Source organism: Excalfactoria chinensis, chromosome 26, assembly GCF_039878825.1.
Source record: "Excalfactoria chinensis isolate bCotChi1 chromosome 26, bCotChi1.hap2, whole genome shotgun sequence".
In the NCBI taxonomy this organism is placed as follows: domain Eukaryota; kingdom Metazoa; phylum Chordata; class Aves; order Galliformes; family Phasianidae; genus Excalfactoria; species Excalfactoria chinensis.
In genome coordinates, this window is record NC_092850.1 from 1 (window position 1) to 536,119 (window position 536,119).

Sequence of the window (536,119 nt, forward strand, 5' to 3'; positions counted from 1 at the left end):
TAGTCTGCTGATTGCAATTAAGGGGCTGGAGTTGTTGTGAAGATGCTGCTTTCTGTATATCCCAGTGTGGGCAAGCAGCGTTTTGGTTCATTCCGTGGCCCCTTCTGCACCCACCCCCCTCTCTATACACACACACTGGGGTTCACCCTCAGCCCCCAAGCAGTGCCCACCCCCAACCCAAGGCCTTATTCTTTCCCACCTCCATGTGCCTCAAACCATCTCCTAAAGCCCAAATCGTGCCTCCCAGCCCCCCCTCAATAACACAGCTCCTTTCTGCTTGCAATCACCTACTGGAAGAACTGGGAGCCTCTCCTGATCAGCATTGATTTATTTCTTCACGACATTTCTTTTTAATACAGTGATTTTTAGGAAATTGTCCTTTTTTTTTCTTTTCTTTTGACACTTTGGACATTTGTACAGTACAGTGGAACTCTTCCATAAGTAAACGTCACAAAAAATAGGAGTAAAAGGGGAGGAAAAGGGAAGAAGATGGGACTGCAGGGAGGAGGGAGGGGGGGATAACCTGTAAAATAAAGACACAGCGCTCCAGGAGAAATAAATAGGGGGATGCAAGACCTCCAGGGCAGTCATTGCTATAGCAATATCCACGTATTCACAGTCTCACAGAAGCACGTTGCTATATGGGCACACAGGAGACGTGCCGGGCGGCCACAACCCCGTTGAGTTTGGTTCTTCACCTTTAAATAAGAGCTTCAAAAAGTGATTATTTCACAAGCAAGAGAGAAACCACACCGAGGGGGGGGGGATGGAAGGGGTGTGAGAAGGGAGGGAATGAAGGAACCAAAGGAATGCATCACCACGGGCACGGCACAGCAGGTTCACGCACACAGCTACAGCTATTTACAAGGAGTCTGTCGTATGTACAAGGAGGAAGACAGCAGGAGCAGCCATCAGCATCTATTTGTACAAATAAACAAGAGGTGGGGAACGGCCCCCAGAGCCCCGCTGGGACCCTCTGTAAGGGATGGGTGGGGGTTGGGGTCCCCTCTGTAAGGGATGGGGGGGGTTGGGGTCCCTCTGTAAGGGATGGGGGGGGGGTTGGGGTCCCTCTGTAAGGGATGGGTTTGGGGTCCCCTCTGTAAGGGATGGGGGCGGGTTGGGGACCCCTCTGTAAGGATGGGGTTGGGGTTGGGTGTAGGGGGTCCCATTGCCCCAGGGATTGCGAGCAAAACGGCCACAATGATTATTTTTGGGAGCAATTGGAGCTCACAGAGTGATGAATGAAATGCAGAAGGGGGCGATTCTCCTCCTACCATCCCAGGCTTAAAAAATAAATAAGGTGGGGGGGGGGGGGAAGGAGGGGAGGGCTCAGCCTAATCGATGGGGGGGAGCAGGGCAGGCTCTGAGAGGACCGTGGCCCTTTAGGAACCTGCGAGGTATCAGCAGCAAAGTGCCCCCCCCCGGGGGAAAAGAAGGGGGAGGTGGGGAGGGGGGTCACAATGTGGGGGGGGTCCTAGCAGGCGCAGTCCTGGTGAGGGGGGGCCTGCTGGTCCGACAGCTGCGGGCCCTGCTTGGCGCCGGTGACGGCGGGGTCGGCTGCATCCAGAGACTCCGACATCTTCTCACAGATGATGTCCACCAACCTCTCGAAGGTCTGCTTGACGTTGATGTTGTCCTTGGCGCTGGCCTCAAAGAACTCGAAGCCTGGAGATGGGGAGGGGTTAGAATATAGAGGGGGGGGGGTCGGCACAGGGACCTCCTGGTGGTGGGACCCACCCCTGTCAGCATCCATAGGGTTAAACCACCCGACTGGGGGCTGCAGCTCAGCTGAGCTCTGGGGTCGCTGTGGGTCACAGCTCTGCACAATTAACCAGCAGGGGGTTCAACCTGTGCTGTCAATGGGACACTGTGCCCTACATCTGACTGTATGGGGGGGTGGAGCTGACACAGGGACCCCCCCCATGCTCACCCAGGTGCTCGGCGAGCTGCCGGCCCTTCTCAGCCGACACCACGCGCTCGTCCTCCATGTCACATTTATTCCCCACCAGCAGCACCTGCGCGTTGTCCCATGAGTACGTCTTGATTTGGGTGGACCTTTAGGGAACAATAAGGGACAGAAGTGATCGTTGGGTGGGTTGGAGATAGTGGGGTGGGAGGAGGGTGGGCTCCATGCCCCATAGATGCACTGGGGGGGGCAGCTCTCACCAATCCTGCACGGCGTTGAAGGACTCCTCGTTGGTGATGTCGTACATCAGGATGAAGCCCATGGCCCCACGGTAATAGGCCGTGGTGATGGTGCGGTACCGCTCCTGCCCGGCCGTGTCCTGGGGGGGCACAACAGTCAGGGGGGCACAATGCAAAGCCCTTCTTGGCTGGGTGTGCAGTGCTGCCACTCAGCCAGCACCCAGCTCCTGCAGCACATCACCCCAGGGCATACAGAACAGAGGTAAGCAGCACTGCTTGGCTGCTAGCAGAGCTGCAATGCACAGAGCAAGCTCTCTGCCAGCAAACTGCCTGGGGGTCACTCTGTGTGTTGTGCAGGTGACACCAAACTGCTGCCCAGCCGACGGGCTCCATGCACAGCATTGCTTCCAAGGGCACAGAATGCAGCACTGAGCCGACAGCAGCCCCACAGCCCCCAGCAAAGGGACAGCATAACCCCTAACCCTAACCTAACCCCAATGCTGACCCCAACCCCATCCCCGACCCCCAGTGCTCACCCAGATCTGCAGCTTGATGCGTTTATCGTTCCGGTAGATGGTTTTGACCTTGAAGTCGATGCCAACAGTGCTGACAAAGGCAGGTGTGAAGAATCGTCGGCGTACCGGAATAGGAACGAGGTTTTCCCTACGCTGCTGTTACCGATGATGAGGATTTTGAACATGTAATCGAAGTTCTGATCCGAGGATTCCTTCTGCCCATAGCGGGAGTCTGTAGCGGACGCCATCTGCAAAGGGAGGAGGTGATGGGTGGTCACTGGTGGGGACGGCAGCCCCCCGTGGCACCGGGCTGTGCTGCTGCACGGATGGGGACAGCACGGTGCTGCACTGCCCTGCTGCCACCCAGCCCCGCACAGCCCCCACGGCTGCTGCTGGTTGCAATGCTGGATGCACCGTCCCCATTGCTGCCAGCTGCATCACCCCAATGGCTGCTGCTAGCAATGCAAGACGAGCTGCGATGCTCCAAAGCCGTCAGCATCGCCCCTAACGCTGCTGTCAGCACTGCCGGCTGCATCGCCCTATTGCTGCCGCACGGAGCCGGGCCCGGAGCCTGGCAGGATGCATTGCACGCATTGCAGCCGCTCCCGCAGTTCCTCTGCAAAATGGCACCTGCAGCCGTGCCCCCGCAACTGCGTGCCCGGGGAGGGGGGGGGGGCAGGCAAAGCACTGCACGGCGGTGGGCGCAGTGTGCACAGAGCTGGGTGCGCGTTGCGGGGCTGCGTGCAATGCCCGGCTCCGTAGGATGGGGGGGGGGGGGGACAGAGGTGATGTCGCTGATAGAAGGTTGGGGGGGGGGTTGCGTGGGGACTCTCCAGCCCCGCGCCGCCCCGCTGCCCCCCGCACTGCCTCCCGCAGCCCCAACCCGACCCCCCCCCCCCGATGCCCACCCGCGGACCCCCCCGGATCTCCCAGCTCGCCCCCGCCTCCTTGCAACCCGTTCCCCCCCCCCCCCACCTCCACCTCCCCCGGCTTGCAGCTGCAATGGCCGCCGGCTGCAGCGCGGCCACAACGGTGCGGAGCCCACCGGCCTCCCCCTGTGCTGCCGGTGCTCGGGGGTCCCGGCGGTGGGAGGTGGGGGGGGGTTGTTGTGGGGGTCGCGGGGGCGCGCGCTCACCTCCTCCCCGCGCTCCCCGCAGCGACTGCAGCAGCGGCGCGCGCCGCCCCGGCGGTTGCAGAGCCCGATGACGTAGGAAGGGGGCGGGGCGAGATATGCAGATGAGGGACTGACGTCAGCCGAGGGCAGCAAGGGGAGAGCCGATTGGTTGAAAGCGGGCGATGATTGGCAGGAGGCAGGGTGAGGGGGCGGGGTCAAGGTGGGACACGCCCCCCTCGCCGGGCGCGGCGCTGAGGGTGCGGGAGCGGCCATCCCGGTGCGGGGCGGGGGGGCGACGTAACGGGGGGGGGGGGGGCAGGGCAGCCCCGCACCGCTCCCCGCCACGCGTCACCCTTCGGCCCCTGAGCGCATCGCTCTCGGTCGCCCCGCGCCCTCAGGTGACTCCCGGTGCAGGTGGGCGGCCGGATCCCGCTCCGGATCCCGCGTCCTCCTGCGGCCTCGCTGCGGGCTGAGCTCGGTGCGGATTAGGCCGCGGCAGATGGCGGGGCTCAGCTGGCAGCTCGAAGGCCTCAAGACCACCCGTAGGGACCGAGCGCAGCCCCACACCCCGCCCCGCACCGCCAGGCACGGCCTCCCGCAGCCTCAACCCGCAGCATCACCCCGGTCCCCCTCTGGGGCTGCGGGCAGCACGAGGTCTGAGGGCAGCACCCAACGCTGCGGGCAGCACCCAACGCTGCGGGCAGCACCGAGCGCTGCCCCCCCCACAGGGCCACGGAGCTCCCACCCGCCCCGCAGATCCACCGCACCCGTGGGGCTCCCACCGCCCCCAGCCCGGCCCTCAGATTCGGCTGTTTTCCCCCCTCCCACGAGGTTTAGGGAAGCAGCCCCCCCCCCCCCCGCATCCTCTATGGGGCAAATGAAGGGGTGGCAGCGCCGGGCTGGGGGACCGTGGAGCCCCTGTGTTGCTCTGGGGTGAATGGAGGGGTTCGCCGGGGCGGTGCTGCGGGTGGGGCCGTGTTTGCCGATCGGTCACCCCCGGGAGCAATGCGGAAGAGCAGGGAACGAGCTCCGCGCCGCGCCAAGCCGGCGATTCAATATTGACCTTCGTGGGCTGTGTTTGCCCGTGTGACGGGAGCGACATTTCCAGGCACGAGTTCGGCTTTGTTCGAACGCATAACGCGACCCTCCGAGCTCCCCGCGTGGGTCCCGGGGCCACCGAACGCATCGCGACCCGGACACGGTGCCCTCAGCACCCGCGAGAGGAGCATCGTCCGTTCGGGGAAGGGCGGAGAAACAAACGAGGTTTTAATATCTGGAGGGTGAAGGAAGAAACCGAAGCGTGGCGGGGCCGCCCCACGGCTGCGGTGCCAGCACTGAGAGCAATCGGAGCGGCTCCTGCTGGGCTTTGTCCGGGTGAGGCTGGTGGGACGAAGTGAGCTACAAAAAGGCTTTGAAAAAGTGAAGCCGTCCCCTAAATAAATACACCTCCGACTCGTGGGCACGCAGCCGGCGTCGTGCTGCAGGACAGCGAATGGTGCCACCGTGACACCAAAACGCTTTTGGCTGCACTGTGCTGAATGGGGACCGCTCTGCTGCGGGGTACAGCGTGCCCGGGGCTGGGATGGGGCGGGAGCAGCATCTTCGAGCCCTGTTTGTGTTAACAGGGACCTTTCCCAGCAGCTGGATGCCGGGTGGAAGCAGGGGAGGGAGTGAGCAACATCCTCATTGCCATCAGGACCTGCCCACGGCCATCACTGGGGCAGCGCCCAGTCCCACATCCCCAGAGCATCGATGGGACCCTCCGGCCAGGCTGCTACGTGCCCAGGGGCAGGAATGTGACGTTGCCCTCCGTGTCCAGGCACAGCTCCCTGCCGCTCTCGGGGTCCAGTGCTGTGCACCCACCGCCAGCCCTGTCCTTTGGCAGTGTCCCCTCCAACACTCTCCTGTTGTCCACCTCCCGGTCCCCAGAGCCAGGTGACAAACGTTCAGCGTCGGCTGACTCCGAATCATCCGTAGCCGACGCCTTGGAGCCGCTGTTGTCCTCCTCCAAAGGGCTCTCGGGTCCCTCCGGCTCCGTGTCCGACCCTCCCACCTCTTCCTCCAGCGTCATCTCAAACTGGGACTTGCTGGGGGCTGTTGGGGGCACCTCAGACCCCACTTCGGGTGGTGGGGAGGGGCTGCGTGGGATCATGCTCTGGTACCACTCCCTGTTGTCCTCCAGCGTGTCCAGGATCTCCTGGGCATCAGGATGCACCAGGTCGGCCCAGGTTTCCCACAGAGGGTGGGCGATGAAGTCGATGAATCCCACCTGTGGGAAGGGGAGAGCTCAGCCCCCGCGGTGCCCCTCAGCCCCGGCCCCACGCCGTGCCCCCACCTGGGATTTCTCCACGGAGGCTGTGTGCTTGTCACACATGGGGCTGATCTCCATCCCCTTCTCACGCTCACGGTCACCCTGATGGAAGAACTCAGCCATGATGCGGTCGGTCCATTGCCGGTACAGCTCCAGTGGTTTGGTGGGGTTGCTGAGGTCGGCGCAGTGCACCATGTTCTGCAGGACCTGCATGGGCGCCGCGCTGCTCACCTGACAGCTCTCATCCCCAAGGCCACCACCGGGCATCCCCTTGGTGGTGGTGGCACCAAAGGGACATCCATCCCACAGCCAGGCTCAGTGCTATCTATGGGCTGCAGCGGCACTCCTGCCCACTACCCCATGCCCACCTGGATCCTATCAGAGTAGTTATCCAGCAGCAGCACCCCCAGGCTGGTCACCTTCTTGGTCTCCACCATGGTCTTCAGGTCTGCCAGCAGGTTCATGTGCTTGGACATGTCGGTGGCCAACACCTGGGTAGGGCATGTAGGGCAGGGGGCTCAGCCTGACCCCATCACCCCCCACAGCCCCACACCCCACACGTTCAGCTCACCATATCGATGGCCATCTTACGGAGCGACTGCCTCTGCTTCTTGCTCAGGTTCTGGAAGATGTCACAGTTCTCCTCCTGCAGCAGCTTGAAGCCCACAGCCAGGTGGTGGTTCTCCAGCACCGAAGCATCATTGTACATCAGCGCCAGCTCTGAGTCTGTGGGATGGCGTTGGTCACACCGTGGTGACCCCATACATGCAGCCCAACCACCCCACAAACCCCTCCCAGCTCACTGGTGTTAATGAGGAACTGATTGGAGACACCGGGGTGGTCAACATCATGGATGGCGCTGGCGAAGATGGCGGCCATGATCTCCAGGTCGGTGAAGACGGCCTGGGAAGGGCAGCACAGGAGGTCACAGGCACAGCGGATGTGTTTGGTGACCCCGAGGGAGCAGGGCTCACCTCCAGAGCCGGCGTGGAGAGCAGCACGTGGGTGGACTGAGCCACGTCGGCGGCGTGGATGTTGTTGTGGTACGCCACGTCGGCGCGGTAATGGTCCTCCAATGTCAGCATGTAGGTGAGGAAGGTGTCAGCGGGGATGCGGAACGTCTTCATCAGGTCACGCTCCTATAGGAGGATCATTGAGGGGGGGTTTATCCTCAGCAGGGTGCAGGGCTGCAGAGGGGGCAGCCCCCAACGTGGAGCTCACCTGGAAGATGCTGTACATGAGGACCGTCAGCGGGCGGTTTCCTGAGTATTCGGCCACTTTGAAGATGTTGAGACCCCACTTATTGGTGTCCTGCAGCTCCTGGGGATCAAGGCATGGCGTGTCGTGAGGCCGGGACCCCAACACGGGATGGACCCACGCAGGGTGGGGGCTCACCTTGGCCAGCAGCCCCTCCTGCTCCGTGCGCACTCCAAAGCGTGGGATGGTGGCCAGGAGGGGGCCGTGAGCCGGCTTCCTCACCCCGCTGATCTGCGACATCGGCCGCTTCCTGCGCTCCCTCTCCTTCTCCTTGTGCGGCGCTGGGGGGATCTCCACCTCGTGCTGTTTGTCTGCGCGGCCGCGGCGGTGAGGGGGGAGCACAGAAAGCCCCCCCCAAATGTCTGACGTCAGCCGGCACGGAGAGCACCGCGATGCCATGGCAACTGCAGGCTGCCGGGGGGGTGCCGGGAGCTCCCCCCACCCACCCACCGTGGGGCTGTCCCCTGGGATCCCCCGTGCAGGAACAGCCCCGTGCCAGCTGCCAACCCACACACCAGCACAGAGCGGCATCCACCCCAGTTTACACCGGTGTTCACAGCCGGGACTGATGCTGTGACACCCCCAGAGCCACCAATCCCGGGGCAGCTCCCAAGGAAAGCCTTGCAAGATGGCAATGCTGCTGCCCCACCGACCCCGTGGGGCTCAGCACTGCGGGCCCCTGAGCTGCAGAGGGGCTCAGAGGTCCTGCCCCCCCAGGCACTCACCCAGGAAGGTGCTGGAGATGTATTCAGACACCTGGTTCCCCGAGCGGCCGCTCTCCGAGAGGTGGGAGAGCTCCCGGCTCAGCATCCGTTTAAACTGCGGGTGGTGCAGGTGGGGGTGAGCGGTGTGTGGGGCAGCCCCTGCGCCCCTATGGTGGGGTCAGCACCCCTATATTGGGGTCAGCACCCCTATATTGGGGTCAGCACCCCTATGGTGGGGTGAGCGCCCCTATGGTGGGGTTTGCACCCCCAGGACGGTGGTCCCCACCTTGTTGGAAGCCATCTCTCCAACTGAGTGCCGCGTCTGCAGCGTCTCCAGCTGCTCCAGGCACCAGTCCAGCTCCTCCAGGGTCTCCAGCGACAGCTTCTGCTGAGCATCCTCTGCTATAGGGCAGCGTGGCGTCACGGCTGGCCACGGGGACACGAGTGGGAGCCCGACCCCGCCGTCCCCACCGAGGGATGCTCACATCCCCATGGGGCTGTGATGGGATGGGGCTGGGGAACGCTGTGCTGTCCCCGCTGCACAGCATGGTGTCACGCTGTCCCCACGCCTCTCCCCGAAGTGACACGCGGCCCGGGGATCTCGCGGGGCCCCACGCACCGCCCGAGCATTTATTAATGGAAGGTCTGACGTCAAACGGGAGCCGTTCCACCACCGCTGTGCGAAGGGCGGATGGAGCCGCCGAAAACCCGACATGGATCCCAAAGGGCAAAGCCAGCACTGCGCCCCACGGCTGAGGGAGCACAGCAACATCACTGCGGGACAGCGACCTGCCCTCCCCCCCGCCCCCCCACCCCCCTGTCTGTCCCCCATTGGGACACTCACCAGACAGGCCGGCCCTGCTGGCAGATGGGAGGCTGCTGCTCGATGCCCGCCTGCAGAATACACAGAGCTGAGCACCACACCGTGTCCCCCCCCCGCCCCTTGCGACCCCCCCCCCCACACTCACTTGGTGCCCACACGCTCCTGGAGGTGCAGCAGCACCGTCACGTTGGTGCGCACGGTGCGCAGGCTGGCCAGGACCTGGGGGGTGCAAGAGGAGCTGGGGATGGGCTGTGCAACCCCGGCCCTCCCCGTAGTGCTGGGGATGGGGGGGACGGAGGGACGTGTCCCCTCTTTGCCACACAGCCTCACCTGGGCGAAGGGGGTGACGATCAGGTCTTCCCCGTGTCTGTGGGGAGCAAAGAGAGGGTGAGATGGGAGGGGGGAGGGATGGGGGTGTGGGGCAGAGGGTCGGGGCTGACTCACAGGTCGCTGGCGATGGAGGAGTTGCGGGACATGCCCTTGGGGGACAGGTCGTAATCGCTGTCGGAGCGGTAGAGGAAGGACTCGCGGCGCTGGCTGTGGGTGAAGGCGCCCTGCAGCACCAGCCCTGCGCCCGGGCTGCACTGCGGCTCCAGCGGGCCCCTTCCTGGGGGGCCATTCTCCAGGTCAAAGCTGTAGGGATAGGAGACGGGGCATCAGCGGGGGCACCGGGAGCCTTGGGGACGTCGCTGCTGTCCCCATTCACAGTCAGGGCGAGGCTGGGACCCGGCCCGCTGCTGGAGGTGAGCCGTCCCATGTCACCATCACCCCTCATCCCACCCCGTCCCATGTCACCATCACCCCTCATCCCACCGTCCCCAGCACCGCGGTCCCCGGCCTCTGCGAGTCCTCGAAAGCCTCCATCAGCCGGAGCCCAAATCGCTGCGTCCCACAGGGGATCCGTCCGGGGCACGGAGCCAGGGGACATCGAAGGACAGAAAGCACGGGGGAAGCCAAGCGCCGGGCCCTGGGGACGCGGTGGGGCGGTGCCATCCAGAGCCGTGCAGCCCACGGGGGACGAGAGGCACGGGGACAGGGATGGTGGCCCTGCGCTGTCCCCATGGCAGCTGCCGTCCCGTTGGCCCCGGGTCATGGGAACGGCTGCGCGTGGGGACACAGCGAGGGTCACCGGCATCCGCCCCCCCCCAGTGCCTCCATGGGGACGAGGATGAGCCGCTGCAGGGAAAGAATAGGGCCGGGTGTAGCCGTCCCCCCACCCCTGGACCTACCCGATGCACGAGTGCCTCCGGGACGGGCAGCGGCCGCCTGGCTGCATCCCCCGGCCCCGCTGTCGTCCTCTGCCCCGCGTCCCCAGTGGTACGGGGACACAAAGCCGCATTGTGGCTCCTCCAGCCCTGTGGCTCAATTGGGGGTTTGTTCCCCCTCCGGTGCAGCTCAGCCACTTCTGACCCCGCTGCCGCCCTGGGGACGGCCCCGACCCGGGCACGGTGTCACCGAGGTGCGGAGCAGACACACACGTACCCCCCACAACGGCTGTATCACACACCGGGGTGGGGGCAGCGTGGCTGGGGGGGGGGGGCACAGCCGGGACAGCAGCTCTGGTGCCGAACTCAGAAATACTTTCCATGCTGCGCGGTGTCAAGCAGTGGGGGAAGGCGGGGGGGGCCGCTATAAATAGGTGCTGTTACCATTGGAGAGGACACTGCTGCTCCCTGCAGTGCCCGCCCCCCACCCCAGGGTGGGAGTCAGTGCCCGCTGCCCCTCTGCTGTGCCTGCCGTGCCCCCACTGTGGGCAGACAGAGCCCAGCAGCCCCACTGCGCCCATCGCTGCTATGAGCACGCCCATCCTCAGCCACCGCTGCCCCCCCTCCAGCTCAGCCCCACCAGCACAAAGACCCCAATAAGCCCCACGTCCCCACCGACTGGGACGCACCGCAGCACCGAAGGCATCCACGCTGACCCCGTCCCCATTCCCCACCGCCCCACTGCCCCCCCCATGCACTCAGGACCCCTCTCAGACCCCCCCCCTTACCCGAGGGGATGCGCCACAGTGAAGCGGCGCTGCAGGCGGATGCTCTGATTCACTCTCAGCCTCCTGAACAGCACAGGGGAGTTTCGGGGGGACCCCCGCGGGGACCCAACAGGCGACGACACCCCCGGGGAGGGCAGCATGGCCCCACTCAGGGCACAGCAGTGCAGCGCTGGGGGGTCCGGACCCACGGGGATGGGAGCGGTGCGGAGCAGGAAATGCGCGGCCGTTCCCCCCAGCGGCCCCGGGAAACTTTCCATCCCCCTCCCACCAGCGCCTGAGAAATTAAACAACTGTCTGGTTCGACCCCTTCCCCCCCCCCCCCCCCGGCGCCCCGACGGCTCCCGCAGCCCCACGTGAGCGCGGCCTGCAGGCACGTGGCCCTGTGCCACCCGCTGCCCTCCTGTCCCCTCGGTGGCAGCTGTGCCTGTCGGGGGAGGATGCTGCGCTGGGATGTGAGCAGCAGCGCCGCGCTGAGCTCCGTGTGTCCCATAGAGCAAAGCCTGGAGCGATTTGGGTGCGTGGTGGGGACACGCCGCAGTGCCACCGAGGGGCAGAGCTGTGCCTCGATGTCACCGAGGGACACAACGCGGCCGTGCTGCAGCGTGACCAAAGCAAAGGACGCAGCTGAGCACGGAGTATCTGGACGCACGGTGTGGAAACGCCAAAGGACGTGTCCAAACCCGGAGCATCCCAGATACACGCTGTGACCATGGTGTGGTGTCACCGAGGGGCACGGCCGAGCCAGAGCACCCCGGGTACACACTGCAGACATGCCACAGTGTCACCAAGAGACCCGTGAGAGCCAACCTTGTCCCCCCCACACTCCTCCTCGCTGCCCAGTGTGGGGACACGGAGCCGGTTGGGACCCCCAGGGACACGCATGGCCTTGTCCTGGCCGTGGGAGCCGGGTGCTCCCTGACCCGGTGACGCAGCGGTACCTGCTGTCTGCGGCGAGGGCCAAAATATCCCGGGGGTGGCCAGGAGCCAGGAAGGGCCCCCCCGGCACGGCGGCACCCTCGGGACCCCCGGAGGTAGCGGGCAAGGGGTGCGGCGGAGGGGACCCGCTGGGTGCGAGCATGGGGACATCGGGGGGGTGTTGCGACAGCCTGGCACGGGGTACAGGGGGTGGGGGTGGGGGTGGGGGGGATTGGGACTGCGGGGTGGGGACAGAGCTGTCCCCGCCTGGCAGCAGGGAGCCCATGGGACGGCAGGGCTGGGACGGACAGCAGGACAGCCAGTCCTCGAACCCAGGACGGCACTGCCCGCCCCTCACCCCCACCCCACCCCCCCAGAGACACGTGTGCGTGCGCGGGGGAGGGGGGGGGCAGCGGGGGACACAGGAGCCGGGGCCGGGTCGGCCCCCCCCGGATGGGACGGGGGAGGGGGACGGGAACGGCCCCAAAATAACGGCGCGGCGGTGCCAGGGCAGGGAATGAGGTCAGCCCGGCGCCGGGACGAGATGGGGGGGAACCTCCGGGACGTGGGACGGGACGGGCGCTGCCCACCTCCCCGCCCCCACCCCTCGGGGCCGCTGTCCGTTTCCCGGTGCTGAAATCGGTTCCGTTACCCCCCCCCAATAACGGCGGTACCCCCCCCCCCTCATCTCCCGTCCCGGTGCTGAACAGAACCCTCCGGTTCCTCCCCTGCTCCGCGAGGCACTGAGTTCCGGGCAGCCCCGCACCGGCACCGCTTACCGGGGGGGGTCGGCCTCGTCACCGCTGCTGGGGCCGCTCTCCTCGATGGTGAACACCACGCGGGAGCTCTCGGGTTCGGGGCCCCCCCGGCAGCCGAGCGGAGGCAGCAGCGGAGTCCCGGAGAAGCGACGGCGAACGGCGCCCGGCAGTGACCCCGACGGGACGGCCTCGGCGGCATCGCGGCAGCGCTGAGGGGGACACGGGGAGAGCGGGCGGGGGGCGGTGAGGGTCCCTGGGCTCGGTGCCCCCCCGGGGACCCCGAAATGAGGAGGGGACGCGTTCCCAAGAGGCGGGGGGGGGGATGTCCCAGCATCTCCGTGAGCCCCCCCCGCCCCCTCCCGGGATCCCGCTGGAAAATCCCCTGGAGCCAACGCGCAATTACGCAGAGGCGAATAATAATTAACAGCCCATTAGGGGGATAATTAACTCCGAGCGCCATCGGCACGCTGATTGCTGCCCGGAGGCGTCGTGCTGGGACGCTCCCAGCGGGGATCCCCCCTCAGCCTCCTCGGTGCTCCCCCGGTATCCCCCAGGTGCTTCCCCCGGTGCTCCCCCACTGCCCCCTCCCGGTGCCCGGTCTCACCTCCGCGCTCAGGAAGGGCAGCGCCGTGCGGCTCCGTCGCATCGTGGCTGCAAGGGATGGGGGGGCGTGGGGGGGATGAGCGGGGGCTCCGGATTCACCCCTCGGTGGGGCGGGGGGAGCGGAGGGGCCGTTTACATTCCCACTCTGCCGCGATTGACTGTGCTCAGCGCGACGTCTCAGGGCTCAGAGAAGCACCGGACTTCCCCCCCCTCCCCTCCCCCAGCCCCAGAGCCCCCCGACATCGGCTCTCGGCTACCCACAAGGGACGGGGACCCGAGGCCACGCGCCTCATCCCGGAGCACCGTCAGGCCCCAAATCCCCATCCCCAAACCTCCGGAAGACCGGAGCAGCCCCGAGATCTCCCCAGGTGCCACCGACACGCCCCTCCCCATTGCCCAGTGCTGAGCCTCCCCCCCCATCCCCGTCTCCACGTCGGGGATGGCTGCCCCACATCACCCCCAGCCCCACACCCGCCCCCATTACCGGATCGCGCCGCAGCCTCGGCCGAGTGCAGCCGAGCAGAAGGAAGGCGATGTGCGTGCCTGCCCGCTCGCGCCCTCCCTCCAGCCCACCCCGCTGGGGGATGGGGGGGGGGGGAAAGCACCGTGCAGCCCCCTCCGCCCCGCGCTCCTCCTCCATCCGTGCCGCGGGATCTCCATCCCAACCCCGACCCCAAAACGCTCAGGTTTCCCCCTCCCCGAGGATCTGACACCCATGGGGCTGCAGCGCAGATGGGAAACCAAAGCCAGGGCTGCAGCGTCTTTATTCGGCACAGCGGGGTCACCTGGGGGGGTGACGGGCGAAGGGGGATTCCTCTGACACTTTGCCCTAAGGAAGGAGAGAGAATGGGGTGAGAGATGGAACCCCCCACTGCCCCCCCACCACCCCCCAGCCCCACACACACACACCATGGGCACCTCGTCCAGCCGTTGGAATTGGGGCTTCCCGCAGCGGCACAGCCGCACCAGCAGCATGGCCACGGCCCCCACCAGCACCACCACGAAGAGGCTGACGACCACCACCAGTCCGGGGTTGGGTTTGGAGGAGGGCTGTGCTGTGAGGTGAGATGGGCACCCCGTTACCCAGAGGTGCCCACGTCACCTTTACCTCCTACTGCAGAAGAAAGGGGGCTCACCCAGGCTGCCGGCACCGAGCAGCCGCGCAGTGCTGGAGCTGAGGGCTGAGGCAGTGCCAGGAGAGGGGCTGGCAGGGGGCACAGCAGGGCTGGGAGTGGGGGTGGGCTGCCCAGGAGAGGACGGGGCCGGTGCTCTGCTTGGGGACCACGGATAGCTGGGAGCCGTGGTCAGGTTGGATGGAGCCGATGTGGTGGGGGGGTTGGATGGGGCTGTGGTCAGCGGTGCTGAGTCTGATGTCATGGGCAGAGATGGTGATCCTGCAGGGCTGGAGGGAGATGGTGCTTCTGCAGGGCTGGAGGGAGGTTCAGCTGCTGCAGTGCTTGGGGTCGCAGTTGCAGCCGCTGTTGTGGTGTGAGGTGGGGATGGAGAAGCTGCTGAGCTCTCTTTGCTGGGAGTTGTGTCCCGTGGCAATGTCTGTGCTTCAGTTGCTCCTGAGCTGAGTGAAGGCACTTCACTTGTCCATATGGGGACACCTATGGACGAGCTGGGCTGGTGCGGTGGTGTTGGTGCTTGAAGGCCATGGACTGTCCCTAAGGAGAGAGCAGGGATGGGGCAGAGCCCAGGGGGGCAGCAGCACCTCCCCAGTTCATTCCGCAGGTGCTTTAGCCATGCACAGAGGGCACAATGCTCCCCCCGGCCCCAAATGCAGCTCTCAGAAGGGCAGGAGGCCCTGAAGGCAGCGTTGTGCTCAGCAGTGCTGGGGGTGACGAGAGCACCGTGGGGCCGTGCCACACCGTGCCGGGGCACACACACCCTCGTGTGCAGCGCAGGGCTGTGCCAGAAGCGCCTCTTATCGCCCTGCTCCTATTTGCACAACAGGAGGAGCAGCTCCGGCCCTGCCCAGGGGGCACCACACAGATGCAGCCAGACCCGGGGGTGGCCCCCACCGAGGGATCCCCATTGGCCCCCCCACGACCACGAGTACCACGCGGCGGGGGGCTCCGCTGTCCCTTACGGATGGGCAGCAAGGTTGGGGGGGGGGGACAACGTGGCCTACAGCCCCATAGCAGCTGCGTGCCACCCCTGTGCCCCGAGCCCTGCCCTGCATCCCCCGGAGCACCACGCAGCATCACAACGCGGCAGTTCCCTCCCCGGGGCCGGGCAGACCCCACGGACCCCTCCCACACCGCCCAGTGCCCCCCAACCACCCCAGCGCCCACCCGGAGCTGCCCGCTGTCCGTGCCCGCCCCGGTACCTGCCGCCAGCAGGGCAGCACAGCACAGCAGCAGCCGCCGCGCCATGCCCCCCCCCGGCCCCGCCGTCCCTCCCGGTGCTGCCCCGGTGCTGCCGGTACCGCTCTGCGGTTCCACGCCGCCGCCGCCGCCGCCTTTATCTGCCCCGGGTTGGGGGGGGACAGCGGCGCCCCCTACCGGCCTCGGGCGGCGATGCAGCACCGGGAGAGAGAATCAAACCCCCCCCACCTCACACCTCCCCACTTTGTGCCTCAGTTTCCCCCCGTGAGGGCACCGGGACACGGGGAGGGGACGTGGGGATACGGGGGGTGGGAATATGGGATATGGGATGTGTTGGGACAGTGGGGCGGGGGGGGTCACGGGGATGTGGGGGAAGGTGGGGACCTGCGGACACGGGATGTGGGGACGTGGGGACGTGGGGACTCGGGGAGATGAGGATGTGGGGGTGTGTGATGGGGACGGGAGGATGTGGGGCCGTGGGGCTCCCCGCGTCCCGTGCAGCCCCTCCTCCACCCCAAGCGGGCCGGGCTCCCCGCCAACCCCCGCGGTTCGGGACGTTCCGTATCGGCACAGCCCGGCCCAGACCGCACCGGAGCTGGATCGGTTCCCCCCCCCCCATATCCCGGTGCCACCAACGCCGGCTCGGCAGCTCCATAAGCGCAACCGGGGAAGCCTCGTTCCGGGGAAGCCGAGGCACGTGGGGGGGGGGGGGGGATGGGGAGCAACAGGAAGCGGGGGGGGGGGGGGGGGGGAAAGGAAGCTCACCCCAAGAGTGCCGAGAAGGATCCCGCCCCGTCACCCCCCCGCAGCCCCGGGGACCCCTCATTGGGGGGGGGGGGGTGAATTAGGTGACCCCCCCACCCCGGTTAGACGCTGGGAAGGACCGAGCTCCCACCAGCATCGCTCCCCCCCCCCCCAGGTGACCCCAAATCCCCTCCCCCGCCTCGGGGACCGCCCCCCATCACCCCCCCCCAAGGGCTCCCCAAAGCCCCACACCACCCCCCAACCCCCCCCAGCCTCTCCCTCGTGCCCCTCCCCCACCCAAGATGGCAGCCGCTCGTCCCGCTTCCTGCCCGCCGCCCCCTCCCCCCATTCCCGGTTCCTCTCCCCCCATCCCCCCCCAATCGATGCACACAGCGCAGAAGCTCCTGAGCGGCGTTTTTTACTGCGGGGCCTCAGTGGAATGTGGCGGGGCCGAGGCCTCGCAGGGCCCAGCAGCCGCTCGGGGTCCCCCTTAAAGTCCATTATGGGGCAGAAAACGGGGTCCCCCCCCCTCATGTACCCTTCAGTCTCTCAGCCCCTCCCCCCCCAATAAGTCCGTCGGGTTCGCCCCCCAAAGAGGGAGGGGGGTCAAAAGTCCCCCAGCCCACACGGGGGCGCTCTCAGCTGCCCCTCAGTCCATCCGGCCCTCGGCGGTCCCCCAGCCCACGGGGGGGCGCTGCACACACAGTCCGCGCTTCTCCCCCCCCCGGAGGGGGGTGGTCGAGGTGGGGGGGGTGGGGGGGTTGGGTCCTTCTGCCGCCTCGTGGGCCCCGTTTTGGGGTGGGGGGGGGGTTGTGGGTTCGGCCGGCGCTCAGCAGCTCAGTAGGCCGGCACCTGGTGCTGGTGCTGCGGGAGGAGCTGGCAGCCGCTGTTGACGTGGCTGAGCACCTTCTGCTTGAGCTGGGCCACCTGCTCGCGGAGCAGGCTGGCGGTGGAGGCCAGCTCCGTGTTCTGGCTCTTCAGGCTCTTCACCTTCTCCTCCAGCCGAGAGATGCGCTCCAGTTTCCTCTTGCGGCACTTGGAGGCGGCGATTCGGTTCCTCAGCCGTTTCCTCTCGGCTTTGATGCGCTCCTGCGTGTCCATATCGATGGGGGACAGCGGGGGGCTCTCTCCGAAGCTCGGCACCTCGGGCACGATCTGCGGTTCGTCTTTCAACGGCGGCGGGGGGGGAGGAGGAGGAGGCGGCAGCCGGGGCGGCGGGGCCGCGAACGGGCCGGGCTCGGCGGCGTAGCTGACGGCGGGGTACGTACTGAGGTTGGCGTACACGGGCGGCTCCGGGGCCAGGCCGGCCGCGGGCAGCTCCGCTCCGCCGCCTCCTCCTCCTCCTCCGCCTCCTCCCGCCGCCGCCGCCGCCGCTCCCCCGTTGGGGCCGCCGCCGCCGCCCAACTGGTTCTGCTTGTGCAAGTCCTCCAACGCCTTGACGAAGCCCTCGGCGAACTCCTGCTCCTCCGAGGCGGCCGCTTTGGGGTACAGGAACTGCCCGCTGGTCGGCGTGGTGGTCACCAGCCCGTTGGACTGGATGATGAGCCGCTCCAGCTCGGGGGAGGCCAGCTTCAGCAAACCCAGCTCTGCGGATCCCAGCAGCCCCGCCGCCGTCTCGCCGCCCGCCGCGCCCGCAGCCGCCGCCGCCGCCGCCGCCGCTCCCGGAGCCTTCAAGGCCGCCGCCACCTGCTCGGGCAGCGCCAGGCCGAGCGCGTCCTTCTTCATCATGCTGCCGCCGGGGAAGGGCAGGAGGAGCCCGCTGCTGCCGCCGGAGGTCGGGACGAAGCCGCTGCCGAGGCCGCTCAACACATCATCATGGTAGAAGGGTGTTTCCATCCTCCTCCCCCGCCCGGCTGCGGGGGAACGGGGCGGGGGGGAGCGCAGCGGAGGAGGGGGGCGCGGGGCCGAGCGCGACGCTGCTCCGGTCCGGGAGGGGGGGAGGGGAGGGCGGGGGAGGCGGCGGTGCCCACCGGCCGCGGCCCCGCTCCTCCGCGCGCACACACGCGTCTGCCGCCGCCGCGGCCCCCGCGCCGGTTTAAATACGGCGGCGCGGCGGCGGTGACCTCACCGCGCGGCGCTCCCATTGGCTGCACATGACGTCCCGGCGCGCCTCGATTTGCATAAGGGGCGTGGCTCCGCCTCCCGGGTCGGGGGGGAAACGCGGTGGCGGGGTTGGGGGAGGCCACGCCCCCTATTGGCTCCGCCGTCGCCATGGAGACCGCCGGGAACGGCGCACAACAGCGCGAGGGCCGCCGGGATGACGTCATGGCGGGGGAGGGGCCGCACGTGGGCCCCGCCGGGACTCAACGGGCACAAAGGGAGCGGGGGGCGGCGGGCCGTGCTCGGGCCTGTCCCTTCGTGCTCCGGTTCCCCCCCGGTTCCCCCTCCGGTTCCCTCCGTTCCGCAGCGGCGCGGTGGGGGGGCGGCGGCGGCCGCGCGCGTCACGGCTGAGCCCGCGGGCGGCTGAGGGGGCGGCGCGGCGTCAGCGCTTGACGTCACCGACCGCGCACGGCGGACGGAGCCCCCCCCAAACCCCCAACGGGCCGGAGGGCGGCGGGCGGCCGCGGGGTGCGCACCTCCCCCCATATATATATATATACACATATATACACACATATATACACACACACCTCCCCCATCGACCGTCCCGGGCCAGGCGGGCAGCGAGGCCCCGGGGCCGGGCTGGGCCTTCCCGCCCAACCCCATCATTATGGGCGCGGCCTGCACGGCCGGTTCGGGCCTTCCGGCCTGACGGCGGCGGGGAGGAGGGGGAGGGGGGGGAGCGGATGGGGACGGGGCCGCGGGGCGAGGAGCTGCGCTGTGGGGCTGAACCACGCGTCCCACATTGCCCCGCGTTGCCCCCCATCCCCAGCTGAAGGCTCTCCTCACTCCCAGCTTCCTTATCCCAACGAGCCCTTAACAAAGGAGCACTACTTGGGTGTCCCCAAGCACAGCCTTGCCCCCCACTGCCCTCCTCTGACCCCTTTTCCCCCTCTGTTAAGGCCTGTACACCACACAAAGGTCCTAAATGCCACCACAAACCTCAGCACCCCGACCCTATTTCCCCACAATATCCCCTAAATCTCCTCCATAACGGGCTTGTTTGAAACACAGCCCAACTCAACACCAGCACCTGACAGCCCCAGTGCTGCCCCAAAGGCTGCAATGCTCCCTCCTACCCCATAGCCACCACTATGAGCCTGAGCCCCCACACTGGGAGGGCACACAGGGAGGCCATGTTGCTTTTAGGGCCTGGAATGGTCCAAAACAAGAGGAGAAGAAAAAAAAAATAGTAATAATAATAATAAAAAGGAAAAAGGAGGAGGAGGTTTGACGTGTATTTTTAGTTGCTTAGCGCAGCCCTCAAGTATTTCAGCAGCCACTCCCTCCGCGTCGCTGCGGTGTGTAACTATTCCTGTGCTGCTGCCTCCCCAACCAGCGCCGGGCTGTGAGTCACTGCGGGAACAGGCCACACCAAATGTCACAGCTGGGAGTTGGGGAGCAGCGTGGGGCTGTGGGGTCACTGCGGTGGGCACGGTGCCCTCCCCATGCTGAGCACGGAGCTGGTTTTCCTCCTCCTGTTTGACCGGCAGAGGGTTGTTGCTTTGCAGCCACGTTTCTAGGGCAGGAAGGGGTTTGGGGAGCACAAAGTGTGGCTGTAGAGGCAATGAAATGCAGGGGGAGGGCTGCTAAGGAAAGCAGAACAGCAGGGCTTTACAGTGATGGGAGATTGAGGACAGCTCTGCCATGAGCCAAAGGTCCTGTTGTCCTGGGTTGCTTTATCACCTCAGCACTGAGTATATAACTCCAGCCCATTGCGTTTCCTTCTTCACACAAGCAGCTGTAAAGTGGAGTTTGTGTGGCTGGAGGCAGGGAGGGAAGGGAAAGTCTGACACAGGGCTCAGGCTGCGCTGAAATGCCACATGGCTGTTTACACGGAGCGAGTTTCCAACAGGAAGGACACACGTGCCCCATTCCCACTGCTGGGCAGGAGGCAGCAAACACAAACAGGGACCCAACTGGGGGAGGGGGAAAAGCACCATTGCAGCCCATTCAGTGCCAATAGGAGGGGTGAGCACTGAGCAGGTGTGGGGCTCTGTAGGGCTCAGTGAGCAGGGGGCACAGGAAGGAAAGCATTGGCAACAGGTTGGCTGTTTATTCCTAACCCAGCGCTCTGCACAAGTCTTAGAAACATTAAAAAATAGAAGTGTGTATAAAAGCACGTCCTGGATTCGTTTTCTCTTCCCAGCAGTGCTGATGGCAGGGAGGTTTCGAGGTGGAAATCGGGGGGGGAAGAAAGCAAACAACAACACAAAACTAACAACCCCAGTAAGAACCAGTTACAATATCTGCTTTTACCCCCAAATTAAACTTATTTCATTTGCTTTCAGAGTTCAGGCAAGGCCCAGAGGCCCTTTCTCCCCTCTTCCCCCCCCCATGTCCCCATACAGGTTTCCATTTAGGATCAGCCATGGTTTTTTTTGGGGGGTGTTTTGCTCATGGAGCTCTGCACCCCTTGGGATGGAAGACTCAGAGCAGCCTGAGCTCAAGATGCAAAGGACCTTCCTTCACCTGCAGGAGCAGAATGTGAAACCTGAGGGAAAAGGTTTGAGCAGCAACCAGAAAACGAAATGACAAACGATGGCAGCCAAATCAATCCCTGTGTATCATGAGAAACACGCTTGGGAAGCGCTGCTGTAACTCAGGAACCAGACTTTGTGTCAGAGGCACAAGGGGGAAGAGCACTCGATGCAGGGGAAAAAGAAACAAAGCGTTTCACCTTAAGGGCTCGATTGCTTTCAGGAAGAAGAAAACAAGGCCAAAAAGAAGCAGAGAGGAGCGAGGGGCGCTGCAGCCTTGCAGAAGAAAGCACAGAAAAGCATTTCCTTTCAAGGGAACTTCTGATCTGGAGTCAAATTGGATCTATACTAACTGGGAAACACTCAACTTATCACAAAGCAAAATCCACACCGGTTTTCCTTTAAGCTACAGAGTCAGAATGAGCCCAAAAACACACTGAGCCCAAAACGGAGGGTGAGGAGAGAGCCTGAAAGCTTGTTCTGTTCAAAGCCAACCAAACCAACCCCTCGCATCAAGACACCACATCATGGAGTTCGGTGTTTATAAACCAAAACGCTGCGCCCGAATGCGACCAATTGCCCACGTTTCAAGTATGAAAACTAAATGAAAAAGACAAACCCAGGACACACAACCGAGCCTGAAAAGCCTTCGCCTCGGATCTCACCGCATACAGGAGATCCTTGTAAGTTAAACACAGTGATCCCAACAGATTCAATAGGGCTGAAGTCAGGTAGTCAGGTCCTTAACCTTTTTTTGTTTGGGCTTTTTAAACCATCTCCAATTACAAACCGTCTGGCTAAAAGGAGCCAAAGAACTTCATTCTATCGGATTAAATAGCTGAGGGGCTTCCAAACAACATGATTCGGGCACGGATCGACTGGCGGAAGAGCAGAGATTGAACTGATGGCAATCCTGAGGTGATAAAACGGAGGAGCATCGTGGCACTGTCCCTGGCTGGGGCTCACGCAGCCCCTCACTGCTTTGCCGATTGCCTGCCTGGCTTCTTTTCCTGTTGGCCTCTTCCACTGCCTGGTATTCCTCGGCCACGGCCACCAAACACACCTACAGGGTGAGGAGAAAGAGCAGAGATAGAACAGCATCAGCGTGAGCCTGTTACCACATCCCAGAGCTTCTCTGTTTGTGATGCTTTCCCAGATGCGTGCTTGTTCTACAGCCGTTGTTGGGGCAGAGAGGAGACACTCGCACTTCTCCCTCACCAATTCCAAAGCCTGTCTGCATTCACCAGGGGCACAAACTTACCTCCTGTCACTGGCAGCTCAGCACTACCTCCCTGGTGCTTTAATGTGCCCGCTGGCTAACTGTGTGTCATCAGAAATTCAAGTGTATCTCTTTTGGAATATAAAACCCAAGGAAGAGAGACCCGGTTTGAAAGCGAGCCATCTGTCAGCAGTGGGATCAGAGTTATGCTGCACCCCCTGAAAGCTGTCAGAGCAAAGCAAACCAAAAGCAACAAAGAGGGTGACTCAGTTTCAAGGCTGCTCAGCTACAGAACAGAACAAAATATACATCCATGTCTGTCACCACCTTGATTCTGGACGGGGCGATCCATCAGTGTGCAGAGGGAGCACAAAAGCAGCAGCTCCTGGGGGCTGTGCTGAGTCCCAGACACCCTCATACCACATCGCTGTGTCCCCCCCTTCTGCCTTGGGAGCTGCTGACCGCCTCCAGCCCTGCCCTCCCAGCTCCAATCTGCTGCAGACAATCAGGGGAGCAGCCTCTGGAGCTCTGTGCTCTGGTTGCTCAGCTGAGACTTGTCTAAACCAGAGAGGAAAAAGATTGCTCCTAACCCTGCAGCCCTTTGGAAGCAGCTGCAGCCCCGCAAGCACCTTGAGAAGCTGAGCAGAGACTGCACCACTTCTGCACTGGGCAAGGCAAGAAGACGAAGGATTACCAGTGTCAGAAACAATAATCCTTTCAACTGTGTGCACAATTACAGCTTTACTTCTGCCTGCTGGCCTCCCAACAAAATTGTCCTGCCCTCTTTTTTTCTCTCCCCTCTTCCCCCTTCATGTCTCAGTAATGAGAGCCAAACCTCTGAGCTAATTAGCAAATGCTGAAGCTTCCCTTTAAAATATTCCATCAGCAAATTTAAGCTGCACATCAAAACAGCGGGGAACTCCACCTCAAAACAGAACTCGGCCCCAGCTCTCCACAAGGTGGATATTTCCACAGCAGAGAAAATACTTCAGTCGAAACGTTTGTCCAAAGAAACACGTCCAAAAAAGCTGCTGTGCCAAAACGCTTTGGAAGCTGAAAAGGGAAGGAGGAAAAAATAAAAGGAGCCTTCAGATTGTAAAGGTCACTTCTGCATGCTCAGAGCTGATGGGAGGCAGCAAAGGGAGCAGCCGTCGCAGAGGGATTTTCCTCCTGCAGTCCCTGTGGATGCGGCTCTTGGTGTGTCCCAGCGTGGCACGATGGCCCCAGGTCCCTCCCAGGCATCCTACTGGGCTTCCTCACGTAGTCACAGCACACACTGCTCATTAAGGGCACTCCACGGAGACCTGGAGTTCCTTTTAAAACCCGGATCTCCTGAGTTGAACTCAGTTTTGTTGTAGCAAAGCAGTTTGCCTGGCATTTAAGCTCCTACTGCAGGCTGAGCCTGCGCTGAGGATCCCTGGGGCTGAGCACAGTGACCACAAAGTGAATTGTCAAGACGTGGCAGGAGGTGTGAGCACAAGAGAGAAAGGCTTCTCCGGCATCCAGCAGGACTGTGCTCAGAAAGGGCAACTATTTCCCCAGGCTGAAGTACTCCATGATAACCCAACCACAAGAAATGGGACGGGGGAGGCGGAGCAGGGTTGACCTCTTTCTATGTAAGTGGCAACCTTTTATCAGAAACAGGAAAGATTCATTTGGAGCAGGAAGAAAACAAACCTTCAGATATGTTAAAAAGAAGCAGCCAGCAGAACACAAGATCAGAAATCTCATCCCAATGGGAGAAAAAGATGGATCTTTTCCTACCACTGGGACGCTCAGATTCAAGTCCAATTTCAAACAGAACAGCCACTTGTTTCCCTCCCACATCTGCAAAGTCAACAGACACCAGAAGTTTGGTGGGGCCGTGTTCAGTAACTGGCCAGGAGGGGCAGAAACAGACGGCGTCAGAGACTCCCTTAAGCTCCTGCCCAGCCCAGGAACGAGGCAGGCTCATCCCTGGCACGTCTCCTTTTGGCAGAGGCTGACTTACAAGCCAGACAACACTCACTCAACTAGATCTTGCACAGGAGCAGCTCCAGCTTCTCACAGACCAACAGCTCTGGGTTCAAAACCGAGAAGCATCAGCCCTTCATTGCACAAGAGGTGGAATTTAAAGGCAGGAATTCCAGTCGCCCCTCTCTGAATTGAAAAGCAAAAAGGATCGTTACCTCGTCCAGCACCTCCAACACCGCGGCCTTTCTGCTGCTTCTGCTGTTGCATCCCACCACGGCCTCTGCCTTTGGAGACCACCTCTTCTTTCACCATGTCAATTATCTCATCGGGGATCCGAAGGTATTTAATTGTGCTGCCACGGATGTAACACTCTGGCATTCTCCAGAACTTGTCCCCATCCTATTGGGAAGCAATGCGTTATGCTAAGAACAAAACCACGTGCTCTTAAGTAGCTTTTTGACGCTTGAATATTTCCATCGCTTCTGAAGCGTGTGACAGATTTCATAGTCTGTTCCGAAAGCAAAACCCATCATTAGCTGGGAAATTCCTCTTTTCCCTCTAAAACATGCAGCCCTACAACCTGCTGGGCAGTCAGGGGCGTTCAGCCATGAGCCACTGAAGTTTCAGCCCGTCCACAAGTGCCTTTGACTCTCACAGAAAGCGAAGGGAGAAGAAGTTGAGGAAACAGCACCTTCTCATACAAGAAGAGAATCGAAAGTGGGACTGGAGAGGGAAATGTGGTAAGTTAAACGCAGCTGCTGCAACACAGGGCAGTTCCAGCACATATTTCCCCTGCAGAAACCCCAACCGGAGTCACCTAAAAACTGCACTCCTTTGCGGTGTGGATTGAGCAGTGAAGCAGCATCCAGCTGGGTGTGGGGTGAGCCCAGCAGTGCACAGGAACCGGCTGTGGAAAATAAGAGCTTACAGATCACGTTCAAATAAACCTCCGGGTGCCAAGTTATGGAGCAGCTGCCTCTGTGTTTTGTTTAAGGCAGTATCAGGGCTTGTGCTGGGACACAGCCCATCAGGGCTTCAGCTCCTGCGGCTGTGGGAATAGGAACTGCATGTGAAAGTTGAACAACAAGTGATGTAAGGGGGAGGAGGGATGGAACCTCGTGCGCTCGGCTGTGCTCTGCTGCAGGGCTTGGCTGCACACAGGCTCCTCACAACTATCACACATGGACAAAGTGTCCACAACGTCTCAGAGGAGTGGGTGAAACCAGAATGCCTCGTTTCACCTCTCCAGAATCAAGTTGTTACCCCCCACCCCCCCCCCAAGCACCAGAGTTATTTGGGGCAATGCAGCATGCACAGGCAAGTTCAGTGTGTGCGAGACAAGCAGCCTTCTTCAAACAGGCACCCAGCAAACCCCACCCTGCCTGGATCCGCCCGGCTGCACTTTGGCTCTCTATGCAGGAAGGGATGGAGCCAGGTCCCCGGCTTCCTCGTTCCAGCTCCCCGGGTAAACAGCTGCCGCAGCTCCGTGCCATCTAGTGGCTGATCCCCACCGTGCCACCAGGAAGGCACCAGCAGCACTGAGGGGGCATTTAGGGGGGTGGGGAGTGAACTGCAGACCACTCAGTGGGTCTAAATGCTGAGGAAGTGCTCTGCCCCCAGCAGCACAAAGCCGCTTTCTGAGGAAGCAGGATTAAAGGCCGGCATCCCCTGTCCTGCAAGCACTAGTAAGGCTTCCCCACCTGCCACCCCTTCCCAGTGAACTTATCTGCCCCATCAATCTGTGGATCCACGTGTTTTTAGGGCTCACTGCTCTGCCCTTACAGCCCTTCTTAAGCCTTTGCTCAGTCATGTTTAAGTGCAAACATCCCCAGCACTATTGGCCAATACCTTCCTGCCGTGGGTTCAACAGGCACGTTCAGCCTGCAGAGGGGTTTCCTGAAGAAGAAGGGTTTCCCTGACAGCCTCCCCTGCAGACCTCTGATGTTCTCAGGCACAGGGAGCAGCAGCAGGAACGTGGCCAGGCACAGGCTGGCAGGGACAAGACCAGACACTTCTGGCTGAGTTCAGAGCTCAAAGCACAGATCTCGATCTTCTTGGAGCACTTTGGCCACGGGCAAAAGTACCAGACGAGGCACAACCCGGGTAAACAAGAGGCCTTAATAACTCGTGATGTGGAGTTACAGGGCGAGAGGCGGGCACTGATGAAAGCCGGTGCTGTGCTTGATGGGGCTGCATGGAGCAGGCACTGAGGATGCAGCTCAGCACGGGGACAGGACCCGTCACCAGCCCTACACACCGGGCTCGATTCTTACAGCTCATAAATAACTGCATTACATTCACACTCAGGGCCACAAAGCAGCACCCACAGAGCAGTGGGGACCTCTATGGGTTGCAGGGCTGAGGATCAGGGGCTGCCAGCACCGGGATGGGGGGTGTCTGTGGGCACAACGGGGGTCCTGGCACGGAGCAGCCCCGCGGCTCCTTACCCGCGAGGTGCAGATCACCTCCCGCAGGTTGATGTTCATCCAGTTGTCGCAGCTCACCAGGTGCCCGTTGTACGTCTCTCCGTTCTTCAGCTCCACCAGCTGAAAGAAGCAGGGAGGGGGGGGGCGGTCACCGTGCCGGCACCGGGACAGCGCCGAGCCCGTAGGCCGCAACGGGAGGGGAACGGGAGGAGCCGGGACTCACCATGGGGTGGTTCTGCGCCGTCTTCAGCAACGACAGGGGCAGCTGCGGGGGAGAGAGAGAAAGGCCTCAAGAACCGGGAACCGCCTCGGAGGCCAACCGGGCCGCCATGGAGTACCGGAGTACCGGAGCAGCGGAACCACGGCTCGGCTCGGCTCGGCTCTGCTCGGCCCGGCTCGGCTCGGCTCCGCTCCCCTCCCCGTCCCGTCCCGTCCCGTCCCGTCCCGTCCCGTCCCTCACTCACCATCGTGCCGGAACCGCGGAGCCGCCACCGCCGCGCCGGGCGCTGCCGCTCAAACCGCCCCCGGCCCCTCGCGGAACCAATCAGAGCTCGGCGCGGTCCCCGCGGAGCCAATCAGCGCGCAGTATCCCGCCTCGGCCGTAAAGCATCGCCGTGGCTGCCGGTCCGCAGCGTCACGACGGTGCCGTAAATTGAGAAGCGGGGCGGGAAGCGGCGGTGCTTCCAACGGGCCCGTTTTGTTCCGTTTCTCCCGGAAGGAGAACCAGGACCGGGCCGGCCGGGCCCGAAATCTCCGTACCGTTCTGTACGGGTTTAACCAGCTCGACCCCGCGCTTCGCGATCAGCCCGTGAGGCGGCTCCGGGCTCAAACCCTTCCGGGCTGCCCCGCTGCCGCCCCCGGAGCTCACGGGGCTCCTTGAACCGAACCGGCCCCGTTAACCGGCCCCGCGGCCTCGTAATTCCCGCCCGGCGGAAGAAGCGGCGCTCAGGAGGCGCTCTAGGCAGCGAGGCGGCGCGCACTCTATGGCCGCGCGGGGCCGCTCTGGTCCTCGGGGCGGCGCGCACTCTATGGCCGCGCGGGGCCGCTCTGGGCGTTGGGGCGGAGCGCGCTCTATGACCGTGCGGGGCCGCTCGCTCAGTGCGGTGCGGCCGCGGGTCCGGTGGGAGCGGAGATGGAGAAACCGCGGAGGGCGGTGGTGGTGACGGGTACGGGCGGCGGCACCGAGACGGGGGGTGGGCGGGGGGCGGCCGGGTGGGCTCCGCTTCCCTTATCGCAACGGGGGGGGGCGGTGGGAGCTGCGGGATTGGGGAGGGGGCGGTGAGGGTCCTGGTGGGATCACGGGGATGGGGGGGGGTGACGGGGCTGCGTGGGGCACGAGGCGGTGCTGAGGTCGTACCGGGAGCTGCCATGGGGGGGGGCGGTGCTGGGGGCTGCAGCGGGGACTGACGCCGCTTCGCTTTGGGGAAGGTTGGGGGGCTGCGGCGGCACCGAGCGGGGGTCGGTGCGTTGGGACGCCGTGCCGCCTCCGTCCTGTGCCGCTGACACCGCTTGGTGTCCCCAGGGCAGCAGCCCCACGGCGTGTCCCACAGCCCTTCGGTTACGAGGTTCCCAGGACCCCGCAGCACTTTTGTTCCCCATCTCCTGCTCCGGGGGGGCTGGGGGGGGGGTCTCTGCTTCAAACATTCAAAGCTTGTCTTGCTGGATCTGCACTGATGGCGCATGGTCACGCCGATTCCCATTGCAGTCCCATCGAGGTCTGCACGGTGGGCTCACTGCTGTGTGCCTGGCTGGGCCCTGTGCTGGGTTCGGTGCTACCCATCAAGTTGCTCATCTGCTGCGAAAGGGATCGATCTGGGGGTCGGATGAGTGAGAGGGGCGGCTCGGCTGGGTTCAGAACGGGAGGATTTGGTTACGTTGGGGTTGATGCTGGTTCGGCTTGGAGGCTCAGGTTGATACAGATCCCATTGAGCCCATGCTGTACAAAGCCCCGGTGCTGTAACCTCAGCCCTCACCTTCTGCTGGCAGCACATGGGAGGTTTCCATTAGTGTGTCATGTAATATTTGTGGTCCTTCCCTGGATGAAATGCCTGCCTGCTGATTGCATTAGGCTCAGGGGGTAGCTCTGACATCTTCAATGAAAGCATATTGATCCCACGCTCAGATAAATGCCCAACCTTTGTGTGCTTGCTCAGGGAAAGACGTTGCGGGTTACTAGTTAACTCTGAGTTACTCATTAGGAAATGCAGATCTGGGGAGTTAAAGTGTTTTTATAGCGCTGTGGTAACCTTTGGTGCTCGGTGCAGGTGGGTCAGCAGTGGTTTGTTTGGTTCCTCTTAAGGCAGAAGGGATCTTGGTGAGGGTGTGAGCAGAGAAATACTGGAGGCAGGACTTGTCTGTGTTTGGGGCTGTTACAATGAGGGTTGGAAGATGCAATCACGATCCCTGTTTGTGCCATCACTCCATAGCTAACAAGTAGGGGCTGGGTGTTACAAGCAGCAGGTTTGCTTTCAAAGCACATAAACCCAAGTGCAGCTGTTGAAGTCCAAGCTGCAGGGCTCAGCTGCTCACCAGGAGCATTTCTTCTATTGCAGGGTTTGGTCCCTTTGGAGAGCACGCCGTCAACGCCAGTTGGATTGCAGTGCAGGTAATGCTGTAATGCCATCCTTGGAGCACCCATCGGAGCAGCACCATGCCCTGCATCCCCTGCATCCCCTGCATCCCCTGCATCCCCTGCATCCCCTGCACCCCCTGCATCCCCTGCACCCCCTGCACCCCCTGCACCCCCTGCACCCCCTGCACCCCCTGCATCCCCTGCATCCCCTGCATCCCCTGCATGCATTCCAGCTGTGGCTCTAAGTCTGCTGTATCCACTGAGGTCGGCTCGCCCCATGCGCAGGCACTCAGCTGGGTGATGTTCTGTTCAGCTCTCTGAAGGCAATCCCTTTGCTGGTAGAACTTAGTGAGGTTGGGTTCATATAGCAAAGGTGAAGAAGGAATCCCCAGGCTGACTCCTTGCGTTTCAGAGGAGTTAAATGGTGCACGGAGCCCGCGGTCTTTCTCCACCACTTAGCAGAGGGAATTCCAAATAAATAAAGCAAAAGGAATTTGTATGTTTTTCTCTCAGCTGCAGCCTGGCTCTGGGTGAGCAGGTTGACCTTTAATCCCTCTCATCTGTAATGGGGCTCAGCATGTAGGGCTGTGGTCGGAGTGCTGACGGAGTGGCATTGCTTGAGCAGATCAGACTGCGCTGTGATGGGGCACAAAGGAGCCAAGCTCTGTTAAAACCAGAGCTGAGGGTGCTCTGTGATGTGCTGTAATGCTTTGGCTTGGACAGTGCCATCATATTCTCCCAGTTCTTCTTTATTTGTTGCTCCTGGACGTGGTTAATGACGAAGCCGTTGGGGATTCGGGGTGTCTTTTAGTACAGCAACCTGGGAAGCTGAATCTGCTTTTCTCCCCAGCACTTCTCTCTTCCCTTCAGAGCTCGGGGATTAATACCTGCTTTAGAATGCTTTTCAATTAAACCACGAGCTCTCATCAATTACAGCCAGCTGATGTCCAGATGTCCGGTGTGCTGACTGGTGAGGGGAGAGGAAACCTTTGGCTCCGAGAACTGAATGCACCCGAGTTGGGTTTGCTCAGCCAAGCCTGGGGAGGAATGCAGGCTGCATTACTGCGTGGTACCAAAGGGCAGCCATGAGGCCACTTGGTTTGGTTTGTTCTTCCTCATGTAATGTCAGCTCTTGTTTCCAAGCTGGTTTTCTGCTAGAGGAGCAGATGCCTGGAAGAGCATCGTGTCTATGGGGCAGGATGAGAGGAGCATCGTGTCTATGGGGCAGGATGAGAGGAGCATCGTGTCTATGGGGCAGGATGAGAGGAGCATTGTGTCTATGGGGCAGGATGAGAGGAGCATTGTGTCTATGGGGCAGGATGAGAGGAGCATTGTGTCTATGGGGCAGGATGAGAGGAGCATCGTGTCTATGGGGCAGGATGAGAGGAGCATCGTGTCTATGGGGCAGGATGAGAGGAGCATCGTGTCTATGGGGCAGGATGAGAGGCAGGTGTTGTGCTGCCCTAACAGGGCTAAACCTAACGTGTGATGTGTGTAACGAGGGGCAGCCTCTTGCTGAAGCAATCGAGTGCATCTCCAGCTCACGTTGAGTGCTCAGGGATGCTTTGGGAAGATCAAACCGCACCAAGGCCCACCTCCCTGCGGTCCCATCCTGCAGCCAGGAGCACAATGTGCCCAGATCCCCCCCCCCCTCGCCCCGTCTCAGCCCGAGAGGCCCAGACAAAAAGGAACAGCATGGCTTTGAGCACACCGAGGTGGGCTTTGTGCGGCTCAGACGGGGCCCTCATGGAGCAGCGTGGACACAAAGGCGTCTGAGTTGCTGAGCCCCAGACGGTGTGATCTGCATTTTAATAGAAGAAAAATCAATTAAACAATCTTCTTAAATCCTTTCTAGCTCCCGGGGCTGAGCTGGTTCTGCTTTATTGCATCCTTTATGATCCCCGTATCGCAAGGATAAGATTCCTTGCTTTTCTTCCCTGGGTTCTGTTGCAGAGCACAGATGTGCTGCCTTTTCCTGCACTGAATCCATGCAGTTCTGTCAGTTCATGGCAGCAAACACTGGGGTCAGATCAATGCTTGGAGACCCGTGTGCTCGAGAGGCAGATCCCTTCTCAGAGCTCACAGTACCAGCTCCATGCTTCACACCTGCACCGCGCCGTGCTTTCATCTCCTTAACGTTTGCTTGGAGGCTTCTCTGCAGCTGCAGCTCAGCAGGAAGTGGTGTGGGATTCAGTGCCAGCACAGCCCAGGTGTGTCCTGTCCCACCATCCCCATCCCAGCATCCCCGTCCCATCCCAGAGCAGCACGTCTGGCTGCGCTGGGGCCCAGCGGAGAGGTCAGGGAGCAGCACAATGGCTGTCAGGGTGTCTAGACAGACCTGATAGGGATATTAAGGGCTCACAAAGGAGCCCATTGTCTGGGGGTCAGGGAATGGGTCAGACGCCTTGGTTTTTCTGTGTTTGTCAGGTATACAAGGCAGTGGATAATGAGTTGTCTGGGGGCCAGAGTACATCTTTATTAGTGGGCTGTGTGTCAGGGCTGTGTGCAGTGCAGGGCTCTGTGCTTTAAGAGCTCGGTGGAGGAGTTTGATGATGAGTCCCTACAATTAACTCTTCCTAAAGAACCTGCCTTGTGCCCAGTGCTCTTAACTTGTAAACAAGAGACTTGGTTGAGGTGCTGGCTAAAGCAGCCAGCCTTTGGAAGGTGGATTTGTGTGCAGATGTGATGACACTTAGCATCGCTGGGTGCCACAAGGCAGTTGGTGCAGGGAACCTTCACAGCTCACCTGCCCTCAGAGCAGGAGGAGCTGCTGCTGCTCTCATGCAGGTAACAGGTAACATGCATGTGCTGCTCTCACTGCTGCTTCCTCTGCTTCTCCCAAGAACTGAACAGGATTCCACTGCTGAAAGCAGTGAAGCCAACCTCCTGCACGCAGCAGTGCATGCTCTGCCCTACCTGTATCTGACCCCCTTGCTTTGATCCTTTCTTTCCACGTGTTCTTAGGAGCTGGAGAAGCTCGGGCTGCGAGATGGAGTGGACCTGCACGTCTATGAAGTCCCAGTGGAATATCAGACAGTGCAGAGACTCATCCCTGCACTGTGGAAAAAGCACAGCCCACAGGTGGGTTAGTGCAGGGAGGAGAAGAGATGGAGCCAACACGCATCCAGGGAGCAACCGTGCTGTGCTTTGAGTTGCATTCAGTGTTGAGTCCTCCACTGCATCCCACCTGGATTTGCAGCATTTTGTGGCTCAGAGTGCAGTGCTGCAGTTAATGGGAGCTCGGCTACATGGGCAGCTCCGCTATATGGGCAGCTCCACTCTGTGCCACAGTTGGGCCATAATTAATTAGAGCTGAGGTTGGGGGAGGGGAGAAGATTAAACAAGAATCATGTTGTGCTGTTGGTTGTTATGGTGGCTGGTTGTGTGACAGCCATGCAGGAATTGAGGCGGAGGTTCTGCTGGTGCTTACTGGGAGCTGTGGGCTGTTGGCTGTCCATCATTGATGTAACGTGTTTCTTTTCTCTCGTAGTTGGTGGTGCATGTAGGTGTGTCGGGTATGGCCACCACTGTCACTCTGGAGAAGTGTGGCCATAATGTGGGTTATAAAGGCTTAGACAACTGCCGTTTCTGCCCAGGCTCTCAGTGCTGCGTCGAAGGCGGCCCAGAATGCATCGATTCCATCATTGACATGGACGTGGTTTGCAGGAGGGTCTCAGCACTGGGGCTGGATGTCACCGTCACCATCTCTAAGGATGCTGGCAGGTATGGGGTGAAGTGGTCCACAGGAAGCAAGGCACGTGCTGCATTGCACACTTGTCCCTGCATTGCACGCTTGTCCCTGCATTGCACGCTTGTCCCTGCATTGCACGCTGTCCCTGCATTGCACGCTTGTCCCTGCATTGCACGCTTGTCCCTGCACTGCACGCTTGTCCCTGCATTGCACGCTGTCCCTGCACTGCACGCTTGTCCCTGCACTGCACGCTTGTCCCTGCATTGCACGCTGTCCCTGCATTGCACGCTGTCCCTGCACTACACGCTTGTCCCTGCACTGCACGCTTGTCCCTGCATTGCACGCTGTCCCTGCAGTGCATACTGTCTCTGCATTGCATGCTCACTCTGTGCTCAGCTGACCTTCCCCCCTGGCAATGCTCTGCTCTGTGGTCACACACCGGTGATGGGAAGGCACACATTCTTTGTGTTTTTGTCCTACATTTGGGTGCTGTGAGCGTGCCGCTGCTTCAGCTTGACTACTCTCCTTGCACTTTTTATTGCAGGATGTTGATGCAATGCCAAGCGATAACACGGTTTGCTGTGTGCTGCAGTTTGCACGCTTTATTTGTCCCATGTTGTTACATCAGCCCTGTTTTCTATGTTCCAGGTACCTGTGTGACTTCACTTACTACACTTCCTTATACCAGAGCTGCGGGAGGTCGGCTTTTGTTCATGTGCCTCCATTGGGAAAGCCGTACAGCGCAGAGCAGCTGGGCCGGGCACTGCAGGCCATCATTGAGGAAATGCTCGACGTTTTGGAGCATTCCGAAGCCAAAATCAATTGTCAACACGAACATTGAAAGCAGGCAGGAGCTGTCCTGGTATTGCACTTCCTAAACCTTCCCCCCCCCACTCACACCTTGTATGGGGAGGGAGATTCTGAGACGTACAGCACGAGAATTGGAGCCTTGAAAAAACAAAAACCTCACTTCCAAGAATTGACTTTTTCTTTTTCCCCCTCTCTTTCCCTGTTATATATTTTTTTTGCATATTTCAATGAAGATTTTTCCCTTCTCCGACACAACAACTGCAGCTGCTCGTTCCTGGAGCCTGCATTGCCCTGCTTTACCCACAGCTCATCCGTTGGCCGAATGATGGCTGCTGAGCGGTCCCACACTGCTCAGGTGTGGGATTGGGTGCAGGGAATCGCTAACCCCATCTTTAAGGACTGCCTTGTTGAGGTGGAAGGTTTCGCTTTCCTTCTGTCTGCCTTTTGTTTCTCCTCGCTGGCCCAAATGAAGAGGTCGTCACGTGAAAGAGTCACTGAAATGAGTTGGAATGGGGTGAGTTTGGTGGAAGAAAGCCACAAAAGCGAGCGCTTGTTGGGGGCGAGGAGCCTCAGAAACTGCTTTGGAACTGAAAAAGGTTACGGTTGCTGCCTTCTACCCCCCCCACACCCTTCACTGGGGCCTGGCTGATGTGGCTGCAGGTGGGAGGGCTGTGCGTTGGGTTGCAGATCAGATCACTGGGGTTGCAGATCTGAGCTCACACCGAATCCTTCCATCCTCAGCATTGGCTCAGAGCTGCCTTCCCAGCCCTGACCTGTGTGCAGCACGTCGTCCCATGTGTGTGCACAGCACATTTTGCTCACTGCTGAGGAGCTTTGCTAAAGGCCACTTTCTCCACCGGAGATCTTTATCACAATCTCTTGGCTGTTATTTTTAAGTCGAAGGTTGAGTAATTTATAACTTCCTTCGCCGTGAACTTTTGTTCTCGTTAAAGGTTGGCTGGAGAGTAATGTTTAACTTCAGTACCCATTGCCGGTGCGATGCGCTGCCGCGTGGCTGCCAAGGAGTGCTGCCAAAGGGCATCTCAGAGCCAGCTGTTGGCTGTTTGTATATAGAAACACATACAGGATGATCCTTGTGGGAGGTTTTAGAGCTCCGTTCCTCCTGTTCTCCCAACCACACACGGTTCTGCTGCACTCGGAGCTGCTGGCCATGAGGATGGGCATCCCGCCGTCGGATCCCACAGCGGAAGCATTGGGTGCAGAGAACCATAGAATGGGTTGGAAGGGAGCTCAAGGATTATGAAGCTCCAACCTGCTGCATGCAGGGCTGCCAGCCTCCACATTGAATACCAGCCCAGGCTGCCCCATCCAACCTGGCCTTGGGTGCATGGAGGGAATGCTTTCCTGCCCGAGTTTGCCTTGCAAGCAAAGTCTCTCCTTGGCACTGGGGGCACCATGCAGTGCCTGGCAGGTCACGGGCAGGCTTTCAGATTTGTAACTTATTCTATTTAATATTTAGATGAAGTATTGGTGGCTCCAGACGGCTCCCAAATAGTCGAGCTCTTATCTCCGTGTAGCTCCGCTGTGCCTGGGAGGAGCTGTTGGTGTGTGGTAGCTGCTGAGCAATGAGAGGTGCTGCCTTGGGCCTTTGTGGCAGAGCTCCCTTGCAGGCGGTCCCTTAGCAAAAGTAATTTATTCTCTAACCTTTTGGCTTTACTTCCTTTGTGTTAATTAGCCCTCAGGGCGGTAGCGGTGTTTCGGATAGCAGAACCCTTTTAAAGATGAGTTTGTTTAATGGGACCTCATTTAAACACTTTTGTTGTTGTTAAAGGGATGAGATGAGCTGATTCTGAGCGCTCCTTTGCTGTAGGTATCAGTGGGTGATCCCTGGGGGTCTCTGCAGCTCGGGGTGTGCTTCAGAAGCAATGCAGGGCAGCACACGATGCTGAGCAGCTGCTTTATCTCCCAGGTGCCAGCCAATAGGATTTGCTGCTTTGCCCCTATGGAGACACACTGCTGGGCTGCAAATGCATTCTGAGCGAGCGTGGACCGTTCAGGTTTCGTGTCCACGATGGTGCCTGCAGCTGGTGATGTTTCAAAGCGGAGTTTCGGGGTCGTGTGGCTGCGGAGTCGGTTGTGGAGGTGCACTGAGAAGTGGGGGGAGGGCGTCTTGTGTGGGAGAGAGATTGAGGGGGGGTTCCCCTGTGGGCTCTGGTGCCACGTGTTGAGGTGCTGGAGGTGTGGAGCGGGGCTGGCTGTGGTGCTGGGGGGGTTTGTTGGTGTCAGGGTGATGGTTTTGGTTATTGAATGATGCGGAGGGTGTTGAGGAGCTCCAGGTACCCGAGAACTCCTTCATCCTTAGGGGGGGGGGCTGTGATGTGGGGAGGTGTTGTTCCCTTTGGGTTTAACGCCTTCATCTGTTGTCCAAAACAGCAATAAAAGGAAATCATCCCATGAGCTTCACAGCTCCTTTAACCTGCGGGATGCTTGGTGGTGCGGCTGAAGGCACAACCCAAAGCTGCTGGCATCTGTGGGTCACCACCGTGTCAAAGCCCAGGGATGGCAGAAGCAGTTCTTGCTGATTTGGAGCGCAGCAGCAGCGGGGAGGGACAGAAGCATTGGAGGGATGGTGGGAGGTGTTGTGTGGTTGTGGTGTGGGGCTGAGGGTGAAGGCTGAGAGCTGTGAGAAGAGCTCAGAGCGGATTCAAACCGGGTGCCGTCTCTATGCTGGAGCAGAAAGGGGGGTCTGCAGGGAGGGGATGTGCTTTCCTTCGTGTTTACTGACCTCAGCAGCCTGCTCAGGTGTAGCATTCAGAGTGCAGGCAATGCTGAACCTTCCAGTGCCTCAGTCCTCCAGCACAGGGTGCTGTGCTGTCATAGTGTCCATTGGTTCCGAGTTGGGATGCTTGAAGTCGGTGGCAGCAGCAGCCCCAGTGCTTTGTGGTTTAAGTGCACTTAGAGGTTGTGTTTCGTGCCTGGTTTTGGTGTCTGATGTGACCCCAGTGTTCTGATGAACCTCCACCCAAGCTGGGGATGCTGTCAGTTCACTGAGTGAGCAGAAACCCGAGAGCTGCTCCGTCCCATCTGCTATAAGGCAAAGTAGAGAAGCAAATACTTAGATAGGAACTAACGATAGGAGATGAATCTGTGCGCTGCCCTTAAATACAACCCCGTGCTACTTAACGACACGTTCAGGTTCTAGATTGCACCAGCTTCTTACATTGCAAATGTTTACTTTGATGAACAGGGAGTGCCTTGTCCTGCGCTGGGCTCTGGGAAGCAGAGCGGAGTGTTGGGGGCTGAGGGGCCCTTTGGGGTGAGCTCATTCACCCCATGCTTTCCAGGAGCCACACCGCATTGAGCTCTGGGGGTTCCCTGGAACACATTGGGATGTGACAGAGGGAAAGGGGGGTATGGGGGTGTTTCTCATTGCTTGGGGAGGGCAAACCCTTTGGTGAGGTGCTGGGCATCCCAGTGCTGCTCTGCCCCCCATCCTCATGTTGTTGTGCCAACATCACTGTGGTCTGAATGGAGCCCTCCAGTGTTGCCCATCTGTGCTCGTAGAACCCCTGGAGCTACAGCTCTGGATCTGTGGGGGCTTCTATTCTTTGCAGTGTGTTCTTGCAGTGCCTTGTAACCCCTGACAGTCTGTGTGCCACAAAGGGCTGTGTCACAAAGGGCCGCTCGCTTTCCCTCCGCTCGCTGTCGTTCCCCTGGACTTTGTAACTGAGAACTTAAACCCGTGTTTCAAAGTAAATAAAGAGTTTAACTCTGCCTCGTGCTGTTCTTGGATGGCTTTTGGATTTCTGCAGGTGATTCTGGGGCTTCCTCCCTGAGCAGCAGCACCGCTCGTTCTTATGAGCCTGTGATTTGGGGGAGCAAAAGCAGCCCAATGCTTCGTCTTTCTGAGCCCAGATTGGATCCATTGCACTCCTGGCTCCAGCTGGCAGTGGTGAAACATTGCGATGGGTGATGCTATGGGGCTGCATAAACCCATGAGGAGGGGCACTGATGGCCAATGCTGCCTCTGAATGGGGTTTGTGGCAGGAGGGGATCAGGGAGGGAATCCTGCTGGCCTTGGGGAGTCTGCCTGCTCCATATCACACGGCTCAGCCTGGGAATGCAGTGCCAGGAGCTCACGTGCCTGCTGTGCTGATGCAATGCTGGGGCTGCAGCTGGCTCACGAGGTGTCGGTGATGTCATGCAGTGTGTGTTGCAATCCGAGCTCTCTGCACGGAGAGGTGGGAGCTGCTGCTGTTGGGCCCCACGTGCCCTGCATGCATCCCTCAGCTGCGGCTTTGGGCGATGCTGGAGGGTCTCATTGCAGAGCAGCTCCAGGCAAACCCTTCCTGCAGCATCACCTCTCTGGAAGCCGCTCTGTTCCTCCATCCTCCTGGCTTGGGACGTTGGCCAGCTGGTGCCTTTCCCCCACCTCAGCCATGAAACCAGCAGCATTGGGGACCCCCCCAGGACCCCAACACCCCCAGGGCTGTTAGTGGGTCCATCCCTGCACCCCACAGTGGTTTTGGGGATGCAGAGTGGCAAATCTCAAAGCACTTCTCATTGCCCAGAGCCCGCCCTGGGGTGAGCTTGTGGTGGGGGGCTGATGGCCACCTCCCTCTGTTCTCCTTTTGGCTGCTCCCACCTCTCTGCAATGAGCTCTTATTGGCCCCTGTTCGCTCTGTCCCCACAGTTCCCAGACACCACCAGAACTCCACAGCATTCCCATGGCAGCACTGTGCATGAGATCAAACTCTCACCCAGGAATGGCTTTGAGGAGCTCCATGCTGCCCTTCTCATGGGGCTGGGGACGTTCTGCTGCTGAGAGCACCACTGTCGGGCAGCGAATGACACCATCCAGGGTGAGATTTCCATTTTTGGCCATAGGCTTTGAGCAATTTCCTGTCTTGCACACACCAAGGGGTCTGGGGGTGGGCTGAGCCTGCAGCCGTGCGTGCCGTCAGGTCGGGAGCATTGCTTCCAAGTGGAGCAGAAGTCTCATTTTTGGTGAATGCTGTAAGCACGGAACAAAGGGAGAGCAGCCAGTCCCACTCCTGCTGCAGCAGCACGAGGCTGCCCACGCTCACCTGATCCGGCCCATCTATTTACAGACGGCCAAAGGTCGGGAGAGTTCTGTTGTGCACATTCACCATGACGGCACAGGACGCTGTGCCCATATCCATATGTCTGAGAAAGCAAAGCTTTGCACAGCAGTGCGGTGCTGTGGGCTCAGCTGTGTCAATTGGACCCCAAACAGCCGCTGTTACTGCAGCATGTTCCGTGCTCGGGGCACCGGGTTGGTGCCAGCAGGGGGTGGAGAAGTGGGTGCCCTCCTCGTGGTGCTGCAGCACTGCGGGCGCTGGTAGGGGAAGTGGTGCTGCCCGGCTTCTCCTTCCCCTTCCTCCTTGCTTTCTGCAGGCGGATGCGATGGGTTCCCATGGGCAGCCCCCCCTGTGTGCAGTGCCGGACCTCATCCTGCCCACAGGGAGGGCGCAAAGCTGACCGACACCTTCCCGTGCTCTGCAGTGCGTGCCCTGCAATGCTCCGCCTGCTGCTCCCACCCACAGCAAAGGCAGGAAATTCCTCTGTGCGACCTCGGACGGAGCGCGGTGCTGATGGAGGTGGTGGTGGTGGGGGGGGGATGCTCCGATCGTGCAGCCCAGTGAGGACACGCCGGGGAATTTCCCAACAGATCGTTCAGCATCCGCAAACGCTGCCCTGAAAGCACAGATTTTATTGCCGGGTTGTCAAATTTCCGGCTTCACCGCTGGCGCCTTTAGGAGGAAAACATCCGGCCGTGCAAAGGCTTTGATGCTCCACGCGACCCTCCGTGCATCACACGGGGAGGGGATCGCAGCCCACGCGGCACCCGCAGCTCCGAAGACGCAGCTCCAAAGTGCAACTGAAGGGGGACAGAACTCACTGTGGATGGGTGCTGCTGGGGTGGCCGATGGGATGGGACCTTTCCTGACCACCTGCACAACTCAGATCCTGCAGACATCCTGCTGGGAGCTGAGCTGCTCAGGGACAGCATGGCAGCCCCGTGCCTTCAGCATCTCCATGCTGCTCACCCCACAAAGCTGCTCCATGCCTGGCCCAGCTGCAGGGATGGGGATGTTAGAATGCAGAGCCCACTGGTGGCACATGGGGATGCTGAGCTGTGCATGGGATGCAGTGCTCGAGGAAAGTTGGCTCCAGCAGCAGTGCTGCCTCAGGAAGCAGCACAGAGGAACCAAAACTGTGGCAGGCAGAAGCTGTGGGTGGGGAAAGGGAGAGCAAAGGCAGCTGAGGGGTTCATTTTGTCCATCCTCCTATCCGTCCATCCTCCTATCCGTCCATCCACCCATCCCTCCATCCATCCATCCATCCATCCACCCATCCCTCCATCCATCCATCCATCCATCCACCCATCCCTCCATCCATCCATCCATCCATCCATCCATCCATCCATCCATCCATCCATCCATCCATCCATCCATCCATCCATCCATCCACCCATCCACCTATCCATCTATCCACCTATCCATTCCCCCCCCCCATCCCTCTGTCTGTCCCTCCATCCCTCCATCCACCCCCCCCCCCGAGCAGCACAGTGCAGTCACACCATGTCGCCCCCCCACATGACGCCACTCGTGCTGATGAGCCGATGCTTTCCCGTGGCCGTGGATGAAAATCTTGTTCTCCTTTCTTTGCCTCGGGCAAACGTCAAGAATCTGGGTGAAAAAGGCAGAAATAAAGCTTGTGCTCAGCTGCCGAGGTAAGCAGAAATCACAGGCTGGTTGGAATGCCACATTGCAGCTGAGCACCGTGCACTTGGCAGCATGGAATGCAGCTGGGTCACCTCGTGTGCCCCAACCGGAGATCACTGAACACCATCCCCACACGGGGCTCACATCCCTCCTGCCCACGGTGCGGGGCAGTGGGGCGGATGGTCCCACCGGCCCCATTGCCTGGTGCCCACCTCCAACCTCCACCTCCGGGCTGGGGGTGGCTGCTGGGCTCTGCCCTTCGTCGACCCTCCGGGTTTGTTTGGTCCATCTGGGAAACGCTGGGCTGGAGCGCAGCCGTGGGACGCTCCGTCTGTTTTCCTCCCCAATCTCTTCCCGTTGCCTTTCAGCTCCGAGTCGGCACCGTTGGACCGGAGCCACCCGCGCCCTGCACCGTCCCAGGAATGATGCAAACCCCGGGAGCGGTTACTTCAGTAAGAACCGGACCGGGGCAGCGACATGCGGCAAAACCGGGCTGCGGTGTCGTCAGCCGGATCCGCATTTGTGGAGGTGTCCCCTCTTCAATCTCGGCTCCGATCTGCTCCGCCCGCACATGTTGGCACGCGTCGCGCTTCCCGACGCCCGGGGTGGAGATGGAGAAGGGGGGGTGGTGGTGGAGAGGGACGCGATAAGGGGACGAGAAGGGGAAGGAGGATGGCGAGGCGTGTCGGTGGCACAAACAAAACGCATCCCGTCCCCTCGTGCCCACCGCCCGGCGCCACGTGCCGCCCACGAGACCTCCTCCCCCCCCCGCCGCCGTCCCTCGGTCCGTCTGCTCAGCATCTCCCCCCCCCCCCCAAACCCCGGAGGCACCGCGACGCGTCCTCCCGAAGCTCCGCTTTGTCCGTCGTTCCATCACGGCGCAGAGCCCGGCCGTGCCCCGCTGCAGCCGCAGTGTCATCCATCGGACCGGGGCTGGAGCGGTGGGAAGGAAGGGGGGGGGGGAGCGGAGGGCGGGCAAAGTCCCGCTTATATAAACCCGGGGCTGCTCCGCTCCATTCATTCTCCTCGCGGCATCGATAAGAGCCGCACGAGAGGCCTTTGCGCAAGAGGTTTTGCAACTCCCCCCCCCCCCCCAACCCCTCCTCCTCCGTCTGCGCGATGCTGCGGGACCTGGGGGCCGCCACCGTCACCTGCCTGCAGCTCCTGCTGCTGGCGGGGGGAGCGCAGCCACGGCCCCGCGCGTGGGACGAGGACGGGCAGCATCTGGAGGCCATCAAACACGGCATCCTGCGGCGGTTGGGTATGGCCGGACCCCCCCCGGTGCCGCACGCTCCGGACCCGGAGAGCATCAGCCGAGCGCGGCGGCTGTACGAGCAACGCGTGGCCGAACTGCGAGGGAACCGCAGCCGGGAATGGGAGGAGCGAGAAGGAGCGACGCGTTGGTACCGCCTGACCGCTATCCGTAAGTGGACGCTGCGCTCCCGTCGGGTCCCCAACTGTGTCCCCCAACCTTGACCCCCCCCCCAGCTTCTCAAACCACATCCCCCATCCGTGTCCCCAAACTGCATCCTGCGTGTCTTCAGCCCCAACCTGCATCCCACCGTCTTCTTGTGGCTCCCAGCTGTGTCCTACTGTGGTCCCCCAACCCACGTTCCCAAACCGGCTCCATCCTCCCTCATACCCAGCCTCCATCCTGCTGTGTCCCCACATTGTGTCCCCAAACTGCCCCCCAGCGCATCCCCCAGCCGTGTCTCAGCACACCCCGATCCTCACCCCATCGTGTCCCCACAACATGTCCCACCATGTCCCCGACCCACATCCTGCTGTGTCTCCCAACCGTGTCCCAACCCACACCCTGTCCCGACATGTGCTGGGACATGACCGGACATGAATCCATCCCCTTCCTCCCCTCCTCCTGCTCTGCTCTCCTCCCCCCATCATCACCTTCAGAGGAGGAGCTGCACTTTTCCACTTCAAAGCCCCGATCCCTGATAACAGCACAGCGGGGGGATGTGGGGAACTGGCCAGACTGGGGGCTGGGGGGCAGCTCTGCGTGGGATGGGGTTGGACCCCCCCTGGGTGCCGTTATCCCGTTAGAGGTGTGCAGTGCCCCGGTGGGGTGTGGGCAGGGAGGACACCCCGTTGTGCACTGTGGGGTCTGTGACATCTGCCATCCTCTCATCCCACAGTGCAGCGCCTGCCGGACCCCCTTCATGGCAAGCAGGACCCCCACAGGGGGCAGGAACCACCCAGAGGACACCGGGACCCCCATGGAGAGCAAGACCCCGATGGTGACCAGCACTCCCATGGGCAGCAAGACCCCAAAGGTCACCGGGACCCCCCCGGACACCGGGACCCCCCCGGTCCGTTCCGCTGCCTGCTGGTGGTGCCGCGCACGGCTGCTCTCCGCCAGCAGCTGCAGGTCCTGCGGGCACAGCTGCAGCTCCCCCTGCACCCCCAGCGCTCAGCTCAGCTCCAGGTCAGCATTTACACCACGGGGGGGTCCAGGGCGGCCCCACGGCTGCTGCACAGCCAGGACTTGGACCCCCACTCCCACCACGTGGACCTGACATCACCCATCCGGCAATGGGCCGCCGGGCACGGCACCGCGCTGCGCTTGGAACTGACCTTCAGCTCCAACATATCGGCTCCGTGGGACGGATCCGGAACCAGGAACGTGGTTCTGGAAGTGGAAATGAAGGACATGATGGGACGGGGGGCGAGGAGACGGCGGGGGCTGGAGGAGGAGTGTGGGAAGAGCGAAGGGAAGTGCTGCAGGAGGGCAATTAAAGTGTCCTTCCAGGAGATCGGGTGGGACGACTGGGTGCTGGCACCGCGCAGCTACGACATGCGCTTCTGCCAGGGCTCCTGCCCGCACAACTACCGTGCTGCCAGCATGCACGCACAGATCCAAGCTCGTGTGCATGCCCTGAGCCGTGCAGCCCCGGCGCCGTGCTGCGTGCCTGCTGCCTATGACCCCATGGTGCTGATGCACTACGATGCAGAGGGCAGGTTGGTCAGCTCTGTCTTTGAGGATATGTTGGTCACCCGCTGTCACTGCGCCTGAGGGCACTGATGGGGATCTGTTACCTCCACCTGTAGGGACCCGTCACCTTTGGGTATAGGGACCCCGTCACCTTTGGGTACAGGGACCCGTCACCTTTGGGTACAGGGACCCCATCGCCTTTGGGTACAGGGACCCGTCACCTTTGGGTACAGGGACCCCATCACCTTTGGGTACAGGGACCCGTCACCTTTGGGTACAGGGACCCGTCACCTTTGGGTATAGGGACCCCATCACCTTTGGGTACAGGGACCCATCACCTTTGGGTACAGGGAGCAGCGCTGCTGGGTGTAGGGATCTGTCAGCTCTGGGTATTGGGTTCCATCACCCCCACTGTAGGGTTCCATAAGTCTGGATGTAGGAACCCACCACCTCCAGATACAGGAACCCATCACCTTTGCAAATAGGGACTGGCACCTCTGTGAGCTAAGGGGTCCGTCACCTCCAGCTACAGGAACTCATCATCTCCAATCTATAGGGACCCTGATACTGCTGTGGGGACGCAGACCCCGCTGCCATCACTCCATGCTATAACTTATTCCCCTCTCCCCTTATTTAAAGCATTGATTCAACAGGAGGAACCCACCCCAACACCGGCTCCTCTCCTCACAAGCCTTTTTTATACACAGTCCTTTATTTATTGCTGGTTATTTATTGCACCGGATGGCTTTGTTGGGGTTCTTCTTTTTTTTTGGAGGGTATATTTATATATTTCTATAATTGTGATGTAAATAATAATAAATAATAATAATAAGGTGATGATGGGAGCTCAGTGCCAACAGCTCTGCCCCATGTGGCCACATCCCGTCCCCATCCATCACCCAGGGGTGAGTCATGCGTGGGCTGTGCTCCAGAAGCACTTTGCCCTCGCTGTGTCCTTGGGGCAGCCCTGACCTCACTGGGGATGTGGGGCTGTCATTTACTGGTACCCACAGCTGGGGGAGGTGAGATGGGGATGTGGGGCAGAGGGATGTGGATATGGGACATGGGGGGGGGGCATGGAGACATGGGACAGGGGGATGTGAGATATGGGGATGGGGGACATGGGAGCAGGGGGACAGGGACATGAGACAGGAGGACACGAGTTATGGGGATGGGGGGCAGGGGGACAGGGACATGAGACAGGAGGACATGAGTTATGGAGATGGGGGGCAGAAGGATGTGAGATATAGGATAGGGGGACATGAGATGTGGGGATATGTGATGGGGGGACATGAGGATGTGGGACGGGGGACATGGGGCAGGTGGACAGGGGGACATGAGATATGTGATGGGGGACAGGGGGACATGATACATGGGGATATGGGACATGGGGATGGGGGATGTGAGGATGTGTGACGGGGGCATGGGACATGAGAATGTGACATGAGAATATGGGAGATAGGGGATATGGGACAGGGATAGAGACATGAGATATTGATATATGGACACGGGGATGTGGGACATTGGGACATGGGGACTTGGAGGGGGTGGACATGGGGCAGTGGGACAGGTAGGAATGTGGGGACATTGAGATATGGACTGTGGGGATGTGGGGCAGGGGGAGATCCAGCCTGGGATTATGGGCTCTGGGGACCACAGCTCAATGGATGTGGGACATGGGGTCACCATGAGGGGACTGGGAAATAGGAACCTGCCTACACGGGGCCCATATTATCGGCACTTCTGCTCTGGGGACAGGACCCCACACAGCCCCTCTGGGGGTTCCGACAGACTGCAAGCCTTACGGGTCACCAACATTTAATGTCACCGCAGAGCATCACAAGGTGCAAGGCTGGGGTATGGGGTGTCTGGGATATGGGGTGTCCCTATGCCACCACCCACACGCATCCCAGAGGCGTCACCTCGCAGCCGTACAATGCCAGGAGCATCCAAAAACGCCACTTTTTAACCCCAAACTCTCGTGTTACGCAGCGAGCAGCGCTGGCAGCAGTTGGGGCCGTCAGTCCCGGTGTGCTCCGGAGACACGTATGGGGGCAGCCGTGTCCTATTGCCCCGTCCCTATATTTCGCAGTGCAAACCCCACAGCGAAGCGGCCGCTTCCGCTCTCAGCCCCGTGCAGGAAACGGCCGCGCAGCCCTTTTTTTTTTGCTCTCGTTGCAATAATAAAAGAGGAAAATCCCCTTTTGCGGTCCCGGAGCTGCTGAACCCCGCAGGGCGCTGCCCTTATGGGTCGGGGGTGACGTAGATGTCCTCTCCGGGGGTCCCGGTGTTGGCGTAGATGGGCTGCTCCCCTGCGTCGCTCTCCAGGAAATAGGGATGGTCCGGCAGTGCCTGGGGGCTGGGGGGGATGGGGGGGAAGGGGGGGTGTCAGTGGGGCAGTGCCCCATAGAGATGTGCAGGAATGGACTCCAGGGTGGATCAGTGGGGAGGAAAGGGCCACACAGGTGTGTGATCGCTGGGGTTAGTGGGATGGGGATGGGATGGGGATGGGATGGGGATGGGATGGGGATGGGATGGGGATGGGATGGGGATGGGATGGGGATGGGGATGGGGATGGGATGGGGATGGGGATGGGGATGGGATGGGGATGGGATGGGGATGGGGATGGGGATGGGATGGGGATGGGATGGGGATGGGGATGGGATGGGGATGGGGATGGGGATGGGATGGGGATAGGATGGGGATGGGGATGGGATGGGGATGCAATAGACTGGGATGAGATAGAGTAGGATGGGATGGGTGAGCTGAGATGGGCTGTGGAAGGACTGGGGATGGGATGGAGATGAGGATGAGCTGCAGTAGAGTGGGATGGATGGCTGATGTGGGATGGGATGAGGTGAGACGGGACACCGCCATGGCTTGATGCAGCCCATCAGGAGGGTCCCACGTACCCCTGCAGCCCCCCCCTCACCACAGACTCACCTGCACCCCTCCTGCTGCCACCCATGCACCCCGTCCTGCACTGTGGCTGCAATGGGGGCCGCGCAGGAGCCGATGAAGACGTTCTCATAGTCGGGTGCCAGGCATCCCCCCAGGGCGGCAGGGCGGCTCTCCGCTTCCCGGCTGACATAGCGGGGCTGCCCGTGGGCTGCAGGGGGCTCCTGCTTCCCCCACCCCGCAGCTCCTGCCGTCCTCCGGCACCGCCACACCAGCACCAGCAGCACCAGCAGCACCAGCACCGCTGCCACGCTGCTACCCACGGCCACGGCCACGGTCCCCACGCCGCCCCGACATTCCCGTGCGTGGAAATCGGAGGCGTTGACGATGCCGTGGGGAGCGGAGCAAAAGCACCCGGTGATGGAGCACGAGTCCAGCTCCTTGCCCACCACATCGCAGCGGCACGGCGACGGAGCGGGCTGCGAGGTGGTGGCCCCGACGCCGTGGGACAGCGGCAGCAGAAGCAGCAGCATCGCTATGGGGCGCCCCATGGCTCCGCCTGCGAAGGAACGGGGGGTCAGAGGAGCAAAGCCCGCAGCCCGTCCCTTCGCGGTGGGGGTCCCCACGGCTGCGTTTGCCCCCCGCCCAACCCCAGCGCCCCGACTCGCCTGCAGCCGTCTGTGAGCAGAAAGAGGAACGGGCGGTCCCTGCGGGTCCGTGTCACTGCGTGGGGCGTAACCGGGCCGGGGGGGGGTGTGGGGGGGTCACTGCTGTTGCTCATCCACTCGGAGACACTCCTTCCATCTGGGGTGTGCGGGCACCGCCGTGTCCTGTGCCGGGATCCTGGCGCTGTATGAGGGGTGGGGGCACGAGAGCGCGTGGGGTGGGCATGGTGGGCACAGCGAATGGGGGGGGCGCGGTGCAGGGGGGTGTCAGCCCCGGGGGTTGGGGCGGGGTGGGGGTTCCAGGTGGGTGCCAACCATCACCCCACGGTCTCGTGTGCCCCCATAGCGGAGTGAAGGGGGGAACCAGGAGCTGCGCCTGGGGGAGGTGTCACAGCGCGGGCCGGGCTGCGGGATGCAGCGACAGCGAGTCCAGCAACGGGGGCTGCGATGGGGGCTGCGATGGGGTCCCCACGTCGCGTCCCACCCGGCCGCCCCCAGCCTGTGATGGGATCAGCGATGGGGATCGAACACGGTGACAGAGAGGACAGAGCGGGACACATCGCAGCGCCGCCCCCTGAACCATCCGATGCCGCGGATGGGGGCGGCCCCGCAAAGCTCCACCGCCACGCGCGTCCGCGGGGGTCGCGGCTCAGCGCTCGGGCACGGCTGACACCTGCAGGCCGAAGGGGGAAGCGCCGCTCACGCCGAGCGCGCCCCCGTCGGAACGCACGGCCGCGTGCACACGCGCGTCCCCCCGTCTTGTGCCCGCCACGAACACGCGTGTGGCGCTGGCGGCCGTTCCCGACTCCCCGCCGTGTCCGCGGCCTTCCCTGCTCTCCCCGTGGCCGATTCCCCCCCCCGGCCCTCCGTGTCCGCCCCCTCGTGTCCGTGTCCAGCCGCACTCCCTTCGCTCCCACACCCTTTCACATCCATCTCCTTCACCCACGCGCGTACGCGACCGAACTCCTCCCATCCTCGTCACGCTCACCACCCCGCGGTGGGCCCCTTGCAGCCGTCGCCCTTTTAAGAGCGGCCGCGCGGGCGGAGGAGGAGCAGCGCCGGGACGGAGGGGTGGAGGAGGAGGGAGGGGGGGGGAGGGGGGCGTTGCTGGAACAGCCGCGCGCGGAGTGGAGCGGAGGGGGGGGCCGGGAGCGGCGGCGGCGGCGTTGCGGGGACCCCCGGCCCCGCGCGGCGGTTTCAAGGTCCCCCGGGCCGGGCCGAGGCGCAGCGCGGGGCCGGGATGGCGGCGGGGCGGCGGCGGTGACAGCGGGAACGTGCAGGATGTACGGCAAGGGGAAGGGCTGCGGAGTGCCGTCCGACGGGCAGGCCCGCGAGAAGTGAGTGCCCGGGGATGGAGGGGGGGGACGGACGGACGGACGGAGCGACGCGCGGAAGTTTTGGCGCGGGTTTCCGCCGCGGGAATCGGGGCCGGCGGCAGCGCGGGCGCGGGAAAGATCCGACACCCCCCCACGCCCTTATTTCCCGCCACCACCGACGCCGTGTCCCGCGTGTCGCCGTGTCCCGCGTGTCCGCTCCGTGTCACCCTGGTGCGCTCCGCTCCCGGTTCGGTGTCAGCCGGTTCGGTGCCGCGTTGCCGTTCCGCGCACACACGTGGTAGCTCCGATCTCCGGTATCATCCCGGTATCGCTCCGGTATCGCTCCGGTATCGCTCCGGTATCGCCCCGGTATCGCTCCGGTATCGCTCCGGTATCCACGTTCGGTTCTCCCCGCACCGCCCCGTTCCCATCCCGGTGATCACCGCCCCGTCCCGCCCTGCAGGTTGGCGCTGTACGTCTATGAGTACCTCCTGCACGTGGGAGCGCAGAAATCCGCGCAGACGTTCCTGTCCGAGGTGAGACCCCTTTAATTGGGGGGGGGGGTCGCTGTCATATGTATGTATGTGTGTATGTATGTATGTATGTATGTATGTATGTATGTATGTATGTGTGTCCCCCCCCCCCCTTCGGGTGCCCCCATGGATCGTTCTGTGCCCCGTAGATCCGATGGGAGAAGAACATCACGTTGGGAGAACCGCCGGGTTTCCTGCACTCCTGGTGGTGGTGAGTGGGGATGGAATAGGGGGGGCTATAGGGGGCTATAGGGGGGGGTTTGGGAGGGGGCTGAAGTGACCCCTCAGGCTCAATGCAAACGATGCTCTGCTGTTCTTAATGCCCCCCCCCAACCCGGCCCCACTGCTCAGCCCCACAGCTGGATCCAATTTGGCCGTCCCCAAAGTGCACAAAGCCTCAATCTGGGGTTGGGGGGGTTCCCACACAATGTGTGTCATCCCCCCCCCCCCCCCATCCCCCTCCCCCCACTTCGGGTGGGTGCCCACAAACCACCCCACGGCTGCTTCCCATAACCCACTGCTGTTGGGGGGTCATGGGGGGGCTCAGCACCCCAACACTGCAGCACCCCAACACTGCAGCACCCCATCCTGCCCCCCATCCCCTCGCTGGGGGTGAAGGGGGGGGATGGCAGCAATGGGTCCCCCCTCCCACCCCATCCCATCCCACCCTGGGATGCTCCTCCTGATGTCAGGGCCCAGGAATTTGGGCTGCAGTGCATAGCGACCATCTCCAGGCAAACACTGCAGTGAGGGGGGGGGGCGGAACCCCCACCCCATCCACCCCACAGCGGTGCTATGAGCACAGCCCTGTGCCCCCCCCCAGCCCCACATTCACCCCCCCCCCCATAGCCTTGGGATGGGGCTGACTGTGCTGCGGGGGGACATGGGGACACCCGGTGGGGGGGGGCCCTGACGCTTTGTGTCCCCCCCCCAACAGTGTCTTCTGGGACCTCTACTGTGCAGCCCCCGACCGCCGTGAGACGTGTGAGCACTCGAGTGAGGCCAAAGCCTTCCATGACTACGTGAGTATGGGGGGGCTAACACTGTGCCCCCCCCACACACACACACAACCTCTCCCTGCACCCTGGGGTTGTGGGGACGTGGCACACCGGGGGTTAAGTCCAGTGCCAGCCCCCACCTCCCTGCACAGCGCTGACCTATTTTGCACAGCACCGGGAGGGGTAATCCCAGGGGCCGGGCTGTGACCCCCCCCCAACCCCAAAGACCCCCCCCCCAGTGCCACCCTGTGCCCTGCGGGGTGCTCAGAGCCGGCTGGCATTGATGGGGATGAGGACAGGGGGGTGTGTGTGGCTATGGGGGGGGATTTAGGGACACTGAGATCCATAGGGACAGCTGGAGTGTGTGTGTGTGTGTGTGTGTGTGTCCCTGCACCAAGCCATGAGCTGCCAGCAGACGTGCTCTGTGCCCAATGCTGGGCGGGCACAGTGACCTCAATGGGTCCCCAGTGTTTATCATCATCCCCCCCCCCCCCTTCTTTGCTTGGGGGATGGGGGGGGGGAGCAGGACACCCTCAGGACAGCATGGGATGGGGGATGGGGGCTGCGTGATGCTGGGGGCGCCCAGCACTATGGGATGCAGGATGCTGTGCTACCCACAGGGACGGCGATGGATGTGGGATGCTGCAGGACACAGAGCTGCCGTGTGGGGCTGTGGGACCCCATATCCTACACATGGTGTGGGGTGCTGGGGGGGGGTTGTGTGGTCTGTGCAGCTGGGGGTGCTGTGCATCCTGTGGGGTGCAGGGCTTGTGCTGCTGCAGGATGCTTTCCCCCCCCCCCCCATTTCCCTGTGCCCTCCCAGCACCCTGTGCTGCTCAGCACCCCCATCACTGCCACACAACCCCCCCCCAGGCAGTTGGGGCTGCAGCACAGTGTGCCCCCCCCCTTGCCCCCCCCCTCCCAACTCCATCCCTGCTGCCCCCCGGCCCCGCTGCACGGCGCTGATTGCCATGCCGGAATTAATGAGGCTGGCGGTGCAGGTCAGGCCCGTTGCCATGGCATTGCTCACAGATGCAACCCAGGCACTGGGGACCAGGATGGGGGGGGGGCCCTGGGGGGCTCAGCCCCCCCCCCTCCCCAAAACGGTGAGCAGCACTCACAGTGCCCACATCCCTCAGTGCCTTGGGCTTGGATGTGGCTTTCAGCGCTGTGGCATCATGCAGGGTCTCTGTGCCCTTCCTGGGGGGGCTGCTTGGATGTGTCCCCCTCAACTGGGCTGTGCACAGCCCCCCCCCCCTCCCCATGAGCACACACAGTTGGTGGCACCGTGGGTACGGTGACCCCATATCACCATGGGGATAACAGGGCCTGGGGGTCCAGCCTTTATTCTGGGTGAGAGGCAGCAGCAATTGGGGGTCCCAGCCCAGCTCAGGGCCTGCTGCCCCCCCCCACACACCATTTGTGGGCCCCTCCCCCCCCCCCCATTCCCTCCCTCCTGACCTTGCTGCTGCAGGAGGAGCTGGAACTCCCCAACCTGTTGCCATGGTAACTCCTGCTTTGCATCACTGGGCTGAGGAGTGCAGTGGGGCTGGGGGGGGGGACCTGGTGGGGGGGGGCCCACCATGGAGTGTGGCTGGGGGTGCATCAGCAGCATCCCTAGTGCAGGGCAGAGGTTGAGCACTCACCCTTGTGGCCGTGGGCACAGCACCCTGAGATGTGGGGGCACCCACTTGGGGGGGGGGGCACTGCAGACCCCCATCCCCGGAGGCTGAGAGGTGCCGAATGGGCCCAGCTGCCGTGGGGTGCTGCTCCATGGCGGTGGTTACAGTGCTGGGTTCCATTGGGGGGCGCAGTGCTGGGTGCAGGATGGATGTGCCGTGGTGGGTTCTGGGGTGGGCACCGTGTTGAGCTCCAGGATGGGGACCATGTTTGGACCGTGTGGGGCGCAGTGCTGCGGGGGGGGGGGCTGTGATGGACACCAAGTTGGGCTCTGCCATGGAGCCACGCCGGGACCCCCTTTGGGTGTCATGAAGGTGCCGTGATGCACTGCGCCCCAACGGGCCACGTTCTCCATCCTCCAGCTCTGAGCATCCCCCGGACCCCCCCACCCCATATTTGCTCCCCGTCCCCCCACCCTGCACTCCGTCACCTCCTGGGGGTGGGGGGGGGCGCGGTGGGGGCCGAGGGGTTAACGGGAGGAATGCGCGGGGCTGCGGCGCTGTGGGGGGGGGCTGTGGTTGGTGGGGGGGGGGCTGTGGGGTGCCGGGCTGCCTGGCCTCCGGCGCTGTTGGTTTTGGCTGCCTGCACAGACTCTCCATTGTCTTGCAAATGATTTGTGCATGGCTGTAAAGTGAGTTCAGCTGGGCCCGGCCCCGATCCTGCGGCTGATAAATGAGGTGGGGGCCCCCGCAACCCCCCCCCCCCCCCCTTCTATCCCCAGCACCCTCAGCTTTAGTGCGCGCCCGCGCCGTGGGGCAAAGAGCCCCAACCGCCCCCTGACCCACAGCGGGACCCCCCGACGGCACGGCCTGAGCACGGCACGGCTGTGCCTGGAGTGAGCCGTGTCCTCAATGGAACCCACCCGCCAGGTGTCAGCCGTGGCCGCAGCGCCGCCGTCCCGGTGCCGGATGAGACCCCCGTTCCCTGCGCCCACGTCTGCGCTGCGCCCCTCGGGGATGTCCCCACGTTGGGGACGTGGCACCCCCTCCCCTGGCTGTGGGCTGAGCCCCGTCCCCTCACTGGGGTCCCCCCAGGTGGTGCTGGCCCCACGGAGCCCCCCCCCCCTCTTCTCCCCCTGCAGGAGGGGCAGCGCCTCCCCCCCCCCCCTCCTCCTCCTCTCCCCCTCCTCCTCCTCTCCAAATTGAATCCAGTTGTGGCAGAGACAGCGCAGGGCCGAGCGGAAAGGCAGCGCATTCCTCCCTGCTTAACAGCTCCCCCCGGAGCGGGGCTGGCAGGAGAGAGGGGCCGGGGCCCCCTGCAGTCCCCCATGCAGCCCCCCCCCCACAGCCCCACCGACCCCACAGCCCCCTCCCCAAGCCCCATTGCAGCCTATGGGTGGGCATCACCCCTGTTCTCCCTGCACTGCCCTCTCTCACGCCGACCCCGCAGCCCCAGCAGTGCTTGGGGACCCGGGGTGTCTGTGGGGGGGGGCACAATGGCAGTGTCCTCACAGCCCCACATGGCAGCTCCCTGCTGTGGGGTGCTGAGCCTTGGTTGGGGGGGGGATGCAGTGCTGCAGGGCTGAGCTGTCCCTTCCCCACAGAGCGCAGCGGCGGCTCCCAGCCCGGTGATGGGGAACCTGCCCCCCAGCGATGGCATGGCGGGGGGGCCCATGCCTCCTGGCTTCTTCCAGGTACACTGTGGGGGGGGGGGAAGATGGTGACGGCTGCTATGGTTGAGCTGCTGCAGCCCCCAAACCTGGGGGGGGGGGGGGGGGTGTTCACTGGGTGATGCCCCCATCCCCTGCCTCCCCCCTCTGTCCCCCCCCCCCCCCCCCAACTCTGTTTCTCCTGAAGGCCCCCCCGGGCTCGCAGCCATCTCCGCACGCTCAGCCTCCTCCCCACGCCCCCACCACCCCCATGATGGGGCCGCACCCCCAGGTAAAGCCGGCTGCCCCCCCCCTCCCCCATCCCCCCCCCTCCCCCTCCCCTCACCATTGCTGTCTCTCTCTTACAGCCCTTCATGTCCCCCCGTTACCCCGGCGGCCCCCGCCCTGCGCTGCGGATGAACCAGGTGAGACCCCCCCCTCATCCCCCCCCCATTCAGACCCCACAGGAGCACAGAGCTCCACTGTGGGTCCCGCAGTGCCCTGACCCCCCCCCTCCCCCCCCATTCCCCTGCAGCCACCCGTGGGTGTCCCCGGCTCTCAGCCGCTGCTGCCCAACGCCATGGACCCGGCCGCGCGGGCACAGGGTGAGTGGGGGTCCCGTCCCCGGTGCTGTGGGGGGGTCACCGCGCTCACACCCACCCCCCCTCCCTCTGCGCAGGGCATCCGAACATGGGGGGCCCAATGCAGCGCATGAACCCCCCCCGAGGCATGGGTGGCATGGCACCACAGGTGAGGGGGTGGGAGGGGATGGGGGGCTGATGGGATGGGGATGGGGAAGGGAATGGGATGGGAATGGGGAGATGGAGAGGTGGGGGGTGATGGGGACTGGGATGGGAGGCAGGGAGGGGAGAGGGAGGGGGATGGGGACAGGGTAAGTGGGGGGGCAGGGATGGAGCTGAGGGCAGACAGGGTTGGGGGTGGGGGGTGAGGGTTGGGATGGGGAAAGGGGGAGAGGGATTGGGGTTGGGGATAGAGCTGGGGATGGGGAGAGGATGATGGGTTGGAGCGCAGATGGGAACGGGATGAAGGGCCGATGTCTTTGGGGACAGGAATGGGGGAGTGGACAGGAATGGGGCTGGGATGTGGAGGGGGGTGGAGTTGAGGGTGGGCTGGGGGGGGTCTCAGCCTCCACTCACCCCCATTTCCCCCCAGACCTACGGCAGTGGGATGCGCCCCCCCCCCAGCTCGCTGGCCGGCCCCGGCATGCCTGCCATGAACATGTAAGGGACCATGGGGGGTGTGTGTGGGGGGGGGACACAGGGACAGGAGCACCAGCCCCCCCCCACACCCCTCCCTCACCTCCAGCCATTCCCTTCCAGGGGTCCTGGTGGCCGCGGGCCATGGCCAAACCCCAATGCTAACTCTGTAAGTATGGGGGGGGGCTGGGGAGGGGGGGAGGGGAGATGAGGGGGGGGCTGCACACCCAATGCTGACTCATCCTCTTGCCCCCCCCCACCCCCCCATAGATCGCCTATTCCTCCTCATCCCCCGGGAACTACGTGGTGAGTATGGGGGAGCCACGGGGGGGGCTGTGCTGGCAGTGATCCCATAAGCCCCCCCCCCCGACCTCTATTCCTCTATGTCCCTGTAGGGCCCTCCCGGTGGCGGCGGCCCCCCCGGCACCCCCCATCATGCCCAGCCCTGGTGGTGAGTGTCCCCCTGCTGTGTGCCCCAGGCTGTGGGGAGGTGTTGTTTGGGGGGGGGGGGGCTTACTCACCCCCCCCCCACACATCCCATGCTCCCCACAGATTCCACCAACTCCAGTGAGAACATGTACACCATGATGAACCCCATCGGGCCGGCGGGGACCCGGCCTAATGTGAGTGACTGATAATATGGGGGGGGTATACTGAGGGGGGGGGGTTCCCCTCACCTCATCTTGTGCTCACTCCCTTTGTTGCAGTTCCCCAATGGGGCCGGGGGCCGGAGGGGCCCATGAGTGGGGATGAGCGCAATGGAGCCCCATACATGAACGGATCCTTAGGTGGGTGCCACCCCCCCCCTAAAAATCCATGCTCCCCCCCCATCAAGCAAGGTGCTCCCCCCCCCCCCCTTCCACCCTCCCATTGGGGACCAGCACAGCAGTCTGATCCCTGCAGTCCATGAGCTCCATCTGCGGGCTGCTGGGCAACCTGCAGGATGAGGGATGGTGGGGGGGGGGGAACATGGCTTGGGGAAGGTGGGGGGGGGGGCAGAGGGGCTGGGGGGGGGCCGCTGACAGCGCTGCCGTCCTTTTGCAGGCTCTGGGGACATGGATGGGCTGCCCAAGGTGAGTGTGCAGCCCCTGTGTGCTGGGACCCCCCCCCCACCAACCCAGATCCCCCCCCCTCCCATCAGCACTCCTATGCCCTGTAGCCCCCCCTTCCCACACACATTGGCACCACCACAGCTGTGCACCAGCACTGCCACACACAGGGATGTCCTCATAAGGACCCCCCCCCCCCCAGTTATGAATAAGGACCCCCCCCCCAGCTATGAATAAGGACCCCCCCCCCAGCCCTGTGCACTGGAGCCCCCCATGAACCAGCACCCCTGTACACAAGGGGAGGTCTTCTACTTGGACCCTCACATGCTGGGACCCCCAAGCACTGAGAACCCCCCCCAATGCATAGAGCCCCCCCATCCACTGAGCCCCCCCATCCACTGAGCCCCCCCCATCCACCATAGCACTGCACATCACCCCCCCTATACCCCAGGACCCCTTTCTCCCCCCCACACCTTCCCTTACACCACGACCTCCCCCCTCCCCACTAACTCTCTCCCTTTCCCCCCCCCCTTATTGCAGAGCTCTCCCAGTAACATGGCAGGGCTGAACAACCCCCCCGGCACCCCGCGGGACGACGCCGAGATGGGCACCAATTTCTTAAACCCCTTCCAAAGCGACAGCGTAAGGGAGCCGACTGCCAGCACCGGGGGCACCAGGGGGGGCAAACGGAGAGGGCGGGGGGCACGGGGGGGTGGTCGGGGCTGGAGGGGGGGCCGGGCAGCCTGCAGAGCTCCGGCTGATCCGTGGCGATCCCACACGGTACCGGATGGGGTCGGACCGTGGCAAAGCATCCCGGAGCTGTAATGATGGTGATGGTGATGATGATGGTGATGATGGGACCCCCCCCAACCCACACCGTGCCCCCTCCCCCCCCGGCCCTCTAACCCTCTGGTGTCTCCGGTCTCTCTTAGTACTCGCCCAGCATGACAATGAGCGTGTGAGCCCAGCGCCGAAGCCGGCCGAGAACCCGACGCCCCCCCGCGGTGCCAAACCCCCCCCCCCTCCATTAATTAATTTGTCTGTATTTAATAACCACCCCGACCCCCCCCGACCCCCCCCCCCCCCTTCCCAACCCGCCCCTCCCCCCCAACCACACACCCAAAAAAAGAACAAAAAAAGGAAAAAAACGACCGCCCCCCCCCCCCCTTCTTAAAGAAACAGTAACACTACAGCTCAGCCTCTTCACCGTGGGGCAATCACGGCTGGGACCCCCCCCCCCCCGCTGCCGGACCCCCCCCCCACCCACACAGCGATGGCAAAGGGCAGGAGGGAGCCCAAAAGTGGGGGGGGGGGGTTCTGCTCCTGTGATCTCCCCCCCCCGTCCTGCCCCCAACTCTGGGCCACACAGCACTGTGGGGGGGGGGGGGGAGGGGAAGTATTTATCTGGGGGGGGGGTCGCAGTTTGCTCCCCTCCCCCCCCCCCCTTTAAAAGCACACAGCAACGTGCCGCCTGCTGCACACTCAATTGCAGTGAGCTGCCATGCTGTGGAGCTGTGCCCCCCCCCCCTCGGTGGGTAGAAACCCCCCCATCATCACATGAAAGGGGGGGGGCAGCCACATTGTGGCTCTGCCAAAGCCTCAGCATGGAGGTGGGGGGGGTCACGCTGCCAGCAATACCCCCCCTCACACCCAGCAGCCTCCTGCCAGGCTCTGCAGATTAAAGGGGAGGAAGGGGGGGGGGGGGTGTCAAGCCATACCTCCTTGGAGCCCCCCCAGCTCTATAGGGCAGACCCCAGTGCAGAGAGCAGCCACCCCCCGCCCCCCCCAGCCCTGTCTGCGTGCTCACACAGCACTGTGATCTTCCTGCCCCCCCAAACCTGAGCGCCAGACCACGCCCCCCCCCCCATCTCCCCCCAGCCCCCCCCCCCCCACCCAAGGGACCACTTTAATATGAAGGATTTGGGGGTTGGGTTTTGGGGGGGGGGGTTTCTCCTCCTTTTCCTTCTCTTTTGTATCAGAAAAGACCTCAGCCTCCCCCCCCCCCCGACTTTTACCCCCCCCCCATCCTCTATCGCGTGCCCCCCCCCTGTACAGCCAACCCCCCCCTTTAGTTGTTCCATATAGGGGGAGCCCCCCCCTCTTTCTTAGCCCCTTTACAGCAAGCATTGCTTATGGGAACAAAAGGGGAGGGGGGGAAGGAAAAAAGGCAAAGAAAAAAGAGGATTTTTTCTCTCCCCCCCCCCCCCAAAAAAAAAAAAAAGACCAAAAAAAAAAAGCAGGAAAATAATAATAATAATAATAGGACAAAAAAAAAAATAAGAGCAAAATGAAGCGACCCCACATCAATAAATGGAAGCTGGATTTTTTCAGAAGGCAACGTTTGGTTCCATGGGGGGGTCAGTGGGGGAGGGGGGGGCAGGAAGGGGGTTGATGGGGGGGGGGGATTGATGTGGGGGGGGGGGGTTGATGTGGGGGGGGGTTTATTGTGGTCTAATGCTTCACAGTGTCACTTTGGTGGGGGCCCACATCGCACCCCCCCCTCCCAGCCCCACAAATAGCTCATAATAGAAAAAGAGAGGGGGGGGGGGGGGAAAGAGTGGGGAGCCCCCACCCCTGCCCTCCCCATACAGCAGAGACCCCCACCCCGCTGGTTGTTGTGGTGGGGGGGTGGGGGGGGTGCACATCCATAGGGGTGGGTGTTATTCGGCCCCATCGATGTGGAGGGGGGGGCGGAGGGTCCCGGGGTGCCCATTGAGTTGGGTTGGGGGTGTCGCCTTCTTGGGGGTGACGGGGCAGGCGGCCCCCGCGGGGCAGCAACGTTTGGGGCCGAGCGGCGGCCGCTGCATCTTGTGCTCCAGCAGCATGTGGTTCTGGGGGGGCAGCCCCAGGCAGGCCCTAGAGAGAGGAGAGGGAGGTGGGGTGGGGGGGGGGGCTGCAGGTACCCCCTGATATGGGGTGAGAAGCAGAACCCTGTAGGATTGAGACCCCCCCCCACCACACACACACACACCACAGACCCCAAATGTTGGCTAATGGGACCCACTGGGCACCTCTGCATTGGGAATGGGGACCCCCATACCCCCCCCATGGGCATCACTGTGAGTCACTGTGGGGTCCCCCCACCCCATAGGCTGCACTCCCCAACCCCAAGTGGGTACCTCAGGATGTTCTCAATGCAGCTGCGCTGACGGAAGAGCGCGTTGACCACGGGGGTCCCTTCGGGCACCAGGGGGGCTTTGCAAAGGAAGGCGACGATGGAGAGGATGCTGTGGAAGCTCTGGAACTCGGGGTCGCTGTCGGTGCAGAAGGTGATGCGCTGGCACAGCTCGGTCAGGATGGCCAAGTCCAGGATGATGGGGCTGGCCAGCAACGAGTCCTATGGGCAGAGAAATAGGGGAGGGGGGTCATGGTGAGCCCAGCATAAGGTGAACCCCTTAACCCCCCCCTTAACCCCACAGCCCCGCACCTCGCACGTGTTGTGGATGACGATGGTGTTGGTGCCTCCCATCATGATCTCCGAGGTGTATTCATCCATGGCACGCTTGCTGTCCCCCACGTAGGGCACGTATTTGATCACCACCTGCACAGGGACCCCCATCAGCACCCGCTCCCCCTGCAGACCCCTCATCTCCCCCCCCACCCGGAGCCCACTCACGCAGTGGTCGGGTTTGTCCTGTGGGCCATACAGCACCGGGTTGGCCTGCACCGTGTCATCCACCACGTTGCTCTTGGAGATCTCCTTGGAGCGGAACTGCTGCGGCGCCGAGAGGTTCTTCCCATCGTTGTTCCCCAGGTGGTTGTAGCTGACGATGGACCTGATCTAAGGGGGGGGGACAGGGGGGCACAGAGGGAGCCATGGGAGGGGGACAAAGGATGATTGGATTCAGACCATCAATGGTGGACAGGTCAACCTGGCTCCATGTCCATCCCAAAGGGGACAGGTCAACCCAGCTCCATGTCCATCCCAAAGAGGACAGGTCAGTCTGGCTCCATGTCCATCCCAAAGAGGACAGGTCAACCCGTCTCACACCCCAGCTCACCTTCAGCCCAGCTCCCACCAGGAAATCCACCAGCACCGATTTCAGCTTGGTCTGCCCCGATTTGAAGTCGTCCCCACAGATGAAGACACGGTGCTGAGCTGCCAGCTCGATGGCGCCCGGCACGAAGGTGTTCTGGGGTGACCCATTGATGTAGGCACAGCCCTCCAGGATGCTGGCCACGGCGAACAGCGTGGATGGGGACACCTCCATGTCTCTCTATGGGGACACCGTGGGGGCTCAGCACTGCAGCACATCCACGTCGTCCCCCCATCTCCCACCCCCTCACCTCGATGGCCCGCAGCAGGTTGTCGGCGCTGTCGTTGAGCCCTGGCACCACGTCACAGAAGCGCTCGGTGTTGGCTGTCCAAAGCACCATCACTTTGTCCACCCCACTGCTCGCCTTGAAGTCCCGGATGTCCCTTCGGATCTGCTCCACCTGCAGGGATGGGGATGCAGATGGGTCACCGTGGTGTCCCCCCCCTCCCACCATCCCTATATGTCCCCCATCCCCAGCACCTGCTCAGCCTTGGAGCCGTGCAGCACGTTGTCTGCCCGCTCCTCCTGGTTGGCAGCGATGAACTCGGGGATGTAAATGGAAGGTCGGGGTTTCATCTGCTCCATGTGAGGCCACAGCTGCTCCTGCAGCCCCCAGTCCAGCACCTCAGCACGTCGCATGGCCTCGGCCAGGTTCAGAGAGGAGATGTCCCACCCTGCACCATGGGGTCACACTCAAGGCACGGCCCCCACCGCCCCCAACCCAGCCCAGCCCCCCTCCTACCATCAAAGACGATGTCGTTGGGGTGCACCATGGGCAGCAGGTCCCTGAATGGCACATAGACATCCCCAGCAGGGCCGGCACCCAGGCACACAGTGGAGGCCTGCAGCAGCGAGCCGTAGTAGTTGGCTTTCTAGAGGTGGGGGGGCAGAACGTGAGGGCCCGACATCCCCCAATCCCGCCCCCCCATAAAACAAGGGCACCCAGCAGGGCCGGCCCCTCAGCGCACACCCACCTTGCGGCCGGTCTTGGTCATCCAGGACAGCCCCAGGCGATTGGCCAACACGGCCGCAGTCACCGTGGTGCCGTTGTTGCCCCCCCAACCCACCAGCATCAGCCCCAGGCGGGGGACGTGCCGCGCCGTGCGGAAGGTGAAGCGCGTGGAGCAGGGCCGGACCTGGGCACGGGAAAAGGGGGAGGATCGGGATGGGGGCAGCCGGCGGGGATGGGAGCCGACGCCGCCCGTGGGTGTCCCCGCGTCCCCTACCTTGGTGACGCCGCCCTCCCTGCAGACGTGCGCGGTGCTGTAGGTATATTGCGCCTCGATGAAGTCTTTGCTGTACGCGACGTCGGGGCTCTCCACCACGAAGGGCTCAGCCATTGTTCCCGCTGCTGGGATGGAAGGAAAACGGGACCCCCCCCAACACACACACACCCCGCTGGGACACGGCGAGGAACGACGGCTCTGAGCCCGACCCCGGGACAGCCGTTACGACGGGGGGGGCGCGAGATGCGCGGTCGGCAGCGGGGGGACAGCGCGGCCCTCGGGGGCGGCGGGCGCTGCGGGGACGGCGGCGAAGGGACGCGGATGGCGGGGCCGACCCCGCGGAGGGCGACGGTCGGACACGCGGAGCCCCCCCCGCCTCTCCCCTCCCCCGTCACTCACCTGGAGCCGGGCGGCTGCCGGCGCTGCCCCGCGGGGATGTGAAGGCGGCCGGGGCTCCCCCTCCGCGCCCGCCCTTAAGCGGCTCCCAGCGCCCGCCCCCCCTGGCCCCGCCCAGCCCAAAACTTTCCATCGGCTCCGGATCGCCCCCCCCGCAGCCCCCGCCCCGCCGCCCGCACGTGCCCCGGTACCGGCGGTTCGGGAGGGGACACGGAACGCGACCCCAGACGGGGTGAGCGCCGTCCCGGTGCGTTCCTCTCCCTCCCGTCCCGGGCTCTCACCGGCGCTCGGAGCGGACGGGCCGGGCCGGGCCGCCTCCAGGAGGGGAAAGTGGCCGCTGACCCGGGAAGGGGAAGTGGCACCGGGGCCGGGGGGTCCCGCCGCTGCCTTCCGCCCATTCACTGCCCCGCGCCGGCGGCTTCCGGAGCCGAGGGGGGGCCCGGCGCCTTCCCACGGTGCCGCTCCCACGGTGCCACCGCGGCCGGGCACCGCGAACCGGAGCTGCCGCCCCCTGAGCCGCCCCCCCCACACACACACACCGCAGCCCCCCGGCTCGGCCATCCCGGAACCCCGCGGGGACGCCCCGCAGCACCGTCCGTCTCTTTCCCCGTCACCGACGGACGGGCGGTGGGACGGCGGGGAGGTCCCGGTTCCCGTTTCAATGGGAAGAATCCGCTTCAAAGCATCCCCCGGAGCTGAGCGACGCCCCGAACCCCCCCCATCCCCAACCATCCCTTCCCCCCCCTCCGACTCTCCGTCCTCCCCCACCCGCGAGGCGTGAGGACAGCTCGGCCGCCGCCCACCCCGCGAGCGGGGATGGGGAGATGGGGACCACCGGGAGCAGCGGGCACCGCGCACGTCGGGGCTGCGGGTGGTGATGGTGGTGATGGTGGTGATGGTGGACGGGGGGGACACGGCCAAGATGGGGGGGGACACCTCCGGGATGGGGGGATGCGGGCGGCCCCGAAGGCCCCGTGCAGACCTCGGGCGCTGGAGGAACAATGATCCCTCAGAGGACAAAACGAAGCCCGCGCTGGAATTCCAGCGGCTCAGCAAATTATTGAAACAAAAATAACATTTCTTTGTACAATAATCCATCGGGCGGGGAGGGTCCGGGCAGCGCTGCCAGGGGCCGAGAACTGGTATTTTTCCACTGCTTTCCTCCTCTTTTTTTGTTTGCCCCCCTCCCACAACTCCCACCATTGTTCCTTCCCACCCCTCCCACGCGGCGCTGTTCCCTCGCACCGTGGGCTCCGTGCCCAACGCCTCCGCTCGAGGCTCGGGGCTGGCGGGGACCCAACGCCGCGCAGCCATGGCGACCGGCACGGCCCCGCAGTAATGGCACCGCGACCCCCGTCCCACGACCCCCCCCCCATCCCCAGGGAGGACTCCGGTCCCGTTCTGTGCCCGCGCGGATGCTCGTGGTCCTTTCCCGTCGGGTTTTGTTCCCTCTATATGCGATGCTCCCCCGTCCTCGCGTCCCTCCGTCGTGACCTTCCAGGACCTGCGCACCTGAGGGCGGATGGACGCGTTAAAAGGGACGGACGGACAGACCGGGGTCGGGGGGGGGCAGTTATCCTAACGAACATCCTTCTGCCGCCCTGGAAAGGCGTCCAGCCCCACGGACGGAGCGGCCCGCAGCGCTGTGCCCGCACCGGGCGCTACCCGGGGCCGCTGCGGTGCTGCTGACCGCATCGCCTCGGGGCGGCACCGCGGGGGCTCCGCGCGTCCCGGCAACCGCAGCCGCCACCGACGGGCGCACAGAAGCGGGAAGCTGCCGCAGTCCGCCCGGCGTTGGCACGGAGGGAGCGCAGTAAATTTCCACTCGGAGTTCATTAGCGCTCGGCCTGACCCCGGCTGCGGCTCCCGGGGGTGCGGAGGAGGCGCCCGGGGACACCGGGAGGGGACGGAACCCCGCGTTCGGAGCGGGGATCCCCGCACGTGGCCGGGACCGGCGGTGAACGCGGGTGATGGATGGGAACGCAGCGACGGGAGGGGGCTGCGAGGGCGGCTCTGCCTCCACCTGGAGCCGCTCTGCGTGGGATGGGGGCAGCGCTCGGCTTCATCTGCGCCCCCTCTCTTCCTCCCCCACCCCCTCCAGCGCTGCGGTCTCGCTGTTATGGAGAAGATGCTTCACATTTCCCACCCCCATCACGGCCCGTTTCCCCGTTTCCAGGTTCTCCCCTCGTTCCGAAATGAAAGATGGGCCCTCATTGTTCGCTCGTTTCCCAATACAGTGAATTTATTATAATGTTGCAAAATCAGCATTCAGCTTTTTTTTGTGTGTGTGTGTGTGTGTTCGTTTTTTTAGTGTACAAAAAAAAAAAGGACACCAGAGCTCTTAAGAAAAAAGATCAGGAAAGCTGAAGATTCCGCCGCCTTTCAATGGGAACGTTTTGGCAAAGTGAAAAGCTCTTCATTGTAAACTCCAACTCCAATGGCTCAATAGAGGTTTATCCACAGTACGATATGACAAAGTAAAACACGGTATCAATAAGTTAAAAGATCAGACTTTCAATCACCCTTCAACTGGTTTTCTAGTCACCCAAAATAGCGCAGGGTTCGGCCTCGCTTGAACTTCCTCATCTCTAAAAGGGAGAACAAGAGAAACGAAAAAGGCAGATCCGACTACGGCCCTTCAACGCGGTCCGAAAGTGAAGCGGAGAAGTCGTTGGCTGCTAATTGGGGCTCACAGTTTCTGGATGTTCATTAAATATTCCATCTGTTATTTTGAAAGGAGTTCCGGAATATACACGGCAATGTACACAATAGGGCTTCGTATACAACTCTGTTTGCAAAAATAGCTCATAGCAGACGTATAAAGATCGGGGATCCAGCTCTAAACCATCCCCCCCCACCCCATCCGACCCCCAGGAGCCAAAAAAACACCCCAAACAAAACCCAACCACCCCCATTGCAACTGGGAGGGATCAGAAGTGTTGCCATGGAGGATCGGGCCCCGGCGCTGTGATGGTGCTGAGTGGGTCAGTGTTGGTTCTGTTGATGTTGGGTTGGTTCTGTTGGTGCTGCGTTGGTTGGTTGGTGCTGGGTTGGTTCCATTGCTGCTGTGTGGTTGGTGCTGTGTGGGTTGGTTGGTGCTGCATTGGTTCTGTTGGTTCTGTTGATGTTGGGTTGGTTCTGTTGCTGCTGTGTTGGTTGGCTGGTTGATGCTGGGTTGGTTCTGTTGATGCTGGGTTGGTTGGTTGGTGCTGGGTTGGTTCTGTTGATGCTGTGTGGGTCGGTTCTGTAGATGCTGGGTTGGGTGGTTGGTGCAGTGTTGGTTCTGTTGGTGCTGAGTGGGTTGGTTGGTGCTGTGTTGGTTCTGTTGATGCTGCGTTGGTTCTGTTGATGCTGGGCTGGTTCTGTTGGTGCTGGGTTGGCTGGTAGGGGCAGTGTTGGTTGTGTTGGTGCTGGGTTGGTTGGTGTTGTGTTGGTTGGTGCTGTGTGGGCTGGTTGGTGCTGGGTTGGTTCTGTTGGAGCTGCATTGGTTGGTGCTGTGTTGGTTGGTGCTGTGTTGGTTCTATTGATGCTGGGTTGGCTGGTTGGGGCAGTGTTGGTTCTGTTGGTGCTGCATTGGTTTGTGTTGTGTGGGCTGGTTGGTGCTGAGTTGGTTCTGTTATGCTGGACTGGTTCTGTTGGTGCTGTGTGAGTTGGTTGGTGGTGTGTTGGTTGGTTCTGTTGATGCTGGGTTGGTTCTGTTGGTGCTGTGTGGGTTGGTTGGTGCTGGATTGGTGCTGTTGGTTCTGTGTGGGTTGGTTGGTACTTGTTTGGTTCTGGGTTCTGTTGATGCTGTGTGGGTTCTGTTGGTGCTGAGTGGGTTGGTTGGTGCTGGGTTGGTGCTGTTGATGCTGTGTGGGTTGGTTGGTGCTGTGTGGGTTCTGTTGGTTCTGTGTGGGTTGGTTGGTACTTGTTTGGTTCTGGGTTCTGTTGGTGCTGTGCAGGTTCTGTTGCACCCAACCAGACTGAGATTGTTTCCATTGGGTTTCATACAGCCGATGGACCCTTGTGGTAGTTGAGGAAGGGAAGGGGGGGGGAGGTGTGAAAATAGGAAGAGCTGCTCAGGAAAAGCAGAGCTTCCCTTTGCTCCCCGCGGGGCTGAAGGCGCTGTGGGACAGGGCAGAAAGGAACGGCGACATTCAAAGGGCACCTTTGTGCTTTTTGGCATCTTCCTGGCGCCGTGCTCCGCAATGTTCCCTTCCAGTCCAAAAAAGGGGGGGGGGGAATAAAGAAAGGAAGAAAAAAAAACCAGAGAAGAAAAGGCCGGGGGAGGAGCCGGGATGGAGCCGCCCCACTGGGAAAGAGCTGCCCCACGGCTCCCACGCTGTGGGTCAGCCCCATCAGCTCCTGTAATACTGCGCCGAGGAGAGGGGGAAGGCCCCGAAATGCTTGGCCTTAAAGGAGATGGGAGGTCGGGTTGTACAAATGGTTGGGGTGGATTGGGGTGGGTTTGCCTTTTTTTTTTGCCTTTTCCTTCTTTTTTTTGTGTTTTTTTTTCTTTTCTTTTTTTTTTTTTTCATTGTTTGTTTTTGTTTTAAATACAAAAATAGAGCTCGGTCTCCTCAGCGAGGCAGAAAATGGGCCGCCCTCGGTATAAAACTACAAAAGTCAAAGGCAGGCATCGGGATGCTGCACTGGGATGCAGTGCCGTGGCCGTGGGGGGACACAAAGCCCCGTCCATCCCCACTCAGCCACTGCAATGGGAGCACAGAGCAGGGGCAGCTCCGGGCCTTGGGAGCACACAGCTCACATAGGAACAGTCGCAGGTGCCAAGAAGGACCCAAGCAGCCATTCCAGCTCCTCAGTGTCAGAAGGGCTGTCTGTAACCCAACAGTGCGGGGCCAGGGGGGGGTGATTCTACTTCATGCCAAACGTTAATCCATGAAAACTACTCATTTTTAACCTTTGGGAGTTTCGGTGGCTTTAGGTAAATTTATTTCCCTTAAGTGTCTTGAAATAAGCAGGGTTTCATTGGTTGCCATTCGGGCGTTCAGAGAGGCCAATAAGCAGAGCGGGCCTGTTGGCCCCCATCAGCAATCCCCAACTTCTTCAGCCATGAAGAACTGATGCTCATCTCTGAACGGGACCGAGTCGTATTAAAGGGGATGTTGGTGCCCATCACAGCCCCGGGTCCCCCCCGCGCTGCGCGTCCCACCGCTCAGAACTGCTGCTGGTCATACTCTGCTATCAGTTTTTTGATGTGGGCCAGTTTGTTGTGGAGGTATTCGCAGCGGTTCTTCTCTTGGCTGTAGTTGGGGTTGGTCTGCAAAGGAAAAGGGGCGGTGAGGGATAGAAAGCAGAGCTGAGTCTGGGCACAGCAGCGTGGCCCCAGACCTGCAGGACCCCTCTGCCCTGTGCCATACAGAGGAGCTCTTATTGTGCATCCCTTCCTTTGCTCCGTGCTGCTCAATGCTCCCCAGCACCCACAGAGCAGACACAGCTGCCTGCAAACCCCCCTCTGAGCAATGAAGGGACCATTGATGTGCTGATACGCTTTGGAGGTCAGGTTCTGTGCTTGGCAATGACCTGAGCCTTTCAATCCCTTGAGGCTCCACCCAGAAGCCTCATTTACGGCCAGAAATTGACACTCACCTTTTTAATCTTCCGATATTCCTGTAAAATTTGATCGTGGATGGTCTGAAAAGGAAAAGGGAACAGATTGGTTTCTAACCAGCCAGCATCTCTGCCACCCAAAGCAGCAGCTGAGCAACACACAATGCACTGAGCAAGACCTGCTCCCCCCCCACACGCTGCCCCACTCCCACCAGAGCCAGCACTCCAGCACTGCCCCACTGCAGCCCCCAGCCATGAAATCCCAGAGCTCAGACCCACGTTTTTCCCCTGAGATAAGAATAAAACACTTTGGTGAGGAACTGGAAGGTTTCTAAAAGGGCTGAAGGACGTTGGATGGAGCGCTGAGCACAACAGGCTCCTTAAAACCTGCTCCTTGCACTGGGTGAGACTTATTTCCTCGAGATACCAGTTACAGGAGCTGAATAACACCACGTTGTTAAGACTGAAGATGGGAGAGAAGCAGCTGACTGCGCCCTGCTCCCCTCCCAGCCACTCTGTGCTCCCATCTGCGCACGCTGGGCTTTTCTGGCTGGGATAAACTCATTGCTTCCAGCAGCTTTTGGCTGCAGCCACTGATTGTCTCACGGAGGCCTTCCCTTGTCAGCAAGTGCTGTGATGTGCGCCCAGCTCCACAACCAGAGCACGGAGCTGCCTGAAGAGCAGCCCGCAGAGCTGCACTGCCCTGAGCTCCTTCTGCAGCCACATCTCACAGCCTCACATGAACCGCAGCATCCCCATCTCAGCTTTGTTCTACCTTGTATTCCTCAGAGCCCTGCAAGAGCTGCTTCAGCTTGGAATCCAGCTGTGTGAATCGCCGTGTTATCCTCTCTATCCGGGCGTGCAGGTCTCTGTACTCGTTGTATTCCGCGTTGAAGTCGTTCTTGTAACTCTGACGCTGTTCCGAAGAGGAAATGGCTGCGTATTTTCTAGGGGGAGAATCATTTTGTTCATCAGTTTACACGTCTTCCCATCCAGACGGAGCGAGCAATGCGCTGCCAAAGCACGATGACAAGTTGGAAACCAATGCGGCCTCTTAGTGCTACGGTAGCACAGAGACAAGGGCCAGGACTGCTGCCCTGACCTCGGTGTGAAATGAGACATTGCTTATCAGTGCGAGGCAGGATGCAATGTGGAGGTACAGCCTGGGAGCAGTGAGGGTGTGGGAGGACACTCAGATAGCACCGCCACAGAGCTTCCAACTCCTGCTGTCCCACAGAACATGGAGTTCTGTGCCTGTGCCAGACCTTGGAACAGCAGGAGCACGAAGCTTCCAGCGCTCAGAGGCTCGAAAGGAGCACAAGAGCCATCCAGCTATCGCTGCAAAACACTCTCAGCATGATTACGTGGCAAGTGGAGGGCAAGAAACCACGTTGAACAGACTGAATGCACCTCCACCACCTTCTGAAGGTACCCCAGTGTGACCTGGACAGAGTGCGGCAGCTCATGTCTAACAGCTGCACCATTGAGGTACACTGAAAAGAGCCGATTAATGGCAGCCCTTTCATGCCTTAATGATGATTCTAAACCTCCTGCAGCAAATCCTGTGATGGAAACACCCAACAGCACCAAAGGGTTTGTGGCTTCTTCTTAATCCCACTCACAAAGTCCTACTAAGCAACACCCGAGCCCACCATCAATCACACTGTGACTTTCAGCTCCCAGCGTGATCCCAAATTCAGCCAGCAATAAAGCAACTCACAATAAATAATCCGGCATGTCCGAAGTTGATGTTGGTACACTGGAGTTATTGCATGTCCCATTTAAACCTGAAAAAGAAACAGAAGACACAAGAGCTTTCTTAGAGGCTTCCTGCAACTTTAAGCCTCTGTGCAATTCAACTGTGAGCTCCTGAACCTGTCTGCAACGTGCAGATGTTGATTTCTAAAGGATTTCTGCTTTTGCCTTCAGTTGAGGGGAAGGTGCTGCCACCAACAGCAGCAGCAGCACCAGCACGGCCTCAGCTCCAGGGCTTGGAGGAAAGGACTGAGGGGCTGGGAAGGAATGAAGGAAGATGCAGAATGTGAGTGAGGAAGATGGTGGTGGTGAAGGAAGGTTTGCTTTGCCCGTGAGTGCCACCTACTGTCTGCAGACAGGACCCTGAAGGTCCCTGCACTGCCCCAAACAATGGGAACCTGTCGGAACTGAGCATGGAAAGTCATCAGAAAGGACCTGGAGCTTGGATGGAAAACACTTCCATCACATCCCAAAAGCAACAGCTGCACTGTTTCCTTACTCCTCAGGGCAGTGGGGGACAGCAAGAAGGCTTCCAGCCCAGCTGCACAGCTCTCTAATAGCACTCACCACCTTCTGCATTCCATCTGGTGCCTCGTGGCAGAGTTACAAACCAACACAGCAATCATCACAACACCAAACACAAGTATGTAATCAAGCAGCACCACGTTTCCAGCAGGTCTCAATGCCTGCCTTTCATCCCCGTGCACTAATAAAGCTTCCCACTTAGGGAGGAGAAACACAACCCGGTCTGAGGTGGGTCCAGGCAGCACCAGAGGCTGAACGTGAAAGACCTGAAGCCTCTTTGGAGAGGAACAGCGATGCTGATTTGCAGGTAGGGCCACTGACGACACACAGCAACCTCTTCCCAAGGATGGATTTGGGGCAGAAATGACAGCCAGCACAAAGGGCAGCTGGGCACGTACCTGGCGCATCCTGCGGAACACTAACTAAGTCAGCATTTTTTATTACTTCACAGTCCTGCTTCTCCTCTTTGCATTTCTCTTCGCTTTTCTTCTCCTTTCTCTCTTTCTCTTTGTCTTTGTGCTTTTTGGATTTTTTCTTGCTTTTTACGTACGAGCTGCAATTGTGTTTGCTCGTCTGTGCACAGTCTGTGGGCGCGGGGAGGCTCAGCCTGTCGGCCGGTTCCGTGCCCTCGCAGTCTCTGCCGTTGTGGCTCAGGTCGTTGCTGACATCAGCCAGAGGGTCGTGGGGCCGGGGCAGCTCCGGGAGGCTGGAGCTGGAGCTCACCGACTCCGGCAGCGCCGGCGGCAGCGCAGCAGAGGGGACAGGGATGGGGACGTCCTTCCCGTTGGCGTTCAGTTTCCCGTTGAAGGTGGGCTGAGCTCGATGAGCCAGATGTGAGATCCGGGGCTTCTTGTTGGCCAAAGGATCGATGAACTCCAGCGGTTGGGAGCGTTTCTAAGGAGGAAAAAAAGGAGAAGGAAATCTGAGTGCTGGCAGAGCTCGGGCTGCAGCGCTGTGACCACTAGGTGGGGGTGCAGGGCTGCAGAACCGGGGCTGCTGCAGGAGAACAGGCAGCAGGCACTGCACACTGCACTGCATGCAGCCCCAGCACTGCAAACAGCCCCCCCCCCAGCACTGCAAACAGCCCCCCCAGCACTGCAAACAGCCCCCCATGCTCCCCTGGAGGGCTCTGGCAGTGTTCTGTTGCTCTGCTGGCAGCCCAGCCTGCAGTGTGCCCCCAGAACCCTGCTTGGTGTGCAACATGGGAGGACACCCTCAGCTCCCAGCTACTCCTTCCTCTTCTCAAAGGGCATTTCCCAGAAGACGTGAGGAAGCAGCAGTCCTCAACCTAAAGAGGATGCTGGCAGTGTCTGTATGAGGCATATCACACAGGCTGACGTGCTCTCCTGCAGATAGGGTCTGAGTGGCACTGTGCAGAGCCAAGGGCCAGGCCTGGCGATGCCTGCAGGTCCTCCCAGCTCGGGACACCCCGTCATTCCAGACCTGAATATCCCTCTACCCGCAGAGCAGAGGGAGCACACAGGTTTCCCCTCGCTGCCCAGCACTGCTCAGAGACCATGGAAAGTCCACCTCTGCCCTGTGGAAAGCAAGGGATGGTCTGGACTATTTCTTTTGGCTATTTTATTGCTTTCTTTACTGTCTCAGACAGGGCTGTTTGCACATGGAAACTTTGCTCCATCCCAGCAGCACGGCCAGACATGCAGCTGCATTGCACCCGAGCTGCCAATTCGCTTCTTTTCCCCCCCAGTTATGATTTCTCTTTGCCAGCTGCAGGGTCACAATGACAATGCTCAGTGACAGATCCTGCTGCTGCCCATCAGGATGATTGTGCTGCAGGAGCCCCAGGGGTGGCAGCAGCAGTCGGACCTGCTCAGCAGCATCACTACCTGCCCTGCAGCCCTGCCTCCAGCAGCCATCTACCTCCCAGAGGAGGAGCCATCCTGTGCAGCACAGACCCAACAGCAGCCACCCTCCCCTTACCTTACACTACAGCCAACAGAGCTACCCAGTCCTCTGCTGATTGGGACCATCAGGAGCGCGTCCCTTCTCTAAATGGAAGCTACAGCTGCCCAACAGCTAGCATCAGAAAGTGACAGCTGTGGTCTGCTGCCCAATGGGCCACATGAGAAGCACTGCTGGGAACACCACTAATCCGTGTTCAGTTGCCCCTGTTTCATTAAGGATCCTGGACACAAAGCAGCCAACCACCCAGAGTTCAAATCAGGTAACCAAGAGCTGAAGACATCCCACACAAACCTCTGTGTCTTTCAAAACACTCGAAGCCAGAAGGAAGGTGATCTTTTAACACACATTTCTCGAAGAATCAGCTTAAAACAAAGCACGAAGCACCTGGTAAGAGAGCACCATCCCATCCCAAGCCAACTCGAAGGGGACCATTCTTTGCTCACCAGGAACGTGCCCGCAGCAGAACAAAGTGCATCTGGAATTAGGCACTTGGCAAACAAGTTGCGTGGTTCTTGTTCTCAGTGGAGAACTGCTCACCTCTCACTGCCAGAAAGCACATAATTTCCTTACCTGCTAATATTCCTTGCCACTAATCCCCAGTGCGTCTGTCCAGACAAGTAAGCATTACACATTCCATTGGCAGGAGGAGAATAAATACTCAACTTGTCTGGGCTGACCCGCAGCAGAGAAGGGAAGGCAGCATTTTGCAGCGTGAACGAGAACAGCCGTGCTCAAAGACAGGCAGACAGTGGGACACACTGCTCCACACACATCCAAGTGCAGCTCCCTCCCAGCTCACGGGTGTGGAAACCCAGCTAAAATGGCCTTTCCATGGCTCCGTGCGCTGGCATCTCAGCAGGTCACAGAGCAGACCAACCTGCTCCTGCTCTGTCATGGCAATTAGCTTGCAAAGGTCAAGGTTTTTAATAACTCAGCCCTGTTTGGGAGCTGCTCATTACTGCTTCGTTCCAGTCAATTATTAGCAATGAGTAAAACAGAAGCTTGCATTCTCCTTGGAATTCCAAGAGGGATGGAGGCACTTCTAAAAAATTCAGCCCTTAAACTAAAGCTGAGAGCTCACGTCAGAGATCTGCAGCCAGGGGAGAAACTGGGGCTGAAGAACCCAGAATTAGACTCCAACTTAAGGGAAAAAACCCCCCAGGCTGTGACTGAGCAGCCCATGGGTGGAGGTGTGCAGGAGTTACGAGCTCAGGGCCTGCAGCAGTGCCCACTCCTGGCTGTGCTGTGTGCTGGGGTGGCTGTGCCTACCTGTGGAGGAGAGCCAGAGCTGGTGGTGTCCTTCGGAGGACTCAGGGAAGGTGCTTCTCCTTGGAACCCGCTGCTGTTCTGGGGCTGACAGAGTTTCCTGAAAAACACAATTTGGGTCGTTCAGACGCTGTGTGACACGGCACAGGGCAGCACTCGGATCTGCCTGCAGAGCACAGTGCCCTCACGTTGCTCTGATGGGGATGCACTGACAGCAGCTCCTTTGGGCTTCTGGGTCTTTAAAATGCATTCAAATCTGACCTGCTCAAACCTGAAGCTCCAGGTGCCTGCAGCCATAGAATGGCCTGGGTTGGAAGGGACCCCAAGGATCACGAAGCTCCATCCCCCCTGCCTCAGTCAGGTCTGCCAACTTCCCCTTCTAATACCAGCCCAGGCTGCCCAGGGCCCCATCCAACCTGGCCCTGAACACCTCCAGGTATGGGGCACCCACAGCCTCTCTGGGCAGCTGTTCCAGCACCTCACCACTCTATAATAAAGAACTTTCCCCCTGACATCCAACCTCAATCTTCAACTTCAAACCATTTCCCTTTGTCCTGCCATTACCCACCCTTTCAGAGCAGCCCTGCACCGCTCTGCCCAATCTTATTCAGAACCATCTCAAAAGGCACAGATCAACCAAGAAAAGCACTTGCAGGCTGAAGACAGGATGGGGAGCAGTGCGGTTCCACACGCCGCACGGCAGCTCTTTGCACGTCTCCTGACCAGATGGAGAAATCCCATCACCTCCCAACACGTTAATCAGGGATTTCCCAGCAGCAAATGAAAGACAGCTCTGCTGTGATGGCAGAACAACTCGCTGCATTGGTGAAAAGGTGGAAAAAAAAGATGTGAGGAGGAGCTGGGTGCAGCTCTCACTGTTTTCAGATGCATTCATTACCAGCAGGGCTGGATGCACAGCTCCCTCCTGCCCATGTTTTCCTCCTGTCCGCAGCCCGATGTGTTTTTTCCATCTTACAGCCTCACTACCTGTGCAGGGCTTTGTTTGCACAGCGCAGTGCATCCTTTCCAAGGTCTATTTTTAGGCTCTCACAGAACAGAACGCCACAATTCCAGACAAAAAGCAGCAAACGCTGCCTTCTGCAGGGAGAAATTACCCTTCCTGAGAGCCACCCAGACCGCTTGGCAGCTGAGTTTGTCCACTTCATTATCATTCAACACGGACACTATTTACATCAGTTGGATTTCTCTTTAGCACGCCGAAGCACCTCGAGTGCAGGATGGTGTGACAGAGTCTCACCTGTAAGCCGGCTGTGCTTCCAAAGCATGGAAACCACTCAAACAGTGCATGCTCTACTTAATTTATTGCACTTTGGGTTGAAGTTCTGTCACAAAAGCAAGTCAGGCAGAGCACTGATCTAGGTAGGATAAACACATTAAAAATCCAGGGAGGCACATCTATAAACACAGTGTTGTGCTACGACATGGGAGCTGCAGACCCTTTACCTGCTACCTGTCAGCTTCTGAGCTTGGAGGCTTCACCTGAGGACAAAACCTTTGCCAAGTGATGGGACAAAGCCATCACCTGCACCCACCATCAGGGGATGGGTTCAGGCAGCTCTTGGTCAGCACAGAGCACACCTGATGGGCAGAAGGACAACCACCACTCGTGTTGTAGGTGGTGCTACAGAAGTGCTTTGGTGCTTCTGCAGCCACATTTGTGCACGTCTCACTGCAACCACACCTCAGTCCTAAAGGGGATGCAGGTGATGCTAATAGAATTTCCAACACAGGAAAACGAAGGGAGAAAAACACAGCAAAGCACCCGAAGAACAATACAGAAATCAAGGAGCACTTCTCCAAACAAAGAGCTCAGGGCTGTCCCCAGGAGCAGAGCGCAGGGACGCAGAGCTCTGCTGGTTCTCTGCAGCCCTGAACAAACACAGCACAGGAAGTCATGTACCAGGAGATATGGAAAAAGAAAGGAGAGTTTCAATGGAGCTGCCCTGGCCTTACTCCAGCATTTTAAGTCACCATTAACCTCTAACTGCAGCAGCTCTTTACCCCATCCAGTTTTTTTCTGTAGCTTTGAGCATCGTGGTTTCAATCACAGCAGCAGACAGCCTAGGAGCTGAAGACTGTGCCCGCTTTTGCTGTTCTCAGACTTAACCAACTTCACCTGGATAACAAACACATTGACTTCACATGTTAAACAAGTCAAATGCTCACAGCTCTACCGAGTCTCCCCAGTTTATAGCTACCAACCCGGCCCAGCATTATCAAGCTGCAGCTATCAAAGAAGAGGGATTAATTACCGGACAAGTATCCTCTTCAGCAGCTGCTGGTCTCCTTCAGAATAGCCAGGCCAGTCCTTCTGCACCTCTTTGTAGACACAGTCTTTCAGTGTGAAAGTGCTGTCCTTGGCACTCAGATTTGCCACCTGCAATAAAAGGAATTGGAATGGAACTCTTAGAATTTCATTTTCTCACTTGCTGGCGCAAAAGAGATGTATTAGATGCAAACATAACTCAGCACTTAGGGTAGGAAGGGGCATCAGAACAAGGGGATACTATACTCCCAAAATGTTGTAGATTTACTCCAACTCTGCTTTTCTTTTGCCTTATCAGTGCGATGGAATCGACTAAGGAACAAGTTGGACCTAAGCAGATTATTCAGCTTGGATGGGCTGGAACAGTCCTGCATCAGTTGGCAGCAATCCTTGGAAGCCAACCCAGCAGGAAGAGGCAGCTCCCAGCAGCTGAACCAGCACAGGGTGAGGAGAAGAAGGCTGCAGGAGGGAACCTCTCACTGCCATGCCAGCCCAGCAGCGGGCAGAGAGCTCCTTCTGGAGGGGCAGCACAGAGAATCCCCTGCAGGTTGGGTCCCCTTAAGGAGGAGAACTTTCCTGGGGGCTGCTTTAGGGAGAGAACAGCAAAGCCTGTGACATCCAGTTTATAACGTGGGGTTTGACGTAAATCATCGTGCCCAAGTTCTGTGCTGCAACCTCAGTGCACTTGCACGAGCAGCTCTGTGACACTTGATCCAACCCCATTGTGTTTCCCTTCCCTGCAGAACTGCATGGTGCCTACGTGGATAGGAAACAGCGCTGGAACTGGCAGCATTGTGTTAGAATGGAAACAGCTTGCTGCGAGTTATCCCACTTTCATCAGTCTTTCCACAGCGTGATTGAAAATTTAACCTCTTCTTGCTGGTTGCCTGCCTGAAAAACACGACGACAGCACAAACCAAAGGCTGAATGTGTGCTGATACTGCACCCTGTGAGCCAGCCCTTTGGGAGAGACTGCAGAGCACTGAGGCCAGAAAGAGAGCAAACCCCCCCCATGTGTACAGAAAGGGATGCTGAGCCCAATAGTGGTTGGACCGGGTTATCTCAGAGGCCCTTCCCACCCCCAAGGGCTCTGTGGCTCCGTGATAGAGCAGAGGGCAGCAGCCCACTTCCCAGCCTTCAGCTCAGCCCAGGGTTGGGAGCTGCTCTCATTCAGCTGCTGCAGGACTGCAGCCCTCCAGCCTCACTCAATGGAGGTGCTGGGGAGTTTGTTACCTGCACAGCAATGCGAGAACCTCAAAGAAGCAGGTGGGAGAGTGGGAAGCTTTAATTAAAACGATGCTGCTAATCTCTTTCGAGCCTTCAGGAAGATTCTGACCTGATATTAAAAGCAAAAAGCTGGAAAACCAAACAGAGCCAAGAGCTCCTGATAAGCAGGGAAAGCACAGCTATCGCTTCACATGGCCAACACTGCTTTCCCCTTCTTCAGCTGTCTGCTTTCCAACACCCTGAGCCAATGGGCAAGAAGGCTGGAGCCGTGTTTTACATTGAGATAGCCCAGCAAACAAGTCCTGTACAGAAAGCAAAGGCTGTGCTTGCAGGGCTGTCCTGCAGTGGATGCAGCTCTGCACACAGCTGGAGCTGCTGCCTCCCTGTTCTGCTGTGCTGGGCTCTGCAGGCTCCACCCCGTGCCTCTCAAAAATAGAATCCTTGCAAAATGAGGCAAAAAGGCCATCAGGAGGAACACGGAGTCCTGCAAGAGATGCGAGAACACAAGGAAGCCCACACCTAGATGCAGTCAGGCTCATAGCTGGGGTGCAGCTCCTCCTCTCTTGTTTTTCAGTTGCTTGGTGGCCCTGGCAGTGCTGGGAGGAGGTGAGCCTACAGGCAATGTGTTACAGCAAAGCCAGAAGTGAGCCCCATTGGGGCGACACGCAGCCACAGCCAGGTTCATCACCACCTGCTGGGGGCTGCTGAGCATCACCAACCAAGAGATGAGAATCACAGACAGTGCTGTTAAATGTGCCCACAGCATTTGGCAGGGCGTGCAAAAGCATCGTAGAGCTGCTGGAAAACAAAGGGCTGTGGGATTCAAACATAGAAGCCACTTCCAGCTACCTGCTCTGTGCCCTGGGCAAACCAACCCCTCGTCGGCTGGTGCATCTCAGCTATGGAAAGGAGCAAAAAGAATCAAATCCAACACAGAAGAAGGCAGCTGAAGCATTTACGTAACAGCTGCGGTGTGTCTGGTACTGCCAGAGCAATGAAGGTGTTTACTGCAACCCCTAAAATGGCACCTTCACCATGAGTCAAAGTGTTAAGGACTGATTCAGCCAGGAGACAGCTTTCCCACTTGGCATACAAATAATATGGTTAGCAAGAAGCTGCACGATCCGCACTCCTAACCAGGGGCACTGCTGAGCTGGAAAGGCACAGAGCAATACAAAGCTCAGCATGGAGGGACATATCCTTCCTTCACATAGGAAACATAACAGGTATTAACACACACTGCTTTGTGGCTGCGTTAATAAAGATACATGGAGTAGATTTGCTATAACAATTCCCATCACTCTGAGAGCCCCTGTTAGGAACTCTCCCCATAAGCAACCGAGCACACATTCACACCCATGCAGAACTCACTGCCCTCCTGAGAAGACATTTCTCTTTACCTAAAGAGACTCCTCCTCCACCAGAGTACAAACCTGCTGCAGGAGGTTGTCCAGCAAATCCTTGTCCTGCTGAGAAAGTCCATCCTTCTGCAATCTGAGAATAAGTTCGGGTTTCTTATAAGGCTTTAGTGCCAGTAAGTGCACAACCCTATCTTTGAAGGGTCTCTGAGAAATGGCGCTATTGCCTCTCTTTATTGCACTGGCAAGGTTGACTGGCGTTGGGCGCTTCCTGGAGGGAACAGCATCGGAAGCTCCTGGTGCAGGTTTACGTACCTGAACCTTTTTGCCTAAAATGAGATGAGAACAGTGAACTGCAGCAGTCACCTTGCAAAGGCCAGAGGTCTGTCAACACAAATACGGAGCTCATCACACGCTCTGAAGCGCCCCGAGATGACAATGAAGGACACAGAGCACAGCACACCCCATCAGCTCACCACCACCGAGCGGTGCCCTGTGAGCTGTATGATTTGTAAACAGCAGCACCAGGATCCAGAGAGCGGAGCGTTCCTGGCCACAAGCTTGCATAAAGCCCTCTTTGTTTGCCAGCTTTGCATTTATCCCAATTGTCAGTACCCCCGTGGTTAATCCGACCACTTTTTCCTCTCCAGGAGGAGGAAAGTTTGGCATTATTATGTAGAGGAGTCGAAATGCGGAGTGGAAGGAGCAGAGCCGGTCAGCGCGCGGCTCCCCGCTGCTGAGCTCAGCAGAAGCGAGGCTCCAGCAGATGTTTCTGCTTTAGAACAATAGGAACTTTATGGGGCCAGGTCCACCTCCTCTCTGCCACACGGCCACGTGAATGGGGTCTAACGCTGACACATTTCCCTATTCATTAACACTGACTGTTCCCATAGAAGAACTCTGCTACACGGTAGCTCAGCTCAGCTCCATCCCAGATGCAGCTCTTGCTTTCTTACAGCGTGATACACAAATTCCTTTTTCCCATTCCTATCGAAAACCCAGCTGGGATCCTCACAAGTCCCACAGCACTGAGCAGCTGCGAACCCACAGCAGGCCACAGAGCCAGGCTCCTACCACCAGCAGCAGAAAGAGCAAATCAAAACAAATGCACGGGTTCCAAGGTCACAAAAGTGGGGATGCTGGAACAGCAATTCGGTTCAGGAAAGTGACCTTCATTGGGACAAACAACGTCCAGCATTTATCGCAGCCAGTCGGGAGCTTTATCTCGGCGTGGCAATGCTGCACTGCTAGGAAGCAATGTTTTCAACTGAGTCATCTGGAGGTACTGGTGACTGTCTGCACTGTTTGTTTTACTGACATGCAGATTGCATAACAGAGTCCCCATTTCCTGGCTTGCTGTTAACGCTGATGCAGAGAAGTCCAACCCAGCAGCAGTGGGGCTGTGCTGGTCAGAGGGGGAAGCTCTGCTCCCACGTCAAACACCCCAGCACAGCAGTCAGCGGGGCCTCACCGCCAGCTGTGGGCTATGGGAACGTTTACAAGCTTTCTACAGCTCCCCTCGTTCCTGCCAGGTCGTGAACAGCAAAAAACATATTGTGACATCTCCACCTGGGGCTGCAGCCAGCACGGGCAGCGATGGGGGGAGAACAAACTAAGGCAGGCCAGAGCACTGCGTCACGTACAACACTCGTGTGCGTATGGATACACTGCAGTGCACACTCAGTGCGTATAAGCACAGCCCCCTACAGACATCTGCCTACACACACATCCATCCAAGCTCCAGTTCACACCCGCACTGCCCTCCTGCTCTTGCCCTGTTCTGTTTCAGGTAAGCTGCCCAGCTTCCAAGCTGTCATTTTTTAAGGCAAGCTGGGCTGCATCCCTCTGGGAAGCAATGTGCTCTGAGAATCTTCTGAGCCCAACTTCAGCCACTTACTGTAATGTCCTCGGATGTAAGCTAAACAAAGCAGTCCTCTCGTCTACAGGAAATCAATGCATTTCCTTCCCGATTACTATCTTATTTCTCAGTTTTGAGCACTTGGCGGATAAAACAATGAGTCAGGGTCAGCTCTGCTTGCTGCAAGGCACCATTCTCAGCACAGACATCCCCTACAACAGGGCAGCATGCAGCTCCCATAGGCCTGGAGGAGCCAGGCTTTGAGCTGATCACATACACCTTGATTTTAAGGCCAGGCTGAGGTTAAGCAGGGAGCAGAGCTCAGCTCTGGGTCTCCATGGGCTCCTTCTGGAGCTCACTGATAACTCCCTACACTTTTGTTCTCTCTGTAGAGATTCCTCCCTTTGCTGGCACCATAAGGTGGCTCCTCTGAGGCTGCAGCCAGCAGCTCTAATTGGGCCTCCTGGCTGACGACCACAACAGCACTGCAGTGTCACCTCCTTGGTGACAGAACCACACTGAGGTGACCTCAGAGCCAAGCAGGTCTGAGCAGAGATGGAAACCATCAAAAGAAGTCACAGTGCAAGGAGGCCAACACTGCCATTCACCAGACACCCCTACGGCACCACCAGATGTTGGTGGAAGATGCTCACAGCTCGGTCATTGGCTGCAAAGCGAACATGAGCACAACCTCAGGGGCAGAGAGGACAGCCCCCACATCGAGGTGCTGCTTACCTACGTATCTGCCTCCAGGCTTGATGACAATGGCACTCCGGCTGCGTGTCTCCTCTTCCGCCTGTGCCATGCTCTGCCGTGCCTTCTGGTACGAGTCGTCCGTGGCACACACAGTGATCTTATCCTGTATGCTCCCCAGGCAATCCAGGTGGATGTTGCCATTGCTGCAAAAGAAAGGCAGTGCAGAAGATGCTCCCGTGGCTGCAGACAGCTGAGATTGAGCTAAGTAACAACAGGAGGGTGCGGAGAGATAAGCCTGATTCTTCTGCTCACCCAAATACACACAACCTGATTACAAAGACTCCAAAAACAAAAACTGCTCTAAGTTCTGTTCAGGTTTGTTAAGGAAACAATGCTACAAAAGATAAAGGTAAGCAATGGCTGGGTTGGTCGGAGCTTTAGCTGTGTCACTCACCTGGATACGTACTGCTGGATACAGTCAAAGCTGCCTTGGGGGCTGTCCTTGCCAATGTTGGAAAGGTAGAATGTGAAAGTCCGCACTTCGGTCGGGCGGTCCGGCCTGGGAATGGCGATGTGCTGTGATGGAGAAAAACTGGGCTCACCCCCACTGCCACAAAAGCCCATTTTATGGCAGTGAGTGTGCTCTGATCCAACCTGAGGAATGCAGATGGAGTACAGCACAGCAGACAGCAGAGTGCGGGCTGGGGAGAAGCTGCAAGCAGGATTCGAGTCACGGTGCAAGAGTGAGAAGGTAAGAAAGGAGGCAGGGATGGAGAGATGAGGTAGGAGGACAGAGGTAGGAGCTGGCAGCTCACTGCCCTTCGAAGCAGAGCCCACAATCACCTTTTTCTAGGAATTTGACCCAATTCTATTGATTCAGGCTTCAAACAGACTCGCAATCCCTGTTTATGTTCAATTTAAAACACTGGAGACCTGTTTCTTTAGACTTAGTGATCCAGCACTAAGCACAGCACAAGCACTGAGCAGCACGCTGCTCCTTTTTTAAGGGATTATAATTCCACCACGAGATTTCATGGCTCACAGCGGTGTGTGACATGGCTGCTAAATTCAATATTTAATCAAGCATCAAGTGTGCTCCGCAGCACCTGCACTGCGCTCCTCCCCCGGCTCTGCTCTGCAAACTGAGGCCTCAAATACAGATCCACAAAGGAGAGATCTGCTTCCCCCCGGCGCTGCAGTACGAGATGCACACTGATCTGTATGAGATGCACACTGATCTGTACTTATGTGTGCTCTCAGAGTGGGGATGGACCTGGTGCAAGGCTGGGCTCGCTGAGCTGCTGAGTGCCCAGCCCCTACCCACCCCACAGCACCAACCTCTGACCCCAGTGGGGGCAACAAACCCTTCTACCCCCAGCAGGCAGCTTGGTGCACGCACACAGCTCTGTTGTTCTGCATGCTATGCCCACAGCCAAGAGGAGCAAACAGGGCTGTACGTGGCAGTTTGCAAAGCTAAACCTGGAGGATGCGTGCAAACCGAGGCAGCGCTGCAGCAATGCCTTCACTGCCCTGGTGGCGCTTCTGCAGATCTATGAGAGCTGCCTGGGCACGGAGATGTGCAGCGTATGCAAAGCGGCCGTTATCGAGGAATTATTTTTAGCTGAACCAGAAGGTTTCTCGAGCCACCACAGCAGCACAAGAGACTGCTTGGAGGGAGCCCTAATTTTGGTGCAGTCGTACACCAGTAACCATGGGCGCTTAAAAATAGCCCGGCACAGATGTGACTCGCGTTTCTTCTTTCAAGTAATATTCATCTGTGTACAGCTCATTCTGAATGGCAATTTCACCTTCCTCTATTTAAACCAACACGAGTTCATCCCAAGAAAGAGGGGAAACGTCACATTTTCCGCTCACGTCAGGCTGAGAGAGCTGTGCCCAATAGTTTGCAGGAGCACCCACGTCACCGGAGGGTTTCTGAGCCCCCTCCTCTGCTTCCCCCCATGTGAACACCTGCACCGCTGACCAACCTCATCCCTCATTCTCTATGGACTTTGACCAAAACAGAAACACCTTCAGCCCTCCTCAATGAGCTGTGTGCCCTCCCTGGATCCCTTCTGCAGCCTGTATCCCATGCTGAGGACTCCCCACCTGGAGAGCAGACCCCTCCCCAACCTGCACTGCTGTGGGTGCAGCTCAAGGTACAGCTGGGTCTTCCACAAATGGAAATGTTTCAATGCCATCAGCTGAATTAGAGAACTCATTCAATCAATGCTGTTATCCTCCCAGCCTATAGGTGGGAAGCACCTTGAGCCCCACTGCCAGCTCCACCAGCAGGGCACAGTCCTGATGCAGGCAGGCACTCTGCTTAGAGCCAGATGGTGACACAGCTGCCAGTCCTCCATCAGCACTGTAAAAATCATAACACGGGGACAAAGGGTTCTTTCTGACAGCCCCAACTGAAGCGCAATGCACAGCTCTACCTTTGGCCTCTATGCGACAGCGCAATTAATTCACCTGCTGATGAGGAGCTGGGGGAGCACCAAGGTGCTGCTCTGTGGTCTCAGGGACTCCACCCCCTTGTTTTGGTGCTGTTTTCACTCACCTCCCCCTGGGGACCCCCCCATTCCCAGCACTGCCCAGGCTGGTGGCAAACTTCCCATCCCAGCAGTGGGGCCGTGTGAGTCCTCTCACTGATTGCACCACAATGTTCCCTTCGAGGAGGACGAAGGAAAGAGGAGGTACAGGCAGAGCCCAGGCAGTTGTGAAGGAAGAGGCAGACACAGATCCGAGCTGTCTGCTCAGCTCCCATACCCACTCACCCCATGGCACACAGCTTGGTCACTCGCCTGCAGTTCTCCCACACCATGTTCTGCTGGAGCACCACCTGGCTGACACATGGGCAAGGAGGGACTACCTGACTTCAATGCCTGCAGAGCTCAGGCACACCTGAAACATACACTGGGCCACCACAAAAGCACCTTTTACTCACAGCTGCCTTCGCATCCTGAAAACAAATCTTATATTCCCTCTCCTTACACTGAGCACCTGAAGTTAATGCACGGCTTTCTGTAGATCAATCACTATTTCAAACCATAGGATGGCTCAAAGTTGGAAGGCACCTTGGAGTCCATCCAGCTCCAAGCCCTGCTGCAAGCTTATAGACCACTGCATGGTGAGCAGCATTGGCTCTGAGTGAGCAGCTCTGAGCTGCACAGCCACCACCTGCAGATATCAGAGCGCATGCAGGAGCAGGACAGACAGAGCGGGACAGACAGACAAAGACTGCTCAGATCCACTGCAAAAGCAAAACCGGTGTGCGCTTCCCCAGGCGGCCCCTGGGCTGACTTACCCCTTGGCTTCCTTGAAACTGGATTACGGGTTTTGAAGTCACAGTATCCTACAAAAACAAATGAAAGAAGAATTAGAGAAGCACAAGGCTCAGACGGCTGTTGTCGAACAAGTCAGCTGGATTTTCCACCTATGCTTTTGTTTTTATAACGGTGTGAAAATGCAGAGACAGAAGAAGTGGAGGATTGTACCCATAAGAAGGATGAGAGCACGATGCCATCAGCTCCAAGCACTGCTCTCAGCCACGGACCTCCAGAGAAAGGGATGCTCTGAGCTGGTTCCCTCCCGGTCCCCAAACCACTCCTCCGGCATAGAACAGAGCGCTGCGTGTCCTCAGTGCTTATGCAAGTTATGAGTTAAACAGTGGATGTTTGAGGGGAAAATTTAGGACAGCTGGGAGAACGCAGGAGGCCAGTTTTTTCCAACAGAACACTGGCAATTGGATGGGGAAGCAAACGGAGGCTCTGCTGCTCTGCCCAGCAGCCCTGCCTGCTCCTCCCAGCAGCAGCCCCTCTGCTGCTCCAAACTCAGCCAGGCGCAGCTCCTGGGTCCTCAATACACCATAGGAAACCTGGGTTCCAAAAAGCCTGAAAAAGGATCTTGTGGAGCTAATTACAGATCGGGGAAGGCCTGCAATTAATTCTGGAGGATTACTTAAGTGTAACAGAAGGGGAACACAGAGCACGGATGTAGAAGAATGTGGCACTGAGAGCAACTGCACGTTGTTACATGGATCAGGGTCGGCTATAGTTACAGAACTTACACATCCCCTAATCTTTGTATGGGCCACATTAAAGAAGAAGAAAATAAACCAGCATTCCTGCAAGCTAGGGAGCAAACTGCAGCTCTGTTTTACTGCTGTAATTCCTGGAGCACTGCTTGCCACTTCTTAGAATGGGTCTAAGAAAACACGTCAACCTTCCTCCCACCTTCCCATAAGGAAACACGCACCCCTGTGCTCTCCTTCCTGCAGCTGCCTCTGCACTGCTCCATCCAGGAGCAGCACTCAGAACACCCAACTGCTGCATGTGGCTGCACTGACACTGCCCCAGCCCAGCATATCTGGGTGGTACCAATGCAGACAGCAGCAGGAAGCACAGAACCTGCTGCACTGCAGGGTCAGTCCTGCAATGTGCTGCATGGCCTCCTGCCTGCTCACAGCCTGCAATGGGAGCTCACAGCGCACCGTGGCAGCGCTCTGCACTGTACAATGCACTTCTGTGCCCCTGCTGCATCTCTGGGGCAACAGCACTGCAGTGAGGCTGCAAACAGCCCAGCATGCAGTGCTCCTCCTGAAGGCATGAGTTTAAACCCAACAAGGAGCAGCCCAGCAGGCTGACATGTGCAAAGAGGCACAGCTCAGGTGCTGCTCCAGGCACGGGATGCACGTGGCACTGCAGTCCTGAGGCCAAGCAAGCAGCTGGACACCTCCCATTTCTTCAGGGAAACACAGATAATTAAAGAATACTCTGTTTCGAGAAGTTCTGTTCTGCACTTACTGGAATTTGTACTGGAGGCAGCACTGCACGGGAAGTATTGGCCTATACTTAGTACCAGAGTATTTGTCCATTTCCTCCAATGTCAGGGAGCAAACAGAGCAAACGAGAGCTCACCCCTGTTTATTTTGGAACAAGGGGACGGTTTTCAGAACACGGAGCTTCATGCAAACATTTCAAGTTAGTACCAGGAATACCAATAAACAGACAGGGTGGCCACAGAGCCCAGCTGGGTGCAGAGGGAAGAGGGGACACAGCACCCACCCAGGGGGTAGCATGGAGATGTGCAAAGCAAACTGTGCTGAGGTCTGCACAGCACTCACTCCTTTTTTGTTTCACACCTTCATGTTTTTCGTTTGTTTTCAATGCTCTGAGAAGTGCCACCAAAAACAAAGCAAGCAGAGGCAGAGCCTGGTGCAAAACGAGTCCGAGGGATCATTAGGAGCAGTCAAAAATACCCACCCTGATAGAAATAAACACCTCTGAACACACCACAGAGGCAAAGGGCTTCTCCCAACAGGTTCCACTTCCTCAAGGCTTGCACTTACCTCCTACCGGAGAAAAGCCCCATGAATATTCCTTCTTCCCATCACATCTACCACTTAAAGAACCACAGCAATCTGCACCTCCATCAGGGCTGCCCAGCAGTGCCAATGGAAGGGGAGGGCACCAACAGCTGCAGATGGACAGACTCTGCTGAGATGTGAGTTACAAATCCCCATCACCATGCTGTCCTCTGTAACCCTCAACTACAAAGCCTCCCAGACCTTCTTACAGACTGGATTTGCTGTTTCAATGCAAGGAACGCAAACAGGTGCAGACCACAAAGCACCTCCAGATAGGAGCACAATGCAGCACAAGTGGTAATAAGGTGATAAAGATCTTTGATGTCAGCCAAAGCTCCAGGCCGGATGTCTCCAAGTTCCAATTGCTGGGCTGCAGAACACCACTGCCTTCCTTGCCCATGGTTGAGTAATGCTACGCACCACGGCAGCGCCGGCGTCACTTCCTCAGTGGTTTAAACTTTTCGGGTTCAAAAGGTTCAGAAGCCACGAGTGCCCCTATAAGACAGACAGGGAGTTGTGTGCAGAGCCACTGGGCAAAGCTTGGGAGGAACAGAGTTACTGGGAGAGCATGGTGGGATCTCAGTGCTTCCAGGCCATGCGGCACCAAAACTGCTTCTGCACCAGGGTCTGGTGAGAGGGGGCTGTGATTACATCACATCTGTAGCCAAATGGGATCGCTTTGTGCCCGTGATGTGAAGCAGGAACTCAGCCCTACATGGATAACAGCTTGTATCAGCACAAACTCTGCTGCCATTGAGATGTCAGCCCACAGGCACAGAGCAAAGCTGGCCATGGGCAGCTCTCATTCACACCAGGATGGCTCTGCTCCCTCAAGCTCACCGGGTACACAACGCAACATGGGACCCACCTGGAGCAGTTTGGGACCCAAAGTCCAACAGCTGAGCACTACTTCCTGAAGCAATGCCTCACAGCACCACCCTACAGCTGTGTGGGTGCCAGACCCCACTGCAAACACCTGAATGGAATCCTGGCTCCATGCATGCACAGCTCCATGGGACGCAGCACATGGCTGCAATGCAGCACTACGCCACCAAAAAGAAGAGCTACAGGTCCGTGCCATTTAGGCAGTGCCTTACAGAAGGAAATTAAAGACTCCAGTGCTCCAGCTCAGCAAGCAGCTTCATGGAACAAAGGAGGAAGGCCCAGAAAAGCACACTCCAATAAACCCTAAACAGACAATTGGGATGCAATGGGCCATCCCCAGAGAAAACTGCAAGCTTTGTTTTTCCAGACAAATGAGCTGGGCCATGCAGAGAACCTCAGAACGGATCTCCATCAGGTTCAAGCAGGAAAGCAGCACTGAAAGGAAACACACACTGAGAAACAGGCACCAATGGGAGACAGCAGTGGGATGCTGAACTCCTGACTCACCTCTGAGCTCCGGATAGAGCTGCCCTGGTGGGACACGCATCCCAGCAGCACTGCTCCTCCCCTGGTGTGCTGTGCTGCTGCCTCCCCATTGCTCTCCTGGGCGCTCGGGGAGACCTGCTCGTTAGGGCTGAGGAGAGGCAATCATCAAAGCACCGACTCTTCAGAGCGCCCAGGATCATTATCTGCACTGTAATCATTACAGCCTCCCACCAATTTCACAGCTAACGAGATGGGGCACCCAGCAATGCTGTGCTGTCAGGAGGCGGACGGCCAACTCCCACCTCTCCAAAGGTGCACAGATCAGAGGCGAAAAAGAACGTTTGTGTCCCCGTGCAATTTTCCCATACAGAGCACAGCTGATGGCAGCAGGGTGGTAATCAACCAGATATCCTCAAGTAAACATAAGGCTATTGCAAAAGAGCCACCCCAGCACAGCAAGCTGCTCCCGTGCCAGAACCCAGCAGCTCTCTGATAGCACCGTGTCCCTCCTGAAAAGAGAAGTTCCCTTTATTGCAGCGCAGTGCTGCAGCCACGGGGCACTGCTGCTCTTCCAGGAAGGTTCTTGCTGCTGTGACCCAGAGCAAAAGCAGCAGATAAAAGTTGGGAAAGCAACTCAACAAGTCGAAACAGCACTTCCCAAAGCGCCCGCACAAAGATAGCGCTGCGTTGGCAAACCTGTGGCGAAAGACTGAGCACAGAACTGGAAACGGGTCTCATTGTCGCTCACAAGCTGCTGAAATGGAGCTTTGGGAAAAGGCATTTTTAATGTCAAATGAACACAGCCCTAAAAACAGCCCTTTCTAAGAAGCCTGAAGTCACCGCTCAGCTGGAAGAGAAGGATTCCAACTGAAATACCAACGCAGAAGTTCAGTGGGTTCCAACAGCCCAGACAGGAAAACAGAAAGGTAAATATCAGTATTTCTGAGTGCGGGCACAGGAAAGCAAACCCTGCACATCTGTGTTCTGAAGCACTGCTTTCAACAAGAAACAGCACTGTGCAGTGCAGCACTGCATGCAGCAGCCACCCAGCACTGCTCAGAGCTCCAGCACTGCACACAGCCCTGCCTGCTTCTGCTGCAGAGCCTTACTGGAGCCATCAGATGATCTCGTTCAATTGGGAAAGGGCTGAAATAAAACCCAACCAAAACAACTGGCAGCAGGAAACTGAATCATCCTCGATTCTCAACTCTGCAAAAAGGTGAACAGGCAGCTTTCCCTGAAGGCTTTACTTAACAGCTGCGTGAGCCAAGACTCATTACAGGGCTTTTGATTCCCTGTTCCTTACATTTCAGGAGCCGTCCCCTTGCAGGAGATGCCATGAAAGAAGATTTCTGTGCAGGAAGGATGGAGGCTGGCTGGCTGCTCACTACATCTGCAGACATGGGCAGCTCCGAGAAGGAAGCAAAAAGCTTCCTGACATCCTATAGAAAGCACTTTGGGCACTGTCACCTCCCCAAGTGTGTGGCTCAGAGCACAGCTCTGCCCTGCCCTGCACACAGCTTTTAGAGCAGCAGGACAGGCACAAAGATCAAATGAGCAGCACATTAAGGACGGACCAACAACTTAACTCACCCTTCTGGAAAGCTTTGAGACATCAGCGAAGGCAGAGTTTAAAAAGCCCAACCTTTAAGCTATGCTGAAAAGTAAGAATTTGTTTAAATGCCATTTATTGCAGAACACCAAAGTATTCCAAGATGGCCAGCCAGCTCCAAGCCTGCCTGAGAGAAAGGAAGAGGTGCAGCCCTGAGCTACACAGCAGGTTCTGCTGAGCACCACCCCAATGGCAGCCTCAGAAATACACTGCATGGGTACAGCCAGAGAAGGCACAGTTAAAAACATACTTTAAGATACTTCCAATATTCCCTCGAGTCTGTGATCCTATGAGAGCCAATGGATGCCCACCATGGTGGCCCAGAGCTCTATCCCATAGCAGAGACACACCAGGAGCACAGCTGTGTGTGCAGGATCAGCCTCCGCTTCTGAGAGTGCGTGGGTACGGCAGGAGAGCTGCTGGCACTCTGCTTCCGAGAACAGGGGATCTGCTGTCAGACACCTGCACTGCTTTGCATAACGAGAAACCAAAACCTCATTATGGCACTGAAAGCAAGGGATGAGCACTGCCTGGAGATGCAGGGATGCGCTGCCCCATAAGCTGCCCCCTGTGAGCATCACACTGCTGCATGACCGCTGCACTGAGAGCGGTGTTAGCAGGCTGCAGCAGCCTGGCAGTGCAGAACCCCACCTGGCAGCACCGAGCCATAAAGAGGAGCAGCTCTCTCCGAAGGGCAGCCGTGACGGCAGCGCTCCGCGCCGTGCTTATCGCATCATGGGGTAAACAGTGATGGCTGCTGGTTAATGAACAACGCTGCCCCGAGGCCGCCCTGTAACGAGCTGTGCTCCACTGCAATCTGCTACAGAAAATACAGCGCTTCCAACCCAGAGCTCTGCTTACGAAAGTGTCATTTATTTTAGGACGTATTAAGACACCAGGGCTGATTCACTTGGAGATGCGCACAGAAGACGGCTTAGGCGAGTTTCTGAAGCACCAGGGTGATCCTTATCTGCCACGTGGCTTCACTGCTTTTCTTGCAAGAGAAAAATATAGAAAGGCAATTTAGAGCTCAGATTGACTAACTGGTCCTGGACAGATCTCACCCAGCACACACACTGCTGAGTGCAGGAAAAACAAGCCCAAACCGGCCCGCTCCTCGTGCCCAACTGCGTCCCATTGACACTTTAAGGGCAGCATCACTCCTGCTCTGCCCAACTTCTTCTTCAGACATTCCTCATACAGCCAGAGCTGGGCACAGATGGGCCCTGGGCAGCCTGAATTGGGGAGGCCACTCAGCCCACAGCAGGCTGGGGATCTGTAAGGTGCCTTCCAACCCAACCACACTGCAATTCTATGGTTGTATGATGGTCAAGGACCCTTCCAACCCGACCACTCCACAGCTCCATGATCATCAAGGACCTCACCAATCCAAACCATTCTCTGATCTGTGGGAGAACGAGCAACAAAGCACTCACAAAGGACAGTTTTTTCCCACCAAAGGGATTCTATCCCCAAGATCTCCAGCTGCAAGCACTAACAAACCCATGGTGGTACAGCCCCATATCTCCATGCCCTCCTGCCTTAGAGGTGCAGGAGCAGCTGGGGCTGCAGGCTGGAGGTTCTCCCTCTGCTGCGGAGGCACAGAACCTGCTCTGTTTCAGCTGCATCTCTATTTGCTCTGCCAGGGTGGCTTGGAACAAACCTGCTCCAAAAATAAAGCAACAAACAGTGAAAGAAAGAGCATTACCCTTCCAAAATCCACCCCTAAAAAACAGTAGAATTAAGTAAGAAATCCAATGTGTCTTTGCTCCCATCCAGGACAGTTGTGGAGGCTCAAGTTATAACAAATCCCAAGCATGGGAAAAAAAGAAAGTTGAGATAAGAACAGCAAAAAGACATCAGTGCTGCTGCCAACCAGCCAGAGGCTGAGCCACAACATCCCTCACCTGCAGGGAGACAGCATAGATGGCAGCATGGCCACTGGCTGTCACAGCATAGGGCAGCAGAGGAAGTGCTCTGCATGGCAACGCAGGGAGCATTTCTTGTGCCTTCCCCACGGGTTATGAACAAAGTCTTTGTTACATTCATAACCATTTCCAAATCACGCTCCGGAAAAATAATGTTTGCCATTGGTTTTAATCACCGTTACGTTCCACGTCAACTGAAGTGCGTATCTGAAACAGATTTAAGATATCCCATTTACTTTTATAAAGGGCAAGCGTGCCTTGCTTTCCCCCTGTTATTACTTCCCCCTTCCTATTGCTGCATTTCTGGAGATGAAAGCACAGCTGTGGTTGGAGCAGGGCTGCAGAGCTGCTGCTGTGCTCCTGAGCACTCAGTGCATGGCTGCATCCTCCTCCCCTGCTTCCTTTTGGGATATGGATGGGTACACAGTGACACGGGATGCATGCAGACCTCACAGCCAGCTGCTCCATGTAACCACGGTTCTTTTCATGCTGGACATCCCCTGCCCAACGCAGACAGAGCACACCAATGGCACCAGCAGCACCCAGAGCTTTGCCAACAGACTGCACTCCACAAAAGAAATTGGCCAGCTGAGCTCCTACGCACTGCTTAAGAAACTATTTATGGGAGCACAAGAAGTTCTTAATTCTGCAGGCAGGCAGAGCAGAGGTCACAGTTGGGCTTGGAAGCCCCAACAGGTGCTGCCTGCATTCCCCCAGCCTGATTCAATGCCGGAGCTCCGAGCACAACCCTGGTGCTGCCAGCGGGGCCCAAACAGAGCAGAACCCCAGCGCAGCTCCCATTGCCCTCAGCGTTGCTCTGAGCCATGCACTGAGCTGTGCTGCACTGTGTGCCCCAGGTGATACACACAGCACCCAGGTTCCATGTACCCAAGCTGGGACAGCTGGCTTCCCAACTCCCTCATCCCAAACCCTGAACCCTACGTGCCACGGAACAGCAGGGCTGGGGCTGCAGGGCTGGCTTGTTGAGGACACAGGGATGCACGGAGCAGCCATAAGCACGGCCCTGTGCTCTGCATGCTGCATGGCCGCTGTTCCTGGTTCAGAGGCACTTAAGCCTTTGACATTTCAAGGCAGCGAGCTGCAGCAGTTAATTACAAGCTGTGAACATGATTTCTTTCACCCATCTATCCGTAACTCACGTCACTGTACACCAGGAGCTCTGCTTTCTGAAGCAAATACACACAGCCCAGCTCAGCCTCGGGCGTCACACGGAGCTGTAAGGCTCAGGACCACAACCCAAACACCTGCACACACAGCTCAATGCAAACCACAGTCACTGCAATCTGTTACAGGCTGCTTCCATCCCCCCAAACGCCCCAATCTATGTGGATTAGCAGGTTTTTCATTCCTACAGGGAGCATTTATTGCAGGTTTTGTTGCTCACTGCACAGTTTTCCTGCAGAGGAACCACAGAGATGCACCTGCAAGCATCGCTCTGTGGTCACTGTGTGGCACAGCCCGGCGCATCCATGGGGGTTCTCCAAGGAGAAAGCAGCAGCACAGAGCTTATGAAGCCAAGTATATTCTATCAGATCCCGCATTGCCCTCTTTGTAAGAGCCATAGAAGACAGCAGCACGGCACACTTCACTTTCTCATAGAAACCAGGAGCCAAAAACAACTGAAATCAGCGCCGGAGCTGGAGAGGTAGAGCACAGCACACACAAACAGCCAGTCTAGACACTGCAATGTGGAAACATGATTCAAATAACCACAACTGGCACGTCACGTATCGATCGCAGCCCATCGCAGAACGGGCCCTCGGTGAGTAAGGATAGAGAAGAAAGATTAAATTAAAGAGTCTTTCACACTCTGGTTTTAGAAATATATGGATCCTTTGGGCACAATGACACGGACCAAGCGGTGTTTCTTCCAGCCTGTTTGCTGGGCTTGGAAGGAACATACCTGGATAAATGTGCTTCTTCTGGTGCTGGTGGCACCAAGGGACCAAATGGGGAGGCCCGAGTTTCCAGGGGAGCCCCAGGAGAAGCGTTCTCCCAAGCATAAAGCAAACCAAGGAGGGTTAACGGCACCGGCCTCGCAGCACAGCAGCACATGGTGACCTCTTTTTGAGTTAAACAAATGCCGGTTTCTTTAAATTAAAGAGGCACCGGTCCAATGTAAAGAAAGGAGGGACCAAGTGCACGGAGCTGTGCTTTTCCAGACTGCCTTCTGGCCAGAGCAGGGCAGGGAGGCGGGCACAATGCACAGCGCAGGGTGCTGCACAGGGGCTCTCAGGCCCTTCAGCATTGCAGGTGTTGAGAAAATAAAGTCAGAAGGCAGGGCTGGGTTACCATGGAAGGCAGGAGTTGCCTTTGCGTCCACTGGAGGTTTCTAAGCAATGCCTGAGCTACTACAGAAAACTCTTCTTATCAGCAAATCCAAGCTCCTTTCCTGGATAATGCATCTAGGTCAGACGCGGCACCGCAGGAGCACAGCGCTGGCAATGCCTCTGTATGGAATATCAGCATAGCCCACATCATCAGGTACTTCATTTCACTGGAAAAAGAAGTTCACTTCACACCAAGGCTCCTCCAGAAGCAGCACTCACCCCCATTGCTCACAGAGAACCCAGCTCACCCCTTGTGTCACACAGCAGCCGTGCACCCACCCCATCCCAACGCACTCCATTGTGCACGAGCAGCAAAACCACCCCGTCAGCCAAAAACTGTGTTCTCCTCCCGTGGATTAGCTGGCACAAACGAGCAGGGCAGTGACGCATGCAGGCTGCCTCTTCCCATTTTTCAACACGCACAAACACCGGGGATTTGGAGATGCTTTGCAAGTTCACGTTCTTAAGTTACACACAGCGCTGAGCTGACTGTGTATGTGTTTAGGAGCTCACATGTCCGTTCAGCACTGAGACCTCAATGCTCTTCCAAGCAAACCCCCCCTCGATTCACCTTCCCCCAGCAGACAGCACGGTGCAAAGGGAGTGATTTCAACAGCCCCGAGCCGTGCCAAGCAGCTCTGACACAATCCACGGAACAGGACAGAGCACTCCGTGCTGCCCCACAGCCCAGCAGCACCCGCACGGCCTCAGCCCCATCTGAGCTCACATCTCAGCACAGGGCCTTGTACAGGTGAGACAACACAACAGCTTCCATAGAAACAACAGCCTGCATTCCCACCTGCTTCAATTCGGTCTGAAAGCAGCAAGAAAGCGAGCTGAAATGGAGCACAGGTTGAGTCTTGCTGGGCAATCCACACAACCACCCAGCCCAGCTGCTGGATCCATTGATCCCAGTGCCAAAATGCTCCTGTTACATGCCTTAAAGAAAAACACCTTCATAGGAACCAGAGGGGATCGACAGCAAGTTTGCTCCCCCTGGGAATTGTTAGAAAGCAGAAAGTTACCTAAAGGCCAAACTGAAGCTCTGTGATTAATTCCAGCCTTGTAAGGTGAGGAAAACCAGAACGTGACCCCAAAAAAGGGGGGAAAAACGCACTCTCAGCTCCAAGGATTCTGCCCCAAAGTTCCTATTTCCCTTTGGCACGTCACCAATTAGAAGGAGTGCTGCAGCCTGCTGCCACTGGCATAAAAAAGCCCAGTATAATGGCTTTATAATTTGCCACTGAATCCCATAGCAACTGTACGTCACGTTGGATGTAAATTACAGACGGTTCTTTCCCCGTGCAATTTGAAAAAACTATAGAGATGAATCTGTAATTTGAGCAGATCTAAACGCTGTTATGGTCGAGAGGAAAAAGCTGCCCTGAATAATTGAAAGGAAACCACCACGGGCCAAAACATTCCTTGGGAACCATGTGAAGCGTCTCCCATCCCATCCCTCAGCTGGGAGCTGTGGGTCAATGCTGAGCTCGGCACGTCCCGGCCCATTTCTGCTGATGGCTGAGCTGCAGCACAGCTTCCTTCCCCAGCCTCCTCCGGGCTGATTCACTCGCTCATGTCACCGTCTCATGTTCCCGATGTCGTAACAGCTTCAATTCTGACGGACGACAGCATCGGTGAGTTAATAAGACAGGAAAAAACAGGTTATGGGAGAGGAGGGATGATGCTGAAAGCCCTGAGATAACTCCATGAGCTCTGATTCAGAAGGAGCAGCGCTCTGTGCCTGACACCTGCAACAGCACAGCGATGCATTGCCCTACAGACCCTTCTTTTTGTAGTTCGGGCTTTAAGCACAACAGCCTGAACCCAAATCCCGGCTCTGGAGGAGTTATTTCAGCACCAGAGGCTGCAAAAGATCTGCTTCACCCTTTGGGAAACAGCTTCTGCCGCACCATCCTGTGGGGAAGGAAGCGGACATGGGGAGCCCCAGCAGCAGATCCAACAGTGCCGGGTTCAGAGCGTGGGGCAGAACTGGGGTCAGCTCAGCCCCACTGAGTATCTGTGCACCTGCTAAAGCTCACCAGGACCCAGCCAGCAGCAATACGGAGCAGCTGCCATCACAGCAGTGTATAGCGGGGAGAGCACGGCCCTTTGTATCAGCCCACGGTGTGAGTGCTGCTCCTAAAACCACAGCCATTTTCTGATAAATATGGGAAATTCCCACCGGGGAAGTTCCAGGAATAGTCATCCAGCTTTGCACGGCCCCAGCACCGATGGCTGTGATGGCACACACTGACCACATGCAGCACACAGGTCCTTGTGTGGAGCTCAACCCAAATCTGCCCACCCAGAACTGAAAGAAGCTGGGGGCAAAAAGCAAAGGATGAGTGCTGTGTGCTGAGGGGTAACACCACAGCTGTCCAAACCACATGGAGCGAGAGGGATGAGACCCAAAGTAAAGGCTGCAGGGGGAAAGCAGGGCAGGGGCTCAGCAGACCCCAGCTGCTTGGCCTGGCAGAGCGGAGGGGACAGAAGCCACATGGGGAGGCCTAGCAGAGCCTGGGCTGTGTTAGCTTGGCTAACGCAGGCGAGCCAATGCAGAACGCATTCCTTGGAGAGCTGAGCGTTGTTTTAGGCTGCAGGACAAGGCCGGCTCCATCTCACCAGCACACAGTAACTGGCTCGGGCCACGTTACCAATGCTCAGCCTTCAGCTGCAGAGCTCAGCAGGCAGAGACTTCTGGGAGGTGTGAGTAGGTGACGCAGGTTCTGCTCCTTCCATTCAAGCACAGCACCCCACACTGCAGCCCAGGGACAGAAACCAAGTAGATCCCAGCAGCCAAAAGGGACCAGCACCACTCTCCATCATCCCACTGCCTTCCACACCAGCCCAAAGGAGCAGATCCAACGGGGCGATCACTTTGGGCTCACACTGCCCCAACGCATCACCCTTAGGCCAAGAACAACTCAACCAAACGAAGCCGAGTCCCTGGACATCACATCGACACGCCATCCTGCTGCAGGAGCAGGTCAGGCTGCACCCAAGGAGCTGCAGGAGCACCTGAGCAGCGCAGGCTGCAGCACCACCATCACGGGATGCACCGTGCTTCAAACCACGCACAACTCCAAGCAAATTCCTTCCATTGACCAGCATGAAATCACAGCCCAGAGAGCTGCAAACAAAACAGCCACCCCGGGTGTGCCAACACCGCTGCCCCATCCGTGGGGAAACTCACCAGGCCGAGGCAGTGCGTGCGCTCAGGGCCACTAATTGCTGCGTTATTCACTGCACAAACAGCGCTGCCGTCCCTCCCTGCTCGGCAGCTCCGGCTGCTGCTGCTGTTGCTCCTTTGGGTGACGGGGAAGGAAGCAAAGTTCATTAGTGGCCGATGGCCACCAAACAGCGTTTGGAAAATAAACACCACTATTCACGGCGCCGAGACCCAGAATAGCTTCCCAAAATACTGAGTGCAGCTGCCCGGAGCCTTCCTACTCACCCTTCCCCCCCCAAAGAAAAAGACCTTCCAGATCCACAGGCCTCATTTCTTTCCTTTAGAACGTATAGAAGTATTTATTTTTCAAGAGAAAAACCAATCGAAACCCTCAGCCTATCCACGGCCCCTTCTGCCGCCGCTGCCTTCTCATAAGGCCGATAAGAGCTCATTAAAAGACGAGTTGATAAAGCCTTTGGAACAGTAATTACGTCCGTCCTCGCACGGATGGTTGCCCAACGCGGGGCTGTGATGTAACCCACACCCGACATTAAAAATAGTGTTGTGACAACATATGGTTTATCCTACAGAGCTGGCAGAGCGGTGGGTTCCGGCTGGAGGGAAGGTGAAAGACGGCACTGAGACGCAGGGAAAAGGGGGGGGGGAAAAGAACGCGAGAGGATGAGAGGACAGCGCTGGGACCGGGATGGGGTGATGGAGGGGGGTTGGGGAGAGAGTGCAGCAGAGACAGCGCAGAACGGCGATATGCGGCCCCAGCCCGAGCCGGGGGGCGGCGGGGGACCCCCAAGACACGAAGTAGGAGAAGGACCCCACAGCTCCCATAGACACGGGGGGATGGGGACCTGCGCTGCCCGGTGTCACGTAGCTGGGGGGAGGGGAAGCGGCTGCACGGTCCCCGAGGAGGAGGGACGCCGCCGCCCCCCCCCCCCCGTCACCTCACGGTCATTTATAGGGGGGGGAACCGACAGCTCAGCCCTCGCACCCCCCCCTTTCCCCCGGGCACCCCCAGGGGACACACGGCGCCTCCCGACCCCCGCGGGGCTCCCGGAGGTGAGGAATCCCCCCCCCCCACCGCCGGGAGGGGACACGGGGATACCCCACAGCCCAACACCGCCCGCAGGGGGAACCAGGACCCCCCCCCGATCCGAGGTGTAACCGAAGGGCACAGCCAGCCCCCCCCACCCCACGGCCTTCAAGCCACGAAAACCTCGACCGGCCCCGCAATGAGACCCGGCCCCACACGGAGCCGAACCGAACCGAGCCTCCCCCCGTCCGGGTTCCACAGAACCACCCCCCCCACACACAACCCCACCGCGGGGCTCCGGCCCCAAGGCCTCGTGCCGTGGCCGTGCCCCCAGCCCCTCACCTTACACGCCTGGTAGCTCTCGAAGGCTCGCAGGGCGCTCTCCGTCAGCTTCACGTGGAAGACGGAGATGCGGGTGCCGCGGCCCAGCCGGCCGCAGGACAGCCCGTACCCGCGCTCCGCCTGCAGCGCCGCCATCTTGGGACCGTCTCCCCCTCCGCGCCTGGGCCGCCGGGGCCTCCGCCACCGCCACGCCCCCCTTATGCATTATTCATGAGACGTCAGGAAGGCGGAGCTCCGATGGCCCCGCCCACCCGTAGAGCCTGTTGCTGGGGCAAGGAGGTGGGCAGAGCGCGCTCTCATTGGTCGAGCTCCACGGGGCGCAGCGGCGGATTGGGTGACAAAAGGGAGGGGGTGGGGATATGCAAATAGAAAGACCGCGGGGCATGGCGGGAAGGGTGGTTTGGGGAGACCGCAGGGGGACTCGGGGGCTGCGGACGGTGCCTGGGGGCTGGTGGGGAAACCCCCCCCCTCCCTCCCACCCTCCTGCTGGTATAACGCCCCGAGCGGCCCGACACGCTGCCCTTCCCCATCTGCCCCTGGGTACGGCCTGGAGGTAGCAGGACCCCTCCCACTAAGGGCAGGGGGAGCCCCCCCCCCCCCCACGGGCAACACTGGAGTTGGTTTTATCCCCACGTGTGTGACTCCCCCCATCCAAGCACGTTCCCCTCTGCTGCTCCCCAGCCCCTGTTGCATCCCGTGCTGGGAAGAACAAGGCCCAGCCGTGCACGAATTGTCCTTTATTGGGAGTTCACAGTTGGTTCGGGGTGGGGGGACAGTGCATACAGCCCCCTGGGAGCAGAGCTGAGAGCGGGGCTGGCGGCTGTGGGCCCGTGGCTGGGGGGAGCTGCAGGGCAGAAGGGGGGACCCCGCAAGGCCAGACCTCCAGTATCAGCCAGGACGTGGCTACGGCGCTTCTCTGCGTGTCCTTTGCTCCAATGGGGTTCTTTGGCTTTCTGTGGGCATTGCACGCTCTGAGGGGGGAGCAGGAGGGCAGAGCTGGGGCTCCCTGACAGCCCCCCAGCTCGGAGGGAATCTCATTGCACGTGCCCCAAGCACCCCATGTCCCTTAGACAGGGCTCACATCCAGCCAGCTTCCTCCAGCAGCACAGCAGTGCCAGGGTTTGCTGTGTCCTTCCCCGGGACACGCTGCTGGGGACAGTCACTGCGTGCAGCACTCGCAGGAGCTCAGGCTGCCCCTGATGCATTCAGGGCTGCGGGGTCTCTGCTTTACCTGCGGCTCTGTCCCCAACAGGACGAGGTGTGGGGGTGCTGGGTGATGGTCAGGGTAAGGGGGATGTGGTACCTCCTGCCAAGGGAGCATCTGTGAGTCCACAGGGAAAGAGGAGGGGAGCGGAGCCCCACGGACACCCCAGGCAGGAGTGAGGCACATCCCAGCGCCGGGCTCCCCACCGCTGGTCCTCAGTTCCTTGCTGCGATGACAACAGATAAGGCCACCCCACCAAGAGCGATGGCCGTCGCACCGAAGAGCCACTTCCAGGGGATGGACTGAAAAGGAGAGAAATTGGCAATGGGACGGGATGCCCCTCAGCTGGGACATGCAGCCCTGCCTGCTGGCACAGGGCCGTGGGGCAGAGCACGGCTCCCGACACGCATCTGAGATAACACAGCCCAAAAAGGCAAGTGCTGTGTCGGCTCTGCCCGGTGCGTGGCCGGCACGTATGAGGGGACAGCATGTGCTGCCCAGCTGACAGCGCTTTCCACCTGCACAGCCAGCTGAGAGCAAAGTCCAGAGCCTCCAGCTGCCATCGCCAGGCAGAGAGGCAGCAGCACCACTGCTATCAGCAATTTCCTGGCCCTCAGCCTGGGGTGGTTCACTGCCGCAGCCCCCTGCCCAGGAGCAGCACCACACTGGCCCTATGGGACGCATCCCCTTGCAGAGCCCACCCCAGGGGTGACCCCAAAGCTCTGCCACCCCTCTCTGTATGCCAGCACCAGCCCTTACCCATGTCAGCTTGTCCTTGCACTTCACCGGGGTGCTGCTGGCGCTGGGATTCCCAAGCATCTTCCTGTACATCTCTGTCTCCACTGTCTTCTGGTCCGCGTGCTTCTTCACCAGCTTTGAGAGCTCGGCATGGATGGTCTGGGGAGCAGAGTGCAGCATAGTGGTTATCAAACACAGGGTAGAGGGGAGGGGATAGGAACCACAGTGCAGATAACAGCAGGCTGGGGCCCCCCTGGCCCCACAGGAGCAGGAGCTGATGGCTTGATGCTGCCCCACATGGAGGAGCTACACATGGCTTCCTGCCTGCTCGGGACCCTCAGAACCTTCATCATCCCTCTGGAGTGATCCTGCCAAACTCTCCTACAGATGCAGTTCTGAGCTCTAGGCATGCCCCATCCCTTCCATCTACCAAAGCTCCTCCTTGCTGGCAGCCTGTTTCCTGTGGAAGTGACATGAAGGAACAGCTGCTGACAGTGTGGAGAGGAGCCTGAAGCTGATGGCAGGCATCAGGATTTTCCCCTTTAATCGAGGCAGAAAAGTTTCTGCCTCAGGGACAGACCAGCCAGAGCTCTCCCACATTTCCATCTGGAAAAAGGCTGGGCAAGCAGGCTTACACCAAACCTGGTCTGAAACCAGACTTTGGCAAAACCTGGACGTCCTTCTGCATCCTGCACCATGGAACCTGCTCTGTGGTGGAGGGCAAACGTCCCCAGCCTGCAGTGGCAATGACAGACACACCGGTGCCACAGCTGTGCTGTGCCCTCTGCTGGGGATGCTGTGCTGCAGGCAGCTCTGATGCTGCCCCAAAGCACCAGTACAACGAGCAGCCAGGGCACTGCCAAGCCATGGCACCAGCAGCTGAGCACCTGCAAACACAGCCCAGCAGCTTGCTGGGTTTGCTGCTTTGATGTAGAACAAACAGCATCTCCATAAAGGTGAACCTCCAAGGGGTTAGAAAGGGACATGATGGTCTGCACCAGTGAGGAGGTGCCGGCAGCACCAGACAACCAGGTTTTCTCATCCAAGGGCAGGTGGAGCTGAGCATTTCTTGAGCCTGTTTTCACCACCAGTAGCTGTAGCTGTGACTCACCAATGTGTGTTTAAAGCTGCTGTCTGGAACAGCACCGCCACATCCCTGCGAATCCCAGCAAGCAGCTGGAAAGGCCAATAATTTGTTTGTGGTTTCATCGGTAACGTCACTGCTGGGCATTTTGATTTTTGCTCCTTTTCAATTAAAAGCTTCACCCAGATGGGCTGATGAGCTGCAGCCCTGCCAGCAGCAATGACATGAAGGACAAGCAGGAAGAGCATCCCTCATCCCTGTAGTCCCAGTTCTGCTCCCCTACCTCTTACAAGCTGCCCAAGTGCTACTTTGAGATCCCATATGCCCTTCCTCATGAGGGCTCTCAGAGCACAAGGTTCCTGGGAGCTCTGAAGGCTATTGAGCACCTGCAGGGCCCCATGCTGCCCCTGACCTTCAGGCACCAGGGAACACGAGGTGAACTGTGATGTTTTGGTGAAATGCCCACAAAGAGGCGGATAAAAGTGAGAAGCCAATGAAGGAGCAATGCCCCCACTGCAGGCAGCACCTCCCCTGCTGCTCCCAGCCCTGCTTTTGCTGGAGCCACTTCCTGGCACTGCTGAGGCTTTTGACTTCCCTGAGGCTTCAGTCCTGCAGCTGATCATTAACTAACAGGAAATTCCTGACCCAGAGATTGCTCCGGCCTGGGCGCTGGACTGAGGCTTGAGCTTGCTGGGGCCACCCAATGAATCACACTGCAGGCTGCTGAGTGAGATGGCAAGGACTTGCTCTGCCTCGCTCCTCGCAGCAATGGCACAAGCCACCAGGGAAGCCAGACCGTGCAGGCAGAGCTGCTGAAGCAGAGATGGGCTGGCAGAGATCCTTGCTACCACAAGGGCCAAAGGGCAAAAAGAGAGTCTTGCAACATGGAGATAAGGAACCCACGAGCTCAGCCACGTTCAGGTATTGCAGCACCGGGGGCTGGCACTTGGTACACCACCCCATGGCTGCCCTGGCCCTGCACAAAGGAGACTGGTGACAGCTATGGGGTACACTGAGGTTTGTAGGAACGCGGCCACAAGGACAGAGCCATGAGAACACCCAGCCTACCTTGTTTGAAGGCTCCAGCTTCAAAGCTGCCTTTAGGATGGGGATGGCCTCTCTGTATTCGCCCTGCTGGGCCAGGACCTGAAAGACGAGGTGGGGGTTGAGGGAGGTGACTGAAGTGTGGTCCCTGTGCCTTCCCAGCCCTGATGAAGTGCAGGGATGGCAGCACCTCACCTTGCCCTTTCGGAATAGAGCCTTGATGTTCCCTGGCTGATGCTCCAGAACAAGGTTACAGGACTTCAGGGCCGCCTCATAATGGTCCAGTTTAAGCTGAGAGGCTGCCAGGTTGTTGAGACATTTCACCTTCACATCCAGCAGCTCAGCCTCCTCATCCGGGGTGAAATCAACTGCAAAGACCCCAGAGGTGAGTTACAACAGGAAGGAAACACAGGCAGCCCTCGCTTACAGCAGAATGGGGTACCTTTGGAACTGGAGCCGATGACTTTGAGAGCGATGTCATAGGAATTGATAGCCAACACATAATCTGCCTGCTGGTAGTAGAAGTTACCTCGCTCCCGCTTGCGATTGGCCAGGCCTATCTTTTCCTTCCCACTGAGCAGCTCCAGGTCTGGTGCATCCTGAACCTCCAGCAGCTCCACCTCCAGCGTGAGCGGCGCGTTGGGTGGGATGTCAGGGCTCCTGCAGTGGCACAAAGCCGTGCTCAGGCCTGGCTCTGCTGCAAACTCCACCAATCCCAGAGGTGACAGCAAAGCCACAGGAGCTTCCCAGGAGCCCAGGCTGTGGTAGTGGGGACTGGGGATAGCTGTCATAGCCCTGTTTGGGCCTACCCTATCCCATTCCACACTCTCCACGCTCACCTGCCCTGTGCACCATAGCAGTACTTGGCATCTGATGTAATCAAAGCAGTTTCTCTCATCTCCATAAGCTGTACACAGAGGTCCAGAGCCTACAGGGAGTAATGTTGCAGGAGATGAGCAAACGGACCAACCCTGACTCCAACAAAGACATTGCCAACCCCATGTCTCCCCCCAGGGTGAAGTTGCACACATCAGGGCAGCTTCCTCCAAACCCCACCTGCAATACGTCGCAGTCTCCCAGGGTAAAAGTGAGGCTGGGGTTCTCCTCCACCACAGTGCCATCCTCCAGTGTGGCCCTCAGACGGACAGTCACCTCCTGGCCTTTGCGGGGGCGGCTCTCCACCCCTTGACCTGACACGAGCGTCTTCTTCTTAAGCAAGCCGCTCCCTGGGCCAAGAGAAGCCAGAGGTGGTCAGCCCATAGCAGGGAAGGGGAGAACCTCACTCCCAACCCAACCTCAGCCTCCGTGGTCGTCAAAGCATCTTGGGAATGCCCTGCCGCCCTCCTGCCCTGCTCTCACCCAAGACATCGAGCCACTCCTGGGGGTCCTCAGCTGCTTCCCTTTGGCCTTGCTCTGAGGACTGGGCGTCCTCCTGCTGTGGTCCCCGTGCCCGTCCCATGTCCTCCAGCGGTGGCAGCTCGCTCAGATCATCCTCGTCCTCCTCCAGAACCTCGAAATCCTCTGTGCTGTCCAGCTGAGTGGAGCAGGCTGCGGCCGATTCCGGGCTGGTCGGTTCGGTGCCGCTGCCTGCCCGGCCCGGGGAGCCGCTGCTCGTCTCCTCTCCGCTGGAAGCCATCGTGGCAGAGCAGGGAGAGAGTAGCGATCTGCGGGAGAGAGAAACGGCCGGTGCTGCGGACGCCGCGCCGAGGCCGCCAGCAGCACCCGAGCGACTCGGGAGCGCACAGGGCTCTTCCGCCGGGGCTGTCGGGGCCGGACCGGGGAGGCCCCAAGCACCGGTTCCGGCCCCTGGAAGCACCGCCCCGCGCCCCTCTCCACCACGTGCTTTCCCCCCGCGCGCGCGCCCGGCGGGGGTCCCCACGTCACCGTCCCCGTCACGCGCCGGGACTCCCCTAGCAACGGCCGCCGCGCGCCCCCCGCCGCTCCCACCTACCCGCGAACCCGAGCCCGCTGGCCCCGCCCCCGCGCTCCCATTGGGCCGCTGCCTCCCGCCCCACCGAGGCCATTGGGTGACGCCAACGTTCCTCATCGTCGCGGCGCGCCGCGGACTTAAAGGGGCCGCCGCACCGCACCTGCTCCGCCGTTCCGGCACTCCCGCCGGGCCGGTGTCCCCGCCGCCCGTCACCCCGGTAGCTCTCGGTGCACCGCCTCCAAGGGCTGTGGGTGCCGGAGGTCCCCGGAGGTTTCCCGGACCTCTCAATCCCTGCGCGGTCGGGCCATCGCACAGAAGAGCCCCGGGTTCGTGCTCCGGTACCGAGATGACCCGGCGACTCCCGGTCCCCTCCCTCGACCCAATCGCCACCACTTCCGGCCCGGCGCCGTGACGCACACGCGCGGTGACGCCACGGGGTCGCGCTCGACGTGACCCCGCACCCGGAAGCGAGGCGCGGCCGCCGGTGCCGCTCCCGTCATGTGAAGGGAGAAGGAAAGGAGCGGCCCCCGGTGCTGCCGAGGGAACGGCGGAGATACCGAGAGGGACTCGAGTCCGCGCCGGTACCGGGAAGCGGGCGGGGGGGGGGGGGGTGATTCCGTTACCGGGCACGGCGGGGGCCGGGGATCCCACAGGCAGCGGTGCGATGGAGCCCACGGCCTCGCGGGTGTTCTGCGGACGGGTGCTGGGCATGGTGAACGCCGAGGATGTGAATGCGATCATCCAGGCTCAGAAGAACATGTGAGTTCCGGGGGGGGGAGCGGGGTCCCATAATAGTGGCAGCTCCCGGTGTGTCCCCGTGTGACCTCGGGATCTGCTGCTGCTCCCCACGCAGGCTGGATCGCTTTGAGAAGACAAACGAGATGCTGCTCAACTTCAACAACCTGTCGAGCCTCCGCATGCAGCAGATGAACGAGCGCTTCCTGCACCACACCAAGACGTTGGTGGAGATGAAGAAGGACCTCGACAGCATCTTCCGTCGGATCCGGTAGGCAGAGGTGGGAGGGGATGGCCTGGTGGCCTCGAGGGACCTCACGGATGGAAGGGAGCTGTGTGGTGTGTCCATATGTGAAGCTGGCTCTCTCCTCCTGCAGGGCGCTGAAGGGGAAGCTGGCCAAGCAGTACCCGGAGGCTTTCAGCAGTGAGTGCTTCCTCAGGTTCTTCTTCCCTCGTGAAGGTTCTCCCTCCTCAGAATGTGCCTTCAGTGGGGAGTCGGGGCCTTTGGGACTGCCTGCATGCAGCCTCTGTGTTAAGAATCCAATACATTGAATGTGGATGTAGGAGATCACAAAGCCACAAATTCGGTGGGGTCTGTTTTTTGTTGATTGCTGGTACAAGCAAAGGGGTAAATCCTGCTAGAGCACCCCCCCTTGGCCGGCCCTGCAGCGTGTCGTGTTGCCGTTTGTAGCTACAACAGTTATTAACATCTGCATCTTCCTTTCCAGACATCCACGAGTCTCCTATTCTAGAAGACGACGACGACTTCGACCCGGTTCCGAAGAGCACGACGACCACCATTGCTACCTCTGAGCAGAGCACCGAGTCCTGCGACACGAGCCCCGACATCATCTCTCCCACCACGAGTCAGGATTTTGAGGATCTATCACAGGGCCAATACGATTTACCAGCTGTGAACGGACAGAGTCTGACAGACGAAGACACCGCCAACGACCTGGACTAAGGCACGGAGCTCTGCCCCATCCCCGGGGCCTCCACGGACTCTCTATCTTGTATTTATATTTGTGTGTTCCTTTGGCGATTGATTTTTGGGAAGAGATGGTTGAGTGAAGAAGGGGGTGACGGGTCCGTCCTGCCGCCTCCTTTGTAGCTCAAACCCTGCAACTTCATGTTGGGCAAATGAGTAAAACGAGGGTTTGAAAAGCCTCCTGTCCTATTTGGTGCGTGACTCCAGAAGAGTCAGAGGTGGATGATGAGCTGGATATGAGCCAGCAATGTGGCCCTTGCAGCTCAGGATCTGTTTGGCTTTCTGAGCATCCAAAGCAGGGCGGTCAGCAGGTCAGGGAGGGGAATCCGTCCCTCTGCTCTGGTTCCTCACCTGGAACGCTGCATCCGGGTGTGGAGCCCTCAGCACAGGAGCTACGTGGACCTGCTGAAGTGCCTCCAGCCACAGTGATGGGCTGAGGGACGGAACGGCTTCATTACAAGGTCGGGCTGTGAGCTGGGGCCGTGCGGCCTGAGGGCTGTGAGGGCTGAGAGCAGCCTGCACCTTCCTAATGGGGCTGGAGGAAAGAACGGGGCTCACTTCATCTGTTATGGCAGGGAAAAACCAAATGGCTTCATATGCAAAGAGATCCTATCTAGATAGAGAGCAGTGTTTGACTATTGGAGCCCCTCGCCGTACCTCAGAGCTGCCAGGCCTCGGGTCGGGCCTGCTGCTGCCTGCGGGAGATACGGCGGGGCTGCGGGGCCGGGATGAGGCTGGGACGGTTTGGAGCGGGGCCTGCGGGGCCTGCGGGGCCGAAGGAAGCGGAGCAGAACCGAACCGGGCCGGTACCGACAGCCGGTATCGCGGCCCGCGCCTCTCCCTCACACCACAGCGAGGCGCTGGCGGCTGCGCACTGCGGGAGGGGGGCGGATGTGACGTCACGACGGGCGGGTTCCGGCTCCGGTCGCTCCTTTCTCAGCGGCGAGGCGGCGCGGTGCGTGCGGCGGGACCGGGCCGCGTGGTGGGAGCGGGGATGGAGGCCGGAACCGAGCGGGACTCGGATCCGGGTCGGCTCGGGGAGCTCCGGTGTTGGGGTGGGAGCCGCTTTCAGGCCTTGCGGGGTGTGACGCGGTGATTCAGGCCTTGCGGTGATCGTTTCCCCCCCCCCCTTAGGCCGAACGGTGCCAAGATGCAGATCTTCGTGAAGACGCTGACGGGTAAAACCATCACGTTGGAGGTGGAGCCCAACGACACCATCGAGAACGTCAAGGCCAAGATCCAGGACAAGGAAGGTGCGCTCAGCCGGGAGCCACACGGCTGCCATTAACCGGCTTTAACCCCTTTAACACCGACCCGGTTAACGGCTCCTCCCCCCGCAGGGATCCCCCCCGACCAGCAGCGTCTGATCTTCGCGGGGAAGCAGCTGGAGGATGGGCGCACGTTGGCTGATTACAACATCCAGAAAGGTGCCGCTGTTGGGCCCGGTTTGAAGGGGGGGGTTGGGCTGCTTCTGATCCCAACCCCTTATGAGCTCCCCCCCCATTATGGTGACGTTCATCTCCTTTGCAGAGTCCACCCTGCACCTGGTGCTGCGTCTCCGCGGGGGCATCATTGAGCCCTCCCTGCGCCAGCTGGCCCAGAAGTACAACTGCGATAAGATGATCTGCCGCAAGTATGGCCCCACTTTGTGCCCAAATCAGCCCAATTCCACCCCTCAGCCCCCTCCCATTCTATCCATACACTGGGGTTCATCAGCCCCCCCCTCCCCTCCATGTTATACTCCATGTTATACTGTTCCCTTCCAGGTGTTACGCTCGCCTCCATCCCCGCGCCGTCAACTGCCGTAAGAAGAAATGCGGCCACACCAACAACCTGCGTCCCAAGAAGAAGGTCAAATAGAGCAGCAATGATCCGCGCTGTGCTCTGCTAATAAAGCATCTGCCTTCAGACCCTGTCCTGTTCTTTGTACCCAAACGGGGGGGGGGTTTAAACAAGCGCCGGGGCTGTGTGCTGGGGGGGGTCCCGGTGTTGGGGGTGGGACTGAAGACTCCTGGGGTGGGAGGGGGTCCCGGTGCTGAAGGGGCGGGGGGAGGTGGGCCGGAGCGCTGCCCGTCGGTGCCTGCAGGTGGCGACGGTGTCGCGTTGCTCCGTGCTCCGCCCCCAACCGGGCCTGCGCGCTCCGCTCCGGGAGCGGCCCCGGCCATGGTGAGCGGGGTGGGGGTGCTGCTAACCGTCTGCTTTCACGGGGCTTGGGGGGGGGAGGGGGGTCCCAACGTACCGGAACCGGGCCGTGCACGCGTGGCCGGCGGCTCCGATAGCGGTACAGCGGAGGTCGGGCGCTCCGTGGGTTGGTCCGGCCCGGTAGAACCGAACACGCGGAGCGGGGTGGGAGCGGGTACCCGCGTTGTGCCGGTACCCGCGTTGTGCCGGTACCCGCGTTGTGCCGGTGCCCGCCTTGTGCCGGTGCCCCACGGCTCCTCTCTGTCCATGCAGACCGACGAGGCTCTGCGGGCGCTGCTCCAGCGCTTCTACGCTCTGCAGGGGGAGCGCGTGGAGACCTACCGGCTGTTCGAGGAGTGAGTACCGGGACGGGACCCCGCGGGGATGGATCCCCCCATCCCTCCTTTACACCCATTGAGCCGCGGGAGAGCAGGAGGGCAACGGGAAACGTCCCGTAAAGCATCACCCCCGCTGGGAGCTCCTCTTAGTTACAACGGCAACAGTAGCGTTTGCTTTGCTGCTTTCTGCCGTTAATCCCCCAGAGGTCACCGTGCGTACCTGAGCAGCGCCCCGCACTACGACTTCCCTCGGTACCGGCAGTTGGTGCACGAAATCACGGCGGCTTTCAGCGGCATCTCCCGCGAGGTGCTGCAGCTCCAAAGCCGCCTGCGGGGTGAGCTCGGCCGCCCCGACCTGGCCCAGCATCTCACCCGCCTCCAGGAGCGTGAGCAGGAGAAGCTGCAGCTGGTGAGTGCCGGGCACGGGGCGGGGGGGGGGGGAGGGTGGTGGTCCTGCTGCCACCTGAACGGGGTGAGCTCAGCCCCCGCGCATCCCCCTGCAGACAGCACAGCTCCAGCTGGCCCGGCAGCGGGCGCAGGATGAGCCCAGTGTGGACAGCCATCAGCAGGAGGTGCGGGAGCTCAAGCACAGGTCGGTGGGCACCCCCTGGTCCCTTCCTTTTAGGGTTGAGAGCCTCCCTCCCCACCCTCCCCTTCCCTCCAGCGGGGGCCGGAGGGGGCCCAGATGGTGCCTTCAAAAGAGCTCTTGTTTGGAGCCCTCCGGATTGTTTGGCGATGCCGCGCGGCCGCGCTCCCATCAGCCTCCCCGGGCTGAGTGTTTCATAAACAGCGCGGGGAGCGTGAGGCAGCCCGGATAATACGCTCCATATGGGCTTTATTTATAGTTTCCATCCGCTCTTGTAGGCTAATTAAAACCATCGAGGCAATCAGTGAAATTCTCCAAGACCTCAAGTACGATTCGGAAGAAGCCGAGTGATGGGCGTCCCCGTGGGAACGGCTGAAGGGGCCGTACAGCAGAGCTCTGCGGGGCCCCCTGCCCCACTCCCACCCCCAGCGAGGTGGGCACCTGCCCCCCAACCCCGGCCCCATTCCTCAGGGGTGGAGCCCCCCCCTCATCCTGAGCATCCCTCGGCAGGTGGGTGCACACAGGGCTGGACTTGCACCCGCTGCTCTCTGCTGAGCACAGTGGGGCTTGGAACCAGGGGAGCCTTTTCTCTGAGCCCCCTGGGGGTCCCCATTGGGACAGACACTGCCATCACTGCCCCAAGCCCTGGGGGCATCCGTTGCCTCATAGCCACCCCGGGCTGGCTCTGAGGATGGGGACAGCACCCAACACGCACCCTTTGTGGTCACCCCTAATAAAAACATCCCCTGAGCTGTGTGGTCTAAAGGGTTTTCACCCCCCCCTTCCCCATCACCACCCATGTTTGTGTCCCCAGATCAGTCCCCCGAGGAGCCCAGGGACGTGGTGACATGGATGTGGCCCCATCCCAGGGCTTGGCTGCCCGCTGCATCCCCGTCCCCACGCTCTGCTGCAGCTCCACTGACGCAGGCCCCGGTGGGGTTTAACGAGGTTTATTGGCATTAAGCTTAAATCTGTTCCTAATTGACTGAAATGTAACCAAAATAAGGCTGGTTTGAATCAAAATTGGAGCAGGCACTGGGCAAACCCCAGCAGCCTCAAACCAGCCCCACGCAGCTCTCTGGGGACGGAACCCCCATGCGCTCGCACGCGGCCCCATGGGCACCCATGGCCCCTCCAAAACACCCAAACTGCATCCTGGCTTGGGATGGGGGGGCTGCACCCCCCTGGTATGGGGGCCACGGGGATCCCCCAACCCCCCTTCACCCCAGCTGCTGCTCCAGGTCATGGTTAAGGAACAAAGGCTCCAGGTGAGGCTGAGGGGTCCCTTCGCTGCCATGGGGGCTGCGCTCCTGAGGGGCCCATGGCACTGCCACCGCCCCCAGGGGGCTGCCAAGGCCAGCCCCAGCCTCCCCCCCAAGCAAAACCCCCCTGCAGCGGCTTGCAGGGCTGCGCCGAGCTCCAGCCACTACTGAGCCCCCCCTCAGTGCACTGTGGTGGCAGGGACGGGGTGGGCGTCCCCGGGGGGGCTTTGGGCACCCGGCACGGTGCTGCCGGCGCTCAGCCCTGCGGGGGCTACAACTTATCGCCGGGTAGAACCTGCAGAGAGAACAGGGCCCTGCTTCGAGGCCACCCTCGGAGAGGGGGATGCTTTGGGGAAGGGGGGGGGGGTCCACGGCCCCACAGTGGGGAGAAAGAAGTGTGAAAGGCTCCTTACCTACCTGGTTGCGTGTTTTGTGGGATTTCTGCAGCCACACGCGCCACTGGTCGTACAGCTTGATGCTGAGGTTGGAGCAGCCATACGAGTGCTTCTTCACCCACCCAAAGAACTGCTTCAGCTCCCGCCGCAGCGTCGTGTTCTGCTCGCCTCCCTTGGGGTCGCAGCCCCCCGCCGTGCGCTCTGCAGGGACGGGGAGGGGATGGGGGCTCAGGGCTGTGCTGGCAGCCCATCCCCAGTGCAAGGAGTGCAGGGAGGACCTGGGGTAGGGAAACGCGTGGCTCTCTGCTTCCCCACTGGGAAATCAGAGCAGGGAATTGGCTCCTTTGCAAGAAATCCAGGTGCTGGGCACACAGCGGGAGCGGCCTCAGTGCGTGCACAGGAAAGGGGGGGAGCAGCTGGGGAGGGGGCTCAGGCGGTGGCGCTCACCGCTGCGTGGTGTGGAGGCGGCCGTGGGGTTGCTCCAGTCGCTCCAGATGCCAGCCTTCTTGGAGCCGTAGATGCCAAAGGGGTTGCAACGCACCTGGACAAAGTAGACGGTGCCGGGGCGCAGGCCGGCCAGGCGGCACGAGGTCTGGTTGCCCACATCATCCACCACCTATAGAACGAGGGCACGGCTCAGAACCACGGCACTGACCCACAGCTGGGCAACGCTGCCCCATTGGTGCCCCCCAACCTTCCACTCCGAGCTGTCCTCCACGCGGTATTGGATCTGGTACTTGGCTTGGAAGAGGAAATCCTTCAGTGCCGGCGGGGAGCTCCAGCGCACACTGAGCTGATCCTCCAGGTCACCCACGCGGCTGACGTGCACATCGGATGGCGGGTCGGTGGTGACTGCGGGCACAGGGACAGCAGTTCCCAGTGGGCTCAAGGCCAACCCCAACCATCCTCTGTGGGTTCAGGCCAACCTGATCCCCCCCCGAGCCCTGGAACCCAACACTCACCCACATCGAGGATGTCCAACATGACGACGTCAGACACGGCCACCCCCAGCCGGTTGGAGGCCTCCACCCAGATCTCGTAGGGCGTGAAGAGGGCCAGATCCTTGGGGATGTGGCAGGAGTAGGGCCCGGCCGTGTGGTATTCCTGGCACGTGTTGTCCCGGCCGTACCACCTGCGTCAAGCACAGCCCGGGGCTGTGAGCCCAGCGGGACCCACACACCTGCCCGAGGAAAGCACCACGCCGGGCCCACGCCTCATTTATCCACCACTTAACGCCGTCAGCAGCGGTGTTGGGTTACCATCCCCACACCGCCCTGAAACTCCCCCTGTAAGCCCTTAAAATCCCACTGTTCACACTGGGAGGAAGGGCAGGAATCTACCCGAGGGCGCCTACCGGAGCTTGTACTTGAGCGTGTAGTTGGTGTGCAAGAAGGTCTCCCCCTCCGTCCCCGGTGCCCACGTGCAGGTGAGGTCCTTCATGTTCTTGGACCAGCAGGAGATGTTGACTGGTTTTTCTGGGGGCACTGGAAGAGGATGAGAGGACAACGGGACATGAAGGGGCTCCGTGAGCAGCACCCGAAGGGACGACGTGTCTGCAAGCCAAGCCAATGCCGAATGGGGACAGCCATGAGGACTGCAGCCTGTGCTGAGCAACGGAGCTGTTTTCATTTGGGAACAGCAACCGAAAGAAAAGAAATAAATAAAAATAAGCTCTCCCGTTCCCAGTTAAGCCTCTGTATTCTTAGAATGTAAAACCATCCTTAAAATAGCCCCGAGATAAAAATCTTAACGATTATTGATTCGGACAACTGTAATTTCAACACGAGGTGCCAAAAACCTCCTCGGGCAGCCTTGGGGCGACTGAGCTGCGATGAGGGGAGACGGCAGCACGATGGGAGACGGACGGAGCAGCCCGACGTACATCCAACATAGAGGCAGGAGCCGGCCAGGATGCCGCCGTCGCGGCTGTGGCACACCAGGTTGTCCCCCGACTGCTGCCGGGAGCCGTTCAGACGGGCGAGGGCCACGCTGAGCGTGGTGGGGCCGAGGGCGGCGTAGGAGGCTGCGGGCAGACGGCGGCCGTTCAGAGTCCAGTACAGGTCCTGCGCTCGCAGGCGGAGGTCGGAGCTGACGGTGCAGGTGGCGGTCAGGGAGGAACCGATGAGCAGCGTGGGGTCCTGGGGGGAGATCACCGCCGGGTCTGCGGCCGGAGACAACGGGAAGGGGGAGCGATGCGCGGAGCAGCTCGGCACAATGGACGCCCCCCCGCAGGCTCGGGGAAGCTGCGGTGCCGTTGTGGTGCATCGCTCCGTGCCCGGTTCGGGGCTGAGCTCTGCCTTTCCCCCCCCCCCCCATTTGAAAGCAACAATGGAAAGTTTGGGGTTGGCTTTCCGTTGCTCACCGGCGTCCCACCGCGGTGTGCACCGCACCGCTGAGCACCCTAATGCAAACCATGTGCTGCAGCACTGCGCTGCGGGGTTATGGGGGGAACCCCCCCCTCTTCATCCCCCCCCCCCACCCGGCGCCCATTGCCCTCACTTCACTGCTTCGGGAGGAGAGCGAACCGCGCACCGAAAGGCTTCAAAGCACAGCGGGCTGTTGGCACGTTCCGCAGGGGAGAAACGACACGGGGCTGACATCCCCCAGCACTCATTGCCGAGGCGCTGCGGGGCCGCGCGTGCCGGGCTAATATCGCTAATTACCTCCCGGAAAGCGCCTCGACCTCCGCTCCCCTCCGACCTCCCGGCCCTGATCGGCTTTCAGCAGCGGCTCAGTGCTGGGGGGATGGTGGGGAGGGGGGGGCTCCTAACAACCCCCACACCCGGGTGGGCTGCAGCCCCCATCACCCCTCAGTTCCCCCCCACCGACCCTCCCACCAGCCCTCGGCCCCAAGCGCAGCCGATCTGCAGCACAAAAGCACCCCGCTGACGGGCTGCGTTCCCTTCGGCTTTCTCCTTTTCCTTTTTCTTTCGCAGCCACACGTGTTATAAAAGGGAAAAGTGTGAAGTTTTCAGATGGGAGCGGAGAGGGCCGGGGTTGTGGGGGGGGAGGTGGAATGAGCAGCGAGAATACCTGCATGGGGTTTTTATTGCCTCCCTATTGTAAAAAACTCAATGCTGCTCAGGTGTTAAGTAAAGCCATAAAGTAAAAGCACATTTCAAGGTGTCGGGAACGTTTGCGCTCCTCTTCCGAAGGGCCGGATCGCCTTTCGGTTTTACATCGTGCCTTTTTGAAGGGCTGAGAAAGAAAAAGGGAAACCCCCTCCGGCTCGTTGGCCGAGAGCTCCGACACGTTTATTGGGGCTCGCGGAGACCGAAAGCAACGATCGCTCCGAAGAACAAAAGGAGATTTGGGCGGCGCTGAATCAAAATAAAGCAAAACTGGGTGTGAAGAGACGGGGCCGCGTCCCGCTGCGCTCCCCCCCTCTCGCCCTCTCCTCCGCCGATGGCGGTTCTGGTGCCCGTCCCTCGGCTCTCGGCATTCCAGCGCGGAACTTCGCTCTCTAAAAGGAGATTTGGCTGCGCCCGTTCCAGCGCTGCCGCACGTCGGGGCCGCGGGACGGAACTGCCGACCGTGGGACAAAGGAGGTGGGGACAGCGGGGGCAGCGATCGGAGGGACGGGACCTGGGGGTCCCTGCGGCCGTGGGGCGGGGGGGCCGAGCTCTGGAGCGCTGTGCCACCCCACAGCCTGTCGGGCTCCGCGGGATCCCGGAGAGCGTTTTCCCTTCTCGCTCCCACCGCGTTTTGCTTCCTCGCCGCGGCTGCTTTCGCAGCCCTGCCCCGATCAGCGCTCCGTGATACTTCCCGTGAATCACCCGCAGCGCTCGGGACACGCGAGTCGATGGACGTGGGGTGGGATGGGGACCGCGGTGTCAACTCAGAGCCAGCCCGGGTCGGGACGCGCTGGGCCGACATCGCTCCGAGGAGCTGAACGGTGGGGAACGGGAATGGGGCCGCTCCGCGCTCGCAGCCCCGCGGGACCCCAAAGGTACCGCCGAGGGACCCCCAGCGCAGAGCCCACCCCAGATGCGCACCTCCACGTCTGTCCCCAACCCCCCCCTCCCCAGCAAGCAACCCCCTCCAGGGACCCGCTCCCCTTTATTGAGGGCGATCCGTTGTTCTCCGCAGGGGTGGGCGCTCCCTATTGTTCTGATGGGGGAGAAGGGGGGATTCATTGTTCTCTGGGACGGGAGGGGGGGGCTCATTGTTCTCCATGGGGGGGGAAGGGGCGCCTATTGTTCTCCGGGGGGTTTGGGGGAGGTCAGCCCTGCGGGCCGGGGGGGTCGTGGATCGCCGTGTGGGGTTCGCTATTGTTCTCCAGACGGAGGAGGGGGGGGTCCATTGTCCGGGGTGGGGGAGCGGAGCTGCGCTGCTCCGCAGGAGACGGCGATCCGGAGGGGGTCCGCTATGGGGAGAGGAGGGGGCGTATGGCTCCTGGGGGGCAGTGGGTGGAGGACATTGCTCCCCGGGGTGGGGGAACAGGCGGGGGGGGCTCCCATTGTTCTCTGCGGGGCACAGGGAAGGGGTCGGGCGCTGTCAGGGGTTTCCGTCACACACCGTCCCGGGGAGGGAGTGGGGCGGGGGGTTCCCATCTCCCCGGGGGAGGGGAGCGCAGCCCCGAGGGGACGCATCCCGGAAAGGCTGGGGGGGGAGGGAGGAGGGGGGGGGACACAAGGACCGGAATGAATGAAGGAAGGGGAAGAGGAGAAAGGGGAGAGAGGAGGAGAGCGGCGGCACAGAGCCGGGGGTCCCCGCGCAGCGGCCGCCCCAAACCCAACCCCAGCCCCGACGGCGCCCGCTCTGGCACGGCCCCCCCCGACCCCCCCGGGCGGTACTCACACGCTGGCGGCTCAGCGCGGAGCAGCCGCAGGCACAGCAACAGCAGCGATAGAAGGGCCGGCATGGCCGGTAATGGGGGGGGGGGGAGGGTGGGGGTGGGGTCGGTGCCCGTCGGTGCCCGCGGCGGCGGAGCACACCGGCACGTCCGGGGAAGTCGCGAACAAGTCTGAGCAGCCCCCGCTCTGCCAAAGCCCTAAATGCCGCCCTCGCCCCGCCCCGCCCGGCCCGGGACCGCCCCCGGGGGGCAGAAAGGCACCGGTCCTCGGGGGCCGCTCCGGTGCCGGCGCAGTGCCCGCAATGCCCGCAGTGCCTGCCGTGCCCGCCGCCTCCTCCGCTCCTCCGCCTCGGGATGCGGTGCGCTGTGCCCGGTGCCCCCCCCACCTCCGCCCGGTAGATGAGGGAAAGCCGTCCCGTCCCATCCCGTCCCGTTCCGTTCCGTCCCGTCCCGCCGTGACTCAGCGCTGCCGCCCGGACACTCCCGCGCCCCCGGGGCCGCTCCCCCCTCTCCTCATCCCCGCTCTTATTGCGGTGAAGCCCTCGGGGCTGTTTGCTGGGTTTGGGTTTTGTTTTGTGGAATATTTTCCCCTTCAGCTCCGTCTTTTTCCTCCGCGATAAGCTCGGCTCTTCCCCTCCACTAACAACCAAAAAGGGGAGAAAATACCCCGAGGGGCTCCGCGGTGCCGTCGGGTCGGTGCTCAGCGTGTCCCCGGGGACGGCGAGGACTCGGCGTTGGGCGGCCATGAGGCTGCAGGTGGCACCGCTCGTGTCTGCTCGTGTCCCCGTCCGGATCCGATGGCACCGAGCTCCGGGCCAGCAGCTCCCGGCGGTGGTTCCGTTACCATCCGTGTGTCCCTGCGGCAGCACAGCGTGGGATGGGGCACAGGGGGATGCCCAGAGAGCCGCCCATCCCTCCTCATACTGAGGGACACCCGGGCCTTATCGCATCCCAACAGTCCCCAACCCTTCCCCCATAGGAGGGGATGTGGGGGGGACCCCCTGGCCATGACTCTGATGGTGGGATGGGGAACACGGACCTGGTTTGGGGGAGGGCTGAGCCGGGGGCTGCTGCTGTGGCTTCCGTGTCCCCTGTGCCCCGCAGCCCTGAGGGTCACAACCCCGGGGGCATCAGGGGACACCTGAGGGTGACAGTGAGGGTTGGGCTCAGCCCTCCCCCCCCCCCCCATAGTGTGACTGTGCCGCTCACGGGGCTGCGTGGGGAGAGGGGTGACGCCACGCAGGGACTGGGGGTGACCCACAGGGACAGAGGTGACAGCCGTGGGGAATGGAAGCAGCTTTACAATAATGCTGGAGCCCGTCCGAGGGGGAGGCACAGCTCGAGTTAAGGGGGGGGGGGGGGGGGAAGAAGAAGCAAAACCGAAGCGACCAAACGGTGCCTTTTCGCCTTTTTTTCCTTTGGCCTTTTTTTTTTTTTGGCCTTTTATTTTTTCCCATCGGCCCGTTTTGTTGGAACCTCCCGACGTGTTTTTGTTGAAATTTCCCAAAAATGTCAGCCTGAGGGAGACACCCAGCATGGGAAAGTGCCGCCCCAGCTCCGCGCCTGCCAGCACCGGGGGGGGGGGGGGGGGTGGACACAGACGGAACGGGGCTGCGTGGGGTCCCTGTGGGTGAAAGGCGGGGGGGGGGGGAACGGGGTGTCGCGGAGGGGACGGCGGTGTTGAGGAGGGGACCCCATCGGGGGCAGCCCCGTGTCACCGCTGGGGATGGTGATGGAGGGGCGGGGAGAGGGATGGGGTCAGGGCCGCCCCACCCGGTGTGGGGACGGGGCTGGGGCACGGCGGTGACCGCAGCAGCGCCGTCTGAGTCAGCGGAGCTCCGAGTGGAGCTGCTGCCCTTTGGCGGTGACCTTTGCAGCGCTGAGTGTGCGACGCTCTGCCCACGGAGTCGGGCAGCTACGGGTGCCCCCCGATGGACCCGAGGTGCTGCCACCCCCCCCCCCCCTTCACCCTTTGTCACCCCTCCAGTGTCACCCTGTACTGTCACCTCCCCGGTGTCACCCCACATGAACCCCATTAGTGACTCCCAGAGCAGCTCAGCACACCTCAGACCTGGACACATCTGGCTGCAGGGGGGTCAGGCTGCACAACACAGGACCCCCCCCCCTTATTGCACAGCCCAGGGATGGGCTCAGCAGAGCTGTCTGACCGCCTGCATCCTTCTAAAGTGACCTGTGGGACAAATAAAGAGGCTGGAAATGCCAAGAATCCAGCGGGCCGAGTTTTCTTTCTATTCCTCTCTGTAGCATTTCCACGTCCATCCGTCGGGTCATTTATAACTGCTTTTAACCCTTTCGGTGCCACCCCCACCCCACCCCGCAGCCCCCCCTGCCTGCACAGCGCCGACGCTGATGGGTAAAAGCCATAATGGTGAATGGGGGTTTTGGGGGGGGGAAGGGGGGGCTGTGAGGGCAACAGAGGATGTTGCAGCTCCCAATCGGGCACGGAGTGCTGCAGAGTGGAATGTGGGTCACTGTGATAAATGCAATAGGCGTTGAGAGGCTCTGAAGTGCCAAAGGAAAGGGGGAATGGAGAGGGGGGGGGGAGCCACCGTCAGTCAATATTTGCCAACTGCGGTGGTGGTGCCCAGGAGGGGCTCCTTTTTCCTATGAGAACACCAGTGGAGGGGCTGGGAGTGCAGGCTGGTGCCAGGAGGAGGGCAGGCGGTGTGTGGAGAGGCTCTGGCAGTGCTCCCAGTGCTCCCAGTGCTCCCAGTGCTCCCTCAATGCTCCCAGTAACCTCAGTGCCTCCACTGCCCCCGGCGCTCTCATTACTCCCATTGCCCCCAGTTTTGCCTCCCAGCGTCCCCATTACCCCCCGTACCCCATTGTCCCGGTGCTGGCACCGGTGCTCAGGCCATCAGGTTCTGTGCCCCACACCCCCCCACCCCCCCGGCTCGTAGCAGCCCCAGCTCTGCCCCACAGCCGATGGGGACCCACCTGCAGCGCCGCGCTGTGATTTACGGCAGCAGTCCCCAATCTGTCCCATTTACTTTGCCATTTGTCAGCGGCGCCGGACACGAGGCAGCAGGGCTGGGGTGGGGAGGGGGGGGGGGGGGGGGGGCGGGGGGTTGGGAGGGGGCTGGGGGAGCTCAGCCAACCCGAGCCCCTCCAGAGCACGTTCCTCCCACCCCTCCTAACGAGGCGCACCGGCTGGACGAGCAGCGGGCCGACAAGAGGGGCCCAATGGAGCCCCCCAGCTGCGCTCTGGCCATGAGTTCCCCATTAGGGCCGGGGGTGGCGGAGCCCCCCGCCCTCCTCCTTCCTCCCCCTCTCCGGCTTTGGGGTGCTGCCATCAATAAGGGAGACGGGCAGGGCTGGGAGCTCGAGGCCGAGCCCACGCTTTGATGTCTGCTAAGCCCTGCAAAATAAAAGCCGTAAATCTGGGGCCGGGCAATGAGCTGCGCCGGGGGGGCCGAAATCCGAGGGGGGCAGAGATGTGCGCGGTGCTGCCTGAGTGGGGGGGGGGCCGGGATGGCCAGCAGAGCCTGCGTGCCCCCAGCTTGAGGGCCCCCTGCCCCTCTGCAGCCCCCTCGTGCCCCGCTCCCCTTCCGTGTCCCCGTGTCCCCCCACATCCCCAGGTCTCCCTGCATCTGTCCGAGTCCCCCCCGTGGCCCCAGAGCTCCCAAACCCCCCCGTATCCCCCACATCCCGAGGTTCCCAGCATTGCTTTGTGACCCCCCGTATCCCCCCACATCCTACAGTCCCCTTTCATCTCCCCACTGGTCCCTCAGTGCCCCCACACCTCCCGCTCCCCTTTGCAGCCCCCCGTCCCCACGCACCCCCCGTGTCCCTGCATCCCTCAGTCCTTCCTTGTTCCCGAGACCCCCGGCTCCCCTCAATGCTTTCTGCTCCCCCCCTCCTCCCCCCGCCCATTACCCATTAACCCCTTACTGCCCGTGCCCTCCTGCCACCCCCTCATCCTCCCCTGTGCCAAGCACCCTCTCCGGGGATTCCGGTACCGGCGGAGCTGCGGCACTGCGGTTCCCCCCCCGACTCTCCCCGCCGCCCCCGCCCGGCGCACGGCGCGTCACGGCGGGGCCGAACGGCGGCGGTGGCATCTCCGTTCCGCTCCGTTCCGTTCCGTCCCCGCCATGGCGGCCCCGCGCCCCCCCGCTCTGCTCGCTGTCGGCCTCGCTCTCACCGCCGCCACCGTCACCGCCGCCGCCGGGGGGGATCCGTTCTCGGCTCAGCTCGGGGACACCGGCCCCTGTCAGCGGCAGTGCGGCCGCAGAGTGCAGCCCCGGGCGGCGGTGAGTGGGCCAGGGGGGTGAGGGGATGGAGGAGGGGGAAGATCCGGAGCAGCGGGGGGGTACCGGGAGAACCGGGGAGGGGTACCGGGGTACCGGAGGTGTTCGAAGCACCGGGAGGGAGCGCTGAGGGCATCGGGGGGAGCCGTGGGGGAGCATCCATGGCACCAGGGGATGCACCGGGAACGCCGCGGGGGGGGGGGGGGTACCGGCATCACCGGGCAACGCCACCCGCAAGCAGTCGGGGCCTGCAGCTACCGGGGTGGGGGGGTGGGGGGTCCGCATGCACCCCGGGGGTCCCACTCTGCTCTGGGATCCCCTTCTGCATCCCCGTCACGGAGCCTCCCATCCCCCGAGGGCGGCGGCGGTGGGGGCCGCGGTGGGGGGGGATGGAGTGTGAAGTGAGAGCTCAGAGCCCCGGATCGGGGCAGGGATAACGGGGCCGTACTGAGGCTGAAGGTGGTGGTGTGGCGGGGGGGTTGGGATAGCAGGGGGTGCGACCTCAGCGATGGGGCTGAATGTGGCTGCAGATCTGTGACACCACCGCGGGTAGAACAGCACGGACAGACCCCACTGCCCAGATGGGGGGGAGGGGCTGTGCCCATTTGGGCCCACTGTACGTGTCATGGACCCCCCCGGCACCCATAGGCCCCTCCCCACGGTGCATCCCCCCCGGCCCAGGCACACACGGAGTGTTGCATTCACAGCCTCTCAGTGTATTCCAACCCCCCCTAAAGCATGCATCCCCTGTGCACACACCCCTAATGCATGCACAACCCCATGCACGCAAACCCTCACATGCACAACCTTCCTATGCATGAAAACCTCCCCCTATGCATGCAGATCCTATGCACCCCCCCACAACACGTGCAGCCCCCTCCCCCCCAGCCCTTCCAGAACCCCATACAGAGATGTGGAATGCCCAACAGCAACGCAGGGACGTGCAGCATCCTCGCAGACCCCATTGCTCTGACAGCTCTATGTGTGCAGTGGGGCTGGTTGCAGACCCCCAAAGTGTGCCAGTCCCATGATGGGGGGGGGGGGGGCACGCCGTGCTGTGTGCCAGCTCCGTGCCCTCTGCCCATAGGATGCTGTGCTCAGCGCCTGTCACCGCGGCTGCCGGCTGTTCTCCATCTGTCACTTCGTGGATGCGAGTGCGGGGCTGAACACCACCAGGGCTGAATGCGAGGCAGGTGAGCGCCCCCCCCCCCCCGATCCCACACGGGGCCGTCCCCACCCCGACCCCTCCAATGCATCCCATACACCCCATGGGTGCAGGCGGGGAGGTTGGGGCGGCACCGGCGTCCCCTGTGTGGAGCAGCTCTGGGCTAGAACTTAGGGGTGGGGAGCACCGGGATCTGCCCCCCCCCGGCTCCATCCTCACCCTGCATCCCCATCCTGCAGCCTGCAGCGAGGCCTACGTTGGAGAGGAGGAGCAGTGGGGCTGCAGGACCGGGTGCCGTGAGCAGCTGCCCCACGTGCAGAGGAGGGAGCAGGTGAGAAGGGTTGGAGTCGTGCCCCCCGATGCCCCCCCCGGTGCCCCCCGGTGCCATTCAGCACCTCTGTGGGTTCCCCGGGTGGGAGGTGTGGGCTGAATGCTGCCGTTGGATTCCCCTGGTTTTGATCCTTCCCAGCAATTAGCAACGCTATTCCTCCCATGTTTAATTAATGCAGCTGTAATTAAACGAGCCTTTGGCCCGAGGTGGGGGCTGCTGGCACCATACGCAGAACGAGGCGGTGCTGTAGGGAGCGGGGCCAAAGCAGAGGGCCCCAAAAACCCCCATTCCATCCCATTTCTACGGGGCAGATCGTGAGGTCGGACGCAGCATCAGCCCCCAGCGCCGCTCTCCGGTTCCCAGGCGTTCGGACCGAGCGGATTTAGCACAATAACGGGAGGCAGCATCTGACCTATTTCTTTCCCTTGAGCCGCTCTGTGGCCGCTCGAGGGGAGGTCGGCAAAACGCCGGCGGGGAGCGGCGGATTCCTGCGGGGATGCGTTAAAAATAACAAACTGCCACAACGGCCAAAAATCCGGGATACGGGGACGCTGCCAACGGGAACGACATGAGCTGCTGCGGGAGCAACGAGCTGGGGGGCAGCAGGGAGACGGGGGGGGGGGATGTGGGATGGGGCCGTGGGTGGGTGTCAGTCCCAAAGGGACCCTGTGGGGTGTGGGAATGGGGCTCTGGAGGAGAGCCGGGCTCAGCCCACCCGTGTCCCCATATGGTGATGTTTAATGGGTGATGGGATGAGGTGATGCCGTGTCCTCACTGCTTTGCAGAGCTCAGAGGTGAAGGCGCCGTCGTCGTTCTCGCTGCTGGATTTGGTCTCTTCTTTCTGCACCGACATTGTCAGCTCCGCTCACAGCTTCATCTCCTCCACGTGGACCTTCTACCTTCAGGCTGATGATGGGAAAGTGGTGGTGTTCCAGGTGGGGGTCCCACATCCTTCCTGTTGGGGGTTGAATGAGATGGGACCGTCACACTGACTGCTTCTCCTTCAGTCGCAGCCCCACATGGAGTTCCCATTGCCTGAAGCTCAGATGACCCAACCAGAGTGGCCAGGACCAGGGGCTGATGCCCACTCCCCCCAACCACACACAGGTGAGGGGCTGCTCTGCTGCTGTCTGGGGCAGGAGCCCTCCTGGCAGCACTGGATCCCACCACAATGGAGCAAAGTGTGGCTCTGATCTGCTTCCCAAACCCATGGCACCCAATGCAAGGAGCTGCAGGGGCTTTTGTGCACCCCCCTTCTGTAGGGAGCAGTCTGCCAGGGGGACATGGCCAGCACCATGCACCATGCACCATGCACCATGCACCTTACACCTTGCACCGTGTGCTGTGCACCATGCATCCTGCATCCTGCACTTTGCACAGTGATGCCCACACTCAGCACTGCCTCTCTTGCTTCCAGGCCCCCAGCAGAAGGAGGAGATTCCCCCCCCTGGGAAGGAGCCGTGGGGCAAAGCCAAACCTGCAGATGCACCACAACCAGAGCACGACTTCCTGGGCTGCATGGCCAAGTAGGTGTTGGGGGCTGCTGGGACCCCCTTCCCGTACCCAGTTGCCCTGCCATAATGCGGCCCCATTTCTTTGGGGTTTGGGGGTGTTACAGGCGCTCGGGCCTCCCCCGCTGGATCCTGGCCGCCTGCCTCTTCCTCTCCATTGTGGTGATGCTGTGGCTGAGCTGTGCCAGCCTGGTGACCGCCCCTGAGCAGCACATCAGGACTCAGGTATGGACACAGACTGGGGGGTCCCCACCGCCCCCCATCCTCCTGTTGTGCCGTGGGTGCTGCATTGGTGGGTGTTAAGCAGTGGTGCTGCATGGCGTGTCCCCAAGTTGGGGACAGTGAGGCCCGGGGTCACAAGTTGCCCTCTGCTGTCTTTCAGCCTCTGAGCATCAATGGGGACAGGGAGTGCCTGGAGGACCCGCGTGGCCCCAGCGCCTTCCCGCTGCCGCCCGTCATCGCCGTCACTCTGTGCCCCACACATGGTGAGGATGTGGGGCCGCTGCCACTCAAAGTCGACCTGGACAAGACCATCCTGTAGCTCTCCACCTCTTCCCATCACCTCCCCACCACTTCACTGCCGCTGTCCCCATGCTGGTGCCCCGGGCCCCCACTCTGACCTCATCCCTCTGCCTCCATCGGCTGCAGCCTGCAGCTTTCCCCCACTGTCAGCACTGCTGCACTCTGTGCTCCCGCTGCCCACAGCCCAGCAACCGCTGCCAGCACGGAGGGGGGAGCACAGCCCTGGGCCCCCCCTATGGGCACAGCTCCAGCGGGACAGAGGCAGAGCCCGGGGGGGGCTTTGGCTCGGCACAACCCGGCCCCCATCTTGGGCTGAGCCCCCACGGTGCCGGCCTCGGCCCTGGGAACTCCCTTCCGCCGATGGCCTCGCGGGAGCCGGAACGTGGCCAATGGATTTGGTGTTGGCAGCCAAAGCAGAGAGAGCAGCAGATCCGCCGCCCCCGTGCCCATGTGAGCACCCGGCCGGGCCCTGGTGGGGGCTGCCGGACACTCCGGGGTGGTTCTGTGCTCTCCCCTTTCCACGACACCAGCACTGGGTGGTGACAGTGGCATTTCCCATCCTCTTGTTCCTGGGATGACCCATCTCGAACACCTCCACAGCATCCCACAGGGCAGGACGGGGTGGCACTGGCTTTGTGTCCCCATGAGGGACAAAGGCTGGTGTTCAGGGGGCCCCATTGTGCAGCCTCACCCCCTTCCCTCCCCACAGCAGTGCTTGGGGCACACGGGGCCATCTCCCCTCTCCCCATCTCCATCACTTTGTGCATTGTTCTGTGTTTGATTTGCACTGCCATGCAGCCCACCAGGCCCGGGCACCCCGTGGTGGCACCCCAACCTCCCCATCTCCCCTTAACACGTGTGTACAGAGTAACTTATTGCCTGTGCCCCCTCCCCCATCAGTCCCTACACTTGCCCCATATCAGGGGGCAGCGATGTGTGTCGTCGTGGGGTGAGGGGGCATCCCTGGAGGTGTCCCCCAGCCCCACCAATTTAGTGCTGCTCCATATCACAGTGCAACGTATCCGGGTTGGGGAGCGGGCTGGGGGGTGCTGTGGGTGGGGGTCTCGTGTCCATAATTGGGGTGCACTTCTTGGTGTCGCTTTGTGGCAGCTCAGCTCGGTGTTGGTGCTCCATGTTGTCCCAGCCCCCCTCATTTGCAGAGTCCTGGGGGTGCAAACCCCTCCGGGCAGTTCCCCCCCACACTGAGATGGGTGCAGGGAGTGAACCCGGCCCCACACTGCAAGCAGAGAATGGGTCGGACATGGCAGGAGAAATAAAAGGTTTGTACCAGGCTTGGCCCGGTGGTTTCTGGGTGTGGGGTCGGTCCTGACTCCGTGCAAGAAGCAGCACCGACGGCTGTAAGGCAGTGCAGCTCGAGGGCTGCAGTGTGCGCCCACAGAGCCCCATTTGCAGCACCCACACTGCCCACATGCTGGTGAGGATGCTGGCACCCAGCGATGGAGCAGAAGGGATCAAAGCCCTTTGGGAAGCCTTGGTGGGAACCCCACAGCACAGCCCCCCCAGTCCCTCATTACCCATTAACCCCTTATTGCCCGAGTGCCCCCAGCGCAGGGGGGAGGTGGGACGGACAGCTGGCAGACCCTGCGCGCTGCGGGCTCTGCCGGTCCCTCCTGGGGCTGCAAACAGATTCCTCGCCTTCAGGCTGGATCGGATTCCTCAGTGCTGGCGCGGGGCGCAGGGAGCCGTGCCCAGGAAGGAGCAGGTGAGGAGGGACCCCGCTGCAGCGAGGAGAGACGCATGAAATCCGCTGGTTCCACCCCCCCGCAGGCAGCCGGGCTGAGTTCCACCCGACGCCTTTTTCCTCCTCTCTCCCTCTTTGGAAGTTTTTTTCACGGGGAAAGCAAAAAAAATCGCGGTGTGTGGCCCCGTGTGCAAGGAGAGCTGCCATGGGGAGGAGCTGGGATCGCTCCCTCACCCCACGGTGGGCATCGGGGGGCTGCAAAGGGCCGCGTCCTCCCTACCGGCTCCAGCTCAGCCACGCTCGGGAGAGAAGCGCAGGCCGGTAGGTGGGGACTGTCAGCTGCGCTGAGGCCAGCAGCGGCCCCACGGTGTCCAAAAAGCCGGGGGGAGGCGCCGAGCTGCCCCCCCAGCGCCCCACGGGGAACCTCGAAGCATCGCCCGGTTAGTGCCGTGTCGCCGCTCGGTGCCGGCGCCGCTCGGTGCCGCTGTGCGCAGCCCCGCTGGGTCCGGCTGCCGCTGCTGCTGCCTTTTCCACCCTCCCAGGAGAGCCCCCCCACTCCCACCCCCCCCCCCCCCCGCTGCCCTCCTGAAGTCTCAGCTGCCCGGAGCTGGCCCCGCTCCACTGCCGCTCACACTGCAGTGCATTCACACACGGATTTCCCTCCCCGGGTGCTGTTGGGCTGGGATGGGGGGTGGGGAAGGGCCCCAGAAGTCCCCACTGTGCGCCCCGCTCCGTCCATCACAGTTCAGTCCGTAGCAGTGATGGTCGGGGCTGCACCCGCTGCTCCCCCCGCTCCTTCCCAGCCGGGCCCGCCGGGCACAGAGCAGCCACTCACGGCTTCTCCGTGTGTCACGGCGGAGGAATGAAGGGCTTTGATAAGAGAACACAATGAGGAGGAAACGGCGGTTTTGGGCCTTTCTCAAAGCGCGTGTTTTGAAGATGATGGAAAGGGAGCCCGAGCTCGTTCTCATGCGGGGCAGGGCTGCGTCCTCACCGCTCTCTGGTGAGTGCACGGCCGCACTGATGCCGTCCCGAGCAGCTTCATCAGCCTGGGGCACTGGGGGAGTAAACCTTCGTCAGAGAAGGGGTGAGGATGAGGATGGGTCGGACGGAGCTGCTGGTGGGGGGGATCCGCTCCCCATCCTCCTCCCCACACCCTACCCGGGAGGAGAGGAGCCGCGGGTGATTCAGCAACAGGAAAACCAAACGAAAAACAATCTGCTGGTGCTAATGGGATTGGTTCTGTCCCTACCACGCACATTCCAGCCCAGCTCGAGGGACGGCTCGGGGGGGAGAAGGGGAAACGACGAAGCCAAATCCTTCCCCGTGTCCAGGCGGCAGGGATCGGCGCGGTGCCGCTGGCCGGAGCGCCCCATCCGCAGCCGGCAGTGCGCTGCGTGCCTCCGGCCGCCGCCAAGTGACAAGGATTTTCCACTCCCTGGGCTTCATTACTTCTTGGAACACAGACCGAGTGCGTTGGGCCGCGAGGGGCTTTCGCTTCCCTCCGTGTTTATTCTCTTTGCCTTGTGTTCTTTTGCCAGGTGAGGAGCGAAGCCAAACTGGTCAGGGGGAGCGCGGCCGAATGGCTGCGGTTTGGCCGCACGGCTGGGAACCGCTTCCCGCAGCACCTGCCGGCCGGCGGCGGAGCCGTCCCGTTGTTCACCGGGGGGACGACACGTGTGAGCCGTGCGGGGCCGCTTTGCTGCATCCCGGCTCCGTTGCACAGCGCTGGGGGCGGCCGACGGTGCTGGGAGTGGAAGGATCCCGAGTGTTAAGCAGCCGTCCTGCAAAGCGAACCCCACGTGGAGCTGCTGCTGGCTTTCTGCTCGTGCCTGATGCTCCAGCTTGCTCTTCAGCAGTGCCTACACCTATGGGCACACAGCTGTTATCTGTGTGGGATAAGATGGCCGTGCTTTCCCCTGGACAAGAAGCCGGGGGTCTCCATGGCAGCAGGATGCTGTGTTGCACCATTGCTTCAGTTCTGTGGTGGGCAATAGGGGCTGCTCTGTGGTGGGCGATAGGGGCTGCTCTGTGCCCTATGAGAGCTTTGTGAGCAGGGAGGAGGGGTTGTGCCATGCTCACAGCCTCCCAAAAGGGACCAGGAGCATCTCTGTGCTGGAGTGTGAGGTGTGGAGACAAGAGCAGGGCATCCTGATGGGGTGAAATGGAAGGAAGGGGAAGGGACAGCCCTGGCACGTGCAGGCGTACCCCAGCCCATGTGCTTCCCCAGCTCATGTGCTTGCTGGGATTACATGGGGATTAGTGGGGAGCAGCCAACCAGGGATGGAGAGGGGGCATCTACCAGCATCAGAAGTGCCACCAGCATCAGAAGTGCCACCAGCACTGTGCCAGCAGGAGATGGAGCAGCGCTGGTGCTGGCGCTGTGCGGAGGCAGCAAGAAAGGGAGGTCACCCAATGGCTCCTCTGTGCTGACAGCATGAAGGGAGGCGAGAGGCTGCGTTGTGTTGGGGAGAATCTAGCAGGAATCAGGCAAAAAAGCTCCAGCTGGTGGCCGCCTCCAGCCACAAGGAATGGTGTGGAGTGACAGCAGTGTGCAGAGCCACCACTGAGCGTTAGTGGGACAAGCAGAGACGTGGGGGATGCCCAGGGCTTTGTGGGCACAGCGCTGGGCCTGGTGCTTTGGGGGGGAGGGAGGAGAGAATGGGGCTCAAACATCCCGATGGCTTAGAGGGAGCATCAGGAATAGGAGGGATGTGCACGGTTTGGGGCTGATCTCTTTGTTTCTTAACCTGGAAATCAGATTTGGGCTTTTATGGGGGGATCACAGCCCTCCACAGTAGGAGATCAGGGCTGCACCAGCAGGCTGTGTGTGTAGGATCAATGTATTACAGCAGAGCACGACGCTCAGCTGCTGCACTAACACTGCTCATAAAAATCACCTTAGATATAAGTCAGGCTCCGCGGGGACGGGGCTGAGTGCACTCAGCAAATAAGCAAGAGGAATAAAAAGAAATATCAAATGGCCCATAAAATCAAACAATAACGCTAACGAGGAAGTTCCTGGATCTGTTGAGAGAGATGAAGTCCCATCGGCGGTTTGAAACAGCACAAAATAACCCCCCCCCCAAGTTCCCTCTCTGCATGACACAAATCAGCACGCCCGGTCAGCAGAGCCATTATGGAATACATCTTCCTTCCAGCGTTGTGTAAATGCATTTTTCATGCTTTTGGGAGACTTTAGGGGTTCTCTTTAACTGGAACCTGGGGAACATGTGAAAGGCATTTACAGCATGCGGAGCTTTTCCTGATGGGGAGCTGAGATGTGACTCTTCGGGCTGGGTGGCAGCAGGGCTGTGATAGATCCAGACCCTTAAAAGCACAGTATCTATAAGAATATAATATAATATACAATGAACTTGTGGAAGTGTGAACCTTGTGAAGAAGAAGGGGGGTGCTGCCAAGATAAAGCAGCACTAGAGGAAGCAGGATGGAACGGAGCTGGTGCTGCAGGATGAGGGTTGGGGGTGGCAGGAGCAGAGATCCCAAAGCACAGAGCAGGGCAGAGGACACCGCAGCCACACAAAGAGCAGATTAATAAGTCCTGCTTCCCTTTCTCCCAAAGGTTTTATGGGGCTTAATTAATGAATGTCTGTAAAACGCATTTGGAGCCGGGAATGAAACGCGTTGTGGAAATGCCAAATATTTTTAATGCTCCAGCAGATTTAGAAGGTTTAAATAGGAAAAATACACGGCGTTGCCTCTGAAATGGATTCCTCTCCTTGAAGCAGAGGGCTGCGGAACATGAAGTTTTCATCAGGCTGACTTGAAAGGGTGTTTTCATGGCTTTCCAAGCGCATTTATTCCCCCTTCCCTTATACAGATGTGGATGCTGAGGCATGGGAAATCAAAGGGATTTGCCCATGCTTGTTGGCAGAGCCACCAGGATGAGTAATTTCCGGATTTCCACTGGCAATGGAATGCCCTCTCACCCATCCGCTGCCTCCAGATGCTCAATGGCTTGAGAAATTACACAGCCTATGAGGTCTGGCCATGGAAAGGCAACGAGGATGTCAGGTATGACAACTGAATGGCATCCTCTGCAGTGTGATGATGCATCCACACAGCGCGGGCTTCACCTCAAAGACTGGTCAACTCAAAGATGGCTGGCTGGGCGATGGTTGGGGTTGGGTGGTTGTTGGGGTTGGGTGGTTGTTAAGGTTGGGTTGTGTTGGGGTTTGGTGATTGTTGTTGGGGTTGAAAGGTTATGAAGGTTGGGTGGTTGTTGGAGTTGGGTGGTTACTAAGGTTGGGTGGTTGTTGGGGTTGAGTTGTTGTTGGGGATGAGTTGTTGTTGGGGTTGGGTGGTGGCTGGGGTTGGGTGGTTATTAAGGTTGGGTGTTGGCTGGGGTTGGGTTGTTAAGGTTGGGTTCTTGCTGGGGTTGGATGGTTGTTCAGGTTGGGTGGTTGTTGGGGTTGGATGGTTGTTCAGGATGGTTGTTCAGGTTGGGTGGCTGTTAAGGTTGGGTGGTTGTTCATGTTGGATGGTTGCTCATGTTGGGTGGTGGTTGGGGTTGGGTGATGACTACAGCTGTGTGGTTGCTCATGTTGGGTGGTTGTTGGCCTTCAGTGCTTGCCCTCAGTGTGGGCAGCTCAGTCCCCAGGACCTGGGCCGTGTAACCACGCTGTGTCCAGAAAGCATTTCACGCACAGAATCCTGACGGGAGCCGTTCAGCACTCGGCCGTGCCTCACCGTGAGGGTTAGCGGGCCATGGTCACCAACCGGATGTCTGCAGCATCCCCAACATCCCGCACCCAAAGCCGCTCCGTTCTCCCGGTCTCACCACCCCCACGTGCCGCTTCCACCGGCGGGTCCCGCAGCTCCCGAGTCCGTCCCGTTTCTCCGCGGCGACTCCCGGCGGCGTCTGCGGGGCGGCGCCAGGCCCGGCGGATCGGAGCAGCTCCCCGAGCACCGCTCGCTGCTGCGCCTTTAACGCGGCGCCCGCCGCCTCCCAGCCCGGCCCGGCAGCGGCGGCGCAGCGAAGATGGCGGAGTCCGGAGGGGCCGAGTTCGGCGCGGAGCGGCCCAGCAGGTGAGAGCGGCCCGGAGCGGCGCGGGGTCGGGGCGGAGCTGCGGGGCTGCGAGGCCGGGAGCGGGGAGCGGCCCGGGTGGGCCTGGGGGGGCGGGCGGGGTGTGCGCTGCACGGCGCGGTGTTCGGCTCCGGCCCCGCCGCCTTTCGTTTCCCTTCGTTCTCCGGCTCCGCTTTCGGTTCCTTGCCGGCCGTGCTGATAACAGCGGAGCTTCGCCGGCGGCGTTGGTCGCTTTGAGGCTCCGCGGTTCCGGTGCTGTCGGCTGAGTTCGCCCGGCCCGGCCCGGCCTGCGGTGCTGCCACGCGGCCCCGTGGGACACAGCCGGGCTCGGAGCGGTGCGGGGCGGTGCGGGCACATGGCGCTGGGCTCTGCGGCGGCAGCACGGAGCTGGCAGCGCTCGGAAGGCCGCGCCGTCCGGCTTTGCGCGGGTGGCTGCCCGTCGTGGTTTGTTTCGGGGCTGGGATGAACAGCCCGCAATGGGGCTGCGGCCCCGCGGTGTTCAGCGTGTTCCTATGTTTGTTTTTGTGGCTCGTTTAAAACCGGGTGAAATGCGAGAGCCGCTTCTCGCTGGGTGTCAGTGTCCCGTATGGTAAGCGATGGATTCATTGGGGAATAGGGGGAGCCCGTGGGGACAATCCTGCGGGGCTCTTTGGGTGCACCGCCCAGCCTCCATGCAGCCAGAGGAGAATATGAGGGCTCCGTCAGTGCCTCCCCGACAGCTCCTTCTGCACTGACCTTTCTCACTCACTGAATATTCGCTCTGTGAGGGATGAAGTCCTGCCTCGCCATTCCTCGCACATGCCGTCTCGGTGGTGCCAAACAGCACGGACAGGATTTCCATCTTTGGAATTGTGACAGGCATTAGGAGGGCTCTGCACCGTGCACTGCCCAGGGCACAGCGAGTCTCTGTGCTGGGAACCCTTCAGCTCCGTGCTCAGAGCACAGCAGCGGGTTTTGGGCCGTGATGGTGTGAAGTGCAGCCACTGCTCTGTGCCCGCTTTACTTGGGCCGTATGCAGAAGCACAGGCTGACAGCACGTTTGTGTCCTCTGCAGCAGCATTCTTATGTATTGCTTCGTTGTTTTAACAGCACCTGGTTAGATTTCCTCTTAGAAATGAAAGCCGACAGCCTAAATCTTCTCTTTTGAAATAAACGTGCCTTATTGTTTTAACTCCTTTCCGTGTTAAGTTCCCTGAGCTTGCAGTTGGTTTGGTGTTTTACTCCCAGCCCTCGCTATCACATGGAAGGAGCTGCAGTGTTTCCCTGCTGGTAAAGCTGTGCTCGGTGCTGCTCATAGGGATGCACTTTGGGTTTGGTGAGCAGAACCAGCAGCAGGAACATTGTAGTCGTTGTACCCTGGGTCAGGGAAGCGCTGTAAGCAATGAGATGAGTGAACTCTCACAGAGCACAAAGTCGCATGGAGATACAGGGAAAACACCTTACGGGTGCATGGAAGGGATGCCATCACGTAGGCCTTCAAGCAGGAGTTAATTGGGGTACCCAGATGTGCTGCTGGGTTGTGCCTCTCCAGCCTGGGTTAATCCCACAAGGAAAGGAAGGCAGCCAGGCTGTACAAACACTGCTCAAAGCCCTCCCTTAATGCTGTTACACGCTGCCCAAAGTGATCCCACCTGTCAAAACCAGAATGGATGGATGGGGGACCCGCAGGTCCCTCTTATCTGTGAGTACTCGTGTGTTGGTTCACATCAAGAGAAAGTCAGCCTGAACTCCCCTAACCCCGCTGCTCCCGGACAGGCAGCAGGGCAAGGGGAGGTGATCAGGGGCAGGAGGGTAACAACAAGGGCTGAGTCTGCCTCCGTGCTGCTCTGACCTCACACAGCTTCAGTCTTCCACATTCTTTCCTCTTGCAACCATACGAAGCTTTGCTTGCTTTACGTGTGCTGTACTCTGCCACGTGGCAGCTGAAAAGCAGATGCAGTTGTTAGGTCTGGTAGATGGGGTGGAAATGTTTACGCTCTGGGTAAAATCGCTGTAAAAAATCACTGCAAAAAATCACTGCTTGCTTTCTTGTTCAGCATTGGGAGACTTTTGAGCTGGAGGCTTCCTTTAGACCAGAAGAAAACCCTGATGATTCCATACAGGTTTTTCTCTTGCCCAATATTGGCTGCGGTGTCTCTTCCAGTTCCTTATTTGCATGGAAGGTGAATTCTGGACGTGCAGAGAAATGGGTGCAGATGAGGAAAATTGGGGAAGGGCTGTTCTGCACTTTTGGCTGCCCTGGGTTGTGCTGTGAGGTGTCATGGAGCCAAACTGCCCAGGAAGGTGTGCGGATGTTGGGGATGGGCCCACACCTGTCAGAAGGGTTCAGGTAAGGAGGGGAGCAGCTGCAGGCAGCCGTGGTGGTGAGAAGGTCTGCTTGTGGAACTGAACTGGAATTGGTGTTTCGGTGCCAAGTGCCGGGGCAGCTGCTTGCATCTGCTGCAAGGAGTGCTTTCTCCAGCTTGGAATGGCGGGGGTTTCTTGCCCTGCCTGCCGTTCCATCACTTCACATTGCTGTTGCTTGAGATCCCTGGCTGCTCAGGTGGAGGTGTGGGGTGAGGAGCTGCGTGCTGTGGGTCACGGCAGCACAGCTCTGCTGCTCCCTGCCTGCTCCAGCACCACTCTGTGACTGCAGTGCTGTCATCTTTAATGCAGCGCTGCCCAGATTGTGCCTCGGGGTGCTGCAGGACCTGGTGGGTTTTCGGCCGGCAGTGGCGGTGCCTGGGAGCAGCTGAGTTCCACCGTTCGCTCTCTGAATACAAAACAAGGCGTCCCGCCGTGCCGGTCCAGCCGTGTGTCCCTTCGGGTGGCCCTGGTGGCTGTGCTGTGCGTCCCAGCACCACTAGGTGCCTCCCGGCCTTTGCTCAGCGGCTGCCACCGGCGCTACGGGGGGCGGTGGGTGCGGGAGGAACCCGCTGCTGCTCATGGGGGCTGAACGAGGACAGGGATGTGCTGCAGAAGGCCGGGCCTGCCGCTGGTACCGCTGCAGTTTGCTTTCTTTTCAAGCCAGGCTTTGACCATAAGGGTTTGCGGTGGGAGAAACCGACTGCTGATAGCGCTGCCTTAAACAGCACCGCGGAACGCATTGGGAGCAGTGCACCACGGGGGTACGGTCACATCGTATGCAGCGTGAGATCTGCTGGCCTTCTGGTGGTCCTGGAGATGGGAGCACGAGGGGGCAGCCGGCCCCACTGCTGCCCGTGGCTGCCACAGTGATTTATGAGCCCCGAGTGAGTTTTGTATTGGCTCAGGTGGGATCAGCCTTGGGGCCAACAGGGATCTGATGGCTGTGAGGTTTGAGGATGGCACCTTCAGCCACTGGGAAAGCACAGGTTGGTGCAGTGTTGGTGGTACAGAGATGAGCCTGGCTTTGTGACAGAAGCAGTTTTAAGAATACTGTTCTTTTTTCTTCTTTTTTCCTCTCCATTTGTCCCCAGTACAGCGTGTGCTGACCATCCCCTCACGTTGAAACCCCACGAGGTGGCACAGACTTTAATGTGTTCAGATCTCTCGCCCTCCACTTTTTTGCTCCACGCTCCAATGCACCATTTCACCAACCAGCTTTTGACAGACATCCAGTTTCATTAGCACTTGTAGCAGAAACCCAAATCCCACCTCTTTTGGCTTGCAGACAGCCTACGATGGAAGTCTGGGCAGAATATATCTGTGTGTGTGTGTGCTGGGCTCTGCTTGCACCCAGCTGGAAAGCAAACAAGGAAAAGAGATGCAGAGATGTTGGGACTTCTCATGATATGAAATAATAACAATAATAATGAGATGAAGAAGTATAAAGACCTTTGCCTTACAGTTGGGTCATGGGGGTTTCCTCAGCTCCAGCTTTGGGACATGTAGGATGAAGGATGCTGATGGACAAGCAGTGAGTGGGTGGGGAGGACCAGATTCTGAGCTGACAGCAGGGATTCCACATCGTTCTCCCTTTTCCAGACGTTAACTTCTCTTTAACTCGGAGACTGGAAGTTTAAAAGACAAAAGGCTTTTCAAACCGCTGCTGAATTCTCTCTGCTCACTTTGAGACATTTCACAGGAGGCCATTTTTGCCCACAAAGCATAAATGGTTCTAAAGCTCGAGCTCGTTTCTGATCTTCATCTGGGCACTCTGAATTGCGTGTCACTTCTAAATGGGGATGTTGGTCTCAGGTTTTCCACTTGTATTTATTGCCTCTGATGAAAAAGAGGGTGTCAGGAGGGGAAAATGAGTGGAGGCGGAGGAGGGAAATCGGAGGAATTAAGGGGAGGAGGTGGAAAAGAGAGCAAAGAAATTTTGCTCACATATCTTTCCAGAGACGATGAACCATTGCCTTCACTCAGTGCATTAACGTTTAATTAGCTGCCTTGCTTATTGCTGTTGCATTTGCTAAGGACTCAGCAGCAGGTGCTGTTCCTGGGGGTGCTGCTGGCAGGCCTGCTTGCTGCTGTGCAGTGGGTTACGAGGGCAGCGATCCTTACAGTGCAGCTCTGCTTGCACCCAAAGGCCGGCTGTGGCACAGGGGAGGGGAATGCAAGGTGCTGGAAACTCCTCTTCAGCACTGGGGCATGTGATACGGAGCCGAAGGATGTGAAATTATATTGCAGTAACCATGGCTACCAGTGACTTATCCGAGGGAGTTTGACTTTTGTTTTGATTTCACGTGTCTTAATTGTAGTTTAAAAATCAGAACCTGAATGTGTTTTTCACTTAGGCGAGAAGCGAAGGGCATTAAATGATTTGCATTATTAAAGTATCTATAATGCCGCCTTTCAAAGGTTCTTAAGACGAGTCCTCAGCATTCACGCCATACGTGCTAAATAAAGTCATTCTGCAGTCTTCATGGTGGTTCTTTTGCTCTTGCCATAAAAAATTGTTGCAGGGCTTCAGTGCTTGGAAGGTGCCTGGCCGGCTGTTTTGCAATCCCAAGCCCTTTGTTTATGTGGCACTGTGTCCTTTATGTGAACACACACAAGCTGCTGCTTTTCCTCTGTCCTCTTTTGTACCCCAGCCATGCCCCACGGGGTCCTGCCTTCAGAGCTCGTGTTTACTGTAGAGGCTGGCTGCTGGAAGGTTGCCCTGCTTGGAAATCTTGCCAACCCCCTTGAGTTCCTCCTGCATGAAACATTACTGAGCACCACCTGCCCAGAGAGTGGGAAAACGTGGGTGGATATTAGCAAGGATGCTGAGCAGGGGATGCTGAGCAGGGATGCAGAGTGATGCTGAGCCAGAACTACCCCTCCTTTCATGGAGCACCACATTATGAAGGAAGAGGAGCCAAAGGCCAGGCACTCATGTAGCAAAAGAAGTTTTTTTTCCCTTTGATTCAATGGCTGAAATGTTGAATCCAGCCTGGTGTAGTTCTCTCTGTTTGCACTTGTGCAGGAGTTACAAACACGCCGAAATATGAACTCATGCTTTGTAAGCCTTTAATTCCAGCTTTGATGTTTTTAATCATCGGTACAGATTTGGTTTAAAAAAAAAAAAAAAAAATTAAAGAAAAAAAAAATAGTGAAATGATTCATTAGCTTGAAATGCATCTTGGATTATGCTCAGTGCTGTGCAGAGCAGAGGAGGCAGAGCAGGGCCAGCTGTCCTGAGAGCAGAGCGCGGGTGAGGCTGAGGTCAGTGCGGCGGGTGGAACGTCACCATCACTGCTCTGGGGCAGTTCCTGGGCTGTTCTTGGAGGCCCTAAAACATCCCATCAGCTTTGGAGGTCTTGTGGGCATCCAGGACTGTGTTTTGGTGCTTCCTCACTGCATGTTTTGGGTTTGAAATCAAGCAGTCCTTGCTTGGGGATGTGTCAGGATGTGGGGCAGTGTGTTTGGGGCAAGAATGAGCACATGGCCACGCTCCTGCAATAGGTGCAGCAGCAGGAGGAGCATTTCTGGACTTGTTTGCCTTCTTTGCCTGCCTTCAGTCTGCCTGGAGCCGCTCCCTTAACCCTCACTTTCACCTTTTCCCCATGCACGTGGGTTGGCGTTGGTTGTCCCCAAGCTGTGGTCAGGGATCTGTGCTGAGCTCTGTCCTGCAGTGACTGGAGAGGATTGAAAGCAATCTGGCTTCAGAGCAGCAGCTTGGAGACAAATCCTCTATCCCATTACTTGTCCCTGCAGTCCCTTTTTGACAACCGGCTGTCAGTGATGTTAGTGGTCTTGGAGAGGGCTGCCCAAGGCAAGTCGTCCATCTTCTCAATGTCTGTATTGAAGTCCAGCTCACAAACAACAGTCCAACCTGTATCACCTCCAGTTGTGCTATGGATGCAATTACATTCACATGAAGATGCCTCTCGCTGCTTCAGCTCTTCCTCAATGGAAAGTGGGCTTTCTGTCCTGGTAAAGTCACCTTTGTATTGGTGTATTCATGTTAAAGACCCCAATCATGTCACTGTTGTCAGACAGCTGTGCAGCCCATGGGATGTGCCATGGCGGTGCTGCTTGGTGTGGCTGATGCTCCCTTTTTACATCTTTCAGAGCAGGAATGGGGTGCAGCCATGCCCATCTGGCACTGCTTGTCCCCACACAGGAGCTCTGCAAAGCTCTGCCACCTTCCTGAGAGCAATGATGGAAAAAAAGAAGAAGATTCCAGAAGCTTGAGAGTCCTGCCTGCACTGTAAGGGCAGGGGGAAGGAGCAGAATAAACACTTTTCTCCCTATTGTGCAATGAATGGCTTTTATCTCGGAGGCATGTTCTGAACTGCTGAGAAGTAGATGCAGCTCCGCTGAAGTTTGTCTGCAAGGCTGCTTCTTCTGTAACAAATTGTTAAGCAACAAATACACGGCATATTCAGACCCTGCTTTAGATAGAGACAGCCTCACAAAGGCACTTTAAATGTTCAAGGCCTCCTTTTGTGCTGGTTTAACTCTGTCATCCCACTGCTGCTTTGCTCTCCATCTCCAGCGAGCGGAGCAGAGCTGGGTGGTGATGTGGGGCTGTGCCTGGGGGTGATGGCTTCTGCTGCAGGCCCCTTCCTACCACCCATGCTGCAAATACCTCTGCTGTTTTCTCACCTTTCTTCTTTTTTTTGTGAAGTTTCCTCCTGATTCCTCGTGGTTTTTCAGTTTTATCTTCCTTCCAGCGTTTCTATTAAAACGTCTCTTTCAGAATGAATGAAGCTGGATGTTATCAGTGCTTCTTTTCCTGTTGGGTTTTGGTTTGTTTCGCCTCTTTTACCTGGAAGGTTGTCTCGTTGCTGGGTCCTTTTGCTCCGTGCCTGTAATAGGAAGAATGGACCCATATGGGGAGCTTTCCTGGGGTAGCTGCTCACAATTACTGCTGAAATGAACTGCAGCACATACAAAGTCTTTTCTTCCGGCACAGAAATATCTTCTCTAAGTTTATTCTCTGGTTATTAGCAATGGCTGTGGAAGTTAGTTGAGAAAAAAAGCAAAGGGAGGGCTGTCTGCTCAGGTGCTGTTTGGAGAGGCACCCACATGGGGAGGGCTGTGCCATTGTGTGGGTATAGCAAAAACAGCCACCTATGGGTAAGTCAACACCAGCACAGGGAAAAGGGACCATTAAAATTAGTCTGACTAAAGCAGTGAAGGAAATTGCTGTGGGAAGAATCCTGCAGGAGATGGAGCTGACGGGAGCTGCACTGAGCTGTGGGGCTGCCATCCCTGCAGTGTGCTTTGTCTGTGCGGTCAGGATGGCGAGGGCTGGCTCGGTGAGTGGCAGTGTGCAGGACAAGGTTGTTCCCTTACTTGCATGTGATGTTTCCTCCTCTCTGCTCCAGCAGATTGCACTGAAGAGAGGAGTAAAATGAGTTTGATGCGATGAATATTCATGTAGTCGCTCCCTCCAATCGCTTTCCTCCTTCTCCATGGGAAGAGTGGGAGCGCGGAGATGTTTCTTGGCTCTCAAAGTCATGGATAAGGGTCTTGTCAGCAACTGCCTTTCTGCTAATCCTTTTTATTAGAGGAAGGATGTTGTAGCTGGACGCCGTTCTCTGTACTAAGACTGTTAGCATGCTCCGACTCGAAGGGAGGGATTTCAGGGGAAGCACAGCTGAGTGGTGTCAGCCATCCCAATAAGAACCTGTATGAATTTCGAGGTGCAGTTTTGAAGCAGACTGCAAAAATGTGATCGCTGCCTCCCACGGCATCCCAAGGCACTGCAGAGCTGCATTGGCTCTCCCGGTGCTCTGATGGACATGACAGATTTCCCCTGCCTTGCCTGTTCTCTAAAGCTTGCAGGAAGTTGCAGTCCGATAGTTAGGCACGCTGTGAGTCCTGCCCATTGTTCCTTATTGTTTGAGGATTGTTTACATCCCCTATCTTGTTGTCCCATCTCCTAAACGCTCCTCTAACCTCACCTACTTGTTTGGTCCCCTGTGTGTGGCTTCTGTTGCTGTGGTGGTGGTGGTGAACTCCTTGGGTTGGCTGTTAGCAGGTGGTGTGGATTTGGGGACATGCAGTGCTGTTTTCCAGATCTGTTGTCATCTATTTGTGATCTTTTTATGTCACCCTTCCATAAAAATCCCTTAAAAATGCAGAGCCTGAATAGCAGGTGGCTTCTGAAAAGCTAAGCTCCATCCTGAATACTGACCGACTCTTGTGTGTTTTCTTCCCAGAAGAATTAAGAGAACATGGGGTGTTGATCCAGAAAACTAGTTCAGAGTTGGATGAAGTTTGTAAGTGAGCCTAAGATTTCTCCTCCTGTTGGTGTGAGTGCAGCTGTGCGGGACAAACTACCCCGTGTTGGCTCAGGGAACCTGCAGCAGAACTCTGGTTGCCTTTGGAGGAGCACGGAGTATCTCGGCGTCCTTTCCACTTGTGCAGGAATGCTGCTGCCATTCACCTCCAAATGCAGTGTTCTCACTGACAAGTGCATTCGAGGCCAAGTGAATCTAAGAATGATGCTCCGCGCACCGAGGAACATGTGTGAGAGGCATTGGGAAAACCGAGGAAATATTTACACTGGGAGGGGACTGTTTACAGTGCAGCTCAAACAGTTGACGTTATTTAGAGCAGCCAGTGCTGTGCAATATTCTGCTCTTGCTCTTCTCAGGAGGGTCAGGCATGAGGAAAGGATCAAACAGGGCTGTCCTTGGCCGGTACGGAATATCTAACAGCTGCACTTAGGTTAGGTGGTGAGAAGAATGAGCAACTGTGAGTCAGTCTCGTGGTTGAAGTCAAGGTCAGGGTGGACTCTGGGGTAGCAGCACTGTGTGGACACCACCGTTCATGGAGATGTTGGCCCCTCTTGCTGATGTTTGGATGGTCCCCAAAGCCCACATGTGCTGCGGCGTGACAGGTTGTCAGTAACACACGAGTACAACTTAACATTTTGGATGTCTCTTTTGTGCTGGGATAAGGGAAAACAACCGAGGTACTGATGTCATGATGGTCTGTGTGGCTGTCGAGCTGGGAATTTGCTTTCAAACTGCTTCGTGTTACAGTCTCTCCCCCAGCATGCTTTGTAGGTATACCACATATTGTTTTAATTTAAAACCAGCCTGTCTCTCTTGTTCTGTTTTTAGCATGGCTGACAAGAACAGCACCCTGAAATGCACGTTCTCTGCTCCTGGCCACAGCACCACTCTACTGCAGGGACTGGCCTCGCTCCGAGCTCAGGCTCAGCTGCTTGATGTCATCCTCACTATAAATAATGAAGTGTTTCAGGTTCATAAAGTTGTCTTGGCTGCCTGCAGTGACTATTTCAGGTGAGAATCTGATAGGGAAGCAGGCACTGTTACCTCTCCCCTTGGTTTCTGTTTCCCCGTCCTCTCCTACCCCAACCTTCCCACCGTGCCCCAACATCACTCCCCTGTACATCCCTTTGGAGGTATGGTTTGCACCACAGATGTCAGTGGGATTCCCTGAAGGTGTGTGGAGGTCTGGGGTCTGCCCCTCTGCGTTCTGATGAGGTTGTTCTGCCGCAGCCACTGGGCTGAGACCCATCTCAAGGGCAGGTCTTGAAGCCACCTCAAAGAGGATGAGGCGTTTTGTGCGTGCGTTCCCCAGCCCATTGGGAACAGTTGTCCCTTTCTGTGTTTGTAGGAAGCCAAAGCATGGAGATGAGCTTCCCTTGCCGAATTAAGGCATGGTGAACCAACTGAAGAGCGGGGAGTTCAGTCTAAAGTGAAAAATTGAGTTCATCCATCTTGCCTCTAGTAAAGTCTTGTACAACAGTTCTGTGACTTGGGGTTCTCTCTCTCCATTCAGCAGTCCCTTGACATGTAGGTTCCTTCCTGACCTGAGCAGGTGACCAGGAGCAAGGGATGTAGGCATATCTCTTGGGTATCCCATTTCTTCAGCTGCTCCGATGGTGCCCATCTTACAGACCCTCACGTTTTCCAGGCTGTTCCCTTCTCTCTCCCTTCTGACATAAACCTTCCAAGCTTATCGCTCTCCCTAACAGGCATGCAATTAATGATGGAGCTGATCTTCCACCAAATGCTAATGGCACTATTTATATTCATAAATGCTGTATGCGGTGCCACTGCTAGTGTGTTTTCCCTGTTGAAATGTAATTGCTGAGTAGGTTTCTTGCTATAAGTTCTGTGGCATTAAGTAAGGTTGTCCTGGGGAACAATGGCAGAATAATCTAGCTTTTGAAAATAACTCTTTATGCAGAAGAAGGGAGGGAAAAAGAGTAAAATTGAGGCATTGATATCATCAGCATTTTAAAACCATAACGCTTTTTTTCAAGGAATGGCATTTTATTTGACCGTTTGTCTTCATCATGGCAACAGTAATGCTTTTCTTTGCTTGTGCACATCCAGCTCTGTATAGCTAATGCATGAGCACACACATGTCTGCATCTCCTCTGGGGCAGGGGATCAGGCAGCATGCTGTTTGGTGACATGGGATATGCAGGGGGATTTTAGCAGATCGCTCTCATCTGCTGTATGGACAAATAATTGCGAACAGCGTTCCTGGTCACTCGGTTACAGAAAGCTGATTTAATGTGCAGATATTTCCTTATTTAGGTCATTTAGCTTTCTGTAGGTTTGTGCTGGACGGCAGCAGTTCTTCTAGCCTGGTTTGGACAGGAAACTTGGAACTCCTGTCTTTTGACAGCGTTCCCAAGGTATTTCTTTATTCCTGTGTTGATGCTAAAGAGGAAGGTCTGTTCAGCATTTTCTCCGAGTAATTTGTATCTTAAAGTCGTTGCAGCTCTGACACTGTTGCCTTCACGGTGAATTTACCTTTCAGACGTGGAAAAGTAGGTTATCAAAGGTGGAAAAAAAAAATGGCCTCAAATGTGCAGGCAGTTTGAATGGTCTTTGGTGTGACAGCCTTTGTGGGCTTGCTGTGATGTTTGTACAACGATTCCGGGTGGTGAAACTGCATGTCACTGTTCTTCAGCAACCTGGTTTGACTTTGCCTTCCGTGGAATTGCTCTGCTGCTGCTCGTTGAACGCTACACACAGTGCAAACCTTTGCCCCCAAGCCACCAATATGTAACAAAAACTGCTGAAACGTAATGTAAACCTATTAAAAAAAATAATGTGCAGCTCTGTCCCCATCACGCCTGCAGGCCCCGTGCCTGGGAAAGGCAGCCCTGCTTTAGAGCAGCGGTTTACGAGATGCCTGTGCGCAGTGCTCGGCGTGGTATGTGCTTCCTGTGGAATTTAGAAGCCTCCCAAGGAGGTGATCGAGGGCCTAATCTCAGCGTGGCCTGGTCAACTGATGTGCTTGCAGCTGTGCTGTAAGAAAATCGTTGTGTTTTTTTTTCCTTCTTCTTTTTTAATTGCCTTCCAGCCCCCTGCTGTTGTACTGCAACATAACAGAGGTTTTCTGAAGTGGTCACAAGTCTTATTTTCTTAAGGCATTGGGAAGGAGCCTTGGAGAGGAGGTTCTGTTGTGATTACCGGAGCCTTCTGTAAATTGTACTTGCAATGGCAACGCTGAAGCCATTGGATAACTCACCTCCAGTGCAATGGGCTTTGCATGAAGGCCCTGCTCAGGCCCACTTAGAGGCTCACTGACTCCTTAGCATGGATGTCTCCCCAACGTATATTCATTTTTATGCTTACAAATCCTACATAGCTGAAAATTAGGTAGTTAGAGTTACGGATGCCAACCCATGCTGCTGCAGATCCCATTGTTGCCTTTGGCTGCTGAATATCAAGGATCCTTTGGTCCAGCATGTGACACTCCCTGCTCTGATAGCTCTGAGCACTTCCTGGCTCTTTGTCCTGGGAACCATTCCTACATATGCTGCCAGTGAAGCAGCACTGACAACCCTAACGGTGGTAGCTGAACGTGGCTTCGCAGTACGTTGTTTATGCAAGCTGTATATAAGTAACTGCATACTTGTTTTGTTTTCTCTTGGCTTTTAGAGGTTTAGCCTTGATTGATTTCCCCCCTTCATCCTTCCTAAGAGGTTCAGTATGTTTAAAATATGAGAAGTTACACATCATTTACACGCAATTAAAGAGGGGGAAATTTTTGTTTGTGTTCTTGACCTCCAGGGCGATGTTCACAGGCGGGATGAGAGAAGCCAGCCAAGATGTGATCGAACTGAAAGGCGTATCTGCAAAAGGACTGAAACACATAATAGACTTCGCTTACAGTGCTGAAGTGACTCTTGATCTTGACTGTATTCAGGATGTGCTGGGAGCTGCTGTCTTCCTCCAGATGGTGCCTGTCGTGGAGCTCTGCGAGGAATTCCTGAAGTCTGCCATGAGCGTAGAAACGTGTCTCAATATCGGGCAGATGGCCACCACCTTTAGCCTCGCCTCCTTAAAGGAATCCGTCGATGCATTCACCTTTAGGCATTTCCTCCAGATCTCCGAGGAGGAGGATTTCCTCCACCTGCCTCTGGAGCGCCTCGTTTTCTTCCTGCAGAGCAATAAGCTGCAAAGTTGCAGTGAAATCGACCTGTTCCGTGCCGCCGTCCGTTGGCTGCAGTATGACCCCACTCGCCGTGCCAGCGCCAGCCAGGTGCTCTGCCACATCCGCTTCCCCCTCATGAAGTCCTCCGAGCTGGTGGACAACGTGCAGACCTTTGACATCATGGTGGAGGACGTCCTGTGCCGGCAGTATTTACTGGAGGCCTTCAATTACCAGATCCTGCCTTTCCGCCAGCACGAGATGCAGTCCCCTCGCACCACCATCCGCTCCGACGTTCTGTCCCTCATCACCTTCGGCGGCACTCCCTACACTGACAACGACCGCACGGTCAGCTGCAAGGTGTACTGCCTGCCTGATGCCAGCGGGCGCCAGTTCAAGGAGCTGACAGAGATGGAGGTGGGCAGCAGCCATTCCTGCGTGGCCGTGCTCGACAACTTTGTCTACATCGTAGGGGGGCAACACCTGCAGTACCGGAGCGGTGAAGGAGCAGTTGATATTTGCTACCGTTATGATCCTCACTTGAACCAGTGGCTGCGAATCCAGGCCATGCAGGAGAGCAGGATCCAGTTCCAGCTGAACGTCCTGCATGGCATGGTGTACGCCACGGGTGGGAGGAACCGCTCGGGGAGCTTGGCTTCTGTTGAGAAGTATTGCCCCAAAGATAACGAGTGGACTTACGTGTGCTCCCTGAAGCGCAGGACGTGGGGGCACGCCGGAGCCACGGTGGGAGGCAAGTTGTACATATCAGGTGGGTATGGGATTTCAGTGGAAGATAAAAAAGCCCTGCACTGCTACGACCCCGCCGTGGATCAGTGGGAGTTCAAAACCCCGATGAATGAACCCAGAGTCCTGCATGCCATGGTCAGTGCAAACAATAGGATTTATGCTCTGGGAGGCCGCATGGACCACGTTGACCGTTGTTTTGATGTTTTGGCCGTGGAATATTATGTGCCTGAAACAGACCAATGGACAACAGTGAGCCCAATGCGTGCAGGTCAGTCGGAAGCTGGCTGTTGTTTGCTAGAAAAAAAGATTTATATCGTAGGGGGGTACAATTGGCATCTGAACAACGTCACAAGCATCGTGCAGGTGTATAACACAGAAACTGACGAATGGGAAAGGGACCTGCATTTTCCAGAATCTTTTGCTGGGATAGCGTGTGCTCCTGTGATATTGCCACAGATGACGACCCAGAGATAACTCAGCGCCGCTGCGTTGGCCGTGAGATCCCCTCGTGTTGCATGTTGTTGGGACGGCGTGTTGTTTTCCTTGTTTGCAAACGGTATCGTGCATTTTCTGGGTGAGGGAAGGAGAAAAATAGCTTGCGTTCCCTCCTCCGTGAAGTCCCTCCTCTTCTTTTACGTAGTGTTCTGGCAAGCACGCTTCATCAGAAGCACTTGTCAGCTAGTTAGACTTAGCAGATGTTACAGCTGGAAAAAGCTTTTCTCTTTTTTTCTTTATCTGAACAGTGTGTGTGTGGGGCGGGGGGTGGGGAGGTGCATTTTGCTAACTTTCCATATTTTTAACAATACAACACGTTGCAAACATCGACAGCTCAGGAGTAACTCAGTACTGTGGTATGTTTAAAAAGAGTTCAGGTGTGATTTTTACCAATAGCTCCCAAAATCATTGTGTGTCGATTTGTTGTTTGGTACAAAAAAAAAAGCCAAAACCTGTATAACACACTGACCTCCAGAAGCAATAAAGGGACAGCAGAGCTAGAAGAGCTCAGGTGCTTGGGCTGTGAAAGCAGATTCTTGCTTTTCAGAGGTGACTTGCTTTGCTTTCCCCCCTCCGGGAAGGGGAATGCTTACCCCGCACACCTCTGGCCTCTGTTGGTTCTTCATTGTTTGGATTACACTGCAATTCCAGATCCCCTCCTCACCCCCTCCAAACATCAGCGTGATATTCTTGTCCAAAAATTCTCTCCCTTAATTGGGGCATCCGCGGTTTGCAACACTAAAGCCATGTTGATAACTTGATTACACATAAACGAGCACGATTTTTTATGACTGCCAACTATTTGTTTGGCTTCACTGGCAATAAGAGCTCAGCAGCTGCTATCAGGGCTGACCCAGTAAAGGCTGAAGCAGCACCCGGGGGCTGTGCAGGACCTGTCTGCACACAGCACCGCAGCCTGTTCTGCACGGGGAGGTGGATGCTGCTCCCTCACCTGCTGGAGGGTTTCCTCTCTTGTCTTGTAAATAAGATACTGAGTTTCACGACAAGATGGAAGCCCAAGCAGGACGGCCTTTGTTGCTGGTGGGTATTTTCAATTAGGAGATTGGTTTTAAGGTGGCTCTGGCATTTTTGTAAGATCTGTGTTTGCTGCACAGAATTCTGTTATTTCTTGAACCGTCTTTTCCTCTAAGCCATTTTCCCCCCCCTTCTAATTAATTAGACTGATAAATGAAGTTAAAGCTTCTTCTTTTATCAGGCATTCTGTTTCAAGGGCTTTGTTTTGTACCTGTGCAAGTTTGGTTTTGATGTACGCAGCCTTCTTTTCAGAGAAACTGTTGCATTCTGCTGGTGAAATAAAGGCCGTGCTGTAACCCTTAGAGACAACGAACGCTGTCTGTTTGGCTGATGAATCACTCATCAGGGCTGTGTCAAGCATGAACTCCATACCTCGGATTCACTTAAAGGTATTTCTGATGATTAAAGCACCTTGGAGAATGTTCTGCTGCGAGGGCACGTGCTCCTCAGTTCATGTCTGGGTTTGAATTGTTCGGTACAATGATGCACAGTTTGGTTAGTTTCTTTCTGTCTGCTGGTTTGCCAATAATAAATTGATGGAAACTGCTTGTTGTGTTCAGTGTGCTGAAGTCAAGTGAGCAAGCTCTGCTCTTCTCACTCTTACACAGCCAGTTTACTCCAATCTCTGTTCACTTGGCTTCGCAGAGGAGCTAGGAACATGTCTTGGCAGACAGCAAGTTTTGAAAGGGTGAAATGTATCTCAGTGCAAGCTTCACTGTTACAAGCTAATGCTTTTTTATTTTTAATGCTCACATTTGGTTATGCAATGGCTACTTTCTTCGGTTAGTGATCAGTAGAAGGTTACTTGCTTTCCTATGTGCAGAATATGATTAATGGCTGTAAGTGGGTCACTGTCCCACCTTCTCTCACTGGGACGTGCAGCAATGTGATGCTGGGTACCACCTCTCCTGGTTACCAGGATGTTCCTTTTATAGCAATAAAAACCATTATTTCTTGTAACGTGACCTGAAAGTATTCTAGCTGTTCTGAATTCAGCACAGGCTGGCTAAAGTATTTGTGGAAGTGGCTATCATCCGTACTGATAGTAGAGTTTTACTCCTGTGAAGTAGATAGCTGTGGCCCTGGGCCGTTCCATACACAACCTGTCTGGTATTCTGCAAATAAACGGCTTTGATTCTTTGTACTGAAAGAACATGACAGCTGGATCGGGCTCTCGGTGAACACTGAAGTGATCTTGCTCTGTGGCTGGACTGGAGCGAGTGCAGCTGATGATGCTCTGCCTGAGGAGCAAGGAGACTGGGCTTCAAGAATGAACAAAGCCAGACAAATGTTTGATTGCACTCAGAGCCATTTATTGGTCTCAGAGCAGCAGTAAATGCCACCAGGGTAAACCTGATTTGGTATGTTTTAAAATACCCTTGAACAGATGGAGACCAGTGAGAGCACAGCATCATTAGTTCAAGGTATTTGCAGTGTGCGTGTCCTGTCAGGGGCTGCTGTCAGGGCTGGGATAAGAGCTTCTGTCTTCTCTGATGTTTTATGGGCCTGAAATTGTGCTTGAAACTATAAAGGAAGAAAGCACTAGAACTCTTGGCAGGGTGCAGAACAGCTAGAGATGGGGAATGTCTGCATCCTATTAATGGTGTCACTGACCCTTTTCCAGAGGGTCTGTCGGCTCGGCAATCCGACTGTCATTTCTCCCCACAGCAGAACCTCACTAATTCGTGCAGACATGGCCCAGCTTTCGGGAGGAGGTCTCGGAAGTTTAGAAGCAGCAGAACATCTCATTTCTTTGATTTACAGTGAAGGAGGACACTCCCACCAGCTCTTGGTAGCCTGGTGCTGATGTAAAATGATGCTATGCAACAGAAGTGCTCAGGACCTCTTGTGAGCCACATCAAACCTATTCAGATGTTTTCACTTCCACGTCTGCGATAAGCTCTGGAGTTGCTGAAACTCTGCAAACTTCAGGAGCATTTATCATGCTATGATTATTGAAGCCAGACTACTGTCAGAATAAATAAAACATGTTTCCCAGTGCAACTCTAATTATGATTTTGAGCCAGTTGTGTAATGTGCAGAACTTTTATTTACAATAAATCTTCCAGTTGCTTGCACAAATGAATGAGATTTCACCACTTGTGACTTAAGGACCAGGAGAAATTAATGTGGTTGAATAAATTTACTGTCTAGCCTGGGTGTGTCAGCATGTCAGGCAAGTGAGGGAGCAGAGCTGCTAGCAGGGCCTTCCTAGGAGGCTCAGTTATCTTACATTTCACCTGGGAGCACGAATGTAACACAGACATTTCTTTCTTAGTTATTTCCTCTGCAGAGGCAGCGCAGATTCTGCTCTGCATTTTAATACTGAGTAGACACGGTGGCAGCCCGCGGGCTCCAGAACTTTTGTTTCCCGTTCCAAACTAATAACTGAGCTTCAGAAACATTCAGTGCTTTCCAGATGAATATTTCAACTTCAGGGAGCTTCAGAGGGAAGTTTGAAACTTTACTCATAGGGTGGTCGTGATTTCAGCTGCAGCTCCAGAAGGTGAACACCAAATGGGCTTTCTGCTTGGAGACAGCTGCTGCTTTAGCTCTGCAACCTGAAATCAGCCTCAGATTGTAAGACAAAGGGTTGAGATTCAGTACAGAGCAACGGTGGGGGCCTCTGGAGTGCAGCATCGCAGCAGTGTGTGCAGCTTGCAATGGAAAGAAGAAAAACTATTAGAGCAGAAGTATTCATAAGCTGAAGGGAGCGAATCAAAGGTTCCTGTCTTGATCCCCGAGGCTTTGCCGTTGCTGTTTCACACCCAGGCCCCTGTCACGTAATTAGCTCCAACTATTTTTTATGGCTTCTTAAAAAATGAAAATCTTTCTTTTTTTTTGCTTGTTTATGCAGGCTCCCAGCCAGTGCTTCTGGCTGCACTGCTTTCTATCGGCAGCAATCCCTTTGAAGTCACTGGAGTTGCAGTACATTAACACCGGAGTGCCTAGAGCTGAATTCATCCTTTTAGATGGATGTAACATTTTTGATCTACGTCTTCCGGTCACAATGCTTTGAAATTGCACTAAAAACCCCATTTTACATGTGGTTGTCTGGTGGTTCTAATCAGGCTGTGTCTCCCTATAAGGTTTGCAATTGTTTGCTTTCGCTGCATCCTTTTTCCTTTGGTTGCTTGGTTATTTTCCCCTCTCTGTGGGCTCTGGTTGAACTACGTGGCTCCTTATGGGTGCAGGTTTCCTGCTTGGCACTATCAATACCTGCATTCAGTATTAGTGCCTTCAGGATAGCGGTTCACAACTGGATTTAGAAGGAATGTATGAATTTTGCTGAGGTTTGGAAAAGAGAAATTTGCCCTGTGGTGCAGTTAGCATGCCTGGACCTTCATTTTGCATGCTTTATAGATCTTGCATGATGAAAACTTTCTTGTGCCAAACGTACGTGCTTGCTATTTCTTAGGAAGAAAATCAAAGCATTTATCAGGTAAAAGGGGATCAGGTTTAGTATTTGAGGGAGTGGAGATGCTCCCCATGTGCACACGTATGCTCACTCATGTGCTGTGCATCCTGGGGCACGTGTCCTGTGCTGCTTGCAGCAGCCTCACTCTGCTGTCTATAGGGCCATGCTGTGCTTGAGGCTTTTTCTTCAGGTATCTGAATCTTTCTGAATGACTGATGTGTTCTTTCAGGCTGCAGCTGCTGCACTTAATGGGGTAAGAGAAAGGGACTCTCTCTGCCCCGCTTCTCTTGGTAGTATTAATCTAGCAGCGTGTCCACCCGTTGTAGCAAGGCATGGACGACCATAAAAGCAAACCTTGACCCCAGGCAAGATGTTCGGCAGGTATTCAGCCCAAGGCTTAAAGCCTGCAGTGGAGAACCTTCCATTTTCACAGTGAGAAACAAGTTGTTACATTCCTTTTGGGGATTATGCATAGCAGCAATTAGAGTTGGAGTGAACGACTGGCTGCTCCCATCCAAGAAGTGAAAGGAACTTCTTAGAAATGCTGCATCACAGGAGAAAAGCTTTGGTTACAGAGCGCTGTGCTGCTGCCCCAGGCAGTCCTGATAGAGCAATCTGTGATGCTCTTGTGTAGGGCAAAGAGAACAAAATCAGTCACAGGAACCAGCAAAGTGGGACTGCTGTGGGGGCTGCTTACTCACCTGCTGAGGAATGGACTGTTTGTGGCACTCCTGCTCTACTGAAACGATTGAAACTCAAGAGGTGCCCGAATTTGACTGGTGTGTTTGTCTCACTGGTCATCGAGTTTTCATGCCAACATTAATCAGTATCTGCAAACAGATTTTCCCTCACCCTTTTTAATATCTTCAGCATAAAAATGAGTAAGATGAGCCTTTAACTTCCAGATAAACATATGTCTTAAGGGCTGGAAATAGCAGGGGCTGGTTTTACGCAGGGATATAAACCAGAGAAGTAGGCAGGTAGTTAACTGTGTGAAGCCTATTAGCCATGAATGAAACAAGTGGTTAATAGTACTATATTTTTGCTGTAGCACGTTTCTGCTTAGAGGTAGCAGCAGAGAGATCTACCCTTCTAATTTGAACGCTGTAATCTCTCAGCGGTTAAAAAGTATTTCCCTGTTTCCTGTTTGTTTCAATAAAGCACATAAATCTTAAGGGTGCCTCACCTTTGAGTGCTGACTGTGAGCATACCCGCATCGAAAGCTTTGCCTCCTATTCAAGGGTTATCTTTGGAAGGACGAAAAGTGGCTGCTACTTTATCAGCTCATATCACCTTAGCATCATGGGAATACTTCTTGCTTCAGTGTGGCATGAAGCCAGGCCTTGATTCTGGGAAAAATAACTGGACCAGAATCCTCTGTGGGGTTGCCAAGGTATTATAGAGCACCAGAAGATAAGCCTTGTAGAAATGAGAATAATATCTTTCAGCAGCCAGTGTTTGCTTTCTTTCTGGGAATACTGGTGCTCAGAGCAAGGATCTCCCCAAACTCATTGCAGCAGAGCAGAGCCAAGCGTTCCACGTGACTGCAGTTTGGTTTTCTTGGGCTGCTCATCAGATTTGATGCACGGTGCAGAGGGGCTGATTCAGGTGCTGCCCTCTGGAAGCAAGGATCTATTACATGAAAGAAAGAGGAGCAATGCTGGGTGAAACAAAGTGTTCCCCACCGAGAGCACAAGTTGGGGCTTAGTTCAGAATAACATCGCAACTCTGTGGAGTTCACAGGATATTCTTTGAGGATAATGGGAACGTCAGTCAACAGGAACATTAAGTAGGAAGTGCGAGAGATCAAAATCTCGGTGTCTGTAAGCAAAGGCAAAAAAAAAAAGGTCAGCTTACTTGTGGATCAAGGCACAGCTCGCACTGCTGCGCTGTTGTGTAAGCTGCTCAACCTCACACCTTCCTCTGGAGCCTCTAAGGGAGAATATGGAAGTAGCTGGATCTCATCTGCCAGAGCAATTCCGAAGGATCTAGAGGATACCAAACAAGTGATAAGTAAACAAAACCTCCTCCCTACAACCCGCTCGCTCTCGGCCGCATCTGCTTTAAGAAGCTGCAGCTTGCTCAGCAAGGAGTTGTTTGCAACAAAAGCAGATGTGAGCACAACACCCCAGTCCTCCAATGACTCTTTGTTTGCTTCAGAGCAAAGCTCTGATTCTCATTTACAAGAAACTTTTTCATAACACGTCTGGAAGGCTGGGAGAGATAGAACTGCTGTCTCGGGGGAACCCATCACAGCTTTCTAGTGAGATCAAGTTGTTCTCACATGGCCCCATATGTGCTCAAGGTGAAGACGGCGAGAGACATAAATAATACTTATGGTATGAGCTCATCATTTTGTCAAAGGCATGGCATATCTCCTTCAGTGGAGGAAGAAGGAAACCTGGCACCAATCTAAAATGTCTCCTTGCCAATGTCTTAATGCAGTCAAGATTTACATTGTCTGCTAGGTCATGCACTTAGCAGCCATTCAGATCCACCCACACCCCAAAATGAGGAGCTGTGAGTGGGTGAGAAATTCCAGAAGCAGCTCAGCAAACACAAGTGTTGTATTAAAGAGAAGTTAGTTACGCAAACTGTTTTAAAATCAGAGACATTAAGATCAGAAGCAGGGCCCAGATTGCACAATGGAATTCAATCTGATAAAGCTGCACAGGCGAAACAATAAGAGAAGGGAGTCTTCCAAAGAGAGGAAGTCGACCCCCCCCCTCCCCTTCTGCCTGGCCATCTGCGTTCCTTCCCCACAAACCCAGAGCTGGAGAGCCGTCAGAGGGGAGATTTCACTCTCTTCAATCTTCTGAGATCCAAGAGGGGAGAATTTATCAAGTTTCATCTGAGGCACTTAATCTTTTGGCACTGCAAAAGGCAGAGTGACAGCTGGGTCTGTGGATGCTTGTTATTACCACCTATAGTATTAAATCCAGTGCAATTTAACAGATTACTTATCGTTATCTCACGTCTCAAGCAAAAACAATGTGGATAATGAGTATCTCGGTGTTGAATCTTAAGGTTTATATGCTTTTAGTGCGACAGACCAATTTCGCAGGTTCATGTACACAGCTAGGGGGTATTTATCTGCAAATGAGTGCTGGCTGTTTATGCCTGGTCAGAAATACAGGAACAGGTTAGGCTAACATCTGTCAGGAATGACATGGTTGATCCTGCAAGGAAATGGCCTGGATGGTCTTCTAAGCCCCAGCTCCCTTCTCCTCACATTATAAACTTTATAGAGTGCAAGCTGGCAGCTAGAATCTAGAGCAGGGCGAGACTTTATTGCTAACGCTCACCTGACGGTTGCTGAGCTGAGTTTCATCCATCCATCCATCCATCTCCCGCAGCCTTGCAGCGATGGATAATTACAATCTATTTTTACGTGGGCAGGAAGTGCTTATCAGTGGCTGATAAACCCACTAAAACGGGGCCGCTGAGGTGATCGATAGTGGAAGTGAGAGCAGCATCTGATTGCTTTGCTCTGATATCCCAGGGTTGGGTTACAGGAGGAAGGGCTGCTCGGGGCTGAAGTGATGCAGCAAAGCGAGGGAGCACCTGGTTTTCTCTCTGTTGCTTTATAAGTGTAAAGGGCAGCGTGTGGGCGTGAGGCAGCGGGTCTGTCAGGATTTATTACAGCCTAACGGTGCTTCTCACCTATCGCAGCACTTTGCAGCTGGAATCAAAGCAGCCTCAGATGGGGTTTGGAGACCTGGAGGGCTGTGTCTGTCAGCTCATCCGTACCTCGATGAAGACACCGGCCTGCTGATGCTGCTTGTGCTCATCCCAACGTGCCTGTGCTCCCATTGAGCTCAGCCAGCTGCGGCCTGCAGGCTCCATCCTTCCCCCCCTCAGTGCTGTGTGAGGCGCCGAGCCTCCGGCCTCCATTTTCTTTAGGCCGTTAACTATCACTCTCCACAACCAGGCGTAAAAAATAACCAGCTTTTCTCGTTTATTTGCTCGCTTTTGCTTCCAACGTGCACGGCTTGGTAGGAATACGCAACTTATTCCTCGCTGCGGTTCAACGGGAGCCGCTCCATAACGGAGAACGGCGCGGCCTCCTCGCAGCGCTGAGGGCGGCGGGCACCGAGCGACAGCCGAGCGCCTCAGCGCGCATGCGCGTCGCGCGCCCCCTCCTCACCCCGCCGTCGAGGGAAGCCCCTCTACTGCGCACGCGCGGCTTCAGGCCCCGCCTCCCGCTCTCGCCGCCGCCGCCTCCGCGCATGCGTCCCTCCGCCCCCTCGCCGCCCCCTCCCTCGGTCGCGCATGCGCTTTGAGCTCCTCCGCCCGCCCGTCCGGCCCTCCCGGCGCATGCGCCTCGCCCCCTCCGGCGCGGGGAGGGGGATGCGGACGGGGGAAGATGGCGGCCTCGAACAACCCGCGGAAATTCAGCGAGAAGATCGCGCTGCACAACCAGAAGCAGGCGGAGGAGACGGCGGCCTTCGAGGAGGTCATGAAGGACTTGAGCCTGACCCGCGCCCACCGGGTGAGACGGCGCCGCAAATCGCCTCGCGGTCCCTCCTCCTCCTCCTCCCCCCCCCCCATCTCCACAACACGCCGCTGCCCGGCGCGCGCCCCCGGTGGTGGCAGCGGGTGTGGTGGGAGGGCGGGAGGAGGAGGGAGGAAGAGGAGGAGGATGATGAGGAGGATGATGAGGAGGAAGGGCGGCGGCGGCGGCGGCGGCGCCCCCCGGCCCCGGGGGTAGCGGTGCGGGCGGGGCGGCGAACAGCGCCCCCTGGCGGTGGGGGGAGGAGGGCGATGTTCTCAGTATGGGGCGGGGGGCAGCGCGCCGCCCCCACCGCCTGCGAGAACCAGAGAGCCGCGGGTTCGAGTCCCGGTGCCCCCCGGAGCGGGGCTTACTGTGTGTGTGTGTGTGTGTGTGTGGGGAGGGGGGGGTCCTCGGGTCTCCTCATGGGGAGCCCCACAGGGGGTCGGGAGCGGCTGAGGGGGGTCTGCATCCCTCACACTGTGACAGGCCCCGCTCCAAAGGGTGTTTTCCTTCCGCTGAGACAGACCCGGAGCTGGGGTGGGGGTGGGGGGGTCTCCACCCCTCAGACAGAACCCCGAGCCCCACTCCGGAGCACTGAGACCCACAGATGGGTGTTGGGGAGCTGCTGGGCCCTGTGGCTCTGATTCTGTTCCCTTTGGATGCGAATTGCTGTGCTTTGTGAGCCTCCTGGCTCTGCCTCTCTGCAAAGCCCGTGGTTAGAAACGAGCGGCGTAACGGGTGCCTTGGCCAAGCATCGGATGCTGTTTGCTGGTTGAGATCTGCGGCTCTCACAGCTCTTCTGGTCTCACCTGCTTGTCTCTGTGGTTTTGTTTCTCTTCCAACTGCTTAAGGAACATTTACGAGCTCCTTTTGTGCAGTAAAACCTCTCCTTTATAGCGCTGGCTGTCAGGGCAGGGTAAATGTTTTCACTTGGTGCTGCTGCTCAGAGGGAAAACAAAGGCATGTGGTTGCAGAGGTGCGAGGCCGGGGCTGCTCTGCTGGTGCATCATGCAGGATGCTGGGCTGGAGTTATGCAGCAAGGACGGTTTGGAGGTGTTTGCAGTCATGGAGTTGAACCTCCGGTGTAGCTCCATCCTCCTTTCAATGGCCATTGCTTGGCTGTCTCTGCAGTTCTCAGTGGGTTCTTCACCCTCAAGTTTGGCGTTTGCCTCCTGCAGGATAAGGATGGCCGTAATGCTAATCTGGTTTCTCCCACATCTGAGTGCTTCTAATCCAGAGTCTGCAAAGGCAAAACCCATCTCACGTACAAGAACCTGGTACTGAGAAAAAAGGACCCGAGATGAATGAGTTGTCTGAGGATTCTGGGTACTGAAGTGATGGAAACGCTGACCGAACAGCTGAGTAAAATGTCTCCTTTGTAGAGTTCTTCTGAATTCCATGATTTCATCCGGGTTTAAAACGCCGTAGAAAAGCAAAAAGGGGTTAAGCACAACTTTGCTGTTTGCTCTCATTTTCATTTGGCAGGCAGCGCCGTGCTGTCAGTTTGAAAACGAGTTACTCAGTGTGTGGAAGCAGCCCAACATTTCTGCTGCTTTTTCGTTATTAGTAATTGTCTTTTTTGCAGTGTTTACCCTCTTGTCTCCTTTATTGTTAGTTACTGGTCGCAGCGGAGGCAGGAAACTACTGTTCCACCATTTCTTGTGCGTACCCGTGCTGTTTCTGGCCTTGCTTTCTCACTTGGGAACCTACTGCCTGTTTAACTGTTGAGTCCACCTGAGATCTATGCATTGCAATGCTTCTTGTCCGAGACGAGACAGTGCAATATCAGCTCTTTGTCTCTTGTCCTCACCGTTCAGATGGTAAATACATACATACATATATATATATATATAAAACCTCACTTGAGAGTGAAATGGGGGTGGTTTCAAAAGGGTTCTGCCAGGCTCAGGAGCAGCACACTGCTGTCTTTCAGCTGCCCAGTGCAATTCCAGCTTTGCTGCAGCCACAGAGCTTGCAAAGAGCCTCGCAGGTGGGTGGCTGATAGAAGCACTGGATCTGCTTAATTGTCTTGTGAGTGGGACCTTCATGTTTATAATCCAGAGATTTCTGCGAGTCCCATAGTAACTAAGTGGGTGAGAAGAGAGGGGGAGTTTGTTCTGTGTGACTCCTGTGTTTTTTTTTTTTTGCTGATGGTTCTGTTCCCTTTTATTTTTTTTTAATGCAGAGCATGAAATGTGAGGACTGTGCTGATTTCTGAGCTGCTCACCAGGGCCTGCTGCTCTCGATTCCTGTTGTAACGCAGCTCAGGGATGCGTGCTGCTTTCTGTTGTGCTCCCTCACGCAAAGCTGCTGCTGCTGCTGCCTTCTAAAGTTGCATTTGACGAGGCAGTGCCGTGCAGGATGACACAGATAGTGCTGAGCTCTTCAAATCTCATCTGAAGAGCCAAACATTAAAGCATTTTCAGTTTTTAAAGCTCGTCAGCTGCGTTTTAAAGGTAGTCTTGTTCAGCTGGAAACGCTCTCGTGTTTCCAGGGCCGCTTATTTATTCATTTATCATTTATATTTGTTTTGTTGGATTCCGGCTTGGGCTGTGTTTGAATTCCCTCTCATGGACTTTGCAGCCCCCTCCCGAACGTCCCAGCTTCACAAACAGCAGGGATGCGTGATGCTGCAGCAGTGAAAACAGGCAGGAAAGGAAAGCAGGTGAACGATGATGTTTGGAAACACGCTGCAGAATCCCAGCACTGCCTGCAGCCTCTCCATGCACACAACAGTGTGTGCAAAGCATCTGTGAGCTGCTCTGAACTGCTCTACTGATAGCCACTGTTCTTCAATGGCACGGCATTTGTTTACCTGGCGCTGAAGCAGAGGCAGGAACGAGACTTGTGCTCAGTGCAGGAGAGATCAGAAGGTCTTTGTGCATCGCAGCTGTCCGTCGGATGTAGGTAGTATGCAAAGCAGTGCTGAAAAGCTTTCTTCAATCAGCACTGCGAAGCTCTAGTTTAAGAAGTGGTAAACACTAACGGTGACGATGCCTTTTATTAAAAGAGTTTGATGCAGAAGGAATTCTGATTGCATGATGGCGCCTTGATGAGACTGAAAGATGTGGAAGGAGTGCATCAGAACCAGAACTCGGCCCTCCAGCAGGGCTGGGTGCTGTCAGCTCACTCAAAGCTGTGTTCCAGGCAATAGGGAGCTCCCCTTTTGTTGATGTTGGTTTGGCCGTGGCTCTGCCTGGTGCTCAGCTCTGTTCCTTCCCAGCTGGAGGGCTGACACGTTTCCAGGCCCAGAAGTGTATTAGGAGCTCCATGCTTTGGGAGCTGCTGGAGCAGGGCAGCCTGCTGACCCCGAACCGAGCTGTGCTGAGCTGAAATAGCACTTGTGGCTGGGAGTCTGACAGACTTAATGCAGGGCAGAACCGGTGTGGATGTAAAGATGAGCTCCGGCGGGGGCACAAAGGATCTCTGTTCCTGTGCAGCGCTCTGCCCTCCTTCCTTGGCCTGAGCTGTCCAAGGTAAACAGCTGATAGCCACGCTGCACAGCTCAGCCTTCACTCAGCAGGGCAGCCTTTCTGCTGGGAGCCCGCTCGGGTTTTGCTTGTGTTGTTTTTCCAAGGAGGCGATGGCTTTTTTTCATGCTTCCATCACTAAGGTACGTCGCAGCCTCTTGCTTCTGCTCTCCCACACACGGCCGTCTGCTTCTGCTCTTCCCATCCAGCATCCCCAGCACGTGAGCTGTGATTGTACTCCTGATACGTTGCAGTGGATGAAGGAAGGAGTGGAGCTGCTCACCGCGCTGCCTTTCAAAGTTTGCTTCAGCTTCAGCAGCCCTTCCCCTCTCTGAGGATGCATTGGGTGGATCACAGAGGTGAGCTGTGCTCAGAGCTCGGATCCTGGCAGCTCTCAGCATTGGGCACCCATTTCTTTTTGGCCTCCACCTTGGGCTGGTGATGGACTTGGAATTACAGCCACAAACTCCAGAGCTCTGAACCTGCTGTGGACAAGCAGTCAGTCAGCATAACGAGCTGATTCTTGATTCATCTGAATAACGTGCTGGCATTAATTCAGGAAATTAGCCAGCACTTCTGGCCGCTCTATGGTAGCGGTTAACGAGATGCTAATTGGGCAAAAAGTGGACATCTTCTCCAGTGCGGTCAATGGGGATTTAAACAAAATGGCTTAAAGGTGTAATATTAGTCTCGGTTTTCTCTCTAATTGCTGACGAGTGTTTTTTTGGGCTGAATTCAGTCAGTTTCCATAAAAGCATCCATCAGCTCCCAGTGGTGCATTCCATCAATACTCCGTGCCTGATGTGCTGCCTGCATCCTGTTGGGCACTTCCCAGCCAACGGGATGCTGCAGCTAAAGAAAACAGGCATTGCCTTCTTTAAATGAGCATTTCTGGTTGTGATGGCTGGCCTTTCCCCCCCGTATCACTGTGATGTGCTGGCAGAGCCGTTCCTTTGCAGTCAGGGCTGAGGAAGCAGGCAGGTTGTGGTGGTGAGCCTCAGCTTGCAGCCACGTGCATTTTGTGGCAGCAAGGAGTTGTAGCCTTCATGCTGCTTCCCCATGTTTCCTATACTACGTGCATTCCCATACAAACCTGCAGTCCCAAAGGCTTTCCTGTAAACTCTTGGTGGCAGCCAAGCTGTAAGTATTTATTAACTCATTAGCTAAGATTTACGTATCTGATAGTGCGTGGGAGTTAAAGTTTAAAATGTTGCTTCGATTCGCTTTAAATGATTTGCATAGGGTGATTAGTGCCATGTAAGTGATATCTGGGGATAAGATTTCTGCCCAGCTCTCCTTTGGTTCTCGTTGGGCCATGTGAGCTCTGCAGGGCTCCTGTTTGTCCACCGGAGCCGTTGTGATCTCATTGCTGCTCCATAACGCTGTGATGGAGTGTTGATAGTAGTCCTGTTTTGCACGTGGTTTGGCTTGAACAGTCAGAGTTTCAAAGAGAAGCAATTAGAGGTGGTTTCCCCCCGGTGTGTGTCTTTACGAGGCAGTGATGCTGCTCCAGCTCTGCAGGTTGTGCCGTGCTGCTTTGGGGATGCGTTGCAGCTGAGCAGCATCCCATAGGTGAGATGGTGCAGAGCCTTCCTGCCAGCTCTGAGTCCCCTGCAGGCTGGATTAAGGGGAAAAACAAGTAGGGAAGGAGAAGATGGTGAGTTTTAAACCCCATTGACTTCTCACCCGTTTCCTTTCCTTGCAGGCATGTTTAGGTCATGTTTGAGTGACCATTCAGCAGCTGCTGCTGGTTGGCGTGGTGCTGCTGGGCTCTCCCTTGTCCATCTGTGCACCCGGCCATCATCCTTTTGCAGTCCTTCCCTCCCAGCTCCACGAGGCCCTGCTCCCCTCAGCTCTATGGCAATACTCATTCCGTGCACGTTTCCACCCTGCTCTCATCCACGTGGCTCATTGACTTCTCGTTGCCATTCAGTTTGTCACTCCTGCAGCAAAACGCTTGCTTTGTTGGGTGCATTTTGCATTCAAAAAACATTGAAGTGACATCTGTGCACCTGCTGAGGCCGTGGTGGCACAGCTCAGTGGCACAGCATTGAGCTGGTTGTGCTCTTGGGAGCTGCTCCCCTTCCGAGTGGCAGCACTCCCTGCTGGTCCAGCCCTTACACATCGTGTGGGGTTACGTAACCGAATTGTCAGTCTTTTTGCTAAAAATATAAAACGGAGCAGAAATGCTATTTTTATCTTGCTTAATGAGGGCATCTCCGCTTGTATTTAGTCTTCCTGAGGTATTTGAGTGGAAGGAGGGGGCACGGCTTGGGGGTGAATTTGTTATAGTGGACGTTCCTTCCCTTGGGGTTGTGCCCATCAAGCTGTGGGTGCTTATGGTGCTGTGCTCTGAGCAGTGCTTTCATTAAGGTCAGGGAGTAACAACCACCAGGGCAACTATCAGACTTGGACTGTATTGCTGGGCTTAAATACACCAGGAATTTTCTATCAGGTCATCAATGAGCTTCACATGGAAGCCCCCTCCGAAGCGCTGTGTGCAGTTATTGGTGATGCTCAGGCCTTTCTGCTGCTGAGAGCCTTTCAGAACTGAAGGGAGGTGCTTTCGGAACTGCCACGGGATCCGGTTTGTTTTTCAAAGCAGTGCAAATCAGGTTTGGTTCATATTGTAGCTCAGCTTGGCTCCCTGCCCGGTGATAGAGCAGAACTCTGAGGAACAGCCACTATTTTAAGGCGGCGAGTTGTGCCGTATCCTGTTTTTCCTTGCGACTCCGTTGTGACTGTGAAGTCTCAAACAGTAAAACCTTTGTTCCCCCAGCAATAGCAAAGTGTTTCTTAAACACGCAGCGACAGCCCGCGTGCTAAATTGAATGGTTATCATTACTCAGATTCTGCAGGGTTTGCTGCTGGGGGTTCATTGCCCGCAGCCCCCAGTGCTCCATCCTGACTCATTTGATGGAGGCAGCTACATGCAGCTGATCTGTAAGGGAGTTTTGCTGGTATAAAACACAGACATCACAAATAAAAACAAAAGTTCAGTGCTAAATGCTGCTTTCCTCCCCTTGCCTCCCCCCTCCCCTCAAGCTATTCTTTCTTCCTGCAGCGGTGGAGCGTTCTGGTTTGGTCTCTTTGGGTTTACAGGAAGAAGGGTTTTTTTGGCCTGGAGCGTAATGTGGATTTGGGGTGGTTTATAAATAGTAATTGTATACGAGGAGGTGAGATCTCTTTGCTTTCACACGAACTCTAGAAGACACCTGGGGATGGGGGGATGGGGATGGGTGTAATTTTTATAGCCCCGTTTCCTCCAAACTGGAGAGCTGAGGCAATCTGGGGAGTTGGGTTCAGCCCATGAAGGAGAATCTAATGGTGCCTTGGAATTTGTAGATGACTCATAACAGGACAAAACAATCCAGTTAAGTGATTTGAGGTCTTAAATAATCTCTTCAACAGGAAGGTGAAGAAAACATCATGAACTCATGAGTAATAATTGGCTCTCTTGGAGTGCTAAAAGTGCAGCGATTGCTCGTTGGCAGGGACTCAAGCGATCCTTGCTTAAGCTTTGCTGATCAGTATATATTTCATCTCTTATGAATGAAATTTATTTAACTGGATTATAATGCTTTTAGCAAGGCGGCGTTAAGGTTACCAGTTGGGAGAGGTTTGTTTCAGGTTGGTGTGCAGTAGTGATGCTTTGTATCGTGGGGCTGCACGGGCTCTGCTCTGTGCAGCATTGCCTTGTCCCCACTGTATGCTCTGCAGTGTGGATTTGCACCCAAGCTGGGTTTGAGGGAGAGCCCCCAGCAACACCGTGCTGTGCCCAACGCACCACAGTCCTCCTGCCTGCTGTTCTTTGCCCTATAGGTGCAATAACTGCAAAAGTGGAGTGATTTCAGATAGTCCCCAGCTGGCTCACGTTGTCACAGACAGCAGGGCTAAGAACTTCTCATCTCCTTTCTCCTTTCCAAAGCGCAGAATCATTCAGGACAGTCTGAGTGTGCCGAGGTTTATCTGCAGGCAGAAGGGACCCGTGCTGGTGCTCCTATGGAAGAGACCTCATGCTTACTGTGAGCAGCTGGAATTGCAGCCTTGTGTTTGTCCCAGGAAATCCCTCAGCTTAATCAGGTACTTAAAATCAGAAGTTAGCCAGCTTGCTGCCCCCCGTCCTCTAACGAGATGGTTTCATTCATGCAGAAATCCGCTGCTTCTGCTTTCCAGTTTGAATTATGGGGATCACTCCTGGGGGCTCAGTGAGTTGGAGGGGCAGAGTTCTACCTCCCCTCCCGTGCTGTGAGTCCCTTTGGTTCTGGTGCTCGAACGTCACATCCCGTTGGTAGTTTCTAAAGCCTCTATGAAAGGAAAACCATCATTCCTTGGATGCGTGTTGGTGAAGCACAGCCCTCTGAAAGGCAGCACAGTGCTGAGGCTGCACCACTCTGCTGCCAGCAGGGTTTGTTGTGGAGCACTGCAGGATGGCTAAAATGCAGCCCTTGTGCTCCCGTGGCTGCTGAATTGCAGTGCATTGCAACAGATCTCGGTTCTAAAACAAACCCAACAAATATTTGTTGCTTGAATTGGTGTTATTGGCTACATTTGGGCTGGCCTGCGGGGCTGTTTGTGTTGTCTGTGTCCCAAAACATCAGTGCGATAATGGAACAAATACTTGCAAGTGACATAAATGACAGTTGGAGTGATGGAGGAGTAAACAATGATGTAGCAGTTCTAGAAGCCTGGGTTCAGATCCGGTTCACAGCCTATGTCTGGATTTTCTCGTGGTGATTTTCACTTAGTTTGTAGTAGACGTTTGGCTTCCTGTTTTGGCTTGGTCGTCCTCTTCTCTGCAGTATCTGTTGCACCAGGACGGTAACAGCACCATAAGGCCAAATGAGATTGGCAGCAGCAACAAGGGAAACATTTCTCTCCTCTTGTCCGCACTTGTCTGTTCCCAGCCAGTGTTAAAATCCTCTCTTTCATGACAAGAAAAACAAACTCCAACTCAAAAAAACCCCATTGCAAAATGTTGTGTTATAATGATGGAATATTTCAAATCCCAAATGGCCCGGACGGAGCAGCTGCTATCACTGCGGATTATACCTTTCCTCTGCACTTCAGACTTCATTTCCTTTACCAGTCTTCCTGGGAGGAACAGCTGTGCATTTGGATCCTCTGCTGCTGTTGGATCGGTACTTGAAACTGCAGGAAATAAGTTGCTTTCAAAAGCTGGCTCGCTGCAGCTCCTTCCTGATTGTGACAGCCCAAAGGAGAAAGAATTGCGAGGGATTCTCTTTTTCCTTAACAAACTCATCTGTGAATCCTGACTCCATCAGCCAGGAGGGATGGATGGTGAGGAAGCTGGCTGTGCTTTTTCCATCCTCTGTGTGTGCAGGCTTGCTTTTCGTGCCTGCCACCAGTGGTCAATTATTCAGGAGTAACAGAACAGTTGTCCTTTGCTTACGTGTGTTCTGGTGTTGGAACTGCAGTTAATGAAACGTGGCCAACAGGTTTCCCTTCCTTGGTGTTACTGGTTGTTGAATCCTTCCTTACTTGATGAAATACATTCTAGGTGGGTTGCTTGAAGGGGTTGCTTTAAGAAATGAGCAGTTATCCCCAAGGAGGCTGTGGATGCCCCATCCCTGCAGGCATTCAAGGCCAGGCTGGATGTGGCTCTGGGCAGCCTGGGCTGCTGGTTGGTGACCCTGCACACAGCAGGGGGTTGGAACTGGATGAGCGTTGTGGGCCTTTGCAACACAGGCCATTCTATGATGCTAAGATCCCGATGTACATTCATTTTAGAAGCTGAACAGCAGATGTTTCAAGAATTCAGTGCATAACACGATTTCAGAGCATTAACAGCAAATAGTGAAGCTGAGGGAGGAGCTGATCCCTGGTGGTGGTGGCTGCAGCATTCAATGAACCGCTGGGCAGTTCCAGCAACTCAGACACAAAGAACTTCTTAATGTAGTAGCTGGCTGCCTAATTGGGTGATTTCTAATGGCTGCACTCCCACCAAGTCTAAATGCAGTAACTGGTCATTAAATGGATGTTAACTGATCATTCTTTTTAAGACTGTTTGCTTTTCTTATCAACACGAGGATTGTGAATGGGAAGAAATCACCCTTTGAAGCAAATACTTGCGCTGGGATCGCACCGCCGTGCTGACATGTCTGGAGGGTTTGTTTGACTTAATGTTGAATTTCACGCTGGAGAAAGAAGCCAAGTTGGGAGTTCTGGACTCTCTCCCTTCTGTTGTGTCACAGGGCAGGAAGAAGTTTCTCTCTGTGCCTTGGGAAGGCCCTCATCTCCTTCCTGAAGCCATGGGGAGCAGCGGGCCGACAAGCCTTGTGCAGATCAGTACAGCACAATTTACCCTTAAGATGGTCTTTAAAACTTTGAGTTGATCCTTTAAACGTAAGTTAGTTTCCAATTAAGACACGGTAACACATTTGTAAGTTGTTTTGCTGCTTCTTGGCCTTAGCAGACACAGAGAGCACCTTGAAAGTGGAAAGCTGAAATGGGTAAGAAAGCTTCAAATGGAAACTGCAAAGCAGCAGCAGAGCAGCTATCGTGAAATCTGACTTCCTGTACTCAGCAGATAACGTTATTTTTTTGGTCGAAAGGACACTCCACCCTTTTATTGCCCTTCTGGGAATCAAATCTGTGTATAAAAAAAGGGCATTTTGCAGGACGTGCTGCTGGTGGGGTTTGGTTCTCTGGGCTCAGATCTGCCCTTTGGTGACAGCTGAGTTCTGCTCACAATTTCACCATTTGCCCCAGGTTCTATTCATATTTGTAAAGGGATTTAAAGAAGGTGATGCTCTGCATTGTACTAAATGCTCCCTTGGATTCCCATCTGCCTGTTTCTGGGCTCATAGAAAGGCGGTAGGAAAACTGGATGTGCTTTTTGGGTGGTGTTTCTCTCCTTCCTTTTCCCTGTGTAACTGAAGGCTCTGTTTGCACACAGCTGTAAGCACAGCAAACTGCGGCCCAGCTTCACTGGAAGCACTGAGCTGTTTCATATCAATGCATTCCCTTAACAGCCGGTATCTGGAAGAACATTGCTAACGTTGTTGCTTGCAGGTTCCTGATTGCTGCATGGAAAGCAAGCTGTCCCTTCCTTGGGCATGGAGCACAAGGGTGGGAATGCTGCAGTGGAGACATGCTGAGTTCTCAAGGCTCAGGGAATGAATGCAGATGGTGAACACTGGAGAGGCAGCAGGCCGAGGAGAGGAGCAAGCACAGCCTGCAGGATAGCAGTAAAGCAATAGCTTTTAGTTTTGGCACAGAGCTCCAGAAGTGTTTATTGAAGGGGAGCGCTGGTGAGATGAATGGCACACCAAAGCTGTGGAACCAGGTCGTTTCTGAGGTCTGCTGTAATTCTTCATCTCTCGTGTTTCCTCATTTCCATGTTTAAGTGCAGTGGGAAGACAAATGGTACTGACCTCCTGTTACGTTGTACTGGCCTTCCAACCCAGCGTGTCTTATAGGAGGTTCCTTAGGAGAGACCAGCACCTGTTGAAGCACTTACTTCACGTTTGGCACTCATCCCAAGCAAGTCTTTTTGTAGCAACAAAAACATATGTACGGAGCAGGCAAAAAGCACAGCTCGTTCCAACGCTGTGCATCGCAGCTCTGCGCCGGGGGCTGGAACACAGCACGGTGCTTCCCTGCTCTCGTGTGTGCTTGTGTTGTAGTGCTGTGTCAGAGGATGGAAATGCAAAGTGTGTAGGGGGTCTGGGTGGTGCTTTGTGCACCAGGTGCTCCTGTTTGGACCCAGGAGTGCTGGCATGCCATCAGCATGGCGTTCACTGTGCTCCTCCCTGAGCAGTACTATCACCATCAGCACTGCTCAGCCCCATTCCCACCACTACTAGTGAGCACAGGGCTCTGCTTCAGCCTCACTGCCAACATGAGCAGAGCACGGCTCTGCCTCACCTTGCTGGGAACATCTCTGCTCCACCTCAGAGGCAACATGGTGAAGCTGTAGTGCTGTTTGCTTTGCTTTGAGAAAGGGTCAAGAAACAAAGCACACGTATTAGCATCCAGTTTGGGTGATGCCCTTTGTTTTCTAGTGCTTTTCCAAACTTTGCTCTTCACAATTCTGGCATTGCAAGGCAAAGGCTTTAGGATGTCTTTGAGTGGAACTAAACCAGATTTGTTGATGTACACACTACGGTACCTTGACAACCACACTGCACCTAGTCCAAGAGCTGAACACTCAGTCTTTAAACAATTCTTTGCTACCCATCTAGGAATGTTCTTGCATCTCAGAGTGCAGAAGCAGCTAGTTGATATCTAGCAAGGAACAACACAGCTCCGGGGTGGGAGGAGAGGCACCTTATGTAAGCACAATTCAGAGCTGCAGCTCCTTGCTTTGGAAGATGCATCCCAGGGCGTGGAAGCGTTGCATTCAGATGGCTGCAAACTACTGCATAGGTGTAAAATAGGGTTTCGGTGGCTTTATTTTTGTCTTGAAGAGCTGTGTCACTGCCCTGTCGTGGTGCAGACAGCAAGAGCATTTAGCTGATGGTGGGAAGCAAGCATTTTCACTGCCTAGATTGCTACCAAGTGTGTTTGGTTAATCCATACGCTCCATACGCTGATGTGACTTCCTTACATACCTGTGCCCAGCTGGTTGGGTTTGATGTTAGAGGCATGGCTGGACTGACAGGGGTTCTTTACACCTGCCTTGCAGTGCAGCAGGTGACCGTGTGCTGAAATGGAATGTGATTGCTGACTTCACAGTGATCCCTGTGTGCTGTCACACAGGTTCTGTGTGGCAGGGGACCTATCTGTACTGTGTTACCCCTTACACTTTCCTCCTTGTTTTCTTATAGTTACAGCTGCAGAAAACCCAATATTTGCAACTGGGACAGAGTCGTGGCCAGTACTACGGTGGGTCGCTGCCAAATGTGAATCAGATTGGAAACAGTGCCATGGATCTGCCCTTCCAGGTGAGTCTGATTGGGGTGCCTCTATTCTACATTATATGTTTGGTCAGTAGCTGCTGGTTCAGAGCTCTGCACCGCAGCCCCAACACTCAACTCTGCTGTAGAAATAGTTGCTTTTTTTCTCTTGGATGGAGTATAGTTGTGTATGGGATGAGTGGAGAGATCTGGTGGTAGGAGTTAGCTCTGCTGTCCTTGGTTGCGTTCTGTTTGTGTCAGGACCAAGGAGGGGCAATGCAGTTTCATCAGCAGTCATTCATGGTGTAGAACCAAATTGACAGTGAGATCTTCTGTACAAGTGCTGTAGACTGGAAACAGGAGGAGAAGGAGATAAAGTGAGGTGCTGTGGTGAGTGTTGGTAGAAGGAAGTGCTAAAGAATGCAGCCCAGGGCAGTGTGCATATTGCATGGGAATAATGTGTGGGATTTTAGGGTTGGAGGGAGGAGAGGGAGAATGGGGCAAAACACATCCAGAACTGTCAGATTGCTTTGGGCTGGCAGTGAAGTTAAGCATAGGGATGTACCAGCTGCTGCTGTGACCCTGGGAGCAGGAGATCAGGGTTTGTACAGTGTTGTGCTGTCTGTGTTAGAAGGTGTTGTGCAATGGATAGGATTAGAGTCTGTACTTCTGGGACTCCTGATTTCTGTATTTGATTGGCCCGGGGTGCTTAAAGTAATTAAAACTTGTGTATTAGATCACCTTGTTTGAGTAGTAGCACCTTTTATCTCGCAAGGATGTGGTGAGAAATAAATGCTGTAGGTTGCGGTTTTCCGATGAAGGCTTAATGAGAAGTCATTGATGGTGGCTGCTGACGGGGCTTTTCTGAAGTCTGTGTGGGCAGCTGAATTCAGGGATGTTCTGAAGGGCTTCAACCTCATAGGAGAGGAGAGGCAAACGGCCACTTCCTGATGGGATGGAAGGGCCTGCAGGGGTTGCAGCTCCTAACATGGCAAACCTTGCAGTCTGCAGTGTTGCCATCCAGGCACCTAGCCTTAAGACTTGCAGGTTTGGTCAGCATTTCCCTGCTGAGGAGGCTGGTGGTTGCAGGTCCCTTTAAGCAGCCATATTTCAGCAGTGTTGTTCTTGCAGGCTGTTACAGGACAGCTGTTACATAGAACTCTGCTAGCATCAGAATGCAAGGAGCTTAAGGAAGCATTCAGACAAGAGGAGGATGCAGGAACAGATTGAAACTCCAGGTTTTTAATGTGATTTCTGCAGAACTAAATACAATCCAAAGTTGGTTCTGCTGCGGTGGGCAGCAGCGCCGTGTTGTTGTATTTTCCAGGTTTTTCAGTTCTAAGCTGAAATGCACTGAAATTTGCAGGGATCCTCGTGCAGGACGTGGGGCTGCACGCCCTGCAGTGTCTGAGCATCTTGGTTCTTTGCATTGCAGCACAACGGAGCTCTGGCAGAAACCTTTGGAGCAGTTCCCGTCTCTTTGGTAAACAAGTATTTAGGTTTGTGCAAATACGTATTTAGGAACTGGTGTGCTGTTTGCCCAGGTAGATACGTATTTTAGCACACGTTACACTTCTCCTGGTATGCACAGTATTTATTTGATTCACCGTCCCAGCTGGGAAGGAGTTGCTGGTCTGTCACATAAATACAGGTGTTGCCATGCATCCCGGTTTGGAACATGCATAAGAATTCCTATTGCAGCCTTTCCGGGCTCGCTGTGGTCTGTTATGTGATCCCTTGTGATATATGGGGGATTCATTTGATGCAGACGGTGGTTCCTTTGGCACTGTCTTGGCCTGATTGAAGCCATCTCTGAGCATGTGCACTTAGCCTGCATGTTGAACTCCACTGGGAAGGGCAGAATGATTCCCCACCTGCTGCTTGTCACCCAGGGGCGGCTGCTGGGCTCCGTTCCTCGCTTCCCCCCCTTTTCCACCTCACTGCTTTTGATTTCTACAGTCAATGCCTCAATAAATCTTAACAGGACACTGTTGCTGGAGAGCTCTGAGCTTCTTCCTTCCTATCTGTGAACATTTGGACTTTTTTCCTCGTGTTTCGCAGGGTTTTGGTTCTGATCTCAAACCACGGAGTTTATCTTAGGGAAGAGAAGCAGTTCCAGGTGTTCCTTCCCCAAGGATCCATCCCAAGGCTCGAATCTATTTTTTGCCACCTTTTCCATTTTAGCAAGTTAGGGACCCGCTTGGGATTTCTGTGCCTGTAAAGCCAGAGAGCAGCACTGCCTCGAAGTTCTTTGTCAGGTTCATTGCAGCCCCATGGCAGGACACACTCTTTGCTTCCTTGTGCCACGGTTACGCTCAGATGAGATTTTTGTTAAGCTTTTATATGCCAGTTGTGTCATAAAACTTGAGGAAAAGCTGCCTTGCTTGCAGCTGTGTGTGCCAACGCAAACTGGCTGCCTTTGGAGGCGCAGGTGAGTCTGGCAATGCAGTTTGTGTGCTGCAGGCCGACTTCTTTGGTTCACTTTGTGCTTGAGACCATTGGTGTGGGGAAGTTCTCCTGTTGGCCTTGTGCTGATCTATGGGCTTCACAACCTTTGGGGGTCAGTTCTGCGTGGTGCCAGGTAGAACTGGAGCATTGCTTGGCACTTTTAGCAGAGATTAAAGCAGTGACTTCAAACTGAGATGCTCTGACTTGAGATCTCTGAGTTATTGGTGCAAGGAAGTTGTACTTGTTTTAAGGAACTGAAGCAGAACACCATGATCTGCAGCCAGGAGTGTGTTAGCAAGGCACTGTGCTCTGCTGATGCTGACTTATTGACTGAGGGGATGTTCTGCTGCACACAGTGCTGGCCCTTGGACGGGAGGTAACAGCATGGACACTGCGTCCATGGGCACTGATACAGGCTGGGTATGTCCAGAGGGAAGCAAAGCAGTCATTGCTACAAAGGAAAGAGTTACAAATAATAGGAGGGTGCTTTAAGGAGTTGTTGCAAACAAAACGATTCAAAATAAGCACAAAACAGATCTCTTCTTAGAGGTGATCATCTCAGCAACCTCAGCTGGACGCTTTGAAGATGAGCGTGGGAGGCAGGTGGCTGCATGGCTCAGCAGGCAGGGCAGGGGGTTTGCTGCATGCAGTGCCTGGATGGAGGAGGAGATGTTGGGTTTCCAAGCAAGTGGGGTTGGACTCAGCAAACCTGTCGGCATTGGCAGGGAGGAGAGGGCTGTGCAGCCCATCTATAGCTGGTGAGATGGAAGTGGAGGTCAGCGGTCGGTGCTGCCTTCCCCCCTCCCTGCACATCCCCACAGCAAAGGGCTTTTGAAATGAGAGCTCTCAGCTCAGCTTGGGAATTCATCTTCCCTGCCCTCCCTGCGGCATCCCAGTCCCTGGGATGGGCTGCTGACAAGCAGGTGCTGTGCAGGACGGAGGCGCTGATAAGATTGAGAGGGAATCCATCCATCCGCCTCGGTTCACCGTGCAGCCTGAATGAAATAAAAGCCTCTCCGGAGATGCTGAATGCTGTAACTTTTTCCAGACAGAGGAAGAAGGAAACTGCTTTTTTTATTTGTTTTTTTTTATTTTTTTTTCCTCTTTTTTATTTTTCCCCTTAATATTGTCAGTGTCCCCTTAAAATCCTTAACGCTGAAAGGAGAGGTGAGAGGATGTCCTGAGTGTATTAGGATCTCTGCGCATCTTCATCCTGCATCTTCTCCTGCCCGCCTTCCTCCAGCTCTGGTTGTCAGCATGTTCCTTCTGGATGCATGCTGCATGCTGCACCCAGGAATGTACGCAGCGCTGGGCAGCTGCTGTCACTGCCATTAAGGGTGTTATAGAGATGCAAAGGTTGGAGAGCAGCGCTGATGGATGCGAGGGCAGAGCCCACACATTGCCTCTGCTCACCTCTGATCTCTGTCTGGGAGATGGCCCTGGTGGTTGCTTTCCATGGCTGGAGTGAAAGTGGAGATAAAAATGTAGGCGCTTACATTTGTCCGTATCTCTCCTGGGTTTTTATTGCTTAAAGTACTAGAACCTTTAGTACGATGTAAATAAGCTCTGGGCGGATGGCTCGTGTGTGTATTTGTCTGCTCATGACCTCACACGTCTCTCTCAGACTCCTTTTCAGTCATCCGGGCTGGACACCAGCAGAACAACTCGGCACCACGGTTTGGTGGATAGAGTTTATCGGGACCGAAACCGCCTGGGATCGCCTCACCGCCGCCCGCTCTCTGTGGACAAGCATGGCAGGCAAATATCCTTTGCTTTGTGAGGCAGCAGGGAGAGCCTCCCTTCCCACCAGGATCAGCACTTGTAGTTTTTATAGTTCTCTTCTTCCTCCTCTCCTCACCTGTCAGCAGAGTTGCTTCCCATCCCCGTGCAGTTACTGCCATCTGCTTTTCTGAGCTGCGACCTGCTCTGTAAGTACCTCCTGTTCTCAGAGTGCACGTTTGCCTTCAGCCATTCCTCAGTTCTGAGTGTGGGTAACGGCACACACAGAGCTGAGAGGGACTGAGCTCCTTTGATGGAAAAGACAAAGCAGTTTTTGTAAAGCCGAGTTTTTCCCTTCAGAACTGAGCAGATCCAAAGCAGAATAATGCTCTGCAGTTCAGAATGCCTTTTATGACCGGTTGATTCATCCATTTAACATCTGCTCGGCGCTGTTTCTTATTGCTGGTCGTGAAGATGAATTAGCTTTTTATTGCTGACTGGCTTCGAATGTGCCGTGGTCACACTGGTTTGATGGGGCCGGGAGGTGCAAGCAGGATGGGGAGGGCTACTGCCTTCCCATTAGGTGCTCAGAAGGGTAAAAGGGCTACGATTGTCCCATTGCTTAAATGTCCCACCAAGCAAAATAGTGTTTCTATTTCCACTGTTCTTAAAGTCCGTCTGTTCCCCGTAGAGGTCTGCTTTGCATGTCTCGTGTGAGCTCAGTGCTTTGACCGGGTAATTTGAGTTACTCCTTAGGAGTGGATTTCATATAGAGGCGTTCTTGCCCTTGACTGCCTCCCCACGTGGACAGCTGTCCGTATGGCACTGTGTATCTGTCGCCTCCATCAGACACGAGCTGGAGAAGGTTGGTAGCACAGCAGAGTGCAGGGCTGGGGGGTTTGGGGAGCTCTGATATACAGTACGGCCTCATTGCCCTCCAGTGCAGCCAGTGGTGTGAGCTGCCACCATTCACAGGGTGTGGTGCTGGCGTTCTTCTTTTCTATTGTGCTTATTCATTCAGATATCCGGCCTTTAAGATCGAGGTGTCAGCTGCTGTGATCTTCTTAAAGGTCGTTTTTCCCTCCCTGTGCTGCAGGAATGCTTTCCTTTAAGGATTGGCATAACCAGAGGATGTGTAAGAAGCTTTCAGCTTGAGCCGAGTTATTGGATCGTGCTCCATCTCATCAAAGCATATCAAATAATTTCCTAGCTGTGGCAAACAGCTTTTCCTGTGTCCCTCTCAATCCCGTTATTGAAACCACGACTTTTCAACCTCAAACTGATTCAATCTGTAAATTGATTGTTTCCCAAAGAAACGATGCCTGGTATTTCCCAAAGATAGGTTTTGGGTTTGAACGCAGTGCAAATGTAGACGGTCCTGTTTATCTGAGATGGGGCATTATTCACTCAAAGGAACTGATGGTCTGTTTTTCCTTTCCCGTGTCTTCCCCTCAGGACAAATTCCGACTCAGCCTTGCACCAGAGCACGATGACTCCAGCTCAGCAAGAGTCCTTTACAGGAGGATCGCAGGACATGCAGCAGAAAAGAGGTCAATAGGATATGGGTTTTAATTTGTCACCTTGACTCTGATGACTGACGAGGAGTTTCTCATAGTTAAAACTTGGTTACATTTCTAGCTACCAGAAATTAAATTCTGGAAATTGATGGTGCATTGAAATATTAAAGGCTGCTCAACTTGATTTCTGGCAAAGTAATCTGATGGATATCCGACCTTCCACCCAAGACTAAAGGTTGGATGTGCAGAGCTGCAAATGCATCATAAAAGCCTTGAGAGTTTGGGTGTAGCTCTTCAAATGGGAAGCAAGCAGAATGCATTGGCTGCTCTGACAGGTGTTCAGTCCTGCAGTGTGTGCACATTGACTGTCAGAAGTGGCACCAGATCAGCTGGGCCTTTTGTCCCAGAGTCCGCCATTCTTTAGGGTATCATTCAGAGTGCATTTCCCTCCTGCATGTTGCTGTGAAGGTACGTTATTACCAAGCAGCAAGATTTCGAGTCTTTATGGGGTTGAGGTCGCCTGTGAGCATGCTCTGAGAGGTGCTGCTTACAGATGCTGCTCCCTGATAGTATCTCTGCAAGCCAGGAGCAGCACAGCCTTCAGGCACTCACCATTTTGGTGCCCTCTGCTGGCCTTTGCTTCTGCAGTCAGTGTATGAAATACATGAATTGCTCCAAAACTGGTTGAGAAAAATACATTCCTTAAACAGCAGAAGTGGGTGAGTGCACAGAGCTTGGATACGTGTGCACTGTGCTGCAGCTATCCCAAAGCATACTTCTGGAGTACATGGAATAGGAATCATCTTAGGTGGTATTGCATAAATTTGGGTTTAAACATGGAACTCCTCCATCATCAGCTTGAAGGGCTGCTGCTGTTACATCTCTCTTAGTGGTCTTCCTTCTGCTGTACTTTGCCACCTTGCTGTTAACACGATGAAGTTGCTGTTTGCAATGGGAAGGGAACGGCTTCATAGTGCTTCTCTATCCCAAGGAATATGGTTGGGGTTTTGCCCTTCGGGGGTTGTCCTCTTGGCCACCCATTAGATGTTTATCACTTGTGTAAGATACAAGAGAGAGGGAAGAGTCAGGTCTTAGGATACCTTTTTACTTGTAAGGGGGTGAGCTTGGAGGTGGATGCTTCTTAAAGCACAGCTGGGTATTTGCCTCGTGTTTGTTATAACTTCTCATAATGGTGAGCAGTGCTCTGCTTCGTGTTGAGTGAAGATAAAGTGTTCTTTGGAGCACTGGCACTTCTGACCTGAAACCTGATTTCTGAGAAGCTGCCCTTTGTTTCCACGCTTTAGTTTTGCTGCTGACTGTCCCTGGAATGGAGGAAGCCACCTCTGAGGCAGACAAAGCCCTCTCTAAGCAAGGATGGGACACTAAAAAGGTAGGAATCTCCTATTTCAAAGTACAGAGCTTTCATTTCCTAAACACATTTAGGGTAAACTAATGCTCTAAATATTGCCAATCAAATCAAACTGCTTGCAGAGATTAGAGTTATGTTCTATGTTTAGCAACAAATCACAATACATTAGAGCAGAAAGGCTCTTTGTATGCATTCTGATGATATCAGGAGAAACTCGGATTGAAATCTGAGCCTTGTTGGGCCTGTAAAGCAAAAAAAAAGATGACAGGTCTTTTCTGAGACCTTCACAGAACTCGTGTGTAGGAGAACAGCTCTACTTTAGAAATGAATGAAATAAGATTTTCTGAGTAAACTATGTCATAAGCGTTAATTCCTAGCAATATCTTTGCCTATAAAAATGTCTTCCTTCTATTTTAGACTGGGTCATCAAGACCTAAATCATGTGAAGTTCCAGGAATCAAGTAAGTTTTGAGCAATTCGTTTTAGAGAGCACTGAGATCTTGAGGAAAGAATGTTGTACATTGAACGTTTGAGTTTTCTGCAACAGTCCTTGGCCTGTTTAACTGTGGAACAGATGTAAAATAAGCCAGAGCTACTGCTGGTATCCCCTTGGCTGCCATGTCTCATTGTGTAGTATCAGTAGACCAGTTAATGTTTCTGTATGTGCACCTCCCTTTTTTGAACGTGATTTTGTACGGATCTGCCCAGGCTGAGATTGAGCGGTGGCTTTTTTTTCTCTCCTTTCTCTCCCTTTTTTAGCATCTTTCCATCAGCTGACCAGGACAACACTACAACCCTGATTCCTGCTACGCATAACACGGGCGGCTCCCTGCCGGACCTGACAAACATCCATTTCCCTTCCCCCCTCCCCACGCCGTTAGATCCCGAGGAATCCACATTCCCTGCCCTGAGCAGCTCCAATAGCACTGGGAACCTTGCTGCCAACCTGACTCACCTGGGCATCAGCACTGCCACTCAGGGTAAGGTCGTGGCTCTGCACTGTCGTGGTCCCTCACACCTCTGGGTGGTTCTTCACTGCTTGATGGACAAACTGCAGCATTCAAAGCACACCCCTCTTGTTATTAATCATACTTAATCCCAACACAGTTTGCGTTGTGGAGATACCTCACGTAGATCTTTGGTTTTCATTCCTTGAGGTTGTTGTTTTTTTCCTGTGTGAGGATTCTTTTGAAGAGAGAACATTTCCTTGCTTCCCCCGATACAAATTCTATCACAAGAGCACAGAACCCTTACAAGGTCTGCTGGCTTTTGTGCATTTGATTGCCTGGTTCTGGAAAGCATCCCAACTAGTCAGGGTATGCAACAGGGGGAGGGCTGTGGGGGGCAGCACCACATCCATCCCAGCAGCTGAGGCTGAGCAGTGTTTGTTGGGGCTTTTGGGTGCTGACGGTTCTGATAGTTTGATTAGAAAGAAATAAATGGTGTCCATGAGCAGATGATATCAAGCAATTGGCCCAAAGTGCTGATTGCTGTTTGATTCATCATTTCACAAGGTTCTACCTGAGGATAGCTGTGCATAGGGGCTGCCTTTTGCATTGCAAGTGCTGCCTGCAATTGCTTGATTCCTAGAGCAGGATAAAAGTGCTTTGTCCACAAATAGAAGCTGTGTGTATTTCCTGTGTTAGGCAGGATTTACTTCCCTGCTTAAAAACCCTGGAGAAAGGAAAGAATTCTCATCAGGTTAATGTGGTGCTATGGCTCAGCTGTTAGGTTGAAGCATGCATTAAGAGCTCAGTGCTGTTCAGTATGTTTTCTGGTCTCCAAACAGGCTGCACAGCACTCCGGAGATGATCTGTTGCTCACACAGAGCTCAGCAAGTGTGCATTAAGAAAGGCAGCGTGAGTGTGGAAGGGACAAACAGCTTCTGTAGGGTGAAGCCAGATGGGGCTGCTGAGGTTTTTTCCCCCCCCTTTTTTTTCATTACCCACAATTAGTAAAGTAAATGGGATAAAACCAGCCCGGTTGCTATGTAATTGCTTTGAAAACATTTCCTGATCTATGATAGATAGCGCGGATTAGCCAGGTACTCTCGCTGGTGGTTTTTCTGCTTCTTGTTGGACCCCGTCCCATTGCTTAAACAACGACATACTCAGCGTGGAGCTTTTGGAACCCCATTTTCTCAAACCTTCCTTTCCTCTCCTTATCTTCTAGATCTTTAGCTGAAAGCATAAATGCTTTCGGGCTCTGTAAGCAGGAGCTGCGTGCCGCTGTGCAGATGCCGCCTATGGCAGCCCCAAGAAAAGGTGGGGAAGAAAACCTGTCAGGTTATGGGGGATCCACCAGCAGCTCAAAGTCTGCACGGTTGTGCGTTTGGGTTTGTCAGTTCGCTGACACGTTCTGGGAGACACTGCTGATTTTTGCAACAACATCGTGCAAGAAGCCAGGCAGCCTTCAGAGTGTGCTCAGTGAGAGCCGGTTTGCCTGCTGCCTCCTTGGCAGTCCGGGCTTCCTGGCTCTCTGGCAGCCTGCCTGGAAGCCTTGAGCAGATGCCAAGTGCCGAGGAGCTCTCAGGCTCTTGTAAATTCCTCCTTTCTGGCAGCTCTGGAAGAACAGCTCGCTGGTTAGATTGGCCTGAAATTGCTTTCCAGGGTGCCTCCGTTCCTATTGGGGTGAGGCTGAAAATAGGTCTCAAAACTTGCAAGTTTTGTCTTGGATTTGAGTAAAACGGCACCGCTTGAATTGTGTGCCCATAGCCCCTGTGAGGTCACAGTTGTGTGAGGGATATTTCCTGCCTTCCTGTGTGCTGGTGTGCCGTTAGAAATGGTTTACATCCTGCGTAACCAGTTTTTTCTTCTGGGTTTTCCATTAAAGAGCCATTTGGGTTTCTTTCTAGCACCAGTGCCCTCTGATTAGCCTCACTGCACGTTATCTTCTTCCTGAAGCTGGAGCTCCTGCAAATGGAGCAGAAAGTGCTGCTGCCCCTGAGTTCCCTGTGAGAACGGCTCCGAGTGCTTCTGGAGAGCACTGGGATAGAGCAGTGCTCCGGAGTTGTTCTATCCATTGCAGTTTCAAGTCATTGTCTGCCTAGTCCTGACCAGCTGTGACTGGCTGAGGTCTGGGATAAACCACAGGGATCTTCCTCTATTCCCAATCCTCTTTAGCCTGACAAACCTCATTGCAAACCAGCCAGCTTTGTGTCAAGGTGCCATCAATCTGCACCATGCATTTTTCACAGCGTAGTGAACCTCCATCCCACCCTCAGGCACCCGCTGCCTCGCTGCCCTCTGAGCTGCTTTGTCCCCTTCCTGGCAGGGATGACGCCGCCGGCTCCGTCCCAGCAGCACCGGCAGCCCAACGTCAGCCCTCTGTCGCTGAGCGCGGACTCGAGGCGGCCGCAGTCGCAGCAGATGTCTCCTACACTTTCCCCTCTGTCACCCATCACTCAGGTAGGAATGCCTGGAAAAGGAGCTGCTGAAAATCACGGGGAGTTCCCTGCCGTCCTGGGTGACTCCGACTCTTCTTTTTAAGGCCGTGGCGATGGATGCGTTGTCTCTGGAGCAGCAGCTTCCCCCGTACCCGTTTTTTACCCAGACGACTTCCCAGCAACAGCAGCAGCCCCAGGTGGTGAGCACCCTGCCTCAGAACACTCCGTTAATGCAGACCTCTGGTTTACAGCGAGGAACACAGCTGCCCCCGCTCTCCGTCACAGTCCCTTCCACCATCCCACAGTCACCTCCGGGCAGCCAGAGTCAGAGCCAGCCGTCCATGGGAATCGACATCAACTCGGTAAGCTGGGGCAGGGCTGGAAACAGCGGTGCTTTCATCCCAGAAACCTGGTGGTTTGTAGGATGGTGTCTGAGCTCCGGCCATACGGCCCTTGTGGTGGGTGTAGCTCTGGGTGCAGGCTGAATACACTTAGAGTGGTTCGATTTAATGCATCTTTGGATGCTTTGTAGGCAGCATTTGGCCTTAGTGTGTGTGCTCGGTGGCTGTAGTTTCACAACATGGTGTCCCCTGCAGCTCTGTTTGGTGACACCAGCTCGAACCGTGGATATCAGTGCTTACAGTGGAACAGGTTGCCCAAGGAGGCTGTGGATGCCCCATCCCTGCAGGCATTCAAGGCCAGGCTGGATGTGGCTCTGGGCAGCCTGGGCTGCTGGTTGGTGACCCTGCACATAGCAGGGGGTTGGAACTGGATGAGCGTTGTGGTCCTTTGCAACCCAGGGCATTCTGTGACCCTATAGCACGTCCTGCATGGATGGGCTGTCAGGTAGAACCACGCTCTGGCCGCCGTGCCCTGCTCTGTCAGGTCTGCTTGTGTGACCCTCCTGTAGTGACAGCGGTTGGATAATGGGGAGAGCCCACTCTGTGATGGTGGAGCACTAGGTTGTGGGTCGCTTTGTGGAGGAAATGTTAAGTCTGTGCTGGTAAGTGCTTGTAGGAAGGAGCTGCTTTCATGTCAGGGTTAGAAGGGGAAGGACAGAGCAGTGGTGGGAAGGAATCCAACACACTCAGACTGTCCCAGTGTCCTGATACCAGCGTATCTACCCAGACAGGTGATTCTGATTTCCATTCTCTGCTTTCCGTGTTGCTTTCCTCATCCTTAACTTTGATCACCTTAACTTTTAGGGTGCAGCGCAAAGAGCAGCTGTTCTTGCTGTCTGGATTCTATTCAGATGTTTTGGAGAGCTGTAATTTGTTCAGGTCAACCAAAAGGGCAAACCTCTTATGAGGCGTTGTTGGGAAGGCTGAGAACAGTGTCAGCATCACTGATGTGGACCTCCAGAATGCAGTGGGAGTTCTCAGCTGCTGCCTGTTGCATGTCCTGGGTTCAGTGCGGCTTCCAGGAGGATTTCAGTCCTTGTGGTTATAGGTGTGCTTCCATCTTGGTAACACAGCCAGGCTATTTCAAACAGGGCAGGGTAATGTGAGACGGACACTGAGTGTGTTGTATACATGAGAATGTGTGTGTATGGTGAACGAAACCGAGAGTAAATTGAGTTACTCTGAGATTTCAAGACTGCTTTTCCCCAGATCGTTGTCTGAGCAGGCTTTTTTGGGTTGGATTTAACTGGAAATTAGAAACAAAACACACCTATTTGGATAGCTGGGCTGTCCAGCAGCAGCGCTGTGCTCTCCGGGTCTGTGCCGCACTCCCACCTTAACTCTGCCTCCCATGGCATTACTCACAGCGATCTTGTCTTCACGTAGAGCTGAGATGTGCTGAAGAGGACGGTTTCTCCCAGCTTTCCCAGGCTGTGTTCACCAAAAGTTGCTAATTTTTCAGCCTTCCATCAAGCCCATGGTCTCTAATTCTGTGTTGTTCTGTAGGCTTCACTCCAGCAGTACCGCAGTAATGCTGGCTCCCCAGCCAACCAGTCTCCCACCTCTCCTGTCTCCAATCAAGGCTTCTCTCCTGGCAGCTCCCCTCAAGTAAGGGACTCTGTGCTTCCACAGGCCTTGCTTCTTGTGTCTGTTTTAGTTGAGTCTCTCCATTACTGACCCATAGTTGTCTCACTGTGTGTGTGCCTCATGCATTACCGGTGTCTCATCCCGTGTGCGGTTTCATTCCGTTCCAGAGTTTTTCGATAGCTGCTGAATTGCCTTTTTATTGACCCAAGCTGCTTATTGGGGCACCGCTACGCTCAGTTACTTCTCTGGGGCAGACAGCAGCTGCAGGTGGATCCTGTCAGTGAGCAGCTTGTGTAGGAGCTGAAGGTGAGGGTGGGAGGGAGATGGGGAAGGTTGTGAGTAGATCCATGGAGCTGCTCCGTCCCCAAATCCCACCTGTAGGAACAAGGTGAGCAAAACTCTTCCAGAGCATCACAGCAGGGACAGAGAATCCGTTTTCTGCTTCAGGATTTAACGTTTAAGGCTGTAAGGAGGATCCTGTCTAAATAAAGTGCTGCCCCTTCCTGGTTCCAAAGCAGAAGCTGAGCCTCTCCTTGCCTTCAGCAGCAGGAGCTCAGAGCTGGGTGTCAGTCAGGGCTGTCTGTGTTATCCCTGACCCTTCCTTAATTGCTTCTTAACCTTTTTTATTCTGACGGTTCTCTTGTGTTCTGTGTGTGCCTCAAAGGAAGCAAGCAAGCTTCAACTTTGCTGGCTGGCACGAGGAGCAGAGCTGCAGGCAGCCTTGCTGTGTGTCCCCAGCTCTGGAGGGCACTTGGGCAGCCCAGGAACTTTTGATTTGGTGTCATTTTCTTTCCCCTTTGCCTTCTCAGTGGCTCTTGGTTTTGTCCACAGGCTTGTAGCCCTCGGGGGAAGCCTGTTGTCACTGAGGGAACAGAAAGCAGCTCAGGGAAAAGCAAACAACAACAGGCAGTGATGATGGGGGCAGCTCCCGGGTGGTAAGGGCTGTAGGACAGTGGAAGCAGGTCGGTTCCAGCAGCAGCACTGCCCGCTGTGGAGCAGTCTGCCTCTGTCTAATGAGCGTGCAGTCAAAGGGGTGCAGCCAGGACAGCACTTGCTCCTTCTTCTCCCATTACTTGTAGCTTACCTCACCCTGCAGCGTTCCACTGCGCTGCTGGTGACGTGTCGCATACGGTTCATTCACCAGAAGCTGCTTTTCATCTTTCCACATCCCCTGATGGACTTGCTCTCGTGTTGTAGCTGTCTGCTTGTCACCTGGAGGTCTTCCCATCCCAACACCAACTGAAAAGCTCCGCTTGTAGTTCTCAGCTTTGTGTGTGCATGGCTTTTCACTGGCAGTGGCTCGTGCTTTCCTCCTCTAACACCTGCCGTACGATCCCAATTAGATAGAGATGTGCTTTTCTTTTAGTGGGATGGCTGAATGCTGGATACATGGTATGTATTTTTAGGCTAATAATTTAAGCCGGGGGATGGGGAGGGGGTTTGTGGTTTTGTTTTCTTTTTCTCCTTGCAGTCACCACATCATTAACCCAAGAAGATGAACTGTTGACAAAACAGACCTCATCTAGTGTTTCTGTAGGACATGGTGTTAGCAAGATGTTCTCCACAGAGTTGTCAGTAAATTATTCCGGGACTCCGAAGTGTTGACGTAATGACATTTCCAGTTGATTTCCTTTGGGAGTTTCAGTGCTTACAAATGCAACAACTGCTGTACTTTAGGGCTGGGAAACAGCGTGGGCCTGTGAGTTTGGTTAGCAGTCCCGAATGTAGGCTGGCACAAGCAGGTTTTGGTCTCTGTTGGTTGCTCTGAGCTGTCAGGATGGGAGCAGTGCTTAGCAGAGTGTGAGGGTCTGAGCTTGTGCCCTGCTTCTAAAGCTGCACCAAAGAGATGGCAGGGAAACATCCAGACCTTGGTCCTCCTTGGAGCGCTCAGATCAGTGCTGGAAACACAGCTGTGATCCAGAGCAGCTCTGGTTCACACTGAGCAGTGATGTCCCGAATGCAGCTCTCCATCAGAAAGCGCTGTTGGACATCACAGGGCCCTGCAGCACTGGGGATGGGGCCTCTCCTGCTGTGCTGCAGAGGGCTGCTCGGGTTACTGGTGGCTGGGCTGAATGGGGCTGAGTTGGAGTAGCACTGAAATGCTGATCCAAGGATAGCTGGGCAACCAGCAATGTGTCAGCGTGGTGATGAAGCAGAGCGTGTTTAATTATCAAGATCATCGAGTAGGGCTTCTGCAGGAGGGCTTTGCTTTCTGCCACCAGGCGCCGTGCAGCTCTTGCTCTGCAGTTGGGTTCTACCCCATTACTGCAATGGGACACATGGCAGGACCAGAGGAGCAGCAGCAGCCCAGTTTCACCTCTTTCTGAGGTGGGCATCGAGTCGCAAAGATCCCACTGTAGTTTTGCAGTCAGAGCTGTGACGGGTCATAAAGTGGATGCAGTGGATCGGGACTGTGTTTGTGTCCGTGTTCAGGGCTCAGGCTGGGTAGGAAGAGCGGCTCCATTTGGTTAAGGTGTTTCCTCTGTGATCTGTCACTGCAACCTGGCAGCTCTCACTCCTTCCTCCCCTGAGGCTGCGCTCTAATGGGACAGCAGAGGGTTCTGCCTGGAGGGCAGGATGGCTTTTGTGAGCTTCCAAAGGAGTGTTATGTTGTTGCTTTCCTGGTTTTCCTCCTCTCTTGAGGAGTTTTGTTGCACACTCCCCCCCCTCGCATGCAGCCTGCAGGTAAGCTGAGATGTGCTGCTGGTGGAGGAGGATTTGATGTGCTGTTTGTGAGATGTTCTGTGTGCTGTTGGGGACACAACCCCCATCCCAGCACCCCGAGCTGTGCTCAGTGCTTCTCCCTGCGCTGCTGCAGCTGAATTGTCCCTCCAGTGCTGTAGCTTACTGTTACACGCTGCTTGTGCTCTTAGGGAGAAGACTCAGATCCTAAATCCATAGCTAAAGCATCTGGAAAACGCTATGTGGAAAGGTTTGTTGTCCTTTTTTCCCCCCCAGGGCTTAAGCAAACTCTCCCCACAAATCAGTTGTACAGAGTCCATTCCCTACGTGGGCTGCTGATGGTTGTGAATCGGGAGTGACTGCTTGCTGGCAGCTGTGGGGCAGTGCTGAGCAGTGTTGGAGCACTGACCCACAGCTCTCGGTCACTTGGTTGTGCCGGAGGGGCCGGCAGAGTCAGCAGGGGGTGCAGCTCTGCTGGGCTTCTTGCACAGGGCTGCTGGTCTGAGCTGCAGCTGCAGTGCAGAGCGCAGTGTGGCCGTTGCAGGTGAGCTGTGCAGAGCTGCAGGGCTGTGCCTTGCAGGAGATGTGCTGCAGGGCTGTGCCTTGCAGGAGATGTGCTGCAGGGCTGTGCCTTGCAGTGGACGTGCACGGTGCTGCAGGGCTGTGGCTGCACGGTGCTCAGCTCTGTGTGCACAGGGGTTGCCCTTCGCAGCACAGCGGTGCTGATCCGTGTTTCTCGTGCAGCCCAACGCGCTCGTCTGCATTCGTCCCTCAGCAGCTTCATGTCGTGTGTCCTGCAGGCAGTTTGTTGGGTCCCTGATTGTGTCTTTGTGCCCCTCCAAGGGCCGCGTGGCTCAGCTGGGTCCATGCAGAGGCAGCGCTGAGAGGTGCTGCCCAGCATTGGCCATGGGTTCGGGCCGCTCACACGCCGTGGGCTCTTCTGTCTGAGACCTTTACACCATAAAGACTCTGTTTTGTTTTCAGCATTCTTCCATTCTGGGGAGTGTATTTGGTGACTCCTATTATGATCAGCAGATGACAGCTAGGCAGGCTAATGCCCTATCCCATCAGGTGAGCAAATTCATCTCCTGACTTTCAGCTGTCTCGGCCACTTTCAGCTTAAAATCAATATAATTCAACTGCTGATGATTCTGTGTAAAATCACCTTCTGTCCTTTTAATTGTACTTCCTCGTTTTCCGTTTGCAACACGTAGGGATTTCTGTTCTTCCCCCCCTCCCAGCTTCTCCGTCCCCATTCCTCCCTCTGAGCCAACATAGCAGATGTTTCAACATAGCAAATGTGTTCTGCTGATTGGATTAGCAATAACAGCCAGGCTCTGGCAGCAGGTAAAAGCAGGTAAAAATGCCTTCCAGGCGGTGCCATGAATTGGTCGTCTTTTTGTTTTCCTTCCTGCTTCGTTTTCAAGCTGCCATTTCCAGTAAGGAAAGCACCGCTTTTATTTCACATCCCTCCTCCCCTCTCTCCCAATTTGGCAATGAATTTTACACCAAGATTTTGACCAACAAAAAGCTATAAAGATGAATTTGTTTGCCTGCCTTTCTTCACACCCCTTCCCCATCCTTGAGCTCTTGTTCTGTTATTTGTGCCACCTTTACCCGATGGTTGGAAGTAACCATTCCTTTGTGCCTTGATCTTCAGCTCGAACAGTTTAACATGATAGAAAACGCCATTAGTTCCAACAGCCTGTACAGCCCCTGCTCCACGCTTAACTACTCCCAGGCAGCAATGATGGGCCTCACCGGCAGCCACGGCAGCCTGCAGGACTCACCGCAGCTCAGCTACTCCAGCCACGGGAACATCCCCAACATCATCCTAACAGGTGAGCAAACTCAGCTTTGCAGAGCCCATAACAGGTGAGCAAACTCAGCTTTGCAGAGCCCATAACAGGTGAGCAAACTCAGCTTTGCAGAGCCCAGCTGCCCCCAGTGCTGCCTTTGTTAGGGCAGAGCCAGGGCAGGAGCTGCTTGTTGCTGCCTTTAGGGCTCTGTTTGGCCTCATGTCAGTGCTGAGTTCCTGGCTGTGGGGCTCCTGCTCCATCCCCACCATCAGCTCAGTGCTGTCCGGCAGAGCGCCCTGCTGCTGACTCACACACCCACGAGAGCTGAGCCTCCTTCCTTTATCTGAGCTTGCCAGCAAGGCTTATTTCAGTGTTCCATACGGTGGAGGATCTGCTCACAGTTGGACGTTTGGAAACAGTTTCTGCATAGGTCACTAAAAAAGCTGGAGTTGAATCCATCATCCTTCAGCCTGGGGCTCGTACCTATGGGAATAATGCAAGCTGAGGTTACTGCTCCTAAAGCAAAGGGAGAGCAGAGACCCGAGCGTTGCCTCAAATAGGCTTCGATGGGCTTTGCTGTGTGTTGTGCCATTGGGGTGCTCTGACAGAGCTGTGGTTCACCCAGCTGCAAACAAGGACAGATTTGTCTCAGCTCCAGCTTTAGTTCAGCAGATGGTTCAGGTTCCAGCCGGCTGGTTGTTGCTGTATTCTAAATGTGCCGGAGGATAAGGGAGGCCAACAGCACTGCCTTTCTGTCCCTCTTCCCCGCAGTGACAGGAGAATCCCCTCCCAGCTTATCGAAAGAACTGACCAGCTCTTTGGCAGGTGTTGGCGACGTCAGCTTCGACGCGGATTCCCAGTTTCCTTTGGATGAACTCAAAATTGACCCTTTAACCTTGGATGGACTTCACATGCTGAACGACCCGGACATGGTCCTCACCGACCCCGCCACAGAGGACACGTTCCGGATGGACCGGCTGTGACGTGTAGATGCCGGGAGCTCAGGAGTGGGTTTGTTCCTGGATCAACCGAAGCAGAGAGAGTCCATGGGTCAGTCGTGGCAGAGCCGGAGCTGCTGAGAGCCGGAGCTCTGTCCTGTACAACATGTACAATGAGTAAAGCTTGTCGTTCTAAGCTTGCAGCGCTGCAGACCCCTACTCCCTGTCGCGCCGTATTTCGCCCCTTTATCCACTCATTGCCATGAACGAGCAAGGAGTTTCCATCAGCCTTCTCCTCTGCAGAGCCCCCCCTTTCCTCCCTCCCCCAAAGCTCCAGCGTTACGTTGTCAGTTTATCCTTTGCACTAGAAGGGGGCAGGCAGCTGAGGGGGGGTCCGGAGCCAAGGGAAAATTGATTCTAATGAACCAAATTCTGGCTGTGATTGGAGCAGGGGGGAAGGGGGAGGCACCCAGGATTCTCCCCCCCTTCCCCCACACATGGGGAAGCAGATCTCTGCATTGCTGCCCTGGGGGGGGTGGCAGGGGAGCTCCTGTGGTGTCGTCTCTGCTTTGTGACAGCTGCTTTGTAGGGCGAGCGCTTGTTCCTTGATCCATGTGGCCCCTTTTGTCTGCAGGTGTCCCCACGTCGTCCTGCCCTGAGCAAACCGCCCCGCGGCCTTCACAGCCGGTCATTGTAAACACTATTTGCAAAGCTTTTTTTTCTTAAAACCCAACCAACTATATATATATATATATATATGTATGTAATATATATATACATATATATGGCATTTCTGAGCACACAAAAAAGTACTATAATTCATTACTTGATGAGCATGGAGGGGAGGATCAGAGCGTATCGAGGCAGATGGGAGGTGAGAGGCTCCTGGGTTGTCCTACAGCAGCACCCGGCCGGAACCACCACAACTGGCTTTTATTTCTTATCCTTACTCATCACGTAGCCCTTTTCTTCCTGTTATTTATGAGTTACTGTTTGTTCGTCTGTTCGTTTTGGTTTTAATTTAACTGTTTGGATATTAGCGAAGTAGCTGAACTATGTACCGCCAACTCGAGGCAACTCCGTGTAATAACTTGTACATCTTTTGTTTTTTTTTGTGTTTTTATTCCAGAAATATATTATATATATTATATATATATATATATATATATGTATTTTTAACTAACTGGAATCGTAAGCAGACGTTGAGCAGCAGGAAGCTGAGGATGATGGAGGCTCCCCCTGCCGTGGTGGAGCAGTGAGGTCAGCATGCAGGGACTCCTTTCAACGTGGGGTGAATCTGCTCCCCCCATAGCCAGGCAATGCAATGCACATTGGTAAACCCATAGCAGATGATCCCTGTTGGTCCTCATGGCTGTGGGGTGGCTGAGGTGTGTGACGGGTCCTTTGCTGCCTGGTGTGCAGCCTGTAGGGGTTCTGTCTGGTTGGAAGGATGTGTTTAAAGGTCTCTCGGGAGCTGCTGGTGCTGTTGTGGCACACGTCCCTCCTCAGCAGAGTTAGGAGCTGGCATTAGTTGGGTTTTATTAGCAAAGCAACCTTTAATGAGGCGGTGAAGGGAAGAGCTCCGTGCAGGAGCCACACGTCGATGTTCGTTAAATACACCTCAATTAAAGAGCCCTCTTAGTTCCCATTTCCAGACAAGCTGGCCCTGCCCAGCCCTGCTCTCTGTGCACCCCATGTCACCTGGCTTTGTGTTTTGTCCCGCAGGATCCGTTCATTGCCAGCTGCTTTAAGCAGAGCCCTGCAGTTCTTCTCCTCGCTCCCATGGGGTTTTGCTGCTGCTCGTGGGGCCGCCCAATGAGTTATACACATTTCTGTGTGCTTCCAGAAATGGACGGGGACGCCGTCCTGAGCTTCGTGCAGACGAGCCTGTTGGGCTGTGTGCGTTGGGGGGGGGGGGGGCTTTGCTCACGTCTGTGCCATCCGTTGACCATTTGCACTAAACATGTTCTTCTGCCCCGTGTCCGTCTCTGCCGTCCCTTCCCATCCATGCAACTGGAAGGTGTCTCCCCCCTTTCAATGCAACAGAGCATCCTTGTTGGAGGTGTTTGTGGGCCCTCCCAGCAGGTCGCCCGATGCTTTTCCAATAGGAGAAAAGCAAAAGGAGGAGTCCCATCGAGCTCAGCCCTTTGCTTTGACGCAGCAGCGATACGGTGTGAGTGGGAATCGCTTCTGGTCCTCCTTGCAGTTCTGTCCTTCCTCGCTGGGTTTTCTGTCCCGTTAATCGCTCTCTTGTTCGAATGACTCTTTATCCACATGCATGTCAGTTCTCGTCTGTGATCCGTTGCTGTTGTTCCAACCAGTCACTTCAGAACGAAGTGTGAGATGAGATTCCAAACTGGAGACTCTCACGGGGGGCTGTTGTTAAATGCTACCTTCCTTCGGGGTTCTTTTTTTAAACGACGCGTGTATATAAGAGATCTTGTTTATTAGACTTGTAAGTAGACATTTGAAATGGCCTTAATTTAACAAACAAAATCGCAGCTGGATGCAACTTGTCCAAATTGGGGACCACGTGGCTGAGAGGGGCAAGGATTTATTCCTTCCTGCTGTGGATGAGGGCACAGCACCGAGTGCTGCTCGCAGCAGCTCTGCTTTGCTCCGTTCCTGCCTGCAAGGAGGGGCTGCCCACCCTCTGTCCTGCCAGTCTGTATTCCCACTGTGTGTGCATGAGAGCAGCCCGTGGGGCCGTCGGATGGAAACGTGGAGCTGCGGCGTTTGGGGAGTTGAGCCTTTGAGGTTAATGAGCTCTTGAGTTCAACGTGGGTGTGTTGGGAGCTGCTGCCCTCAGATGTGTCGGAGCTGGAAGGTTGATAGGAATGAACTTTTGGTTTATAAAATACTGTGATTTTCAGAAGAAATCCAGGTCTGTGCTGCTCCGGGGGGTCCTTGCTGTGCACTAAGGCCGTGTTCTCATTGCAGTGGATGCTCAGGCTGAGCTCAGCTCCCCTCTGCTGTGTGTGGCTGCAGCACAGCCCTGTCTGTCCCTGCATGGCAGCACTTGGCTCAGCACAAACCCTTCCATACAGAACACCTTCCCTTCGGGGGCTGTTTGTCTTCTGTTAAAGAGGAGGGGGAGAGAAATGTTCCCAGTTAAAACAGGTTATTAGCCACGCTCTTATGTTATTACTTCAAACCACCAAGGAAACAAGGCAGGGCTCTAAGCTGGTGTTCCAAGAACCACTCAGCTCAAGTGTTTGTGGACTGAACCAAGCAGCCGGGCCTGAAGGGCAGCATGCAGCGCTGTGAGCAGCTGAACCCCCATCACTGTGCTGGGAGTGCAGGGAGCGTCTGTTCCACGTCCGCGTTCTTTCTACAACAGTAAAAACACCCACAAAAAACGAGGAATAATAATAATAATAATAATAATGATTTGTAGTGTTCCTGTTCTTTGTATTTCTAGTTGCATCTTATTTATACGGCGCAGCGTAGGCATGGATTGCATGTCGGTTTTCTATGCGGGCACCACGATGACGTGCTGACTGTGTACTATAAATCCTTTTTACCTTTCTAAACTGATCCGTTGTGTGCAATTTCTATTCCGCAGAGCCAAACACTACGCCACGTCCTGGGCTCCTTGTGTTCTTTGTTTTGGGGGGGGCGGTTTGAACTGTGGTGTGTATTGATTGCCTTCCGTGGGCTGGACCGGTTTGATCACAATAAAGGCCCATAATCTTTGGGGTTTCAGTGCATCTCGTTGGCCCGACGCTGTTGTGTTTTGTCTCGGGTTGTTGTTGCTCCCTCTGTTGTTTCTTGGGCAGCTCTGAACTTCTTCTCTTTGAATTGCAGCCTTCCAGGTTTGCCCGTAGCAAAGGGCTCTGGAGCTGTGCATGCAGGTCCCTGTGCTGGACGGGGGTTCCCACTGGAAGCCAAGCTGCAGTGGGTGCACAGCAATGAGAGCTGCAGTGGGTGCACAGCAATGAGAGCTGCAGTGGGTGCACAGCAATGAGAGCTGCAGTGGGTGCACAGCAATGAGAGCTGCAGTGGGTGCACAGCAATGAGAGCTGCAGTGGGTGCACAGCAATGAGAGCTGCAGTGGGTGCACAGCAATGAGAGCTGCAGTGGGTGCACAGCAATGAGAGCTGCAGTGGGTGCACAGCAATGAGAGCTGCAGTGGGTGCACAGCAATGAGAGCTGCGGTGCTGGGGCAGATTGCTTTTGTTTTGCCATCGCTTTCACTCCTTGCTGTGTCACTGGAGCAGGACACGCGTTGTAGGGCTTGTTTCAGAGCGTGGACGTGTTGCTGCCTCAGTTGTCACCCTTGGTTTGCTGCTTTGGAGAGGTTCTGCTGCCCGCAGGTGGGTTCTATCAGCGCTCTGTTGGTTCTGATCGTTTCTCTTTTGCTTTGAACTTGGGATGAGCAAACTGAGCTGATGCACCCAGCCCCCCCCCAACAAGCTGTGGCTTAGCGGACACATCCATGTCAACGTGGCTTTTTTAGCTGTTAAAGTCCTTGGGTTGTTGATATCCGTCGGATCACGTTTTCTTTGGCGGTGTATTTCTTAGTTTAGTTGTGGCAGACGAGAGCGAGGTTGGCCTCGCAGCGATAAGGGACCAGAGGCTGTTGGTGTGTTGGCACAGCGGAGGGCTGCCCCGTGGTGCTGTGCTCTTCCACTCCATGTTTACATTACCCTGAGAGGCTTTGGGGAGGAAATGGGGGGACACAGTTAAGTGAATGTTATCCAGATTTCATCTCTTGGCCCATTTATCCTTCAGTAAACAAACACGGACAGGCAGCTCTGTGTGGGAACCGAGGGCTGCAGGGTGGGCACGGATCTCCCCAGCTGAGCCCTGTGCAGGTCGGTCCATCCTGCAGCTGAACGTGCAATAGAAGTTCTCCCTTCAATAAGCTTCGATTGTCAGAACTGACACCCGGTGAAGGGGAGGTGCGGGATGAGGCTTCAGCTCGTGCCGAGGGGTTTGTATTGATGATAACGTTGGTCAATAAGGTTTAATAACGTTTGGAAGTGGGGCAGGTTCTGGAACTTTCGTGACCGTGAGAGCTACATAATATTGATGGAGCAAAAGGTTTTGGGGGGGGACAGGGCTTTAAAACAAACCTTCCTTTACTTACTGGATCCTGAATGTCCACGGCATGAGCACCTACAGGCGATATAGAATATACCCTTCACACACCCGCTGATCTCTGCTCAGCATTATACAGCGTAGCGATAACAGTGTTGTATTGCAGTCAGCTATTAACCAATAAGGCAGTAGATACCGAAGGGGTTTTTCTTTTGGGAGGTATTCTTACTTTTAGCTCCTTTATCTCGTTACCTGAACGGAGCCCCCCGTTCTGGGGAGGGATTCCTGGTGGAAGAAGTCGAACGTATCAATGCGTGCGGAGGGGAAGGCTTGATTTTAATACAATTAAATACAGCTGCTTTTGGCAGCTTCTCTCACAGACTGGCAGCTAAAAACAACTTTATGTAGTTCGTTGAGCTTGGGAAAAAACAAACAAACAAACAAACATACAACAGGTCAGATTTATGCATTTTCAGAGGCAGTATAATATACTGTTCTTTACGAGCGAACTTTTTCTATCGCGATGATTTGTGGATTATTACACTGATATATGCAATCCTCTACTCAGCTACAGTGTTGGTGGCACAGGAACGCTGGAAACAAAACTGTCCCTGCGACATCATGAAAAGTTTTATTTATTGTGGGTTTCTTTTTCTTCTCCTGTTTTGTTTTTTTCCTATAGGTAAAGTGGAAACCTGAAGTTGGCTTTTTAAGTGTTTGCAATCTGAGAAATGATGTGAAATAAAAGCAGCTCGACTCGATGTACGTTCCTTTTCAACCTGTTCTTTTTTTCCTCCTCCCCCCCCCCCCCCCATCCCTTTTTTTGGTGTGAAGGCTTTTGTCTTTGTATCTTTGCATTATTTGTAAAGGAAATGTAATAAAAGTTCAACTGTTTTTGTCTCTGGCTGCTCGGCTTTTTCTTCCTTGTTTGTTTTTGCTTGTGGACCGAAGGTTCTCAACTGTTGGACAGTGTTGGTTAATTGGCTTCTTACAGCCAAGGAAAATGAACTCCACGCGCCACCTCTGGCCTCGCCATGTTGGAGTGGGTTCCTTGAGCACTTGGAGCCATTCTGGATCAAAGTGATGTACTTTGGGCCGACTGGTTCGCGTCCCTCCCTGTTGGAGCAAGAAAACTCAATGGCTGCCTTGGTGGCAACGTTGGGAAGGTGAATGGAGACGTCCTCAGAGTGCTGAGATCAATAAAAGGTCTAAATGGGCCACTTAGAAGCGGGGCTCGTTCTGCACATCTCTGCTTAATGCTGTTGTCACCTGAGTGTGAAACTCAACTCCATTGTGCTGTGCTTGGTAAAACATGCTTTCAGCCATAAGCTGTCCAGGAGGAAAGGGAAAGGTTTGTTCACACTGTGCTTGTTGGGTCACATTTAACATGAGCAATGTTTACCGCACAGCTTGCAAAGCTGCACTGAAGTGTTCAGCAGGAGCTGCCTTTCTGATGGGCAGGTTTCAGTACAATTAGTGTGAGCTGCTTGTCTGAAACACCTCGCCAACCTGGGCTTGTATTCGTTGGGACAGACTGGAGTGCTGGTAGGTAACTGTTAGCTGGAACAGGCTGGGGATCACAGAACTGCAGGACTTAAGACTTTCCAGGTTAGCAGCTACAGAAGCCCTTTGTGAGCATCTGCTGTACCCAGCCCCAGGGATCACCTCCTAATAGCAATGGCTTCAATTTTCCCTTGTCCTCAGCTGTTTCTTGGAGTGCTGGCATGGTGTCATAACACAAACCAAAGGCAAAGCCTTTGCTTATCATCCTGCCTCTTACCTGCAAGAAGGAGGTAGGATGGTCTAGCTAGAGGAAGCCTCTTGAATGGAAAAGCTCTCCCTGTGTATTCATACTGCTAATAGGATTATCAGTTCAGCTGAGGCCCTCCAGCCATCCCCTTGCATTCAGCTTTTGAGGGTTTCGTTCTTACCCATCAGTACCGGCAAAGTGTTAGAAGAGGAAAAAAAGCAACATGCATGTGACCAAGGAGAAGTCCATCAGAGTATTTATTATCCAACATTCCAGAACAAAGATATTCTCCCTAAAGTGCTTTTTTTTTTAAGTTTTCTTTTTAATACTTTGTGAGCAACTTTGGACATAGGCTGCTTTCTGTGTCCCTTTCAGACTCGTGCTGGGTTTGCTTTAGTAGGCCTTGAGAAAGATAACGTTTACATTTGAGAGCCTTTGAGTAGGGAAAAAAGTCCTTGGGGGATCATCCGCTCTAATCCTAGTCAAACAATCCAGCTACTGCAGTAGCTTCTCAGCACATCTCTCTCCATGTAGTGCAGAGAACAGCGGCACAGGCTGCTATGCGCACTTGCTGTCTGTGCTTCTGCTGTTCCAGGAGGATTTCGTAGCATTTACAGAGGAGTTGCTGTTGTAGAAAACATGGCAGGTAGTGCAGTGACACTTGGTGCTGTGCAGTGGTATATTACTTACATGTGCCAGAGGCAACAGTGGGGAGGCTGAGCACTTTTTTATAAGCAAATTTTGTTGGACATTTATAACTCGGGTTAGTCTTGCTGGACTTTAAATGTTTCATAGTCTTCCGGAATAGTATCTGAGGAGATAGAAGTGAATATAAATTAGAAGCGGGAACGAGAAACAGAATTCAGCTACTGCTTGATATCCCTTCCCAGCTGCATGTGTGGGCTGTCCAAGAACAGATTAACTTCTTCAAGCCAAACGGCAGCAACTTCTGTGTTTGACCTCCACAATGAACTCACCATTGCAGCGGTAACGAAGGTTTGACCAAATAATGTTCTCTTGGGAGAAGCAGAAGACTCCCAGGCGCCCTCCTCGCATGGTTGTATCAAGGACAACTCCAGTGTCTGCTACAACCTCGGGGCCTTCATAGAAGCGAGCTCTAGAAGAGTACAAGCGTGTTGACAAGAGATTGACTTGCTCATAGAAATGGCTCCACAGTCTCTCTCCCTCCTCTTTACCACAGAACTGCACTGGAGATGCTTTCTTTTTGCGCTGAACTTCTGCTCAGCCACGCAAAGGAAGCCGTAAACCCTTACCTGATGTATCCAACCTGAGGCCGGTGTTGTAGGAACCAGCGGTACGATGTCTTGTCCTTCCAGCCCGAGTTGCGAGGGTCCTTCCACAGCAGTTTGACTTGGTCTGTGGTGTCCCCGGTGTGCCAGAGAGAATTGCGCAGATATTCACCTGGGCCTGTTTTGGATTTCACTGCCTAACGTGGAGAAAAAGTGGCAAAATGTGTGGACAAAGAGCTGACTGACCACAGCCGCTTCCACACTGCGTGCAACAAAGCAGCACAGCCAAGAAAGACCAAAATCCATCACTGACTTCTTTGTCAGTGCTTTCTTTACCTTCAGTTGAATACCGGGTTCTGCAACGGCTCGGAAGGGGTTCGCCTGCCAGTACGTCTGTTCCATCTGCTTCCACATGACAACATAAAAGCTGGAGCTGTCCTGGTAGCCAAATATGAAGCCAGCATAATCATCATCTGTGGCAGTGTTGACATGGAATGTGCCCTCAAAGTCCACTCCATTGAATGCTGTATAACCTGCAGTTGGTAGAAAAAAGAAACACTTTGCTTTCTGAGGTAAAACGTCGATCCATTTCTTCCTAGATTCAGATGGGGATGGCAGACCTTGCTAAGCTAAATCTGAAGACTCTGCTTACTACAAACAATATTTTCCAGGAGGTAGATGGAATCGTTTTGCATTACCTGGAATAGTTCTAAAAGCTGCACTGGGAAGTGCACAATAATTTCTTAATAGGATAAAAATAAGTGCCTCACCTACAGCCAAGCCAGGATCGCTGTTCATGGTTTGGACAATTTCCATGCCCTGTGAAAGATGAGCGTTGTCTGATTAGTATCTCCAACCCAAGCGTGCTGGCTTTCCTCTTGTTAAATGAGCAGAGAGGTACACCAGATGTGAGCCTCCATCTAGGACCAGGGCATTATTGAACAATAGCAATAAGCCTGAAGGCTTTCAATGAAAACTGCATCCAATTTCGTGCAGGCTTGCTACCACCACACTTGTCATCCAGTTCTGGAGTAGCGTCCTACCTGGTTAAGGACGATCCAGTTGGGGTCAATCTGTGCATCACCCTCAGGGTCCAACACAACTGTCTGGAAAGCCCTGAAGTCTGTTAATGTCACTTCAGCATTCTCTGGGCACACATCAATTCTGTCAATCACCATGTCTCTGTCAAAGTCCTCTTCACAAAGATTTCCTACGCCATCACCTAAGAGAGACAAAAGAACAAGCAAGCTTTCAATTTCCCCTACCCTTTGCATCTAAGTTTTACTCAGCTAGCTTTTAGCCGGCACAGCTTAAGGCAGATGCGTTGATACAAGGCTAAGAGATGTTCAGTGCATTGCTGCACTCTTCCTTTTTGTCAGTAGTGAAGAAATCCTGATGCTTTATCTCCTGCTTGTAGGAATGCTGTGAATAGAAGCAGCACCTCACACTGTAGGTACTTCTGGAAGTTATTATCAGGGTTATCGGCGATCTGAAGATGACGTAGAGCTGGTCAGGTCAGTACTGAGGAGGTCTCTTACCTCCTGCCCATCTGAAGGTCAAATTCCTATAGATTAGCCACTAGGAATGGAGAACCCCAAAGCAGAGCTAATGTGAATACATCTCCCTTACCATCCGAATCTTCTTGGCCAGGGTTAGGGACAAGGCGACAGTTGTCAGGGCCTGGAGGTTTCTCATCTGGAATCCCATCGTTGTCATCATCATCATCACATTCATCTCCCAGTCCATCGTTGTCTGTGTCCACCTGGGAGCTGTTCGGCACTGATGGGCAGTTATCCCTTGTATCTTGGTGGCCATCACCATCACTGGTGGAGAAAATGCATTATACAAGTAAAGATCATCCACTTACTTTCTTTTTCCGCCCCAAAAAAGCTTGCATGCCCTTTCTAGCAGCTGGAGTCCTCTACAGGAACAGGAGTAGTTGGTGATTTTGGCCTGTTAATATCATTGAGCTATTAGTTACACAAATAAAGAGATCAGAAATGTTCCAGCTGTAGCACATGAACAAATCTGTGGGGATAGCTCATGAAAAGCAAGCCTGATGTCTGCAAGATTACAGCTGCGAGGCCTCGGGCTGCACTTCCAGGAGCAAGTTTTCTGAAGTTAGAAGAAAATTCCACCTCCCTTGTTTGAATAAAAAGACACAAATTAAGGCCAAGCTGACTTGTCGTGGTTATGGACACGTGCCTTCCATGCCCATGTCCCCAAAATTCCGTATAACCCAAGCATAATATTTGCATCTTACCTGTCCTGGTTGGTGTCACAGACATCTCCCACCAGATCGTGATCAGTATCTTTCTAGGAAAATAAAGCAAGAATAATTTAAGCACAGGTCAGTGGGAGAACTGGGCATTAAAGCAGAAACAAGGGAGGTGCTGGCAGCGTCATTCAGATTGGAAACAGAGCTGACAACAGAGGGAGAGTTCCTACACATTGTCCTGGTGAATGTGAGTATGTCTTTCCAAACCCAGATGAACAGAGCAGTAAGGGAGAAAACCAGAGAGCACAGCTGCTTCCCTGACTTGTCCCCCTACACACTGGGACAATTTGCCCTTCAGGGACTGACTGTTTGCACTGCAGGACTGCAGTTAAAACTCACAAGTGAAAATCTCAGTGATATCAGGGATCTACTTCAAGCAGGTGATGTGGGGAACTGACTTGAGTGAGAGAGAGAGCTGTAACACTGCAGAAGTGGAAGTGCTTCCTTACCTGGTCTGGGTTACTGACTGTCGGGCAGCTGTCGCATTTATCTCCTACTCCATCACCATCACTGTCTTTCTGATCTGGGTTAGGAACTCTTTTACAGTTGTCCGCTGGATTTTTGATCCCTGTAAAACACGCAGAGAACCATCAAGCCAACAAGGCTATTTCAGTACATGCAGCAAGATCTCTTTTGGATGTAAGAGATGACAAAAATCGAGGACAACTGAATCTGTGCAATAAGGGCAACAGTTTTGGCTTTAGTGCATACTTTGCAGACTCGGTGTTACATCCTAATAGCTATGGAGGACGGACGGCATCATCAGCAGCTGATCTTGAAACACACTTCAGATTGCATCCTCACAGATACGAGGCACGCTGCTGTCCATACATGAACCTGAGAGGAAATGTCCCTAACTGCATTCCTTGGGAAGAGCTGAGCAATGTGATTCCAACCCGGAGCCGTATCTGTGCAGGAATGAGTGGCCAAGAGGATGACGATGGAGCTGTCTGCGGTTCCCTAAACTACGACAGATTCTTTTTCCTCTAAACTAGACGTCTACATAATTAAAAAAGAAGCCCAAGTTAATCTTGGCTATTTGACGTGGAAGATTTAGACAGTGTCTTTTCAAGGCCTGAGACAGGGAAGGAACAATCTAATTGGCAAAGCTGCGTGACTTCACATCCCACTTCTCTGCGTTTACCTACTACACCAGCAAATCATGCCAGGAGGGAGCTACTTGGCAGGAAGTAGCAAGACCCAAACAGCACTAGATGCACTGGAAATAACCTGTAAATAAATATGTATGTTTCAGGCCAGCGGCAATTGTGATTTTTGGCTTTTGAAAGCAGGCTTTGTGCAAATACAGCATCACCAGCTCACAGACTGTTTCTAAAGCCCTGACACATACTGCACTGAGCCAGCAGCTTCTAACCACTTGGATATCCCTACACTACTTCACAAGCTGAAATCACAGCACAAAGTACTGTCCTTGTCTGGGCTGACATCACTTGGTGTCATATGTCTTTCTGAAGCCTGAAACAAGTTTGACTTTAACTGCGTACAATAAAAGTGCTATAAAAAATTGTTCGCATCATCCTGCAGATGGATCTTTAACCCCTGTGAGAACTGAACTCTGAAGGATACTGGCTTGACTGCTCATCTGGACATTTTAAAAACACAAGTGTCCTTCATTCCAGCAGAAATAAGTTCCCTTGCACAGCATAAGCCTCTGATCCTGTTATGAGGATCTATAGCTTCATGCTGACCAGCTGTCTTGTTCCTACATTGGCACAGCTGCAGCTGCTCTTACCATCTCCATCTATGTCATCGTCACACTCATCTCCTTTCCCATCACCATCAATGTCCCGTTGGTCATCGTTCTTCACTTGGCGACAGTTGTCACAGGCATCACCAAAGTTGTCCTTGTCTGCATTGCGCTGGTCTGCGTTGCGTGTGTACACACAGTTGTCCTGCAGGAGAGAGGGGTTTGCTCTGAGGGCTCTCTGTATTCACATTAAAGCTGCAGGCCTTTTGCTTTGAAGGAGCTCTCAGTACATTTAAGTATGACAGGGTAAGCTGTAGAATTCAAACCTCAGCGTTTAATATCCCATCTCCATCAGCATCATCATCACAAGCATCTCCAATTCCATCCCTGTCTGCGTCTTCCTGGCCAGAGTTGGGGACAGTCATGCAGTTATCCTGAAAGGAAAAGAAGGATGAAGTGGCAGGGCATGCAGACAAGCTGTGCATACCATGGAACCTTTCAATTCTGCTCGCTAAGCATGATCTCAATAGCATCAAAGGCAGGGTGAGGCCTGCCTTCAAATCAGAACCACCCATTTCTGGCTGAGAATTCCCATCACGGACTGTTTCTAACTAAATATGTGAGAACTGCATCATACCTTGCGGCACTTCTTGTCAGAGCAGCGCAGCTTCTCATCAGGGACTCCATCAATGTCTGTATCCTTCCCACAGATGTAGCCGTTCCCTGCCCACCCTACAAGGCACTGGAAGAGAGCAGGTAAAGGGAGAGAGGCTGCTGGTGAGTCCCCTGGGAGGGGTAATGCCCCCAGAACTGAAGGATTTACATGAGAGCCTGCAGAAAACACTGCAAGTCCAGGCAGACAAAGCTCTACAGGTGAGACGTCATCTGAAAGAGGCACTGCAGCTACAGATGGCATTTTTAAGTAGTTCAAGTACAAACTCCCTGCTTATTTCTAAGCTCGTAAAGACAGATGCATCAGCAGAACTTTGGTCCAGGAGATGGCTTGAATGGCTTGTCTGCTTTTCCAGCTGCAAGTAGTGCTCCAAGGCTTAAGATTAATTAGTGCTTAAGACAACAAGAAAAACAAAAACAAAACAACAACAGCAAAAAAAAACCCAAACCACCCCAAACTGACAGCATGGAGAATCTGGGTTGTCAGGAGCAGCCCGTCTCCCCTGAGATCAACAAGAGCGATTGCCATAGCTCAGGTGTTAGCAGGGAGCAAATCTGAGCCGACGAGACACGCTCTCCAGGAGAGGGCAGTGGCAGACCCAGGAGAGCAAGCACAGTGTAGGAGAAATGGCAGTGAGCAGAGCCCAGGGCAGGGAGCACTCGGCCTTACCGCACAGGAGATGGACCCATCCCGCTCCACGATGCACTGTGCTTTCTCGTGGCATGGGCTGACTTCGCCGTTAGGGCAGAGTCTCCCTGTCTGGCTCCTGCAGCCAGTGATTTGATCCCCAACGAAGCCAGGTTTGCAAGCTCCGCACTTGTAGGATCCCTGAGAGAAAAAGCAGTAGGGAATTAACCACAGCGTGAGTCTGGGCAAACCTTTCCTGTCATCTCACCTCAGCAGCTGGACTGCCACAGTAATAGAGGCCCCAGAGCCTGAGGAAGGGGGATTTATGGGATGCTTTCCCATAACACTTACCCGTGTATTGATACAGATAGAATTTGGGACACAATTTCTGGCAGCGCCTGTCTCACATTCATTGATGTCAGTGCAAACCTACCCAGGAAGAACAAAACAGACATCAAGTTCACTCTTAAGCAGAGACGAAGTCAGATTGCAGAACGAGGACAACACTAGATGCAGAAACAAAGCTCCCAACACATCTTATAGGACTCAGAGCTCAAAGCTTTTCTTGAGACAAGACTGAACCAGTTCCCAGAAACATTCCTGACCCCAGGCAAGGTGTTCACCCTCTAGAGAGTCACCAGAGATTGCAGCCTGGTGAAATAGCTTAGCTCAGCTCAGCGTATCTGCTTACTGTCAAAGGATAGAAGAGAGTAAGTGGAGCAAGAAGGTCAAAGTCTGCATCCTATGTCCAGCTAGCAGCTCTCCAAATAACGCATGCCATTCTTGCTTTTGTCAGTATATTCTTATATACCATGGTAAGACCAGGTGTTAGTTTTTGTTTGTTATTTGAATTGTAATCTGTCAGTATCTGTCTATGCGAGGAGGAGCTGGGTACCAACTGGCTGCATTAACTCTCCCGTGTCCTGGTATGAGGGATTCCTCAGTCCAGATCCACAGCCTCAAATCTTGTCACAGATACGGCATTCTGACCAGCATAAACTCAGCAGCATTAAGATCTTAGAGTGGAGTGCTTTGCTGCTGATGTGCTTGGCAACTTCTTCCTGTCGCTGCATCAACCTTACCATCAATATGACACAATTATCTTGTAGTTCTCTCTGATTTCTTTGAGGGCTCTAAGACCCTTGAATTAATTACAGTAAAAGGGGGGAAAGAGTCAGTGGCTTCTGAAGGAGGAGTTTCTGTGCCTTACCTGTTTGTTGGCCCTGGCATAAGCTAGTCCAACCCCTTCGACCATTTGCCCAGTGAAGCCAGGAGGGCAGGGATCACAGCGGAAGCCAGGAGAGGTGTTAATGCACTGGACCTTTGGGAAGCAGGGGTTTGCACTGCACTGTAAAGAAGAAAGAAGTTGTACAGAACTGTGAGGCAGGCTCGCTCGGGGCCGGTTGTGAAGGCAGTTCCCAATGCAGGCAGGCCTTGCTGGGTAAGATCCAGCTATTGTGCTTTTATTTTCTAAGGAACAAAACAAAAATGCATAGAAGCTGCTGGCTTTCCTTACAAGTGGAAAATGCAGCTTCCCAGACTCGGTTGTTCTCCCAAGTTACAGTATGTGCAGACAAGTCAAACAAATAAAACTTCAGGACTAATTCTTCGTAGGTGACATCAATTGCCCAGGCAAAGTGCTGGCTTCACTTCACACTTTTCTTCCTGGCAGTCTCTGAATCCAGAGAACTGGGTAATTTCTTAAACTGGGTTTTGAAAAACAACAACAGTTGTTTGTTTACTACTCTGGGAAGCAATTTTCCTTCCCAAGTTGATATTGCTGCTTGCTTTATTCCTTGCTTTATTCCTCCAGCACTTTATTACTTTCACTCAGTTCTTAAGCCCTGTGCTAGCAGATGCTTTCCCATTAATACAGTACTTTCCACATTTTGGTGGCCAACAGATTATTACCAGCCTCAAAATGTCTCATGAACCTTTTTAACTTCAGCAGGTTTTTAAACTGCTGTAAATGCCAGAGAGGTGAAATGGCTTTGTGAGAGGTTTACAGTTACTTGCTGGACTAATAGGGGAGAATAAGACTATGGTTTGGGAACCACAGAACTAAGGAATCTTATGGGCACAGAAAATTAATGGCTGAGTAAAGCTTTGAATACAGACAAAATAAACATGATTAACTACCACACTTTATATCAAAGAAGAAAAAAGTTGAACAATATCTGCCTAGCAAGGTTTAATTTCATGGCAGAAATGAAGCAATACATGCGGTGTGCTAAGATTTACTGTATAAATAGTACTTGGGTAGCATTTGACTCTGTTCCACGCATAATAAATCTTATCTCTAACAACTCATCAGCCACAAGCTCAAAAGGTTTTAGAGCCAAAGGAGATGTTTTTAGTGCTCCTAACCCACCTTTCTGCAACCAAAAGATTAATTTTATTTGAGTCTGTCTTTTCTAGAAATAAACGCCTTGCTGTACTGGATCTATAACCAACGTGGAACACAGACTGAGGCGGGGTGAGGAACAGACTTTGTTCCACTGAAGTGATGTTTCTGCTCAACTGAAATGATGTTTCTGCTCCTAGGGGAACTGCAAGACTTTACTTACAGCCACAAGATGAACTTGCAACACTGCAAAGTGAGACCTTCTTGTACCTGCCAGCCCATCCTCCTTGTTTCTTACCTCATTGATATCTGTGCACTGGGACCCGTTCCCTGAATAACCTGGGGGACAGGGTCCGCAGCGGAAGCCAGTGCTGGTCTCAGTGCAGGCCACTCCAGGAAAGCAGGGATTTGGGACACATCTGTTAAACTGTGTCACAGTGATGACAGGACCCGTCACTTCAGTGTGTATGCCTAGAGGACAAAAAGAAGTCTAAGGAAGGAGTTATCTTTGCCAGGCCCTATCTGAAGCTGGTCCCGTTGTCTCAGATGTCCTGTGGATGAGACACTGAAATTCCCTTGTAGCTTTTTAATAGTTAAGCAGCTGTAGCTCTGCTTTGCAAATAGAGAAAAAGGAAGCCAGAAGCAGCAGCTGGACCGATCCCTGAGTCAGAGCAGACCAAAATAAAGAAATTAATCCAGAAGTCTTCGCTCCTATTCCAAAACTCCCGCCGTGCTGCCCTCCTTTGGGGTTAATGCCCTTGCTCTTGGAGTTCCGCAGAGAACAGTACTGCCCTCGGTTCCTCTACATCTACATCCCACTGGAAGCACAGACCCAGACACCTGGCTAAAGCACAACCCACACAGCACAGGCTGAAGTCTGGGAAGCGCTGCAGAGGGCAGGAAGCCAAAACTTCACTGAAGTCTAACTCAGGACTGTGAATAAACTTTCTAGAAGCTGGAGCTGTCACTAAGCTCCCACATCCACTGCCCCAGGGACTTTTTCCTCCTGCTTTCTCGAGCTTGATCGCCCAATTTTCATAATCTGAAACAAACAAACAAAAAACCCAACGCTATGTTAGCACCAATAAAATCTTCACTAAAACAGAGGCCTTCTCTCTTAACGCTTCTCCTTTTGGGAAATAGTAAGAGAAGTGCATATAACTGCTGTGAGCCACATCGTTCAATGCATGATGAAAAGAGGCTCCGGTTCTACAGCAAGGAGTATAGGGAAGAACACACATACAGCACAAAACCAAGTGGGGACGTCAAGAGATCAAGTAACAGAGAGAAAGTTCAAGACAGTTTTATGAGCGAGTTACTAAAAGAACTGGTGTGGATGGATGCATTTCTGCACTACAGGTCCCAGAAGCTTTGGCTAATCTCTTTTCCAGCAAAAGCACAATCTCTCCAAGTGTAGAAACAGTTATTGCTCCGCCCTCCAAATGTACTGGCAAATAACAGAGCATCTCCACGAACCATGCTTTCTGAAAGTCAGATGTATTGGAAGTAAGTTCCAGTCCAGAAAAACCATTTAGCGAGGAACAGAGGGCAAGATGTACATGGGAGAATTTATGACCCTGTTTCCCGAATCCTCTGTAAACACCCTTTTTTGCTTGGAAGGTGACAACGTTAGATGGAACGAGTAGCAGAGCAATGCCTCTTGGGGGTGATGTTCTCTTCCACTCTCAGCTCAAGAGTAGCCAACTATATCCCACAGGACGGCCGGTGTGCATTCCCAGGCAATCCTAACATAGACCACGGGCTGGGTTATTAAGAAATGTGGTTGGGCAGCTTTCTGCACTAGAACACAGCTACCCTGAGAAGCGCAGCACTGAGTGTCACAGAACCATCAATAAAGTTTATTTTAGAAGCTGTGGATGTGAGAAAATGCAGAAGATTTGCTGGAAAGATAGGAGATCTTTAATGCTACTTCTGCACTCCATGCTCAGCAAAGGGGTTATGACTTCAATTGCCAATGAACTATGAGAACAGAACAGAGCGCCGGGCCATGCGTGCAGAATGCCATGGGGGGAAAAACAGCATCACTAACACCAAGTATTACTCTCTGACACTCAGGGTAGCTGTGAAACAAGCTAATTCCTTAGGACAGATGGTCACATATGGCGTTTTACTACTTGTTTGGACACAAAGGTATGAAGCACGTGGAGGAAGCAGCTGAATATAGGGCTCAACTCAGTACTCACCACAGGCATCACACTCCATGACTGTGTTCTTCAGGAATGTTATCTCCTTAATCTAGAAGAAAACAAGAATCACCACTTGGCCAAAGGCTGAGTTTTGCTGCCACGCAAGCTAATGATCCCACTGCCAGAAAACAGGGTGTCTGAGAGTGCACAGCCACTTACCAACAAATTAACTCTTACCCCTAAGTCTGTGTTGCAGACACTGTGGAAGGTGAGGTGGAGTATTCCTACAGGTTAACTAGATAATACTGTTCTGTCACAGATGCTGGAAACACTCTAAACACACAAAAAAAGTGCCATGGACAGACAGGAATCTACTTTATTTGTGTCTTCTGCTCTATAAGATGCTGAATTAACAGTTCTAGAGAAGCCTGAGTTATTTAGGACTAGAATGAATGACCTCAAGTTGTGCCAGGGGAGATTCAGAGTGGTCGGGCTCTGGAATTGGCTGCCCAGGGAATTGGTTGAGTGATGGTGATCCCCGGAGGTGTTCAATAAGTATTGAGATGTGGTAGTGAGGGACACAGTTTAATGGGGGAATATTGGTGGTAGGAGGACAGTTGGACTGGATGATCTTGGAGGTCTTTTCTTACCTTGGTTATTCTATGACTGTGTGATCTGCAGCTCAGATATAATATAGACAAGACCAGGAGGAGGTTCTCCTGTGTGCCACTTCTGCAAAAGCACAGGTCACCTCTGACCTTGTTTGTACCATTTTTTGGCCCTAATGCCCTCACCATGGAGACATTTCGAACCTACTCACAAACACTCCTTATTCCAGACTTCCTCTGTTCTCCTCTAGGCTCCTATTCCTTCAAGCTTTCTTCAACAAAGAGATAATCTGTCACACTGGCAGTGAGAAGATGCCGTTGGAATATGGGACAGGCAAAAATAAGTGCCAGTCTCAAGCTAAAATGTTCATGACTGTAACATCTTAGACATCCTAGCAGGCTGCTTTCCTGAAAAAGCCTTATTGAGCAGCCAGTGCTCAGGCACAGTGTGTGACCACCCTTACACGCCCCGTGGACTTCGTGTTTCCACTATTAAAGACATTTCACTTTGTTCTTGGACAAAATCATCTGCTCATGTCTCCCTGCCAGCTTCCACATAGAGCAGCAAGATTTCGTTCTCATGTTAGATTCTCTCTTTCCTCCAACGTGGTCCAGGGTTACGGATTTCGAACAGTTAATGCAGAAGTGCATCTAACCCAAATCCCCAGAATATACCCCATTGGGAGCAGGTGACAGAACACAGAGGGGAGCTGTTGGAGAGCTGCTAATGAATATCAGAGGTCCCTTTGTGCCTAGAATTCTTCAGCCTTTGGCTCAGGAGTCAAGACCTGGGCTTTTCTTATTCCGCCTTTTGCTGTCCTTACTGCCAACATCTCTAGATGATGAATCAAGAGAAAGTAAGTTTTAGAAAACCTTTGCACAAATTCAGGCTTTATGAACTGCCTCCTGGCTTTCCAGTGACGTATCTCAGTTTGTCTTCCGGGGAAGGGCTTTCTTGAAGGTGCCATTTAAAAAAAGCCCATGGATTAAAAAAAAAAAAACAACAACCAAAAAGAGCGAGAGAAAGAACAAATAGAAAATCTATATGGAGTGTAAGCACTAAGCTGGAAGGGAAGACTGGAAATCATTGCTCCAGGCTGCCAGGAACCATGTCTGACCTGATTCCTAGTAAACACTGGGCATTTATGCAGAAGCCTGAAATCTGAGAGTAACTCAATGCAACAGATGTTTTTGCAGATTAAAGGCCGCCCAGTTTGGGCTGGCACACAGACTTGTCTGCCATTCCAATTAGCTGGCAGGCAGAAGCTGCTGCCCTCAGCTCCCAGAATGGATAAAGGGAGAACGGAACCTTTTTCTATACCTAAAAGAGTTGACCAGACAAACCACCACCTCCTCGTTAAAATGGGGAAGGATCTGAGCACCCAAGAAGTTCCACATTCCCTAAGAAAATACCAGAGCCAGGAAGGCTTAGGATTAAAACAACAAGAGGAAAGTGAATACAGAGCTTGTTTAGACTCCATTCAACTTTCCTTTCCAGGACCCTAATGGACGGCTGAAAGGTCTCTTCCACCTTCCAAGTTTGGATGTTACTGATTTCAAGTGCCCACAAAACCAAGGAAAAAGTGACTTGTTTTTCCAGTAAAATATACAGCTACTGCATGTCCCTTTTTTTTTTTTTACTTTTACGAGTTCATTCTCTGTGTGTGCTGCTTTTCAGACAGCAGACATAGTTCCCAGCAGCAGAATCTGCAATCAGATGAATCTACTTTATCTCACAACAACAGACCTAATGGTGAGACCACCTCTCGACCCTGGTGTTCAGAGCAATAATTCTATTGCTTATTTCACCCAGTGCAGGCCTCCTTGTCCCAGAACTCAGCACTTAAGGCAGAAGATTCAGTGACTGACCTTGAGCACCAGACAAGGATTAGATCCCTTTCTTACTTACCTGCTGTTTCAACAGGTCTCGAACCTCCATTAGCACACGGTTAGTTTCTCTCATCTCTTCCAGCATTTCAGGCCCAACTTCAACTCCTATCAAAAACACAGGGGTTGGGAAAAACACAGAAGAGCTATTAGCATTACAAGCCAACTGATGTCATTAACTTATATTTGATATTAAAGACACAAGAATCCTCCACACCAGTTTATCCCAGTTCCTAACTGGAAGCTTGCTTGGAAGTAATAAAGACTTGCACATAGGCAAGGATTTGCTCTCGGTGGTGATAATCAGCCAAGCTTGTCACTCAGGTAACAGCTACCTCTCAGCAAACAAATTGTCCTGGCAGCCTGGCAGTTGTGGTAGCTGTTAATCTGGCATAGTCTGAGCAGTTCACACGTTGGAAGCCCCTGCTGCCAAAAGAAGCAAATTAATAATTCAGTGCTGTAAAAGTTACTATGAAGGGCACAAGTAAATCAAAGCTCTTTGCTGAGTCTATCCCAAATGTGCTGCCAAGCACTGAACGTGGAAAAGTAGCACCTCAGCCTGTTCTCAAGGCTCAGACTTCTTGCTGTACAAAGCTGGGTTCATTTTGGGTAGTGGCAGTTTCAAAATGCTTTGCAGTGGCTTTGGGACACAAAAGGTACATCTGCATCCATGCATGAGTTTTCCTTCTCATGTGGTAGATTCTAGACTTGCCTCAGATACTGAGGCATGCTAAAAATCCAGTCTACGCTCTGCATCTCAGCTCTGAAAGAATGAATGGAAGTTGCTTACTGTTTCCAAAAATATATACGAAAATATGAATAATTTGAAAACAAATGGACAGAAAGTTCAACTCTGGTATTCTCCCGACCGTCATAAGAAAGTACAATCTCATTTCTCAAGGCTTTCCTAGATTAATTCATCTATTAACAGACATCACACCTTGCCTACAGTGTAAGCAAATCTTTATGAAGACAGGAAGACATTCCTTGTTTTATTGAAAACAAGGAGCTTGCACATAACTGAACTTCAAAAAGGAGCTTTGAATAAGCTCTGCATCAAGGCTTCAGGCAGCTCTGTTATTTTTGTTAGGGAAGAATTTTCCATTCCTAATAGCAAGATATATCTCAAAATAAGTGTTTGCTTTAAGTTTCAGATTCACAATAAGGAGTCAACCACTCAGGAGCGATTCCCAAACTAAATCTATGCACTTGCAGACATTTCTATTACCGTACATCTTTCTCTATGGGCTCATTCCCTTCCCACCAGCATGCATTTGAATCTCTTGGTACAGTCCTTGAGGCTGAACGTCCTCTAACAGGCTGTTCAGAGAAGTGGAACTTCTGTAATGAAGCAAGCTGAACTAAGCATGGCTAAGCTCCTAGAAGGCTACTCTAAGCTCCAGGTGCACAAGCAGAGAGAGAATATCCAAGGCTCCTGCTATAGGATATCCTATATGGGCTATTTTCTTCATCACCTACAAAGTGCAGATTAATACAAAGCATCTCTTGTAGAAATGTCATAAAACACAGCGTTGCCATTTGCCCCAAGATAAATGCTTTCCTTAAAAACACATCACTAATCAGGCAGGAAAGAGGGGGAAAATCTAAGACTGAACATTTACAGAGTCCGGCTTTGAGTTTCATACAAGACTACAAAATCCCTAACCACTGCTTGCAGGCTTCAGCAGGCGTAGCTGAAATGTTATCTTCTTGTTCATTCCCTGCTGCAAAACAGAATATTGAGAGCAGCCTAGAAAGCACAACAGTACAGAAAATATCGAGAAAATGCGAATTTCTTACCTGCTCTTCTTTGCTGACATGATGAAAAAGGACAGGAGAGGCAGAGGAGAAAAACAAAGGCTAGAGCTGAAATCATCTTCGAATCTCCACGCAGTGTGGATGTATGGGCTTCTCTTGCAACTACTTTTTAACCTGCAGGTTTGCCTCTGCTCCCCATTAGTATCTGTGGTTTCCTATTTATGAAGTTGCATTCCTTCCTCTGAAGTTCTTATTCTGATGCTGGACGACGGGTGGACGTCATTTCTGGCTGCTAGTCCACAGAGAACGTTACAAAAGTAAACAATATGAGAAACTCATCAGGAGAGTAGTTTAATTTTTTTTTTTTTTTAGATCAGCTTGTACCAAAATAGGTCAGAAAATTCCAGAATTAAATGGATTTTTTTTGGATCGGGGTTTTTATTTCTTCTTCATGGACGCAGGATAGACGGATGATTCATATCCCTATCCCTCACAGATTTTCCTTCTGAAACTACTCACAACATCACAAAAGCTATGAGACATCTGGACCCCAGTGGAGCTTCAGAAAAGGCTCTTGTAACACCCCAAGGCAGTTTTACCACTCATGCTTGGGGTAGAATTATCGAGTCACTGTCCAGCTCCATAGAGGGGCTATCACACCACTTTTAGTAAGGGATCTGGCAAATGGATCGGTCTTAGAGGCTGACATTATCTCATTCCCCCCCTCCCCAGGCTTGTCTAAGGGAAGGATGCAGTGCAGAGGTGACAGCATGAAAGGAAGGGAGACTGTGCTGCTTCTTGTCTGTGAAAGAATGAGTCTCAGTCCAGCACTTTCCCTCAGTCAGTCTAAATCCAGCGCTTTCCACCAGAAGACACAGAGCAGATTGAGGAATCCATCCAGAGCAGCCAAAGAAAATTGGCCCCCCAAAAATCTTAAAGCTATTACGTGAAGGAAACTGCAAGTTAAACCATGGCCTGTAAAAAGGTGAGTCTGTAGAGCAGTGAAATTCCTGGTCACACATTCTCACTGTTTGATTATGAAATCTATTAGTGTGTTGATCATCCAAAATCCACGGGGACACCACAGACAGGAAAGCCCCAGAAAACAGTAGTTCAGTCTTTACAGTGTAATAGAAGCAGAATGTTTGGATATTTACAGAAGGTTTTTGTCCTCGCTTTGGCCTCAGACCTCCCATATTCAGGAAAGGCTTCCCATCCCTGTGGCTATGCACAATTCTTGGAGGTAACTGTGTAGTCCTGAGCGTGCATGTTCAACACAGCATGCAAACAAGTGTTAGTTCTATACTACAAGAAAGCTGCAGCAGACAGATTTCACATGTTCTCGCACCAAATACATTTATACTAAACATTAATTTAGTTTGCCTACGTTACCCTTTGTATGATTCCGCTTGTCTGGAGCACGTCACCTCGTGTTATGCACAGCAAGTGACTTTGTGGTGTGAACCCAAAGATCAAATCAACCACGTAGGTTTATTTCTTGTGGTGAGGGAAAACAGCAACAAAAAAGGAACCATTTAACACGAGGCAATTAAAATATGAATGCATTTTCTGCTATCCAAGTGGAGTATTAATTACTTGATGGTATCAAGACATAGAACCAAACAAACCTACATTCAAAAAGCCTGAAACTCAAACACCTAATAAAAATGTTGCTTGAAAGCCCATTATCTAAATAACTGGATACTTCTATGTTTCTAAGCTTTCAGAGGCCAAAAAAAGGAAACCAATTTTTCAGCAGAGGTTGTGGGCTGCCTGAAAACAACCATTTTTAAGGCCATGTGAAGTTGGCTTGTATAACAGTGTGACCCCCAGCCAGCAAGGGAGCAGTGTTAGCGTCCAGAAAGAGCTGTGGGAGACTGTCAAGAGGAATCATGATTCTCCTGTACAGAGCTCAGCCTTTTTCTGAACGCTTCCAGCTGCTCAGAATGACAAACCCTGTAGCAATACTATAAACTGGTGATCACGTTCTGTGTAAAATCCACAAATTTTTAAGTTACGCCCATTATTTAGCATTCAAACTGACCCATCAAAGCCAGAAGTTCGAGTATTTTCTTTGGTTTTTACTATGGACTGAAGCAATTCAAGTAATTGGCAGAAAAAGAAGAAAGCTCCCAAACTCTTCAAGTCACCGTGAAGGATGGATGGTAAAAAGAGAATCTCACTCTTTCAAATACGTTGTATGGACAAGCTGCAAGCTAAAGGATTTAAAAGAGTAAGGGCTACCAGCAGTGATGCCAGCTCTCCTCACAGGGAAGCAAAAGAGAACTTTGGCAACATGGACAATCTTCAAGCTCATCACCACCTGATTTCCCTTCCAAAAGTCACTGATAATTAATTTGTTAGTGGAGGCTGGAGAGTAAACTGGACACACAAAACATGTTACCTCTACATGACTGCTGATGTGTTACAGCACAAGAGAGAAACTGTTTGTATTTAGATGCTGCAAGTCCTCAAACTCAGTGACATCAGGAATATTCACTGCTGAGAAATGACATCCATTTCCTCAGCAACAATTAGTGTGGGACAGTATGGTGACAAAATAGTGCTTATTGATCACTAAATGAACGGAACCGAGGCATATTATATTTACATGAGGCTAATTATAACTGATGTCTTCTGGATGCGAAGGCAGCCATCAGTGTATCTTTACAGTCTAGAAACCTGAAGTCACTTCTCTTTATTCTATAACAAATGCTGGGATCTTTTCTTTTCTCTGATGGTGTTAAAATAACTGCACAGAGAAAAATGCAGCTTCTTCACAGCTTTCTGAAGCTGACCAAGACATGGTGTCTCCACAAAATGAGGTCATTCCTACCCTTATTTTCCTTGGACTCATTCTTCATCTTTCTATATTCAGATCTAAGGGCTGGAGATCCCATAAATCATTGCTGCAGTGCAGCTCTAGCACACAATAGTAGATCAGAAAGCATTGGGTCATGATGTGATTAATTCTGGGTACCTGCTCCTGTTTTAAAAGGGCAAGTTAAAGAGTGAATGATATACTTGAACTTGTTATAATCATCTGATGGGGAAACATCTTCCAGATTTGCCAGTAAAATTCATTCTTTTTAAGTATTATTGATAAAAATAAATTAATAAAGCTGAGCAGTAGATGGTGTTTATCTGGGCTTTGGCATAACAGTATTTCTGCACTCTGTGCAGTGCCAGGTTAGTTACACCTTTTTCCCCGGCTGGAGTTGACATCACAAATGAAACAAGCACACAAACAAACAACAAAAAGAAAAGCTCATGCTAGTTTAAAGTTTAAATATTTTCCATCTCTGTGTTTTTAACTAATGTTTGCCAAGCAAAGAACAAAAGTCAGAAGGAAAAAGTTATTTTTCAGTCTTAAGGTCAAGTTCTAAAAATAAGTGAAAAACACCTCCACTCTCCAAAATAGCATGCTAAGTGTTTTACAGTGGTTCTTATATATATTTATGGCCACAAGAAACAAAATTATTCTAGAAGATAACCAGTAAGAATTTTAAGATAATATTTTCTACTTTCTGTAATGGGATCAATAGGACCTATGGCATTCTTGAGCCACATTTCTCTACCCTGTTCTTAAATGCCTCCAGTGATGGAGGCTCCACAACCAGCTCAGAAAGTCTCCCAGTGCTTTATATTCCCATTGCTAGAAAACATTTCCAAGGGATGCTCTTTAGGCCCACTGCTTTTCTTAATCACCATGCACACACAGAGCAGATCAGTACCTTCTTCAAAGGAGCATTATCTATTAGAAGACGTGCATTTCAATTCAGTAGTATTACATGAGCCTGATAATGTAGGTAGGTTTCCAGCTTTCATACATCCACTATAGAAAGGCAGAGATAAAAAAAAACCAATGGTCATAGTCAATGCAGGCTGTCAACTGTTAGGTCTGAGTCTTCAAGGCTGAACTAAGTCATAATCAGTCATTTCTATTAAGTGCCACCATTAATAAAACTGTCAGTGTCATGGAAGATGCATTCTCTGTTCTGGTGAACTGTGAGATTACGAATGAAGCTGAACTAACCTGACACATTCATTCAATGCTCATTTCTATTTCATTCATGTGTAATAAACCCAATACATTAGAACTTCTCAGCATCTATTTTGAATGCCATAGATGAACATTGGCAAATTCTAGAGACAGACATTGTGGAAAGGGCTGGACAGTGAAGTCTGATGCCCAGCAGTGAGCAGAATCATTAGTCTTGTCCTACCCTTCTGCTGAGTGTTTCCAGCCAAAACAAACTTCTATCTTCAGAAATCTGCAAAACATGATTTTACGGTTTGATTATGTACAAACAGTTATTTCATCTGTTGCTAAAACACAGTCTCAACAAACAGGATTCCTAAATGATTTATGTTTAGAACTATTTGTGGCCCCAAGGTAACAATGTTTAGGTAGGAACTAAGTAATGTAAATAACAACACCAGTGATTTAGGAAAGGCAGATTCACTATTTGACATCAACATCTACAGCAAAGAAAATACTGTAAGAAAACTCCATCAGTCAATACAGAGTAACAGCCTCACCTCCTCTCCATGTGCTTCATTCAGTGCAAGATGCAATAATCCATTCAAGGTCGTGCTCCGTGACTTGTTTGAAGAGTTACAGCTTGCTGAAATCTGGTTTATGTCTCTTAACTTCAGCTATCTAAGGGAAGCAAAATACTGAAGGTCACCAAAGACTTTTTATAAGTACTTTTAATGTTACTCTCAATTAATCAATGGCAAACTGCAATGACAGAGAACCAAGCCTGCAAAAATATAATAAATGGACGCGGCTCCATTGTGCACTACGTTAACTTCATCATTAATTCTACTTGTTTTCCACTCTACTAATGGAATTTGAGTAATATCAGTGAAGTCATTTATATGAACTAAAAAAAACAGTTACGCAATCTACTGTGGCTATAAGCAGAATGACATAACACTGGCCACAACCACAGCATCGAATCAATTCTCACCCTTTGACAGGGAAGTCCCCTGAGAGGAAGTCACCACATTACAGTACAGAAAGTGAGGCCATCCTTGAAGTAAGATCAGAGCTCAGAAGGGTCAACTTTCCTGCTTATTCCTGCAACACTGTTAGGAATTTGATTTCTTTTATCCTTTTTGTATACAAATCTGAGTTTTAAGGGGACATCACTTCTACCCTGAACAATTTCCTAAGGGTTTTAGAATGTGAGAAAACACCAACAACTTGAAGATAGGGTACAGAAATAGCTGAAAATGGTTAATGAAAAAAAGCTGCAGAGATGACTTCCAACATCTGAGGGAGAACTCACACATAAAAAGCAGATGAGCTGAAAACACATTCCAACTCTTTGTTTTATCCTTAACTCTTAGTCCTCAACCAACACCAGAGACAGAACCAGCATGAATGGTCTCAAGGTTTTCCACCATTTTTGCTCTTAAATAGCCAATACAACAAGTGCTTCAGTCTTCATTGCCACGATATTCTTCTGAGGAAGACTGCTGCATTACTTGGTTACTAGTAGCTCCATCTGAGAACTCACCAGAAACAGTAGGAGACGAGGCCAGTGACAGGACTAGTGAAAAATCTATAAGGTAGGTCTGAGGTCTATGTGAAGAAAGGCTGAAATATGAGATTTCGAATGCAAAATCACCCCGAGCATTGTTCCTCACTGAAAATACGGTCCAAAACTTTGTCATCTGCAGACAGATCATAGCACCATTGGATATTCTCCACTCCTGGGTCCTCGCACTGATAATCCCCTTCCAAAATACGTCAGACGTGGTGTCATCACAGCGCTGTCTGAAAAGAACGAAACACCTGGAACTAAAAACTCTCTTTACAAAACTGAGGGCAGGAGGCCAAGCAAATTGCTTTTGGAAACCCACAGATTTCATATTGGCCCTCATTCGGCTTCGTTATGCCTCTCATTTAAGCCTGCCAGAGACAAACTCTGACAAATCAGAAGGGCAAAGGACTGAAAAGCAGAAGCACGTCCAGATTGGGAAGAGCTGTGTCCCATCTTTCCCTTCTCAAGCAGCTCGCTGTAACGAGGCTTACAGATGGGGGTGTAAATTGCTGCCAGAGCTCCTTCTCCTCACCGCCACCCTGCTCAAAACTATTCCCCAGCATATGTTGTAATCGTGCACCCAGGAGGGTTGTTAAAACCTTACAGGAAACATCTCACATTTTTTCCTTTACTATTCATGCCATTTTCTATTATAGACAATAAAGACTTCTAACACTGGATTAAGCTCATTTGCAACAATGAGCTACTATTGCTTCAAGAGCCAGTGGGAGCTCAGACTCATTGAGGGAACTGGGAATAATTAACTGAAAATAAAAGAAAAAAAAGAAGAAGAACAAGAAGACTGAAGGCTGTTTTGACCAAGGGAGATGCAAACTGATGCGATGGTTAAGCCATCATGTCTTGCTGGAAATTATTGTTGGGAGTATCATTAATGCTTGGAGTATGCAGTTCTTGCAGTAAAACTCTTTTGGCTGTAGTCTCCCTTTTTGGTTTTTGCTACTAAAAGACACCTCCCAGAGTCATAATGACAATAACACAGTTTTCCTGATTGCTTTCACTCGTTGCTCAGTATGCATTCAGTCACTTCCAAAAACTCTCAGGGATGGCAAGCCTTAAAAACAAAAGCTCTTGTAAGCAGGCTGGTTTTTCCTTTCCCCTAAATGATGTATATAATCCATCTCCCTGGTCAAATCTTCCTATTGTGTAATCCAGGGGTCTTCAGCAATAGTATAAACAGGAATTGTCTCATTACGGAGGGGACTGGAAGTGCTCAGTGCTCTGAGATCACACACGTAGGTGGGCAGACAGCATGTACACTTTTTAATAGCCCAGGGACCTGTCCTAGGGAGCAATGACTTGCTTTTGATCACCCTACCAAAACTAACTAATGTCTGGCATCAACCCCTTCACAGGCAGAATCCTTAACATGAGGGGCCCTGGAACTCTACCTTGATCTGATGCTAGAGCTGTCTACAAGTGATTAGTTCAGTAGCTACAGATAAATGCACATACTGTGTATGAATAACACTATTTCTGTATCATATACACAAGTATTACATAGATGGGAATTTGCTGTCCTCAGATCACTGCCTCCTAGCCACAAGCTGGCACACACCGTTAGCCCTTTGCCATGTAGCTTCAAAAAAAGACCAAGTTTCCATCGTGCCTTTCAGCAAGGAAGATCCCAAAGAACTCGACAACTTATTCATACCTAATACCACCAGAACATAGACACCTTTGGGACGGAGAGCACAGCCAAATATATAACAGAGTGCAGAACAGCAGAATAAAAAGAAAAAAAAAGAGAGGAACATTTGGCTTGGGACTCCAGAGAAAACCACGCTTTTCAGAGAGAGAGCCAAGGAATGGTTAGCATCCGTTCACAGGAGACAGAGCTGTGCTTTCTGTGGTCTCATCCCAAAGATCCACAGAGAAAATTTGAACTTCACAGTTTATTCTGCCTCAGAAGTATGAAGTGGTAAGTTACCTTTTCCAACGCGCTGGACCTACTCACTGCAGACCACAAAGCTGTCCTTTCTGCGGACATCTCAAGGGAACATCAAAACCTTTTCCATGCCAGAAGTTATATTAAGCAAACCTGTTCAAGCCTTCTGGATACAGGCAGTAAAAAGTTGTAGCTTTTTACTAAGTGTTGATTTAAGATTAATGATAGCTCTCTTGACACTTCCACTTTCACTGACTGTAACAGGGGTCATTTTTATTTCTTGTTTGCTTATTTTCATATAACCTCTCCATAGCAATTAGCTCTGCTGTTTACACTGTAAAAAAAATAACACCAAAGACAAGAACAAACCTCCCTCCATACACACAAATAACACCAAAAACCAGGAGGATGATATCCAGTGTGATTTAACAGCTGGAAATAAGCAAAGCAGTACCAAGCAATCAGGTCTTTTCAGGACACCTTTGATTAAAAGACCACTGTTATGGAACCCTGAAAAAATATAAACTGCAATCAGCTCTTGCAAGAAATATAAACTTTTTCAGCTGTGAAAATTAAGTTAACATCGTACACAGAGGAAGAAAGAGTAGTCACCAAAGATTAATTGAATCACCCTTTCATCTTCACTGACTACAGGGATGCTGAGAGCAGTAGGTCAGAAGCCTGAGCATTGCTTCCTCCAAACTCAATTCTTCAAACTACCGGATGGTTCAGAGAAAGGGGAGAAAGAAGTTGATCATGAAATGTAACACTCCTTGTCTCAGGAGGCAGCTACACACTTAAGTTTGGTTTTAGTATGAATAGTTTAATACTTGCAAGCAGAAATCTGACCTTTTCTTACACAAGAGCGGCGTGAAAAAATAGCTTTTATGAATTACAGTGAAAAGCCTCCAGGTGAGAATGCTTTCAGTTGTCAAGGAATCAAGGTGAATGTGAGATCCATGGAGGGCATGAAGAGTAGAGAGATAAGAAGAACCTGCAGATTGTCAAGGCTGTACTCTGAAGTGGCTTCTTTATTCATATGGAAAAATGAGAATCTTTAATATAAGAAAAGAATATGTGGTTATCATTATAGCAAAGCCTTAACTTAAAAAACAAAAGTATTTTTTTTCCTTTTTTTCCTCTCCTGATGGTGGTAAAGCAGAACATTGCCTCTCAATCTTTTTTGTTTATACCTCACTTCAACTGCTTAAATACTTCTGTTAGACTCTGAACAAATACAAATGAATCGTCTTCCTGGAAACTGCCTTTTATGCCCTCATTGCTTGCACCTAAAATCTTGACCACAAAAGAATGCCAGGTCCTCAAGGATAAGCAGGGAATGACAAACCCGGTGCCTTCTAGACAGAGCCCATCACATCACAAGGCAGAACATTCTCCACACTACCGTCCCCACTTCCAGTGTTTGCCTGACGTGTTCCACAGGCTTTCTGTCAAAGATAATTACAGCTGTCATATGTATGAATAGACAAAGATGTTCACAAGGCCCACGCTCCGGGGGTGGGGGAGGACAGGTATCGTCCTCAGAAGCAGGATCACTTTGTCTCCCTCAGAAGAGAGATCTCATACAATACGAAGATGAATTTTCAAACACAAATAATAGCACAGATCCAGGCAGCTGAGCCCTCATCCGCATTTGGTTAGATAACAGTGTTAAATACTCAGCTGTTCTCATGCAGAAGTGTCTCTCCACTCAGATCCAAAAGCACACAGGTATGACTTAAGAACATGATCCAAATTGCAGCTTTCTCAGTGCTGAAGGGAATGCCTGTGTTACCTTGTCCAGACTACCTAGGAAGTTTTTAGCAGGTGCAAGTCAAGAGGATCAACTCAAGAAGCCTATCAGCCTTGAGGTGAACAGTTTGCCAAACATTTATGGAACTGTTTGTTTCATCATTATCACCAATTGTGGAGATAACAGCTGGCAAACACGTGCTTTCCCTGTCAGCCCACCTCACCACAGATCTCTTTTTCACAAGCCCGTTCTACTTGCATAAGCTTTGAGACATTGGAGATTACTGGCTTTATTTGAAATTTGTGTTCCTTTGTACAACATTTTTAAACTCAGAGGAAAATTCAGCATCATTCAGACTACGGTTTATTTTCACCCCTAGAGAAATGGAAAAATGGCATTCATGTACACAGGCTTAAAAAGCAGTGGGAAGCTCTCCAGAAAGATGGAGTCTGGAGAATAATCCAAAGCTCCAGAGTTTTCAAGAAAATATCAGACCAGAAATCTCACAGGAACGAACTGGCTCTGGAGATTTCTGGCAATTCCCTTTGCTGACCCCACCCAAAGTCTGAAAAACAGCCATAAAGGCAAAATCAATCTTTTTTGTGATATTTTTTCAGTATCAAGATCTGGGTAAAGATTCAGAGTTAAGTCATTGCTACACTTAAACTACTTTCTTCATCCAAAGATGGCATGTAATTGCAATAGTCACAAGATTTTGCTAATTCTAATTCCACATGGAAACTAGAAGTTCGATCCTCTGTATTTTTGCAATGCTTCCCTCAATAAAGGCCAATTGCTTTCGGCCAGCACAGCACTCGGTTTCTTCCATTAACCTTTATTCAAGCCAAAACACTTTGGGTGTAAGCGACATTGAGTTCCTGAGACAATGATGGCCAGAGAAATACCTATCATGAGAGTGGAATCTGAGAGCTCTCCCTGAAGTCCAGCTGCCTTGTCTCTCCTTGACATTGCTTCAGTCTTTGAATGCTTTCTGCACAAGCCATTACACTGTTCAACACTTCTTCCAGGAAAGCACACACAATTCCAGGAACCCCACGCCTCAGGTGAATAAATAGCCATCACAAAAGCAATTTTCAACTGGCAAGGCAAGAGACAATATTGTAACTGTGGGTTTCTATACACAAATGCTGTAGAGGCTACTGTGAAGGCCAATGTTCTCAAGAAAATCAAATGTCAATGCATGGTTTGGATAGGAGATCTTCTGGAAGGAGAGCAATGAACACGTCTTACCCTGTATACTCAGCAAAATCTGATCTCACTGCCTGAGATCATTTGCTGGCTTCAAGTCACATCTGGGAGTTACTCCTAACACAGCAGGAAGAGAAACTGTTCTGAGAAGATCCAAGTTGCACTTCTAAATCTTGCTACAAACCAGGAGCTTTTGCCATTTATTCCTGCAGGTGCCCCCTCCCTTTCTGCTCTTTTCAGATGGGCTTTGAGGTGGCCTCTAGTGGAACACAGACCGAGTGATACAAGGAGGGAAAAGAGGGGTGAGGTGTGTGGAGCCTCCTAAGAAGCTGACCTGGCCTCCAGCTATTCAAAGATGAACTGAGTTAAGGCTACACAAACATAACAGCAAAGAGTTAATCTCCATACCTTAGTTTGATCCTTCAATACAGACCATGTGTAGTTCCATAATGGGTCATTCTATTAAGAAAAAAACACAGTAACACAGTTGGTAGATGGCATTTCTGATATTTCCTCATATCCATTAAGAATAATGTCCCTTGTTTCATGTCAGCCTTTCTGCTTTCTTTGTAGAGAGGTGAATGCAGGTTAGAATTGGATTTAAGTTCCAAAAGAACAAATAGTTTAAGATCCGTGTGATATCACAGCAATCATTCACACTCTCCCAGTGCTCCAGCCAACCCATGGTTTGGTTTCTTAATTGAACACTAACACTGATCTTAAATATACACAATAGATGACTAGAATTACAATGCTTCCTCCACTCCATCTCCTTGTAAACCTTCACGGTCATAGAAAATACAGCCTTATTTATTCTGCCACTCCTCAGTGTCATTTTAATACGGTCTTTTTGTATTTGACCTTGACCTTACATGCTTTGGACTTTGCACAAGACTTTTATTATACTGTGCAACTTCTCCTGCTGCAGAAATTCTGCATTTTGGCTAGTGGCCTTGTGTTGCTCTTGATCCAAAGAAGGTCATTGCCCAATGTTTAATATCACTTCTTGTTTAAATGACATCATTACCAAAGCGCTACTTAGAATTACTGCTTTGCAGACTTTCAGATCCTTTTTGCAATAATTTCTTCCAGTAAAGTCATATAATAACCTGCAGCCAAGAAAGTGGCCTAATATGTTAGTATCTTGTCTGAGATTGGAATGCCATTTACTTGCCAGCAAGCATCCCAGAGCACCTATGCTCAGTCTTCATACTATAGCTGAAATAAAGGCATAGGATTTCATTTTTCTTAATAACATTTGCTAACAACTGCATACAGTGTTTCTGTGCTCTGGGTTTCTTCCATATGACATAGGACTCATGGAAACTGAAAAACAACTTGAAAACTCCTGTTTGACCATAAATTAAGTCTGGCAATTCATTTTTAGTAAAAACAGACCCACTTCACAGTTTCCAGACTCCGTGATGGGTTCAAAGGGTTGCCATGAACCTTGCTCAGGGCCCAGGAATCCAAGCAAATTCCACTTCCATGTTAACCTCTTCATCATGAATCTCAGATGGCACCACTTGATAACTGCCAGTCTGCATGATACCGGAGGGAGAAGGGAGAAAGGACTCATTTTCCTTCCATCTTTTTTTCATAGCACTTCCAGAACCTTTCCATTCATTCATTGTCACACTGGCTGCCCTTCACGCAGGAGGCAGGGCAAAGCCAAAAGCAAAGGTTAGCCATTTGGAAGCATTGTTGGAAGCCTAGCAGAGAGAGGGCAGGTTGGATTAGGTCCACAGAAGGTCCCGAGGTGCTGCCATCAGGGTGTGGATGCTCCCAAGGCATGCCAGCGGGTCTTAAATCAGTCAGCATGAGGAAGTCCCAGCAACCAACAACAGCCTGGGGTGGGAAAATGGCTTTTCCTCTGCCCTGGCATAGCAGCTGAGGAGCAGCAGGCCATGAAACTGCATTGAAAAAGGCAAAACCAGCATGGGCACGCAAAGGAGCTATAGGAAACACTCCATATCATCAATCTGATACTTGGAAACTCTTTTTCAAGCAAATAGAAGCAAATCCACTTAAGCCCAATGCGTTTAGGAAGCAGATAGTATAATAAATGGAATCATTCACTCCCAGGAGTACCGTTAAAACCTGGGACCCACCGGCCTCTTGATCTTTTCATATACTGTTTGACAGAACGCCACCAGTGGCCTGGGTACATTTCCAAGGAACTCATGAGTTCTGGGAAGGCATTACACAGCTACACTGTAACCATTCATGACCTGCGTTCAGTACTGGCTCGGTTCCTCTTCAAATCCACAAGATGCTGCAAGGAAAACATTCTTTCCGTTTCAAGTAAGCTTCTCCATCCTGAAACCAGTCTGGTTCAGCACCCAACCTCTTTTTGCCCTGCACTCACCCCAAAACATCAGAAATAAGGTTTCTCATGGAAGGGCTTCAATCAGGGGAAAACTACTGCGACACCTAACATATTTGGTCTCCCTTAATTCTAGATTATTTTACTTTTTCAGGCAAGCAAGAAAGAAGCAGCTGTTTGTACTACTTGTCCTACCTCTAGCTGCTACAACTGCATGAACGTTTTATACTTGCTGCTTCCTGAAGCTTTAATGTTGGCAATGGAAAGATAAGGCCCTGTTGTCAAAGTCTGCATTTCACATCAAAAAGAACTGAGGTGTCCATGAAAATGTGTTAATCCTTAGGAGCTGGAGAGCAGAAAACTAAATGGCTGTTATTTCATGACAAGGACCATTTCGGATGCAGGTGTTTAGGCCAACAGGAATCTGAACCACTCACATTAAATCATGCAGCCACATTATGTGGCTAAACACGTGTTCTTGCACGTATAACCTTCAGAGAAGTTTAGACACACTCTCCCCCACAACAAAGCCCAGAGGGCAACACACCTAATTATTGGATTACTTACGTTATTTCATTTTTAAGACAAACACCAAATTAACAGACTTTTCCCACAGCAGGAAGAAGGTTTAGCTTGGAGGGATTTACTTTAAATATAGAGAATGCATGTAAGTTATTCATTTAAAGAACTAGAGAAGGAAAAAAACAGCTTAGGACACAAAAAAACCCTCAAACTCTTAATATACTCTTTAGAAAAAACACCCTCACATTTAACTCCTTGCAAGTTACCTTCCCCAAAAGTTTAAAAAGAATAAAAGAAAAGTCTGTAAAGCAGTAATGCTTTGAGAGGAAAGCAAGCTGTTATCACATAAGAAATCACACTGCTACAACTCAAGGTATTTATACACTTAAGACACTGGGGATAACCTGAAAAAGCACCACTCTTCTATTTTCTTTGCTAAGACACTGGGAGACACCAGTCCACACAATTCAAACACATCAAAACTTGTTGAGAAGTGGATTTTACATTACACCAAAATAACCTCACTGCTCCTCCATCTGCCCAGGATAAGCGCCAGAAATTAAAACAAAGAAACATGTGCACTCTTTGTAGTTAAACGAGAGAGTCAACACTCATTTACAAGCTGAGCTACAACAATGTTGGTTTCGAAGAAATCCCACTTCAAGAAAAGATGATGCCCCTTTAGAAACAGAGCATTTGTAATGAGTCTGCTTCTTCCAGAACTCCTACAAAAGGCAAACTTAATAAGCAACCCTCAAATATCTTCAGGAATATATCTACTATTTCCAAGTATTTTCCTTGGATTTTAAAAACCATGCTTTTTCGTGAGCAATCTGACATCTGTGGCCAGTTAAAGAGAAGTGCCTCATTTCACCTAATACTTTTTGCAAGCAAAAACTGCAGTAAAAAAAAACCCAGAAGCTCTGTTTTTAAAAAGACATTTCCCCTACATACATTGAATGAAGTCAGATTCGGTGCTAACGTGGCATTGTTTAGGATGACCACACACTTCAGCTATTTACAAGGAACAAGAGGTAAATGGCATTTTAATACATTTTGGGGGGAAGGATTTCCAATTTTCTACTGAGCTAAAGGATTTTTAAACATCAAATTACATTTTCATGGTTTATTAGCTTTTTACTATCCACTTAGGATAGGGAAGAAAAACTGGTTTGCTGCCCAGAGTTTATAGCTAGTTTCATATATTGCTATTATCTTTATATGCCCCTCGTCACCTTAATATCTAAGTATCTTCTTCATCCGAGATCACCGAAGAAACGTCAAGATCTTCTCCTCCTCTTCCTCCATTGCTTTAAAGTGCTCATCATCCAGTTTGCTTCAGGAATACTTTTCTTATAGCCACAGTGCAACTGAACCTGCAAACAAATCAGTCGAAACAGAAACATCACACACTTTGCTGAAGGATAAAAGTATTCAGATTCCACTGGCAACGAGTGATAGCCCCTTTTCTGTGGGTTTTCAATACCACATTATTTGTACTCTTGAAATCAAAGCTGGGTTGCATTTACTGGTGCACTCAGATTCCTGGCACCTTAGGGAAATTTTTACACTCACACAATAATACCTCTCTGATGTGCTTTCAGCTTGTGGAAGCATTTTTGGGGATTAAAGGGCTTTTTAAAAAAGGCTGCTCAATCAAGTATCACTCGATAGGGATCTTCTAATGTGATGTTAAAATACTTGTTATACAAATTTAAGCATTAAGGACTAAAGTTCATAAAATTATAATGATCATAATTAATAAAAAAATCTTATTCAGAACAGTCCTTTCTATCAGTATTACTGCTCAGATGAAGCCACATGCCCAACTAATTATTCCTCTGCCTCACAATGGCTGAAGCTTTACTGACATCAGGCATTAATAGGATGCAGATCCTAAAATATACATGAGCATTACTTTCAATCTACTGCGTGCTAGGACTGGGCTTTTTAATGCCACAACAGTCCAATAAATCCTTCAGTATTTACTTAGAAGGTTTTTATGGTCCTCTTGTTTCACAAAGGCATCTATATGAGCTCTGATCTCAGGACATGTGCATCATCACCCATTAATTTGTGAAAATTAAATAGAAATAAACAAAAAATAGCTCCATAACCTTCTTGCCCATATGCCTACTAAACGCTGCAGTTTTTGTTGGTCCAATAGCTAGAGATGGAACAAAAACACAGCCAGCCCAACCACACCCTGTCCCAACTCTGCTAAAGACATTCCAGCAGGAAAACGCCAAGGAAAGGTTATGGAGCTCTGGGAAAAGATCCATTTTAGCTATTAATGTTTATTAACACATTTTCTACGGTCTATAGAGCTTTTAAAGTTTATTAGGGGTGGAGGAAACTATAGAAATGTTACGATCCCAGAAGATCCTTCTAAACAAAAGCAAAACGTATGTTGCTAAGAACCTGCATGAAACTGTTCTTTCGATTTGCTCTTTTTTTTCTCCCGGGCTATCTTAGCTTTCCTTCTACGTCCCTCTTGTGGTAGTTGAGCAGAACTGTAATATCTGCAATGGAACAACGAATTCATAGCCTTCAAAGATCTGGGCTTTGTTGCTGCATTTCTGGTGCACTGTTAAAAAACAAAAGATAGATCACCTGAGCAATTGGTTATTGCATGGGATTTTCATCTGAATATCTAAAAAAAAGAGGAAAGCAACAGGCAAAAGCAGACAGAAAATTAAGAACCTTTAAAACGAGCTACCTGAACATTAAACAAAAATGAAGAAATAGATGTTAAAATGCAGATACGTGGAAATAACAGAGCAGACACAAGGACAAAGTGATTAAATACGCATAATAAATTAAAGGATTGCATTTCTCATTTTATAATATGCTAACATATTGCATAACTGAGGTACTTATTACAGAGACAATATCATCAGATATGTAATGTGCAAGCATCCCTTAAGCACCGTGCCAACAAAATCTGATTTCAACTTCATGTTTATTTTCCCCTAATGTGAATTGTCGTCTCCCAGGATAAAAATACATGGCTTCTTTAGCCGGCTCTGTCATCTGAAATAGCAGTTTGGCAGATTCCTCACACTCCATCTGATTGGCTTTCAACCCTTCACGTCATCAGGACGCTTTCTAACACTATCTCCATGGCTCGGAGTTTGCAGAGACCAATCAGTTTGTTCCTTTTCATCACAGCTTGATTTCAGCCTTCTCTTGCGCAGTCCTGAATGGAGGATGTTATCAAATCCCAGTGATAGCACATGTGTTGGAACGGAAATTAATTTCAAGGAGAATCTTCTGGCACAGCCAACTATTTTGAGTCACGAATGCATTATTTCTACCAACAGCTAAATTGCTGTATGCTTCTGTTTTACACTTACAGTCACCAGGAACCTCTATTATTATCACCTCTTCAAGATAATCACTGTAAACTTCCAAGCAAGCAAGCAGAAAGAATCTTTCTACGAGTTGAATTCACTCACATTAGTTCTCTTGGGCAGCTTGTTATGGCTAAGCATGTCCTGTGAATTCTAGATACTAATAATACATAAAAACGGTGAAGCACCATCATTCTCAGATGATGTGCTCCTGTTTTTAGAGTATTACCCTTTTGAATTTCATCTTGGATGCACAACAATAAAGACCAACGAGTCCAAGTGCCACCTCTTTGCATTAGCCCAGATTTAAAGGTAAAACTTTCACAAAATAATGCTTACACAAATAAAATATCATCCAGGAAACACTGCAGTGTAGACTGCAAACGTGCTTATCTTCAAAAACACCAAAGCTGTTCAAAGTATTTCCAGAATGCAGTGGCCTACCATTAAGCATTAATGTCATGAAATTCAAATGCATTTTTCTTACAAGCCTCTGTATTGCTGTAAAGACTAATTAGAGTCTTCCTTTTTTAAACATGTTAATCAACAGCCCAATGGCCACAACCGATTGCCACTTCAACCCCTCGTCAAACACACCCATGTGAACTGCAGTCTTCCCACTCTACTCGCTGGGGGTGTAGTTTTGACTTGTGTAATGGGGGCACCAGGTGCAATGTGGGGTATGTGGGGATCTCCAGGACCCCCTGTCGGCTCTATGGCTTCAGCACCTCAGACAGCAGCACGATCCTGCCCACGAGCACAGCAACGGGGCTGCTGCATGCACAGCAGAAGCCAAATTAACCTTCTGATAGCACAGGATGAAACAGGGTCTATAGTCTTCAAGGAGTTTTCCAAAGTATTTCTCTTTAAAAGCATCCCTATTATGTCAGGGGAAGGAAAAAAATACAGTAGCACATCAAAGCTTTGATTGATTTCCAAACCTTCTGCTGATTCTGTAAACTGGATAAATGTTGCAAGAATGGTCTGTTTATTCATTAAAAAAAAGTCCATACAAAACATGGTTTTATAAACACAATCTTCAAAGTAGATCCCACTTTTCAAGTAAGACTTCCTGTTTCTTCAGTTAAGCTTCACTCTGAATTACAAAACAGATAATTTCTGGTTTTGAGAAAGTATCAATTCAATTCACCCGTGGATGCTTTGCAGTCAGACTACAAGCGGGTTTAACGTAGCTGTGATTCAACTTCAGGAATCAAAAGACCCAATGTATTGTATGAAATTACATACGGGTGTACACTTACCTCGATGTCATCACATTCAATTGTAGCTGATGTGACAGTTGTAAATTCACAACCAAATCTCTTTTTTCTTGTTTGTTTGTTTTTTTTGCTTAATTAACCTACTGTAATGAATTAAGATACATCTGTGATTACCGACTGCTAAGTCTGTTCCTTCATAGCTTAAAGCTCAACGTGCACACAAACCATATGTAAGTAGATGCAGTGACTCCTGTATTCTCTCTCCATCTCCATTTCCCCCTCCTGTACTCAGTGCATTGAAATCCTTTCCAATCTTCATTTAAATCTTCTCAGCTTAAAAGCTATACATTTGGCAGACGTTGTTTCCATCCAGAACTTTACCCTACACCAAAAGCAAGAACAGAATTAAAGTCACTTAAAAAGCCAACGTTCACGTGCATGTTATATGGCTGAAGGCTTCAATGGAGAAAACAGAACAAGCATCAGCTTCTCCTATCAGCACTTCTCACAACACCTGGGAGTTACCCTAGGAAACATGAGTTTGATGCTAATTGAGGCACACTGAGGGCTTCCAAAGCCCAAACGAGCACTTTATTTAGGGCCTGAACACGCACTGCTCATACCCAGAGTATACACATACAACCCATACAACCCATACAACCCATACAACCCATACAACCCATACAACCCATACAACCCATACAACCCATACAACACATACAACACATACAACACATACAACACATACAACACATACAACACATACAACACATACAACACATACCAACACAACACACAGACCCTCCACAGGCCACCCTGCTCCCCTGGTATCAATTCAGCCCCCCAAGTACCACAGCCACGCAGGGCAGTACAGATATGATGGATATTACAGCGGGAGCAGGTAATTCTATAACACCAGAGCCTTCTTAATCACCTGCTTCGGAACGCTACAGGCCCCAGCTCTGCCTTCCTCATCACTGCACCTCGCTTCCACACCAGACGTGAGGCAGACACGCCAACCATAAGAGCAACAGGCCCTTCTGCCACCGCAGCCCGCCCTTCCTCCTCAGCTCGAGGGCTCATTGGCTGTTGCAGCAGTCAGTCAACGATCAGGCTCCGCCCCCTCTCGGGAGAGTCCAGTTTGGAGGAGGGGGGGGCGCCACCCCTCCTTTAGGCGCGAACAGACAGCGCCCCCACCGCGTCCTCCCCTCCCTCCCCCCCCACCGACTCTTCAGGTGGTTCGCGCCTCCTTGCGCGCGTGGGCGGCGTCGAGCGCTCCTTCGCGCCTTCCGCGCGTAGCCCCGCCCCCTCCCGCCGTGCCCTCCCAGGTGTGTGCGTGCTGCGTCACCCGCCCACGCGCACGGGGCGTGCTGCCGTCCGCTGCGCGCTCCGCGTCACCGCTGCTGGCCTGGCGCGCGGCTGCGGCCGGACGGTTCCTTCCGCAGCGCCCCCGCGGCTCTCGGTTCCTTCCGCCGGTTCCTTCCGCCGTCGGCTCGGCCGCGTTCGGGGCCGTCCGAGCGGAGCGTCGGGGGACTCTTTGGAGGCCGGTTTTCGGGGGCGCGGCCTGGTGCGCGCGGCGAATCCCGCCGCTGGCGTAGCGCGGCAACCGGGTTCCGTGAGGCGCGGCCCGGCCGAGGTGGGGGGGGCGCGCGCGGAAGCGCCGTTTCTCTTCTCCACCGCCGCCGCCATGAGCGTGGAAGCGTACGGCCCCAGCTCGCAGACGCTCACCTTCCTGGACACGGAGGAGGCCGAGCTGCTCGGCGCCGACACTCAGGGCTCCGAGTTCGAGTTCACCGACTTCACCCTCCCCAGCCAGACCCAAACCCCGCCCGGGCCGGGGCAGGCGGGGCCCGGTCAGGCCCAAGGCGCTCCGGGAGCGGGGCAGGGCCCTGCAGGCCCCATCGAGGCCCAGGTGAGGCCGCGCCGGGGGCGCTGCGGGGTGCGGAGGGGGGGGGGGGCGGGGTGAGGCGGTGCCGCCACCGGGGGGAGCGCGGAAGGGGCGGGCGGGTGTGGGGCCGCGCGGGGAAGCCCTGGGCGGGCGGCGGGAGGAGGCGGCGGGGCCTACGGCGGCGCGGGAGCGGGGAGGGTGTCGTGATAGTCGCGATAGTCGCGATATCGCCGTGCGGTCCCGATAGTCGCGATACGGAGCGAAGAGCGGGGAGGGAGGATTTCGGTTTGTTTTCTTATTCGAAACAAACGCGAGTTGTACGAGGTGTTGAACGCTCTGGAAACGGAGCGTCGATTTGCTGAATGTCTTTCCGACAGAAAAGAAATTCCGTTTCCTCCCAAGAGAGCCTTTTCCTCTTCGCCACCTTGAGTGCGGTGGGGCGGCTTTGTTTGGGGTCGTAGGGCAGTGACAGCCTGAGGTTGGAGTGCGGAGGTCCTCGAGGCTGAGAAATAGGAGAGTTCTTAACGCTGCCTGATGAGGGCCGCGTTTCTGGTTAAAAAAGTTCCCAGAAGTGAAAGAAAAGAGAGAACTGGGGCTGTGCAGCCAGAAACCAAGAAGTGTTATAAAAGGAAACGCTGCTTGACTGCCTAAAGCAGGAAAAAAATAGCCCAAAAGCTGCACCTGGGAGGCTGTTTTGTGCTTTATTTTTTAGAGTTGGACTGTTTTTGTGTCTCTTGGAATATATTGTTGAGTTTTGTTATATGAAGTGTTAACAATTAAGTGTCTGTAAGCTGTCTGCGTTCCAGGATGTGCCTTTAGAGGAGCTGAAATGCTCTTCATCCTGCACCAAAAACAGTGGGGGGGGGGGGGATTCAGTTCTTGAACCTTGTTTTCCAAGGCTGATCTGTAAATGACACAGAAATGAGCAAACTCAGAGCAGTGAATGCAGCCAGGGATGGCAGCCTCCAGGTGTGCAGTGCAGGTGGGCCCAGGCGTGGTGATGTGCTGGATCTCACTCTAGGGCAGCGTTCATGATGTGGAATTAGAGCTGAGCTCCCGTGGGCTGTTTGCTTTGCTGTGTGTTTACTTGGAGCTCTTGAGTTCTGTTGGGCAAAACAACCCTTTTTTTTTCCCCGTTTGAATTGCAGTCGTTAAGTGGTCTGTTTGTAGTCAGTGTATGTGTTAATTGATTAAAAAAAGAGACATTAGGATTGAAATCGCAGTTTTGAAAGCTCTGATGGTTGTGATCATTCCAGAACTCTCAGTAAGAGAGGTGTCTGGACAGAAGAGGAAGGAAAAACCACCCCAAAATGAGTCTTGAGAGTGTCAAGGATGAAGGCTGAGGATTGCTTCTCTTTTTGTCCAAACATGTTTGTAAAGCCTTTGAAGTAAGAAGGGGAAAAAGGAAGATGTGGAGAGCACATCCAGGTATGAGTGCGGCTGTAGGCAGGAAGCAGAGGATGTTGGTAATGGCTGAGAATGGCCGAGTGCCTTTAGTTCAGTGCAGAGTTTTGCAGTTGTCCCCATGCTCTGTGAATTTGGGATAGGGGAAGCAGTTCCAGCAAGGACTAAAGGAGCACAGTGAGCGTGATGTCGGAGCTCATTGAAACCCAGCAGCCCTTGCTCTGTTTGGACCTCTGCCTTTCAATGTTCTCATCAGCACCGAGATCAGAAATAGACCGTTTGAAGGATTCTCAGGGAGGTTTTGCTACCTTGAATAGATGATGTGAGCTCGTTAATGCCTTTTGGAAGGAACACAGCTAAATTTAAGCCTCACAGGTTGCATACGTTTTCGCCTAGCTTAATTTTTTACTGCGATTGTGAGTAAAGTTTGTTGAATAAATATGATTTCATCCTGATCAATGTTGAAGGGATATTATTTTCAGTCCCATTCCATTTTCTGATACCTTTTTAGTACCCTTTGCACTGAAATGAGTTGAGCGGTGCAAAGCCCTTCATTTCTTCAGCAAACGGGGTTCATTGAGCCTCGCTCTGAAAGCTTTGTTTCTCAGCATATACTTAACTAATAGCTTAAGAGGATGCTGTTACCACAGATTAGTGTCTGAGTGACAAAAGGCAGGCAGAGGTTAAGCAGTGCAGGAGCAACGCCTGCTGTTTTCTGTAAGCAATGGAAATACAGTTTTCTGATGATTAGACGAGCTAATTAGCATATTTGATTTGTATTAAGATAAAATGTGATCGTTTCCACAGCGTTTCCCTACTCCCTCAGGCCAGGACTCGGCTCCAATGGGAGGAGGCAGCACCTATTCTCCCATGCTTGGTGCTGGGAGCCCGTTTGGTGGCTGCCCTGAGCGTGGGCATGGTGAGCTGTGCTGCTGGGGTTTCCTGCAGTCCTGCTGTTAGCAAACACTGCTCCTCGCGGCTCAGATCCCCGTTGTGAAACAGCTCTTGTCTGTGCTGCTGTGAGCCTGAATGCTCTCAGTAACGCACCTTCCCTTGTTTTGAAAGGGAGATCAAACAAACACAGCAGATTATAAGGCTGCGAATGTTACACAGCTATAGAGGAGTCTCTACGAGCAACAAATAGTTAGCTGTGCAAATCCAGAAGTGCCTGTTTTTCTAAAGCATGAGAGAAACTTCACCTGAGCTGGAGCAGCACGCCTGGGTGTCCTGTGTGTGCTGAGCAGTGCTGGGGTGCAGTGCCACAGCTGAGTCCTGTCCTGTAGCAAGATCCTGGCAGAATCCTTGCCTAGCTGTCATTGTTTCTCTTGCTGCAGCCTGACAGCTTTAAAGTACAGCTGTGCCAATGGCTGTGTTGCCTGTTGATGGGTTGGTGTGTGGGTGGGTACGTCAGCCAGAAGCACAGCAAGGAAGCCACTGTCACCCTGCTGGGTCTCCGCACGGTCACTGCAAGCTGCTGTGTTAATTGGGTCAGCTGCTGTGCTGTAATGCAGCTCGGTTCCCCCGAGCACTGCTGCTGTCTCCTGAGCAGGACTGTGGAGGCCAACGAGGAGCCAGGGAGGGACCAGCAGCTCTCAGAGCCGTGCAGGTTGTTTGGCGTGGCTGCTAAACTTGCTGTGCCAGAAGTTTGAGTCAACACATTTAAAATAGAGAAGCCCCCCCCCCCCCCAAAATCTTACACAACAGCTGGTGCTGCCAGATTTCAATAACATGCACACAAGCTAACATGGCAGCGAGTTTAGAACAATAGTTGGGCCACTTCCTTCCTGTGTGCCTGCTGAGGCACAGCCCAGCTGCTGGGTCCTGCTGCTGACAGATGGGTGCCATCGTGTTGTCATCACTGCAGGCCTGAATGCTCTGGTGTGGGAGGAGAGGTTTGTGTGTGCTGCTATTCCTTGTGCTTCTGCCTTAAAAAAAGGGCTGTGCAATTGCACTCACTGCTTGCTCAGCAATCCCAAGTTTTATGTGAGCTTCCAAAAAGAATGGACCATGCTTGTCAGCTAATGGCACATGGGGCCTCTTCAGAGCAGGATGATAGGAGTTGCTCTGGGAGTAACAGCTATAAGAAGATGCTATTAAATGTTGAGCTACTGCAGTTCCCCCCCATGACTGTCAGTCTGCAGAGATGTGGTTACTGTGGCAGAATGGAACTGGAAGCCCAGGAGTCCCAAGGGACAATGGCTGCTTTAGTCAAGCTAAAGTCTGATTTGTGACATTCACACCTGTTGGTGCTCCTTCCTGGTGGTAAAAGCACTGCGCTGAGTATTGCCAAAATGGAGTTATTTTTAACGTGAGTAAGACTTGATGTGTCAAACGTGCTGACGCAGAGCTTTGTGGTGCTGGCAGGTTGTGTCCTCAGTGCAAAGAGGGAACACCTGTTCTCTGTGCTGCATTAGCCATGCAGTCTCTGAAAGGCATTGCTCTGAGAACTCAGGCTGTGTTAGTTTAAATGGAGTTTGTGTGTTTCCTGGGGAACTTAATGAGGCCTCTTTGTTTTGAAGGGAATGTGGTGGCTAAAACAATTTCTGAGTAATACAATAGTGATTGTCACACCTGGTGTGTTACACAGGTATGTGTTTGGTTGCATGTCATACAGGTGGTTTATACCTTTAGCAAGTGATGCTGCTTGGAGAGCTGGGCAGTCTGCTGAGAGCCAGCTTCTTTCTTGCTCTACTTTGACTTTTAGTTAGGTATGCATTGGAATAGGTCTTGGTCCTCTGCTCCCTGTTGTCTTTGCGTTATGAAATTGTGCTTCTGGAGTCTCTGAGGAGGCGGATTGGTTTAGTGGATAGAGAAAAAGGTAATCCACAGAAAAATAATTGACTTTGTCATTCATTTTTCCTATTTGTGAATTGATGCTTCATGATTCCTGTCAAATAGGAACTAATGAAGCAAGCATCAATTATATATACAATGTGTATGTGATTATTTTTTTTATATGTGGTGTGTATTTCAAACTCTTACCCGTTTTATGTTCTTCTGAGTTTTTCCTGAGTTAAAGATAAGTTTTTTACATAACAAAGTAGGGATTGCCATTTGTTCTGAACATATTTTGATAGTATAACCCAAGCACTGACCTTGTACTGCAGGTTAATGGACCTGATGGCATTCTGCAGAATGGAGCAGTGGATGATAATGTAGCTAAAACCAGCCAGCTTCTGGCAGAGCTGAATTTTGAAGAAGATGAAGAAGATACTTACTATACAAAGGATCTTCCCGTGCATGCTTGCAGGTGAGAGCTGATCTTTGCATCAGGCCGATTGTTTCCAGAAGGTGGGGGCATTGAGTGCAGTGTGCGTGGTTGGAATTTTAAGAGCTGCTTCCCTGGAGGCAACGGCCTGCTGGTAGGCAGGGAGTGCCCCCTGCTGAGCTCCTGTGTGCTCTGACAGTGCTGCATTGCTGAGGCCTTGGGCCTTTCTTCTAAGGACTACAAAGTTGAGCCATCCTAGAAATGGTAATGATGGAAGTAGTTAAAAAGCTTGCCTCAAACCAGAAGTTTAACTCGTGTGTTAGGTACTTCCAACAACTCTCGTGATTCCTGATTTTCACTTCACCTTATTTTGTACACTTCTAAATCTTGTATTTGCATTTTCCTGTAAACAATTTCCCAACCACTTCCTCATCTCGTTTCATTTCCAGTTACTGTGGTATCCATGACCCTGCCTGCGTGGTTTACTGCAACACCAGCAAAAAGTGGTTCTGTAATGGGCGTGGAAATACATCTGGCAGGTAAATGATTAAATGATGGAAATTAGATGGGCAAACTTGCTTTAGTGTTTGTTTTGAAATGGCATAATGGGTGTGACTTATATTTTCCACGATGATTGAAGTCTCGTGACTTGAATGTGAACCTCCAACCTCTAGCTTTTCCTGTTATGAGCTTACAGCTCTGTCTCAGTGAAACTTGAATTACTTTTGTGGTGTGAGCTCACTGCTTCTTCCCCCTGTGCTCTTGCAGAAGAGCATAACTGATGCTGTGATCTCTGGAGCGTCAGGAAGCTGCTTCCAAATAACAGTTTCTTACACATTGCCCCTTTCACATTCACTTCAAAGTATTCATGTATTGGAAAAACACTGAAACTGTCAGCAGTCATCTTGGCCTGGATGAAAGAGCAGGGAATTACTAATGACTGCCAAAGTATGAATAGGTTTTTGTTTATCTCTTCATAATGACTGAGTTGCTATGTTACATAAAGTTAGGACTAAATCTGGTTTTCATATTGACTGCTTATAAATACACATCTTCTCTGGTTTCAGCCACATTGTTAATCATCTTGTGAGAGCAAAGTGCAAAGAGGTGACTCTCCATAAAGATGGACCTCTAGGAGAGACTGTCCTGGAATGTTACAACTGCGGATGTCGTAATGTGTTTCTCCTTGGCTTTATTCCAGCTAAGGCAGACTCTGTGGTTGTTTTGCTGTGCAGGTGAGGGAATGCCTTTATTACAATGTTTGTGTTAAGTATTGCACAACTGGATTTCTAAATGACAACCCTCAGCTTTCACTTTGTACCTCAGTGCTTTATCCTCTGGTCTCCTTTTTATCCCCATGTCATATTTAGTGTCTTAGATGCTGAATTTTTTCAGTTCTAGAAATACAGGAGAAATTCTGATTAGGATATCTTGCCTCTGCAGTGTTGAAATACCAAATGATCTAATGAATTGGCTCAGCAGGCTACTAGTGTTGGCTCTCTTCTTTTAATCAAGATGCTTAATGTGTTTGAAGAATACATTAAACATGTTGTTATACTTTGGTAGATTCCCTTACAGTTGTTTAATGTAATAACTTTTCTCAATATTTCGGTTGTGCAGGCAGCCATGTGCAAGTCAGAGCAGTTTAAAGGATATTAATTGGGACAGTTCGCAGTGGCAGCCTCTTATCCAAGATCGCTGTTTCCTTTCGTGGCTGGTAAAGATTCCATCTGAGCAGGAACAACTAAGAGCACGCCAGATTACAGCTCAGCAGATTAACAAACTGGAAGAACTTTGGAAGGTATTTCCCATTTTTCAGATACCAATTAAGTTTTACTTAGTGCTGGTTTTGTGTCTTAGAAGGAGGGACAAGGCTGTTTTAGCAACAGTGTAAGGCAGGAAACGTAACCTGATATATATGAGGTGCAAACCTTAATCTTTTGACAAGCAATACAACTGGGAATTGACTAGAGAATTCAGGAGATCACCTGTTAAAGTAGGAAAGCTCCATCTTCAGGTTCTGTCAGTCTGTCAGTCACTGCTTTTTGAGAGCTTTTTCTGTACGTCTGTTAATGCAGAACAAACTTGACTGCAGTAATATCTCAGTTTTAGCAGTTTACTGTCACTTGTTTCAAAGTTTTAAGCACAAACGAGACTCTTGTGTGTTAAATTCTAGGAAAATCCATCTGCAACCCTTGAGGACTTAGAAAAGCCTGGTGTTGACGAAGAGCCACAGCATGTCCTGCTTAGATACGAAGATGCTTATCAGTATCAAAATATATTTGGTCCTCTAGTCAAGCTTGAGGCAGACTATGACAAGAAGCTTAAGGAGTCTCAGGTAACCTGCTTGAAAAGTGCCTGTTTGGGTGGGGGGGGAGTTCTGACCAGTTCTCTCACTCAGTAGAATAGAAGGAAAAACTAAAAATGAAGTAAATGTAATATTACTGTAATAAAGACCTGACAGTAATTAACAGTAGTAATGATGTGTGATCACAGGGAAAAACTTGAGACAACACTTAAGGTCTTCCATCTGTTCTGAATTCCAAGTTTGTCTTTCCCAGAATCATATTCTTTGTCAGAACTGCTTCTTGGCCAACTTCTGTCTTGTTCTTTTCCTCATAACATTCAGTTACCTTTGTATCAGTCACTTTCCAGGCAAGCTTGTAATATGTTGGGGACACTTAAGGGTTTTTTATAAAGCAAACACAGGTGGTGATTACAACATATTTCTCATTAGCTAAATACGTTGTCTTTGAAACAGAATTAACTTCTACAGGTGGTGTTAATACAGTCCATAATAATAAATACAGGTATTTGTTTGGTGACAGTGGAAGAGCAAGTTTTGTATTTCTCCACTGTTTTGATGTTTAGGGCCAAGAGAATTGTGGTAGTTGGTGAACAGCTCTTTAAACACATAATATTTAATCTTTCTTTATTGTTAGACCCAAGATAACATCACAGTCAGATGGGACCTGGGCTTGAACAAGAAACGAATTGCTTATTTCACTTTGCCAAAGACTGATTCAGGTAATGACAGCTCAACTGCATGTTTTTTTTACATCACTATTAACTAATTACTAATAACATCACTATTTAAAGAACTGTAATGCTCTGGCCTGGGATATGAGATAGTCCTGTAGGTTTTCTGCGCTGTGGGCTGGTTGTTGTAAATGTTCTGTTTTCTCTTTGCTTTGTAGATATGCGTCTTATGCAAGGAGATGAGATCTGCTTGAGGTATAAAGGAGACTTGGCCCCGTTGTGGAAAGGAATTGGCCATGTTATCAAAGTTCCTGATAGTATCCTTTACTTAATGAGCCTTCAGATGAGGCTTAATGAAATGTTAAATTATCTCTGAGGTACCCCTAAATTGTGTACATAAGTAATTTTGGAACTATTGTAATTAGTGGGCATCTACTTTAATAAATCAAAATCGGGAAAAATAAAATTCAAATTTTTGCTATAGATTACTACTTAACGAGGTTCTACAGATTATGGTGATGAGATAGCCATCGAGCTGAGGAGCAGCGTTGGAGCCCCTGTGGAGGTTACTCATAACTTCCAAGTGGATTTTGTGTGGAAATCTACTTCATTTGACAGGTATTGAAAGCACTTAAACTGAGCAGATGAGTTCATAATGAGTTCAGTAGGTGTATATTTTTTCTTCTAACTTCAGTGGGATTTTTGAACAAGAGATGATGTATTGTTTCATTATGCTAGCAATCAGAGGGAGTGTATTGAGTGCATCAAGTTCACGAACGTGACACCTGCTTCACAGAGCAACAGCTCTAATTGTTGTTAGAGGTGGTAATGTTCAGATGAATTCCAAGCTGTCACTGTTTCTCACTTTGAAAACACGTTCAGGGATTTTGGAAGTACATTCATGTAACATGCGAATCCAAGGGGAAAAATTAACCTCAAGCTTAGTAGCATTTAGGATTTAAGAAGAAAAAGATGTGAGGTTCTGTTTGTTAATGCAGTCATTAAGTGCTCTCTGTTCTTATTTGCTCTCCTCAACTTTAAATAACTTTGACAAGCGCAAGGAGACTGAATCAGCTGTGGGGTCTGTGGGCTTTAGATGTGTCCATACTTCGTGTTGTGAGATAGGAGTTTGTTTGTCGTCCTGAAATAGAGAGACTCAGTACAGCTTTTATTCAGATCTTGCACCTAAAACTTCCACTGCAAACTCTGTCAGAGTCCAGTTCCATGGATGGATTGAGGTTATACTTTGTGGAATGCACACTGGGGAAGTAAAGATCTGTCTTCTGGATGTCTAGTAACGTTGGGGCTCTTAACTGTGCTACTAGATGCTTTGCACTGTCCTTTTTCCCAAAGCTATGTTTTAATGTGTCTGATGGCTGATTAAGTTTTGTTAGACGCTTATGCATAATTTCATCTGAGGTAATCCTGATGTTGTTCTATTTTTTGTCCTTTGCTCATTTCAGAATGCAAAGTGCTTTAAAAACATTTGCTGTGGATGAGACTTCGGTGTCAGGATACATCTATCACAAACTGTTAGGCCATGAGGTGGAAGATGTAATTATTAAATGCCAGTTGCCAAAGCGCTTTACAGCACAAGGACTTCCTGATCTCAACCATTCTCAGGTAACCTCATCTTCCTTTTTTCTACATGCAAAGAATACGATAAAGGATTTATGACTGAGGTTGAGTGCATGGAATACTGAATAGCATCACAATAATTCCATAGGTTTATGCTGTGAAGACTGTCCTGCAGCGTCCTCTGAGCCTTATCCAGGGTCCCCCTGGTACTGGAAAAACAGTGACATCAGCTACCATTGTCTATCATCTGGCTAGACAGGGCAATGGGTAAGAACTTCTCTGAATCTTTATGCCTGAGGTTACCTCATTACTGGTCCAGAGAATCAGCTCACATTTAAATACTTAAGCAGTCTGTATCCTTGAACTGGAAAGATTTTCTAGAAGCGTATTATTCTGATCTTAAATCAGAAGATGTTCATCAGTAGCTTAATTTTAGTGACCTTTCTTGCAGGGAGAAGCTTATAGTTCATTGGCACTTACTTTTTTGCCTTCTTTTCTTTCCCCCAAGGCCTGTGTTAGTGTGTGCTCCGAGTAACATAGCTGTAGATCAGCTGACAGAGAAGATCCATCAGACTGGTCTGAAAGTGGTTCGGCTGTGTGCTAAAAGCCGTGAGGCAATTGACTCACCTGTATCCTTCTTGGCACTGCATAACCAGATCAGAAACATGGATAGGTAAGGAATGGGTGAGGGGGGAGGGGAAGACACCCCCAAACCTCAGGTGTTGTGATGGATGCAGTTATTTTAACAGCTCTCTGACAGTGACTGTTTATATTTTGCTCTGTACATAAGTCATTTTTAGTTTTGCAAACACATTTTCTTGTTTCTGTTCCAATATGCAAAGAGCTTCAGTGCAAGCTGGAGTTGTTACTTAGATTATAATGCAAAATTCCATTTTTGCAGCATGCCAGAGCTTCAGAAGCTGCAACAACTCAAAGATGAAACTGGAGAGCTGTCATCTGCTGATGAGAAACGCTACCGTGCACTGAAACGAACAGCAGAGCGTGAATTGCTCATGGTAAAGTTCCACCAGATACAGTAGTCCTGTTACTGCCTTCTCCCACTGGAAGCTTAGCTGCAGTTTGTTGGCAGATATCAGTATGCAGTTTAATTTTTGGGGACATTCCTGGAGTGGTATTCAGTGACCTTCTGTTTGGAAGTGTTATCTATCCTGCCTGATTGTTTTCGGTTGTGTTTCTATCTCAGAATGCAGATGTGATCTGTTGCACGTGTGTGGGAGCTGGTGATCCAAGACTTGCAAAAATGCAGTTCCGCTCCATTCTGATCGATGAAAGCACCCAAGCCACTGAGCCAGAGTGCATGGTGCCAGTTGTGCTGGGAGCAAAGCAGGTAGGAGCTACTGGTTGTTGTCTTAAAGTATGATTTATAAATTGGTGAAGTAGTAGTTTAGGCAGAAAATTCAGTCTTGGGTATCTGCGTTGTCATCAGTGGTAATTTTTCTTTTCCACAGCTTATTCTTGTAGGTGACCACTGCCAGCTTGGTCCTGTTGTGATGTGTAAGAAAGCTGCTAAGGCAGGCTTGTCTCAGTCCCTGTTTGAGAGGCTGGTGGTGCTGGGGATTCGCCCCATCCGCCTGCAGGTGCAGTACCGCATGCACCCTGCCCTGAGTGCTTTCCCATCCAACATCTTCTATGAGGGCTCGCTCCAGAATGGTGTCACTGCAGGTGAGTAAGAATGGCATTTCCTTCAGATTCCTTTCTCTTCAGTTCATTAAGGATCGAAGGAGAAATTCTTAGATCTTGATTAGTTTCTTCTAAATTAAATTAGGAAGGGAACTCCCTCCACACTGATGGTTTTGAGTCTTTGAGGCATTGCTGTGAAAGTGGATTTTTAGTAAAGCAGTACTGACTTTATCACTTTCGTGTTCTTCAGCTGACCGTGTGAAGAAAGGGTTTGATTTCCAGTGGCCACAGCCGGATAAACCAATGTTTTTCTATGTTACACAAGGACAGGAAGAAATTGCCAGCTCAGGCACCTCTTACCTGAACAGGTAAAAATCGATATTGAGATAAATTCACTTAGGAATACTGATAGTATAAAGAACGTGGGGCAATTAATCCCATGTGAGAGGGATGAATTTAAAACAGAAGTAAAAACGACTGCAGGAAGTGCTGGTTGTGTCCCATTTTGAAGATTGAATTCCAGTAGCTCCTGAAACAAAGTCCTAAAGGGAAGATGTTGGAAGAGGAGACGGTAGCACAAGAGAGCAGCAGAGGGATGGGAATTTCATTCTTTTTTCCTGTCCTGTCCAAACTTTTCCAAAGAGTGAGCTTCTAATGCTTTACTCCTGTGCTTTACATGCATTTATTTGTGTGCCTGGAAGGAAGAACCAGACCAACTTACCAAACATATCTGCTGTGATATTTTTAACCTGTCTGCCTCTTGAACTGCGTGTGCAGGAGTTCTGAATGCAGCAGGGCAGACCGTGCACAAACAAATGGCACAATCGTTGGCTGACAGGGCAGTTGGCATTAAAAATAAGTTCTCTATTTAAAACTCTAAGATAAAACAACGGAAGGATCTGTTTGTACAGCAGGCTGGAACACTTCTCATGGTCTCACTCGAAGTACAAGCATACGTTTAACTCTGAGAAGTGTATTTCAGAAGAGAGATGGCCGCCCTGAATTCTGCTATTTCAGGAAGCCTAGTTGTGCAATACTGAAAAGGTGGATGTAGATTTCAGGATAAATCTGTGGTGTTGTGAGCTCGTTTTGAGGTGTTAGCTTTTGCCCATGTTCTCTTGGATGAGAGCATCTGTTTGTAGCCTCAGCTAAGAGGTGATAGCAGTGAATGTTCTTGCAGAGCTTAAGCTGAACTAGTTTGAGTGACAGAGCGTTGTGGTGTAAAAATGATCTCTTTCTGAAGTAGCCTTTGTGAAAGGAGACACGGCACACGTGTTCAGGTTTTCGAGCCCCATTCACTGAAGGTGTTTAGACCCAATGCTGTCATTTACTTAAATAAATGAATCTTTTTTTTTTTTTCTAGAACGGAAGCTGCCAATGTGGAGAAGATAACTACAAAGCTATTGAAAGCTGGTGCCAAACCTGATCAGATTGGCATTATTACTCCTTATGAAGGCCAGCGATCCTATCTGGTGCAGTACATGCAGTTCAGTGGTTCCTTGCATACAAAACTTTACCAGGTATGGAGTCGTTGCACAAACAAGAGAACTTCTGGATGCTGAGAGGATAGAAAAGGCAGACACTGTGAAACTCAAATGTTTTCATTTTCAGTCTGGCTTCTCAGGCTCCAATCTGTTTGTTCTTGAGTAACTTCTGAGCATGTTAGTTGACCTTAGGTAAAATAGATGAAGGGAAGGTAATGCAGGAGTTAGCAAATGCCAGTAAGTTTCAGAAGGGCAGTTTGCCAAATAATGGAGAAAGCCCAGTGAGGTTCTGCTGGAAGGAGAGCTTCAGTGAGTCCATCCTCTGAGGGCTCATTGAGGCACAAAAGAGAAAGGTCAGCAGTGCTTCAGCTGTGGAAAAACATCTCAAGCTGGGAGACGTGCAGGAAGTTGAGCACCATAAATCCTGATGTTCAAGTATTTGTTTGCTTAGGAGTGTGTCCTCTGATGAATGGACCTCCTCCACCAACCAGTAAGCCATGTTGCTTCAGGCAAGCTGGTTAGATGTTTAATACAGTGTCTTTTGCAATAATTGAAAGCTCGGGCATGTTTTCACTGAAGGAAAACTTGGTGGAAATACTTCTGTTCCTGCCAGGAATGATCTGTCCCTGTGATTCAGGCTTCTCAGGAGCTGGGAGCAGCAGTGCTCATCTGCAGCTGTATTTCTATGTGGTTTTGGGATAGCCAAATTCATTCTGGCAGTGTACCTGGAGAAGGGCTGCTCTCTGCAGCAGGTGCCAGTTGTAGGGGGGAAATGCAAGAACCACAAAGCACATGAACATAAAAGTTATTTGTCTTAAACTGAGACTCTCTGTTCTCCCTTAGGGAAGCTCTTTAGTGGGCAGTGGAATGATCAGATCATCTGGCATGACAAAAATAACACTTTTCCCAAATGATGGAACTGTTAGATTGCAGCCAGTGTGTTTTGTAATTCCTGTTGGTAGTACAACTGGTATGTACCGTGCTTCCATGATTTACATGTTTTCCTCTGTGTTAGGAAGTGGAAATTGCAAGTGTGGATGCCTTCCAAGGACGAGAGAAGGACTTTATTATCCTGTCTTGTGTGAGGGCCAACGAACACCAAGGGATAGGATTTCTGAATGACCCCAGGCGTCTTAATGTGGCTCTTACAAGAGCAAGGTAAGGTGAAATTGAACAGATTTTGTGTTATAGAAATAAGCTACTAAGGGCTGTGTTATGTGGGTGGTAAGCCTGTTCCTCTGCCTGGTTTGAGTGAGCCTTGAAGGGAATATGGAAATCACTTAATCTTAAATCAGTTAGTGTTACTGTTTTGTACTGGGAGTCTGCAGAATCCAGCATGCTCTTCCTCTTTGCCTGCAGGACAGAAATCATCTTCCCTTCACTCCTTTCTGTCTCAGCAGCCACTGTTACAGTTTTTCTTTCCTTAGAATGAGTTTGATTGTTAATTCTTCCATAGGTATGGGGTAATTATTGTTGGGAACCCAAAAGCTCTGTCTAAACAACCGCTTTGGAATCACCTGCTGAATTACTACAAGGAGCAGAAGGTTCTGGTGGAGGGACCACTGAATAACCTCCGGGAGAGCCTCATGCAATTCAGCAAGCCCCGAAAACTTGTCAATACTATCAACCCAGTAAGTTGGCCTTTCCTGTTCCTCAGATACCTGTGGTGTGAAGTAACTGGGCGTTGATAAATGGATGGAATAAATGGGCACCCACGTGTCCTCACAGCTGTATCTTTCCACTTCTCGCCTAGTAAATGGGCAGTGGCAAAGTAAGCTCCAGTTTCTAAGTGGAGCAGCTCATCTTTATTCACTGTAAAATTTTATAACTTCTGAGATGCACGAAACATCATGTAATAATTACTTTCTGCAGGCTCATTATACAAGTGCTCTGTAAGGTTTTTACATCCAGTTCTGTTGTGAATTGTAAGCATGTGGTTGAGATGATGTCTGGATGTTTTTCATATATTAGAAACATTATCTGTGATGGTTTTGCTGAGGTTTTTACTCGCCTTACAGTTGGGTTGCAGTGCACAGCTCAGTGCTAAACCTTTGTCCAACTCCTTCAATGCTTTCAGGGTGCCCGTTTCATGACCACTGCCATGTATGATGCACGTGAAGCTATTATTCCAGGATCTGTCTATGACCGGAGCAGTCAAGGTAAAGAAGCTTTCAGCATTAACACCATTCACCAGTCTTGTGCAGCGTCTCACAGACTGCAAATATTTAAATGCTTGAGGAGATGTTACAGAAAAATGTGGGGGTTAAAAACTGAAAATGCTCGTGATGTCTGAATACTTAAGGAGAGATTTTGCCATCCCTAACATTGCAGTAACCTTTGTGGTTTAACTCCATATCTGCAGGGCAGGTGAAGAGGGAGGGGGGGGGGGGGGAGTGTCAGTGTTGTGGGAATCATGAACAGTGCTATAGAAGAGTGATTGGATGGGGTGACCACGTTACGTTATGTCTCTTTGAGTCTTGGGAGTGTGGGATAAATAATGGGGAACTAGAAATCCCAGAGGTTCTTGGCAGTGTGCTTGTCCTTTCAGTTTCTGGTTTCTGATTATATTATTTTTCCTGCTTGAAGTCCTCCCGTTACTGTTAAAAGCAGGAATATGAATTTCAGACTATTCAGGATGCTTGAAATCACTGTGACTTCCCCCTCCCCAGGGCGCCCATCCAACATGTACTTCCAAACCCACGACCAGATTGGGATGATCAGCGCAGGTCCCAGCCACGTCACTGCTATGAACATTCCTATCCCCTTCAACCTCGTGATGCCCCCAATGCCACCTCCAGGGTACTTTGGGCAGGCCAACGGCCCGGCTGCAGGTATGGGGCTGGGGATGGCAGTGCCAAAGCTGAAGTGTGGGTCTCATATGAGATAATGGTTTTGGTCCTGATGAAAGCAAGATGTGATTTGATAATAAACCTGTTGTATTTCTTTGCGCCTACTACACTGAGTACAACATGAAATGTTGCTTTAAGTGAGTCATCAAGTCTTTATAGAAGCGTCTGATTCTCACACACTTGTAAAGCTTCTCACTGTTGGTTTGGATAAATGCCTTTCCAGGACGTGGGGCACCCAAAGGGAAGACTGGACGTGGTGGGCGCCAGAAAAATCGATTTGGGATTCCTGGAGCGAGTCAGTCAAACCTTCCCAATAGCCAGGCGAGCCAAGATGTGGTGTCCCAGCCTTTCTCCCAGGGTCCACTGACTCAGGGGTATATCTCCATGAGTCAGCCATCTCAGATGAGTCAGCCTGGGCTCTCCCAACCAGAATTATCACAGGTAAGCAGAGCGATGCACAGTCTGCCCTTTTTCCTGGGTTTTATGTCAGTGTTGTGTCTGTGTGTGCACATCTCCGTTCCTTAGAACTGAGGAAGGTAGAAACTAAACCATCTTCAGTTAATTTGACCGCAGCATTTCTGACCTTCTACTTGGTGGGCTTCAGAAGTATAAAGAATTCAGTGCTGCATGTTCCAACCTCACCTTGAGCCTTAAGCTTCAGCTGCCACGTACTGCTAAAAGCTGTATGGCAACGGGAGGTGAACTTTAAAAGCGAAACTGAAACAAAAAGTCACTTTTTCTTTCTCAGTGGCTGCTCTGTGAGGAACCACTGGAGCTCGATGCTGCTTAACACACGCTCTCGTTTCCAGGACAGTTACCTTGGTGATGAGTTCAAGTCTCAGATTGACGTGGCGCTGTCACAGGACTCCACCTACCAGGGGGAACGCGCGTATCAACATGGCGGAGTGACGGGACTGTCACAGTATTAGAGTGTAAGGCTCTGGGGGTCCCCCCCTCTGCTGCTACTCCCCAGTGTGAGCTCTTGAGAACTGTTTCTCTCCTGACAGCTGTAATGCAGCTCTTGGTTTTTTTTTCTCGCTTTCAGGTTGAGGAAGAAGAGCTAAGCTTGCGTGGAGCTTAGTTCATCAGCATTTTATTCTGGGTAATAAAAAAAATAAAATAAAATGGATACCTGTTTTCCACTGCTAAAACTGAAGCACCACTGTGTGAGAGCAACAGGAGAAAGAAACCAACCAACGGAGAGGAAAGAGAGAGAGAGAGAGAGAAAGGAGCGCGCGAGAGAGCCCACTGCTAGCTCACTGAGACAAGGAGACCGACCGGAGAGGAGAGAGAGCAACGACGGACTGGCTGGCGCCTCACGGGGAAGGCAACTCACCCTGCAATGAGTGGTCAGCCGAGTCCCTGCTCCCCCAGTCCAAGAAGCTCGAGAGAAGGGCCTTAAGCAGGTTTTCACTTCATTCCATACTTCTCTTTGCGAGCGGGGCATTACTTTTCAGAGCAGATGGGGAGAGGAAAACCCTCATCTCAGAGTTGTTCTCATTTTCAAGGGGTACTATATTTTAGCAGTAACTGTTTACATTTTAGAAGCAGAGTATCTGAGAAGGGAGTTCTTAAGTTGACAGCAGGCCGAGCAGAAATCCAATGGGACGTAGCTGATGCTCAACTCTGAGATGGAGGTTTTGTTGTCCAGCGCTGGCTCTGAAATCCTGGTGTCATCGTGCCGCCCACATTCTGAATGGGTCTTTCGTGACAAGGTGGTTTTAAAGAGATTCTTTCAAAAGGAGCACTGAATTTATAGAAGTTTGTCTCTGAATTCTTAGCGGTGGACCTGGGAGATCCTTGTTCTGAGAAGCTTACAAAACAAAAGTGTAAAACAAACCTAAATTAGAGCACCAACCTTGAGAACTTTCAGTGTGATTTAAAGTTGCAGCAATCAGCCTCTTCTTCCTACATCGGATAGCAGTTAGAGTGGAAGGAGCCTGCGCGCTCGAGCAGGAGGAGGGTTTCAAAGTGTTTTCTGTATGCTTTAATTGGCTACTGTCTGGACTCTACTCTGTGAAAAACAAGCCTTTCTGTAAGATGAACTTTGCGCTTGAAAGGGGATGGGTTCCTGTGCCCTTCGGCCCTGGAGGAAAGGATGCTAACAGGCCTGCTTTACTGCTCCCTCAGCTGGGGGGAAGAAGTAGTGGAAACTGGGGATTATATTGGTTTTGAAGTAAAGACTACGATGAGACCGAAGCAGGTTGGAGAAATGGACGAAGCAGGCAGTTGTTGGAAGGTGGCCTCTGATAGATGGGTATAATTAGAGATAACGGGGTAGGCTTTTGTGTGGCTTCTTATGGCGATTAACGCAGACAGCCGAGAGGTTCGGGGTGTTGCAGAACAAACCCGGAGCTGCTTTGTCAGGTCGTGCACCCAGCTGCGCCGTCGGTGCTGGCTGAAGAAATAGCTGGAACAGCACATAAGAGAAGCCATCCAATTCCTGAGTTGTACCCATATCTGAAATAAGTCCTATGGGAGCACTGGGAGCGTTTCATTTGTGTCCAAACCTTGTTAGAAAACGGCGCAGAGAATCATTAACTCCTCCAGCCCCGCTTTTATCGGATCCCACGATGCGAAACTCTGCCTTCCACCAGGCAGAGACCAGCAGGGCAATTTGTAACCTCATGTTTGTAAGGTCTGAATTAAGTCAGCGCTCTATCCAAGGGCTCCAAGTGTTCCTAAGTCTTTTCTTTTTTCTTTTGGGGGGGGTGAACTCGAATTACCTCTCATATGAATGTACTCAAGCGACGTGAAACCCACTTTTTGTATCTTTGGGAGGGGAAAAAAAAAAAGCCCTTTCATCACTGTCCTTCCTGTAGTGTTTGACCCGCTTTCATCACCTGCATTCGCTGTGGTTTATCAGCAGTGTCTCCCCCAGCACAGGGCTGTGGGTTGTCGCAGCAGGTTTGAGTCGTGCACGCGATGGGACAGTTGTGCAGGTTGTGCAGCGTTCGTTTTGTGTTCAGTCCTGCAGTCGACGTGGTTCAAGAAAACTACCAAAAAGAAACTCAACAATTTCATTGCCAGAAATTGGAATAAAACCCCATTCGTTTGATCTCATAAAATAAAAGCCCTCCAGCATTTCGACTTGTAAAACGTGACCGAATGGAGCCCCGGGCCGCCTTCCTTCCTTGATGGGATGGACTGTTTTATTTATTAACATTGCCGAAGGGCTGTTTTAATTTCGTTTTCCTTCTGTAGGCTGCTTAGATAGGTTTAAGCTGTAACCCTTCTGTGCAACGCAATCCATTGAGTAACGTAACCCCCCTCCTCTCCCCTTCCCCCCTTTATTTCACTGATGGGAATGCCTGCCTCTGCTTCGTGCTGGTTTTTTTCCCTTTGTAGCTGTTAAACTCTGAGTTCCAAATCCAGACATCAGTGCTAGCACGGTGTTACTCTTTTGATTTCGTCTCAAAAGTTTGTTTTAAACCTGTTTGTCATCAATAAAATATTAATAAACAGCTCTTGCATTCACCGCGACCCCCCAGCAACCTTTCAATGACGAGACCTCTGAAAATGATAGTAGAAACTTCAAGTTTATTCCTTCCTTTAAACACAGACTGGTACAAAAGTGGGGATGGGGGTGGAGGGTAGAGCGGATGCATGGAAGCAAATGCAGCTCCTGGGTGGGTGCTCAGCTGTGTTCAGCTCAGCTCCATTACCTGAGCTCCGCATCCCTGCATCCAGCAAAGGAAAGGGGGCGCTTTTGACATCCCTCCTGTTTTAATTTGGGTTATGATGTCCCACCTGAAGCTCTTGAACACGTTCAGGTGCCGGATGGCTGCTTTCACTGTGCTATGTTAGGGGTTACCATTGGGTAGGGGGAAGCTGAAGGTGAGTGCTACCAAACTAAGGGCCGTTCTCAACCCACTCGTGTGTGGTTCAGGTATGGCAGCAGAGCAGGGCTGCAGGCAGACGTTCCTCTCTGCAGCTCTGGCAGCTGTTTTAACCCTCAGTGCTGCCTTGGAGGCCCAGCTGCGCTTGGCAAAACTTCATTAGATCTCAGAGACAACACGAAGCAGGTACACAAAGTAAGGATGGCAACAGACTCATATGTCAAAAGAAATTCAAGTGAACTCAGCTGCCTTGTCTGTCCCCCTGCCCCCAAACACAGCAAAGCTGCAGCAGTGCCAAGAAAGCCTCTTGTTGGAGGGTGGCTGCTGGGGTGGGGGGCTCAGCACCCAGCACTGCAATGGACTGAGGACTGCAGCCAACAGCTGCACAGCTGTCCTTGTAAAGATCAACTACAAACAAACCCAAACAAACCCAAACTAGCCCCCAAATGCATATGCATGTTATTAATGAGGGCTGTAACACTGTGCAAAGCTACTGCTGCGTGGTCCAGCACTCATTGCTTTGATCAACGAGGTACATTAGCACTGAGCTGCAGCAGTGGGACCTCGGGGGGGGGGGATCAGAATGCACACAGAGCAGCACTGCCAAATGGGTCATCTGATTTTGTGTTGCCTAAGCTGCAATGAAAGACACGCAGCCTGGCAGCAGCTCCGCCACGAGGCCACCAGCAGCACCAGCAGCTGCTCTGCCAGGCACAGGATGGGGCCGGGATTCCCAGCCTGGTGCTTCTGCCACCTCCATTGGATGGCCGAGCAGCACCCAGGGTCAGACCTGATCATAACCCCGACCCCACTGCAGGCTCTGACAGAGCAGTAGCACTAAACCACCGCTGTCACCATCCCTTCATGCAGACCTCCTCCATGGAAGAAGGCAGCACAGAATGGAGCTCTGACAGTCCCTGCCCCACTGGGAAGCTCCCTAAGCACCAGCACGGAGGGCGTTTATCACACTTGGATTTATTCCATCAATCATTCAGTGTGTCAAACGGGGACCCCACGGCGCACACCCAACATCCACTCCACTATCTGCAGCCACACTCATCCACCACCATGTCCTCGTAGTGCCTCAGCACCACGTTGTCGCTGTTGTCATAATACAGGATGGAGATGGGGGACAGCCTGACGGGGACGCAGCAGGGCTGGGGTGTCCCCTCGGGGTCCAGCGAGTGCACCATGGTCTGCAGGATGGCGTGGTTGGTGCTGTTGAGCTCAGCAGTCAGGGGGAAGGGACACTCACCCAGGCAGTAGTTGGCCATGTAGCCCTGCGGGGCGATGATCCAGTTCTCCCAGCCCACGTCACTGAAGCTGATGTAAAGGCGCCGGGGCTTGCAGAGGTTGCTCGGAGTGATGGGGACGTTGTAAGCACTCCTCCTCCTCCTGGAGGCTCCGCATTGCTGCTGGCTGAGGGTCACCACCAGGAGAGAGGTATCCACAAAAGAATCGATGCCGGCACAGAGGCTCCGTGACCCGGTGCTCACCGCTGCAGAGCTTCTGTCCCCGCTCACTGCTATCTCCAGGATCAAGCCCAGGTTCCTGCTGTGAGTTGTCCAGTCCTTTGCCACATCGCTCAGGTTGAAGAGCAGAGACTGGTGCAGGGGGATGAAGGACTGCTCCACCAGCAGCTTGCCTCGCTCCAGGGAGGGAGTCCCCTTCAGTGGCACATGGCAGCTCTGATACAGCCTCAGCTCAAAGCCCTCCCCGTGGCCGGGGCTGTGGTACGAGTTGTGGCTGAATTTGATCTCCAGCTGAGCCATGGTCAGGAGCTCACCTTCATCCAGAACAGAGAGGTTAAAGTACAGACGCTTCTGCAGACACAGCAGCGGATGGGGCTGCGTGCTGTGAATGAAGTGGCCTGATGGAGAAGAAGAAATAGAGGTGGTGGTGTCTGAACCCCGTTATGCAGAGCAGGATCAGCCTCCCAGTATTCAATCACATTCCTGGCTGCACAGCAAGAGGAAGATGGGCAGAGCACAGACAGGCAGCTCAACGCACCCACGGCTGCTGGATCAAGATGAGAGCCCCGTGGGATGCTACAGCCCAAGGTAGGAAGGTCAGAAGGAGAAGGGGGTCGGGACCCAGGCGGACAGCTGAGCATCTGCCTCCACTCTAAGCTCTAACATCGTTACCCACAACGTGCTCATAGATCAGACCATACACAGCCAGGACCGGTCTCACAAACCAGCTCTGGCTGCTGCCCTGTCCTCCCCCAGCCATTCCCAGCTCAGACCATAAAGGGGCTTTCAAAAGGCAGGACCCCAACGGCAGCATTTCTGTACCTTGGTCAGCGAAGACACGGATGATGTTCCCAGGGACGTTAAACTCCTCCACCCTACAACCATCCATCGGGTCTCTGTTTGTTGCAGGAGGGTTTTTTCTCTTCTGGAAGATCCTCCAGAGCACGGATGGCACCGAAATGGGGGTTTTGGGGCTGGGCTTCGCGCTCAGACCCAGGGATTTTAACAGCAAACTTTCCTGCACACTTAAATCCATCCCCAGACTCACAGTAAGGAGAGCCCAGGCAAGGCCAGCTCCAAAGCTCACACGCACGGGGAGAGGCCACCACATCTGCTCTGCTTTCCTACCCACAGACAAAGAACAGCGCTGTGCAGGGGACACACTCCCAGCCGCACTGAGGACAGGGCCAGGGGGGTGATGATTGCCTGATGGGAGCCTTTGATTTCCTTAGTGCTCAATTAGCACACAGGGATTCCCAGGATTGGGCAGAGGGTGTGAACAGACACCCCCCCCCCCTCCTTTCCTCGGGGCCTGTTAACCCTTTGAGGCCGTGGCAGGGCAGCAGCTCAGAGCTCCCATCCCTTCTGCATCTCCACATCATTGAGGTCCAACCACAAGTTCCCGGCAGTGACAACGCTGCCAGTCACAACGTTTGACACTTCATTTTCCAAAGGCTTCCAGCACATCTTCAAACTCTACCCATCAGCTCCCACTTCACACCGTCCTCCTACAGCCCAGCTGTGCAGACAGCAATCAGCACCCACTTCCCATACAGGGTCCTCCCAACTCACGGCACACAACCCAACCACAGTGCCAGCACCCGGCACTCCAAAGCCAAGGAACCAAAGCACACAGATAGAGCCCTCTGCAGCTCTGCTGGCAAATCACAAGGTGACGCATCCCGCCACAGCCTGGCAGTTTCCATCAAGCCAAAGCCACATTTTGCTTTCAATTTTTACCCTGTAACTTTCCCTGAGGCTCACGTGGCAGCCCTGGAGTCAAATCAATGTAAGGAGATCAAAACAGTAAAAATAATAATAATAAAAAACATAATACAATTAACCAACCTCTGATGCTCGGAATGGATGAATCCGGCATCCAACTGCTGCCTGCTGCCTTGGGATGGGGGGAGCTCTGTGCTGGGTCAGCCCCAGTTTCAGGGCTTCACAGCAATGAGGTGGATGACCCAGCCCAGCTCCCAGACCACACCAGGTTTGGGTTGGTGTTGCCTGGAAAACCAGCACAGGGAGCAGAGGTTGGCTGCTCTTCACTCAAGCAAGAAGACAGTGCTGGGCAAGAGGCTGGAGATCTCTCTTAAATGGGCTTTTTAAGCGAATGAGATGTCCTGGCCCTCATCGTGGGCAGGAATAATGCTCTAGGGCTGGGTTTCCAGGAAGACCTGCACATGGCAACTGTGCTGCATGCTACAGCCTCCAGAGAAGAACAGACATCTCTGAGTTAAAGACCCCTCCAGGTCAGCAAGGCCCAGAAGTGCACTGCTTCCCCTCTGCTGCCTGCTGGCATCTGGGGCAGAGCTGGCTTTGGGTTCCCCATGCCTGATACTGCAGTGCCAATGGAGGAGAGGACGTCCCCCTCCCCAGCTTGAGGCTGTGTCAGAGGACCCCTCGGTGCTGCCAAAGCAGAGCGGTGGGGAGGGGGCCAATGCAAACAACAGAAGAAATCACAAAGGAACTGGGAATAGCTGAGGAACAGAGTGAGAGAGAAAGCACCAGGGGACCTAAAGCCAGCTCCAAATCCTACCTGGACCAGCAAAGCCACTGCCTCTCAACTGAACCAGCATGTACGGGCTACAGAAAGTACACAGCATCAGGTGAAGCCTGCTCACAGGCAAGGCCCGGCAGGACCCTGTTCCATCAGTGGCATCTCTTCCCCGGCTCCAGGCAGGGGATGAAGGGGGTTGTTGGGGATTGAGTTCTTCTTGTGCCTTTCATTTGCTGGGATTGAGCGTAGGGTCCCGATCCGGGTCAGTCCCCAGATCCAGCCAGGCTGCAGCATCCACATCCTTACAGCCGCTTGTCTTTCACAAGTCCATTCTTCAGGTGCATCCTGTGAACCAGAGCACAGCAGACAATGAGCTTTGGCCTTTGCACTGACTCTCCCTCCCTTACTCTCACAGATCACTGCTGAGGCCAGACCTGCCATAACAGGCTCATGAAGGCAGTTTGAGACCAGTCCCCTGCTAGTCAGACCTGCTCTGTGGGATCCAGCATCTTTGTGCCCCACATGAACAGCAGATGCAATGGAACACATAGAGCCAGTTCTGCCTGGTGAGGAGGGGAAGGGAAAGGTGAGGATTCAGTGGTGGATGCTCTGAATGCTGCTCCATGATCTTCCCTTCTCCCACCCCAGAGGAGCTGCCCATGTTACCACCCAGCCCATATCAGCACCCTGCCCATGTCAGCACCCTGCCCACGCACCCTTCTTTCAGAGCATCGTGCAGCTGGAGCCCACTCTCTTTCTTCTTGGCTGCGGTGCTTTTCTTGCTGTCCTCCACGTCATACTCACGCACGTCATTCACCTCATGCACCTGCCCCATCAGCACCTTGGCCACAAACAGGACGATGTACTGCAGAGGGAGAGATGCTGTCAGCCATCACCAGTTGAGCTGTTCCACCCAACTCAACCAGCTCCCATTTGCTGCATGGGACATTCCTTTGCAGCCTGCAGCCCCCATAGGGCTGGCCAAAGCCCTGCGATGAGCGTTCCTACAAATGCCATTAACTGATTTCATCACCACCACACAATGCATTTGGTTACCACCCAGCCCAGCCCATGACACAGCTTCACCCCTCCCCCAGACCCTCAGGAGATGCATTTATGCCTGTATCACATTCCCACCTGCCCCAGTGCCAAGGAGCCCCCCAGGCAATGACGGCCTGTTACAATCCCTGCCCATGGATCCCCAGGGTGAGAGACAACATTCTCAGTTCCAGAAGCCCCCTGGGGGCACAAGTTGCCCTCCTCCCTTCCCACACAACCCCCCCCCCCACACCTGCAGCTCCCAGTGCTGCCCTGGGGAGGCAGGCAGCAGGCGTTATGCAGCAGCAGCTGAGGCAGGAGAGGCAGCGTAGGGGTTGCTGAGCTTCCCCTACTCACCAGAAACCAGTAGATGTTCATCAGAGTGAGGACAAGGAGCAGAGCATTGAAGAAGAAGTAGAAGGGGATGTTAGGAACTGACTGGAGGCTGGAGTAGCAAGTGGCGTAGAGCACCTTGAGGGGAAACCAGTAGAGACGGAACCAGAACCTGCCAGGGCAGAGGGAGCAGGATGGGATTAATGGCCCCCAGGGATTCCCAGAGCAGCTTCATCCAGCACAGCCTCCCTTGTCAATTCCTCTTGCAGATGGCAGCTCCTGCCCTTGGTGTCCGATTTGGGTTTAAAGGCCGGGTTCTAGGACTTCACACAGGCAACCTGAATGAGCAGGTACATTAGCGAGGGCACTGTGATTATGGGCTGAGCACCAGATACAGGCCTGAGCAACGGCTTCCTCAGAGTAAAGGCAATCCTACAGCTGGATGGGGGAGCAGCAGAGTCTAACAGCTGGAAGGCTTGCTTAGCTCTGTGCAGCCCTTATCTATGAGTCAAAACCTTCCTTGCTCTCCTATCCCTCAATTGCTCCTGTTGCCACCTCTGCTTCTCAGAGCAGCTGCAGAGAGGGAGGAAGGAGACAATGGGATGCTCCAGGAGCATCAACCCATGAGCCCTTTATCTCTGCTCTTCATCTTTCTCTCCTGCCTTTCCCCCAAGAGGAGCAGCAGGGCTGGAATCTGGGACAGACCCACGTCCCATTTGCTTCTCCTTTCCCTCCCCCCCCCCCCCCAAATAAAAACCCACCACAAAAAAAAATGTTTATTAATGCTCAAACCAAACGAGTGGGAAAATGGGACCAGCTCCTCCTCCCCTGGGCTCATTTGTCACGCTGCAAGAGAAATTTCACAGGCACTTCTGTGGTGACAGACGGCAAAGTGACTACAGAAGGATTCCAAGCCCAGCATGGGGTCAAGCTCTGCGGGAACCTCTTCCCAAACAGTTTATAGCAACAACTGGTTCCCATGCACACACACACAGCAGGATGGACCCCGAGGGCACTGGGGGGGGGGTTGCAAAAGCTGGCAAGGAAAGCTGGAAATGGGATCAGGGCCGGGTTAGGCAGACAAACTCACCAGCTGACACTGAAGGTGAGGCAGCCAATGTTGGAGATGACGTCGTTGAGGCGGTGATAGACACCCCCCCGGTGCTTGAAGTAGACATTGAGCTTAGTGAATTCCAGCTGCACGTCATTAATATCATGCAGGAAGAGCACGAGGATGCCCACGTTGTGGTACCTACAGGAGAATGGAACAGGGAGGGAGATGTGGACCACAGGGTCTGTGTTAGCAGATGGGCTCTGTGAATAACACAGGATAAGGCCTGGAAAGGCAGAGTGTGGCAGCGTATTGCAGGGCAGGTCTGGCACTATGCAATGGTTGGTGAGCACCGGGATTGCTGTGGGAGTACAGGGTTAGCTGTAGGAAGAATCTGTGCAGGCCCAGGTTGAGTCCCCCAGTACATGCTCATGAGATGAATGGGAGCACAGAAAGGCCACAGCCTTTACTGCACACTGCCCAAGGCTGGCACAGGGGGACAGAATGACAGCCAAGGCTCTCACCTGAACGCATAGGAGAAGGCTATGAGGGTCAGAGCGACCACGTGGTGGAGCAGCATGACAACAGAGTCCTTGCGCCACGTGTCCATGTAGGCGGTGGCATAAATGGAGTGCCCATAGAAGCTGCACTGCAACAGGTAGGCGATAGCGATGTCCGTGGGCACGTCCATGCCCTTCTTCCAGTCTAAAATGGGATAGAGACACTCAGGGTGAAGCCAGAGCCAGGAGCACAGAGCTTTCATCAGCATCAGAGAAACACGAATGCTAACAGTGAGGATCCAGCAGCAGCCAGAGCTGCCCTGGGTGCCTGTCAGCACTTAGTTGTGCTCAGCTTCCACTCAGGACTTCCCAGATGAAAAGGAGGTAAATATTAAGAGGACCCAGGCATCCAGGCTCCCAGACTCCTCCTTTGGCATCAGACCCGTTCCCCCTCAGGGCAGAAGCCTTGATTTACCTCCTTCCTACTCTAATTCCTCAACCCCTCTTTCCTGCATAGTCAAAGGTACCCCGGACCCAAAGACGGATCCCAGACCCAAAGACGGATCCCAGACCCAAAGACCTATCCCAGACCCAAAGACGGATCCCAGACCCTGCTGTCTGCAGCAGCCACTAGGTGACACCCTCACTGTAACAGTCTGCTCTGCACTAAAACCATCACAGAAAAGTTAATATTGGGGGGCTTGGACCGAGAATTTCTCTCCCACCAACTCCAGTTCCCTCCTTCAACTCAGGTTTCCTGTCAACCTGGACATCCTAATCCACACCCTCTTCTCCCTGACTCTCACTGTACCATAAAAGACGGACGGTGGGTCGTAGAAGAAGGGGTAGTCAGTGCAGAAGAGCAGGTAGAAGCCGTAAGACCAGGATATCGTGTAGAAAAGCAGCTTCCAGGCACTCTCAGGCATCTTGGCAGCATCTTTTGGCTGCAGCTTGCACCACTCACCGAAGGGCTGCAAGGAGAAGGGAGAAATGTCACCAACGTGGCAAGGAGACCCGGAGGAGCCCAGCATCTCTAAGGGCCGCCAACACCTCATGCTGTGTGCACAAACCAAGGACGTGAGCCTCATTCTTTTGGGCTTCTTTACAGCTTGAGCCGGGAGGCTTTAGAAGGAGCCTAAGGCAGGGAAATATACAGCGTTGGAGATTCATGCACTCAGCCTTGGCCATGTTGGAAAGCTGCAAAAGCAGAGCCTAGCAGAGGAGGAGGAAATCCACAGCATGCATCCCAGGGTCTGGGCATCACTCCATCACCCTGGCTCCAGGAGCAGGGCTGACCACAGCTTGCTGTTGCAGAACAGAATCAATACAACCGTAATAAAATCAAGTCCCATCTGCATAAGGAAATCCAGAAGAGGAAGCTCTAACAATACCACCCTACGCATTCGGGGCTTTGCAGCGCTGCCAGGTCCCAGAAAAAGAACCTTTCAAGTGAGGAAGTGATGGTTTTGCTGAGTCCTGAATGCAGCTGCTGCTTTCCAGCCAGTGGGGGCACAAAACCCTCCTGCACAGCCAGCGCTGTGGGGAGCAACCCTGCCTGTAATGTATGTAGTGCTGGGGCATTGCTCCTCCTGCTCCATCACCCCAGGCTCACCCACATCCCCAGCTCTTCCATCTGACTGTTGCTGGTTTTTCTCTCCTGTGGTTTTTGCAGCACCCCCTCCTGCAGGTCAGGACTCAGAGACAGGAGGTGAAGCCTCCCCAAATATGGCCAAAGTGATGAAGGGGAGGATGAGCAGCTCAGTGGATCATTCACTATTAAGAATGAAACTTTCTCACGTCAAGTGCCCCACGATGCTGATGATGAGCACATCGCTCCTCTGATACCCACTGCTTTGCAACAGCGAGAGAGTGAGAGGCCAGGGATTGCTCAGAAATCAAAGCTCCAGCATTAAACAGCTCAGCTCCCCGGGAGTAAAACAAAGGACAGCGTTGGCTGCTCCAGCTCAGATCATGTGTGCTCTGCAGGATGAGCGAGCGCGCCCTCAGCTCAGCTATGGACTCAGCACTGATGTTTTCCCCTCAGTGGCAGCTGAGCAACACCAGACACCATCTCTGCTTCTAATCACGAGGCTGACAGGGCCCTACCAGCCCCAGCAGCCTCCACCCGGCTGCAGCAGAGCATCACTCTGCATCCAGCAGGAATTGTCACTCCAGAAACAAGAGATAACACAACCCGAGGCCCCGTGGGGAGAGGAGAGCTCCACCGGGAGAGATAAGACCCGAGATGAAAACAAAATGCTTGCAAAGTAACCATACCCTGCCCCAGGTCAGCACTTTCTGCAGCCTGCGTTTGGCTCCTTGATGCTCAAAGGCTATATTAAGGCTCCAGCTGTCCCCAGGCAGAGGCCCGCCTGGCTTTTAGCCCCTCTCTGTGTCAGGTTTTCAAAGGACTCCACTCTCAGACTCCAAGTGCTTTGTTCTGAGCTTTGAGAAGCTCTGGGAAATTCCGAGCTGGAAGCAGCAGCAGCCCCTCAATGCTCTGCCAAGAGCTGCCCACAACCCCTGCAGCCAAAGAGGGGCAGCTCCGGCCTCCCCAGTGCATCCTGCATTCACAGCGTGGCTGAGAACATCACTGCTGCCAAAGCTTCTTCCAGCAGGAGTCACGGCAGGAAAAAGAGAAGGAAGCTTGAAGGGTGAATGAATAATGCAGAGACAGAAAGTCCCGAGCCCAGAAAGCATGAATTATTTGTATCTCCATAAAGTGGAGCAGAGAAGCAGCTCAGGCAGCTCAATGCTTTGCCGTGGCAGACCTTTGCCACTCTTGCACCTTTCATTAGGGACAGGATTTAGGACGCAGGGCTCAACCCCACAACCCTATTACAGCAGTGCTGTCAATCACCAGCCAAGTCACTCAGCTGCATCTCTGCACCTCACTTCCCTACCTGAAAAGGCTGAAGGCCACTACATTTCTATTCCAGGCAGGTGGGTTGACAATAAGGACCATAATTTGTGGCACATCCTGCTGGCAAAGCCATTTCTGGATGCTTGGGCCAATGGTAACAGTGCAGCAAAGCTGTCCTCAGGGCAGGTGAGGTGTGAGGTAGGAGATGTGCAAGGCAGGAGATGCCCTTCCGCTACCCAGCTGTCATTGCCATGGCAACAGCACGGAGATGCCTGTTGCTAAGGGCAACCGGTGCTGCTGTGGGAGCCGTGGATCTGGCTCTGGCTGAAAGGAGCCCAAAGCTCTTGGCAAGTGATGTAACGGGGCTGCTCTTAAAGGGCGACCGGCTCTTCCTCCCTCCTCCACGATGCTCCCACACAAACCTTCACAAGAACCTTCTGATTCACTCGTTAAATTAACGGGAAACAGGGTGGGAGGGCTGTGCCAGCTCCCCCACATTGCCTGCCATAACCTGGGGGGGCTGGGAAAGAGCACAGCAGTGGGTGAGAGCACTGCGAGAGCAGCTCGGAGCTGGAGGGAAAGTTGGGCTGGGCTCTGGGCAACACTTTGCTGATAAACGTGATAAAACACACCACGACAATCGACATCATTTCTTCCTGGGTTCCTCCTTAAGCAGCCAAATAGCCCCCGTGGAGAGAAAAGCAACAGCAGACCCGACACAGCTGCTGAACGGGGTGCTGCGGGGGCTGAATAACCTTCTCATGCCTGAGTGCTGACACAGCAGCACAGGGGAGGGCAGCCCCCGCTCTGAGACCTGCAGCTTCGCTCCCGGAGTGAAGAAAAGGCCCATTGTTGTGGCTCATCCCCCTTGAGCTGCTTGTGCTTCAAATGCTGAGCAGAGCACAGCGGGATGAGCCGGGGAGGTGGGTGAAGAAGAGCCAGCAGTTGCTCTGGGTGGCAGGTTTGGGGACAGCGATCACGTCCTTCCATTCACATGCCCTGTTTCTGGGCTTGGAAAATAAGCAAGTCTTGACAATACTGGAAAATGGAGAAAAATAACATAAATCACTAAAAAGGGTGAATAGGGCGCATTGCCTTCCAATAGGGTGCACTGCCTTCCAATAGGGCGCACTGCCTTCCAATAGGGCGCACTGCCTTCCAATAGGGCGCACTGCCTTCCAATAGGGCGCACTGCCTTCCAATAGGGCGCACTGCCTTCCAACTTCCACATCAGTGCTGGGACTACATGGTAGCACTTACCTCGAAATTCTGTATTTCAGAGCCATTTTCCAACGTGCACAACACTTTTCCTTGCAGAAGACACTGCAATGTCCTATAAACTATTGCCATTGAGGCAGCAAGCTGGCCACTGTCTGCAGTGGTTGGGCCCATACCACCATACCACCTCCTGCTCCCACCAAGACAAGCAGGGCAATGCAAACAGCACAGGAAGAGCTGCGTGGTTTTAAGGCACTGGTTTAACAGCAGAGCAAAGCGAGGCGCACTGCGAGGTTCAGGCTTCAAGGTCTCACGGTGAGAGTCACTTCCTCTGCAGACACACAGAGTTACAACCCAAGCAGCAAGATCTATTATTGATAAGCAGGAAAGTAGCATCCTACGGAGCGCGTTCAGTTTTATAGCTGTACTTCAGGAAAGTGAAGGCATTCAAAAGGAGGAAGGATGCTCCAAGCCTGCAATGGGAGGCAGAGTCCTGAACGTGGGAGAAGTTTCCTCCCAGAGTTAAACAAGAGGGTTTTCCTTTCTCATTGGCTTTGAGGAAGCCTCTTGCTGAATACATGCAGCACAAACCCATCTCATACAGTCTGCCCAAGGAAAGCCACAACGTCCAGCTTCTTCCATAGCGAGTTGAGCAGAACAAACAGAGAAATGCTTCGAGTTCTTCCATTAAAAGCAAACAGACACGCAGCTGTCTCTCACTGCTGCCACCCCTCCACCTGTCTGCTGGGAGGAAACTGATGCTATCACACACCCGCTCACCCCTGCAGCACACGCAGGCGTAGCCACAAGAAGTGGCTCTGGTGAACCTTCCTTGCTCCTCTGCAATTACAAACATGACCCACTTCTCCCTGGGAACAACACCTCAGCGCTGCTGCACGTTGCCAAGTGTCCTCCCGGGGCATCCAGCAGACTGCACAGCTCCAAGAGCTTTTCTCACACTCGCTTTGTAAAGCTCAGCCTTTTTACAAGGAGAAAGTGGAGCACAAAGGGAACACATCCCATTTGTTACAGCAGACCTGTCATTACCTCCAGCCTCGCTCAGCCCTGAGCTCCCAAGCACCACGTGCGTCCCAGCAGCAGCCCCAGGGCTGCAGGGAACAAGGGGAAACAGCCCTGCACAGAAAGGCAGCCTGTTAAGCACTGACATCTTGCCTAACCAGCAGCTTCCAATGGCTCCGCAGGCCTTGGACTGGAACTTTGCACAAGGTCAAGCTCCAGTTCCAATGGATAAGTAAAATCAACTCTGAAAAGCAAAGGCAGAGCTGCTTCGGAGGCCTCAGCAACACATAAGTCCTGTTAGCCTAATTGCATGATGCAAGGTAGCTCTCCTCAATCTATGAAACACCAGGGCACACGGCCTGGCCCATTGCAGACACAAGGAGCCCTGAGCTCCCATCACTGCTCCAGGGGAGCTAAAAAACAGCTGAGAGCTGAGCATTCCCACCTGACCCACCGCTTAATTCTGTTCCAATCCTCCGCAGGAATGGCAGCGCAGAGCACACAGCACCTCTCTGGGAAGGCAAAGAAGAAATTGCTCCTGCTGGGACTGAGCCATCATAAGGAAGCACAGGGTTCGTTTCATTACGGATGGCTTTCACGGCAAAATAATAACAACCAAAATTAATCGGGATCGTCCTTCACCCCTCAGGGAAGTGCCGTTCGTTCTGTTCCTTACAAAACACTAACAGGGAGGGGATGATGCTCAGCAAACCCACCCGGCGGCTGAGCAGGCTGGATGGAAGCAGCATCCCCACGTTCTGAAGGTCAGCCCAGCACTGCAGCAAGCAGCCATCCCATCCCATCCCCACCGCCGCGCCAGGGAAGGAAAGCTGGGAAGGACGTTTCTCATGCAAACCGCAGCTGATGCTGAGCAATGTGGCCCTGTCCTTCCTCCTGCACAGCCTGTGCCGTCCGGGCACCTGCAAGAAATAACCCCCAACCCGACCCTACTGCACAGGGAATAGGGACAGAGCAACGGGACCCCCAGCCCTCGGGGCCGCTCATCCTGCGGGATGCTGCCCGGGGTGGGACCGCTCATTCAATGCCCCCCTTGGGGCACACAGACGGGATACGACGATCCGCTCGGGCTCCCCAGAAGAAGAACGCGCTGCTCTGCGCGATGAGCTCGGGATGGAGCCGCGCGGGGGGGGGGGGAAGGACCGGCTGCTCTGCGCAAGGAGGATCCAACCGCAGCGGGAAAGGCGCTCCCCGGTGCAACGAGCCCACGGGGTTTAAGCTGAAAGCGGCCGATCGAACGAGCTCCCCACGCACCCGCAGCCCGGTACTGACCCGAAAGACGCGTCGGGCGGCGGCGCGGCGCAGCACGGTCCAGCCCAGCGCGCAGATCCCGCACAGCAGCACCTCTCCCCAGCGCAGGTGCGCGTTCTCGACCCACGTCCTCCTCGACAGCTCCCAGCCGCAGTCCGAGCAGCTCCTCGCGGCCGCCGCCAGGCTGCCATAGCCGCGCCGCAGCAGCTGCCCGTAGCCGGGCATGGGCTCCGAGCCCCGCATGGCGCTCAGCGCCGCTCGCCCATGGCCCAGCCGTGCCCGGCGGCACCGCGCAGGCTCCGCTCAGAGCTGAGATCGGGGCGGGCCGGCCCAGCCCACAACCCGCCGCCGTTACCGGGCCCTGGAGCCGCCCCCGGTGCAACGCTCGGCCCGCGGGAGGAGCCTCCGCGCCGCCCCCGGCCCGTCCGGTGCTTATTAATTAGCGGCGCCGGCTCATTACGGGCCTGGGGACGGGCGATGAATGAAGCTACGTTGGAAGCTCTAAGGCAGAAAGCGACGCGATCGCTCTCTTGAACGATGAGCCCGGGCGGTGGAAGCAGCTGCGCCCTGCAGATCAGCCACCATCAGCCACCCCAGCACCTTGACAAGAGCACCCAGCAGAGTCCTCCACCTTCAGCATCCTTACCACCCGCTCCTTGTTATTATTGTTTTGCAAACAAGTCTCCGTGCTTCTCTCTGTTCCACCTGGACACAACGGGAAGCTTCATCCTCTCCTTGCAGTGCAGAGCAAGCAGGTGTTTCCACCACCCCATTACAGTCACAGCAGGTGCAGGAGATCAACCACGGGACAAAAGAACAGGAACCTCATGGAGGAGCTGCTCACAATTAAAAGCAGTCGGTCTGAAATGCTGACACAAAGTGCTGAGGAACCTCAGAGCAACGCATTGCAGCAGCACAGCTGCGTTCTGCATCAGCCACGGAGCAGTAATCGGTGCCTGATGCACCTCAATGACAACCTCGAGTGCAGCAGTAAGATTCCCTGCTACCAGAGACAGAAACGTAATCGATCATAAATAGAAAAACCCAGCTGTAGAAGTTGAAAAACGAGGAGTTTGAAGCCATCTAAAAGTCATTGCTTTGCCCACAGCTGTTCCATTTCGCCTTCAACTTCTCTAATTGGTTCTGGGGCAGCAAAGAGAAAACACAAACTGGTTCTTCTCAACACAAACTGGTTCTTCTCAGGGGTATGAACAACACATCCCCCCCCTCCTATTCTCACACTGACAGCGCTGGCTCCTACTATGGCACTTGCTTTTATTGTTTACGTTTTTAAGTCAATTTATCATGGCCCATCAAGTGGGTAATGGCTGCCCTGAGCACACAAGCCCCTTTCACATCTCCCTCAGACAGCTCCACAAAGGAAACATTCATACAAGACCGGACCATGAATAACCCCTCATTGAAAAGAGCTGCTTGGAAAGAGACAATGAGCTCTTTCAGAGCAATCACAGCGAGGTGGGCACAAAGGAAATGCCAGTTGGACACATTTACAGTGTAGTATAAACCCCCTCTTCTGCCTCCCCCCCCCAAAAAACGCTTCCCAAAAGATAAATTCAAAAGATAAATCAAATATTAGAGTTCAGGAGGCCCCGCTGAGGGTTCCAGATGGGCATCCAGATGGGCTCTTCGTATCTGACACAACACAACCACCCAACACAAAGAGCAGCCTGAAATGCTGCACGGGAGTCCAAGGCATAACACTTCCACATGTATTGCAGGATGTACTTGGTTAGAGAAAGCTCTAATGCTTTCCTGGCTCCAGGACATGTTGCATTTATCAACTTAAGATCAGGGTTGAGCCTGTTACAATTGGATTATTTCTATTCTGGGGAAGCTTTCCCACTCACCAGCAGTAACCCCTACAGCTGTGCATCCTTCTTCCAGAGGAGGTTAACCTAAATGGAGTCATTATCAGACTGAAAGAACAGCCAGGACTCGGGATTCATCCACCAACCCAAGTCTGATACTTGAAGTTCACCTTCACACTCTCCCCCTGTAGGTACAACCATCCTCAGTACACAACAGTGCTCAAAACAGAATGGAAATCACTTCCATTTCAGAATGTAAATTAAGGGGCACACAGATCCAGAAAAGGCTTTATTAGGGATGTTTAAGGTACAGTGTTGCAAACTTGATTCGCACTGTATTTTAAACAGAGCTGAAAACCCAAGTCAGCCACAACACAGGCTTTTTAGCTACCAAGTTCGAGTAGCTACACGTTATATACAGACTTAGCAACGCTTTCCTGCACTGCAGGACCCTGCCACACTGAGTTACACCAGACCCAACTTGCAAAGGGCATTTTTTCCACGTTACCAGTAAGGCTCTGAATAACAACCCCACTTCCCAGGTACCATAGAGCAGGTCTGTTCCTCTCTCCTCAGGCGCTGGGGGCATATTGCATGGCGAGTCGGTCAAAGTCATTCTCCTTCAAACCAGAAACAAAAATATAATGAACTGATTTCAAACTTTACTGAAAAAAACCGTAATAAAACCTGCAGTACTTCTCGACTATAGAGAGTTCTAGCACAGCAATCCACCAAGGCAAAATGAATTCTAAAAAGCAAACTGCCCACATCAGTTCTCTACTATTTCGTTCTCCCTTCCTTGTTATCTTCCTCTGCCCACCCCCTCCATTCTTTCTCATCCAGAAGATTTCCTCTATTTAAGCAGTGTCTCACCCTAACAAACAAGTCTGTAATCTGGGTTAGATGGACCTCAAAGCATTTCTGTCCAGATGCTACCATACACAGGGTACACTTTGTCTATATACTTTGTATAGATACAATCTTGATGCTGATCATTTCCCAACACACTTCACAAGGGCTAGAAAGTTTGCTGGCAGTGGTTAGATGCTGGAGAAGGAACATGGGCTGCCCCTTCAGAACTGTAGACATGCTTACTAGTAAGAAATCCCTCTGCCCCATCCTCTTGCTGCTATAAGTCATTATAAACTCAGTTTCATATTGCAAAATAACTAGTACCTTTGCCTGATACTCCTTTATGAACGGATGATTTTTATGTGCATCCTTCAACTGTGACAAATAACGATTTGTAACCTGATGGGATGAAAAAGGGAGATTTAAATACTGAAATAACACCAAGAAAAGCCAAAAAAGTTTAAACCAATACTTCTGTGACTTTGTTTTCAATGAGCGAAGAATGGATTTCTTCAGCACCCTGAATGTTAGCAGCCCCATTTAAATCAGTACAACACACAACCTGCCCCCAGGCAGAGCAGGCTGATCGGCTTCTTGAGTACCATAAGATAAGCCTCACCTCTGGTGGTTTGCCCAGGTGTTGTGACAGGACAACGAAGTTGATCAAGGTCTCAGGATGGCCACTATCCTGGAAACAAAAACAATCACCTGTCTTTGTGACTAACCCCTACCACGACTATGTGTAACAACTGGCACAGCTGTGCAAGAACAACCAACAAGCCCATAGCTCACTTTAATAGAACAGGTAGAGCAGAAAGCAGATGTTAACAGCAACCACTCTTAGGGACATTTTCATAAAGCATAATGAAATTCCTTGCTGTTATATCCTCTATGCATACGAGATAGTTAGATTCAAGCTAATTTGACAGGCAAAACCAGAAAGTACCTTGTCCAGTGCCTCCTGAAGAACTCCCTCTGCATCATCCCACTTGCCCTGAGCCATATAGCAGGCTGCCTGCCCATTAAGCAGGAGGAGGGTGGAGGAGCATTTGTCTGCCATCTCTTGGAAGATGTAATAGGCATCCTGTAACTTCTCACCACCCTGCAAAAGGAGGACACAAGCATGCAGTTTCACCGTGTATTGCTAAGAAGGCTGTATTCTGTTTCTGTGGCTGAAGAAAGGGGCCATGAAGTTAATTTGAAGGGTGATGAAATGAACTGTCGTCATTCACTGAATCTCCTCTGAGAGATCATTATAAGGCTACAGATGAAAGAAATACAAAATATTAAATATTAAGAACCACTTAAATGATCAAAAGATCAAGAAACATCTCAAAAGAACCACTTCAGAACACAGATTCAATGTTTGGAAGAACATTATCACGTAATAAAAGACTATGAAATGAGATCTTACAATTAAACCCAGACACCTGGCTTTTCAAAACATTCCTGCTTTAGAAGGGTTTTAGATGCAGCAGCTTACACTGATTAGAAGATGAATGTTTCCCTAGAGGAAAATAAGATCTTAAGGAAAACTTAGCCACAGGTTACTGTTACTGTTGTAACAGGTTACTGCATGCATACTAGGGATACTCACTACAGCCAGGTTCACCCAGGCAGTAGCCAGCTGAGTGAGGGTCGCATCTTCATCTTGCTCCTGCATCTTCTTAAGTTCCTTGCTGTGGATGCAAAAGTGGGAGTTGTGTAAAAGGAAAAGAAGCCCGTCTCAGTTCTCTAAGATGCAGACAGAAGGATGCAGTTTTCTTTGTCAAGCCCTTTCACCTCAACAGCAAAACAGCCACAGCAAATTAGAAAGGAGGCATAATTACCTCCTAATGTTTTACTGAGACAGGCTGTGGAAAAGCTCCTTGTTTTACTGCTGTAAGAGAAGGAAGAAACCCGGGCCTAGAGATTCAAACCACTTTATGCTCACTATTCAGAAACAAAGTGACACGGACAAACTTACCGAGCCAGATCAAGCCTGTCAAGCTTCAGAAGAATCTGGATCATCATCGCTGTGCTGCAATGAACAAAAGCAAATCAATTGTAATGATGACATGTTTTATCACTCCTTGTGCTTTGCTCAGGACCCTGCTGCTTAGCACAGATGCGCTACCCATTCCAGGGCTCTCTAAACAGGCAGCCAACAAAGCCAGCAGCGCTTAGAGCAGGACTCAAAGCAGGGAAGCATGCATGCTCCCAGCTGCCCTCCTGATGTACATACAGCCATAGTACTCACTTCAGCAATTCTGAACACACGCAGATCAATAAATCAGATTCTTAAGTTTCACAAGGGAGCAATAGATTTTATAGTGCAGACTGAGCACCATATCCATCACTACTTGAAAGGGAAACCTCTCAACAGTTTCTCAATGGTTTCAAGGCTTTTCAGAGACAAGCCAGACCCTGGGCATTTCTATTACAACTCTACCTAGATGAGAGAGACTTTGCTAACACACACCACATCAAATTACACTTACCATTCCAAACTATCCCCTTGATGTAAAGTACGTAGAGCCGCATCGGGATTCTTGTCATGGAAATAGATCGAAGCAGCCATCAGCAAGAAAGTAGTATTGGTCACATCGACACTTTTTGCCATTTTTTTGTCCAAATCAGCAACAATCGCATCCCTGCAACAGTGTGGGTGAGGAAATAGAAGTGTTTACAATGCCTTGTCATCGGAAAATCTACCTTTTTTGTGGCAAAAACCACAGCCAGGCATTATAAAAACCACACTGCTACAGACTCTCCACGTAGAAACACATTCCCTGTCAAACAAGGTTATTATCTCACTTACCTTTGACACATTCCCTGTCACAGAATCACAGAATGACCCGGGTTGGAAGGGACCTCAAGGATCATGTAGTTCCAACCCCCCTGCCTAGCAGGGCCACCAAACATACGCCTTTACTAGATCAGGTTGCCCAGAGCCCTGTCCAACCTGGTCTTGAACACCTCCAAGGACGGGGCATCCACAACCTCCCTGGGCAGCCTGTTCCAGGACCTAACCACTCTCCTAGTAAAGAACTTCCCCCTAACATCCAACCTAAATCTTCCCTCTTTTAACTTAAAACCATTTCCCCTAGTCCTGCTATTATCAGCCCTTTCGAAGAGTTTGCTCCCCTCCTGGGAGTAAGTTCCCTTCAGGTATTGAAAGGCTGCAATGAGGTCACTCCACAGCCTTCTCTTCTCCAGGCTGAACAAACCCAACTCCCTCAGCCTGTCCTCATAGGGGAGGTGCTCCAGCCCCCTGTTCATCTTCGTGGCCCTCCTCTGGACCCTTTCCAAAATCTCCATATCTTTTTTGTACTGAGGGCTCCACACCTGGACACAGTACTCCAGATGGGGCCTCACAAGAGCAGAGTAGAGAGGGACAATCACCTCCCTATCCCTGCTGACCACCCCTCTCCTGATGGAGCCCAGGATCCCATTTGCCTTCCGGGCTGCCAGAGCGCACTGCTGGCTCATGTTAAGTTTCTCATCTATTAGGACCCCCAGGTCTTTCTCTGCTGAGCTGCTCTCAAGGACAACTCCTCCCAGCCTGTCAAACAAGGTTATTTTCTCACTTACCTTTGACTCTCATTTGAAAGATATTCTGCAAACATCCGCACTGCCTGGAGCTCAGGACTGGAATTGGCTTTAATCTCATCCAGCACAACGCCGTACTTTCTCTATGAAAGGTAAAGGAGAAAGCCTGGCATTTAGGACTCAGCTGTGTAACAGTGTGCTCAGATTCACTAACCGAGCCCTGCCATCAGATTGTGCTGCTGCAAATCAGACTCACCTGAGCGATGTAGGATCTGAACAAGAAAACGTCCCTCTCCGTTTCCTTCTCGGGGTTCGAGGGCTGAAAGGAGGACGAGAAACAACAACTCTCCTCAGCAACCCGGGCACCAAAACCCAACGGGAGGCAGCCGGGCCGTAGGTGAGGCCTTCCCCCTTTCGAAAGCGGCCCGAGCCATAACGGGCAAGGCCGAAAGGAGCTCGGGAAGGCCGCCATAGGAGGCAGCCACCACGGACTGACCCCTGAGGGGAGACGTCCCCTACCTTGATCCGCTGCGCCTCGTTGATGGCGGCCTGGTAGGCCCCGATGTAGAAGCTGTTCTTCACGTCGAACAGCTCATCCGCCTCCCCGGCCTGCCCGGCGGGACCCGCACCCGCCCCGGACGCCATTTTGCCGCTCCAGACACGTCTCCGGAAGCAGCTGAACCCCGAGGCCTGCCGGGAGCCGCCATCTCCATGGAGATCACCGCTCCAGCCAATGAGAACGCGTGGAAAGCGATACGTCACTACGGCGCCGGAAGCAGCGCCGGGCAAAGCAGGCTGGGCGGGGCTAACAGGAGGCAGCCAATGAGAACGCGAAGGCGGCCGGAAGTTACCGGCGTTGAGTAAGAGACAACATGGCGGCGTTCCGGGAGCTGGGGTTGGCCCCGTGGCTGGTGGAGCAGGCGCGGCAGGTGGGGCTGAGCCGCCCTACGGCCGTGCAGGCCTCCTGCATCCCGCCCATACTGCAGGGTGAGCGCGGTCCCTTGGCCTCCCGTTCCCTGCCGTTCTCCATCATCCGCCATCGTTCACGTTCTCTACTTTCCCCACCGGTTCCCGTTTAGGCCGCGATTGCCTCGGCTGCGCCAAGACGGGCAGCGGGAAGACGGCGGCTTTCGTGCTGCCGGTGCTGCAGGTGCTCTCCGAGGATCCCTACGGCATCTTCTGCCTGGTTCTAACGCCCACCAGGTACGGAGCAGCCCCAGGAATCCCCCCCTGTATGACGGCTGCCGTGTCCCCGCTTCCCCCCCGCTTAACCCTGCCCTCCCCGCAGGGAACTGGCCTACCAGATCGCAGAGCAGTTCCGTGTGCTGGGGAAGCCGCTGGGCCTGAAGGACTGTGTGGTGGTGGGCGGTCTGGGTGAGTGAGGCCAGCGTTGTGCTCTTCATGTCTCTGTGACCTTCCTCTATGAGGCTGCTGGGAGCCATTGTGATGTTTATTCCATGTTTACGAGGTTCAGTCTGTAAGGCAGCAGCGTGTTTCTCACTGCAGACATGGTGGTTCAGGCCTTGGAGCTCTCCCGCAAACCCCACGTTGTCATTGCGACGCCTGGCAGGCTGGCAGATCACCTTCGCAGTTCCAACACGTTCAGCCTTAAAAGGCTCAAATTCTTGGTACGGAAGGTTTTTTTCCACTCTTTTCCCCCTTTGCTTTTTAAGGCTTTTGATTTCCATAAGGATACTTGCAGACGGTCTCATTTTATTTGCGCTTAGGTTTTGGATGAAGCTGACCGGTTGTTGGAACAGGGCTGTGCTGACTTCACTGCAGACCTGGAGGTGATTCTGGAGGCTGTTCCGGCACGCAGGCAGACGCTGCTGTTCAGTGCCACGCTGACAGATACGCTCAATGAGCTGAAGAGCCTGGCCATGAACAGACCTTTCTTTTGGGAGGCTGCATCTGAGTACGTGTGTCTCTGCTCTGCCTCGTGCTCTTTCTCTGTTATCTCCTTACTGTCTCTAACATCCCTCGTGTTCCACTTTCTCTTGCCAAAGCTGTGGATTTTAGTGATTTACCTTCCCAACAGGGTACGGACAGTAGATGAACTGGACCAGCGTTACTTGCTTGTACCCGAAGCAGTCAAGGATGCATACCTTGTCCATTTAATCCAGACCTTCCAGGATGAGCACGAGGACTGGTCTATTATTATCTTCACCAAAACCTGCAAGTAAGTGGAATTTTTTCCTAGTGATGGCTTTTGCTGTAGAGCTGCTTCTGTGACTCCCAAATTCCTGCTGTGCTGCTGTTAAGCTACGTTGGTGTTTGCTTCCTCAATCTGTGCTGTGATTTGGTACAAGAGCACCTTATTTTGAGCAACCTGGGACTGAAGGGCCACTTGGAAATGTAGTGTGCTGGAAGGTCAAGCTGCTTTTACTTCCCTGCAGCCACCTGTCCTTTTGCTGATGGGTACTGGAAAATGGTGGGGAGGAGTTTGCTCTCCTGTGCTGTCCATTCCTTCAGGTTGCTTGTGTTGCTGGGGACTGAGGCCTGGTGCTGGTAACGTTCCCCTGAGTACAAGTGGGAATCCAGTTGCCCTCTCAGGTGTGAGCGAGTGAGGAGTGGGCGTCCTGTTCCCTGCTCTGTCACAGTGCTTCAGTACCTGAGCACCTTGTGGTAATTGTACTGTGAGGGCTTCTAGAGGAATCCCAGCTCTGTCTTGATTGGTCAGCTGTTTGCTTGATGTATTTTGACTTTTTCATTGTATTTTGTCTTTTTCCTTTTAAGGGAATGTCAAATCTTGAATATGATGCTTAGAAAGTTCAGTTTTCCTTCTGTAGCTCTACATTCCATGATGAAACAGGTGAGTGATGGGACAAGTGTGGGAGGTGGGTGCTGGTTCCCTGAGCCAAACAACTGTCTGGGTCAGCTCCTCTGGGTCTCAGTGTCCCTAATCCAGGATTCTCCTTTTCCAGAGGCAACGATTTGCAGCTTTAGCAAAGTTCAAATCCAGCATCTTTAAGATTCTTATTGCTACAGATGTTGCTGCCAGGTAAGAGAAAACCACAGTCCCTGTTGCCAAAGGCCACAGCCCTGCTCTTAAAGCATCAGAATCACTGTAGGGATTAGGGTGAGTTTAACAAGAGTGCTTTAAACTCTGCCCACAGAGGTAGGACAGGATTGTTCATTACCATTACAGAATATCCCTGAGCTGTGTTTTGGAACCCGTTTGTATGCAATGTAGTTAGGATCCTGTCTTGTTTTACTGTCTCAGGTGTGTGTATTGTAGCAAGAGAGTGATTTCTACAGAGCTTAGTTTGCTCTCTTGGTTTAGGAGAGATTATCAGGTGATGTGTATGGCAGGTTATCTCCTTTTGTGACTGTTGGAGAGTTGCATGAGATGAGAATTTATCCTAGAATAGCTTAAGCTTATTAATAAACACTTTGTTTATGAGAATTTTGGGTTCCTGGAAAAGCAAAGATCAGGAACTTAGCTTTTATGTATTAAAATTATCAGCTTCTGCTCTCCCTTCCTGCATTGCAGAGGCCTGGACATTCCTACTGTACAGGTTGTCATCAACCACAACACTCCAGGCCTGCCAAAAATCTACATTCACCGGGTTGGCCGGACAGCCCGTGCAGGTGAGTGGGGCAAACTGCAAACTGCAGCTGGCTAAAGCTGGGATCTCAGTGCTGGGGCTGTGCCCTGAATGAGTGTGAGAAGCCTTTACAGCAGCTGCAGTACAGTCTTTTCAGTCAGTGCCAAGTCTGCTCAGATTGCTGGCTCAGCATCGTGCCTTAAGATTGCAAGGATAGCTTATCTTGTGTCTGATCTGCACTGATACTTAACTGCCTTTTCAGAGCTAATAAAGACCCTTTGGAGCATCCTGTCACCATAATGTGCTAGGTTGACTCATGGAGATGCATGGAATTTGGCATGGGTTGGGCTTCCTTTCTCTCTTCTTGTCAGGATACGTGTGTCACTGTGTTTTCATCACGCAGGTCGGAATGGAATCTCTATTACAATGGTGACGCAGTATGACATCCATCTTGTACATGCTATCGAGGAGGAGATCAGTAAGTGAACAAAAAGAACATAGACTTCATCCTTGTTTTAAGGAAACAGTAAATGCTACATCTTTTACTAGTCAGTGTAACTATGTAGGTTATTTACTAGTTGAAAACCTGCCTCTGGATTTCATAACCAACCATGTATGTAAATGTTTCATCCTCATTTAGAACTGAAGCTGCAGGAGTTTTCTGTGGAAGAGAAACTGGTGCTTAACATCCTTACCCACGTGAATGTTACAAGGAGGGAGTGTGAAATAGTAAGTGTGCAAACATGAAGCTCCTTCGTTCTCAGAGGAAAGGAAATCTTAAGCAGCCAAGAGATTTGCTGTTGTCTAATAGCAGGTTGTGGATGTGCAAGTTTTCTTTTGAGCACATAATCCAGAATTTTTGTTCCTTTTTCTAATGGAAGCACTGAAATATTTGCCATGGTCGTGGGGGTTTTGTTTGCATTATCTTCCTTAGGTTAGCTCTATTAGTGCACGTTTCAGAGCATTTAGTGCTGCTGAGTGTTGGGGCTGGATGCTGGTAGCTGGGGGAAGGACTGCGAGCTACCAAATGTGTGCATGCTGCTGAGATTCTGCTGACTGCTTTTCTCTGTGTCAACTCAGTGCTTGGCTACTGATTGCACTGCTGTGTATTTTTTCTTTGACAGGAACTGGAGTACATGGATTTTGATGAGAAGAAAGAAATAAATAAGCGGAAACAAATGATCCTTGAAGGGAAGGTGAGAGTTGCTGCTATATAAACAGTTTTGATCAGTAGCTGGTCTAATGCTCATGATATGGAAAAGAAATGACAGCTCCTGCCTCGCTGCTGTGATACATCTGCCTCTCCCTTCCTCTTTGGGGTGGTGAAGTTTGTCTTAAAGGACAACTGATATTGAAAAGTGTGTTGGAATAGCGTCTGACTTCAGCAGCCCCCTCAGCCATAGGTTTGAAAGCAGGGTGGGCATCTAGCAAAGGCGAGGAACTGGTACTGTCCCTGTGCATATCATTACTGTCCTGTCATTTGCCATTGCAGGATCCAGATCTGGAGGAGAAAAGGAAGGCAGAGCTGGCCAAGATAAAGAAGAAAAACAATAAATTCCGTGAGAAGGTCCAGCAGACGCTGCAGGAAAAAAAGCAACTGCAGATGAAGAGGAAACTACAGAAGAAAATAGAACGGCGGAACAAACTGCGTCCAAAGGAAGAGAAATAACATCCTTGGCCTCCCAGTGATGGAGGGAGTGTGGGAGCTCTGCTGCTTGGCTTGGACTGCCCTGATGCTTCTGCTCCTTTGGGAATGCTGGGATCCGAGAGTTTTTATGTGGACACTTTGACCTGAAACTTGTGTTGGAGAGTATGGGGAAGGTGGATGAGGGGAGAAGGGACGCTTTGATAAACTTGTCCCCATTACTTTCTGTGCAGTGCTGCTGGCTTGGGCCTTTCCTGGCAGGCTCAATCTCCTGACAGAGAATGTCTTTTTCAAGAGTATGTTTCCTTCCTCTGGTAAAGGAGAGGCCAGACCAGAATTCTTGGTGTTGCAAAGGGAAATAAAGATCCGCTCTCTCTGTTTCCCTTCATTCAGTCATTTTATTTTCCCTTTCTAGGGCTGGTGCTTGCCACTCACAGTTGTTTATATCAACAGATTCTCCCCTGAGCCAGAGTCTAAAAATACTGTGACAGGATGAGGTCAGCCTGTACGTGAACCATAGTCCAGGTTTTTGCGAGAGGAAAATTCCTGGAACACATGGAGAGGTTGGTGTTGCCCCAGGACTGGCCACACAACCTTGTAATAATTGTTCTTTATATGTTTAAGTTGCACTCTTATTGTCTGCCTCAGCTCCAGCCCAGCTTATCCATAGAGACAGCAGTCACAGTTTGCTCAGTGACCTGGGCTGCTGGGGACTCAGTTTCTGTAGATGATCAGTTCAAAACCCTGTTCAGGTTTCACCTTTAGTGCCTTGTTTAATGTTCAGAACTTCCTCTAATTTGAGACTGAAGAGCTGTTATTTCTATCCTCTGGCCAGCATCCAAATAAATAGTTCTGCAACAAGCGAGTGGATGTTTGACCTTCTTCAACACATGCAAGGGCTGTTGTGGGAGCTTAGAGGAAGGGAGCAATACCTTTTGTGGAAGAATGGCTTGGAGATAAAAATCAGTCTTATTTCAAGAAATAGGCTGGATGAGTTCTGAGCTTCTTTAAGTGTTCAAGTCCTCAGTCCCTCTGTGCAATCTGAGCCCAGCTCCTTTTCTGGAGGCACGCAGACCCCTAGGCTGCATTTGCCTGACTTGAGTGTGGTCTGTGCACAGTGAGGTCTTGCAGAGGAAATCTGGTATTTCCTTCAAGGAAAAATCCCACAGCCATGCACAGCAGGGCCACATTCATACCATGCAGGAGCACAGCACTGACAGGGACTTGGGAGGTACACGTCCCTCTGTCTGCCTTGTGGCAGGCGTGGGATGAGATGGGTGTGGTGCTCGAATAAGGAGATGCCTGAACTGTATTACTGGCTTTGTCCCCTTGGGTGCCCTCCAGGAAGGAAGAAGCACTCCATAGTCTGCCTTGTATCACGGCTCACTGTCACTACTGGCAGCTGCTGCAGTAGCAGCAGCAAATAGGTTTGTATCAGGCTGATGCTTTCTGAATACTAAATGCTTCTACAGCCTCGTGCATGCTAATTTGTGGAGCAAGCCTGTTAGCTGCAGATTAAAGAGACATCCTCTCTGGGACAGGCTGCTCTTGCCTTCCTGGAGAGGGTGCTGATGCTGCTTTTGAGTGTCAGTTGTTCCCCTCCTCCTCTTGCAAAGACTTCTTAACCTATCTGAAGTCTCTTTGCTTCAGCCTGGTGGGGGGTTTCTGTGTTCATCTCCTTCCAGCAGAATGTGACACGTGGAGTTTGATCAAGGCTCTTGTCTTAAAGCTTTATTCCAAATTCCTTTTAATATATCTCTTGTCTTTCTTGAGCAGCCTTCTCTGTGAAGGTAAGATGTGCTGGCAATAAGAGCTCTCTGTAGTGTTGCCTAGACGTTCTTGCTGTAGTCAAGTCTTGGGAGTGGCCAAGTAGAAAAAGAGACTGCTATGTCAACTGGGACATAGAAATAAGCCTTAAATTCCCACATTAGAAATTTATATTTGCCTGGGGTTAAAGGACATTGGGTCACGGTGATATTCTTGTATGAGCTGTCATTGCTGCTCTCCAAGAAGGATATTTTGTTCTGAGGTTTCCAGTCCTCATTCCATTATATATCCAAGAATATAATGACCTGCTTCTCCTAACAGGCCAGATTGTTTCTTGGCTGTAAATCTGCCCTCTGTAAACAGATCCCCTTGTCTGTTTCCCCAAGCAGACACTTGCATACTCCCCTACAAGTGCTGTGCTCATTGGCCTGAGAATGGCTGTGTCTCAGCACAGCTGCAGTGTATGAGCTCCCCAGCTCTGGGAGGGTTTCCCTGGCTGAGTTGCTATGGAAACTCTTCTCGATTCAGTATGTCAGATGCTGCTTTCTCTCACCCAGATCATGTATGGCTGCTGCACGTGGTGCTGAGGCATGGGCTGTGCCAGGTGTGTGTAGTGGGACAGTCCTGCTCCAGTGCCATCCTGCCTTATCCTCCTGTCTTATCCGGGTGTAAAACCGCTGCTCAGCCCTGCTGCACTGAGGGTCTTAGCAAGTGTGTGCACCTCCACCTCCCACCCTGTTCAGGCAGTTCTGTGCAGCCTGTATGCTAATGGGTCTGTAAGCAAGGACTGATCTGTGTGTGGTTTAGGAAGTATTTTACTGCATCAGGCAGGAGAGCTCTGGACTCTTGTGGCAAAGGAAAGACTGCTGTAATTAAAGAGACTTTAGGCTGGGCTTCAGATTTATCTCTGCTGAGACAGCAGAGCTGCATTGGAGCTTATGTTTCAGCTTTGCTGCTGCTGGCTGCAGGTGCAGCCATTTCCAGCTGCCAGCCAACACATTTCTCTCTGGCCAGAAACCTGCTGTCTTTCTGACTGAAGATATATGCTGCCCAGAGGCAGCATTAGCCTGATGCTGCAAGGGTCTTCCCAGCACTACTGATACTCCATCAGGCAGGATTTGCTGCCCTTACACTGGGCTGAACCATCTCATGCCTTTGTAGGGGCTGCACTTTGTGCACCATCTCCATGAGCATTTAACACAGCCGTGCTTTCACGTGGGTTCTCTGAGCTGTCCTGACATCTCGCTGGTTCAGCGTACACTGTCAGCTGCTGCTTTACCTTTGGATGTTCTTTGTGAACACAAGCTCAGCTGTTTTGAAAAGCCTTAAAAAAAAAAGCTGCTTAACAAGCTTTCCTACCAGAAACAGACTTCTCCCCAGGGAGCTCTGCCAGGTTAGCCAGTAGATGGCAGTTTCTGTGCTCTGGACAAGCTGCTGGCTCTGGTCCTTGTTCAGAGGGAAACACAGCACAGGGGCCTCTTGGCTGGATATTAAAGATTTAGTTTAAGAAAACATGGGAACAGGCAGGGAACTGGGTTGTCCTGTGCCTTGCTCATGCAGCAGACAGGCCCCAGCTGCCTGGTGCTGCTAGCAGTATCATCCTGGGTCAGTGCATCAAGCCTTGGCATTTTCCCTTTACTTGCAGAGTAGGTCTGATCCTGTATCCCTGCAACACTCCATCACACTTTTGGTGTCCTCTCCATTCTAGGGCTCTCCTGCTAGATGAACCTTTGCAGTTCCTTCACTGAATTTCCACATTCCCTGTTGCGCCTCCTTCATGCCAACTTATGCCAATTAAATCTGTGGCATGTTCTCATTCAAGGCTTGAATGCAGGCTGCCTGGACATGTGTCTTCACTCTTTATATGACACTGTAACAACTTCTTTTTCTCTGCCAGCATCAGGATTCTAAAAATGGGATGGAGGGAAGGAATGCCGTGGATTTTCTTTTCCTTCTTTGCTAAGAAAACTTCCCTGCTGGCTGTTTAATTTACACTTGCTGCTTTTCCTCTTGCAGTATCAGCATCTCCTGTGAATGCATCCCTGTGTGACTTTGGATTCCCACCATCTCTGGGAAGGGGAGCAGCTGTTAAGGAGCAGGAGGCTGCTGTGGCCTAGTGAAGATAAACTGTGAGCGCTGCACTAGACTGCTGCAGTGCTCATCCCCAGCCCTTCAGCTCTGCTGATTGCATCAAGTGGTCTCTGCAAGCATTAGAGATCAGAGCTATTGTGTGCAGTGCAGCACATTCACAAGCCGAATCTCCAGCCATCCTTCCAAATCCTCCCTTACTATTGAGGCCTAAGCACAGATTCCTTTTGTAGGATACCAAACTTCCCAGTGTCATTTTTTGTATTCCCAGGCCCAAACATCATAAGCTGTGCTGCTTTTAGACGTATTAGACCACAGGAGAGGTGGCATTAATGCCAACGATTTGTAGACTCAGTGTTTTCATCTGCCCATAACAAGGTCAGGACTTCAGTATCTCCAACCAGTAAAGCTACAGAGAGAACATTCATCTCACATGTGCCTTTTTCTGTCTGTTGTCTGACAGGCTTTGAAACCCTGTTAGCTCGCTACTGGTGGAAACATAAGGCAGAGCATAAAGACAGCATCCTCTCTCACTTGCTGCTCTACCAGCACTTGGGAATAATAAGGCTGTAATGGGATGAAGAGAGTGCTGAGGCTGAGAGGCCGCCCTGTTCTCTCTGGGGCGCACAGGTGTTATAGGCAAAAAAAATCTGCAAGGTGGAAAACTTAACAAATGGGTGACAATTCCCATTCATGGCAGCCTAGTGGCAAATCCCTACTGGCAAATCCCAGTGACCTACAAGGAAAGTGGCTCCTGGAACAGTCAGTGCTGCAGAACCATTCCCTGTACACCCTGGGGACACAGATGATGCCATGGGGACAGAACTGATACAAGCCTTCCATCCCCTTCGACCTGGCAACTCCCTGCAGCTGAGGTTGACAGCAGCATCAGAGGAAATTGAATCTGGTCTCTTTGATTCTCACTCCCCAGGCTTGTGCTTAGCTGGGGAGCTGAGAGGCTGTGAACAGTGAATCAGTTGTGAGCTGACTGAAATGTTGCTCCTTTAGATTACCTGTTGCTGGAGCTGACACATCTATCGTCTGGAGTGCTGTTCTTACTGCAAGTATCTCGTTTCCAGAATGATTCCAGCTGCTGCTTTCTTGGTAGGGTGGTGGGAAGCTGATGGAGGAGGTAGGACCTTGTGCAGAGATGCTTAGTGCTGTAGCTCATGTTCTTTTCCCTTGGAGCAGAGACTGCCTTTACACACCACAATCTAATAAGGATAATAATTATAAATTACTCTGGGAAAGGAGGCTGTGAAGCTCACTGGAATTTGGGGCTTTATTATGAGCTCATGGACATTTTCCAAAACACACATTTAATTGCCGTGCCTTCTCTGGTGCACACAGAAATCATCTTCCAGTGCCTGCATGTGGCGGGGGGGGGGTGTTACACTCATAGAGGATGCTTTCCTGTGCTGTCAACTGTAAACAGACAATCTCTGAACTAAAAATAACCTACCCTCCAAGTAACAGCCCATCTGATTTCTGTATCCCAGCCCATACGCAGGGAGCTCAAAAGGGTTAGGTCACTTATTTTGGTGCTATTTAATCACCAGTTCCCCCAAGTCTGATCCTTTGGCAGTTTAAGACAAAGTGCCTAGCTGCTTCCCCTCCAGCAAGAACTTGCTTCAGTGTGCTCTTACCAAAATACAGGTATTGAAGTCAGTATGTTAAGCAGCTTTGCTATGAGATTACCTAAAGCCACATCACACATTATAAAGGGGGCTCTACGGCACTACTTTGGAAAGATTTTACCTCCAAAATCACTCACAGACTTAAGGTTATTAACCAGCCCACCCTGTGCTGGCCTTTCCTTCTCTTGGCTGTTCAGGTACCTTGTAGATGCCAGTAATTGAGGTCCGACAGCCCTGCAGGAAGGGTGATTGCTTCATGGAAGAGGAAGAATGAAAGCCTTGAAAGACAAGGGAGTTTGCCAGTGGCAGAGCTGGTGGCAGTTTAGTTTCCTGACTGCCAGGCCTGCTCTAGGCCTGGACTGGGTTTGCATTCATTCCTGTTCAGCCTGGGAGGCCTGTATTGGCATCTGTCAGATGGAGTTTGCATTAGACATCCTTTTTCTGAGGCTCTATTATTGGCACGTCCTGTAATAGCAAAGCTTCGTTTCCTCTTGCTGAGCTGGCCAGAAGGGCCTTTGTCTCAGGTCCACATTCAGAGCAGATCAGACTCACTGCTAATACTGCCCAGAACTTTGGGCCAGGAGAGCATGGCTGCAAGGTTTTTGTTTGCATCTTCATCTCACATGTGAGCCATTTTCTGAATGTTCTCTTTATTAATGTTCTGCTTAGGATTTCTATAAATAATTAAGAACCTCATTTGCTCAAAGAATTAGGTCTCTCAAGGTACCTGAAATCAGTAGCAGCTTTCCTCCAGCAAGGAAGCAACTGTTACTTAGTTCCTGACAGTAATTGTTACTGTGAGACAGAAGCAAAACAAACTGCAGCCTTGCCATTCCAAACTGGCTTTTGTAACACAAGATTCTCTTCTTTTGAAGCAAGAGAAGCATAAACAGGGAAGGAGTGGGGGCTGGAAAGAGCACGGTGGGGATGTGTTAGAGAGCTGTTGCTCTGAAACACTATGGGATTCCTTTTTAAATGCTCATTAGAATGGGGCAGATGGAATTAGTGCTTTGCTGCTGTATTATCTCCAGTAGACCTGCCTCATTGCTAACTGCAGATTTAGGGCATTTGTGGAAATAGCTGGTGATGAATGGGTTTTCATTAGTTTAGAAGAGGGAAGACTGCAAAGGAAAGTGCCTCCCAGAACCATCCATCACACTGCCCTGCAATGCCTCAGTAAAAGACTTTTAACAAATGCTGAGCACAGGACAGATCTCATAAAAAAAGCCACTGTTGAGATTATTCTGGCAAGGAAGAGAATTGCATCTAGTACCCTTGGGGAAGTGTCTAAAGTAAAATGACCTCTGTTCCTGGTTCTTGACAATGGAAGTGCACAGGGAGGACTGTGACTACAAGAAAAAGCAGGGCACAGCAAACGCATGTGAAGTACTGCTGGCCTCAAGGTATGCTGTGTGCAGGGAAACCGTGTCCTGCATCCTGTCAGGGAGCTGGCAGCTTGGCAGCTCCAAGTTTCCAGAGGCAGACAGCACTGAGTATGGCAGGCTTCAGCTCGAGGGCATGAAATACATATAGAAGAGACTTAATAGCATAAGAGCCAGGTCTCACCCTGCACTTCTGCCTGACCCTGGTCAGGGCAGGTCATGGGGGGAAGCAGCAGACAGCAGGTACTCTCTGAAGCACCATGCTGCAGCTTGCATCTGCCTCTCTCCCACTCAGTCATGCAGCAGCTTGACTCTGGTCCTCTCCCTTGTCTTTAGGAGCAGCCTCCCTCAGCAGAGCTGACTCACCCAGGTGTGGCACTGCTGGCCAGGTCAGCCCTGATCAATGAGCAGCACGACACAGGCATGGGCTCAGATGCAGAGCACGGGCAGAATCTGTATCCAGCTCCACCTTGTGGGGCACAGCCACGGAAAAGAAGAGTGAGAGAGCAGTGACAATCAGAATGTAAACTTTTGGCTTACTTTTTCTTTCATACTCCAAGCCCCTCCTCCATCACCCCATATTACAGCAACAGATGCAGACAAAACAGGCCTTTCTTGGAGCTGATCTCTATTTCAAAGAAGGCTGCTCCTGTTGGAATAAAATGTGAACACTGCAATGGATTGGGATACAAGTCCCCAGAAAACTTTGCCAGCCAGCTTCTTTCCCTTCTTAAATACCCTGAAATATTACTACAACAGCTCCACCCCTACACAGCTGTGAGAAAACTTCATGCAAAACAAAATAAAACAGAAACCAATACCAACAAAAACAACAGAATATTAAAAAGAAAAAACAAGAAAATTATCCTCCAAACAGAAACGCCCCTCCCTGGCTACACAGGTCTGGAACTTTCAGTGTTTCCTCATCATCCCTGTGCTAGGGATGGGCTTTGCCTAGACATAATCCAGCACAGAGTCACCAGCAATTCTCCACTCCAGCAGATTCCCAAGGTGCCAGACCTAGTCCTGTCCCAACTCGCAGAAGATGTGGGTTCCTCTCTTGGTCACCCGGTGAGTGAAAGGACAGGGAGGCCCTGAGGAACTGCACTGCCTTGATGCTGGTCTGCCCAGGACTGTCTGGATGCAGAGAAGGCATGACATGGCAGCCAGTGCTTGCTAAGTAATTACGGGTTCTGCAGACCTGGGAAACATTCCCAGGATTACTGCTGTCTTTGCCTAACCTATAGCAGCAAAGAGGGCAAAAAACAACCACAAAATCCATATCAGCACTCCTGTAAGGTTACTATCTACTTCTACACAGACACTGCTTTGTCATTCAGCACGGGGCTATGCATGCTCCTAAGTAACTACGGGGGCTCAAAGGACACCATGAGAGAGACATGACTTTTCAGGTTTCTGCAGTGTCTCCCTCGGGCCCTGCTCGATTCCTACAACTAGACAACATCTACAGTAACCCACAGACTTCCCACAGGCCCCACAGGGCACTGGTCCCAGCATGCTCCAAATGCCTCCTGTTCTCATTTAATCTGGCTAAGCATGGCAAGCTGGGACCTGTACCCTTCAAAAGGAACACTGCTCATCTGACACAGAGCAGGACATCTCTGTGGACTGTTTCCCTATAAAAGAGAGGGGGGAAAAAAGAACCCAAACAAGAGCAACTGTGATTTGCTCCATTTAATTTCAATTAACTACAGCCCTTAGAGGCCAGGAGAGATGCCAATCTAGCAGTTGGTTGGCCATCCCCTTGGGCATGTCCCATTTCTCAAATGCCCCTTTCCCAACCAGGCCTTCGCTCTCAGCTTAAAGATGTTTTAAGAATTCATTAAATCCCACTGTGTTAAAACTAATAAGAGCTTTAAAACCTGCAGTTCTCTTTTCCTCTGGAGGCTGGAACTGAACAGCACTTGGGCAGGCAAGCACCCTGCTCTGCAGTGGTGACTCTGCTACCTCTGTAAGCTCCTGACAGCAACCAGTGTTGTTGCATCCTGTTAGAAAGACGTGATGTAGTTAGGGCTGGAAAAGGAGCTAGTGAACTCCTCAAAGTGCTGATACCTCTTTTCCCTCCTCTAAGTTGGGAAATAAGCAGCTTATTTTGCAAAAGGCAAGTGGTTCCCTAAAAAACTACTGAAAAAAAAAGATGCAAAGGCTGCTCAGCCCCTTCCCTTAGAAAACTGTAAAAATGTTGGAGACACAGTGAGACACAGTGTGGCAGCAGGGAGGCTGGGAAGGCAGCAGAGGGACAGCTGCTGTCTCTGGACCGTGCCACAGCCATGACAAGGTCCAGAGAAGCTTGGCTGTGACTTGTAGATGCTTCCTGTGGAGGATACAGGAGCTCAGGCCCTCTCTGCTCTCCAGCTCATTGTTCAGTGGGCAGTAAGTGGCTGCGGCTGGTCACCACACTGTCCAGGCAGCTGCTGGTATGTTGGCATGTCCTGCCCAAACAGACCTCAAGGCTGTTCTGTGATCAAAATTGCTGTCAGTGACCAGTCCCAGGTCAGGCTCCCCTCTTCCGGAGGTGTCTCCTCTGAGCATGCTGCTGCTCAGTTGCTCTCCACCAGCTTGGCTAGTCCTTGCCGGATCTCACTGAGCTCAAAAATCTTCACGTCCATTATCTCTGCCACCTTGGTGACCTCATTCTGGATCTTCTCCCTCTCAGACAGGGTCTCTGCCAGCGTCTGCTCGGCCAGGTGAAGGCGGCGCTCCAGCTCTGCATTGCGTGCCTCCAGCTCCTGCCAAAGGACACAATTGCAGTGAGGTGGCTGCCCCAGCACTGATACGTGCTGCCCACAGATCACCACACTTATCTCCACCAAACAGTTCCATCAGCATCCCAGCACAAGGTTGCCCACACCCAGACATCGCAGGTCTGCATCAGCTCTCTCAATGGGGGCCCTCCCTATGTTAAGCCACAGGATGCCAGCATGCAAACGCATATGAACACGTGTCTCCAAACCCAGTCATCTGCATGCAGTTTGAACGGTGTTATAAATGTGGATTTCCTCACAAACTGATCTTCAAGACTGATGGCATCTGATAGAAATACTATCCTGGCATGAAAAGCAGCGCCTGGGTACAGGGCTGAGCCCTGTGACAGTTCCCTTCCTTCTTCAGTAACTCAGATAAGCAAATGCAGGCAGTGCCCCCAGAGACTGCACAGATCGTGCTTCCATCTGTGTTCCTGCCCCGAGGTGCAGAGCAGCTTGCATCCCTCCTGCCAGGCAGATTGAGCCATGACTCTTTTCCCTCAGCCATTGCAGGCCATCCAGCAGGCTGAGCAGGACTTGAGGGATGCACAGGATACCACCATCCCACTTGTGTCCCATGTCAGGTCTACATGCAATAGGTAGAAGAGAGTTTGTGCAGGTTGGGTTTGTCACTGCCCGCTGATGGCATCCTGTCTAGCATCCCTGAGGGACACAAATTGTGTGGAGGAGGGCAGCCATAGACAAGGACCAGTCCCCATCATCCAGAGGCAGTGTTAAGTTTGGCAGCTCTGTGACATTTACTCTTAAGCTCAAAGGAGAAATGGTCTCTCTGCTCCAAGTGCAGAGGTGCCCCAGGTCTGTCACCATTACCTGGAGCTTCTGTAGTGTCTCCTCACGCTCGCCCTCTGCTTCCCATCGGCCGCACTTTTGGCTTTTCAGCATCTGAATCTCCTAAAACACAAAGAGGAAGAGCATCACACCAGATCCGCCTTTGTCCCAGTAGGTCCAGCTTCCAGCTCCCACCACATATCTCAACAAAGGCTCCTTCCCTTGCTCCAAAGGTCATGTAACCATACACAGCTCCAAAGTTTAGCTTCCCTAATACTCTTTTTCAAACTTCCATTCCTATTGCACCTGTTGCCACACTCTAACCCCCTGTCCTGTGCTGGCTTATGAAGGCTCCTGGCTTGCATAGCATCATGTGCAACAGCATGAGGTACCAATCTCAGAGAAGCTATGATTGACAGACAGGGTGTTGGTGATTGACAGGCCACCCAGACTCAGGTTTTCCTCTGCTTCATGGGGATATTACCTCATCCTTAGCCTTGATCAGCAGTTCCAGTTCTTCCAGGGTTTGGCTCAGCTCTTCCTTGTTGTTCTCACTGGAGGAGTCATGAGCCCCCTGTGACTCCAGTTCTGCTACCTACACAGAAGAAAGGGAGATATGCTCAGAGATACAGGCATGTCCCTACATCTTATCACTAACAGGCATTTTCTGTCAAGTTCTGGACTTTTCACAAACACAACTGATCTTGTAACAGGGTAACAGCTCATCTCCTGTAGTTGTTGGGAAAAATAATTCCCTCCTGCTCTGCATAGATCATACACAAAAACACACTGCAGCAAAATCCTGTTTAGAGTCTCTGTCTCTGCTTTCTCCTGCAGTCTTGCACTTACAGCAAATACTGACTGGCTGACATCAAGCACACGAGCCCATAGTTCATAGCAACGGTCAGATCCAGCGCCATTTACACCCCCAGGTACATACTGCTGTGGGCAAGGGAGGTACTGCAGTTTGCTCAGAGCAGAGCTGGTGGGAAGGGTTTTGTCCGAGTGTGCTTCCCATTCCCAAAGAATTCAGCCCAGTGGCTTAAATTATTCATGAAAAAGATTCATTTTTAAAGTCTAGTCAGAAAGTCTGCAGCAGCTGCTGAGGAGGCCTGAGCTCTCAAAGGGCTTGTGCTGAGCTTTGCAAGTGCAGCTCCAGCACTGAGTACTCTCACGTTGACACACTGGAATCCAAACACTTCCCCGCAGACAAAGGAAGCCTGCACTAGGATTCATGCAACTGTGGCCATGAGCTGTGAGGTTCACATACTTACAGCCAGAATCAACCAGCTCTGGTCCCAAAACATCCTGGTTTAGCAACAACTGTCTGGATGTTTCAATGAGTTTGTTTATTCAGTGATTCTAGAAAGTCCCCACTGGCCACTCCTCATTCATGAAAACCTAACTCCTGTCTACGAGAACAGCCACCAAACAGCTGAGAATTCACAGAGCGATGGCAAGGAAATGGAAGTTCATGCCAACCAGCCCTGAAAATGCACATACACATAGGCACAGATCTCAGTTAAACTTAAAGCAGGTTCCTGCTGCAGAAAAGAAAATTTGCTCTGTGCAACTCTTTTATTGTCTGACTCCAGCGCTAAGAATTAGGAAAAGGCACAGTGAATCCTGAGGGATGGTTGTTTACTGCATAGACTGGCCACACAACAGCCATCAAGTGGGAACAGCTGTTAATTGCTATAAAACCCTGCTGTCTTTTGAATGCACGATCTAGAAGTGAAATGCCTTTACACTTCCCTCTCCAGGGCTCCAGAGTCCTTTCCCAGTGGAATTCGAACTGTCCTAACATGCTTTCTTGAATGCATTGCAGCTCCTCCCTTCCAAGAAACCCAACCGTGTGACTGTCACTCCTCTGCCCAGATGCACACAGGCCTCCTCAGTTGATCTGCAACCTCTCTGACGTTACGTAGGTCAAAAGATCCTATTATGCCAACTGAACAAGTGCTTGTTTGTACTGTGCCACCCGGGTTTCATGATGTTACAGCTTAGATTCCAGCTAATTATAGCAGATAGAGCAATATTCATCCTTTCTGCAAGCAGCCAAAAGGCTGTCCTGATGCCCAGCTCTGGAGGAAAACAGGCCTTACTCAGCAGTGCTGGCAGCTAGGAACTATCTTGGAGAATCTGAAGGGCAGCCAGTATTCTTAGTGCTCTGGTTTCCTCCCTTTATCTACAGGGACTCTGCACACTCCCAGGTTGCTCCGCAGAATAAAGGAGCTCTTGTGAGAAGTCCCTAGTTGCGTGACCTTATTCCTTGACACATCTTCCCTGCCAGACTCACACAGCATCCTGAATTTGACACCCATGGAAACTGATGGGAGAACAGGGTCAAGGGCACCATCTGGCTCTGGAACAGGGTTTCCTCTGACCCGTTCTACAAGGGCCCTCCTGTGCTCACCCGCTGCCGCAGTGTTTCCGTCTCTTCTTGATACGCAGCCAGCTGCTTCTTCCACTGGTCCACATTGGCATTGGCTTCATGGAGAGCAGCCACAAGTTTGCTGTTGTTGTCCTGAAGGCTAAAGAATTCAGCTTCCCACTGGACCTCACTCACTGAACTGTGTAAAAGAACAGGGAAGTGTACAGGACAGCATGAGAGTCTCGTTATAAAGGTTTTGTTCCCTCCTATTGCAAATGTGCACTGAAATCATGCTCCTGGAAATGCTGGGCAGCTCTCTACCCTGCACAGCTCTTTATTTGGTTTACTTCTCAAATTTAAACGCATCCCCCAGTCCTTGAATCTGCTTCTCTGTCCTTTAGCCTCTGATAATATTCAACTCTGAGGTCATGTGTGTTTTCTTGAAACTGCAGAAACCACACTGTGTGATTAATGGTTGGGGGGGTGGCGGCAATATAGGATTGTGAATCCATTTTTCAATCCCTGTTGGATCTGAGTTTGCTTTGAGTAAAACCCCACCACCCAACTTGGGAGAAGGTAGCAAAGGACACTTGCTTTTAATTTAAAAATATTCTAAGTGTTCAGCTGGGAGCTCAGCAGGAGCCCCAGGGTAGAATCCAGCCCAGAGTCTTTGGAACAGACAAAGACAAAGCAGCAGGGACTTCGCTGGAATCCTCAGGGGAATTAACACAAATGCAGCCATAGGCCAGCTGGAAAAGTGTGAACATCCTCTGGTATCACAGACTACTGATTGGTAGATAACTGGTATGAACCCATCCCTGCTGCAGGCACAAAGGATCCTCCTTCCCATCCTGCATGAACAGCAGATTTCACCTCTGAACTGAAAAATACTTTTAGTTGGGGAGAAATTATTAGAGTGGAGGATCTGGACAGCAGCAAACTTAGGGCATTATTTGGCTAACCAAACAAGTATTGTGGGGTGAACAGCATCTGGGCTGAGACCGCTTGGTTATTCAGGGGCTCTCTGAGCACTAGGAGAACAGAACATGCTTCAAATCCTGCCAGAACAGAGAATTTAGAAGCCAGGAACTCCTAGCAGCCTCACCCTTCTGAAAGCATCTTCTTCAGACGCTCCTTCTCTGTGCTTATCTCAACATCAGCACTTTGGCTCCGGAATAGTTTATCTTCTCCTGGTCCATTAGAGCTGATGATGGGACTGGGAAGTACCTGAGGTGTGAGGAAGAGGTGGTTATCATATGGCAGTATGGTTATCATATGGCAGTGAAGACAAACACTGTGGCCACAGGATCCCTGCAAACTCATTCACAGCCTGGGTTCACAGGCTCTCATTTCCTGTGGCCTATAGGTTGAGGGAGGTGTACAGCTCAACAGAATCAGTCACGGTTCATGGTGTAATTATGACCTCAGAAACCATACAGACACTGGGCTTTTTCTTGGACAGGGAAGCTGTTGTCTGTCCTGCTCAGCTCTTCCAGCAGCTGCCCTGCTCTGCTTCCATGTCTTCCCTTTCCCTGCCTCCATGCTATGTTGGGGCAGTGATCCCAGTGCACAGACACCCTGAACAGGTGGGCTCACAGTTTGCCCACACCAGCTCTTCCTCCCTCCTGACTTGAGGTACTGAATTCTCTGGCCCTCAACTTTGCCTTGACAAATGCCAGTGATGTTACAGCCTGTAATTTGAGTCCCATGGCTGTGCCCAACATGACAAGCTGCTCAAGCTGGCTGTTTCAGAGTTTACTGAATTCTTAACACGATTTTCTTGCTGGCTCTCAGAGCAACGCAAAGACTTAATAAACTCTGAACACAGACCTAGCTATGCCACCTGGGTTCAGCTGCAACTCGCTTCAGTACACTGAACTAAGACACCATGTACCACTGGAATTGCAAGGCTCAAGGGAGGGAAACTCTGCTACTGCAGAGATATTCTGTCACTCAGTTTTCAAAGGTGTGGAAGAAGAGACTCATACTCCCCAAGCATACCCCCTTCTCTAATAGCTCCATGTTCCTGTGCAAATAGGAGGCAGAAGAGATGGATTCACCCTCCCATCTCTGGATGTGTTTAAAAACCTTTTGAATATGGTGCTCAGGGACATGACTTAGTGGAGGGTTGTTAGAGTTAGGGTAGGATGGTTAAGTAGCGGTTGGACTCAATGATCTCTAAGGTTTTTTCCAACCTGAGCAATTCTGTGATTCTATAACAGCAAAGTAGCGATGAAAATGCAAAATCCAAAGTAGACTTTACATCCTTCAGTCTCTCCAGAAGACTCTGTCTTCATGGTCTCCTCACATAGCAGGGAAGAAACTTGGCACAGACATGGCAAACTGAGCTATAAAAAGACTCTGTGAGTAATGAGACTTTGGGATTCTTAGTTGAGGGCTGTGAGACCAGGTGGCTGGTGAGCCCACTGGAGTTGAAGGTAGCCCTTAAAAGTCTGTGATAAGGACAGCCACCTGTCTTCAGAGTCATCTGACATCTAAAAATAGAGGCAGACTGGACCACAAGATGTATTGAACACTGGCTTCAAGAAGCCTTCCAAAGGGCAATCGAGAAGCAAGACCTGCAAAATACAACCCTGCCTCATCTTGCCCCATAAGGGCTTTTTATAGGTGGAGAAACTGAGGCAGGCAAGGTGCAAACGTTTCTGTTCTGGTCTGTCAGCCCCTGTGAGTTCAGCTGAAACTGATAACAGTTGAAGATGCTCCACGATGTTTTGTTGCTCTGTGATGGAGATGCTAAAATAGGATGGGGACTGACCTAAAAGGTACTAGAGGATGGAAGAGAGCTGCTGTCCTGGGATTTCCTCTTAAGTCTGAAGCCTAAATTAGCTAGTGCAAATGCAGAAAATCAGAGAGCCCTGATTTAATTTCAGGAGACAGATCTGCTCTCTGCTCACTTGCAAACAGAAGAACAATCAATTATTGAAGGATGAAGCTCATGTTTGAAGCTGTATTAATGCAGAGACTGAAAACCAGTAGTAGGAGATGATGTACATACAGGCTGGGGGAAGCAGGACAAGATCTGCATGCCCACATGGCAGCAGACGCTGCATGTATTGTGTGCTGGCTGCCAGATGGCTGCAGGCAGGGGTCATGCATACCTATGTGCAAGTCCTCCTATGGAGAGATGAGACATGCTGAATGGGAAGGGTGAGCATGGGCTTACACTGAGGCCATTTTAGCACTGCTGAGTCAAGTATGAAGAATGAACTGAGCCTTAGGCCACTTCCAAGACGTGTGCCAAACCACCTCCTGATCACCTCATCCCTTCTGCCATAGCTGTGCATGGGAAATGGACACATCCTATTTTGACATCGGTTGCATTCTGCCTGATGTAAACAGAATAGCAAAGAGTTTCTCCACTTCCACCTTGCCTCCCAGCCAGGGAAGCTCTCACAGTTGCAGCTGAACACGAATCTGTCTTGGCTCTGCTATGAATGCTCTATACAACTCTCTTATTCAATTGCCACATATTAAGATGGGACTAAGCCAAAACCTAGGTGAGTTTTTCCCATTTTTCCATTGCACGTGACATTTCCAGTCTTTTCAGAGCCACTGCTTCTACCTCCCCCTGTTTTCCCTACAGGCCAAGGTACTGTTCACACTCCTTCCTCCTCCTGTTGCCATTCCATCTGTATTCAAGCCAGAGAACGCAGCATCCTCCATCCTACAGCTCCTTTCCTTCTGCCAAGAGCTCAGTGAAGTACATAACCACCTCTGGAGAGCACTATTTGGGAGGGCAACTTCACCATCATTGCTAAACTGCTGCAACACGAGAAAAAGCGATGGGTAGACATCTCCACAGCTTATTTTCTCCTCTCCACCCTCCTGCTGCTGGAATTGATTTAGTTATACAGGGAGACAGGCAGCAATTGCAAGTGTGACAAATGTGAGAATGATAAGTGATGGGCTTAAGCTTTCTGGTCTGGGGAAAAACTAAATTGAATGACTGGTAGCCATGCCTGCATCTCGACCTCAGTGAAGATTTCCCCAAGGTGGAACACAGTGATTTCTGCACGGATTGCACAGCTCCTTCTACAGTGGAAACAGGACAGAAATGGAAGAAGTCTAGCAGGGTAAATCACTTTGTCTTTCTGAGACTGGCACCCAGAGACACTTGGGAGAGGAACTCCCCTGCAGCCCCAGCAAGGGAACAAAAATAGCTGGAAGTGCCACGTATCTTTCCTCTTATCTTCTTCAGCCAGGCTATGTGCATTCCTGCATGTTGCTTGCCCATTACTGCCAATAACTCTAAAGAAAATAAAGCCTAGACCCACTACAACCACCACTAACAGAAAACCCAAGACCTCCTCCAGCATGGTTTTATCAAGACAAATGTTTAACTGACAAAGAGGGAGGAGTGTAAACCTTCCTAAGAACTCCACTTAAGCTGTAATTATTTTATCTACTTCATGTGCTTCAGTAGAGCGACTACAGGGCCACAGGTGTCATCAGAAAGAAACCCCAACCCCAGTGCCTATCAAAAAAGCCTTTGGGCCAAAAAGACAGAAGCAAAAGTTGCTAGAGAAGATCAGCATAGTGACCATTTTCCCTAGCAGCCACTGCTCATGCTCATTCCCAAGCATTACCTGGTGAGATGTGATATTCAGGGCAGGATTGGTCAGCTCTGTTTTATCCTGGGACTTCTCCCTTGCCAAACGTGCTGCCTCTTTCACTTCTTGGAACTTCTCTGCAAACTATAAGGGAGCAGAAAAGTCACTGTACTGCTAAACTGAAACGTAGAACAAATTAGAATCAATGTCTGGGTTACTCCTCCCATCTGTTATTTCATTTTATGTGCTTCCAATTTCATCTTCAATTAATATTTGGATTGAGGAAATAATCCCTACCTGCCCATGATTCCAGCACTCAGAAGTGTGAGAGTAGCTAGAAATAATCAGGGAGCCCTAAATCCAAATTCATTTTGTAACATTCAAATACTCTATAAAGATTACTTTAAGCTTCTTCCTTGTATCTTTGTATCCAGAATCAGGTTTTAGAACACTGAGAACAGCACTATATCAGGATCCCAATGTTGTTTTTTTTCCACCTGAAGCTGATCTCTCTCCTTTTGGGTTTCAAGGATATTGGTCTTATGGGGATCAGGTCTCTACCAGCATCTGCCATATTACCTGGGAGAGGTGTTGCTCTGAAGCAAAGCCCAATCCATACACTGTGTTGGCTCGGCTATCCGCCCACTGTCCGAATTTCTGCGATGTCTTTGTGAAGGTCATGTTGGGAGTGATGGTGCTGTTGATGATCGCCTGTGGAGAGAGGCAAGAATGAGTTAGAGAAAACTCCATTCTGCTGCCCCAGGGTGTAGTGTGGAATCACCCCAATTAGTAGGTGATCAATTCTACTAGGGTAGAAGCTCTGCTTTTAATGTATAAAACAGCTATTTGGGGTTCTGGTGATCAAAAGTCTTTCTAGTCTAGCTATGAAACACACACAAGTGTGAATCTTCTTGTCTACTGTAAGAAAAAATAAATAAGAAAGCCTGAACATTACAAGCTTCATTGGGCCTCCATTGCTGGAAGAGAAGATGCAGAAAGTCTTTGGGGGCTGAACAACTTTCTGATGTTCTCCACTTTCATGGCAAGTAGGAATTAAAAAAACATAAAGTAAAAGGCTTAGACTGCACTTAGCACAAGCTATTACAAAACACTGTTGGTTGGGGTAGCAACACGATAAACCACTTGTGAAGACTGCAGAATCCTTGCTGCTGGAGGTCTTGAGAAACAAGTCAGAAAAATCTCTATCAAGAACAGCTGAGGGAGAATTAACCTTGTCTTGGGGGTAGCAGCTGAACAGACTGCCTCACCTCTGTTTGTTCACTCTGTCTACACGGGTCCGTTTTAGCACAGGACCAGGGCTCTTAGAAAGATCTCGTTTGCATGCTCAAAGAGGAGTCAAGGGGAGAGGGAGAAGAAAGCACATTAAGCACACTTCTCATTAGCACAGGGTCTAGTGTCCAATACTGATCACATTCAAGTGTGGAGGCAGCGTTTTATCTTCCATTCCTTGCAGTAAAGATGTCAGAGTGCCCCATGCTGGAAACTAATCAACGTGACACAGAAAGCATCAATTGCAGAACAGACATTGGTTGGAGACAAACTTGCTTTCAAACTGTGATGCTGTCAGCAAATGCTCCCTACCTTGGTGCCTCCCACACTGATGATCCGGTACACATTGCGTGTGGCGTCGTAAAAATAGGAGACAGTCAAGGCATGTTTGCTGGCAGGGATCCAGTTTCTTTTGGTGGCAGGGTCTATTTGGAAAACATGGGCTCTGGTGCTGAAGATTGGCTGCTCCCTGCAACAGAGATGAACAGAGCTGTAAGAGCAGAGGGGAAGCTGAGCAACAGGGGAAGTGGACCGACTTTCTGGTATTTGCATTGCATAATGCATCACCAGTGGCACTTCTGCTATTTGCCTCCAATCTAGAGATATGTGACAGCAGGAGCTAAGCACAGTAGCTCATACGGACATAGTAACAAAGCCACCAAGGGTGTTTAACTATAGGCAGAGGTTTTTACCTTCCTCTGGATCATCCCTTGTCCTCACACATTCCCAAAGACCACAGTCATACCAGCATCAGTACCCTGAGCTTAGCAAGGCTTACATGCACATTCACTCAGGGATCAGCATTCAACTTGCAGGTAGAAACACAAACAGGACATCACAATCTTGTGTTCTGCTTACCAGATGGTCCTACACAACACAGCTGGTGTGGCAAAATTAAGCTAACAATTAGTGTTTATATTATTTTTAGCCTGCTTTGAAGTTTTCCTTCGCTATCCCTTAGCACATAAGCATACAGTTCATGGTGACTTCACCAGCTCTGTGATTCTCTGGCTGCTATGCTGCTTGCACTTCACAAGATATCTCTGAGCTGGAGCTCTGGGAAGACAGATGGATGAATAGATGGAGGATGGGTTTGGGCTGTGAACACAAGAAGTGCCTTCCCCTCAGCACAGCTCTTCCTCCCTTGACTCATGCTTGGGAAGCACATCCTGCAGTGAGAGGTCATGCTGCAGGATTAAAAGCAAGTCACTTAAGAATGAATTAAAGGAAGCGCTTTGCCACACAATGCGCAGCTGCTGCATGAAAGCAAGTACTGCCTGGATTTTGTAACCAGTAATATCTGAGCTGAACTAAGGAACTGAATCTCAGGCATCAGGATGTAATCTGAGCATTTCAAGAGGCAGGAAGAAATGTTTCCATGACACAACAGACCAGGTGCATCAGGGCTTGCATTTGACTTTGTCTCCATTTTACTTTGTTTTAAACCCAAAGCACTGGCCATTTCCACACTTAAATTCAGCGAAGCCTGGGGTGCTTGGATATATCCCATAACTTCTTGGCTGGGTAAAACAGCTGCAAACAAAGCATAGTCACAATCCTGTGACATGCAAGTCCCCAAAACCCAGAAATTCATTTCCAGCCTATTTTAAGATCTCACAGCTGCAATGAACTGAACAAGATGACTGACTGTACCTGGTGCCTTCTGAAAGCATCAACAAAACATAGGAAGGAAATAAAATCCTCCCTTCGACCTCCCTTTTTCCAGCCTTGTCTGTTGGTTACAGTCCTGTCTCAGATCTCTTATTCAGAAGAAGCCTGCACAAGGGTCTGAACCAGACACTCCTGAGCATTCTCTCTGTCTGGTTTAATTCCACCACAGTTTGTTTTTCAAACGAGACTCAAATTCTCTGGGCTCCACTAACAGATACTATATTTTGTGTGGATCGTGACTTATCCTTCAAGGCACGGGATTTACAGAGCTAGGGAAAATGAATGTTTCTGCACCTTCACCCCCAAGTCCTGGGCTAGTGTCAGAAAGAACAAAGGAAGGACATTACCTAGTTGTTGACATTTGTTAGTAAGTGTAAGACAGGCTACAGGCCAGTGGAGTTAGTATACGTCTCTCTTCCAGCAGCTTCCTTCTCAGGTCTCCTAGCTGGATTGAGACTCCTTTTTGGTTTTGCCTCCACAGTGATTCATTTCCTAGCGATGAAAAAAGTCAGCTGTTATTTATCACACAGAACACAGACAGAGTGTTCAACCAGGCAGCACTTTGGGGGTTTGTTTGTCCCGAACTCACAGAGCTTGTAATTTGTAATGATCTCTCGTCACTGAACAAGTTTTCTTTCCCCGCCATGGGAGATAATTGGGTGAGCTGTGTAACTGGAGCAACTCCCTCTAGCAGCAGGAGCCAGCTGTTGGGAGTGGGCCACAGAGGAGCCTGGAAGGCTCTGATGTTTCCAGTCATGCACACGTGATGCTGGCTGCAGTGACACCGTGACGAAAAGCCCTTCTCAGAGATCACCCCTCACATGCACAGCAGTTATTCCTGTGCTCACTGCTTACCAGCAATGCCTGCTCCTGGAACCAATGGAAACCATCCTGCTGACCGCAGCAGGTTTCAGACCAAGTGATGTATGTAACAGCCCCTGCCACGTGCTTTGACAGAGCTCCCAGACCCTTCTCTGATTGCAGGGACAGTGCTGTAGTAGCACCTGGGGGTTACTTTCCTTCTTAACACCAGGAACGGAAAATAAAATGCCACTGGAATGTCTATCAGAATAGCCCATCTTCACAGTGGTTTGCTTACATTTTTTCCACTTGCATGAGGCTGACTTGGCTGCTTGCTTACCCAGAACACAGACCTCGGGCATGCATGCCCATTCCCTGCTCTCAGGTACAAGGAGATACGCACCACTGATGGTGTCAGTGGGGAAGGGAGCTCTGCTTTCATGCCTTTATGAGATCACTGCTGTCTCAACACTTCTCATATGTTTCTTCCTGCCTTATGGTCTTCCCTGGAGCAACAAAACTTCATGCTGTCTCTGACAGGTCTTTCCCTTTCAGTTACAAATGTGAAAGTCACACAGACTTCAGCAGCAAGCTGCGAGATACACCAGATGTGCTTTGTTTCCAACAGAAAGCAAACTGCCACCAGCAGCAGCAGGGCATGTCTATGACTACACCTACCTACTCAGTGCCAAGGAGGGAACTCCAGCATCTGTCTCCCTCTGAAGGAATTAAAACGTTCTGTTTCACATCTCCCCTCCCCTCACTGTAAACAGGAACAGTTGCTGCCGATTTGCACGTCCCTAATAATGGATTCTTAAGATAGCATTACGAGACCAACATGTTATTGCCTTCTCATAACCACCTGAGTACAGCAGCAGCCTGGCATGTGAACAATGCTTTCTAGGAAGCAGATCCTGAAGCTTTGTAGGTAGTGATTGAGGAGAGCTTTGTGCTCTGCTTGGGAACAGCGCTGAGATGTTCACGCTCTTTTTGCCTTCCTTGTGGAGAGTGGGGAAAAAAGATGTTTCTTTGAAACCCAGCAAAATGATACAGAATCTATCTAGCTAGTAAAGGCATTTATTGCACAGGATGCTGGCTAGTGTGGAAACCTTCCTTTCAGTACTAACATACTTGTTTGACAAGGTTAAAGCAGACACTATGCAACAAAAGCTCTCCTAGGGTCTAAATGGTGAAGTACAAGAAAAATAGAGAGTAGGCAGCAGTAACTGAGAGAGGGAAAAAAAAGCAAGGTGTGAGAACAGGGGAGGGGAGCTCTGGGAAGGTCCTGACAACAGAGCCTGCATAGTCTGCAGATCTAGGGGTACATATCTAACAAGGCACCAATGAGAATGCCTCCCCACCTTACCCTCTTTGAAGTTCCTCATCAGGAGGGAACCACAGCGGGGTTTGACACAGCTTGGCACAGCTGAGTGGGTTAGCAAGGTGGGGGCACAAGGAATGCTGAGGGGCACTGGCATACCTGCTGGAGGAAGTTCAGAGCAAGACAAGCGTAAGTGCTGAAAGCTGTATCTGAGATGCATGAGCAGGGTAATGTCTGAAGACCAGCCACCTGTGATCAGCTTGCTTCTGGCCAAGCTGCTGGCCTCTTGTTTCCAAAACCACTACAAAGCACTTAAAAATAGTCTCGAAAGTGGCTAGGATTCAAACTGTCATGTTCTCTTTCCCACTACAGTCCTCCTTCCCCTGCGTTTTTAAGTGCCTAAGCTAGGCTCACCACACATCCCTAAATGCTGCCTCTTCTTTTCCTGCTCCCAGCTGGGAGTCCCTGTAACAACTAATCCAGCTATTCCTATCGTGCTCTTTGTAGCACCAGAGCACCTGGCTCCAGGATGATGCCTGACTCAGCTACCTCCTTTTGTTGGTTCTCCTTAGAGAGGCTGGAAGAAAGTCACTGGGTGTCTGGGGATGACATGGGAGCAGAAGGGATGGATCAATCACAGCTGATTTGCTCAGTGAGTGGAGTTCGACCCAGTGGTCCTTAAGATGACATACAAAAATGCACGCTGGTCTCATTTCTACCTTGATTCTTATATTATTCTCATCACTACAGTGTCCAAATTGATTTCTTAATGAATAGCTGTTTATTTCACCATTGCTATGATAGCAAATCATTATTTGTCCTCTTATTTTATGGCCCCAATAGAGTAGTAATGACCGAGAGCCAAAGGGACTGAGTTGGCCAACACTGAGTGAGGGGGCTCACCATGTTGGGACACATCAAAATGCTGCCAAGACCCTGGAGGAGAATACCCTGCAAGCAATGCCACGTGCCAAGGAGGTACAGATGGCATCAGTTCATTCTCTTGCACTAGTGCCACGTTTCACCTGTGGGGGAATGCTGAGCAGAAAAAGTGCCACAATCTGGAGGAGATTAAAACCAGTGCTGCCTCTCCAATTCTGTGTAATCTGAACACATATGTCAGTAGATTTATGGACTGTCCTTGAGTGTCCTGGATGGATACAGGTTCTTTATAGGCCTGTAAGCCTGTTCCTAAGTAAGATCTTCTGAAGAAATCCAGTGCTTCTGCAGACAGAACACACCAGAGAATCTCCCCTGCAACAGAAAAGGAAATAAGCCACCTCCAAGAGAAGCCTGTCCAAAAGAGCCTCCAGCTGTGCCTGTTCAGGGGCAGCACCAGGCACTGGCACCAGCTCTGTTCCCCTGAAGCACTGCAGTGCATGTGCCACATGGAGCAGCACATCCCCAGGCTCACCACACCACAATACAACCCCCAAGCTGAAGCAGAGCTCCTGACAACAGGGAGCTCCTCTGTCCAGCTCTACCACACAGACCATCTTGCAGAGAGGTCTCAGCACACATCTACACCTGCAGCAGAGAGTCACCATTAATTCCTTTGCTTGAGATGTCTTTAGTGGGAGGATTTTACAAAGCACTTTCTCTAATCCTCGCTAGAGAAATACTCTCAATCCAGCAGATGGGTTTAATAACCAAACAGGAACCAAAAAGAGATTCTTTTTGCTTAGAAGGCACAGACAGAGCTGGGAACAGAAATCCAACAGCACCGCGGCAGCTCCTGTGTTTCAATGTATGCTGTCTTCCCTTTGTCACACCCCAATTCCAGCTGCCTGTTGGGTTCTTTACACAGCACTGGTCTTCTCAGAGAAACAACCTTTTGCTGCATTTACTTTTGGGGAGTATTTCCAGTGCAAACACCGCCTCTTTAGGAAAATCCCATTTGACAGTTACAGGCTCGCTCTCCTCAGTGGGTCCCCAAACCTAAAGGCAACTGCTGAAATCCAGCCTTCCTGCCAGTCCTCGTTGAAAGGAAAAGAGGGAGAAGAATAAACCCTTTTATTATTTCCATCTTTAAACGCTCTTTGCTTCAGATCTTTTATGGCACCCAGCAACGTCTTTGCTCAGTAGCTTCTACACAGGGCGTGGGGAGGTGTTTCTGACTGCACCGCTGCATTTGGCTCATGCTTTGTGTCCTTGTTTTTTCTCCATTTTTCCTGTGCAATCTGGAGGATTTTTCCTACTGAGAATCTTTTCTTTTTTTCCCCCTTAGTAATTCTGGCCTCACAATCCTGTCTACCCACCTAAAACACGCCTATTTAGTTAACCAAATTACTTACTGCCTCCTGCCCACCTGTCCCCTTTGCTGCATGACCAGATAGAAATCTTGCTATGTTTGCTTTGGAAAGGGAAGCTTTTAGAGTCACCATTCCCCAAACAGATGCTGCACTTAAAGCAGCAGCTGGGATGTGCTGGGGAGGCTGAGCTCAGTCCTCATTAACTGCATTTGCCTTGGTGTTCCTGGATAGGGTTCAGCCAAGGGCACCTCTAGAGGTTCACGTGCTGCTCCCCCTCTCTTTCACTGCAGCTTCTCTTTGCAGGGACATTCATTTACTTGTCAGAGAAAGAAGTCTCTGCATTTGGACACAGAGAGGGTGATCATTTTAAATACCTCGCTCTGCATCCAGGCAGTCTGCAGCTCCCTTTCATCTAAAAACCAAATCAGAAATGCCATATGAGAAACCACAAAGTACCCTACCAGCAGAATCATTTGTTTCTGTGAACTGTGGGCACAACATTGCACAGGTACAAGGGTAGGAAGGGGCTCTGGGGTGTGATAGCAGCGGGATACCATTAAGAGCAGAGACCTAGGGATGTATTTTTGCACTGTGGCTGGACTCAGTGCACAGCCATGCAAGTCCCCAGAAAAGAAGTCATCTGATGAAGGTCCATGGACAGCATTAGGTAAGGATTTCCCAGCTGCTGTGGTGCAAACTTTGCAGTTCTCACTGTAATCTTTCCTAAAGTCCTTTCTCTCCAAGGACTACTTTCCTGGATGGGTCTTGCTTGAGCAGAGCAGAAGGGGGTACGTGAGAGCATGTGAGCACCAAAGATATGTGGCTCAGCTCTGGCGCCTGGCCCAGCACCACGCTGAGTCAGCTGGGAGGCCGTGCTGGCTGCGTCAGGGCTGTGCCTGCTGCTGATCAGCAGCCAGCACGCTCTCATGTGAAAAAGCCCACTATGCAGTGCAGTCCTGGGTAATTTGAGGGAGGGGGACGGCTGGGACAGGCTGGGGGGGGGGGGGGGGGGAAATGCATTTCAGCCTGCCAGGGCCCGGTATTTCAAAAGGCAGAACTGGAGCATAGAGAGGACGTGAGAACCAGTTTCCTCCTCCACTGCTGTCTATCTTTGTTTCCTTTTATCTTCCCTCAGCAGCCTGAATAGCTGATGACTGCATGTCAGTGCTTTCCGAGGAAGTGTGGACTAACAGGACTGCAGAATCAAACCTCATTTCTTTCTCATTGCCTTTATCCTGGAAGTCTAACTTTTCCCCAAGTCAGAGACTGGGTCTCACTACCTCCAGAGCCTATGAAAGCTATTGCTTCCTCACAAGTGGGTGCACAGGGTGTGCATGGATACTGCCTGCCTCGGATTTGGGTACTGATCTGCTGCAAAAGTTTGGGAAGGCTGGCTCACAGCCCTTTGCTCCAACCACCAGGCAGGTTTTCAGGCCCTCTGTGCTACAGCCTTGCTTTCATTCAGTGCTGCATCGTGTCACCTTGGGCAAAATGCTTAGATACTGCTGGAGTCCAGGTGGGACCAGCAGAGGCCAGACTTCTCTATTGGCAGCCACACAGGGAAGGCTGAGCAGTGAAGCTCCGGCAGCGGGAGCTGGAAGCTGGCTGTGTGCTGCTTTCCCTGTGGCCTCCCCCAACTCCCAAGAGATTACCCAGCAGGGTTTAGCATAGGAATGAAAAGCAGCTGCCTCCTGGCCTGCCTGCAGATAAAGGGCAGCAAAGGAATCCCAGCTGAATATGCTCCTGTTGGGAACAGCAGCAAGCAGGCAAGGTCAGGCACAGAGAACGGGGATCAAGGGCATTTAGAGACATACATATCCGTTGTTTATTTTTTCCCCTCTCTCAGAAACCAGTCTCTATCTACAGAGCATTTTGGCTGCTGAACACTCTGCAATTGGGTGTCTGTAACACAACCTACACATTCACTTTCCTGAGACATCTATTACTTCTGCCACTGAGCATCAACAGTTCTTTCTTTTGACGCACACAGACCATTGCTGGAAGTCTGCAGAGCACTTACAGCTAGAAAACAGCAGAGCTAGACTGAAACTAAACAATTCTTCTTACATTCCAGAAGAAAAAAAACAAACCCAAACATGTTCGGTAATAACTAGAACCAAAGAAGTGGACATATACATGAACTCCAAAATGTATTCTGCCTCTGCTTCTTCACTGGGAGCCACAGGACCCAGCTGGCTTCCAGCACACATGCCTGCTTTCCCTCACTCAAACAGCCCTCTGAGCTCTGCTGCCATTTGCAACCTGTGCTTGCAAAAGCTCCACAAGCACAACCAGCACAAGGGCCAGCTCTATCTGCTGCTCACAGTGCAGAGGCGCTACACACAAGAGCAGGTGAACTCTTTGATAAGTGGGAAAACTCTATACTAATCAAATTACAAGTTGTGTCTACTCGTGCTTCTCTCTGCTTAAGTGGTTAGTAGAGTCAGAGAAATTTAAATGCTTACTGAAGTCACAGCTGGGACCCAACTGCATTCACTTCCCTTGCAATCAAGTGCTATTTACAACTATACTCTTCAGAGAGGAAGTGCTAGTGTGCTAATACATGAGTCCAAGGGCAGTTTGCCTGTGAAAAGCAGAATGTGATGTTACCAAAGACATCTAACATGGAGGAACAAAGCCCAGAATCCCTGCTTCAAAAATAAGTCAACTACAACCAACTGCCAGAACATCATTTGAAGGTGGGACACTTTTAATCCCTTCTGTATTGAGAGGAATCTAAATGCTGCTAAAAGCTACTTAATATCCCCATGTGATCAACATAACAAGCAAAAAGACCTTTTAACTCAGGAGACAAGTGGAATTGTGGGTGGAAATGTCATCTCTGGCTTAGTTTTGCTAGTATAGTTACACGGGGAGATCGAAGCAGACTGAGATGATGACATCAGCTGAGAGATTCAGAGCTGGTGGTCTGAAATCACAATGAATGCTGGATGTTAACTGTAGCTGTTCCAAGAAGGGTTCATCCCCTGCCCCTGGGAAACACACTGAGCTGTCACAACTGCCTGCTACGCCCTTCCTGGCACTTCTGGAAGCTTTACTGTAACTTTGTGCATCACAGGGAAAGTTAGAGGAAAACAAGGACACTTTCTGCTTTAACCTGAATCAGCGCATACTCACCGACTTCAAAGGGTCTACGCCTGCTTCACACTGCTGTCACTTTTGATTCCTCGCCTCTACCTGTTCTGTGTCTTGAAGGTGTGTCTGCCTGCTCGATCGTTTTGTCTAGATAGTCCACGAGGAATATCAACAAGAGGAAAACAAGCCTCTAAGAATCTGACTTATTTGCCTTGTAATGCCAAACCCACACAGTTGGAGGGGGTTGATCAGACAGATCCACTGTGCTTCCAAACAACCACAAAGAGTTTAACGCACAAGAAACTCCCAACAATGTGTCAGGTCCTTCAGCTTACATGACTGAGATTTATAAATAGGGCATAAATTAAATACCAGGCTAAGCTCCTATTTCCATGCCAAAATCCACTGCCACATCCACACAGCATTATTTCATTATGGGACAATCGGAGCAGAGGTTTTCAATCAGCTTTGTACCCATTCAGAAATGCAAACAGGATCCATTTTTCCTGAGTGCCAAAGCGACCACAGCTGAATAAGATCCCTTAACTCCCAACTGTTGGAAAACTTTGTGAACGCAGCCCAGACCCACCCAGCCTCACACTTTGGGTTCTGTACATCATATGTATCACTAAAGGCTTCCCTTATGTAGGTGTTTAAAGAAGTTGCAGTGATTTGCAATCATTTACCTTCTAATAACCAAAGTATAAAGCTAAGTCTAAACTTTCAAGCTCACGGTGTGGGGAAAAACAATGCAATCTAAAGCCATTTCTTTTGCAGTTACGTTAAAAATAGCTCAGCTGCCATGAATAATAAATGCAACTCAAGAATAAGAAAGTGCCAGTCTCACCCCATCTTTGCCTGGGTGTCAGCTCCTTTTCTCTGCCGTCTTTTCTTCAGCTGCCTTAGATTCTCTCCACGTTCTGATTTATTTCTCCCTTCCTCTTTCTTTCTCTGTCTCTCTCCGGATCCGGATGCTCTTTAAATTTCCTCCGGAATTTCACTTTGAAATCTGCTAGTTTTGCGGTCGGCTCCAAACGCCCGGCAACCCCCGGCCTTGCGGGGCACCGAGGACAGGGGCGGCCCGGACCCCCCCGGCCTGCCGGAGCCCACACCCAGCGGCGGCCCCGTGCGCTCCGCGGGGAACTCGGGCACTACCCCGGCCGCTGCGCTCCCCAGCAGCTCCCCCTGCGTTCTGGCTCCCAGGCTCCCTCCTTCCCTTCAGCATGGGAGGGGAGCAGCAGGATTAGGTGGTGCTTTTGCAAGCGCTTTTAGACAAAGCCGTCTGCTCGCTGCTGCTCCGGCAGCCTCGCAAGTTTCTCCCCGCAGCCCAAGAAGCCACCGCTGCCGCTTGTCCTTCTGGATCGCGATTTCTTTCTTCCCTCACCCGTATTGTAGTGGGTTTTTTGGGTTTTTTTCCCCTTCTCTCTCCTATTCGCTTCCTCTCTCTTGCAACTGCCCCATCTCGGTCACATTTCTCCGCTCCTTCTCTCGACTTTATTCCAGGGGCTGGTGCTGGCTCGGCGGCACCACCTGCCGGGCACAGCGAGCAGAGCTGGGCGCAGCCGAACAACGCGGCCACAGCCCGGTGCCACAGCCGGGCACCACTGGAGGGGCTCTGGATACCCATAGGAAAAGGAAAAATAGCAAAAAAAACCAACACCAAACCAACCAGCCAACAAGGCAAACAAAAAACCCCATGTGATCTTAGTCTGGATATATACTATCAGAAACAGGTCCCTCCTTGTTTAGCTGACGCACCCAGGGGCAGAGAGGTGCCCCGCTGACCACCTGCCCGGCTCACTGAGCAGAGGGCTCACAGCTAAGCCATGAGAAAGAACAGAACTGTTTCATTTTGAAAGAATCCAAGTGCTTAAATCCATCAAAGCATACAGTGTGCCTCCAATGTAGCCATACACAGGTACAACGTGGCCTGAGGGCTGGGAGCAGAAGCTGAACAGGTCCAGCCTGGGGGAACAGAAGCACTTCCAACTACAAGGGCAGACACAACAGAGACCTTGGCCTGTTGAAGGCAGCAGGAGGCCCAGCCAGGAATGGATTATTCACACCTGCTCTTTTTTAGCCTTCTATCCAACATCTCAGAGTAAAGATTCTGCACACAGCAGCTGTTCTGGCTGCTGGTTGAGTTCTGTAGGCAAAGCCCAGAGTGCACCCAGCCCAGTGTTCCCACACATAAGACAAACGGGATGGAGGCCTGCTTGTGAATACGGCCTATTTTGCCACTCGTGACAGAAATCAGAGTGGAGTGGTATCACCTACACAGGGCAGGGTCCATCGGTCCCACTGCCTGCAGCCATCCTCAGCTTTCAGTAAATAACATCAGGCACTTTAATGGGCAACGTTCCCAGGAGACCTTTTGCTAATCCCATGCAGTTCTGCACATTAATTTCTCTGGGCATGAACTATTTTAGAACCTGTACCAAAACACTAAGCTCCTTACTAGTAATTTTACAATAAAAGCTGGCAGCAGTGTTTGTAACAGAGCAAACATGAGCGATAACCAACGCTTCCATCCTTTGCTTTCAGTGTTTCACCTCCACTCTTTAAGGCATTCAAAAAGGAGGTTTACTGGGACAGGTGTAATTCTGTCTCCCACGTTTGCACTGCTATTTACACACATTTGGGGCTACAGTTTGCTGCTGAATTCTAAGTGTAACATCAGATGAAGTCTGAGCCCTGCTTGAAATGACGGCAGCAGCTACGAATAAAGACTTCTGGAACCAAGAGAGCTGAACCGTGTTAGGGGCTGTGGGGAAGGAATGTCATTTTACAGCACACTGCTGTGCTCAGATGGGTCACGGCAGGACGCGAGTTGGAGCAGCTGCAGATGGTTGCTCTGAGCTGGCAATGGAACCAGCAGCTCCAGCTCTGTCCTGGCACTGCTGCACCACTGAGCACCAGCAATGCTCCTGGCTTCCCACATGGGAACCAATGACACAAGGACTAAAACCGCACTGAAGATACTGCTTAAAGTAGGGCACGGTATCTTTCATATCGACCTGTTAACGGTAACTTATCTACAACTCTTAAAAGCTAATTATTTTACACATTTCAATTAGGGTAATTAGATCAGCAGGAATTGAACTAAAACCAAACGCCGGTAGCCTTGTGAGGATTTGCTGAAATGGGGCCTCCTCTTTAGGAATTGCAGAGGCAGAGAATCCATGTTATTTTCCAAACAAGAAAACCTAAGAGAACATTCACTTGAAAATTGTAAGAGTTTCAGAATAAAAACGTTTTACTATCAATGGCCAAAGGAGGAGCCACACAGTCTGAATTGTGACCAAACCTTAGAAATGGATCCAGAACAATGAGGCAGTATTTATGTCAGTTCGTGATGCCTCCAGACAGAAAAAGATGCATCATAATATCACTAACAGCACGTTAGAAAAATAAATGTATTAGAAAAAAAGAGGAAAATAGATGTGAAGACGACTCAGGGACTTCTAAGGAAGCATTGGATCTGACACCAATACTGTGGTCAGTGACAAGCAGTTTAACCTCGTGAAAAATGAGGGTAGTAACAACCTCCTGGGGCACTGGGAGACTTAATTAGTTGCTATTCGTAGATTAAATGCAAAGTCTGAAGGTGAAAGGCACGAACTGCTAAGTATTATTAGCTTCTGAAGTATTCATTGCTGTAACTGGACGAGTCCAACGATACAAAAAAGTGGATCAGTGTCAATTTTTGGGGAAAAAAAAAAAAATATATATATATATATTTATTCTTATGGTTCTAATATGTCAAAAAGGTGTTTTGCTTTTAAAAGTACCAGCTGGTAACAGGACTGTGCAATGCACAATGCAGCTCGTCGTCTTCAGTTCTGAGCTTCTGACTCCTACCCAAATTTACATTCCACGTTCCTTAGCAGGAGATGCAATCTGAGCCAAACAGCTCCAGGAGCTGCACAGGACACTGAGCTGCACTCCTTGAGAAAAACTCAGCAGCATTTATTCATTGAGACACGTTGATTTGTATGGCTGAATTCTCCCTTACAGCCGCTGATCTTGACCGCAAGGCCAGTTCTGGATTTTCCAAGTCTGCATTGGTGTCTTTGGAGCTGGTCTCTCTGATCTTCCAAGGCAGAGATATATGGCCCTTGTAGAAATTCCAAACGAACAAGAAAACGAAAAGAAGAGCAAAACCAGCACCCAGGAGCTTTAAAAGAAAATTCTCCTTTTGGCTGCCCACAAATTTCTGCTTTGTTGCATCTTTCAGTAAATAAGTTGATACTGAAGACTGAAAACCCACAGCTTCTGCTTCACTGTTGTTATCTGCTGCATTAACATTTGCCTTCTCTGTACTTTGATGTGCATAAAGGGCGTAGCGGGCCACAGTGATGAAGAATTCCTTTGCTTTGGATTTCTCTACTGAGAGGCAGTCATAGGATCCAGTCTCAGCCATCGTCACATTCAATATTGCTATTCCTCCATCGTAGAGGAGGTATTTAGAGTCCTTGTCTTGAATTTGGCTCCCATTGAACTTCCACACTACTCTTGCCAGATTTGAAAGAGGAACACATTGAAGATGAACATTGTTTCCAATGGTAAAGAGGTATTTCCTCACATCATTCTCTGCAATTATGAAGATAAGGTTTTTAAGTAAGAACACTGAAGATTTACTTGAACATACAAAACCAGATACATGTTCAAAACGTATCAGTTTGAATCTACCAGTCTGAAAACAGGTAATAAATATGTAAGCAGTAAAGACAAAGAAATCTCATGACTAAGAGGTATGACTCTGCCTGTGATGTATAGGGGCATTTTGCTGGCCTTACTCCTGCTGATGCGTAACCCAAGGATACAGGACCAGAAGTTTAAGACCTCCACATTTTAACCTGCTTTTGGCTCACCTCCATATGTAGCCACACGTAAATAGATCGATCTTTGTATGCCTCAGTTCTTCTATTTCTTAATGACACAGCTTCATGGCTTTGTCTGTTTGTGTAAATCTGACTGTGGAATGTTTGTATCTAATATAAGTTTCTCAGTTGTCTCAATGAGTGTCCCAGTATCATTTGTGGTGCACACTCAAATAGACAAGACAACAGGTTTAAAACAGACATAAGAGAAGGTAAGAGAGAGATGTTTGTGATACTGACGAAAGCCACATATCTTGCAACTCATTATAAAGTCGATGAATAATAACACACACACACGAAATTCTACATTTAAAAGAACACCAACTGCACTAAAAATAACTATTTTCAATGGCTGATAACAAATCATCTTCTTTTTAAGCGTTCTTTTGAATAGTTTTTGTGATGTATCTGCAGAACAGCATCCTAAAGCAGTAATATTTATATTAGGACAGCTAATGTGTCGTGATTTCCTCAAAGTACACGTGGAAGGGATGCTAACAACTTCAGCTGGGACACACTTATGCTGACCTTGAGACATAAAGGGTTAAGATCATTAGGTGGTACCGAATGTGGGTTTTTTTTCCTATCTTTATTGGTTCAGAAAGAGTAATAGTGAGCATGACTGTAATTCTGCCTTTTCCTATAGCGTAAGAATTCCAGTGACCACAGACTGAACAATTGCATGATGTTAAAATACTCAAAATAAAGACTCACATACCTACACTAAGGCAGCTGGAAGCATCCCCGTATTTCACATTTTGAATTAAATCCCTGGGAAAATAAAAACATCAACAAAACAATAACAACCAACCAAAGATTTTCCAGCTTTTAAAGCACCATTACTTGGAACCCTCAGTGTTGCATTGCACTTATAAAGCCATCTGTCAGACCAGCAGCTGAAACAACAGCTAGTTACTTACTTTGTATCACCAGACTGAGCTGACAGCAGAACACAGGCATGGGAAGCCTGAGACCACGCACAGTACGGGTCTCTTGCCAGGACGCAATCCAAGCAGTTCTTGTATCGGTGGCAGCCCGAAACTGGAAGCTGTACCACTTCAGACAGGGACCCCACATAGAGCATCCCCTGGGAACGTAGGAGGGAGTTTTTGTGTCATAATGGTGAATGAGATTTTAAGCTGTTATTTTCTAACATGGATTATATATATATATATATATATATATATATATATATATAAATGTATGTATGTATGTATATGTATATATATATATATAAATCAGTAAACTAAAATCCTTAAAAGAATAAATGAGAAAAAACAGCTCTGTGTAACACATAAAACAACTGTTTCTTCCCTATTTCTTTTAATGACCCTAAGTTGGTTCAGTAATACTATTACACAAACGTACTTTTTCTATAGATAACATGTATTGTTCTTCTGTTAATAGCTGGTATGTGATGGAAACAGAAATCAGGAGGTATTTACAGGCTATTTAAAGTCAGAAGAACACTACAGAAGAGCAAGGCCTGAGGCAAGTTATTACAGCAGTCACTTTCCATATGCAGGGACAGCAGCTCTACCTTTTTAGCAGACAGCTGCAGGAACTGTACAGGTTCAGGGGACAGAAACAGCTGCAGCTCTTCCACAATGAACATTTCTCCATCGCAATTGAAAGCTTTATGTAAATATCCATCATCTACATAAAAAGAAATATATTTTTAACTATGAACTTGTTTAAACATCACATAACATTTTAGCCTGATAATTCACACTCAAATTAGATGAGATGTACCAGACATTCCTGGGCAGAAGGAATTTATGTAATTCTTCAAAGCAATGTTTATTTCTTCTTTAAATAATGATTTTTTTCTTTTTTTCCTGGGAAAAAAGACCTCAAACAATCCCTGAATTTGCAAATATCATTATGTGAAGTCTCCTTTGATATGGAAAGTTTCTAAAGAGAACTTTTTAATGTCCAACAAGCCCAAAACATTTAATCTAACTGGTAGGAAAATATTCAACTAGCAAGACAGCTTCTGAATGCAAAACTTCAAACAAAGCTAATGAATTCTTTTACTTTTTTGAAGTGCTGAAAAAGAAAATCCGTCACAAAACACACAAAGATGAATAATATCTTCTAAAATTAAAACACTTACCTGTTCCTAGAAACATGACATCGTAGGTCTGTTTATCTAGGCCAGTGACTCTGTCTACCACAATCCTGGTGTAGTTTGAGCTTCTCTTCAGCAGCGCTGGCCTATCACCAATTGGATTCACAGAGCTGTCCATCAGAGGGTGATCTCTAGCAAACTGCAGAACTTTGTCAGGCAGGTCAGAAGATGTCTTATACCCCATACTCCGGGCAGAATTATCAATACACTGGAAACAAAATATAATAGAACTGATTACAATTGCTTTTACATCTCAGCAAGGTATGTAAAAACCGCTGCATTTTCTTCTACGTATTGGTATTTCCATTTAACTTCAAACAAGAACAGTGATTATTTTCCTCAGTCTACAAACCGGCTAATAACCCCACAGCTCCTGCAGAGGAGAACTGCAGGGCAGCTGTCCTGTGACAGAGTGAGGAAGCAGCTCTCTGCTGATTATAAACACAGAGCTTATATCAGTAAAACAGGCACCAGTGGTTTTCTACCAAAGAGATAAGAGTAACTATTGTTTAATTAGAGCAAGTAAAACTGTATTTACAGCACCAGGACGTGGAACCGGCACCTCTCCTCTAAAAACCATCCATCTAACATGGGAATGCTCCACAGTTATTGGTCCTCTGTAGTTTCCTTTGGAGAAGGCTTCCTGAATACTTGTCATGCTGTATGCACAAACAGCCGATACATCCAACCTTCCCCTTTGAAGGAAAGAAAAACAACTCTCACAAAATAAAAGCAGGTTTTATATGGGAAGAAACATTACAAAATAACTGATGACCAGATTGAAAGAAATAATGTATATATAGAACGAAATACTGTAAAATAACCTAGTCTCCACAATGCATGGATGTATCTTTTTCAGGATCAGTCAAAAAATACCTTATACTATTTCTCTGTTGTAGTTTTCATGATTCTCTAAGGGAATAAAACATACACAAAACATTGCATTAAATATGTTTCTGTAACAAAAATCATATAACCACCCTCCAATAAATTGAAATAGGTAACAAAACAAGGACCTTTTTGACAAATTCCACGTCTCTTTACCACACCCAAAGGAATAAATGCTGTGCAAATTCCTCTCTTAGGGCAGAGAACAGAACCTGCCACAACCAGAAATAAAACTGCATAAGCTCCAGCAAGAATAAGCTAACAGGTGAACAGGTGGCAGCAGGTTAAGCCATGTGATGCTGATTAAGCGCATTCTGAGCATCCCAATGCTTTTATAAACCATGAAAGTTACCCACATGGCTACTTCAGTATTTTTTGACAGGCAAAGTTTGAGACATATTGTCTTACTTGGAGCAAGTAGGAAAAATGCAGTAAATTCTGAAACATGAAAGTAGTTTGGAGTTCTGCTTTCGTTTTCACAGAACACAACAAAAACAAGCAGGCCACGATAAATGCTGTTTTTGGAACAGAAGAATAATTCCACACCTTGAAACATCAGGTATTTCCTGTACTGCAGTGCACACCAGAAGAATCCAGGGCTTTGTGTAACTAATTATGTAATTTTGAACATAATTAATTACTCCACCATCTGAGCGGAGAAAACATAAACCTCCAAATGGGACTTAGTAACAGCTTTGGGTTGGTGTTCAATTGATGGCCCTGGCTCAGGAACCAATAACATTTTGTTTCAGAAGATGATAATGTTTGCTCAGTCAGATTAGGCTACAAGAAAAACAAATGTGGGCCAATTAAACACGCAGAGTAAGCAGCTGAGAGCTTCTTGTTGTTAACACCAGAAGGCCATTCTCAGGCCTATTAAAACTGCAGTGAGAACCCTCATTCAGTTTGTCCCGCACTTAGCAGTATATGTAGCCTTTTATCTCACCACTGCTGGGAAAAAATTCCATAAAAGATGCTGTCTTTCCACTTCCCTCTCCTAAGGAAAAAGATGTCCTGAATGATATTGAAATGGAAGTTGAGTTCTGGAATGGAACAGGAAAGTCGGGCTTTTAAAAACGAAGTCCATCTTTTCTGCAGTAAGCGTTTTCCACCAAGATCACCCTAAATAAAGGAATAACATCAGCACTGCAGAACATGTAAAATATAGGTGTAAGTAGATTGTAATCCCTTTACAAACATGTAAATAGATTACCATCTGATAGATAATGTTGCTGTAGTAAGAAATTATAGTTGTCCTTTCAATACAAATCCCAGTTCTAAGACATAGAACAAAGGTTTAAATGTCAAATGCAACCTGAACAGCTGGTTCTACTCCAGCACGACAGAGGGAGAACATTCAGGAATAAAACAGAGAATTCTGTTTGGCTAGAACAATGTTCAACACTCAACTATAAAACCTCATCTGAAATACCGTAAACGAAATCTTCATATTTCAAACACTAACTTTGCAGATACGGGCAATTCTGGACACCAGAATCTTGTCATAGAATTCAAACTCAACAGCTGTTTCAGTGAAGAACACATAAATTTTATCATCATCTCCATCTGGACTAAACTCACTTTCAGGTACTACTTCCATGCCGACAAAGCTTGGCTCTGAAATGCATAAATATAAAAAGCAATTTAAGTCAGCACTAAGAAAACTCACAAATAGCAGGTATTGATTTAAAAGCAAGACTAGTTAAACTCTTTTTTTTGTGGAGCAAAGAGTTGAAAAGTATTTATGAATATCAAAATTCAAAAGAAGAAATTGTGTTTTAAATGGAGAGGCAGAAGCTTGTCCCATTACTGCAGTTCTTAGGCACAATGCTTTTAATCTTCACTTCTGGACACTGCTAAACCAGCTTAAGACACTGTTACATTCTAGAGACAGTTCATATATTAACAGATGCTCAAGAGCCTGAAGTATGAATAAAAGCTTCTTACCATTTAGCCAAGACGTTTTAAATTCTGTTCTTACAGGATTCTGCATGCTGCGAAGTATGATAGGTTCTGTTCCCAAGAAATTATTGGAAGTAGCTGAGTAAAACGCCCCATCTGTAAAGGTTTGGAGGAAACTAAAAGCATCAAGTCCTTTGTTTTAATATACAAAACCAAATCTTAAGGAACAAATGGGTTGGTATACGAAAGCAGAATTAAGATAACAAAAAGTCTGCAAGGTTGTACATGAGTGAAAACACACCTACAAACACGGATGCATATTTCAGAGTTGGTTCAAAAGGACACTTCCCTCTGCTCTCTTCAGCTCTTCCTTGCAAACTCATCTTTGTCCTCTGGATAACCTAAGGCAAGCAATCACTTTGATGGGATGAAGAAAACATTGCTCCTGTGTAATACATTGAAACAACTGGCAAATGCACTTAAAGGAAGATGATCACAGAAGTTAGAATAGAAATGTGAATTTTGTGCAAAAAGAAATAACATTTGGGAAAACATTTTCTTAACGTTTCATGCGTTTTATGAGAGAACAAACCAGGAAGAGTTTCTAATTTTTAACTGAAATATTCCTAGAAAGGCGTTTAAAAACTTGCCATGTGACTCGAGCTCCTTCAAGTAAAACCCATATTCAAATATAATTACCATGTGGTCACACACCGGGTGATAGGCATTTGTCCCACAGACATACATGTTGGAGTCATTGATCTTATGGAGGAGGAGGATGTAGTTTTGGCAGCTTATCTAAAACAGCGAAACAAAAAAGAGCACATTTAAACTGCACAGTAGGTTGCATTTGAAACCTTTCTTGTCTTAGCAGCACACAAACAAACCCAACAGGTTCAAACAAACACGATTTTAGTTCTTGTTTACAAAGAAATGTAAAACTGCAGCCATTTGGATTTTAGCTAATAACCAAGAGGAAGAAACAAAGGTCTCACCCACCCTGTCTTTGCCTCTACGAATGCATTCCAGTTGTCTTTCCTGTGTAGCAAACCAGTGTTCCTATAAGCCAAAATGGGCTTCTTAGTGGGTATGTTGCAAAACATAGCTCAAAATTACACGTAAAAAGAAAATCTAAATAAACTTAACATTGAATATACGAAGGTAAATAAGCACTTTTCTTGATACCTGAGTAAAGTACAAGGTGCTGTTAAAAAAACAACCAACAACACAGAAAGAGGTATTAAAGCGGCTTCAAAAGCAAGAGTTAGCAATAAGGTTTCAAGATCTGAAATGTAAAGTTGTATCTATTAAAAATCAGTATATTAGGTGCAAATAAATAAAGCCACGGTCAAAGTTCAGCTTTGATTTTAAAACAGGTTGAAAATAAAGGCAGGTCCTTCACTTACCCTGGCAATTTCTCTGGAAATGTTATTCAGATCAAGGGCAGAAATTACATCCCTGCCTCCAACAAACAGCGTATCCGTTTCTTCATCCACAAGGAGAGTGGAGACATTGGACAAGCCTTCTTGCACAAACATTTCTACACTTACAGCTATGAAACACAGACATTATTTTACAGCAAATTATCGCAGGAAACTGGGTTTCACATAATAAAAATACCAGGTTGAAAACAAATAACAACCAAACAATGTGAAAGCTTATATGTACTTCCAAGAGAGCTTCTAAATAATACCAAAGTATGCAGGTAAATATTGTATACGTATTTTATATACGTATATATAAGAATACGTATATTCTTTCCACAATTTAATACAGGAAGAATAAACAACACTGTTATTATTACATTACATTTGGACATTGCTCAGTCATAGAATGATAGAATCATAGAATCACCAAGCTTGGAAAAGACCTAAAAGATCATCCAGTCCAACTGTTCTATTACCAATAGCTCCCACTAGATGAATGCAAATACAAACACAGAGGTGAGAGCCAATAGCATTCCTTCCTCCCCCAATAAGAACTTAACTCTGTTTTATGTTTCTTTCTGCTCACCAAATGACTCCTTTTCACTTACTTTGGTATTTTACTGTTTTTCTGGGCATGCAGTTCCCAACGGATGCTTTTACCTCCTGCATTAATTGCAAAACAAGCCAAAGGACAGCAGCAGTGCCACCCATCTCCTGAGACTCAATTAGGAATACGTTCTTCCCAGCTTTTATTCCTTGTTATTCAATAATCCCAATTTCTTCACGCTTCTTGAAGACGTCCTACTGAAGACCTCCAAAGCAGGAAATCTCACACTTGAAATCCCAGCCGTAAACCTTTTAAAGCGCTCCAGCAAATTCCAAGCAAAATCAGAGCAAGGCAGAAATCACCTGCAATTACAGAAAGCAGCTTCCACACCTTGTTTTATAAATAACCTGTGTTGCTTCCAATTCCAACTGAGGGAAACCACTGACACTGCTGCGTGCCACATCAAGTAACTTTGGGAATTAAAGACATTTAAGTTTGCAAATCAAGCTGGAAACTTCAGAATGCTATTAAAGAAATGGTATTGTAACCCAGGCTATGGCTGCCATAGACAGACGCTGCTCATGCCTTGGTTGAGGCATTTTCCCAGCCAGCAGCACAGACCACGGCACTTAAGACCCAACTTCTGACAAGCATTGCTTGTAGGCCCTGGCATGGCTGCCACACATTCACAGCCACCCCATCTCGCCTGTATTGCAGTGGACAAACCTCAATTCCAACCCTGGTTTCCACAGCACGTTCAGCTTCAATCCCTTCCCTGAAGGACCACCCTTAGCCTCCTCCAGCTGCACCTCAACCACACATCGTCCCAGCCCGCCCTACAACCCCTTAAAGAACTGCCCACCCCACAGCGCTTCACGGCCGGCTCCCCTCAACCCACTGACCCCAAGATGGCGGCCCCTCCCTCAACCCCGCGGCCCGTTGGCGGCCCGCCCTGCGATCACGTGACGCCCCTGGCGGGAGGGCGGGAAGGCGGTGCGTGGCTCCGTGTGGAGACCTGAGGTAAGCCGAAGGAGGTCGTTATCGTCGGGCTCTAATTAAGCCTCTGCCGCCTTTCCAGACACTGGTTTCTCGAGCAGTATTAGGACCAGGATACTGATAATCAGCAGGAGAGGTTTCTTTTCTTCCTTTCTTTCTTTTTTTTTTTTTTTTTTCCTCTTATTCATTTCAAGTCACAGACAAAACAATCCATCCTCTTTATTATTTCTACTGAACAGTTCTATATACTGCTCATATACAGGAATGAGTTCGGAAAAGACGTATAAATTACGTAGGCATGAAGCTGATCTGGGTCTTCTCAGTGACTGACAGCCACCAGATGAACGGTGAGTAAATCCTGGGCTGCTCTGTGTGGGGAGAGCTGCAAATTAGGACCGTGAAACACCCCCCACCTCAGTCAGTAATTAACACACAGTGACTGATTGGCCATTAAACAAAGTTAGAGCTTATGGTTCTCTGACCCCTCCGATGGTTTTTCTTACTTCTGATTTCCTACCCAGCAGTTCTGACTCTAAAGGAGGTCTTGCAATCCCCAATTACATAACAGCCTATAAGGAACCTTCTGCCACGTGGGCAGCTGTTATAATAAGCTTTCCTTGCATTATCTTTGCTGCTTTTCTGTTGTTACTACCTAAGGAAACCCAACCTGCCCATAGAGCACAGCCTTTTCAAGAACATGAGCACAATTCTCATTAACAGCAGGAATTAGGCACAAAAAGTTCAGAGAACACACTGCGTGCCATTGCTTTCTTCAACAGCAGTAACTTTATTGCCCACAGACAAGGCTAACATTCACCTTCGTGACAAGGTTTACTTGTTCTTTAGGTATGTTCTCATCTAAGGTGTTAATTACCACTCCAATCTACAGCCTGGTTGCCCTGGTTACAATCAGTTGCCCAGTTGTGAGATATGAAGAAAGAAGGATGGTACAGAACTTGGAAGAATTCATTTTTAATTAGAAAATAGACCTGTTGGTAGCATAGAAAACAACCCGAACAAATAACATTCGTATTTCTAAGTCCAGACTTATTGTTTTTTTTGAGCATGATACATCAGGATGAAGCTTAAAGCCAAAAAAAAAAAGGAATATCAATAGGAATAATGATTAAAAAAAGAAGTACCGTACATTGAGTTTGAGAAGTGACATCTCGGCACAGGTGAAGGTGATGCAGCGTGCTCAAATAACAAACAATAAATAGGAAAAACATCACTGATGTTACACCAAAGGAAAGCCTCACAGACAAACAAAGACACAACCCTCCCCCCCCCTTGTATTATTTCATCAATGCAATTACTCCACGTGGTGTATTATTGACTGTAGTTCTTTGACTCAGTTCAAACACCTCCCCCAAAAGAGGGATCTCCTCATTTCTCTCCGATGAGAGCAAACATCCCTTCTTCTACAGCCAGGTCCTTACACGTGTAAGAAGTGTTTAAAGGAAAAAGGAGGAAAAAGGCAGAGCTGGGACTCTATCGTGGTCTAGTAAACCTTGCCATAGGTGTCAGTGTAAAAGCAAGGGACAGGAGACCCAGCCTGTATCCTTATAAATAAATACTTGCACTTCACCTCTCAACAGAACGTGGCTGCACCAACTGCTAAATTTCAGTTTGCTGTGGTTTTTTTTCCTCCTCGTGTCCGGTCTAAAAAAGGAATTCAGATTTAAAGGCAACAATAAACCACACGTATCTGCAGAAAGTTTTGCTGTCTTCAAGTCAGTAACGTGAAGAAAACTGGAAACAACTGAACTGAAGATAAAACTGGCATTCTAACTGGAGCACAATGGCTCTGGTACTCGTGTGGAGTGTAACACTGCTGTGTGTGGGTTTAATACACTGGAAGCCATGGGAAGAATTAACTAAGAAATGATGTAGTGGTTGTTCTCAACAGAAGCTTTTAGCAGCACAGACACGGAGGGCCCTTCCTTCCCTCACACACTAAAATCCAGCTTGACATTAATATAACACTGCGTAATCTCAGCTCCACTTGTTAGTGCCAAAAAACGATGCGTATCTCTTACAAACGGCCAAACTCACAAGCAAAACATTTAAACCATATAGTGTTTAGTTCTACATTTATTGCAGATATTAAAAGATTAACAATGCTAACAGTTTTACTTACACTGAAAGGAAAACGTCAGTTACCCAATAACATAAGCAGCTAAATGTTACTAGCTAAATGCTACTGCCAATTTGCATGGAACAGAAAGTAGCAAATTGCAGGATTAATGGCAAAACAAAACAAAAACGAACAACCAAAAACCAAACCAACAACAACAACAAACTAAAACCAACCAAAAGACAGCAGACACACCACTGAAGTTAGTTAAAATGTTCACTGAAGCTTGCAGTCTTCATGGAAGAGAGCCTGGAACTAAAATAACAGAAAAGAAGCTAGTAAGCTTTCAACAAGGCAATGTATCCGCATAACAAACGTTTCATATGTACATGTTTAAAATTTCTAATCAGAGCTGCCTGCAAAAGCAGGTCAAAATAAAAGGAAATCCCTTTTGCAAAAGGAACGTAAGGTCATCTCTTGGTAACACAAGATAAAAGTGGCAAATAGAAACTCACGTGAGAGCAACACTGGAATCTCAGCACCAATACTGCTCTGTTGATGTCTTGTCCAAATATAAAGTTTGGCACAAGAAAGATAGACCATACTATGACTACAGCCATCCAGAGTAGATTAGTGTTCACTTTCAGTTTCAAGCCAGCGTTACACTCTAAATTGAACTGCAATCAGAAAGGAAGGTACCATTTTCCAATCTGGATACCAAGAGTTTTCCCAGATTGGGCAAGTAGGTGTTTTAGCAAAGGCACCCCAGATAGGGCTGTGCCTCAGGTTAAATCAGAGCAGCACAGAACGCTGATATAGGGTGAGAGACCGGATCTCAACCCGGTATGAAACAACACTGCCTTGTGCCTGTCTGCAAGTAGTGCAACATATAATCAAGAATGCTGGCAAAACGTGTTAAAGAAGAGGTTAACTGGAAGTCTGCAAGGAAATAAAAACTGTGAACAGATAAACTGGCAGCTTCATCAATGGAACTAAAAGAAAAACTAATCCTTTTTGAGAAGCCAACAATATTATCCCATACTGTTACTGTAAGACAGACAGCGATTGATAACTCTCCTTTTCGACAGGCTTGAGTTTTACAACACATAACTGCTAACCAGACACAGAAGAGAGGCAGTGAAGAATACACCCAGCTGGGAACTCAACAGGAACCACCAAACACCATCACTGATGACCTTTAGAGTAGGTACAAAACATGTATGGATTTAAAGCATCCCCAAGTAAAGGAAAGCCTACAGGAAATCTCTAGACCATCAAATGTCTTTAATCAAATGTTAATTTAATCAAAAGATAAGCTTATTTGTATTTAAGGTCTTCACACTCCGGCTTCTTGTTAACATAAAGGCGAAGACAGATGATGTCCATGGAAAAATAGAACTAGCAGCGTGGCATTTTTCTACACCTGCCATTGTGGTTTTATTTAGTGATCAGTGTGCTTCAAAGCAACTAAAACAGTGACGAGAAAATTACACCAAAACACGACACTGTTTCTTTTAGTTTCACAAACCCATTCCATAAAGAAAAAAAACTTGCATTGGTGATGGTTGTTACAGGCCAGAAAAAGTTTGTTGCTACAGAACGAAAACAAACACGCTCCCTTTCAACCAGCAGGGTTTTTAATGGAGAGAATATAATGTTCTCAAACAGCAGGCACAGGCAAGTTTGTAACTGAAGAGCACGTTTTCTTGTGTATTTGTCAGTTAGGAGCTTGAGGTGCTGCCACACTATGGTGGAGTGCACAAGCTCTTTGCTCTGTAAAGAAGCATGATGCAGGATGAAAACATCAGCAAGACAGCACTCACTCCTAATAAGCAAAGCATGCGTCAGCTCAAGATGAACTCTTTTTAAAGAGAACTTCAGTGAAGTAGGTTTGGGTACTGTAACATTCAAGTGAAGACTTTTAACTAATTTTAGGAAGGTAAAGATGGAGAAGTATGCTAAAAAAGCACGTTACATTCTGCCACTTTCAGTCATCCAGTCACAGAGCTCTTGTTGATGTGCTTGTCTAAAAAAGATGAATGATCAGACTTTGAATGTTTATTTGTGGTAACACTGCTAAATCTTTCATGTCTTCAGAGCTGCTTCACCAAGAAGTTAGGAATTGCTTTTTGTTGAAGCAGAGGAGGTTAATCCAGTCTTCTCTCTCAGTAAATTCTGAAATAGTCCCTCAGAATTACAAGCTTTTTGTCTTATTTCATGGGGCTTTGGAATGAAAACTTCTGCAAAGCCAATACTTTAAATAGAAACAGAAATTACTCTCTAAACTGATGGTCTTACAAAACTGATGATCCACTTCCAGATGACTTTTGATTATTTGATTTCCAAGTATCTTCTTCAGTATTTTCTGCAAACACACAAATCACACCCGGTCATGGCTTAAACTTCCTTGAGAAGGAAAGATATTATTCAAGAATTTGTTGAGCAAGAGCTGCAAACTTGCATACAATCAAAAAGTACATATAAAATATGCACTGTTTGCTTGCTACAATGGAAAACCTCAGCAGCCAGTGTTTTCAAGGAAGACTTTTGCATTCTCAAACTCAAACGAACTTATTCATCCTGCACTTCAAGTATAGAATCCTATATAAAATAAGCAGGTGTGTACAGATTCTTCTTGAAACTGGTGTGTGGAGGAAAGGAAACTGCTTTATTCAGACTTGAGAAGCAGATGAGAAGATGAGCACAGCAACAAAACGTAGCAAACTGAACTGCCTGGTCATAAGTTTTTAATTTGAGAAGGTCCTTGGCTTCCAAAAGGAACAGAGCCAAAGCAGGTGAGTTGCAATGGCAACGTTGCTTTTTCTGTTGGTACTAAGCCACCTCATTGCAAAACAGGCAAATGTGGCCTAAGACAGGTGTAAACTGGCACTTCCAAGAACAAAAAACAGTTGTTTCTCCCTCAGAAGATGACAGCCAAGTTGTTAGCTTGCACAATTAAATACAAGACTAACTTTAATCTTGGAAAATAATAATATATAAGTGTTCAAATCCACTACTACAGTACAGAGTGTTCCTCATATTGGCACTCTCTGCCAATGACTTCCATACAGCAGCCTTTGTGTATCTGTTTTCTTTCTAATGAGCGAGTCTCTTATGTCACACCTAGAAAGTAAGATTTGGGGTAATTCAGCAGTTCAAGGTAGGTCTGGGTTTTCATGAAATGTTAAGAAGCCAGATATACTCATGGAAACAATGTTTTCTTGGTAAAAGAAGACTTTAAAAACCTGGTATTTTAATGTTTGCAGGAATTCACAAACCAGATTTGTCCATTGCACATACCTATTTACTTGCTCTTTTCTGCCTGTACATTTGTATCATTCTTTGACGGAAAACATCAAATGCATCTTCTTTATTTTCTTCCCCTGCAACACCCAAGCCCTCCCCTGCAGAGGTAGCACCCCTAGGGAGTAAAATGAATAGTTAGAATATACTGTTCCTGTTACATTTGACAACGTGCAAAAGAGATCTAAACAATACCTTCCAACAGACACAACCTAAGGGAAAAGTAACTCTGCTTTACTTAGGGGAGAAGGGGGAGCAGAGACTCCATACCTGACATTAACTGCAAAACAGTTCCCACCTCCCATTACACATGCAAACACCCACTAGAAGACACCACTCCTGTGATGCTGAGGGAACGGTGAAGACAGAGTTATCTAACAGATCAAATTCCTACACCAATTTTTACATTAACCACTTTACTCAGAGTAGATGAGATCTCCTGCTGAAAGGATGGCAAAAATTGCCTTGTTTCTTACATTTCCAACGTGACAGAAGTCAGAGACTTTGAAGAGTAACTAGGAAACACCACAGAACTCTGGATGAAAGATGAAATTTCTTACCAAGGGAACATAATGCTGCTTGCTTGACATTTCCAGTACCCAAAGCAAGCTAAGGTCTTGCAGGACAGACATCATAGACAAACCCAGAGCTCCTGACCTTTCAGGGAAAAATATAAGTTAACTTCCTTTTCTTCACCCAGAAAAGCCAACAGGAGCAGACAGGCCTCAACACTATCAAAACAGCATTCCACCCTGGAAGTGGATGGGAGCAGATGACCCACAAGAACGTGGAGGTACAAACAGTTAACAAAAAACTTCTTTCTCCAGCTTTATGCATAGAACACAGACATTACAAAGCTAAGATTAATGAAAATCCTGCCACAGGAATGATCCTCTGTACCTGTTTTATCCTCTGGGTTCATTGTATTACTATAACCTATTAAAGATTTCATTATATCAAGTTGGAAAAACTTTGACCCATGTCTGTAGCCATCATTTCCTCAAGGGGTCACCACTCAATTCAAATACCTTTCACAGCAACAAAAATATGAGCTGCTCTAACAGCCTTTCAAATAAAAGCCTTAAGTTTCTCCAATAAAAAAGAGCCCCAAGTTCCACTGTGTGACAACTGACGTAACTGAATGTACTTCCAGATCTAGAAGTCTTATATGTTGTTTGATATACACGCTACACTGGAATTGGAGTGTCTACCATTACTAATCCATCACCTTTTGCTAAGAGAAGATGAGACAGCATGTTGACTTATTTATAAGTCATGAAGAGTCGGTAGCTCTAAAAGGTGAGGCAAGAGTGAAGGCTACAGGTTAACCACATGGAACAAAAATCCAAACACTCTGCACTGTAACAAAAGCAACAGGAAAGTAAAACATTAAGTTGCACTGCTTTCACTCTTGCTGAGATAAATTTAAAGTATTTTCCAAAGGATGATTTTAACTGGAGAGGTGGTCACCATGAAAACAATCCATGATACAGACTTACCTCTACTTTACAGAGCAGATCAATGAGTTTTTGAAAGGAAAATAACCCTTCACTACTCTACATCACTTTAGGGGCGATAAAGTAATGGACTCAAACTGGCCAAACAGTATTTTCACATACTAAAAACATGGTTCTTAAAGATGGACAGAAACTTGTAGAATATGAGGACAATCAGATCAAATACAATTAAATAGACTATTATTAGCTGTGCAGCAAGACTTGTGCCAGGAGCTATGGAAATGAAAAGACTGACAATATATTTATTCCCAACAAGTTCTGAGGTTAAGAACCCAAGGTTCTGATACTTGTGAGCACAAGAGAGCTGGAGGACAGGTAAGCTGTTTTCTCACTGTCCAATTGCTGCAGATGAAAGATCAGTGGGGAAAAAAAAATACAGTAATAGCCACTGGACCACAGGGAACCATAACAAAAAGAGAAAGCAAATAACTGGAAGCATGTCACCAACTAAAATGACCAGCACTGTCAAAGGCATGAAGAGAAAATTAACCCACAAATTCATGTATGGACTAGAAAGCTTGGCATGTGGGCTCAGAGACAAATAAATTGATTCTGCCTCCTTATTCGGTCAGGGAGTTGATATCCACTCTTCAGCAGTATGCACGGGATACAGCAACTTTAAAAGACAAAGTGAGGATTCAAAAACAGAAGTATGTTTTGAAGGAAAAAGCACACTTACCTTCTGGCAGATGCACTTACCTCTTTCAGCATGCATTGGAATGGATCACATATTTACAGTGACAATAATTTTGTTGCCTAAACTGAGGGAGTACTGTGTATGATATTCCCAGAGTCTATTAATATCTTACATACCTCGCATGTTGGCAAGGAGATCCCCAAGATAGCAGGTTATTAAAAAAACAAAACTAACTAAATATACCAAACAAAAACATCTCCTGAATAATAGGGGAGCCCATGTATCTTTTGAAAGCGTCCACACACTGCAGCATTCACACTGCAACTTCAGTGATGTCAAAGTGCACAGCAAGGAACAGCCAACTTCCAGACCAGACTGTGCTCAGCTTGGCCAGAAAAACGCGTGAAGTCTCCACGCTCTACTTTGCTGAGGCCAAAGACCACATCAAGAAGGAAACAAAACACGAAACTGGTCACATCAAGGATGGTTAAAATAGAAATAGTTACTACTAGAATCCCAGCCTGTTCCACAGCTGCCAGATTGCTGCAGTTTGTTCCCATTACATACACTTTCACAGGCTCTCTGATTCCTTTCCCTCGTGTACCCAGGCCATGTCCTTCTTGCCAGCCCATCTTCTGAAGCATCTGGAAACCTACATTTCTGTTTGTCAGTTTCTTGTGTGAAAATTCTAAATCTTTTGGTTTCTGTGGAGAGAAAAAAAAACAAACAAAGCAGACAAACAAAGGTACTTCCTGAAAGCTTACCTAAGAGTAAGCACGTGTCTTGCTAGCTTACAAAAATAAAAGCAAATTAGCAAATATATTTCAGATTCTGAAACTGTTTCATTACATTAACACGCAGCTGATCAATAGTCTTTTATGATTAAAATGTTCAGTTGTCAGAGGCTGTCTCCTACAGACACAGCTGATTTTCAGATTCTCGGAATGAAATGCAAACCAGAAGAGCTCTTTACCTTCTTCTTCTTGGTCATGGGGCAGCCACGAGGCCTATCATAAGCAATTCTGACAGGTTCATGAACTGCAAGTCAAATCAAAGACAAGAATCAGCTGTAAAGAAAAGCACTTTTTACTTCAGAACTCAAAAAGCACACAATCAGTTGGGACTCCAACTCAATATCTTGGCCTAGGATCAGAACCAAGAAGTATCAGAATGAAACCAATCCAAACAGAAAGACAGTTCACACACACCCCACCTCGGTTACCAAAAAAGAATTAAGTGCACCCATATATTAAGTTTCATACACATATGCCAGCAACAATACATGGATAAATATATTAAGGACTTCAGATCTTTCACTGATGGACTTAATGAGGTTATTTTATATCATTCTTGTATCACAAGTGACAACACTCACCTATAAAAAAATCATTACACGGAGAAAAGACAGTTGTTAAAGGAGCCGTAAAGCACATATGATCAGTTTTAAGCTCCTTATCTCTCTATTCTCAGAATATCACGACCCCCCTCCATCACTGTGGCTGTACTGACGGAACGTGACAGGTCAACCCAAGTCTATACATATAAATATATGTAGAACAGTCAAAGTGTGCTTGGTGCTGTATTTCAGTCTGTCAAACCCATCATGTGTTGATGAACTGAAACCTCCAAAAATGATGACTGTGTTTTTTCTTTGAGCTGCAGAAGGAAGGCAGCCTTCACATATACTCTAAGGAGTGATGTTTGATGCAGCTAACCTCAATCTAGAAGCAAACTTTTCTATTGTGCCACAATACAAAAACTATTACACCACTGACCCCGTTTTGCCTTTGTCATCTAAAGTGAAAACTGTATTCACAGCAATGTAATTCTTCCAATGACAATCAGTAATAAAGTACAAACAATACACAAATTCCATACCCATCTGTTCCAAATGCCTTACAAATCACACTCACCTTTTGGTTCTTCTATGAGGCATATCCTTTTAGACGCAGGAATCATACCAACTTTCAGAGACTTGCTGCTGATTCTCTTGCGGGGAAATAGGGTTCCAGGAGCAGGAGCTGATGCCTGTGTTGACAGATTTGGTACAGCACCATCAGATGATGTAGCCAGCTGCGTTTCACCTGTTGAAATTTCCTCTCCTGTTTTGGAAATCATCTCTTCAGCCAGGTTTTCCACACTTCTACCTGCTGAGATATCATCATCTTCTCCCTCCTCAGCTTGCTCCGTTTCTTCCAAAGGTCGGGAAATGTCCTCCTCAAACTCAGTTTCCTCCTCATTGTCTTCCTCCTCTTCTTCTTCCTCTTCCTCCTCCTCCTCTGAAACATCCACATTTCTCTCTTCAGGTTTAGCATCTTCCCCAACATCAGTTGCTTCTTTCACGTCACTGAAGTTAATAGATGGACATAGCTCATAGACCTTCATGCGATAGAACTTGAAAGCAGAACTGTTTCGATCCTGTAGAAACCTGGACAAAAATTGCAGCGAAAATATTATCAGGAACGTTTTCTTACCTGGAAACAAGATGCTTCCAATAAATCCCTTATTAACTCAATGGTCATTCCAGGTATATTTTGCAGAATTGCATAATTCTTCTACACGTGCCAAATACAGCAGTCATTCTCCTTAACTCTTACAGAGTGCAGCTCCTAAACTGTGCTATAAAGAATTCAGTGCAATGATCTTCACTATAAAGATGTACAAACTAAGGCAAAAAGCTGCCACCAGATCACACAGAAGGGAAGCAGCAAACCCCAGAGAAGAACCCTCCAGCCTCCTCCAAGTTCCAGCATACAGAAATGGGTTTATTGATTCTGAGGCAGACAGAAGAGATCACAGGGCTCCACCATCGTTGGCCAAGTACAGCCAAAAGTGAAACACCTCTACTAATACACACTGGTGCCACTGGTGTGCAAAGCCTCATTTAAAAGAAAAGAAGAACCCAATTTAAAATACTTTGGCAGAACACTGTTTCAAGATGCAAGAAGGTAATTTAGGCTTTTGACTTTTATCTTTTGGTACAGATATAAGTACAGGTTACTCACCAAAGGTCTGGGTTATCCGCACTGTTGTCTATGCTGAACTGCTCAATTTCTGGTCCTACCTGAGCAACAAACTTGGCAAGCTTCTCTGCTGTCTCCATCGTTTTAGCATCCACTGCAGGAAACAGATCACTCATTACCCACAGCTTCATACAAAATCTGTATTGCTGGAAGGTCAGAACAGTTCAGAACTATCTACCGTAGCTGAACAAATACCATTAGCATTTCCAGCAGAACATTCTGCTAAATTACGTGGGAAAAGTATTTTGTATTTGAAATCTAATCTTGAATTGTCACTTACCATCAGGAAACTGACAGGGCAATGATGAGAAGAGTTCAGGCGGTGCCAGTACATCCTCTGAACCCACCCTTTCTTCCAATGGCAGAGCGACCTCAGAACTGGTGCCACATTGTGAGGATGAGGTATCAAGAGAAGCATCCTTCTCAGACGTGGTGGTTTCTGATACAGAAGGCTCTGATTGGACTGAACCTTGAAGATGCTTGTCTTGGTGTTTCAACACTGTCCCAGCTGAAAGCAAAGTCTGTGTCCCTATGGTCGCTCTCCTCACCTTCCTTCCTCGAATTCCACGTTGTGCAATAATTCCAATCCTTTTCCTTTTGAATAGCCTTCTCTTAATACTTGCGACTTTCCTGGCATACAACATGGCCCTGACTGATTCTGTTGCAGATTCTTCTAGAGTTCTGCCCTCACCACCTGCTTCCTTTCCTGACGATGTCTGTCTTTGCACCTCTGACAACTTCAGTCTGTAATATTTGTATTCTAGACTATCTTCATCAGACAAGAACCTAAATAAAAACCATATACATAAAACAAAAGCCTAAGCCAAAAGCACAACTCATCTCAAATTTTCAGATCAGAAACTTAGTAGCAATTGATCTTTTCTTTTTTCCAGAGTTACACATCAGCCACTAAGGCAACTCCATTTCTAAAGCAGTAAGGAAAGATAAAGTAGGCCAAGCAAATGAATGATGGAGGGCTTTGACATAAATCATTTGGCTAGGAATTATTCAGCCCTGCTGCAATTCACACAAGCAGAGATACTGCTTCATTAACAGTAAGTGCCTCACCTTTAACATTCCAACATTACTTGTTGAACACTGCAACCATAAGTCTGTTACACGACTATATATTAACTGCATTTACTAATTTCACCTTGCGTATGTAAATTGATTTGAATATCTCATATTTGGATCAGCACAGTAATTACTGACAGATCAGACAGAACGTGGTCCGCTAAAACAAAAGCAAGAGGACAATTCCCAGGGACACCAGGGAGGACAAGAGGCTGCAGAAACAGTCTAACTACATACACTATGGGCTTCAATCTTACATCCATCGAATGAAATATGGAATTTAATTAAATATATTCCAAACACCTTCAGGGGAGCAGAGCAAGGCAGTATTAGGGCATACTGTTCAAACACACCTACCAATATTCAGGACAGTTCTTTTGAGCATTTCTCTCTTTGGCAGACAAGGATCCTGAAACAATGCTATTCACGAGCTGTTCGATTGTTTCTACAATTCTCCGATCAGCTCGCTGCGGGACTGTAGGAAAAAATAGAATGCAGTCATATCAACAGCTTTAAAGACATGCCTGCAGCTGATAAAAACGTAATGGTAACATCTCTGACTTCTCCTCTATGTGAACACTTATCCCATAACAGCCAGTGACAGGTCTGGCCCCAGCCCCTCCATCCCCAAGGTGACAAGATGGTGGGTAGGGCAGCTGAGGTCATGAAGAGCAGAGCTGAAAACCCTTAGATGTGAAGCACACGCGTGTGGGAGCAGGGAGGAAGGAGATATGCTTTCACCTGCACAAGCAGGTAGAGAGCAGAAAGCAATAGCTACAGCAGACAGCATCACCTGCCTCAGCACTGCCTGTGGTTTACATGGAATTCCCACCGTTTGTGAACTAGTAAAGCTGTAGATACAACACAACATACTACTGACACGTAAAGAGATCTCATACTGCAAAGAATCTTGCAGCGATTCACTCACTTGTGTCAGGAGAAGGTTTTTTAAGCTGCACTGTGGACTCTGCTTCAGCTTTCTTCATCTGAATTGGATATCCACTTTTCTCCAACCAAGCCTTTAAGTTCTCAATGTATTCTCTTCCAAACAATGTCGAATCGTCGAAGTTTGGGAATAGTGTCGGTGCTGGAGCCATCTCCTGGAGCCCTACGGCTTCCAGTATTTTCTCTTGCCTGAAAACAGACGCCAAGGCAAAGGTCTGACCCAGAAGCGCTAAAGACTTACGACATAGAGAAACAGTGGTCTCAAAAGCACTCGCCATTTCTCTGGGGTTACCAAAACCGTTTGTCTTAATGCTTAATTCATAAGCATTGCAGGCCATAAGCAGAGGCGTAACACCCTTTAGCAGGCGGTCTTGTAGCCTCATGATATATTTATCAAAAGGTTTTATTATTTCAAAGAAGCAGTTCTTGGTTTTCACAGCACCTTTATCCAACAGCATGTTTAAAAACTCATTGTCCACCTTGGGAGTTTTCAAAGCAGCGTGTTGTAAACTCTTGATGGTGAAGAAACAATAATCTCTGTGTTCTGGCTTTAAGGAGCATTTGAACGAAGCAAGCATTTTTGCACATGTTTCTGTCTCCAGCTCAAAGAGAGCTCCGAAGAGACGGGAAAACTCCGCGTCGTTTTTTATTGTGTGAAATCCAGCCCATTTGATGATTTGTATTCCAAACGTCGAGAAAATGTCAGATTTATCCACAAGGTCAAAATTGAGATTCCTGAAAACATGTGCAGGCTTTGGGAGCCTCAGAATAGGTCTCGGGGTTGCTATAGCTGGCCTCTGATTGGGTTGTGGAGGCAGCTTCTGATTTGGATGCTGGATGGCCACCGGCCTCTGGTTCGGTCCATCAGCAGTCTCTGGCATCTGATCAGGTTGCACAGTTGGCTTCTGATCAGGGCCTGGCTGCAGTTTTTTAGTGTTCCATTTCTTTAAGGGGGGTTTGATGTCTCCTTTGAATAGTTTAGCTTTAACAGTGCCCCTCAAAATACGCTTTCCTCGCAGGGCTCTTCCCCTGCCAATGTTACCCCTCCGTATCGGGGGTCGGAATTCACTATCAGATTGAATTCCAAAGTCTACATCATACTCCTGATTTTCCACATTGCCATATTCATCTTCCATAAGTCCCGGTGATCTAAAATCACCTAAAATATCTGAAGAACCAAAATCACTTTCATGTGGTCCACTAGCTTCCCAAGAATCAGGATGTCCATAGTCCTGATCATGAGAAGCCAGGCCCCCGTACTCCCGATCCCGAGGCAGAGGGTGTCCATAATCCCGGCCATGAGAAGCCGGCCTCCCAAACTCCCGGTTACGAGATGCTGGGTGCCCATAATCCCTGTCCCGTGCAGCTGGGTGTCCGTACTCCCGATCATGAGATACTGGGTGGCCAAACTCCCGGTCACGAGATGCCGGGTGACCAAACTGGTCATGGTAGTAGTTAGCTTTCCTTATGAGAGGGCTCGCAGATCTATAAGAAGGTCCTGGATACTCATCTCTAGGGTTCTCAGTCCAGTCATCATGGTGCTGGGCATCGTCGTATCTTCCATCATCATGAAAGCTATCTTCGTATCTCGGCCTTGGGACTGGCCTTGGATGAGCTGCAATGACAGAAACAGAAACAGAAGCACTGAATGCCTAAGAAGGCCTATATGGATACATTACAAAGCCAGAAATGATGGAATTTCCTCTACAGAAGCCAGGAATCCCCATTCCAATACTTCAATCCCGAAGGCAAAAGATGCTTGGAGTCACCAAGTACTTCATTTTGTTTTACTTCTTTTAAGAGACGGCAACTTGAGCAGAAGAGATGCCACTCGAAAGCACTCTGCAAATGGAACCCACGCCATTTTCCCACACCTTTTAAACAGGAGCTTTAGGAGGATGCGTTTTTGTAGCCATTCACTGCAGCTTTCGCCATAAAAGCCGGACTTCATACAAAGCCTCCAAGGCTGCAAAGGCAGCCCCAGAGCCGGGGGTTCACACAGCCGGCCCGGCTCACTGAGCCCACGCAGGATTCCTTTGTCTGAAATTGGCTTTTTAGCCGGAATTTCGCACTCCACGTCAAAATCAGCCCCCAGAACCGAGGCTGGATGTGGCAGCGCAGCAGAGCGGCTCGTCCAACCACCGCAGCCCAGCCCGGCTCTCGTTACCTTTGAAGTGATGCATCGCGTCCTGCAGAGCATCGCCCCGCTCCACGCGGAACCGCTTCACTTTATCCTGCACCACAGCATCGAACGTCTCCCGCGTGATCCTCCGCGAGGCCATCTTCCCTGCAGCCAAAAAACAACACAAAAGCGGAGCTCGACCCGGCGCCCTCCGCTCAGGGGCGACCCGACCCGAGTGGAATAACCACCTCCGAGCCGTCAGCGGGACAGGAGAAGGGGGACAGGAGAAGGAGGCCCGGCCCGCCCCGCGGCCCGCCCCGCCGCAGCCGGCCCTGCCCTCACCGAGGCGGCGCCCCGCCGCGCTGCCGCAGCCGCCCCGCCGCACGGGGAGATATCCCAGCAGCCCCCGCGGCACGCCGCGCTGCCTTCGCTCCCCGCCGTCCTTCCTCACGCGTGCGCCGCGCAGGCGCAGTGCGAGCCGAAGGTGCGGGCTGGGGGTGGGCGGGAGCGGGCCCGTTAACGGGAGCGGCCCGGTTGGTGTCTGCATTGAGTGCGGCCTTCCCTCAGCGCGGAGCCCTCCCGTGGGCCGCGATGGGCTCCAAACACATCACACAGGAAACGTTCGATGAGGCCGTGCAGGAAAACATCGCCGAGTTCGAGATGGAGCCGGAGGAGGCTGTGAGGGAGGCCGTGCAGCAGTTCGAGTCTCAAGGTATTGCGCCTTGCCTCAGGGTGGGGGCCGTCTGTGGAAGCCTTTGTCAGCTGGGGGCCAGGTGCTGTTGATGGTAACCTTATGGTGCAGCTATGGCTGTAAATCTGCTCGAAATTAAACTGCAAAAGGCAGGTTGATGAACGAGGATTTTCTCCTTCCCAATTGATGTTTATCTGGTGAATGTTCTTCTGGGGACAAACCTTGACACGTTTTCTGCACTTATCCATGCACCGTAATCAGCTTCTCTTTGCTCTCTGTGCTTAACTGCACACGTTTTGCTTAAGCTCCCGCTCTTAATGTTCTTCTCTTTGTGTTTATTTTCCTTGTAGGTGTTGATCTAAGCAACATTATCAAAGCTGTGCGCCAGCCGGCCTCTGAAAATGGTCAAAAGCAAAAGCATGAAGTTCTGCTGGTAGGACTGCAACTCTCTGCTGCCTTTTAGATGTGTGGGTTAACCACTCATTGAAGCTATAAGCTGAGAATCATGGAGTGTAACTTATTCCGTATGGAGTTCCTCCAAGGGTTTTAAGCAGGCAAAACGCTGCTCTTTGAGACAGCTATTACTTAGCTTTGTCCAACGAATTTAAATATTCAAATTTGCTGATCTATAACAATAACTGCAATAAACCGCCCTTGCTCCTACATAGTTCAGCTTGAAAAGTAAATCTCGTCTTCTTTTTTCAGACTTTAGATTCCCTTGGCAGATGTGTTGCTGACTCTGATCTCACTGAGATGGCTGAGCAGCTGGTGATCTTCACTGACCAGTGCAAAGAACAGCTGGCTTTCCGCTACCTGGCTGGGCAGAACGGTGCCTATCCTGTGGTATTCTCTGCCTGCCAGTTGGCTTCGGGAGACAGGAATTTAATGCTGAAAGCCTTTAATACTCTGTCTGCCATCTTGGATGGTCAACCAGACTTGCTTGACTCCGCCGGCCAGGATCTGCTGCTACAAACTCTGAATGAATATAAGGAGGATGCTGAAATGATGCTGGCTGGGATCCGATGCATCCGGCACGCCTGTCTGAAACACGAGCAGAATCGACAGGACTTTGTGAAGGGTGGAGTTCTGCCCCTGCTGACTGGAGCCATTGTCCTGCATGGAGACAGCGCTGACGTCGTCCGAACGGCTTCATCTGCTCTCAGGATCATGACGTTTGATGATGACATCCGCGTGCCCTTTGGTCATGCTCACGATCATGCCAAAATGATTGTGTTGGAAAACGATGGGTTAAGGGTTCTCATTGAAGCTGCAAAAGGTAAAATTCACCCGACGACTGTTGGTCCTAATTTTGAATCATCTGTGCTTTCTTATCCTAAAACTGTGCTCTGTAATGTGATGCTCTGCAGGGGTTGATTGGGAATTTGGTACTTAAGTGGTCTAACTCCTTTGAAGTGTGCCCCAAGAAAGAAATACATTGAATGCTCTAGAGGCTGTTGGCAGTACCAGGGTGACAGTTACAGAGCTGTCTGTCAGTCTGTCTAGGAAGTGCTTCACAGCCCAGTGCAGGACTACAGACACAATGTCATTGCTGAGGTGCTGTATTGCTGCCTATATTCCTTCTATTCTAGATAGAGAGCAAGCAGAATGCCATCTGTGATCATCTGTTGTAAGATCTAAGTGGGAATTAACTCCTTCCTGGGGTGGCGTGTTGTTTTCAGTTTGTTTGTTCTTTAAATGCAGAAAAGTACAACCACCTTGAATCTGCTAGCAGGCTTCCTGGCTCACACTTCTTGCATTCATCTCTCCTTTACAGCATTCACAGATAACTGCAGTGTTCTCAGTGAACTGTGTGCCACCCTTTCTCGCCTCTCTGTCAGGAATGAATTCTGCCAAGAAATTGTGGACCTTGGGGGCTTAAATTTTATGGTCTCTCTCCTGGCTGACAGCATTGATCATCCAGTGAGTAATATAGAATGTACCTGGGGGACTGAAAATAATGCAGCGGGTCTGATGTTTCAAATCCTTGCTTAGAGTGAGCCTTAATGCATAATTTTAGGCCCAGTTAGTGTTGAAACTCAAGTGTTGATCCCATTTAGCTCTATTTAAAACTTCACGTGCAACTTTGTTCTGTATGTGCTCTGTCACTTGATGATGATGTAATTGAACCTCATGCTTCTGGTTATTTTTTCTGTCCTCCCCAGTCCACAAGCAAAGTTCTGCTTGGTCCCAGAAAAGCTGAGCTTCTGGCTTTCTACCATTCAGCTAGAAGAGGTTCAAGAGGATTGGTTGGTTCCTTTAATGCCTTTGGTAACCTCTGCCAAACTAACAAGTTCCTTGTTATCCTGCCTAGCAAGAAAGCATACCAGATATCTGAACTGCTGGGGAGTTTGTAGCCGGGGATTAAAACTGTGTGGAGTTGCTGCGGGATGTTGTGGGTGACTCAAAACACTGCAATGTTTTTCCTGCTGCTTTCTAAGCTGTTCTTTTCCTTGTTGAATGCAGGATGTGGTGAAGCAGGTACTGAGTGCCATCCGAGCGATTGCAGGTAATGATGATGTGAAAGATGCCATAGTTACTGCTGGTGGAACTGACCTTATTGTGCTTGCTATAAGCCATCACCTTGCCAACCCTCAGGTATGCAGCTAATCGCTTGATGGTGGTGTCCCACAGAGGCTGGGAGCTGAGAGCTTTGGGCTGTGTAATGCAGGGCTCTTGTCATTACAGATAGGAGCGATCCACAGCTTTGCTCTGACTTGTGGTCAACAGCTTATACTGAGAGCAGATATGTGTGTTAGATGATCGCACTTACATTTATAACCTGAATGATGCACTGAACCTTTAACATACCTGTGATATGGAGTGGGTCAGTGCATGCTTTGGCATGTATTTGTGTAAATGCAAAGGAATGCTCATATCTACTATGTTTTTTTCTTGTCCATTAATCAGACTGGTACTAGATACAGTGTTTTATACCCCTGGGGCTGCAGTTCAGCCCATGCTGAAGTTGCACTGTTATAAATTACCATATGAAACTTGCTTTACATGTCAGAGAAGCACAGTGTTTCAGGAAGAAACTAAAGATTGCTATTGCTAATATTATTATTTATTAAAGAAGTCCCCAAACAGGAAAACAGAACTCTTTGAAATGTTCTTTTGTTAAAGCAGCATTTATAACCAGTGAGTCTTTGCTCTTTGTCTTGTAGATCTGTGAACAAGGTTGTGCAGCGCTGTGCATGTTAGCTTTACGCAAGCCTGAGAACTGTAATGTCATCATGGAAGGTGGAGGAGCACTGGCAGCCCTTCAGGCTATGAAAGCACACCCACGAGAAGTGGCTGTACAGGTATTCGCCTCTTGATTGGTGTTGTTTGTGTTTACTGCTTCGTTTGTCCTTTACTTGACAACTACTACCGAATTCTGAGTATATTAGGAGATAGGGGGTCCTGCATTTAATGATACAACTGTACCTGCCATCCTGATGTGATCAGAGCAAAACTTAGTTGGAGTTTCAAATCCACATCGGTTAAGGTTCAGGTGGCTGTGGAATGCCGTGCTTCAGTTGAAGGCATTACTTCTGTTCCCCCCCAAAAGAGGAGGATATGGGAGGCTTTCTCAGTGCCAGCCTGTAGGGAATACTGTGAAAGAGCAGCTCAAGCTCCTGCAGCAACATGACAGGAAAGAGCATGCATGGGGGGGTGGAAAGGTGGGTCCATTGTCAAAGCAGCATTGTATCTCAGTAGTATTTTAGAAGTACTTGATATTGGCTGGGTGCTGTTGGAATGTCAGCAAATGTGGTCCTTTATAAACTTCCATTGTAAAACAGCAACCGTGCTTTGTCTATGAGTTTTATTCTTCTAGAAAATAGTTTGCTGCTCTCTGTAGCATCTCACATTTCCTTGCCTAGATGCTAATCTCTCCCATTTACCTCTCTCTTAGAAACAAGCTTGCATGCTGATCCGCAACCTGGTTTCCCGGAGCCGGGACTATTCTCAGCCCATCTTAGAGATGGGAGCTGAGGATCTAATAACAGAAGCTCGTGCAACGCACAAGGACTGCGATGATGTGGCCAAAGCTGCACTGCGAGACCTTGGCTGCAAAGTGGAGCTCAGAGAGCTGTGGACAGGCCAGAAGGGGAGCCTGGCACAGTGAATCATCCATCTCCTGAGCAACAGAGCTTAAAGGCATCTATGGACGTGAAGTCTAAGGGGGTAAACAAAGTGGCATGGATTCATTTGCAAATACAACTGGACTGGAATATCTGAAGCAAATGCCTGGCTTGTGAAGCTGCAATGAAGCTTTGGGGGGGGGAGATGCAGCTGGAATGGCTTTACGCATTCACAGGCTGCCAATCAGTTCTGTATAGTAATCATTCCTTGAATCATTTGATGCCTGAAGATGATCTGCTTCCCCTCCCACATTATTTGTGTTACTTGTGTACAGGAGAGAGCTGTTCCCACGCGCTCTGCAATAAGAGCAGAGGAGGATGTTGATGTCTACCACAGCAGCTTGCTCTGGTTGTTTGGTCTGCCCTGTGCCGATGGAAGCTCTCAGCCTGCATCCTGGTAATGGGATGGATGAGGAAGAAGCCCATAATTTGTGAATGTGTTCTGTCCTATTGTGCTGTTCTTCTACTAACTTATTTTATTGCTGACCATATTCTGTGTTGCTTCTTTGTTTGGGCATTTTCAGCCAAGCATTCGAACTAAATCAAGTGAGGATTCTGAACAGCACGGCCCAAAACAACATGCTTGCTAACCCTGCCTTTGTATGAGATGCCTCTTGGCTCTTCCCTGTCCCTGCTGTGGAAAGTGTGATGTGTCTGTGCATTCTCTGCCCCAATCCTCTAGTGAAGGGACCCCGCTGTTATGGGGCAGAGCAATAGGAAGAGCTGCAGAGGAGACCCCGAGTGCCTCATGCTGGGGACTGACAGTGCTGAGCAGCACCTCACCCAGCCCCACACGGGGCTCACTGTGGGCTGGGGTGTGGAGTTATATAGAGACAGGAAGGCTGGCTTTGGTTTTCCGTCTATTTTAACCCCGATTGGGGCACCGGGAAGGGACAGATCGGGGTGAAAGGGCTGTGGGGCAAAGCCCGACGGGGCCACGGCTGCGTGGCGTGCCGCCATGGGCACACGTGGGCCGGGAATGGGCCGGGTTCGGGCTGCTGCACCCAGGGACGGGCTGGATGCCCCAGGGGTCGCTACAACCGAGCGTGACCCGCGGCGCTGCCACGTGCGACACGTGTGGGGGCTGCGCACAGCAGCGCCGTGCGGGACGCGGCTCACGGCTGTCGCACGACACGCGTGGACACGGCGCGAACTGCGCGCGTCCTGCGCGGGATCTGCGCCTTTCATCCCCGCGCAGCGCCGGGCGCACCCCACCTCTCTTCAGACGCTCCAACGCAGCCCGCCCATCCCGCCGCCCATTGGCTGCCTCGCCTGCCTGTCTGTCGCCGCTCAGCCACTCAGCGCGCACGGCACCGCCCGCGCCCCTCGCGCCGAGGCTACGATTGGCCGTCCCATAGGGAAAGCCCCGCCTCCCGCGGGCGCTGCGGGGGAGGCCTGGCGGCCGGGAGGCGACAGCGGTGCGGCGGCGCCGAGCGGAGCGGAGCCGGTGAGTGCGGGCCGGGCCGGGCCCCGCCGCTGGGTACGGCGGTGCGGCACAGCGAGACACGCGGCTTCGCGTCGGGACCCACGGCCGGGTGGTAGCGCCGCGGCCTCGCGCGGGGTCACCGCTCCGTGCGCCCCTCGGCCGGGGCCGAGCTGTGTGGGGGGGAACGGCCGTGAGGGGACGGCGCAGCTCCGGTCCGGGTCGGTGTGGAGCGGCGTCCTGCTGGGCTCGGCTGCGGGCTGCGGGCCGGCCGTGTCCTCTGTGTCCCCTCTGTGTCCCTCTGTGTCTCTCTGTGTCCCTCTGCCCTCTGCCCGGCCGTTGCCGTGTGTCCCCGCCGATCCCCTGCCCGTCCCCGCCACCTCCGCCGTGGGGGCCCCCGGGGGCACGTGGAAGGTGTTTAACGCTGATCTCTTTCCATCTTCTGCTTTCATCTCTTTCCAGCCTGAGCCCAAACTTAGCGGCTTTCCCTCTTTGCCTTCCAGCGTGCAAGAAGGGTCTGGGGTTGTGTTTAATACACCCAGGCTGGGTGTGTGATGCTGCCTGCACTGTATGGCCCTAAAATCCATGCTCGGAGGGGTCCGGGATGGCTCTGTTTGCTGACTGCCGCCTTCCTGCTGGCAGCTCATTGAGTTAATTGCACAGAGAAGGTTTGGAGCTTCGTTTGGTTCCTGTCGTTGATCGCAGAGCAGGTTGTGGAGATGGTGTGTTTTTATGATGCGTTTCTGATGTGGTTTGTTGCATTTGGGGTGTTTTGAAAACATTGTGGGTTCCAAATGACTCCGGTTTGGAGGAAGGCTGTGTGTGCTGAGGAGCAGATTGGTGTCGGTGGGAGCAGGCAGGGGAACCAATGGGCTGATGGAGGAACACCGACCTCCTCTGGGTGAGATAATGGGATGTTTGGGTGTCCCAAAGCACAGGGTTGCATTCTGAGCATCTTCCCACCCCAGCAGAGCGATGAGCTCCCAGCACTTGGTTTTGTCTCCCTGCTTATTGTGTAGGAAGCTGTTAATGTTGTCTCAAAGAGAGCAGCTCTGTATGAGGCTGAGGACTGACCAGGCTGATGCATCTCAGGATCTTTCCAGCCCCAGCAGCTGCTTCAGGTTCAGGCAGAGGACTTTCAGCCCTTGACAGCACCACGGGATGAGTCAGGAGCTGCAGCTATCGCCTTTTGTGCACCTGCAGCTGCAATATGCACATTGACTTGGGCAGTCCCAGCAGAACTTGTGCCGGGGTGTGTTTTGTGCAGAGGTCACCTGGAATGTAAGACGAGCAGCGGTGCAGTGTGTTCATCTGGTGGGGCAGATGGGTTTGGTGCAGGTCAGACAAGTTTCCTCTTAGGAAGAAGCTCAGGAACCAGCAATCACTTTCTGCTGCTAACTTTGCTCCTCCTCACTGCACGTTGTGTCTGTGCTGAGGGTGGGTTGGTGCTGCTGGGCTGCAGAGCTGCACTGAGCTCTGCACTGCAGCTGAGCAGCGCTGGTTGTGTGCACTGTGTGCAAGCAGGCCGCGCAGCAGCACTATAGGAAATAGTGCCCACCTGTGGCTTCTTCTTAGTCTTTGGGTTTGTTCTTTGCTGATGGGATTTCAGCAAGGGGATGATAATGATTGGTTGCTTGGTTGAAATAGTTTTGGGTAAAGAACTCCTGCTTGTCTGGGGGTTGTTCATGTTTTGGATCCTGCATCCATTTATCTGAGTGGAGGCAGGAGAAGCATTTGTTTTGTTCTTTGCAAGGAAGCAACCTCCAAAAAACAGAATGCTTCCAGGTACCGTCATTTAGCGAGCCTTTTAATTAGGCTGTCAGCGGCTCTTCCCAATTGTGCTGACAGCTCCTGTACAGACTTTTAAAGGGAAAGCACAACAGGCTCCTCCTAGCTCGTGTTTTGGGATTGGATCTGTATGCACCCGGAAGATGAATGTGACTGATGGGAGCTGAGCCTGCAGGGCATCACTGGGTTTGATTTTTAATGCCTTAATCGAACTGGAAGGCGATGGGGGACCTCGGGGGAGCAGCCAGCCATAGTTCATCCCCTTCCTCCTGTGGTTTTTCTGAGATGCTTTTGCTCCAAGGGTGAATTTAAGGCGGCTGTGATTGCGGTGCTGCTCTGCCTCTGTCAGCCTCAATTGCTCAGTTTAACAACTGAAGGGAACCTAATGGAGCAGCATCCCCGGGCACTGCTTCACTCCAGCCTGCCTAAGAAAGCGGGTGTGAGGGTTTCTGCCAGAGCTCTCCCAGCTTTCTGTTTTTCCCTACTCGAACCTCCATGTTGGTGATGCAAAGACGTTAATGGCACTATAAAGAAGAAACAAAAAGAGATCAATCCCAAAGTAGATAGCTTTTAATTAACGAAGGAAGCTGATGGATCTGGATGGAGTCATGCAGGTGACTTCACCTCTATGGAACCCAACGGGGCTTTGATTGTGGTGGGCTGGGTGCCCCATAGCAGGGCTGTGAGGGAGCAGTGGGTGCATCCCAGAGGGCAGCAGTGGGTGCTGCTGCTGGTGGCTGTTTGCTTTGCAGTATTCCTGCTGGCTGGATGGCGTTCCTGCAGGAGCAGTTGTGCTTTGTGACAGGCTGGGATTCTATCAGGAGCATCAGATGAATGCTCAAATGCAATGGCTGGAGTAGCATCAGAATTGGATTCACCAATGTGGAGAGCCAGAGCTGTTTCCCTTCATATCCCTCATGCTTTGGACAGCAAATGGGCGCCTGCCTGCTTTCCTATTGGGAAGGAAGGAAGAGAGAGACATCTGAATAAGCTGCTTCTGTCTCACCTGCCCTCTTCATTGGAATCACCACCAAGAAAGGCAGAAGGTCAGACTTGTTGGAGCATCCATCTGACATGATTGAACTCATTCAGATATTCATTAAGTGCTGCTGGGAGGTAGCAGGGAAGGAGTGACGGTGTGCTCAGTGTCCACATGCAGATTGTATGCTGTGCACCTCGCACAGTGCAGGGAATGGTGCTTGGTTTAGCACAGAGCTGCTCTGCACAGCAATGGAGCTCAGCATTGGGATGGGGGCTGCCCTGGTGTGTGACCCCCTATGTGCCCCGTGTTCTGATTGCTGCAGCTGGGTGCTGGCCGTGGGCTCTGCTGTAACAGCACCACGGGTGTTACTCATTAAACCTCTTCAACTTTTGAACTCGTGTTCAGTTTAACAGCAGTTCTCCTTTCTGATGATCCACCCTGCGAGGGGATGGGACAGCTCTGCTGAGTTGGGGGGGGGTCCTCTGTGGGTCTGCAGTGAGGGTTTGTATTACAGCCACTGAAATAGCACAGCGGTGTGTTACAAAAAGCAAATCACATCTCATCTCTTTTCTCTTGTTTCCCATGGCTTTGTAAGCAATGAATGTGTATGGCCTGGATGGAGTGTGAGGGGTGAAGAGCACGGCCAGCTGCTCCGTGTTGGGTTTCTGTGGGTTGCTTAACAGTCTGATGCACATATAGGTATGTGTGTGCATATATTTGCCAGATAAGGTCTGCTTTCTAATGGCCGAGCCCTATAAATCTGGACTGAAAGTGAAAAGCAAAGCTTTATTTTCTGTCTGTGATGTGCATCGTCACTTGCAACAGGCAGAACTCAGTAACTCCAAGAAGTCAGCATTCAACCCACCTCCGAAACAAGGCACTGCTGCATTGCTTTGCAGCGAGCAAATGGGGCAGCAAGGAATAGATGCTGCTTTCACGTTTAAGGCTCCACAAGTATAGGGATGGCATATATGTGGACAGGTGTTGTAGGATCAGGGCATGAGGCACCGAGGGGAGAAACAGCTCTGAATAGCATCAAAGACAAGACTGTTGAGTAAACAGATATCGCCTTGACGCGTGTGCATCTTCTAAAATAGGTCCAAGCTTAATAATAGCAGTTTAGGATTAGAGGTTTCCTTTCAGTCATCTTTCTCAGTCATCCTTCAGAGTCCCATTTTAAAACAGTTGCGTGTTGAATTCCAAAGCTCTGCAGCACGACTTCTATTTCGGCGGGTTTATTTTTGGTAGAGATCAATCTGATATTGTGACCTACATTTCTCCTGGGGATAATATCAGCCCAGGAGCTCTCCCTGCTTTGCTGAAGGGCTCTGCTTTGCAGTTCCACCTCCATGAGACGAGACGGAAATAAGACAGGTAGTAATTAGAAACATCAGCAGGCTGCATTCATCAGGATAACTCAATGAAGACCCACCTCCATCGTGTGAGAAGCCTTTGCACGTGGCCTGATGGGACCAGATCTGCACAACGGAACATCCCAAGTGCCAACGTTGCTGCTTTGGACTCTCTTTCATTGCAGTGTGGAGTTAATTGAGCAGCATTCTGAGAGCTCCTCTTTTGGAAGACACCCCCCAGGAGCTGTAAACTTGCTGTGTCTAACTGGAGCTCCAGCAAATGGTGTTAAGGATAGCAGGGGTGTGAGCGTGTGGGATGCATGCAGCTCCGTCACCACCAATGGGTCATGCATTGAAACAGCCAAGGCTGAGCCCTCTCTGGCTCTGTGTTAATATCTCTGCTGTAATAAAGGGGGGTTTTGAGAGGGAAGTCTGGCACTAATTTATGAGAGTGATGCGGGGGAAAAGAATAAAATAGGTCAGCAAGTCTGAGAGGTGCTGACAAGCATTTAACGGCTGGAGATTGTTAAAGAGGAGGAGAAATAAAAGCTCTTTAGGTGGCATTTCAAACAAGCTTTTGTGCCTCGGGTTTCCCAGGCATGGGATGGGGCAGAGATGAAGCAACTTGCTGCAGGATGAAGTTGGAGAATCCAGGTTTCCAAAGCTCACATTCCTCAAATGGATGCTAACTCTATGGAACGATGGCTCTCGGAGCAGTCTTGTTGCTTAGAGAACAGATCTTTGTAGCTACACACCATCTGTGAGTCAATGCAGAGCTCGGAGGGCCATCTTTCACTGCAGCTGTGCAGGAAGGGAGCTCTGCAGCCACCAATGTGCTGTGCTCAGCATGCTGCTGTAATGTCATCCGTGCAGCCCTTATGGCACGTGTGGGGCACTGGAGCTGTCTGTCCCTTAAAATAACCCCCCAGTGCCTCGTGGCAGCCTTTGGGGATGTAATGCTAGGGATATTTATTTCCATTTTCCAGATCTGGGTTTTAAATTTCTATATGCCTTTTCTAGTATCCGGGTGATGCAGAGCACTTGAAATGAGTGGCAACCTGAACGTTCACTGTAAAGCAATGGAAGAGGACCGAACAGGGTGGGTTGCTTCACACTTAGAAATCATACACTTGGTTTTGGACCTTGCAGCTGAGTTCCTTTGGAGAGAAAAGAATGGATATGGTCAATGAAGCAGTTTTTAGGTAGCACCAGAGCACTTCCACTGCCCCGTCCCTGTCATACACACAGTTGCATCTCCAAGGATGGCCTTCTGGAAGCTGGAGTTGTCCCTTTCCTTCCTTTCCAGCTATTTGATGACCTGAGTATTTGCTATCGTTGATGCTAACACTTATTTTGTTCTTGTTTTCCATTCAGGAGCCAGAGCCCTTCTGCCCACTTGGAAGTGCAACTGGTATGGGTAATGGTGTGAGAGAAGGTCAAGTGGATATCAAAGGGCAGGATGTGGAGCCAACTGCATCAGCTCATCTTCCAGCAGAGGTATGAGCAAGAGTTTGGGAGCTGTGTGCCATGGGATGAGCCAAGAGCTGAGTGACCACAGGGGGAGCATCTCAGTGGGATTTAGGTTGTGAGTGCTGAAGGGGCTGCAGTGTATGTCCAAACCATGCAATGTATAACTGAGCTTTGAGGATGGCTGAGCAGTTCCAGCCCTTGGGAAGGGGCTGGGCATGGCTCTGGGCTGACAGGCAGGCAGGTTTGTCTCCTCGTTCAAGGTTTTGTCTTGTTAGGTTGGAGAGCTGGGAACAGAGCCAGGGGTTGTGCTCTCAGTGCTCTCAATGCTCTCAATGCTCTCATTGCTCTCGCTGCTGTCACGGACTCCCGTTAGAAACACCGGAGGGGAAGGTGCTGCTGAACCTTGCTCTGGTTTAGCTCAGGTTTTTTGCTCATGTGGAATGACTTTGCTGGAGGAATGGAGCCAAAACTCAGTCTGAAGTTCACACAGTGCTGCCTGTGCGCAGGACACCAGATCAGCAGAGATTGATTCCCTTCCATTTTCTCCTCTGTGTGTTTTTGTAATAAAAAAACTAATGTTTTAGCTGGGAAACATGCTGGTGGGGAGGGGAAAGGCGTTAACTCCTCCACAAGAACACAAAGCATATCAGAAGTTAACATTCTTAAGCCTCAGCTTGGCTTGTCTCTCAGCCCATAACCTTCACGGTGTTAGATTTCAAGTCATTTACTTGCTTTCTGCCCATGTGTTACGAGAAGATAGCTGCTTTATAAATATGAGCTGTGGCAGGAATGTCAATAACAGAAACGCTTCCATTCCATTTATCATAGAGGGAAGCCTGTCGTGTTTTATTCCTAGGATCTCGGGGACAAAGTAGGTTTGTGTGTTGGTGGAAAGGCAAGAGACAAATGCACCTTTGCGCGTGGTTAAATCGTAAGCAGTCAGATTGCCTGTGGAAATCTGAACAGGGAGAAGGCAGGGAGAGAAGCAGACCTTGGAACTTTGTGTTTTGCAGACTCTTCTAATCTTTGTTATTCATGATCTGGTCAGGAATTTATTGTGCTTGGAATTTACTGTTTGGAAGGGAATGTTCACATTGCCAAAACACCTGCGTGGTTTTTTAGCTGTCTCAAGAGAATCAAAAGCAGGTAGGGAACATTTATACATTGGGCTTAAAGGGACAGAGAAGTCCTTGCAAACAACCTGACAAAACAATTTAGAGTGATTCAGAGTTGAGATACAGCACTGAAATGTGATTGGGTTGCTGTATCGTGGAGCTTGTGTTTGCTAATGGGACAGACTGCAGGATAAAGTGGATGCTCACACCTGAGTTTGGCTCACCCGTGTCCCTGGGTGGGAGGAAATGCTGTAGGAAAGGTAAAATATTACAGCTCCTCTTTAGGATTGACTGTGTCACACTGAACACTGCTTTGTTTCAGGGTATCCAGGAGCAGAAGAAAGTGCTTAACTCCCTGATGTCTGGTGCACTGGCTGGTGCCGTTGCCAAAACTGCAGTAGCTCCATTGGATAGAACAAAAATCATGTTTCAGGGTAAGTCCCGTGGGCTTTTGCAAGCTACTCTGACCTTATTGCTAACAGAAACCAAACCAGCTCCAAACGTATTCAGCCAGAATTTCCCCCAACCTGAAAGGAGTGAGTAGGATGTGACAGAGAGGTGACACTGCCACAATGCCACAGCGCATGGAGTCTGAAAACCTATTGTTTGGTTCTTGGTGGGATTATTGCAGATGTCAATCAGCTGTTCATCTGGACGGTGCTCCTGGATCCAGATCTTGTGGTAGTCAGCAAGAGCTTTGCTATTTCAGTGCAGCATGGTGCACGCACTGCTGGCTGGGGACAGTTGGCTGCAGCTTGTGAGCATTCCATGCAATAAGGGAGGGTGCAGAGCAGCTGGATGGTGGAAGAGCTGCATTTCAGGGGGTGAGTGGTAGAACTTCAGATTTCTGTGCTTGTTCAATTTGGAGAAACAAAGTGAGAGGGAAAGGGAGCGAGGTTAAGTGGTAGAAGTAGGAGGAGGTGATGGAGCTGCTTGCTCACACGTGCAGCATTTTTCTGATAAGAGTTGTGTTTTCTTCCAGCTGAATGTGATTGGAGTTGAGGTTGATTATGAGAAGTGTGTACAAGAGACAGTGAAGCTGACATAGCTAGCTTTGTATTGCAAAATGCTTTTTGGAACCCTTCAGCTTGCTGAGTATCACCATCAATTACACACTGAGTTGGAATAGAAAGGGCTCATGCATGGAGTGGTGGTTGGGGTTCAGCCCTATCATGGGCTCCTCTCAGTTCCCCCATCTGAGCACGAGAGCCACCAGCTGTATTCATCACCCTGACGGGAAGGGCCCATCCAGTTGGTGGAATAAACATTTGGTGAGGCCAGGGGTTTTTAAATCCAGTTGACATCCCAGATTAAATGAATTGGGTAGGTTTACTGTAATCCCTGGACGAGATTTAATTTTAAATTGACTTTCATTTGACGTGATTTCCAATCTTGGTGTGGCAGGGATATAGATGAGGGAGGTGAGGCTGCAAAGGAGCTCAGCCTGGGCTGGCTGCAGCTGTGGGCTGTGTCTGTGAGCACTGAGGACGTGCTGTGCTTCCCCAGCAGAATGAGCATTGCGGTTCATCTGAGGTTGGGATGTCAGGGTGGATGTCAGGATGGGAGCTGTTGAATTGGGATGAGTCATCAGCTGTCCGTATAAATCACCATTAACACATCCAGCCCTGCGTGTTGTGCAGGACCTGTTTGGTTTGGCCCATTAAACTTGCTGCAGAGGATATGACTGAAAGTTGCCCGTTCTGCCCAATTTCCTATCCAGTGGGTTTCCCACTCTGTTGCTGTGCTGGAGGCTTCAACCACGGCCCCGTTCCCTTTCTGTGAGGAGGGAAAGCATCTTGGGGTCATGCAAACATGGGAGGTTGTCCTTTGATCTGAGGACTGAGTTCCCATGGGAAGAGGTTTCTTTTCCATTGCAGAGTCAGCTCGGAGCGGTTATCGGGTTGGTTTTAGTTATTAACCCCCCCCCCCCCCCCCAAAAAAAAAAAGCTTTGAATTGCATAAAGGAGCAGCACAGTGAAAATGTATTTGCATGTGATTGTTTGACACACTTGAGAGGTTACAAGTCTCAAAGGAGTTTGAAAGAAACTGCAACGGAGACTTAATTGGAACCACGTTTCATTAGCGTTGCTGTCCGGGTTTTTCGCCTGGGTTTCCTTCCTGCTGCAGGGATGTTACAAAGCAGGGCTGCTGCTTGCCAAATAAAGCTGGCTTCCCCAGGCCTCCCGTGTTACATACTTAAAGAGATGCTGTCAATTTGAATGGATGCAAGAAAAGAAGCGGAGTGTTCATCTGGGTTCTGCGAGGATGAAACCATCGTAGCGTGGAGCTCCGGGCGGCACTTTGGCATTAGGCTGCAACCTGTGTGCAAATGTGCTGCTCAAATCCGTGCTTGGCTCCTGCCCTTCTTTAATTGCTGTTGTTATTTGCTTCTTTTAGCCCTTTAAATTAAGAAGTGACAAACAGAGTGCTTTCTGCAAAAGCAGATGGAGAAATGAACTGTTTCTCTGTTGGGCAGCATTGGTGAGCGCTCACCTTGGGGCAGCCTTTGCTGCTTACAAAGCATCTCCATCTTTTTGTTTATTGCATTAATTCTTCCGCTTTTAATTGTGTTTCTGAGCTCAAATATGCCCTGTGGTTTCTTTGATCCATCTAAGTGTATTGAGACCTAACGCTCGCTTTTTCTTTTTAGTGTCTTCAAAAAGATTTTCTGCCAAGGTGAGGTGATGTGTCTGTCTCCCATTCACCTGAAGTGTTTGATTCATGGTAGTAATATCAACCCTAAAAAGCATCTTTTGTTTGTTTGTGACTTACCTGGGTTTCACGAGCAGCGCTCGTAGTGAAAGAGCACAGAGGGAAGGACTGGAGATAGGATTTATAGTCCTCTTGCTGATGTTTTTTGCCCATTGCCAAGCATGGAGAGGACCCAATCCTCATTCTACAGGTCCTACCTGTGGTGTGGCAGCAGATGTGACTCTGAGCTTTTCCCTTCTCCTCCTGTGGTTGCTTCCTTCCCCCCCCCAGCGCTGTTTCAGGGTGTATAGGAAATGTGAATGTGGGTGCTGATCCCTCTCGTGGCATGCTGGATGTTCTGCTGCATGTGCATTACAGCTATTCCGTGCATGCTGTGCTAATATGTATAATCCAAATGCTTCTGTTTTATACTAAGAAGATTAATTTGGGTTGGACAAAAAACACACCAGTCCAGCTCTGTGCTTTCCCCTCAGAGAGCAAACAAAGATGTAAAGCTCTGTATTCCCAGTTGTTTTTGCTCTAACGTATGTGAATCAGTCTCCCTAGAGAAGAGGTTTCAGTTGTCTCATTTTGGAGTCGGGGCTGTAACAGCTGACACCAGCTCGCTGGGTTAGGGGGCAGGAGGGCTTTGGAGGGGTTAAGCTATAGGGTCACCTTTTCCCCCTCTATTGTTTGGGCTCCTCTTATCATGATGTCCCATCTGACCTTTGCTCCGTTGCCTGCAGGAAGCCTACAGGCTGATTTATCGCACCTACCTCAACGAGGGCTTCTGGAGTCTCTGGAGGGGGAACTCAGCCACCATGGTGCGCGTGATCCCTTATGCTGCCATTCAGTTCTGCGCACACGAGGAGTACAAGCAGCTCCTGGGGAGCTACTACGGCTTCCAGGGAAAGTAAGATGCAGCTTTGATCCTTGCAGAGGAGGATGGAGCATTTTGTGGGTTGCAGGGAGGGAGAACAGATCTCTGCTTTTTGCAGGCCTGCTGGGCTGGAAGCTCTCGGTGCAGGGTTGTGCAGCCCCTCTTTGCAATGGCTTTTGCAGAGCAGTGTTCTGCAATGGGGCTGAGCAATGGGCTGGGTTTGTAGTCCTGCACATAGGAGACCTTTGTGAGAGGACTCTGTTTTTTTTTCCTAGAGGCGTGAGCAAGAAGTGGCCTAGATGTTGAGTTAATGCTTCCCTATGCTGAGAGTGGGCAGACAAAGCAAAGAGCATTTCTTTGCAGGAGAAGCAACAAGACCCAGCCTTCTGCTGCTAGCTGAGCCCTTCTTAAGTGCATGTGGCCTGAGCCTCTTGCTCTTGGGCACGTAGTGTCTGAGACACCCCAGGTCAGGTGTGCTGTCCTCAGTGTCCTCTTAGACCTCAGTTTGGAATTGCTGTGGCAAACCACAGCTGCTCCAACCCGTCCCCATCCAGCTCTCTGAAGTACACAGACAGGGAAGGGATTCGGTAGCTGGTAGAGTCCTGCTGAAAAGCCACACCGCATTACCATCTCCAGGTGATCTGTTTGGTCTCTTCTCTCACCTTACTTTAGAGCGCTGACACCCTTTCCTCGATTCATTGCTGGCTCTCTGGCAGGCACAACGGCTGCCATGTTAACCTACCCCTTGGATATGGTCCGTGCTCGAATGGCTGTCACTCCGAAGGAGATGTAAGTGCCTAATGAAAGCAAGTACCACCACCACGAACAAACGCAGAGCTTTCTTTTTAAGGTCAGATGGTTTTATTCTCATTTTCTGGGTCACTTCTTGCTCAGAGCCTTTGGTTTAATAAACATTGTTACTGCGTGGGTCTGAGCGCTGATGAAATGCCCAAAGCCCCGGTTAGTCCTGGGACTGGAAGGAGATGGATACACAAAAACCTCCCTAGAAAAACCTGCTTGTTGGCTTGGTAGGAGGCCAGCAGGCACAGTGCCTCGGGGAGACCAAACAGAGAGGACAGCATATTGCAATAGGGCTGGAGGAGAGCTGGGGACTGGCTTGTTGCAGATAGGTTTCTGAAATCCTTTCTGAGCTGCCTGATGAGCTCAGAGCTGAATTAATTAATTGTTGATCCTTCAGAAAGCTCTATTGGAAACACGACCCGGATGTGCAGGCACTAACTAGCGCAGGTTTGGTTTTCCTGTGTCTGCGTGCTAGGTACAGCAATATTGTGCATGTCTTCATCCGAATATCCCGGGAGGAAGGATTGAAAACACTGTACAGGGGATTTACACCCACCATCCTTGGAGTGATTCCGTACGCCGGGCTGAGCTTTTTCACCTATGAGACGCTGAAGAAACTGCATGCAGGTAATGGATCCTTTGTTTTCTTGGCTTTCAAATAAAATGGTGAATGAAGGCTTTTGGCCAATTTCAGGTGTTTGAATTGTGTGGTGCAAGTCCTGGCCTTGAAGCCAATTGTTCAGTTCTGTGCTTGTGCAGGGTGCGCCCTGTGCCTCCCTCTCCCCAATCCCTGACTTAGAAGAGGGCAAGCTGCAGAACAGCAGCATTTCTATCTCTTGCCTTCCTGCAAGTCCGGAGCTCAGAGAGGACGTGGTCACTTCCCAAGTCAGCTAACATCCAAATTGGGAACACCATCCCAACAGCCCTGGCGCTGGGTCCTCTCTTTGGCTCTTGGCCCACTTGACCTCAGTCACACAGTTGTGACAAGGAGCTTTCCACCCTCTGCTGCTTTCTCTTTCCCAGATCACAGTGGGAAATCACAGCCATCCCCTCCGGAGCGGCTTCTATTCGGTGCCTGTGCGGGTTTGATTGGCCAGTCGGCTTCTTACCCCCTGGATGTGGTTCGCCGGCGAATGCAGACAGCGGGGGTTATGGGACACACGTACAGTTCCATCCTTCTCACCATGCAGGAGATTATAAGAGAAGAGGGACTAATCCGTGGTTTGTACAAAGGACTCAGCATGAATTGGGTCAAAGGTCCGATTGCAGTGGGAATAAGCTTCACAACCTTTGACCTGACGCAGATCCTTCTCCGTAAATTACAGCACAGCACTAATGTTGAAAGGTAGTAGCTTAATCCCCCACAGCCCTCGCTGGAGAAAAGTACCACACGTGTAGAAAGAGCAATGCTAGCATTCCCTCACTCTGTACGTGCTCTCCCGCAGCTGAGAACTCACCTTCCTTCTTTGTTTGTTTGTTCCTTTTGTGCTGTTGTTTGGTTTTCTTTTGTTTTTAATGAGCCTCCGTGTTGTTTTGAAACCTCAACCCACAACTAAACCCTTTCCTAAGTGAAATCCTTTCACACAGAACGGTGTGTCCTCTACAAAAGCTGCCTCGTCCTTCTGCCTTGTCCTTTGATGCTGAGAGTGGAGCCTCTCAAAACAAACAACAGTGCTGCTGCTCTCCACGTCTGCTCTCTGGGTAGATGGAGTGGGGATGAGAGAGAGAGAGACAGGACTCAGTGCTGTTGGAATGAACTTCTGAATGTGGGAAGTGAGCACAGCTCCTGGAAGGCGGTTCTTCCTTTGCACTGCTGGAAGGCAGTCTGCCAAGTGCAATATTCCAGTTAATGTGTCGGCAATTCCACGTTCCTCTGACCTGCAAGCACTGAGCTCTGTAAAACAGGACACAGCAGGATTGAACAGGTCCCGGTCAATTCTTTTCTTCTGGAAGCTGTTGTGTGAGCTCTGCTTGGAAGTTCTGCCCCTTTTCAGATGTTCTTTTTCATTTCTGGGTTGAGTTGTATTAAATCTCCCTTGCGTGCAGCGTTCCCCTGAGGTTACCAAAGACTGTAGGCAGCAGGGGAGGAAAGTTGTGAGCAGTTTTGTATATCAAATTCTCATCTTTGTCGTCAGTGTCATTGATGGGGGCTGTGCCTGGAATCACAGACTGGATTGGATCAAACCACAGTAGTGCTTTCAGGTCTTCAGAACCCTTCTGTTGTCATCATGGTCCTAAAGGCAGCTGTTCTCCGAGGGATCTGGCAGGCTGTAGTGCCCTAAGTAAGAAAGGGAACTGCTGCATGGCTTCAATTTCCAGCAGTTATGTCCTTCAGTATTATCACTGCTGCTTTATGCGCGTCGCAGGAACAAACGTCTCAAAGATGCACAATGGATGCAAGTTGAGCTGCCCCCAAAGGCTGTTTGGGTCTGTTGGATGCAGCCTGGTGGCCCTGCTTCCCTACAACCTCACTGTCCTTTGGTGCCTGCTGTGTTCTTAGTCCATACCCAAACCTATTTGCTTTCAATCCTCGAGTTCTTCCAGATGGTGTCCTCAGGAGAATGGGCTCCACAGTCGGTACCGACCCCTTGAAACCTACGTCTAGTGCCAATCATTTCCATTTGCAATTTGAAAATGAACTGCAGAATACCTTTCATTGTTTCTATTTCAAGTCAGGCTTCGGAGGAAGTGGAGATCTGAAGGTGGCTTTGTTTTATGTTCTGTTCCAGTATTCAATTTGGGAGTGCGAGAGGTCACAACAAGCTTTAGAGTTCTCTGGGAATCCCATTCCACAAGCCAAGATGAAAAATCCCTTTCCAGCTGATACAGCCCATGTAGAAGGGAGATAACGTATAAAAGAAAAATAAGGCATCATTTAAAAGCTGTCCTTCTCTGGTGTATATATTTTAGTCACTGTAGTTTGAGCCTCGTGTCACGGCTTTATTAATGGGAATGGAGGTAATTGCACAACTGGTAGGAATAGCTTTTTCCTTTCTTTTGCCTTTGCACTTGTTCTTGGGAGCATAACTCGCTTCTAATGCCAAATATTTCCCTAGGAACTGAGCACTTGTGCTTCCATTTGGTGGATGTGGCGGGCAGCATCCTGCAGTGTTAGTGTGCACGTTGATTCCAGGACACGGGGATCGACCCTACTGTTATGATTGTGGATGGGCAGGGCATGAACCTCAGTGATTTCTGCCTCTGAGCCCACCAATGATGACTTCCATTGTGAAACTTGACTGCAGTCACCACCTGACCTTGTAATTAAATGTTAGGTGTCGTTATACGAGTCGTTAGAGATGATAACCATGAGTTCTCTATCTTCTTACTCCATTGCTAATGGAAGATGATCAGCTGTTTTCTTCATTGGGTGAAACGTTCAGTCCTTTGCAAGAGCTCTGATTTCTTTTCTCCAATGGAGAAGCCAATTACTTCTGCTCTTGCTTTGGTCCCACTTGGCCTGGTGAGGGCCAGGCTGGGGCATCTCAGCAGGAAGGAGGTGCAGACCAGCAATGAGGAGTGTCAGCAGTGGCTGTTGTAGGTGTGTGCTTGCATGTCCCACCATACATACAGCCCACACTGAGTTCTCACTCAGCTTGCAGGCTGCTGGTTCAAAGCACAGCCCTTTCTGCACAGATGAGTTCTGTAGTGACGGCAGAGGAAGCTGAGCTGTGCTTTCCAAGCTCAGGCAGGCTCCTGTGCTCTGCACTACGGTATGTGGTTGGGGCAAGCACTGCTTGTCTTATCTTGTCTTATGAGATGCTGAGTGTCACCGAACCCCTGTGGCAACAGAGGTGGCTTCATTCTTCCTGGGTACTGACTGAGAAAGGGTTTACACTGCATGGCTGCCCTCTTGTTTGTGGGGCTGAATGGGGGGAGAGGGGCTCACAAGGCACCTCCTGCCATGCTGGGCATGCAGCTGGAGTGTTGGTGAATGGGAATCCTATGGAGGGGATGGTTTGTGACACCCTGCAGCCTGGCTGGAGCCCAAGGGCTGAGCTGAGGATGGAGACCTGAAGCACAGCCTGGCTTAGAAGAGCTGAGCCGAGGGGAGTTGTTCCTTCATTAGCAGCTACACCTGATTTTAATTCAGTGGACTGTTGGCCAAACACACCCCTCCAAGTTCTGCAGGCTGAGCGCTTATTCGGAGAGAGATCTGAACTCAGTCTGTGGTTGTTTTGGTGCTTTAATTTCTTGGGCAAAAGAATAACCGTGTCACCGCTTCGGGCTGTTCTCAATAGTTCTTTCTTTTCCCTTGGTCTGAATGTAGAAGAAGAGAAACAGGGTGTTCTCTTCTCTTAATCTTTGCATGAATTGAGATACGTTCCAGATCTCTGTGCTGCCCTGAATGAATGGCCCAGGAGCTCTGGGCACAGTGATTGGGAAGGGGAGGTGCCTGTGTGCCAGCCAAGAGCCATTCCTTGAGCTCTTAGAAAGCAGATCAGTCTAACAGGGATATCCTCCAGTTCCTCTTTTCTTTCTAACTCATTTACTACCCCCTAAATTCAGCTCCTTGCTTTAATTTTCAAGTCACGCGTCTTCCTTTTCTCGAATGCATTGCTGCCAAACGTTCACGTTGCTTTTTGGGTTGCTTTTTCCCTCGCCTTTTCTTCCTGCTTCTGCACCTTTAGTTCTGCACTTGCACTTCGAGAAAATCAGGTCCAATGAAAATGCATCTAAAATGACAAAACCGGAGCTTTGATAGGGATCCCCATCACAGTCCTGCTCACGTGCAAGGAGTCCTTTAAACGGGGCAAGAAGGTAAAGGCATGAAGTGATGGGGCACAAGGTTTGGGGAAGGTTCTTGGATTCCTTTCCTTGGCTCACTGCAAAGCATTGCTGCTCATCAGCTCCTCTTTGGGCACCTCTGTGCGGTGCTGTGCTCTGTGCAAGCAACGTGGGGAGAGCTTGTGCTGCAGGCAAGGATAGCAGGGGCACAAAGATGAGCATTATCCAGCCCTTTTCTCCTGGGCTGATGCAGAGGAGGAGGTCTGGGGCTGTGCTGCACAACAGCCTTTGCTATTGCAAGGCTGGTGCTTCCCACTCTGCACCGAGTGATGGATGCAGGGTGTCCCAGCACTGCTCGCTGCCTGTGTGGTCTATGCATCTATTAACACAAACACTGTTAAATGCCTTTTGTCCAGACGTGTCCTCACCATCGGTGTGTGTGCGTGCGTCGATTTCTGACCGCTTTTCTTGGATCTGGAGTTCTATTTTATTGCAGTGAAGACACTTTGGTATATAATGTTTCTATATTTTAAGATTTGTGCCAAGAGAGGATGTATATTTAATAAAAAATTGAATTGACTTTTGCAGGCTTTGAAGGGCCCCTTCTCTTCTACTTTGTGCGTTGGAGAGAGGAGCGTGGCACGTCGGGTGGGTTTATTGATGGACTGAATGCAGCTATCTCAGGGCTGGGGCTGCGTTTCCTCCTTGTGGTTCTGCCACAGCTCTGCACCCACAGCTCCCACCCGAATGCCCCGGGGATGCTTTGGAAGATGGGGAAGAGCAGCTGGAAGAGCAGCTCAGCAACTGCTTCAAAGCAGAGCCTTCCGCTGTGCCCATCCCCAGCGCTGCAGTGTGGGATGGGGATGGGTGTGCAGTGGCAGCAGGTGGCACTGTCGGCTTAGCCATGGCCCGGTGGCTTCCCCCAAGTTGGGGTCCCCCCATTGTGCTCAGCCCTGCTCAGCTCTTGGGGTTTTCAGTGCTTTCAGCTGCATCTCAAGCCTCGTGTTGCTGTGGGGTGGTGGTGCTTTGCTGTCTCTGCTCCTTGCTGGGCAGTGGGGATGGATCCAGCCCCCTATAACTGCACTCTGCTACACCCCCAGGGAAAATGGGCACCACGGGCTGTCAAACGTGCACTTAACCCCTGCAGGAAGCCCGAAGTGGAGCTGAACAACAGCCCTCACATCTACCTTCCCTGCAGCTGTTGCTTCTATCCTGCGAGTGAAGGTTTGCATCTCCTCTGCTTAACTGGGGTTTGGGGTGTGCTTTAATAGCCATGTTTGTGCTGCTGAGCATAGAGCAAGCTGAGGGTCAGCACTGTGATGCTGCTCCAAGCAGGATGTGGGCTGTAAGGGTGGCAACGGGATCCCACTTGGGGTGGGAACAAGGGGATCCCATGTGGGATGGGAGCAGGGATTGCTGCTTTCCTCCCTGCCCTGGGGCATGAAGGAGCACCTCCAGAAGTCATTGGCAGCTGGAGGTAGGTGTGCACAATGGGAATAGGGGCGATACAAGGCCAACCCCAGGTCACAGCAGGGCACCCTGATGCCAACAGAGCCTCTGCAGCACAAAGCTGCTCTGTCCCAGCTGCTCCTCTGCCCTGAGCCCAGCCCGTACCATCACCCCAATAAAGCAAAGATAGAAAGAGATAATTCTGGGGGAGATAAAGACGGGGGGCTCTCTTGTTTTATCCGACGTGGCCCAATTTCAGTGCTGGTGGATCTGTCTCCTGCTCTTGGCGAGTCTATCAGTCATCATCCCCGCCTGAGAGGGTCACGTCTGGGCAGATCTCTGGGGAGGAACTGTCTGCATGTCTGACTGCAGCACAACCCCAGGCCTTAGCAACCCTCCTCCTGCTGCCAGTGCTTCCCCCAGCTCAGCCCCCGGCTGCTTCCTGCACATGCTTCAGGAAAATTAGATAAATGAGCCATCAAGGCGGTTGCGCTGCCTCTTAATGGGACAGACCTCTTTGCATCCCGGCCCTGGGGGAATCTCCTTCCTTGCACCTTTCCTTGCTCCTTGGTGGCAGTGCTGCTGGAGCTCCATTTCTCTTTGCTTTCTGCTCATCCACGGTGCTGCTCTGGGGCTCAGCTTTTCCCATCTCTCTGCAAGAGGGGAATCTCCCCTTTATTCTTCTGCAGTTTGGAGGCTGCTGGAGGGAGGCTGTCTGGATTAGCCCTGTTAACACCAGGCAGAGAGCTGCCTTCTCATCTCGGCCCTTAGCAAGAGGGAATTAAGACCATTACAAGGCTATCAAATAGGATCAGAGCCCCTCTCCTTTCTCTGAGCAGCCCAGACCTGCTAATCCTTTTACATGCTGCTGGACCGGCACCCACCGTTCCGCTGCCTCCAGGAGCCCATTGGAGCTGCACGCCCCATTCCCCCTAACCCCGCTGGGATGAGCAGTGCCATATTGGCCTGGTTGCATTCCCAGGACAAGCCTTGTCCCCTTGCTGCCAGAGCATTCCCAGCAGGGGCTTCAGGGCAGCAAAACACAAAGAAAGCAGCAGCTCCAGGATGACCAAACGAGCTCCGGGTTATTTATTTCTAAAACAATCAACAGCCAAAGCTGCTGGACCTAAGGATTTCACACCAAGCAGAGGGACCACCCCAACAGCTCTGACCCCATCGGGTGGAGCAGAGACCCTATAAAAACACACACACTCTCAAGCCAGGGGAGGCAAACTAGGCAGAGCAAACCCCAAAGTCTGTTCCGGGAAGCGAGGCTGCTGCCCCAAGCCCACTGCACTGTGCCAGTCCCTGCTGGGATCCCTGCTGGCAGCAGGCAGCAGCAAACCCCACTGGTTTAGAGCAGGCAGCAGCAAACCCCACTGTGGGAACCTGGCTCCAATGTCACTGCATGGGGCTGGAGCGACGGGGACAGGCACAGAGGTGATGGGTGGCAGAAGGGGAGTCCTGCCATGAGCTGGCTGTAGGAGCATCCCCATATCCCACAGGCACATGGAAGCAGGGAAGCCAACCAAGGCAGGAGCGAGGTGACAGACACCCCCCAGTTATGGGACACGAGCAGTGCTCCCAGCTCCCCCAGTCAGGACACAGCCAGGTGCTGGTGGAAGTAGAGGCCAAAGAGGCTGGTGACGACCTGACACGCAGCCACCCACCAGGTGAGGAAGGCAAAGAGTCCACGGAAGAACAGCGGGGTGAAGATGCTGCCCAGAACACCCGTGATCTGCTCCACTGCCACACGCACATCCTCCCCATCCTCCCCACTGGAATGCGACGCTGCCACCGGCACGGGGACAAGAGGGGACTCCGGGTACAGCCCCCACGAGTGGTGTCCTGTGGGGCAGAGAGGCCAACAGCCAGGGATGGGGTCTGTCCCCACATCCCCCAGCCCTGAGCCGTGCAGCTGCACACAGCAGTGACTCACCCAAGGTCTTGAGGAGCAATGCACAGTGCAGGGTGAGGATGATGGGCCCCAGGTACTGCAGGCTGACCACGGGCACATAGCAGTAGATCCTGGTGATCTGCACACAGATGCCCATCAGTAATGTGGCTCACAGCCTGCCCGCAGCCCGGCCCCCCATCACTGCCCCCCTAACCCTAACCCTAACCCTAAACCTAACCCTAACGCTAACCCTAACCCTAACCCTAACCCTAACCCTAACCCTAACCCTAATACTAACCCTAAGCCTAAGCCTAACCCTAACCCTAACGCTAACCCTAACCCTAACCCTAATCCTAATCCTAACCCTAACCCTAACCCCAACCCTAACGCTAACCCTAACCCCAACCCTAACACTAACCCTAACCCTAACCCTAACGCTAACCCTAACCCTAACCCTAACGCTAACCCTAACCCTAACCCCAACCCTAACCCTAACCCCAACCCTAACCCCAACCCTAACCCTAACCCTAACCGTAACCCTAACCCTAACCCTAACCCTAACCCCAACCCTAACCCTAACCCTAACCCTAATCCTAATCCTAACCCTAACCCCAACCCTAACCCCATCACGCACCTTGCGCTGGATCTCCACGGCTGCAATACGTCCAGCTTCCTTCCTCATCTGCTGCACCCAACGCTCGGCCAGACCCAGGTAAGCCTGCAGATGGGGACGGGTGGCCGCCAGGCGCAGCCCGCACAGCCCCACCACAACCCAGAGCCGTGCCGTGTTGTAGGCTGAGTCCGACAGGCTGTACAAGGGGAAGAGAATGGGGCTGCTGGGGGGGTCCCACGCTCCGGAATCCCCCAGGGAAGGAATGGGGATGAGGTGCAGCCGTGCCTCAGTTTCCCCTCAGAGGAAGGCTGCTGCCCCCCCCGTGCCCCACTCACATCTGCACCGTCTGTTTGCCCATGGGCGCATGCAGCAGGAAGTCCCGTGAGATGGGCCTGATCCACATCACCACCACCAGAACCGGAGCCAGGAAACTCACGTGGAGCAGAACCCTGCGGTGCAGACATCAGGCGCAGCCTTTTCCCCACCTCCTCCCTCTCCCAGGTCCCCTCATTCTCTGCCACCACCGCAGAGTGTCCCAGCCCCCGTTTCCCATCCCCACTCTGCAGTGTCACCCAACTGGGACAGGGGTCTGTCGGCCGCCATCCGAAGGGCATCGAGGTGTGTCTGGGCCAGGCGCAGCCCCGGGAAGGTCAGGCAGGCACCCAGGAAGGAGCAGAGAGCCACCAACCCCAGCTTGAAGGCCAGCTTAGCAAGGGGCAGCCTGCAGAAAAACAAGGGAAGGTGGGGGGGCCAGTTTGACCCCAATCCCACAGAGCCCTGAGGGACCCTCAGCCCTTTGGGTCACAGCATCGTTTTCAAAGCAAACTCCACTAATAAACCACCGTTTCCCATCCTGAACTCAACTCACGTCCAATCCCAACCCCGCGGCTTCAGGATGCTCTCCAGGTTGTTTGTGACGCCATCCAGCCCTGCCAGCAGCACACAGCCATCAGTGGGTGCCCAGGGCTGCCCTCCTCATCCCAGCCCCCTGCACCCACCGGGCTCCAGGCCGAACTCCAAGTAATCCTCACGGACCACCAGGACCACCATGGCCAGGAGGAGGAAGAAGAAGGCGAAGGTGAGGCAGACGGAACGCTCACCGCCCTCCTCTGAGCGGAAGTAATGGCGCATCACCATGAAGAAGACCTTTCTGGAGGCAGGGGGAGGCTTGTCAAGGAAATGGGGGGCTGCAGGGGTGACCTTCACGCCAGTGGGACCCCCGCACCATGAGGCCTAAAGGAAAGGCTCCTGTTAGGCACAGCTCAGCAGCAAGGCTTTGCTAGTCCATCAATTTACACCTTCTACCCCAAATAGCGTTCCAAGGAACCAAAAGGAAAAGGATCACGTGGCAGCAGCAGGCACAAGGATACATGGAGAAGAAGACGGTGAGCAGGCACCAGAGCACCCCGAGGTTCATCTCCCTCTGTGGCTCCACCAGGCAGCTGTAGCCCTCGGTGAAGACGTACACAGCAGTGGCATAGACAGCAAAGTCCACGAACCATTGGTACTCCAGGAAACAGCGCAGCACTGCGGGCCGTGAGGGGGGTGTGGGTCACCAAATGGGGCTGTTTGCAGGGGGAGAAGGGTGCTGGGAGGTACCGAGAGCATCCACGGCGGTGATGGGGGAGGTGTCCAGGTGCAGGTCGATGTCACGGGGCACTGAGAGAGGTTTGTCATCTGTCACACCATTCATCCTCCTGCAATGGATGGGTTTGGGGAACTGGGCACAGAGCTGGTGTGTGCCTCGTGTCCCCCAGCATTGCACATCCCCGTCTGGGAGCTCCTCATCATAGAGTCAAGGTTGGAAATGACCTCTAAGATGGCCAAGTCCCACCTGACCCATCCCCATCCATCCCTCCCATCTCTCTGCCCCATACTTGGAGGGACGCTCCAAGGTGGGGCTGTTGTGACCCAAGTGCAGCAGTGGCACCCAGCCTTCCCGGGCTTCACCCCACTGACCTCAGTCCATTGATGCAGACCTGATGACACCCTACAGCAGGGACCCCCGGCACCCCCCGGCAACACAAGGGGAACCCAACACTGAGGATCCCTCCCACCCCCCCAGCTGGGTGTCTGCATTGCTCACCTGTCCCGCTTGCTCTTGGGGCGCTGCTTCCCTGCCAAGGCACGGAGCTCCTCTTCTGATGGGTGCTTGTAGCGGTGCAGGCTGCACAGCAGTGGGCATCAGTGGGGTTGTGTGTCCCCCAGACCCTGTAGGGTGTGGGTGGGTGGGGGGGGGGAGGGGGGCATACCTGCCATTGCAGAGCAGCCAGCGAGCAAAGGAGCAGTGCGGGGCCAACTTCTGCATGACGCTCGCTGCCAGCAGGCTCACCACCACCTGCACCCCCATCACCGCCTGCACGGTGCAATGGGGTGCATTGCCGCAACAACACCTCCGGCCATGCACCCCCCCGCCCTCCCCAGCACAGGCTCGGCTATGTACCCCGGTGCATGAACCCAGCAACACCCCTCTGCACGCACCCACATTGGAGCACCCTGAGCATGCAACCCAGCTCCGCGCATTCCCTTCCAGCCATGCACCCCCACCAGGCCTTGCACCCCCCCCACCCCGCTCACCATGCTGGGGTCAGCGCAAAGGCGGCCGCAGGAAGCACGCTCGCCACCGCCTCTCCCCTCTGACCAATCCGACGCCGTTCTCCTAGTGATTGGCAGCTCTTTGGCCAATGGAGAGGCAAAAAAGCGGGGGGGGCGGGCCCTCTGGTAGCGGCGTGTTCCGCTGTCGCTGCCTCCTGGGAGCTGTGGTTCCATGTGTGTGCATCGTGCGCGCTCATTGCTGGACGTGTGTGCACAAAAGGAGGCTTTGCAATGCCACGCAGCCCCGCACGGTTGGTGTGCTCGGATTGCAGAGCTGTGCACGGCTCTGTGTGCTGCAAACCGTGCCGTGCGTCGGTCGTTGCGTGCGTTGCAAACCGCATCGTGCATTGCAAACCGCATCGTGCACTGCAAACCGCATCGTGAGTTGCAAACCGCATCGTGCACTGCAAACCGCATCGTCCTGGCACTCCGGGTTGATCCGGGCCCAGCACGGTGCTCGGGAGCACTTCACACTCACCGCTCTGACCTCGCTATGGTCACCCGCCCACCCCAATGGGGATGAGGGGGGTCCCTGGAGCTGCCGGTGCTCCCGGTCCTGTTGGGGGCGATACCCGTGGGTTGCCATGGATATCCATCTTCCGGGCGGCGGGCTGCGTTCCCACTAGATGTCGCTTCCGTCCGTGCCCCGAACGTCCCCCGTGGGTTGGGGTACCCGGCCCGGGGCGGAGGTCAGCAGCAATCTCTCGCTACCCCCGGGGTTGGGCAGCCCTCCACCGATAGGGCCGAGCTCACGGGTTACGGTGCCCCCAACACCCTCCCCCCCCCCCCCCCACCCATCCCCGATGCGTCCCCACCACGAGCGGAGCCCCCCGCCCCCAGCACCGCCCGTGACCCCCCTCCCAAGTCCCCCCCCCCAGATCCCCACCTCTCACATGCGATGCACCGGGGGTTGTCGGTGCCTGGAACGAATGCGGGGCCCCGGGAACCCCCCCGGCCCAGTGTCGGGTTTCAGCTCCAGCCACAAAAAAAAAGAAAGATGGATGTTCCGAGCTCCAGAGACACAAAAGCCCCTTTGAGGGCTGATTTTACACCGCTCCCTCCTCCTGCGGGATGCCCCGATTTGCATCAGCAATAGGAGCTGCTGCCACGGGCGGTGCTCGGCTCTGCTGGGATGTTGGCGTCGCATTAACCGGGTCCCCATCCCGTGCCCAGACCCGGCTGTGTGTCCCCAGTGCTGCTGGGGCCACACCGTGTCCATCCCAGAGCCGATCCCAGGGATGTGGCAGCTGAGCATCCATCCATCCCATGGCGAGAACCCCATTGGGTACCGGGGACTCTATTACGAACCCTATGGGCGTTGGGGACCCCACGGATGTTATAGACCCTATGGGTGTTATGGATGCTATGAGTGTCAGGGTCCCTGTGGGTGGGTGTTGGGGACCCTCTCAGGGACTTTGCCCTCTGGGGCAGCTGTAGGTTCAGAGCTGCCGTCCTGTTTCCCCCCGCCGAAGTTTTCCATCTCGCACAAAGGCGGTGGGGCTGCGGCGGGCATTGTCTGGGCTGCATTGCATTACCCAGAGCTCCCGGAGAAATCACTTGTATTTCACGCTCCATTGAGCAGCTGCCTGTATATATTTTCTGTGTTGCACTTTTAGCATGACAAAGGGAGAGGGCCTGTGAACTCCTTGCTCTTCAGACCTCTCCGACACGTCCCCCGAGCGGAGCCCCCCTCGGTTAGCATAACAAACTGCCACGCTCCCTCGGCCGGCCGCTTTGCCCCGGCCCTCGGCGGGGTGATTGAATGTACGGCTCAATGTTTGGGCGGTGGGATGCTGCTGCAGGCGCGTGCGGTGGCGGTGAGATGGGTTTGGGAGAGGACGGCCCCGTGCTGCTTTTTGGTTCTCATCCCAAAGCTGATGTTGGGGTCCTAAGGGAGCTCGGACCCAGGGCTGGGTCTGCAGCTCGGGCATCCCAACGGTGAGTGAGAATCCAGCTCACAGACACCGGTTCTCCTGGTTTTGGAGCTAAAAGGAATGGGTTTCCAGGCTCAGCTGTAAGGCAGCAGCTTGGAATTTGAGTGAAAGCCATGCAGGTGGGAGCTGGGAGCTGCACTGAGTCCTGGGGATGGTGGTATGAGTTGGGGAGGGGTGGGAGCGATGGGTGCAATACAAGGGAGACCAGGCTGTGACACTGCTGTAGGCTTCCAACACCTTTAATACACTTGTTGGTTTTCCTCTTGGGCTCAGCGGTAGCAGCTCAGTGCCCCAGGACCCCCCCAGGGTCCAGCAATGGGACAAAGCAATCCATTACCCCAGGGACAGGGAGGGGACCTGCCCGGACCCTGGCCACGTTTCAGACAATGCCTGGGCTCTCCTCCAGCCCTTCTTGGCCATCCAGACCACACGGTGTCCTCTCACATCACCTGTTAAAGGGAGAAACTGGTGTGAGCCCTCAATGGGCACTGCCAGAGTCCCACCCCCAGCAGGTGACAATGTCACCACTGCACCAACCCTCTGACCAGAGCCCCACAAACATGACACCCCAACGTGCAGAAAGGTGGCTGCTGCCCCCCAGGTCCTCACCGAGAGCTGTGCCTTGTGCTGGGTGTGCTGCAAACAGGCCTTCCCCAGGCAGCACAGTGGTGTCCTCTGCTGTGTCCTCATCCCCATGGGTCAGCCAAGGGGGGTCCAGCATTGTGACTGTAGGATGCAGTCAGCAAAGCCCTGTTCCTGTGCAGAGACATAGAGAGACACAGAGCATCAGCATCCCGGTTCCATCCCACACTCCTTTCCCACTGATGCATCTTTCCCTTGGCGGGACCTGAATTCTCTCCTTAATTGCTCATCTTTGTGTTCTCCCTTCACGTTCGGCCTTCAGCACTGCTTTATGGGGTGCTAAACCTGCACTGACAAGTGCTGCATGGCATAAATCCCCACCAAGTGCCTGTTCCATTGCTTCATCCAGCCCTGATCACCGATCCCTGGCCTCCAAAAAGGTTTTGGGTTGAGGGTTCATCCTCCCATCCACAAGGATGCCCTCTACAAACTCAGACTGTTCCCCCCAGTCCAACCTCCAGCCCCTTTTTCCAGCACTGATAATGCCTGATCTCAAAGGAGCCTTGTCTGTGGGATGCAGATGCTGCACAGCCCCATTCTGGGGGTATTAGTCCCACTCCCTTAGGGGGAGCCCAATCCCACTGCCCCATACAGTTGGGAACCGGGGCCCCCATTCCATTCCCTCCTCCCTGGCTGCTCTGCCCTGGGAAAAGCCAGGCTGGGAACAGCTTGAGTGTCCAAGCAGGGAATTCATTTCAATAAATTTCCATAGGGATTAATTTTACCCCTTCCCAGCAGCACGGCAGAGCTCAGTGCTGTGCACGTGCATGAGAAAAGCCAGGGCTGGGGGCGGGGGGACGGGGGGCATCAGGGGGCTCGACGAGAGGTGTAAATAAAGCAGGGCTGGTGAGCACTTGGAAATGAGCAGAGCAAAAGCCAGTTTTAGCTGTCAGATTTGGGAGTTTTTAAGACTCCTTTGGGAGCACTGCAAGAACTGGCTCCCGTTGCAGCAAAATAAAAGCAGGGGAGGAAGATCTCCCTTCCTCCTCCTTCAGGAGCAACAATGAGAGGGCCGTGATGTGGCCATTCCCTGCACCGTGGCATGATAGCATGACAGCAGCAATGCCCCTTCGCTGGGGTGGATGCAGTTTGCACTTTGTCCCTGGTGCAATGATGCTGGCGCTGGGGCTGCGCACTGAACAGCTGCACGAGGCTCCTCTCAAGGCTCTTTTGCTATGGGATGCAAAGGAAAATTCTGCAGGGCAGCAAAGATTTTGGTTGTGGAGACAAAGTGGGCGCATGGTGAGCAACATTGTACTGAGTTCTGCCCATCCTTGAGAAGAGAGAAGGGGATGGTGGCTGCATTCTCTCTGCTTCCTTTTAAAGTGTGTTTTATTTACGGTAAATGAAGAATAGAGATGTTTGTATGGCTGTGAATGGGGCATGTTGGTACCAGGTGCCCATGCCCAGGCAGGAAGGCACCTCCCAATATCAGCGCTGTGACCTGGAGGGTTTGGCTGCAGATGGAGAGCTCAGCACGGCCTTCAACATCACCAAAAGCACCAACGTCTGAGCTGCCAGGGGCTTCTCCCCATTGAAATGCTGACATTGGGGAGGAAAATGGGGGACCTTGTGTAATCCCTGGTGCTTAGAGCTGAGCATTGCCCCAAACAGACCCATCCTGGGATTGGCCACCAAGGCAGGTTGTTCTGCACTGAGAAATGGAATATCTGACCAAACCCCAACTCCAAGCATTGGATTTGCACTCAGGAAAAGTCCCCTCGGCCATAAATGCTTTCCCAAGATAACAGCTCTCACTTTGTCCCCTAAATCCCTTGGTTTAACCCCGGAGCCTTCCTAGGGAATGGGAAACAGGCAGCATCATCCTGGTGGTGCTTCCCCTTTGGGGATATTTCTTACAATAAGAATGACAGAACCATACAACAGTTTGGTTGGAAGGGATGATCTCCAAAGATCACCTGCCCCAACTGCTAACTGCAACCCATTTGCTCTCATTAAGGCTTGGAGACGCCCCACAACCCTTCCCCAGCGTGGGGCTCACAGGGATGGGGTTGAACTCCCCACCCCCTTCCTGCAGGAGCTCCTGGTGCTCCATGTGCCCATTGCAAGACGGGCAGTGCTGGTGCTCCTGGCTTCGTCCTCATGTAGGGACCTGGAGCAAGACCAGAACAGGAGTTTGAGGCAAAGCTCAGCATCAGCACCGAGGTGCTCCGCTCTTTGCCATGGAAACAAGCGTTGCTAAGGGATTGCCTGAAAGGGAGTAAAATATTCTCAAATCCAAGTTTGCACAGCAGCAGGAGTGAACCTGGATGGGTTCAGCTGCGCTTTGGAGCACCCCAAAGACCTCCATGGTGCCCCCATGGAGAAACCCACAGTGAAGGGAGATTGAAACAGAGCCACCCAAAGGGTCCCCAGGAGATTAAAGCACCGGTGCGTCGTTGCACGGTGCCTCAGTTTCCCCTCCTGCACGACCCCACTGAGACAGTCAGCAGCAGCCACTCCACTTTATGTTATGGACATGGAGAAATGGGCTGGGGGGGGGGGAGATAATGTGCACAGGGCCACCTCTGACCTTGACCCCCATCCTAGCTGCCCGCAGCAGCTGGGCCAGCGGCTCAATGCGCGCTTTGTCTGCGCCCACGGCCCCGCGCAGCGCCGTCGCCCCATATAATATTTATGGAGCCTGTGGTCACCTTCTCCCCCCCGGCTCTGCCGCCTGCATCTGAATAAAAGCCATGCTCAGGATCAGGGGAATTTGGCAATTTATAGTCCAGCAAGTTGCTGCTCTTCAGCTGTTGCTTAAAAGAGATAGCTGAAAAGCAAACAGGTGGGGGGATGTTCTTGCTTCCTCCAAGTCTTGCGAAGCCGCTCTGCTCCCAACAGCAGCTTTGGGAGTGGGAAAGGCAGAATAAAAAAGAATACACGTTTCTGAGTTATTTCGCTGCACTTCCCTCCACTAATTCCTCCACCTGTGAAAGCTGAAGCAGAGAAGCAGAGCAGTCTGGGTGCCATTTGGGTGCTCCAAATCCTCCATCCTGGGTACAACACACAGCTGGCGCCGTGCACAAAGCGCAGCCACCGCGTGTCTGTGCCCTTTGCATTGTCCCATTTGATCCCCAAACCCTGCACCCTGACTGCCCCAATGGCAGCTGACATTGGAACATCTGCCTTGAAATCCTTTTACATCAGCAAAGCGCAGCCTGTCCCAAAGGATGGGGAGAGGCAGTTGGACCTCGGCGCGTCTGTGCGAGCCTCTGTGTGCTCATGGGGCTTCAAGGGATGTCGGGAATGCCCACAGGGGTGGATGTGTTCTGTGGGATTTGGGGAAGTGCCCTGGGAGTAATTCTGTGCCAGCCATGGGATTAATGCACCAAATGGTCCCCCTCCCAGCTCTGCTGCCATCTCAATTGGAGCAAAGCAGAGCCTATCTGATTGCCAGTGCAGAGCGGAGCCATCTCCGGGTGCTGAGGGCATTTCTGTGCTGGTTTGAAGCATCTTTCTGTTTCAACAAACTGGGAGGTAATGGGCAGAGATGCTCTTGGGACGCTGTGGGTGCGTGGACAAATCTCTTCTGTTGGGCTGCATGATCCCCATAGCTGCACCTGGGAAAGGGTTTTCCCTCCCACACAGGAGGTGAGTGGAGGAGGAGAGATGCTGAGGAGAGCACAGCCATGGTTTCCACACATGCTGAGCTCCTTTCCGGCCAACCCCACATTGCTGCAGCTGTGTGAAGTGATGGGTTGTGCTGCAAACCCCAAATTCAGGCTGAAAAGCCCAGATTGCAGCTGGCAACGACATGATTTCAGGAGAGTACTGTGCCCTCTGCGAGGAAGCCAACATCACCTATAGGGTAATGGCTGCAGCCTCAGCGCCTCCATCCTCACTGCACCCAGAGAAATGCAAGCAGGATGCACCCCAGCACCACCCCTGAGTCCAGCTGGGGCAGCTCCCATTGCATTTAAAAGAAGAAACTGCTTTATTTTCCCTCTCCTCTGCTGGCTGCACTCAGCCACCACCGCTTCCCAAGGACTCAGAGCAGGGGCTGCTCCTCACTGCACCACGGAGCATCTCCAGCCGTTCCCTTCCCCAGGGCTCATTCAGGGAAATGCTGCTTGACACCGCCCTGCCAGCACCGGGCTGGGGATGGATCTGGAATGTCACCTCCTGCCACCACCGAGCTGCAGGGAGCTGAGAGGAGGAGGGTGGGAAAGGGAAAAAGTCATGCAAGGCAAAAATAAACCCGTTTGGTGCGAGTGGAGCTCCAGAGCTCCTTTACGCAGAGGGGTTGCAATGCTCTCCATACAACGAGCTGCTGGGCAGGATGGTTCCTCCAAAATGCCACAGCTCATCCAGGTGAGCAGGGCAGCAGGATGGAGTTTGGCCATCACCCCACGCTGTCCTCATGTTCCCATCCCCATCCTCGTGTCCCTTTCCCCACCATGGATGGCACCTCCGGTGAAGCACAGCCCTCCCGGGAGCGCACGACCGGAGGGCGGGCTGGAGATTGAGGGTTGTTGTAACAAGCATCATTGCCGGCTTGCTGAGCTAGGCATAATTGTTGCAAAACCGCTGCGCACATGCTGAGCTTCATAATTATCAGGCTTGTCTGCCAGCCTCTCCCTTCCCCCAGCACAACGGCACAGTTGATTATGATTATGGTGGCTAATTTTGTCTGGTTCATCTTAGGCATATGGGCCCCCACCTGCTCTGAATATGCAAACGCCGCTGATTTGCTCCTCGGGCTGAGCAGGGCCGTGGGCAGGCGGGGAGGGGGAACCTGCCCACCGCTGCTGCCTGAACAAAGAAACCCACGCGGCAGCACGGGCACAAAGAGCCAACGGCACCGGGGCTGCTGGATGCATGGCAAGGTAATGCCAGTGCCCACTGCACCACTACAGTGCCCAGCGCACCACTATAGTGACCACTGAACCAACACGGTGCCCATTGCACCAACACAGTGACTGCTGAACCAACACAGTGTCCATTGCACCAATACAGTGACCGTTACACCAACACGGTGCCCACTGCACTCACACAGTGACCACTGCACCAACACATTGCCCATCACAGTGACCACTGCACCAACACAGTGCCCATGGAACCAACACAGTGCCCATGGAACCAACACAGTGCCCAATGGAACCAACACAGTGCCCATCACAGCATCTACTGCACCAACACCATGCCCATTGCAGCCACACCAGCACGCTGGCTCTGATTGTCTCTCATATAACCAAGATGGAGCATTGATGAGCAGCGAAAGCACGCGGTGTGTCACACACACACACACAGCAACACCCCACGGACCAACCCTGCTCTGCATCTCCCCAGGCAGCACTGTTGGGGTCGTTCGGAGCCCAATTTTGGCACCGTCATGCTCATAAATGGATCCGGGCGATGGCGGAGGGCAGATGAGGTGGTCTCGTGTCTGACTCGCCAGGACCGCTGTCATGGGGCTTTGCCATGCTAATGGATAATTAGGTAGGCAGACAGACTGACAAGGACCCAGATGGATGGATGGATGCCACGAGGATCTGGTGACAGATAAATAGGCAGATGCTAATGGGCAGCGCAAACAACAGCTTAGACTCCTGCTAATTCCCACTGTAATTTTTAAGCTCTCTCCAACCTCCACCCTTTTTCCCCTCCCTCTCCCTGGTGCTGAGCCCTTCCTGGTGCATCCATCACCGATTTTATTATTATTATTATTATTATTAATTATTTTTTGCATAGAAGCAGCATAAATGGCTATGGGAGCTCGGAGGGATAATGAGGAGCACTGAGTCCAGGTGGGTGCTGTGCCTGGGGATCCTCAGCCATGGCCAAACCCACAGTCAGAGCTGGGACTGGGGCAGATCCACGTCACCTTCTGTCCCTTCACACCTCCTGGATGCTGATTTTATTGCTTTAAATTAATAATAATAATAAAAATAAAGAGAAAAAGAGAGAAGGAAGAAAGGGAGGAAGGAAGGAAAGGAGGAAGGGAGGAAGGAAGAAGGAAGGAACAGAAGAGAAAGAAAGCACAAGGAAAAGGAAGAAAGAAAGAGTGAAAGAGAGAAGGAAAGGAAGAAACAGAAAGGAAGGAAAGGAAGAAAAGAAAGCTTTGCCTGTATTCTCTCACCACGGGAATGAGAAGGAAATTGTGAATGGAGGGGAGGAGGCCAAGGTGGCGTAGAGCCGCAGACACGCGGCCAAGCAGCAGCGGAGACAAAAGAAAACGTCTTGGCTTGTTTTCCTGTGCCGCGGGGAATCCACGTGGCATTGCGGGAAGGCGGGGAGAGAAGGATGGGGAGAAAACCCTGCAGGAAGGCTTCGGTGCCCTTCAGTGCCCATCCTGTCCACCAGCGGCTCTGCTGGGCTCTATGGGGGTCGGCAGTGGAGCTATGGAGGTGCTGCTCAGCTTCGGGTCATCCCAGCATGGTGGGGAGCCCACTGCCACCACTGCCACCTGTCCCCACTTCCCCTTTCCCACCTCTCCTCAATCTGTCTCCCAGCCATCAGCCCTCCTATGATATTTCCCCCCTGTGTTCGGCATTATCTGTCCCATAGTTATCTCCACCGCTGCCTTTCCTCTCCTGTTTGTCTGCTTTCCCTTTTCTATCCCCTTCCCTCACTCCCCACTTGTTTTCCCTCTCTCCACTTTAGAGGAGGGCTCAGCGGGGACAAGCACCCTGAGCCTTGTGCCCCCATTCACATGTGATGTGAAATGCAGCCCAGGAGATGCCACCAGCACTTGGGCAAGAAAAACACTGGTACCATCCCACTGGCATAAGGTTAGAATGGGACAGAGCCGGTAACCCAGAACCCAACGTCACCCTGAGTGTCCCTGTGGGGCCAGCAGTGAGAAAACCCATTCCTCCCTTATTTCTCCCAAACTGAGCCCTAAGGAAATGAGGAGGACGGTCCCCTGTCCCCGCATGCAGCAGCTGGCGCGGGTGGCTCGGGGCTGCTCAGGTGGCCGCATCCCGCTATGTAGGTCAGGGCTGGGGGGGGTGCGGGGGCTCCAGCCTGGGGCCGCCCCTCCCGCGGGCAGCGGTGCCAGCTTGGATTAAACCCCTGGATGCTCCCAGCGAGCGGGAGGGCGGCGCGGTGCTGCTGCCACTGAGCCGCTCCCGGGGGCGAAGAGCTGAAAAGTCGAAGCACAGCCTCAAATAGATGAGTTTTGCCCCATCTCTGCATCCTGGCCATTCAGCTCTGCATAAACGAAGGAGTCCTAACGAGCAGCAGCAGCGGGTTCCAACCCGAGCAGCCGGGGCACGGGGCTCACATTGTGCACCGCACGGATATCATGCACGTGTGCAGGATGGCACCCCATATCTATATATACAACACAGAAATACATGTGTGATCTCGGCTTTTTCCTTGTTCCTGATGGGAAGCAGCTTGCCAACACAATTAAATGCTTCACCATAAATGACCCCACTCCAAAGATCCCTATTTTTAAGAGCTGTCCATCCAAGTTTACTCATTCAAAAAGCGCCTGGAGGCGTCTCTGAGCTCCCGCAGGTTTTCCCTATTTCTTTCTTTTCCTTCCTGAGCAAGAAAAAGAGAAGGAAAAAAAAAATATATATATATATACATATGTATGTATCCCTATTTTTCCTTATGGAGATGAATATCTGTAGAAAAATATTCCTGGGATATTTCTTTCCCCTGCTCAGATCCCTGCATGCTGTGTTCCCATCTCAGCACCATCAGCCGGCTTGGATGCTGCATGCAGGGCTGCAAGCAAGGAACGCAGGGATGGGGAAACCTTTAATTCTCAGTTTGAAAAGCAATATTAATTTCCTGGTTCGGGGGGACATCCCATTATTTTTCCTTTAAAGCATAAAATATGGGTTGGAAATCCCGACGCACAGCAGTTGGGTACCAGCAGCACCCCACGGCCCAGAGCCAATGAGCAAAGAAAAACTGCTTGAGAGCACCGTGAGGATCCCAAGGGCTTAAAACACAGCCCAGCCTTGGGGGGAATGGATTTGGGAACGATTTGCCTCCGTACCCATCATACAGAGAAACCCCAAAGCGACGCACGGCCCGCTTTTGGGCAGCCATCCCTATGTGACCGAGGGGGTTTTCGGGGAGGGATGCGCAGCCGTTGCGCTCAAGCCATTAGGGATGGACAGATGGATGGAGTCCTAAGGACAGACAGAACCCTGAGAACGGGGTGGTGAGGGCACATCCCGGCCGTGGTGTTTCATTAGGATGCACGAGCGGTGCTGTGGGTGCACCAGTGGAGGGGGAAGGGTTAAGGGGCGGCGGGAGAGAGGGGCGAGAAGAAAGCCCGAAGAAAAGAAGGGACCTCGTAGCACCGGCGGGGCTTGATGGCTTAATTACCATATTCAAATCTAATTAATTCCCCTTTGCATAAAAAGGCCACGGCGGGCGTGGGACCAGCCTTGCAGATGGCGTCTCATGCTCAGCACCATTTTGGGGCCGCCGGCCATCTTAGAGTGAAGCGGAGGGCGGTTCGCCCACGGCGCAGAGCAGCTGCTGGGGGCACCACCGGGCACAGGGACGGCACCGAGGGGCCCCAACCACCTCCACCCCGTCACTGACAGCGGGATGGGGAGAAGGGGAGCTGAATAAAGGGATGGAGGAAAAAGGGACGGGAGGGGGGCAGAGCTGCGATGGCGTGATGAGGTTGGCAGCGTGCTTGGGGTCCGCATGGGACAGTGCCAGCAGGTGTGGGGTTCGCCAGCCTGTGCGCACCCCCCTGGGACCATCACCTCAAATGCAAAGGGAAAAGAAGGGATTACACTGCTCAGCCCTGCAACGTGCAACTGGGAGTGAACAGAAGGGAGCACCCAAATGCCCGCAATGGAGATGAGGGAAGAGAAAACACTCTGGGAGTGTGGGTGACCTGCAGTGCCTGTGCCGTGCAGCCCTGGGGAAGGTGCAAGTTGTTTTCCTGCTGCCACAGACAGCTCTGCTGTCACGTGCAAAGCACTGAGCTGCAGGGGCTGCAGGCTTTTCCCTTGACTAACTCACAGGGATGCTCAGTGGCTGCGCTCCTCCCCACCTCCATCCCCATCCCCTGCCTGGATTTAAATGGAACCCTAAAACAGGTACCCAAAGGAGATGGGAGGTGCTCACGTCACCAAATCCAATGTCTGCCAGCAGGAAAATGGGCAGAGAGTTGTGGGATGGAGCAGAATGGGGGGTAATGGAGGAAGATGTAATCCTGGCTGGGGGAAAACAGGAGGAGATGGAGGGAAAGTCCTTGTTATGCCGTTTGGACATAGAAAATGATGTCTTGATTCATATAGAGAAGATTTAAGATGTACATTAAAAAGGAAACAGGGAGGGGAAAAAATAAAACAAACGTTAACCAGAAGCTGTTACCGATAACACAGCCTTTGGGTGTGATATTCAAAGGGGATTTTTAAGTAAAAAGGAAGATGCAAGAAATAAAGAAGGAAACCCAAACTTACCGCATCCAGGAGGCTCTGGAGCATCCCTGGTGGAGTATGGGGGACTGTCCCACGACTGAGTCACGCTGGGGTGCAGTTGCACCTCCTGTCCCCTGGAGCCATTTGTGGCTGCAAACCCACAGCACCAGGTTCTCGCAGGGCACATCTCCCCCTGGATTCTGAGGGTGCTGATGTGGGGTCGTCTCCCTGCTGTCCCCGCTGCTCCCCTGTTGCATGTGATGGCTGCTGCTGGATGGGGCTGATGGGAGCGATGTGGGGATTTCTCCTCTGCAAACAGAGCAAGATGAGCAATGCATGAGGTGCTGCCTGGTTGCCTGCATTGCTACAGGAGCTGGAAGCACTGTTTTCCTTCTAGTTACTGCACAAGGAAAGAAACAGTGAGGTCAGATAGAGGGGACAAATTGCTGCTCGCCCTATGCTGACAGCCTGGGGTCCCCAGGACCCTGCTGCTCCTAGCCAGGGCTGTCACTGAGTGTAGGGTATGAGGCACCATGGCCACCTCCAGCACGCAGCCAGCACAAAGCCATTCCACACAGCAGCGAGCTGTCTTTGAGGTCCTTTCCCATCCATCCTTCTTTGCCCACCAAAATGTTCCTCCTGGGATATGGTGGCAGAGCAGAGATGGGATGCAACCCATTATTTGGGGACCAGTTTCCATTTGGCCTCTGCACCACAGGTTGTGGGAGCATCAATGGGCTCCATCACTGCCCCAATCACATCTGGACTGAGACAAACCTTTCCCTTTGGCTGTGCCGGTGATGGGATGCCTTGTCCCTGACCAAATCAGTACATTTATGCCCCAAAAATCCCTTCTCTGGATTGGGCACGGATGCAAGGACTTCAACCCTCTCTGTCCCCACTACACCTATGGGTGACACCTTTTGGGCCACTTCCTTTGCTCCACACCATCCAGCCCTTTCAGTGTCCCTTTGGCCAACCCCCATTTCCCCCATCCCTTGTAGCACCCAACGGGATTTTACGACCCCAAAAACAGAATGGCTGCTTTCCCCACCCAGAGGAGCGGGTCAGGCTCTGCCCCAGACAGGCGGCAGGAGCCCGGGAGTGGGGGGGGGGGGGGGACAGGGGGCTGGGGACGCCCAAGGCGACGAAGGCTCAGACACAATGCTGCCATTCACGGGGCCGCGCCGTGGGTCCCGGCCCTTCCTGCCCAGACACAATAGGGGCGGCCCCGCGCGCCACTTGTGTGCATTGTGCGCCGGCAGCCCCCCCCCCCCCCCCCCCCCCCGCCGCCCCTCCTTTCTGTCCCCCATCGGATAATGGATCCGCTTTGTGTGCTCGGCTGGACAAGGACTTTGTTTCGGAGAAAGAAACTGTGTTTGTCTGTCAGAAGAGATCGGCCAAGAAAGGGACGGGGAGGAGCGGCCGGCAGCGTCCCTCGCTGCTCCCTGCAGCACTGGCCTTGGGCAGCCCCGAACCCTCAGCCGCCGTCCCATCAACGCCGGGGATGGGTCCCCATCGGGACGTTCACACGACGCGTTCCGTGCATCTGTCCCACCTTGCAAATCCATGGGCAGCATCCTCCAACCCAAACCATCAGCCTTCAAACAGAGCCACAAAGAGGGTCTGCATCTCCCCTGCACCCCCAGGGTGGGCTCAGCCCAACCTCCTCCATGGGATGACTGCCCCCGCTGCATCACTGTGCCAGCATTGCAGGATGGGAGCCAGCCTCTTAGGGTGGGAGCCAGCCCCATCATCACAGCCACAGAGCAGAGGGTTAACCTGGCTCTCATTGGGACATCCCCAGTCAGGTCCGTTTTACCCTGTTTTCATGCTGATATCCCCACGTGCAGCACCTCAGAGTGAAGGCAGCCATGGCACCATCCCTTGGGCTGCACGTGGGAGCTGAGGACATGGATTATTTCCTGTTCAGCCAATTCAGGAAGCTGTTCTCATCGATCCTATCCACTGGGATAGTTTCAGCAATCGCTGAAATCCTGGTTTGCAGAAGAATACATGGCACAAACATCAGCACTGAATAAAGAAGCGGAGTTTTGTGTCGTTCCCCACCCCAGATATTTGCCTGGATATCCCATCAGAGGGGACCAAACCAGGGTTATGACAGTGGGAAATCCCAAATCCCAGCAATGGGCTCATCCCACCCGTGCTCTATCAGGAGCTGAATGCTGTGGCACTGCTGGCACAGCCCTGGTGTCCCAGCACATCCAGAGATCCCCATGCTGTGCCCACAGGCACCATAACCCCCACCCATGGGTGACATTTTGGGGTGATAGCAGCAATGGGGCTGCCCTCAATGAGCTGAATGCAGCACCTCAGCAACGCATCCCTCTTCCCTGCTCTATTCTGTCGTTGCATCAGAGGGTATTTGGGGTCCCAGCAGTGCCATGGAGTGCCCTGAACCCACAAAATGGGCACCATAGGACAGGGGAAAACGGCTGGCCGGGCGCAATGATTATGGTGGCCTGGGGAGTAATTATCTCATTGGGCAACTAATACCCTTTCAGCAGGAGCGGGGTGGGGAAGTATTGTTCGGGCTTAGGGATTACATCAACCAGGCTGGAGCAGACAATGTGCTCCCCCTGGGAAGAGGCAGCTCAGCCCCAGGGGGAGAGGAGGGAGGCAAGGGCTGAAGCTGTCTCAATTAGTGAGTGGCCAGCGAGGAAGAGGGTGGTGGGAGCGCATGGGGGGGACGTGGGGAGTTTGGAGAGACAGAGCATCCTTAACCCTTCGTGCTCCTCCCGAGGGGATGCAATCCTTTAGCCCTATGGGGACAAGGAGAAGCTGGGAGGGCTGGGCACATCCCTGCTGTGTCACAGTGCTTTTCTCCCTTTTTCTCCCTGCTCTTCCTACTGGCAGCACAGCTCCATGCCCTGCCCGCCTCAGCGCACACCAGCACCATGTTGGCAACTTCGCCAAGGGGCTGGGAAGCAATCTGACAGCTGGGGCCACCCGTGGGGCCAGGCTGTATACAGGACACATCATCCCCATCCCCATCCTCATCCCTATCATCTCATCCCCATCTGCAAGCAGCAGCGCTGCAACAACCCCATTCCCCCACCACGTGCCACATCCTCTTGGCACCCTCAAAAACACCGACCCCATCTCCATGCCCACCCCACAAGGCCACTCTGCTCTCGCTGCCATGGGGTCGGGGTTATTTTTGGCTGCCTTGATGCTAAATCAGGCGTGAGGTCGGAGTCCCGGCGGCAAAGACCGCGCCAGGTTAGCGGCGGAGCGAGGGGCCGTCTCCACCTGGCCCTCGCCATCCATGGGGTGATTAAACACGGGGCTCCCAGCTGCCATACATTTTTAAATAAATGAATAATACATCGCGGGGTGATAAATAAATAACGGCCATACATTTGAACTTAGCCTCTGAGAAAATCCTTTTAGTTCAAAAGGACCGGGGCGCTTGGAAAGGGGAGTCCATGCATTTTGAATGGGGCTGCCATCAAGTGTCAGGGCTTGGCAAGGAAGATGAGGGGGGAGGGATGAAACCGGCTTGGATGCAAAGGGGGGAGATGGGGATGGGGTCCTTGGGCATTGCCACAGGCAGCTCTGGTGAGAGCGGGCGGCAACGGTGGCAGAAAGGACTGGCACGTGTGTCCTTCCCCATCCATCTCAGGGAGAGGAGGAGGATGGAGGGTGCCAAAAGGCAACGTGCAGCCCCAAGAAAGGCACAGGGCCGGTCTCCATAACCCTGGCTGCACAAAGGAGGAGTCCCTGTTTAGCAAAGCAAAGGGAGTGTTTGCTTAGCAGTGGCCCTATAAAGGGGTGGATGGCCCTGGATGGAGGCCAAGGCAAATACAAGGGGATTAGAGAAGGGAAAGGTGAGAAGCAGAGGAGGAGGATGTGCAAGAAAAGCTGCTGCTGGGTGCAGGGTATCACCAAGCACTCTGAGCAGGGAGGGAACCACACAGCAGAGGAGGTTGTGAGCTGGATGGGGGAACCACATTGTCCTGTTTGGGGTAGAAATTAACAGCACAGTGGAGCTGCTGGGGCTGGGAGTTGCTGCAAGGCTGTACCATGTCTCTGCATGGGCAGCTGAAGGCACACAGTGACCCTAACGTGTGTCCCTACTACACATGGACATGCACATGTATGTCCTAGTCATGCTCAACCACACAGATGCATGCCCTGGCCATGCACAGCTTATCCTGGCCATGCATCCCTGCCGTGCACACACATCTCCTGGGCAGGGGATGGAAACAGGGCCCAGCTGCCCGGGCAGCACTTGTTCCCTTGCCCTTTGCAGGTGCCTGAGAGCTGCAGAGCAACTTTAATTCTTTGCACAAACCGCTCCCACTCGCTTGCATCGCTAAGTGGGTATTGATTTATTAGGCTGTAATTTAAGGCAGAATGTTTTAATATGAACTCACACACCAAGCCCAGACACGAGAATAAACAAGGGCTGATTTATTCCATGCCCATCTCTGTGAGGATGCTGGGCACCGTGGAAAGGACGGGGGCTGCAACCAACCCTGCATTGGAAACCTGGATGTGAGCATCCCTTTCTCCCCATGAGAGCTGCAGAGCAACCTGAGAAGCACCCACGCTGCATCCTAGGGATGGGTGCCCAAAACGAGAAGGGACGGGGGATGCGCTCAACCCGCAGCCTCGGGATGGACTCAGCCGTGCTCCATCCCAGGGATGGATGCACAAAACGGGAAGGGACGACAGCAGAGAGGGCAGAACGCAGCCAGCACGGGGACGCTGCACGTGCCCAGCCAGGTCCCATCTGCAGGACGCATTCCTGTGAGCTGTCCCCGCACGGCCGCGCAGCAGCTGCCGGCCAGATCCAGCGGCGACGGCGGCTCGGGCTCCTCTTGACCTTGCCGGTCAGGTGCTGGGGGGACCGCGGAGCCGCAGCCGTCGTGGGGCCGTGGGGAGGGTTTAATGCAGCAGGGACCATAATGGGGCCGGCTGGGGGAGCGAGCGGGAGGAGAAATTAGTGTCAGTGTGCGCGCCTTAAACAAACCTGCGCCGGGGTGACGTGAATGAGGGCACAGCCTGTGTATATATTAGTGATGGGATCTGACCTCGCTGGGAGGGCTCCTTCCCTCGCTCCGCTCCTCTGGGCGTGGGAAAAAGGCCTGGGCTCTTTTCACAGCTGTTCTCGCTGCTGCACTGAGCTAATGGAGGGGCTGCCCGGCTCCCTCCTCCCCCTCCGCCTTTTCAGTTATTCAGCAAAACCCCCCTTTCACAGTCCCTTAAAAACACACCTCATTGTTCCTGCCTGGTTTGCATTGAAATGCCGCTCGCGCCCGTCTCCCGGAGCAGCGGCCCGGCCGGCGAGCTGCGCTGCGGGGCAGCCGTGTGTGTGCACACGCGTGTGCAAGTCAGCCTGGTGTGTGTGTGTGCACACAGCCATGCTCGGCACTCTGCAACTTATGCAAGGTTTCTTCCCCATGGAAGATGGGTAGGTGAGAAATGCACAGACCCCAAAGCAGCTTTTACCATCCCAGGATCGGAGCAGCTGCGGTGCCCCCAACCTTTTCTCCCCTTTATTTGGACGTTATTTTGACATGAAAGATGAGCCAAAAGCCACACTGCCCTGATACACAAATCCCCCCTTTTTTTTTCCCTACCAAAACCAGACGCTCTGCATGAGCAGGTGGGGATGCGACCTGCTGCTCCAGGAGCAAATCCTCTGCGCTCAGTCCCCATCTCCACCTCATGCACAAAGCAATGGGAGATCCCGGGTGGGACTTTCCTGGGGAGGAGCTGGTTTTGGTGGAGGCTGTACATTGATTTCCCTATAACACAGAGCCAGAAAATTGACCCCCAAGCTCTGTGGAAAGCCAAGATGTACAGAAAACAACAAACAGGAACGCTGCTCGCCTGCCTTCATGGGGAAATGGGGCTGAGAAAGTCGAGGCTCAGCTCCAAATGGAACCATGGGGACCACAGGGTTGTGCTCAAGGGGATGGGTTCATCCCCATCCCCATCCCCGAGCTCCCAGCACACACAGGCAGCCCCACCTGCCAGCTCCTTGTTCACCAAGGCCCAACCCCAGAATTAGCACCAGGTTCATGCTTTTCATTAAAAATGAATACATACATTCCTGGTGGCTGCCGAGAACAGCAGAACGCCATCCCCAAAGGCTCACAAACCAGAAGGCGAATGCGGCGCGAGCCACCGCATTTGAAGCTGCTGTGATTTTTTTAAGCTAATCTGTTCCTATCCTGGGGGGGGGGGGAGAGGCTGAGCTGGTGGTGGTGGTGGCAGCGTGATGGACGGGGACAGCATCCTCCGGGCCGCCCGCCTTTCCTGCTTGACCTTTCCCCACTGCTCTGATAGATACTTTCTGACAAAAGCGGGGACGTCGCACACCTTCCGCCCTTGCTCCGTGCCTGGCGCGGGGACATCGCCACTAGCAAGTCCCTGTCACTGGCTATTAGGGGAGAAGGTCTCCAGCATTGCCGAGCTCTTTCCACATCAGTACCAGGCTGGGGGTGCCTCCGGCCCCGGGACGCAGCGCACGTGCCCGACTTGGTGGTTTATAAATGCAAATCTGTTTAACAGCCACACGCGCGTTTGTTATCTCCGAGGATGAGCCCGAGCTCTTTGAAGTCAACATATGTATGTGATTATGCACATATGTGCGTGACCTACATTCGGGGCTGTGGCACTTTCCCCCTCGTCCCCGCACCCACGCCGTTCCTTTTTCCACCATTGCCGTTTCCCCACTCGGGTTTGACTTCTCCACCCAGCGCAGCCATGGAGTTTCCATAGAAACATGAAGATATTAAACTGTAAATAATAATTTCTCCATAAGGAACAAAAAAAAAAAGACACCAGCAAGGGGGAGGTGGGGGAAAAGAGAAAGGAAAGGCAGAGCGCACGGCATCGGCACAGGGTGGGCATTGGGGCTGCCAGTGGGGAGAAGGCAAAGCTCTGGTTGGGATCACGGTACCCTGAGCTCACACCCATGGGTGAGGGTCCCCAGTATGTGCCCTACATGCCAACTGCTGCTGCACTGCTCCCTCCAGCACTGCTAGCTCTGGGCTGGGGGCTTCAGTCTGACCCCTCAGCATGTCAGAGGTGGCCTGGACATCACTGTGGCTTTGGGTGGATGATCAGAGCTCTCCTACAGCAGTGACACACACCTGGCTGGGAGGAATGCTTATTTACCACTGTCCGTTCAATGGTTATTTTTCTATCTTTAGATGGCCTGAAGTTAAGCGGTGCTTTTCATTTTCTCCCACTCAGGGCTATGCTGTTGTCGGGGGCTTTTTGCCTTTCTATCTGTTTAAGTGATACTTTTCTTTACTATTAGACATTTCTCCCCCCTTTCAGAGCTACCGAATGCAAAGCAGAGTTGGAAAGCCATCACTCCATGAGCAGAGGGGATGTGGCACACAGGGATGGGTTTGGCACCTCCGGGCACCCACGTGTGGCACCGGGATGGCTGCAAACACAGCTCCCACCTCCCGTCCCCATTTAACACCCCCAGCTGATCATGGCATGGATGGGGACATTCCCAGCGCTCCATCCTCGCCGTGCTGAGCCCCATTGGATGCTCAGAGCTGCTCCCCTGATGGCATTGGGGACGCAGGGACCGCAGCCAAGTCAGGGGTCTGGGATTATCTGTAGCATAACATTCCCTGGGAATAAGATTGCGGCTTAGGGCCTAATGGAAAAGAGGAGAGAGATGGGATTAAAAGGGAAATAATGACTATTTCTTTAGTGAAGGCAGGGAAATGAGAAGGGGATTAACGTCCTCTTTACCAGCAGACCCCAATCCTGCTGGGCGGTCCCGAACTCAACGCCCACACTCAGCATTGCACCCAGGCACCTCTCCCATGGGTGACATAGGGATGAGCACCCACCCTGCCACCCCTCTGACCGCCTCTGCCCCAAACGAGGCCAGTTTTGCCAATATTGGCCCCCATATTGTTGGTTTATTTTTTTTCCCTCTCCCTGCAGATTCACCAGGAAATATATATATATATATATATAAAATATTCTGCAAGGAATAAAACACTGAAAATTAAAACTTCACTTGCCGAGGCACAAGCCTGAGAATAAACCTGAAAGGCTCCTTTCTCTCGCCTTCGGTTGCACACACCGTGCTTTGCAATTGGCTGCTTTCCTGGAATAGATTCAGTTGCTATGATACCAAGTTTGCTTTTAACGAACCCCAGAAAATTAATGGCATTCAGCAGATAAGTCCTTAAAGTGGAACCTATTTTAAGAAATTCTTTCTGAATGGTTTACAAGTAGTCAGGAGGGAAGAGAAAGCTTCCCGAGGGCGGCAAAGCCCGCGCTCTCTCCCTTGCTCCCAGCTGGGGTTTGGGGTGTTGTTTTGGGATGCTTATTGGTCCAGGACCTGGGGAAGCAATGGGCAGTGCCCTGCATCTTCCATGCGCATCCTCACGCTGCATTGCTTTGCTCCCTCCCGGCTGTCCCCACACGGCCTCACCGCTGCCACGACCGCGCAGCCGCCTCTGCTGATGCTACAGAGCCGCGGGCAGATCCCTGCTGCCACCCGGCACGTGAGGCTGTGGGATGCAGGGAAGGGCCATAGGAGTGGTGTTGCTGCAGACCCCATGCTCGCTCAGAGGAGCTCTGCCCACACGCAGCTGAGAGGCTGTGGGGTGGCAGCGGCTGGTGGATGGGGTGCGTGCCCCACAAACCAGTGCGAGGCCAATGAGGGGCTCATCTCGGTGTCCCCAATGAGGTATGGGGGATTCCAAATGCAGGAACAGCAAAAGCTTCCACCCAACGTTGGCATTGCTCTCCCATTCCCGTGCCATGCTACAGACAGAGCTGCAGCCACCTTATGGTGCCCAGTGCCTCCAGTGCCATTGTGGGTTGGGGACACAGAGCTGAAATCCCGCTGCTCACTTGCTCTGCTACAGAGCATGGAGAGGACCAGGGAGCATCCCTGCTTTATCCCACACCCTTCGGGCTTCAGGTCCACGTCCTCCCTGCCCGGAGCAATGCCCCAAAAGGATCAGCCTGTGCCAACCCTACATGCTGGAGAAGGATGATTGCTGAGACTCCCCAGCACAAGCCCCCTGCCCCTCTAGCCAACCAAACAAAGCAAAAGAGCCATCAAGGAGCAGAAAGGTGCACCCCTTCATCTCACACTCCAAAATTCTCCCCGCTCCCATCTCCCTGCAGACCCAAGCAATGTCAGTGGGAAGAGGAAGTGCGATCTCAGGCAGAAGCAAAACTGCAGCCGGGGTGAATGGGGCAGGGAGAGCCCACAGAGCAGGCACGGCGGGTCACAGTATTGGCATTAGGAGTGGATGCTCTTCCCCTTCCCTCCTCTCTGCTGGGGAGGAGATGCACTAAGCAGTAGAGCAGTGTGTGGGCCATGGAGGTGCCCCAGAACCACCGCCCTGTGCCGTGCCCGCCTCCCATGGGCATCAGCACGTGCCACGACCCATTGCAGCTCCATGACTGCAGCCGTGTCCATCAGCAGAGCTCTGCCCAAAGAACTGGGAGGAATGGAGCTCCGTGCAAAAACACCAGCGCAGGAGAGGAGGCCAGAGAGAGGCCCCCAAACCCACCTCACAGAACAAAGCTGCTCCATCTCTGCAGGCGCAGAATAACTGACGAGCAACGACGATTTATTTCCCTTCCCTGGTAGATAAACCGGCCTCGGAAACGGGCTTGCTCTACATTACAATTTGCATGCAGTAATATTTTTAAGCAACTTTCCTTCTACTTCGCTACAAACAGGGTTTCTCAGGGGGGTTATTGCTGAGCTGACCCCGTTTCATTTCTCTCCGGTACACCGGGTACCACTGAGCTTAATTGTCGATGTGGAAATTAAAACCTCTGCGGAACAAAATAATAACAACAATAATAATAATAAAACAAAAGGTGCCGGGTTTGACGCTAGCCTGAGGAGCACCAGGTTGGAGTAGGAATAATCACCCAGGCACGGTCAGTGGCTCTGGGCCTCCATAAAAATGATTAAAGACAAAACCCTGCGGAATGCCCACTCTACTGCCGCGGCGCGCTCGGCTCCGCTATCCCCTGCGAAGGTGCCACAGTGGAGGGCAGGGATTTACCCGGAGAATAGCGAGTGGGTTTTTACATTCGGTTCTCTAGCTTTATGATATCACATACACTCATACAGCTAGATAACCAAAGAGAAAAACCAACCCAAGGTTCTTAAGATCTGGCCTCAGCCGTGCCGCGTGCCCAGGAGCCGCGGCCACACTGGAGCCCCCCACTGCAGCCGTTGTCCCCATTCCCTCAGCATGAGGAACGAAGAAACCCCAATGGTTTTGGTGGTGCAACGCATGGCCCTGGTGCTCCCTGGTGCCCAACTGAGTGCTCTGAACAACGCCTGCACCCAAAGGGCCGCGCGTGTACCCGGAATGCGCTCAGCCCCGCGGCCATAGCTGGGCACAGCATTCAGCCCCAAGCCATCTCCCAGCTGCTGCCAGCACCCAGCGACCCTGCACCGTCTGCAGCCCCCAGCTCTCCCCCAGACCCACCCCGGAGTCCGTTCCCACTTTGAAATGACTGGAAATTACTGGTGGGGAACTGCTGAGTCATGAGAGATGAAGGTGAGGGGATGGACCCGGCAGAAAGGGCCCTGCGGGGTTCCCACCGCATCTCTGCTCTGCACTCATCTTCCTCCTGTCCCTCCCACAGCCCCTGAACAGACACCGTGAACGGGGGGGAATCAGAGCCTGCACTGCCGCGGGGGGGCTTACACCCATAGGGTACCCATCACATCCTCGGGGACCGTTTTGGGGGGCACTTCACATTTTCTGGGGTTCGGACACTGATGTCCTGATATCAGCGTTCAGGGGGGCTCTGTCCTCTCAGTTCTGCCTCTCCTGCAGGTGCAACCCGAAGGGACCCCGCACCGAGAGGCAGTGGGGCGGCTTCGCTTACGGGGTGCGGAGATGCCCCGGCCGGGAGATTCCGGCCGTAATCGGTGGAAGCCCGGCGGCACCGCTGTACCAGGTACGCAGAGGAGCAAAGCTCCCCCGGGACAGAACGAGGAGCGCGGAGAGAAATAGGAATCCCCCAGGAAGGGGAACCGGAGAGGGGAGAGGAGAAGGGAGTGGGGAGCGGGTACCTGCTCACCCCGCTGGGGCCGGTGCTGCCCGCGGTCTCCATCGGCTCGAAATCTCGGCGTCCTTCCCGTTCTGGCAAGGTGGGGATGAGGCTGGAATCCCCCGCCTGATGCCGTTGCGGGTCCCGGCCCCGCTGCCGGAGACTCCGGGACCTGCCTCTAAAGTTGAGGCAGAGCCGGCGGCGGAGGGAGGGCGGGGAAGGACGGGAGGAGGGACGGGGCGGCCGGCGGGGACAAAGCCCGGGCGGTGGGGCTGGGACAGCCCGGGCGTGGGGCCGGGGCAGGGGTCACCCCCCGGGGGCAGGGCCATTCGCCACGGCCGCCGCTTCCCCCTGGGGCCGGTCCGTCTGCTCGCTCCCCTTCCCCACCGCCCCTTTCCCGGCCGCAGCAGGCCCGCCCCGTCGGGGAGGCGGCGGTGCCCCGGGGCTAACCCCGCTCGGGCCGAGCTGCGACGGGGCCGCCCCTCCCCGGGCGTTAAACCCGACGGGGAAGGGCTGGGGCGGGGAAAGAGCGGTGAAGGGGGAGGAGGAGGGGGCGGCCGGACCCTCCCGTCGGGGCTATGCTCCAATTGCAAAGGGGAAAATTGGCGGCAGCTCGGGAGCAAAACCAGGCACGATCCTCGGGTCGGGACGTAACAGGACCTCCCCCCGCGACGGGCCCGGTCCCGGCTCTGCCCCCTGGCCCGGTTGGGCCCCCCCTGTGCCCGGAATAAAGTGATGCCGCGTCTCCTTTGCGCTCCGGGACGGAGCCCAATTCTCGGGGCCGAGGTTCGGCTCCACGTCCCCACCCTGCGGCCGCCCGGGGCCGACCCTGCCCGAAGCGGAGTACCCGCTCCTCTCTCTGGCACAGCGGGGCAGCTCCTGAGGCTGGGCCGGGGTCAGCGTCCCTTCCCTGGAGCCCGAGGCGCTTCGCACAGACACAACCACGACCCGCGTGTGCGAGCACCGAGTTGCCCCCGAGCACCGCTCCTGCACACCCACAGCCCCGTGCACACCCAGCAGCACTCCTAGCCCCGAACACGAGCTGCTGCACACGCCCTTGTGCGCACAAACCCTTGTGCTCGCCCGCCTTGATGCCCGCCCAGCTTTGCACGCGCACCCGTGGACGCCCGCTGGTACACACTTACACACGCTCAGGACAACCTGGTTTCTCCCCAGCCTTCCCCGCACTCCCACAGCTTTGTCCCACCTCGGCGGCATCCACAACACTCCGGGGTCGCTGCATCGCGCCTGGCTCCGGAGAAACGGTGGAAAACGAAACCACCGCACGGCCCGGGCACAGCACCGGCTCCGCCAACCGCCGGGCACGGCCTCAGCCCCGCTGCTCTCCACCATCACCCCCGGGCCGGTCCCAGCATAGGGCCGGGGTTGTGGGTGCAGGCACCGCCGGGCCGGGGCTGGGTACTGCTCACAGCACTCCGTATTTCGGAGAGGCAGGAGAGCTCCAAAGGTGCACCAGCCCGTCCTGACCCCCCTGTCCACACCTACCCTTGTATATATATACAGAACAATTACATCTATCTAAGTACGTATAATAGGCATCTAAATATCTGTATCGGAAGGCGCTAGGAGCACGGCGGCGGCTCGCGGAGATGCCAACCCGCAGTTCAACGGGAGGAGCGGGGCTTTGTGCCTCGAACGGCGGAGATCCGGCCCCGGGAGCCCTCGGTTGGAGCCCGGAGGGGAACGGGAGGAGATCCCGGCGGCACCGGGCACCGGGCTCCGGCCCCGCCGCTCTCCGTGGTGCTGAACGGCCGCGGCGGAGGCCCCGGAGCCGAGCAGCGCTGGTGCCTCCTCGGTCCTTCGATGTTGAAACCGACACCAGTTCATGATTAGGATTAGGATTATTAATGATTCTCGTTATCATCGCCGCCCTTCCCGTCGCTCGGGTGCGCGGCGGCACGGCGAACCGTTCCGAGCGAGAGACGGTGCCACCGAGGCAGCCGGTTGCCGAATTAACGGATCGTTCCCCCGCAAGCCCGCTGTCCTCCCGTGGGCTCGTACCTCGCGTGGGCACGGACACACCGAGCCGGGGCCGTTCACTTCAATACCACCGGGCTCCGAAACTCCGCCACTGCCAGGGTTTGGGTCTCGGCCCCACTGCCATTACCCCACTGCCCGGGCTCTCACCTCTAAAAGCTCCTTCCCGAAATGGCAAAAACCCCACAACGACTGTGGCCCCAAAAGCTTCTCCGAGGGAACGAACGGGAACCACGGAACGGCCCCGCGGTTCCGAGAGCGGCCTCCGATCTGGAAGGGCCGTTACGGGCACCGGCGGGGCCGGGGTTCAGCTTCCCCTGTTCCTCCGTCGCCCGCGGGCCCGGAGACGCCGTGCGGGGCCGGGGGGAGCCGCAGCAGCTCGTTTTGGCCTCGCCAGTGCCCGGCCCCGCTCCCTTCTGCTCCGCACCACCGAGGGGAGTCTCGGCAGAGCCGGGGCGGCCGCTCCACGCGTGTTCGAGACGCGAGGTGGGCACGGGGCCCTCCCGGCTCCGCTCCTTCCCAACACTTACCGAGCGCTCGTCCTCCTCCATCCCTCACTCGGCTGCCGCGGGCACCGGTACCGGCCCCGGCGCCTTTCGTCCCCTTTCCTACCCTCGCCTACACCCTCGTGTGCATCAAATACCTTCACTACAGCAGCCATGTTGGGCTCCGGTGCGAGCACGGCTCTCGCCGCAGGAGCCGCCTCGGCGGGATGCAGCGCGGCTCGGCTCGGCCCGGCCCGGCCTCTCCCGCGGCCCCGCTCCGCCCCGCAGCCCGGTAACTTGCAGCCGTACCGGTAACGCCAAGGCCGGCGGCCGCGGGTGGGTCGCGCTGCCCGCTCCGTCCCGTCCCGCATCGCCGCTGCCCTTCGGGGTGCGGGCTCTGCCCCGGAGCTGCGCTGAGAGAGGGGATGGGAGAACCGCAATTACCTCCTGGTCGGGCGGGCGGGTCCCGCGCTGCAGCCGAGCTCACCTGGGAGGGAGAAAGAGAGAAAAGCGAATCCGTGAGGCGAAGCGGAGAGAGCGACGGCTCCAACTTGGAGCAACTTTGCCGGCAGCGGGGGTGGTGCCGGAGCCCCCCCCGGTAACACCGAGCTCTTCCCCGGGCACCCGGAGCCGTTCTCCCGTCCCTTCTGCGGGCAGAGCTCGGGGTGCCGTGCCCCGAAACGTGCCGTGCCGGGACGCGGCCTCCGCCGCCGCAGAGATACGCGCAAGCCCCGCGTCTGTCTGTCTGTCTGTCCGCCCTCCGTCTGCCCGTCCGTGCCGAGCAGCGACAGCGCAGGGCCTGCAGCCCCGGGGGCACCGGGCACCGCACCGCCCCCCGCGCCCGCTCCCCCCGCACCGCGGGCACCGGAGCTGAGCGGATCCGCGGAACCATCAGCAGCCGCAGCTCCCCGCCCGGCCCGCGCCCCTCGGAAAAGGATTTTCACTTGATTTTCTTCCCTTTATTTGTGGGTTTATTTTTTTTCCCCCTTCCCAGAAATGTACCTTTTTTTGTTTGTTTGTTTGTTTCCTTTTTCCTTTCCCACCCCCTTCTCTTTTATTATTATTATTATGATTATGATTTTATTACGCCGTTGTCGCTGGGAATTATTTGCATTTAAAACACAACGACTCGTTCCCCGCACGTCGCTTCGCGGATCAATTGAGGCCGCACTGCCGGAGGGGGGGGGGGGGAATATAATGGGGAGGGATGAGGACGACCCCCAGGAACGGGGAGCCCGAAGCTCCGGCCCAACCCGCCCCGATCGGCCGCGGATATCGATGTGTGCGGGAACTACGGATGTACCAGCGGCTCGAAGTGGTTTTATTTCTACGGCCGCTGTCACCCAAAGATGTGATGGCAACAAAGACTGCGAGGTTATTTGACTCTCGTCTTTTTGGCCTGCTCCCCGTGCGGAAATATTCCCTCTAAGCCCTGAACGCTTTGCACGGATCGCTCTCTCTAAAAGCAATAACATCGCGCTCCGGAAAGTGCTTAAATAGATATATATAGAGAGAGATAGAGAGAGAGAAATGAAGGAAAGAAAGAAAGAATATCTGATTTTCTATTTATCCTCGCGGCGCTCCTGAGCCCGTCGGAGGACACGCGGGATCTCACACGGTTCGGGTCGGGCTGAGCGCTTTACCCGCAACCGCGGAGATATCCGCCGTCGGGAAACAACGGAGCTCTGAAATCCCCTCCGTGATCGCTCGGACAAGAGCCGGGCGCTTCAGCACGACAGCAGCCCGCTTACTTTTCTTTCGATAGGAAACGACGAACACAAAAAGAGATGGACGGATTGTTTTGTTTGTTTGTTTGTTTTTCCTTATTCCAATTGAAGCCCGATTCAGCTCCGGCCCTTCGGGTCGGCGTTTCCCCGCCGTCTATCCTCGCAGCTCGGATCGCCTTCAGGCACTGCTCGGGGGTACCCCGACCACCGCCCGGCGAGGCTCCGGCCCCTTCTCCCCCCCCTCCCCTCGCCCCCCGGCCCCACTGCCCTTCCCCGAAGCCCCCAAAATCGCTGCGGACACACCGCAATCGCGCTCCGGCAGCCCCTTACCTCGGGCGGCGGGCAGGGCAGCGCCGTCCGGGCAGCCCGGGGCTATAAACCCCGGGTGGCTTTTGTGAGTTTGCCGGAGTTTCCCCCGGCTGTCCCCTTTTGTGTCCCATTTGCCATCTCGAGGCCCTGATTAATTAATTTCACACTGGAGCCCGGGAGAAAATTTTCCCACAAACAAGTGGCCGGGGAGACGTGGAGCCCCAAAGAAAAGGAGTCAACATCAAGTTCAACAGCATGCGGGAAGGCCATTTCCATCACAATCGCGTCTGAGCGGCCCGGGCGGGGGGCGGCGGGCGGCGGCCCCCGAGCCCCCTCCGCGCCCCCTCCGCGCGTTCCCAGGCTCCGAACAATCGCGCTCTGTTTGCCTCGCACATGCCGGCGTTTGGGCACGGAGGCTGCCTTGTGATAACAGAAATAATGAGGGGGGCTCGGGGAGGGGGGCAGGCCGGCGGAGGGGGTGGGGGGGGGTTGGGGGGGGGGGGATAATGGGGATGAGGAGGTGGGGGGAGTTGGAGGAGGGTGGAGAAAAAGGGAGAGGAGAACGAGAGGAGGGCCGCGCACCTGGGCTGCCCGGTACCGACCTGTTGAGCCCCGCCGGTGCCCTCGGCGGTGTTAGAGGCACAAACCGGGACGGGTTCGGCCCCCAAAAGCCGGGAGGGGTCGGGGCGGGCCCCGAGGGGGGACTTTCCCTAAGTTTGGTGCCATCCCCCCCCACCAGCCACGCGTTTTCCCACAGCCCCGGGGGAGCGGGGCCCGGGGTGGCCGAGGCGGTGGTGGACGTGTCCTGCAACCCAAGCAGCTCCGCTCCGCCGGGCATTGTCCCCACGGAGCCCGTGGCCATTGTTCCCGGCGCTGCGGGAGCCGGAGGGAGGGCAGCTTTCCACGCCTCGTCCCCCCCCCCCACCCCCCTTCGCCCCCACCTCAACACTCGCACACCGGACTGGCGGGACCGCAGCCTCTAAGTCGGGGGAAAAATCAGCAAAAAAATTAAAAAAAAAAAAAAGACCCCAACCCCTCGGAAAATAATAATAATAATAATAATAATAATAATAATAATAATAATAATAATAATAATAATAAAGGCCCAGGTCGGGGGACACGGGATCCCCTTCGCAGACTTCCTTCAAGTTGGGAGAAGCGGGGAGGGGGCGGGAGGCTCTCGGTCCCGCAGCACCCTGTCCCCGTGTCCCCCAGTCTCGTGTCCCCCTGTCCCCGTGTCCCCGTGTCCCTGAGGCCGCCCCGGGGAGTTGGCAGCGGGGCAGGGAGCGATAGGGGAGTGGGGGGGTATTTACCTCCCTCCGCACATCCGCATCCTTAAGGACTTAGCGGCAGGCTCGCCGCCGGGACACCCTCCGGGGCGGGGACGGGGGGGGACGAGGCCCCGGCAGCGGGCACGAACCGGAGCCCGGCGACATCCACCCGATGCGGAGCTGCGGCTCCCGGAGCGGACTGCCAGGAGGAGAAGGGCTGCGGGAAGCGGAGCCCCCGCGATCACGTTGTCTGTACGTGGGGTTAAACAGAGACGTCTGCCCGCGGCTCCAACGCTCCGGGCCCCGGGCAACCTGAGCAGTTCGGCCGGGCCCTGGGGCGAGGATTCCAACCCCAACATCCATTTTGTTCCTTTTGGAAATGGAGATGGGAGAGAGAGAGAGAGAGAGAGAGAGAGAGAGAGGAGGGAAAAATGCTCTGCTTTTTTTTTTTTTTTCTTCCTCTTTCTCCATATTTTACTACGTAAGGCATGACGTCCTCACGTCGGGAGCGGGATAGGTTAGCCCTGCGCTGGTGGGAATGCACGGGGTTTGGGGACGCGGGGGGCGGCTCTATGAGTAGAACCTAAAAATAACGGCGATTTTATATATGTAAAAAAATCGTACCGATGCTGCTGAGCCCACCGATGCGGCCCCGTAAGGACAGAGGGAGGCTGAGCCGCTGCCCCCCCCCCCCCCGACCCTCCCCCTCACGCCCGCTCCACTCCGCTCCCCTCGGGACCGGGAGAGCCCGGGGAGCCCCGCGGGGCCGGGACAGGAGCGGGGGGAGTGGGAAGCTCCTGCCTTCCCCACCAGAAGGGGCTGCTACAACGGGAGGAGAGTGACGGGGAAGGGTTGGGGGGGGTCAACTCTGTGCCCCCGCTGTGCCCGCACCCCGCTCTGCAGCCGGTACCGGCTAATTCGTCTGTCGGTGGAAATGAAGCCGAAATCGACTAATCTTTAATTTAAAAATATAGACAATTAAATAAGATTCCAGCAAAGCCTACACCGGATGGTAGCAGCCCCGAGCTCCGAAGTGGAGCTCAGGGCCACCCCTCTTTGGCGCATCGCTATTTTCGGTGTGCTTTCATAATCTCTGCCTGTAACCGCGGCTCCGCGCAGCTCCCGACCGGGCCGTGTTCTGAAAGATGGCCCAGGGAGGTCTGGGGGTGGGGGGAACAAAACACGCACGGCACCAAGCGGGGAGCGGGGCCGGACTCGTCGGGATGTGCAGCCCCAACGCTGCTGCGGATCGGGGCCCGCTCCGCGCTGTCCCCATCCGCTCTGAGCTTCTCTATTTTCCCCTCAACGAATATTTCTCCTTGCGGGACTGCGGCCCGGGACCGGGACCGTTCAGGACCAGGACGGCCCGTCCCGATGTGGGGCAGCACGAAGCAGGGCCGGGCCTGACCGTCGGCGGCCCCCAAGCCGCGTCCCAGTCTCCAGCCCCGACGGCGCGGTGCGGCTGTGCCCAAAGCTCCCGGTGCCGCCGCCCTCGGGCCGGGCCCGACTCCTCCAACGGCAAAGTACCGGCGGGCCCGGTCACCCCTCGATTTCGTCTGGATTTTGGGGTGGGGGAGCGGTGTATTTGGGCTCCCCGATAAGGTTTGGATAAAAAATTCATTAAGAGACACTCGGCGCAGCGCTATGAATATTTCAGGGTTTGTGCTAAACAACCGAGTGGGTTTTCGGGGGAGGAGGGGGCTCGGCAACACCCCCGTTCCCGGTGCTCAGTTCGTCCCTGCTTTGCTGCGATGGGAAACGAGAAGGGACCGGACAGCACCGCGCTGAGGGATCCCAGCCCCTCGTCCCCAGCCCGGGGCTCGAACCCTGTCTGTTAAAGGGTGTGAAATGGAGAACGGCCCCGGTCTGCCTCATCGGGTGGCTGCGGGGACACGCAGTACTCAGCCCCAGAGCCCTCCTGGCACTGCTCCGTGTTTATACGTGGCCATAGGGATCTGACAGGAGACTGTCCCCCCCACCTCCTCTATCACCACAACCCCAAGGAACACAGAGAATCAGCCCCTACCCCTTTGGACTGTGATCCAGTCCTATAGGAACGCTCCCATGTCACTGTGGGGTGGGGACCCCAGAACCAGACAGACTGCTTCTTTTCCAGCAAACAGACCCCAGGGCTGCAAGATCTGCAATGACTCGATTTGAGGCACACAGAGTTCTGCCCCAATGCAGCTGCTGCCTGGATATGGAGGTGTCACAGCACAGGGAGGAGGACGAAGCTCCAACCATCTCTGCAGCTCCCAGAGCACAACACACTCCTGGTACAACACACTCCCTGGCCACGCTGGGCCTGCAGGTAATGGGTTTTAATGGGGTGGCTCCCCAGCTTACTGGGATGGAATGCAGAACCACAGAGGTGGCCCAGATCCTGGAGAACCATGGCCTTGAAGGATGGGTGGGTGGGGGATGCAGAGTGATGCTTCATCTCTTCCCAGTGCCATCCCAAGCACTGTCCACCTCCAAAAAGCTGTAGGTTCCTCACTGTAATCTTTGGGGTCAGCACAATGTGGCACCCCACAGCTCTGGGGGGGGGGGGGGGGGGGGGGGGGATCACAGCAAAGGGAGGCAGGTAGGAGCACGGGGGGCCGAGATGGGGACAGCCAGTGAGAAAAGCCTCCCCACAAAACCAAAGCGGGCTGAGGACACCCCGGGACACCCCCCCTTCCCTCCCGTTTGGGACCTGTCGCAATAGGATGTTACTGGACCTGCAGGCAGCCAGGGGTGTGCAGCTCCACTCGCTCCCGGTCTCCCACCGCTGCCCTCCAGTCTCCTGGTCGTTCCTGTGTCCCCGCGGTGCGATGTGGTTTGTGTCCCCCCCCCCCCCAACCCAGCAGCCCCAGCCCCTCCTCGGGGCTCACCTCGCCCTGACATTTCCTGGCGTTCCTTCCATGCCAGCGGGTTGCCATAGCAAATCTAAATCTTACAAACAAAACGAGGAGAAAAGCCTTATTAGCATATATTCAAATGAAGCATGCAATAATGCAAACCATAAATCATGCAGTCATTGCTATTCAATCAGTGTCTCTTACCCCAGCCCCCACATTTTCCGCGGGTGTTTCAGCTCCTCTCTGCATTCACAATCTCCCTCCCGACCCGGGGAACGCAGAGGGGACCATCCCCACTGTCTGAAGGCACCTGGGCTGCAGTCACCTCTGCCACCCAGAGCCCAGATTTGGGGTGATCGCTGCCTATTCCCATTGGCTGGGCACAACCTGGGGCTGGGGGATCCGTATCTGTGAGGCAGCAGCCCCTAATCCTGGCTGGTATTTATACCACTCGCTGGGCTCTATTAAATAGGAAAAACTCTCCCCAGGATTAATCTCCCTGTCGTGTTTTAATCTCGGGGCTCGGCTCCCTGTAATCCCCCCATGAGCTGAGCTCAGTGCTGCTGAGCAGAGAGGCCCCATCCTCACACCACTGTGATGCTGCAGTCCCCAAGCAACACCGGGGGAACCACACCTCCTGCCCCCATTAACCTGCAGTGTTTACCCTCTCCCTTGCTTGCCATGGCCGTACCCAACACACCACAGTGCCCACAGGACATTCCCCTGCACAGGAAGCAGCAAAACCCAGCCTTGAGCTGGGCAGGTGCCACCAAACATTGTCCCCACCGATGCTGGTATTTGGGGTGCAGGAGGGGCTTTTGTCCTCCCATCAATGGGAATGCTTCATGCACCCACAGCTCCCTGCAGCACGAGGCCACAGCAGCATCATTTTGGGGTCCCCCAGGGTTCATGGCTCGGCCCCACAGAGACACAGAGTCAATCAGAGCGGGGTGACCAGCTTGTCACCCATACCTGCACAAGAGGTGGCTCTGAGCTGCGAGGGGACACGGGAGAGAGCAGCGAGGAGTCAAAAGAAGCCAGGGCACGGCTCAGCTTTCCCTTTGGAGACATTAACGACCTGCCACCTCGTTAGGCACTCCGACCCCAAGGAACTCACACCAGGCACCCCGACACCCCCAGCTGTTTATTGGTGCGAATACAATAAATAGAGATAAAGAAAAGAGTCCCAGGGCAGCTGCCCCGGCTGTTCCCCCACCCTGGTCGTTGTAGGATGGGGCCCGCTGCCATCGCTGCTGCTGCTGCTGCTGCTGCTCTCAGTCCTGCTGCCACCCCGTGGCACTTCCCAGGCATTCCCACTCGGTGGGGACACGCAGGGACAGAAGGACGGACACAGTCGCACAGTGTCCGGCACTGGACATTGCACCTCTTCTGGGGGGGGGTCCTGGCTTCGCCGTGCCCTGCAGGATAAAAGCTGGGGGCAGAGCTGCAGGGGGATGCGGCGGTGTCCGGGGTGGGGAGGGGGCTCTGCTGGCAGCTGCATGGGAACGGGACCCCGTGGGAAGCCCCAGAGCTTGGGGACTTCTTGGGGGTCTGAGGTTGGGGTGGAAGCAGGGGGCTGCCTCCTCTGCACCCCCGCAGCCTCGCTATCTCTGCCACACATCCTCAGCCTGCGCCCGCCGCGTGGGGACCGGGACAGTGGCAGTGGACCTCTGCTCCTCTGCCAGAGGCTGGGGTGGGGGCAAGGGGTAAGGGTAACCCTTGGTATAGTCATCCCGTGGCTGGAGGTCTGCAGCACCTCGGGGGGCTTCGCTCAGGGAGGTCAGGCTGCCCGGGGAGGGCTGTGGGGCACCTGAAGGGCAGCCGAGCCCTGGGGACACCCGCTCCGACTTGATGCTGACGGTGTGGGGCTGCGGGGAGCTGCCTGGGGCCAGGTCCTCAGTGGGGACAATCCTGCTGCTGGCCCTGGGGTGAGAAAGAAGGGTAAGTATAAGGTCACTTCATGCAGCATGAAGGATATGGGGTAGAAAGGGACCCATTCCTGGGTCCCCATTCCCCTCAATTGGGGCTGAGAACCACCCAACCCATCTCGTGTTCCAACTCTGTCCAATTTCTCACCCCCAAGTGCAGCTGAGGGGGGGCGAGACATGCCCAGCCCAGTGCCTGCTTCCCAGGCTGCCATCCACCCACATGCTGGCACTGCTGCTGGGAGCCTGGTGTGCGACAGCGGGGGATGCAGGGACCAGGTCCCTGAGGGAAATCCATCTTTAAATAGGCTCTGGGACCGGCTGGGATGTGGTGGGTGGGGGGGTTCCCAGGGGCATCCCCATGCACCCCAGTTTGGGGTGAAGCCGGATGGCGCAGGGCTGTGCTTTGAGCATCCAAACATTGGGCTCAACACTAATCTGCGTTCACCTCGTCCCTCATCCCATTGACAGACCCCATCCCCTGCTGTATCCTGTCACCAGCCTGATTGCAGTCCTTACCCGAGTGCTGCCATGTCCCGCGGGGGCTGCCATGGAGCTGGAGGGCCAGGCTGCAGGAAGCCAGGAGGTGGTGGGACCTCACCAGCCCCAAACTCTGCTGAACAGGGGGTGGAAAGTGAGCAGGAGCTGAGAGGTTGTGACCAGGGCCATCCGACCATCCAAGGGTGTGGGGCCAGGACTTACCTGCTTGTGCTGGAGTGAGGAAGGGGAAACCAGTGAGGCTGTGGCTGGGGATACCAGGGCTGCCAGAGGTGAGCACTGGGCTCAAGGTCTGCAGACCAGAGTACAGCGGCCGCTGTGGAACATGAGGGTGCCCCTGGTCAGACACTGTGCTGCCAAACCCCCATGGGGGCTGTGACGCCTCCTCTCTACCCACAACCCCTTCCCACACCCCCCAGCAAAGCCCTGATGTTGGATGAGGAAGGGAATGGGAATATCCACACATATGGGTGACTTGCTGGGAAGTGCCTGGCTGCAGAGAGCTGAGGGCTGGGTGGAAACAGGGAACCCCTCAGTGCTATCCTCCATTGCACCCCTGCTGGGAAGGAGACCCAGTGGGGATAATGGCACTGAGCATCCTGCTGGCAGCTGCAGATCTGTGGTCTTGCATCTGTGAGGCCACTCTGGGGCTGGATCCTCCCCTGGCAGCACTGTTCCCATGTGTCAGTCTCAGGTGTCACAGGACTGAGGTTAACCCTTGTCACTCACTGCTGCACTGCTGCTGCTCCGGCGCTGCCCATCAGCTCCCAGGTACAGCGGTGGTGGGGTCTTGGTTGCTAAAGCTCGGTTCAGGCTTCCAGCAGGGAACAGGGGGTAGCCAATACCTGAAGGGATAGATGGACAAGAGGGTGGCACTCAGGGATGTGGAGCCCTGTGAGCTCCTGTCCTCGGAGGACCCTGAGTTTGTGGCTGGTGGCCTCAGTGTCCTCGTCCGTGGCAGGCGCTCATGCATGCCTGCTCAATGCTGCTATGAAGCCACTTCCTGCCCTGGCTGCACCTGGGCTGTGGCCACGGCCACGTGCTGTGAGCGGAAACGAAGGCGGTGGTCAGATCCGGCCCCAGAGACCAGTGGGGTGCAAACCTCCATGGCCAGACCCTGCTGTGGGGATACCCTACGGCAGTGCCACCACCCTGCACTGGGAGCACTGTGGCTCAGCTAACCCTGTTTGTGGCCAAACCACCCAGCATGCTGCTGCCCCCTTGCCACCTCCTACCCACCGGGGGGGATTTCCACTGGTCCAGCCCCAGCATCACTTTTTCCAGCTGCTTTTGCCCCCCAGGGCTCACTCAGCAGCACCCATCTCACAGGACGTGGAGTACCCCCCAAACCCAGCTCAGATGCAGCAGGTACAGGCTGTGTGGGGCCACCTGGGTGCCTCATGGCAATGACTCAGCAGTGCAGGAAGCAGCTGGAGGGAAGCAGCAGCCAGTGGCATTTCTGCAGCTGGGGCTGTGCTCCCTGCCCACGCAGCCACCCCAGCCCTGTTCCCGTTAAACCCCTGGGAGATGCTATGAGAGGAGCTTTGCATGTGGTATCCGGCCTGGAAAATCCCTATGAGAACTCCATCAGTGGGACCATGTCCTCGTTGTGATGCCACCAACATGCAGCCCTGCAGTGCGGACCTACCTGGGGGCATCGGTCCCGGAGAGCGTCCCGATGGCTTCGGCACTGTGGGTTTAAAGGTGGGCAGGCGACCCTGGCTCTGCGGGGAGCTGCTGGCACTGCCCAGGGCTCCATCACTGCTGCTTGGTGGGGAGCTGCTATAGGGGACATCAGGCAGCGGCACCGGGCTCTGTGGGGTGAAGCAGAGAGCTGGGCTCTGGGTTTGGGATGGGAACACACACTCTATACCCCTGTGCTGGGGTGCAGAGGCAACTCACATAAAAACGAGGCCGTGCCACCGTCAGATCCATGCCCTCATTCAGCTGCCGCAGCTTCTCACCAGGATCCAGCCCCTCTTCCAGCTCCAGCTCGTGGCTCTCCAGCCCCAACCCTTTGCGCTTCAGCGTCTGCAGGGAGTGGGGTGGTGAGTGGGACCCCCACCCTGCCCAACACCCCCCGCAGCCCCCGCTGCTACCTCGAGGATGTCGGAGTTGGTGCGGCTCTCGTGGGGCTCGCTGTACTCCGTGTATTTGAGCAGCACTTTGTCCATGTCAGTGCTGGCGTACTGGAAGAGGCGGTTGGTGCTGTTGAAGATGATGAGGGCGATCTCGCAGTCGCACAACACGCTCAGCTCATACGCCTTCTTCATCAGCCCGAATTTCCTCTTGGTGAAGGTCACCTATGGGGAAGGAGACACAACGCTGCCCCAAACCCACCACCGCAGCCCCATTACACTCTATTTCCCTCCAGCACCCAAACCCCTCCATGCTCCAGAGCACCCATCCCATCCTCGTAGCTCCTGATCCCTTCCCATCCCCCCCCACCTGCCGGTTCCGCTGATCCAATATTCGGCTGATCTGGATTTTTTTCCGGCCCATTTTGACTTCTTTGGCTCAAGGAGAGACTGAAAGAGAGAGAAAAAGCCCTGAGCACCCACCTCGAGCACCCCGCCTTCCTCACCCTTCCCCCATGGCACCTCCCCACGGTCCCTGCAGTGCTGCAGAGCACACAGAGCAGCCTCAGCATCCCAAAGCTGCACCCCACACTCGTCCCCACGAGGGTTTATGGGGGCTAACGGGGGAGGGGAGTTATAAAAGAGGCCGGGCTGGCTGCAGGGAGGGCTGTCCATAAGACGAAAGGGACATTTTTAGGTTCAGGTCTTTGTGTCTATTTCTTTTTTCTTTAAATTATTATTTATTTTAATATAGTGTGTTTTTTTGGGGGGGGTTTTGTTCTTTTGAATGCAAACAGACTAAATTTGATCTCAGCCGTTCATGGGTCAGGAAGTGGCTGTATGAGGAGACAGCAAAGCAAAACCACCCACCTCCTGCTGCCACGTGAGCCGCTGATGGGATGCGGGTGCTGCTCCTCGTGCTGCCCCCCCCCCCCCCAGCACCCATCAGCCCAAACCCCCTCTGTGATACTGCTGGGGCGCCACAGGTGGCAGTGAGATGTTCCCAATGGAATCCCTGCACCCACCTCCAAACTTGGAGCAGCCCTGCACCAACGTTGTCCGTAGAGTCCCCAAGCCATGGCCATGGGGCAAGAGCTGACCCATAGTGCTGGGACTCTGCACAGCTCTATGGGGGATGATGGTCCCCATGTCCCCATGTGAGCCCCACACTGCAAGGATCAGGGTGCGGGTAGGGGAAGCACCAACCCTTTGCTCTCCGATGCCCCAACCCGACCCGTTTCCTTCTCTCGAGCACGTTGCCATTTACCATCTTGCTCAGCTTCTATATTTAGCTGATCAAAACTAATTTTAATTTATGGAAGGAAATTGCACTGCCGTTCCCACGGCCCTGCTGCCACCCCACATCCCCGGGCCCACGCAGGGCGTGAAGGTACAGGGGGTGACGCGACCACCCCGATCCCATGAGGAACAGCCAGGAAAAGCCAACAGTTCCCTGGTGGCACCGTAGAGGTTTCCCAAGGATGTGCATGGTCAGAGCCAGCCCCACCTGAACCATAGCACAGTGCATCTCTTGGGTGGGGGCTCAGCTCCCACCTGCCCACCCCCAACCCCAATCCCACAAGCTATATGTTATCAGGGTGCAGAAATATGAGCTGTTGCCATCAAGCTCTGCTCGCAGCCCGGTGTTGGCCCACAGCATCCCTGCGAGTGCAGCACGGCTGCACCCCAAGGGGCTATTTTTAAAGGCTCGCAGACCTCAGTGGGGAGGAGAGGTTGAGCAGTGCAAGCTCAAAGGTGCTGGGGGGGGACAAAGGTTGCGTGCAGCAGGGATGCTGAGTGCTACCCATGACCCCTGGGATGCTGCGGTATCCCCACACGGCTTCAGCCCCCCATCATCCAGCTATGACTGCAGGTGGGAAGCTCAGGGTGAGCCGATCCCCCTCTCTCCATCCCCATTCTCAGTGCCCCACGGTGTGGCCTCGTGCAATGAGTGGGATGGTTTCATCAGCCTCCTCCTTGAGTTCCTCGTTAGGGCAGCTCCACTCCTCCTGGGGCATCGCCTCGGCCCTGCAGGTCCTGATATGGGGCACTGGGCAGGGATGTGCTGTTGCCCAGAGGTGAGGGGTTCGGACACCGCAGTGCGGCACAGCTCCTCCTGCCCTCCCCCCCCCCCCCTCCTCCCCTCTCCCCCTGCAGGTATTAAGAGCCGCGGAGGGAGGGGGAGCTCATGCTTTGGATTTTAATTGCTGTGATGAGGTGATAAGCAGCGCTCCGGCTGCAGGCGATTAGCGAGTCGCTTTGCCACATCCAAGGACAGCACCAAGGGAGCAGCACCGCGGTGCCACAGGGACAGCATCACCCCAGGGGAGAGAGGGATGATGAGAGTGTGGGAAAGGACGCGCGGCTTTGGGTGCTCCCAGCAAAACACAGCGGAGCTCTCAGACCTTCAAACCCAACCTCGATGGTCTCTCACCCTGTACCAGGCTGGGTGAGGAGCCCGCTGTCATCCTCCGCCTTCCCTTTAACAGAAGCTGCTGCACTCCTTGGCGTCCCGCCGGCCCCGCTGCCTCCCACACACAGGTATCTTTAGCTCCGGCCCTGCTCTCTCGCACGCACTCAACCCGCATCCCCCAGCACCACGAGTTGTGACCCCCCCTCCCCCTCCAAACATGACCAAAGCCCCTCCAGGACTCACGGCCCTGCAGCCACCGTGGTGCTGCCCCAGCCCTCTGACTGCACCGAGGTTTATAATTAACTCCCCGTTTCCTGTGCGTCTTTTGGGGGGTCAGTTGCACCACGACGGAGCGTGCAGGGCTTCCGAGCTGCTCTCTTAATCAGCTGCAAAGCGGCCTCTGGGAGCAGAGTGTTTATTGACACGTTCTGCACTATGTGCAGAAGCAAAGCCCCACGGTGGCTGTAGGGTTTGGCTGTGCTGGTTTGGTCCTGGGCTGGTTTGGTACCATGGTGGCACACATTTCACACCAGGACTTTTGCACTATTATGTCCTTCTTAATCACTAGTGACCCCAGAAACAATGAGTGCAGCAAGCTGGACAGATTCCCCTCATGTACAGCCCAGAGGGCAGCTCTGCAGTCATGTCCTGTGCCCAAAGCAGGGATGCAATGAGGGAAGGGATGCAATGAGGGAAGGGATGCAATGAGGGAAGGGATGCAATGAGGGAAGGGATGCAATGAGGGAAGGGATGCAATGAGGGAAGGGATGCAATGAGGGAAGGGATGCAATGAGGGAAGGGATGCAATGAGGGAAGGGATGCAATGAGGGAAGGGATGCAATGAGGGAAGGGATGCAATGAGGGAAGGGATGCAATGAGGGAAGGGATGCAATGAGGGAAGGGATGCAATGAGGGAAGGGATGCAATGAGGGAAGGGATGCAATGAGGGAAGGGATGCAATGAGGGAAGGGATGCAATGAGGGAAGGGATGCAATGAGGGAAGGGATGCAATGAGGGAAGGGATGCAATGAGGGAAGGGATGCAATGAGGGAAGGGATGCAATGAGGGAAGGGATGCAATGAGGGAAGGGATGCAATGAGGGAAGGGATGCAATGAGGGAAGGGATGCAATGAGGGAAGGGATGCAATGAGGGAAGGGATGCAATGAGGGAAGGGATGCAATGAGGGAAGAGACGCAATGAGGGAAGAGACGCAATGAGGGAAGGGATGGGGGTGGTCATGGGGGATTCAGTCCCTGGGGCTGGAGTCGTCCCCAGTTTAGCAGAAGGGACACACAGATTCTGCTTGCCGGGGCTGGATGTGCCTTTCTGAACTTGGCAGCATTTCATTTTCCCACCCCACAATGTGGGAATCAATGCGGAAACTGGAGGAAAAAATGAAAAAGTAATAAGAAAAGATGAGGATTTCGTTGTCTATGGGTTGTAATGTAGGTTTGACCAGGAGCTGCAGCATGCAGAGGGACCAGACCAACAGGATGGGTGCATCCATCCGGTGGGAGCTGCCCCGCTCTATGCTGGGGATGTGGCCCATCTCCATGAGGATGGTCAGTGCTGGGGCTCAGTGCCACCCCGAGGCTGGCACGGGGAAACATCGACGTTGAGCAGCGTTTCTGCAGACGGGGCCTTCTGCTTTTTATAGGTTGTTTAAACAACCAACCAGTAGGAACCAGAGCGGGGCCGGCAGGGGGGAAGCAGGAGGAGCCTGCCGGGAAGGAGAGCCTGGGGGGACAGGGGGGCAGCTGGGGGCATGGAGCTGTGGGGACAAGGGGTCCCAGCAGCTTCTTCCCTATCTCACATACACACACACACACCATCAATTGAGCCTCCAAATGCAGCCACGATGAGCACCACTCCAGCACCATGCAAAAAAAAGTCCCTGGGGGCAATTAAAATGTGTGTGTGTGTCTGCTGCTGCAGCACAAGGCTGGGCAATAGCACTGCCCTGCATCCCTCCAGAGCCACATCCAGGCTGGGGGTTGGGGGCCGTGGCCTCATTGGGGTGATGCAGAGTGAAAGTCCCGACAGCGCCCGGCCCTGCTGAGTGAGGTGCAGCATCAGGCAGGGGCTGTTTGGTTCCGAAATGACTGTGTGGGAGGAGGAAGGATGGCAACGACCCCCCACCCTGAGGCAGTTCTTCCCCTTGGGAAGGCTGATGGACATCTAACCCCCCCCTGGGGCCCAGGCCATCCTTTCTGCTCGGTGCTGGCAGTGCTGCCCGCAGCAGGAGCAGGCTGTTGCTGCAGAGCTGGGTCACCCCGTGCAACAGCTGAGCATCAGTGTAGGGAATGATGTCTGTTTGCTGCTGGATGGCTTGCTGGGGCAGCCATGAGGTTGGCGATGGCTGAGCCCACCCTCATGGCCCCAGATCTGTGTGCTGTACAAACCTGGTTTGCTCCTGGCAGTCCTGCTGTGAAGAGGAGTGAAATTCAAGGGTCTTAAACAAAGCAATCCTTGCCCCGCTCCTGGTCTTACATCACCCCATCATGGCTTAGTGAGTCTGACCCCCCAGCCCCTTTGCTGCTGCAAGGATGTGGGTGTAAGCAGGAATCCCCCTCCCTTACACTGTGCAAAGCTCTCTAACTCTGCTTCTCACCCACAGCACCACACCGAGCACCAAAGTACCCCCAGTGCCCAAGACTTGGAGGCAAGCAGGAACATCTGAACTCTTAAATCAAACCTAGGGCCTGCATCTACATGCCAGATCCCACACCCTGAGCTGCACAGGTTTTCCCCTGACCTGTGTGTCCTGTCCAGCTTGCAGTCAGGAACATGGGACAAGGCCAGCAGTCGGCTCCCTGCTCTGCTCACCCACGCTGCCTTCTCAGCAGGGGCAGCAGCCCACTGAGGGTGCTCAGCCCATCACTGCCCTGCAGCTCACCTACCAGCTGCCTCCTTAATTCACTACCTGCAAAACTCCATCCCTGCAGCCACAGCAATGGGAAACTTTCCATCATTAAAAGAGTAAAGCCCCGGGGATGGGGACTTGCTGGCAGTGGGCAGAGGACTCAGCAGAGGATGCACCCTGCTGCCCCTGCATGATGGAGAGGTTCATATGAGAGGGACACGTTGGAAGTGCCACATGTGGGCAAGACAGAGCCGTGGATGGGGGACATCCCTCAGGAGCAAGAAAGTAACCAAGCTCCAGTTTAGTGCCAGACCAGCACATGATCCCAGCAAAGCCATGGGGAGATCGAGCCCAGGTTGGGGTGTCTGTTCCCAGCCGGGCTGTGCCGTGCCTCAGTTTCCCCGCAGCACAGCGGGTTCAGCCCCACCACTGAAAGGCCTGGGGACCTGGGGTAGGCAGCCACAGTGCCGGGCAGGGCGGCTGCCCGCCAGGCTGCACTTTTGGGTTAAACCCAGGCGTTCCTCTGAGCGCAGACACGAGTAAAAATAACCGGCCGGAGCGCGGCGCAAACCACAGGCTTTTTATAGCCCGCCATCCCTAGACGGCGGGGCGGGGGCCGGGGCTCCGCCGTGCTCAGGGCAGCCCACAGGGCGCCGTCCCGGCCGCACCGCACCCCGAGCCAGACGGGGCCGCCCCCTCCCCCGTCCTGTGCGCACCGACGGGGCGGCCGCTGCGGGGCTGCCGGCACCGAGGGGTCCCGCCGAGGCTCGGGGCTGGGGCAGCGCTGCCCGTTCTCCCCGTCGCTTATCCCGGTGCCAGCCGCCGGCTCAGCCGCAGCTCCCGGTTTCCCCACCGGGTGCGGGGGTAACTCCGTGCCCCCGTGCGCACGGGACCCCACCTCTCCGCCCGGGACACGCACCTGGACACCGGCTCCTCCTCCTTGCTACGTCTCCGCCGGCACGGCCGCGGGTGCCTGGCTCTGCAGCGGAACCGGCCCGGCCCGGTGCGGTCCCGCCGCGGTCGGGTCCCGGTGCCGGTCCGGTGCCGGTGCGCTCCCGGGAGCCGCGCGTTACCCGCTGCCTGCTCCAGCCGCACGGAAACATTTGCATATCCCCGCCCCCCGCGCGGTTAAATTTGCATAGTGCTGCCGGGCTCGCTCGCCATTGGCTGCTGAGGAGGGGCTAGTTTGCAAACCCCGCCCATTCGAGGGAAAGGGGCGGGGCGAAGGGCGCGCGTTGCGCCCCGAGGTTGGGGTCGGTGTTTGGGGCCGTGGGGGGGGCTGCCATAAAGGTGAGGTTATGGGGTTTGGAGTGTGAATGCGAGGGATGGGTGGGCCCTAGAGATGGTCGTGTCCTCACTGAGGTGGGACAGGTGCAGTGTTAGGGCTTCCCAGCATCGCCGGCCCATCCGCCATAGGGCTGGGGTTGTCCACAGCCCGGCCCTCCCCGTGTCATAAAACCACAATGAAACCTCATATGTCCCCTCAGCCCTATAGGAAGGACCGACAGACACCGTGTGGGGCAGCCCCGGCCTTTGCTCAGCTCGGGGACGGTTTGCTCAGCACGACCCTGCCCTGCAGGGAGCGGTGGTGCAAACCGAGGCGGGGGGTCGGTGAACCGCGGTGACATAACGTGAGGGAGGCGGAGAGGAAGCGCTGGGTACGCTGAGAAGAACCTCGATGTGCAGCCCTGTGGCCTCAGAGCAAAGCAAAGCTCAGAGCATCACACGCTGCAAACCCCAATGCTGCCGTTCTCTCTCAGTGTGTGTGTGGGGGAGGAGGGGTCAGGCCTTGGTGACAGCCAGGAGATCCCAGCTGTGATTTCCTGGGCACACAGTATGGCAGTGGGGCAGCTTCAAACAAGGGAGAACATATGTGTCTGGGGATGCTGCAGCTCCAAACAGGTGAGGGACGACCCCAAATGCACTTTGCAGAGCAAAGCGAGATGCTGCTGCATTGCATGGTGACAATGCAGTGGGTGGTTCTGGGCTTGGGGGGACACTGATGTGCTGGGACTTTGCATCCAAGCCCCCAGGTCAGCCCCAGGGAGGAGGAGGGCACTGCCTGCCCTGGAGCTGCTCGTCCCATTGGGAGCAGCAGTGTTTACAGCAGGGAACTGATGCAACACTGAACTCACGTGCCCAGGCAGCAGGTGGGAAGGAGCTGGATGGAAATGAGCTCCCCAGGAGGTGGGATGCGTCCTTGTACCTTGCCATGCTGGTCCCAGTTCCTGAGCAGTGGGGGCTGGATGGAAGGAGCCCCCTTGGATCACACTTTCTGTGGGGTTCGTGCAAGCAGAAAGGACACGACATCTTTCTCAGAGCTGCTTTTAAAGCTCGCGATTTATAGAGGGCTTCAGAGTGCAATTAGCAGACTGTTAATTAGCCCTGCTCATAATCCTAATTGATCGTGGAGAGGAGGTGGGAGGGAGAGCAGGAGTGCAGGAGAATCAGGAGAGCAGCATCCGGCACCAACGTGTCCAGCTGTCCCCAGCTGTCTATTCCTGCCCCTGCTACAAGGCAGGGACACACGAGGTGGCCTCTTGTCTGCTTGGAGCATGGGACCTCCCTGACCCTTCCTTCACCTTTTGGTCTCCTGGGGCTTGGCTTGGCCTGGGGCTGCTTCCAGCTGAGCCTTCTCTTTGAGTGCGGGACTGTCCCTGGGGTCAGGGGGTGCTCTGGGGGTTGTCCAGGCTCTGGTTGGCTGCTCCCAGCAAGCTTAAAAGCTTTGAGCTCCCTCTTGAGGCCCTTCCTGCCCCCAAATCCAGGGGCTTGGGGAGACCTGAGCTGAGCCCTGAGTGATGCAGCCACAAGGAGGGGATAAGGGCACCGACCCTGACCCAAATACCAGGGATGTGGGCCTGGGGACTGCCATCCCCCATAGGCAAATATGTAAGCGGGGCTGGAAATGAGCAGAGAGCCAAACCCTCAGTGCCTGCCAAGGCCAACAACGCCAGCGTTCAAAATAGCCCCATGTCCCACGCGGCTCCAAAGCAAAGGGTGCCAGCAGGAACCACCCACGCAGGACAGGCGGCTTGGACGGAAAGGTCACCCATCCTGATCCCACAGCTGGGCTGGGCATGGGCCCAAATGCTGATGACACCAGGTTGGTGGCATACCCCATCCTGCGTCCTCATCCCGGCCCTGGCAGGGCACATGCAATGTGAGTGGAAAGGCATAGCCCTTATCTCCCCTTTTTTCCCCATACAGGTGGGAAACGGCCTCTCTGGGGACTGAGGGTTTGAATGGGGATCCTCTGCCTCAGTTTCCTCGCTGTTCCTGAATGTATTCCCAAAATAAAAGGGGATCTGCAGAGTGAATGTTTCCAAATGGGGTTGCAGAGGTTGTTCAGTGCTACTCCCTCCTCCCTTCCCCCTGCCCCCTCACTCGTAAGGAGTGCGCTGCAGAGGGCAATTCCCAGCCATTCCCAGGGGAAGAAGCGCTTTTGCTTCCCAGGATATTTATAAGGCACGGGAAAGTTGGGCCGGCCCCACGTTCCGGCGGCTGGCGGTCCTTCCTCAGCCTCACAGGGACGAGTTTCGGGTGTTCACTCCTAACTTGTGTCTAACAGCTGAGGCCAAACGCACCTACCCGGGTGTCCCCTTCCTCGACTCGGGGCGGCTCCCGGTCGGGAGGGAGCTACGTGGGAACGGGGCGAGAGAGGGCCGAGGGGGCGGCGGGGGGTACCGGTGGGGTACTGCCAGCCCCCCCCGTCCATCTGACCCCGCAGCCCCCGCCCTGTTCCTGCCCCTTTACTCTGCGCTCCGACCCCGGGGGAGGACGCGGGAGGAGCCGCTCCGCGTTGCCCGGGGCGGGGTGGCCCGGTTTTGGGGGGAGGTCCGGGGGCAGGACGGGCTGAGGAGGGCAGGACCGCCCCGTCCGGGCAGCGGTGCGCGGAGGGAAGCGGCACTCCCGTGGTTCAGCGCTCGGTCCCGGGGCGAACTGGAGGTGCACGCCGCTTCTCCGGCTCTGCCCGGCGTTCCCCGGTTCGCGGTGCCGGCCCCGCCATGCCCTCCTACCCGCAGCGGACCCTGACGGTGCTCCTGCTCTTCGGCACGCTGTCCGCCGCCATGGCCCTGCTCGCTTCCAGCCTCATCTTCCAACTACCGGCGTGGCGGACCGCTCCCGGTATTGGTCCCGGTGCCGTTCGAGGGGCGCTGCCGGAGTCCGCGGCCGCCGTTTTGCTGCCGGTGTCGGCCGTGCTGGCCGCGCTCTGCCTCGTGCTCAACGTGAGCTGCCTCCTTCTCTGCCTCCTCCACGGCTACTTCAGCACCGAACTGTGCCGGGGGCAGCTCGGGCCCGAGCGGTGAGAGCGGGGGGCACCGCGGTGGGAAGGGGGGAGCACCGGGGACTGGAAGGTGTGTGGGGGGGCACCGGGGTGCTCTTGGACCTCTGGGGGCACAGAGAAGTTCGAAGGGGTTTTGCCGCTCCTCTTCCCCCCCCTGCGATATTGGGGGCTCCCTGGGAATGGTGAGCAGGGGGGAGCTGCAAGGGTTGGACCACTCTGGGTTTGGGTGAACGCTGAGCAGTCATAGCCCAAATAACTCCCTGCTGCACCCTGCCTTGAAGTGGGGTTACCTCTGGCTGATCAAGCCTGGGGCTGTAAATTTGCCCCCTGCACTGTTGCTGCACGTAGTGACTGCATTGATGAGCTCACAGCCGCCCCGAGGAACCCAATGGAGTTACCCAAGAGCATCCCTGGGTGATCCCAGCCCTCATTGCTGTCTGCACTCTAAGCCACCTGGGTTTGTCCCACAGCACAGCGGTGACCGCCAGGTGACCGCAGGCCCAGGTTTGGTGACCAGCAGACATGTGCTGACTTAATCATTACCAGCACATTTACACTTGCAGAACTGTTTCCAAAGCTATTAGTTCCTCTCTGCTTCCTCCACCACGACCAACCTGGCTTTGGTGGGTTGCTCAGCTCCTGGGTGAACCAAAAATAAAAGCAATGTGCAAATTAATGGCAGTTCAGTGCAGCTCAGTGGAAGCTGGACCATCCATGTGGCCGTTTTGGGACCTCTGTGAGCAAAGTCAGAACTCAGCTGGAGGAAACAGGCTCAATAGCAGCTCTGGAAGCTTCAGGTGTGAGGCAGGATGAAGCACTGAGCAGTGGCTGATGGAGGTGACATATAGACACAGTGTGAGTTGAGCAACCAGCTCCAGGGCTGGTGGGTTGGAGCTGCCCTCACCCCACCGAGCAGGGAAGCTGTTCCTAAACAATCTGACTCTCTCCCTTCGATGCCGTTTGCTGCCATTTCTCCGTGGCCCCACCGGGCGCTGGTTTCATTAGGGGACCCGCTCACGTCCCAGGGACCTTTCCCACGTTGGGGCTGTCACACTGAATTACCGCTCCGCTTCTCAGCGCTGCGTTCAATAGTCCGAGCCAGCTCCAAACAAAGTCTTTCTCCTCCCCGCTAATCCCTCCCGACTCAGGTAATTAAGAAAACAAAGCGGCTGCTCTTCCTCGCCGGGCAGCGGGTTCAGGCTCTATTAACGGCTACTGGCTGCAGCGGGCCCAGGAGGAGGTCATGATGCTGGGGCACTCCGGGGGGGGTGGAGAAATAGGGACAGGGCACAGGCGTCCCTTGGCTGCTGCGTTTGTCCTATGGGGTGTAGGGAGCCGACTGCCTTGGAAGGGCAATGTGAGGTCTGGCCCTGCCTGCTGTCCTGCGTCCTTCCAATGGGCCCCTTGGCTTCTGGAGGTGCTGCAGAACCCATAACAACCTGTGCAGCCCTGGAAAGGAGCTGTTCTTCTCACGTGGTTTAGGTACGATTCAAATAGCAACCCCCCCCCCTTCAGACAAAGGGCTTGCAATCTGAGCTGAGCAAAGAAATCCACTTCGCAGGTTGCAAAGACAACCTGGCCTTGCTTAATTCAGTGCACCAACACTTTGCTTTTCACTCCTTCTTTAGGGGGGAGATGGGCATGATGCCTCACTTTTGTTTCTTGCTTGCTCTACAAGGTTTGCTAAACAGGACAAATCATCTGCAGAGAGCCCTGAGCCACCTGAATCTCTCCTCTCTGCCCTACCTGCTTTCCATAGAACAGCCAGAATCAGACATCTCCAAATCCTGCCCCTGAGTGGGAACAGCCCACGCAGAGCTGTGCTGCACAGGGGAAAGCCCAGTTCTGCAGAGCTCCTCGGGCTTGGGATTCGGCCCTGAACATCTCTCTGCAGAAGCAGCATTTCAATTCCTCAGCAGGAGCCAGGAGACAACGCAGCCCCTTCTCAGCAAAATGTTTTCCTCTCGTTTTTCAGGGCAGATTGGTTCCTCCTGGACAGCCGGACAGTTCGCCATGTGGCCATTGGCTTGTTCTGCTGTGGGGTCTCAGTCTACCTGACAGGTAAGTGCTCAGTGCCCAGGAACACACTCTGCTGTGGGGGGAAGGCAGGGACTATGCCCAGCCCAGGCTGCTCTCTGGTTGCTGATTGCTCGTGAGCTGCTGCATTTCAACCAAAGCATCAGGTTTGCTTTGCAAATAGCATCACCCGTAGCATGAACTTTCTGCTTTAGTTGAGCAACCCCCACGGGGCAGTACTGGCCTGAACTTTGCAGGTCAGATGCATTGAGTCCATCTGGTTCCTCACGGTGTGCTGCACTTCCCTTCCAGCTCTTGCTATCTACATGCTGCTGCTGTTTGAACTGGAGGCTGGCATTGCTAGTGCCTGCATCCTCTCCTCTGGCATCATTGTGCTGTTGGTGACGGTGACGCACACCCTGATCCGAGCCTCCCAGCTGTCACGCCGCAGCCGCTCTGAGATCTCTCACACTCTGTATGAGAATGACTCTGCCCAGCACAGCGAAACTCCTGGCAGCAACCTGAACAACAAGAGCATTGCTGTGCCCCGACCCCGGCCTGAGATCCACCGGGAGTTCTCCTTCCCTCCATTCCTGGAGCGCAAATCCGAGCTGGGCTCCCCGGCCAGCAGCAATTTCACCTCCTCGGGCAGCCCTGGGGCACACTCTGAGAAGGAGAGCTACCACCTGCCCCGCACGCACAGGACGCTGTCAGCAGAGTCAGCCTTGCTGCAGGCACAGGGCAAGCCCTGGAACGGTGTCACCCATGAGATGAGGAACGTGCTGGCACGCAAATCTGGAGCCTCGGGCAAGGACTCGACCCTGGTGTGAGCGGAATGCCCATCTCATGACAGCAGAGCTGCAAGCACCACATCCAAGATCTGCGTCTCTGTTTAGAGCTTAATACAGGTCACAGCACAGCCCAGGTGTCAATGATCCCTTGTGAGATCAGGACGGCTGATTTTCCACCCTCTGCCCTCCTCGGAGGATGCTGCGTGGGCCTGTGCAGCCACAGCCACAGGTTTTCTTTGCTGAGAAGACTGGGTTCCCAGCCTTTCCTGCAGTGCTGTTGGCATTTGTGTCCCTGCAAACAAGGACAGCAGCGGCAGGGCAAAGGCTCATGCAGGACTGTCCCATCTCTGCAGGGCACTGAACAGCAGCAAAGGAAGTGGCACATGTATGAGGAGTGAGAGGACATTGTCCAGCAGCAGACCTACCCTCCTTCCCCAGCAGTCCCAGCTAGTTGCTCTAGCTGGCCATGCCTTTCTCCCCTTCCATTGCCTTCCTTCATCCTCCTCTATTCCCTCAGTCACCAGCACTTCAAACCCCAGGGCAAGACATGGGAGCTGCCCATCCTGTGCTCTGTGGGAAAACCTTGCTGGGGATTACCTGGACATCACAGTGCCAACTGTCAGTGCTGAGACCTGAGGTGCAGGAATGGTTGTGTTGGTGGTTCTCTGCTGTCTGCAGTTCAGAATGCACAAGTGCAACTGCTGCTTCTGTGAAACACGAGTGGGTTTAGCTTGCAGTTACTGCAGCCACATGCTTGGATCTTCCCCACATCCTCATCATCCAGCAATCTGTGAAGCATTTCAGGGAATGAAGGAAGGCCTCTAATCCAGATCCCCCCTCACCTTCCATGTTGTTATCCTCAGAGACACCTGTTTCCCTGAGCACAATGCAAGTACTTCTTTGGAAACCAAGTCTAGCTCTGCTTTGATTCCTGTATCCTTGGTAAATTCTTCAGCAGAACAGAACTGTTGGTTCCAAGAGAGATTAACACTGCATGACACAGAATGAAGAAAGTCCTTTTTTTTCCCCCCCAGAGAACGGGACAGTTTCTTTCTCACTTGAAAGGCTCCAACTCCGCATGTCTTTGTTTTGCTCCATGCCCTTTGAAATACACAGAGCCAGCAGGCTCCAAGACCCCCCAGCCCGAGCAAGCAAGAGGGGAAGGTCTGAGACAGAACAAACTTGTTTTCCCTTTTTATTCTTGTTCTCACTAAGACCAAACTCAGCGACCCTTTGGCACACATATGAAAAGCTCCCCTTGCAGAACACCCCCCCGAACAAGGCTGAAGTGTGCCCATGTTCAGTCTGGACACAACCATCTACAAAATACTGAAAGCAAGACCTAGTTTTCTTGAGATATTTCTGTGGCCAAAGGTTAAAGAGGAAAAACATCTCCTAGCAGTCCACCATCAAAAAGAACTGGAAAGGACAAATGCAGAATGACCCCGTTTGCCTTCCCACTTGTGGAAAGGGATACAACTGTACCCCAAAGCACCCCCCAAAGGCAGTTCGGACCCCAGTGGCAGGGTTTTCCTGCCCAAGTGCAGCACCTTGTTACTGGGAACCAAGGCAGGCGCAGGCCTCTGTGCAGCTTCACATACGTAGCAGGTTTCTTATTCCTCCATGCGGTCGGAGAACACGAAGCTGGGTCAGAGAAGAAGGCAGAGGACAGCTGGTCTTGTCTGAAATCAGGAACTACCTGGAGGATTTTTGGCTTGTGGGGCAACAGCACTGTAAAAAGAAACAGACAGTCACATCCATCAGCAGCCAGGAGAATATGAAGAACCGGGTTCCCTCCTGTAAAGCTTCACTGCTTGCAGCAGGAGAGCTGCTTAGACAAAAGCACCTTTCAGTGTTCCATGCAGACTACGTAGCAGCACACACCAGCCCCCGTGGGTGTTAGGACAGCAGTCTTAACAGCCACACCACCACAAAAGCAAACAAACAAACAAGCTAAAAATGCCCCTTGCTGCATGAGCAACTGGGGAAATACAGAGTCTGTACCAGAAATGTCTAAAGCAGAGTCATTCTGCAGAGACAGAGGCACTTTGTTTGCTGTGGTGGTTTTATCAGGGATGGACATTTAAAACTGTCTGTGGTGAGTATGGGTGTCTGGGAGTTTTCTCACTCCTAACCAGGCAGACTCCAATATCAACACAGTTCTTAGGAGAGACAAATAAACTGGACTCAGATGATCTGCTTGGAGATGTTTTAGTAGCTGTACTTCAATTGCTTAATACAAGAACACATAATCTTTGTGCTGTATCTGCCAGCACCACTAATCTCTATGGGACTTTCCTCAGGGAAAGAGTCACATGCATGACAGAGAACAGCACCAAGGGCAGCCTCTGACCTACTTCATCTCAGTAGCATCATCGCACTCCAAGTGCCTTTAACACAAAGCTTTAGTGTATTACAGAACCAAACATCCCTTCTGAAATAAGGAAATAAATTATTTTCCACTTATCTCTTCCTGTAAATAAGATGATTTGTTTCTCATGGTAAACAAAGCCAGCAGATCACTGGAAGGCAAGCAGCATGCTGCTTTAAATAATAGTCTGGCATGACATTACTGAAATAACTGCTGGGCATATTTGTTCTGGGCTGCATTACATCACCAAAGCCTCTGTCAGCCAGAAGGGTCTTTGATGAATAAGCAGGGCAGTGTCACAGTGCCTTGCTACCTGCGGCCCTGAGCGGCGTTCAGCTGATCCTTCATGGCAATGGCATGCTTGAGCAGACTGTCAATGCTCTTGAAGTACACGCTGCTGTCGGTCATGCTCTTTATGGCACTGAAAGAGAGAGGAGGACTGGTTAGCACATCGCAGACTAACAGTGCTTCACGTCTTCAGATGCTGGTTAGTGACTGGATTTACTGCGGGAGATGGGCACGATTGCACTGCAGGTTCAAGCGGGGAAGAGCTGGTGTGCTCAGCAAAGTGAAGCCCTCGAGGTTTTGAGAGCTCTGCCCTGCACCCTCACACCCCCACCTGACTGCCTTCTCCCTGGATCACACCAGGAAACCATCAGCGAAGAACCAGGGACCTCTATTTAATTTCTACTATAAATCCCGTGCTGGTGAATGCAGCCCTCCTGCCTGGGTGAGTCTGCAGTACCTGCAGGCATACTCCACAGTGTAGATGGCTCCTTGGCTCTGCTCCTCCCAGCTCTGCATGTCAGACTGAAAGAAACAAGAAGGCAGCATTAGGTGTGCACTCAGTGATGCAGCTCACGGGGATGCACTCTGGCAGGCCTGCCCAAACGAGGGCTCTGGTTGCTCTTCACTAGAAGCTGCGTTTGGATTCTGCCTACTGTTTGACAGCCTGGCTGCTGCTTGGCTCCAGGTGCCATGCACTTGTGTAACCATTATCAGAGCCACAAGCCTCCTCTAGCCTGCTCTGAAACTCTGCCTGATCCCAAGGGGCACTCAGCATCGTGCCCTTCCTTTCAGGAGCTTGGAAGGAGCCCTGTAAGCTTCATACAAGCTCAACTACGTGCAGGCAGTTCTGGCACAGGATGCAATTGCATGCTGTAGCTCTCCATGGAAAAGGAAAACCAAATGCATATACAAATCACAACGAAAGCACAGCTGAATTCAGAGGCGTTGCTCAATAGATAACTATTTCAAAAGTGCTTAAGTAGTTTGGGCACTTTGTAAAATACGTTCTCATGGGAGCTAATTCTCAAGGCTATTCTGTTGGGTCTAGTTACAAGCCAAAGAAAATGCAAGGGCCTCTTTTTGTGACTGAAGGAGGTCGGCTAGGAGCTTGGAGTGCATCCAAGATCACTTCTGCTGTTCAAAGCCTGTCCTACATCGGGACGCTTGACCACATAGCTTTAAACTACAAAAGAAAACAAGCCTCTACATGCAACACTGCAGGCAGTTCTCTGCAGGAGAGGGTCCTCCGACACGACTCACAACCCCACAAGCTGCCCTGCAGAGATCACACTCATCCCAGAGTCCAATCACGTTTTACACGACCATAATCTGTTGCTGAAAACAGGCTTTGCGAGCAGGGGCAGCTGAAAGACACAGCTATGTCCTGCAGCTCTGCAGCCTGTTCTCTCCAAGAGGTGCCAGATGATCTTTAGCAACCATTTAGAGCCCAGCATCGCACTGGCTCAGCCACCAGATCAGCACAGCACTCTCACTGCCCTGGTGAAAGATGGCCATGTCCCATGAAGGGCAGGTGACCCCACCTAGCAAACCAGCAGCACCATTTCCTCTAGCAGCAGCACAGCCTCAGGACAATGTCAGCTTGCAAAGCCCAGTACAGGATGAAGGCACAGCAGTAAAACTGGGAAGCCAGAGATGTTGATTGCAAATGTCCTTTGAAAAGGTGGAAACAATGCAGTCTGCTACAACAGCTGCTTGCCTGCGGCCCTGAGCACAAACAGACTCTAATGATTTCCCAGTATCAGCGCCAGTGATGTCCATTCTCAACATTCCCACTACTTCCTGGGAATGCTGTGCCATTAATTAGCAACAAAAGCCTTTCCCTAAAGCTCTCCTTCAACTTTTCTTAACGTCCTTCCTTAAAGTCCCAGGAGGTGCCTTCGGATGCAGTTTAAGAACTAAAGCCAGCTATTAATATACTCACGATATACTACTGTTGCTTAGCAGTAAATTAACGAGGAAATGTAAGTCCTCAAAAGATCAGGGGAAATCCAGAAAGGCAGCTTTGTGCAGAGCAGGCCTTAGCAGCACAGCTCTGACACGTGGAGGCAGCGAGGGCCCTGCATCGTGCTCCATCTTATCAGCAAGGGGCTAAATCTGCCTGGAGAGTCTGAGATGGTGAGGAAGGTATTAAGATTATTTTTAATTAAATCAAAGAAAGTTGCTTGTTTTAAAGATATGGAGGTGACCTTATTGCATACTTTCCTTCCCCCCCCCCCCCAGCTTCCTCCCTCCTAATTTTTCCTAGGTTTAATCTCCTCAGGAGCTGTAAAAGCTGCATTTCAGAACTCTGCCATCCAGAGACAGAGCTGCTGCAAGGCTGAATGGAAAGCTGGAAACCACCAATAAATCCTGTTTCCTTTATACATTATTTGCACCTTGGGACTAAATTACAAGAGAATGGATCAAGGCAGAACGCTTCTTTTTCTTCTGTTCCATTCTGAGGAATTAAACCCACCTTAATTCAGTGCCTTTGCTCTGATTTAGATAAAACCTGACAGTGCTTTCATGCTGCACAGCCCTGCTGACACTCTCCTGTTCCAGTGTCTTATAGCAGAGCCGATGGGCTTCAGCAGAGCAACCCAAAGTATCCATCCCCACCTAATCAAGGCTCCACAATGCTGATGGCCCCATCAGGGCACTGAGCGCATCTCTCTCTCTTGGGGGCTTGGCTGCCTGGTTTGCTGCAGACAGCAATGAAAATGAGAGTGGGATCAAAGACAAGAGAAAGAACCTGATCACAATTCCAGTGTCAGCAGCCTGGCAGCATGGTCAGGATGCCAGATACCTGCAGGGAGGAGAGCACGCTCCCAAACATGGCACTGCAGCCTTGGAAGAATGAATGTGGGGGCTGATGAGGCTGGAGGAGACACCACCAGCAGCTACATCCACTGTTGTTTCAGCTGCAAGAAATGATTTGCTTTCCATTTTCCCCCAGCCCTTACTACGTCAGTGCACTGCTAAACACAAAGGAACCAGGAAAGCAGTTTAAAGCTGGAAGTGCTCATGTGGTGGGCAAAAAGAAATGGATATAAACTGCAGCATCTTTGAGGCAGTGTTAGGAGGACACTCCTAACATTAGAGGGGGGAAAAGGGGTGATTGGGTGGTGCTGGGGCAGACCTAAGGCAGATCCTGTTCAGTACAAACCCCACTAACAACGAGCGTGGTGTCCAGCTCACTCACTTGGCTGCTGCTTCCGTGCTGCCCTCCTCCCTCTTATAAACCACTCAGTGATGGAAACTGATCTCTTCCCTCTGCATGACTTGTCATACAATTTGTTCAATTTCCTTTTGTTCCAGACACATCCCCTGAAACCGGGGCTATCTTGATTAAATGAAAGCAAGTGACAGCTCAGGAATAATTTTATCAACCTGTCTCCTGCATCCCAGTGATGCAACCACATCAGCATGTGCTATACATACATATACGTCTCTGTATACCTTCCCTTGCATACAGACACGTATATAAAATGTTAATAAATAATTGAATAATAAAGTGTCACAATCCAGGTTAATTTGGAAACTAGGGCTGTAAAGCAAAGGTGAAAAATGAGGCCTGACAGTGCATTAGCATAGACATGAAGCAGTAATCTATTCATGAGACATCACTCCTAATGAATCATGACTGGCAGAAGAGGGAGAAGGACAACAAGGCTGGCATTAAAGTGTCTCTGCTCCGTGCTCTGGAGGAAAGTAGGAACACAGCTGTGAGATGCGATTCATTATCCTGCCTTTCCTTGTGTGGGCTCTTCTCACTTGTTTCTTCCCACTCCCCCTTCACTCCTCCTCCTTATTTTATGAAGGAAATAAAAATCTTGCAGTGTAGTCAGGGGTAATAAGATTTAATGTCTGCCTCCCCTCCCTGCACAAGAGTCGTTTTTCTTTGTCTCCAGCACTGGGAGCTCAGGGATGTGGTTGGCCATGCAAGTTTTACCCCAGATCTATGGGTGAACGTGCAAATCTCCCTCATCCCCTCCAGCTTGGGCCAAACGGGGTCCCTTAGCACCTCCCACTCACTGCCTGTGCCCCAATGGCTGATTTCCTTCCTGAGGCAATGAGATAGGAACGACGTGGTAGCTCAGGATAACAGCTCTGGTTTGAATGTCTCAGGGTTGGTGAACTCAACTCACCTTGTGCTGAGCGAGCTCTGGAAGTGATCTCCGGACGTGCTCCTGGAGCCGGTACAGGGCCACAGAGGGCTCGTTGGCCAGCACATACATGCTCTCTGTGAACTTGTCTGTAACTGCAGAAAGGGAAACAAAAGAGTCACGGGAGGTGAGGAGCAACGAGAGGAATGCAGGGCTGGAAGGGCTCCTTTGGGTGCCATCTCTCAGTGTGTCTCTGGAAGACGGGTTCAGGGAGTCCACTGTACCTCCCACAGCACAACAGCCTTCTGATGAAAGGCTCCAAGTTTCAAAAGCAACAACGTGCCAGAGAAGAGACCAGAGTAAAACCTCAATATTCCAGCTATTAACCACGTAATGTTAATCAGGACAAGGCAAAGCACCATTACGTGGGTGGCTCGCTTTGCACTCTCCATGTCACTGCACCTGCACTGAGCTCAGCACCAGGTGGAGACACCAACCTAAGATGCTTCTGGTCCAGCAGCCACACACCAGCTGGGGTTGGCCTGGATTTAGGAGCTGCTTGTGCCTTTTCTGAGCGACCTCAGCTGGCCTAGAGATGGGAAGGAGCAGCAGAACGACACTGAACCTCCTGCCTTGGGGTCCTTCCGCCTCTTCCCCATAAACCAGCCCCAAGAGACATCTTAACCACAACAAAAAGCAGCATAAAAGGAGCTTTTCCTGCTGCTTCCTAACAGGATCCCCCTTCCCGATGGCCACTTCCACAGGCCGAGGACTGTGCAGGAGCTCTGAGCCCTTCCCCTGGGCTGACTTACTTCCCCGTGGGCAGCCCTATCGCGACAGAGCACCAGAACGCCACCGGAGCCCTTCGGAGCCCATCGGAGCCCATCCAACCCCACCCCCCCCGACCCCGGCCCCACTCCGACCTTTCTTCACCTTCAGCTGCATCTCGGGCTCCTCCATCCCTCTCCGCCACTACTTCCGCTTCCGGTGACTCCCGTACCAGTTCCGCCCCGACCGGGAACACCGCCCCCGTTACACGCGTTCCGCCTCACTCCCCCCACCCCGCCCCGACAACAGGGGGTTCCCCCCAACACCCCGTTATCGGGGACTGGGCCCACACAGCGGCCGGGCCTCGGGGCTGCCTCGGAGTGCGGTCCGAACAGGTAAAGCCCCGCGGTCGCCTTCCCCGCTCTGCACGTGTAGGCCTCGGCTGCGTACAGGCCGCGCCATCCCCCCTCCTCCCCCAACCCCGTTATCAGGGGCATCACCGGCACCTCCAAGGGCTGCGACCCCCATCGGCCGCTTATTTCCAGCTCCACAGCAGCCGGAGCTTCCCGTCTCCAGGCTGGGGGGGTCCCTACGGGGGGTGTCCCCTCCCATCTGTGTGGACGTGCAGTCCCGTTTCTGCTTGGCCCGGCAGCTTCCCCCCCTTTGCTGTCCCTTCTTTTCTGTTCTCAATGTGCTGCTGTGCGGCAGTTTCCCCATGGAAGGTGAAGAAGAGGCTCCTGTGAACGATGGGGACAACCGGGAGCTCCTGAAAGAAGAGAGTGAGAATGGAGCTGAGGGAGCAGCAGCCATGGAGGAGCCAGCTGGGACCAGAGACACTGGGGATGGTGGTGTCCCCTCGGGGCTACTGCAGATGGACAGGGGCATGCAGTGCTCCAGCTGCATGGAAGGTGACTGCTGGGGTGAGGGGGGGTCAGAGCTGAGACTGGTGCTGGCTGTGGTGCCCAGTGGGGTAGGGGTATCTGTGTGCCATAGCTGGAGCCCAGCCTGCTCTTTAGCAAGTGGCATCAAGGTCCTTAATGGCCTCCCTCCTTCCGCAGGTGGAACAAACACCCTCCTGAAGCCCCCAGCTGCCTCGATGGACAGGCAAAAGACTCCTGAGCTCTCAACCCTTGACAGTGAGTATCACAGAGCCTGGTGCTTGCAGATCCTTGGGTGCAGCCCCAATAAGAGACAGCAATGGGAGAAATTATATGCTGGCAAAAGGATTTCTCATCCTACATAGACAGCTGGGAAAAAAAGTCTTTTGCTGCTGTTGGTTCCTTTCATAATGCAGCAAGATCCAGGCCTTGCTGATGACTCATAGCAGCAGTGAGAGGTCGCTGTAGCTCCATGCAGTGGAACTTAAGATTGTAAACTCTTTCCATATTCTTTTCTAATTATACTATAGATTGCTTGTTGGAAATACGTCAGGCTTTCCAAGTGAAGCTCTTCCTCTGTAGGAGATATGAGGATGAACTTGAGTGCATCCCCAGGCTGTCCTCTGCAATATATCGTGTGCAATTATGCCATTAATGCAATTTCCCTGTCTCATGTGGTGCCCCAGATGGACTGTGCTACTCCTTGGGCAGCTGTTCAGGCTGCTTTATCTTCTCTACTCAGCTGTTGTTCCCCCACCCTGGTCAAACCTTGGTCTCCAGGCTTTTCACCTGCAAGGCAATAATTCTTCTTTTTTTGCAGGAGCAGGAAGGAATAGCTTCAGATAAGTCACATAAGGTTTACATGAGCTTTTATGAGGCTTTTGGCTTCGAGTTAGTCTCGTTCCTCTCTGTGCACAGAGTTGTGCCCTGACTCTCTCCCCTCTCTGGAACAGGTTTCCCCCTGAAGCACTCAAACACACTGACAAACAGGCAGCGAGGCAATGAGATTTCAGCCCTTCCAGCCACCCTGGACAGTAAGTAGAGCTGGGCAGATTGAGCCGTGCACCTCAGCCTTCAGATGCACGTGGGGTGTGGAGGGAGCAGTGGAACTGGAGCCTCCCTCCATCTGCTGCCATACTGTATGAAGCATCCACCCCTGACCAGCACAAAGGTGTTAATTACCCACCAGGGCTTGGGAAGCTCAGGTGGGGCTGTTCAGTTGGCACTGACTCCCCTGCAGATGGTGGATGCTGAGCTGGAAACACTGTTCTGACTGGCTGAATTTTCTCTCCCCCAGCACTGTCCATCCACCAGCTAGCTGCCCAAGGTGAGCTTAGCCAGCTGAAGAAGCATCTTCAGAAAGGTATGCATCTTCCTTTGGGTTCACGCCTCAGATCATGCAGAGTCCTGCCAGCTCACAGAGCACCTTTTGATAAACCCTTGGCTTAGTTTTACAGCCTTTGCTGAGTTTACTTAGGGGACAAGAAGCAGGGAAGGTTTTAAGCATCCTGTTTGTTATTATGCAGGTGAGAACTTGGTAAACAAACCTGATGAGAGAGGCTTCACACCACTGATCTGGGCTGCGGCCTTTGGAGAGATCGAAACAGTCCGTCACCTGCTGGAATGGGTAAGGCCACACTTCCATAGCACCTCATTATCAAGGGACTTCTCAGTCCCAACCCCTGTGGCAGCCAAAATGTCCTGCATTGCTGTGATGCTGCCTCAGCCAGCCTTTCCTATGGCATCAGACAGGACACATTTTCAGGGGTAATGGGCCAGACAATGCTGGATGCTTCTCATTGGGCTAAATCAGGAGCACAGAAGAGCTTTATCTCACAGCTAGCAATAACTGTTTGTAATTAAATATCTGCTTATTGGTAATTTGAGATCAGACTTGACACTTGGGCCCTGTAATCTGACAGTAAATGTGCTCACGGAGGTATCATTGCAGTTAATGAACTCACTGCTGCATTGTCCTCAAGAGCCAGGCATGCAGCCCTGGGCTGTGTGGAGGTGAACAGGAACCAGATCCTCCTGTGCCTTGAATCAGGGTGCTGCCCACAGCTCAGTCCCATATCCACGCATCCACAGGTGCTTGTGCCAAATAAGCACTGGCCAGATGTTGGTTCTGTTAGCAGCAAAACTGCAGTTTATTACCAGGGAGACAAACAGAACCCAGAATAATGAGGTGCTACACTGCTAAAGGATATAGTGAAATCCATGGCTAGCAGAGCTTGGAGCACAGGGTAGGTTTCTAGGTAAATCAGTAACAAAAGAGAGGGTGTGTATTGTCCAGGTACCTCTAGACAGGACCAGTATTAGTGATGTGAAAAGAGGCTGAGTAACAGGAACCACCAGGCTTAGTTTTATGACATTGGAGAAGGGCTTTTAATTCCGTACCTGAGATATTTAGTGACTAAAATACGCCTGGTCAGGACTTTGCTAAGGAGAGGTCACTGGAACTGTGGGAGCAGTCTTTTCTCCACGAAGCCATTGGGATGTGGGACCACCACCAGCCATGCCAGGGTATCCAACAAGGCTCTGCCAAGCACCCCAGTTCTCAGCAGGAGCCTTTACACACTGGGACTGATGTCTTTGCTGTCCCCAGGGTGCTGACCCCCACATGCTGGCAAGGGAGAGGGAGAGTGCCTTATCCCTGGCCAGCATGGGTGGCTACACTGACATCGTCATCATGCTGCTGGAGAGGAACGTGGACATCAACATCTACGACTGGGTGAGTGCTGCTGAGTCCAGGCTGCTGTGGGAACCACACAGCAGTGCAAACCACAACCCAGACAGGGCTTGGTGAAGCTCATTTTAAAAGGGAACAGCGAGTTCACATTGTTCTGTGCTGTTAGCAGCCACGTGTTTCTCCTTGCTGCTTTCCAGGCTCACAAGGCTCGTTTATTTGCTCGTGCAGTTGTTTTGAGAAATTCATCTGGATAATGGTTTTAAATGGTTCCCTCAGTTGCTCGCACTGGTGATGTTATGAGCCTCTAGGAAACTGCACTCAGAAATTAAGGCTGCCTTTGAAATTATTTTATGGCATACAGAGAATAAAACCCGAGTAGAGCCACTCTGCAAGAAAACACCCAACCTGGAGCTGGGAAAGGGGACAAAAAGAGCAGGGCCTGACTGCTGTGTGAGCACAGCCCCATGTGAGGCCAGCAGTGACACAGCTTCCTTCCTTCCCTGCAGAATGGTGGTACTCCTCTGCTCTACGCTGTGCGTGGCAATCATGTCAAGTGTGTCGAGGCCCTACTAGGTAATGGGGAAGATCTGCACTTAGTCCTTGGACTTGAAATCACTGCTCTGTTGGTAACCACCTTGGGGACAGAGCTTGGGGGGGAAGAGACTGAGCAGCCTGGGGGTGTCACAGGGCATTGCCCAGTCAGGATGGGCACTTTTTTGGGGTCTCCTCACCCTGTGCCAGCTCTGGAGGGGGCATGATGGGAGCACTATGCTCTGATTCCCACTGCCTGCTTGCAGCTCGTGGTGCTGACCTGACGACAGAAGCAGATTCTGGCTACACCCCGATGGATCTGGCTGTGGCTCTGGGACACAAGAAAGGCAAGTGTCCCCTCCATGCCTGGCACAGAGCCCTATCTTCCCTCCCTGAAAAGCCTCCAGGCAATTCCCAGCTCCCAGCCCTGCCTGGGGCCTTTTATTGACCTTCCAGTATAGCTTTCTGACTCCGCCATGCAGAGAAGCTGAGCCAGAGAAATCCAAATGGGTCCTATTCCCTTATTCCCCCTCTAAACCAGTGCTGTGCTGGGACAGGGGAGATCGGTGCTTTCCACCTTCCTGCTAGAAATCAGAAACCAGATAGATATGAGATCCTGCCCGCAGAGATTCTGGTTTCCCTGGGTTTCATTTCTCTTCTTTCTCCCCCCTTCATTAGTCCAACAGGTTATTGAAAATCACATCCTCAAGCTATTTCAGAACAAGGGGCTGGAGTGACACAGCAGCTCACACTGCACTGCGCTTCTCTGGGCCAACGTAGGGCTCTCCTCAGGGACCAACATGGTCCGACCCAGCGGTCCCAAAATGGGCAGCAGGAAGATGCTTCTTGCAAGGAGCACGTGGAGGAAGTTGCAAACTGCAGCACATTTCTGCCACTCCTGGAAGGTGGCAACAGCCTCAATGCCTTGCACCTAGGGACACTCACTCCTCAGGGCAGCTGCATTTCTGCTCTTGTCCGGGCTCAGCTGCTTTGTGCGTGCATTCAGGTATTGCATTTTTTGGAAATAAACTCTAAAGCAGCTGCGTGGAGCCCAGTTTGCTGCCTCAGTTGCATCCCCCTGGCCTGTCACAGCAGCCAGTCCTCAATCCCAGCACCAGCTGCCCAGGAACCATGAAGGGGAACTGGGCCAATCAACCTCTTGAAGGCTGGCACCCTCCAACTGCCCCTAAATTTCTCTCCAGAGCTGTCTCTTTGAAGAGCATGGCTTGCTCTTATGTCCATAAACTTGCCAAGACCTCCCTGCATGCAGCACTAGAACCAGCCAGGGAAATATCCAAGGGCATTAGCAAAAAACCAGCAGGAAGCATCTCCCTGCCAGCCAGCAACACAGCAGGGCCTCAGCCAACAGCTGAGCCAGCCCTGCAAACAGCTGCTCCATGTTCAGGGGTGGCTAATGAAGGCAAGAGACAGCCAGAACACAGGGAGGGGGCAGCTTCTCCCCCTCACCCATGCCCAAGCCATTCACCACCACTCTGACAGCACCGAGTCCAGGACACACACTGAGGGGCTCAGTCCTGGAGTGTCATATACCCAAAGAGCAGCTGGGAAGGAGCTGTGGGACACCACCATTTATTCAGCCATCTGCACAGGCTGCATCCCACCAAAAGACAGCAAAGTTGGCTTACAGTTCCAGCACGTAGCACTCTGTATGAGCATCTCTCCTGCTCTGCCATCCCATGGGGTGGAGGTCCCCGTTCCATCAGCACTTTGGGGTGCAGCTGGGGGTGACACATCACTGCTGGTGGGGTTTGCTGTCCCATTCCCCCCACCTGAGCAGCTCCCCCACAGGGGAATGCAGTTGACGGGTAAGCAACTGCTGCCCTACAGCTTCTCCCCCAGCACCTGGAGGTGGTACACCACGATGCGTCCAAAGAAGTCAGTGCTGTTCTCAAAGGTGATCTTCAACGTATCCAGCGCCGTCTCTTCCACCTGGAATCTGTGTGGGGCCCGTGAAGGAAAAAGAAACCAGGCAAGGGAACACTTTGACACATGGGACATCTGCATGGGTGGGGATGGCCAGAATGACTGCAGCTCTGCTGAGCTGCCAATAGCAAAGTGCCACCAGGCACCTGCAGAACTGTCCACCTAAAAGACAGCCCTGCCAGCCTGCAACGTGGCAAAGGATATCTGCATGGCATTGATGTCCTCGGGGTACAGGCTGGATATTTTCACCAGTTCTTCACCTGTTCTGCAGCCTGTGAAGGGAAGAGGCAGCTGTGCAGAGGTGCAATGGGGCTCTGTGGGCTGCAGCAGGCACAGCCCCCAATACCCTCAGCTGTGCATAAAGGAAGGCAGAGCACTCGCACCCCCAGCAGCCCCTCACCTTCCAGCTTGCACAGCCGGCTGGAGAACCCCCCCTGGAACTGGATGTGGAGCTGTGAGACCCTGACGGTGCGGGGGAAATCCAGGGTGACCCACTGGCACGAGCCCTGGGGGCAGAAGTGATACCGGGTCTGCGTTACGGAGGGGACAGAGGGTCGTGTGCGTTCCCGTCCACCCATCCTCCATCCTCGCCCGCCCTCGTGCCCCCACCTGGTCCGAGTTCCAGCACGTCTCCTCGTTGGAGTCAAACATGTGCTTCTTCCCGAACTGCTTCACGTCGCGATTCAGCACCGAGCTCACCCTGCGGGGGGGGCAGCAACATCGTGCCGGGGTCAGCGGTAACCGGCCCCGGTCCTCGCCCCCCAAGGGACCCAGACTCACCGCGTGGCCGTGTCAGCGCAGACCAAAGGCTCCGCGGGCATCGCTGCGTGCGACGGACCTGGACGGCAATAAGAGACATAACGGGAGCACGGCAGCACCGGAGAACCCCGAGAGGCACCTGAGCAGCGTTAGAGAGCCCGAGAAATAGCAACACCCGAGAGAACCCCCCATCTCACACTCACCCCGTGCAGGAAACGCCGCCGCCCCTTCCGCGGGGCCGGACCGATCCCGCCCCGCTCCGCTCCGCCCCCGCCGGTCCCGCAGCGCCCGGGGTGATGGTGAGGGGCTCGGGGGACCGCAGCCATGCGCTGACCCTACAAAAGCATCGCTCCCACCCCAGCACCCCTTTCCCGGTCCCAGCACGGGCTCAGAGCTCCGGGTTATGGGGACCCCCCCCCCAACGAGGCTGACTCAGGGCCGTCCCCGGCCCGGCGCCCTCCTAGTCCCGCTCTGTAGGTGGCAGTGGTGGAGCGCGGCTGGAAATAGCGGCCTCGAGGCACTGCAGTGAGGGAGTGCGGTGTGTGCAGGAATCCTTGCACGCCGGAGCATCGCTGCACACGGGTATCTCTGCATGCTCCACATCCCCGCACAGCCGAGCATCCCCGCATCTTCCGGCATCCTTGCCGTGCTCCAACATCCTTGCAATGGAGCATCTCACTTTCAAACACCCCTGAGCACCCCAGCGTGCTCCCAAATCCCTGCGTGACCCCAGCACTCCTGCTCCAATGCAGGAAGCAGAGGGTGACCCCAGCCCTCCCGCAGTGTCCATCCCTGCTGGGTGCTTAGCTGCACACCTCGAGTCTCTGTGCCCACAACAGCTGTGCAAGGAGCAATAGCCCTCTGCACACACATGGCAGCTGTTCAGAGTGCTCCCTCCCAGGCACACGGTGCTGCTGTGCTTTGCCCACGGCTCCGTGTCTTTGTGGCCGCTCAGTGATGCTGCCAGCCCCAATCCCTGCTGCATCCTACATCCCCCACCAACCCCAGTTTGCTGAAGGAGGTGACAAAAGCCACCACCTCCACCGCGATGATCTGCAGCCCTTTGGAGCATCCCTGGCTGTTTGTCTGCCGGCATGAGTCACGGTGACCGTGCTGAGGCTGCCTGCGCTCAGGCAACAGCAAAAATAAACCCAGTGCTGCAAAGCCCTCACCTCCCCCTCGCAGCACAGCGCTGTGCAGGGCCCGGGGGTTTTGTGTTCCTGCTTTGGACCCCCGCTTCCAAGAGCTGTGCACACACGTGTGCATGCTGGCACATGTGTGCACGCACACACGTGGCGGGGAGGACACATGCTAGCACACACGTGCATGCAGTGGCACACGCCAGCGCACACGTGCACGCACGCCGCGTGCTGCTGCACCTTCCTCCTCCTCCTCTCCTTGAGTTTCGCCTGAGAAATTGGGTCAAAAACACACAAGCCTTAAATGTCACTCGGTTAAATGCACGTCGGGGGACCGGGCTGCTATTTCTGCCTCCACGACCCACGCCTCCTCCCACCTGCCTCTCCCAGCAGCATCCCAGCTCTGTGTGGGGCACATCGAGGCTTCTCTGCATTGCTGCATCCCCACTGACCCACTGGGGGGGACACCAGGATGACATTTCCAGGATGACATTTCCCCTCCCCATGCCCCAGCCCCAACCCTCTCTTTCCAACTCAGCACCCCACATCCATCCCCGAGGCTCTTCATCCTCTGCACCTCCTTCACTCTCGAGGAATTGCTGTGGGATGCTTCACTCCTGACCGCAGCTCTGAATGCTCCCGGCTGCCATCCAACCTGCACTCAGAGCTGCCTTTATCCCTGTGGAAGAGGCAGCAGGGCAGCGTGGAGCCAGAGCCCCATCCCCACTGCTGGGAGCCCCCCAGGAGCAGTGCAAGCAGCTTGTGCCTGAGTGCAGGAAGAGCTGCCAGGGCTTTTTTGTGTGCTGGATGCTGGCGTGTGAGTTTTGCTGAGCAACCTCGGCTGGCACAGGAGCTGCTTCCAAAGAAGAAGAGGGTGTTGTGCCCTTTGCAGTTAATTACTTGCAGCAATTGATTTCCACTTCCGTGTAAACACTGGGGATTACCGGTGAATGCAGCACAGCCCATTCAGTGCCTCGGCTGCTGCCCCGCACAGTGCTCTGCCTGTTCTCAGGGAGCTCCATGGGATGCAGCTCTGCCTCCATCCCCACATGGAGGGGCTGTGGGTGCCCACGCTAAGGGGTCTGGGTGGGATTTGGTGCACTGCTGGCACTGGGGTGGGAATTGATGCTCCATAGCAGCGTGGTGGTACCTTCACACTGGGAAGGAGCAGTGCATGGCAGTGAGGGAGTGTTGCACAGGGAGGAGGGAGGATGAGGGATGTCATCCCAGTGACTTTGTTGCATCTGGTTGCAGAAGTCCCGGCAGAGTGAGCACCCATGGGTGGAGCAGAGGGTGCTGAGCACCTGGGGGACCCACAGTGCTATGGGGATGGTGGTGGCTGGATTGTCACTGTGAGCAGGTGGTAAGGGGGGATGTGTGCTGTTAATGAGCCTGGCTCTGCATGCAGGAGATGCTGCTCAGTACATGGGCAGGACCGGGAGGGCAATTACCACCAGGGCTAATAAAACAGCACCACATCTATGCTAACTGCTGCTGGTGTCAGGGGAGCTGAGGCCGGGTTAATGCCCCCTATGCCCATGCTGGAGGGGGATGCATGTACTCTGTCACCGCACACCCTAATCCCAAATCCATGCTGCACTGGGGCAGAGGTGCAGGTTTGGTTCCTTTAGAGCAATGCCACTCCTGGGAGTCCCTAGAGGGGGACAGGGATGGGTGACAGCCATGTCCCTGTGTCCCCAGGGAAGGTGGGTGCTGTGGGATGGCTCAGGAGCGAGGCTGGGCTGCCAGAAGGCCGGAGGGGGATGGGAAGGAGGCAGTTGCCATGGAAACAGAAAATAAAATCAATTCATCCTGCTGGTGGGTTTGGAGGGAGTTGTGCCTGGCCAGGGCAGAGCCCCACTACCAGCACTGAACCCAGCGCAGCTTCCAGCCCAACACTGTGGGACCAGAGACCCCTCCATGTCCTGGTCACCATGCTGGGGTCAAGTCCAGGGCAGTGCTGGCTTTGACCAGGATCAGGGACACTGCTGGGAGCAGCAGTAGGGTTGGGGACAGCGTATCTATGGCATTAGAGCTCAGCCCATCCCCTCCGGAGCACTGAGGTGTCCTGCCACATCTTGTCATCAGGGTGAGCTGCCATCAGGGTGTGCTGCCCTGCTCCAAACTCAGCACTGACACCACAGCCACATCTCACCCCAAACCTGACACTGCTGCTCACCCAGCCCCACTGAGCCATCCATCCATCCATCCATCCATCCATCCATCCATCCATCCATCCATCCATCCATCCATCCATCCATCCATCCATCCATCCACTGCCTGTCCCTGTTCCAGTGCCCTGAGCGCTGGCCCCAGCTGCGGTGGCAGGGGCCTCATTAACACGCTGCTCTCTCACTGAATGTGGCAGCTCTCCTGGAACCAGCTCCATTAGCTGGCAGCAGACCTGAGTGGAATAACAAGCGGTCCTGCAGGGTGTGGGATGGGTCCCCATGTGCACCCCGAGCGACTCAGCTGTATTGCTCCTTAACGCTGTCCCTTCTGCTTTGTGGTCCTTGGCAAGGAGGCACGCCTGGCTGAGAGCTTCCAAACTCATGCCATGTGTGGCTCCTGCTCCCTATGGCCATTCTGTAGTGGGAGGGGTGCATTGTGGCCATGCTCCATCCGCAGTGCTGGTGTCCCTTGGGGTAAGGGGCAGGTCCCGGCCCTTGGTGACAGGTCCCCGGTGCTGCACTCCTATGCCCGCGGCTGCTTCCCCGGCGCCCTCCCCGCGTCCCTGTCACAACAAAGGAAAACATCGCTGGATGGAAGCTGCAGGAGGGTCGTCACGGCAACACTGCTGCAGGATCTCACCAGAAAGCCCGTGTTCCAGCTCAAAAAGATGCGCCAATCCCCTCTGCGATCCCTTGGGCAAAAGCGGATGGGGATGAAGATGAGCAGAGCCAAAGAGCAGAGTGACCACGTGCTGCCTTACCAGGGGCAGCCAGCCTGACCCTGCTGTGCCTGCAGACATGGGACACAGCGGGCTCCAGGCACTGGGAGCAGCCTGGGGCAGAGCTGCTGGTGTCCTTCATGGGTGAGCAATGGTGTGGGGGACAGGGTGGGGAATAAGGGCGCAGATGGACCCCACAGCACATCCCAAGTCCCTTTCTTCACAAAGCATGGAGGACCGAGGACATCCCTCTGTGCCACGTGCAGCAGCATCTCCCATTCCATCAGAGATGGCAGGAGGGGACACCAGGGCTCAGCCAGGGGGCACAGGGACCCCACAGATTCACCTATTGCCCTTAGGAACAGCTGATGGTCCCCAGTGCCATCCCACTATAGGCCGGGCATGGCGCAGCTGCCAGCATGGGGGGAGCAGTGTCTATTAAATCCTCATCCATAAGCCGTGCTGGCTGGTGTCTGTTATGACATTTATCTCCACTCGAGAGGAGAGCTCCGATAACTCACCGCCAGCACCTTCGCTCAGCAAGACAAATGGCCGGCGACACATCAGCACGGCTGGGGCTGCCCATGGGGCTCACTGCTCACAGGGCTCTGGAGCAGCCATCGCACAGGGCAGGAGCTGCTCTGGGGAGGAATCACCCATCCGAGGCTGTTATGGCTGTTATGGCTGTTATCAGTTCCCTCCTGGGAGAAGGGAAGAGCTGGTAACATCCTCAGGGAGGTGCTCGTAGAGAGATGGTGAGCATTTCAGGGCTGATCCCATCCTGCTGTGCTTGAGTGACCATCTGTTCTCCTCCATGTCCCCACGCTGGGGACACAGTGTGAGGGCCCAGCCCAGTCAGCACCCATGGGTGCACCTTTCCCCTACTATTACAGACTGGAGACCTGTAGGGTGACACCTGGATGTGTGGGAAGTGGGAATAGTGTGATGTCAGCACAGTAACAATGTCGGGTCCTTCTCCCCTCTCCCACTTGGCAAACACCACGTTGCCCTTAACCCCTTTGCTTTCCCCCCATGCTCGGGCACCTTTTGGGGCAGGAATGCCAGCTGCAGTGGCATAAAGGAGGGGAACAGAAGGGCTCTGTGACAGGGGCTCACAAAAGGCAGGAAGCAGCGCCTGGGCTGTGAAGTCCCGCACAATGCAGTCGGAAATGAGAACTTTGCTCTCGGGTTTCCGTGCACCCATCCTATAGATGAGGAAAAGAAAGGGTGCCCATCTCCGGCCAAGCTGCAGGAGACAGGGTGGCATTCTGCATTCAGGCTGGCAGGTTCAGGGGAAACAAAGGCCTCCCCCGACCCCCCCCCTCCAGCTTACTGACAATCTCCCCCCCCATATTGGGGGTCACTTTTGGCATCGTAGCTTCCTCGTGTCTCATCGCTTTGTTGGGGTTATTCGGGCTTTTCCCAGGCTTTGCACATCCTCCTCTTCTTCCTTTCTGCATCCTCAACTCCTTCCAGCTGCCGTGGGGCTGCGTGGGACACGGGATGGGGGGTGGGGTGGGGGGCTGCAGGGCGCTAAGTGCAACAGGGGATTAGGGGTGTGGGGAAGGTGTCCTTCATTCGGACCCCCCCAGAAACATGACTGGAGCCGGCCGGTCCCCACGCACCAGTGGGGTGGAGAGGGCTGCAGGGAATCCATCCTGCGTGGTGACACCCCAAACCCCCCCGGGTGCCTGGGCAGGATGCGGGGCACGCTGCACGGGGGGGGGTCGGCACGGAAGAAGCCCCCTATTGAGAAAACCCGCTCCACTCCAACGGCGGGGTCTGCGGTGCCGGCGGCGGGGGGTGGCCCCGCTCTCAGGGGAGGGGGCGGCCCCGATTGCTGGGGGGGATGGAGGGGGGGGGAAAGGGGGCGGCGACGCATGCGCGGCCGCCCCTCGCCCTGCACCGGGCAGCGCGGCGGGCGCGGAGCGGGCGCGGGTTCGCCGCCGCTGCGGGCAGGTGCGGGCGGGCGGCACCGGCGGGGGGGCCGCGCCTGCCGCCAGCCGCGATTGGCCCGGCCCGGCCCGGCTCGGCCCCCTCCGGGGGACCCGGCCCCGCTGCCCCTTATCTGCTCCTCGCTTTTAAGCCCCCGGTGCCGGCGGGGCGCTCGGTGCGCGGCTCCACCGGCGGCGATGACCCTCTGCGCGCCGTGAGCACGGCCCCAGGTACGTGCGGTACCGGGAACCGGTACCGGATCCGCCCGCGCCGCGCCTCCGCTGCGGTGCCCGGTGCCGGCGGGGCCGGGGATGGGGGCGGTGGCACCGCTGTGACACGAGCGGGACGGATCGGGGCTGGGAATAACGCGGTTGTCACGGCGGGGGGATGCGGGTACGGGGAATGCGGAGGGAGGGATTGGGGCTGGGGGACATCGGGGTGCGTTGGGGTGAGGGGGGCTGGGAGGAGGGCTGCGCTATGGCTGAGGGCTGGGGATAGCGAGGGGGCTGTTGGGGCTGGGGAGCTCGGGATCGGGAGACTGGAAGGGACATCGGCTGAGGGGATCGGGAATGGGCTTGGGCGACAATGGGGTGGAACCGTGGGGACAGCAGGATGGAGGGACGCTGGGGACTCCAGGACGGGCATAGCGGTGCTCTCAGGCTGGGGACACCCGGGCTGTGGAATGCCAGCACTGAGGCCGGTAGGACAGGCAGGGCTGGAGGATGGTGGCAGTGATGCAGTGTCAGGGAGAGGAGAGCAGGGACAATGGGAAGGGTGGCAGGTGTTGGCAAATGGGTGCCCCCCCACTATGGTGTACCGTGACCCCCTTCCCAAAATTCACAGCCCCCTCCCTGCACACGCTGCCTGCTCCGTGTTGGTGCCACCGGTGTTCCCCCAGCAGAGAGGGAGACAGAAAGTTTCACAGCCCAGACACGGTGCCCCCAGTGCCCTTCTTCCCCCCCACAAGCTGACAGTTCCAGGCAGGGCTGGGTCCCAGCAGAGACTCAGCAGCACGGGCAGGATGAGTCCCCCCCAGCACGGGGACACCGCGTGGCTGCAGTGATGCAGGGAGAAGTGAGGGGTACCGTGAGGGGTTTGGGATGCTTGGAGGGTCCCCAATGTCCCAACACACCCCATGTGCTGTGGGCAGGGAGGTGCTGAGGCCCGGCCCCTTGCCAACCCCGTTGCACGCATCCTGCACCCACCAACCACTGCATTTGGGGTGGACACCGGTGCTGCTGATAGAGAAGGAGTGAGGTTTGCCGTGATGCTGTGTGGGGTTTGGGGCTCAGCCTCGCAGGGAGAGCCAGAAAGAGGGGAGGAAAAGAAAAAAAAAAAAAGCAAATAAAAATAAGAGCAAATTCTAAAATAAAGGCTGCAGACTGTCTGCCTAATAAAAATCGCACCCAGCAAAGGGCCCATATTGGACACGATCACAGTTTTCCGAGGTGCTAATTTATGCTCGCAGGATGGGGGGGGAGCGGAGCGTCACGTTGCTGTGACGGCAGCGCGGAGTGCAGAATTCCTTTGTTGTGGGCAGAGAGGAGGGGACGCGGAGCCGCCGGCTCCTTCCGCGGCCGCGCAGCGCAGTGGGGTCCGCGTGGGTTCCCCATCCCCTCCGAAGGGATGTGGGGCGCGGGGGGCACCGCGCTGCGGGGACACGGTGCGGTGCTCAAGCTCTGCGAGGTGCCCCAGGTGGAGCTGGGGACCGGAGTGACCCGTAGGGACAGTGGAGATCACGGTGCCAGCACCCGACTGGTGGGGGGGTGCGGGAATGGGGCACCCCTACCGCCGGGTCGAAGCCGAGGGTGGGGGCACCCCGTTCTCCTGCGGCCCCACGGGGGTGGCAACGTCCCTTTCCCTCCCGCTCATCCCCAGCCCGTGTCCCCCCCGGATGTCCCCAGTGTCCCCTCCGCTCACCCCGCAACCCTCCCCCCCCAACTGCTCGGGGCGGTTCGGGCCCCAAAAGTCGCAGGGTCGTTCCGGCACCCAATCGCCAGGGAGGAATTCAGCTAGGTTTCAGCTGGAGCTAATCACCAACCCCTGCTTTGCATATTCATGAGTCTGATGAATTATTCACGAGGTGACAGCTAGTGACAGATGTGACAATGTTCGCCTGGGCCGGGGAGGAGGGCTGCGGGGGGTGGGGGATAGTGCGGGGGGCGGCTTTGCACCGGCGTTATTTTAGGTTCCTCTGCCCGATTTACAGCAGGGGCCGCTCGGGGTTTGGGGACATTGCCATTGTCCCCAGCAGGGCCAGGCCACGTGGCACCGCTAGTGTCACCGTGCCACCAACCCGCGGCATCACCCACCCGCAGATGCCGGGATGCGGTGGTACTGCCGGTACCGGCTTTGGGTGCCGACATCTGTGTGTCGCTGTCACCGCCGAGGACAACACGGTGACAACCCGGCTTAGCCCGCAGCGCCCGGGATGGGGTCACCAGGGCTGGATTACGGGGTGGTGGGTACAGGAGGTGGGAGGAGACTGCTCTGTAATTAGCGGGGCGCTGAGCTGGGGACGCTGTGATAAGGAGAATCGGTGTGGGGAGGAGGGTGGCTGTGCTGGGCTCTGCTTTGTCCCCACTGGTCCCGATGGGGTGTGTGGTGGTGGCTGTGTGTTGTTTCAGTGCTGGTAGGAATGGGGTTGAGGTGCCATTTCCCTGACCTTGGGATCAACTTTTGAGGTTGCCCTGTGCTCTGGGGACGTGGCAGGGTCCTCCTTTTGTCCTCCTGCTTGAAGTGACACCGGGGATGCGGTCCCTATGTGCTCAGATGCTGGTCACAGCAGCAGGCTTGAGGCTGTGTGCCCTGTTCCCAGGTTGGGGGACACCAATACCTCACCTGGTTCACAGCCCGAGGTCCCCAGGGTGCTGATGTCCCCTCCCAGCACTGCACTGTCCCTGCTGTGAAAGCAAAACCTGCAGAAATGCTGATGTCAGGGAAGGTGACGGTCACACAGCCCCACATCCTCTCCATGCACAGGGTCCTGCTGCCAGCCTAGGGGTGTCCGTGGCACTGCGGTCCATCTGTCCATCCATCCATCCATCCATCCATCCATCCATCCGGGCAGGGCAGGCAGTTGCACATCCAAAGAGCAACTTCCATGTTTAACATTTGAATAAAATATGGCATGTTTACCCAGCGGTGCGGGCCACGTTTGCTCAGCGAGCGTCCGTCTGCAGAGCAGCAGCGCTGGGTAAACAGCAGAGAGCTTAAGGAAGTGTTTATAGGTGGGCATGTGGATGAGGCTCCTCAGGGTCCCAATAGCCTTTGGGGCTGCCCCACTGCCTTTTGTGGGCTGGAAACTGCAGGGGGTGGGTGCTGAGGGGTGCAGAAAGGGAAAATAAGGGCAAAAGACCCCTTTGCTCCTACCAAAAAAGGGACTGTGAGTGATCTGAAGGTTGTGTGCACCCATCCTGCAGCAGCATCCAGATCTTGCACCCATCACTCCATCCCCACCTGGAGGTCCTGCAGCTTTCCCTTCCCAAGCCCCTGGACCAAAGGTTTGTGCTGGGAGAGCTTCTAATGCCTTAGAAAAGCAATATCAGCATTTCAGTGGGGAGGAGCTGGAACTCCAGCCTGGCCATGCCATGCCATGCCATGCCATGCCATGCCATGCCATGCCATGCCATGCCATGCCATGCCATGCCATGCCATGCCATGCCATGCCATGCCACTTGGATATCTTTCTTTTCTGGAGCAGGAAAACAGGGAAAATTTGAGTGCTGGTTTCCATCTGGGCATCAGGGATGGGATCTCTGTCCCAGAGAGCAGAGCTCAGCAGTTCCTGGTTACCTTCAATTCTGCAGCATCCCACCCCACAGCAGCCATTGTACCTGTCCGGGCTCTTGGGCACTTTGTGGGGCAGCTGTTCCCAGCTGCTCCCTTATTTCTCCCATGGTGAGCTCAGGCTGGGGCTCAGCATGGAGCTGCACTGCAGGTCAGGTCACCCCTTTGCTTTTATTAGCAGCAGCTTTTGGAAGCAGAAATCACCACGGAGCTGTGCAAAAGGGAAGGGGCAGCCGTAGGGTTGCAGATGGTTTCTTCTGTAGAAGAGATGAAATAAAACCCAGTTCTGTACCCCCCAGAAGGGCCATTTTCTAACACTGAACACGGGGGGTGTCTCCTTTTCTTCTTATCATTTTGCTCTTTGTCTTTTCTTTCTATTTTTGTCCTTAAAAGCAAAAGGGACAAGGTGAGAAATCAGGGGTTGGAAAATGGAGCATCAGGGCACAGGGAAGCTGGGGGTTGAGCCAAAGCTGCAGCTTGGGAGGGTTGGGGGGTTCCATCCACATGCCCTGAAGCAGGAGCTCCCCATCCTGGGCAGGGGATAAGGCAGGGTCATTCCATTGCTCACTGATAGAGCTGGGGAGTGAGCATCCCTCCCGGGCTGGAGAGCAGATGATTTAGAAAGCACTAATCGGTGCTGCAGTAAAACAGATGGATGGGAGCTTTGTGCTCCAGCAGCCGGAGGCACCCTCTGCATCTTAATGCTGGAGGAGGGTGAGGGCTGCACCTGGTGCTGGGGGGGGGCGGTGGGACCCCCGAGTGCATCCATGCCTCTATAGTGGAGTTGTGGGGATGTCACCATGTGTGGCACCAGGAGCAAAACCAAACTCCCTGTGCTCGTGTGCCGCTGCTGAGCGGAGCCAACGCTGCTCCTGTGGCTCCTAAGGGGATGATGTTGCTGCATCCCTACAGTGATTTGTAGAGCACAGAGCCAAGAGGCAGTGAGCAGCTGACCCTGCTCTCCTTGCAGGTTAAGGATGGTCCATGTGATGGGGGATGCCGGCTGCTGGCTCCTGCTCGGGTTCACCCTGCTCCCCATCGCTGTGCTGGGTAAGTGAGGTGGGTGGTATGTGGGGATGGGTGCTGTCCCCCCCCCCCCAGCTGTGGGGTGAGGAAGAGTAGGGCTGGGAGAGGAGCAGGGAGTCATCTCGAGTCCCCAACACTCAGTGGCTGGGGGTGATGAGCCCCCAACAATAAGCAGCAGCAGCAGCAAGCAGGGAACCACCAGTGATAAGGAATACTTACAGGGAGAAGGAGCAGCTCAGTGGGGGTTGGGGCTGCACGGTGCCCATGCTGTGCCTCAGCCCTACAGTGGGATGAAGAAGGGTCGGCAGGGGATTAGTGAGGGAAAAGCCCCCCCGGGTGGCCATGCTCCCCCCTCACTGGGATCCCTTAAACCCTTAATCCCGTTGCTTGGCACCCCCCTCTGAGCCAACCCCCATGGCTTGCTTTATGTATCTCTGGGTCTTCTTTGCATCCCCACATTCCCCCCACAACACCAGGCCACCCATATCCCCATCCCACACAGCAGGGACACAGCAGCATTCCGCTGCTGTGGGGCTTTGTGACCCCTCTGCACCCCCAAGGCAGGAATGGGCTTGGGGTGAAGCTTTGTGGGGTGGGAAGGCAATGGAGGGCAGCACTGGGATTAGTGACCATCCCCAACCAGCTCAGCATTGCATGACCCCAGGGTGGGCTGAGAGTGATGGGATTTATGGGAGCGTGGCCGGGCCGAGCGGGATTAGTGCAGGAGGAGGATGAAGGTCTTTTCCAACCTCATTGATTCTATGAACCTAGGAATTGCTGCCATGCTTTCTCCCAGCTTGGGGGTGGCTTCCCCTGGTGCCACTGAATGGCAGCTCAGCGATGGAGCAGCCCCCCTTCAGTGCCCCATTTTGCAGCCCACCCCCGTGGTACCCCACACCTCTCCCCACAGGCTCCCAGGACGATGGGAAGGTGATCCACATCAGCCGGGTGCAGCACCAGGCAGTGCGAGTGGGGCTGGGGGAGCCCGTGGCACTACCCTGCCTCTTCCTACTGCATCCCTCCGCCTCACTGGGCCCCAACGAGCCCCCGGACCCTCCCCGTGTCAAATGGAGCAAGGTGCGCTCAGCCAGCGGGCAGCGGGAGGACGTCCCCATCCTGGTGGCCAAGGACAACGTGGTGAAGGTGGTGAAAGCCTACGAGGGCCGGGTGTCCCTTCCTGGCTACGCCCGTGACCGCTACAACGGGACATTGCTGCTGCACGCCGCCCGCTCCAGCGATGCGGGGCTGTACCGCTGCGAGGTGGTGGCGGGCATCGATGATGAGCAGGACCTGCTGCCCCTCGAGGTGATGGGTGAGCTGGGGGGGCTGCGGGGCCTTGTGCTGCCTGGGGGGGCTGTGTGAGTCCTGCAGCCAATGTGAGCTGTGCAGTCCCTGTGAGCCATGAAGCCCGTGCAAGCCTTGGACATCCTGCAAGCTACGCACAGCATGCATGGCTTATGCATGGGATGCACGTGAACAGCACGTATCTGACGAGCTGTGTATCCTGTGTGAGCTGTAGGGTGCATCCTCTGTAAGCTGTGCGTGCTGTGAGCCATTCACCTCCAGCAAGCCATGCACACCCTACAAGCTGTGCGCCCTATGTGAGCAGTGCGCTGTGTGTGTCCTCTGCAAGCTGTGCATGCTGTCAGCTCCCCCTGAGCTGTGCGCCCCTGCAAGCCGTGCACACCCTACAAGCTGTGCATGGTTAGCTGTTGTACTGAGGGATATGGTTTAGTGGGGAAATATTGGTGGTAGGTGGGTGGTTGGGTTGGATGATCTTGGAGGTCTTTACCAACCTTGGTGGCTCTGTGATTCTATGCTCTCCGTGAGCCGTGCACCCTATCTTGCATGTCAATCTTTCACCCCACGTACCCCAGCAAGCTGTGTGCCCCATATCCCCAACACTCTGTGTGTGAGCAGTGCTGCTCCCTTCCAGGTGTTGTCTTCCACTACCGCCCTGCGGGCTCTCGCTATGCTCTGACCTTCGCTGCCGCCCAGCGTGCCTGCATGGACAACTCAGCCATCATCGCCTCTCCCCAGCACCTGCAGGCCGCCTTTGAGGACGGCTATGACAACTGTGATGCAGGCTGGCTGGCTGACCAGAGTGTGAGGTAAGTGAGTGGCACCAGCACCCCTCAACCACTGCTGGCACAGAGCTGGGCACCCACCGCAGCCTGTCCTGCAGGTACCCCATCACACTGTCCCGACCCGGCTGCTATGGGGACCGCAACAGCCTCCCTGGGGTGCGCAGCTATGGCCAGAGGGAGCCCGGTGAGCTGTATGATGTCTACTGCTATGCACAGGAGCTGCAAGGCAAGCAGAGCTGGGTGATGCATGGGACGTCCCTCGGTGTGTGCTCAGTGGGATGGGGATGGCCATCCAATGCACTGTGCTCTCTTGCAGGGAAGGTGTTCTATGCCACAGCCCCAGGGCGCTTCACCTTGGCGGGGGCACGGAGGCACTGCCGGAACCGTGGGGCTGCGTTGGCTACCACGGGGCAGCTGTACCTGGCCTGGCGTGAGGGCCTGGACCAGTGTGACCCAGGCTGGTTGGCAGATGGCAGCGTGAGGTACCCCATCCTGACTCCACGCAGGAAATGTGGTGGTGAAGCTCCGGGTGTCAGGACTCTCTACCGCTTCCCCAACCGCACCGGCTTCCCCCCACCCACCTCCAAGTTCGATGCATACTGCTATAAAGGTAACAAGGATGGGATTTGGGGCCATTGCTGTGTGCCAGACGGCAGCTCACCCCTAATCCCTATCCCTGCAGGGGACACGGCGGGTGCTCCCGATGCAGAGCAGAGGGAACCAGAGCCACTGGGCAGTGACAACGTGCTGGTGGAGCGTGAGGACATGGCCACCTCTGGGGACAGCCCACGTGCCGGCATCCTGCCACAGCTGGGGGCTGTGGGGCCGGGTGGTGCTGAGGATGAGCAGTTGCAGTTGGCAAGCAGCGTGACGGCAGCATGGCGTGGTGACATCCCCAGGGGCAGCAGCATGACCTCTTCATCTTCCCCTTCCTCATCAGTGTGGCCGCTCGAGGATGAAGCCCTCAATGCGCTGGACCAGGCGCTGCGGGGCTCCCCACAGGAGCTGTTTGGCACCAGCTTGGCACCACCAGAGCCCCTGTTCACCCTGCATCCACAGACCCAAAGTCCAGCTCAGGAGGTCACCAGCTCACCACCAGCACCACCAGCTTTGGGGACGGTCCCCACCGTGGCAGCAGAAACCCCCAGCACCCCAAAACAGAGCGGCTACGCTGGGCTGAATGGGCGCTACTTCCAGCTGCAGCAGCAGAGCTGGGACCCCTCGGTGGCCCAGGACCCCACAGTGGCTGATGACCACACAGTGGCTGGGGACCTGGTGGGGACAGTCACCCAGGCCCCCATCCTGGCCCTGGAAGTGAAGGGGGCTGCAGCCAACACGGTAGAAACGTGGAGCATCACCCGTCCCAGTGCTGAGAGCCCCCATAGAGGAGATCCCTACCCACTCTCCAATGAGGTGGAGGAGGAGATTGGCCACAGTAAGTGATGCCTGGGGCGGGGGGGGGGGGGGGGGGGTGTGGCATTGAGGTGCTGCCACCCCACCCAGGGGACTCCACAGTGCTCTTATCTTTTACAGAGCTGCTGGCACCATCCATCACCCCTGTGCCTCCCTCCCAGAGGGATTTACCACAGTGGAGCCCCCCTTCAGCCCCACATGATCCCCGTGGCCCCACACGGACGTCCCTGCCATCATCCCCACCCACTCCCGTGGCTCCTGGTGACATTCCTCACCACCAGGATGTCAGCACAGGGGAGGCTCAGCCCCGCGGTGACTCCCCTCAGCCACCTGCAGATGTCACCGAGGACTTCTCCGGGGATGCTGCCCCCAAGGAGGACGACAGCCCCATCCTGCCATGGCCCCCACTGCCCCCAGCCCCACTGGTGGCTGAGGACCCCAGAACAGCCGCCCAGCCCAGCAGTGACAGCAGTGGGGCACTGGGTGATGGCTCACTGGAGAGGCAGAGGAAGGCAGTAACCTTTGACATCCCACCCATGGGGCTCCCTGGCAGCCCCAGCCCTATTGTAGTGTCTTCTCCCCATCCACAGAGCAGGCTGAGCCCCACAGATCCCCAAGGGGCACTGGAAATGGGGGCTGAACCTGCCCGTGAGCACCTGGATGTGGGGATGGGGCCGCGGGATGAAGCAGCCATCACCCCAGTGGCTCCGGATGTCCCCTCAGCTCCCCCCACAGACAGTGAGGTGACCCCACAGTTGGGCTCCGAGTGGCCATCAGAGGGCAGCGGGCGGGTGGGGGACGGCCCTACAGCTGCCCCAAACCCCTCTGCTCCAGTGCTGGAAGGAGAGGAGTATCCACACCCCCCAGATCCCCAACAGCCCCCCAGCCCTGGCGAGGAGGACACCTCAGGGGAGGCAAAGAGCGAACCCCCTCCCGACATGGCCACCCATCCCTCAGCACCCCCTGATACCCACTGGCCATCACCCACTGCCCCTCACCCATGGGTGCCAGAGGGGCCTGAAGCCCCGAGTGCAGAACCACTCTTTGAGCCCACCACACCAGGGGGGGCAGGGGGGACTCTGCTGCTGGATGCTGACAGTGGGAGCGGCGAGGAGCCCATGGTGGAGGAGCGGGAGCTGCTGGTGTGGGCAGACACGAGCAACAGCAGCCAGCATGGTGAGCACAGGGCACTGGGGTTGGGTTTAAGGCAGAGGTTTCCAAGCCGTGGGGTTCAGTGAAAGCATCCTCCTATGTATTTAATATTTGTGGTTGCTCATAGTAATAGCAAGGGAGGGGACTCCTGGCTGAGGGTGTCCAGCACACACAGCCTTTAGTGTCTACAATGAGGATAGATTTAAAGTGTAGAGGCACTGAGAGGTGGAAGCACTGCTGTGGTCACTGCCCTGGGACCACCATGGGGCTGCACCGTCCCCACTGTGCCACCAAAGAGCTGGGGCTGGATGGGTGTCCTGCCACATGGGGGCAATGGGGTGGGCTGGGTGAAGGGCCCCGATGACACTGCTCCCACCCCACAGCTCCAGCTGATCCATGTCAGACCAACCCTTGTCTGCACGGCGGGACGTGCCATGCCAATGGCTCCATCTGTGGCTGCAGCTGCGCCCCGGGCTTCACTGGGGAGAACTGTGAGATTGGTGAGCAGGCGGCCGCGCCGGGATGGATGCTGGTGGTGGGGAAGGGGAGGGCAGGGGATGCTGGGGGTCTCAGCGTGCCTGCAGCCCCTGACCATCCCCGCAGACATTGATGACTGCCTGTCAAGCCCCTGCCAGAACGGTGGCACCTGCATAGATGAGGTCAACGCCTTCGTCTGCCTCTGCCTGCCCAGCTACGGTGGCAGCCGCTGCGAGAAAGGTGGGGAGGGTGGCATGGGGCAGGGCAGCCCCTGGACCCCACAGTCCTGCCCTATAGGGGGTGGGGAGCTGAACCCTGGAGCTCCCATATACCCCGGGGGGTGCCCATCCCTCTCCCCACCCCTGGTGTCCCCACGTCCCTGCAGACACGGAGGGCTGTGACCACAACTGGCACAAGTTCCAGGGCCATTGCTATCGCTACTTCTCCCGGCGGCGCTCCTGGGAGGACGCAGAGCGTGACTGCCGACGGCGTGCCGGGCATCTCACCAGCATCCACTCACAGGAGGAGCACAGCTTCATCAACAGTATGGGCACATTGAGGGGGAGGTGTTGGGGAAGGGAGCAGCAGCACCCCTGGGTGGTCCCCAGCCCCGTGGATACCAGTGCTTGGGGCCACCTCTGACTCCTTTCTCTCCAGGCTTTGGACATGAGAACACCTGGATCGGGCTCAATGACAGGATTGTGGAGCAGGACTTTCAATGGACGGATAACACTGGGCTGGTGAGACCCGTGGGGCTGCTCCTTATGGGGTGAGGGATGTGGGGTTGTGGGTGCTTTCAGCCTCCTCTGTTTCCCACCAGCAATATGAGAACTGGAGGGAGAACCAACCCGACAACTTCTTTGCGGGTGGTGAGGACTGCGTGGTGTTGGTGTCCCATGAGATTGGCAAGTGGAACGACGTGCCCTGCAACTACAACCTGCCCTACATCTGCAAGAAAGGCACAGGTATTGCTCGTCTGCCAACCCCATCCCATGGTCCCCTCCTCCCCATCCCAGCGCCCCCATCCCACAGCATCCCCATCCCATGCCCCCTCCTCTCCATCCCAACACTCCTATTCTGCAGCTTCCCCTTCCTATGGCCCCCTCCTCCTCATCCCAACACCCCTATCCCACAGCATCCCCTTCCCAAGGCCCTTTCCTCCCCATCTCAGCACCTCCATCCCACAGCATCCCCATCCCACAGCATCCCCATCCCATGCCCCCTTCTCTCCATCCCAACACTCCCATTCTGCAGCATCCCCATCCCATGGCCCTCTCCTCCCCATCCCAACACCCCTATCCCACACCATCCCCATCCCAAGGCCCCCAGCCTCCCCATTACATCCTCCCTATCCCCATCCTGCAGCCTCCTGGCACTTCCTCATCCTCAGGAAACCTCTCCCAAAGAAAACTCGAGCAGCTCCCCTTAATCTCCATTATTTTTCCTTCCTCTGTAGTTAATTCTTCCCTCTCCACTTAATTTGCTTAATTTGCCACCATTAAAACTATTAAGCTCTCATTCCTTATCTTGAAAGTTATATTAACCTCCAGCTGTTCGCTGGGAGCGCTCCTCCCGCTCCCGCAGCCGCGCGGAACGATGCGCTCTCCCCAATAGGGCCATTAATTACCTCCATAAATCCTTGGGAACACCTCACTGCAGCACCAATGGGATGGGATGGGATTTATCCTATGGCCATGATGGGTGTGGGGTGTCCCCTTGTCCCCGTGTCCCCGTGTCCCCTTGTCCCCTTGTCCCCTTGTCCCCTTGTCCCCTTGTCTCCATGTCCCCTTGTCCCCATGTCCCCATGTCCCCATGTCCCCATGTCCCCTTGTCTCCATGTCCCCTTGTCTCCATGTCCCCTTGTTTCCATGTTTCCATGTCCCCTTGTCTCCATGTCCCCATGTCCCCATGTCCCCATGTCCCCTTGTCTCCATGTCCCCTTGTCTCCATGTCCCCTGCTGGTACCAGGGGTCTGAATGGGGACTGACAGGGCTCTGTTCCCCCCTCCAGTGCTGTGTGGGCCCCCCCCGGAGGTGGAGAACGCGTTCCTTGTGGGGAAGAAGAAGGAGAGGTACAGCATCCACTCGAGCGTGCGCTACCAGTGCGAGGAGGGCTTCACCCAGCGCCACATCCCCACCATCAGGTGCCACAGCAACGGCAAATGGGACCGGCCCAAACTGCTCTGCACAAAACGTTAGTGGGGTCTGGGGGGGGGGGGGGAGGAGGGATGGGCTGTGGGGATGGGGGCTCCCTGACCCCCCCACGTGGTCGCTCTTTGTCCCCCGTTAGCCAGGAGGTCGCACCGGGCACGGCGGCACCACCGGCACCGCCACAGCCACCCTCACCACCAGCATCACCACCACAAACCCCGCAAGGAGAGGAGAAAACACCACAAGCACCTCCGGCTGGACTGGATGGAGGAGGGTCATTACTTCTAGGGCCGGGGGGGGAGCAGTGAGTGTGCATTCCCCAGGAACAGCCGTCCGTGGGACGGGACGTGGTGACGTCCCCCTCCGCCCCCCGACCTCCTCTTTTATAACCCCCCTTTGCTTTAGCTCCTAGGATGCCCGGCCCCGTAGGGAATAGGACCCAGCGGGGGCGGCTGCGTGTGCGTCCCCAGCCCTCCCCCTGCATGCCCCACCCCGGGGTCGAGCCCCTGACCCCAAATGGGGACCCCGAAATCCCCGCTGGGTCCTAAGGGGGGCTGCCCCATGGCGGCCGACGGCCCCCCGGGCTCTGCTCCCCTCCAGGCTGTGGGGGGACACGCAGCAGCCCCCATCCATCACCCCATTGCCCTGCGGGGGGCTCCGTTTTTTTAACAGCCCCCCCCCCCCCTCCCGTCTTCCTGCCCCACCAATGTCCCCACAACCAGCACGGGGTCCCTGTCCTGCTTTGTGGGACCTTGTGGGCTGGATTTTGGGGTTGGATTTCCCTTTTTCCATTCATTGTCGGTTCCCCATTGGAGTTGGCGTGTGTGTGTATGGCGCTTTCTGATCTCAGCTGTTTGCGATGTGACTGCAATGTCCCGTATCCCCCTTTCCCCTCCTCCGTGGCATTTCTGACTCTGCGTTTCTGTACTGCTGGACATTTTAATAAATTTTTTTAACAGTTGAGCAGCTCCCCAGAGCCTTTGCTTTAATGGGGACCTCGAGGAGGTGGGATGCACTCCATGACACCGTGGTGCTCTCCATCCGAATCCATTCATTGCTAAATCCAACCACGACCCTCCTCACACCAGGGCTGTATCACCTCCCCATTGCCATTTGTCACTGTGTGACAGCATCACCTGGGGCTCTGGTTGCCACCCCAGTCCCCTCCCTGTGTTCTTAATGGCCACACGTGTCACCTCCTGGCAGCTATTTATTGTCACCAGCACTAGAAGGGCCGTGAAGGTGATGGATGCACTGTGCTCAGCTTTGCCCAGCTCAGAAGCAGCTGCTGTGCCCCACCAAGTGGGGGACATGGGGTCTCCAGCCCATGCCCCACTGACCCCATGGTGGCTCAGGGGTCCCTGCTGGCAATGTGCTGCTGCAGTGCTGCTCCCCACACTTGGGGCTGGTCTTGATCTGTCAGTGGGGATGGGATGCAGTAGGGTTGTAGTAGGGATGCAGTAGGGTTGTAGTAGGGATGCTGTAGGGTTGTAGTAGGGATGCAGTAGGGTTGTAGTAGGGATGCTGTAGGGTTGTAGTAGGGATGCAGTAGGGTTGTAGTAGGGATGCGGTAGGGTTGTAGTAGGGATGCTGTAGGGTTGTAGTAGGGATGCTGTAGGGTTGTAGTAGGGATGCGGTAGGGTTGTAGTAGGGATGCTGTAGGGTTGTAGTAGGGATGCTGTAGGGTTGTAGTAGCGATGCAGTAGGGTTGTAGTAGGGATGCTGTAGGGTTGTAGTAGGGATGCTGTAGGGTTGTAATAGCGATGCAGTAGGGTTGTAGTAGGAATGCTGTAGGGTTGTAGTAGGGATGCTGTAGGGATGCTGCTGGGGAAGCCCTGAAACATGCCCAGCTTTGCTGGACCAGGCCTTTGGATAGAGCCAAACCAGAAGCAATGTTTAGTCGGGTGTGAGGTGAGGTGAGTGCTGTCCCACAGCTCTGTGCACCCCAGGGTCCCTTTTGCTGCCCTCTCCAGCAGACACCAGCACAAGGAGACACGTGAGCCCAGCTCAGCTCTCCGAAGCAGCTGAAGCTTTTATTTTACCTAAGTCCAGCTCACAGCACTGGGGCTACATGACACCCAGAGCTGCCCCCAGCCAGGGGTAGCAGCTCAGGGCAGCTTCTGCACTAAGCCAAGCGCGAGGTCGAAAGGCTGCTGCCCCGAGTGGGCACCACCTGCATTGGTGCCAGATTTTGGGGCCGTGCCCCCTCTGCTGTGTGTTACCTGCAGCACCCCGAGGTGGGGTTGGTCCCAGAGCAGAGCTGGAGAGCACAAGGATACGGAAGTTCAGTCCTGCGTTGCTCCGGCCGGGCTTTTTGCACATGCAATGCGCTGATTTCTAAGCGATGATTTCAGATGGGCTCTGATGCTGGATCCTCCTGCCCAGGCAGCTCAGTACTTTCACCTCCTGGTGCCTCAATTTCCCCCAGGCATCACGGGGCCCGAGCACAGCACAGCACCCGCTGGCATCACCTGAGCTCATTCAGTTCCACATGTGCAGCCCCAACCCCAGGGGCTCCCAGAGGAGTCCAAGGATGCTCCGCAGCCATGCAGGGCTGGGGGAGCCTCATGGGGAACCCCAACACTGCATCACACGCGGTTGGGATGCCCCTTACCTTGCTTCTTCTCAGGAGGAGCATCACCAGCCTTTTTAAAGCAGTACACCCCAAAAAGCTTGTACTTTTTGTCCGGGAAGCCCAGGTTACGCACACCAGGCTCCCGGCCACCACAACGTGCCCTTGGGTTGACGATGGGGTAACGGATGCTGCCATCCTCCAGCCAACCCGCCTCGCAGCGGTCCAGCAGTTGGATCTTCCAGGCAGCATACAGCTGCCCCACCTTGGCCACGGCCGCCCCGTTGTTCTTGCAGGCCTGCACTGCCTCGGTGTAGCTCAGCTTGCGGAACGTCTTCAGGAAGTAGACTTTGCCTGGGGAGGAATGGGGGGTGCAGGAAAGAAAGGGGTTTGGAGATGGGGTGCAGCACCAGCGGATGGGACATTGGGTGGGGATGGGGCTGAGCAATGCTGCTGGGAGGTGTGAGCCCCACATCCATCCCTGTGGGGGATCTAGGCTTCCCCACCTCAGTCCTCATTGGAAGGGATGGAGGAGGAGAACAGCTGGCGGTGAGGACCCCCCCTCAGCATGGGCAGATTTACGGGGCTGCTCAGTGCAGTCGGTGCTGGCGGTGCTGCCCGCTATTTATCCTGCCTGCCACCATTAAACAAACATCTGCAGAGCCCCCCCCTGCACTGCCCTGCCAGCCAGGAGGAATTTACACAGCTCCAGAGCCCTCGTGGCTCCAATCTGTCTTGTGTGGCCCGGGCCTCATCCATCACCTGGGCCACTCGCAGCTGCAATTACCTCCATCCCCTATTCCTACCCAGGGAACACAGAGCTGGGCTGAGAGTGAGTGCAGGTGATGGGGGCACACAGATGGACCCTGGTCCCAGATGGGGGTCTCCACTTCCTCATGATGTGACATGGGGATGCGCAACCACCTCCTGGGACTGGGAGCCCACAGCAGCATCCAGCAGCACAGAGAGAATATGGGGAATGGCCCCTTCTAAAGCAGAGAGCTGCCTCAGTTTCCCCACTCACCGTTGAGGTTGGAGGTGAAGCAGAAGGCATCGTAGTGCTCGCTCTCCTTGTGCCTGTAGCCATAGTTGCGCACACCCACCGGCGTGTCCTTACGGCCGCATTCCTCCCGTGGGTGTGAGATGGGGTATTGCACGGAGCCGTCCTGCAGCCAGCCTGCATTGCACCAATCCATGCCTTCCAGCCAGGCCTGGTGCAGCTGGTCATGCGAGGCCAGGATGCCGTCCTGCTGCAGACACGCCTGCTGAGCCTCATGGAAGTTCAGGGTGTAGCGACCCAGGCGGGGGTGGTAGGGGAAAATGACGCCTGTGGGGTGTGAGTGGGGCTGGGATGTGTGGGTGTGATCCACCCTTCACCCCATAGCAAAGTGGGGGTCGCGTCGACGCGATGCCATACAGAGCATCCAGGCATGGGGCTGAGCCCCTGCAGCAGCAGGCGTGCGCTGACCATACAGCACGGCTGTGAGCTGACAAAGCTTTTCCCCTTGTCTCAGCATCCCCAGCTGTTCCAGCCCGTGCCACAGCTCAGCTCCGAGCCACGTGCGGCACCGATGCTGCCACGCGCCCCGGTCTCCCCTGGTGCTTTACGAGGCCGTGCTGCTATCTATCTCCAGCCTTTACGAGCTGCCAGAGCGTAAACCTGGAGCAACAATAAAAGCCAATAACAGATGCAATAAAACACAGCACATGCCGGGACAAACAAGCAGCCGTAAAGCTGAGCCCGAGGATGCAGCACCGGGACCGGTGTCACCCCGTGCAGCACACAACAGTCCCCACGTGTCCCCATCCCCATCAGATCCAGCACCGTGTTGCTACCTTCAAGATCCAGCTTGACCATGCCGGTGTCATCCTCCAGCTCGTTGGTGACCTCGCACTCGTAGCGCCCGTAATCCTGCAGGGTGACGTTGCGGATGATGAGCGAGGCGTCCCCAAAGCCGTCCTCCTGCAGCGCCGTGCGCCCTCGGTAGCTGCCAAACGCCCTCCGTGCCTTCCCCAGAGCCACAAAGACATCCACGAAGGCCATCGGCTCCGTCACTTTGGTCCATTTGAGGCGGATCTCGTCGGGGTCGTGGGCCGAGACGTCGTAGTGGTAGCGGCAAGGCAGGATGATGGTGCCGCCCCGGTGTGTCACCACCTTCCCAGGGGCTGTCTGCACCACCACGGCCCCGCTGTCTCCCTCTGTAAGGGACACTGAGCTCAGTGGGGTCTTGGTCCCCAAAGCTGCCCCATGGCAGAGTCAGATGGGATGGAGATGCGGTGGGGCAGAGCGCTCACTCGGCTCAGGGATGGGCAGGAGAAGTTTTTGGGGAGGATTCCTCATTTTGGGGAGCTTTGCAAACCACGGGACAGTTCTGTTGTGCTTCCATGAACGTTAAACCCCACTCCTTAAAGGCTACAGAGGAGCAGCTGGTCCCCCACCATGGGCCCCCCAGCACTCACCCAGGACATGGACAATCTTCTTCCTTCCCCTGGCGCTGGGTGGTGTCTCAGAGGAGAGGACCCCCACCACCAACAGCAGCGCAGCCCAGGGCCCATGGGGACACATCTGGGGGGAGAGCAGAACCATCAGCAGAACCCACCAACACCGCAGCACTGGGAAAGCATCACATCCGACCCCCCATCCCTACAAAGGCCGGGCCCCACCTACAAGACCCCCACATCCCCCCCACCACCACCTCCAGTCACTGTGTGCCCATCTCCTGTTCTGGCAGTGCTGTGGGGTGAGGGCTGAGTGCCCCGCAGGGACCCCCGGGCTGTGAGCAGTGCTGAACTCAGCTTCACCCGCTCAGTTACAGCCAGGATGAATATTTCATGGCACGCGCTGCGGGACGGATCTCGTGAGTTATTTATGGCACATCTGGAAACTGAACTGATGGCGCCAGAGTGGGCTGCAACGCGACCCCCCCCCCCAGCTGACCCGCATCCCTTTCCCTGGGCACAACCCCGCACTGCGTCCCCGTCCCCCCCCCGGGGGCTGTGATCCCCCCGTGCCCCATATCCCCGCTGCGGGGCCGAACCCCCCCCGGCCCGGCGCGCAGAGGTCGGGGTCGGTTCGTGGCTGAGGGGCGGGGGCAGACCCCAGTGAGGTGCAACCCTTCCCCCCCCCACCCCCGGGGAGGTCCCGGTGCGGTGCAGTGTTGCAGTGCGGGGCACTGCGGCGGGAGCTCCGGGGCTGCGGGATGCGGGGAGCAGCGCAGCGCAGGGGGAAACGGCCCGAACTCCCTCCAGCTCCGGCTCCACCGAACCGCCCCGCACGCGGTGCCGGTACCGGGACGTCCCGCACTTACCGTGGCTCCGCGCACCCGTGGCGGGTCGGGGGGTGGAGGGGGGGGAGACCGCAGGAGAGCTCCGGTGCCGCCGGTTCTGTCGGTGCGGTTCCGCACAGGGGGCGGCACCGGGAGCGCGGCCCGGCCCTGCCCGGTTCCCGGAGCTGCGCAGGGCCGCCAGCTGCCAAGGTCACCGGTACCGGCACCGGCACCCCCGGTACCGCCAGGCGGGCGGAGAAACGGCGGGGCGGCCCCTGGTGGTGGTGGTGGTGCGGGGGGGTGAAGATCGACAGGGAGAACCCCCCCTCCCCGGTCTGTCCCCCAAGAGCAGCACCTGGGGGAGGGGGAGGCACGGATGGGGACCCTCGGATCGGCCGGGACGTGAATGGGGCACCCGCGGGGTATCGTTACACTTGTGCACGCCCTTCCATGTCCGCACGGCTCTACACACGTGTGCACAGCCCCGCACACACGGATGCGCACCTCTCACCCCCGCGGTGCATCCCTGCTCCACGCAGAGTCCCCCCTTCCCCTCCGCATCCCCAGCACCAAGGGCAAGGCAAGGGCAGCAAGGGCTGGGGGGGGGGGAGAGGGAGGGTGACAAGGATGGGGATGGGGACAGCAGCTCTGGGGACACCGCACACACATCCGTGTTACAAAGCCGGACCCGAACTCCTTTATTTTGTAAACAGTTTCTTTTTTGTGGCATGCTCCATGCTGCTGCATCCCAACAGCCAGCACATGGGTGGGATGGGGGGTGGGGGGGGTCCATCACTCCCACCAGTGAGACCCCCCCCACCCCCACAAAGGCCACCTAACCACACACAGAGCCCACCAGGTCCCCCCCAGCGCACCCAGGACCATAGGGGGGCACCAGGGAGACCGGAGCATTGCAAAGGAACCCCTCCCCAGCAGCATCCCATTGGAGGAGGGGGCTGGCAGCTCACTGGTGCTTCTTGCCCCCCTTCAGGCTGCTGGAGGAGGTGGGCAGGAAGAACGTGGGGCTGTGCAGGCAGCGGAGGGCGAGGAGCTGCGGCCCCAGAGCATAAAGGACGTTGGTGATGAGGAAACTCCACCAGACATCTTCGGGGGTCTGATAGGGGAAGGGCGTGCGGGTGTGCAGTGAGGAGCCCAGATGGGAGAACTGAGCCTGGGGACAGAGGAAGGGATGTTACCGAGAGGTGCTGCTGGGCCCCACGTCCTACCTAGAGACCCACAGGCTCATTCCAGCCTATTTCTGGCAAAACTCATCCCTGGCTCCATTAAGATCCGACGAGGAATAATTAATTATCGGGCTGTGGAGGCAGCTTTGGGAGCTGCTCCAGATGCGGGGTGGGTGCCCACCTGCAACCCCCCCCCCCCCTCCAGTTCCTTGCCCTTACCTGTGCAATGGCCCCAGCAAACACCAGGCTCCAGTCAAGCAGCCAGGAGCAGCCCGGGCGCAGCAGAGCGTAGATGCAGAGGCAAAGGAAGGGGAGGACGTAGAACAGGTAGATGAGCATCTGTGAGCAGAGGGACAGAGCAGTCATCGTGTCCTGGGTGGCACAGGGTCCCCACTGCCTGCACTCACCTGCACTTTGGGGTAAGCAACGGGGTCACGCAGGTAGGGCTCGTGCTGGTAGATGTACTCAAAGCAGGAGTCAGCAGGGCAGTCCAACACCACCTGCATGGATCCAAGGGTGGCAAGGAGCCCACCTCAGTGCAAGGTCTGCACCCCTTCCCCCCGGCCCTGGCCCCCCAGCACTCACCAACCCCCTGAAGAAGGTGAAGGAAGCCATCAGAAGCAGAACCAACACCAGCACCAGGTCGTGGGGCCGTTGGTACAACCACCTGCGCTGCTCCTGTTCAATCTGGGGGGAGATAAGGGTTGGTGATGCCCCATGGTGCTGGGTTGTGCCCCATGGTGATGCCATATGGTTGATACCACCCAGCCCCTGCCCCATTGATGCCCACCTGCTCCGCTGTGAGGCACGGCACAGTCCTGGGCTGCTGGAAGAGCCGCGTGCCGGCCCAGATGGGGATGAGGATGTAGGGCAGGTTGAGGAGGAAGGCAGTGCTGATGTCGGAGCTGTATTTGCCTGAGGAGGAGAACGTGGGATGGGGACTGAGCATCGCCCAGCGCTCATCCCTGGGACAACACCATGAGGAGCAGTGGGTGTCGGTATCCCCCCCACAGCCCCCTACCTATCAAGTTCCCAAGCAGGAAGACGAGGATGCTCATCACCAGAGAGCCCAGCCAGAAGAGACCCAGGCTCCTATAGCTCTTCCTGCAGAGGCAATGAGGTCAGTGCCCAGCACATAGCCCACCCTCCCCTACATTCAGCCCCCCCTTGGCCCCTCTCACCTCTGGCTCATGGCTTTGATCATGGCGAGGTACAGCCCGTAGTGCACGATGCCATCCCAGTAACAGATCATGATGCCGTGTGCTGTGCGCAGGTATGGCTCACCCTGTATGGATGGGGAGCAACACAGGGTGGGGGGTGAGCACCTTTCCCATCCCCCCTCAAGGTTCCTGATGGGTCAGGTGCTGCTTGTGGCCACTCCAATGGTTGTGATGGGGTGGTACCTCTCTCACGTAGACCTCTGCAAAGCCTGAAATGAAGCCATCCTCCTCCAGGGAGATGATCAGATCGACGGCAGAGACAAAAGAGAACACCACGAACACTGCAGGAAGCAGCAGGGAGGGCTCAGTGTGTGTGACCCCAGTGCCCAATGGAGGGAATGGGGCTGCTTGGAGCCTCAGAACTCACCACAAAACAGGGGGTCCTGGAAGTAGCTCCCAGCACTGGCAAAGTAGATGAAGGCGAGCAGCACAGCAAGGAGCAGCACAGCTGCCAGCAGCAGTGGGTTACTGTGGGACAGGAGGGGGAGGTCAGGCAGGAGGGGGGACACCCTTGTCCTCCGTGTGCCTCGTTTGTCCCATCCAGTTTGCTGGTTGTAAAATGAAAATGCAATGAGGAGGCAAACAGTGCAAAGGAGGTGTAGGGAAATCCATCCTGAGCTCAGTGCTCCCCTCTCAGAGGGAACTGCATTAGCGGGGGTAGCCAAGGGTCTGCTCCGGTCAGTTCTGCTTCTAACGCTCTACAGCTGAACACGTTATGGCATTTTTGACTCCAGCCTTTAACCCCAGCACCAAAGGGACGGAACAGGGGAAGCGCCGCTCCTTGCACACAAAAGCATCGCCGTGTGCCAACAGCTCACCCTGTTGGAAACTCCCATCACAGCCCCAGAGACACCCCTGACTCGTCTGCTTTGTGCTGGGGAGGGGAGGACAGGGATGGGATGGGATGGGATGGGATGGGATGGGATGGGGAGGTTATGGGATGGGCATCACAGCGGCTCTGAGTGGGGCTGGGGTTGTCCTCACTCCCCCGTATCCAAAACTAACAGGTATTCATTAAAAACAATTAAATCAACACCAAAACAATCAGATGATTTAACTGTCAGCGCATCAGTGCATTATTAGTAGTGTATAATTAATTACTACATGACTAATTACTGCCATGGAGCGATTCGTTCACAATTCAAACACAAGAAGGGTGATGGAGCAGCGTGAGGGAGGGCTCCTGCGGTCACCATCGGGTGTCCCTCTGTGTGATGGGGCAGGGGGGGCATGCGGGGCTGCATCCCTACGGGGCAGCATTAGGGTCCGCTGCCGGGTAGGAGTGGCAAAGGGGGTGAGGATGGGGCCGGTGTGGGGCAGAGGAAACGACCCTGCCGGGATGACCCTGGGAGGGAGAGCAGGGAGGTGGGGGAGCGGGGTTCAATGCCGGAAGGGGGGGAGATATGGAGCTGAGCTGGAGGGGATGGGAGTTAGGAGGAGGAAGCACTGAGCGCCCCGATCCCAGCGGTGGGTGACCCCAACTCTGCGTTGTGCCACGAGCCCGAGCCGCCCCACATCCGGGGTGAGAAGCCACGGGGACGTTCTACGGGCTCGGCCGGGGCAGAGCAAACATCCAGAACCCGAAGTGCAGCCCTTCCATTGGCCCGGGCAGCACCGAACCCCCGCGGCAGCGACCCGGAGCCCAACACCGCCCCACAACCCGCAGCGTTGTCCCAACCCCGACGTCGTCCCGCACCGCCCGAGCTCCATCCCGGACCGAACTCACTCCTCCAACGCCGCAGCGCCGCTCAGGCCGAGAGCCACGGGGAGAGCGAGCAGAGGGGGGGCGAGAGCGCCCGGCCCGGAGCGGAGCTGCATCCCGGAGCACCGCCGCAGCCCCGACGGACTTCGGCCCCGGGTCGGACCCGGACAGCGCCCTTAAAGCGGCAGCGAGGAGAACGGAATGGGGAAAGAGGGGGGGGGGGTGTGCAGCAAAGAGGGGGCTCAGAGCCCCCCGGTACGGGGCTGGGATGTGAGAGCTGCAGTGTGTGTGGGGGGAACGTGGGGGCTTTGAGAATTGGGGGTGGTTTTGTGTTTATTGGGGTTTGTAGTTGTTGTTTTCCCTCTCCATTCTGGAAACTGGCATTGGTTTGTATTATATATGTGTATGTATTTTAGCCAACTCATTCTGGAGCTCTTAAGCACTTAACGGAGCCAGGAGGGCACGGCTCTTCACAGCACATAGGGGAGAGTGAAGAGCATGAAAGCCAACGTGGGTCTGCAATGAATGGGGCTGAGCAGAACGCTGCGCTCTGCACCCTGCTGTGAGCCGGGCAACACTGCGACCTGCCCATCTCAGCCCTCCTTCAGCAGCACTGAACCTCCACAGCGCTTAGCAGAGCAGCTTTCAACCTTTCCCCTCTCTCCCAACGACTTCACAAATGTGCCACTGTGTCAATCTTCTGCCCTTTTGCTTTGGAGTCTGGGGAGGGATGGAAGCTGCTCCGTACTTTGCCCCGGGTTGGGACGCAGAACACATCATTGCCTCGTCAGCATTGAGGGCTGCACGGCTCAACGTGGACCTCAACTCCGGGTATGGGGAGGGACAACACAGCCCAGCCCTGCAGGAAGCAGCACATGGGAGAAGGGAGGCAGGTGGGTACATAGAGAGATGGGAAGGGACAAGCACAGCATGCAGACAGCCCTGCTTTAGCCTCAAAGGGAGGGGGACCCGCTTTCCCAAGGCACCAAGCAAGCCCAGATGTCACACTGATGTCACACCGATGTCACACTGATGTCACACTGATGTCACACTGATGCCACACTGACCTTCCCTATTGGAGCACGATCCCTGCCACATTCCCTTTCTCTCCCCACCTCCCACACTCATTCCTTGTGCTGATGAGCTGCAGTGAGTGCATGGTCCCTATGGGCAACTCAGTGCAAAACACCCCCCCCCCCCCCGCTGCTCACATGGAATTCCTATTGACTTGATAGCTGTTTTTATTGAAAGCCAAACCCTGGGCTGGATGCCCTGAACAAAAGAGAATGGCACCCCAAATATTTGGATGGAAGAAATGCAAAACAAATAAACAAGGGGCCCAGAAGCAGCTCAGGCCATAAACAACAGGACTGCTCCGTGCAATGAGGCAGCCATTCAAAGTAAGGAACAAACGAGCTTTCATTTTATTTACAGAATGAACGAAGGAGGGAAGTTTCTCCTTATGACAACAAAACGCCCAATGGCATTTGAAAACCCGTGGTGGAAGGTTTGCTTCTTTGTCACCCATGGGCAGACACGCAGCTTGCAGGCAGCTCAGAAACTAGGGGTGAGTTTAGTATTCAAGGGCTGTTGGCTGAATGAAATCCCCCCCCCTTGTGCACCTCAGCCCTTGCAGTCACACTCCACATGTTGCTCCCAACCTCCTCTTGCAGAGGGCAGAGGTGAAATGAGTAGGCACCGGTTGTGCAACATCACTTGGAGGTCAGGCTGTACTTGTGGCTTCATGACAGTATAGGAACTCAGTTTGACAGGGAATAAAGACCAAGTAGGAGCCCCCAGAGTGGGGTCAGCCAGCCCCTGTTTATCTCTGCTATTAGAAAGGAGCAGCACGGGCTGCGGATCTGAATAAAACAAAGGATCTATCACTACATGAAAAACACACCCTTGGTCAGTAACACAACGCTGAGCTACAGCCAAAGGGAGCCCCCAAACTATTCCTCTCTGTATCCCTAGAGACACACATCTCCATCCTCACCCACTCTGAATACCAGGTCTCATTCCAGTGGCCATCATGATGCTGTGAGTGGGCCTGCAGCCTTTCTCCTGGCTGAGAAACGCCGTCGTGAGCTCAGGAAGTTGTCCATATCAGCAAAGAAGAGAAGGATAATGCGATTTCCTAACGTTTCACAGTAAAAATGACAATTGGTTTGAAAACACATCCCCCAAAATGAAGCATCCTCAGTAGTAAGGTCGCCGTGGATTGTTCTGCGGGGAATAAGAGAGGGGAATTAATCACAAGTGCTGCCTTTACAGAACAACGAGCATTTTGAGCTTCCTTGTGTGAAAAAGCCACCGAAACGTGACATTTCTGACAGTAAAACCTGAGGTTTCCCCATCACAAATCACAAAGGCAGCTCTCTAGATGCACTGACACGCTGGATGTAACAGGCAACTGCGAGCTTATGAGCCTTTCACAGCCAAGGAAACAATGATTCAAACCAAGCCATGGATTCACAGCCAACCCAGCTGCCTCCTTTGTGTGCAGTACCTCCACATAGCACAGAAAACTCAAGCCAGCCCCATCTCTCTTATGAGATATCTCAATGCATTTCTATGTGTGCATGTTCTGGTCCTGGGATGCCTTACCAAAGGGTTGGGTCGGAAGCGATAGGCGAGCATCATTCGTTTCCGGAATGCCTCGTATTCATCATCTTCCTTTGTTAGCTCTGCGGGGCGGTCAATGCCAAAGCCAGCACCATCCACAGCAGTAGTTCCCCTGTTCAGAAGGATGTAACAAAGCTGCTGAGCCAAGCTCACTACAAACACCCACACCAAGAAGGCAGCAGGTAGGACCGATCACGTCATCGCCTTGTTTCCATCGCCACGTTTCCATGTCGTCCTTTCAAACCATGTCTGCTATTGTTAGTTGGAAGTATTGTGGATGTATTTGCTCACCCTTTTAGAGCTGGAGCAGCAATACTGTGCTGCAGGCCTCCTTACCCAACAACGCTCAGACAAGCAGACCAACCTTGGCTAGCCAAAGCTGCTGGTTTGTGCCCTGCTGATAGAGGGAGGCAACTGCTCAGCATCCATCCCTCCAGAACAGTCCAGGAGCGACACCAGCTCATTTCTACCTCCGTTACCGCCTTCTCAGCAATGCTGAGATGGCAAACCCAAGCAAAGCACAACCCTGGTTCAACCCTGTGACAGACAGAAGCGTCTTCCTTCTGCTGTTTTAAAGCCTTGCTGTTCTGAACACAGCGATCTTTCATCACGGGCCTCCTCTGAACAAATAAGCACGCTGCCAGAGAGGAGATCTTCCTGCAATAAGCAAAGAAGTGCTTTGTAGAGACACTTGGTATTGCTCAGTAAACAAACTGTGACTGATAAAAGGATCTAATGCTAAAGAATAATTCAGAGCATTTCCTACCACCAATTCTGAAGCTCAGCATATGCCACCAGCAGATGATCCATCCAAAAAGATCCGTTCATCTATTTTTGGATGGAACTCTCCTGAAGCTTTATTATCTACAAAATGTGATGGAGTCAGTCAACTCCTGTGTCATAAAGAGCTGCACAATCACACACAGCGCTCACTGATGTGAACCTCAATGTTTCTCAGATGGGTGCACCAGGAGCATGTACTGTATGGATAGCCAGGAGTGCTTCAGATCCTCCTGAGGGTTTAAAGCAAGTCCTGGGAGAGAGGAGGTGCATACGTGGTGTTATCCCTGTGTTTATAGAGGGGGAAACTGAAAAGCAGGCAGCAGAGAAAAAGCACACTAGGCAAATTGAGATTGGAAACAAAACGCTCCTGGGCTCAGATCGTATCTTCTGCCTTAGACAGCAGTAACAAATCCAGACCTGGCAGGGAGAGAACCCCAAAGAAATCAGAAACAATTTTCCTCCTCTGCTGAGAGGATTCCATATTCTGTGCAAGTGATGAATTACAGCCACATTCATTGCAGCTGCTTCCAGTAGGCTAGAGCAGGAGCATCAATTATCAACCTAAGAGGAAAGGACTAAATCAATAGTAGAACTCTGCTTACTTGCTGACTGGGTTTTTAATCCCCTGTCCATCCGAGCCAAGCCCCTCGCCTTCCTTCCAGCCCATTTTCATTAGCATTTGATAACCTATGTTTTCCACAGTCAGTTTGAACTCTTTGTACTCGGAATAATCTGGTTCACGTCCTTCCTGCAGGAAGACAAAAGGTAGAGCTGGTTGGTTTGTATGTGCACAGACAGACCTACGTTTGTGGGTCAAAGGAGGGAAAAAATCAGCTTCAGCTACTGGAAGTCAGGACTGCTCTGGCAAACAGTTAATAACCAGCACAATCTCTTGGGACTCCATTTCTGCACAAACACAGAGAAGAAAACAGGTAAATGATAAAGCACTGCACAGTCACACAAGCCCTGTAACAACCTGCAAGGAGCAGGGAATGCTACTGTGAGATTAAGCTGAGACATATTCAGCTTCTGAATTTCAAGTTGCTCACTGAATCAAGTTTCAGATACGGCTTCTATATAAACCAGGATCTCCAGGGAACAGAGGAACCCATGCTGGTTGCAAGAAAACATTATCAAGGATGCCAGCATCAAGAAGTTCAACAGCTTAGGAAGAATCGACAGCTATGAAGTATTTTTTCATAAGCTTTTTGTGCGCTTTATGCTTTTACCTGCTGCAATTGTCTGGATAAAAACTTGAATTTTCCCTGTTTGGCATCAGCCACCACTTGTCTTAAATGGGAACTGCAGACAAACAGTGGGGAGCCTGAGAGGTCTGTCTCTAATTCCAGCTAACCCCCCAAATACCATCTGAACAGTTTGCTTTCTAGTTTACTACCACTGCAAAGAGCAAACACCTCCAGAAGGAGCATGGACTGCAGGGTGGTGAGGGCAGAAGTACTTCAAAGCTGCATGGTAGCAAACTGCTCTGACAAAGGGCTGAGATTCCACCCTCATTGCTGCAAATCTCTGCCTTTACCTTCAGAGCTTTGAATGTCTCCATGAATTTCTCCAGCTCGTCCGGTGGAAGGAAGTCTCCAATGAAATGCTTCCCTCTGCCCATCTGGGTCAGCTGCTCAGCCCACTCTGCCCAAGATACAGAAGTGAAAACAACAGTTATGCAGCATTCTTTGCCTTGGATTCTCAGAGGGTTTGTGAAGCATGACACCTCACAGGAACAAACTGCTATCACCTCCACCCAACAAGGAGGGAAACCACAGCACAGACCAGTGACAAGCAACCCTGTGACTGCCATGCTAAGAACACAACCTCTAACATCCCCCTCTGGAGGCCTCTGCACAACTGCAGGGCAAACAAGGTGCTTGCATGACAGCTCCCCACACACCTCGTGTCTTGTCCATCTCCATGCGTCGAAGCTGATGCTCCCACGTTCCCAGCTCACTGTCCACTTCTTCATCACTGTCGTAGCCATGCTGGTGCTGCTGAATTGCCTTTTCCCACATCATCTGCATTTCCTGCATGGCTTGCTTGTGCTTCATAATCATGTCATACATCTGCTGCATCTAGAAGAAGAGATGTGACAGTGCAATCAGTAACACAAAACAACACAGGCAGCACAGCCAGAGGGGCTGTGCAGCCCCCCACCCCAGCTGCCTCCCAGAATGTAGGTGATGACAACCACAGATCCCAAGGGGCAGCACAGCTGCTTGATCTGATGCACTCATTTCTCAGATCAAACAGGAGCAAGATGTGCTGGCTCCTCCGAGAGATGCATCTTGATTCCAGCACTGAAGACTGCTGCCATCCCCCCAAATCAACCCCATACAGTCTGAACATCACCCTCATGTTCCAGCAAAAGCAAATCCTGCTCTCACTCCACCACAGCTTGCACGCATGCCCTCACCCCCCCCACTGCTAAAGCAATACATAACCAGCTGCAGATGAGACACCACAGACCTTATAGATTTGGGGTTTTACTTTGGTAGCACAGCAATTGGCTGGCTTAGTTCGTATTCCCCAAAGCCCTCTAAGATCGTTCTGCTGACTGCAGCACCACATGACTCTCAGGCATTCAGCACAAATCCCAGAGATTTATGTGGAAAACTTTCTTTGCTATTTGTGACTTCCCCCCCCTCTGTTCTCCCACCTAACGCTGCCACGCTGCAGCAAGAGATGCAGGCACACAAATGAATAAGGAAAGCATTTCAGGGCATTACCTCCTGCTGCTCCTTCAGCTGTTTCTTCTGGGCTTCGGAGAGCTCCGTCACACCCACCAAACCAACTGGTTTCCCTTTTTCATAGCCAAGGCCTTTGAGGTCTTGAACTGAAAGAAGCACATGTAAAAGACTCTCATAAATCAGAGCCAACTGTTGAGGCAGTGAAGCCGAATCTCCAGGACCCCTCGTGAAACTTCGGACCCATTTCATGACTGCTGCATTCAGACACTGAACTGCAGAGCAGCCACTCAAAGGCAGAGACAGGCAAGCCAACAGCATGCAGTGGCTCTGCCAGCCCAGAGCCCAGATCATGTTAGCAGAGTGGGAACCAACATCTCACACCCCCAGAGGTCACTCTGTGTGGCAATTTCCTATGGCACGCTTGAAAACATCACTGCTCCTTTAATCTTAATTCCCCTCATAAGGCTTCTTTATGAACCCAAGCCACTGCAAGGAGTGATAATTATTCCTACTGCATCCCACGAAGATCTGAGCCTGTCACCATATTGCCCAGCCTGTGCACTCAGTGTCTGCTGCTTGCTACGTAAACAGCAACTTCATTCACAATGAAAAGCAAATGACCACGTTACAATGAAGACACGAGCATTGTGCTGCTTTGGAAGGTACCATTCCCCAAGGAATCTGAGCTCCTGCAGGCTGAAGAAGAGCATTGCTTGGGTTTCAAAGAGGAGACATTCTAAGCCTGACAGCCCCACCGATTCATCCTCCTTTTCCTGCTGCATCCCACTTGGAAGCTCCTCCTCTGGACTGACTCTCACTGTTGCATCAGGTAAGCTCTGGAATTAGATCCTAAGATTATGTAGGCAGGGAAGGCACTGATTGAAACACAACTCTGAGTTCAAAGCATACACGAAAGGAGTGGGGATGTCTCCATGTCACTGCTGCACCATGAGAAAGAGCACTAGGAACACTGCTGGGGCTGCAGAGAGAGATTTGCAGCAGAGACTGCCTTACAAACACGGTTTGCATCTCTCTAACAGAACCAACAGCTCCCTCCCCTCCCTCTACAGCACCTCAGAATTGAGATCCCAGCGCTTAAATATTTAAAGGATTAAAAGAAGCCTCCCAGCCACACTCCAGAGCACGTTGCATTTTCTTTTCAATGACTGCAAAACCCTCCATTCGAATGGACGTCCAGACTACAGTTAAATGGCGCTTCATTCATTATTCATCATCGATTAATTATGAAGCCCAATAATAATAGGATCATTGTTTGTGACACCAAACGTCTACACAGCATGCTAATCAGGCCCCAGGAGTTGGCTTCTGCCTTTCCCTTGTTCTCACCCAGGGCAACTGATCCGAGTCCTCTTATCTCCCTCCATTCCCACTTTGCTTTTGGCCAAGCGTGCCACGATTGGGAAGCAGCTTCTTCAACTCCAGCCTCCCAAGGAGAACATGAAACAGCACATCCATCCTGCCTCGCACAGCGAGAGCCTCTGCGCCAGCAATGGGAGTCAACGCTGCAGGAAGAGTTATGTAAAAGCACTGCAAGAGCTTTCCTGAGAGCAGGAAGCAATCGGCGGCGTTGCCCTGGGCCTGGCACTGGGATCAGCAATTCCAGCTCCCAAGAAATAAGAGCAAATAGAAAAATGAACCTGTCTGCTATTGACAAAGAGCCCGATTTCTGTCTCGGAGAGCATTGAGATTTGGAGACTGTTTTAATGAACATGATATGCCATTCCATGTTCAACTGGCTATAAATAAGAATCTGGCTCCAAATGTGATGTGAGACTGAGGCAACTCCAGCACCAGCCCTCGCCAAGGATTCACCTCCTGTCTCAGGGCATGGGAAAGCTTTCTCTGAATGCACTGAGGAAGACTCTGCCCTTCACAGAGGTCAGCAGCTCTCTGGCTTCGTTCTGAATTGCATAAACACTCAGGCTAAGAGCCAGGCATGGCTCCAAAGGCCCCACGAGCTGGTGGCTTGCCAGCATATATAACCACCTTAAAGGAGAAAGGTAAGACCGTAGCATCTTCTTTCGCATCCCAGAAAGCATATGCCACTGCTGCTTCCTGTGCTAAAGCTACATCTGGTTCGTCTGCCTGCTCTGTGGCACCTCGCAGGCTTCGTGCTGGGATGAAGCTGAAAGAGTCACTGCAGAAATTCAGCTCCGAGGGATATTACTGTAGTCCTGGCCTGAAGCATCTCAATACAGAAAAGTTGGTAGAAAAGCAAAGTTCCGCCCCAAAGTCTACATCTGAGGACAGAAAAACCCATTAGTGAGTGAGATCAGTCGACACATTTGCATCAAAACAGATAAGAAGATTTATAGGTGCCTTACACCAGGCTGGCATCAGGCAAACACAATGCAAAGGAGAAGCTGCTCTCAGCCTCACGTTCAGCAGGCTTGGGAAAAGGGCGTTTTTCCTTTGAATGGCATCAGCTTTGTCTACGGGGTTGATGGTGCAGTCTATCTGCAGCATTGGCAATAGACAACCTGAAGGTTCATCCCTTCCCCACAAGCCCAAAGAAGAGCTTGTTAGAACTGAACCGAAGGTCCTTTAAGAAGAGCAGAAGAAATCCCAGCACAGAAGTGCCTGAACTTTTGCTTTACAGCCTGAAGATGGTACTCAATTAAAACGAATCAGACCCAAATCGACCCAGCATTAGGTCTCACAATATTCTAACAGCAGCCTGCAGCATCCCATTAGCCCTCAGAGTTCACTAACAGCAATACCTCTGTCCTGTTCAGCTTCTCAGATGTATTAAACCCTGCAGCACCGACGCAGTTAAGTGCTCTGACATCAATACAGTAAAGAGGAACCTCGTTTCTGTCCAGAAGAGCTACTTTTTCTCCACTCTGCAATACTGATTTATTACTACGAGCTGACAGAAAAAAGGATCACAACAGCCCTCCACCACATTCAGAACAACTGCTAAGGATAAAGGTCTGAGACGCAGATATGGAGGGAGCAGAGCACCTTGTGCAACCTGCCTCGCACAGAACCACTTGCGTTTGGAATTCTCTCCACCTGTCAGCTGGAAGATGTTAATTCTAGGAAGAGATCAGTCCATCTCAAGCAGTAAATCCAAAAAACCCTTCCCCCTGCAGAGCATTAACAGCGCATTAATGGTTGATTTGGTATGCCTAGCAAATTGTTTGCTGTCCTTTTCTTCTACTTGACATCAAGCCCTGTAGAAAGTGAGCATGAACACAGCTGGCATGTCCCACTCTAATTAAGGGGAGGCTAAAGAGCCAGGGGAGATTTCAGCAGGAAGCGTGCTGCAATGAGCACACGGATACTCTTGCAGGCCCCCATTGCAGCAGGAGGTATTAAGATGGAATCTGATGCTTGTTTTGATAGCGTCTGCCCAGCTATCAGAGCTTCATCTAAGCTTCATTACCGTCTGCAAGGAGGAAAAAAGAAGATACTCTAGAGACACAGAATAAGACTTTAGTATCTGATTTCTGGCTTACTACAAGCAGCAATTCAAGGTCAAATGAATGAGCAATCCAGACTGGTAACTCGTCCTGCACGTATGACATGCATAGACAAGAATTCTGTACTGGACAGCAATCAGAAAAGCAGACTGCATAGGAACTCCTCTTCCTCTCTATTTGAAGGGCTGGATGAGGAGATTGAGTCCTTCCTTCCTGATCTCTGCAGAATCAATGTATAACAACACATACTGCCAGCCCAACATCTCACCCAGGCCTAACAATCAAAGCTATTAATGGCTGAGCAATCACATCTCCTATAACCCAGCCTAAGCAGAAGACCCGCTGATTTGATGGAGCAACGGATTCTACAGGCTGATGATGTGCTGAGAATCTCACCCTGCAGCTCAGGAAGTCAAACCTTATCCCGTTCCATCCATTTTGCTATTGCTCTGGGGGAAAGCTCCTGTTTAGACAGGTGCTTGTTACTCTTCCCATGACTCAAGCCTCACACCATTAATATTCTCTGTTTGCCAACACTGCCTTCCTATCCTGCACCTTCACTTGCTCCTTTTGCCATCCCTTCCCCACAACACGTTAACCGAACAAAGGATTCAAAAGGCATCACCTTAAACACCTGCACCTACCTGTTGTCCTTGAGTGACTCAGTTTCTGTCTGCATCTTTAAGTGCCTTCCTAATCACCTACCTGCACATGCACGGATGGGCCACAGGAGTTCAACCTCTGTGAGCTCACTGCAAGTGTCTGGGCTGGAAGAACTACCTCCCAGCACTCCAACGTGGCTGCAACCCCTGGTGAACTTGGCAGGTGAAGCAACAGAGGCATCAGCCTCAGCACTGGATGAGGGCTGTGACTCCTACTTGTAATCAAATGAAATGAAATGGGTATAAATTGGAACTGGGAGTTATACTTGTGCCCACCGGCACCTGGGGAACAGCTATTCCTATTTAGCCTTCTGATCAGCTAGAGTGAGATGGAAGTGCTGCCCAGGGGTTTTATCCTACCGTGGGGAATAAGCGCAGTTCAGCTTTGATATTTGTTTTCTGAAGACTCTTCCTGAAGTGAAATAGCCCTAAATAGCGTGGAGGCTGAGGCTCTAATGAGCTATAGCACAGCAGGGTTTTAGAGATAGCTGAAGAACGATAAGATCCAATCCCTGGTGTCAGCGAGATAAAGTGGTTTATCTGGGTTTCCACACAGGGAGAGCTAGCTGCTGGACCCAGCTGAAAGACACGGGGCTGGCCACCAAGGAGATTACAACAAGAGATAAAGACTTGCTGGGCTTTCTGTTTACGCAGCCAGCTGAGCTAAGGCAGAAAGCACTCCCGAGGAACAAACAGTTATGCAACCCAAACGACAGAGCCACTAACCTGACAGAGGGGAGGGAGAATCCAACTGCTGAACGAGCTGCGGGAGGGGCAGTTCAACCTTGTCTTCCTCTGGCCCCCACCTGCTCTTCCGCTTCTTTTTAGTAGTGCCTGCTGCAGCTGCAGTTGTTGTTGCAGCAGTAGTTGTAGCCGTTTGATTCGGTGGGGTTGAAGAGGATGATGGTGAAGGTGAGGGCAATGGTGGGGGTACAGGTAAAGGCAGGGGCAACGGTGTGGGGACGGGTAAGGGCACAGGCAAGGGTGAGGGAACGGGCAAGGGCACAGGTGAGGGCACAGGGATGGGTAAAGGTAAAGGCAAAGGTGTGGGTGCAGGTAATGGCAGAGACGATAAGCACAGGGGTGATGGAGATGCCTCGGGACTGGTCTTCCTTTTCAGACTGGGTTCTGCAGGCACAGGAGCACTTGCAGCACTGGTTTTGGCCTTACGGAACTCCTCCAGTTTCTGTCGGTAATACTTGTAGCCTTTGCTGTTTGGCTCATATAAAAACCTATGGGGAAAAAATAAATAAGTCTGTACCAGCCGTCATACCCGGGGGATGGATACAGCAGTTTGCACAGCTTTTCCCTTTCATACAGTGCTCTCACACAAGGAACCTCGCCACTCATCTTGCTGCTCTCCAGCACCACCCTGTGTGTGTGTATGTGTAAGGCAGGGTTCAAAGTGCTGCTTCAAGGTGAACTGCAAGTCTTTGGGACCAGGAAGCGTGCTTCCTTCCCATTCCTAGGGGAAACACAGCTATTGAGTGTCACATAAGCACACCGTGCTAAAAGGATCACACCACGTTGTGGGAATACAAAGACTTCCCCCAGAACACGCCTGGGAAAACTGCGAGGGCATCACAACGTGTTGGATTTCAGCTCACAGAAGAAAACACATTCACAGCTTTACCAGTAAGGATGCCAAACCACTGCCTAAAGAAACTGCTTCCAGCCCTCTATGCTTCGAGCTTGAATAGATATTAACAGTCTGCTTAATTATACCACGATTCCTCCTTCTGTTCCTTCATACTCAACAAGAAAACTGCTTTAGTTGTTACTCCTTCCAGAAATAGGCATCTCTGACCTTTTGGGTAAAATAAAACTCCTTAGTCTCTGTAGGAAGAACACAAACAATCCTCAGTCTAGCAGCTATGCAAAAAAAAGATTAATCAATACACTTTGTTTATTATAAACACTCTCTTTTTGGGCTCCCTCCAATTTAAATACTTCGTGCAGAAACTTTGCCTATTTCTAATGCCTCTGCAATCTTCCTGCTTCAGGGCGGGAGGGTTTAAAACCTGATCTAACGCCTCCCTGTGATAGTGCCTGCTCCTAAAAGATGATGTAGGAGACAACAGGCCTTCCCCATCTATTGCTGCACAACAGCCATGGGCAAACACGAGCAGATCTCTTGACACTCTTAAAATACACTGAATTAAATCTCATGTTCTTCCATTTGAATGATAAGGGTTGGGGATTGCTGCAGGAGTGAGCATAGGGCAGGATGGGACACCCATCTGATGGGATCCCAATAGAGGAGGTAAGGTTCAACTGGGACCACGGTGGTGTTTTCAAGTAAATAACAGAGCAGCTCAGCTATCAGCACATCTGTCGGATGCAATTCACAACACAAGGAGACGACCCCAAGAGGGCCAAGGAAGCAACAAATAAAAAGCCAAAATATCAGCAGCAAAACAAGGTCCTGCTGAACACAGCACTGCTCCCAGAGAACACACCACATTGTTCGTGAGAGCAGGAACACGAACCACATATGACACTAAAGGGAGATATTAAGCAGCTGTCAGTAAGCACCAAAGAGAACAATTCACATCCGATGCACTGAAAATGATATTCCAAAGGGGGATCTAATGGTGGTGGATTGCTACCTGAACGTTAAAGATGCTGCGTAAAGAGCAAGCCAGGAAATTAATTGGACAGCAACAGTATGAAGGGTGGATGGGGGCCCACAATAGGACTCAGTTATAGGGAAGAGCTTAAAGGTCAGGATTATACCACTGGATTGCAACAGAAAGCAGGTGGGAGGGGTGGAAGTCATCAATTCATTTTGGAGATAGCAAATCGATTCCTCTCTCTCTATGCCTTGAATTGTAAAGCTTCAGAACGTGAAGGAATCAGCGCTATATAGCTTATGACTTCAGATTGACGTCCACCATTATCCCCTTATAAAGAAAAGGCCCCACCTGACCCCCCAGCAGCAAGCTTCTCCCTTTACCTGAAAGCATGGTTCTCACGGTTGTTCTGCAAGGCAATAGCTTCCACCTCAGGACCCCCGTCTGCTATGAACCGGGCGAGTTTCTCAGCAAAGTTCTTTGTCTCTTCATCCTCTGGGGGTGAAACTTTAAGCAGGCTGTCAGTACTGGGCCCAACTCACACAAGCAACAGTCAAAGCCTATCTGTTCTAAGAACCCCAAGAGCAGAATAAGGGCAAAAGGTCGAGTTTAATTTTTAGGAACATTACAGGCAAACAGAGTTTACATCACAGAAACACGACATTGCATTACAGTTGTAACAACAGTTTCGTAAGCAGAGGAGCACTCATTCACACACCACCATCCTCTGTGCCAGCAGCTAGATGAGAGCAGATTAAGGGACAAGCCAGCTTTTGTGTTCAAAGGGGGGCACTCGTTTCTCTGTACAGCAGAGGAAGTCCTTCTTCCTCGTGTCAGGCATAATATCACCTCTCAGTACTCACAATTAACTCTCATTAAAGGTTTTGCCACTGAAGTCCAGAGGTGTCAATGGGAGGAAAAAGCAGCCAAGTAGGAACACACAATCCCACGTGTATGCAGTGTCACTGCACACCTGATGGCCACTTTGAGGGTTGTAGGACAGTGGAAATTCACCATGGAACAGTCCCAGCCCTCAGATGGAAGAGGCAACTACTGCAGCCTCAGTCCAAAGGCACAGAGGTCTCAGATCTTTAGTATTAGAAGCATATCTGATGTTCATAAGGAACCAGGCAAACAGGTTACTTAGCCATGACAGCCTTATATGAATTTACTACCTGCATAGTACCAGTGCCAGCATTCCAGTGTGCTGGCACAGGACCAGGAGGCAGAAGACATGATTATAAGCCATGGGTAAGTCATAACCTTTCCTTGCTTCAATACTGCACACCTGTAAAGTATGGATAATACCGTTTATAGCTTCCAGGCTGCAGTATCAGCTGGTTGATATTGGTAATGAGCTTCTTCAGCCCACATTCTGTTGAGCCACCATTTGTCTGGGCTGTTAACTCATCAGCATGACAGCTAAATTGCATTAATACTCCTTCCCACAGAAAGGGAATCTGACAGCAGGCCTGAAACAGAGGCTGGAAGGGAAGCGATGAATGCCCAGCCTGCAGACCACATCTCATCCATATCAATTTTGGTCTCCTAATGCAGTTAACCTTGTTCCACTGCCCACAGCATCTGTCTGTTGGCAGATCACCCACTTCTGCTGCTCTCCCACCTGAAATCAGTCCCTTATTTGCAAAGGTTTATGTCCCAAGCAGGAAATAAAGGCTTCAGGTAGGGAAACAGCAGCAGAAACGAAGATTACATTCAAATAAACCTTTCTCATTGATAACAAATCCAATAAGAACATGTGAGAATAAGCACTTTTTCCTCAATGCATTTTCAGGTCAGGTCATGGTCTTAATTACCTTTCTGAGAAGAGGATGCTTGAGAACTTTGATTCTCTTTCCTTATCTCTGCCACTTTCTTTCTGTAGTAAAGGAATTCTCTGCTGTTCTTATCATGTAAAAACCTAAAGTGGAGATGAAGGGGGGAAAAAAAAAAATGGCAAAAAATATGCATCAGCAACAGCTATAAAAAATAAAACCAACACCAATCCCCTAGAGATGTAAACAGCCTGAACTACAAAGAACAAGACAGATCAATTACTCAGAACGCACTTAAACCGTGGGTTACGATGCCTTTAGCATGTTTAAACACACACAGCTCTAATCCAAGGACCTGCACCCAAACGTTCTGTCTTACTTCACAAAGATAAGTAAATAACAGTCCATCCTTCTCACATACAGGGGAATCCTCTGTCAGCCACGCAGCACAGCAATGGCAGAGAAGACAGACTCAGCCCTAAGGTGCAACACAGCACTATATATATATATATATCTACACTATACCCCTAATTGATCTGTGTGCACAGCAGCACAGTATCACTTTCTGCCTCTGTTTTCCCCAAACAAAAACACTGACATGTAACAAAGCTCAAATCCACCCAACAACAATTAAACCAAACCCCCTCCTCCCCCATGAGAACTACACATACAAGGCTGATATTCTCCCTCCTACAACAACACAGCGCCCTGCTTTGGTAGATGAGTTTGACTTACGAAAAAGCTGGGTTATCCTTGTAGTCTTCCATAGCGACCTTCTCTAACTCTGGTCCCCCTTCAGCCACGAACCTAGCCAGCTTTTCCACCACTTGGCGGGTCTCCGCATCCTCTGGGGGTAAAACTTTAAGCAGGCTGTCAGTACTGGGGTTCAACTCACACACCAAACAGGTAACAGGCACATTACTTCTAAGAACCACGGCGACAGACAAAAGTAGAATGGGAACGGGAAAAAAAAGGATGAAATGGGGGATCCGGTCTTACACAGCTGTACAAATCACAACCCTTATGTCACAGTCAGCCCCCTTCCCTCCCCTGCTAGGAAGTTAATATTCTGAGTGCTAAGGAAGGCCTAAAAGTGCAATCTGAACTGTTTAGAGTACAACCTCAATTGGAATGTGATTTGGTCCTGATGACTCCACTCCACATAAAACACATGGTGGGGAGGAATAGGATAACCACATTAGCAACTAAATGTTATAAATCCCAGCTCACAAAGCACTGTTCTGTACCAAGACAGCAGAGACCTCTTGTGCAGCTGGAGCATGTAGCTCTTCCCACTGCCATATACCCATGTTCCAGCCCTCACTTGGAGGGAATCCTATCAGGGATATGGGGAAGGCAAAGCCTCCAGAAAGCTGTATTTCCTTCTGTGCCAAACAAGGAACCGATTAACAGTGGCTGGAGGGCTGACACAGGACATAATTCAATGGAAACTAAACACACATTTGTCTAAACAACGATATTTTGGGTATGGTGCTGAACTCAGAGCACTGTGTCCAGGAGCAGAGGTGTGTTCACTCTGATCTAGACTAGTTTTGAACCCACATCTTTGGCATTAAGGGTCCATTGTCCTGTCTTCACCCTTTGCAGCCAGCAGCTACTTCTCACATTCCTGCAGTACATTTCATGCTTGTGTTCAGACCTGCCAGGATTAGGTTCTAATAAATCCCACAGCAACAGCTAGGCATGTTTCTGTAAACATAATGAAACGAATTGTGACACAAATCTTTAGTGTGACTTACTGGGCAACACCAATCTAATTTTATACTTGATTAGTACGTCTGTGTGAAATTCACATTATTAACCAAATCTGCCCTCTGACTCCTTAGCCTATTGCTGATTTAAGTGCTGCAATTTTCTCCTTTGGTTTCATACCCTTTTCAAGCAGTTAAGGTGTGTTTTTCTATTGAGGCTTGAGAGGCAGGAACTTGGAATTTACCTGATTGCACTTCTGTGACTTATAAGTAATTTTATTCATTTATACACGCAGTTTTTCCCCCCACTCCTCAATTGCTTGTTATGCTACCTCAGAGAAAACAACCTTTCTAGATGTTACACAGATCCAGACTAACTATGGTGAATGACCACCTCCCTCACTGAGTGGGAGGGTGCTCAACCCTCAGCTTTTCTCCACAGAAATCTGCACACAAAAGCTTCACTAACAACCCACAGCACAAGGGAAAAGCCCAATCAACCTTCTAGCACTCAACTCCTACCCGCTAACAAGCAAACCTGACCCACCAAATAAACAACGTAGCAGCACAAAGCGTCATTTACCTTTGATTTCCAACCACTGCTCATAATCTTCCTCCTCATCTTCATCTGGCGACTGAAACACACTGAGGCGGTTAACGACTGGGGTCTGTTTGGAATGGGAGTAGTTCTTCGCTTGCTGCAGCATGCTGCTCAGGACCTGACCAGGGCGCTTCCCAAACAGCATAGGTTTCTTCCCAACATTTGATGCAGAAGGGTTTGCCGAGTGATTAGTAGAACTTGGGGGAGGTGCTTAGAAAAGAATGAAGGGGGAGGGGGAAATAATTCCTGTGCATTCTTATTGTTTCAATAAGGTTATAAACAACAAACTCAGGCAGTAAAACATCTGCAATAGGCCGGCATTTTCAAAGTACATTAAAGACATTGTCTGGCAAAAAGCTTCATAACTAAGTGAAAATGATGGTGACTGCAACAAAGGGAGATCCAAGCTAAAAGAAGTAAAAGATGTTTGTCTTTACAGCACCTATAGATGGAAAGAAGTGCAAAATGCATCCTGAAGGAAGACTTCCATGCAAATCTAAAGGGGTCACCGTTGCTTTAGAACTTACTCTTACTGGTAACAGCTCATAACAGGGTTTCTAAAGTGAATATACAACGGAGGCAGCTCACACAAAGCCAGCACCATCATGAGAAGGAAGGCCTCCTGTTGCTCAGAGGTTGGACCTACCAGTACTTGACTTTTCCTTCTGCAGCTTGAGAAACTGCTGGAGGAAACTGCCATCGTTAACAAACTTGTTGGAAACAGAAGCTTCGTTTTCAGCCCCATCATCTCTAAACAGGAGAAAGAAAAGAAAGCAGGTGATGGTTAAGTGACAACTTTCCTAATCCCCTTATAAACATTTCTTTTGGATAGAAAACAAGACCAAACATTACTGATCCCTTGGCACCTAACTTGGAGAACGCAGCCTTTCAGAAGCACAAGAACGATTCCATTTGCTGCTTATAGCATCCGCGTGTGCTGTGCAGCCTATTAAAACAGGATTTCTCCTTGCACAGTTGTGCTGTTAGAGCTCCAGGCAAGCAGCAAGTGGTGGAGCTGCACTAACACTTGGGAATTAAGGATGTGTAAAAAGGAGTAATTGAGGAGAAAGAAAACAAGGTAACATAGAGTTGGAAATGTTAAGACTGAAGGTGGAGAGGTTTAGAGTGGATAGAAGGGAGAAGTTCTTTAAGAAAGGGGTGGTGAAGCAATGCACAGGGTGCACAGAGAGGCAGTGGATCCCCCTATGGCTAGAGACACCCAAGGTCAGGCTGGATAAGGCTCTGAGTGCTGATAGAGCTGTGGGCATCCACTGCAGCGGAGTGGGACCAGATGGTCTCAAAGGGTCCCTTCTAACCAAAACCATTGATGTATATCACGGCCAACTCTCTGCTAACAGCAATGTGTGACACCACCAGGCAGACCCGCACACACGGAGCCCACCGCCGCCATTCCCAACGCCTCATTAGCTCATTAACAGCTCCAACCCCTCAGCGTTGCCTCCAAGTGCCCGTCAGGCCCCTTCCCACAACCCACATCATTCCCAGCCCATCTCAGCACTCACTCTCCCAGCAGCGGCAGCTGTTGGAGGCTCAGCGCGCTCTGCCGGGCCTGCTGCTCCAAACGGGCCTCGATCTCTTTCTTTTTCTGCGCTATCAGCTCCTCCTGTTGCAGGATGTTCGCCGTTGTCTTGGCCGATTTCGACTGCGAGACCCCAAACCACCGACTGGCCTTCCCTGTAAAGGAGAGAAGGGAGGCGATGAGCGCCCGCTCCAACGGAGCCTCCCTGAGGAAGAGAGGCCGCGGGGCGCTGCATCCTCACAACGGGACCGAGGGGGAGGAGGAGGCCCCGGTAGCGCCGTACCCGGAGCATCCCGGTGCTGGTGCTGGTGGTGATGGTCCATTTTGGAACTGCCGTCCCACCATGCACCGCGCTGAGCCCGGGAGGAGCCGTGCGCAACAGCGCTGCCGCAAAGGCCTCTGGGAGTTGTAGTCCTTGAGGAGGCCTCGGGCTGACCGCTCGAGATTCAGAGCGCGTTCGGACTACAACTCCCACAAGCCCTCCCGCGGCGCCGTTTCCGCCCGCCGCGCCGACGTCATTTCCGCTCATCCCTCAGAGGACTGCAGATCCCGTCACCCCCCGCGCGCGCCGCTACCGCCCCCCCTCCGGCCCCGCCCCTTCCTCCCCCCCCCCCGCCCGTGTTGTCGCGGCGGCCCTGAGATGGCGGCGGTGGCGGCGGGCGCGGCGGGCGGAGCGGCCCCTCAGCAGCAGCCGCCTCCTCAGCAGCAGCCCCAGCCGGCAGCGGGAGGCGCCGCGGGCTCCGGGGAGGCCGGGGGCGGCGGAGGGGGCGCGGGAGGAGGAGGAGGAGGCGGCGCGGGGGGAGCTGGGCCCGGCCCGGGGTCGGGGTCGGGCGGCGGTGCGGCCGGAGGCGGGGGGGAGTCGTGGTACCTGGCGCTTCTAGGCCTGGCCGAGCACTTCCGTACCTCCAGCCCGCCCAAGGTTCGGCTTTGCGTGCACTGCCTGCAGGCCGTGCTGCCCCGCAAACCCCCGGCCCGCATGGAGGCCCGCACGCACCTCCAGCTCGGCTCCGTGCTCTACCACCACACCCGCAACGGGGAGCAGGCCCGGGGGCACCTGGAGAAGGCGGTGAGTGTGGGAGCTGAGGGGGGGACCGGGGGGGGGGTGGGCAGCAGTGCGGGGCGCTGAGCTGAGCTGAGCTGACCGCCGTGTTCTCTTGCAGTGGCTGATCTCGCAGCAGGTATCCTTTCCTGGCCGCCTGAAGTCGTCCCAGTGGAGGCCCGGCGTCCGTCTGAGTTCTTAACCTACCGCTGCGGCTGTGGGCCGCTTTCTTTAGCCGCGTTGTGTTACAGTAAGGGCGGGAGGGGGGTGCCGTGGTGTTGCCGCTTTGAGTATTTACTTAACTCAGATGGTGTCAGATCCCGCAGTTTGAGGACGTGAAGTTCGAGGCAGCCAGCCTGCTGTCCGAGCTGTACTGCCAGGAGGTGAGTGCTGCCCTATGGGCTCTGTGTGCTGCTGCTGGCTTTGCTCGCCGTTTGGGTTGCAGCTGTTATCAGTGGGGTTTTGCCGGGCCGTATCCTGGGCTGTATCGATAGAGAAGTGGCAGCGGGACAAGGGAGGGGTTTGTCCCCCTCTGCTCTGCCCTCGTGTGGCCCCACCTGGAATACGGCATCGGATTCAGTGCCCCCAGCCTCAGGAAAGCAGTGGACCTTTTGCAGCATGAGGGTGCTCAGAGGGCTGGGGTGCTTCTCCTGCAGAGACAGTGCTGGGAACATTGGAATAGCCGATGCCTTTGAGCAGACTTCGGTTATGGTTGGATGGTCTTGCATGTTAAAAGCTTACATGGGTTACTTTTCATGTTATAAACTTCCTGACCTGTGAGGCTTTGGTTGAGGATCAGCACCGAACTTGTCTTATTCAGAAGCTGCTGCTGCATCAATGCTCAGGGCCCGTCTCTCGTGTTGACTTGGGTTTGTGTTTCTGTTTCAGAACTCAGTGGACACAGCGAAGCCTCTCTTACGCAAGGCCATCCAGATCTCACAGCAGACTCCATACTGGCACTGTAGGCTGCTTTTCCAACTTGCAGTGAGTGATGTTCTCTTGCTAACTGGGAGTACCGTGTAACACCGTGGCTGTAAAAACAGCTGGAAAACGTCGGTGTTACGTGAGAAATCTTGGATCTTTATTTTTTTCCAGTCATCACTATCAGTGGAGAGAGAGATCTGAGGGATTTAATTGCTCTTTAGAGGTATTCTGTGAAAGAGAGCTGGCTGGCAAGCAGTTTTGTCTTTGAAGGCTGTCTTAATAGTCACCTGTACTTGTCTTTCCGCCCTTCCTGATGAGCTTAAACAAGCAGACCAACTTCCTTGCAAAGGAACTGCTGAGCTCCTTTGTATAGGTTGGGAAAGCTGAACTGTGCAGAGCCTTTCCTATCGATTAAAGGACAAATGTTTGCTTTGCAATGAGTTAATGCCTGAGTACTCACAAGAAGCTTAAATGTTTTTTCTCGGTGCCTCCCACTGAATAGGATCCTTTCTTGGAGCTTGACATTCTTTGCTGATTTCTTTTCTGTGTGGTATTTCCTTTCTGGCTTTTTTGCTTGACCACAAGGGTCCGTATGTCTCACTGCCTCAGTCCGTGTTCATCTGCAGTTGTGTGGCTCTTTACCTGAGCCTGGAAAACATCTGAAATCTGGGAGGCTGGAAGGAGGGAGGGGTGCTGTGCAGGCTGTGCCAGCCCTTCCTCATCACCTGAGTCGTGCCTTGCAGGCTTCTTCTTCTCCTCCTGCTGGGGAGCTCCCCTCATGTAACTGTCCGAGGTTGGTTCTGTCTGAATTGATCCCGTCTGCTCTGCACGTACTGTCAGTGAATTATAACAGCTTTGGAGTAGGAAACCTGGCTGAGAAGTTCCTTCTGAAACATTACAGGCTTTTTCTGGGGAATTCCAGGTGCTCCTGGATAATGAGTCCAGCGTGACACCAAGTAATTAATGTACCAGTTTAGCAGTTATCACATGTGAAACACAGAAGTAATTACATTAAAAACAAAAGGATTATCAGACTCATTAAGGAAGATTGACCTTTTTTGGCCTTATTTCATTTCAGCAACTACATACTCTTGAAAAAGATTTGGTATCAGCATGTGACCTTCTGGGAGTGGGAGCAGAGTATGCCCGAGTGGTGGGGTCTGAGTATACCAGGTGAGTTCCACACAGCTTTGGCTTTTTTCCTTCTCTCAATACTTTGCATTGTTCTTTTTATTTGGATGTGTTCTCCTATCTCTAAATTAGAGCTGTGGCCTCTGATTGCCACGTGGGTTTTACAGGTGAAACAATATTCCTGAGCGCTCTCTTAGATCTGAGAGTTTGTTGGGAGAGGTTTCTCTTGTTGTTTTTCATACTGAACTTTGTTTTATGAGCCTTGCTTTGACCTTAGCAGCTACTGCAGCTGGAATGGTTTGAGGTTGAGGCACGGAGCTGAGAGGTTGGGTCTGTGGTTCCTGGTGCTGGGATTGGATCTCTCCATCTACTTTTATGTGCTGGATAGAGATGTGCTTTATAAATGTGCTTTATCTGGGGGGTATTTGGTGTTTCCTTTAGATTATGACCTTATTTTCCTTTCATTTCAGAGCACTGTTTCTGCTAAGCAAGGGAATGGTGAGTTGGATGTACATCTAAATTTTTTAACTAGTGTGATAAAAGATAGAAGAGAATGTAACTTATCTGAACATCAGGTGCTTATTTTAAGGTATTAACTGTGCTCTGTATATTCTGTTCACGTGAGCACAGAATCAAATGGGTCCAGAATAAGCCTCAAGTCTGTAGGATTCTTGTGAATGGGTTCCTCTGCTTTCTGTTTTATGACAAAAATGTGGTTTCTAACTGTGAATTGTCTTTGGATCCCTTGGAATTAAGGATGAAAATACCGTTCCAAGGTTGCTGCTTTTGCAAACAGATGCCTTTGAGTCTAGTTTTAATTTGAAATAATGGATCAGTGTGACTTTGGTCTCTGAGCATCGGAACTGCCAAGCACAAAACTGGTTTGTGTTCTGAATTACAGCTCCTTCTGATGGAACGGAAGCTGCAGGAGGTGCACCCTCTCCTTACCCTGTGTGGGCAGATAGTTGAAAACTGGCAAGGAAATCCCATCCAGAAGGAGTCGTTGCGTGTGTTCTTCTTAGTCCTGCAGGTCACACATTACCTGGATGCTGGGCAGGTGCGTGTAGATTGTAACAGCTGGGTCTAGCTTAAGTTCATGAGCATGGGGATTATTGATTGCTTGGCAGGTTTACTAGCTAAGTAAGTGTCCAGGTGACTGGGATGCAGGGGCTGTGTCTGAAGTGCATCATCTCATGCAGGTGAAGAGTGTGAAGCCGTGTCTGAAGCAGCTTCAGCAGTGCATTCAGACCATATCCACGCTACACGATGATGAGATTCTGCCCAGCAACCCTGCGGATCTCTTTCACTGGCTGCCCAAGGAACACATGTGTGTGCTTGTCTACTTGGTGAGCAGCTCTTTTTTACTTACTGCATATTGCTCATTAATGAGGAATTGCTTAAAAGTGGTCTAAAACCAGCAGCGATTGATTCTGCAAACCACGTGCTGCTTTACATTGTGCTGACAGCTTAATTCTGACACAGCATCTGTGAGAAAATTGCTTTCAGTGACGTCAGTGTTTGAAAAGGCTGCGTGAGAAGTCTGGGAAGTGGAATAAAGCTTCATTAATATCGAGCCAGATAATTCTAGGGGAAGGTTTGATTCTATACTGGCTTATTTTAACCAACAGAAGAGCAATCTTGACTTCACGTTCCTGAAACTGATTTGCCCCACTTCTTGAATGTGATTTTTGTTCTTAATTGATGTAAAACTGTTGTGTGAACACTCAGACCTTTCCTCTGCCAAGGAAATGTTTTGTAATCTTTCCTGTGTCCTTTGGCAGGTGACAGTGATGCATTCCATGCAAGCAGGGTACCTGGAGAAGGCTCAGAAGTACACAGACAAAGCACTCATGCAGCTAGAGAAGCTAAAAAGTAAGTGTAAGGCTGAGAATCTGGCTGATGCTGCAAGATTCCATTACTTGTTGCAAAGAGCTCTTTGTGCTGAACCACCTGCACTAGGAAGATGGTTGGGTGCAGGAGGGTCTGTGTGCCCTGGATATTGGTATTGTCTTCACTTACCATATTCCCTTTGTTCCCTCTTCAGTGTTGGACTGCAGTCCTATCTTGTCATCTTTCCAAGTTATTTTGTTGGAACACATTATCATGTGTCGACTTGTCACAGGACACAAAGCTACAGCATTGCAGGAGGTAAACACAGGCTTCAACTATTTCTTTAGCTGGGGATACATGCAATAATAGCTTGTAAATCTGTGTTTCAAGGAGAATTCTTGGGCTCAGATGGGGGTTCCAGCAGTGCTAAGCTAACAGGTGCAGTCAGGCCTGATGGTGCTTGGGGATTAGCCACCACTTAGTTTCATTTACCAACACTGTGGGGTTGACAGGTACTGAGCAGTGGCAAGAAGTGGCCCCTTCTTCCTGGTCACAATTGGTCTGGTGTCTTTTCCTTCCATTCATGGCTGAGGGCAGCTCTTAACTCTTCCCCTTTCACTTCCTTGTAGCGTTCCTGTCCTTGTTCTTCTCTGTCTTTAAGGCTCTCTGGCTTTCTGTCCTTTCTTCAGGGGGGCAAAAAAGGATGGGGCAGTGTTCTCTAATGCAAGAGTAAACTGCACTTCTTTCTATTCTCCCAAGCATTTTTAATTCCTGTCCACCCCTTATTTATAGGATTCACTGCTGCATCATCTCAGCCTGTTGTCAGCCTTCACATGAATGTGTTTAGGGGAAAATCAGCTTAAAAGAGTAGCGCTGGGCTCTTGGTGCCCCTCACAGGCACATTATCTTTGGGAGAGTTTGATTCCAGCTTTTCTGTTGTGTGCCAGCACAAAGTCTGAGCGTTTCCGAACAGATCTGGTATTTGTTTGCAGGTGGTGCCACCCTATGGCAGAGCTGCAGCAAAGCAGATCATTCTAAACCAGTTCCTGTGTGTGTGTGTGAGTGTGGGAGGAGCGTGCACAGAGCAGCACGTCCCTCAGCCCGAGGCACAGCTGGCTCTGCCATCACTAAAGAGCAGCACTAGGTCCTGAAAGTGGTTACTGCAGCTTCCTGAGTGCTGTGTGTGGTGCAGTTAGGTGGATAGAGGGCATACATCATAACAGAGCAAAAGATCTAAGATAGATTGTTTTCTTTCCTAACAGATCTCACAAGTCTGCCAGCTCTGCCAGCAGTCTCCCAGGCTGTTTTCTAATCATGCTGCCCAGCTGCACACTCTGTTAGTAAGTGTCTGTGATGAGAGAGAAACCTGTGACTCTTCGAGGTCTGTATGTTGAACAGGCACCAGAAATGAGCTCACAGTGATGCAGACAGCAGAATTTCCTGCTGAGCAATGGAGTTGGCTTTGCTGTTTGCATGTCCTGCTGTGGGGTCTCGCAGCCAGCTCTTATAAAGTGTCCTGTGCCATGATAACTGGTGCACAGTGTAAATACACAGGATATGCACTGTGCATATTGCCTGTATGTTGTGAGGACAAATATAAATGGCATTGCTATTTGAAGGTTGTAAGAAATTAAGGGCCTGGATGTGGAACAACGTGCTGTTCCCTTACCAACATCATGTCTTCTACAGGGGCTTTACTGCATTTCTGTTAATTGCATGGACAATGCAGAAGCACAGTTTACTACAGCACTGAGGGTAAGATTTTTCTTCTCACAATATTCACCGTGGTGGCCGGGCTTGTGATTGTGTGGGGCACCAGGTAGATGAGGTTGGAAGTCTGAAGACTGTCTGTATTAGTTGCATTTGTTCAGCAGAGGAAAATCTGAACTGAGTTCAGGTCAGGACAATTTGTTTGTGGCTAAAAAACAGGCATTAAATCTGAATATTTTCTTACTTTTTGTATATTTAAAGATGGGGTTTAACTGACTTTGGGTTAGGCACTGAACTATTCTGACTATGCAGTTGGTGTGCTTTGTTTTATTGCAGCTCACTACACACCAGGAGCTGTGGGCATTCATTGTGACAAACTTGGCCAGTGTGTACATCAGGGAAGGCAACCGGCACCAGGAGGTGAGAGCTCATTGCATCCTGCCTTTCTTGTGTCGTTCATTCCTGGTTTGGACTAATGAATCTGAGTCAGTGTTTGGATCCGGAGCAGCTCACTTAAATGACTGCTAAAAGTTTTCTGAGGAAGCATTAACAGTTGATGGTAACTTTTATCAAGTTTAAAAGATCATCTTTTGTGTAAAACTCGATTCTAGGATCAGAATGTGCACTTTGTGTCAGACTCTTTGCTTTTTATACCATCAGCTGTATATATGGCAGAAGCACTGATTATCTTTTTCCCCTCCTCTCGCTTTACAGCTTTACAGCTTATTGGAAAGGATAAATCCAGACCACAATTTTCCTGTGAGGTGAGAGTTCCAGGAACTGTGCTGATGTTGCATTGATGATGGTAATGCTGGTTTTGTATCAGGCTTTATTCATAGAAGACAGAACAATCCTCTTCTTTTCAAGGTAGAAGCTCTGACTGTGTGTTAAACGTACTGTTTTGTGCAGAGGTTTGGTTATGGGACACAGCCTGTGCTGTTTGTCTCTGTGCAGTGCCTCAATGTCAATGTTCTGCTTTGTTTGTAGCTCCCACTGCCTTCGAGCTGCAGCTTTCTATATCCGAGGTCTGTTCTCCTTCTTTCAAGGAAGATACAACGAGGCAAAGTGAGTACAAAGCGCTGCACCTGGAAGGTGGGGAGAAGGAAAAACCAGATCAGGATTTAAACTCAACTTGAGAATTCAGAGGCTTTGCTTTCCAAGCTCCTGGGTTCCCTGTGGGTTTAGCCAACCTTCTGTTTCGCTTGAGGCAAAGACTGTTTTACATCTCTTTTGCTCTGAGTAACACTTGTGTGGTGTTCTGCAGTGGCCCATCTGAAAGTAAGGCTTTTCAAAGTGGGGGGGGAATGTGTTACAGTCCTTCTTGCTAAACGAAAAGTGAGGTTTGGGAATGAAGCTCTTTGTTTTGGGTCACCCACAGCACGCATTTATTCCGGGGTACAGGTATTTGCTGATGGGGTTCATTGGGTTCTTAATGACATTTCTTAAAAGCATCAGGGAAAGCAGATTTGGGTTGAAGGCTTCGTGTTGTGCTCTGTGTTGGCAGGCGGTTCTTGCGAGAGACGCTGAAAATGTCAAATGCAGAAGATCTGAATCGATTAACAGCGTGTTCCCTCGTGCTCCTGGGTCACATATTCTACGTGTTAGGGAATCACAGGGTAAGCCTTCATGCGTCTGCTGCTACCGTGTGTTTGACTATTGATTTGCCAGAGCAAATTGGGGCGCTTCCACAAGTTGTGTTGAGGAGTGCTTGTATGTCGGTGCCCCACTGAGAGCTGCCAGCTCATGGATATACACCACTCTTGCACACTGAGCAGCACTGTATAACAAAGTGTTTGAGTCCTGTTGTAGAAAGGAGTGTTTCTGTAATGCCTGAAATCACTCAGAGGAAAATAAAGAATAGAGTAAGGGATAAGTAACGTGCAGAGAGACTGTTTGGAGGCATCTGTGGGTGCAAGCTCTTCTGAATTCTCATCATATGCCAGAATGTGTGAAATACTTCTATTATCTTGCACAACGCAGACACCATAATTCCTAGGACACAGCAAAATCCCAGACAGCTTTAGATGATATGTTTGGATTATTGTCCCATTAAGCATTCCGGCTTGCTAGCTAGCAATTAAATTAGGCAAAATTTCTGTCTCAAATTCAGCATCTCTTCGATATATTACATATTTGCAAGGGGGAAAAAAAATAAAATATATCTTTGATGTTGATGTCTACTCTTCACCAGGAAAGTAATAATATGGTAGTGCCAGCCATGCAGCTTGCAAGCAAGATCCCGGATATGTCTGTGCAGCTGTGGTCTTCAGCTCTGCTGAGAGGTAAGCAAGGGAAATGAGCGGCATAAAAGCATTGCTGCTCAGCATGGGGGTGCTCATCATGTAGGCTGTGACTGCATGGGAAGGGCTCCAGGTCTCAGCCGTGCAGCATCCATGCTGTTGTTGCAGGGTTTTGCTTTGACTGCAGCTCTTGCTGTAGTAAACATTTTATTAAGCTTTGCTTCCGCGTGGGGGCTTTAATAAATACAAGAAACTCTTACATCCCTCATACATAAATATTGTTTAATTTGACTTACGTGGGCCCCAGGATGCTTTGTTCAAATATTGACTGGCTTCCTGGCAGACTGTCAACGTTAATGCTGCAATTGATTTGCTTTCACTAGAAAATAAAGCAGTAACTCTACCCCTTTTCCAAGAACTTACCCCACACTTTCAGTTTCTATTAAGCTGTCGTGTTTGCTATAAGCATGGTGCTGTAAACCAAGTGCTGGGCCAGGCTTATGTTCTGCTTTACTACTTCCTTTGCTATAAAACTGCTTCTAGGCAATTGAAATAACTTCTCTCATTGGTTTCCAAGCAGTGGTTGACATACAAAACATGCCAATAATGATGAATCTGCTGTAGATGAAAGGCTGTCCCTTGTTCAGCTGTTGCTGCTCCTGTCATGGAGGCACTGTTCCCATTCTGCTTTGGTTTTTCTAAGACCTTTCCCATGGAACTGATAGGTTCTCTTTTGAAGAAGAGGTGCTCCATTAGGATCCAGCACTTGTTCACCAACAGGAGCTGTGTGCCTCAGCCCTCACCTCTACACCGCTTATCCCTGTTAGCTGACATTGTGATGCTCACTGTGTTACCAGTCTGAAATCTTGCTGAGCAGACCTCACAGGAAACAAGACAGTAGGATCTGCATTGGGGATGGGCAAAGCAGCAGGCTGTGAGCGCCTTGGAAGCAAAAGGGAACAAGGAGGGAAAAGAAATGAAACGCTGTGAGGTGTGTGCTGCCAAAGCCTGGGGACAGACTGGTGAGCCCTCGTTCCCACTAGATGGTGCCAAAGCATAGAGAGAGTGAATGCATGCAGCACGGGATCTGCTGGGTAGGGAGGTGCTTTCCTCCTTGTCCAGTTAATATAGTGTTAATGATTGGAAACTAAAATAACATCAAATCCTGCAATGTATGCTGCTAGGCCTGTTGGAAGGAGGAAGGGCTCAGATTCTTCTTGTGCCTGTTCTGAGTGGGACAGCCTTGATATATTGGCAGTTTAAGTCATTCATTCATTACTACAGGGAAGAGTCATGTCAAATTAGATGAGAAGTACCAACAGTGGTTCTCGGTGAGCAAATGAAGCTCTTTGTCTTTCAGACCTGAACAAAGCCTGTGGAAATGCAATCGATGCACATGAGGCAGCACAGATGCATCAGAACTTCTCACAGCAGCTCCTCCAGGACCACATTGAAGCGTGCAGTCTTCCAGAACACAATTTAATCACGGTAAGCAATCTTCATCTTCTGGTTATGACAACGTGCTTTGGATTTCCTTTGATATCCCTCTGGTCTTTGTTTCCTATAGTGGTTTCATTGGCACTCCAAAACTTTCATTGAATGTCTTTTGTAGCCGGTAGCCACTTTGTTTTGGTCACAGCTGCTACTTTTGAGAGAAAATTAATGTATGCTCAGGTTTCACTTTAATGTTTAGATCCCCTTCTTCTGGGGAATGCTTTGAGTACTGCTGTATGGTTTCTATTGATATAATTATAGTGTCTGTGGGTTTTCACCTTATCTATAAATCTGAATTTCCAGTGATTGACGTTCAGTGTCTTCATAGCTGCTACCTTAAGGGGTTCATATTTTGGACTTCTCACTGTCAGAAATGCTTTTGACGTTGTTTATGTATAAAGTGCTCTCTTATGCTGGAATTCAGCAATGGTGAAAGATAATCCATTCATTTAGACAGAATTAACGTCCAAATGTGAATTTGGAATGTAAGGAAACCTGACGTCTTGTCCCAGCTATTCCCTTTATGGGAGGAATAAAAGGGCTGCCAGGAAGGAGCTGATGGTTTTGGCTGCAGAGGGATCCTCAGAGCCACGTGTGCCATGCAGGCCGTGTTGGTGATGCCCACAGCCTGTCCCCTTGAGCTCCATGCTCTGCTGACTTTGCTTGCCATTGCTGGCTTATGCGTAATCCATGCTAGATTAAAAATGTGGAGGTGGAAGAGGATTAAAAACTAGGAAATCTGCCTAGTTCAGGAGATTTTACTAAATTTGAGAGGAAAGCATAAAACGGGTGAGAAGCAGAGGCTTTATTCGCTCTGCAAACACTACAGCTGCGGTGTAGAATGGGCTCAAACAGAAGCATCTAAATGGAGGCCTGTCGTTCATGCAAGTCACAGCTTCCCCTGTTCCCATGTGTGTGATGCAGAGTCAAACCTGATGCTCAGCTTGTCATGAAATCACTCATCATCTGTGTGTGTGTGTGTGTGGGCAGCTCCTTCCTCTGGCCTTGCTGCTCTTCCTCCCCTTCCCAGGTTGTGGCTGGAGGATTTTCATGCTGTTTGTTATCTTGCAGTGGACAGATGGACCACCTCCCGTACAGTTCCAGGCACAGAACGGACCCACCACCAGCCTGGCCAGTCTCCTGTGAAACACAATCAGGACAGTGTGTTTAAATAAGAATCAAACAAAACAAACAAAAAAAAAGCCAAAAAAAAAAAGAAAGAAAGAAAGAAAGAAAAAGGAGAAAAACTCATTGCAAAATCTTTTCTTCAAAGAAAAGGCAGCAAATTCCTCTTCTAGCGAGGGCCGTGTAGGAAACTGCATTAAAGACAACATACATTTCATAGACTTGCAAAGTGAGAAGGGCATTTTGAGCTACTTTTACATAACGTGTGTGAATATACAGCTAGAGTGTATATACCTACTGGTTTTAATCTGTTTTCCTCTTACTGAGAAGTAAGGTTTAGTCCAAAGGACGCTCGTTGTTCCTTAAGCTTGATAGACTTGTCTTTTAATGTGTCGCAGAGAGTTGAGAGGACTTGCACAGTTTGGAATACCAGTTGTATTCCCTGAGTTACAATGCACGCCAGTTTGAACGTCTTCTGTGCCCTTCCACTCTTGGGAACAACGGGATTCAATCCTGACTGGTTGTAGGGTGCCCTAAAGTTCAACATTTAGCTTCTGAGGTGATGTTCTTCTCCTTGTGTGTGTGAGTCGCCTTGCAGTGCTGAGGGTGGTGGGATGTGGGTTGTCAGATCCTTTGGGGTGAGCAGAGTTGCAGATCCCACAGCCTGGGGCTGTCAGTGTGTGACAGTCAGTGGCACCGCTCTGTCCCCATGAAGGGTCTCCCTTCTGTGTCCCTGCACTGCTGGCTATGCAGAAGCAGATCTGCAGCTCTGTCCATCTCTGCTGTTTTGTAGTGATTTGTACCCGAGGAGGAAATTCCTTCTCATTTTGGCCCATTTAGCATCCCGCAGCCTCACCAAGGCAAGGCAGTGTCTGTGCCTTAACCATTTCTACCAACGATTGCAGTGAGGGTTCAGCTCAGCTCGGTGGTTAAAGCCAGTTTCCCACAGAAGCAAGAGGGTTGCACTTAGCCAAAAAGTATTTCTGTGTTAGCCTCCCTGTTTTATCTCCCTTTTTTGAGCTCTTTGGTCTCCCCGTGCTTCTGCAGCCGTCCTGAAGCAGGATAAGCACGGCCCAAATTCCTTCTATAGGAAACAGTACAGAAGTTGTCAATGCCACGAAGCAATTCCAGGCTGCTGCAGGGTTCCAAGGGTCAAATAAAGGTGGTTTTTTTTCCCTCTCCTGATAGCTCTATTTATCTTCCAGTTGAAAAAGGGAAGGGGAAAGGAAAGCTGTTAGCTGAGTTCCTCTGGTAGGTGCTTTATTTGGAGAGAGGAGGGGAGTGTTGGACCCCTTGAGGAAGATTGAACCCTGTCTTTAATGAAAACCCTTCCCTCTGTCCAGCAACAGCAAACGAAGACATGTTTTGTAATTCAAACCCTTTGGTTTTAACCACTGAATGACATAAAAGGGACACATTCCCATCCCCTCAATGGGGTTTTATGCTCATCCTACTGGACGTGCAGGGGCAATACAGATCCTGTTTTCAGGCAGTTACTCCTGTAGAAGCCGCGTGTTCTTTAGGCCTTTTTATATCTCCAGTAGGGAAAACGTGCCCTCAGTATTGCTGTAAGGAGAGTATTATTGGGCTTGCAAGAAAACTCCAAGAGGAAGGAAAGCTGTGAGGTCCGTGAGCTTCAGGGATATACCAGACACAGGGAGGGTCTGTGCAGATGGAAGCTGCTGCTGCTCACCATGCTGGTGGTTGGGATGGAGCATTCCCTGCCTGCCATCCACCTGAAGCTCAGCTCCTGTGAGGTGTGAGGAATGGCTGCAGCTGTGCAAGTCAGCACTCACGTGCTTTCATGTTTCCCACAGTCTCAATGAGATGATACAGACTCTTTTGTTTTCACTCTGCCACCCAATCTGAGGCTGTTGCTTACCCGATACACGCCCATGGCAACTGCAATAAGTGGCTTTAAAAGTCAGCCAGGAAAGTGCTGCTTCCATAAGGCAATATTGAAAAAGAAATAACCCCGACTGTAGAGAGCTGTGGTTCAGGCTGAAGTCGAGAAGATTTTGCAGCAGGAAAAGTCCCTTGGTGCAACACAGGAGCTGCATCTCCTGCCCTCACCCTCCTCGAGGAGCTGCGTCGCTGAGGACTGCGTTGTGGGAGAGCATTTTGCAGCAGCAATTTCTGGCTCCTCATCACACGAACCAAACTGCTCACGGCTCAGATCCCTGCTGGTGTTCTCAGGAGGGAATGGAGGCCCGGATGGAGCGGCTGCCTGCTTATATCTGATATCAGCACACTCGGGTTCTCAGCAGAAGCACCCGCCTGCAATGCAGTGGCAGGAAGAAGGACGTGAGTGAGATCCAAGTGTGTGACACACCAGCTTCAACCCGTGCTTTGCTTCGTGCACAATGGAACTCAGGTGCAGTGGTTGAGCTGAGGTGCTGCCCCTCAGAGCTGCCCTCGGCCTTTTTTCCCCCCCATCACAACAGTATCAAAAGTCGTGTAAATTTGGAAATAGCTCGGTGATTTTCTATCTCTGAAACTCAACGTGTACATTTGTTACAATGTACAGTGCTTTTTAACTACGCTTGTATATTAAATTATTTAATAGTTTGGGTTTTTTTTTTTTGCTTTTCAGTATCTTTTTGTATGTAGCAGAGATTAAAACAAGGACCTCAAGACTGAAGTTCTTCCTAATTTTTTGGATGTGGATGTAAAAGCTGAACAGAAAACCAGAAGTTTACAGTCATTTGCTCAGCCTGACTCCATTTGAACAATGTATTTCTAACCTTTCTTGTCCCATCATTTAATTCTCTAGAGAAACAAACACGAAGTCTTTGATGAACTTCTAAAAAAAAAAATAATTAATAATAATAATTATTATTCTTCTAAAGATGTAATTTAGGAAACTTGTACAGTTTTATGTTTTCATTTGGTCTTTTTAAACGAGTAGCAAGAACTTTACAAACACCTAATCGCTGTTTTGTAGATAGTGTAAATCTTATATATGTATAGAGAATGCAGTCTGAAGAACAGTGTTTGCCATTTCCTACAGCATGGCTATGGGGAAGGCCCGTGTACGTGTGAAATCAAATTCACTTTGGGGATAGGGAACGTAAAAACAGAGAGAGAAAACTCCCGTGCCTTTCTCTGTTGTTGTCCCAACACGTGTCAAAGATGTACACTGCTAAACGAGCCGGGCCTTCAGCTGTGACGCCGCCTGCAGGCACACGAGGTGCAGCACAACATATTGCTTCACTGCTTTTTGAGTTTTATTCAGTTTCCACGTCTGCCAGGGAGTCAAACTAGGATAGAAAGGGGTTTGGTGGTGTCCCTCCCCTCTCCCCCCTCTGTGTTGTTGGTCTCCAGGCCATGCAGAGCGATCCCGATCCTTTGGGATGCAGTGGGGACTGATTGAGGGCGCTGGGAACACGGAGGGTGAAACAACATCAGTCTGTGCTCTTCTACTGTCTTGTCTTAGCAACTGTATTTCATTGTTTCCTGCAGTGAACCTTTCAATGTTACGTCAGGTTTGTACAACGTATTGTTAAGTGTCGGTAGTGCTCCATTAAGTAGGATGTGTACCTTCTGCCAGTGCTCCTTTCTGAAGCTGTACATACAGTAACTCCTGTAATGAGGTGGAAGCGGGGGGCAGTCGTTTGGTTTTATTTTGCCTTTTGTTTCCTCTCGTTTTCTACATTAGAAGAATTTTTAAATAAAGTTTAATTTTCTTCTAGCACTTGGTGGAAATACTGGTTTCCTTCAGTCCAAATGCAGGCATTTCCTGCCCACAGAGGACCCTTCCCATCACCCTGCCAGGACCTGGATTGCCTTGCAGCTCTATCTGGGCCGCTGCCCTGGAAGGAGAACCGGAATTACCTGATAGGGAACCTGACTGCTCACCTCTGCACGCTGCTGCAGGACCAGGGAAGGCTGATGTGGCCAGGAACTTGCAGGGACTGCTGGAAGCTGGCAGATGTCAGGGTTACAACAAGGCTTCAGTTGTGCACTCAGGAAGGACATCACGTTTGATCTTCACAAACAGGAGCTGGTTTAAGAGAAGAACATTTTTCTGCCTCTTTATCCCAGAGCCGGCAGAGCTCAGGGAGGTGTTTTCACATTCAGACCTGAAATGTAGAAGGAAGAAACATTGAAGCAACGACACGCTGTGCCATACAATCCCCTTCCAAAGCACCACCTGAGCTGCTCCAGCCCTTCACATCGCACCACAGCAGCTGAATAAGGTTTGTTCCAACCAGCTGCTGGCTTCGGGAAGGCTTTAACCCAAATGATGGCTTCGGGAAGGGATTCCAATGGGGATTTCTAGGATCGGCGATTTATGGCGAACATCGCCTTCAGCCTCACGAAAAGCAGACAGACGTTAATTGTAAACGTTGAATCCGGGCTGAAAACGAAAGGAAGCAGAGCGGGCCGCGATAACGGCGGCTCTCGGACCGCCCCTCCGGGCCTACACAGACGGCGGCCTAAGCCGGGCGGCCCTCACCTGCGGCGCCGAGGGGTTAAGGCCGGAGGCGGGGCGGAGGGCCCGGCGCTGCCTGCGCACCCCGACCTACATCGCGGGAGGAAGCGGGATGACTCACCGAGGCCTGCCGCCGGGGCAGGGCGGGGAGCCGGGGGCGGCCGGCCCTATCGCGGGCCCCAGGCGGCGCTGCGCGGGCGGATAAGGGCGGCGGCGCGGCTCCTCCCCGCGGGCAGCGCCTCACCTCAGCCGGCCTCAGGGGCGGCCGCGCCTCTAGGCCCGACCCCGCCTATTGGTCAGGATGCCCGTCAATCATAAAATCGTCCCTCCTCATTCCTCGAGGCTTAGCATTGGGGGGGTGGGCTGGACAAAGGCGGGGCTGTGGCTACGATTGGCTGGTGGGATTAGCCATCCCGGCTTCTGATTGGGGAGCGCAGCCGTCAGTCTTAGAAAAATAAATAAATAAATAAATAAACGCAACACTCCGCCTCCGGGTCGGAGGGGGCGGGGCGATTGGATGAGGGGGGCGGGGCGATGAAATGAAGGGGGCGGGGCGATGAGATGAAGGGGGGGCGGAGCTAAACCTCAAGTTTGTCCAAATCTGCCTAGCAACCGGAGTGGGCGGGAAAAGCGTCCCGAAGAGGTGACGGTTGGTGGCGCGCGCGCCACCCCGGGAGTCCCGCTCCGTCAAAAAAAAAAGGGGGGGGAGGAGGAATGAAGGGAAGGGGAAGGAGGGGGGAGAGGGCGGGAGGCAGCCCGGAGCGAGGCGGGCCCCTGCGCGCGCAGCCCCCTCCCCCGCCCGCCTCCTGTCAGTGGCCACCTGAGGGAGCCGCCTCCCCTCCCCCCACGGCCCCAGTCCGGCCCGGGCCCCGCTGAGGAGGAGAGGCGGCTCCGAGGGGGTGAGGAGAGTGAGTGACAGCGGCGGAACACAGCCGGGCTGAGGGGATGGGGAGAGAGGGAAGGGGGGGTCCCGATGGAGGAGGGGGGGGGGAAGCCCAGAGGGGTCTGAGGTAAACGGGGGGGTGAGGGGGGTAATGGGGCTGTGAGGGGGGTAATGGGGCTGTGAGGGGGTAATGGGGATGTAAGGGGGCAATGGGGATGTGAGGGGGGGAAGGGGAGGCCCTGAGAGCCGCGGGGATATGGGGAGGGGTGTGTGTGTGGGGGGTACAGCCACCCAACAGCCGGTACGATGAAGGGGGAGGGGGGGGGGTTGTATTAAAAAAAAGCGCAAAAAAAAAAAAGAGGAAAAAAAAGGAAGAATTAAAGGTAGAATTGTAAAGGGGGGGGGGGGTGCGGGGCCGCATCCCGGGAGCTGCCCGCGGGAACGGCCGCCCCGCGATGGGCGACGGCTGAAGGGGGGGGAGGGGAGGGCAGCGGGGGAGGGGCGGCGGTGCGGAGTGCCCCGGGGATGGGGGGGGTGGGGGGGGGGGGGGAAAGAAGCAACTTGGGGTTGGGGGGGGGGGGGAGTGGGAAGGGAACGCTGCGTTGGGGGAGGGGGGGTGTGGGTGTGGGGGGGGGGCAGATGGGCCGCAGCCGCCGCGGGACCTAAGATGGAGGTGTGTGTGGGGCCGCTGCCAGGGCCGCGCGGTGCCCCGCGGGGCGGTGCGATGCGATCCGGCTCTTTGCGTTCCCCCGCACGGTCCCTCCGTTTCTCTCCTCCTTTCCGCCGCTCCGTATCGCTCCGGTTTATGGGGGGGGCACGTTTTGAGTTCGTCCTGGGTCCAAATAAAGTTCTATCCTGTCTGTGCTCTGCTACCTTCCACCCCCACCCCCCTCCCCCCCTACCCCTTTGGTTGCTCCGAACGCGATTCCTCATTGATCCGCCGTCCTTCTCGTAACTTTTCCTCTCCTCTCCGCGATGGAAAGCCGGGCCGAGAACGGAGGAGAGCGTGCGTGAGCGGCGTGCGCTGTGCGGAGCTGGGAGGGCAACGCAGCGATGCGGGCTCTTAGCAGCGAGTTCCCGATGAGGGGCTGTAAGGCAAAGGAACGAACGCTCTGCTTTCTGCTTGAGCTGAATAGGACGCTGAAATGTAACCGCTGTAACGAGTCAGGAACCGGCGGGTGCTAATGTTTGTTTGAATGAGTTGAGCACAGAGCACGACTGGATGGGAGAGAAAAGAGTGTGAAGGACTTCAGCCCTCTCCAAGCAGAAAGTTTGCAGGGAGAAGATGGATTTCTCGCAGCAATCTGCCTTCGGATTGAGCTTACAGGCTGAGCTCGAATCACTCTATGGCATGGATGGCTTCTTTTCTTCAGGCTTTTCCAGGACTTGGATGGGTTCAGACAGCGAATGAACCTCATAGAGAACAGCCCGGCGATGTGACCACGCAGACGGAACCATCCCAAAGGTGCTGCTCTCTGCCTCCAGCCCACCTCAGTGCTGTGAGCGATGCCAGATTGTCTGCAAGCAGCGAGTTGGGGACCAGGAAAAGACAAAAAGCAGCTTGTGTAGTTTTTCTTCTTCACCCCCCTTTTTTTGAAACAAGCCGTTGTAACTTTCGAGAGCTCTTTGAAGAATGTGAAGTAGCTTTCATCCCAAGTTAATTGCCCGGTTCCCATCGTGACAGACTGAGTGCTTCAAGTGCACCAGAGGCAGAACTGCAGTGTCAACCTCCTTAGTGCAGCAAAAAGAAGAAAAAAGCCCTGGCTAGATTTAGCTGTGAGTGGATGGCTCTCATCTCAATGGAGTTCAGCTGTTTGGGCCAAAGGGAGTTTGATGCTTTTGGCTCTGAAACTCGCAGTGTGAAGTTGGGGGGGGGGGTTCATTGAGCCCAGAGAACTCGGTGCGTTGCTGTTTCCCAAAGTCAGGGGGAGGAGTAAAAGCAATAGTGATTTACTCTGTGTCTATGGAGGAGCACCTCTTTGAGAAGAGCTTCCCCCCCATCCAGCCTGCTGCTTGTGCCCTCTCTTTATGCAGGCCGTTGGGGTTCCATCATCTATTGTAGTATCCAGTTGCACAATTCTGGCCTGTGACCAAAAATACCAGTGGGTGTCACAGCCAAGGAATAACGAGGGGATGCACTAACGAGTATCTCTTTGCTGATCAGTTCCCTTTCCTGCAATGTGGATGCTTTTGGAAGCCTCACCGATGCTGTTTGTTGCCCCCTTGGTTTGAACAGCAGGTGAGACACCAACGTACCTGCAGTGTTTGCCTTTGGGTTGCCTGGCATTGCAAACTGGTCGCTTGGTGCTCATGGAGCAACCTGAGGTGGCTCATAAGAGGTAACCATCTCCTGGTGGAGGTGGGTTGGTGCTGGGTGATGGTGTTGATGCTCTGGGAGACCCAGAGACCATCTCTTGGTGTTGGCCGTGTGTTACAGTCCAGGCTGTGGCCTGGGTTCCTATATGCAGAGCAGTTCAGCTATCCTTCAAACAATTGATTTATATAACTGAAATAGCCGGGGAAGTGAGAAATTTCCTTCCTCTTAGGACACAATGCCAAGGATGTCAAATCTCTTGGGAGCCTGATGATAAGAATTGGGCTGTTCTTCTTTGCACTTAGTGACCAAGTGTGAGGTTATGCAGCGGAGCTCGGGGTGCTGTGGGCATTGAGCTCAGGGGCTGATGTGCAGCTGATGGGCTTTGCTGGTGGCCCCTCTCTCCTTGCTCTATAGGAGCACTTGGCTTTGCAGTCAATATCAGCCTGGAAGATGGTTTACCAACAGCTGTTGATACAGTTCAGTGTTCTTCTTCCCAAACTGATTCTCATGTGCTGAGGGGCTTTGTGTGCTCTCAGCAAGCGGCGGCTGCTTTATGAATACCTTTCCCTGGATAAATCAGACCAGTAATGACCGAACTCATCAATCCTATATTTAGAATGAATCTAATTGATGCGCCTTGCTTTTCAGCAGGAAAGCAGGTTACAAGACTGAGCTGGTACAGCTCTGTGGGGGAAGAGAATGCCCTCGTGGAGCCGGGGGGGACGAGGCTGGTGTTCTCTGTATGCTGATAATAAACATTACCAGAAGGAACAGCGGTGATAAATGCTTACAGTAAACATGGCGTAAGGCTCAGATAATCCTCCTGAAGACACAGAGGTCTGCAGCCAGCGTCCACTCAGCTTCATTTTGAGCAGCACAACCTTCCTGTGCCTTCTGACACCTCTGGTTTTCCATCAGTGTGAAGGGGCTGCGCTGGAACCTCATATATACACAACCCTACCAGCAAAGGCTGCGAGTGCTCAGCATTCCAATGGGTCAGCCCTGGCTGGGCAGTGTGTTCCGACCCAATTAGTGGGATGGATTAATAACATTCAACCCTTTGGAATCACGACGACCATCATTTCCAGGATGCTTTGGTTGGATCAACACAAATCCTGCTTAAAAAAAAAAAGAAATACTTCTCAGCTATTCCAGTTTGATGGATGGAGAACTCAGCCAAGCAGCTCAATGTGGCTGCCAGGATGGAATCGAGAGCATCTCTGGTGCAGATCCTGCAGTCAGCAATGCAGCTCCATGCAGGCACAGCCCCGGGAGAGGCTAAGTTGTAATCGTGGCATCTGCAGCCCTGTGCAGCTGTCGCTCTGCTCCTTATCTCCTGTGTGAGTTAACCATTTCAGCCACCAGCACCGTCCCCTCGAGGATGAAGGAGGAAAGCTGTTTCCCTAGGAAATGGGATAGCTGCAAACAGCGCTTGGAGGGTCTGGTTCAACTCCAGAACTAGTGCAAGCCATTCGTTTATTGAGGCCATGCTTAGATTTCCCCCATTATCTCTTAATTTAGAGGGTGGTAAAGACCAAACTGTGCTCCCCATGGGGTGCTGTGGGGGGAGGCCGGGGGGTTCCCATCCTGCTGGCTTTGGGTGTGATGGCAGCAGGCCTGGATGGGAAACATTCCTGTGAGCGTGGAGGCTGGCAGCATCAGCAGGAGGAGAGGCTGCAGTGTCCTTCCCCCATTCCTATAGCTGCGATGTAGGGTCCTGCTTCACAACAGCAGCCAGAACCCCACGGGAAGCCAAGCAATGCGGGAACACTGCCGAGTTTTCTGCAACTCGTTAATTCATCTGTTAATCGGGGTCAAGTTCTGATGAGCCACGTGACGGCGATCAGTAAACACGCGAGAGGTGCCTGTTTACAGCTGGCCCTCCGTGATGGCCCTGCAGGGCTGAGTCACTGCATGCCAACCCGTGCTGCGGCCGGGCTGCACCGCCTGGCAGCCCCACGTCCCCTGCCCGGCCTTTAATAGGAGCCATGCCGGGCAGACTTTGTTCTCTCCCATTTCTGAGCAAGATCGATAGTCCATGAAGCTCTTGTTGGATTGGAGCACAGCCTTTTGTAGATCCCCCTTCCACCCGGGAGGTGCTCGTTAGGTTCAGCTTAGCACCAAAGGCTCCATCTCCAGCCCAGCTCTCTTTGCGTACCTTCTGCTTTCCCATTCCCTGAACAACTCCCCAGTCTTTCTCTCAGTTGCAGAAAAGATGAATTTTCCTGTCTTTATGGGGCTGTCCCCTCACTGCTCACAGAGCTCTCTGTGTTGGGTGATGTGCTGCAGTCCTCCATCACCATGACACACCTGTGTGCCACCTGGTCGCATCCCTGAGCTGCTGCCCACAGCTGTGCAGGAACAGAGCTGCAGCAGAAAATAAGTCAGGGGAGTTTTCTTGGTCTCGAGTCTATGGAATTCCTTTCATTCTTAGCATAAGCCATCTTAAAATGGTGTTCTAGCTCTACTTAAGGTTTGATCCTTCTTTTTGCCTTTAACTGTTTAAGGACACAGTGGGTCGCTTACAACCTCCTAGCCACAAATAGACCTCTATGAGGTCCTGCTGCTGCCCTGTGGGACACGGAGCAGAGCTCAATGCACGCACTGTGACTGCGGGATCCAGCTGTGCTGTGCTGGCAGAGCTGTGCACCCAGCAATGCTGAGCCCCAGAACCTGCTCAGCCTGTTCTGCACACCACGTTCCCATGCACCCAGCATTGCTGCCTCGAAGGAGATGACCAACTCTAACCAACCTGCTGTGGGTTCCCCTTCTTGCTGTGCATCATCTCGAACCCTGTGAAGAGGTTTCATCTCCTCCTTCCATTCCTATTTAGCCCGGATTTGACACCTTGTTCTTTTTTGGATGCGTCCCGCTATCAAATTCTGCTCTTCTTACAGCAAAATCAGCTCTTTGGTGCAGCAAACATCTATGGAAGTGCTGCTGTTTGCTGACGTGACCGGCTCCTCCAATTCCAAACCACTGAATGGAGTATTTAATTCAGATTAAAATCCAATCAAGTTTATAATAGAACAATGCCTACTTTAATAGAAGAATGGTGATGCACAGCACCCATAGCATCCACTGGGTGAGTTCAGAGCCCCAAAAGGGGACCCCCATCCCAGAGCAGCACTGGGGCTGGGGCTGGATTGCATTGCAGTGCCAGGCTGCTCCATCCCACAGTGCTCTTTGGGTGCCATTCAGGTGCCCGCTTTGGTTCCTTTGGACCCACAGAGGGTCAGCTTTGCTGTTTATATCCTAAGCACATCCAGACTGACTCTGAGGACCTGACAGCTCCACCAATTACCTTTTGGAGGTTGAGATTCCCTCAGACTCGCAGCCCCGGATGCATCACTCCAAGCATAAAGCCGTGCCTTGGTTACTATGAGAGGAGCTCCCAACTGGTGGCCTTGGGGTTTCTCTTTGCTGACAGACCCACTCCATTCTCATTGCAGCAACCCCAGCTTGCGCCTTCATTAAGTAATTAGCACGCTGCTGCACCTCGCTCTGACTCCTTAATGAACAGCCCTTCCTGTGCTGCACCTGCACCATCCCAGCGGGAGGGCGGCCGTTTGTGTGGCATAGGGCAGGTTGGGGCTGGGGGCTGAGATGGTGTTGGCAGGGAGGGCACAGGCCTGGCAGAGGGTTTTTGGGTACCACCCTCCCTCCCCCTTCAGCAGGTTTAAGGTGCCATAAACATGCATCCAGAGCCCAAAGCTCCGTCCTTATAGAGCATGGAGCGCCCGCAGCGCTGCTGGAGCCGGGGACGGGATGATGGTGGTGTTGGGGGTTTGTGCGGTGGTGCTGCGGAAAGTCCCTCCGAGGGCTGCGAGTTTCCTATCAGCAGACGGACGGACGGGCGCCGCTCCCCGAGCCCCGGCTCGCCCCGTGCCTCCCTCCCGCTCCGGTGCCCCAGCAGAGCGGCACGAGCTGCCCCGCCGTTCTCCACCGCGAGCCCCGCCGCCTCCCATCCCCCGCTCGGTGCCGCCGAGCTCCGCTCCCGGCCCTTCCCCGTAGGCCGCGGGACCCCCCCGGCAGCGCCGAACAATGCGGCGGGGCCGCCTCCGCCGAGCCCCCCGCCGCTCCACGTGGCCCCCGCTCGGCCGCAGCGCGGCGCCCCCGACCCGCTCCGCAGCCAATCGCCGCCCGCCTGCCATGTGCCGCGACCCCTCCGGCCAATGGCGCCCCGGGTCACAGACCTGCTCCACCATTGCCCGGAAGCGGCGCGGGGCCGCGCGTTGCCGCCGCTCTTCCCGGCCCCGCCGCGCTCCGGGCCCCGCGGCGCGCATGCTCCGCAGAGTGACGCCGCGACTCCATGTGTGAGAAGCGCATTATTTGGCACGGGGGAGCCGCGGCCGACAGCCCCAAACGGGGCGAGCGCGGCGGAGACGCGGGGAGGAAAGAGGAGGAAAGGGCGGCGAGGAGCGAAGCGGGGGAGAGTCGGCGGGGAGCGGCGGGACGCGGCTGTAAGTGACCGAGAGAAAAGTTCTGCTCGGGCTCATTGTCTGCGGGCGGAGCGGCGGGGGCGGGCCGGGCCGGGCCGGGGGTGGCGCGGGGTCCCGCCGCGCTCAGCCCCCAACGCGGGGCTCCGCCGCCCCGGGGTCCGGCTTTGTTCGGCTGCTCGGGGGGGGCGGCGCGGCGGCTTCGCAAAGTTGGTGCGGGCTTTTTCGTCGTGCCCGTTTCCTCCTGCTCGGAGCTGGCGGCGCCCCGACCCCGCACGGGGCCCTCGTTGCGGTGGGGGTGGTGCGGCTGGTGCGGGGCGGCCGCCCCGGGCAGCCCCCGCCGTGGCACCGGGGCCGGCGGGCGGCCAGCAGGGCCGTGTCACAATAAGAGTCCCCGTCAACCTCCCCCCTCCTTCTCGCTCAAGGTGCGCCGGGGCCGCGTTGCCCGGAGGGGCGCTTCGCTGCCGCCTGCCGGGAACGTCGGAGCGCCGCGGGGTGCGGGCCGGGCGGGGGATCGGCCGGGAGCCGCTCCGGAGCCGGGCGGTGCGGGGACACCGACAGCGGAGCGACTCGGGGCGGCGGCACAGCCCGGTGAGCGCTGCGTGACTGCGAGCGGGAGATTCCCCGGCCCTGCTCCAGTGGGCACAGCCCGGAGCTGCGCAGTATCGAGCCGCCTTCCCGGTCTCACGGCCCCGAAGTTGGGATGTGCGCTCCTTGCTGCCCCGCGGCATCTGCTTGTGGCTTTATTTCGGGTGGCTGCGCGTTGGGTTTTGCTTTCGCTTGTCCCTTTCTGCCTGCCCCGCGCTGCTGCGAGGCCAGGCAGCGGTGCTCCCAGGGTGGGTCCCCAAGGACTGACCCTCGCCTCGGCCTCAACCCCGGCTCCTCCCGTGGGTGCTCGACTTCCCCGTTCCCTCCTCCGGCTGCAGCGGCAGCAGAGCTGCTCGCAGGGAGTGTTACACAGGAAGTGAAAACTGGAGAGGGCCCTTTGGGAATCGGTGACTGCTGGCAGGCAGGAGCTGGGAGTGCATCCCTTCCCTGCTCCCAAACTGCTGAGCAGCTCTCAAACCCCAGGAGAGCAGCACAAGGCAACGGGAACACTGCGGGTGTGTGGTTAGTGGAGTGGGAGAGGAGCAGGGATAGTGCAAGTAGGGAATAAGAGGGATGCACGGTGTGCTGAGTGTGTGTGTATGCTGGATGTGGGGTCTGGCTTGTGGGAAGGAGCTGCAGCTCCCACTGTGCTGATGTGACTGAAGTTCAGCACGGTGTGTGCAGCAGTCGGGCTGCAGTGCCTGGTGCATTGCTATCCATGGGTAGGCAGCGGGTTGATGCTCTTCTACCTTCAGTTTGGAAAGAGCCCGACTGTGTTACCTGTTGGTGTGAGAAGGGCTGAGGCCCATACCTGAAGGAAGGACACCTGGATCCCAATGGATGGAGGCAGCCCCAGACGTTCCCTCTGCTCACAGGTGGGGGTGTGGAGCTGTGTTACGTGGGGTTACACCGCCGGGTGGTGATGCAATGGAGCTGGCATTGCTGCAGTGTCAGTATGCTAATAGGGGAACTTAATATAGCTGCGCTGTGACTTTTTGTAGTAATTACAGGCTGGTAGGCATACAGGGAGCTATTCGGTTGGTGTAAACTCAGGTGGTGCTCGTGGGGCCACGGTTCCATTTGCGCTGCTTGTGCTGTGCTGGGGGGAGGATGGAGGAGAACACTGGGGGTAAATTGAAAGGCTGGTGTTTCTCAGCTGGCTGGGAGGTGTGTAGAAAATGAAGCTTAAACGTCCTTCAGGTGATGTAGGGTTACTTCAGCCAGACCTGCCGAGCTGTGGCCATGGTGCTAGGTGTGCTGAGTGCTCCTATGTGTGCACAGATCCCAGTCTTAGGGCATCGGAACCTCCTTCTTGGTGTCTATTGTGCACATGGGAGCTGCTCTCTCTCCCCCAGGCTGAAGTTGCTTTTAACAGCTGCTCCTCTCCTCTGTGCTCATCCTTCCCTCAGCTCCGAGTGAGGGGAGAGGTCAGACCTGTGCTCTTGTGCAGCCATGGAGGTTTCCCTGCTGGTGGGAGGTGCTGCCCAAGCAGCGCTTAGCAGAGGAAAGTTGGACAGAAGGCTGCAGTGTGTGCCTTCCCCTGTTGGACTGACACACATGTGCAGAGCTCCCTTACAACATCAGAGACAAAGAAGTGCTGCGGAAGTTTTTGCTTCTCAGAACAGCCAGTGCTACACAGAGCTCTGTGATGGGCAATCATTGACTTCCAGTCGTGTGGAGTTGTGTTGGATTGGGGATAGGAGGGGGAAGGAATGCAGGATTTAGGAGCTGGGCGATGCCAGGAGGCTCACAAACGTGTTCCTATTACAAGAGGTTATTCATTTTGGTGATGTTTTCTCCCCACTCAGCCAGAATGTCCCACGTGCATCAGTGCCTCTGCCCGTGTTCAGGTGGGGAAACCATGAGTGAGTTGTAGACACTTGTGCCCCATTCAGCATCACCTGGGGGCTGTGGCTGGGACGGGGTAGGAAGGAATCCTCCCTGACAGCTTTCCTATGTCTTAATTACAGGCTGTGTCTTGGTTCTGCTGGGGCTTCTGAGCCCGCAACCTGCTGTGCTGTTCGTGGTTCCTCCTTCAGAGCAGGCAGGGCTGGAGGGCAGCATTGTGACCCCTCACTTGATGGGGCAGGATCTTTAAATGATCAAGAGGGTTTTGAGAGAGGTAAAAAAACATGTGGTTTGGCCACTCGGGACAAAATGTATGGGACAAAAGCAAGTGTTGTGCATCCTTAGATTCCACGTGTTGATTCTTAAGCAGAAACATTGGAATATGCTGCTGTTTTGCCATGCTGAAATGAGCTGGGAAACAGCTTCAGCCTGGTGCAGCTGTAGCAGAGCCGTTCTGTTCCTTCTCAACTCAGCAGCCTCCCTGGGGTTGCATCTTGAGACTTGCACAGCTGAGGGCTGTGGGGAATGCTCTGCTTCTCACCTGTGCTTCTCTGGAGGGGGAGTTTAGCATTGCCTTGGATAGGGCCGTTCATATGAGGGGTGGGCTGGGCTGGGAGGCCTCCGGGTGCCTCTTAGAACACATCATTGTGACCAAGCATGATCATTTTGGATGGCTCTGTGCTGGGGGTGTGGGGCAGAACGCACTGCGTGGTTCTGGTGTGGAAGCACGCAGCCCTAAAGGGCAGTGGTGATCACAGCACACACCATTTGCCTTCCTGCTGCTGTGCTGCTGCTCCATTCCACCCTTCTTGGGGTGTCTGTTGGCTCAGTGCACTGCGTGGAGCTGTGCTGTGTTTGGAAGAGGTGTCATCTCCAGCCCCTTGGCAATCATGGGGTGACTGATGACTTGAACGCAGTCTCCCTGCCTGTTTGCAGTGTTCTTTGCTATGGAATGGAGGGGGTCAGTGTGCATGGAGTTCACCATCTGGTTCTGGTGTCCTGCACCCATTCCTGGGCACAATGGGGCAAAGTGGAGTCGATATGATCCATTGCTGAGCTGCAGAACCTGCTGCTATTCCTTGGTGCAGCTCTGAGCTGCCCAGAGCATAGCTGGGATGGAGCGCGAGCCCAAGGTGGGTCCCTGGTAAATGGGGAGAGCAACAAAGCCACTGTCTACATCCCAACAGTAGTGATTTCTTGCTCGGTTTGGTTTATGCTACAAACCTGGAAGACTTAACAGATGTTATAATTAGGCAGTAAATGGGATCTTTAGGTTTCATACTCGTGCTTATTTACCTATTGCTGCAGGAGGACTTCCTTGCTGCAGCCCGTCAGCCTTGCCTGGCCACTCATTTGCTGTCGCAGCCACGTGGTTGTGAGCTTTGAAATGCTCACAAGAATTGGAGGAAGTAAACTTGAAGGCATTCATGTTTAATGGGACCTCAGCAAATCCCATCTGCAGCAGCATTGGGTGCCCAGTTCTGCATCCCCCTGGTGCTGCTGTACGTACAGATGTGCTGAGCCCCAATTCAGGTTCATTCCCAGCATCGATCTGCTGTTTGCTGGTTGTACAACAATAAAACAACTTCTACCCCTGCTGCATGCTGCTGTGTGTGCACTCCAAGCTTTGTATGCTGCTGTGTTTTATATCTGAGGCTTATCAGATGCAGCCAGAAAGCCATCCTTTTGGTTGGCGGCCCATCGTAAGTAGTGGAGAGCTTCTGTGTTCCGAGTGCTTGAGAGCAGAACTTGTTGCTTTCATTGGTGTCTGTGGGAGGTGCCTGGGTTGTGCTGAGCAGTTCTGAGGGCAGCAGCTGTCATCTCTGGGCCAGGCATGTGCTGGGATGGAGCACACATCGGTCCTTAATGGATACATGGAGTGTCCTGTGGCTCTTAAATCCCAAAGCAGGTAAACTTGCATCTTTAGGCTGATGTTCTGAGCCCTGTGACAGCACGGTGAGGTCTGGGGGTGCCCTTCTGAATTACGGCTGCAGTCTTTATCCCATCTATTTGTATTAAATGTATTTGGAAGTGATTCTGCTGTCACTTCCTTGAGCAAAGCTGTCCGGAGAGGGATGGATTCATTTCAGTTTGTCGGACCAAAACCGGTTTAAATGCGGAGACAATGGCTTAATAATGGCCAGATCTGAAGTGGTAGAAGTGGTTTAGGGAACAAAGGCAGCTGGAGGGCTGCTTGGTCACTGGTGCCTGAGAACTAATGAAGGTTATGGAAGTAGCTAAAGATGATTCCTTTTAATATGGCATGCTATTGATCCCTTAGGAGACTGACAGACACAGGGGAGTATTTCCCTTGCAAAGTGCTCCTTGCAGCCATCACACCTCTGGCTGCTCTCTGCCCTCATGTTGAGGTGGAAGTCGCACCAAGGAGTTGCAATCACAGCACCCAGCTCTGATCTCGCGCATCTCCTGTTTGCTCTCTGCATGCATTGCTCTGCAGCACCCAGATGGTTTGCTGCTCATCGCAGCCCCTCGGTCCCATGGGCTCAATGACAGCTCCGCCTCCTGTGGCTGTGGGGTCGGGGTCTGAGCGTGCACCCCACAGCCCCATAGTGGGACATTGGACTGCAGGTGGGTGCTGCTGTGCACGGGGCTCCTGCTGTAATGACCAGGGTGGCTGTGCTGCTTCCCCTGTCAATAGGTGTGGCCGCTGGGCTCCTGCCAAGCTGCCATTTCGTTCCCTTATTTGGATTGCAGAGCAGTGTCATGCTCCACGCACACCCTCGGCTTGGCTTTTAAATAATACAGGCAGGGAAGCAAAGATTGCTGTGACAAAATTATTAGCTTATGGGTTATTAAAGCACTCCTACCACTGAGATGAAGAACGTGTCGTTAGTGGAGGACGGTACCCAGAGCTCCAATGGGGGAAGAAAGAAGGAAAAGAATCCTGCTGCAACACCTCCGGGAGTGATACTGAATGAAGCCAGGTGGGCACAAATGGAATTAGCCCAGAGAAGAGGAATGCTGTGCTGTGAAGCAGGGGATGGTGGCTGTGCTTTGGCCATTGCTGCTGTTCTGTCTGCTCCATCCTTGCGCTGAGTGAGCGAGGTGATGCCTTCAGGTTCCTTGATATTCTGCCAAACTATTCCACGCAGTGCATAGAGACACCCCCTCCTCTGCCACCAACGTGGCACATATCACAGCTGGAAGGCAGTGGTGGCTCGGATCAGACAGGGCTGGTTGGGGAGGGAGGGCAGAGCGTGGCACTGCAACGAGCACTGAGGTGTATCAGCCTGGGAATGAGAGAAATCAAAACACGTTTGTGTTTCAGTCTGAAAACATCAAGTTTTGGTTGCAAGAGATCGGATGATACCAGCGATGTCAGAAGGCTCGGCTTGGTGAGCTTGATACCTTGATATCAGAAGGCTGCCTGCTGTGGAGGAAGGACACGCTGCTTGTGGATCCCCACATGCACTGCTATGGGACACGGCGGCTGTTGGCATCTGTAAGGGAATGCTGGAAAATGAGTGTTCTCCAAAGGATGGATGTGCTGGAGCAGCTGCTGCCCATGGGGAGCATTCCCTCTGTGCCCATCTCCCAGCTCCACGTTGCTGCCCCAGTGCAGGCATTGATCCAAAGGGGTAATTAGGAGCACTGTTGGTGGCTGTGTGTTCATCTCTGTGCTGGAATTTGGGGGTGAGTGATTGAGGCTCTCAATTGGTAACAGATCTGGTTTGTAATCGGCCTGCTACTCAATAAACAAGTGCTGGTGGTGTGGGGTGGCACAGAGTGGAGGGGCAGAGCTCACTGCAGCCTTCCTGATCTATGGGCACGCAGGATTCAGGCAGCAATTCCCAGCTCTTTGATGGGGTACCAACTTCTCTCTTGCATTCCAGAGCCCTGGTGGAAGCACACCTGAGCACGAGGCAGAATCCAGCCCCTCGTGTGTGTCAATATTTAGATTGAAATGTGACTCCTTTTGGTGCTGAACCGCTTCGCTCAGCCTTCCAAAAAGCACAGGGTTTTCTTATCGCTTGTTTGAGGAGCCACACACGGGGCAGTGTGCACTGTGTACCCGTGTCACAGCTTCCATGCCTTCGTCTTAAAGAATCCAGAGCCTGTCTTTCATAATATGGGCTCTTCTGAACCTTGCTTGACGTGGTGATTCTTGCCCAAGGAGGCTGTGGATGCCCCATCCCTGCAGGCATTCAAGGCCAGGCTGGATGTGGCTCTGGGCAGCCTGGGCTGCTGGTTGGTGACCCTGCACACAGCAGGGGGTTGGAGCTGGATGAGCACTGTGGTCCTTTACAACCCAGGGCATTCTGTGATTCTCTTTAGTTTTACCAACCTGTTGCTGTTCCAGGTAGTGTTGGAGGATCAGTAATGTCACTAAAAGTGCAATGCCTTTGTTCTGATCTACAACTTATGTCGCTTAGTAGAGAAAAACCCTTACTAGGTGCCATTGTGGGCTCTCAGCAACCTGAGCTGAGCTCTGTCAGGGGAAGGGATGCTATCCCAGAGCTTGGGGACCACGGGCTGGCTTTCCCAGCATGGTGGTGCTGGTGGCACTGGGACGCGTGGCTGCACAGCTCTGGCTGCTGCCTTCTGCTGGGACTTGTCAAAGCTGGAGCTGCTCCGGCTGAGTTTCACTTCCCAGTGTTAACTGCTTAAGTGCCCACTTCCCACAAGAATCCTTGCACTGCTGCTTTACCAACAGCTCCTCCAAACATCTCAGCCCCTTTTCTTTTCCCCCTGAGTGTTGTAGGGATGCTGTGCTGGAGCTGCAGGCGCTCAGAGCTCCGGCACTGCAAGGCAGAGCTGCAGCATCCCATGGCAGGGAAGCAGTTAAATGGCTCCTCGTGTCCTCGTAAGATGAAAACTATTTTAGTCCCATGACAGGAGCACGATGGGAGTTTAATGCTACAGTTTGTTAAAAATGGAGGCAGGCAGGAGCCCCAGCAGCCCGGCTCAGCTCAGACTTCCCATATCCAGAGCACAATAGAAGGGGTGATTCCTTCTCGCTCCTCCAGAATCCTTTCTCCCCACCCCCCTTTTCTTAGCAATGTCCCACCTTACAGCTTGCTGCAGTGGTGCCACAGCTATTAATTAGCACAGGAGCTCGTTGCTTCTGATGGCTTTTGGGAGGCTTTGGTGCAGCCCAACCAGGTGTGGATGCACCACAGCATGGCTGCTGCTCACGGCACCGCTGGATCCTCACGAAGGCCCTGAAGTAGCTTTAGTGGTGGTTTTCAATGGGCTACTAATTACAAAAGCATCGGACTAATAGGATGAGCTATAATTAGCAAGACCTGCCCTCTAGATAGCTAATCAAGACCCAGAACACAGTTGCATATCCATTCATTAAGTTCCTCTATCTGCAGTTTGGTAGCAATTTGTTTAATCCATTGGCACCTCTTTGGATGCTCTGGACAGCACAGCAGGCACTGGGTCGGTGCTGTGGTCCTGGTGTTCACTCTGGACCATCAGCAGTGCCTGGTGGGCTCGTTGTCCATCAGGTGTGTGGCCACATGGCTTGGTCTGATGGTCTTTTCTTACTGGTTGGTGTGCCCAGGTTCACTCTTTGTTCCCCCCATAAAGTGGGAAGAGGAAGCTGGGGATGTCGTGCTGTGTGTGCGGGATCATAAAGGGGTTTTTGTGGAGCATGAGGTGGTGTGGGTCAGCAGAACCTGTTGTGGAGCAAGAAAAACCAGATAAACACTCGAACTTCATCCATCAGAATGGATGTTACACACTCACTTGTCCAGGAGGTGATTTCTCCCTACTTTCTCTGCATGATGTGAACTTAATGGAAGCGCCTGCAAGGCAGTGGATGTATTTGCAGGCGCCGCCAGGAGCAATATGGGGCTGAGCAGTGCTGGGTTCCCAGCAGAACCCCACTGGGATTTAGCCAGCATCCATCTGGGCACGAGGACACACTCAGGTATCCTTCACATGCAAAGACAAAATCACTTGATTGCTAAATGGGGCTGGGGTGTGAGTTTGTGTGTTGATGCGTTTGAACCCTGACTTCAGTTCCTTCCCAGCTCAAACCAGAGGGTTCAATCTCTGCCCTTCCCTTGGTTTTAGGGTTGCTGTCTCAGCAGTTGCGTGCCAGCTGAAGGTCATCCCTACGTGGACCAATGCTCACCTCCTTGTCTTCTCTTGCAGGACCTGCACTGCGGTCACTTTCAGCCACTCGGTGCAGACAGGACCCCCCCCCCGTGGGACCCATGAACCCCACTGACAGGTAGGACTGGGGAGGGGACGGCATTGGGGGGGGGTGGGTCTGTCATTGGCATTGTGTGGTTCTGCTGCCTCAGCTGGCTGTAGCAGAGCTCAGGTATTGAACTCTGCCTTAACCAAAAGTCACCTTTCACTTAAGATTTAACCAGCACTCCAAAATTTGTACCTCTCAGTGATGGGCAGACAGAGGAAAGTTTCGCTTCCTTTTAGCTGGGCATTCACAACAGCTGCAGAGTATTTTCGGTCTTGAACAAGAGGAGAGGCAATAGCAAGTGCACAGAAATTCCTCCCTTGAGACCCGTGTAGATCTCGATCGTTTGTGCAACCCCCAGAAGTGAAGTGGTGAATGGAGATGAGATTCCTGTGGCTGCCCTATAGCTCTGCAGTGCTGCATGTGGAGCTCTGCGTTGGAAAGCCCTTAGGAATGGCTGTCTCGTGCTGGTGCTGCTCACCTAGAGGAGCTGTTGGTGTCGCTGCTCATAGATGGTTCGTTTTGTGTCGTGGTCAGCTTCAGAGCTCAGCCTGGATTTGTGCAGGACAGAACCACCTTCACGGGAAGGGAAGGGCCAAGTGATGTCACACCAGCACCCTCTGTGTGACGTCAGCTGGTGGTGAAGGGGTGGGAAGTAACAGTGAGAGTCACTGCAGCGCTGTGCCACGCTTCGACGTGTTGACCACAGTTGTGGAAACTTCTTAATCTGCTCTCTGGATCAGTGAGTAATCAACCTCCGAGCGCCCGCCGTGCAGCTCTGAAGCTGCAGAGATGTGCACCCAAGTGCTGTCTCCTTTTGGTTCAGCTCATTGCCTGAACGCTGCCCTTCTGAGCCCCGGATCGGGGCTTGTATTTAACTGCTGTTCTGCTCTGAGGAATCTTGGTAACTTTATTTTTTCTTTTGGTAATACAAAGCCCAGACGTAGTCATTAGCAGACTTCCTGCCCAGTGGTTTCTAGACAAAAATAGATCCATAAAACTTGGGGGAGAATTCAGGTCAAGCAAATCCCTCGCGCGGTGGCTGTGGGCAGCACCCTCTGAGTGCACGCTGTGAACCCGAGCTGTGGCCTTAACACTGATGTAACTCTAAAGCTATTTATCAAAGAACGGGGTGAGTAAATGGAGCATAAGAGAGCTCCCAGCATTGCCCAGGTCTTCCTTTTGGTGCCGTCCTTTGCATCCGGTTTTGCTCATCCCTTCTATGGGTGTGTTAGTAGTTAATAGTGGCTGAACGTGGGGTGGATGTTGCGGTAGGTCTTATCTTTTTGAGTGAAAATGAATGCTGGGTGAACAGTTTTGAAGCATCAGCTCCTGTCTGTGAGGGCTGGTGGGGCTGGGGAGGTGAGGTCAGGCTGTGTGCTGCTCCCATTGGACACAGTGATGTGAGTCCCTGCTGTGGGGGTAGAGCAGCACAGGAGATGTGGCCATGCATTCAATACAAAGAAGCACGTCCTTTCTAAGATCACTTTGGCACTGAGTGCTTCTCGGTGGTCCTCACCCAATGCCAGCAGATCAGTTTGACCTCTCAGGCCATGGCCGTTCCACATCCATGTAGTTCTCTTTGCTATCGTCTGTGGCACGCAGAGCTTTGTTAGGAATTGTGACTGCTGTGGTGCACGGAGTGCTCTGAATCCCGTGCTTTAATCATTATTGTGAGTGAATGGAGCCAAGCTGTACCGTAAATAGTGATTTCTCTTAAGGTGCATTGACACAAAAGCAGAGCAAAGCAGAGCGGTGCCTCTTTGTGCTGTAGGACCTCTGCTCTCCTGCCTGGCCAAGAGCAGAGCTTTCTGCTCGTGGTGCTCGGAGCCTCGGCAGCTGTCTGCTAATGGCACACACACTGGGTCACATGTGGGCTAATGCCCTCCTGCTGTGGGCACAGCATTGTGCTGGAGGGCTGTGGGTGCTGAGCACTGCCACGTGGCTGCTGCTGCTGTCACAGGGCTGCATGGTGCTTCCCTGCCCCACAGCTTGGCTTTGCTGCAGCCCCGGGATGCTTTCCACCATAGATCCACTGCTGTGCTGCCATCCCCGCACCCAGCAGTGCTTCTCTCACCGTGCCTCATGCCCTGGCACAGAGGAAACTTCTGTAGTGAGCTGAGTGAGGCTGCTTATCTTCCCCTGCATGCTCCCGGCAAGGGGAAACGATCCCATTGATGCACAGCGGGGTCGAGGCCACCACGACTGGGAGTGCCTCCGGCCGGCGTCGGCACACAGCTCGGCAGCGTGGCAGCCGGCGAGGAAAGGGTTAAGGGCTGCCATTTTGTTATGTAACACCCTTAATGGACATATCGGTGAATGGCACCAAAATGGCAGGGCTTAACCCTTGGTGGGCTGGCAGCAAGGGCGCCCGCTGCCCCCCACCCCACTGCTTCGGGGTGCTGCCGTGGGGAGCGCAGCCTCAGGGTGGCAAAGGAGCCCAGGTGTGGGCAGGTGTTGGGGTTCTCACTTTGATCAGCTTGCTGTTTTTATCCTGTATTCATTCATTCTTTGCAAAAATAGATATATCTATCCTAATGAGCATCCAGATCTTCATTTGGATTCCTGAAATCTACTTTTTTTTTTGTTTTATTTTTGAGGTTTTTACAGCCAGGTTGTAAAGTCCTGCGTGTGCACGTGTAGGCATGCAGATCCCAGTACAGCTCCATGCAGTGATACACGATGGGATCACCACTTTACCAAGGAGATCTGGCTTCTGCCTTCATTCTTAGTGAGTGTACAGGGGAAAAAGGCAAACAAAAAAGCCACGCAACAACTATGGCCCACTAAGAAGCAGAGCTCAGCTGCAGCACGAAGCTCATGCTGAAGCATCTTTGGGCTCTGATCAGCTGCACTTAGAAAGTAGCTGGAGCCACCTCTGGCTGCTTCTCACCCAGGGCTGTTGGTTTGCATGTGCTTTCACCTTCCCTCTTCTGTAACTGTGCCCTTCTTTTTGTTCTTTTTCCCCTTTCACTTTTGATGCTGGGAAAGAGGGCTGCTGCTCTTTGCTTTTTGGCCACTGAAATGGTGAATGCTGCAGAGCTGGGCTGCTCAGTGCTGCTCCTTTTGTTGCTGCTGGGGCTCCAGCAAAGCCTCAGGTCCTCACTTCAACCCTGTCTGTTTTCCATCTCTCTATTATAAGAACCGAGTGCTGTCGGTGCCATGCTGGGGCTGCCTGGCTTGGTTTGGGCCACATGAACATCTAGTAAACCTGGCACAGAGTGATTAATTCCCCATATCTCAAACTGGACCTTCCTTTTCCCCATTCTGTAGCTTTTCCAGCTGCAGGCAATGCTTCTCATGGTGCTTCTCATGGTGCTTCCCAGGCCATGAGCTCAGCACAGGTTTGGGCTTTGGCTGCTGGCAGTGTGCTCAGAGGGCAGTAGAACAGCGCTGAGGGCTTTGGGGCAAAGCATTGTATGCTAAACTGCCTTTGAATTGATGGTAGGAGTTAATCTGTTACAGCAATAGCACTTAAAGCTGAGAATTGGTTGCTGAAGTCCTGAGCGCTCAGCTCCGAGCTGTGCTATTTGCTATAATAAAGAGCAGAACCTCCCATAAAAACTTGAAATTTACTGCATAATTTCTTACCTACCCTTCCTCCTGTGGAATGGAAGGTGGAGTTAACGCTGTCTGCCCCTCCTGCTGTTTGGTGCCTCTAAAAGCTGGAGGAGCAGAAATGTGTTGTCCTTCACAGGGTCTGGGTGTTGTGAGCTGCTGCTCTGTGCCCACCCAGCGGGATCATCTGGTACAGATGCAGTCCCAGCATATCCAGCAATCTTTTCCCTAACGATTGCTGTCCCATGTTGCTGCCTTCTCGTTGCCTCTGCAAAATGGAAAGGCACTTTGCTGCTGCGTGCTGGCCTGGGGAGCCCTACAGCAGGATGGGAAGGTGCATGTGCTGTATGCAGCCTGTGCTGTTGGCAGGGCTCACCCCAGGGGATGCTGATTGGGATCTGCCCCACTGTGCACAGCTGAGCTGCTGTGAACATGGGTGTATAACGTGGGGGGTTGTGGTTCATTACCTGTTTTTTCCATCCCCTGTAGGACTTTGATGGTGTGTTGTTTTCGAATATCACTGTGCATGCAGGTTTTAGACCTGTGGCATGCAGTAGAGATGGAGTCCCTCAGTACAGCTTCAAATTCCCCATCTCAGTCAAAACTGGGAGTAACAAAGGAATAGAAATGACAGCATCTTGTCTTCCCAAGGAGGTTTTGCACTGATAGAGCAGCCTTGTGATAACAGCAAACCCTGCTGTCCCTCAGCTGCCTGGTGGCCCTTGGATGCAGCTCTGGCTTCATGTCCATCTGCATTGAACGAACAGCAGTGAGATCTGCAATTCCTGCCTGGGTTGTTGGGGTGAGGAGCAGCTTTGCTGTCTGCATGGCTGGAGCTGGGTATGAGCTGCTGTGCTGCTGCTGGGTACTGAGCTCAGCCCAACACAGACAGACAGACACAGACACACTGACACCTTCCTGCCCGGCTCTGAGTCCAGCAGCACCGGGCTGAGCAGAAGTTCCTCATATAACAGCAAGCAGAGAAACATGCGGTCACCATACAGGGCTCAGAGCATCCAGACTGTGGTTTCAGAGTGCTTGGGTGACATTGGTTGATAATGGGGGGGGGTGAGGGGGTGGGTGAGCAGAGGTTAATTACGTTGCGTAATTATGTTAATCTCGCTGCTAAAAACATTGGGAAGACTTGGTCCAACTATTGTGCGTCGGCCTGGCTCTTGAAATCCAGTCTAAAAAGCAGAAAGGGAGGGGGGGGGGGGAACTGTGATGGGAGGGACTCTTAATTAATTAATTAGGAAGGGGAGGGAGGGCTCCCCCAGCTCTGTGCCAGCCCTGGGCGGGCGGAGGAAGAAGAGGAGGAGGAGGAGGAGGAGGAGCGGTGGGGATGCTGCGGGCGCTGGGGTTAGCCCTGCTGCGGGTCGCCCGCTGCCGGCTCAGACTGGTTTCTGGAAAGTGCTTTGTCTCGCAGGCTGCATCCTGGGAAGGGTCATGTGGAGCCCAGTGATGTCATGGGATCAAAGCCTGACTCAGCTCCGCGTCCGAGGGGTGTCCGCAGGTACCCGGTGCCGGTGCCATGCCCACGGATGTGAGCTCTGCGTGCTGCCCCCTGCCCGGCCCTCCTCTCCTCCCAGGAGGGTCCGTGGTTGTCCAGGAGCATGGAGGGGCTCCCTATGCAGGGTGTGGTGGTCCCGAAGCCCACAGCTGGGTTTGGGTCATGGGAGAGACATGGCAGAGCTCCCAGCCCGATCCTAATCTCCAGTTTTGTAATTACGCTTATTTGCATGTCAGGCAAATCCATACGTTCTTCTTCCTGCTTCTTGGGAGAGCTCCAAACTTGCTTGGTGGGGGAGTTTGCGTGTTCCCCGGTGCAGCCTCCTGCTGCTACTCTTACAGTTCCTGCTTGTAGTTGATACTCGGAGAGTTTTTGAGCTTCTTTTTCTTGTTTTTTGCCTTTGCTGTTTGTTTTTGCTTCAACGTCAAAAAGCAGCAGCGGGGCGACGATGCCGAGTGTTTAATAGCTGCAGTCTGAGATGTGTGTTGCAGATAGGACGGGGCAAACCTACGAGCAAAACTTTTATGGCTCTTTCAGAAGTTCTTCTTTCGCAGCCGTACTTTGCCCTGTTTTGAAATTAAGGTGTTTTGTCCAACTTAACTTTTCTTTGCTAAGATCTTAACTCGTTTGGTGTCTCCTCTCTTTCCCCCAGAGCCTCACAATGACAGAGGAAGCATGCAGGACACGAAGTCAGAAACGAGCCTTAGAACGCGAGGTGCCGCATAACGATGTGGACAGCAAGAAACTAAAGATGGAGAAAGGACTGTTAGGAACTGAACTAAGTGCTGAAGGAGACATGAAAATCAAAACGGATCCCGGAGCTGGAAAAGTGCAAGGACTGTTAAAAAGCGGAGAGGTGAAAGCAACCATTAAAGTGGAGGTTCAGACGGGAGACGAGCCCGTGGATATGAGTACTTCCAAAAGGTGAGTGGGGAGGGGGCTTTGTGTGGTGAGACGTGCTTGGCTGGCACTGGGAAGGAGCCCCTTGTGCCTTAAGGGGTAGCAGGAGCTGGAATCTAAAGGGCAAACTGCAGCTCTGACTCCTGCTGTGGCATCCAGTTGCTCCTATGCAACACTGGTGCTGTGTTTTCTGTGACGAGCAGCTGGGTAAAGAAGTGTTGTCCTGAAGAGAAGAACGTACAGGCTGTAAGGAGGATGCACTATGAGCTACTGCTTGAGATTCAGAGGATTGTATTAATTGAGCTCTGATAGAGGAAAATATAATAGGTGGTAATTGCCCTAATAGAGGAGTTTGAATTGCAGCTTGATTCCTTCTGGCAGAGCAGCGTGTGTGGATATAAGTCAGAGTTTCTTCTTATAGTGAATAGTGGATTCCAGCACTGGGAGGTGCAGTGAAATGCCAGCACCCTTCTGCAGCAGTTCCATGTAGCACAGCTTCTTGGTGCTCCCCTGAAAGGCCAACATCCCTTCCATGTCTGAACACTGACATCTCAAAGCACAGATTCAGAGCTGCTCCTTGCTTTGGCACGGGAGGTTCCCTTTGACCCAATGGCACACCAGTGAATCAGGTGTTCCTGATGGAGGGACATCACCTTACAGCCTGATTCCAAGCCTTCCACTGTATCCCAACCACATTCTGTCCATAGCAGGATAAAAGCCTGGTCACCACAAAGACCTTGCTTGCTTTATGCTGCAGTAAGATGCAGCGTGATGAGCAGGAAGTCAGGAACCTCGTTTATTCCCAGTCCCATTGGAGCAACTCTGTAAGGACCGGGGCTTGCGTGCGTGCAGAATGGGTTAAACAGTTCTCAATGGTAATGAATCTGCATCTGCTTGGTTGTGAGGTATTACGGCAGTGCAGATTTGAGATGTGAAACTGAAAACATGAGATTCTTATCAACTGCGAGGGAGTTATTGGGAGGAGGGGTGCTGCTGGGAAGGCCAACGTCTTTGATGTGTAATGGCAACTCACCTGTAAACTTCTCCTAACTTTTGATGCTTGAGAAGCAACAAAGACCACAGCAGCTCTATGCAGAAATCACTTGGTTTTGTGAAGCAAGACCTCCTCCATCAGCTTGCTTGAGGAAAGAGCTCTCTACAAACCTGCTGCAAAAAGGGCAGTGAATAACTCGAGTTGCTGGAGTCGATGTCTGCAAGGTGCTCCTGTCCCGCTCAGAAGTTCTTGGGGCAGCTGGTGGTTCCCATGTCATATGCAGTGTGTTGTTCTGATAGGAGCCAATCTCTTCCAGGCATCTTTTGGCATAATTGCTGGCTGCTAATTAATGCAAGTATGCACACTGTGTGATTTTTGTTGTGTTTTTTTTCCTACCTGAAAGCGAATAAGCTGGAGTCGGGTATCCTCACTCTCTGATTGCAGTACTTGCCCCCACATGCACGTGCTCTTTGTGAATCTGTTTTGTATATATGTGTGCCAGCGTTTGTGCTTTGTGTGCTGCAAAGGTGGGAGCAAGGAGCTGCACTCTGAGCTTCCCAGAGGAGCACCAACCCAGCTGGGATGGGGACATCTCTGCCATTCCAGGTGGCTGTGGGATATGGGTTGATTTCCATTCGTGTGCAAAGGGAGAAGAGGTTTCCTCCATACCAAAAGGCTCTTGCCGTAAGGAGACGTTCTGAAAGCGAGCCCACAAAGTTAATTATAATAAACGTAATTAAGAACTTTGTGGCGCTCTGGGTGAACTCTGAGTACTGCGTGTACGTTGGGATGTTGGCATGAAGTTCTTAACAGGAGCGCAGACGTGGCACAGGGTGCAGATGCCTCCCAGGGCCGCCTGAAGACGCTTTGATATGAGGGGGGGGGGAAGCTTGGATGAATCTGATCCCTCGCATATAGAAGAGCACAATCAGTGTTTGTGGGAAGGTGGATCTTAATTTCATAAGGATGTTTGTTAATTGAGGGACTGGCATCTCCACGCCTTTGATCTTCAGAGGCATTCAGCTTTCCTAAGACCCCTGTTTTCAAAGCTGATTTTGTGAGCAGATGAATAAAAGCTGTTGCTGGAAGTGACTGAGCTACTACCAGCTCCTGGGTTGGGTCAATTTGTGCGCAGTGATATATGAGGTTCTGGCTTTTAAACTTCCTTAATGCTTTTAGAACTGAAAACATAATATTTTCCTTGGAAAAGGTGGCCAGGCGGTAATCATGGTGCGGCTGACGTCAAGCTGATAGGATGGATGATCTTTCTGAAATCGTTTGGTTTTTCTGGTCAAGATTTGAAATACAGACCTGGCAACACCTCGGCTCTGAACTTAAAGTAGATTTTTTGCTTCAAATATATATATTTCTTTTATTTTTTTTTTTTTCCTTGAACCTTGAAGTTTGACTTTAAAAATAGGATCTGGTTGGAGCGCATGTTCTGATGCCAGAAGAAACAGAAGGAAGCCTGTAGTGGTGGAAGGCTTTGGGGAGGTCATGCCAGGCCAGAGTCAAGCCTGGCTCCTTTGCGTAGCATCCCTGTGCTGCAGGGCTGGCCCAGGAGGAAGGAGCTCCCCCCTCTCCATAAGGGCATGGACCATTGGCAGTGGGATGGTTCAGTAATGCGCTGTGTGAAGGGCTTTGCTTTGGAATGCACTGCTGTGCATCAGTGCAGGGGCTGGAGGAACAGTGTGTCAGACTGTTCAAGCTCTGCCCTCTTGCCTCTTTCCTGGCCCTTTCCTCCATTCATTGTTCTGTTCTTCCCTTCCCTTCATGCTCACCACTTTCCCACCCCACTTGCCCTGTGCTGAGCATCAGTTGTTCCCTCTGGGGCTGGCACCTTCTTGGTGCTGTTCTCATGCTCAGGTCAGGCTGCCGCTGCATCGCATTGTGCTTATCGTGCTCTGCATTCAGCCCCCCTGCTCTGTGCTGTGTGCACTCGTGTGTTTATAACCTGATTGTAGCATCTCTTGAGTTGGATGAAACAAACCAGAGGCACCTGCAAGTGATGGTCCAGCACACAGTAAGCTGTGATGGACACAGTCCTGTCCTCATCCACCAACAGCTGTGTTTGTTCCTTGTGATGTCTTATGCAGAGTCCTAGTTTTCCTTCCAGTTGAAACAGAAGTCTGGCTAAACCAACCAGCCCCCATTTGGCACTTTTGGGTTATATTCCACCCCAATTGCCTGCACCCTTCTGTTCTGTCCTGATGCGTATCCCATAGAAGTAGGAAATGCCCTGAGCTCTGGCCCTCTCCAAGTGGAATATGAGCTGGATTGGTTTAAGCCACAGCTTGTCTGCCTCAATGAAAACAGGGAGGAAGAGGAGGACGAGGGCTTTGGGCATCCCTGAACTTGGTGCATTCAATGCAGCATCTCAACTCTTTATTCCTTTTAGTTTACAGCCTTGCTGGTTATAATACGTGCGCTTGGAAGAGGGTGGGGGGGAAGGTTCTGCCTTGCTCTGGACCCCCAGAACAACCATCTTCTTCTCATGTTGAGTGGTACGACTTAAATCTAAGGGGAAGCATTTGGGGAGCTGTGTGTAAGCCGGCTTCGCCACCGTGCCCTGCGTGTTCCTGATGGGGTTTGGAGGCTGAGAGTTGGATTTTTTGGGTTCTGGGTTTGGGTTTTTTCATTCGTTCCTTTTGGTTTATAGCCCGGCTTTAAAAAATAAAATAAAATAAAGAAGTAGTTTCTTGTGGGATTTTAATGCTGCGTTTTAAATGCAGAGATGGTTTGATTAAAATTTAATTTATGTTCAGAGGAAGGGCAGGAAAGGAATGAAGTTTGCTTTGCTTCGGTTGCGCACCGTGGTTGCTTGATCCATCACAACCCCTTTAATTCATGTGGATGCATCTCCAGAAAAAAAAGAGTTCTCTTTTCCCCACTGCATTGCTTGTTCTTGCCTTGTTTGTCTTCCTTCCCTGCCAAATATTTTTGGATGGGAGTATACAAGAGATTGCTGAATGGACTGAGGCAAAACTGTTGCATATTTGCTCATGTAGATGAAGCTTTTGGTCTGAGCAATGGTTGCAATGCCTCCTCCAGTTACCTGCTGCTGGGCAGAGCGTGTTGGGTGAGCACTTTGCAGACTGAAGCTTTGCAGGGCCGTGCTGTGCAGCTGGGCTTTCCATGTTTCAGGTCAGTAGTTCCGTAACTTCAATGCTGTGCTCAGTGGATTCATCATCGATTTTACTTTATTTATTTTATAGGGGGGGGGGGGAGGGCTTTTAAAGGGTGTTTCAGAGCGTGGAGAAGATGCAGTCTGCAAAAGGCAGCTTGTATTTTGTGTCACATCGTTGTCTTTGGATTGCTAGGAACAAATGTAAAGGCGTTGTGGTTCTGGAGCTCTCCCATGAATGCAGTGAAGCTCAGTGAGCTGCTCCATGGCTGACATCCCCCCTGAAATGAACCTTAGCAAAGCCTATGGGCTCTGGGTGCCTGTGTTAAGTGTTAAGATCACAGCTTTGTTTCCCTTGATAACACATCATTGAGACTCCAGTCTCATGGATGGTGATTCTGGTCACAGTGTTGAGTCCATCTCAGGTATATCAGCTCCAACACGATACCTTCAATGGTCATTTTCTGCCCCATCTTGGAGGGCAGAGCTGTGAGGCTGCATTCAGCCACCTGGCTCTGTTCCTTCCCATCACCAACTCAGCATCCCCAAGGGAATGTGGCTTTTCTGCTTTGTTTTGTTGGGTTATTTTCTTCCGGAGTCGTCGCTGTGATCTGAACTGCTGGAGGATGCTCTCCTTCCAAAGAGCGTGATGCGTGCATCCTTCTGCTGGGGGCTTTATAAGAGGGAATGGGAAGAAACGGGACCCTTTTCCTTGGGGTATTTGGTGACCTGGGGCTCCACGCTCACTGTTTTACACAAGCTTTCTGCAAGGTCTCTGTTCAGCTGTGCTTTATTGCTGGGGGATGCTTAAATAGGGGCAGCAGCACTGCTTTCATCTTCCTGTATACAGCCCGGTTTGATTGAGACAGCAACGTTTATGAAAGCTGAAGGGGGGGGAATAATAGAATTATGTCTTTATTTAACTTGAAGGACATGCCTGATGGCTTCAGAGGATAAAGGTCACGGTACCGGGGCAGCCATCCCAAGTTATTAACCGCTGGTGGCAGCATTTGTTCTCAAAGTGCTGATATTCCCATTGTCTTTCCCATTTTCAAACATCTGCTTTCCATTTCTTGCTTTACACACAGGCTGACGGAAGAACAAGGGCGAACTCCTTCCTTCTTTTTAGCTCTTTTATGTAAAGAAAAGGGGTTGTTTTGCAGGGCTTTGCTCTGGGGTTGCCTAAACCCAGCAATGCTCATTGGTGCTTCTGGGATTATCACCCCTCTTTGGGATGGAGCTTCATATTCAAGGCATTGCCCCTCTCTGTGCAGATGGGATGTGGTTGGAGCTTTGCTTTGGATGTTGTGTTGCTGCTGGAGGTTCTTGTCTCCCATTACTTCTTCCCGAAGGTGCTGTGAGCAGATTGCTGCTGATGGAGATCTCTGTGGTTGTGTGCAGCAGTTCCAGGCCTGGCTGTGCTGCTCTCTATGGTGTTTCCTTCCCAAGGTATCCAGAAGCCCAACATACCAAAGAGCCCAGCAGCAGCACAGTGGCTCTCTATGGGATTTTTCCCTTTTATTTTGCCTGTTTAACCCCATTATCTTGACCAGCACCGTCTGTCCCTTGGCACATGGATGTGGTGCTGAGCCCCATGCTTTACCCACTCCATTTTATGTGCCACCACCTGGGTCTGACCTCACCTCACAAAATGAAGGCCGGGCTTCACCGGCTGGGACCGCCCGTTGCCATGGCTTTCACCATGCTGGTCACGTGATGCTGAGTCACATGACCTCGTGGTGGTGGTGCCCCACTAGACACATGACAGTGGCGGCGCCCTGAGGGGTTTAATGGGGTTCAGCCCCAATGTGGTTTGTAGGGCTGCTGCTGTAGGGTCTGTCTTTTAGTGTCAGAGCCCCAACCCCGAGCATCACAGCGCTGGTGGGAGAGGACCTGTGGGTGACAGCACCGCTCTGCTGCGTCACTGCAGACATTGCTGCCCCGTGGTGCTGCTCTGCTCTCCTCCCTGCAGGCTGGTTGTGCTCTGAGCCATGGAACCATGGAGTGCTGTGGTTTGGGAGGGACCCAGAGCACCACCCCATCCCTGCAGTGCATGTGGGTCAGCTTGAAGGCTGGAGCCGGCAGCAAGGTCCTATGGGGTCCAGAACCGGGTGCATTGGGGCACATACACTGACCCCTCAGATCCTCATGGTTACACCAACCTCAGTTTGTGGATGCCACAAGGGCCTGGATTCCCACCTGGAGCAGCTCAGGCTGGCAGAGGGCTGCAGCCACATCCCCACCTCCTGCCTGGACCCACAGATGGTGCTGCTCCATGGCACACACTGCCACCCACCACCAGGCCCTGTTCTGTTACAGCCCATCCGAGGGCACCAGCAACCAGTTCTGTGCCACCAGGTACAGGAACACACTGGAAACCTTTCACCTGTGTCTCTGCTGCTTTGGAAGCCCTCAGAGTTTCAATGAGTCGGGTTTACTGGCTCGCTGTGCCCTCTAGAGGACACTTCTCCCTTTGTAATCCATTCCCCAACGTGGAAATTGCATTTTGAAAGCTCTCCGTGCAGTGTTCTTGCCTGGCTTTGCAGTATCCCAAACATGGCTCTTAATCTGCTGTGGGTCTCCCAGTGGGGTCTGCAGGGCATGCAGCTCTTTAGTGATGTTGCTCAGTCTGAATATCCTTTGCATCTCTAAATAAGATAATAAGGGTTAATTATTGGATATATTTGATATATGTGGAGTAGCAGTAAAGTCTGGAAATCATTCTTTAATCTGAGGAGTAATTAGCTGATAGGAAGAGGCAGAAAGCTTACGTGCCACATCTCTTACCTGTGAGTAGCGCAAGCCACGCTTCAATATTTGCTTAGCCTTGCTTGCTACAAGCTCTCCAGGCATTTTTCCTAATGCACAACTCACCACAAATTCAGAAGGCTCACAGTGTAAACTTCGTTCTTCCTACTTCTGGTTTTGGGTTTCAAGGAAAACAAAACGCAGCCGTTGTGTGTACGTTCAGCTCTTCCTGCTGTCAGCCCTTTCGCAAGCGCCGTCACCGCTCCCCGTGCTGCTCTGCCCCCTGTGCTGTGCTCCTGTTAAACTTCCCTGCTCCCAGCACTGCAAACTGTGCTGTGAGATCCCAAACCCTGGCACCAAAGGGGATCTGTTCCTGCCATCCCTGGATGGTGACCCCCTGATGCATGGCTGGGTTCATTCCCAGCTGCTCGGGAAGCTGTGATGTGTGGTGAAGGAGCAGCTCTGCTGTCTGCACGTCACGTCCTCCCCGAGCCTTTTATTTGTTTTTTAATGCAGTTTGATGTTTCCTTCTCATGGAGCTGAGAGGTGTAGAAAGATGATGTCATAAGAAAGTGCTCCAATATAGGTAGGTGACTGTGTGTGAGTTGTTTCAGCTGTTTCCTTCAGGTTTGGGTAAGTAGCCTGAGTGGGGGAGGTCAGAATACGAAATCCCTTACATTAGGAAAGGAAAAAGAGAAGGGGAGTCAGGTTCTTCCTTGCAGCCCATTAAGGAGGCAGTAAGTTGAGAGATGTGGGAATAGTGTATCAGGAGGCTGTAAGTCACACCGTGCAGCACGCAGCAGTTGTTCACTCGTATTTATTAACTCATTCTCTGTTTCCCTTCTGATTTGCAGTGAAATAAAGAGAGAGAAGCGGGTCCCCTCCCCGGATGTCATCGTGCTGTCAGACAACGAACCTTCTAGCCCTAGAATGAATGGTTTAACAAAAATAGCATTAAAAGAGACCAACACGGAGGCACTCATGGTGAGTCTTGCTTGTTCTGACACAGTTCAGCCCGGGCTGTCCTCTGTTCCTGCAGAGCTACCTGCAGCCTGGGGTCAGGGGATCCCTGACTCCATGAGGGTTGGTTTGTGGTGGGGGTCCAACAGCTGTTAGAGGCCGACGTGTGCTTTATTATTACATTCCAGGCTCTCATCTCCTTAATTTTTATGTGCTTCTTAAGAGCAGCTTTTTCAGGCTTGACTTTTTAGCCAGGTTTGTATTGGTGGGCATAGTATCCTGTACTCGGCGTTGCTGCTTGGCTCTTGAATTGCCTTTTTGTTTTTCAGTTTCATTCATGGAAATGACCAAAGCTTTTTTTGTTAATTTATTTCTTGGCCTTTGAGCTCTTTTCTCACCCTCAGTTTGTGTCCCTGCATTGCAGACATGATATTAAGACATACGTGACAATTACAAGGCAATGAGTTCTTGTTGTAACTTGCATGGTATCTGTCTTTCCCTCTGCCCCCTCCCTGTTTTCCCATCCTCTATTGCCTGCCCTGGCCCTGCAGAAAAGCAGTCCTGAGGAACGTGAGAGAATGATCAAACAACTGAAAGAAGAGCTACGGTTAGAGGAAGCAAAGCTCGTCCTATTGAAAAAGCTACGGCAGAGTCAAATCCAGAAGGAGACCACTACTCAGAAGGTACGTCTGTTCCTGCTGATCCTTATCTTCCCTCTTGGGATGAAGGGAACAAAAAGGGAACTTGACTGTGGCAATTCCTGTGACTTGCAGAGCAGAAAATAGCTTTTGAATACGGCGCGTTCTGCTTTTTGTCAAACCTTTGTGAATTAATTCAAGTGTATCCCCTTAAAACCGTTCCTTCCTGCCGCATTTTGGTCTGGCCGAGATGAGAAGACAAGGCAGTTTATCCCATCAGCTCTATTCTAAAGCAGAACGCCTTTTTGGTAACCTCAGGTGTGTTAATGAGTGGAACACACTGCAGATTACTAAGCACCGTCCTTAAAGCAGCATAGAGCTTAAAGCAGCATAGAAAGAGCTGGCACGCGTTTGGAGGAGGTTCTCCTGCATAACAACCCTGCCAGCGTGGTTATGGATGTGCTCCCATCCCCACTGCCAAGATCTGCTGTGCCAATCCCTGCCCTTCCTCTTCCTCCTCCTCCTCCCTCCCCACCCCTGCAGAAATTCCCCCTTTGTGTCGAGAAGCTGCAGTGTCACAACAGGCTCAGGGTGGGCTCCTGCTCTGTCACAGTGCTGTCTCACCTCTCTGACTTTGCAGTGCGCGGCGCTGACGGGATGGATGTTGTGCAGGGGGTGATGTGTGGGTGTCAGATGGATGTTAGCACCTCCCCGTGGCTGGATTTGCTTGTTGGTGTCTTTCTCCTGGCTTTCTGAGGTGGAATAAAGCCAATGAAAGTGCCCATAGCGTGAAGTTCCCTGCTGAATGATGAACTCGGGGTGCTGGAACTCAGCAGGGTCACTTGGTATATCCTCATCTTAATAACTGAAACCTTTAACTTATTTCACTTTGTTATGATGAAACTCTATTAGTTGGAACCAGTAGTAACAGCGGATGAGACTGAAGCAGACTGTAAGCTGAGGCTGCTAAAGCAGAGTTCTGCATTGCTGTGCTTTTGGTGCATAGGCTCTGTTCTTTTTCTGACATAACCTTATCTATACTTGCCTAATCACTTCTCCATTTAAATACGCCTGGTGAGGTGCTCAGAGGAAGCAAGGGGTGGGGGAAGGGGAAAACCCACAGCCTTTGAAGATTCCCTTACTAAGGCGAAGGAGGTAAACGCTTTTATTCCCTTAGCCTCTGTGATTCTGCCTACACCCTTACACTCCTCTGCTTTCTTTCTGGTTTTTCCTCTTCCAGCCTGCCTGTTCCTCTGGGAGTGCTGTGGCCACCCCTCCGCCCTTGGTGCGGGGCACGCAGAGTGTTCCTGCTGGCAAGCCATCCCTGCAGGTCAGTGGGGTGGGCCAGGCTGCCAGGTAGGGCACACAGCAAGCAGGGCACGGGGCAGCACAGGCCAGCAGCTCACTGCTCACTGCCAGGTGGAAGCTCTTAAGGCAGAGCCAGCGCTCGCTCCCACAGACCCCACTGTAAGCTGTGTAAGAACACTTGGGGTGGGAGATAGAGGTAGGATGTCACACGCAGGTACCCCTCCAAAGCTTATCCTCATCATCCTGAGGGCCTCGTCTGCTCTGCTGATAAATACACGCAGGTTGTGGCTGCAAACGACCTCTGGCAAAAGTGTTTTGTCTTGGGAACACCGTGGCAACGTCTTGTTGTGGGCTGCAGGTATTTAATCGTGCCTTCAGGATGATCACCTGAAGGCTGAGTGAGCTGCCAGGTTTTCCTTTTGGGCTTGGTGGCTGAATGGCACGTGCTGGTGAGGAGGGTCTGTTCAGGCTGAACTAAATGTGATGTTGGAAAGCCTTGGGGGGGGGGGGGGGGAAATAAACGATGGAGCGAACTGACATCTGTCAGCCCCATCTTCCTCTGAGTTGGGCATCTTGCTTCACTTCCAAATTTCAACCATTGCTGATGATTTACCTCGGGCTGATCTGAAGCAAATGCTTTCACTTGGAAAATAGCAGCTCTTCATCTGAGAGCCCCACAGAGTGCTCTGCACGAGGGGTGGGATGGACGTGTGCTCCGTTTGGGAGCTGCTCACAAAACTGGAGGCGATCTGTCAGCTCGAGTATCCTCTTCCTTAAGGCGAGTTGCCTTCTCAGGAGACAGCACTTTCAGAGGAACTGGACCACGAGTCAAATCCCCACACATGGGCTGTGAGACTGCAGCTCTGTGTCTGTGTGTGTGTGCACCAGTGGGCAGAGCAGAGAGCTGGGAGCTGAGGATCCCGAGTTGAGGTTCTCAGTCTCGTTTGTGGTGTTTGGGCAAATGAAGCTCACCTCCATCTGCTTTTGCTCAACTGTAAAAACTCTTTAATTCCTGTGTGTAGGAGTTGAACGTTTGGTTTCCAATTGGAGGGTGTAACAGGAGGGGATTAAGCTTCCCCCTGTCCTCAGTATGTGTGTGCACACGCTGGGAGCTCGTGGATGTGAGAGCTCCGGTGTGTGTAGTATCTTAATTCAGGTGCTCAGTTTGGGGTCAGGGTGAGGGGAGTGGTGGACGTGCAAAGCCCCGTGAGCAGGGTGGAGGGGTTTTGCTGCTCTAAGCAGCACTTCCAGACAAGGCTGCGTCGTGCTCTGCAGGAATGTAAGTGATGCATGAAACCTTTGGCTGCATTATGAGAAACTTCCAAGATATATTACAGTCCACAGCTCAAAAAAGATGATCGGTGGTGTTTTGGACCTCTCCAGCTTGACTTCTTTTGGTTTTTTTCTCCCCTTTTCTTTCCTTCTTGCACACGTTCCCATGCCAAACTCCCCCAGCCTCCTGCATCCCCAGCTTCTGTCTGCCCTTTGCTTCTCCTCGGAGCCAGCAGTGTGTATGCCTCTGTTCCTTCATCCCCCTCAGAACATAAAGTTGCTATTCATTGTTTGCTTGCTTGCTTGGAACGCTGGCTGTGCTGAAATCCAGCCCTGTGCTACAGCCTTTGCTGTCCTCGTGCTGAAGGCGGATCCCATTCATCACACCAGGCACTGAGGAGAGCTGCTCTCATGCACATCGTGCTCCTGTTGCAGCATGGCTCCCTGTGTCTCTCAGTGCATTGGTTCTTGAGCTGCTGAGCTGTACAGGGGTGCTGGATGGAGCCGTCTTTACATTATGAACTCTGTGCAGAGTGTGATGGAGCAACCCCTGAGCACACAGCCTGCCCAGCTCTGCCTTCTGATGTCTGTGTTGCTGCCTAACATTTCAGATACTGCTTTTTTTTCTTTGGGTGCTCTGAGCAGAAGAGAGCATGCATCCTAAATGCACCGGGATGAGAAATGCAAGTAAACCCTGTCCTCTGTTTTTCAGACCTCTTCTACACGTATATCGGGCACTGTTATTCCTCCTCCATTGGTTCGTGGTGGGCAGCAGACCTCTGCAAAATTAGGAACCCAGCAAAGCACGCAGATAGTAATGCCACCTCTTGTCAGAGGAGCACAGGTATTTCCTTTGTGGTTGATCTGTTCTGTTTTTTATCCTGATGTTTCCTTAGCTGTCATTCTGCTTAGCTGGAAGGAACCTTTGTAGTTTCCATTCAGTGTTTAATAGAGGTATATTGCCACTGAAGGACTGTTGCAGCTCATGCTTACTTTGCTGTCCCATGACACTCCCAGGCAGCCACAGGGAAGCCCTGTGGTGATGCAGGACACTGCCTTACTCACACTGTATCCTCCCCTGGCTGCACCAGAGGCATCTGCTTGCTTTATTACAAGAGCTGATGGACAGGTTCTCAGCTTCACCCTCTGCCTGGGAATGCGTCACCAGCATTAAGGGGAAGGCAGAGCACTCGGTAGTTCACTTTCTTTCTGTTCCAATATGGAGTAAACCTCATCCTGAGAAATAGCTTTCCTAATGCCTTTGAAATGAAGCAGGCTTAACAGATACACCTTTGAGAAGAAATTGGATGTGGGAATGTGGATGTTTGGCACAGCTCTCTAGCCTGCAATGTGATGGCCTCACATAGGAGCATCTCTTTTGATGCCACATTCCAGTTGTTTCATTTTGAAAGGAGCATCCCTTTCTGACACTAATGTTAATTACCACCCTTTCTCTGCATTCCCTGCCTTGTTCCCATCCCATTCACTCCTGACATTGATCTCCTGCTTTCTGACCATTGCATCAACCCCTTTCTTTATCTTCCCAGCAAATCCACAACATCCGACAGCACTCCAGCACGGGGCCACCTCCTCTGCTGCTGGCACCGCGGGCATCAGTCCCCAGCGTGCAAATACAGGGGCAGAGAATCATCCAGCAGGGCTTGATCCGTGTGGCCAACGTCCCCAATACCAGCCTGATCGTCAACATCCCGCAGGTGAGCACTGCAAAAATCCTTTATGCCAAATGGGATGTGCTTCATTGGACGTGGTTTTCATTCCTCCTCGTTTTGCGTTTGGATGTGGAATGGTCCATTGGGATGTTTGGTCTCTCTTTATTCCTTGTGAGTGTTCTCATAAGCAGAGCTTGGGATGGGCTGGTACTTTGGTCTTGAGCAGCCTGCAGATCCTGCAGCAGCAGCTAATGGTGATGCTGCCTAAAAATAGTGTGGAAAAAAGCAATTTAAAATCATAAAGAGTGAACAGTCAGAAAGAAAAGTCAGTTCCTTATGGAAGAATTAGAGGGTTAGATGATAGGTAATGCAGTAATAGGTGGTACGCTGTTGTGTCAGTGTTGTGACCTGTTGGTCACTGCAGAAGTAAGCTTTAAGGGCAGGCAGTCCAGTCTCCCCCCCAAACACGTTCATAGACTCATAGAGCATCCCCAGCTGATGGGACTCATTGAGTCCCAGCTCCTGACGGCTGCTTGTTTCCCCCCAGCACAGCCCCACTGTACTGAGGTGGCCCAGCCACCAGGCATGTGTCACTGAGCTGTGTCTTCTTTCCTCCCAAGGCCTCTCCAACTTCAATCAAAGGTACAACGGTGACATCAGCTCAGGCCAATGCAACCACCACCAGTGCTGCTTCCATTGTCAGCTCCAATGAGTCACCCGCCAGCCGACAGGCTGCAGCCAAGCTGGCACTGCGGAAGCAGCTGGAGAAGACACTGCTGGAGATCCCTCCTCCAAAGCCACCAGCTCCAGAGATGAACTTCCTGCCCAGCGCAGCTAATAACGAATTTATTTACCTAGTTGGATTGGAAGAAGTTGTGCAGAATTTGCTGGAAACTCAAGGTGAGATGGCAGTTCCCCAGAGGTGAGGAGAGAACCATTTCCCATCCGTGATGGGAACAGCAGGCAGCAAGTCAGGCTTTCCAGGACTAAATCTTTATAGAGTCCGTCTAATCTGGGGTTCACTTCCACCACCAGTTTTCAACTTGCAGTAACTGCTAGGGTTTCCCAGAGGCTAGGCACTGGTTTCGTTTGCCCTGGAGCAGGTGACTTCCTGTCATCTGCATGTTTATGCATCACCACAGTGTTCTCTGTCTGCATTTTCAGCAGATAAATGGGGAGAAATGAGAGCAGTATCCTGGAGGAACTGCTTCCAAACAGATGAAATCTCCAGCTCTGTTTCCAAGCCCATGCAGAAGACAAGAAGAAAATCTGAGTTGGCTAAAGGTTCTCCTTGTCCCTTCTAGGCCGCAGACCTCTCTGCTTTATCAGATGTTTCGTAACTATCAAAGTAAACAGTTGGGCAGATTCTGTCTCAACAAATAGCACCACAGCTCTTGCCTCACTCCCTGATTTTTGCAATGCATTTGGCATTCGGGATGGTTTGAAGGAGGGTGAGGAAAGAAGGACCTGCAGGGTGCCTGCACACTGACAAAGGGAGGCAAAAGAACATCTAATAGCACCAAAGGCTGAGGAGTGGGAGGGTTGTGTATGTTTTTGTGGTGGAGTATCTTGAGGCTTGTGGTAGAAATCAGAGATGGAGCTGAGTTCACCTGGCTGTGTTCTGCAGGTAAAGTTTCCATTCCCGTTTCATCTCGTGAGCCCTACATGTGTGCTCAGTGTAAGACTGACTTCACCTGCCGCTGGAGGGAGGAGAAGAATGGAACCATCATGTGTGAAACCTGTATGACATCCAATCAGAAAAAGGCCTTGAAAGCAGAGCACACCAACAGGCTGAAGGCTGCCTTCGTCAAAGCTCTGCAGCAGGAGCAGGAGATTGAGCAGAGGATACTGCAACAGACTGCATCTCCTGTACAGAGCAAGTCAGACCCCATCGTGCAGCACCACTCTCTCAAGCAGGTGAGGCTCTGGCTGTACAAAGCCCCATTTCCATTTCTTTAGGCTTGTACCAAAGGAAAACAAGCTTGCTCCAGTGCTAAACACATGGGAATAAATGTACCTCAGGTAGAGAGTGTGGCTGAGCCAGGAGCGTGTGGTGATGGTTGTGAAGCTTCAAGGTAACAGGCATCCATCGTCCGTGGTGGAGACTGCATCTCACACCACCTCTCAGCTGGGAGGAGACGGCTTGAGTGCTGCTTTGAGTTGAAATAATCAAGGCACTGGTCCTTTAGACGGAGGAGATGGCATTGCTGGTGTTAGAGATGCTTACACAGCACATCTTTCTGCCTTCGTACAGGTGCTTTCAGAAGCACAAAACTGATTTCTTGTTCTTATTTAGAGACAGCTTAGAGGTTTTCAGCCCTGGAACTAATAGCTCATTCTGGGCTTGGCAGAGGAAGCTGAGAAAAGAGAGAGTTAGGCAGTAAATGTTGCTCAGGGCTCTGGTAGGTGAAGGAGGGGACACTCACTGCGCCTGTCTGACTGTCTGCTCTCTCTCCAGACTTCTAGCCAGATGTCTCGAGGCTCTGGAGCCCCGCGGGGAGTGTTGCATGCATTTAGCCAGTCACCCAAGTTGCAGAATGCATCATCTGCAGCAGCACTTGGGAGCAGGCCAGGTAAGCATGCCGAGAGACCTGTCAGCAAGGGCAGCGCTGCCGCCTGGAAGAAGACTTCCATCAACACAGGTAGATTGTTTTCTTTTCCTGGAGTTTCTTTTCTTTCTGCTTATTTGCTTCACTCTTATCCAACAGCCGTAGCTCCTTGGGTAAGGATGCTTTCTCTTTGGCACTTCTACATGAAGGCCTGGCAGTTCCTGAGCTGTGCTCTCAGTGTGGGTGGTGGTGTTTGTTTCTGCTGCAGTTTTGTGCTCCTCAAGGGAGGCACTCAAGTGCTAGCAAGCCAAAGGTGCTGCTTTACAGGGTTGTAAACAGCCTGGATAACTGTGCTATAACTGTGCTATCCAACTGCTCTTCATTGGCTCTGTGCAGCCAGTGCCACACTGCTGGGCTTGGTTGTGCATCCCTGAGAGCTGAGTTTGGTCTGTTCACATCAAACCACGTTCAATAAAGGAATGGTTTTGCTGTAGGTGAGGCTGCAGCACATCCTCGCAGTGTTCTGCAGGATCTGAACCGACTAAAGCTGTTGTTTGGAGCAAATTGATAGTTCAATTCTAATTTAATCTCTTCTGTATGTAAGAATCCGACTTTAGAGCTGTTTGTTTTGTAAGTGATCATTAGGATCTCCAGGAAGAAAGCAGCGCAGCAATTACCTCCCTTGTGATCTACTTTCATACTCAGTATTGAATGGTTCATATATTTTTCCTCCCGACAGCTTAATTTATCACTTCGGAGAGCCCTGATCTGCTCAGGTCTTCATTTCTGATACAAAACCTTAACGGGTGCTTTTAGACCTTTGAAGGTGTCACGAGAGTCACTGTGGGTCCACTCCAGTTCTTTTTGTGCAGGTTAAACGGGTGCTGATTTGCCACTGGTTTTACCACGCTGTGACCTTCATTCTCTCTTCCCTTTTGTGTCTCCTCAGGTGGGGCTCTACCCTTTGTTAACCCTAGTTTAGCTGTGCACAAGTCCTCCTCGGCAGTAGACCGCCAGCGCGAGTATCTCCTGGATATGATCCCCCCACGGTCCATCCCACAGTCTGCCACGTGGAAATAATGCAGAGGAACGCCCGAGAGGAAGACTTTCCTGTTTCTGCCATCCTTTTTTTATACCACACGACAGTGGAATCTGCTTTAATCCCAGCTGGATACGCCCCAGGCTTTATAGGATGCAAGAAGACCACTCCTCATCCCATCGAGTGCTGCTGTCCCCGCTATGAGAAATGACACCGTGTGGGTGGGAAAGACTCGAGCTCATTTTGGTGATCAGATTCTTGTGATTGACTGATAATAAAGGCTGTCAGGGAAGGGGAAGAATTCTTTATTTTTTTGGGGCTTTATATATTTTTAGTTTGGATTTTTCTTTGTCACCAGCACAAAGAGGAGGGACTGAGTGACTCTCTGCCTTCGGTTTCTTTGTCGAGGACCCTCACCAGGAACCACAGAGCACGGATGGCAGCTTGGGGGAGAGCAGCTTCCACCGGTCCTGCAGACACATATAGTGAGCCGCGTTCATGTTTGCTTTTCTTCCCTGCCCCTCCTCAGCCAGGAAGGCAGTCTGCAGATGATAATGTTTCCGAATCCGCTGATGATGAGCTAATGATAAACGAGCGCAAACTGAAATTCCACTTGAGTCTGTTGTTTTCTAAGGGACCGGCTACCACCAAAACTTGGCTGGTGGGTGGGACCCCGGTGCAGGAGCCTCTCACTTATGTTGGATTCAGTTTTGAATAGACTCGGAACTGTTGGTAGTCTAAAAAACAAACCTAATTTACTGCATAGACAAAACACCTTTTGTTCGATCTTTCTAATTCAGTGAAGAGCAGTTTGGGCCTTTTCAGACCTTCCCAGAGGAACTTAATGAGCGAAACTGGTTTGGATTCTTCTTTTTGTTGTTGTTGTTTTGTTGGAGGTTTATCGTTGTTTGGAGCAATTTGAACTCCGAATCCAGGAGCTGCAGAAGCTGCACTCAGTCAGAAAGGCAAGAAGCAGAGGGAGCAGAATGGAGGTGGGGGGGGGGGGGGGACATGGCATGGCTGGGGTAAACACTGTGCCCGCTGCTCCCCCCCTTCCAGACCCGCTCCCCAGCCGCTGCAGTATTGCATTTTGATAGAGCTTTAGGTAACCCTGCTTTAAGGACAGGTTTCTACGTGGTTTTAATATATTTCGGGGATTCCCACAGGTTTCAACCCAGATCCCTCAGGTCCGGTTTGTCTCCTCCTCGTCATTTTTTCTTTCTTCTCCTTTTCTTCTCCTTTGCTTCTCCCAAATTGACGTCCGATTTCGAGCGGCAGAAAGACATGCCTTACTTCCTTAACGTTGCATATCAGTGCTAGAAGGTAGTGCTGATGAGAATTATTTGCAAAATTATATATATATCTATATATCTATATATAAAAAAGGGGGGTGGGGGTGGGGGGGGGGAGGTACTGCTCAGCCTCTGTGCTGAACCTTATTTTCTTAGCAGCTGCTGGTAGGTCTTCACTCTGAAGCAGTCACTGTGCAGGGCCATCCCCTCCCCCCCCCACACAGATCTAACTATTGCATAGTGGCAAAGAGAACCGGTCCATTTTAAACCCCCCCCTCCTTGTTCTGTTGTGTGAATATCAATATTTAGATACTTTGGAAACTGTTGGGTAGCCTAGAGAGCCTAGTTTTGCAGTATGGTCTTTGTTGCTGTATAAAGCCCTAGGATTTCAATTTGACTTTGGTTCTTTTCTTTCCCCCCCTTTCCCCCCCCCACCTTCCCCTTCCTCCTCTGTTTGTTTTATATATTAAGAGCGAACCGGGCACGAGAGGAATTCATTGTGTCGGGTTCATTTTGCTTTTCATTCCGGGTTATTTTGGGTTGTGGAGATGCGGAAAAGAGAGAGAAGAGAAAGAAATGGGAGTGCATTTTATTTTTGCACTTGGAAATATTACAGAATTGTTTTCAGTTCTTTACACGTGTGGACTTTTCTTGTATTATGGGGGTTTGTTTGGTTTCTTTTTTCCCCCTTTCTCTCTTCTGACCCATAACCTGCTTTAGCACCAAAACGCATCCAGAACTGATACCTGACCTGGGGAGAGAGCTTTTGTCTATAAAGAAAAGGCAAAACCTCTCTCTGTTTGAAATAGAGATGCCTCAGTGGTGGTGGGGGGGAGCTGGGGTGATGTCTGCTGTCTGCCTTGTGTCAGAGCTGGAAAAGAGGAGGGTGGAAAGAGGGGCAGAAGTATGAAAAGCAGCTGGCTTAAAAGCGATGTCAGTGCCTGGATGGGCACAGCGGGCTCACACTGTGGGGTTCCAGCACTGAGCTCAGTGTGATGGCACAGAGCTCGGAACTGAAAGCAGGGAGCACGGAGCATCTTGCAAACCCTGCTCCCTCATGATGCTGGAGCACAACGAGCTTTCACGTTGCCAGAGGGCTCCATCAGCTCTATCCATTGGGGCAGGCGTTGTTCCAGAGGGGTTTGTAACCAACAGATCCAGCCCAGCCATCACTGCTGGCATCCAAACCCGGTCTGACATCGTTTTGAATCTGTGGGTTCTTGGAGTGCTGCAGGTCACTTCTATATTTATTGCATTAACTGCAAAGCCCCGGCTGGGTGCTGCAGCAGAACACGAGCTCTGCACCCTGCTGCACGGCCAGAGCTGCGTGTTGTGCTCAGCACTCAGCACTGTGCAAGGCTGGGTTATGGCGCTGCAGGGTGGGCATCTCCCCATCCACATCGCCCTTCCAAGGGGGGCGGGAAAAGAAGCAAAAGCAGAAGAGCTCGATTGCATGGGGATGTCCCATTGGGTGGCGTTACATCTCGAGGTGACGCTGCTGGGGAGCTCTGCAGAACAAAGCTCTGCTCCTTGATGCTGCCTGCCCTGTGCTTGGATTCCCACCGCCACCAAAGGGCTCCCGGCCCTACAGAGCTATGGGGAGAGCTCTGAACAAAGACCGACCGCCGTTGCTTGGCTGCACGGTGCTGCATGAGCTGGGGACGGTGCTGCAGAAGCTTCCACCTCTCCTGGGGAGAGGCTCAGAGCAGCTTTGGTTCTCGCAAGCCATATTAACCTTTCTTGGAGACGTTGCAACTACGAGATTTTATAATGCGGTAATGACGACAATGACTTGTTGTACTTAGATTTTAGCATCTTGTGAAATAAAAAAAAAAAACCCTGATTTTCATTTGAAACAAACAAACAAACAATCCAACAACTCAGTGTGTTGTGAGCTGGGAGCCGCGTGGTCTGTTAATTTTGTTGTTTGTTCGTTCTTATTATTAATTCTATTATAGTTTAATTTATTGCCCATGCAGCACTCGGGGCATCCCAGTGGCTCTGTGGGGCTGTGCTCATTGAGCCACACGTGCTGTCCCTGCTGGGATGCTGAGGAAGATGCTGGGTTCAACCTGCCCTCCCAGTGATGTCAGCCTTGTGGCTTTGCTTTCTTTTACCATACATCACCTTTTGTCCTCACTTTAGGAACTCTTTTGCCTCCCAATTGCTGGACCTCGCCATCATCTCTTTTAGTTTTGCTTCCTAAGAAGAAAATAGCCCCAAGTGCAGCAAAGAATTGGGATGGGTGGGATGTGGGGGTGAGCAGAGCAGGCCCAGTGGGTGTCACTGTGTTCAGAGCCTTCATCACCTTCTCCTTGCAGAAGGTGAGGGCACAGAAGGCATTCTTTAATAATAGATATATATCTATGTCATGCAAAAAGGACGTTTCAGCAGCCCAAGTTTGGTTTCGTCACTGGGGTTTATTGTGGCTCTTCAATCTTTTGGTTCAAACAATCTATATCAAAACTGAAGATGAAGTTCCCACTGAACCCCGAGCATCCCAAGGGAGGAAGAACCTGAGCTCAGTAACTGCACGTTGTGTTGTGAGGGGGAAGGTTGGTGTTGGGGTGATAATAAATAAGTGGATAAACTCCTGCGTCCAGCTCTCATTGGGGGTCTGGGGGTGCACCAGGGGGGTGGGGGGGATGGTGGTCATGGTGGTGTCGGGATGGTGATGGTTGGTCGTGATGGTGTCAGTGATGATGGTAGTGTCAGTGATGGTGATGGGGATGGTGTCATTGATGGTGGTCATGTTGTCAGTGATAGTGGTGGTGGTATTAATGATGGTGGTGGTGTCAATTGATGGTGGTCATGGTGGCATCATGATGGTGGTGGTCATGGCAGTATCAGTTGGTGATGGTGGTGTCGGTGATGATGATGATGATGTCATTGATGGTGGTCATGATGGTGGTCATGGTGGTATTAGTGATGATGGGGGTGGTCATGGTGATGTTATTGATGGTGGTTATGTTGGTGTCATGATGGTGGTGGTGGTATCAGTGATGATGGTGATGTTATTGATGGTGGTCATGGTGGTGTCATGATGGTGGTGGTGATATCATTGATGGTGGTTGCAGTGGTGTCAGTGATGGTGGTGGTGGTGGTCTTGGCAGTATCAGTTGGTGATGGTGATGATGTCATTGATGGTGGTCATGATGGTATTAGTGATGGTGGTGGTATCAGTGATGATGGTGATGTTATTGATGGTGGTCATGGTGGTGTCATGATGGTGGTGGTGGTGATACCATTGATGGTGGTCGTGGTGGTGGTCATGGCAGTATCAGTTAATGATGGTGGTGTCAGTGATGGTGATGATGTCATTGATGGTGGTCATGATGGTGGTCATGGTGGTTTAGTGATGATGGGGGTGGTCGTGGTGATGTCATTGATGGTGGTGATGGTGTCAGTGATGGTGTTGGTGGTCGTGTTGGTGTCAGTGATGGTGATGTCATTGATGGTTGTGATGGTGTCATGGTGGTGGTGGTCATGGCAGTATCAGTTAATGATGGTGGTGTCAGTGATGGTGATGATGTCATTGGTGGTGGTTGTGATGATGGTCATGGTGGTATTAGTGATGATGGGGGTGGTCATGGTGTCAGTGATGATGGTGATGTCATTGATTGTGGTCATGGCAGTATCAGTTGATGATGGTGGTGTCAGTGATGGTGATGATGTCATTGATGGTGGTCATGATGGTGTCAGTGATAGTGGTGGTAGGTTGTGATGGTGATCATGGTGGTATTAGTGATGATGGGGGTGGTCATGGTGGTGTCACTAATGATGGTGATGTCATTGATGGTGGTCATGGTGGTGTCATGATGGTGGTGGTGATGATGTCATGGATGGTTGTGGTGCTGGTGTCGATGATGGCAGTGATGTGCCAGTGGTGGCAGTAGTGCTGTTGATGATGGTGTCAATGGTGGTTGTAGTGGTGTCACTGATGGTGATAATGGATTCCAGGTGCTTTATGGATCCCCATCATTGCCCAGCCCACACCGGAGGATGGGAAGGGGATGATGGAGGAGATGGAACCCACGTGGATCTTCACCAATAGAACCGAAAAGCCGCACAGGGGCTCAGCCCTCCTTACCATCCGACGGACCCCACGGAGCGGGCAGGAAAAGCCTTTGGATGACAGTGGGAACAACCCGCCCCGTTTGGCGTCACGGAGCGGGGCAGAGCCGAGGCCGTGGGAGCCCCTCCGCCTCCATCTGCCCTCATTAACGGCCGCCGCGGGATTAGGGCGCGATTAGGGCTTAAGGGAGCGGGGGGGGATGGGGTGACCTCGATCTGCATCGCGTCAGTGGGGTGGGGGGGTGGGGGGAGCCCACCGACTCCTCCACGGTGCCGTTTCCCCTTTAAGGCCGCGGGAGGTGCGTGAGGTGGGGGCGCTCTCGAGCAGCGCCGCTACCATAGAGCTCTTCCGGTTGATCGCGCGGCGGAAGTGACGTCAAGCGCGGCGGCCGGCCGGCCAGCCAACATGGCGGCGCAGAAGGTGAAGCAGGACATGCCCCCACCGGGCGGTTACGGCCCCATCGATTACAAACGGCACCTCCCGCGCCGCGGCCTTTCAGGTTACAGCCTCTTCGCTCTGGGTATCGGCAGCCTCCTGCTGGGGTACTACACCATCATCAAGTGGAACCGGGAGCGCAGGTAACACCGCGGCCCCCCCCCCCCCAGACCTCCATCTTCCTTCAGGCCTTTCCCCCCTTCCCCTCTTCCTTCCCCTCACCGCGTTGACCCGCAGGCGGCTGCAGATCGAGGACCTGGAGGCCCGCATCGCTTTGATGCCGCTGCTGCAGGCGGAGGCGGATCGCAGGTAGGGGGGGAGGGGGACGATGCCCCCCGTTATAGATGGGGTACAGCTGCAGTGTGGGGAACCCCCCCATAACACAGCACGGATCCCCCCCCCCCCTGCAGAACCCTGCGGCTCATGAGGCAGAACCTGGACGAGGAGGCCAAGATCATGAAGGATGTGCCCGGCTGGAAGGTTTGGGTTTGGGGGCTTGTGGGTGAGGGTCGTGCTGGGCTCCGTCCCATAGGGACCCATAGGGAGGGGAAGGCCGTGGGTTTGGGACCCCCAGAAGGACCCACAGCCTGCCCCTCACTGTGGGTCCCTATGGGAAGGTCCTGTTGGGTGGGGGCTGCTCTGCTGGAGCTGCAATGAGGAGACCCATTTTCCTCCTCATACAATCTCAGCCCTGAGCTGAACCCATTGCCATCCCCAGCTGCCCCCTCCAGTGCTTTTTGCCCCCCCCCCCCCCATCAGGTTGGCGAGTCCCTGTTCCACACCGACCGCTGGGTGCCCCCGACGCTGGATGAGCTCTATTACCTGCGTCCAGCTGCTGAGATGGACAACGAGAAGTTTGGGCTGCAGTACTATGTCTGATGGGCAGCTCTATGGGGGGCTCAGTATTAAACCTGTGTGGGTACACGGTGAGCTCTGTGTGCTGCACTCCTTTCTCCCTGCTTGGAAGCCTGCTGGGGCACCCAGCAGCATCATGAGGCTGCAGCAGTGCTGGGTGGGGTTGGGGTGCTGCCCATCTCTTTGTTTCTGGGGCTCATGGTGGGAGCAGGAGAAGAGCTGTGAGGAGCTGCCATTGCCCCCAAGTGCCCGGTGGGGCTGAGCGCTCACATTGGGGGCTGAGCGCTGTCTGTGCTCACAGTGGGATCACTTGGTGTCACAGTTGTTGGGGTTTGGAGGTCTCTGAGTTCACCCCTCGTGCAGCGTCTGGGTTCTGGTGCTTGGAGGAAGAAGGAAGGCTCTGGGAGGGCCGGGCCACTCCTGCTGCTTCCAGCATTGCCTGCGGTGTTTCTGCAGTGGACAGAGGGAGTGAGGGCTGCTCGTGGTGGTGGCAGGGGGGGGGGAGCCGTGGTGGGGCGGGGGCAATCAGAGCCGCCTCCCACCGGGCGGCACCACACAGCGCCGTGGGGACCATTGCGGCCACTGCTCCCTCAGGGCTCAACCTGCTCTTCCCATCCCGGTTGTTGCCCACCATGAGCTCCGGTCCCGGTCCATCTCGGGAGCCCCCGCGCTACCTCAGGTGAGCCCCACATCGACCTCGGGAGCCTCGGGGGAGGCTGTGGGGGTCCCACTGTGCCCATGACCTGCACCTTGTCCTGCCCGGCGTGGTCCTGCAGGATGTGAAGGGGAGCTGGGGGGACTCTGATGCTCTGGACCCACTTGGGTGATGCTTGGAGGGTCTCTGGGTCCCAGCAGTGGGAGCGGACCCCCGTGCTGCTCCTCTCTGGTTGGGGGTGTGGAGCCCTCACATGTGTCCCCCGGGGTGGTCCCAGCCCGGCTCCTCACTCCCCAGCCCTGGGATCCATGGGGGCGGAGGGGGCTGGTACCCAAATAGCCGCTGTTGCCAAAGCAACCGCATCCCGGGTCTCCATGGCTGCAGCGGGGACGGCTCCAGCAGCAACAGCCCCGGGGTGGGGAGTGAGGGCTGAGGGAGACCTGCAGAGGGACGGGAGAGGGGCACAAAGTGGGGGTGGAGATGCACGTGGAGCTGAAGTATCAATGCGGGACATGGAGGGGGAGGCAGATGAAGGGAGCGGAGCCCCAGGGTGCAGCCGGTGCCCTGTGGGGCTCAGCTCATTCCCCACTGGCTGAGGAGGGCTGCTGGAGCTGGAGTGTGGGCAGGAGGTGATGCCTGGGGCTGCTCTGCTTTGTTCTCACCTCTCTCTCCTTCTCCTCCCGGTGGGGTCCTGAGGTCCTGGGGTACCAGCGGGTGGTACCGGGCCTTACTGGGCTCTGCCGGTCCCGAGCTGGGATCTGAGCAGCACCTGCATCCTGCTCTGCCCCGTTCCTATGGCAAACATGGAGCAAAAAGCCCACAGCTGGAGGGGACGTGAGTGCGGGGCCGCTGCTCCCCGGGCAGGCTGTGAGCCAGGGATGCGGATCCCCGTGTGTCCCCACCGCAGGGACAGTGCCAAAGCATTGGGACCGAGCCTGGGCCGGGGCCCAGGGTGCTTTGCCAGCAGCAATTATGGGTAATGTTCTCCCCTGGATCCAAAGAGCGGATTTTTGTCAGAACTTCGCCTTCTGTTCAATGAGCGCCAACACAGCTGCGGTGGGGCCAACCCCCGGGGGCTGCTGCTGCCAACGTGGGGTGGGGAGGGGGGGATCCCCGGGCTGGGTTTGTCCCTGTGACCCCCAGTTTGCCCGCAGCACCACCACGCTGTGGGGATGGGGATGGGCTGGGGCTCACTAGAGGGCACCAAAGGATTGGGGATGGGATGGGATGGGATGGGATGGGATGGGATGGGATGGGATGGGATGGGATGGGATGGGATGGGATGGGATGGGATGGGATGGGATGGGACAGGGCAGGGTGAGATGAGTTGAGGGTAGGACAGGATGGACGGGGCACTGAGGACTTATGAGGTCTGAAGGAATTCTGGGGGGTAGGTGTCTATGGGCTCAACCAGCACCCTGGGGGTGTGGGTCAATGGGGTCTGTTAGGGTTGGTGGGGATGGGGTCTGCCAGAATGACCACGCCTGTAGGGTCTATGGGGTCTTGTCAGACATCCAGGGGGGTGGCTGTGAGGTCTGTGGGGTCAGCCTGGGTGGTGTGAGGTCTCCAGCACCAAATGCCCAGCAGAGTCCCCTCCTGTCCCCCTGCAGCTCTCAGGGATGGCAGCATCACACCGATGTCCCCTCCCAAAGCTGTGACCACTCAAGGTGTGGGTGATGCACAACCCAGCATCACTGCTCCGTGTCCCATTGCAGACCCACCCCACAGCTCCGGGTCTCCCCATCCATCCCACAGCACCCAGAGGTGTTGGCACATCACAGTGCTGGCTCTCCATGGGATCTCACCCCGCAGCCCTGGAGCCAACGTCGGTTCTCCCAGGGCTCAGATTTCCCTGTCCCTTCAATAACAAAAGCAACGGCAGCGGATTGGAAACGGCACATGTTGTTCCCATCCGCGGCGCAGGTGAGCCAACAGATGTGAGCAATTATTGTCCAATTCTGAAGCTCCCAGCCCTGCCAGCTCCCGAACTCGGCAGCGGATGAACAACCACAGCATTGTTCAGCTTTATATAACAGCCCAATCCTTCAGCCCGGGGCTGCTGCCAGGGCCGTGCCTCGCACGAAAGGCAACCACGACCCCGTGCTGCGCGTGCCTGAGCCCCGCGCTGGCTTTGCTCAGCCTGTCCCAACTCCCCCCTCAAGCCACGAGCACCCCGTGGCCCAAAATGGTGCCGATGTTCCCTCTGTGGTGCCCCGCTTGGCTGGGGATTCAGTGGGGTTTTATAAGGGGGGGGGTCTCACCGCTGCCCGCTGCCCTGCAGCAAAGCGGAGGCAGAGGCCATTGAGAAGGAGCTGCTGGAGGATTACCGCTTCGGGCGGCAGCAGCTGATCGAGATCTGGGGACACGCCTGTGCCATGGCCGTCACCAAGGTGAGGCGGGCAGCGGGGATGAGGACCCCCTTTATTATGGGGGGGGGGGCTTCACTGCTGGCTGCTCTGCAACCCCCATCCCATCCCTTCCCATCCCATCCCTTCCCACCCCATCCCACCCCATCCCACCCCATCCCACCCCATCCCACCCCATCCCATCCCATCCCATCCCATCCCATCCCTTGGTTTCACCTCGGGCCCAGGGAACAGCCCCAGGGAGGGACAGAACCCAGCGCTGCTCTCCCCATCCCCGCCATTCCCAGGGCTGCATTCTCTATTACTTCTTGCCACTGCTCTTTGCAATCCTGTTTAATGCTTTCTCCTGTGGTGAATTGGGCTCACCTGGGCCCTTTTATTCCCTGCAAGGGAAGCTGAGCCCTTCTCCAGGTGCCCGGCATTGGCACTGCTCAGTGCTGGTGCTGGGGAAGGGGAGGCAGTGATGCTCAGGGCAGCGTGGCTGAGTGAAGGTGCAGCATCAAGGGCAGCTTTGTGCTTGGTGAGGGCAGCAAGCTCTGCTCCCTGCTCAGCTTTTCCATTCGAGGTGTCTGGGCCGCTCTCTGCCCTCCCCTTCTTTCAGGGCACAGACTTAGTTGGAGGAGCAGAAGTATTTGGGTGTTGGAGCTTCAACAGCATCCTGTGGTTGGCAAGGTTGGCACGGCCCCACATTGCAGCATCCCAAATAATGGGGAGCACCTTCCTCCTCCTCTTCCTCCTCCTCCTCCTTATGGGGCTGGGAATCACACGGGAGCAGCTCCCACTGCCCCCAGCCCTGGGGTACCCCCAGCATCGTCCCCTCCCTGGGCTCCCCCCGCTGCATTCCTGGGAGCCACAAGGCAGCTGGAAGCTCAGCTCCGGGGCCGCAGCCAAACACTGCAGCAGGGCCAGGGCTGGGTGAGCGGGGTCTGTCCAGCGGCTGCGGGCTGGCGGTGCCTCGCGGGGCTCCGGGGTTTGGATGGAAGCAGAAGCCAGGCTGCGTGAGCAGGAAAAAATCTGTCAATGGATAAACAGAGCCTCCCTTTGCTGCCTGCTGGTATGTGGAGCGCGGCCGCCTCCCAGCAGGCTGGCGGGGAGCCCCGACCCACTGCGGGCACCTGCCCTGTCCCACCATGTACCATCGTAGGCACCTTCCCCATCCCATTATTGGCATCGCTGTCCCCATCCCATTGTAGGCATTGGCTCCATCCCACCTGCTGCCACCCAGCATCACATCCCCAGCGCGGGTTCCCCCCAAGCCCTGCTGCCCTTCATGTGCTGCCCCATGTGATGCAGTGATGCCCTGCTCCTCTCTCCCAGGCCTTCCCGCTGCCATCCCTCCCTCGGAAGCAGCCCACGGTGCTGGTGGTGTGCGGCCCTGCACAGAATGGGGCCATCGGGCTGGTGTGTGCGCGGCACCTGCGTGTCTTTGTAGGTATCTCTTCCTCCCCCTCTTCCTCCTCCTCCTCCTCCCTGGGCTCCAACACCACTCTGCTGTGCAGGACTATGAGCCCACCATCTTCTACCCCAAACGTTCCCTGGATCCCTTGTACCGGGATTTCACCACTCAGTGTGAGAAGATGGACATCCCCTTCCTCTCGTATCTCCCCACCGAGGTGAGCCCCCCGACCCACCATCCCCACTGATGCACTTCAGGGCATGACGAGGATGCTGATCTCCCCCAGCATCCACGGGGGTGAGATCCACGCTTGCTGCTGGCCCTGCCCACAGCTCTGGGGCTGCTGCTGTTGTTGTTGTTGGATTCCCTTGGAGGAGGAATGTGACCTCAAATCGCTGTCCTGGCCGCATTACGTCCCTCTCCCTTTGCCCGGTGGGGGGATCTTTTGCAATTGCTGTGCACATCCCATTCAGCAGGGAGAAGGGATGCCCCTATTGGCAGCTTCTCCATGCTCTGGGGTTGTGTGGGTGGGTGGATGAGGGGTCTGGGGAACTTGGGGGACCCCCCTTCTGCCAACTGTGTGTCCCCCCCCCCCCAGGTGCAGCTGATCAACGATGCCTACAATGCGGTGGTGGATGCAGTGCTGGGGGCTGAGGCGGAGCTGGGTGAGGGCAGGGGGGCCTGTGCTGGCATCCTTGCCACCCTAAAACACGTCCGCATCCCCATCGTCAGCCTGGATGTGCCCTCAGGTATGGAGACCCCCAGGGTGGGTTTTTCTGCCCCTAAGAAAGGTTTTATCCCCAGTGCAGGAGGGATGGGAACAGCTTTGGGAGCCCTCACTGCCCCCAGCTCGGCAGCATCCCTGCTGTTCACTCTGAGCGCTGCCGACGGGCTGAGGATGCATTCAGGGCATCTCCAACAAATAACCAACTGAGACATGATGTAATTTGCAAACACCCGGGTGTCTGGTGGCCAGGCCTGGAATTGCCATCACCCCCCCACTTCCCTTCCCCCCCCCTTGCTGCTGGAGGAGCAAACAGGAGCTCTGGGCACAGCTGCTGGTCAATCCCCACCAAGCACAACCCCACACCGTGCCAGGATGCAGCCGGGGCACTGCAGGGCAACGATGCTTCTGGATGCCCCATAGACCCCATCAGCCCCATCCCTGTACATCCACCACCCCATGGACCCCCTCCCCACATCTCTGTGCCATTGCAGGGTGGGATGTGGAGGCTGGCAGCAGCGGTGGTGGGATCAGCCCCGATGTGCTGGTGTCGCTGATGGCCCCCAAGCAATGCGCCCGTTGCTTCCTGGGCCGCCAGCACTTTGTGGCCGGCCGCTTCGTGCCCTATGATGTACAGAAGAAGTTTGAGCTCAACCCACCCGAATATCCGGGCACTGAGTGTGTGGTGGCCCTGAGTGCCCCCCAATAAAGAGCTGGGACTGCTGGCTCGGTGTCTGTGTGGGTTCTATGGGCCCCATTGGTATCCCGTGGTGTGTTGTCCCCAATGTGGCACCGCTTTGGGTGCAGCCCCTTGGTACAGGGCTAAAGCAACCCTGGGTTTTGATGAAGGGTGAGGATGATGATGAGGCAGCCTGTGCCAACTGCTGGGGAGAAGGCACCTGCAGCCCCAGAATGATGTGGGTGATCCAAGAGGTCCCACTTCCAGGAGCCTGAATATGGGGAACAGAAGGACCTGGGGATGGGGCCACGGTTTGGGGTGACGCCCCCACTCTGCCTTTTGCTGGGCGTTCCCTTCCTACCCTGGGGGGGTGCTGGGGGCCGTGGGTGCAGTGAGTTGCTCATGGTCTCAGCTGACAGTGGCACACGTGGCCCCGGGTCACAGCGTGGGCACCCACCGGCCTTGCCCATCCACAGCAGTGCCAGGGAGCGCTGGCACCCCAACCCCGACCGCATGAGCTCAGAGGAAGGGCCTTTTTTCATCTATTTTTCCCCTTCCCTCCCAGCTGCATTCCCAAATGCATCCAATTTTAGCAGCTTTGCAAAACAAGCCCTCAAGTTTCCCGGGTTGGAGCGGCGCGTGGCAGTGCGCGGCCGGCTCTACGGGGAGGGATCCTTCCCGTTTCCCTGCTGACACGGGGCCAAACGCGGCGGAGCTGACAGCCCTGAGTGCCAGGATCCGATTTCTGCTGTCTGCTGGCGCAAGGGGGAAAGCCCTCCTATATAGACCTGCGGGGCGGCCGCGCTCGCAGTCGCGGGTGGAGAGGTGCGTGGGCAGCAATGGAGCGGCTGCTGCTGGCCCTCCTGGCTCTCGCCGCCTTTTGCTGCACGGGGGCGGCAGGTAAGGAGATCTCAGCCTTCGTAGCGGCATCCCAGGGACGCAGCTGGGAGAGCCCCTCCTGCTCCCCATCGTGATGCAGCGCGGGGCTGGGGGCTGGGGGTGGTGTTGGGCAGGATGGCAGCCTCGGGGCTCGCCCAGGTGTGCAGCAGGGCCAGATGTCAGACAGCTGCTGGAATGCCCCTCCTGAGAGCAGGATGTGCCGGCGATGCTTAGGGCTGTGATGCCCCATTGGGGTGCTCCGTCCTACCCGGAGGAGGAGGGGGTGGAGGGGGTGGCATTGCAGCTGGCAGAGGGATGCTCTCCATGGGGTACCCACCGTGTGCCTGTGGTCCTGGGGGCCGCGTCCTGCCCGAAGTGACAGCCACCCATGGGACACACTCATCAGCTCACCGCACACCTCCCCGAGCTGCTCTGGGTTCATCAGCTCTCCCCCTTGGTCATCGTCCTGCAGACAGATCCGTTTATCCATCCCACTGCTCGGTGTCCATTGCGTGGCTGAAATCCCAATTACTGCACCCAGCTCCTGCAAGAGGGGATGTCCTGAGCTGACCCCTTGTTGGGGGGAGGGGGGAATCGGGCAGTGAATCCCCACCGTGCCGCCCGCTTTCCTGCTTACCCAGCCCCAGGCTGCGGTGCTACAGCCCAATTTCCTGCTGTCTGCTCTGCCTGCTGGGGGCTGGTCGTAGCACAACCTCAGTGAAGCATCACCCCGGGGGCAGCATTTCCAGCATGCAGCCTCTGCTCCACTGCCACCCCGCGTCCCCCCCAACCTGCTCCGTGCCTGGAGGAGGATGTGATTTACAGTACGACATCGGTGTCTGTGGCTCAATGACAGCCCCAGGGTTGGGGTGAGCCGGGGTTGGGGGCTCTCATCCTGCATCCCCCACAGAGTCAATGGAGAACGACTCGGAGCCTGGCAAGAGCGATGCACCAGGGAAGCCCTGGAAAGCTCCCAGCCCAGAGGAACTCGACCTCAACACAGCAGGTACGACCACGGAACCACAGAGCAGTCCCCAAGTGGGACACCACACCGTGGGGATCCAAGGGACACCAAACCATTGGGGACACTGTGCCACTGGGGACAACACACCATGGGGGACCCACAGCCAGGGCAGTGCAGGGACTCTTCTACTTGTAGTATCCAAAGGGGCTGTGCAGTGCAGTGCCCCCCGTGCCGCCCCACTCCCTTTGGGGACGTCACACTTTTCCGTGGCACTGTCCCCTTGCAGTAGGGATGTGGTGGCCACCCCCAAGCTTCCCAAGCACTCGCTGCTTGTGTCTGCTCATCCTTCCCATTGCAGCCCCCATTTGTCCCCACGGAGCCGTCCCCGGGATGGCTCTGCCCTTTCCTTTACCCCTGGTGGCAGCCGGGGCCACATCGGTGCGCTCAAGGACGGGGGCTGTGCGCTCATGGGGGGCTCCATGCAGGCGGAGGGGCTGAATGGACATCGTGGTTCAACATCGACCATCCTGGAGGGGACGGCGACTACGAGAGCCTGGATGCCATCCGCTTCTACTACCGCGGACGCGTCTGCGCGCGGCCGGTGGCCATCCAGGCGCGCACCACCGAGTGGGAGCTGCCCCAGGACGTGGGCGAGGTGGTGCATTTCAGCCCCAAGAAGGGCTTTCGGTGCGTCAACAAGGAGCAGCCGCAGGGCAAGACCTGCTCCAACTACCACATCCGCTTCCTCTGCCCGCTGGGTGAGTGCCGACCCCGGCCCCGACGGCACGTCCGGGGGGGGATCAGAGCCCATCGTCCCCAGACGGCACCATCCCGAGGGAGAAGCGCTGGTGGAGTTGGTCCCGGGGAGGTGGGTTCCCATGAGCCTCCTCCACTCAGTCACCCCCTTCTGCCCCCTCCCCCCCCCCCAGAGCACATCTACTGGTCTCACTGGTCCTCCTGGAGCCCCTGCTCGAGGAGCGCCTGCGGGAGCAGCGGGACACAGAGCCGCCGGCGCCGCTGCGTCAACGCTCAGGCGGTGACAGCGCTGAAGGAGCTCAAATGCAGGGGCAAGGCGGTGGAGCGGCGGCCGTGCAGCACCGGCCCTTGCCCAGGTACAGACCCCCCCCCCCTCCCCACGCACGGACCCGACCCCAATCCCACGGCTCCACCTGCCGCCTCCTGTTCCTAAAGAGATGGAGGAGACGGCGGCGGAGCCAAGCGGCGGCCCTTCCCCGGCCGCAGGAATGTCGGCGCTGGGCTGCGGTCTCCCGTTCTGGCTCTGCTGGTGAAGGTTCTGCTCTTCCCTGCACGCCTCCATCCCCCCCCCCTTCCCCAGCCGGCTCGGAGCCCCACGCGGGGTCACGGGCCGTCCTGAGGGGCCGCATCCGTGCAGCGGCCGCCCCGGGCGCAGTGCCCCCGCCAGCACATCGTCGGCTTAATGGCAATCACAGAGCGCTGCGCTTATAAAAATAGCTTGGCAGGGGCCGGGGGGCCGGGCTGGGGGTTGGGGGTCCGAGCTGGGGGCTGCACGGGGCACGGCAGCCGCACGTGGCCTCGTGGGTTGGGGACATCCCCGTGCTGCGGGTGGGCAGTGCTGCTGCCCGACGCTCCCCCGTCTCCCTGCAGAGCCGATGTGGACGGAATGGGGCTCGTGGGGACCCTGTTCCCGCAGCTGCGGCAGCACCGGGACGCGTGTCCGCCGGCGGAGCTGCCAGAACGCACGGAAGCTGCTGTGCGCCGGACACCCCTCCGAGGTGCAGCAGTGTCCCCCCACGCCTTGCCCAGGTACCTGCCCTGGGGACGGAGGGACGCCGATCCCCGTCCTCCCCTCGGCTTGGCCGAGCCGGTGCCGGTGGCCGTGAGCTCTCAGCGCCGTGCCATCCCGCAGCCTGCCCCGAGCACACCCTGCAGGGCACTGTCGTCTCCGCTGCTGGTTCAGCACTTCCCGGTGCTCGCGTCTACCTGGAGGGACGCCCGCCGACGTTGCTGGCACACAGTGACACACGTGGGGCATTTCGTGCGTCTGAGCTGTGTGTGAACGTCGGTGCAAACGTCAGCGCCCACCGGGATGGATTTGCTCCAGGATTGGCACCTGTTGTATCCAACGGCTCCGGACTGTTGGTGGCACACATCGTGCTGCAGAAGTTGGGTGAGCACGGAGCCCCATGGATGTACCATGGAGGGATGAGGGGAGCAGGGAGGGCTTCACAGCTGCACCCTCCGGTCCTTCCCCTGCAGAGAAGCCCTACATGGTGCTGCACCCCACGCCGAAGGTGCGGATGGCTGGGCAGGAGGTGACCTTCTGCTGCAAAGCCTCGGGGACACCCGTGCCCAAGAAGTACTACTGGTGAGTGGATGCGGGCAGAGGGAATATGGAGCATCCGCTGCATCCCCACTCACTGCATCCCCTTTCCCTGCAGGTATCACAACGGGACGCTGCTGGACAGGAAATCACACCAGTACAGCAGCCGCCTGGTGCTGCGGGCGCTGACAGCTGGGCAAGCAGGCACCTACCACTGCAAGGCCAGCACCGAGGCCGGAGCCATCCGATCTGCACCGGCACAGCTCACAGTGCTGGGTGAGCGGGGATGGGGTCTCTGTGGGGCAGGGGCACAGTGCTGGGAGCACGGGATCTCTCTAGAACAGGAGCCTTAAAACCCCTCTCTGCCCTCTCCTCCAGCCCAGGGCCAGCAGAGCTGCAAAGCAGCACCAGAGCCCAGCCTGGTTGAGCTGCCCGCTGAGTGCCAACAGGACGCCGGTGGGTCCCGCTACTACGATGTGGGGCACTGCCCATCCACGCCGTGTGCTGGCAGCCTGGCTGATAGGCAGCGGTGTGGGGCCGGCGCTCGGCGCTGCTGTGGAGTGCGGCGCATGGAGATGAGGGAGATCCGCTGCGGTGGGTCCATCCTCCCCATCAAGGTGGTGTCCAAGTGCGGCTGCGGGCCTTGCGCACAGCCCCGTGTCCTGGTGCAGGGACGGGTGACGGCAGCCGACACCGGAGAGCCGCTGCGCTTCGGGCAGATCTTCTTGGGGAAGAAGAAGATTGGATTCACTGGCTTCCAGGGCTCCTTCACCATCGAGGTGCCTCCCGACACGCAGCGCTTGGTGGCACGCTTCGTGGACCGGCAGCAGCGCCTGGTGGATGCCATCAAGGTGCTGCCCTTCGACAGGCGCGGCGGTGCAGTGTACCAAGAGGTGAAGATGATGAGGAAGAAGGAGGCGGTGGAGCTGGATGCTGGGCAGATCAATGCCATCCCGCTGGGCGAGGCGAGCGGCCAGGAGCCCATTGCTGAGCTCATCATCCCCGCCGGAGCCTTCCTCCACCCCTCTGGGGAGGTCTTCAATGGCACCGTCAAAGCCAGCGTCACCTTCCTGGATCCCAGGGACGTGGCCACGGCTCGTGCCGCCTCCAGCGACCTCAGCTTTGCCAATGCTGATGGGGAGATCGTGCCCCTGCGCACCTACGGCATGTTTGCCGTGGACTTTCGGGATGGGGATTCGGGCACAGCGCTGCAGACGGGGCCGGTGGAGGTGAGGATGGATGCGGGGCAGATCTGGATGGCTGAACACCTGCGGAAGATGAAGCTGTGGTCCCTGAACCCTGAGACTGGGCTGTGGGAGGAGGAGGGCGTCCTTCGACCGACCAAGGAGCGACGTGGGAGGAGGGAGGAGAGGACCTTCCTCGTGGGGAACATGGAGATCCGCGAGAGGCGGCTCTTCAACCTGGACGTGCCGGAGGATCGCCGTTGTTTCGTCAAGGTCAGGGCCTACAGCAACGAGAAGTTCAACCCCTATGAGCAGCTGGAAGGGGTGGTCATCAGCCTCATCAACCTGGAGCCCAAACCCGGCTTCCCTTCCAACCCACGGGCATGGGGTCGCTTTGACAGCGTGGTCACCGGCCCCAACGGCGCCTGCCTGCCCGCCTTCTGCGATGCCCGTCGCCCCGATGCCTACACAGCATACATCACAGCCACGCTGGGTGGGGAGGAGCTCGAGGCCGTGCCCTCCAGCCCCAAGCTCAACCCCAACGCCGTTGGGGTGTCCCAGCCCTACCTGAACAAGTTGGGTTACCGCCGGCTGGACCACGATGACCCCGACATCAAGAAAACAGCCTTCCAGGTCAACGTGGCCAAACCTGACCCCAATAACATCGACGAGACCAACGGGCCCATCTACCCCTACCGCAGCCTCAGGGAGTGCGAGGAGGCGCCGGTCAACGCCAACCACTTCCGCTTCTACCGCGTGGAGGTGGATAAGTACGAATACAACGTGGTGCCCTTCAAAGAGAGCGACCTCACCTCCTGGACAGGAGATTACCTGTCCTGGTGGCCCAACCCACAGGAGTTCCGTGCCTGTTTCATCAAGGTGCGCATCGAAGGGCCGCAGGAGTACATGGTGCGCTCACGCAACGTGGGCGGCAGCCACCCCCGCACCATAGGGCAGCTCTATGGGCTGCGTGACGCCCGCAGCGTGCGGGATGCTATGAGGGATGGAAGCTCGGGTGCTTGCCTGGAGTTCAAGTGCAGCGGGATGCTGTACGACCAGAGCCTGGTGGATCGCACCCTGGTGACCGTCATCCCGCAGGGCAGCTGCCGCCGCACGGCAGTCAATGGGCTGCTGCGGGATTACCTGGCGCGGCACCCGCCGGTGGCCGATAACAACAACACGGCCGCCTTCACCATGCTGGCGCCGGTCGATCCGCTGGGGCACAATTACGGGATCTACACGGTGACGGACCAGAACCCGCGGCTGGCCAAGGAGATCGCCATCGGCCGCTGCTTTGATGGTACGTCGGATGGTTTCTCGAGGGAGATGAAGTCGGACACGGGCACGGCCGTCACCTTCACCTGCCAGGAGCGGCCGGCGGGACGCGAGAGCTTCTTCCAGCGCCTGCTGACATCGCCGGCCGAAGCGCTGGATGAGATCCGGCGTGAGATGGGAGCCGGGGAGCTGCGCCGGGCTCCCCCCGAAGTGCTGGACTTCGCCTCCGGCGTGCGAGCCTTGAGCCCCGCGCCCACCCCCCGGAGCCCCGGCAGCCGGCGGAGAATGGGCCGCGTCCCGGGGCAACAGTGAGAGCCGAAGCGCCGCATCCCGCTCCTCTCCCCTTGCTTATACCCGTGCTCATTTATAACGACCGACGGGGGTGGGATGGGGGGGACGCTGAGAGGCAAGGGGACGCGTCCGATGGGGGTGGTCCCCCCCCCCCTTTGCCCAGGGACATCTTTCCAATGGGAAGGCAAGGAGATGCCTCCCGACCGACCGACCCCCGGTGCTGTCCCCTTCCCTCGCCCCCAGCCCCACGCGGGGCAGCTCGTGGTGCTCCCCCCGGCCATAAGACGTGGCCCTTTCGGGGGTTATTTAAAAATAAAGAGAAAATCCTCGGGGGTGAATGCAAACAGGGGAAAGGGATCGATGGGGATGGGGTCTCGTGTGCCATCTCAAGGGGCTGAAGGCAGCTTCGGTGCTGGCTGGGTGCTGCAGCCGCTGGGGTGGGTGAGGAAATGTGGAGTTTCTTTGGGGGGGGGGGGGGGGGTGAAACCCACAAGGGTTTGATTGAAAAGCTCTTTTCTCTCTCCTGCACCTGCCTGGGTGCGGGCAGTGTGACAGGGGCACCGGCCTCAGCCCCCACAGCCTTTCCCCCCCCCCTCCCCCCCAGCACTGCGCTGCTCCTGCACCCAGCCCGGACCCCCCCTACCCCGATGTTTGACCTCGGGCACGTGTTTCGTCCCACATTCCATTCTCCCAAGAGAAACCCAAATCGCTTCTTCCGACCCCCCCCATAACCCCCCCCCTCCCCCCCGAAGGGCTGGGCAGCGCACGATGGGGGGTGGGGGGGGGGGGGCGAGGGCAGGACTGAAGGATTGTACATTATTTATTACAAAATATACGGTTGTGTTTACACCCGCGTGGCTGCTGGGATTCCTTGGGGGTGCCCAGAGCTGGGGGGCAAACATGGACATCCCCATCACCCCCCCCACACACACACAGTGCACACAATTGGCCGGGGGTCCCATCTCTGTCCCCAAGTAGGGTTGGCCTAATGGTTCCCCCCCCCCGTCCGGCAGCACAGCAGCACGGCGGCTGCTGTTTGCCTTGGGTCGGCTGCAGGCTGCTGGCTGCCGAGCAGCGCTGCGAGGGGGGGGGGGATCCTCGACCAGCCCCACAACTGGGGGACGTGGCAGCCCCGTCCCCAGCGCATCCAGCCCCGATGTGCCGGGGCACCGCTGGCACGGGGTCAGGCGGCGTGCAGGACGCGGATGGAGGGGGGGGAGAGGAGGGAGATCGTGCGGGTCGTCCCCCAGCACGTGGACCCCTTGGCGAGCAGCAGCCCCGCGCCCCCGCCCCGCCCGGGGGATGCTGTAATGGAACAGCTCCGTCTGCGGGGCCAAAACATCCCCTCCTGCTCGCGGGACAATGTTTCCCTTTTAAAACACGCTTTGGCCGCACAGAAGCATTTTTTCCTCCTGCCTCTGGATGCTACCGCTGGCGAGATCAAAGGGGACGGAGCACCCGGGGGGACGTTGGGGGGGAGCGGGGAGGAAGGGGGGGGGGGCTGTGCCAAAACCACCCTTGGGCTCTTCGGCAGCCAAAAGCCGGCCCCGCCGCTCCGCCCGGAGGGGAAATGCCGCGGACGCGTCGGATGCTGCTGCGGGGGGAGCGCTGCGTCCCCGTGTGCCCCCCCCCCAAAAAGGCAGAGATGTGAACCCCATCCCCTGCACTGCTCACAAAGGGGGGGGGGGGGGCAGAGCCACGTCCTCGCAGCCGAGGTTGAGGAGGGGGCTATGGGGGGGGGGGGGGACGCTGCCGTTGTGGGATGGGGACGAAGTGGCAGCGGGTGGGATTGATTGCTGCCGTCTGCTCGGCTCGGACGGGGGCAGCTGCTGCCTCGGGGCTGAGGAAAAGCGCCTCCAGCTGCGATGTGTGACGAAAGGGGATGAAAAATGGCAAAAGGAAAGCAGGCAAAAAAAAAAGGGGGGGGGAGAAAAGATGTTTGGGCGGCTCGTGGCAATTCCTACAGCGGGTCCGAGTCTGCCCTAAAAGCTGCTGGTTTACGTCCTGCTGCGAGCGGGGGCTGGGGGGGCTCCTGGATGCTCCTCTGCCACCACCCGCACCGCTTCATCCCCGCACCGCTCTCAGGCTCCTCCCGGCGCTGGGGATCGGGATTGATCTACGATGAGGGGTGTTCAGGGCTTCCCCCCCCACCATCACCACCGTCATAGAGGGGACGGCTACGGGAGGTCCGTGCTGGGTGTGCGGCCCAACCCCGCATTCCCGAGCTCTGGAATCCCTCCCGGGGTCAGGGCTGGGCTGGGGGCTGCGGCCAAACCCTCCCGAGACCCCCTTGTGTCCTCACACCCATCCCGGCTGCTCCTTCACCTCACCCTCCGCCCGCCCCGGGGGTAACAAAATACCCCCCCCCCCGTTACCCCAAGCCCCTCCATTACTGTGGTGTGGGGCAGAGCACAG

General features: G+C 53.5%; 45 protein-coding genes and 1 long non-coding RNA gene across 87 annotated transcripts; 21 read left to right on the forward strand and 25 right to left on the reverse strand.

Annotated features, from left to right (window-relative positions):
* Positions 1-310: 310 nt before the first annotated feature.
* Positions 311-3,947, reverse strand: RAB3A (RAB3A, member RAS oncogene family). The gene is given in 6 exon segments (XM_072357541.1): positions 311-1,665; positions 1,931-2,055; positions 2,167-2,285; positions 2,682-2,773; positions 2,776-2,908; positions 3,796-3,947. Coding segments are annotated over 5 exon segments (660 nt in total). The 5' UTR covers positions 3,796-3,947; the 3' UTR covers positions 311-1,474.
* Positions 3,948-5,022: 1,075 nt separating this feature from the next.
* PDE4C (phosphodiesterase 4C) lies at positions 5,023-11,076 on the reverse strand. 4 transcript variants are annotated; one of them, XM_072357592.1, is made up of 15 exons: positions 10,863-11,076; positions 9,314-9,502; positions 9,200-9,236; positions 9,015-9,088; positions 8,891-8,940; positions 8,333-8,445; positions 8,068-8,161; positions 7,481-7,653; positions 7,307-7,405; positions 7,060-7,224; positions 6,889-6,988; positions 6,657-6,811; positions 6,454-6,576; positions 6,110-6,292; positions 5,023-6,043 (listed from the first exon to the last, which is right to left on the reverse strand). In XM_072357592.1, exons 1-15 carry the CDS (start codon positions 11,000-11,002, stop codon positions 5,549-5,551), a joined length of 2,190 nt encoding a protein of 729 aa, XP_072213693.1. In that variant the 5' UTR covers positions 11,003-11,076; the 3' UTR covers positions 5,023-5,548. The 4 variants fall into 4 exon arrangements, with proteins under 4 accessions (XP_072213693.1, XP_072213692.1, XP_072213690.1 ...); XM_072357591.1 differs by having other exon boundaries at positions 8,333-8,448; XM_072357589.1 differs by lacking the exon at positions 10,863-11,076 and adding an exon at positions 10,099-10,688.
* A 2,809-nt stretch (positions 11,077-13,885) lies between these two features.
* On the reverse strand, positions 13,886-15,651 carry CIST1 (colon, intestine and stomach enriched 1). Of its 2 annotated transcripts, XM_072357593.1 has the most exons (4): positions 15,471-15,651; positions 14,275-14,805; positions 14,048-14,193; positions 13,886-13,967 (listed from the first exon to the last, which is right to left on the reverse strand). In XM_072357593.1, the coding sequence occupies exons 1-4, from the start codon at positions 15,514-15,516 to the stop codon at positions 13,920-13,922; spliced, it is 771 nt and encodes a 256-aa protein (XP_072213694.1). In that variant the 5' UTR covers positions 15,517-15,651; the 3' UTR covers positions 13,886-13,919. The 2 variants fall into 2 exon arrangements, with proteins under 2 accessions (XP_072213694.1, XP_072213695.1); XM_072357594.1 differs by lacking the exon at positions 14,275-14,805.
* Positions 15,652-17,022: 1,371 nt separating this feature from the next.
* JUND (JunD proto-oncogene, AP-1 transcription factor subunit) lies at positions 17,023-18,229 on the reverse strand. The gene has a single exon (XM_072357302.1). The coding sequence runs from the start codon at positions 18,046-18,048 to the stop codon at positions 17,050-17,052; it is 999 nt and encodes a 332-aa protein (XP_072213403.1). The 5' UTR covers positions 18,049-18,229; the 3' UTR covers positions 17,023-17,049.
* Positions 18,230-20,342: 2,113 nt separating this feature from the next.
* Positions 20,343-26,966, reverse strand: LSM4 (LSM4 homolog, U6 small nuclear RNA and mRNA degradation associated). 2 transcript variants are annotated; one of them, XM_072357307.1, is made up of 5 exons: positions 26,855-26,966; positions 26,614-26,655; positions 26,412-26,510; positions 24,180-24,363; positions 20,343-21,855 (listed from the first exon to the last, which is right to left on the reverse strand). In XM_072357307.1, exons 1-5 carry the CDS (start codon positions 26,855-26,857, stop codon positions 21,767-21,769), a joined length of 417 nt encoding a protein of 138 aa, XP_072213408.1. In that variant the 5' UTR covers positions 26,858-26,966; the 3' UTR covers positions 20,343-21,766. The 2 variants fall into 2 exon arrangements, with proteins under 2 accessions (XP_072213408.1, XP_072213407.1); XM_072357306.1 differs by lacking the exon at positions 20,343-21,855 and having other exon boundaries at positions 23,951-24,363.
* Positions 26,967-27,433: 467 nt separating this feature from the next.
* On the forward strand, positions 27,434-37,198 carry PGPEP1 (pyroglutamyl-peptidase I). 2 transcript variants are annotated; one of them, XM_072357304.1, is made up of 5 exons: positions 27,434-27,556; positions 28,943-28,995; positions 31,927-32,043; positions 32,453-32,685; positions 33,302-37,198. In XM_072357304.1, the coding sequence occupies exons 1-5, from the start codon at positions 27,523-27,525 to the stop codon at positions 33,492-33,494; spliced, it is 630 nt and encodes a 209-aa protein (XP_072213405.1). In that variant the 5' UTR covers positions 27,434-27,522; the 3' UTR covers positions 33,495-37,198. The 2 variants fall into 2 exon arrangements, with proteins under 2 accessions (XP_072213405.1, XP_072213404.1); XM_072357303.1 differs by having other exon boundaries at positions 27,435-27,556; positions 32,559-32,685.
* Positions 37,199-40,965: 3,767 nt separating this feature from the next.
* GDF15 (growth differentiation factor 15) lies at positions 40,966-43,368 on the forward strand. Its single transcript, XM_072357519.1, has 2 exons — positions 40,966-41,596; positions 42,324-43,368. Exons 1-2 carry the CDS (start codon positions 41,293-41,295, stop codon positions 43,199-43,201), a joined length of 1,182 nt encoding a protein of 393 aa, XP_072213620.1. The 5' UTR covers positions 40,966-41,292; the 3' UTR covers positions 43,202-43,368.
* Positions 43,369-44,270: 902 nt separating this feature from the next.
* Positions 44,271-46,675, reverse strand: LRRC25 (leucine rich repeat containing 25). Its single transcript, XM_072357520.1, has 2 exons — positions 46,064-46,675; positions 44,271-45,479 (listed from the first exon to the last, which is right to left on the reverse strand). The coding sequence occupies exons 1-2, from the start codon at positions 46,567-46,569 to the stop codon at positions 45,365-45,367; spliced, it is 621 nt and encodes a 206-aa protein (XP_072213621.1). The 5' UTR covers positions 46,570-46,675; the 3' UTR covers positions 44,271-45,364.
* Positions 46,676-47,675: 1,000 nt separating this feature from the next.
* On the forward strand, positions 47,676-56,135 carry SSBP4 (single stranded DNA binding protein 4). Its single transcript, XM_072357379.1, is given in 20 exon segments — positions 47,676-48,020; positions 48,463-48,535; positions 48,682-48,743; positions 49,470-49,554; positions 52,754-52,843; positions 53,007-53,090; positions 53,167-53,223; positions 53,334-53,403; positions 53,478-53,548; positions 53,972-54,039; positions 54,139-54,184; positions 54,286-54,321; positions 54,411-54,443; positions 54,445-54,466; positions 54,568-54,638; positions 54,723-54,783; positions 54,786-54,803; positions 55,060-55,088; positions 55,605-55,706; positions 55,997-56,135. Coding segments are annotated over 20 exon segments (1,164 nt in total). The 5' UTR covers positions 47,676-47,964; the 3' UTR covers positions 56,027-56,135.
* A 1,162-nt stretch (positions 56,136-57,297) lies between these two features.
* ISYNA1 (inositol-3-phosphate synthase 1) lies at positions 57,298-61,087 on the reverse strand. Of its 3 annotated transcripts, none has more exons than XM_072357484.1 (11): positions 61,005-61,087; positions 60,328-60,452; positions 60,076-60,237; positions 59,844-59,973; positions 59,582-59,775; positions 59,352-59,501; positions 59,066-59,281; positions 58,681-58,845; positions 58,492-58,605; positions 58,184-58,401; positions 57,298-57,920 (listed from the first exon to the last, which is right to left on the reverse strand). In XM_072357484.1, the coding sequence occupies exons 2-11, from the start codon at positions 60,439-60,441 to the stop codon at positions 57,725-57,727; spliced, it is 1,659 nt and encodes a 552-aa protein (XP_072213585.1). In that variant the 5' UTR covers positions 60,442-60,452; positions 61,005-61,087; the 3' UTR covers positions 57,298-57,724. The 3 variants fall into 3 exon arrangements, with proteins under 3 accessions (XP_072213585.1, XP_072213586.1, XP_072213588.1); XM_072357485.1 differs by lacking the exon at positions 61,005-61,087 and adding an exon at positions 60,727-60,985 and having other exon boundaries at positions 57,370-57,920; XM_072357487.1 differs by lacking the exon at positions 61,005-61,087 and adding an exon at positions 60,727-60,984 and having other exon boundaries at positions 57,370-57,920; positions 60,328-60,449.
* A 4,478-nt stretch (positions 61,088-65,565) lies between these two features.
* ELL (elongation factor for RNA polymerase II) lies at positions 65,566-96,550 on the reverse strand. Its single transcript, XM_072357648.1, has 12 exons — positions 96,364-96,550; positions 82,482-82,529; positions 79,626-79,747; positions 79,211-79,374; positions 76,693-76,946; positions 74,019-74,143; positions 71,749-71,845; positions 68,952-69,447; positions 67,994-68,060; positions 67,049-67,220; positions 66,313-66,357; positions 65,566-65,983 (listed from the first exon to the last, which is right to left on the reverse strand). Exons 1-12 carry the CDS (start codon positions 96,496-96,498, stop codon positions 65,879-65,881), a joined length of 1,830 nt encoding a protein of 609 aa, XP_072213749.1. The 5' UTR covers positions 96,499-96,550; the 3' UTR covers positions 65,566-65,878.
* A 536-nt stretch (positions 96,551-97,086) lies between these two features.
* Positions 97,087-102,412, reverse strand: FKBP8 (FKBP prolyl isomerase 8). Of its 2 annotated transcripts, none has more exons than XM_072357401.1 (9): positions 102,385-102,412; positions 101,793-102,097; positions 101,490-101,659; positions 101,273-101,361; positions 100,876-101,093; positions 100,629-100,801; positions 100,458-100,535; positions 98,327-98,464; positions 97,087-97,869 (listed from the first exon to the last, which is right to left on the reverse strand). In XM_072357401.1, exons 2-9 carry the CDS (start codon positions 102,067-102,069, stop codon positions 97,783-97,785), a joined length of 1,230 nt encoding a protein of 409 aa, XP_072213502.1. In that variant the 5' UTR covers positions 102,070-102,097; positions 102,385-102,412; the 3' UTR covers positions 97,087-97,782. The 2 variants fall into 2 exon arrangements, with proteins under 2 accessions (XP_072213502.1, XP_072213503.1); XM_072357402.1 differs by lacking the exon at positions 102,385-102,412 and adding an exon at positions 102,318-102,339.
* A 408-nt stretch (positions 102,413-102,820) lies between these two features.
* KXD1 (KxDL motif containing 1) lies at positions 102,821-104,266 on the forward strand. The gene is made up of 4 exons (XM_072357403.1): positions 102,821-103,122; positions 103,217-103,369; positions 103,476-103,522; positions 103,827-104,266. Exons 1-4 carry the CDS (start codon positions 103,028-103,030, stop codon positions 104,060-104,062), a joined length of 531 nt encoding a protein of 176 aa, XP_072213504.1. The 5' UTR covers positions 102,821-103,027; the 3' UTR covers positions 104,063-104,266.
* Positions 104,267-104,974: 708 nt separating this feature from the next.
* On the forward strand, positions 104,975-105,994 carry UBA52 (ubiquitin A-52 residue ribosomal protein fusion product 1). Of its 2 annotated transcripts, none has more exons than XM_072357407.1 (5): positions 104,975-105,041; positions 105,221-105,339; positions 105,427-105,513; positions 105,617-105,719; positions 105,853-105,994. In XM_072357407.1, the coding sequence occupies exons 2-5, from the start codon at positions 105,237-105,239 to the stop codon at positions 105,944-105,946; spliced, it is 387 nt and encodes a 128-aa protein (XP_072213508.1). In that variant the 5' UTR covers positions 104,975-105,041; positions 105,221-105,236; the 3' UTR covers positions 105,947-105,994. The 2 variants fall into 2 exon arrangements, with proteins under 2 accessions (XP_072213508.1, XP_072213510.1); XM_072357409.1 differs by having other exon boundaries at positions 105,023-105,141.
* A 157-nt stretch (positions 105,995-106,151) lies between these two features.
* Positions 106,152-108,143, forward strand: REX1BD (required for excision 1-B domain containing). Its single transcript, XM_072357406.1, has 5 exons — positions 106,152-106,252; positions 106,541-106,623; positions 106,810-107,014; positions 107,109-107,197; positions 107,470-108,143. Exons 1-5 carry the CDS (start codon positions 106,250-106,252, stop codon positions 107,540-107,542), a joined length of 453 nt encoding a protein of 150 aa, XP_072213507.1. The 5' UTR covers positions 106,152-106,249; the 3' UTR covers positions 107,543-108,143.
* A 466-nt stretch (positions 108,144-108,609) lies between these two features.
* On the reverse strand, positions 108,610-113,810 carry CRLF1 (cytokine receptor like factor 1). Of its 2 annotated transcripts, XM_072357404.1 has the most exons (8): positions 113,649-113,810; positions 110,731-111,009; positions 110,203-110,332; positions 109,811-109,980; positions 109,543-109,700; positions 109,296-109,464; positions 108,871-109,049; positions 108,610-108,748 (listed from the first exon to the last, which is right to left on the reverse strand). In XM_072357404.1, the coding sequence occupies exons 1-8, from the start codon at positions 113,710-113,712 to the stop codon at positions 108,725-108,727; spliced, it is 1,173 nt and encodes a 390-aa protein (XP_072213505.1). In that variant the 5' UTR covers positions 113,713-113,810; the 3' UTR covers positions 108,610-108,724. The 2 variants fall into 2 exon arrangements, with proteins under 2 accessions (XP_072213505.1, XP_072213506.1); XM_072357405.1 differs by lacking the exons at positions 110,731-111,009; positions 113,649-113,810 and having other exon boundaries at positions 108,638-108,748; positions 108,867-109,049; positions 110,203-110,477.
* A 3,769-nt stretch (positions 113,811-117,579) lies between these two features.
* TMEM59L (transmembrane protein 59 like) lies at positions 117,580-122,732 on the forward strand. The gene is made up of 8 exons (XM_072357674.1): positions 117,580-117,914; positions 118,999-119,104; positions 119,316-119,407; positions 120,193-120,342; positions 120,415-120,514; positions 120,825-120,933; positions 121,026-121,143; positions 121,301-122,732. The coding sequence occupies exons 1-8, from the start codon at positions 117,756-117,758 to the stop codon at positions 121,457-121,459; spliced, it is 993 nt and encodes a 330-aa protein (XP_072213775.1). The 5' UTR covers positions 117,580-117,755; the 3' UTR covers positions 121,460-122,732.
* A 5,309-nt stretch (positions 122,733-128,041) lies between these two features.
* Positions 128,042-144,376, forward strand: KLHL26 (kelch like family member 26). Of its 2 annotated transcripts, XM_072357669.1 has the most exons (3): positions 128,047-128,191; positions 137,657-137,839; positions 140,597-144,376. In XM_072357669.1, the coding sequence occupies exons 1-3, from the start codon at positions 128,145-128,147 to the stop codon at positions 142,176-142,178; spliced, it is 1,812 nt and encodes a 603-aa protein (XP_072213770.1). In that variant the 5' UTR covers positions 128,047-128,144; the 3' UTR covers positions 142,179-144,376. The 2 variants fall into 2 exon arrangements, with proteins under 2 accessions (XP_072213771.1, XP_072213770.1); XM_072357670.1 differs by lacking the exon at positions 137,657-137,839 and having other exon boundaries at positions 128,042-128,191; positions 140,597-144,192.
* Positions 144,377-150,937: 6,561 nt separating this feature from the next.
* Positions 150,938-187,270, forward strand: CRTC1 (CREB regulated transcription coactivator 1). 6 transcript variants are annotated; one of them, XM_072357298.1, is made up of 15 exons: positions 150,938-151,144; positions 163,410-163,526; positions 164,914-164,961; positions 167,551-167,688; positions 168,449-168,510; positions 169,101-169,195; positions 170,467-170,552; positions 170,949-170,992; positions 171,291-171,511; positions 173,805-173,938; positions 174,021-174,278; positions 175,824-175,925; positions 179,571-179,657; positions 180,247-180,427; positions 181,211-187,270. In XM_072357298.1, exons 1-15 carry the CDS (start codon positions 151,019-151,021, stop codon positions 181,366-181,368), a joined length of 1,857 nt encoding a protein of 618 aa, XP_072213399.1. In that variant the 5' UTR covers positions 150,938-151,018; the 3' UTR covers positions 181,369-187,270. The 6 variants fall into 6 exon arrangements, with proteins under 6 accessions (XP_072213399.1, XP_072213401.1, XP_072213397.1 ...); XM_072357296.1 differs by having other exon boundaries at positions 150,939-151,144; positions 181,157-187,270; XM_072357300.1 differs by lacking the exon at positions 175,824-175,925 and having other exon boundaries at positions 181,157-187,270.
* Positions 187,271-188,345: 1,075 nt separating this feature from the next.
* COMP (cartilage oligomeric matrix protein) lies at positions 188,346-218,043 on the reverse strand. The gene is made up of 22 exons (XM_072357410.1): positions 217,903-218,043; positions 208,925-209,184; positions 207,939-208,059; positions 203,439-207,670; positions 201,661-201,746; positions 199,201-199,252; positions 197,295-197,467; positions 195,863-196,000; positions 195,004-195,081; positions 194,695-194,853; positions 193,990-194,094; positions 193,679-193,786; positions 193,398-193,557; positions 192,094-192,212; positions 191,630-191,682; positions 190,996-191,189; positions 190,410-190,588; positions 190,137-190,185; positions 189,703-189,899; positions 189,391-189,563; positions 189,094-189,233; positions 188,346-188,927 (listed from the first exon to the last, which is right to left on the reverse strand). The coding sequence occupies exons 4-22, from the start codon at positions 203,512-203,514 to the stop codon at positions 188,881-188,883; spliced, it is 2,286 nt and encodes a 761-aa protein (XP_072213511.1). The 5' UTR covers positions 203,515-207,670; positions 207,939-208,059; positions 208,925-209,184; positions 217,903-218,043; the 3' UTR covers positions 188,346-188,880.
* Positions 218,044-222,565: 4,522 nt separating this feature from the next.
* UPF1 (UPF1 RNA helicase and ATPase) lies at positions 222,566-241,735 on the forward strand. Of its 2 annotated transcripts, none has more exons than XM_072357639.1 (24): positions 222,566-223,152; positions 227,640-227,782; positions 228,190-228,279; positions 228,808-228,975; positions 229,361-229,541; positions 229,917-230,078; positions 230,683-230,767; positions 230,938-231,036; positions 231,220-231,337; positions 232,183-232,342; positions 232,446-232,564; positions 232,806-232,970; positions 233,199-233,313; positions 233,502-233,645; positions 233,767-233,980; positions 234,189-234,306; positions 235,302-235,458; positions 236,438-236,580; positions 236,879-237,053; positions 237,500-237,581; positions 238,092-238,253; positions 238,495-238,712; positions 239,081-239,203; positions 239,317-241,735. In XM_072357639.1, exons 1-23 carry the CDS (start codon positions 222,928-222,930, stop codon positions 239,198-239,200), a joined length of 3,363 nt encoding a protein of 1,120 aa, XP_072213740.1. In that variant the 5' UTR covers positions 222,566-222,927; the 3' UTR covers positions 239,201-239,203; positions 239,317-241,735. The 2 variants fall into 2 exon arrangements, with proteins under 2 accessions (XP_072213740.1, XP_072213741.1); XM_072357640.1 differs by having other exon boundaries at positions 231,229-231,337.
* Positions 241,736-241,791: 56 nt separating this feature from the next.
* Positions 241,792-246,252, reverse strand: GDF1 (growth differentiation factor 1). Of its 2 annotated transcripts, none has more exons than XM_072357642.1 (2): positions 246,125-246,252; positions 241,792-243,980 (listed from the first exon to the last, which is right to left on the reverse strand). In XM_072357642.1, the coding sequence occupies exons 1-2, from the start codon at positions 246,189-246,191 to the stop codon at positions 243,151-243,153; spliced, it is 897 nt and encodes a 298-aa protein (XP_072213743.1). In that variant the 5' UTR covers positions 246,192-246,252; the 3' UTR covers positions 241,792-243,150. The 2 variants fall into 2 exon arrangements, with proteins under 2 accessions (XP_072213743.1, XP_072213744.1); XM_072357643.1 differs by lacking the exon at positions 246,125-246,252 and adding an exon at positions 244,405-245,484.
* A 39-nt stretch (positions 246,253-246,291) lies between these two features.
* Positions 246,292-255,786, reverse strand: CERS1 (ceramide synthase 1). Its single transcript, XM_072357641.1, has 7 exons — positions 255,399-255,786; positions 249,819-249,978; positions 249,032-249,212; positions 248,547-248,708; positions 247,481-247,628; positions 246,802-246,950; positions 246,292-246,430 (listed from the first exon to the last, which is right to left on the reverse strand). Exons 1-7 carry the CDS (start codon positions 255,618-255,620, stop codon positions 246,388-246,390), a joined length of 1,065 nt encoding a protein of 354 aa, XP_072213742.1. The 5' UTR covers positions 255,621-255,786; the 3' UTR covers positions 246,292-246,387.
* Positions 255,787-257,482: 1,696 nt separating this feature from the next.
* COPE (COPI coat complex subunit epsilon) lies at positions 257,483-262,261 on the reverse strand. The gene is made up of 10 exons (XM_072357518.1): positions 262,109-262,261; positions 261,846-261,908; positions 261,632-261,732; positions 260,539-260,691; positions 260,025-260,078; positions 259,656-259,737; positions 259,005-259,160; positions 258,678-258,746; positions 258,383-258,457; positions 257,483-257,826 (listed from the first exon to the last, which is right to left on the reverse strand). The coding sequence occupies exons 1-10, from the start codon at positions 262,232-262,234 to the stop codon at positions 257,779-257,781; spliced, it is 927 nt and encodes a 308-aa protein (XP_072213619.1). The 5' UTR covers positions 262,235-262,261; the 3' UTR covers positions 257,483-257,778.
* Positions 262,262-262,398: 137 nt separating this feature from the next.
* DDX49 (DEAD-box helicase 49) lies at positions 262,399-267,642 on the forward strand. Its single transcript, XM_072357455.1, has 13 exons — positions 262,399-262,576; positions 262,669-262,792; positions 262,878-262,963; positions 263,096-263,217; positions 263,317-263,504; positions 263,628-263,768; positions 264,326-264,401; positions 264,514-264,590; positions 265,083-265,180; positions 265,541-265,615; positions 265,778-265,866; positions 266,262-266,333; positions 266,630-267,642. Exons 1-13 carry the CDS (start codon positions 262,462-262,464, stop codon positions 266,804-266,806), a joined length of 1,440 nt encoding a protein of 479 aa, XP_072213556.1. The 5' UTR covers positions 262,399-262,461; the 3' UTR covers positions 266,807-267,642.
* A 4,260-nt stretch (positions 267,643-271,902) lies between these two features.
* Positions 271,903-295,721, reverse strand: HOMER3 (homer scaffold protein 3). 2 transcript variants are annotated; one of them, XM_072357655.1, is made up of 9 exons: positions 295,434-295,721; positions 285,758-285,914; positions 284,735-284,866; positions 284,192-284,299; positions 280,690-280,811; positions 279,627-279,783; positions 277,695-277,805; positions 277,253-277,333; positions 271,903-276,406 (listed from the first exon to the last, which is right to left on the reverse strand). In XM_072357655.1, the coding sequence occupies exons 1-9, from the start codon at positions 295,436-295,438 to the stop codon at positions 276,218-276,220; spliced, it is 1,062 nt and encodes a 353-aa protein (XP_072213756.1). In that variant the 5' UTR covers positions 295,439-295,721; the 3' UTR covers positions 271,903-276,217. The 2 variants fall into 2 exon arrangements, with proteins under 2 accessions (XP_072213756.1, XP_072213755.1); XM_072357654.1 differs by lacking the exon at positions 295,434-295,721 and adding an exon at positions 287,464-287,603.
* Positions 295,722-298,070: 2,349 nt separating this feature from the next.
* Positions 298,071-307,246, reverse strand: LOC140262905 (semaphorin-4E-like). Of its 3 annotated transcripts, none has more exons than XM_072357586.1 (15): positions 307,227-307,246; positions 306,426-306,726; positions 305,797-305,942; positions 305,390-305,449; positions 305,090-305,188; positions 304,692-304,791; positions 304,436-304,546; positions 303,954-304,105; positions 303,435-303,610; positions 302,139-302,295; positions 301,586-301,808; positions 301,010-301,125; positions 300,390-300,556; positions 300,188-300,240; positions 298,071-299,179 (listed from the first exon to the last, which is right to left on the reverse strand). In XM_072357586.1, the coding sequence occupies exons 2-15, from the start codon at positions 306,526-306,528 to the stop codon at positions 298,560-298,562; spliced, it is 2,283 nt and encodes a 760-aa protein (XP_072213687.1). In that variant the 5' UTR covers positions 306,529-306,726; positions 307,227-307,246; the 3' UTR covers positions 298,071-298,559. The 3 variants fall into 3 exon arrangements, with proteins under 3 accessions (XP_072213687.1, XP_072213688.1, XP_072213686.1); XM_072357587.1 differs by lacking the exon at positions 307,227-307,246 and adding an exon at positions 307,091-307,226 and having other exon boundaries at positions 303,438-303,610; XM_072357585.1 differs by lacking the exon at positions 307,227-307,246 and adding an exon at positions 307,091-307,226.
* Positions 307,247-309,436: 2,190 nt separating this feature from the next.
* SUGP2 (SURP and G-patch domain containing 2) lies at positions 309,437-322,605 on the reverse strand. 7 transcript variants are annotated; one of them, XM_072357710.1, is made up of 11 exons: positions 322,401-322,605; positions 322,104-322,223; positions 319,920-321,551; positions 319,349-319,466; positions 318,198-318,703; positions 317,900-318,011; positions 316,808-317,322; positions 315,868-315,932; positions 315,462-315,598; positions 312,738-312,858; positions 309,437-309,752 (listed from the first exon to the last, which is right to left on the reverse strand). In XM_072357710.1, exons 1-10 carry the CDS (start codon positions 322,603-322,605, stop codon positions 312,738-312,740), a joined length of 3,531 nt encoding a protein of 1,176 aa, XP_072213811.1. In that variant the 3' UTR covers positions 309,437-309,752. The 7 variants fall into 7 exon arrangements, 6 of the variants coding, with proteins under 6 accessions (XP_072213811.1, XP_072213810.1, XP_072213812.1 ...); XM_072357709.1 differs by having other exon boundaries at positions 309,437-311,802; XM_072357711.1 differs by lacking the exon at positions 309,437-309,752 and adding an exon at positions 311,372-311,463.
* On the forward strand, positions 322,483-327,720 carry ARMC6 (armadillo repeat containing 6). Its single transcript, XM_072357715.1, has 7 exons — positions 322,483-322,770; positions 323,100-323,182; positions 323,455-324,025; positions 324,524-324,669; positions 325,213-325,344; positions 325,914-326,051; positions 326,645-327,720. The coding sequence occupies exons 1-7, from the start codon at positions 322,650-322,652 to the stop codon at positions 326,855-326,857; spliced, it is 1,404 nt and encodes a 467-aa protein (XP_072213816.1). The 5' UTR covers positions 322,483-322,649; the 3' UTR covers positions 326,858-327,720.
* A 529-nt stretch (positions 327,721-328,249) lies between these two features.
* Positions 328,250-344,694, forward strand: SLC25A42 (solute carrier family 25 member 42). 3 transcript variants are annotated; one of them, XM_072357495.1, is made up of 8 exons: positions 328,250-328,320; positions 333,793-333,915; positions 335,326-335,437; positions 337,654-337,679; positions 338,441-338,607; positions 339,247-339,363; positions 339,851-340,002; positions 340,399-344,694. In XM_072357495.1, the coding sequence occupies exons 2-8, from the start codon at positions 333,832-333,834 to the stop codon at positions 340,722-340,724; spliced, it is 984 nt and encodes a 327-aa protein (XP_072213596.1). In that variant the 5' UTR covers positions 328,250-328,320; positions 333,793-333,831; the 3' UTR covers positions 340,725-344,694. The 3 variants fall into 3 exon arrangements, with proteins under 3 accessions (XP_072213596.1, XP_072213597.1, XP_072213598.1); XM_072357496.1 differs by having other exon boundaries at positions 335,335-335,437; positions 340,399-344,681; XM_072357497.1 differs by lacking the exon at positions 339,247-339,363 and having other exon boundaries at positions 340,399-344,681.
* Positions 344,695-346,611: 1,917 nt separating this feature from the next.
* TMEM161A (transmembrane protein 161A) lies at positions 346,612-350,735 on the reverse strand. 3 transcript variants are annotated; one of them, XM_072357482.1, is made up of 12 exons: positions 350,640-350,735; positions 350,315-350,418; positions 350,149-350,229; positions 349,662-349,759; positions 349,433-349,589; positions 349,061-349,212; positions 348,931-348,991; positions 348,640-348,783; positions 348,398-348,511; positions 348,084-348,258; positions 347,492-347,588; positions 346,612-347,400 (listed from the first exon to the last, which is right to left on the reverse strand). In XM_072357482.1, the coding sequence occupies exons 1-12, from the start codon at positions 350,640-350,642 to the stop codon at positions 347,150-347,152; spliced, it is 1,437 nt and encodes a 478-aa protein (XP_072213583.1). In that variant the 5' UTR covers positions 350,643-350,735; the 3' UTR covers positions 346,612-347,149. The 3 variants fall into 3 exon arrangements, with proteins under 3 accessions (XP_072213583.1, XP_072213582.1, XP_072213584.1); XM_072357481.1 differs by lacking the exon at positions 350,640-350,735 and adding an exon at positions 350,544-350,608; XM_072357483.1 differs by lacking the exon at positions 350,315-350,418 and having other exon boundaries at positions 350,149-350,273; positions 350,640-350,709.
* A 32,806-nt stretch (positions 350,736-383,541) lies between these two features.
* MEF2B (myocyte enhancer factor 2B) lies at positions 383,542-387,262 on the reverse strand. The gene is made up of 8 exons (XM_072357653.1): positions 387,137-387,262; positions 386,788-386,991; positions 386,591-386,719; positions 386,337-386,502; positions 385,418-385,533; positions 384,893-385,004; positions 384,710-384,806; positions 383,542-384,188 (listed from the first exon to the last, which is right to left on the reverse strand). Exons 1-8 carry the CDS (start codon positions 387,188-387,190, stop codon positions 383,870-383,872), a joined length of 1,197 nt encoding a protein of 398 aa, XP_072213754.1. The 5' UTR covers positions 387,191-387,262; the 3' UTR covers positions 383,542-383,869.
* An 8,648-nt stretch (positions 387,263-395,910) lies between these two features.
* TMEM221 (transmembrane protein 221) lies at positions 395,911-400,148 on the forward strand. Its single transcript, XM_072357450.1, has 3 exons — positions 395,911-396,346; positions 398,304-398,389; positions 398,657-400,148. The coding sequence occupies exons 1-3, from the start codon at positions 396,048-396,050 to the stop codon at positions 399,172-399,174; spliced, it is 903 nt and encodes a 300-aa protein (XP_072213551.1). The 5' UTR covers positions 395,911-396,047; the 3' UTR covers positions 399,175-400,148.
* Positions 400,149-400,729: 581 nt separating this feature from the next.
* On the reverse strand, positions 400,730-406,902 carry BORCS8 (BLOC-1 related complex subunit 8). Of its 2 annotated transcripts, none has more exons than XM_072357453.1 (5): positions 406,824-406,902; positions 405,943-406,055; positions 402,252-402,316; positions 401,820-401,927; positions 400,730-400,866 (listed from the first exon to the last, which is right to left on the reverse strand). In XM_072357453.1, exons 1-5 carry the CDS (start codon positions 406,858-406,860, stop codon positions 400,824-400,826), a joined length of 366 nt encoding a protein of 121 aa, XP_072213554.1. In that variant the 5' UTR covers positions 406,861-406,902; the 3' UTR covers positions 400,730-400,823. The 2 variants fall into 2 exon arrangements, with proteins under 2 accessions (XP_072213554.1, XP_072213555.1); XM_072357454.1 differs by lacking the exon at positions 406,824-406,902 and adding an exon at positions 406,713-406,790.
* Positions 406,903-406,930: 28 nt separating this feature from the next.
* On the forward strand, positions 406,931-411,823 carry RFXANK (regulatory factor X associated ankyrin containing protein). The gene is made up of 10 exons (XM_072357451.1): positions 406,931-407,063; positions 407,377-407,576; positions 407,727-407,804; positions 408,500-408,580; positions 408,844-408,909; positions 409,073-409,173; positions 410,155-410,280; positions 410,745-410,811; positions 411,036-411,116; positions 411,448-411,823. The coding sequence occupies exons 2-10, from the start codon at positions 407,384-407,386 to the stop codon at positions 411,504-411,506; spliced, it is 852 nt and encodes a 283-aa protein (XP_072213552.1). The 5' UTR covers positions 406,931-407,063; positions 407,377-407,383; the 3' UTR covers positions 411,507-411,823.
* Positions 411,824-412,466: 643 nt separating this feature from the next.
* On the reverse strand, positions 412,467-413,794 carry NR2C2AP (nuclear receptor 2C2 associated protein). The gene is made up of 6 exons (XM_072357452.1): positions 413,676-413,794; positions 413,494-413,551; positions 413,323-413,413; positions 413,114-413,219; positions 412,917-412,985; positions 412,467-412,727 (listed from the first exon to the last, which is right to left on the reverse strand). Exons 2-6 carry the CDS (start codon positions 413,532-413,534, stop codon positions 412,612-412,614), a joined length of 423 nt encoding a protein of 140 aa, XP_072213553.1. The 5' UTR covers positions 413,535-413,551; positions 413,676-413,794; the 3' UTR covers positions 412,467-412,611.
* A 5,733-nt stretch (positions 413,795-419,527) lies between these two features.
* NCAN (neurocan) lies at positions 419,528-432,493 on the forward strand. Its single transcript, XM_072357488.1, has 15 exons — positions 419,528-419,666; positions 424,196-424,275; positions 425,162-425,563; positions 426,188-426,362; positions 426,437-426,564; positions 426,655-426,948; positions 427,021-427,773; positions 427,872-428,927; positions 429,287-429,403; positions 429,507-429,620; positions 429,766-429,924; positions 430,038-430,120; positions 430,201-430,345; positions 431,391-431,573; positions 431,670-432,493. The coding sequence occupies exons 2-15, from the start codon at positions 424,203-424,205 to the stop codon at positions 431,816-431,818; spliced, it is 3,831 nt and encodes a 1,276-aa protein (XP_072213589.1). The 5' UTR covers positions 419,528-419,666; positions 424,196-424,202; the 3' UTR covers positions 431,819-432,493.
* A 1,032-nt stretch (positions 432,494-433,525) lies between these two features.
* Positions 433,526-437,559, reverse strand: HAPLN4 (hyaluronan and proteoglycan link protein 4). The gene is made up of 5 exons (XM_072357466.1): positions 437,411-437,559; positions 436,563-436,668; positions 435,939-436,301; positions 435,127-435,429; positions 433,526-434,456 (listed from the first exon to the last, which is right to left on the reverse strand). The coding sequence occupies exons 2-5, from the start codon at positions 436,666-436,668 to the stop codon at positions 434,119-434,121; spliced, it is 1,110 nt and encodes a 369-aa protein (XP_072213567.1). The 5' UTR covers positions 437,411-437,559; the 3' UTR covers positions 433,526-434,118.
* A 773-nt stretch (positions 437,560-438,332) lies between these two features.
* On the reverse strand, positions 438,333-441,590 carry TM6SF2 (transmembrane 6 superfamily member 2). Its single transcript, XM_072357614.1, has 10 exons — positions 441,499-441,590; positions 440,140-440,240; positions 439,956-440,053; positions 439,734-439,837; positions 439,574-439,656; positions 439,343-439,467; positions 439,138-439,239; positions 438,960-439,052; positions 438,772-438,891; positions 438,333-438,539 (listed from the first exon to the last, which is right to left on the reverse strand). The coding sequence occupies exons 1-10, from the start codon at positions 441,588-441,590 to the stop codon at positions 438,333-438,335; spliced, it is 1,125 nt and encodes a 374-aa protein (XP_072213715.1).
* A 1,109-nt stretch (positions 441,591-442,699) lies between these two features.
* SUGP1 (SURP and G-patch domain containing 1) lies at positions 442,700-460,244 on the reverse strand. 3 transcript variants are annotated; one of them, XM_072357620.1, is made up of 14 exons: positions 460,171-460,244; positions 459,871-460,042; positions 458,994-459,097; positions 458,330-458,557; positions 456,770-456,893; positions 456,077-456,180; positions 454,643-454,766; positions 452,413-452,918; positions 447,618-447,724; positions 446,786-446,963; positions 446,420-446,526; positions 445,485-445,630; positions 444,082-444,211; positions 442,700-443,700 (listed from the first exon to the last, which is right to left on the reverse strand). In XM_072357620.1, the coding sequence occupies exons 1-14, from the start codon at positions 460,208-460,210 to the stop codon at positions 443,674-443,676; spliced, it is 2,097 nt and encodes a 698-aa protein (XP_072213721.1). In that variant the 5' UTR covers positions 460,211-460,244; the 3' UTR covers positions 442,700-443,673. The 3 variants fall into 3 exon arrangements, with proteins under 3 accessions (XP_072213721.1, XP_072213722.1, XP_072213723.1); XM_072357621.1 differs by having other exon boundaries at positions 442,871-443,700; positions 456,770-456,881; XM_072357622.1 differs by having other exon boundaries at positions 442,871-443,700; positions 454,643-454,754.
* Positions 460,245-460,506: 262 nt separating this feature from the next.
* On the forward strand, positions 460,507-471,465 carry MAU2 (MAU2 sister chromatid cohesion factor). Its single transcript, XM_072357692.1, has 19 exons — positions 460,507-460,953; positions 461,048-461,065; positions 461,244-461,309; positions 461,815-461,910; positions 462,929-463,023; positions 463,452-463,479; positions 463,883-464,038; positions 464,181-464,327; positions 464,763-464,853; positions 465,026-465,129; positions 466,074-466,151; positions 466,501-466,566; positions 466,858-466,941; positions 467,236-467,285; positions 467,509-467,586; positions 468,026-468,137; positions 468,713-468,803; positions 470,122-470,249; positions 471,327-471,465. Exons 1-19 carry the CDS (start codon positions 460,528-460,530, stop codon positions 471,399-471,401), a joined length of 1,989 nt encoding a protein of 662 aa, XP_072213793.1. The 5' UTR covers positions 460,507-460,527; the 3' UTR covers positions 471,402-471,465.
* LOC140262974 (uncharacterized) lies at positions 470,999-476,070 on the reverse strand. The gene is made up of 4 exons (XR_011905875.1): positions 475,937-476,070; positions 475,239-475,462; positions 471,679-475,029; positions 470,999-471,395 (listed from the first exon to the last, which is right to left on the reverse strand). It is a non-coding gene; the product is annotated as an uncharacterized lncRNA (long non-coding RNA).
* A 469-nt stretch (positions 476,071-476,539) lies between these two features.
* GATAD2A (GATA zinc finger domain containing 2A) lies at positions 476,540-518,217 on the forward strand. 7 transcript variants are annotated; one of them, XM_072357693.1, is made up of 12 exons: positions 476,540-476,723; positions 492,017-492,095; positions 497,783-498,054; positions 505,751-505,880; positions 506,408-506,539; positions 507,735-507,824; positions 509,787-509,918; positions 510,622-510,789; positions 511,365-511,644; positions 512,372-512,661; positions 513,203-513,386; positions 514,243-518,211. In XM_072357693.1, the coding sequence occupies exons 3-12, from the start codon at positions 497,792-497,794 to the stop codon at positions 514,371-514,373; spliced, it is 1,800 nt and encodes a 599-aa protein (XP_072213794.1). In that variant the 5' UTR covers positions 476,540-476,723; positions 492,017-492,095; positions 497,783-497,791; the 3' UTR covers positions 514,374-518,211. The 7 variants fall into 7 exon arrangements, with proteins under 7 accessions (XP_072213794.1, XP_072213796.1, XP_072213799.1 ...); XM_072357695.1 differs by having other exon boundaries at positions 476,540-476,714; XM_072357694.1 differs by lacking the exon at positions 476,540-476,723 and adding an exon at positions 483,267-483,478.
* A 1,837-nt stretch (positions 518,218-520,054) lies between these two features.
* Positions 520,055-521,064, forward strand: NDUFA13 (NADH:ubiquinone oxidoreductase subunit A13). The gene is made up of 4 exons (XM_072357461.1): positions 520,055-520,277; positions 520,372-520,443; positions 520,545-520,614; positions 520,894-521,064. Exons 1-4 carry the CDS (start codon positions 520,105-520,107, stop codon positions 521,011-521,013), a joined length of 435 nt encoding a protein of 144 aa, XP_072213562.1. The 5' UTR covers positions 520,055-520,104; the 3' UTR covers positions 521,014-521,064.
* A 461-nt stretch (positions 521,065-521,525) lies between these two features.
* On the forward strand, positions 521,526-526,855 carry YJEFN3 (YjeF N-terminal domain containing 3). Its single transcript, XM_072357462.1, has 6 exons — positions 521,526-521,668; positions 523,926-524,034; positions 525,328-525,438; positions 525,510-525,623; positions 526,005-526,155; positions 526,625-526,855. The coding sequence occupies exons 1-6, from the start codon at positions 521,622-521,624 to the stop codon at positions 526,837-526,839; spliced, it is 747 nt and encodes a 248-aa protein (XP_072213563.1). The 5' UTR covers positions 521,526-521,621; the 3' UTR covers positions 526,840-526,855.
* A 777-nt stretch (positions 526,856-527,632) lies between these two features.
* Positions 527,633-533,779, forward strand: CILP2 (cartilage intermediate layer protein 2). The gene is made up of 9 exons (XM_072357584.1): positions 527,633-527,709; positions 528,599-528,694; positions 529,138-529,410; positions 529,582-529,764; positions 530,279-530,437; positions 530,541-530,801; positions 530,891-530,999; positions 531,073-531,230; positions 531,333-533,779. Exons 1-9 carry the CDS (start codon positions 527,649-527,651, stop codon positions 533,723-533,725), a joined length of 3,693 nt encoding a protein of 1,230 aa, XP_072213685.1. The 5' UTR covers positions 527,633-527,648; the 3' UTR covers positions 533,726-533,779.
* Positions 533,780-536,119: the final 2,340 nt, after the last annotated feature.

What these genes read in the sequence shown, in the direction of transcription:
- PDE4C (XM_072357588.1), bottom strand. Translation starts at nt 10,457, where the DNA reads ATGGAAAGTATTTCTGAGTTCGGCACCAGAGCTGCTGTCCCGGCTGTG. An exon ending in AGGAGGGGCTGCTGGCCAAG is followed by an intron (nt 7,406 to 7,480) that starts GTGAGCCCCCAC and finishes CTTGATCCCCAG; the next exon opens with GAGCTGCAGGACACCAATAA. An exon ending in CCTCCGTGGAGAAATCCCAG is followed by an intron (nt 6,044 to 6,109) that starts GTGGGGGCACGG and finishes CCCTTCCCACAG; the next exon opens with GTGGGATTCATCGACTTCAT.
- CIST1 (XM_072357593.1), bottom strand. Translation starts at nt 15,516, where the DNA reads ATGGCGCGGCGGCTGCTGCTGTGCTGTGCTGCCCTGCTGGCGGCAG. An exon ending in GCTCGGTGCCGGCAGCCTGG is followed by an intron (nt 14,194 to 14,274) that starts GTGAGCCCCCTT and finishes CTCACCTCACAG; the next exon opens with CACAGCCCTCCTCCAAACCC. An exon ending in GGCTGGACGAGGTGCCCATG is followed by an intron (nt 13,968 to 14,047) that starts GTGTGTGTGTGT and finishes CTCCTTCCTTAG; the next exon opens with GGCAAAGTGTCAGAGGAATC.
- JUND (XM_072357302.1), bottom strand. Translation starts at nt 18,048, where the DNA reads ATGGAAACACCCTTCTACCATGATGATGTGTTGAGCGGCCTCGGCAGC.
- LSM4 (XM_072357306.1), bottom strand. An exon ending in CGGCGCAGAACCACCCCATG is followed by an intron (nt 26,511 to 26,613) that starts GTGAGTCCCGGC and finishes TGCTTCTTTCAG; the next exon opens with CTGGTGGAGCTGAAGAACGG. An exon ending in AGGTGATCTGCACCTCGCGG is followed by an intron (nt 24,364 to 26,411) that starts GTAAGGAGCCGC and finishes GCTTCCCAATAG; the next exon opens with GATGGGGACAAGTTCTGGAG.
- PGPEP1 (XM_072357304.1), top strand. Translation starts at nt 27,523, where the DNA reads ATGGAGAAACCGCGGAGGGCGGTGGTGGTGACGG. An exon ending in GGAAAAAGCACAGCCCACAG is followed by an intron (nt 32,044 to 32,452) that starts GTGGGTTAGTGC and finishes TTTCTCTCGTAG; the next exon opens with TTGGTGGTGCATGTAGGTGT. An exon ending in ATCTCTAAGGATGCTGGCAG is followed by an intron (nt 32,686 to 33,301) that starts GTATGGGGTGAA and finishes TCTATGTTCCAG; the next exon opens with GTACCTGTGTGACTTCACTT.
- GDF15 (XM_072357519.1), top strand. Translation starts at nt 41,293, where the DNA reads ATGCTGCGGGACCTGGGGGCCGCCACCGTCACCTGCCTGCAGCTCCTG. An exon ending in GTACCGCCTGACCGCTATCC is followed by an intron (nt 41,597 to 42,323) that starts GTAAGTGGACGC and finishes CTCATCCCACAG; the next exon opens with TGCAGCGCCTGCCGGACCCC.
- LRRC25 (XM_072357520.1), bottom strand. Translation starts at nt 46,569, where the DNA reads ATGGGGCGCCCCATAGCGATGCTGCTGCTTCTGCTGCCGCTGTCCCAC. An exon ending in TGGCAGCAGGAGGGGTGCAG is followed by an intron (nt 45,480 to 46,063) that starts GTGAGTCTGTGG and finishes CATCCCCCCCAG; the next exon opens with CCCCCAGGCACTGCCGGACC.
- ISYNA1 (XM_072357485.1), bottom strand. Translation starts at nt 60,856, where the DNA reads ATGGAAAGTTTTGGGCTGGGCGGGGCCAGGGGGGGCGGGCGCTGGGAG. An exon ending in ACGGCTCCAAGGCTGAGCAG is followed by an intron (nt 59,502 to 59,581) that starts GTGCTGGGGATG and finishes CCATCCCTGCAG; the next exon opens with GTGGAGCAGATCCGAAGGGA. An exon ending in TCATCCACAACACGTGCGAG is followed by an intron (nt 58,402 to 58,491) that starts GTGCGGGGCTGT and finishes CTCTGCCCATAG; the next exon opens with GACTCGTTGCTGGCCAGCCC.
- ELL (XM_072357648.1), bottom strand. Translation starts at nt 96,498, where the DNA reads ATGGCGGCGCTGCAGGCGGAGCGCGGGTACGGGCTGTCCTGCGGCCGG. An exon ending in ATCCAGCAGTACGTATCCAG is followed by an intron (nt 79,375 to 79,625) that starts GTGAGTGACACA and finishes TTTCTTTTGCAG; the next exon opens with CAATGGCAACATCCACCTGG. An exon ending in TGGACAACCTCCTGCAGCAG is followed by an intron (nt 74,144 to 76,692) that starts GTTTGTACTCTG and finishes CTTTTATTGCAG; the next exon opens with GTGGCAAATCTGAGTGCCAA.
- FKBP8 (XM_072357401.1), bottom strand. Translation starts at nt 102,069, where the DNA reads ATGGCTTCCAGCGGAGAGGAGACGAGCAGCGGCTCCCCGGGCCGGGCA. An exon ending in TGCTATGGTGCACAGGGCAG is followed by an intron (nt 101,094 to 101,272) that starts GTGAGCGTGGAG and finishes GTGCCACTGCAG; the next exon opens with GAGCCCTGACATCCCACCCA. An exon ending in CATCGGCTCCAGTTCCAAAG is followed by an intron (nt 100,802 to 100,875) that starts GTACCCCATTCT and finishes GGGTCTTTGCAG; the next exon opens with TTGATTTCACCCCGGATGAG.
- KXD1 (XM_072357403.1), top strand. Translation starts at nt 103,028, where the DNA reads ATGGAGCCCACGGCCTCGCGGGTGTTCTGCGGACGGGTGCTGGGCATG. An exon ending in ATCCAGGCTCAGAAGAACAT is followed by an intron (nt 103,123 to 103,216) that starts GTGAGTTCCGGG and finishes CTCCCCACGCAG; the next exon opens with GCTGGATCGCTTTGAGAAGA. An exon ending in GTACCCGGAGGCTTTCAGCA is followed by an intron (nt 103,523 to 103,826) that starts GTGAGTGCTTCC and finishes CTTCCTTTCCAG; the next exon opens with ACATCCACGAGTCTCCTATT.
- UBA52 (XM_072357407.1), top strand. Translation starts at nt 105,237, where the DNA reads ATGCAGATCTTCGTGAAGACGCTGACGGGTAAAACCATCACGTTGGAG. An exon ending in TGATTACAACATCCAGAAAG is followed by an intron (nt 105,514 to 105,616) that starts GTGCCGCTGTTG and finishes TCTCCTTTGCAG; the next exon opens with AGTCCACCCTGCACCTGGTG. An exon ending in GATAAGATGATCTGCCGCAA is followed by an intron (nt 105,720 to 105,852) that starts GTATGGCCCCAC and finishes GTTCCCTTCCAG; the next exon opens with GTGTTACGCTCGCCTCCATC.
- REX1BD (XM_072357406.1), top strand. An exon ending in ACCTACCGGCTGTTCGAGGA is followed by an intron (nt 106,624 to 106,809) that starts GTGAGTACCGGG and finishes TTAATCCCCCAG; the next exon opens with AGGTCACCGTGCGTACCTGA. An exon ending in AGCAGGAGAAGCTGCAGCTG is followed by an intron (nt 107,015 to 107,108) that starts GTGAGTGCCGGG and finishes ATCCCCCTGCAG; the next exon opens with ACAGCACAGCTCCAGCTGGC.
- CRLF1 (XM_072357404.1), bottom strand. Translation starts at nt 113,712, where the DNA reads ATGCCGGCCCTTCTATCGCTGCTGTTGCTGTGCCTGCGGCTGCTCCGC. An exon ending in CTCCTGCCTCTATGTTGGAT is followed by an intron (nt 110,333 to 110,730) that starts GTACGTCGGGCT and finishes ATCCTCTTCCAG; the next exon opens with TGCCCCCAGAAAAACCAGTC. An exon ending in GTTGGACATCCTCGATGTGG is followed by an intron (nt 109,701 to 109,810) that starts GTGAGTGTTGGG and finishes CTGTGCCCGCAG; the next exon opens with TCACCACCGACCCGCCATCC.
- TMEM59L (XM_072357674.1), top strand. Translation starts at nt 117,756, where the DNA reads ATGGCGGCCCCGCGCCCCCCCGCTCTGCTCGCTGTCGGCCTCGCTCTC. An exon ending in CTCCCCCCAACCACACACAG is followed by an intron (nt 120,515 to 120,824) that starts GTGAGGGGCTGC and finishes TCTTGCTTCCAG; the next exon opens with GCCCCCAGCAGAAGGAGGAG. An exon ending in TTCCTGGGCTGCATGGCCAA is followed by an intron (nt 120,934 to 121,025) that starts GTAGGTGTTGGG and finishes GGGGTGTTACAG; the next exon opens with GCGCTCGGGCCTCCCCCGCT.
- KLHL26 (XM_072357669.1), top strand. Translation starts at nt 128,145, where the DNA reads ATGGCGGAGTCCGGAGGGGCCGAGTTCGGCGCGGAGCGGCCCAGCAG. An exon ending in GGCGCGGAGCGGCCCAGCAG is followed by an intron (nt 128,192 to 137,656) that starts GTGAGAGCGGCC and finishes TTCTGTTTTTAG; the next exon opens with CATGGCTGACAAGAACAGCA. An exon ending in GCCTGCAGTGACTATTTCAG is followed by an intron (nt 137,840 to 140,596) that starts GTGAGAATCTGA and finishes CTTGACCTCCAG; the next exon opens with GGCGATGTTCACAGGCGGGA.
- CRTC1 (XM_072357296.1), top strand. Translation starts at nt 151,019, where the DNA reads ATGGCGGCCTCGAACAACCCGCGGAAATTCAGCGAGAAGATCGCGCTG. An exon ending in CCATGGATCTGCCCTTCCAG is followed by an intron (nt 163,527 to 164,913) that starts GTGAGTCTGATT and finishes TTTGCATTGCAG; the next exon opens with CACAACGGAGCTCTGGCAGA. An exon ending in CTAATGCCCTATCCCATCAG is followed by an intron (nt 179,658 to 180,246) that starts GTGAGCAAATTC and finishes CTTGATCTTCAG; the next exon opens with CTCGAACAGTTTAACATGAT.
- COMP (XM_072357410.1), bottom strand. Translation starts at nt 203,514, where the DNA reads ATGATTTCAGCTCTAGCCTTTGTTTTTCTCCTCTGCCTCTCCTGTCCT. An exon ending in GAGACCTGTTGAAACAGCAG is followed by an intron (nt 199,253 to 201,660) that starts GTAAGTAAGAAA and finishes GTTTTCTTCTAG; the next exon opens with ATTAAGGAGATAACATTCCT. An exon ending in ACTGGATCGTCCTTAACCAG is followed by an intron (nt 190,186 to 190,409) that starts GTAGGACGCTAC and finishes CATCTTTCACAG; the next exon opens with GGCATGGAAATTGTCCAAAC.
- UPF1 (XM_072357639.1), top strand. Translation starts at nt 222,928, where the DNA reads ATGAGCGTGGAAGCGTACGGCCCCAGCTCGCAGACGCTCACCTTCCTG. An exon ending in CAGGCCCCATCGAGGCCCAG is followed by an intron (nt 223,153 to 227,639) that starts GTGAGGCCGCGC and finishes CTTGTACTGCAG; the next exon opens with GTTAATGGACCTGATGGCAT. An exon ending in CTATGACCGGAGCAGTCAAG is followed by an intron (nt 237,582 to 238,091) that starts GTAAAGAAGCTT and finishes CCCCCTCCCCAG; the next exon opens with GGCGCCCATCCAACATGTAC.
- GDF1 (XM_072357643.1), bottom strand. Translation starts at nt 244,693, where the DNA reads ATGTGGTGGCCTCTCCCCGTGCGTGTGAGCTTTGGAGCTGGCCTTGCC. An exon ending in CCGTGTCTTCGCTGACCAAG is followed by an intron (nt 243,981 to 244,404) that starts GTACAGAAATGC and finishes CTTCTCCATCAG; the next exon opens with GCCACTTCATTCACAGCACG.
- CERS1 (XM_072357641.1), bottom strand. Translation starts at nt 255,620, where the DNA reads ATGCGGGGCTCGGAGCCCATGCCCGGCTACGGGCAGCTGCTGCGGCGC. An exon ending in CCGCCCGACGCGTCTTTCGG is followed by an intron (nt 249,979 to 255,398) that starts GTCAGTACCGGG and finishes TTCTCCTTGCAG; the next exon opens with CCCTTCGGTGAGTGGTGCAA. An exon ending in TGAACATCTACTGGTTTCTG is followed by an intron (nt 246,951 to 247,480) that starts GTGAGTAGGGGA and finishes CTCCCTCTGCAG; the next exon opens with TACATCGTCCTGTTTGTGGC.
- COPE (XM_072357518.1), bottom strand. Translation starts at nt 262,234, where the DNA reads ATGGCGTCCGGGGCGGGTGCGGGTCCCGCCGGGCAGGCCGGGGAGGCG. An exon ending in CTTTCAAATGAGAGTCAAAG is followed by an intron (nt 260,692 to 261,631) that starts GTAAGTGAGAAA and finishes ACACTGTTGCAG; the next exon opens with GGATGCGATTGTTGCTGATT. An exon ending in TTCAGGAGGCACTGGACAAG is followed by an intron (nt 258,747 to 259,004) that starts GTACTTTCTGGT and finishes TTTTGTTTCCAG; the next exon opens with GATAGTGGCCATCCTGAGAC.
- DDX49 (XM_072357455.1), top strand. Translation starts at nt 262,462, where the DNA reads ATGGCGGCGTTCCGGGAGCTGGGGTTGGCCCCGTGGCTGGTGGAGCAG. An exon ending in TTTTGGGAGGCTGCATCTGA is followed by an intron (nt 263,505 to 263,627) that starts GTACGTGTGTCT and finishes CCTTCCCAACAG; the next exon opens with GGTACGGACAGTAGATGAAC. An exon ending in TGCTATCGAGGAGGAGATCA is followed by an intron (nt 265,616 to 265,777) that starts GTAAGTGAACAA and finishes ATCCTCATTTAG; the next exon opens with AACTGAAGCTGCAGGAGTTT.
- HOMER3 (XM_072357654.1), bottom strand. An exon ending in TGAATATCACATCTCACCAG is followed by an intron (nt 280,812 to 284,191) that starts GTAATGCTTGGG and finishes CTCACACCTCAG; the next exon opens with GTACTTCCCAGTCCCATCAT. An exon ending in CGGAAACACTGCGGCAGCGG is followed by an intron (nt 277,806 to 279,626) that starts GTGAGCACAGGA and finishes TCTTCTGTGTAG; the next exon opens with GTAGCAGAACTGGAGTCACA.
- LOC140262905 (XM_072357586.1), bottom strand. Translation starts at nt 306,528, where the DNA reads ATGGGTGGCACTGCTGCTGTCCTTTGGCTTGTTTTGCAATTAATGCAG. An exon ending in ATATGCATCCGTGTTTGTAG is followed by an intron (nt 304,547 to 304,691) that starts GTGTGTTTTCAC and finishes AAACCTTTACAG; the next exon opens with ATGGGGCGTTTTACTCAGCT. An exon ending in CGGTTCCACGTCCTGGTGCT is followed by an intron (nt 301,809 to 302,138) that starts GTAAATACAGTT and finishes TTTTGTTTCCAG; the next exon opens with TGTATTGATAATTCTGCCCG.
- SUGP2 (XM_072357708.1), bottom strand. Translation starts at nt 322,605, where the DNA reads ATGCAGACACCAACCGGGCCGCTCCCGTTAACGGGCCCGCTCCCGCCC. An exon ending in CGCGGCGGGGCGCCGCCTCG is followed by an intron (nt 322,224 to 322,400) that starts GTGAGGGCAGGG and finishes TTTTGGCTGCAG; the next exon opens with GGAAGATGGCCTCGCGGAGG. An exon ending in AAAACCTTCTCCTGACACAA is followed by an intron (nt 319,467 to 319,919) that starts GTGAGTGAATCG and finishes TTTTTCCTACAG; the next exon opens with TCCCGCAGCGAGCTGATCGG.
- ARMC6 (XM_072357715.1), top strand. Translation starts at nt 322,650, where the DNA reads ATGGGCTCCAAACACATCACACAGGAAACGTTCGATGAGGCCGTGCAG. An exon ending in TCTCATTGAAGCTGCAAAAG is followed by an intron (nt 324,026 to 324,523) that starts GTAAAATTCACC and finishes TCTCCTTTACAG; the next exon opens with CATTCACAGATAACTGCAGT. An exon ending in CTGACAGCATTGATCATCCA is followed by an intron (nt 324,670 to 325,212) that starts GTGAGTAATATA and finishes TGTTGAATGCAG; the next exon opens with GATGTGGTGAAGCAGGTACT.
- SLC25A42 (XM_072357495.1), top strand. Translation starts at nt 333,832, where the DNA reads ATGGGTAATGGTGTGAGAGAAGGTCAAGTGGATATCAAAGGGCAGGAT. An exon ending in CAGCTCATCTTCCAGCAGAG is followed by an intron (nt 333,916 to 335,325) that starts GTATGAGCAAGA and finishes GCTTTGTTTCAG; the next exon opens with GGTATCCAGGAGCAGAAGAA. An exon ending in TACTACGGCTTCCAGGGAAA is followed by an intron (nt 338,608 to 339,246) that starts GTAAGATGCAGC and finishes ACCTTACTTTAG; the next exon opens with AGCGCTGACACCCTTTCCTC.
- TMEM161A (XM_072357481.1), bottom strand. Translation starts at nt 350,585, where the DNA reads ATGCGCGGAGCTGGGTTGCATGCTCAGGGTGCTCCAATGTGG. An exon ending in CACCGCCGTGGATGCTCTCG is followed by an intron (nt 349,590 to 349,661) that starts GTACCTCCCAGC and finishes CACGGCCCGCAG; the next exon opens with TGCTGCGCTGTTTCCTGGAG. An exon ending in GGCAAACAGACGGTGCAGAT is followed by an intron (nt 348,259 to 348,397) that starts GTGAGTGGGGCA and finishes CCCCTTGTACAG; the next exon opens with CCTGTCGGACTCAGCCTACA.
- MEF2B (XM_072357653.1), bottom strand. Translation starts at nt 387,190, where the DNA reads ATGGGCCGGAAAAAAATCCAGATCAGCCGAATATTGGATCAGCGGAAC. An exon ending in TGGATCAGCGGAACCGGCAG is followed by an intron (nt 386,992 to 387,136) that starts GTGGGGGGGGAT and finishes CCTTCCCCATAG; the next exon opens with GTGACCTTCACCAAGAGGAA. An exon ending in CGGGACATGGCAGCACTCGG is followed by an intron (nt 384,189 to 384,709) that starts GTAAGGACTGCA and finishes TTCTCACCCCAG; the next exon opens with GGCCAGCAGCAGGATTGTCC.
- TMEM221 (XM_072357450.1), top strand. Translation starts at nt 396,048, where the DNA reads ATGCCCTCCTACCCGCAGCGGACCCTGACGGTGCTCCTGCTCTTCGGC. An exon ending in GGGCAGCTCGGGCCCGAGCG is followed by an intron (nt 396,347 to 398,303) that starts GTGAGAGCGGGG and finishes CTCGTTTTTCAG; the next exon opens with GGCAGATTGGTTCCTCCTGG. An exon ending in GGTCTCAGTCTACCTGACAG is followed by an intron (nt 398,390 to 398,656) that starts GTAAGTGCTCAG and finishes CTTCCCTTCCAG; the next exon opens with CTCTTGCTATCTACATGCTG.
- BORCS8 (XM_072357453.1), bottom strand. Translation starts at nt 406,860, where the DNA reads ATGGAGGAGCCCGAGATGCAGCTGAAGGTGAAGAAAG. An exon ending in GCAGCTGAAGGTGAAGAAAG is followed by an intron (nt 406,056 to 406,823) that starts GTCGGAGTGGGG and finishes CCCTTTCTGCAG; the next exon opens with TTACAGACAAGTTCACAGAG. An exon ending in AACGCCGCTCAGGGCCGCAG is followed by an intron (nt 400,867 to 401,819) that starts GTAGCAAGGCAC and finishes TTCTTTTTACAG; the next exon opens with TGCTGTTGCCCCACAAGCCA.
- RFXANK (XM_072357451.1), top strand. Translation starts at nt 407,384, where the DNA reads ATGGAAGGTGAAGAAGAGGCTCCTGTGAACGATGGGGACAACCGGGAG. An exon ending in ACATCAACATCTACGACTGG is followed by an intron (nt 410,281 to 410,744) that starts GTGAGTGCTGCT and finishes CCTTCCCTGCAG; the next exon opens with AATGGTGGTACTCCTCTGCT. An exon ending in GGCTCTGGGACACAAGAAAG is followed by an intron (nt 411,117 to 411,447) that starts GCAAGTGTCCCC and finishes CCCCTTCATTAG; the next exon opens with TCCAACAGGTTATTGAAAAT.
- NR2C2AP (XM_072357452.1), bottom strand. Translation starts at nt 413,534, where the DNA reads ATGCCCGCGGAGCCTTTGGTCTGCGCTGACACGGCCACGCG. An exon ending in TGCGCTGACACGGCCACGCG is followed by an intron (nt 413,414 to 413,493) that starts GTGAGTCTGGGT and finishes CCCCCCCCGCAG; the next exon opens with GGTGAGCTCGGTGCTGAATC. An exon ending in CCGGCTGTGCAAGCTGGAAG is followed by an intron (nt 412,986 to 413,113) that starts GTGAGGGGCTGC and finishes TTCCCTTCACAG; the next exon opens with GCTGCAGAACAGGTGAAGAA.
- NCAN (XM_072357488.1), top strand. Translation starts at nt 424,203, where the DNA reads ATGGTCCATGTGATGGGGGATGCCGGCTGCTGGCTCCTGCTCGGGTTC. An exon ending in GAGCAACAGCAGCCAGCATG is followed by an intron (nt 428,928 to 429,286) that starts GTGAGCACAGGG and finishes CCCACCCCACAG; the next exon opens with CTCCAGCTGATCCATGTCAG. An exon ending in TGGGGAGAACTGTGAGATTG is followed by an intron (nt 429,404 to 429,506) that starts GTGAGCAGGCGG and finishes CCATCCCCGCAG; the next exon opens with ACATTGATGACTGCCTGTCA.
- HAPLN4 (XM_072357466.1), bottom strand. Translation starts at nt 436,668, where the DNA reads ATGTGTCCCCATGGGCCCTGGGCTGCGCTGCTGTTGGTGGTGGGGGTC. An exon ending in GAAGATTGTCCATGTCCTGG is followed by an intron (nt 436,302 to 436,562) that starts GTGAGTGCTGGG and finishes TGTCCCTTACAG; the next exon opens with AGGGAGACAGCGGGGCCGTG. An exon ending in GGTCAAGCTGGATCTTGAAG is followed by an intron (nt 435,430 to 435,938) that starts GTAGCAACACGG and finishes CACACCCCACAG; the next exon opens with GCGTCATTTTCCCCTACCAC.
- TM6SF2 (XM_072357614.1), bottom strand. Translation starts at nt 441,590, where the DNA reads ATGCAGCTCCGCTCCGGGCCGGGCGCTCTCGCCCCCCCTCTGCTCGCT. An exon ending in GGCGCTGCGGCGTTGGAGGA is followed by an intron (nt 440,241 to 441,498) that starts GTGAGTTCGGTC and finishes CCTGTCCCACAG; the next exon opens with TAACCCACTGCTGCTGGCAG. An exon ending in CCTGCTTGGGAACTTGATAG is followed by an intron (nt 439,468 to 439,573) that starts GTAGGGGGCTGT and finishes TCTCCTCCTCAG; the next exon opens with GCAAATACAGCTCCGACATC.
- SUGP1 (XM_072357620.1), bottom strand. Translation starts at nt 460,210, where the DNA reads ATGGACCATCACCACCAGCACCAGCACCGGGATGCTCCGG. An exon ending in CCAGCACCGGGATGCTCCGG is followed by an intron (nt 460,043 to 460,170) that starts GTACGGCGCTAC and finishes TCTCCTTTACAG; the next exon opens with GGAAGGCCAGTCGGTGGTTT. An exon ending in GCAGTGGTTGGAAATCAAAG is followed by an intron (nt 456,894 to 458,329) that starts GTAAATGACGCT and finishes GCCTGCTTAAAG; the next exon opens with TTTTACCCCCAGAGGATGCG.
- MAU2 (XM_072357692.1), top strand. Translation starts at nt 460,528, where the DNA reads ATGGCGGCGGTGGCGGCGGGCGCGGCGGGCGGAGCGGCCCCTCAGCAG. An exon ending in CCGAGCTGTACTGCCAGGAG is followed by an intron (nt 461,310 to 461,814) that starts GTGAGTGCTGCC and finishes TTTCTGTTTCAG; the next exon opens with AACTCAGTGGACACAGCGAA. An exon ending in AAGCTACAGCATTGCAGGAG is followed by an intron (nt 465,130 to 466,073) that starts GTAAACACAGGC and finishes CTTTCCTAACAG; the next exon opens with ATCTCACAAGTCTGCCAGCT.
- GATAD2A (XM_072357693.1), top strand. Translation starts at nt 497,792, where the DNA reads ATGACAGAGGAAGCATGCAGGACACGAAGTCAGAAACGAGCCTTAGAA. An exon ending in CCAACACGGAGGCACTCATG is followed by an intron (nt 505,881 to 506,407) that starts GTGAGTCTTGCT and finishes CTGGCCCTGCAG; the next exon opens with AAAAGCAGTCCTGAGGAACG. An exon ending in CTGGCAAGCCATCCCTGCAG is followed by an intron (nt 507,825 to 509,786) that starts GTCAGTGGGGTG and finishes TCTGTTTTTCAG; the next exon opens with ACCTCTTCTACACGTATATC.
- NDUFA13 (XM_072357461.1), top strand. Translation starts at nt 520,105, where the DNA reads ATGGCGGCGCAGAAGGTGAAGCAGGACATGCCCCCACCGGGCGGTTAC. An exon ending in CAGGCGGAGGCGGATCGCAG is followed by an intron (nt 520,444 to 520,544) that starts GTAGGGGGGGAG and finishes CCCCCCCTGCAG; the next exon opens with AACCCTGCGGCTCATGAGGC. An exon ending in AGGATGTGCCCGGCTGGAAG is followed by an intron (nt 520,615 to 520,893) that starts GTTTGGGTTTGG and finishes CCCCCCCATCAG; the next exon opens with GTTGGCGAGTCCCTGTTCCA.
- YJEFN3 (XM_072357462.1), top strand. Translation starts at nt 521,622, where the DNA reads ATGAGCTCCGGTCCCGGTCCATCTCGGGAGCCCCCGCGCTACCTCAG. An exon ending in GAGCCCCCGCGCTACCTCAG is followed by an intron (nt 521,669 to 523,925) that starts GTGAGCCCCACA and finishes GCTGCCCTGCAG; the next exon opens with CAAAGCGGAGGCAGAGGCCA. An exon ending in GTGCCATGGCCGTCACCAAG is followed by an intron (nt 524,035 to 525,327) that starts GTGAGGCGGGCA and finishes CCTCTCTCCCAG; the next exon opens with GCCTTCCCGCTGCCATCCCT.
- CILP2 (XM_072357584.1), top strand. Translation starts at nt 527,649, where the DNA reads ATGGAGCGGCTGCTGCTGGCCCTCCTGGCTCTCGCCGCCTTTTGCTGC. An exon ending in CAGCACCGGCCCTTGCCCAG is followed by an intron (nt 529,765 to 530,278) that starts GTACAGACCCCC and finishes GTCTCCCTGCAG; the next exon opens with AGCCGATGTGGACGGAATGG. An exon ending in CATCGTGCTGCAGAAGTTGG is followed by an intron (nt 530,802 to 530,890) that starts GTGAGCACGGAG and finishes CTTCCCCTGCAG; the next exon opens with AGAAGCCCTACATGGTGCTG.